Source organism: Pan troglodytes, chromosome 4 (genome assembly GCF_028858775.2).
Source record: "Pan troglodytes isolate AG18354 chromosome 4, NHGRI_mPanTro3-v2.0_pri, whole genome shotgun sequence".
Lineage (NCBI taxonomy): Eukaryota > Metazoa > Chordata > Mammalia > Primates > Hominidae > Pan > Pan troglodytes.
In genome coordinates this window covers 77829027-78325000 of record NC_072402.2, presented here as the reverse complement: position 1 = coordinate 78325000, position 495974 = coordinate 77829027, and the positions used below count along the sequence as shown (strand labels likewise).

The 495974-nt window shown below is 41.8% G+C and overlaps 5 protein-coding genes across 46 annotated transcripts; 4 read left to right on the top strand and 1 right to left on the bottom strand.

The window, feature by feature from the left end:
- The first annotated feature begins 190963 nt into the window (after positions 1-190963).
- On the top strand, positions 190964-367704 carry RAI14 (retinoic acid induced 14). 22 transcript variants are annotated; one of them, XM_063811326.1, is made up of 19 exons: positions 220800-220922; positions 221240-221321; positions 221997-222080; positions 292668-292798; positions 331170-331258; positions 338847-338911; positions 342926-342983; positions 343710-343780; positions 346136-346242; positions 346890-347068; positions 347303-347331; positions 348697-348783; positions 349706-349792; positions 353921-353975; positions 356827-356945; positions 358045-359580; positions 361421-361570; positions 364823-364888; positions 365780-367704. In XM_063811326.1, the coding sequence occupies exons 3-19, from the start codon at positions 222045-222047 to the stop codon at positions 365855-365857; spliced, it is 2943 nt and encodes a 980-aa protein (XP_063667396.1). In that variant the 5' UTR covers positions 220800-220922; positions 221240-221321; positions 221997-222044; the 3' UTR covers positions 365858-367704. The 22 variants fall into 22 exon arrangements, with proteins under 22 accessions (XP_016808939.1, XP_016808947.1, XP_063667404.1 ...); XM_016953450.3 differs by lacking the exons at positions 220800-220922; positions 221240-221321 and adding an exon at positions 190964-191086; XM_016953452.3 differs by lacking the exons at positions 220800-220922; positions 221240-221321 and adding an exon at positions 191234-191311.
- A 4273-nt stretch (positions 367705-371977) lies between these two features.
- On the top strand, positions 371978-434560 carry TTC23L (tetratricopeptide repeat domain 23 like). Of its 13 annotated transcripts, none has more exons than XR_001717769.4 (12): positions 374174-374285; positions 375749-375823; positions 380590-380776; positions 385309-385432; positions 398042-398198; positions 399578-399703; positions 402026-402203; positions 404040-404148; positions 415329-415456; positions 421519-421668; positions 431861-431966; positions 434475-434560. XR_001717769.4 is itself a non-coding variant. In XM_063811343.1 (11 exons), the coding sequence occupies exons 1-11, from the start codon at positions 374242-374244 to the stop codon at positions 424735-424737; spliced, it is 1377 nt and encodes a 458-aa protein (XP_063667413.1). In that variant the 5' UTR covers positions 374165-374241; the 3' UTR covers positions 424738-424861. The 13 variants fall into 13 exon arrangements, 9 of the variants coding, with proteins under 9 accessions (XP_016808952.1, XP_009447592.2, XP_063667409.1 ...); XR_010157259.1 differs by having other exon boundaries at positions 374253-374348; XM_063811343.1 differs by lacking the exons at positions 421519-421668; positions 431861-431966; positions 434475-434560 and adding exons at positions 423576-423658; positions 424572-424861 and having other exon boundaries at positions 374165-374285.
- Positions 434561-434567: 7 nt separating this feature from the next.
- Positions 434568-450533, bottom strand: RAD1 (RAD1 checkpoint DNA exonuclease). Of its 7 annotated transcripts, none has more exons than XR_010156801.1 (7): positions 449758-449955; positions 448523-448631; positions 446606-446864; positions 444317-444415; positions 443824-444007; positions 437303-437511; positions 435616-435850 (listed from the first exon to the last, which is right to left on the bottom strand). XR_010156801.1 is itself a non-coding variant. In XM_063810110.1 (7 exons), the coding sequence occupies exons 1-7, from the start codon at positions 449953-449955 to the stop codon at positions 435841-435843; spliced, it is 939 nt and encodes a 312-aa protein (XP_063666180.1). In that variant the 3' UTR covers positions 435616-435840.
- Positions 450534-450715: 182 nt separating this feature from the next.
- Positions 450716-460919, top strand: BRIX1 (biogenesis of ribosomes BRX1). Its single transcript, XM_016953447.4, has 10 exons — positions 450716-450956; positions 453427-453538; positions 454907-454950; positions 457284-457354; positions 457606-457655; positions 457762-457835; positions 458068-458118; positions 458200-458301; positions 460091-460219; positions 460471-460919. The coding sequence occupies exons 1-10, from the start codon at positions 450798-450800 to the stop codon at positions 460738-460740; spliced, it is 1062 nt and encodes a 353-aa protein (XP_016808936.2). The 5' UTR covers positions 450716-450797; the 3' UTR covers positions 460741-460919.
- A 3928-nt stretch (positions 460920-464847) lies between these two features.
- On the top strand, positions 464848-490108 carry DNAJC21 (DnaJ heat shock protein family (Hsp40) member C21). Of its 3 annotated transcripts, XM_016953446.4 has the most exons (13): positions 464848-465190; positions 469051-469144; positions 470950-471073; positions 471384-471506; positions 472553-472857; positions 474085-474236; positions 476001-476088; positions 479778-479936; positions 480672-480714; positions 484457-484591; positions 485084-485256; positions 488830-488905; positions 489457-490108. In XM_016953446.4, exons 1-13 carry the CDS (start codon positions 465094-465096, stop codon positions 489616-489618), a joined length of 1731 nt encoding a protein of 576 aa, XP_016808935.1. In that variant the 5' UTR covers positions 464848-465093; the 3' UTR covers positions 489619-490108. The 3 variants fall into 3 exon arrangements, with proteins under 3 accessions (XP_016808935.1, XP_016808932.1, XP_016808933.1); XM_016953443.4 differs by lacking the exon at positions 484457-484591 and having other exon boundaries at positions 464850-465190; positions 480633-480714; XM_016953444.4 differs by lacking the exon at positions 484457-484591 and having other exon boundaries at positions 464853-465190; positions 489457-489938.
- Positions 490109-495974: the final 5866 nt, after the last annotated feature.

Genomic DNA, 495974 nt, shown 5'->3' with positions numbered 1-495974 from the left:
TTGAACATCTTTCCACCATACTTCCTGTCCTTGGTTTACCATAGGGTGATTACCAGAGAAATGTTTTTTGGCAGCAATAACAACTAGATTTAGGAATATTAAGAAAATTTAACGTGAGCAATGCCAAGTTTAGTTGTATGTGAGGCGTAGACAACTCCTTATCCCCCTCTTTTTGTTTAAGTATTGTAATTTTAAAGTTCTGTTACTTCCTTCTGTAATAGCTTGACCTTGTGGGTTATAAAGAATACCAGTAATATGTTTAATATGCCACTGATCAAGAAAATTTTTAAAAGCTTTACTGCTATATGCTGGACCATTGTCTGTTTTGAGCTCACTAGGAATTCCCATAACCACAAAACATGAAAACATATGTTTTTTAATGTGAGAAGTGGCTTCTCTTGTTTGACAGGTAGCCCAGATGAAATTGGAAAAGGTGTCAACGGTGACATGCACATAAGCTAATTTTCCAAAAGAAGGAAAATGAGTAACATCCATTTGCCAAACAATATTAGGAGAAAGGCCTCATGGATTAACTCAGGAAGATTGTGTGGGTAAGACAAGAACCTGACATTGAGAACAGTGTTGTACAACTTGTTTAGCCTGTTTCCAACTGAGACAATGTTTATGTTTAAGACTTGAGGCATTAGTGTGAGTGAGTTGATGAAATTGTTCTGCATCTGCAATGGCTAGAGAAACTACAGTATCAACTTTATGATTACCACTAGATAAAGGTCCAGGCAAATTAGTATGAGAATGAATGTGAGTGATGAAAAAAGGGTGGTTTCGGTTTCTGACAGTTTTTTATAATAAAGAGAACAAGGAAAACAGATTAGTGTCAGCAATATTTTTGATGGTAGCTGTTTCTATTGCCTTAGTGGCATGGACTACATAAGCTGAGTCAGAGACAATATTAAGAGGCTGATCAAAATCCTGTAATGCAGAGATAACAGCAAACAACTCGGCTTTTTGAGCAGAAGTGTATGGAGTAGAAATGACTTTATCTTTTGGTCCTACATACCCTGCCTTTCCATTACTGGATCCATCAGTAAAAATGGTAACGGCTCCCTCTAGTGGTGATGAACGAGTAAGTTTTAGTAGAATCCTGGAAGTATTTCATAGCAATTGAAAGAATTTTGACTTAGGCAAATGATTATCAATAGTGCCAATGAAGTCAGCCAGATTAGTCTGCCAGCACAAAGATGTAGAAAAGGCATTTTTAACTTCATTTTTTGACAAAGGGACCACAATAATGTTTGGATCAAAGCCGGAAATTTTAGTGATATGTTGACATCCTAACCGAATTAAAGTGGCCGTTTGATCAAGATATATTGAAAGAGTTTTACAGGCTGAATTAGGAAGAAATACCCATTCAACTAGAGAATCATTTTGTACTATAAGTCCCCTAGGAGAGTGGATGGAAGGAAAAACTAAAAATTGTAAAGGCAAATTTGGGTCAATACGAGAGACTTGTGCCTCTCTCGCTCGTTGTTCTACAGAAGACAACTCTTGTTTTACTGGTTCAGATAGAGAGTGAGGACTGTTTAAATCTGTATCTCCTGATAAAGTGGCAAATAGATGAGATAATGCATAAGTAGGGATGCCTAGAGTTGGTCTGAGATAATTGATGTTACCCAGTAAATTTCAAAAAATCATTTAAGGTGTTTAAATTGTCAGTACGAAGTTGGACTTTTGGAGGCTTAATGGAGTGAGCTTCTAGCTGCATTCCTAAGTACAGAAAAGGAGTGGCTTTTTGAATTTTATCAGGAGTGATGTGGAGTCCTGCATTGGCAACAGCTAATATTAAAGAGGTAAAACATTGAATTAATTCATCTTTAGTGGGAGCAGCAATCAGTATATCATCCATATAATGAAGAATGTAATTATTTTTTAAAGTCTGTCAGATAGGTTGTAACACAGTACCAACAAACAACTGACAAATAGTAGGACTGTTAATCATTCCTTGAGGTAAAACTTTCCGTTGATATCTAGCTGTGGGAGCTGAATTGTTAATGGAAGGTATAGTGAAAGCAAATTTTTCACAGTCTGACTTGTCTAAAGGAATATGAAAAAAGCAGTTTTAAAGTCAATGATAATTAAAGGCCATTCCTTAGGAATCATGGAGGGGGAAGGCATGCCGGATTGTAATGCCCCCATAGGTTAATAACTGCATTAACAGCTCTTAAGTCTGTTACCATCCTCCATTTTCCTGACTTTTTTTGTACAACAAACATGGGCGAGTTCCATGGAGACAAGGAGGGCTCAGTAGTGTTTGCTTGTAGTAAATCATTAACAATTTCAGTTAAAGCCTCCAACTTGTGTTTGAAAAGTGGCCACTGCTCTACCCAAACAGGTGACTCACACATCCATTGTGCAGGGGCAGAGGAAGAGAAGGAGAGTGAGGGCACTGGGATGTGGACTGGGGGGAAGCAGGATTCCAAACCTCTGAAAGAAGGGGTCCCGGAGCATCAAAAGAAACAGTAGGCTTAGAAGAGGGGAGAAGTCCAAAAGGACGAGAGGAACAAGAAACAAGCCATTCAGGTGAGTGCCACAAGTCCTCCTCTGGCAGAGGGGGCAAGAGCTTAGTAGAAGAGTTAATATATACAGGTTCCAAGATAGGAGGCAGAGGGAGGGGATCATCACCAGGTTCCTCCTTTTGGGGAGAAAACAAGGAGAGATCAAATTCTTCCTCATCATCAGAAGGAGGACTAGTAGGGGGGGTCAGGTACCCAAGGTAAAGGGAGTGGCTCACCATCTGCATTAATTTGTGGCAGTTGAAGAGGATCACCAGACTGAAAAGGAAGTAAAGCAACACGAATAAGAGCCCGGTCAGTCCAAACAGAAATAGGAAGTAAAACACCATCTCTCATGAGTTGGCACAGCATGGCGCCAACTCTATCCCAGTCTAACAGGTCCATAGAACCTTTGTCAGGGAACCAAGGACAAGGTTTTTCAATAGTCTGAAATAAGAGAATAAGGTTACTGGAATCAGCCTTGATTCCACCCTGTTTAAGAAGAAGTTTAATAAAAGACAGATAAGCCTGGTGTTTAGACTGTGATTGTCCCATACTAACCCTGGAATAATACTGGTCGACAAACCCAAAAACAGGGGAGAGTTGGAAAATGCGCACCCGGAGACCTTACCATCGAGACTGAAGACTAGTCATCACAAACCAGCACTCGGAGCGCACTGAGCTGAGGAACAAAGAAGGCCAAGTTGGGCCAGATATTGCAGGATCTGGCCAACAGCCCACAATGCAATGGGGCTCTTTCTTTGTTCCCAGGCAGATTGGCAGGTTAAGAAATAAAAGACACACACAAGATAGTGAAAGCTGGGTCCAGGGGGTTTACCGCCTTCTGGTCATGCAATGCCGCCAATGCACTGGATATACCAGCATTTATTATTAAGTTTAGTGAGGGTGGGGGTAGGTTAGTGAGGGATTTAGGGTCGTTTGATTATGAGGTGAGATGGTCACATTGGGATGAAGTAATTCTTTAACATAACATCAGTATGCAGAAGTACATATACAGAGATATGTACTTATACAGAGATAAGAATTTACAATATAGTGTGTGCATCAGCAATTTCTAACAGAGCCTTAAAACAGACACACAGTCTATCCATAACCTATGTTTAGTAAGATACTAATCAGTAGTAGTAATTGCAGCAAAAGCGGGTTGCAAGCAATCAATAGAAGCAGAATGTGAAACTAGACAACCAGTTAGACCACAAATTCTCAGAAGGGAGTGTCTTAACCCTAAAGAGACCTAGAAGAGCCATGGCAACTTAAGGGCGTTTATAGCCCTATCTTATCCATATGAACAGGCACCCCTCATGCGTCTATTTATAGGCTCTCTACAAGGGTCGCATTCCATTCCCAGAGATATGAACATCTGCTTTTCTGGGATAGGAATCTTAGTGATGTGAAACCTCCCTGACTGCATGTCCGTTTATAGGCTCTCTGTAGGGGGAAGCGTATCATGTGCTGTTGGCTCATTCTGGCAGCCCAACCTGGCATTGTCTTTACACAATCCTCCATGCAATTTTGTATTTACAATAATCAGGAGCATTTCATCTTTTATTCCATAGCAATAGTTTCAGGGGGTCTCCCTACATATGCCAAATTTCAACACCTTATAATATTAGGAAGGGATAAGTATGAAATTAAAGATGGATGCCAAATCAAACATAAAATTACAGAAAACAATCTTAGTATTGTATGAAGAGACCAATTTTATTTAGATAGGAGCTACTTATCTTTTACTGGACCTCTGAGTTCTGGGCAGAGCTCACACTGAATCCTGGGTCTCCAAAGGGAGAACTATTATGAGGCTTTTGTGATGCTTTTACAGGGCACTTAAACAAAAAAATTGGGCAAGGGGATCCACCAAGATGGCCAAATAGGAACAGCTCTGGTCTGCAGCTCCCAGTGAGACCAACGCAGAAGGTGGGTGATTTCTGCATTTCCAACTGAGGTACCCTGTTCATCTCATTGGGACTGGTTAGGCAGTGGGTGCAGTCCATAGATGACGAGCAGAAGCAGGGTGGGGCATTGCCTCATCCCAGAAATGCAAGGAGTGGGGGGACCTCCCTTTCCCAGAGAAAGGAAGCCATGAGGGACTGTGCTATCTGGCCCAGAGACTATGCTTTTCCCATGATTTTTGCAATCTGCAAACCTGGAGATCCCCTCGTGTTCCTACACCACCAGGACCCTGGGTTCAAGCACAAAACTGGGCAGCTGTTCAGGCAGACACCGAGCTAGCTGCAGGAGTTTTTTTGTTTTTTTTTTTTTTTGTACCCCAGTGGTGCCTGGAACCCCAGTGAGACAGAATCTTTCACTCCCCTGGAAATGGGGCTGAAGCCAGGGATTCAAGTGGTCTCGCTCAGCAGGTCCCACTCCCACAGAGCCCAGCAAGCTAAGAACCCCTGGCTTGAAATTCTCACTGCCAGCACAGCAGTCTGACGTCGACCTGGGATGATTGAGTTTGGTGGGGAAAGGGGCGTCCACCATTACTGAGGCTTGAGTAGGCAGTTTTCCCCTGACAGTGCTAAGGACTGGGCAGAACTCAACACAGCGTGACAAAGCGACTGTGGCCAAACTGCCTCTCTAGATTCCTCCTCACTGGGCAGAGGATCCCTGAAAGAAAAGCAGCAGCCCCAGTCAGGGTCTTATAGATAAAACTCCCATCTCCCTGGGACAGGTAGCACCTGGGAGAAGGAGGGATTGTGGGCATAGCTACAGTGGACTTAAACGTTCCTGCCTTCTGGCTCTGAAGAGAGCAGTGGATCCTGACAAGGAGGGTTCTCACAGCACTCGAGCTTTGCTAAAGGACAGACTGACTCCTCAAGTGGGTCCCTGACCCCCGTGCCTCCTGACTGGAAGAGAGCTCCCAACAGGGATTGACAGACACTTCACACAGGAGAGCTCTGGCTGGCATCAGGCCAGTGCTCCTCTGGGAAGAAACTTCCAGAGGAAGGAGCAGGCATCTATCTTTGCTGTTCTGCAGCCTCTGCTGGTGATATCCAGGCAAATAGGGTCTGGAGTGGACCTCCAGCATACTGCAGCAGACCTGAAGAAGAGGGGCCTGACTTTTAGAAGAAAAACTTGAAAGCAATAACATCAACATCAACAAAAAGGGCTGACACACAGAAACTCCATCCAAAGGTCATCAGCCACAATGATCAAAGGTAGATAAATCCACAAGGATGAAGAAAAACCAGTGCAAAAATGCTGAAAATTCCAAAAACCAGAATGCCTCTTCTCCTCGAAGTGATTACAACTCCTCTCTAGCAAGGGCACAAACTGGCCAGAGAATGAGTTTGATGAATTGGTACAAGTAGCCTTCAGAAGGCAGGTAATAATAAACTCCTCTGAGCTAAAGGAGTATGTTCTGACCCAATGCATGGAAGCTACGAACCTTGACAAAAGGTTACAGGAAGTGCTAACTAGAATAACCAGTTTAGAGAAGAACATAAATGACCTAATGGAGCTGAAAAACAGAGCACAAGAACTTCGCAAAGCATAAGCAAGTATCAATAGCCAAATCAATCAAGCAGAAGAAAGGATATCAGAGATTGAAGATCAACTTATTGAAATAAGACATGAAGACAAGATTAGAGAAAAAGAATGAAAAGGAATGAACAAAGCCTCCAAGAAATATAGGACTATGTGAAAATACCAAACCTGTGATTGATTGGGGTCCCTGAAGGTGACAGGGAGAATGGAACCAAGTTGGAAACACACTTCAGGATATAATCCAGGAGAACTTCCTCAATATAGCAAGACAGGCCAACATTCAAATTCAGGAAATACAGAGAATACCACAAAGATACTCCTCGAGAAGAGCAACCCTAAGGAACAATATCGTCAGAGTCTCCAAGGTTGAAATGAAGGAAAAAATGTTAAGGGCAGCCAGAGAGAAAGGTCAGGTTGCCTACAAAGGGAAGCCCATCAGACTAACAGTGGATCTCTCTGCAGAAACCCTACAAATCAGAAGAGAGTGAGGGCCAATATTCAACATCCTTAAAGAAAAGAATTTTCAACCCAGAATTTCATATCCAGCTAAACTAAGTTTCATAAGTGAAGGAGAAATAAAATCCTTTAGAGACAAGCAAATGCCAAGGGATTTTGTCACCACCAGGCCTGCCTTACAAGAACTCCTGAAGGAAGTACTAAATATGGAAAGGAAAAACCAGTACCAGCCACTGCAAAAACACACCAAAACATGAAGACCAATGACACTATGAAGAAACTGCATCAACTAATGTGCAAAATAACCAGCTGGAATCATGATGACAAGATCAAATTCACACATAACAATATTAATCTTGAATGTAAATGGACTAACTTCCCCAATTAAAAGACACAGACTGGGAAATTGGATAAACAGTTAAGACCCATTGGTGTGCTGTATTCAGGAGACCAATCTCTTGTGCAAAGACACATATAGGCTCAAAATAAAGGGATAGAGGAGTATTTACCAAGCAAAGGGAAAGCAAAAAAAAGCAGGGGTTGCAATCCTAGTCTCTGGTAAACAGACTTTAAACCAACAAAGATCAAAAAAGACAAAGAAGGGCATTACATAATTGTAAAGGGATCAATCCAATAAGAAGAGCTAACTATCCTAAATATACACGCACCCAATACAGGAGCAACCAGAGTGATAAAACAAGTTCTTAGAGACCTACAAAGAGAAGTAGACTGCCACACAATAATAGTGGGAGACTTTAACACCTCACTGTCAATATTAGACAGATCTAGGAGACAGAAAATTAACAAGGATGTTCAGAACTTGATCTCAGCTCTGGACCAAGCAGACCTAATAGATGTCGACAGATATCTACCCCAAATCGACAGAATATACATTCTTCTCAGCATCACATCACACTTATTCTAAAATTGACCACATAATTGGAAGTAAAACACTCCTCAGCAAGTGCAAAAGAATGGAAATCGTTAACAACCTCTCAGACCACAGTGCAATCAAATTAGAACTCAGAGGCTAAAGCAGTGTTTAGAGGGAAATTTATAGCACTAAATGCCCACATCAGAAAGTGGGAAAGATCTAAAATTGACACCCTAACATCACAATTAAAAGAACTACAGAAGCAAGAGCAAAAAATTCAAAAGCCAGCAGAAGACAAGAAATAACTAAGATCAGAGCAGAGCTGAAGGAGATTGAGACAAAAAAAAACCTTCAAAAAATCAACAAATCCAGGAGCTGGTTCTTTGAAAAGATTAACAAAGTAGATAGACCACTAGGCAGAATAATAAAGAAGAAAAAAGAGAAGAATCAAATAGACACCATAAAAAATGATGAAGGGAATATCACCACTGATCCCACAGAAATACAAACTACCATCAGAGAATACTATAAACACCTCTACACACACACACACACACACACACACACAAAAAGAAAACAACAACTAGAAAATCTAGAAGAAATGGATAAATTCCTGGACACATACACTCTCCCAAGACTAAACCAGGAAGAAGTCTAACCCCTGAGTAGACCAACACCAAACTGAGGTAGTAATTAATAGCCCGCCAACCAAAAAAAGCCTAGGCCCAGACGGATTCACAGCCGAATTCCACCAGAGATACAAATAAGAGGTGGTAGCTTTCCTTCTGAAACTATTCCAAACAATAGAAAAAGAGGGAATCCTCCCTAACTCATTTTATGAGGCCAGCATCAAAACCTGGCAGAGACGCAACAAAAAAAGAAAATTTCAGGCCAATATCCCTGATGAACACGATGCAAAAATCCTCAATAAAATACTGGCAAACCGAATCCAGCAGAACATCAAAAAGCTTATCCACCATGATCAAGTCGACTTCATCCCTGGGATGCAAGGCTGGCTCAACATATGAAAATCAATAAACATTATCCATCACATAAACAGAACCAATGACAAAAAACACATGATTATCTTAATAGATGCAGAAAAGGCCTTTGACAAAATTCAACATCCCTTCATGCTAAAAACTCTCAATAAATTAGGCACTGATGGAACGCATCTTAAAATAATAACAGCTATTTATGACAAACCCACAGCCTATATCATACTGAATGGGCAAAAGCTGGAAGCATTCCCTTTGAAAACCAGCACAAGACAAGGATGCTCTCTCTCACCACCCCTTTTCAACATAGTGTTGGAAGTTCTGGCCAGAGCAATCAGTCAACAGAAAGAAATAAAGCGTATCAAATAGGAAGAGAGGAAGTCAAATTGTCTCCGTTTGCAGATGACATGATTGTATATTTAGAAAACCCCATCTTCTCAGCCTAAAAACTTAAGCTGATGAACAACTTCAGCAAAGTCTCAGGATACAAAATCAATGAGCAAAAATCACAAGCATTCCTATACACCAATAACAGACAGAGAGTCAAATCATGAGTGAACTCCCATTCACAATTGCTTCAAAGAGAATAAAATACCTAGGAATACAACTTACAAGGGATGTGAAGGACCTCTTCAAGGAGAACTACAAACCACTGCTCAAGAAAATAAGAGAGAGCACAAACAAATGGAAAAAGAATTCCATGTTCATAGATTGGAAGACTCAATATAATGAAAATGGCCATACTGCCCAAAGTAATTTATAGATTCAATGCTATTCCCATCAAGCTACTATTGACTTTCTTCACAGAACTAGATAAAACTGCTTTAAACTTCATATGGAACCAAAAAAGAGCCTGTATAGCCAAGACAATCCTAAGCAAAAAGAACAAAGCTGGAGGCATCATGCAACCTGACTTCAAACTATACTACAAGGCTACAGTAGCCAAAACAGCAACTGGTACTGGTACCAAAACAGAGATATAGACCAATGGAACAAAACGGAGGCCTCAGAAATAACACCACACATCTACAATTGAGGGACATTCTGGCTATTACTCCTCAAAACTGGCTAAATACCTGGCTATTACTCCTCAAAACTGCTGTCATGAAATCTCTCACAGACTAGAGGAAACTGAGGGAACATGAGGACAGAATGAGATGTGCTGTCCTGAGTGGGATCCTGGAACAGAAAAAGGACATTAGTCGAAAAACTAGTGATATTAAAATACAGTCTGGATTTTGACAATAATGTGGAAATGTTAATCTCTTAGTTTTGACAAACGTATCATGGTAATGTGAGATTTTAACCCAGACGAACCTGGGTGAGGTGTGTATGGGAACTCTGTATCACTTTATAACTTTATTTATTTATTATTCATTTATTAATTTTTTTTTGAGACAGAGCCTCACTCTGTTGCCCAGGCTGGAGTGGAGTGGCATGATCTCGGCTCACTGCAACTTCTGTCTCCCAGGTTCCAGCGATTCTCATGCCTCAGCTTCCCAAGTAGCTGGGATTACAGGCCTGGGCTACCACACCCGGTTAATTTATTGTATTTTTAGTAGAGATGGGGTTTCACCATGTTGGCCAGGCTCGAACTCCTGACCTCAGGTGATCTGCCCGCCTCGGCCTCCCAAAGTGCTGGGATACAGGCGTAAGCCACTGCGCCTGGCCACTTTACAACTTTAACGTAAATCTAAAATTATTCTGAAATTTAATAAAATTACAATGCTACCCTGTTGCTTCACCTCCCAAATTCTAGCCCGTTTTAGAACTGTTTGTAGGCTGTAGAATCTCTCATATCTGCATTATATTATGTACTATATTTCTGCTATATTGAATTTCTCCGGAGAAGAGCAAAATACAGAATACCAAACCTCTCAAAGCTGTGTGCAAGTGCTGTTACATAGTATGACCACTAGATGGAGATCGTGTCCAGGTGGCTAAAACTTATGCTTCCTTGACCAAGCAATGTCTTGGAGCAGAGTTCACAACCAAATCTCTTTTCTGAAATAATGCAATAGGCATGAATCTCAAGTCTCCAGACTCTAGGATGTAAGAAATACTAAAGGTCTTTGTTTTCTATAAATCCGCTTGTGTACTACTTCAGGAGCCAAAGAAAATGAAACTTCCGTCCTTCTTGGGGCAATTCTCTCTTCCATTCAACCCCAGGGAAATGAAAGGTGTCAATGTTCAGGGTTTTACCAATGAACTAGGAGCCCCTGCTGGCACTGGTTACCTGTTCTCAATGAGGACCACTGAGATGCTGAGACAGGAGATAGAAAGAAATTATTTAGGCAGATAGTGAGGGTAAAAAAGTCCTCAGCAAGGCTTCCCTTTTAACAAAAAGCAGCCCAAGAAAGCATTTTTTTCTAACAAACAGCAGCCTGAAAATCTAGCTGCGAACATAGATAAGCAAGCTGGAAGCTTGCACGGGTGAATGCCGGCAGCTATGCCAATAGAAAAGGGCTACCTGGAAGCCAGGTATGTTCAACATGGAGGCTCCATCTTCCCTTTTCTTTGTCACGACGTGTACAGTAAAGAAATAGGCAACATGGCGCTGGCCAGGTAGAGAATTCATTTGCATAATAAAAGATTAGCGTGGGGTCAGCAAGCTTTTTGCGCCCTATGCAAATGGCATACCTAGCCCTAACCAGTTTTTCGCACCTTATGCAAATGACACTAGTCCCACCAATCATTCGTACCCTATGTAAATCACACACTGTCTCCTCAAGCTCATCTATAAAACCCTCTGCATTTCACCACAGAACCGAAAAACCTGTTCAGGACCCCTATCTTCGCAACAGAGAGAGCTATTCTCTTTCTTTCACCTACTAAACTTCCGCTAAGCTCACTTTTTATCCCCTTCCTAGTTTTCTGCCGCCATGAGACAAAAAATCTCAGGTATTTACCCCAGACAATGATGTTAATTCAATGTTCTTTGTTCCTGCTCCCATGACCTCATCTGGCCTACGGCTGTCTTGCTTTAGTGTCAGGTTTGGAACCTGAGCACCTTGGCAAGGTTGGGGACCAAGGAACATAGGACAGGCCTCTCTGCTGTCCTTCTGGGTCCTTTCACATCCTCAGAGCACTCTCAGGACCCAAGGCACAGATGTCTTCTCCTCCCAGCACCCCAGGACTACTCTTTTGTTTATGCTGGCCTTGCATCCCTCTCTTCCTCTTCAGGCTGCCCTCCAAGGCCCTCTCTTTCATTCACCTCTGTCCATCTAAAGGAAAAAATGGAGGCAGAATTGACATAAGTAGAGAGTTTATTTGCGCCAAGTTTGAGCACTGCAACCAAGGGGCAGAGACTCAAGTTGCCCTGAATCTATGCTCCCATTAACAGCAGTTACAAGTGGGTTTTTAAAGGAAGTGGGTTTTTAAAGCAGTTCCTAAGTTGCTTACCAAGAACTTACATTAAAATAACGTAAGCTATTGATGGGCTGTAGAATGTTCTTTGTGTCACAAATTTCAGAAACATAAAGATAATGGGTGAGGCAGCACTTTGCTAGTTTTCTTTTCTGACATCAAACTCTATTCTCCTCAATGGATTTAAGCATCCATAAACAAATGTTAAGAGGAGATGATTTGAAAGCAATACCTGCTTTCAACCTGCTATAAACCTTCCCTAAAGCAAAGAAGTACCAGCTGCTATTTTCCACAAAAGAAATAAAATGTAAACTCAAAATTCTTCAGTAAGTACCCTGTCACACCATGGAGGCACACCTCTGTGACCAGCTCATAATGGACGCCTCTATACCACCGTTTCCTATGCAAATAGGAAATAATAAAATAATAAAAATATTTAAAAATAATAAAAGCTGCTACTTGCTAGAAAATGCCTTCCTTTGTTACCTTCTCTCTGGATACCAACTCTGTGATAGACCTCAATAAGGATGAGGAGTGTCAACTCCCACAAAACAGATTGGTTGGGAAGTAACTGATCCCTGGATCGCTGCCTACGGTGGCCCTGCTTATGCAGACAGGTGGCAAAGTGAACCTTCCACAACCCTTGCTTCAGTTCATCTTAGTGAATAACCATTGAGCTTTTCCATAGGTAGAACAAACAAACGACCACTGTGATCACTGTCTAAGATTTACCCCCTGACCGTAAGGAGCTTATGCTTTCAGGGGAAGATGCATCCTTAATTGTGAGAAGGATCATGGTGTGGGTTCTCCAGTTCCACAATGACAGGTTATGTTATAGGAAGGGAAAGGTGATGCATCCCGTCGTCTTAAGTGTTTCTACCCTTCTCCAAAGGAAACAACAAAGCAGCAAGTGCCAAGTGCCCTTCCACCTGCTTCTAGATCAAGGCTGAGAACATTTAAGCAGGACTATCCCAGAAGGTAACACCAAACTGGTTTTGCCAGCTGCTGTGGATTGAATTGTACCCCCTACCCCTAAATTCAGACTTGGAAGCAGTAACGCTTGATGTGACTGTATTTTAAGATGGGATCTTTAAGAGGTAATTAAGGTTAAATCAGGTCATAAGGCAGGGCCCCGATCTGATAGGATTAGCATCTTTACCAGAAAAGACGTCAAAGGCCAGAGAGTTCATGCATGTGGCTCCCCAGCCCCTCGGAAGAAAGGCTATCCGAGGATAAAGCAGGAAACAGCTCTCACTGGGATCAAGGCTGGGCCTCGAGCCCGGACTTACCAGAACTGTGAGAAAGCACATTTCTGTTATTTATGCCACCCCGTCTGGGGTATTTGTGATGGCAGCGGAGCTGACTACCACACCACATTGCTTCATCACTCACCTGACTCACACAAAGGGGTTGAGGCCGAGGAGGTCTAGGGGTACATTGATGTGGAGGATTAACAGGGAAAGTCATGAGAGAATGAACCCTGACTTATGTCACAGGGGCTTAGAGGACACAGGCATCAGTGCCACACCTACCTTCGACATCTCTCTTCAGGGTCTAGTTGGAACAGGCAGAAGGGGGCAACGGCTGCGCTGGAGCAAGTGTGTGTGCTTGCTGGGGCCAGACGTGGCGCTGTGAAACAGAGCCCCTCTGAGAAGACTCTGTGGGGATCAAAATGCGACCCTGACGGGCCAGGCAACCAAAGCCCAGGGCCTGAGAGAGGAGTCAGAAGAAGCCCACCAGAAGAGAGGCGTGGTTGCTTCAGCTGACCTACAGCGGCAGGTCCCATGGGGGTCTGCAAGGGTCTCACACTAGCTGCCTGATATGGTTTGGTTTGTCCCCTCCAAATCTCATGTTGAAATGGGGTCCCCATTGCTGGAGGTGGGGCCTGATGGGAGGTGTTTGGGTCATAAGTGTGGATTCCTCATGGAATGAGTTGGTGATCTCCTTGCAGTAATGAGTGGGTTCTTGCTCTGTTCCTTCAGGCAAGAGCTGGTTGTTTAAAGAGCCTGGCACCTCCTCCCCTCTCTCACTCCCTGTCTCATCAGTGGGACACACCTGCTCCCTCTTCACCTTCTGTGATGAGTAAAAGCATCCTAAGACCTCAGCAGAACCAGAGGCTGGCACTATGCTGCCTGTACTATCTGCAGAACTGTACAGGGAGGTCAATTATGTCCTGTCTCTCTTGGAAAATCTACATCTTATGTAAGGTAAACTAAACACATGACAAGAAGGAGTGGGACAAGTCAATGAGGCATTCGTCTTAGGGTGGGCAAAGGGATGATTTCTGGTGTTGTCCTTGTCCTCTACCTGTGAAGATAGGCTGGCAAGTGACACTGTCAGGGAGAGAGTCAATAGAACTGTTTAGGGCAGTTAATCCAGTGCAAATCCGTATCCAGACAGGTCTGCAACAACCTCAATTCTTACCTCCACAGAAGAAAGAATTTGAGGGGCAGAAGGCAGAAGGAGAGAGACTGCATCAAGTGTTAGAGCAGGAGGTTTATTAAAAAGCTTTACAGCAGGAATGAAAGGAAGAAAAGCACACTTAGAAGAGGGCCAAGAGGGCATTTTGACAGATCAAGTGCCCCGTTCGACCTTTTGACCTCGGGCTTTATGTATCGGCATATTTCTGGGATCCTGTGTTACTTCTCCCCTGATTCTTCCCTTAAGGTGGGCTGCCCATATGTGCTCACCTGAGCCCACTTGCCCAACTCCTGAGGTCTTATCAGGAAGCTGCTGATCACCAGTTTTAGGTGTTTTCTATCTACTGGGAGACTGCCCTTCCCTGGCACTGGCTGCAACCAATTATTACTTTACAGAGACAGTTAACAACCACCTGACCATCGCCACCATCAACATTCCTGGTGGTGAGGGCAGGGAGCCCTCTCCTATCCTGCTCATGTCTGACTAGCTACCAACTGTAATACTTACAAGAAGAGCAAGAGATACCAGGCAGGCATGCACATAGAGGAAAGACCATGTGAGGACATGGTGAGAAGGCAGCATTGGCAAACCATGGACAGAGAAACCAAACCTTCCGACTCCCTCATCTTGGACTTCCAGCCTCCAGAACTTGGTAAAAATCCATTTCTGTTGTTTAAGCCATCCAGGCTGTGGTATTTTGTTATGGCAGCCCAGACCAACTGATTCACTGCCCCTGCACACAACTCTGGTGGGATGAGCCACAGCAAAGCCAGAGAGTCAGGCATGCCCCACACCATTGCTGGTTGCCCAGCTAGAGCAAGGCAGGGCAAGGGGAGGCTTCACACTGGTGAGTGTCTAGGATTTTGATAATTACACCAACTGTATCAGAGCTCCATCGTCATGGCCAGGCGCAGTGGGCTCATGCCTGTAATCCCAGCACTTTGGGAGGCCGAGGCAGGCAGATCACGAGCTCAGGAGATGGAGACCATCCTGGCTAATACAGTGAAAGCCCGTGTCTACTAAACATAAAAAAAAGCCAGGCGTGGTGGCACGCACCTATAGTCCCAGCTACTTGGGAGGCTGAGGCAGGAGAATTGCTTGAACCTGGGAGGCAGAGGTTGCAGTGAGCTGAGATTGCGCCAGTGCACTCCAGCTTGGGCGACAGAGCGAGACTTTGTGTCAAAAAAAAAAAAAAAGTTCCATCGTCATTAGACTAGACTGGACTTTTTGTGATCTAAAAGTAAGTGGAACTATTACGGGAAATTCTGGACATTCATCAGAGGGATTGGGAAGCGGGAGTCTGCAGAGTGGCTTTGTGGGGACAGACAAAGAACACAGGTGTTCTCTTCTTGTGCCCCAACCAATCCAGCCCATTTAAGGAAACAGCTAAACTAATATTTACTGAGCACTTCCTGATCGCCAGGCACTTTTCTAAGCCTTTGCTGTGGATTAATTCCTCAGTCCTCACAGTGAGGCTCCTCCTCATTTCTCACCAGAAGAAATTGACGTGCAGGAAGGTCAGGCGTGTTGCCCTGCCTCACGGTCCTGCTCCCCAGGGAGGGTGGGGAGGCTGGCTCTTTGCGAGTTAGGTTTGGCTGGGCCTGGAAGCACAGGAAGGACTCTGACAAGCAGGGATGGGAAGAAACACCTTCGAAGCTTCACAGGGTTAGGCACAGACACGAAGGTGGGAAGAGCAAGGTTTGTCCTAATAATGTCTGGTGAGGGGCATAGAAGTGAGGAACCTAGGGAGGTAGACTGCTGGAAAGAGGGGGGCCGAGTTGTGAAAGACTCCACCTCGCCAGCTAGGAGTCTCTGGACACCAGTTTTCACTCCTCCGCACACTGTGTGCCATGTGCATATTTGCTCTTTTTTTATCCTCACAGGGACCCAGTGGGCTTGAAACCGCCTTTGCAAAATTATGACAGAGACAGTGAAAGAGATCTAACATAACCGACTCCATCTTGCTTCTAACCTCCAAGCTGTCTTTGTTCCTTCCTGGGCGTAGGCTGAACTAACTATGGGAGAAACTTAGCTTATAGTTTAAAACAGACAATAACAGCCCTTTCCCAAAGCAGACCTCCTTCTTCCCTGAGGACTAGATTGCCTTTGTAATACTAACATTAGCCACAAAATTAGAAATTATGGTTTAGGAGTCATGCCGCTGGAGGCTACAAGATTCTGACCCTCCCTAAACTGCTCCTAAGATCAGTGCTTGAGATATTTTGCAGACCCTGCACTTGATGTATCAGCTGGCACCACCCAGATCAATAAACTGGTTCATCTGATCTAGTGGCCCCCACCCAGGAACTAACTCAGTGCAAGAAGAAAGCTTTGACTCCCTATGATTTCATCTCTGACCAATCAGCATTCCTGGCTCACCAGCTTCCCCCTACCCACCAAGTTGTCCTTAAAAACTCTGCTCCCTGAATGCTCATTTGGGGAGACTGATTTGAGTAATAACAAAACTCTGGTCTCCCACGCAGTTGTCTCTGCATTAATTACTCTTTCTCTATTGCAATTCCCTTGTCTTGAGAAATCGGCTCTGTCTAGGCAGTGGGCAAGATGAGCCCACTGGGTTGTTACAGCCTTTTTCAGTCTGTGGTCAGGTCCCCTCATAATGACAATACTGGATCTTAGTGACATGCAGATAGGACCCGAGACTGCGGAAGCAAATAGAATCTCTGGACCCCAAACTCACTATGCCAAAGGGAAAGTTGAGTTTGGGAACTGAGTCACACAACACTTTTTCTTGTTCCCAAACAGATAGCTGTAACTTCACAGCCCATGTCATAGCCTCATCCAGAAGCCAGATTCCTACAACAATAGAAGGCCACATACCTCCCTAGGTGTGCTCCCTCACAAATTGCTCACAAGCACATTTTTTGTGAGCCCCTAAATCTTTTAGATACATATCCCTCCTATAAATGGGCCCAAAATCTGAGTTCTGTTGACTCTCACCCTGACAATATCAATTGCCAGCTTATTTTCACAGGTAGAGGACAACACCAGAAATCACCCTCCACCCACCCTGAGAAGAATGCATCATTGACTTGTCCCATTCCCTCTTTTTACATGTTTACCTTATGTAAGATGTAGATATACCAAGCGAGACCTTTTCCTTTACTCCCTCTTTTCAGGTAAAAAATGTAGATTTACTGAGCGCTAATCAGAGCCTCACAAGAACATGACCATCTGCCTTGCTGTCCACCCTTCCTCCCTTTCCCCTTCCTACTTGCTCTTTCCCCTGTAAATGCTGAAGTTCCCAAAACTTTATTTGGAAAAAGTGCAAGTCACAGAGGCTCCTGTGACTTGTTTCCCTAGTGTATCCTCAAATTTTGGCTAAAAATCCTCTATCAATGGAGACACTTGCCTCAGTCACTTTTTGGTTAACAAGACCGATATGAACAAGAGGCTGGGAAACACTGGGTAGAAGAGGGAGGTTCCCTGGCAAAAGCCCCACCCTCAAGCCTGAAAACCCATGGCCCTAAATGGGAACAGGCATTCCTGTTTTTGTGCCCTAATGTTGCCTTTTGGCCCATCACACCCCACTATCCTGTACCCATATAAACCCCAAACCTCAGGCTCCATGAGCAGAAGAGCACAGAGCAGCAGAGTGGCACAGCAGAGAAGGGGAGAAGATAAGGAGCATCTGAACATCAAGAGGAGTTTGACTGGGGATGGTCAGAGAGGAGATAGGCCATGGAATGATGGAACTCCAGGGGAAGATCATCTTCCCACTCCATCCCCTTCCCAGCTCCCCACCCATCCTGCTAAAAGCCACCTCCACCTCTCAATAAAATCCCCACATTCACCATTCTTCAAGTTCATGTGACCTGATTCTTCCTGGACACTGGATGAAGACCCAGGTACCAAGAGGGCAGGGTGCAAAAGGCTGTCACCTTGACTCTCCAATGAGCTAGTTTAATACTTAGCCATCTGTGGATGGCAACTGCTAAATGAGCATTAATTGTAACACACCGCTGGATGCTACCATGGGGTCAGAGCCCAAAAGTGCTTGCCCCAGCTCCTCCACCTGCCCATCTGTATGCTCCCCATCCCGTAAGGGGTTTGAGCATGCAGTGGCCAAGCAAATGAGCCATATCCCTGTCTCTAGTTCTGCAAGGGGGTTGGAGAACTCTCCTGTTTCAAGACCAGTAATGGGACAGCACAGACAGTTGTGTAAGAACAGCAGGACTGAGCCCCGTGGGAGTGAAGGGAAGGAGAGTGAGGGCCAGGTCTGGGAGGACTGGGACAGTGACAGCAATGGGCTTATGAGGTAAAGGAGGGTTAAGGAGAAAGGGGAAGGGGTAGATGGGTGGCCCCATGACTCAGTCCATTGGCTACAACACAACACTGCAGCCTGGGGACTTGCAAATAACAGAAATTTACTCCTCACAGTTCTGGAGATTAGAAGTCTAAGTTCAGGGTGTCAGCCAGTTTGGGCCCTGGTGAAGACCCTCTTCTGGGTTGCGAATGTCTTCTTCTGGTTGTGTCCCCACATTGTGGAAAGAGAGCTTGCTGAAGTTCCTTTTATTGGGTCACTAATCCCATCATGAGGGCCCCACCCATGAGACCTAATTATCTCCCAAAGGTCCCGCCTCCTTATACTGTCCCACTGGGGGTTAGGAGTTCAACATGTGAATTTCAAGGAGATGCAAACATTCAGTCCATAGCACCCAGCCACAGTGACAACACATGACATACACAGGGGCAGAACACAAAGGGAATTCCAACTTGCTGCACCTTCCAATTAGAAACACACATTCTGTCCCTGCAGAAACTCTGCCGTCACAGCCCATTTGGGTTCTAACAGGACTCATACAGGCTTTCTGAAATCAACTTACACCATTTCTGCAAAGCCATGTTAGATCACCTGTTTCAAGCCCCACTTGATGACAGAAAGGCTGCTGGAAGAGTCCAGATCTCTACACCTCCACCTTGTCTTGCCTACTCACTGCCTGAAGTGGGGGGTCAGGGTGCAATTTTTGGTGGGGGAGGGTTAGAAACATGTTTTTGCAGTGTCTTTCAAAAATCACATGACCAGAAAACAAAAACACAAACTACTGTGATTCAACTCAGAAAGCACAAAAGGGCTTTCAGCTCAACAGCTGGTGGAGAGCACTTGCCTCCCTTCTCTCTGCGGGGTCTCAGAAGCCAGACAATAGACCTGTGATTTTGTTGCAGCTGTAAACTCTTTCGTGGCTATACGATGAGTCAGTAGTTTTGTATTCATAATCATTGTCCTTTAAGATGCTACAGGTTAATTCAAAAAGACATTTAATGTTACATGAAGGCTGTTTGCTAACATTTTTCATGCTCCCAAACAAAAGGAAATTCACATTAGAGAACTGAATTCATTTGCCAACAAGAGGTCTCATCCAAAACTAAACTATATTTAATAACAACAACAAACATTAGGACAATTTGCAATTTAGAAAGAACTAAAACTTAGGTTCAAGTTCTGGGGTTTGCTAGTAATCCATCCTGAGAGGTCAAGGGAGTTCATCATGGCTCTTTGACTTAGTTTCCTCTTCTGCAAAATGAGGAGTTTGAAAGGGGTGGCTTTATAATTATTTGTTAGCAACACCCAATTTTTCCCCAGAACTTTAATATTAAAAAGCAGATGTAAATATAAAATATATGTTTATATATATAAACAACCTCAAATACATATTGGATTATAAAATAATGAAACAAGGCTGTTTGTGTATCTTATTTTAGTTGTCTTGTATCACAAAATATCCTGATTGATCCAAAAGGGTGTTTGCAAAGCCTTCCTTCCTCTCTCTCTCTCTTTCTATTTTTTCAGTGATTGCCTTGCCAAATAAGGGCACTCATTAACTAGAGCAGAACAGGTTTGAATCTGAGGTCATCAAAACCAAAATGAATCCAAAAAAAACCTAGCTAATCAGGCAGCATATAGTAATGCATTTGGGTGTGTCAGTAAATTTGAATATGCATTTTAATAGCACTTTTTATCACAGGCTAAAATGTATTTTTAATGACATTGGAATAAAACATTTGAACAGCCATCCAAGCCCCTCTGTGGAGCCCTGGTGTTCACAGAGCACTCTTTGAAATCCACTGGGCTGCATGTTGTCTAAGGCAGGGGTCTCCAACACCTGGGCCATGAACCAGTACTGGTCCCTTCCTTATTAAGAATCAGCAGCACAGCAGGAGGTGAATGGCGGGCAGCTGACATTACTCCCTGAGCTCTGCCTCCTGTCAGATCAGTGGAGGCATCAGATTCTGATAGAAGCACAAACTCTATTGTGAGCTGTGCACGTGAGGGATCTAGGTTGTGCACTCCTTATGAGAATCTAATGCCTGATGATTTGTCACTGTCTCCCATCATCCCCAGAGAGGACCATCTAGTTGCAGGAAAACAAGCTCAGCTCCCACTGATTCTAAATGTAATGTGCCTGAATCATCCTGAAACCATCACTCCTCCCCAACCTCTCCAACCTCCCCAACCGCAACCCCTTCCAAATTGTCTTCCACAAAACTGGTCCCTAGTGCCAAAAAGGCTGGGGGCTGCTGTTCTAAGGTGTCTTGTGGTCTGACTGTCTGTGATCACTGCCTTTTCCCTGCAACCTCACCTCCCACCCCCACCCCTTCATTCACTCTACAAATATTTATTGAGTCCTCCTGTGAATCAGGCGCAGTTTAGGCCCTTGAGACACTTCAGTGAAGCTACCCAAATATGTACACAAGCCCTGCACAGGAACTTTTATTTTTTATTTATTTATTTTGTTTTGTTTTGTTTTTTGAGACGGAGTTTCACTCTTGTCACCCAGGCTGGAGTGCAGTGGGGCATTCCTGGCTCACTGCATTCAACCTCTCAGGTTGAAGTGATTCTCCTTCCTCAGCCTCCCACGTAGCTGGGATTACAGGCACCTCCCACCATATCTGGCTAATGTTTTTGCGTGTGTTTTTAGTAGAGATGGGGTTTCACCATGTTGGCCAGGCTGGTCTCAAATTCCTGACCTCAGGTGATCCACCTGCCTCGGCCTCCCAAAGTGCTGGGATTACAGGCATGAGCCACTGCACCTGGCCACCCTGCACAGGAACTTTACCCTTGCAGCTGTTTTCGTTTACAGCTTTGAAAACAATTCTAGTTGATACTGTATCAGATACAGCCCAATTCTTTCCTGAGTGACTGGGTTTCCCACTCAGTTACCAGTTCCTGGACATTAACAGAAGATGGCAGACAATTCATCAACCGGCTGACAGGCAGCTGCTCAAGACAAGAGGTCTGTTTGTACACTTTCCTCTCTCATATGTTAGCTAAACTGAAAGAACAACTAAGCAAGCAAGGTTGCCTAGCCAAGCAAGATCCTCACCAGATCCAAACACTTCTTTGAGTTTTGGGAAGGCTTATGGGTTAAATTAAGCCATTAACATTTGGTCCATCTTGTGTCTGTATTTTGTATTTCTTCAAGATGCTTTAAATAAGGTTGTAGATTTTTAGAAAATATGGTTCCTTTTTCAGAAAAACTCGGGATCCTTCCAAAATGCTCTCAAAGCCTGACCAACTGGTGGGTAGCCTTTGTAAACCTGGAGAATAATGGATTGTTGGAGAAGCCTGTTTTATTAAGTCTCTTTCCCTTTGGAAGCAAACCTCAGAAGCCCCATCCAACTAATGGTGGGATATTTAATTATTCCAGATTCTTCCAGAATGTCACTGGGGATTCAGATTATGTCATTTGGGTTCTGTGATGCGACTTTTAACGGAGTTTTATCTCCCAAGAACAGGAGTAAATACTCAGAATAAAAAGCTCGAGAATCCGTGCCCAGTAGGTGGCGCTGCTCTTCCTTCTGTTGGGATTCGATTCAGACCCGCTGGGAACAAAATCATCTGTTAGAAAGGGTATGCAGGAGGTTGGAGTAGGCAAACGTATCGGAGGCAGAAAGGCAAACAATTTTGCCAGCTCTCCTGACATACAGAAGATAAAGCAGGCAAAGCAAACCACCCCAAAATTCACAGCCTATTTGGCTTATATCTTTAAAGTATAAAAACATCCTGTACTGAATTTAATTTAATCAACAATGATAGAATGTTTAGAACGATGTAATCAACTGCTTGCTATTTTCCTGAAGTCTCCAAAGAGAGTGACTTCCAAGAGTACAGATGTTCCTTGACTTATGGGGCTACGTCTTGTAAACCCATCGTGAGCTGAAATTATCATAAGTAGAGAATGCATTTAATACTCCTAACCTACTGAACACCATAGTTTAGCCTAGCCTACCATAAACGTGCTGAGAACACTTCCATTAGCCTACAGTTGGGTGAAATCATGTAACACCTAAGCCTATTTTATCATGAAGTGTTGAATATCTCATGTAATTTATTGAACACAGTACACTGTAGAGCACAGTATCAGTTGTTTGTGCTCATGACTTTGTTGCTGACTGGAGCTGCTGCTCACTACCCCTGCCTGGCATCATGAGAGAGCATCGTACTATATTATCACCAGCCCTGGAAAAGATCAAAGTTCAAATTCTGAAGTATAGTTTCTACTGAACACATATTTTTTCTGCACCATCGTAAATCTCAGGTCAAACCATGGTAAGTTGTGGACCTTCTGTATATGTCTTTGACCTCATTGCCCCAGGGGCACCCAAATCCCAGGAATGGCCTTCCAAGGTACCTTAAATAAAAGTTAAAGGGATGAACAAGGGTGGTTGCCCAGACCAGAGGAGCGCTCTGAAAGCAGTAACATTTAATGCTCGAATGCCTCTACAAGAATCGTCGTGAGGTTGCACAAAAACATGTGGACATTTGCACTGAAAACGCTGTCTTTCCCAAGGCAACTCCGATCTTTGAGGAAATCCAATGGACCCTGCACCTTTCTAGTTCTGCCATTTGAGGCCTTGTGAAACAAGCCTGACTCGGCTTCTCGGTGACCAGTCCTTCAAATATTTGCCCACAGCTCTTATGTTTCCCTCTAAGTCTTTTCTCCTCCAAAATAAACACCATGGTTGTTTCAACATTTCCATAGTGTACTAGCACAGTTCTATTAATACTTCAGTTGCAAGTTACAGAAACAGGCTCTGGTGAGCTTTACCTGAGATGTCTCATAGAATCAAAGGAGGAATTAAACATCTCCAACCTGAGAAGGAAGTTGCTGGGATTCAGAGCAGGAGTTAGCGTCCTCCTACTGCAGTCCTGCCATTCACGTAACTCATTGGTGACTTTCATGTCAATTTCAACTTCCTATTGAGATTCTGAAGACCTACCTGGGATTAGCCAACCCTGGGCAGGGGCCTGCGTCACATAACATAGACATGGCTACCAAGTCTCAATACAGAAAAGTGAGACCACACAGGTTATTTCTTGTTATTCTGATCTCTCCTCTGAGCAGGGGCTGTTTATTAGTGTTTCCTTTACTGTGTGGGGCCAAGTACTGAGGGTGACTCTGACCACACAGAGCAGAGCAGGACCATCACCCTCCTGTTCTGGACTCTATACTTTTATTATTACGGCCAAAGATAGTGAGCATTTTTTTTTTTTTTGATTCACATGACTCCTCTTGCCTGTTGTTATGTCACATCTCTTTCATCTTGTACTTCACTCGTTCGGTCTGGTGACTCTAAATGCCAGACCATATCCCTAAGAATTTTCATTGGAAACATCTGAGATGCTGTTCCAGCCTGCCAAAAGCTTTTGGATCTTCATTTTATCACCCATCATAGGATAAATGTATGCCAATACTACTTTTGTCTATTTATTTAGCAAAGTTTCATTGTATTTTGTTTTGTAAGAAACTGAGTTTAGCAGGAGAGATAATAGAGTCACTGAGCTACGCAGAGAAATCATAGAAAATGCGTAAGCGATCTAGTCATTCTACTTCTAGGAATTTATCATCAGAAATTGTCGGGGACATAAGCAGGTTTGAATGCTTACATTTTTGTCTCATTATTATTTATAACAAAAAAAATGAAGCCCATTTACTGCCAAACAGTAAGGGAATGTTTACACAAATTTTGATATATTAATTTAATAAAATATATTGCCACCAATAAAAATGTTGTTTACACATACATCCTCAAGACATCAGAAAATATTATAAAATACATATGCAATTTATTTAAGTTTAGAAGAAACTAAAACAAAAATCAATAATATTTTGATTTTTGTCTTTTTATTTTTTTATTTGCCCCACCTTGGAGAAACTAATGTCTTTTTATTTTTAATAAAACATAAACTGAAGCAAATATACCAAAATGTTATCTGTGGGTTATCTCTGGATGATGGAGCTTTGGTGATGTTGTTGTCATCTTTATACCTTTCTCTATTTTTTTAACTTTATAATAAATATGTATTTCTTCTCTTATAGAAAATCTTTTTAAAAGAAAGCTTATTTCATGATCATTCACAGAACTTCACTATTGATAAATTCTTTGCATTTTTATGCTATGGGACTTTTTTTTTTAAGCTGTGATAAAGCCCAGAGTTTCCTTGGCTTCTCCTACTCGTGTGTAGATAGTAGAGCCACACCCCCCCCCCCCCCCCCCCCCCCCCGGCCACCCTGTGTTACTAGACCTTCCTGTTGAGCCAGTCCTCCACCTTGGAACTGACAGCTCTGAAGCTTGATATCTTCACCCTCCTGTCCATCAACAGCTCCTCACAGTTTTGGTCATTGCTGTCCTCTACCTCGGGCTCAGCCTTGCCCATGTTCTGAGTTTATCAGGCCAGCAGCAGAAAGAACATCAGCATGTCAGCCTCAGACCTAGTGTGACCTGACATCATGTCACACGCCCATCTCCTGGGTTCTGTGTTCTGGGAAGAACCCTGGGTGTCATGGAGATTTTAAGTCAAAGGGTTTCTGTGCTTGGCAACCACAGAACTGAGCTTCTGCCTCGATTTCCCTATCATCATCACCTTACTTCCATATTAAGATTAGCCCTTGGGGCCCCAGCCTATTTGGCTGTTGTCTTGTCATCCCACCCAGGTCTTGCTAGTGATACCTTTATCCCCTCACCTTTCACGCCCTACCTGGGCTCCTCATGATCCCCCAGAGCCAATAGTGTCTGCCACCCGGGGTTTCTCCTTGTCTGTGCTCCTTGCTGGGCTGGGTGTCTGGCTTCTCTCCCTTTCCCAGTGTTTATTTTTCCCATGTGAGTGTCCTCCTCCTTTGCTGCCTGCCTGTGTCATCAAGGACTCAGGATGCCTCATGCTCCAACTAAGGCACCCTGTGACATTGCACATGTTAAACATGTGCAAAACAGGAGGAGTGGGGGAGAAGTATTAGGGGGAGGGGATTATCTTTAAAATGTATTTTTGCAAGCCAGGTACGGTGGCTCATGCCTGTAATCCCAGCACTTTGGGAGGCTGAGGCAGGTGGATCACTTGAGGTCAGAAGTTCGAGACCAGCCTGTCCAACATGGTGAAACCCTGTCTCTACTAAAAATACAAAAATTAGCTGGGCATGATGGCGGGTGCCTGTAATCCCAGCTACTTGGGAGGCTGAGGCAGGATAATCACTTGAACTCAAGAGGCAGAGGTTGCAGTGAGCCGAGATCACACCACTGCACTCCAGCCTGGGCAACAAGAGCAAAACTCTGTCTCAAAAAAAAAAAAAAAATTAAAAAAGTATTTTTTATTATGAAAGTAGAAAATAAAAATTATATTTCTCTCACTGACAAATAACCTTCACTCCTTAATATCTTAGGTTTTCTTCTAGTCTTTTTGATTGCTACGTAATTTTTACAGTTGTTGAAACTACTTAAAGGACCCAGGAATGGTCTTGTCAGTCTTCTACTTTTTTCTTTCCCTTTCCTTCTCTCCCTTCTTGCCCGTCCTTTTTTGACTACTGGTACATAAGGTAAGTTGGAGTGAGGGGGAAGAGGTACAATTAATTAGCATCTAGTTATCCCATTACTAAACGTGGTTCCTTGACTGGGTTGATTTGTTTGGATGCGCAGCCTCCTTACAGGTACCGGGTACCAGCAGGAGTCACCCTCTATAGGCTAGGGAACTTCACCTTCCGTGAGATTTAGTGGCTTGCTCCTCATGACACAGTTAGCGAGAGGCAAGGCTGAATTCAAGTGCAGGCTTCAAAGGCCATTTCTCTGTGTCCCTGTTGTAAGCACTGGGCCCATGGGATTTGACAACCATCAGCCTGGGCTCAGATTTCAAGTGGGGAAAAGTATCAGCAAGTGAGTGGAGCCGGAGGTGAAAGCAGCAGCAAGGAAACAGCGGCTGGCCGGGGGTGGGCAGGGGGTGGGGGTGGGCAGGGGGTGGGGGTGGCAGGGGCGGGAGGGGAGGGTGGAGGGGGCAGTGGTGGCGCGGGGGGGGGTTCGGCGGGGGCGGGGGGGCGGTGGTGGCGGTGGCGGGGGGGTTGGCCCCTCCTGGGCCCTATGCTGGGCTTTCTGGAGGAGCTCCACAGAGCCCGGGCCTATTTTCCCATTGGAGAAACCACTTTTGTGTTCTTAGACACAAACTTTGTTTTTAGTCTATTTGTCCCTTTCTGGTGGGCCATTGATCACAGGAGCAGCCATGAGGCCCACCCAGCAAGAGCAGGCTTTGCATTTCTCTGGATTTGTATGTGTGTGTGTCTGTGTGTGTGTTTGTGTGTGTGTTTATTGTGGGGTGAGGGTTTCAATCACACACAGGATAGAAGGGAGTTCCCCAGGGCTCCCACCAAACTGCACAACCTTCACCGTAGCCAGTCCTCAGCAGCACTGGCTGTTCTTCTTTCAGCTCCTCCTAGATCTTCTCCTTAGGCTTCTGAATGACTCCTCATTCATTTTCTCTGAAAAGAAGAAAAAAGTATCCTCAATTGCACTCATATTAGTGTCTGCCCTCTGGGAGTCGGCTTTTTCTAAGCTGAATGCATGCAGCAGACATGCAGAATAGACCGTGGGTGAGCCAGACGCTGGGGGGATGGCAGGGACAGCAGGAGCAGGCAGCCTGTGTCTCAAGATGTGGCCCTAGGCAGACTTCAGCGAGTCCTGCAGTAAACTGTTCATTTATTATCCCACAAATATTTACTCCAGAGCCACTAAGTGCTCGAGAGAGATGTGACACCATCTGCACAGCTTTCTAGTGACTGAATCCAGAGGTAAAGCTTTGAGAATCTGCGGCCCTGTACTGCCAGGCTTAGCCCATGTGTCCCGGAAACCACAGTCTGCAGACAGGGCCAGGCAGCGACGGGGTAAATGGGGGACAAATAAAGACGGTGGAGTGCTGGTGACCTTAGTTCTGCAGCCAAATGCTTGCTCTAACTTCAAAATGCCCTCCAACCCATTTGCTGCTCCATATAAACATTAGAGCTTGTCCAGAGCACTTACAGGGCCTAAAGTCAGAAACGGCTTGAGCCAGAGGAGATTATTAAGGTTAACTATTTTATCAAAAAGTGGAACCTGATGGAGCATCAAAATCATCGCTACCTTAAGATAATTTAAAAATGACTTTGTGCGGGAAAGGAGAGAGATGAGTTTCTTCCTAAACATGAAGATTAACGTTCTTTTACAGTTTGTAGTCTCACTTTCATGACAGACTAGTCAAAGGGAAATTGGGTAAAATCTTCTTTTTTTTTTTTTTTTTTTCTGAGACAGGGTCTTGCTCTGTCACCCAGGCTGCAGTGCAATGGCATGATCATAGCTGACTGCAATCTCGAACTCCTGGGCTAAAGCAATCTTCCCACCTCAGCCTTTTGAGTAGCTGGGACTACAGGCACACACCACTGTGCCGGGCTCTACTTTTTTTTTTTTTTTTTTTTTTTTTTTTGCGACTGAGTCTGTCTCTGTCGCCTAGGCTGGAGTGCAGTGGCGCGATCTCGGCTCACTGCAGGCTCCGCCCCCCGGGTTCACGCCATTCTCCTGCCTCAGCCTCCCGAGTAGCTGGGACTACCGGCACCCGCCACTTCGCCCGGCTAATTTTTTTTTTTTTTGTATTTTTAGTAGAGACAGGGTTTCGCCGTGTTAGCCAGGATGGTCTCGATCTCCTGACCTCGTGATTTTTTTTTTTCTTTTTTTAAGAGAGATGGGGTCTCCCTTTGTTGCCCAGACTGGTCTTAATCTTCTAGGCTAAAGGGATCCTCCTACCTAAGCCTCCCAAAGTGCTGGGATTACAGGCCTAAGCCACTGCACTCAATGAAATCTAATTTTAAATTGCAAGTTTTCTGCATCTCCATCCATTAATATTTCCCATAAACACAAATATTAAAGTACATTATATCTTAATTCTCTCTTAAGAAGGATTATCCTTTTTTCTGAGTTTATAGACTTGTAATTATAAGGTATTATAATGGATTTCTTTTCTGAAAGGGTGATGATAATGAAAAATAGCTGCTCTTTTTTTTTTATTTTACTTTAAGTTCTGGCATACATGTGCAGAATGCGCAGGTTTGTTACATAGGTATACACTTGCCATGGTGGTTTGCTGCACCCATCAACCCATCACCTATGTTAGGTATTTTTCCTAATGCTGTCCCTCCCCTAGCCCCCCACCCCCTGACAGGCCCCAGTGTGTGATATTCCCCTCCCTGTGTTCATGTGTTCTCATTGCTCAACTTCCACTTGTGAGTGAGAACATGCAGTGTTTAGTTTTCTGTTCTTGTGTTAGTTTGCTGAGAATGAGGCTTTCCAGCTTCATCCATGTCCCTGCAAAGGACATGAACTCATCCTTTTTAATGGTTGCATAGTATTCCATGGTGTATATGTGCCACATTTTCTTTATCTAGTCTATCATTGATGGGCATTTGGGTTGGTTCCAAGTCTTTGTTATTGTGAATAGTGCAGCAGTAAACATACATGTGCATGTGTCTTTGTAGTAGAATGATTTATAATCCTTTGGGTATATACCCAGTATTGGGATCGCTGGGTCAAATGGTATTTCTGGTTCTAGATCCTTGAGGAATCGCCAGACTGTCTTCCACAATGCTTGAACTAATTTACACTCCCACCAACAGTGTAAAAGTGTTCCTATTTCTCCACATCCTCTACAGCATCTCTTGTTTCCTGAGTTTTTAATGATCACCATTCTAACTGGCATGAGATGGTATCTCATTGTGGTTTTGATTTGCATTTCTCTAATGACCAGTGATGATGAGCTTTTTGTCATATGTTTGTTTGGCCACAGCTGCTCTTTTTAAATCTTCTTATATTAAAAAATTGACAATCTTATGTTGGCCGCTTCTATGGTTCAAACGTTAGTGTCTCCCCAAAATTCATATTTTGAGATCTAATCCCCAATATGGCAGTTAAAAGAAGTGGGGCCTTTAGGAGGTGATTGAGTCATAAGGATGGATCCCTCATGAATGGGATTAGTGCCCTTATAAAAGAGGTCCAAATGAGCTTATTCACCTCTTCCACAGCATGAGGACACAGTGAAAAGTTCATCTCTGAACCAGAGAGCTAGTGCTCAGCAGACACGGACCCTGCGGGAAACTTGGTCTTGAACTTCTCAGCATCCAGAACCATCAGAACTGAATTTCTATTGTTTATAAGCCACCTAGGTTATGGTATTTTGTTACAGCAGCCTGAACAGATTAATATTTTTTAAATTTTTTATCCTAATATTTTTTAATGTCACAACAAACCTAGAAGTGCCTCTTTTTCACACCCTCCTATTCCCCCCCCAAAAAATCAAGAAACAGAAATTCACCCCTATGTGTGATAAACCTATGTAATATTTGCAACCCCAACTGCGATATCTGATGAAAGAATGCCAAACCCACTGCAAGTCAAACAGGAAGGCAGGGAGGAGCTGAGAGAGGTGGGGGACACCAGAGAGTAGGAGCCAAGTTTAGCCCCTGTGAGAAGTTGAGAATGTGATGCTGAGAGAGGATTCACTCAGATTCAGATTCACATATGCACAGGAAGCAGTCTATCTGGGAGACAGGAGGAAGCAAGCATTTCCACACTGCATTATGAGTAACTCTGCAGCTGCTGTCAATTGTCTGGAGAAAAACACAGGCTAAACTATTCACCCACCCAAACAACCCCAAGTCATAAGAAACAGCACAGTGATCCAGGGAGAATTCCTGCTAGCTCTGTGTGTCAGTTATCAATTGCTGTGTAACAAACCATCCCCACAACATAGTGGCTCAAAACAACTATTTTACTGGCTAAAGACCCTGTGGGTAAGCAGTTTGGGCTGTGTTCAGTCAGACAGTTCTTTGAGTGGTCTCCCTCAGGGTCATTCATGAGGCTGTAGTCCTCCTGTTCTTTGAGTGTCTCTGGATGTGACCTCCTTCATGTGTCCCGCAGTTGGAGCTGGAAAAACATTTAGCTGGCCTCAGACTTTCCCCATAACAACCTACAAGACTAGAAGTCAATAGCACAATGCCTTCCAGGTTTCAAGAGAAAAAAGTAACCTAAAAAGAAAGCTACAGTACGATGTTTTTGAATGTACAAGAATTCAGGGAATATAGTTTCCATATGCTCTCTTTGAATTAATCACTAGGGGAAGAAAAGGTGAGGTTTAGTCATGGGCTGAACTGGGTCTCACCCCCTCCAAATTCATGTGTTCAAGTACTAAACGCTGGTACCTCTGAATGTGATATATCTGGACATAGAGACTTCAAAGAGGTAATTAAGATAAAAATAGGTCACATGGAAGGGCCCTATTCCAATATGACTGATGTCCTTATAAGAGGAGGGAAGTTAAACACAGACAATTACAGAGAGAAAACCACGGCCATCTATCCATCTAGGAGGCAGTCCTCAGAAGGAACCAACCCCACTGACTTTGATCTTGAGTTTCTAGCTTCCAGAATTGTCAGAAAATAAATTCCTGTTGTTTAAGCCACACAACCTTTGGTACTTTGTTCTGGCAGCCCTGGCTGGCTAATATGCCGACCAAGAACAATTACTTAAACTAATGAAAACAGAAGAGGGATGAGCATTGAACCGTTTCACCATAGGACCAACTCTAAACCAAATGTGGTTAATAAATTGCACATTAAGGCCAGGTGTGGTGGCTCACACCTATAATTCTAGCACCTTGGGAGGCTGAGGTGACTGGATCACTTGAGCCCAAGATTTCGAGACCAGCCTGGGCAACATGGCGAAACACTGTCTCTACAAAAAATACAAAAATTAGCCCAGCATAGTGGCTCACACTTGTAGTCCCAGCTATGTGGAAGGCTGAGGTGGGAGGATTGCCCAGGAAGAGGAGGCTGCAGTAAGCCAAGATTGCACCACTGCGCTGCAGCCTGGGCAACAGAGTAAGACTCCGTGTGTGTGTGTGTGTGTGTGTGTGTGTGTATTGAGAGACAGAGAGAAAAAACATTTAGCAGAATTTCTCTAAGTGCATAAACCTGATTTTAAGAGACCTGGGGTCCAGTTGTGTCCAGGTCTCCAAGTAACACCTACCTTGGGCGAGTCCTTTGGGTTCTCAAGTTAGTTACACTTTGCTCCATGGAAACGAGTGACTTTCAAAGTGGGCTCTAGAGAATATTAGGCATTTGGCATGAGAACCTCAGGAACTACCAAGAGGATCAGGGAGCAAGTCTGTGGGGCCTGGACCCTTCCCCAGTTCTCAGGCACCCCCATGGGCTTCTCAGTAAGATTTCACTGGAGGGCAGGTTACTGTGGCTTAAGAAAACCTGAACACCTGCAAACTGGTCATTTCTGAGTTCTGTTCCTAGTCAAAAGCCATCAGCATTTTAAGTTGTGTTTCATACCTTTCGCCTTAAGAAAATGCAAGGTCTGTTGAGTAGTTATATGGGATTTGCCTGAAAGTGGGGGTGTTAGCAAGCGTGTTGCTACCCAAGGCCTACCACGGGGGCAGAAGCCAAGCCTGGCTCCCTCTCTTTCAGGACGGGGCTTCCTGTGGGAAGTGGATGCTGCTGCCAAGGACCGAGAGGTGATTGATTGAAGAAGCTGCATAGGGAGGGAATCTCGGGAGCTGGCTGCCAGGCTCTGGAGTGCCCTCAGAGGAAGAGCTCGGAGTGACCGCTCATCCTAGTGGGCAGAAATAGGAAGGCAGGGAGGAATGGGAGAAATAGGAAGCAGATCTTCAGCATCGGTCCCTTCCCCTCCTCCCCAGCTCACGGCTTGGTTCTCACAACCAAACCTCGGCGGGGCTAGAAATTCTCGCTCACAAGCCAACAAACGGCAAGTAATAGCTTCTAAAAGGCTCGCCTAGGATTTCTCCTCAAACTATCCTTGAAGAGCCCACCTAGAAGGTGGCATCCCCCACATACTCGGTACCATTGCAGGCTACACTCTTTTAGGAGTAGAACGCAGTCTTTGCTCTCTGTCAGGACTTCTGAAATGTTTTTATTGGGAGCTGGAGGCTGTTTTCAAGGTGTGTGGGGGTGGGTGAAAGGGGACGAATAGCCACATACCACATGAATAGCCACTCAGAATTGTCTGAGGAGAGACTGACAGAAGGTTCCCCTGGGACCCAAGCAGTTGTTTCTTTTCCAGGAAATTTCAGACAAGTTCATAGACCACCATGAGCTTGCAAATAAACTGTTAATAAAGAGACTTCCAGATGGGCTGGAGCGGGAAAGGGGAAACCCTGAGGCCATTCAGCAAACAAAACAGAAAAACAAGGTGGGATCCAGAAGACATGGAGGCTGAACGTTAACCTGGCTGGGGAGACTGTGGGCCACAGGAAATTGTCCAGCGCTCACGCTGCAGAGGCTCTGAAGGCAGAGGACCATCAGGCTCTGGCAGCCAGCCAGGGTGATCGAGGTCTATTTGACTGGGCTTCAAATGGCTCCTTGGAGACCTAGTGTTGGACAAGAATTGAGTAGAGCAGCCAGTTGCTTAATGTGAGTCCCCACAGCACAACTTGGATGTGTTTTTCATGTGATTTAAGAGCTCTGGTTGCCTCTCAAAGGGAACATAGTGCAGCTGGCCCATAAAGCTGTCATTGTTTGGGGTTTTGGAAAATTCTCTTCTGAGAGGGTCAGAACAACCCTGAGTCGTGACCAGGGTCAGAGCTCAAGCTACTCAGGGAAACTGCTGTCCCAAGGGTGGTGGGTTCAGCCAGCCAAACACCTAATCAGGGCTGCAGCTTTCCACATGGGTGGGAGCCTGTGCATTGGTCTCACAGGGTCTCAATTCCACTTCCTAGGTGGTCTGAGACCTAGCAGTTCTCCAAGAGGAGGCAATTACTGTAAGCGGGGAAGCAAGGAGAAGCGGGGAAGCAATGATTCTACTGATGGTCCACACCAGTCCCACACTTTGTCATGGAAGATTCAGTTCCAACAAACCCCACAGGCAGGAATTCAACTCCCAATGGAGCTAGAAACTTCTACTTCTTTTTTTTTTTTTGAAACGGAGTTTTGCTCTTGTTGCCCAGGCTGGAGTGCAATGGTGCGACCTCAGCTCACTGCAACCTCCGTCTCCCGGGTTCAAGTGATTCTCCTGCCTCAGCCTCCTGAGTAGCTGGGATTACAGGCATGTGCCACAATGTCCAGCTAATTTTTGAATTTTTAGTAGAGACAGGGTTTTGCCATGTTGGCCAGGCTGATTTCGAACTCCTGACCTCAGATGATCCACCCACCTCGGACTCTCAAAGTTCTGCGATTATAGGCATGAGCCACTGCACCCAGCCTTCTGCTTCTTAAATAATATTTTCTGAAACCTGAGATGTTGCAATGTTGTTCTACTCCCACTCCAATTTAGAACATCACTCAGTTATTTATTTCTTTATTCATTTATTTGGCAAATATTTAATACTCACTGGATGTAAAACAACAGCAACAACAACAATAACATGGCCTGGCACTGTGCTAACCACTACAGTGAAAGAACAGATACAGTTCTCCTCTTTATAGATCACACAGTATCGTGGAGGAAACAGGTATTATTTCTTTTATTTATTTAATACTCGCATAATCTCTGCTATGCACAGAGCACTGCTCTAAGCACTTTACAAATATAAACAGTTAATCCCCTCCACAACCCAATGAAGTAGGTGATATTAATATCTCTATTTTTACAGATGAGGAAACTGAGGCACCAGACATTAAAATAACTTTCCCGGGATCACACAGCTGGGAAGCGCTTAAATCCAGGTAGTCTAGCTCCAGCACTCAGGCTCTCAAATGTTACAGTTAGGCTGCCTTTCAAGCAGATAAATGCTAATCAATAGACTATTCAGAAATGAAGACTGTGCTCGGCACTCTGAAAGAAAGCCAGGAAAGAGCAAGGGGATTTTTCACATTGGTTGAGAGTCAGGGTAGACTTCTCTGCAGAAGGAACAGAAAGGAGGAAGACTGCTCCAAGCAGGGAAAATTGCAAAAGTAAAGGCCCTTGAGTAAACAAATCTTAGTGAATTCAAGGACCTTCGAAAGAGGTTAGAGTCATCAGAGGGCAAAGGGCACATGAAGAGATGAGGTTGCAAGGGAAAAGGGTAGGCAGTGTCAGGCCAGACTCAATTTTGTTTGGTGGTTCTCAAAGTAAAGTGGAAAAAAGGGCCGATCTTTAGGAAAACAGCCATAGGAAATAGAATGATCAAGTAGGGGAGCTTCATGTTTTCATTTTGAGAAGGGCCCCTGATATGATGTGGCTCTGTTTCCCCACCGAAATCTCATCTCAAATTGTAATCCCCACATGTTGACAGAGGGACCTGGTGGGAAGTGATTGGATCATGGGGGTGATTTTCCCCATGCTGGTCTCGTGATAGTAAGTGAGTTCTCACCAGAGCTGGTGGTTTTAAAGTGTGGTACTTCCTGTCTCTCCTGCTGCCTTGTGAAGAAAGTACTTGCTTCCCCTTTGCCTTCCACCATGATTGTAACTTTTCTGAAACCTCCCCAGCCATGCAGAGCTATGAGTCAATTAACCCTCTTTTGTTTATAAATGACTCAGTCTCAGGCAGTTTTTTATAGCAGTGTGAGAATGGACTAATACAACCCCACAGCACATTTCACAAATGTCTAATCCTCACAACCACCCTGGAAGGAAACAGATCAGATAGATTTAACCCCTTTGCGATATCCCACCCACCTTCCTAATGCCCGTCCCCTCTCCTGTGTTTCTGCTGGTATAATCTTAGTTTTGTTCTGGGAAACCTATGTCTAGCCCCACACAAATATCCCTGTCCTAGCCTGCCCTGTAGCCAGGGGTGGCCTTGTACACTGCCTTGGCAGAAGAGACATCAGTGCAAATCTGCTGGGAGTCTGGGGAGCCCTTCGCTTTTCCTAATAGGCATAAACTTGGGTCCATGGGCTCATCACCACCTCCCCTTTCTTCCTATCTGGAGAAGGACAGGATGTCTACAGCTGTAAGAGCCATCATGCAACTGTGGTGGGACAAGTATAGGAGAAAGGCCAAGAGATGCTCTGAGAAGCTGACCCTGAACCAATGCTGGCAGCCACCCACAGCTAGACTTCTTGCTATGACTTCGTTTCAGTCATTTTAAGTTTTAGGGCTTGCATTCTCTACCTAAATGAAACACCTGTTTTTATTTATTTATTTATTTTTTATTTTTCCAAGACAGAGTTTCATTCTTGTTTCCCAGGCTGGAGTGCAATGGCACGATCTTGGCTCACGGCAACCTCCACTTCCCAGGTTCAGGTGATTCTCCTGCCGCAGCCTCCTGAGTAGCTGAGATTACAGGAGTGCACCACCACGCCCGGCTAATTTTCGCATTTTTAGTAGAGACGGGGTTTCACCATGTTGGTCAGGCTGGTCTCGAACTCCTGACTTCAGGTGATCCACCCGCCCCAGCCTCCCAAAGTGCTGGGATTACAGGCATGAGCCACCACGTCCGGCCAGAACACCTATTTCGCTACAAGCAAACTAAGGATGAGGAAATATCAGACTTGCAAAAACATCACAGAGAGGATTTAAGACCAGGTACACCTGACTCCACATCCAGCGCTCTATCTACTATATTACAAATAAATTCTTGTTTGCCTTAGGGATTTCTATGCGTGTTCAAACTTTCCGGGCATTACACTCACCAATCCCGGAATCTGTGTTGCACAGAGCCCCTTCTGGACAGGCATGATTTGGGTCAGTGAACCCATCCTCCTCTGGTTACCAGAGCCAATAGGGTCAATGCACCGTCTAGCTGAAAGCCAGTGATACTGTCTGCTCCAAAAGATGAGCTGGACAAATAAAAGTCTCTCTTGCAGGGATTTGAATTATGTCATTCTGGGAGATTAAGAAAGGAGACAATGGGAACCAAAGTAGGAAGGTCAGGACTGGTGAGAGCAGCTCGCAAGATCTTGTGGGAGGCAAAGTTATGGGTAAGCAGAAACTTGAGCAAGCAGAAGTTATGACAGAAAACACCCGAAAGATGGGCTCGATGAAGCAGTGGGCCACAGGCGGGCAGTGGAGCAGTCCACCCCAGTGCAGGCATGACCCAGAGAGACTTTAAAAGCAATAATGAAACCCACACCAAATTGATCTGCTTTTATTAACACCAAGCACTGGCAAATCTAAACGATGTCAGTAAAGCAAACTTTTGTTGGTCTAAGTTTCAAACTATTGTGGCAGTTAATGTTGAATTTTAATAATGTGTATGCAAGCTTTAAATAGCCTGCTCTTCATATCTTATATTTTAAGAAACACCATATGCCACATGGAAGTTAATTCAGAGAACATCCAGTTAGCATTTAGTCCAAATACAGCTACACAGAGACTCAGCTACACGTATTTGTTTCAAGTGTAAGTCTTCAACAGCTTCTAACTGTTGAAACTCTCTTGGGATATAGCTTATTTCTCCAAAACCCTGTCGTATGGCACATGTGTACATTTAAACAATAAACTCAAAATAGACTATGACAGTGCAAAGTTTGTAAAGAGGAAGAAACATACCTTGAGTTATTTCAGTTCTGTCATTGCACATGCCCAGTGGAGTTTTTAACTTAAGTCTAGAGCTGTGATGTGCAATCTTTTTCTTTAATAAGTGCAAAATTAAATTCATTCATGTTATGTTTTACTGAATTTGAATAATACCTGTACACTTAAATGCATTTTTTTTTTTTGAGACAGAGTTTCACTCTCATTGTCCAGGCTGGAGTGCAATGGCACGATCTCAGCTCACTGCAACCTCTGCCTCCTGGGTTCAAGTGATTCTCCTGCCTCAGCCTCCTGAGTAGCTGGGATTACCGGCATGTGCCCCCATACCCGGCTAATTTTGTATTTTTAGTAGAGACAGGGTTTCTCCATGTTGGTCAGTCTGGTCTCCAACTCCCGACCTCAGGTGATCCGCCCGCCTCGGCCTCCCAAAGTGCTGGTATTACAGGCGTGAGCCACCATGCCCGGCCAATGCATTCTTTCTAAATTGTGAATTGGTTTAAAGCTAAGGATTAAATCAAGATCAAAGTAATTATTTCTGAATAGTATTGAAAATAAATTTTTTGCATAGAGTAGGGTGGTTGTATATTATCTGACCTGTGTGTCAAATGCCCCCAGTGTCCCGATTGCTGGAACTTTTCTGTTCACCCTTCAGTTTGGCTTTCCAGCCTTCTTCAACCTCCTGTCTGACCAAGGTGGTTGATCTCTGAGGACACACTACCGACAGCCTCAATTCTGTCTTCTCATTGGGTTTGGCCAGTGGAGAGCGGTCAGAGGAAGTCAGGAACTGGAAGAGGGGAGAAAGATGTTGGGTTAATTATTTCCACCATCTGCATGAACCATCTGCCTCCCCACTGAGTCACCCAATTGGCAGTGCCTCTACAGAAGGCCATTGCTCCCTTAGGTGGCTTTCTCCCCTTTGGCTGTCTCCTCTCTGGTTCCCTGTAATTGTGTCCACTTCTTTTCATCTCAAGCTTAGACTGCCTATCAGTCAGGGTCCCAGAAAAACAGTGGCACTCTGAAATTAGGAGGATGTGAGGAGAGTCTAATAAAGAAACAAATTACAGAGATGGGAACTGGCTGTTGGGAACCCACAGAAAATGGTGCCATGTGCTGGGACTAAAAGCAGCAAAGCCGTGTTGCCACCCCATGGTCTTAAGAGGAAGAGAGGAGGAGCTCCAAGGAAAAACACAGCAGACCCATAGCTGGGAATCAGGTGAGTGTGTGTCCCATCCTCACTCCCCTCCTTCTCTCCATCTCTTAGCTATGCTCACAGCCAGAAGCTAGAGTGCGAGGCAGCCTGTTGTGCATCACACAGACAACAGCTGGGGACACTGTGAAGGTGGGAAGGGTGGAGAGTAAATCCAAAGAGGCAAACGGAAGGAATCCAGCATGGGTGATTAGGGCTACCCACTGCCCCTAACCCAAGGACCGTCATGGTGCCAGTGACTGAGTTACTGCTTCTCACCTTCACACCCACTCAACTGTTCTCTGCTGTATAATGCTGGGGCTGGGCTTCTGCTTTGCCAGCTGGCTTCCTCTTGGCTTCTGCCAACACGGATTCTAGAAGAAAACTGGAAGCGTGAGAAGGAAGGAGAGATTTGCTCCTTCCCACTTGCTTTTTGTGGGTTTCCTGTTTGCCTCCAGGTCCCACCAGCCTCACCTTAGCCCTGCATCTTTCCCCAGCAGAGGCAGTTCATTCCAGTAGCAGCAGTTGAATCCGGTGTGCAGTTTTCCCAGCACGCACAGAACTAGCTTCATTGTGCCTTCTTGGAGACACCAGCAGCAGCCAACCAACACCCACTCCTCAGCCAGTCACAGCCCCATGGAGCCCCACTCCAAGCTTGGGGACAGCAGCAGCAGCTGAATGGCAGCCTCCTTCTCAGATGTCTGCATCTCTGCTCTATGGGAGCCCTCACAAGTTTCAATAATGTCATCCTCTTCTCTTTGTTTCCCCAGCCCCAGGAACGATAGGTTCTTTCTGCTGTGGCATTGCCGCAATTACTTGGTGTTCTCTTTGGGGCACAAAATGAAAGAATCCTGGGTCTCTGAATCATGATACAGAGGAAAGCTACCCACCAACCCAGGACACATTTACCAAACTGTTATATGAGCAAGAAAGACATTTTGATTGTGTAAAATCACCAAAATATGGATCCTATTTTTTACAACAATGAACTGCACCTATTATGCCTGAAGAACATTTTAAAACATGTTTCTAGACTCCATCCAAAACCAGAATCTTCCAGCACTGTCTGGTAATCTATCATTTTAAAATGTTATTCTTCCTGGTTTGGAAACCACAGTCTAAATTGCCCTGAGCATATACTTATTAACATTCACCAGGTAGCAACTACCCAAAGCATAGTTGTGGTACTTAGAAGGAATTCATCTATAGCTCAAGAATTAACTGCATAGTTTTTAACTGCTCTTTTTATTAGAAATGTCACAAAAAGACTCAGTTCAGAGAAGATCAGCATGAAGTGAGCTGTGGAAGTTTTGCTATTCCCAAAAGAAAAGGGCTTTCAGATATCCTGATTGTCTGCCAGCGTTGACTGCCTCTGAAAAATCAGTGTCTTTGCCAACTATGTGACAGACACTGGGCAGATTTACAGGATGAGAGACAATTGCTGGGGCTCCTTTCTATTCTGTTAAAAAGCCCTGACCCAGAGAACTCAGGACTTTCTGGCACAAAATGTTCTGATACAGATTTTCTTGCTGTCTCAGGTTCACGCACCTGCTTTGGTTCCTATGGCTATTTTCAGGTGACAGCAGTAATTAAGGCATGTACTTGGTGACAGGCATCTTCTTGCAGGGGTCACCCCACAGGGTTTGATTCCCAGGCCAACTGGCAAGATTTCTGAAAGCAAGTGACAGCTTGTAAGAGGGGTGAAGGAAAAGGCAGGGCTGGCCGGGTGGCTGCATCCTATGACAAAGGATTACAGTTAATGGTGCTGAGGTCTGGCAAGCACCACGACCCTGCCTGGCTCCCAAGCTGCTCTGTCTAAATGATCATTGTTGATTATGTGTCTATACCTAGGCAAGAGAGTGGGACAGCATGACAGAAAGCAGCTTCTTGACAGGCTCCAGAAAATTTCCTTTATAAGGGCTTTACCTTTAATAGAGAACTCGAGAGGTCAAAAATGTTATATTAATACTTTGTCTTCAGACAGGCTGCCCATGTAAACAGTTCATGCTGCTAGACAAAACGCGTCTTAGGAAGCTTAAGGGCATGTTTCCACAGCAGCCTGGTATGCCTAAATTAGCAGTAATTATGTCTAAAGAGAGAAGCATAGTTTAAAAGAATTATGGGTATGACTTTTGGCACATGGAATGGAATGGAATCAAATCTTTTTTTGTTTTTTAGTTTGTTTGTTTGTTTGTTTGTTTCTTTCTTTCTTTCTTTCTTTCTTTTATTTTGAGACAGGGTCTTGCTGTGTTGTCCAGGCTGGTCTTGAACTGCTGGCATCAAACAATCTTACTGCCTCATCCTCACAAAGTATGGATTGTAGGCGTGAACTACCACACCCAGCCAATTTTGGAGTCAAATCTAAAAATCTTTGGGTATTTCAAAACCCACAAAGTTTTCCAGTTTATTGACAAAAGCACTTAGAGCCTGGCCTAAGACAGACAAGGATTATTTGAAATGTAAAACCACTCTTGAGACCCCAAGTAGGAAACAGGCAGTGAATGCAGCTCAGCCACCAAAAATGACCTGTTTTACAATGCCCCTGTAGAAATGTGCAAGGGAGATGAGAACAAAAGGATCTTCCAAAAAGCAGAATCAGAAAAATAGATTAGAGAACTATTCCCAGGGAGCAGAACCGGGGCTGAATCAAGAAATATTACCTCTTTCCAGAGCAAGGAAACTTGGTAACATTGACCTAGGAGGTTTCAGAATTGCTATGGATCAGTAAATGCATTGCACTTTACATCTTTCCCCTGTTGAAGGGGAGTAATTATCCTGTCTCTGGTTTACCTTGAATTTTTGGTGTATGTGGGGCAATTAATTAGACTTTTTAGTTCATAGATCTTTTTATCCTACAATTTGAGATATTCCCTGTGGTTAGCAGAATTTTAAAGATGTCCTCCCAAAATTCCTGTCCCCTGGTTATTCAATCAAATGCTAATCTAGTTATTGTCATCAAGTGACTTTACAGATGTAATTAAGAGTACAGCTCACCTTAACACAGGGAGATTATCTTGCATTATATGGGGTTCATCCAGCCTAATCATATGAACCCTTTAAAACAGAGAATTTTCTCTGCCTGAAAGCAGAAATGAGGCAGAAGGGGAGTTGAGAGAGGCTTAAAACGTGAGATGCTGGCTATGAAGATGAAGAGGGCCAAGGAATGCAGGCAGCTTTTACAAACTGAGAACAGGGAGCTCTTGAGCCAGGTGTGTTGGCACACAGTTTAATCCCAGCTACTCAGGAGGCTGAGATGGGGGTATGACATGAGCCCAGCGGTCTGAATCCAGCCTGGGCAACCTAGTGAGACCCTGTCTCTATTTTAGTAAAACAAACAAACAGGAAAACCCAGGGAGCTCAGTTCTATAACTGCATGGAACTGAATGCTGCCAACAACTGAATGAGCTTGGAAGTGGATTGAGCCTCCAGAAAGGAGTGCATCCCTGCCAACACACTGATTTCAGCCTTATGAGACTCTAAACAGATGGCCCATCTGAGCCATGCTGTACCTGGACTTCTAACGTAGAGAACTGCAAGATAAGAAATTGGTATTATTTTAAGTAACTAAATTTGTGATTATTTGTTATGGCAGCAATAGAAAACTAATACACTCCCTCTCCCATAAATGAACTTCAAGAAAGAGGCTTTAGGTCTAGTCGGTTCACTTAAAACTCAACAGAGCTGCAAATTTAGATTAAGAAAGATGGGTTTACAACCCTATCCCTACATGGCGTAAGAAAGATCCAAGAAACACTGAATAAGTCACAATTCTGGTCTCAGCCACTAAAATAAAGCCTTCCGCTGTTGTTATTAATATATGAGAACTATGAAGTCTTTAAATTTGGGGAGATGACATAAAGGTAAATATGTTGGCAGATGAGATTGTGTACAACTGTCAGATCTATATGTTTATGAGGAACTGAAGAGCAGAATTTGAAACAAATTGCTTGAATTACATGAAGCCCACCACAGTGGAAAAAGTACCATGTAAATATCTCTAAGCCTCATTTTTCCTTCCCTTTTTAACAGAGATAAAAGTATCTCCACCACAGATTATATGTCTTGCTCTGTAAGGTAAGCCTAACCATATTTATCCAACTTGAGTCATCCAATTATCACTTTTGTAATTTTTACCATATCTTCATGCTACCTATTCTATTTACCTAATATTTAACGCAATTTGTATTTTTTGTACTTTTTTTGTTTTTTTGTTTGTTTATTTTTGAGACAGAGTATCACTCCATCACCCAAGCTGAAGTGTAGTGGCGTGATCTTGGCTCACTGCAACCTCTGCCTCCTGGGTTCAAGTGATTCTGGTGCCTCGGCCTCCTGAGTAGATGGGATTGCAGGCATGCACCACTATGCCCGGTTAATTTTTGTATTTTTAGTAGAGACAGGGGTTTCATTCACCATGTTGGCCAGGCTGGTCTTGAATTCCTGGCCTCAAGTGATTCACCCACCTCAACCTCCCAAAGTGTGGGGATTACAGGCATGAGCCACTGCACCTGGCCTCTTTGTGCTTTTTAGTGCACAATAAAATAATCACATAGCCATTAAAATGTAAAATCTTCATCTGTGCAATTCCTAAAATCATTTCCCGTACTATTCTTTGAGAAATCATAAACTAAGAGGATCATAATTCAGTAAACAATAGACAATCTTATACAAATGAAAATGTTGAGGTATATATTTTCAAGTATTATTCAGGAAGTTCATTTGGGGATAATAATTTAAAAACAAAACAAAACAAAAACTTCCAGGGCCAGATATATACATTCATAGTTTCCTGATTAACTAAGGTTTGTACATGCATTTGTTAAACAGATACCTCATGAGCATATAGTATCTGTTAAACCCTACATGGCTCTTGAAACACAAAAATGAACAAAGCAGATCTGCAAATCCTGCTATCCTCTGCAAATCACAGCCTAGTGGAATAATAGAAATTCAGTAAGAAATTACATGAACAATTATTTAATTATAAGTGTTTCATGAGTGGCAAAAATCTTGCATTTCTATATATTTGGAACCATCTCCCCAGTTATATTAAAGGTACACTAACCTTAACATTTTGTGGTAGTTCAAACCATGACTGCACATGTTTTTTACACTCATTCTATTGAGTAGTTACATCAGTGTCTCCTTCTCTTGAATCTGGGCTGGCCTTAGAAACTCACTCTTAGCCAATAGAATGCAGCCAATGATGCTATATGACTTCTTGAGTCTAGGTGTATCAGTCATCTCTTGTTTCACAATAAATTACCCCAAAACTTATTGGCTTAAAGTGATAAATATTTATTACTCACAGTCTCTATGGGTCAAGATTTGGGGGATGGCTTAGCTGGCAATTCTGACTCAGAGCCTCTTACAAGGTGTCAGTCAAGGTATCAGCCTGGGCTGCAGTCATCTGAAGACTTGACTGAGGTGGGAAGATGGGTTTCCAAGATGGCTTGCTCACATGGCTTCTGGTGGAAGTCTTCAGTGGGTTTCTGGCTAACGACAGGGGGCTCAGTTCCTTGCCCTGGGGTACTCTTCATAGGGTTGCTTGAATATCACAGGAGCTGGCTTTTCCCAGAGCAAGTGACTCAAGACATAGCAAGAAGGAAACCATAATGCCTTTATATCCTCATCTTGGAAATCAAATATCATCACTTCCACATTATTCTACTTGTTAGAAATGAGTCACTAAGTACAGTTCACATCTGAGAAAGGAGAATTACGCTACATCTTTTGAAGGAAGAGTATCAAGGTATTTGTGGATCTATTTTAATACCACCATACTAATCATAAAAAGTGATGTAGCTTCCTGGTTAGGAAGATGTAGCAACCTAATCTTGCTGGCTAGGCAGATGTTGCATAAAACACCTTCTCCCTAAATTGCCATGTAAAATGTCCAAAAATTCTAAGGCTGCCATGCGGTGAGGAAGCCCAGCCCACATGGAGAGACCACATGTGGGTACACCAGTTGACAGCCCCACTGAGATCCCAGCCAATAGTCAACGTCAACCACAAGAAATGGGAGTACTACGGACTGAATGTATTCCTCCCAAATTCATATGTTGAAAGCTAATCAATCTTCAATGTGGGAGTATTTGGAGGAGGGGCTTTTGCAAGGTAAGTAGGTCATGACAGCAGAGCCCTCATGAACGGGATTAGTGTCTTTATAAGAAGAGGCCACAGAGAGATCCTTCACCCCTTCTGCCATATGAGGTTACAGCAAAAAGATGGCTATCTATGAAGAAGTGGGAATCACCAAACACTGAACCTACCAATGCCTTGATCTTGGACTTTTCAGCTTCCAGAGCTGTAAAAATAAGTCTCTGTTGTTTATAAGCCATCCAGTTTATGGTATTTTGTTATAACTGCCCCAAAGGACTAAGACATTGGGCAAAGATGCTTACAGATGATTCTAGCCCCAGCTATTGAGACACCTTCAGCCATCCTCTCCGTGAGCCATTGAATCTTCTCAGCTTCCCAGATACAAGTCATGACTAATTTTAGGATCAGATGCCTCTTCTTAACATAGCTTCAAAGGGGACACAGCATAGCACAGTGATTATATGCAGAAGCTCTGGATTTCAGGGTCAGTGTCAACTCTCTCTTGTGCTGCTTCCAGCTACATGACCTTGGGCAATTTGCTTTAATTCTCTAAACCCCAGGTTCTTCATCCTTTAGTTATGAAAACAAAAGTGAGTAGGTGTTGTTTCGAAGACTGAATGGAGTAATGCATTCAAAGTTTTCAGTACATAATTTATGCTAGGTGTTGGTATTATTTTCACTATTATCATTTTTATTCTCATTAAATCTGCTTCTCTTCCAGGATTTCCCATATTGTTGGTTTATGTCATGAAAATCCTAAATCACCCTCAGGCTCAAAATTAAAACAAAAACAACAAAAAATTTCCCACTCTTCCTTCTATTTCACCAAATATTTATAATAAATTTTCAAGTTCCATTGATTCTACCTCCACAGTTTCTGTTATCCTTCCACCCTCAAAGCCAATTAAGGGATAGGCCAGGAGGAAGTGGCCCTGGGACACCAGCTGAAATGGAAAGTAAACAGCACCAGGAACACTAGCACAATGGAGGAGCAGGTATTTACCAGAAGCAGAGTATGAACATAGTTGGAAGGAATGCTTGGTTAAGTCAGTAGAGGTAAAGTCATGTGATAAGTCCCCATCAAAAGACTGTGAGTGGAAATGTTTTGTGCAACTTCTGTCTCACCTGTTTAAAGGAAAGGACTTGCCTGGACTTATTCCCTTTTCTCCTACCTGTGATCTGGAACACGAATATGCCTCTGCTTGACTTTGACCATGGAGAAGAAAAAATATTTTAAAGGATGGTGGAGTAATAAGATAAAAGGCACCTGGTTCCCTGAACGAATTCATGAAGCAGTTTGCCCATCAGTCCAGGCAGAGCAGATGATAACACTGAAGAGATTTCAACTTCTCTCCGGTTGGGAGTTTGTTTGTTACACCAGCTTAGTCATTCTGCTAAGTAATACAGGGGTCCCCTGTCTTGTTCCTCTCATTGGTTGAGGGAGGATGGGCTAGGGGATGCTATAGGGGGAAGACAAACCACTTTCTCATATGAAGTGTTGGTGGGCTTTAAGATCCCAGAGTAGAAAGTGCGCACAAATCTAGACAGACAGCCTGAAACAGCCACATATAGCACCCTCACCCGGGTAACGAGCAGGAGCATTACAACCATTCCATGTCCCCCACGGGGTCATGGGAGTAGCCTAGAGAACAGGAAGGAGACTGGCTGTTGGAATCTATGTGGGTGGCCACCCAAGATCAGACAGGAGTAATACAGTTCAGCAGATACAGCGTGGAACATGAGGAGCCTCCTGAAAGTTAGAATTAATCTCAGGGTAGGAAATCTGAAATGACAGAAATTAAGTTTCTGCTACCCCTAAAAATAAGGACTTAAAAAAAAATAAGATCAGATATAGAAACATAAAGAAAGTTGAATTTATTGCACACCAGAATTTGACAACTGAGATTTGTATCTACCAATAATTATAAGAGACTTAGCCATATTGAGAGCTGGCCACGTGCAAGACTGTGTGCTAAGTACCTCACGTGGGATACCTTGCTTGGTCGTCTCAACACCTCAGTTCTGTTGCTATTATTACTTGTGCATTTTATGGATGAGAAAACAAAACCTTAGAGATGTTAAGTAACACAGCCGTGATCTCCCAGTTAGCAAGTGGCAGAGCCAAGATTCCAACCCAAGCCATTCACTCCAAAGTGCACCCTCTTTGTAAATTAATTAATTTTCAAGATTAAACACAACTTGAGGTTATTTGTTCCAGAGGTGCTGTAATTCGAAGCTGGATTACTATAGAGGGTTGCTAGTGTATAAACATTTTTAATATCTAATATACACACAGGAAAGTGCACATGAGTTTACAGCTCCCTAAATTTTCAAAAACTGAATGTACTCATATAATCAGCACTGCAAACAAGAAAGAATATAAGCAGAACCCCAGAAGTCCCTCAATCTCATCCCTTCAGTCCTTATTCGCACCCCAAGGGTCATCATTATCCCAGAGCCCACTATTCTGTACGCCACAGAATCAGAGGCCGATTCTTGATGACTTTTCATTTATGGTTCTAGCTCATTAAAACAGTAATTCCCACTTCTTTTTTTTACAAATATTTCACCAGAGAGAAGAAACCAAAGCTTCACATGCTCGACTTTCCAGTTTTCCTCTTTCTTCAGGGGATTTTTAGGTCAATTTAACTTAACAAATATTTATTCAACTATAAGCTGGACACTTATGTTGAGCAATGAGTTAGATAAACAAATTAGGCCATCTTATCTCTATCTCCTAAAATGGCAAGGGAATGCAATTGGTACCTGTGCCCTGTTAAACCCTTTCGGAAATTGTAAGGTGCTAAATAAAAGCAGGGTGGCCTTATGGATTTTATCTGGCTGATATTGCAGCTGCCTAATAAGGTACTATTTGCATCTTAAGGTGCCTGGGCTGAATGATTTTACACAAATCCCCAGATCACCTGGGTGACACTGGATTAGAGAATAGGTTCAGAGGTAGTTTGTATTATAACTGGGTGGACATATTTTTCAAGAGAGTTGATGTTAAATTGTTAATGTAAAAATTGTCCTTTGTGTTTTCCAAAAGTTCTCGTGTAATCCTGAAAATGATTTAGGGGCAGGAACTGGGCCTAGACGTAGCCACCCATTGTCTGATAGTGAGTTTCCTGAGTGTATTAATCACTGTCCCATTAATTCTATAGGTAGGGGAATTTATATGGACTAGCCATATGTGTGTGATATGTGTGTCTGGGTTTGTATGGGTGTGTCTGCAGAAAAATAGAGACTTTATAGACAAACACACACTTTTCACTTTAATTTTCACATTTAAGAAGAGTCTTTTCCTCTGTTTTCAGTTTTTAAAAGTCCTGCTTCAGGAACCATTACTTCCCAGAAGACAGAGCCCACATTATTTCTGTTCTTTGTTCTGAAAAGCAGTTGACCTGTTGATCTGGTTGTTCACCAAACCCACTCTCCACCCTGTTCCACCCTTCTGTGTGCCCCAAGAGGTCAGCTCCATCAACAGGCCCTCTTGCTTTCTGGCTTTGCAGTTGGCTTCAGACCATGGGAAGCAGTGCTCAGAAATCAGAGAGAGGGAGGAGAGAAGGGAGGAGGTATCTGTTCCCTGGCTCTCAGCTCCCTCCCTGCTCCACCCACAGCCCTGGCTCCTGTCAAGCTGATCTCTCCAGAGAACAGCTCAAGTTCTCTTTCGCTCTCATCTCTCAGTTTTGGTAACTGCTCCTTTCTCTCCTCCCTTCAGGTTGAGGGATGGTAAAGTGACCCATCACGCTATTCTGTTGTCCCTTCTATAAAACTTTCCTTCAATTACCCAGTCTGAATGTGCCAGCTATTTCCAGCTGGGATGTTAACTGATACAGCAACCAAATCTAGGACTGGTAGTATATCTAGCCTGAATGCAAAACATGGCCCTTGAACATCACCATTCGCATTTACGGTTGGTCCCTTTCTCCCAGTCTTGTTTATAATGACAGTATCAAGTTTCTTTAGGAATTATTTTGGGGGCTATTTGGTCCTCATAAGAGTCCAGGAAAATGATGCTATCTTTCTTCTCCATTTTGATGAATTTATTTTTTCATGGATGGGGTAGGTTATGTTTCACCTTTAAGAAGGGACCCACAGACCAAAACTAGCTTTCATGAGATTTTATGAAAATTTTGAAACTTCAAAAAAAAAAAAAAATACAGAGAAAAGCAGACAGGAGCCTGATGGATCTTTTTTTTTTTTTTTTTTTTTTTTTTTGAGACGGAGTCTTTCTCTGTCGCCCAGGCTGGAGTGCAGTGGCATGATCTTGGCTCACTGCAACCTCTGCCTCCCGGGTTCAAGAGATTCTCCTGCCTCAGCCAGATCACTTTAACTATTAAAACTTACTAACGCCTTAGGGCTTGAATTTTTGTACATCTTCTAGTCTCTGCAGTTGCCACTTTCCTGATGTTCTGGCCTTACCATGTTAGTGTAGCTCCCTCTCGTGTGTGCCATGGGCTCCTCTTCCAGGGTCATAATGCATGACACCACCATGAAGAGGGGCTCAGCAGCCGTGTTACCAGCCTATAAAACTGCCACCCCAACCTACAGGAATTTTCAGCTAGCAAGTACACAATAAGAGGTTGCAAGTCCTTGAACTCAGGGGGATCTCAGTGAATATAATAAAGGACTATGATATAAGTCTACTGGGATTATTAGATTTCTGGAATATTCTGGCCAGGTACGGTGGCTAACACCTGTAATCCCAGCACTTTGGGAGGCCGAGGTGGGCAGATAACGAGGTCCGGAGTTCAAGACCAGCTTGGTCAACATGGCGAAACCCTGTCTCTACTAAAAATTCAAAAATTAGGTGGGCATGGTGGCGCACATCTATAATCCCAGCTACTTGGGAGTCTGAGGCACAAGAATCGCTTGAACCTCAGAAGCAGAAGTTGCAGCGAGCCAAGATCATGCCACTGCACTCCAGCCTGGGCGACAGAGTGAGACTCTGTCTCAAAGAAAAAAAAAATCCTGGAATATTCTTTTTTATCACTAAATCTTTCTTAGAAATTATTCCAAAGCATCATTGACCATCTGAATTGTGCCAGCATTTTGGGGTTTTTGAAAAGTAAATTCATACCTGAATTGGGTAATTATTAGGGTTGTATACTATTGAGGCTCCATTCAGGTCTATAGATTTATTAATATTTATATACAACGATAGGCTTTTTAAAAACTCTCCTAGTTTGCAAATTGTCTTTAAGAAACTAATCCATGATAGCAGTATATTTATATTTTTTATTTTCATGAGCTCTTCTAGAAGGAGGAAGGAGGAAAAGAACATATGTATTTAAAAGAAATACTCAGTAAAGAACATTTAGTAAATTGACCAAAGCAGGCGGAATGCCACCCAAAGTCCCTGCCCCAGTAAAACCACTCTATTATTTTACTATGTTGTATTCAGATTTTTCTAACTGTAGGTGTGTGTTTCTCATCTATACTATAAACTGCATCTGCTGCCTGTTTCCAACATTTCCCACTTCATTAAACATTTGCCTTTTATAAGATACTCATAATTTAGATTTTAATAATTTTAATACTTTATAGTCAGATATTGTGATTCTATTCTAATTTTTTCTATTAAAGATGCTATTTTCATGAACATCTCATGCAAAAAAAAAAAAACACCATTTTTTATTTTCTTTCTTTACAAATCTTTTCTTAGGAATCATCCTTCCCCTTGCCCACCCCTCCCCAAAAGATGAGCTCCAAATATTATGTTCTTACAGTTCCTTTCACATCGCAATCTTAAATGATACATTTAAACTATTACTCAATGAATGTCTGTTGTATCTCCTACACCATAACCTCCTGAGTGTGGCACTATCTGTTTTACTGATCCTTTTATTTCCCAGTGCCTCACACAGCACCTAAAGCGTAGCAGGTGCACAATAGATATGATATTGGGACAAGGAATTGGCAGATGGGTCAACAATGCAAAATAGCCCAGAAAACAAACCTCAGTGTGTACAGAGACCTAAATAGATATTTTTGTAATGTTAACATGGCAACTAGACAGCTATTTTAAAAGAAAAAATTTTAATTAGATCTTTACCCATTGACATATGTCATAATAAACCAGAGATAGATTAAAGAGTTACATTTTTAAAAAGTCAAGCCACATACACACAAATAAGATATGAGTGAATGCTTGTCTTTGTCTAAATTATCTAATAATGGAAACATCTCAATGGGTAAATCTTCCATACCATATGAAAATGCAGAGCTTCTATGTATCAAAAATATCACAGACAGAATTAAAGAATAAGTAAGATTCCTAGAATAATACTTGCTTGAGTATGGAACATTAGGATTAATATCCTTCCTCTAGCGATTGTCTGCACACATCTATAAGAAAAAAAGATTTTGAATCCAACTGCTGAATGAAAAAAGGACATGCACAATTTCAAAAGATAAATTACATGTGGAAAATAAACAAGAATAAAAAATATTTAACTTCAATAATAATGGAATAAAGGCTGGCTAATCAGTCACCATTTTTCACACATTAAGACTAAAAATAGCTGTTAATGGTCAATGTTGATGAAAGTATGCTATAAGAGACAGTCACATAATTTGCTATAAGGAGTGGACATAGATAAAATCTTTCAAAATCTTCCAATTTGACTGTATCTTATTTTGATGATCAAGATAAAATAAGAAACATAACTGACTGAGGCTCAGAATGATTCTCTTTTTGTTTCTTTCTTCCTAGAACACACCCAAGCATTGTCCTGTAGCATAAAACCAAGGGATGTTGTTTTTGTTTTCATCTATGTCCCCAAATAGATGGCCAGCTTCTTTGAAGACAGGGACCTTACCGTACTCATTTTTTTAATCACTCAAGGTCTGCAGGCAGGGCATGTTGGCTCACACCTGTAATCCCACCACTTTAGGAGGCTGAGGTGGGTGGATCATCTGAGGTCAGGAGTTCAAGACCAGCCTGACCAGCATGGTGAAACCCCGTCTCTACTAAAAATACAAAAATTAGCCAGTGTGGTGGTGCGGACCTGTAATCCCAGCTACTCGGGGGGCTGAGGCAGGAGAATCGCTTGAACCCAGGAGGCAGAGGTTGCAGTGAGCCAAAATCGCACCAGTGCGCTCCAGCCTGGGCAACAAGGGGAAAACTCCATCTCAAATTAAAACAAACAGAAAAAAGGGCTGCAAATAGTAGGTGCTCAAGCAGTGTTAGTCAGAATGGAATTTAAATATGATGGATATGCAGAAAATAAATAAGGACCTCGGCCCAGGTGTGGTGGCTCACATGTGTAATTCCAGCACTTTGGGAGGCCAAGTTGGGCAGATCGCCTGAGGTCAGGAGTTTGCGACAAGCCTGGCCAACACAGTGAAACACCATCTCTACTAAAAATACAAAAATTAGCCAAGCATGGTGGCACGCACCTGTAATCCCAGCTACTTGGGAGGCCGAGGCAGAAGGATTGCTACCCAGGAGGTGGAGGTTGCAGTGAGCCGAGATCATGCCACTGTACTCCAGACTGGGTAACAGAGTGAGACTCTGTCTCTAAATAAATAAAGGACCTCCTGGATAAACATGAACACCAATTTCAATTCTCTCTGTAATCATGCTTTGAAAATTACAGGTTGGTTTATTCAAAATCTTAAGAAAAACATTGTTGGATGCATGCACACAACCACTGCCTTCCCAGAGCACACATTTGAAGTCAAGTTCAAGATGGAAAGCATTGCCAGAGGAAGGAGTGTTTTGCCATAATAACAATGTCAGTGTTGCTGTTGGAAGGATTGCCTTTTTCATGACAATGAATATAGAGTGACAGCATGTGTGTGGGGATTTCATTTAAGCATCCAAGTGATTTCCAACAAGGAATTCTTGGTCTTATTTGACAGATCAGGAAAATAAGCACAGAGCAATGGAGTGGTCTGCCTGTCATCAGGCAAATCATTTGGATGAGCTGAAAATAGAAGCTAAACCTCCAAACTTACCTAGAGATTAGTTTCTAAATATATCTGGAAACTGGCCAAGTCACCACCTCCGCCATTCTCCCTCTGTCCAAGCCCCCACCACGCCCTGCCTGGATTATTGCAGTGGCCTGTCTACTTGGTCCCCTTCTTTCACTCTAGACTTGTACATCCATTCTCCACTCAGTAGCCAGAACTGTTTATGTAGAACACAAATCACTCTTCTACTCAAAACCCTCCATCTCATCCAGATTATAAACCAAAGCCATTAAAAGGCCCTACAAGCCTTTAGAGGATCTGACCACAGTGGCCTCTAGGGTCACATACCACCGGCTTCCCTCCTCCTTGATCGCTCTTTTCCAGTTATGTTGCCTCCTTGGCTGGCCTTCCAACAAGTCAGCCCTGCTCCACTGCTTAGGGCCCTCGTGCTCCACCCACATGCCTTGCTGCCTCATTTCCTTCAGATTTCTGATCGGATACCGCTTATCAAAGAGGACTTCTCTGACCATCCTCCAGGAAATATCAGATCTCGTGCTCATTCTGCCTCCTCTTTCCATTACACTATTCCTTTATAGTCCTTACCATAGCCTGGTATATATCTGTTTACTTGCTATTGTCTGTCTCCTCTGCTGAAATGTAAGCTCCAGGGGGGCGGAGACTCTCATTCAGTTTTTGCCAGTCACTAGATAACACACAGACATATATTTTAAAGTCAAACAAAAAAACTTCTATTTTATTTATTTTCAGAAATGGGGTCTTGCTATGTTGCTCAGGCTAGTCTCAGAACTCCTGATCTTAAGTGATCCTTCCTTCTCAGCCTCCTGAATAGCTGAAATTACAGGCATGAGTCACCATGCCTGGCTTATTTATTTACATTTGATTACTGATTCTGTTCTTCCTCTTGAGTGTCATCATCATCCTATCCCCTGTTTCTATTTCCAAAGCCACACATCAGCTCAGTTGATCACCATCCCTTACTGCAGCAGACTTCTTAAGAGCCCTACCTACAGTCCTGCAGTCTAAAATAATCTAACTCCATACACTCTTTGTCAAGTCACCTTACTGATTAGGAACCTACTATGTCAGTGTAAATTGATACTAACTCTATGGAGGGCAATTGTCATTATCTTTCAAAATGATGTGTCTACCATTTGACTCATTTGATCCATTTCTAGAAATTCATCTATAGATAAGTGGGAAACAGCATATATACACGACTGTTGCAGCATATTTAGTAGTAGCAAAATATTAGAAACAATCTAAAAGTTTCTCAATAGAGTACAAGTCAAATAAATTTGGTACATCCATAAAATGGTGTTGCATGCAGCCATTAAAAATGAGCCAGACCAAATATATATGGATATATTAAGTAAAAAAAAGAAAAATAGAGGGCAAAATAGTGGAAAGGGATGCTGCAATTTGTGAATAAAATGTTTTTGGATATCCACACATAAAAGAAGGAAGTTGGACCCCTACTTCACATCATGAACAAAACTTAAATCAAAATAGATTATAGAACCAAATGTAAGAGATAAAACTGTTAAACTCTTAGAAGAAAATATAGGAGTAAATATTTGCAGTCTTGGGCTAGGCAAAGTTTCTTTGATAGAACACCAAAAGCATAAGAACAAAAGAACTAGATAAATTTGGCTTCATTAAAATTTAAAATTTTCGTGCTTCAAAGGACACTATCAAGAAAGTGAAAAGGCAACACACAGAATGGGTGAAAATATTTGCAAATCATCTATCTGATAAGACACTTGTATCCAGAACATATAAACAACTCCTGCCACCTAATAACAAAAAGACAATTTGATTTTTCAAAATAGGCAAGGGATTTGAATAAACATTTCTCCAAAAAAATATACAAATGACCAATAAGCGTATGAAAGCATGCTTAACATCATTAGTCATTGGGTAAACGCAAATCAAAATCACACCCACTAAGAGAGCAAAAATAAAAAGTGACAGACAATAAATAACAAGTGTGGGCAAGAATTAGAGACATTAGAGCCCTGATTCATTGCTGGGGACATTGTAAAATGGTGCAGACATTTTGAAAAACAGTTTGGAACTTTCTTGAAGGGTTAAACATAAGGTTATCATATGACCCAGCAATTTTACTCCTAGAAATATACCCAAGAAAATTGAAACATTTGTGTCTTTATTTATTTATGTATTTATTTAGGGACAGAGTCTTCCTCTGTTCCCCAGGCTGGAGTGCAGTGGTGCTATTATGGCTCACTGCAGCCCCGACCTCCCAGACTCAAGCGATCCTTCCATCTTAGTCTCCCAAGTAGCTAGGACCACAGGTGTGCACCACCACACCCAGCTAATTTTTGGATTTTTTTTGTAGAAATGGGGGTCTCACTATTTGCCCAGGCTGAGCTCAAACTCCTGGGCACAAGTAATCCACCTACCTTGGCCTCAGGGATTATAGGTGTGAGCCACTGCACCCAGTCAAAACATTTGTGTTTACAAAAACTTGTACATGAAAGTTCATGCAGTGTTATTCATAATAGCCAAAAAGTAGAAGCAACCCAAATTTTTATCAGCTTATGAATGGACAAACAAAATCTGTAATGTCCGTACAGTGCTATATTATATTAGCTATTTGTTGCCTCCAGACAGTCACTGAAGTCATTTCACTCACCTGAGACTTCCTCACTTTCCTTTCTCCTTTTCACTTCATTCTTCAACATCTAGCCCTGAACTCATCTTCAAGACCATTATTATACCCACTTTGTGTCTCTAAGCATTTATAGATGGTATTTTTATCATCATCATCATTATTGCTTTAATTCATGCCCACTGACCCCAGTCACCATCTTCAATGCACGTGCACAGCAATGGTCTCCCCTCAGAGTGAATTCCTCCAGATTTTCCACCTGGCTGAAAAGAAGGGGCTCTTCTTTGCAAACAACATGGTATCTTTATGGTAGGAAGGATGCAGGTGATAGCCTCAAGGAGACGTGTCACTTGTCCCTCCAGGAAGCACTTTGGCCATCATGGATCCCACCATCCTCCAGCCATATCCGAATTCATGACAGACACATATTTTAGATATTGCTCTCAGTTTTCTGACACACTATCTGAAAAGTGTCTTACTAATTAGCGCTGCCTGTTGGATCTATTTGTCATCCCCTCAAACAGGCTTACACTGCTCAAAATAGCAGTGGAGAGGCTTTGTACTGCATCAACTTCGCTAAGCTGGAACTGTTTCCTAGGTTTCCATTCTATGTATGGTTCCAGGGTTAGCACTAAATACTGGAAAAATTCTCACAAGATTTAATGAAGACAGAACATCCTCATGCATTCCAGCTGACTTCATTGGCCCTAGTTTGTCCTTGGAGTTCTCATTTGTCCTTGCTCACCTCCACCAACCCCCACAGTTGTGTCATGACTATCCCTTTAATAAATCCCTTGTTCTGAACAAGTGTTGGCAAGGGTGCAGACAAAAGAGAACCTTTGTACACTGTTGGTGGGAATGTAGAATGGTGGAGCCAAGATGGAAAATATTATGGAGGTTCCTGAAGAAGTTAGAAATAGAACTACCATATATGACTTAGCTATCCCTCATCTGGGCATATACCCAAAGGAAATGAAATCACCAACTCATGAAGATATTTGCACTCTCATGTTCCTTGCAGCATTATTCACAATAGCCAAGATATGAAAACAACACCTGCCCACCATCCAAGGAGCAACTGACATCACAGACCTGGTACATATACATATATATGTACTAATATATATATATATATATATATATATATATATATATATATGAGCATCACTATAAACACATCACATCAGCATCACTATAAACACGAGTAATGTGTTGCTACAATGTTAAGACGGCCATGAGGTATTAAAAAATTTTCTTTTCCATTTTAATCTTGTGGGGCCACTGCCATGTACGCTGTCCCTCATTGACTGAGACATCGTTACATAGTGCATGACCGTACAGATTGAGGTTAAGGGATTACTACGGTTAGGCAGACTAACATACCTGTCATATATATATATATATGTGTGTTGTATTTTGGTCTTTGTTTAGAATTTTGATAATGTTTTTGTGACCACAAATATGCCATAGGAACTTCACTTTTGTTTATATCAATTAGCCTATGGGAAAATTGGTTTTGTTTTGTCATTCTGGTTGAACTCAACAGTTTCCAAGAACCTACCAACAATGTGAAGTGAGGACTTACTGGACCATGAAAAGAAATAAAAAGGAATCTTCATTCTGTATCACTTTGCATTCTCTGATCAAACCCTAACTACTTTATCCTGTCCTCAGTGTTTCGGGTCCCCCTCTTCTCCCCAACCCTAATGCCTACCCCATAGTTTCCACAACATATAACCAAGATTTTCTGGGATTCTCCTCATTTCATATAATTTTTAACAATGAAGAAGAGGCTTTTTTTTTTCCAGTGTATCATTAATTGTTAAATAATTTATATTCTTTTTATAAGGTTTTTCACAGAAGTGAATTAGCAATTTAGAAAATTTCCTGGCCGGGCGCGGTGGCTCAAGCCTGTAATCCCAGCACTTTGGGAGGCCGAGGCAGGCGGATCACGAGGTCAGGAGATCAAGACCATCCTGGCTAACGCGGTGAAACCCCGTCTCTACTAAAAATACAAAAGATTAGCGGGCGCCTGTAGTCCCAGCTACTTGGGAGGCTGAGGCAGGAGAATGGCGTGAACCCGGGAGGCGGAGCTTGCAGTGAGCCGAGATCGCGCCACTGCACTCCAGCCTGGGCGACAGAGCGAGACTGTCTCAAAAAAGAAAAAAAAAATTCCTTTTGGTCCACTTAATTGGAAAAGTAAGGTCACTGTACATATGTCTTCTGGTACGTGGATTAGCAAGTGCACACTCCAGAATAAATAAACAAAACAAGTCAGAGTGTCCTCCCCCCGCCCCGAGAGCCCAGGTGACAGCTTCCATCTCAAATAATATGTGTTCAGATGCACAGAGGGAAAATCAGACTGGATTAAAAGGAAAACAAACAATAGGAACTGTATCAAGATCCCAGCAGAAGAAATCATTCAACTCAGGTGGTTTAGATGAAGAGAGTTTAATCACAGAGGTGCACAGGGTGAAAGGAGTAACCAGATGATGAAGACCCAGAGAGGAGCAACGGCAGGAAGCTGCTACCTCCCCTAAATCGGAAGAAATGAGAGAGGAAATGGAGCCCGGTGAGGCCTGGAGCCATGGAGAGGCCTCTACCAGAAGCGGGAGTCACATAGTCACTGCCAGAAGCAAGGCTCAAAGCTGGGAGGGAGCATGGGGGACAGGACACCCTGGCATCCTCTGCCCTCCACCCTAATTATCTTTCCTCCTGCCCTCCATTCTCCTGATGGAGCCTGGCACTGATTCTACCTAACAAGAAACCAAGGCAAGGGAGCCAAGGTGATAGGATCCAAGGCTCAGACCAGGGCAGAGAGGAGGTTAGAGCAGGTCCAGGTGTGGTGAAGGAGGGGCATGGCAACTAGTTTCATCTTTGTGCTTTGTCAACACAAAGACTAAACTAGGTCTGGGTGCGGTGGCTCATGCCTGTGATCCCAGCACTTTGGGAGGCTGAGGCGCGGATCACCTGAGGTCAGAAGTTCAGACCAGCTTGGCCAACACATTTTCCACTTATTTTCACCACAAACAGCTGTATTATCAGCATTATTATTTTTGAACTTTGTCAGTCTTGGTAACATAGAAATATTTACTTATAATTCCTTGGTGAAGTAACAGGAGTGTTGCTGTTACCGGAAAGGGGTCTGGATCCAGACCCCAAGCGAGAGTTCTTGAATCTTGTGCAAGAAAGAATTCAGGGTGAGTCCATAAAGTGAAAGCAAGTTTATTGGGAAAGTGAAGGAATAAAAGAATGGCTACTCCATAGGCAGAGCAGCCCCGAGGGCTGCTGGTTGCCCATTTTTATGGTTATTTCTTGATGATATGCTGAACAAGGGGTGGATTATTCATGCGTCCCCTTTTTAGACCTTATCGGGTAACTTCCTGTCGTTGCCATGGCATTTATAAACTGTCATGCGCTGGTGAGAGTGTAGCAGTGAGGATGGCCAGAGGTCACTCTCGCCACCATCTTGGTTTCGGTGGGTTTTAGTCGGCTTCTTTACTGCAACCTGTTTTATCAGCAAGGTCTTTATGACCTGTACCTTGTGCTGACCTCCTGTCTCATCCTGTGACTTAGAATGCCTAACTGCCTGGGAATGTAGCCCAGCAGGTTTCAGCCTTATTTCACCCAGCCCCTCTTCAAGATGGAGTTGCTCTGGTTCAAAAGCCTCTGACACTATTGTTCTCAGCTTTTCAGTTGTCCTTACCAAGCTTTCTTTCAGAGGCCTCTCTCTCAAGACACCCTTGTATCTTGTGACGTGAAATAGGAGAGAAAGTGGAAGAAGCTGGGTGGAGAAAATGAAGGCAGGAGCCCTTCTTCTTACCAACAGAACAACTGTGGTTTAAAAAAAAGGAAATGGAATGAGAACTATGGAGGGAATTTTGCAGATAGGTTCTTAGGCTCTCTGGGACTAATGACATGGAGTGAAGGAAAATGTTTGGTCTTAGAGATGGTAAACAGGTGACTTACACAGAACAAAGAGATGTGATAAAAGAGGAAATGTTAAGGAATTTGAATTGAGTACTGACAAAGACTGTTACTGTTGTCCTTATGCATTGGGCAAAGTGGGCTGCAGAATTGCTCGACCTTCTAGGTGAAGTTAATGTTGGCCGCTAGGTGGCAATCACATGTCTTCAATAACCGAAGACATCGCAGGCCTGAGTAACTGGCCTTCCTGGTGAGTTTCATCAGTCCATCCACTGTCAGAGAATTATAGTTTCAAAGTCTGCTTGGATGCATTTTAATATTAAATCAACTTGTGAGTGCTCATTATGATTCGTCAAAATCATGGCCCCAAGCAGCTACTGTTTTCAAAGTAAGTGATGTGTGGTTTTCCTTCCACTGTTTGGGTGTTTACACTTAGAGCTTCCTCCTACTTCTTCTCCTTAGGAACTTGACACTATTTCTGCCATAGAAATGATATTCCAGGCAACTATTTCTTACAAAAAGAATAAATAGAACAGGTCTTGGGTCTGAAACAATTGGCCAGCTGAGATTTTGTTTTGTATTCATTTGGTTTTCCTGCTTGGTAGATTTAAACAAAGCTTTCCAACATTTTACTTTCGAAGCAAGATTCACACTGAAAAAACCATGTTACAGCACAATGTTGTAGACGCTAATCTATTCTGATGGATGTGTTTTTTATAGGTCTTCTTCATTTGATTTAATATATATTTAAAACTGAGTTTGTCTGCCTGGTGAGAGATGAAGGAAATACAAATATAATCACTTTACAAAATAAATGCCTAAGATGGGGAACACTCAGCATATAGTGTTTATATATATTCACACACCAAGAAATAATCAAATATAATGATGCCAGCATTGATCGTAGATTTTCATAGCCACATATTTCTTGAGTGGTTTGTGCTAGCAAGGGAGACCCAGAGAGTCAGATGCACTCAAGCTTTTGTAATGAGGTGGTGCAGCATCTTCAATCCCCAGGGTATCTCCTATAACTTTCTACAGGATCTGATGCCATGCTAGAGAGTTGCAAAGCTCTGAATAGCTTTACTTACATAGAGTGTTGGGTGTTTTGAGATTTATTTTGGAAGAGAAAGGAGAGAAGTTTCTCTGAGACATAGCAGGTCATATGTGGCTGAGCCTACAGCAAGGCCAATGAAAGTGATTATGAGTCACTCATAGCCTAGGAGTGTGTCCCAACAGATATTTCTGATTTGGCCCCAGGCCACCATCAGACTATGTTGTCTTAAGTTGTCATATCTGGTAACTGCAAAAACAAACCATTTTAGCTATCATATAAGATATTGTCATATAAGTATTGACCTCTTCAAATGAATAATGGTCTCAAGACCTTCAAACAAGAAGTGGTGCTAAGGTTGCATATAAGCATTACATATCGATGAAAACATTGATCACAGACATATTACAGCTGAGTACCAAGAGCTACTGGAGTCACAGCAACATCAGTTCTGGATTATCAATGTTTATGTCCAAAGGGGAGATAAACTGTTGACAGGGTAGTAGTCAGGGTAAGTCAATAGTTCAGTGGGAAAACATTAGGGACAGATCTTTTTAGCTTTACCCTCTTTACCCACCAAACACTCATTTTTAATTAGGAACAGATTCAATGTGAAGGATAGGCTCACTCATCACTGTGGTGAGACATTGTTCTCATGTCCTTCACTGCCCACACTCTTTTTATTTTTATTTTTTTATTTTTTATTTTTTTATGAGACAGAGTCTCGCTCTGTCGCCCAGGCTGGAGTGCAGTGGCACAATCATGGCTCACTGCAGCTAAGACCTCCCCCGGCTCAGATGATCCTCTCATCTCAGCCTCCAAAGTAGCTAGGACTACAGGCACCTACCTGGCTAATTTTTCTATTTTTTTGTAGAGGTGATTTTGCCCTGTTGCCCAGGCTGGTCTCAAACTCCTGGGCTCAAGAGACCTGCCCGCCTCAGCCTCCCAAAGTGCTGGGATTACAGGTATGAGCCACACCACCCGGCCATTGCCTACACTCTTTATGCAGAGTTTATTTGGTGATTTTCACCCCATTTTTGTGCTCAATCTTAAGATCTGATTAATGCCAAAAATAAATAATCTAATTTCAAAATAATATAAGTTCATATTACGTATAGACATGTTTGTGCACATATGCATATGATGAGCTTCACGTATACAACTATTCATACATTTATATTTTTATCATTCATAATATGCATGCATGTGTGTAAGAGGACTTGGCCTTTCTTATTTAAAACTGATCATATATTAATATATATAAGAAGGGCAGAGAATGGAAGGCCATACACCTCCATGTTAGCAATAGTTATCTCACAAGGGTAGAATTACTTCCTTTGCTGATTTCTCTTCTATTCTTTTTTTGTCTGTGATTTTCATGTTTTCTGCAATAATCAAATATTACTTTTATAAATAGAAAAAAACCATAATGTAATGGTTTTGGAAAAGTGTATTTGACTTTAGTAACAAAGTAGTATGTTCTAACAAAAAAACAAGGTAAAATTGGTCTTAAGGCCTGACAGCTCAGGTGACCCTTAACTCACTGCTTAATTGGCACTGACTTGGCCAACATCACCTCAGTGTTTTCTCATCTGAAGCAGAGAAGATATTTGCTAAGCCCTATTCAGGGCTGCTGAGGAATCAAATGAGAAGGTTATCTGAAAGCACTTTGTGATTAGACTGCATATATAAAAACGTGCTGACTTCACTGTGACAGTTGCATTTTCCATGAACTGGCTGTGCCCCTCCTGTTATAGGGAGTTCCCAGGAGCCGGGTCATGCATGAGCCTTCCTGTGGAACTCCCCGAAGAACCTGGTCCCTCATTTGGGAAGAGCAACAATCAAGAAGACCTGCCAATGTCAGAACTGGAAGAGTACCAGATTCCCAGATTTAGTTCCAACAGTCAAGAGTCAAGGTTTGTTTCATCGGATATCCTGACCATGGAATTCCACAGGAACTAGGGTGGTTGAATCAATAATAGGACACTCAGGCACATTTGAATTTCAGATACAGGTACATAACAAATAATTTTTAGTATGAGTATGTCCCAAATATTGCACAGAATTCATGTACATCAAAAAACATTTGTTGTTTATCTGAAATTCAAATTTAACTGAGTTTCCTGTCTGTATTTTTTTTGTTAAATCTAGTCATCCTAACGGAAACCTTTACCCCCTCTCACTAGTTTGGTTGGTTGGTTGGTTGGTTGGTTGGTTTTTACTTATTAACTTCAGCTTCTTAATGAGAATTTAGGTTTTACAAATACAGTCGTCCTTTGGTGTGCATGGGAGATTGGTTCTAGGACCTCCCTCAGACACCAAAATCCACAGATGCGCAAGTCCTTGATACAAAATGGTGCAGTATTTGCATATAACCTATGCACAACCTCCTCTATACTTTATGTCATCTCTAGATTACTTAAAATCTCTAGATTGCTAATATAAATGCTATGTAAATAGTTGTTACACTGTGTTATTTAGGAAATAATGATGAGGAAAAAAGTCTGTACATGTTTAGTACAAATGCAATTTGTTTCCAAATACTTTTTATCCATGGCTAATTGGATCCAGTCATGGAATCCACAGATACTGAGGGCCAACTGCATATGCTCAGGGCCTTTCAGATAAGGCACCCCCTGTAAGTGCGCCTGACATATGCTAAACAATGATAGGCTGTTGCAACAGCATCAGCAGGGCTGGCAGGGTGCTAGGGAAGCACACGTGACTGTTGGGGCACCCACCAGCATTCTTTCAGAACATTGTAAACGGTAGAGAGCTTCAAGGGTGACTGTCTGGGTCACATCTTGCCCTTTAATTGGCCTGGCTGTTGTGCAAAGGAAGCACCTGCAGCCCTCAACGTGTTCAACCACCAGTAGACTGGAGTCATTTTTCATTCTTGGATGTGAAATTGGCCAGGGGCAATTAAGAATTGGGAAACTAGAAAAGGCAGCCCGGTGTCAAGGAGGTCAAGATTGGGCCACAGCCTTGCTTCCCACAAGGTCTGTCTTGTCTCTGGATGGTGGGAGAGTTGAGGCAAGGGAGTCTGGAATTATTATAAAAGGCAGCTTTTCTTGAAGCAAACAGCCAGCCAGGCAGCACAGCTTCCAAGCTGAGAGTCTGAAGGGCCTGAGCCAGTGCCCCTTCCCAACCAGCCAGATACCCCGAGGCCCCACCACTGGCCTCACACTCTGGGGACGCCTAAGCATTTCAATTAGACTATAGCATTCTCTGTCCTCTGCTAAATTCATTACCAAAAGAAAACAGAATCGAGGATAAAAGAAGAGACATGGTGGCAAGTCAGGAGTCCTGGCCATGTGGACTTAGTCATGGCTTCACTCCTCTGAACTTCAGTTTCTTCATTTATAAATTAAAAGGTAGAACTCCATGATTGCTGAGGTTACATCCAACTCTATAATGCTGGTGTATAAGGGAGATGCAGGATCAATAAGCTTTTGTAAGGAAACAGATTTTCTCACAGCTTAGAATATCAGACTCTGTTCAGGATTCTAGATTTGTTTTAGAATGGGGCCCTAGGTTGCCAAGGGGGTACAGTGAGACCACCTGGGAGTTGCTGGAGAAACAAGAATAAGGAAGGGGCCAACACCTCTGCGACTTACCACTGACACTCTTCATTCCACTCCTGATAAGCCCCAGCTCTTAAAGATAAAGCCATTGTGGCCCAGCGCAGTGGCTCACGCCTATAATCCCAGCACTTTGGGAGGTCGAGGCGGGCAGATCACTTGAGGCCAGAAGTTCGAGACAAGCCTGGCCAACATGGCAAAACCTCATCTCAACTAAAAATACAAAAATTAGCTGGACATAGTGGCTAATTTTTGTGGTCCCAGCTACTTTGGAGGCTGAGGCAGGAGAATCACTTGAACCTGGGAGGTGGAGGTTGCAGTGAACTGAGATCTTGCCACTGCACTCTGTCTCCAAAAAAAGAAAAGATAAGCCCATTGTCCTAAATGGGAGAAACTGATTGCAAATTCAATGACCATTTATTGTGTTCTTTTTCCAAGCCAGGAAAAGTCTAGGCTACTAGAGAATAAATTGTAAATAGTTGCTAGTCTGTGCTGAGTTTCCTTTATTCATTACTAATTCAATTAATGTTTATTGAGCATCTGCTCCATATCAGGACTATTCTAAGCTCTGAAGATGCTGTATTGGAAGCCTTTCCCCATCCATCAGCAGAATATGAGGAAATAGTCTGCAAAATGTAACTGCTTCTCCAGCTGCTAATTGCACAAAAGCAGGTACCGTGTTACTCTGAGGTTTAGTTCTACCTTGTTCCCCATCTTCATTGACCCATCTTGTTTTGAATAATCATGAGAGAAGCAAGGAGAATGTTATTAGCTGAGTTGTGTCACCCCAAAATTCATATGTTGAAGTTCTAATCCCCAGTATCTCATTTGCAGATGGGGTCTTTGCGGATGATTAAGTTGAGATGAGGTCATGGGGGTAGGCCCTAATCCAATACGATTGTGTCCTTATGAAAAGGGAAAATTTGGACACAGAGACAGACATGCAGTTGGAGAGAGCACCAGGTAAAGATGAAGGCAGGAATCGGGACAATTTTCAAGCCAAGAAACACCCAAGATTGCCAGGAAACCAGCAGAAGCTAGAAGGAAGACATGGAACAGAATCTCCTTCACAGTCTTCAGAAGGAGCCACCCCTGCCAACATCTTGATGATCTTGGACTTCAAGCTTCCAGAGCTGTTCAAGCCTCCGAACAATACATTTCTGTTGATTAAGCCATGTAGTTTGTGGCACTTTATTATAGTAGCCCTAAGAAATGAATACAGGGCCAGGTATGGTGGCTCACACCTGTAATCTCTGCACTTTGGGAGGCTGAGGCAGGAGGATCACTTGAGACCAGCCTGGGCAACATAATGAGACCCTGTCCCTACTAAAAAATTTTAAAACAAAAATTAGCCAGGTGTGGTGGCACATGTAGTCCCAGCTAGTCAGGAGGCTGAGATGGGAGGATCACTTGAGCCAGAGAGGTCAAGGCTGCAGTGAGCCGTGATCGCACCACTACACACCAGCCTCCATGACAGAGAGAGACCCTGTTTTAAAAAAAAATAATAAAAGAAACGAATATAAAGAGCTTTGGTCATACTGTGCTACTCTCATTGCTTAGGCTACAAGTGGGTATAGTGTCCCACGGCAACTTCAGGATGCAAGGCCTATAATGCTCTAGGGCCGGGGCCCAGAAACTTTTGAAGAGTTGTCAAGAGCAAGTCAGGGCCTGAGGAACTGCCTAGGGCTAAAGTTCTGGGGCCAGCCTGTTCTTCACACCAGCCAGCTCTGACTTCTCACAGGGCCCAATGACTTTCTTCACACCCTCCCCTTGCTCCTCATGGATGTAGGAGGGCCTGTCCTTGGGCCTCTCCAGCACCTCCCAGCCCAGCCCAGGCCACGGCCCCACTCCGCCTCTGTTTTGAAGACTAACTTTCATTTTTCATTGCATGTTCTTCTGACCTCTAATTTTTGGCCCAATCTGGATTTTGCCTTTGGCTCTCTAGATTAGACACAGAGCTCATGGAGGCTGTGCTGCAATTTGAACCAGGGATAGGACAAGAATGTCAGAGGCTGTTTAGGGATCGTGGAGTGGGGGAGGGTTATAGAGAAAGAATGCATTTGGCTCAGATCATATTAAAAAATCAAAACAACTCATACTTTGAGTTTCCCAAGCGCTTTGGTGTATATTGCCCTTGAGCTACACAATGCAGCCCCTGGGGGACAGTTAAGTTGGGTGTCCTTATTATTTTATTTACATCTCCATGTTAAAAATGAAGGAACTGAGGCTCACCCAGGTTACACAACTTGACTGAAATCACACAGTCCATGCGGGAGCCAGCATTTGGTTTTAAGTACAAGTTCTTTCTGCTCTGCCACGCTCTCCCCGCATAGATCAGCGCTCAGAAGCTAAAGGAGGATGCAGAGCCTGGACTGAGATGACGCAGGCAGACGCAGACCAGACATACTGACTTGGCTCTCCCTCCTCAGCAAGTAGCAACTGGCCAAATACCACACACGAATAACAAACACCTTGCATTTATATAACACCTCACAATTGACAGTGCTTTTACAAGCATTGTCTCATTCCATCCTCACAAATTACCCCATGAGGTAAGCAGGATGAACTCGGTTATTCTTTTTTTTTTTTTTTTTTGAGACAGGGTCTCACTCTGTCGCCCAGGCTGCTGTGGTGCAATCACAGCTCACTGCAGCCTCGACCTCCCGGGCTCAGGTAATCCTCCCACCTCAGACTCCCTGAATAGCTGGGAGTATAGATATGCACCACCACACCTGGCTAATTTTTGTATATTTTGTGGACATGGGTTTTTGCCATGTTGCTGAGACTGGTCTTGAACTCCTGGGCTGAAACAATCCACTCACTTCCATCTCCCAAAGTGCTGGGATGACAAGTGTGAGCCACCGCACCCGGCAAACCTGGTTATTCTTATTTTAAGATGAATCAACTAAGGAAAGGCAGGTTAAACTCCTGGCCCATAGTCACAAAGTCAGGAGAAGTGGGACTCAAACCCAGTGTTTCTCTTAAAGTCCATCTTCTTTCTTACTTCTCAGGAAGAGAGTACAATCCAGGGACCGCAAATACTTGGCACGCATACAGTCTTATCTTTTCCCACACCCAAGACAGACATTACTAATTGATCACAGCATTTTGGCCCAGATTTGGCCTCAGGATCCTCAGTATAGTTCTCTGGGCGGCCCTTGTCAGCCAGAACAGACAAGCAAGATGAAGACCTTTTCCAGCCTGCTCTAAGCAGTACCTATAACTGGCTCAAGTCACAGATACCAAGTGTACAAATCCATCTGATTAGAAATCTGGCTAAAAATAAGAAGGACAAAACAGACGCTGGGGTCTACTTGATGGGGGAGGGTGAAAGGAGGGAGAGCAGCAGAAAAGATAACTATTGGGTACTAGGCTTAAAATCTGGGTGATGAAATAATCTGTACAACAGACCCGCATGACATGTGTTTACCTATGTAACATGCCTTCACATGTACCCCCAAACCTAAAATAAAATTTAAAATAATAGTAATAAAAATAATTTTCATAATGAGATGAAGAATCAGCTAAGATAAATCAAATAATATTTTTAAAACTCATTTTATTCATTAATTATACAATACATGTTAAACACACATATAGTTATAAAGTATATAACATAAGGAAATATGGTTCAAGATCTAAGAAGAGCCTAAATTTGTTTTCTCCTACCTGTTAATTTACAACCAGTACAAAAATAATAATAGCTAACATTGGCTGGGTGCAGTGGCTCAGGCCTGTAATCCCAGCACTTTGGGAGGCCAAGGCGGGTGGATCACTTGAGGTTAGGAGTTCAAGACCAGCCTGACCAACATGGCGAAGCCCTGTCTTTACTAAAAATACAAAAATCAGCCATGCATGGTGGCAGGCACTTGTAGTCCCAGCTATTCAGGAGGCCGAGGCAGGAAAATCGCTTGAATCTGGGAGGTGGAGGTTGCAGTGAACTGAGACTGCACCACTGCACTGCAGACTGGGCAACAGAGCAAGACTGCATCTCAAAAAAATAAAATAAATAAATAGTAATAATAAAAATAGCTAACATATTTTTGAGTACTTACTCTGTGTCAGGTGCTATATTAAGTACGTCTTCTGCATTTCCCTAAAAAGTAGATCTGATTCTTCACATTTTAGAGATAAGGGAATTGAGGCTTTGAGGACTTAGGAAACTTGCCAGATGCAACCTTATACTGCTGAATTCCACGAATCTTGCTGCCTCATTACACTGTCTCCCAGGCTGCAGACCAGCACTTTCTTGATTCTTTGTAAAGGGAAACATGTCTTACTTTTCCAAATCCTTGAAATCAACTGCTTGGATAGGGAAGAAAACAATAAGGGATGTAGATACCAACAGTAAAATTGTCGAGCAAAGCAGGCTCCATGAGGCGTGGCCAGTGGGCTGCTGTTGGCAGTGGCGGATGGGGTTGTACAATATGAACAGGGCTTGGACATGTGAACTGGAGTGTCCACACGTGTAGGCAAAAAGGCCTTAGCTGTGCAGGACAGCAAGACAATGGTGGAAAGAGACTGGGCTGGAGACTAGCTCTCCCCACAATGCTGCATTCTGACATGGACTTCAGAGGGGTCCACGAAGCTAAATTTGACCCTGGATTTGTACATTTGGTCTCTATGGCCTGAGCCAGTTATAGGCACTGCTGAGAGCAGGCTGGAAAAGGTCTTCATCTTGCTTTTCTGTTCTGGCTGACAAGGGCTGCCCGGAGAACTATATCGAAGAGGATCCTGAGGCCAAATCTGGACAAAATGCTGTGATTAATTAGTAATGTCTGTCCTGGGTGCAGGGGTGGAGGGTATGATAGGACAGTATGTGTGCTAAGTGTTTGCCTTCCCTGGAAGTCCACATTGTTATGAAGGTATATTTGTCAAGGTAAAAGGGTGTGATATACCTTATTGAGCAGTTTGTAGCTTGGTTTGTAACTTTCAGCTATCGAGATATATGGTAAGTTGGCCTCCATTTGTATTTCTGTGCCTTTCCCTGCATTTGTTAGAAGTGGGTCTAGTGAAAACCAGGCTTTCCTGCTTCTGCTGTTTTTGCTGCTCCTGTAAGCAGGCCACTCATGGAGGTGTCTGTTGTCCTGTGGTGGTGGGAGAAGTTCTAGCCTCTGACTACTAGTTTTCTGAGTGTGAGAGTGTGTGTCATACATTCATTTTAGTAATGCCAATTGCAGCAGGTGCAGCAAGGGTCGGAGTGGCAGCAGCCTCCAGACCATAGGAGCCTCCTGATCTTACCAATGGCAGGGGCCTCCAGGGCCAGCCCCCTAGTTTGGAAGGCAGCCTCCCTAATGCAGAAGAAACCATGGCTTCTTTGGGGGCCTGATTCTTTGGTGTCACTTAGGGAGTTGTTCCTGAAAGCTTAAGTTCGAATCTGCTTCTTCAGCCTTCTCGATGATTCTACAAGGCATATAAATTCCTGAAATAAATCCTTTCTATATAAAACTACTAAAGTGGATTCTGTTCTAGGCAACTGACCAGCACAGGGCACTTAGCCTCCCCTCTAGGAACAAGGGAGACTCTGGTGACCTAGGAAAATCACTTTTGAATGCATTCTAGGGCCTTGTCACTCCATTGAACTTACTGTCTTTGGTAAGGTTTTCTCCATTTTTGTTCTGTACCTGGGTTCAACCTCCCTACCACGGACTGAATTCCTAAAATTCATATGCTGAAGTTCTACCCTCCAATGTGACAGTGTTTAGAGAGAGCCTTTGGGAGGGGTTAGATGACACCATAAGTGTAGGGCCCTTATAATGGGATTAGTGCCCTCATAAAAAGAGTCACCAGACAGCTTGCTTTCTCACTCTCCAACCATGTAAGGACATAGCAAGAAGGCAGCCATCTACAAGCCAGAAAAAGTAGCCTTACCAGGAACTAACCAGACTGGCACCTTGACTTCCCATTCTCCTAAACAGTAAGAAGTAAATTTCAGTTGTTTAAGCCAACTAGTCTATGGTATTTTGTCATAGCAGCCCAAGCTGACTAAGACACTCTGATCCTCCTTCAGCTCATCGACCCCCTCTTCCCCATCTGCCTGACTTGTATAGATGTAGTTCTGGAGCACTGTCACTCAGGTCTTCCTTGGACCATCAGAGTCCAGGGGCCAATATCAACACCACCCACCCCAGCCTGAGCTTTAAGAAACCTCAAGTCTAGCAGCTCTCCAAGCCCAGCTGTCTCAGACAAAGAAGCTGACAAACATATGTTGAGACTGTCTATGCAGCACAGTTTGGTGAGAGCTATTTGATAATGATGCATTGGGATTGTACAGGAAGAGAGGGCAGGAAGAACAACAGACCTTGTTGTCCACCTTAAGTAAGCATTGAGAATGGCACTCATCAAAATTCAGAGAGAGTGAAAAGCAAACAGAAAGTGTTCCTTGGCTTTCAAGTTCTTATACAGTTTTTCTAAGAGTCTTTCAAGGGCTTGAGTGAAATCAAGTAGTTTCATTTTACTACAAGTTCTTGCAAGACAATCTCCAAATTCCAGTGGCCTGGTTTTACCCACTCTCTCCTCTCCAAGTTTGAATGCTCCTGTACAGACTTACTGCAATTTCACTTGAAGTCATTTCTGTCTCATCCAGTTTCATCTCCCAGCTCATGAGCTCATGGGTTTTGCATGATTTCAATATGAAGTCATCATCCAGGCCCAGCTTCCTGCACAGACTTTAAACCCTTAGGATGCTTTGAATAAACTAGATGTAAGCCCCACAGTTTGCACTGAAACATGAAACCCAGAGTTTCTCCCAGGTGCTCTCATATATGTGTATATTACATGGTTCACATCTTTCTCTGTTTCTTAAACACTGAAACCTTCCATCCTGCCTCTCCTCTTGTCGGCACGTGCACTTACCTTCTCGCAGGAGGAGGAGGCCCAGAAGGAGCTCAGAGGAGTCAAGTGGTCAAAGCTCAGGAAACACTAGAGCTCTCTGTTTTACACAGAATTATGTAAGTTCATGTTGGAACTAAAGCAACACTGAGCTTCTGGAGGATGAAGAAAAAGAAAATTCCATTCTAAGTCAACTGCATAAATAATGGAAAATTATATATACTTCAAGTATCCATTAATAGAGTCCACATTCTGAAATCAAGCCAAAACGTGTGGGCCTGGAACTCTGGAATGCATATTGACTGAACATTCCTTATTTCCAAAGTCATAGCCAACAACAAAAATCACATTGTGGTATCAGAGCCTCCATTCTTTCTCAAATACTCATGTGTTCTTTTTGAGCAATGGCCATAAAAGAGTTTATAAAACAACAGCAACAACAACATGAAAGTCATGATAATGACAACTTGAATTTATAGTTTGAGTTTTAAAAACAAGACAAAAACAATTTGATCATATGTAAAAATCTACATAACTCTAATTTGATTCAAACAAGTATTATTCATTGAGATCCTATTATGCCCCCACTACTGTGCTAAGTTCTAAGAAATATGATAAAACTATATTAAATAATTTCTTTTCTCATAGAGTAACAGAGGCAAATATTGAATGTGTGAGATAATTAGAGAACAACCAAGGGAAAATAATCTGAGCCATGTTGCTGCCATTAAACCTGATAGGTAGTCAACAATAGAAAGATCAGAGAAGGTTAACAGGTAGAAAAGTATTAATTCAAGACAAAGTCATCAAAATAGTCCTTGATGCCTGGAAAAGGTCTGGGAGGTTTCTGTTCTAATGCTAATGTAGATGACTTTGCTCTGAAAGGGGATAAATCTAAATACAACTTTTCCCAAGGAGAGTTTAGAAAATGGCCAAATGGAAAGGACTACTCAGAACTCATCACCTTGATAGATTAAAGCTGCTCCAGGTCTGGAAAGCCTCCAGAGGAGCAGACTAAATCACGTAGAAAAGCTGAAGGGAAAGCCAGTGTGGGTGATTAACCATGGCAAAGTACCAGATCCAGTTTATCAGCCACCTTATCCTTGCTCTCTGCCTCCATTTGGAGGAGATGCTGTTAGGAATAATGTAAGAAGCTAGGCTGAGGAAGGTAAAAAAAAATCTGGTTGTGAGAAGTAAGCAATGTATGAGAAGTCTAGGTGGATATATACCATTTAAAACAACTTCTTCACTACTCTTACAGACATTAAGAAGTCTAAAATGGAATGACTTCCTTCCTCCATAGTCTTCCAAACCTGGTCATCTTTCTATGTTGCTGATTTTATTCAATGCCACTTTCATTACTCTAGCCACTTTGAAAGGAAATTTCCCTCTTCACTTGTGGGAGGGAAGAAACATTTCTTTCATTAACTGTGTTCAGTGATTGGGACCTGTGAATTAAACTGACAAAAGATAGATTAACAGGAGAAAAAGTTTATTTACACTTGCAATGTACATACATACTGGAGTGCCCAGTGATGAATAACTCAAAGGTGTGGTTAGAGCTTGGAGCTTATATACCTAATTTAGTCAGTAGGGGAAAGGTAGGGAAGAGAAATGGCTCCTATGGGAAGAAAAATAGGTTTCTTTAGGAAAGACAAATGAGTTCTTTAGAAGAACAAATAGGAGATAAGAAAGTTTGAGCATAAAGTTTATACATGTATGAGTGTTCTTTCCATCTTCAGGGACATAAAAATTCCTCAAAGAGAAAGTTTATGCAGATTTACTCTTAGTCACTCTTCTGGGGACAGACCAAACTCAAGAGTATTTGTAACAGTCTTTATTTCTCAGAAATTTTTGCATATATTCAGATAAGGACAGCACCAAAAGGCTTCTTTCTGTATCTGTTGAATCTCAAAAGTCTTCAGCTTAAAATAATCTTTATACCAACTCTGGGGTTCCAAGGACGCCCCCACACTTGCATCTCTGCTTTCAGTCCATGGCCAAATCTTCTGCTAAAACTACGAGTTTCTGAAGAATTGTATTAATCATTTTTGTTCCCAGAATCTAGGGTAGTGCCGGTACATGGCTTATCCATTCACGAAATACTTTTGAATGAATTAGTAAATAAACAGAGTATTTTTTCCTTATATTTGCAAAAGAGCAACAAACAAAAACCATGATACCTACTAGAGGCTAATTCCCTAACAAAGATATATCTTGAGCCCTGATCTGTCTCCTGAGATACCCACCTGTATTCTCAACTTTTTATGAGGCATTTCCACCAGAAGATTTCATAGGCATCTTAAATTCAACATTTCCCACAAAGAACCCCATTGTCTTTCCTGTTCTTCATATATTTTCTAATTCAGTAAACAATGTTACCCAACTACCCAAGCTATATAAATGTTACTTGTCATTGACTCCCTCTTTCTCACCCCTTATCATCACCCCTTAGTGAATTATCATGTTGAATCTACCTCTAAAATATCTCTGGAATGAGCATAGAAGTTTCCTCAAAAATTAAAAATAAAATTATTATATGATCCAGCAATTCCATTTCTGAGTATATGTCCAAAAGAATTGAAAACTGAATCTTAAAGAAATGTTTACACACCCATGTTCAATGCACTCGTAACAGCCAAGAGGCAAGAGAAACCTGAATGTCCATCAACAGATAAATGGATAAAGAAAATGTGGTGTGTACATATGATGGAATATTACGCAGCTTTTAAATAAAGGGAGATTTTGTCACATGCTGCAACCTAGAGGATATTATGCTAAGCAAAATAAGCCAGTCACAGAAGGACAAATACTGTACGATTCCACATATATGAAGTATCTAATTTAATCTAAATCATATAGAAAAGTGGTTACCAAGAGCTGGGGAAAGGAGAAAGGGGAAATTAGCGTTTTTTAGTGGGCACAGAGTTTCAGTATTGCAAGATGAAAAAAATCCTAGAGATCTTTTGCACAACAATGTGAATACATAACAAATTAATTGTACACTTAGTTAAGATGGTACATTTAGTAAGGTATGTTTTTTACTACAAGTTTTTTATTTAACTGCAGCAGGGCTTATAAATTAGCCTGAAGACATCTCATTGAGCCTGTTCTATTCTTGTTGAGCTAAATAACAGCTACTAAAGAAGTAATCAGTTATAGACTGATCCAGATAAAGTCAGCCTATTTTAGATGGCTGATGTTTAAGGATGCCACCTAAAATAGGCTGACTAAATGAACACCATTTTTTTCATTCTTGCTCCAGTGGGGCATTGCCAGCCAGGGGTCCCTGCAATGTCACTTTGCAAGCCAGGGACCCCTGACTGACAACGCCCTACTGGGGCCTCACTCAGCCATCCTGACATACCCCAGCTCACCTGTGTTATAGCTTATACCTGCGTTCTGCTGTTCCCGAGCTCTTGTACTGTGCCCAAGAACAATGAGGATGCACAGGACATTGGAGGGTGAGGAGGGTGGAGAATAATTTTATTGAGTGATGAAAACGGCTTTCAGTGGAGAGGGGACAGGGTGATGGATCCCCCATGTGGCTGGGTCTGGAGCCTTTTATGGACTCAGAATGGGGAGTGCATGCTGATTGGTCTGTGAGTATGCAAAAAAGTTTAAAGCAAAGACACCACTTAAAGGTGAGCAAGAAAGTGTACAAAAACCAGTTAGGAAAGAGTAGGTATATGTAAAATAGGTGAAGGGTGGGGACCAATCAGAGGAAAACATGCCAAATGGGAAGACAAGTTCCCAATCTGGTCGGAGGATTTAACTTGCAGCTTGGCTTTCAGGCTTTAAACTGTCTTCGGCTTGAAGGTGGGGTTTTGCCATGGGCCCATCCCTATCTGCCTAAGCATTTGTCTGCCTCTATCAATGTCAGAACGAAGACTGGGAGACCTGCTGCTCCTTCCATTGGTAAGAGGACAGTAACAGTGTTTTTTCACTCCTACAGCTTCTATTTATCTCTATATTGGTTTTGTTTTGGAAGGGTAAGGACTGGTTTTCTTTTTATTTTTTCTACAGTGAAAATATTTTTAAAATTTTTTAATATAAATGACTCATGTAAAAACACTCAAATGATACCATTTAATTTTTATCCTGATGACATAATCAGAAACCTTCTGGACCAGTCATTTTGCTTCCTTCCATCGTTTCTTATGAACAATATATACTAGCTTTCACCCTCATTCCTCCTAAGAAAGCAATTACACAAAGCTAGTATTACAAGAAAGCAATGTGAAGTATAGCTATTTTAAAAAACAAGGAAAATTTTGGGGGGGGTGATGTGGGAATTACCTAGCAAATTTTGATGAACTCTAGGGACGCTGCTGGTCAACTAGACCCAGCAAAACAAAATACACTCTTCAATTACATCTATGTGTCTTGGCTTCAAGGAAAAGAGGATGGGTTTTGGTAATTGCAGTGTTTTGCTTTGGTTTTTTGTTTGTTTGAGATTTTTTGTTTGTGTTTGGTTTTTTGTTTTTTTACAAATTTGTAACATTTTTGAGATTGTTTTCTAAAACAAAAGCAGACCCAAAAAACCCACTAGATTTTTGTTCTCAGTTCCAGGGGAAAAAAGTCAGCCTACCCTCAATTTGAACCTGTATCCATGGGGTCATAATTAAATGCCTCAGAAGAACTTAAAATCATCAGAAAACATCTAACCATATTGTGACATGTCCAGCTACACATACTAGAATGTGGCTGGGCAGCAGTTTGACATTTTTGAAATGGCAACCGTAAAGGATAGGAAGGAAATGCTGAGTAAGCACCAGGATGAAAGTAATAAGGAAGGAGATTATTTTCTTTTCATCATATACCTGGGTCCAGGTGCTCAAAAACTATACACAGAATGAACTTGAAATTGTAACTGGAAGAATTCAACAAGGTCTCTAAAACATCCTGGAGACATGTAGGATGCTGCTTTGACCAGATAGAAGGAGCTGGGAGGAGGAAGTTAATTACATTTGTGGGCAGTGGCTGAGGCTTTATTGTAGTGGTAACGTATGAGAGAAGTCTTGAAAGAAAGAGAAGGATTTTGAGGGGCAGGGAAGTGAGGAAAAGACCTAAGGATGCAGGATGAGACCTTTACAGCTGCAAAGATGGACTGGGTTTCCAGTTTGTTTGCCAGACAAGGAGAAGATAATTGATATGGTTTGGCTGCGTCCCTGCCCAATCTCATCTTGAAATGTAGCTCCCGTAATTCCCATGTGTTGTGGGGGGGGATATGATTGAATCACGGAGGCAGTTTCCCACAGTGTTTTCATGGTAGTGAATAATTCTCACAAGATCTGATGGTTTTATAAGAGGTTTCCCCTTTTGCTTGGCTCTCATTTGCTCTTGCCTACCACTGTGTAAGACATAACTTTCACCTTCCATCATGATTGTGAGGCGTCTCCAGCCATATGGAACTGTGAGTTCACTAAACCTCTTTTTCTTTATAAATTACCCATTCTTGGATATGTCTTTATCAGCAGCGTGAGAATGGACTAATACAATAATGCAGGGGTTTGTGTATGAGGGAAACACTCAGACTCCTCATATGTTTAGACCAATAATACAACACAACAACAAACAGCATAGAGGATGATTTGGAGAGGGAGTGGAAAAAATGGGTTATAAAGTTAATGCAGTGAACTGTGGCCGAGACCAAAGGGACAGAAAGGAGGATGGCATGATCTATGCCTTCTAAAGTGTTCCATAACACAGATTAATTCTGTTTATATGAAGCTAAACAAAATTTTCTTCTGTTAACTAAAAAAAAAAAAAAGAGAGAGAGAGAGAAAAGGAAAAGCTTTTATATGCTATAACTTGATTGCTTATAGAAGTTGCAAGGTAAAAACAGAAAATAAACATATGCAGACCCCAAAGTAGGAACAAGCACTTTTTTCCCCTTAGAGCAATTGCTGCCCCTGTCCACTGCCAACTCCCTGCCCGACCACCCACTTCTCAGATGACACCTTTTGTTTCTGGACCTGCCCCCACTGCCATGCATGGAACAGAAACCAGGGAAATTCTTTCCCTACAAGAGCAGGAGGGACCAGAGGAGGTCACATTTAACACCACATTGCAGGAACAGAATTTACCCCTATGTTGCAAGAACAGAAAACAATGTCACTGGCATGCTGAATTTTAACTCAAAATATATTTATTTCCCTCCTCCACTCCCACTCCTCAAAGAACCAGTGGGATATATATTAGTTCTGTTCCAGATTACTACTTATGGACTATTTCATTGCTTTATAAAAGTCGTTAGGCTCCCTTTCTAGCGTGTTGAAAGGGTTAATAGGGGTTGCTTCAATGGCTAGAAAAAGGTATGCAATTCAAATAACTGCTTTCCAAAAGAACTTCTAACATGTACCCGGTGTATACGGTGGTGGTAATCCCACAGGCTTTCTGGGTCAGGCCCACTTTGCCACTTCTCCATTTAAGCCCATTACTTAACCTCTCTGTGCTGTTTCCTCCTGGGTAAGTGAGGGTGATGGCAGTACCTCCCCCAAAAGGTTATTAGGAAAATTAAGCAGGTTAATACTGTATATGTAAAACACATGAAACAATGTCTGGTGCAGAGTTAAGTGCTTAATAAGCATTAGTGATGACCATGATGCAGCAAAATTCATTTCTCTTTTCCAAAATGAAAAGAAGAATGAGGTAAGAGAAACTCTTAGCAGGGTGGTGGTGCTAATGCTGTAGACACAGGATCCTAGGAGGTAAGGGGGAAAGAGAATCACCACTGCATTCACAGACAGCCCTCGTGGTCTCAAAGTGGGGCAGCCCTTGGTCAGGGACACCGGGTGGACGATTTGGTACCACAGATGTACAAGACTCCATGATGCGTAAACTATAGATTGGTGTTTTCACTGGGGGACAAACCTAACACTCCACATGCAGGCATACCACAAAGACCTTCCTTCCCAGCAGAAAGAATATATGTGAGATATTCCAGGTTGCTTAAATGGGAGAGTTAAGAGAAAGAACAATTCTCCAAATTAAAGGCCAATCCTCCCATGGAGCTAGGAGACAAAGAGCCATTCGCCTGCCTCACTTTTGTTAAGATGAGGCATCCACCTTGTAACTCAAGAGTCTCCCAGTTGTGTAACCACCCCATGGGTTCTTCTTGCCTGCTGCCCAGGTAAAGCCAATTTATCAAGACACGGGGGGTTGCAAAAGAGGAAGAGCTGGCTAAACAGGTGACCGGTTTTATTATTACTCAAATCAGCCTCCCCAGAGGCCAGAGGTTTTTAAAGATAGTTTGGTGGGCAGGGGGCAAGGGAAGGGAGACAGCTTATTGGTTGGGTCAGGGATAAAATCATAGGGAGTTGAAGCTGTCCTCTTGTATTGAGTGAGTATCTGGGTGGGGGGCCACAAGACCAAATGAGCCTGTTTACCAGACTGGGAAAAATACCTCAAACACCAATCTTAGGTTTGACAATAGTAATGTTGTCTATAGGAACAATTTAGGAGGTTACTGATCTTGTGGCATCTGGCTGCTTGACTCCTGAACCGTAATTTCTAATCTTGTGGATAATTTGTTAGTTTCACAAAGGAGGTCTTGTCCCCAGGCAAGGAAGGGTTTTGTTTTGGGGCAGGCTGTTATCTTTGTTTCAAAGTTAAACTATAAACTAAATTCCTCCCAAAGTTAGCTCTGCCTACACCCAGGAATAAACAAGGGCAGCTTGAAGGTTAAAAGCAAGATGGAGTTGGTTAGGTCAAAACTCTTTCAGTGTCATAATTTTCTCACTGTTAAACAATTTTTGCAAAGGTGGTTTTACATGGAGCCTACTCTCAGTGAAAACTGAAAATGTTTTCCATACCCCAGCGATCTTTAGTGCAATGTTTCCTAAATAATTAATAAAATTAACTTTCTGAAAGGTAGAGGATAACAATTATAGAAATATTGAAGCTGCTTGTATAGAAGCACATAGAATCTTCTAACTAGAAGGAAACTGAGTAATCTTTTTTTGTGTGTGTGTGTGGACTAAAGTAATTTTTTTAGCAGAGCCCTTTATTTCAAACAAAATTCTTCTTGGAATCTTACACATAAAACAGATTTTAAAAAGAACTAGTGTGGCACAGCAGTGCTGTACGAAGGTAGGAGTTGGCGGGATCAATCCACCTGAATTATCTGCCCAGGTCATAGGCAATAGGAGAGTGCATTATTTGTAGAGAATTGAAAAACAAGGAAAAAGCCAAGCAAGAGTGAATCTGATTTGTATTACCACCATGCACTCAGTTTTAAATGGCATCAGTGGTAGAATATTCCCCTCCACCAGGGTAGACCACTTGGTAGTTACGGGGTAGAGTAAATGTGAAGTGGGGCAAGTGTGTGATTATAACCACCCAATGGGTTCATCTTGCCCACTGCTTAGAAAGAGCTGATTTACCAAGATAGGGGAATTCCAACAGAGAAAGAGTAATTCACACAGAGCTGGCTGTGCAGGAGACAGGAGTTTTATTATTACTCAAATCAGTCTTCCTCAGCATTCGAGGATCAGAGTTTTTAAGGACAACTTGGTGGGTAGAGGTGAAGCCAGTGAGCTGGGAGTGCTGATTGGTCAGGTGAGAGATGAAATCATAGGGAGTTGAAGCTGTCTTCTTGCACTGAATCAGTTCCTGGATGGGGGCCACAAGATCAGATGAGCCAGTTTATCAATATGGGTGGTGCCAACTGATCCATCAAGTGCAGGGTTTGCAAAATATCTCATGCTGTGTGTTTCATGATCTGCCAGTTTATCTCCCAACCATGGTCCCCAGGGGGTCCATGGAATGTATTTTGAAAACCACCAATCTAGCCCACTCTGCTCACCTTTGAAACCCAGAAAAGTTAAGTGACTTCCAATGTCACCAAGGTAAAGCAACTCATACAAGTAAAATTAGAATCCAGGCTCCATGCTTTCTGTGTGTCTACTTCCCAAAGCTACTGTAGGGACCAAGGGAAAACTTCCCCTTTGCCCTCTTGCAGGTTCACTGAAAACCGTCTGACAAAAGGCAGATTCATAGGAGAAAAGAGTCATACAAAATGTCTTTAATGTGCACATGTAGGAGTAATACAAAATATGAAAACTTGGCTGGGCATGTTGGCTCACACCTGTAATCCAAATACTTTGGGAGGTTGAAGTGGGAGGACTGCTTGAGCCCAGGAGTTTGAGACCAGCCTGGGCAACATAGTGAGACCCCGTATCTAAACAATAAATAAATGAGCTGGGAAGGGTGGCACACACCTGTAGTCCCAGTTACTCAGGAGGCTGAGGTGGGAGAATCCCTTGAGCCTGGGAGGTTGAGGCTTCAGTGAGTCACATCATGCCTCTGAACTCTAGCCTGGACAAGAGAGCAAGACCTTGTCTCTGAAAAAAAAATTAAAAGAAATATGAAAACTTAAGGAAAGGGCCTGATGATTGATGCTTTTATACCATCTTGAAGTTACTGAAAGAATAGAGGCTCAGAGCATGGCAAGACAGGTTATGGGAGGGAGAGAAAAGAAGATAAGGTAAGCAAAGGTGATCTTGTTATGCAGATGAAAGTCACAGATAACACATATCAGAAAGAAGAGACGCAGCCTGTGGTTAAGTCTAGATCCGGACAGGCCCTCTGACAAAGCCTGGATGTTTATTTTGCTAATGTAGTTTTTCTTTACAGATGCAAATCTCCTCCACAAAAGGCAGGTTTTCAGGGTTATTCCAGTTTGAAACCCTCTGGAAAAACATCTCAAAAGATGTCAATGAAGTATATTTTAGGTGGAAATATTTTTGGTTTCCCTTACCACCACCTTGTTTCTCAGTCTCCTTGCTTGATTCTGTAGTGTTAAGGGTTGAGTTGTGTCCCCTAAGATTTGAAGCCATTGTCACGGAGTTAACAAGAATTACAGACAGAAATATAGTTTATAATTAAGCATTAATCAGGCTGAGAGAAGAAAAAGGAAGAAACCAGTCAGGCAGGCAGTTAGGGTGAGTCCTCAGTTGAATTCTTTCAAACAAAACAACAGCCTGAAAAATTGAGCTGCAGGCACAGATAAGGAAATTTGCACAGGGGGCCTTGGCTAAGATATGCCCCCAGCCACACAGAAAAGAAAGGCTACACAGATGCCCACATATGCCCACAATGGAAAATTCCATCCCCTGACACATGGCCAGTAAGGGGAACAAAGCAATATGGAGTAACTCAAGATAAGGGCCTGCATGCGCATTAGGAGGACTGAGTGGAGCCACCAGAAATTTGCAACTTATGCAAATGAGACATGCAACCCTCATCAGTTTCTTATAAAAGCCTTTTCATTCAACTGTAAAAATGGCAACCTCTTTCAAGCCACCTCTTCGCAGTGGAGAGCTTTCTTCTTTTGCTTATTAAACTTTCACTCAACCTCACTCTTGGTGTCTGCACTCCTTAATTTTCTTTATCATGAGACAAAGAACTTGGGGTGATACCTTGAGTGGTGAGAGACTGCTGCACTGTGGTGCATTGGCAAGACTGTAATATGCTGCACTGTTGTTACTGGCAGCAAATCCATACAGATCTGCGGTAACCTCAATTCTTGCCTCCTCAGAAGAAAGAATTCACCAAGAAGAGACCAAGGCAAGTTTTAGAGCAGGAGTGAAAGTTTATTAAAAAGCTTTAGAGCAGGAATGAAAGGAAGGAAAGTACACTTGTAAGCAGGCAACTTGAGAGATCAATGTGCCATTTGACTTTTGACTTGGAGTTTTATGAGGTGGCATGCTTCCAGGGTCTCACATCCTTTGTCCCCTGATTATTCCCTTTGGGTAGGCTGTTTGCATGCACAGTGGCCTGCTAGCACTTAGGAGGTGAGTATGCATAGTGTTTACTAGAGCCGTATGTGTGCTCACTCGAGGCATTCTTCCCTTACCAGTCAAATGTCCCTAGAAGGTCATATGCCAGTTAAACTCCACTATTTTGCCTCTTAATGTACATGTTTGAGCCCATTCACCCAACTCCTGAGATCTTATCAGGAAGCTGCTGATCACTAGTTTCAAGTTTTTCTATCTACTGGGGGACTGCCCTTCCCTGGGGCCAACTGCACCCAATTATTATCTTAGACAGACAGCTTAACAACTGCCTGACCATCATCTGATGGTCACCTGACATTCCTGGTGGGTGTACGGTGGGGGAAGCCCTCTGCTGCTCTGTTTATGTCTGACCAGCTACCTACTATAACACTGTGGCCCACTTCCTTATAACCAAAAGTGATATAGCACTAGACACTGACCATTTGCATCCACACTGTTTCTATAGATAGGACTTCTGATGTTAGAATCACAAGGCTTTTGCTTAAGAATTACTTAAGCAGAACCTGAATTCAAGCAGAACAGATGACACAAACCACTTTAAAGACCCCCACAGAGGGACCAAATCAATGTGAGAATATAGTTTCTTCATCTCCCTGTCCCATAACTTCACCCAGCTCTCTTCCACCAATCAACAATCTCCACACTTTAGCCCACTCCAAAACTCTTTAAAGCTCTAACCCCACACTCCCCAGGGAGATAGATTTGAGGCTTCCTCCTGTCTCATCTCCTCATTTAACAGCCTTATGATTGAACATCTTTCTCTGCTGCAACCCCATATTTTGGCATATTGACTTGTTGAGTGTACTAGGCAATGAATCTGTTAAGTTTACAAATGTATATGTTGAAGTCCTAAGTCCCTATACCTCAGAATGTGACCTTATTTGGAAATAGGTCACAAATGTAAGATTGCAAATGTAAGTAGTTAAGGTGAGGTCATTAGGACAGGCTCCGATCCAATATGACAAGTGTCCTTACATAAAAAGGAAATTGGAGGGCAGATGCACACAGGGAGAATGTCATGTGAATATCAAGGTAGAGATCAGGTGATGCAGCTACAAGCTGAAGAATATCGAAGATGGGCCAAAAACCAACAGAAACTGGGGAAGAGACATAGGGCACATTCTCCTTCAGTGTCCTCAGAAGGAACCAACCCTGTTGAAACCACCTTTGCAAAATTATGACAGTAAGAGAAATCAGATATAGCTGACTCCATTTTGTCTGTAGCTTCACAGATTGGCTGCCTTTGCTCATTCCTGGGTATGGGCCAAGCTAATTTTAGGAATTTAGTTTATAGTTTAAGTGATAATAGCCCTTGCCAAAAACTAAATTGTTCTTGTAAAACTAATGAAAGGCCCACCAAGTTAGGAAGAGAGGGGCTTGAATTCTAAACAATTACCAGCCATTATTCTGGAGGTCATAAGATTTGCAACTTCCTCAATTACTCTTGAAAATAACCTCACTATTGTAGAACTTAAGATTGGCCTTTTGAGATGTCTTTTCAGGTTTTTGCATTTCTGACAACTGGATGGCCCCACCTGGACCCGCCAATCCGTCCTATGACCCCTACTCAGGAAATGACTCAGCACAGGAGGACAGCTTTGATTTCCTATCATTTCTTCTCCAACCCAACCAATCAGCATGTCCCCATCTTACTCCCTTGCTCACCAAACTCTCTTTGAAAAGCCCTCACCTCCAAGACTTCAGGGAGATTGATGTGATTATTAGCTCCATCTCATGTCAATTAAACTATTTCTTTACTGCAATGTGATGGTCTTGGTGAATCAATCTTGTTTGTGCAGTGGGCAGGAAGAACCCATCAGGCAGTTACATTGTCAACACATTAATCTCACACTTCTAGCCCCCAGAACTGTAAAGGCAACACATTTCTGTTGTTTAAGCTACATAGTTGTGAGTACTTTATTATGGCAGCCCTAGCAAACTAATATGCCTAGTAAATCACAAATCAGTGGCCTGTCAACCTAAAATAATTGAAGCGATCTCATTGCCTGAGGTATCACCTGAAGTTCTTTGTCTCATGACCAAGAAAACTAAGGAGGGTGGACACCAAGGGTGAGGTTGGTGCAAAAGTTTAATAAGCAAAAGAAGAAAGTTCTCCATTGTGGAGAGGGGACCCGAAAGAGGATTGCTGTTTCACAGTTGAATACAAAGACTTTTATAAACAGGCTGGTGGGACATGATGCTTTATTTGCATAAGGCACAAAAAAACTGGTCAGGACTAAGTGTTTCATTTGCATAAGGCACAAATTCCTGACAGTTTCACCCTGTCCCTCTAGTGCACATGTAGGCTCTTAGCCTGAGTTACTTCATGTTGTTCAACTTTCTTTTTTGCACATGTGTCGGGGGTGGAATTTTCCATTGTGGATGTGCCCGATTCTGTGTATCTTATCTGTGAAACTGCATATTTAGGCATATTTTAGGCAAAACCCCTGTGCAGTTTCCCTTATCTGAGTATGTCCAAAAAAGGGAAGGGATGTGCTCACTGAAACCCACTGTGTATATGTAGAACTTGCTGGCTACACAAAAGGCATTTTTTTTTTATGATGGGCCTTGCTTCCTTATCTGTGCATGTAGCTTGATCTTTCAGGCTGCTCTTTTTGTTAGAAAAGAATTCTTCTGAGGACTTGTCCTAACTATCTGCCTAACTTGTTTCTTCCTCTCTCCTCTCTCATAATCACAAAGGTCAGAATCTAATTTCAAAAGAGTTTATTCAAGTGCAAAGGTAGAGGACTGCAGCCTGGGACATACTCCCAAGTTGCCTTTGCGAGTGCTCCTGAGAACAAAAGAGAAGCTCACATTTTTAAAGAAAAAAAGGGCAAATCAGGAGGGGGTCAATTGTTTGACAGGAATTCTCATTGGTTCACAGAAATAACATTGGTTAGTGATTATTTAACTATAAGGTAGATGGCATTGCCTAGCTACTCAGCTATAAAATGACTTGGTTGTCTAAAGCCCACATAGCAAGTGCTTAAAGAGGTAATAGTTCAAGGTAAAAGCTTAACAGTGATGGCTATTAATTTTCAATGCCTTTCTGGGCCTGATAACTTAAAGGGGCTCGCATTCCTCAGTTAAAAGTTTTTTTCTTTCTTAGGCACTCTGTAATAATGGTCACAGATGTGTCTTTACTTGAGAACAAGGCCCTTGAAATGGCACTACAAAGCTGTAATCAGAGTCAGTGCACACCATCAAGCTGGCATATATGAGGAAAGAGCCACAGAATACCTTTAAAAGGATTGAATAAACCCTCCTGAATGGTTTCCAGTCAGTTGCAAGTGGCGAACCCAACTCCACGCAACTGAAAGAGCAAGTTACTGTCTCACACAACCAGGAAGGACAGGGAAGTGACTGGGGAAGACTACAGCCTGGGCCCCAAGGTCTCCTGGGCTTTTTCCACCACTCTCTCTGCTGCCAGCATCATTCTTTTCTACCCACATGACACAGAGCATGACCCCAGACCACTGCTAACAACTTTAGGCACCAAGAGACAAAAACGAGCCTTTTTTCAGCAGCCCCAGCCAGGAAAATCCCTGGGGAGGCTTCAGCTTGGCCCAGCCAAGTCACACACCCACACCTGTGGTCTACAGAAGGGGTGGGGGCTACTGGACCAAGCAATCACCATTGCTACTGAACATCGAAGGAACCCATAGTATATCACCTACTGCATGTTCTGTGCACTTTAGATTCCAAGGACCAGTACACTGTTCCCTCTGGAGAGGAGGGGAAAAAATATTTTTTCTCTGCCTATCTTAGGTTCTCCGGATGGGGCCCTATGAATTAGGTTCACAAGAGACAGATCAACAAGAAAAAAACAAACAGAAGTTTACTAACACGTGGATCATGTCTCCACAAGGGCACACCCAGTGACGAGCAACCCAAAGTGGTGGTGAAAACTTAGACTTATACAATATATCATCTTAAGGCTAAACAAGGCAAAAAGGAATTGGAACCTTGGGGCGGGGGAGGCAAGTTATGAGAAGGTAACCAGCAAAAGTATGGTAAACAAGAATCGTTTAGTAAGGTTGGTTGTGCAGATTGAAGTCAGTGCCATCTCTGATGATAACAGTCCTGCTCATCCTGGTAGGTGACACCTTTTAATATAAAAATCTCCTTTATAAATGTAATTTTTATTTATTTATTTATTATTTTTTTGAGACGGAGTTTCGCTCTTGTTGCCCAGGCTGGAGTGCAATGGAGCCATCTCGGCTCACTGCAAGCTCTGCCTCCTGGGTACAAGCAATTCTTCTGCCTCAGCCTCCCGACTAGCTGGGATTACCGGCACCTGCCAGTATGCCCAGCTAATTTTGTATTTTTAGTAGAAACAGGGTTTCGCCATGTTGGTCAGGCTGATCTCAAACTCCTGACCTCAGGAGATTCACCTGCCTTGGCCTCCCAAAGTGCTGGGATTACAGGCATGAGCCACCGCGCCCAGCCGTAATTTCTTCTCTTTTTACAAAAAAAAACTTGTACTCCATTTTTAAAGAGCTTTTTACCACGCGTGGTGGCTTACATCTGTAATCCTGCACTTTGGGAGGCTGAGGCAGGTGGATCACCTGAGGTCAGGAGTTTGAGAACAGCCTGGCCAACATGGTGAAACCCCACCTCTACAAAAGAATGAGCAGGGTGTGGTGGCAGGCCCCTATAATCCCATTTACTTGGGAGGCTGAGGCAGGAGAATCGCTAGAACCCGGGGAGTGGAGGTTGCAGTGAACCAAGATCATCCTACTTCGCTCCAGCCTGGGAGAAAGAACAAAACTCCATCTCAAAAAAAAAAAAAATTGGAGCTTTTCCTAGGTCTGCTCATTCTCCATGGTTTTTAGTTCAAAATAATCTATCTGCCAAAGATCCAAAGATGCGTATTTAGGGGTAGCATATTTTGGTTCCCTTCACCACACTAGGATTCATACTTGGAACCACTGATCCTCCCTTGTGGAAGTAATTACGGTCACACTTTTTTCCTTTCTTAGAAATATGCAGGAAATGATTTAGGCCATTTGGACCACCCATGAAAACCATCTGCATATGGGAGGAGTAGAGATGTCCACACAGGTGCTGATAGCGTGACTTAGAAACACAGAGCACAGAACCTGACCAAAAGAACTCCTAACTGGAAGCTGCACTCTCCTTCCCTGTCATGGATGAGGAGGGGTAGCTTTATCATAATTCTGTAGCCAAATCAAGGAAGTGCCTCCCAAACAGCATGTGGTTAAGAACACATACTCTGAAGCCTAGGTTCAGATCCTTCAGATCCCAGCTCTGGCCCTTACACACTGCGTGACCTTGAGCAAGTTCCTTAACATCTCTGCATTTCCATTTTCTTATCTGTAAAAGGTAGACTTTTCTCATTTTTTTTTTTGTAAAAATTATAGGAGTTGATTCCACATAACACCCTTAAACAAGTGTCTGGCACACTATATAAATATTTGTTGTCTTATTATTGATGTTGTTATAATTCTGAAGAACGTGGACTTTGGAGTGGGACGGCCGTTGTTCATACTGCAGCTCTGCGTCTTACTAAATGCAGCCTTGGGCAAGTTACTTAAGCCATCTGCTGCCTCAGTTTCGCCATCTCTAAAATAGGAGTAATAATAGTTCTTTCCTTGTGGCATTGCTGTGAGAACTGACTGAGATCATACATGTAAGGTGCTAAGTAGTATGGTGCCTGGCACGTAGTGAACACTGCAAATGTTTGCCGTTGTTATCCTGTGTTTAAATATATTCAGCCCTGTCAACACATGCAGTTGTTAATACTTATTACATGCTCTCAATTGCTGGGGCTATGCTGGGGAATACAGGAGAAATTAGGGCTGGAAGTGACCTAGGAGACCTTGTCCAACTTTGTTACTTGTTGGATTTTATTTTATTTTATTTTATTTATTTTTGAGACAGAGTCTCACTCTGTCACCCAGGCTGGAATGCAGTGGTACGATCTCAGCTCACTGCAACCTCCCGCCTCCAGGGTTCAAGCGATTCTCCTGCCTCAGCCTCTGAAGTAGCTGGGACTACAGTTGTGCACCACCACACCTGGCTAATTTTTGTATTTTTTTAGTAGAGACAGGATTTCGCCATGTTGGTCAGGCTGGTCTCGAACTCCTGACCTCAGGTGAAAATGCCCGCCTCGGCTTCCCAAAGTGCTGGGATTACAGGTGTGAGCCACCGCTTCCGGCCGCACCCGGCCACTTGTTGGATTTTAACTCCGAGCTCTGAGCATCCACATCTTCATCAGCCGAAAGGGACTTGACCCGTCGGCTGGCTCCCAGGAGCAGCATCAGTGGCAGCAACTCAAACACGACAACACTGGTTAAGAGGGTGGTTCATGTTATACCTCAAAAGTGTCTGGGTTTGCAGACAGCAAGCAACCAATTACTTGAAAAAATCTGGGAGGAGGCAGATCAGTTAGTATCTGCATAGTGAGGGAAAAGCACACTGCAAGAAAACATCAAATCCATATGGGATTGGAGACGCATCACCATTAGGCAAGCTGGTCTCAATGCAAAACAGTTTTGCTGGATGAGATTTAGTGGGTGTACTGGTGAGCCAAAGAAGGCTTGTGTTTTTCACTTCCCTGCTTTTTTTACTCCAACTTCTGTTGTTAGTTAGCATACGGTGTCTCAGATGTCTGAATGAAGTGTAAATTGCATTTGTGATATCTACAGCTAGAAATGATCTATTTAGGAAGGAGGGAAAAAAAACTGACACAAAATAGGATAGAGACCTGGTGCCTTTAAAAGGAATTGCCTTCAAGGTCCTGCAAAACAAGCTCTGACATTCAGGTGCCTTGCCAACCATGATCCCAAGCCGCTGTTCCACTTCCACACTTGGCAAAAGCCAGAATGAACAAAGGCAGCAACCCAACTGTCTCCATTCTTCAGTGGTTCCAACAGATGACATCATCTGTGACTGCGTTCCCCTTTTCTAATTATGGAAATCAGACTTAGGAAATCAAAATCAGTCAGAATTGGCTACTTATCCAAACTCCTCTCTCCTATCTATAAACGTACACAACCAGCTCTCTTAAAAATTATTTTATTTTTAAAGAGTGTGCAGTGCTGGAGTGGTGTAAGAGAGCAAAATAATAAAATATCCAGAAACAAAAATCCAGAATGGCATATGCTTTCCTGTGTGACCCTTTTGGGCCTGAATAGTGGCTCTTGTAAAAAGCTTCAAGTTTCCACCAGGTGTCCTGAATTTTCAGTCTCATTGGATTTTTTTCTTAATGTGGAAATTATTGTTTTTCATCTTACAAGAGAATACACTTAAAAACCAGTCCTCAGTACCCTTTTTGGAGATTGAGAAAACAGAGGCAGTGTGGCTTAAACAATTCCCTTCTCCCCAAAATGGAGGCCGGTGAAGACCATGTGACAGTGGGTGTCTTCAGCCTGACACGTGATATCCTACTCCCAGTGACAGCATCCATGAAACAGAATGGCATGGAGAGCATCAGCACCCTGCATAAAGGACAGCATCCCTCTTCATCAGCAGTGTCTAACCATTCATTCACCCAGGAAAAACTTACTGCACACCTACCCTCTCCTCAGAACTAGAAAACGATGATGAATCAGACCTGGTTCCTCCACTGTAGTGAACAGAAAGGCCCATCTGTCTCCCGCCTCCTAGAATAGACTAGGCTTCCAGCGGCTTGACTGTCATTGTTACTGTCTATGGTAAGCATTTGTCATTCATTTTTGGCAGCTCAGCATCTGAGCCATTCTTCAATATTATGGGCAGCCCCTTTTGATGTCTTGGTGGGAAGCATAAGCCACTTCCAGTGACAGACTCTTGCTTTTTTAGCCTCCTTTGCAATTTGAATTAAGACACCTACAAGATGCCTAACCAGAGCATCTGTACTGGAGAGTGACTCAGGAGCTTCAGGGTCCACTGGCATCTACCCTACTGCAATGGAGGCAGAGGTGATGGTGACCTCCAGAGACAGTCACAGTAAGATGGTGCAAGCAGCGGAGTCTTCTTAGGAATGGTTCTGCTGTGATTTGGGAGGTTTATCCTGGCCACATGGGCTCCAGTCCTAGCTCTCTGGAGCTCCTGGAAATTTAGTTAATGACCTAATATTTTAATACACTTCTTACTGCTTAAATTGGCCAGGCTTGGTTTCAGCGGCTTGTGCTAAGATCTCTGACAAATACATCCCCTCAGACCCGAGTCTACAGCAGATACCTCTCAGTACCCAAGTATAAGAGATAGTAATGTGGTAGTGCTGGCGGCAGAGAGATTTGGGCAGAATGATGCAGAAAGCAAACCTTTATCTTTCTGCAAAATGTGTCAGAAGCTGACTCTACAAAATGGAAAGCTCTATTTGGCCTCAGACTTTCCATGTGACAATGCAGACATATGGCATTGGCCATAATACAAACATAGCATCCTTCAAGTTGCATATATTTAAATTAATCAAACTGCATTTTGTAATTCCTGTTGATCCAGTAATCCTATTTCTAGGAACCTATTCCAAATAAATGAGCTATTGTTTCATTTTGAGAATATTTGTATTAGTCAAGGTTCTCCAGAGAAACAAAACTAACAGGATATAAAGAGATATGTAGAAAGAGATTTATTGTGAGGAATTGCCTCATTCAATGATGGAGGCTTATAAATTCCATGATCTACCATCTGCAAGCTGGAGGCTTGGGAAAGCTGGTAGGATGGTGCCTCATGCCTGTAATCTTAGCACTTTGGGAGGCCGAGGCAGGTGGATTGCTTGAGCCCAGGAGTTCAAGACCAGCCTGGGCAACATGGCGAAACCCTATCTCTACTAAAAATACAAAAACTGAGATGGGAGGACCACCTGAGCCTGGAAAGGTCGAGGCTGTAATGAGTCGTGATAGCGCCACTGCACTCCAGCCTGGATGACAGAGTGAGCCTCCCGTCTCAAAAACAAACAAACAAACAAAATAGAAATATATAAAAATACATTTTGGTTTCAAAATATGAATTTTGGGGAACAGAAACACCCAAACCATGGCAACATCGAAGCTTCATTAGTAATTCTTAAAGATTAGTGGCAATGTGAAGCCTGAAACCACATCAATGAACATTTATCCTCTGTTATAATAAAACCCATTGGTCTACATGGACTTTGAGTGGCTCTTTTACCTGCATAATTTTGTAACACAATGCACTGGTCATTTGGAAAATTTTGATCTTCAAAATGTTGGCACATTTTATTCATCAATATTTTAAAAATCACGTTTGTTAATATTATCATGGAGTTCATCCAAAAAAGGCTTTAATTATTTGTAAGCTGTCAAGTTCACAGTAGTGGATACAAGTTTCCCAAAATTCTTGTTTTTGCTGGAAAGCCCCAATTTTATTTTTGGCAACAAATACCGTCAGCTGGTTTTCCTGAAGTAATGGACATGGTTCATTTTTGAAAAAAAAAATATTAGCTGAATATGCAAGTCTGAATAACCATTGTTTGTCCATCAGTTGTTCTTTCAGATAAAAATGCTGTTCTATGAAAAAAGGAGCAGTTCAGCTCACAGTTCAATGGCACAAATGCTGTTCCTCTAGACAACCAGTGAATATCAGTATGCAACCAAAGTGCTTGATGCGTGTCTCCCATTCCATCACGCAAAATATTTTAAAATGTGCATACTTTAAGGTCAAGATTTAATACAGTTACTGATTTTTTATTTCATTAACAACACTCTTATGTGACACTGGCTTTGTTTTTTCTATGAGTGAGTGGTGGTGGCTGTTTGACTATTACCCACCATTGCATTTGCACCATCAGTGCAAATGTTAACACAGTGAAAAAGGCAGACAGCATCTTAGTATTATTATGAAAATAATTCTGACATCAGGATATCGTGAAAGAATCTTGGGGTCCCCCAGGGGTCAATAGACCTGCTTTGAGAACCACTACTCTAAACCCTGAAACCTTTAAGGAAGGGGAAGACTTTGACAGGCATCAGGAAATGAATGTCCGTGGCACAGTGGCCAGTTAGTGGAGGGGGCAGGACAAAGGCTGGGAAGGCAAGTAGATGCTAAATCATAGACAGCCTTTCATACCAGGGAACAGAGCTTGGATGTTATCCTTGCAGTTTTTTTGTTTTTTGTTTTTTGTTTTTTGAGATGGAGACTCGCTGTGTTGCCCAGGCTGCAGTGCAGTGGCATGATCTCAGCTCACTGCAACCTCCGCCTCCCAGGTTCAAGAGATTCTCCTGTCTCAGCCTCCCAAGTAGCTGGGACTACAGGCACACACCACCACCCCCGGCTAGTTTTTGTATTGTTTCTAGAGACAGGGTTTCACCACGTCGACCAGGCTAGTCTCAAGTAATCTGCCTGACCTCAAGTAATCCACCCGCCAAAGTGCTGAGATTACACGCATGACCTATCACACCTGGCCTATCCTTGGAGATTTTAATAGCCATAGTTATCATTTGTTTATCACCAACTACGTGCCTGGCATTTTGCACACGGTAATTTGCACTTCACGTTAATCCTGTGAGGCAAGTATTATCACTTCCATTTGGTGGAAGAGGAAGCTGCGAGTCAGAGCAGTTAAGTAACTTGCCCTAACTTGCAAAGCTAGCGACAGTAGAGGAGCCCAGGTAGATGTGGCTGCAAAGCTTGGATGACTTCCTCCATTCCCAACTTCCTCCTAAGCCATGTTTTTTAACCCTACTGAGTAGGATCCTGGAACATGTATGGTCCTAAACCATTTAGTCTGACATCAAACACTATGACTGTAAATCTTGTGTATTTATTCTGGGTTCCCTAAGGGCAAGGGTCAGGTCTATTTATATGCCCAGCATGCTGTGATCACTTAATAAATCTTTAACCACAAAGGTAGTGATTTTTATGGAGCCCAACTCCTCCTAGATTCCTTTCAGCTTTCTGTGAGTTTAAAATGTACACACCTGAGTGAGAAGATTTTTTTTCCCCCGGGAGGGGCACGGACACCCATATTTTCTGAACTGTGACTGTGTTCCTCAGTGACCACACAGCTGCTTCGCCACAATCATTCCTGCATAATTGTAAGGTAAGCAAATCTTGTTTTCTTCACCTTTTCACTTCCCCCTTCTTGGAGGAATGAATCTTACTCTGGAAGGAGATTGGACTTTGGAACAGGCTGACCTGAATTCAGATCCCAGCTCCACCACTGACAAACTGTGTGACCACTGGCAATGAATACAACCTCTCTCAGCCTCCGGTTCCCTATCAAAAACACCGTGGTAATACTGTTATCTTCAGAAAGTTGTTGAGAAGATTAAATAAAATTGTGTTAATAAACCAAAGCTCCTGGTGCCTTTTCTTTCCTCCACAATTCTCTCCCACCACTCAAACTATCTTTCAATCCAGCATTATCTATCTATGCTCATACCATGAGTTAGCATGCTCACCTTGCTATTACTTTAGAAATTATCCAATAAGCTAATAAAAATAACAAATGCAAAGCCTTGTTGATAAAGCCTGCGTTTCACCTCAGTGGGAACTCTAAAATGTGTTCCTCAATGCAAAAGGTTTTAATGGGTTCCCTGGTCAAATAATTCTGAGAAACACTGCAAACTAAATCTTCCTTTATGGATGGGCCAGGTTAGCCTGCTAATGACTCTGGGAAGTCCCAGAGAAAAGAAAACCTGTTTAACTTCATAGAACAGCTAAAAAAATGTATGTGCACTGTTGAAGACTTTTTCCTGGTACAGTGGTCCCCTCTAACCGACGGTTTCCCTTTCAGTCACTGGCAGTCAACCCCCATGGTAAAAGTAAGTAAGCACAGTACAATAAGACATTTAGAGAAAGAGAGACTGCATTCACATATTGTTATAATTGTTCTATTTCATTATGATTTTATTAATCTCTTACTGTGCCTAGTTTATAAATTAAACTTTATCGTAGGTATGTACATATAAGAATAGCATAGTACACATAGGGTTCGGTACTATCTGCGGTTTCAGGGATTCACTGGGGGTCTTGGATTGTATCCGTTGCAGATAAGCAGGGACTACCATAATCATCCCCCCACCCTCAAGAAAAGTTTCCCCTTAACACCATTTTAAGAAGCACTATCTTACTCCCAAACCTGTGATTCCCAAATGATGACATCTTAGGCATGGGGCAGTCACCATGTAGACTAAGACACGTTAGCTCCCTTCTTGGGAGTCTGTTGGCTCTGGATCTAAAAGCAAACCCCTAAGGGCTGGTACAGGTTGGACATCACATTGGTTTGATTGAAGGATAACTCAAATCTAAAACCTAAACATTTAAAGCACTTTTCAGTTTACGAAGCATTTAAAAACACATCATCTAATTCAAATATGTTATTTCAGTTTTCCCCTAGAAAAGCCCTTAGATAGCAGTCAAGATATGGTTATCTCCTTCTATGGGTTATGATGTTAGGGCTCAGAGAGATGAAATGATTCCCCACATCCCTCAGTGAGGAAGTCACAGAGCTCAGGCTAACTGCAGACTTCTGGCTCGACTCCTGGGCTAATTCTAAAGAGGCCAGAACAAAAACCAAAACACACAACAATAACAAAAAGCCAGAAGAGAGGGAGTTGAGGGAAAGGAGGAAGAAAGGACAGATGCATGCAATGCTGTGTGTCTTCCAATCTAGTCATGAGCGCCATGTTGACATGCCTGTCTACCTCAGTGGCTTTTTCACCACCAACAACGCTCTTCTCCCAAGAGATGAGTAGCCCCAGAAGGCAAAAACAGGACTCAAGAACTGCCAGGTTCCTGCTCCACCTGAGGCCCCAAGCAGCCCTGAGGGCATTGGAGGGAGAGGGGCTCCATCTCTACCCATCACAGCTGCTAGCCCTGAAGGTGAGAAATCAGCACTAATCAACAGTTACCTCCAAACCTTCCCAAATCGTGGCTCCCTCCCTTCCTTTACAGCATTTTCCCTGGCTCCCATTACCCTTGGCCAATGGACACCAAAAACCAGTGCACTGTCAGCCAGAACCATGTGAGTTCAGTACTCAAGACCTAATGTCTCTAATTCAAGTGTTAGCTGTCTTCTTCTGGATCATCAGCCCTCTTCCTAAAAGCCAAGAGAGGAAGGAGAGAAGAAGGAAAGGAGGAGAAGATGGGAGAAGAGAAGTAGTGATTATCTGTGGGTGGGACTCATTTCTTCCTTTTGATCTCAAGGGCATTTTCAGGATTTTGTAAACTCTTTGTGCTTACTGCTCAGTGATGTCCTCTCCTTCCAATGCTTTATGTGAATAGGGCTCTGGCGTTACTTGTCGTAAATCTTTTTTTTTATTACACATTTTTTTATTTTATATTTAGATTATCTATTTTAATATTTTACATGTATTGGCCTTACAACAAAAATCTGAAGTCGCCCTCCCTGCTTTAGCAGTCTCTAGGTCACTCTCACCTGTTGGAATAAACTGTGATTAATGTAATGAAGAGAAGAATGCACTGCAAACATGGAAATTCTGACTTATGCTATCTCTGAAAATAAGAGTCCTGGTTCTAGGCTCTGCTGGGCTTGGGTGCTCACCCAGAAACTTCCCATTCCTGAGAGAAGAGATTTCCCAATAAACTTCACCTTACTTTTTGTGTTAACAACAGCATACTTTTCTGTTCTGGTTCTTGTGACAAAAACTCTTTGGGTTTCTTTCCACATAAGTCAGGGTAGGACAGTTAAAAAATATTTAGAAACATTGTTAGCATGACTGAAACTCACATTTTCAGGAAGCAGGGAGTGACTCTTTGTCTGGATAACAAGGTAGTTTCTTACATGGTAATTAATAAAATGTATTGTCACCAGGGAGGTAAGTCAGATGTTTACATTAATCAAAATATATCTAAACCTAGGAATGAGCAAAAATTATGTATTGTTAATTTTCCCACTGTAATTTTTTTAAAACCCACTATATCAAATTTTCATTTGCTTTCTACATTCTAATATACCTATTTCGCACATGGAAAACATTTGCTATGAAATCAAAGAAACATACCATTTTCATTTTATTTATTTGTGAGCTCAGTGTCTCCTAAGGAACATGACTAAAGAACTGAAGAGTCTTTTGTCTTTGTTTTTGTTTTTCCCTCAAGTTTATAAGAATTTTTATAAGGAATTGTATTTTTTTGCTAGGGCTGCCATAACAAAGTATCACAGACTGGTTGACTTCAGCTATAGAAATTTTTCACAATTCTGGAAGCTAGTAGCCTAAGATCAAAGAGTTGGCAGGGCTAGGTTTTTCTGAGGCCTCTCCTGGGCTTAAACATGGCCATCTTTTGCCTGTGTCTTCAGATGGTCTTACCTGGGTGCATGTCTGTGTCCCAGCTTCTTTTGCTTTTTTTTTTTTTTTTTTTTTTTTTCTGAGATGGAGTCTTGCTCTGTCTTCAGGCTGGAGTACAGTGGCGCAATCTTGGTTCACTGAAACCTCCACCTCCCGGGTTCAAGTGGTTCTCCTGCCTCAGCCTCCTGAGTAGCTGGGATTAAAGGCACCCACCACCATGCCCAGCTATTTTTTGTATTTTTAGTAGAGACGGGATTTTGCCATGTTGGCCAGGTTAGTCTCGAACTCCTGACCTCAGGTTATCCGCCTGCTTCCGCCTCCCAAAGTGCCAACTTCTTCTTATAAGGACACCAGGCATATCAGATTAGGCCCACTCTATCAACCTCATTTTAACTTAATTACTTCTGTAAAGGCCCTGCCTCCAAATACAGTCACTTTCTGAGGTCCTGGGGGTTAGGACTTCAACATATGCATTTAGGGGGCACACATAATAGGAGTCATTGGTCGTAGGAGGCCTCGTGGGTGACAGCAAAATGGAATAAGTTAAATGAGAAATGGCAGAGGCGACTAGATGAGGAATCAGAGCACCTTTGGCCTCAGCATGTTATTTGCTGGTTATGGGACCTTGGGCAACTTTCTTACCCTCTCTGGGTAGCTGATCTTCAAGGTCAAGTGAAGAAAGAAAAAATGAACTAGAAAACTTCTGAGGCATTAGGCAAGTCTATCCATTTGTCTCAGTTGGATAGTAATGCAAGGAGAGGCAGAAGCAACAACATACCACACTGATTCTTTGGCAGCCTGAGAGAGAAGTTTGCTTCCCAAAAGTACCATGAGAAACCGTTCCCTGTTTCTTCCAAATGAACACACCCAGGATCAATACTTTGTGTCTTTTAATCCAATCAAGTTGACACTCAGTATTAACCATCACGAGTCCACCCCTTGTCAATTTGAACCCACACACATCTCCTGAGATCATACATAATCTTCAAATAAAGACAATAATAAGATCATAATTATGGCTAACAGAATACAACTATCCTTCATACAATCAGAAACGCACCGATCCCCAACCCAAATACTATTACATAAAGTTAACAATACTCAAATGCTGACATGAAGTCAACAAATATTAAGTCACATGATAAAGGAAAAGGAAATAAAGTGAAGATATTTTCTTAGTACAAATGTATATATGCACAAACATGTTTTTAACAAAAGAAGGAGGAAATACTCATGACAATTACAGTTCTCATTTCTGCATCTGGTTATGTGGTTGTAGCTGGTATTAATGACTACCTTCTTCTACTACCCATTCTGTATTCCCTTTGCCTTCAGCAAGCACCTCAGCAGGTCATGGTTTTTTTCCTGGTGGAGGGACCCAAACCTTCATTCCTGAAGGGTCTGGGCCATTTGTAGTCCTGCCTGGATTGAGCTGTTGTAGTTTCCCATTGACCTTAATCACAGGGCATGGTAATACTAATAGATGCCCTAATGGATCTCCTGTATTCCATGCATACTCTTCCTTACCTCTGTTGTGGAGTAGACTGATTTCATCCTGATAGTCTAAGTCAATCACCACAGCCAACACTGTAACTCCCTTCTTAGCCTGTTGACTTAAAGGTAGGAGGAGCCAAAGGTGTCCAGGTGGTAATCCTAACTTCCAGTTTAATGGAATCGTTGTTGTGTCTCCTGGTGGCAGCCTTCCTCCCTCTCGATCTAAGACCTCTAGGCCAGCAGAATGTAATGCTGTGGAAACAGGAAGCAAAATTTTGCTAGTGGATCACTAGAGGTGATGGTGAGTGGTGGCACTTCCACTTCTACCCTTTAATTCCTGGACCCGTGAATCCTGGCTATGGGAGAAACAGTACCATATATTGGACACCGATTCAGAGCACACATAGCCTTCTGGATAACTTACGCCCAGCCCTGCAAACTATTTTCACCTAGTTGGTGTTGTAATTGTGACTTCAAAAGGCCATTACACCGTTCTATCAATCCAGCTGCTTCAGGATGATGGGGAACATGGTAAGACCAGTGAATTCCATGAGCATGAGCCCACAGTCACACTTCTTTAGTCATAAAGTGAGTGCCTTGGTCATTTTGTGAGTCCACAGATAGTAATCTTGGCAGAAGCATTGCATACATGATAGGCAATCCCATATCTGGAGTAAGTGTCTATTCCAGTGAGGACAAACCTCTGCCCTTTCCATGATGGAAGAGGTCCAATATAATAAACCTGCCACCAGGTAGTTGGCTGATCACCCCGAGGAATGGTGTCATATTGAGGACTCAGTGTTGGTCTCTGCTGCTGGCAACTGATTAGATCGTGCCCACCCAAATTAAGGGTGGGTCTGCCTTTCCCAGCCCACTGACTCAAGTGTTAATCTCCTTTGGCAATATCTTCACAGACACACCCAGGATCAATACTTTGTACCCTTCAGTCCAATCAAGTTGACACACAGTATTAACCATCACAGATGGCAACCTGTAGGAGCTGCAAGGTGGTTATTTTAGTCACACTGCTGAAGATGAGGAAGACATGAAACTCAACCAAGGCAGAGAGAGGGGGGCTGTACTGGAAGTAACATTAAATGTACCTTTCCTCAGAGCCTTGGTAGAGGCTGGCTAACCTGAGACACCAAGCCATGCTAATCAGGCCTTAATAAGGGACCACTCCCTGGCCTCACAAAAGTTTTGATGCTAAGAGTGGATTTTCAGAAATGATGAAAACAGCAGCAGATAAGCCTTGGATGTGGGCACAACATAACTTTCATCTTTGTGTCCTTTTCCTGAAATCCAGACTGCCAGCCTCCCAGCCTTTGCACCTGTAAGCAGACAATAGATGTTTGCTGAACAAATTTGTTTCTAGTATTGCTGTTTTCTCATATTCATCAATATCTATCTTATAGAAGGTTACCAAGGCAGAAATGCATGTGCCACTTTGTTGTATCTAAGTGATTTCACATTTTATTTGTCTTTTATGTGTAAATCCAATTAGGGAGAATAGGAAATAGTCCCATTAACTTACTGAACATAGTGTAAAAATAACCTTTTCTGATGTCTTGGAGTTCAGGACAGTGGTCCCAAAGTCTGAGGACAATAAACTAGGTGCCAAATATGCCCATATCTTAAAGGGAGCTGTTGGATCATCTACGCAAGATGTGCTGAGTGGCTATAAGGCCAAATCTACCCTCATCATGGCATCCAACAGCCACTTCCAGGCTATCAGTCAGAAGGTAAAGCATTCCTTGGAGGCCAAAGAGCACATAGGGAGGGCGGTTCTGCTGAGAGCTGTCGATCTGCTGCACATTTTCCTCCTCCATGCAGTAACAGGCGAGTTCTTCCTGCATACTTTGAGCCAGGTGGGAGGGGGCTTCCAGACAACATCTCACAGAGCCTGGACCGCTGCCTCTTGGTGTTTAAGGAACACTGGGACTGAAATCTGATTCCTACCTGGGTAATCTAGAGGTTGTGAGGTGTGGTGTTCTTGCCAGGGGACACAGTGGTGGGAGGTGGCCACAATGGAAACAGCAGCACTTCCAGAATCATATGGGCCAAGGATGCATGTGTCTTTCCCATAGACCAGCTGTGAAATTAGAGGGCTGAGGGCAGTGGGGGTTTAATAACCCATAAACTTGCCCCATGTAGTAAAAATCAACCTCCAACACCTGCCATGTCCAAAGGCACCGGCCTTGGAATGCATAGGCAGCAGTCAGGTTCACCTCAGCCTGCCCACCGCCTTCCTCTCCGCCCTGGTCCTGGGCCAGCCCACCTAGGGGCCAACAGCAAGGCAAAGAAAGATGAACCCCCACCCACACGCCTACATACTCTGCAGGCTTCCCAAACTAAAGTAGGCCCCAGCTGGGTGTAGTGAGTTAAATGGTGCCTGCCCAACACACATGTTCACACCCTGCCCCCCAGAACCTACCTATGTGACCTTTTTGGAAAAAGGATTTCAGACTTCTCCCCTCCAGAACTGTGAGAGAATACATTTCAGTTGTTTTAAGCCAGCCCATTTGTGGTCATTGGTGATGGCAGCCATTAGACACTAATACACTGAGGAAAGAGAGGGTGCTCTAAACCAGGTACTGTGTAGAGTTTAGATAGCACATTGGATTTCACCTGCAATCATCTAAACTTTTCTGGAAAAGTAATGGGTGTTGCCTGAGATCCTCTCTGGAGGTAGGAAATGCACTATTCAAGTTTCCTGAGGAGGGCAGGAATGAATCAAGTTGCTTTTTTTCATATCCAGTCAAGTTGTGCTTATTTCATAAACTGGTTTCATTTACTCCAAGGAATGAGTCCCGGGGTGCCCGGCGCTGTTCCTTCTCACTGCCCTTGCTGTCTCTGTGCGGGTAGCTTGGCCAATAGCCCGGAAACTACAGCCATGACTCCACCAGGTCACTGGTGAGTGTTCCTGACCCACGGTGCAGGGCAGTGACTCTAAGCACAGGTTTGGGATGTCGGTGTGCCAACCCCAGCTCCACCCCACTGCTAAAGCTTAAGCTCTCCCCTCCCCCGTTAAGCTGTATGACCTTGAGTTCTTTGTGCCTCATTGTCCTCATCTGTCAAGTGAAAATGCTCCCAGTCCCCACCTCGGGGAGTTGCGTGGGAGGCACACATGAACACCAGGAAAGTGAGTTTATGCAGCCCGGGCCAGGGACTCCGGTCTCTGCCTCTGCCCTAATCCCCACGGCCTGGGGGAATGTGCAGGGCTGAGGAAGCGCAGCCTCTCCTTGGAATCTCAGCGGAAGCTCCTGAGGCCACCGTCCCCCACCCCTCCACAGACTCCCTAAGAGAAGCCCCCCTCTCGGCCCTCAGTTCAAGCAGCTCAGACAAGAGGTAGGGCATCTTGTGCTTAACTTCCCATCACTCTGCTTAGAGAAAATAAAATCTGTTTCCTTACAACTAAGAATAGCCGCCCTGTGTGGGAGGGAGGGGAAGAGTCTGCTGGCATATTGCAAATAGGCCTTCTGAGTTGTGCGAGGTGTCCCGTAGATGCAGAGAGCATGGGGTGCCCTTGGTTCAAGTGAGTTTACAGAAAAGACAGGGAGCGTCCCGGCAGTGCAGTGCAGAGACAACACGGGCAGCGCTATACTGTATCAGGCTGAGAGAGGCTCTGTGACCACGGCTGAAGCGGCCACATCCTGCCATGAGGCATCCTACCTAGTCAAGGAAACAAAAAAGTCCTGATCTGGGTCTCTTCTTTCCCAGAGGATGTTGATCCTGGGCGTGTCGGGTCATTGTGTCTGACGCACTTCTTTTGGCTGGGAATCACCAAATTTCCAAAATCCATGACTCCAACCTTGACCAGCTTTGTTAACAAGCGGGTGTTTCCTTCTGACAGCATCCCCACTCCCAGCCACCAGCCTGCCTGGTGTTCCTTTGGGGTCCCCAGGTGGGAGGCGTGCACCCAGCGTTTGCATCCTCTCCTCTGCTTGTGGAGTTTTGGGGAAAGAAGCTGGTCCTACAGAGGCCCTTCCGGGTCTCCTTCCCCATCTAGAGTTTGCACTTTGGAGCATTAATTTAGCCACAGGGTCCTCATCATATGCCGGAAGGGCTGCCCAGAGGAAAAAGAAGGGGTTTGCGCGGCACCCTGCCATGGTGTTCGGCTGGCAGAGGGGAGTGATTCTGTTTGGCAATGCCATGGGGTACCACCCAGCTGGCCCCTTCAGGACTTTACTCTCTTTACTCCAACTGCAGGGAGTGTTGGCTACTGATAGCTCAGAGTTGAGTCCTGCTTCAGGAATTGCCTTCTTCTGAAGGACATGGTCTTGCTTAAGCCTACGCTCTCTTCTGAGGGCAGCCTGCATGCAAAGACTGTTTGATGAGGGGTACAAAGCCCCATCCCCCTTGCCTCAGTTGAGACATCTCTGCAGGGACATTCCAGCTCTAGAGCTCCCTGTAGGACCAACTGAGGCCTCTGTTCCAACCGCATCACAGCTCAGCTTCTCCTTTTGCCCAATTCAGCCCCACTCACTCTCTAGCAGGATTTATTCCCAAAGCACTCCCCAGTGAACCTGTGTGCCAAGTTCAGCATCTCAGAGTCTATTTCTTAGAGATTACAACCTGCCCCAGTGTGGCTACCTGGAGCCTCATTAAACCTCTTTCTGCAGCCAAGTTGCATTCAAGTGAGGATGAAGTATGTCCTACTAGCTGCACCAGAAGGATCTTTTTCTACTTCTGGGCCCGCAAGACTTTAGCAGGGCTGATTTGCGGGGCTGGATCACCTGCTTGGTGCAACGTACAGGCGAGTCCCTTCTCATTGATCTGTATCAGTGGTGTGACTTGGCATCATTCCTGTTTCTAAATGCTTAAGCCTCATTCTTTATGATGGGCTGAGGCCTGTAGGGGCAGCTTCCTGAATTCCCATCACAAATCTGGAGAGCTCAGTCCAGCTATTGTGGTGTCTGAAACGAAGTGCAGAGTCCTGCAAAGTTCACATTCCAAAGTTCCAAGTGTGCTCCAAGATCCAGTCCTACATCCTCAAGGGTTTATATGGAGCCATTCCACCTCCACACCCCACTCTTTTCCCAGACCCATCTCACCTTCCAGCCAGCTGTGAGACCCTGGACACGTCATCTTCCTCACTAAGCCTCAGTTTCTTCATTTGCAAAATAGTGCTAATGAAGAACACTCTGTTTCTAAGCACTTTTCAGAATCAACTCATGCAATACCACTGAAGGCTGGAATTCTCTTGAACAACGTGGCTAGCCAGCTACTGATTGACTGCTCTCCTGGACCTTAGCATCTCCTAAGGCCTCCCAGTTTATTGTTGGAAGCTCTAGTTCTTAGAACGTTCTTTCTTGCAACAAACTGGAATTTGCTTCCCTGTACTTCCTACTACTGGCCCTAGTTCTGCCTTCGGAGCTATCTAGCAAATACATTAAAGCTTTGTTCTATATGGAAATCCATCAAATATCTCTTCCCCTACTCACCACTAAATACTAGGTTTCTCTTCTCAGAGTAGCCTCCCCCAGCCCCTTTTTCACATGAGTTCCAGATTTCCCATCACCCTAGTTGTTTTCCTCTGGGAAATTTCCAGCTTCCTCTTTAAATGCAGGGCCTACAATGGAGCCCAATACTCAAGATGTTCTCTGGATAATAATTTCATTCATGCGTTTGGAATAAAATTCAACCTACAGCAATTTTATTTACATGCATCTTTTCAGGAAGACATGTTTTATATGAAGTATATCATACCTACCCAAAGTTAGTGATTTTCTTAGACTCATAAAGTTTGGTTGAGTTAGCAAGCACCTGGCTGCAGGGACAACTAACATGCCTAAATAACAGCAGCTTAAGAAATGAAGATCTTTAATTATCTCACAAAATGAAATGTCTAATCAGAGATTGGTGATCCAGGTTTGATGAGGGGCTCATCACAGAGACTGGCTTTGGTCTACACAGTGGTAAGATGGCTGCTGGACTTATAAGTGGCATATTTTTACATAATCAATTAAAAGCAACAAAAAGAAGGAGGCCTCCTTGCTCTCCCTCCTTTTATCAGGGAGAAAAATTAATTTCCGAGAAGGCTTAGAAATTAACCCAGCTGAATTCCTCACATAACTTATTGGCCATGACTGGCCACACGACTGCCACTAAACCAATCAGTGGTGAACAGAATTAAAATCATGTACTTGACTAAGACCAATTAGGGTGTATCCTGCCCTCACTGCACCCCACCCCTGATTGGGGATAGGCCATTATTTCCTGAACATGCTACCTAAACAGGAAGGGACTATGGCTGTGGGCAGACACACAACAATATCTGCCATAATACATTAGAATGCAAAGTCACTTTTAAGTTTACGTAGCCTAACCACCTTTCCAATGGTCAAGTTCCAATGTTCTACTTAAATAAATGAGGACACTATTTTTCAAGAGACTATTAAAAAGTAGATTTTTGGCCGGGCACAGTGGCTCACATCTGTAATCCCAGCACTTTGGGAGGCCGAGGTAGGCGAATCAGCCGAGGTCAGGAATTCTAGACCAGCCTGGCCAACATGGTGCAACCCCGTCTCTACCAAAACTACAAAAATTAGCCAGGCGTGGTGTGGGTGCCTGTAATCCCAGCTACTCGGGTGGCTGAGGCGGGAGAATTGCTTGAACCTGGGAGCTGGAGGTTGCAGTGAGCTGAGATCGCGCCACTGCACTCCAACAGAGTGAGGCTGCGTCTCAAAAAAAAAAAAAGGAGTTTTTTTGTTTGTTTGTTTGCTTTTTGTTTGTTTGTTTTTGTTTTGAGACAGGGTCTTTCTCTCTCACCCAGACTGGAGTGTAGTAGTGCGATCATAGCTCACTGCAACCTCAACCTCTCAGGTTCAAGCAATTCTCCTGCCTCAGTCTCCCAAAGTGCTGGGACTACAGACGTGAGCCACGCACCTAGCCAGGCAGTTTATTCTTTAAGTTATTCTTTATAATTGAACTCTAATATTTTCTCTATGTTTCTCAGGCCATCTAGAATAAGTGGACTTTCTCTTTCAAAAGTAGTGGCCATTCCCATTATTGAAAAGCCTTTCCTCCAGGTTGAAACATGCCCAATCCTTTTTCCAGCCTTCATTATACGGTTTTGAGACCTTGCCCAATATTAGCCATTCTCCTGCAAATGTCCTCCAGTTTTTCTTTCTGGTGCCCACCGAATTCCTGTCTCCAGTATGGTTTGACCAGTGTGATATAGAACCTATCACTTCCCTTGTCTTAAGTTAATCTAACTTTAATTACAAAAATTATATATATTCACTGTAAAAATATTTTTTAAATTCTAATGAGCTTTAAAGAGTTTATCCTCCATCAAATACCCTCTTTGCCCATCTACCCTGTCTACCTGTATCTTCTATTTCATTCTCAACTTCTCATCCATGTTATATCTCCTCAAACCCCACCGTTTAAAGTCAATACAAGACAGTGTATGTATTTCCAGAAAGAGTGTTAACCCTAGCTTTTGGAAAACTTCTGCAAGACTGGTGGATTTGTTATGGAGATTTATTGAAAAGGGAAAAGTACACACTCAATAAAACGGAGTGTGGGTGTACTCAAGAGAGAGACATGCCGTATACCTCTACTCTATCTGTTGGAAGATTACCTTAAATATCTCATATCAGGTCCTTGATCACTCTGGCCAGAAGTGCTCTTTTTCTTCCTCTGAAGCTGTGAAATTGCTGTTTGTTCTTCTGTTAAGGCAGTCCTAATTGTAGTCACTCTTGCCTTTGTCTTTCAGTATTGGGACCTCTTTGAGGCCAGGTGTCTTGGTTGGGTTGCCATAACAAATGACTATCTGTTCTTTAAGTCTGGGTGGCTTAAACAACAAATATTTATCTCTCACAGTTCTGGAAGCTGGAGAGTCCAAGATCAAGGCACCATCAGAGTCACTGTAGGTAAAAGCCCTCTTCTTAGTTTGCAGAAACCTGTCTTCATGTTGTATCTTCACAGGGCAGAGAGCAAAGAGGAAAATCCCATGTTTCCGCCTCTTTTTATAAGGACAGAAATCCCATTAATGAGGGCTCCACTGTCATGACCTTCTGACCTCCCCACGAAAGCCCCAACTTCAACTACTATCACATTGTGCATGAGGCTTCAGGATATGAGTTTTGGTGGAACATAAGCATTCAGTCCACAGCAACGGGGTTAGATCCTACAAGCTTTTGTGTTCCTGGTACACCTCATAGGATGCCTTTCCTTTTTTATTTTATTTTACCTTTTTTTGAAATGGGGTCTGGCTCCATCACCCAGGCTGGAGTGCAGTGGCACAATCATGGCTCCCTGCAGGCTCAACCTCCCTGGTTCAAGTGATCCTCTCACCTCAGCATCCAGAGTAGCTGGAACCACGAGTAAGTGACACCATCCTCAGTTAATGTTTTGATTTTTAGTAGAGACAGTGTTTCACTGTGTTACCCAGGCTGGCCTCAAACTCCTGAGCTCAAGCGATTCTCCCACCTCAGCCTCCCAAAGTGCTAGAATTGCAGGCATGAGCTACCGCACCTAGCAGGATGCCTTTCCTGTAGTTGGCCCTCAGAACAAGGAAGACGTAGGTCTGAGCAACCTGGTAGTGGTGTTTCAAATCCCACAGCTTGATGATTTCAGCACCCTTTAGGATTTATTCAAACTAGAGTTAAATTCCAAGCTCACAAACAGTGGGAAGAGAGGAAGGGCGGTAGATGGTAAAAAAGGCTAACAGTTGCTGGTTCCTCCCAGTGTGTCTCTGAGGACACTTCTTTTCCCCATAGGATGATTAATACAAGGGTGTATATTCAGAAAACTTTTTCTGAAGGTTTAATGCAACCAGGGTGGGGAGTTACATCATAGTCTCACATAGCCAACTTTAAATGGAATATCAGCCGTGCCTCTTCTTCTTTTTTTTTTTTTTTTGAGACGGAGTCTCGCTCTGTCGCCCTCTTCTTAAAAGACCCACGGCCAAGCCCACCAACCAGGGACATCTCAGGGTAGCCTCTCTGAATAGCATCTGGGCCTCTCTCATCACACTGTGCTCCTTCTTCCCTGCCCCTTGGCAACATCTAAGCAGAATTTCTTATTCTCAGTCATGCCAAAAAATTCAGCAACCTCCAGCCTCTTCCTAAACCTAAACTTCAGCACATAACTGTGCCGTCAGTGAAATACTTTGCTGACCAGGCCATTTGATCCAGGACTCCACCCCAAAGCATCAGAGCAGACGTTTGAAATTATAGTTCTCTCTTTTTCATAGACCAGTTCGAATTCCTAGGCTGGGATGACCTCTCTAGCTCTCCCTTCTTCTCCACACAAAAAAGAGGCAAAAGGAAGTGCACATTTCCACTTCACAGACCTATTGGTTGATTAATGAAGATGGGCTTTTCAAGCAGTCTGCCTTCTGGGATTGATTTCACTTTACCAAGAGATAATGGCCCATGGGACCCTCTCAGTCTTTCTTAATCTGAGTGGGCTGGTTTTCCATGAGGTTTAATCAGAGAAAAAGGAAATGAGCTCATGCAAAGCTAAACCCCCCTAAAGCCTCAGATTCTTATGTTTTTGAGTCATCTGTGCAATACTTCCCTTCACTTCGCTGGAAAGCAGAGAACAGAGAGAAAGAAGGTGTATTGATTTCCCAGGGCTGCCATTACAAACTATTGCAGACTGGGTGGCTCAAAACAATAGAAATTTATTTTCTTACAGATCCAGAGGCCAGAGACCCAAACCAAGATGTCAGCAAGGTTGATTCCTTCTGGGGGCTCTGAAGGAGAATCTGCTGCATGCCTTTCTCCACTGCCTGGTGGTTTACTGGCTGTCCATGGCATTCCTGGGCTTGTAGATGCCTCATTCCAATCTCTGCCCTTGTCTTCACATGCCCTTCTCCCCTGTGTGTCTGCGTTCAAATTTCCTTCTTATAAGGACACATGCGAGATTGGTCAAGTATGACTTCATCTTAACCAATTATATTGTCAAAGACCCTGTTTCCAAATAGAGTCTGTTTCCATTCTGAGGTTCTGGGTAGACGTAAATTTTCAGGTATACTATTCAACCCGCCACAGACAAGAAATGGTGTGTCTGCACAATTGGGCGGCTGCAGAAGTCTTCTCTTCTTTCTTACCTGCCAGTGCTCATCCTAAACATGCATTTAAAAAGCAATAGAGCAGGCTGGGTGCAGTGTGGCTGATGCCTGTAATCCTAGCACTCTGAAGGAGGCCGAGGCAGGCCAATCACTTGAGGTCAGGAGTTTGAGACCAGCCTGGCCAACATGGTGAAACCCCGTCTCTACTACAAATACAAAAATTAGCTGGGCGTGGTGGCATGTGCCTGTAATCCCAGCTACTCGGGAGGCTGGGGCAGGAGAATTGCTGGAATTTGGGAGGTGGAGGTTGCAGAAAGCCAAGATCATGCCACTGCACTCCAGCCTGGGCAACAGAGCAAGACTCTTCTTCAAAAAAAAAAAAAAAAAAAAAAAAGAATGAAAGAAAGAAAGAAAAAAGAAAATGCAATAGAGCAGACTGGTTTAGACTCTGGGCTCTCAGTCATGGCATCTGTGTGCACAACTCAGCCCTGCCTCTCACCTATGTGAGGTTTTACTCCTCTTTTGCTTCTATCTCCCCATCTACAAAATAGGGATAAAGAGAGTCCCAACTTCAAAGTCTTGTTGTGAATATTATGTATATTAATCAGTGTGGAGTGCTTGGAACAGTTCCCGGCACATAATTTGTGCTCAATAAATGTTACCAGCTGCCTATATTTTCTGAGTACCTTTTTTTGCAGGAGCCATTGGAGGTACTAGGGATATGAAACAATTAACCAAAACTTTTGCCCCAAAGGTCGAATAGTGCAGAGTTTAACAAGATAAGTGGCAATACAAATGTGTACATGCAAATACTAAGTGACAGGTGGCTCTTCTGGTTATTGTATGGCAGTAAATTGAGAAGAAAGACAGCCTGTATATTGGCAGCCTGTGGCATCCCCACTTCTTGGAGCATAATTCATTGAACCTCTTTCTACAAGGAGCCATGCTCTTTAGGCCTTGACTGTGACAAACAACATATAACATTTGTACACAACTTAGCAAGTGCTTTGCTATGGTTTGAATGTGTTCCCCCAAAGTTCATGTGTGGAAACTTAATCCCCAATGCAATAGTGTTGAGAGGTGGGACCTTCAAGAGGTGATTAGGTCCTGAGGGCTCCGCTCTCCTGAATGGATTGGGGTCATTATTGTGGGAGTGGGTTAACTAGGGCAGAAGCGGGCTCTTGATAAAAGGATGCTCTTGGCCCCCTTCCCTTCTTGCTCCCTCTCGCCTTCTCTTTGCCCTTTGGCTGTGGCATGACAGCAAGAAGGGCCTCTTCAAAAGCAGCCCCTTGATCTTGGACTTCCCAGACTCCAGAACCATGAGCCTAATACATTTCTGTGTATTATAAATTATCCAGTCTGCAGTATTCTGTTATAGCAGTACAAAAGAACAAAAATATGCCTGCCTACAGATCATCTCAGGCAGTCCTCACAATGACTTCGTGATACTGGTGGTGCTAGGTCTATTTTAAAACTAGAGAAAAATGAGATTCAAAGAGGTTAATAACTGATTTCTCCAAGGTTACCTAGCAGATCCAGGTCTCAAATCCAGCACTCTTTGCCTGATGCAACTAACTGACTACTTAGATGGGCACAGTGGGGGTCAATTAACTAAACAGCTGCATTAAAGAAGGATATGTCATGGGGCCCGAGGAAGGCTGCATCTCCTGATGATGACAACGACAACTTCGAGGATGATGTTGCGCCTCAGGTTCGTGTCTGCTTTGGGATTTTAAAAGTGGTTTGAGGCCAGGTGCGGTGGCTCACGCCTATAATCCCAGAACTTTGGGAGGCCAAGGTGGGTGGATCACCTGAGGTCAGGAGTTCAAGACCAGCCTGGCCAACATGGTGAAACCCCGTCTCTACTAAAAATTCAAAAATTAGCTGGGCATGGTGGCGTGTGCCTGTAATCCCAGCTACTCAGGAGGCTGAGGCACGAGAATTGCTTAAACTCAGGAGGTGGAAGTTGCAGTGAGATCGCGCCACTGCACTCCAGCCTGGGCAACAGAGCAACACTCCGTCTCAAAAAAAAAAAAAAAAAAGAAAGAAAAAAAAAAGAAAAGAAAAGCGGTTTGAGAGTTGCTGAGAAAGCTTTAAAACTAGGTTTCAACCTGGACTTGGTTGTTCACCTTGTTATTGAATAAAAAGTGGCTGTCTTATTGAATAAACCATTGAATTCTGAGCGCATCCTGGCAGTGGGAAAAGGGAATGCTAATCACCTTGCCAGTCTTTATGTTACGGAGGCGTTTTTGAAAAGTCAAATGCAAATGATTTTGAATATCAGATTATCTTCTCAAGAAACTCTTCCTTCAGGTTTGAGGACCAACATTTCTTAAAATTTTAACTTGGCCAGGCACGGTGGCTCACACCTGTAATCCCAGCACTTTGGGAGACCGAGGCAGGCAGATCGCTTGAGCCCAGGAGTTTAAGACCAGTCTGACCAACATGGTGAAACCCGTCTCTACTAAAAATACAAAAATTAGCTGGGCATGGTGGCACATGCCTGTAAACCCAGCATTTTGGGAGGCTGAGGTGGGAGGATCACTTGAGCTCAGGAGGTGGAGGTTGCAGTGAGCCAAGATCACACCACTGTACTCCAGCCTAAGCACCTGAGCAAGACTGTCTAAAAAGAAATTAACTTTAAACTGCTTCATATTCAGCCTTCCTAATCATTCATGATATGTAAACAAGCTTGTAAAAGTAAAAGGGCCTCTGCTGTTGACTTAAAAGAGGGTTGTTGTATAAGTATAAAAATCTTTCCATAATCACTAACTCTGATTATGGTCCAAATTCCAGCTCCTTCACTTGAACTATTTGTGTACAACATTCTCCATTATCTACAAAATAGGAATAATAATATCTACTTCTTAGATATTAAACCAAGGATTCAACAAGGTAATATATAAAGACTTAGAATACTGCTAGACCCTTTATTAGTGGCGAACCAACTATTATATTTTATTACAGGTGGTGGAAACAGTAGCTGTAGTGCACTGTTTCATAAGGTCCTGGGGTTTTCTAAAGGGAGGCAATGTGTGGTCTTCTCTCCAACCCTTTTGCTGCCACCAGCGTAGTTGGCATGAGCAAATTGCCTTGGTAATCTGAGAGCAACAGTTGTTGACTTCAGGACTTCTGCATACAGCAGAACACTGCCTGGTTCTATTCCCTTCCCTGGGAGCATTTATAGGACTTGGAATCATGTAGTTTGCACACCTGACTTGATGAACTACTTGTTTAAAGAGCTGGAAAAACCCAAAACAATAAGGAGAGCAAAAACAATGTGAGAAGAAAGCTGCCTCAGGTACGGGCCTTTTGCTCTCTGAGGTTGTTTGGCTATCACTTCCTCCACATGCACATGGGAGTAACAACCTAATGAAATGCTCAGAAGGCTGCCAACACCCATCTCCAAGGCTCTGGAGGTGACTTCAATGAGATCCACTTAAGGAGCCCCACAGGCTCTCCTGAACACTATGGAGATTGGCTAATGAAATCCATCACCCCTTTTCTTTGACAGCTTCTTAATTAACCATCCTTTTAGTAAATCCAGCTGTGTACAATGCATAAGCCATGGGCACATTTCAATGAACTTTAAATAATGATTTTTATAAAATTGGTGAAAAAAAATTAAATGAAAACCCTCTGCCCAAGCCTTTCATCTGCAGCAATTAGCAAACATTACCCCAAGTTGCCTGTCTAATTTATAAGGTCTTGAGGACCTGATCTTTTTTCTGTCCCCACTAGGTTTGCACAGATAGTTTTTAACTTCTGCAGAGAGGTTCTTAACTTAGGGACCAATAGACCCACAAGTGTTCCAAAGACAGAATTCAGCAAGTCCATGAAGTTGGATGGAAAAAGATTACAACTTTATTTTCGCCAGCCTCAAATGGATATTTAGCATTTCTTTCAATTCGAAAGGCTGTCAGCAAACTACAATTCTGTACTTACAGCAGTCCCTACTTTTTTACTAGTAAAAATCAGATATTTTCATATCAAATAATAATTGTTGCAGATACCTTGAAATAGCATTTACTAATAGCACTACTTCTAAATTAAAATAATTAATAGAACTGCCACTAGGTCTTATTTAATGCATTAGGGAAAAAAAGCACATACATTATTATATCACAAATGTGTACTTTAAGCATTTTAATAACTGTATTTTAATATTATTACAGTCTGCTGTGGAATTCTATGAATTTTATTTTATGCATTTTAAAATATTCCTCTGAATATTTTAAATATTTTAAACCTTTTAAATATTTTAAAAGGTTCCACTGGCTTCACCAGGCTGCTGGGGGTTCCCATGGCATGAATAAAGTTAAAAACCCTGGAGCAAGGGGCCCAATTCCTGGCCCTCCTGCTGATCAATAGCACACCCTTCTTCTGTCATCCTCATCTTCCACTCTTTTTTGTCCTTCTAGTTACCCCCACCTCCTTCCCAGCCCTAGGCACTACCTTGCATTTCATTTCTGATAACTCTTCCTAAAGTATAAACTAAAAGCATAAGGCTGGGCTCTCATGCCTGTAATCTCAGCACTTTGGGAGGTGGAGGTGGGAGGATTACTTCAGCCCAGGAGTTCAAGACCAGCCTGGGCAACATAGGGAGATGCTCATTGCTACGAATAATTTTTTTAAAAAATCAGCCAGGTGTGGCAGCATACATCTGTGGTCCCAACTATTCAGGAGGCTGAGGCAGGAGAATCGCTTGAACCTGGGAGACAGAGGTTGCAGTGAACCAAGATCACACCAATGCACTCCAGCCTGGGCAACAGAAGCAAAACTCTGTCTCAAAAAAAAAAAGCCACTTACACTTATATGCCCTATGGTTGCATAGGCACCCCTGATTCCCTTCTCCCATAAGAGCTTGTGGGGGCTTCCCACTCCCTGCTCACTGTGAGAAGCGCATCGCCCTGCCAGAGGCCCCTGTGCCACCATGGAGCTTCAGCGGGGCGGGTTCACCGTGGTGCATTACAGAGTTTTCCTAAAATGACACCCTCCATCCTGTGGTTGATACTGTGGTTTGGAGATTTTTAATGAGCCCATAAACTATCTTTATAGTTGTCCTTGTTTGTTTTTAAAACATCGGAGTTATCAGCAGGATCCTGAGTCTCATTTCACTCTTCAAGCAGATTCTATTTTTGGCTTGGCAAACTTTGAGAGTGGAAGCCTTTTCCATGAAGAAGAAATGGAGCCAAAAAGAAATGGCTTCCTAAAAAAGCTTCATGTGCTTCCGGAAGAAAAATGATGTAGGAGGTGGAAGTCCAACCTAGAAATAGAACAGAGGCCAGAGGCAGGAGTCCTCCTCATGGGAGCATGACCTGTGGTAGCTCTGGGCTGGGCCTGCAGAAGGCGCCATGCCTGGTGAATGCCCTGCTCCCGCCATCTTGAGATGAGATGCTTCTCAAGTGTGGAAGAATCAGTTCTGCATTTTCATTTTGTACTGGACCCCACAGATTATGTAGCTGGTGCTGGCCAGCTGGGCTGTGTTGTGAGTAATACCTCCTTGTGTTCTCAGAGGATAAGAAGGGAGCTCAGTGGGGGGAAATGGCACCTAAGTTGTAAGGGTGCGTGAAGGCTTATTTTAAACCTCAACTCGACTGAAACATGCGGTGTCCAGATTAAATATTATTTCTGGGTGTGTCTGTGAGGGTGTCTCTGGATGAGATTAGCATTGAATCAGCGGACTGAGTAAAGCAGACCGCCCTCCCCAGTATGGGAAGACATCCTCCAGTCTATTAAAGGTCTAAGTAGAAAGTGAAGGTGCTGGAAGGGGGTATTTGCTCTCTCTGCTTGACTGCTTGAATGGGAATGTTAATCTTCTCCTGCCCTTGACTGGGACATGTACCATCAGCCCTCTGGCTCTCAGAACTTGACCACCAGCTTTCCTGGGTCTCCAGCTTTAAGATGACAGACCGTGGGACTTCTCAGCCTCCACAATTGTGTGAGCCGATGCTTCATAATGAATCATATACATTAGATTTTATTTTATTTTTTTTTGAGATGGAGTCTGGCTCAGTCACCCAGGCTGGAGTGCAATGGCGCAATCTCGGCTCACCACAACTCCGTCTCCCGGATTCAGGCGATTCTTCTGCCTCAGCCTCCCAAGTAGCTGGGATTACAGGCACCTGCCACCATACCCAGCTAATTTTTTGTGTTTTCAGTAGAGATGGGGTTTCCCCATGTTGGCCAGGCTGGTCTTGAACTCCTGACCTCAGGTGATCTGCCCACCTCGTCCTCCCAAAGTATTGGGATTACAGGCGTGAGCCACCGCACGCAGGTTCCATTTTAAACTGATTGGATCTCCCCTGGGAGAGCAAATCTGACCTAGAGCAAAGGCCTTGTTCAGCCTGGGGTGTCCTGTTGGGTCCAAGCATTCATGAAGCTACATCTTTCAGACCCTTAGGTCTCAGGAGCCTCCTTAGAGAACCCAGAATTAGAGCGTGCCCATGAACTGTATTCATTTGCTACCACTGCTATAACAAAGTACCATAAACTTGGTGGCTTAAAACAACACAAGCTTACTCTCTTACAATTCTGGATACCAGAAGTCTGAACTCATCCTTATAGGCCTAAAATCAGGGGTCTGGAGGCCCCAGGAGAGAACCTGTTTCTTGCCCCTTCCAGCTTCTCATGGGTGCCAAGAATCCTCGGCTCATGACCTCATTACTCCCATCTCTGCCTCTGTGGTCATTTTGTCTCCTCATCTGTGTTAAAGCTCCATCCGCCTCCCTCTTATAAAGACACTGAAAACTACATTTGAGGCCCACCAGGAAAATCTCTCCATCCCAAGGTCCTTAACTTAGTTGTATCTGCAAAGTCCCCCTTGCCACATAAGGTAACATTCACAAGTTCCAGGGATTCAAGCATGCATGTCTTCGGTGGCCATCACTCAGGCTACCATAGGAGCTGTTGTGAAAGTTTGTGCTCAGCCAAGAAGCCCAGTGTCTTCCTGCAGCCCCAGGCCACTCCAGCACTTCCCTTGCTGCTCTCCACTCTGGGCCTGAACTTCCAGAGGGCTCCCTGAAGCAGATCCACACCTCTGCAGCACCACTTCCCCAACCTTACCAAAGTATGCCTGTAAACAGATGCTGCAAGAGGAGAAAGGAGAAGGGGAGGAAGGAGAAGGAGAAAGGGTAAAGGGAGGGAGGGTCACTCCAACCTTGCCTGCTGGTTAATACAATAAACTGAATTGGACCAAGATGTCGATCACCTCTAATGATGGCATACATACTCTTAATACTTAATTTGACTCAAAGAAGAGACTAATAAAATAATTCCAGGCCCTGGAGAGGTCCACAGGGACGACACTTTTGTTCAGGCACTGAAAAATAAACTATATCCATTTACCAGTAGGCTGGTCTGACCACTGGAACCAATGAACGACAGCAGTTCAGGCATTTTATAAACCCAGAGCACTGGCCTGGGATGAGCTCTGCAGCAATGGGTTTGCCTCTGTTCAGCCTCAGAACCTGGCTGACAACAGAACAGGGCCTGCGGGAAAACAAGGACAGGTGGCCAGTTATCCAAAGGGCTGCCTGCTCCACCATCTCCTACTCTCTTTGGACAGTTCATACACCAGAGAAAATGGCCTAAATATACAAACCAGATGATATGAGTCCCTTGGGAATGGGATTCATAAATTCCACTCGGTGGAATTTAGCACAAATGGGATGCTGTGCAGAGCCATCCCTGAGCTCCCGTGAAGTGAGTGGAGTCATCCTCTTTGTCATTCTCCCTTAAAGGCCCTTTCTGTCTTTACCTTGCCTCATAAAACTCCCCACACATTCAGCCCCCAGGGCCTGACACTGTTTCTGTCTTTGCGGCCCTGTCAGCAAGGGTTCAGGGGATAGTGGAGGAACATAAACACTTTTTTTTAAAGAGAAGATCCCACTCTTTTGCCCAGGTTGGAGTGCAGTGGAGCAATCATGGCTCACTGCAGCCTTGACATCCCATGCTCAAGTGATCTTCCCACGTCAGGTCCCCCAAGTAGCTGGGACCACAGGCATACAACATTATGCCTGGCTAGTTGCTTTTCTTTTAATTTTTTTGTAGAGACAGTGTTTCCCTACGTTGCCCAGGCTGGTCTCACACCCCTGGGCTCAAGCAATCCTCCCTCCTCAGCCTCACAAAGTATCGGGATTACAGGCATGAGCTTGCTATTCCTGGCCCTAAACACATTTTTTTTTTTTTTTTTGAGACGGAGTCTCGCTCTGTCACCCAGGCTGGAGGGCAATGGTGTGATCTCGGCTCACTGCAACCTCTACCTCCAGGGTTCAAGTAATTCTCCTCCCTCAGCCTCCTGAGTAGCTGGGATTACAGGCGTCTGCCACCACATCCAGCTAATTTTTGTATTTTTAGTAGAGACAGGGTTTTGCCATGTTGGCCAGGCTGGTCTTGAACTCCTGACCTCAGGTGATCACCTGCTTCAGCCTCCCAAAGTGCTAGGATTACAGGCATGGGCCACTGCATCCAGCCCTAAACACATTTTTAAAAGAAAATATGAATAACGTGCTAAAAACCAAATGGGTGATGCACATAATTTGTGTTGAAATTCAGAAGGGAAAGAACTTTGTGAAGGAGGTGATGGTTGGATTTGGCCTTGAACCCGTGAGCCAGGCACAGGCAAGCAGAGGATAAGGCCAGTGAGTGGGAAAACTCACGGAAGAATTAAGAAAAGCCACATGAGAGAGTCATAGAAAGGCCACGGGCTGGGGTCAGGGACATCTGTGATGCACCCATTAGAGCTATAGTCTGGTCCAGAGGGGACAGGGCCTAAGCTAAGGTGATGATGATAATGAAGGGCAAAGCCTGGTAATGGAGTTAATGTGGCCAAAGAGAGTTAGTGCTCCACCCACCCAGCCCCAGTGGGGACTCCTGGCCTTCCCCATCTAAATGCTACCACTCTCCCCATAGCCAGGAAGCCCCACAATTCTTTTATCTTTTGCTCAGAGCCCCATAGCTAAACACTATTGACTTTAATTTTCAAATATATGTCCAATCAGATCAGTTCTAACCACCTTCATTGGCACCTCTCCAGTTCGACACCATCTCTTGTCCAAGTTACTGAAACAGCCTCCTGGCTGCCCTTCCTTTAAGCATTTTGCTGTATTACAATTCATTCTCCACACTGCTGCATAAATACAGGCAAGCCATGCCCCTGCTTAAAGCCCTCCAGGGCTTCCCGCAACATCGGGAATTAGATCCAAACACATTACCAGGGGCAAAAGGCCCTCCTTGTCCTGCTCTGCCTTGCTGTCTGACTTTGTAAAACCATCCCAGAGATGAAGCGGCTCTACTCCGAAATGGTACCAATTGTCCTAACTCCTGGTAGACGTTTCCTATGTGCCAAGGATTCTTCTAGGTTCTTCATAAGTAGTAAATCATTTGATTGCCCCTCCTCCCCCTAAATAACACTAGGAGTTAAATCCTATGGTCCCTATCTTACTGATGAAAAAATTGGAACACAGAAATCTTACATAAGCGGCCGGACTGGGGTGAGACCCCTGACTCCTCCATTATGCTATACCCTTCCCCATCTCCTGTGGCCAGTGGAAGTGATGATGCAGTTTTGTAAGAAGGAAAACTGTGGCTGTGCTGGAAAGTGAGAAAGGCATGTGTATCCATGCATACACATACATACCTTTAAATATGTGACATGTTCAAACACACGTAGGAAAGAGTGTAAAAGGATATCAACAAAATGTTAACAGTGATTATCTCTGGAAATGAGAGAATGGGTGCTTTCTATTGTATTTTCCTGAATTTATACCTTTTCTAAAAAAATTTCTAAACATAAAATAGGTATTGCTTAAATGTCATCCTTTTTTAGTGAGGCTTCCCCAAAGACCTTTACATCCCCCTTACACGCTCCTTCCCTCATTTCTGCTTGACTGTTCTCCACAGCACATACCTTCATTCAATATACTATACATTTTACTTATTGTAGTGGTTTTATGTCTCCCTTTTAGAATATAAATACCATAAGTAGGGAATTATCATCTGTTTTGTTCATTCCTGTATCCTTAGACCCTAGAATAGGAAATTCATAGTAAGCACTCAATCTGTTGAATAAATAAATGAAATCAATGAATTAAAAGAAAAAGTAGGTCAGTTTTAGGAGCACATATCATAGGCAACCTCTTCACCTAAGGCTGACCCAGACCAGAGGCTGGCACTGCTGTGGGTCACATGTTCCCACTAGTTTGGGAAAAAGTGTTTGCTATCTCAGCATCATGCTCCCCTCATCTGCCACCCTCACAAGGAAGATCACTACCATTGGGCAGCCAGCCATTGTTCTAGTTGCCTACGATGCTACCCGCTCTTCTTGTCTTTACTCTGTTTGTACAAAGCCTACACTCCCTGGAAATTTCACTCACGGCTAGTTCTGTGTTAACTTTGCTTACTCCATTTGTGGAAGTGGTCCAGCTCTCTTCCCAGCCATGGATAGAACAGCTGGTGGGGACAGCTTAAACAAAGTCAGGTGCTAACTGCTTCCCGCCCAGTAGCTGGTGTTCAAAGACTTAGCTCAACCCTTGGCCCCAAGACTCTGCTGTGCAATTTGTACACCTCCCTCAAAAGGCTTGGGAGAGAAATACAGTCCCCATAGCCATCCCCTTAGAGACAGACTGAGAGCCGAAATTCCCTTCTTGCAAAAGAATTTGGGGACAGTCCTGGCCCCATCAGCTGAACAGACAGTTTGGTTTTATAAAACAACTTGGGGGAAAACTAGAGAACTCTTATTTTTTGATTTCCTGGGAAAATAATGTGATTATTTTGTGTATAAGTGTTTTTAATTTGACTTTTTAAACTATTAAAATATTATTGCATGCCCCTGTAGTCCCAGCTGCTCGGGAGACTGAGGTGGGAAGACCACTTAAGCCCCAGAGGTCGAGGCTGCAGTGAGCCATGATCATGCCACTGCACTCCAGCCTGGGCAAGACAGAGACAGGCTCTGCCTTGAAAAAAAAAGCTCTAAGCAGAAATGGGCAAGGGGAAGCTTTCCACCCAGTATTTGATGAGAATCACTAATCTAGCAGTCCTCCTGTTGTTGGACACTTGAGCTGCCTCTAATGGCTCACCAATATAAATAAGGCAACAACAAACATCTTCAAATATATAGTTTTTTATCTTTGGAATTCCTTCTTGAACTTGACCCTTCTACCTGTTGGTTTTAGCTAGTATACACCCAGCATCTGGTAGAAAACACTTTTATGTTATATTAGGCTGAAAACCTGGGAATCCTATGATTTGTGTGGGCCACACCCTTGTTTCTGTAAGAACTGTTGTGTTTTCACAGGAAATGTTAGTAATACAAGTGGTGTTAAGTAGTGAATAGATGTTCAGTTACTAAAACAGGAAGAACCAAAGTAGTGTTGAGAGGCAGAATCCAGACAACAGGAAACAGTCACAAGATGCAGAAGGTTCTGTGAGTTCTGAGGGTCTGTGCAAATTTGACTCTGTAATAAGGTAGATGGGCAAAAAGTGGAAACATCAGGTCTGAGACATGAATGCAAGAAAGATCCTATGGACAAAGAGTCTAGTATAGTGATTAACAAATATGGGTTCGGAGTCACACATATGCTCAATTTCCAGTTCTACAGATTAGGTGTGTGACCTTGAAAAAGTCGCCTAAACTCTCCAAGCCTTGGTTTCTTATCTCTAAAATGGAAATTGTAAATGATACTACATTGACAGGGCTCTTATGCCCTCAAACTTCCCTTTGGGCTTGGCCAATACAGAGCCCCAGCTGATGAGAGGAAGGTAAGAAAGGAGGTCAAAGTATATATTCTATAAGGTACCTCCTTGTGAGGTTGTGGCTGTGTCCCTCAACAAGAAAGCAGCACTCCTTTTCAAGTGGCCTGCTCTACAATATTCCTTTTCCCTTCAGGTTTCAACAACCTCTTCTCCTTATCTCTTTGGCCCTAGAGATAGCATCTTAGTTCATCTTCTGTAATTTATAACAGAATACCTGGAACTGGGTAATTTATAAGAAACAGTTTATTTCTCACAGTTTAGGGAAGTCCAAGGTTGAGAGGGCCATCTGGTGAGAACCTTCTTTCTGGTGGGGACTCTCCGCAAAGTCCCGAGGTGGCGCAGGGCATCATATGGTTGGGGGGCTGAGTGGGTGAGCTCAGGTCTCTCTTCCTCTCCTTATAAAGCTCACTCCATGACAACCCATTAATCTCTGAATGGATTTATCCATTCAGGAGGGGAGAGCCCTTATGACCCTTAAAGGTCTCATCTGTCAATAATGACACATTGGGGATTAAATTTCAACTTGAATGTTGGAGGAGACAATTATCAAAACCATAGCAGATGGTAACCGCTCTGCTGTCCCCTGTGGTTCCCCTATTCTCCCCCATCTTTGTAATTTAGCTCTTAGTCAATCAACCCTGCTCAAATTATTCTACTTTGAGTGTGCTGTCTGATTTCCATTGGGACCCACACCAATACAGTATCCTTCCCCTGCTGTTTTCTCTATTACATTCCTTAGGCCCTCTGGCTTCCAGATGGATTCACTCAATAAGGACCCTGGATGGTGGAAGGTGGGGACTTGCAGGCATGTCTCCTGTGGTTCCAGCTTTGAACAGTGACTGGCCCCTGGGCTTCAATAACACAGCCCATTCCCTTTTGCTCTCTGCTGTTGCTGATCTCAGCTGCCTCACCATTGCTGTCTGGGTTCTCACCTCTTCCTTCACCTGCATAACCAATTCCCTGGATTAAATTTCCTTTGGTTAAAATACTTAGAAGAAGTTTGTATGCCTTGGTTGGACCCTGACTGATATATTCTCTAAGTCTCAGTTTCCTCATCTGTAAAACAAATCTAACAAATAATACCTATCACCAAAGGATAATGTGAGAATGTTAATGTAGGAAAAACCCATGATAACTGCTCAATAGATATTAACCATTAGTAGTCTTTTCAGAGCTTCTGGTGGTCCTTGGGATAAAGTCCATCCTCTGTAATATGATTTATAAAATATGGCTCCTGGCGGGGTGTGGTGGCTCATGCCTGTAATCCCAGCACTTTGGGAGACCGAGGCAGGCGGTTCACCTGAGGCCAGGAGTTCAAGACCAGCCTGGCCAACATGGTGAAATCCCGTCTCTACTGAAAATACAAAAATTAGCCGAGCATGGTGGTGCACACCTGTAGTCCCAGCTACTTAGGAGGCTGAGACAGGAGAATCTCTTGAACGTGGGAGGCAGGGGTTGCAGTGAGCTGAGATCACACCACTGCACTCCAGCCTGGGCACTGGGCAACAGAATGAGACTCTGTCTTAAAAAAAAAAAAAAAATTCTGGCTCCTGGTTTCCCTTCCAGTCTCACATCTCCCTCTCTGTCTCATACAGATTCCCCAGCCCTATATAAAGTCTTTCACTGTTCCCTCTACTAACTCTGGCATAATACCTATTCCACTTTATTATAATTACTTATCTCCATCCATCTTCTCTGCTAAAGCTGTGGGGTCCCCAGAACTTGTTCATAGCTTACTCACACTAAATCCTCAGTAAATGTATACAAATAGAAGGAAGGAAAAAGGAAAGGGGAGGAAACAAGAGAGGGACAGGTAGTAGTAAGAAGTATAATGACCTAGAGATCCCGGCAAAATAGTGGGTCAACAATCTAGACCAGTGAGTCAGGGGTAAAGGCGTAGACAAAAGCTACTTGTTGCTAGGAGGCAACGGGTCAGAAATCTAGACGGAAAACAGTACAAGGCTGTACAAACAAAGGAACCAAAAGTGAGCATGAGACTGAGAAGTTTCCAGCCCCAGCAGGAGCTCTTATTCACCTCCTGCTGACTCGGGAAGCTGTTCCACCATCCATCATGCAAGGTAAGAAAGGCGAATGGCAGCACCTGGCTGGAAAAGGAGTGAGGGGAAGTATGGGTGGCTGACTGTGACGGAAACACAAGGCTGTACAGCACTGGCCATGTTCCTTGAGTCAAAATGATCCAGGTGGCTTTCAAAAATCTTAGTACATGAGAAATACCCCATGGCCCACTCTCTTATTTCCCCTTTCACCATGGAAACTCGCCAAGCTGAGTTTCTTGACTGGGCTACCTCCACGACCAAACCAAACAGGCACCTAATCTCTAATCTTACTGCTGGGCTCTGTCTCAGACCAGATGAGCAGAGTTCAGGCTGGATATCCCATAGGAGGAAGGCTGGATACCCCTCTCCTCACCAAAGTTGGTTAAGGTCTGGGTGAGTTATGTCTCATGTTCCTGTTGTGAAATGAAATGAACAAACAGGGGATGTGATTCATGTCTGCAGACACGTAGTATTCCTGAGAGCTAATCAGGAAATGCCATTTCATGTCTGGTCTTATAAAGCCTCTTCAAAAATTTGATAGAGGCTAAATGGGAGCAATCATTTTAAAGTGAGCTCTTGTTATCTCTTCAACGACCTACGCCACACGCCCACCACTAAGTTCTGAGAAAACTTTACACCCCCCTCTTCTTCCTCTGCCCTAGTCCCTCTCCCCAACCCGTACCGCCAACACACACACCTGCACACACATGCACATGCAAATTGTTTGAAAGAAACATCATATGGCCAGGTACAGCGGCTCATGCCTGCAATCTCAGCACTTTGGAAGGCTGAGGCGGAAGGATCTCTTGAACCGGCCGTGGTGGCTCATACCTGTGGTCCCAGCCACTCAGGAGGCTGAAGTGGGAGGATAGCTTGAGCCTGGGAGTTCCAGGCTGGGTGAGCCGAGATCGCGCCATTGGCCTCCAGATCGAGTGACAGAGCCAGACCCCGTCTCAAAAAAAAAAAAAAAAAAAAGAAAAGAAAAGAAAAGAAAAGAAAGGAAACATCATACAACGTGAGGCATACTTTACACTGAAGTAAGTTGTTGTTTTCAAGGCAAAATGAGTTTCCCTTAATTTATAGGAAATAAAAAGAAATATTTAAAAGACTAGTAAGAACAAATAAATCCAGTTCTCAGCTGGTGATCGATAAATAAGAAAAAGAAAGACAGATAAGGAGAAGATTCACCTATAAATTAAGTGCATTTAACAACTTAAATTATTACTTCCCTCAAAGGAAATGAAAATGGACCCTCTGATCAGAGAGGTAAAGTATGTTTTATTTTAGTTTTTTAATTAATTTTGCAGGGAGACACCTAAATTTACCAAAAAAGGGAGCTAATATCAGGGAAATACAAGATCTTAATGGAAAGATTATGGAATTCACAAGTTACTGGTGGCAACAGTTTGGACACAATTAGACATCTTAACGATAATGAAAGTATATATTTTAATGAATCTATGTCAAGGGAAGCCTTGAGTATAAAACCTTTACAGGGTCCGACGAGATGAGGACTTTTGCTCAATGAGTAAATAGTGTTTGACCAGTTGATTAGTAAGGATGTATTTTTGAATTCCTCGAGATTTAACAAGATGACAAATCGGACTTGTTTAGATTTCTTTTTCGGGCTAGCAAGAACACTTTGACACACTAAGTAGGAGGAGCCCCCTCAACCCTCTGTGAGACTCCTAAGCCCACTAACCCTGAAGTCACACACAGCTCAAGACACAGAGAGGGGGCCTCTAAGCTGAGAGACGTTTATTCAAAGACTTCTCTGATCTATCAGAACTGGTGATCTAGGAGCTTTTTGTAAAGCTAGGTATTCTTCCTCTCCAGAAAACAAAAGCAAAAACAAAACACTTTGCTTCTCTATCAGAGGGATCCTTTTCATTTCTTTTCAGGGAAGTCTTCTTTCACGTTTAAATGAACTCAATTTATAGATGACTCTTCTCCCTGTCTGTTCTCCTTGTCCCTTTTATCAAGCATGGTGAAAACTGTGGAGTCATCCTTGTCTCATCTGCTCTGACTAATTTGTTTACCATATCTGGCCAGTTCTTCTTTTGAAGGGTGGCTGCAATTTTCTCTTTCTTATCTCAGTTGTTGTTGCTTTGCATTAGCATGTTTTCATAGCCTCTCCTCCTCTCAGTCCCTTCCCTTCCTCCTGAAATCTAAACCTTTCTGACACTCTTTCATCTGGCACTGCCCCCTCACAACTGTTATGAGTTCCTTTTTCTCCCACATTGAGTCTGAATTCCTCTCTATGGCTTTCAAAGACTTTCTTATTCTTCCTCAACCCTCTTCATTATCTGCTACTCCCTAGTGCTCCCTTCTCTAGTGAGGTCAATATTCTCTTCCACTTGCTGGGCTTGTTTCTCTTCTTCCTTCTCTTTACCCATTAATTGCCCTGTCCGTTGGCTTTTTTTTTTTGGAGAAAGGGTCTTTCTCTGTCACCCAGGCCAGAGTGCAGTGGTGTGATCTTGAACTCCTGGGCTCAAGCAATTCTCCTGCCTCAGCCTCAGCCTTCCAAGTAGCTAGAGTTATAGGCGCATGGCACCATGCCCAGCTAATTGTTTTTATTTATTTATTTATTTATTTTTGAGATAGGATCTCACTTTGTTGCCCAGGCTGGGTTGAACTCCTGGGCTCAAGTGGTCCTCCCTCCTTCACTTCCCAAAGCATTGGGATTATAGGCCTGAGCCACCGCACTGGGACCGGCATTTCTCACTTCTGTCTGCAGAGCATGTCTCCTCATCAGAGACCAACTTCTTACAAAGTCCCAATCAATGACTGAGATTCTTCCCTTTCTCTAAGCTCCCACAGCATGTAAAGTTTGTGGCACCTGGCTTGATACAGGTCTGGATCATTTTCAAACCACTCTATTTGTGTGAATCTTGTCTCCCACAAAAATGATACACTTTTCAAACAAAAAGTCCATTTTCTCTGCTTACATGCATTTTGTGTCTATAGGAAAAGTTTAGAAGAGAAAGCATGATTCACATTGGATCCGTTGACATCATCGTGTGATGGAGAGGCCTTTGGAGTCAGCCAGACTCATCTCAACTCTGCCACTTACTCATTGTGTAGGTGAAACTTCTGAGTCTCCATTTCCTCACGTGTAAAATGGGGATACTAATTCTTGGCAGAGTTGCTATAAAAATTAAATGTCATAAGATATGGAAAGTTTCTTAGATACTGTTTGGCCCATAATTATATGCCCAATAGATAGTAGCAATATCTATTATTAAATTCTGGAGGAGGTAAGTGGCAAGACTCAATTCTGGAGGAGGTAGGTGGCAAGACTCAATTCTGGAAGTGAGTTGGACTCACTCTCAGGTGTCCTTAGATCCTAACTGATAGGGAGAGAGGAAGCAAGAGCAGACTTCCTATCTGCTCAGCCTGGATGTGGTCAACTTCTGTCTGGGATGGTGTTTAACTGGCTGGAGGAGTTTTACTTTCTGAGATGAGAAGGAAAGATTGTCCAGAGGGACCAGCATTCCAGAGGCTCATTTCCTGGGCCCAACTCTGAAGCTCCTTTCCTCAGAGATGATGCAGGACCCGATTATAGAGGTAGACACTGTCATACAAGAGCAATACCCCAGGGATGAGAAGCAGACATTTGGCCTTGACAGAGAGAGATTCTCCTGGTGACAGGAGCTGGACTGGTGCTGAGCGCATAAGGAGTGGCTCAACCAATCCTGCAGCAACCTGGATGCTAACAGGCACAGAGAGATATGAGGGATACAGTAATGTAACAGACTCTACTATAGTGCTTACTAAGTATGTGTCTGCATTGATCTTTGAGCTTTATGTTGTAACATTAATCTTCACAACAACACTGTGAGGTAGCTATCATTCTTGAGCCCCATAGTCTCTATCTATCCCTCTAGATTCCTTCTCTGCCCTTCTGCACTCTGCTCTGGGCCCTAGGAAGCTAGCTTTGATGGATGGCCTTAGCCTGGCTCCTTTGCACTCTGTATCTTAGTTGGGTTCAGCCACTGGGGGCTACTAGCAGGAGGCACCAATATCCAGGAAAGGGAATAAAACATTGGGTCTGAAAGATGGCAGGGTCAATATTCCTCCACTGAGAGCCACAGCTATGAGTACACAGCCCTTTCTACAGGCGAATCCATAGTTACTCTTCATTCTTATAAAACCTGTGGGCCTAAGGGCAGAATTGGCTTCCTGATGTTGCTAGCTCTGGGGTGCTTCACTACCCCATGCTGGTTTCCCCTAATCCTGCCCACTTTGGTGAGTAGTCTCTTTATTAAACCCTTCTCAATTTGAGAACACATCTGTTTCTTGCTGAGACCCTGACTAATATAATTATTGTCCCTCTTTTACGGATGAAACGCGGAAAAGTTCAGTGAAACCACCAAGTAAGTGGTGGAGCTGGGACTCAGCCCAGGTACCCAGACAACCTGGTTCCAGAGTTGGGCTCTACATTTTACTGCCAATGCAGTTCATGGAAATAACAAAGATGTGACCTGGAGAAATACGCATGACTGTAGCTCTGTGCTTTCACACCCAACCAGGCTACCTCCACAAATCAGTCTGGCCAGTGCTCACTACTCCTGGCCCCAGAGTCAGATTTTGTCATAGTTGCTTATTGTCAATTTCCTCCTTCTCTTAAGGAGACTGCAAACCCCTTCTCAGGCCAGTGTCTATTCAGGGTGGTTTTTGCTCACCCCAGTTCAGACTCCTAACTGGAGTACAAGGCTTTAGAAAGGGGTGGACCGAGGACAGAGGAAGAATGGTAGGCTCCACAGACCTAGTGCAGAAAGGTAAGACATGCGATCATTTCTTGCTTTTTTTTTTTTTTTTTTTTTTTGTGACAGAGTTTTGCTGGAGTGCAAGTGGAGTGCAGGCTGGAGTGTAGTGGCATGATCATAGCTCACTGCAGCCTAGACCTCCCAAGCTTAAGCAATCCTCCTGCCTCAGCCTCCTGTGTAGCTAGGACTACACATGTGCACTACCATACCTGGCTAATTTTTTTTATTTTTGTAGAAACGGGATCTCTCCATGTTGCCCAGGCTGATCTCGAACTCCTGGTCTCAAGCGATTCTCTCATGTCCGCCTCCCAAATTGCTGGGATTACAGACGTGAACCACTGTGCCCAATTTTCCTGCTTCTTCCTAATCTCTTTTCCTCCCTCTGAGGATGAGGATAATTCCCAAAGATGCTAATAAAGCTGTGAATGTGGAGGAACCAGAATTTTGCTCTGCGTCTAGGGCAACGTTTTATTTGGTTGTTAGAAACACCTAATTAATATACACAATTTTACTTCACGTGCCTGTTGTTTCTTGAAAGGCGAGGGGTTCCTCTTTGAGTATCATGCAATCCCATCTTTATCAAATGTCATTTGAGAAAACTGCCACTGAAAAAATCAATAAAACAGTTATTGGAAAGGAATCATCCCCATGAGTGTCCATTAAGTCTCTAGCAAAGATTGATTTCAAATAAAGGACTGTTGTATAAAAAACTAACACTTGGCTATAAGAGCTTATAATGGTGGAATAGTTTGATTTTGTGTCTGCCTTTAAAAGCTATTTGGATCATTTTTCTCCTCGTCAGCACTCTTTATATCTATGGGATCATTCTTTAATTCAAACATAGTAGTTCAAGGCATAGAATCTGGAGCAAAATTATTTGGACTCATTTCTGGCTTGGTCACTCTCTGAGTTTGGGTTTGCTCAAAATTTGATGAGGATTTGGGTGCAAGCAGCTTATTTGAGAGGTAACGGCAGGAAGTGCCAGTAAGGAAGTGGGGAAGTGATGCAGGAAAGTAAAGACAAACAAGATGGTGGGCATGAAGGAGCGGGCACTGCCGGGTATCTGGGGACCATTCCCGCAGGCATCCACTGGGAAACTACAGAGCTCATGCTTCAGTGGTGCGCTACCCCAGGAGTGAGAAAGCTGGGAATTCATCTACCAGCTTCCATCCTGCATTGGTTGAGGGCTACTCCCGAGGTTGTGAGCTTCCTGGAATTTCTAGCCTGTCCCTGGGCAAGTCGAGCCTGCTCCTGTGGCCAGAGCAGCCCGCTGGTGAGAGTTGTGCTGGCACAGGACCAGTGGGAGACAAGAGGATATGAGAGAGGACCAACAGCATCTGCTGCAGCCCAACCCGTCACACTCAGATCCACTCATGAAACTGTCCGATCAATGATTTCTCAAAGCATCTGGTCATAGTTTCCAAGGAAGAAAAAGATTTATCACAGGCATATTCGTGAGACAAGCTACAGCCCCTTCTGCTGCAGTTAGTCCAAAGGCTCTAACTCTACTCTTCATCATCTGACTCTTCTTTCTCCCACTCTAGGTTCCCCCGACCCCCATCCAGGCCTTCGCTGGTCTAGGCTGCGTGCCCAGTGAGGTAACCTAGACCTTCACCCCTCATTTCCATGTCTTCATCAGCCTATGGTTGCTGTAGTTGTCTGTTCACCGTACAGAAGCACCGAGAGGGGACCCAGCTGTCCCCTGAGTTCCAGAGATACTTCCTCTTGCTCCCACTGTGTAGAAGCAAGCCTGCCTCCTGTGACATCCAACATCAATGATCCCTGCCAGGATAGAAATTTTTTTCTTTGGTTTGCTGAACTTCTAGCCGAAGGAGTTTAAGATGACCAATTGACAGGTGTAAGATTAGATTCAGTGAAATCTTGACTCTATTCCCTGATATAAGATTCCCTCCACCTCCTTCCCTCTTCCCCACTGCCAATTCACTTTGGGAACCAGTATCTTTAGTTTAGCAGAAAGCAAAGTTAAAGAAACAGGAAGTGCAAATTCCCCAAGCCAGTCACTAGGAATGAAAATGAGAGGGTCTCTTTCTACTTTTATTTCCTGCCCCTGCATATTCTACCTACTAGAGACATAAGCACCATATAATGATGTGATGCATATACTGCATCTTAAAGACCAGTGTCCGAACCCTGTGGTGTATCATTCCCAGCTGGCATCTTAGCTAAGTCTTCATGAGGCTTCATGGCATGTGCTGTAACAAGCGGTCAGTAAATGAGAACTATTATAGCTGCTGATGTTGATAAATACTCTCCTATAGGATATACATTCAGACCTTAAAAACTAATGTGGAACTTCACATCATGGAGCCCAGAGTAAGACAACCTTTGTTTTTAGGTTCAATTAGGCTGAAGCCTCCAGGTTAAGGAACAAAGCCATGGGGTTGTCTTCCTTTGCAAATTAGGTGACTGGGCTCCCAGAAAAGAAGAGGGGAAAATTACATAAGCAAATTATAGTTTCTCAAGACATATAAATCTTCCCTGTGGGGCAAGTCTTACAACTTTGGTGGAAATCTCTTAGTACTGCCAGTGATGTTTATTCCTTCCCATCTTCCTACCACAAGGCCACGTGGACTAGGTCAAAGCTGTATAAGAGGCTGGGCATGGTGGCTCATGCCTGTAATCCCAGCATTTTGGGAGACCTAAGCAGGAAGATCACTTGCACCTAGCAGTTTGAGAACAGCCTTGCAACACAGCAAAACCTTGTCTCTATAAAAAGTTTTAAAAATTAATTGGATGCAATGGCACGCACCTGTAGTCCTAAGTCCCAGGTTAACTGAGGTCAGAGGATTACTTGAGCCCAAGAGTTCAAGGCAGTGAGCCATGATTGCACCACTGCACTCCAGTTTAGGCAACAGAGTGAGACTTTGTCTCAAAAGGAAAAAAAAAAAATCTGGTATGCGAGATGGAGGTTAGAAGACGGAAGCCCCTGCTCTGCCATCAATTCATCATCAGACATTGGGTCCATTTCTCAACATCTCTAGACCTTAATTCTCCCATCCATTAACTGGATAAAATACTGGCATTCGTTACCTTACTGATAAATAAGACGGTATACATGTGTGAAGGATTTTTAAAGTTAAATACTATTTAATATAAGTTCATATCAAAATTGTCAGCTCTGTAAGAGATGGAACCTGGGCCTTTGAACACAGCCTTCAAAGCAATGCATCTGTAGGAATTATCTGTGGCCATGTATTAACCAGGGTTCTCCAGAGAAACACAACTAATAGGATATATATAGATACATAAGAGGAGATTTATTATGGGAATTGGCTCATGCAGTTATGGAGGGCTGAAAAGTCAGTGTCTGTGAGCTGGAGAACCAGGAAAGCTGGTGGGGTATAGTACAGTTCAAGGCCAAAGCCCTGAGAACCAAGGAGGGGTGTCCAAAGGTCTGAGAACCAGGAGCACAAATGTCCACGAACAGGAGAAGATGGATGTCTCAGTTCCAGAAGAAAGAGAAAAATTGGCCTTTCCTCTAACTTTTTGTTTCATTTGGCCCTGCTATGGTTTGAATATTTGTCCCCTCCAAAACTCACGTTGAAATGTAATCCGCAATGCACCAGTATTGAGAGGCGGGGGCTATAAGAGGAGATTAGGTCACGAAGGCTCATGGATTCATAAATAGATTAATGGATTATCATCGGAGGGGAACTGGTGGCTTTATAAGAGGAGAAAGAGAGACCTGAGCTAGCACACTCAGCCCCCACACTATGGGATGCCCTGTACTTACTCAGGACTCAGTAAAGAGTTTCCTCCATCATGAGGGCCCTCATCAGATATGGCCCCTCAACCTTGGGCTTCTCAGCCTGCAAAACTGTAATAAATAAATTTCTTTCCTTTTTTAATTACTCCGTCTCCAGTATGTTCTTATATGCAAAATGAACTAAGACAGGCCCTCAATGGATTAGATGATGACCGCCACATTGATGAGGGCAATCTCCTCTACTCAGTCTATTGATTCATATACTAATCTATTCTGGCAGCACCCTCGCAGACACATCTAGAAATGTCTTACCAGCCATCTGGGCCTCCCTTAGCCCAGTCAAGTTCACACATAAAATGAACCGTCATAGGCACTGGCTTCTTACTTACACTCTGGTCCCTGACCCCTAGTCTTGCTAACCTCTTTTTCCCTTCTCATCTTCAGCCAACTCCCCCAGTCTCTGTCCAGATTTCTATCTCCTCACTCTAGTCACTGACTCTGTTTCTACCTCTTTAGCCCATCTGTGCTTGGCGTAATGCCTAGTAACACCTTTTGTCACCTTCTAATGACAATTCTCCCTTGAATCTCCAACTTTGCCCTCTGATTTGACCTTGAAGGTCCTGGCTCCCTTCCTGCCTGAATTCTTCTCCCTATGCCCAGTCTCCCAAACTAAGACAATAACTCTGCTGTTATGTGTTTTTTATAAATGTAGATCAAAGATTGGAGAGAGAGTGTGTGATTTTTAACCAGTCCATGTGAACCACCAGGGTCTCATTTTCAAGTTACAAAAAAGTAAAATTAATCAATTAAAAGAAGGATCGGGGTGGTTTGTAACATTTTGCCAGCCACAACTGCCAGGATTTTGTTTAGCTTCCAAAGCATCTCGACACATAGCACACAAAGGGAACCTATACCTCAAGGTAGCCGAAACTTAAAGTCACAGTAAAAACTCAGTAATTCTAAATCGATTCCAAATTAGTAAACAATAGAATCTAGTGCAAAATGCATAAGACTGAGTGCCTGGCAAATAACTGGGGCCCAAAAAATTTGCTAATTGATGGAGTGAGAGTCCTAATAGATTATTTTTAGCTCAAGCTTTTTTGATATTTATGCACCATATGGCTCTGAATAAGGGACTTAATTTCCCTGGGGCCTCCGTTTCTTCATTATAGAATGATGGCTCTGCGGTTCCTTCCAGATCTAAAATTCTATTCTCTGCAACTGGGCTGAAGTTCATTTTTGCACCATCAATGAGACAGAAGTTTCCCTCAGTTCTCTGCTCAAATGTCTCCTTGTTAGAGAGACATTTCTTGGTAATTCTGTATTAACTAGGGTGTGTCTCTTCCCTGTCCCTCTCTATACTCTTACTTTTATTTTTTCTTCATGGTGCTATTATATATGTATTCATCATTTGTCTATTGTTTGTCTCCTGCCACTAGAGTTTAAGTGTCTTGAGAGTGGAGATGTTATCTGGTGTGTTCAAGGTTTTATTGCCAGCACCTAGAACAACGCTGGGCACAATAGGATCACAATGCACAGTCAATGAATTAATGCAGGATTTAAATAAATCATAAAGAATATCAATTTGAGGCTGGGTGCGGTGGCTCACGCCTGTAATCCCAACACTTTGGGAGGCCAAGGCGGGCAGACACGAAGTCAGGAGTTCGAGACCAGCCTGACCAATATAGTGAAACCCCGTCTCTACTAAAAATACAAAAATTAGCTGGGTGTGGTGGTGCACACCTGTAATCCAAGCTACTCAGGAGGCTGAGGCAGGAGAATCACTTGAACCCAGGAGGTAGAGGTTGCAGTGAGCAGAGATCGTGCCACTGCACTCTAGCCTGGCGACAGAGAGAGACTCCATCTCAAAAAATATATATATAAATTTAAGAGGAATATGTACTCCATTTAAGAAAGCAAACTTTTTGAGTACTCTTAGCTCTGTTTCAGAAGTATTCATTTGCTTCTAAAAGAATGTAATTAACTGCAAACTACTCCTGTCCTTTCTAAAACTATCTCCCCTGAAACAGTCTCCCAGGCAATGCTTTCCAATCCTAGTCCTAATTATTTTTCACCTTGAAGGTGATCCATCTGCACATACTTATAGTTATTAAAATTTAGTTTTGGCCAGGTGTGGTGGCTCATGCCAGTAATCTCAGCACTTTAGGAGGCTGATGCAGGCAGATCACTAGAGGTCAGGAGTTTGAGACCAGCCTGGCCAACATGGTGAAACCCTGTCTCTACTAAAAATACAAAAAATTAGCTGGGCATGGTGGCACACACTTGTAGTCCCAGCTACTTAGGAGGCTGAAACAGGAGAATCTCTTGAACCCAGGAAGCAGAGATTGCAGTGAGCCAAGATCACACCATTGCACTCCAGCCTGGGTGACAGAGTGAGACTCTGTCTCCAAAAAAAAAAAAAGAAGAAGAAGAAGAATTAGTTTTATTTGTTCAGGCTGGCTTTCCCTAATTACAATAACCCAATCTCACAGGTTTGGTAGTAGATGGTTTATCATCATATGTCATGCTTCTACTCCATTTGAGGACATGTTTTAGAACACATTATTAAGTGTTCTGTTTCTGTATTGAGATTTCCTGAGTTTGAATCTTGGCTTTGCTACTTCTTAGCTGTGTGATTTGGGACAAGACACTGAGCCTCTCTGGGTCTCCAGTTCATCATTGGTAAAATGGGCACAATAATGATCCTGGTTTTTCTCCATTTGCCCTTGCTATTCTCTATCCTGCTCTGTGTCCCAGGAGGCTGACTCTCAGTCCTCAGCCCTGGGGATCCCTAGGAATGGAACACACAGACCCTGGGCAAGAGATCCAAGGGCAGTAGGAAAGGGGGTGAGAACATTCATCTTCCACTCCCTTCCTCCTTACAGGATTTTGGCAGTGTCTGTCTTCCTTTACCCATGGCCACAGCACCGAAAAAGTAGCCTCTCTGCCATGGCTAAAGATATCATCAGGTTCTGGTGACTCCGCCCTCTCCCTTTGCTCTTTTGGGCCTGGGATGCTAACAGTTTCCTGTTCTTGCTGGTTCCAGATGCATTCGTATTCCTTGAAGATTCCCTTACTACTATGTACACTTCTGAAAGCAGTCCCTTATTAAAATCCCTCCAGTTAATTCTTTGTTGTGCTGTCTGCCTTCTTCCAAATCCGAACCAAAGCAGCATAAATACACTGCCAGACACTAAGGGAATGAATACATGTACAGCAATTAGAACATTGCCTGACACATTATAACTTCTCAACTCATGTTAAGCATTATCTACATAAGTCAATGAGGAAAAAATGTACAAGACAGCATATGTCAGCTTATGTGAAAATACATTGTTCAGCATTGACATACCTTCTGTCTAGTAGAAGAAGCCCTACATTTGGGCTTGGCAAAAACAGGCATCATATGCAGTCTTTTGTGCATGATTTTGAGCAAGTTAAAAAATTTCACTGAGACACATATGGTTGCTGTGAGAATGACAGATGATGTATATGGCAATGGTAGACACAATGTCCATTTAACAGCGGGCATTCATATATGTTAATCAAATGAGCGGGGCAGGGGGGTGCTTGGCCAGCTGCAGGGTATCCAAATCCAACCGTGCTTAGCAGGGGTCCCCTACTTGGTTTAAGGCTTTGCAGGCACTGTCTCTAAATTCTTAATAATTTTTGAGGAAAGGGGTTTTGCATTTTAATTTTGCATTGGACTCCACAAATGATGTAGCTAGTCTGGGAAGAAGGGTTCGCTTTATTTTTCAATTCAGTGATGTTACTCTGTAATTGACTATTTATTTTTGCATCAAACATGGATTCATCGTCATCTATCTGAAAGAAAGTGAGACTCTTAAAAGATGGCATCTGTGTTAAGACTGTATTAATTAATGAATAAATATCTGCCAAGAAGCTGGTATGTGTTAGGAACTGTGCCAATACTTCTTTGAACCTAAAATGTCCTGCTTTGCAGTTCCAGGCTGAGCTGATCCACATGTGACAGGATTGGAATTGACCTCGCTGTGAACTTTCAGTCAGATCTGTGGTGTCTGAGTCTTGAGAAAAAAAAAAAGAAAAGAAAAAAGTTTCTTATTTCATCACAGCACTGTGACTCAGATTTGGACAGTGAATCATAGAAACTCAATTAGAAGAACAGGCAGTTAAATCCTCCAATTAGAGGATTTTAAAATCTGGGAACACCATAACAAACTTGGAATGACTTAGGGGATGATGCACCACTATTCCAGGATCCCAAGTCTACATAATTAAAATGCACAGAAGCAGCCAAAATGATTACCTCCTCAGGGTAGTAATTGACACCCAGTAGGTGTGCTCTGACCTTGATGGAGGATGGAGTAAAAACAGAACAAACAAATTTGAACCTTTAAGGAAATAATGACTCTGCCAGCAGCAGGGAAGACAGAACCACTTCCAAAGCATCCTGTTGGTAGCCCAATAATGTGTGCACCCCGTAGAAATTTATCTAGGTCATTCAACAAGAAGGGATACATCCCGAATGAACAGGCAGCAAGGGCATCAATCCACACATGCTCATTTCTCAAGTGAGGCAGGAAGGGCTCTTTCCTTCTGAGGGTCTTAAATGTTTAGCTGGAATCTAAAGTGGGTAAATGGATCAGAATCTAGGAGCATAGCTTCCGTGGCAGGGGACAGGCTTTCCTTTGCTAAAGTGAACCACTAAGTGAGAGCATTTCTCTCTTGCTTACATATTCTCACACACACACAAACACACACACACACACCCCCAAACCCAATACATCCACCTTTACAACACTAGTTAATACCATCTCTAAGATCATAGTAAAGATATAGACTCTACAGAGAATTAGGGCAGATATGGAGGGCAGGGAGGGGAGAGTTGACAGAGAAGGTAGCTCTTGATTTATATAAATAGTTCTAAAGTACAGAGGCTGGTATTTGTCTTTATTATTTATAAGTTTGCCAGGTTATTTTCCCATTGGGCTGTGGACTACTCAAGGTCAATGCTTGGTACAGAATTGGTCTCAGTATGGGTTTAGGCTGGAAGAAAGAATGAAGGAAATGCAGTGACTTTTCAAGTTCCTATAAGCAGGGCTGAAACTAGTCTATAACATCTTTTCCCCTTCAGATTGCCTTTGATGTTCTAATGCAACTGAATACAAATGTTGAAGGAGAGGAAATGGACGCAGAGTGTGATATGTTCTGTGCTCCAAACCCCCTAGGTAGCCAGGGGATGTGCCTAAGCAAGCTCATGCTATTGCTTACCTTAAACAGCTATAGGGAGCAAATACTGTGAGGAAAAAGAACCCTGACCCAGATCCAAATCATGGAGCATTAGTCTTGGGAAAACCCCAGAGACAGACAGGGTGGGGAGCTCTCATGGACCAAAGATCAATGGTGAGTCAAAGAGGCAGCCTCATCAACATGGCAATGGCCAACAGATGTTTATTGCCAGGACTATCAGACTCTGGTTGTGGGTTTCTATGATGTACAGTGGGAGATGGGTGTGACTACCGCTTTGTATGTTAATGAACCATCTGATAATAGAGAGTGCAGTAAATATTTGTTGAGTGAGTGTCACTGAGTGGGCAGGTCTACAAGGATCTACATGTTTATTATTAAAAATAATAATTTGGCACTATAAGTCAATGCTTGTCATAAAGACTGGAGTACCGCGCCCTGGGTCAGAGGCCACAGATTCGAAGTCTACATTGCCAGAGGGAAACAGTCCTTGTCCTTCTCACCTGAGTATTCTTTATTCACTTCATCCTTATAACTTCTTATCCCTTGTAAGAGAGAAGGTAGCATCACAAAGTCACAGTTCATTTTACCCAGAAAGCATAGAGAAGGAAGAAGGACCTGCCATTATCTCCACATCTCTTCCTCATCCTCTCTATCCTGCCAACTCTCATCCCTATGAACTCCATCTCCAGCATCTCAGCGTCTACCCTCTCTTGTATGTCCTCTTGTTTTTCTTTTCCTATCTCCTCTCTATCTGACAATGTTCTATCATACTCAATGTAAATGTTGCTGATACAGCTGAATAAAAAATGTTATCTGAGCATGCAGATTTTACATTTTCCAACAAGTCTGATATTATTATTATTTGAGACAGGGTCTCACTCTGTCTCCAGGCTGGAGTGCAGTGGCGTGATCTCGACTCACTGCAAGCTCCGCCTCCCAGGTTCAAGTGATTCTCCTGCCTCAGCCTCCTGAGTAGCTGGGACTACAGGCATGCGCCACCACGCCCAGCTAATTTTTGTATTTTTAATAGAGATAGGGTTTCACCATGTTGGCCAGAATGGTCTCAATCTTTTGACCTCATGATCCGCCTACCTCAGCCTCCCAAAGTGCTGGGATTACAGGCGTGAGCCACCATGCCTGGCCAAGTCTGATATTATTTTATCAATGCTAATACTTCAATATATTTTCGGGGGGGGCAACAACCCTCCTTTTCTGACATCCTGGGATGCATTTACTGATCTTTCATATTATTTCCAAACTCTGGTATTATAGTTCCTGTCATCAAGCAGTTTCTCTGAAACCAACTTATTTTGCTCCTAACTATAAGCTGTTGTTATATTAAAACCTTAAAACAGTTTGGTGACAGAAACAATAAGCACTATAAAAGTTTAAAAGAAGGAAAAATTGTTACAACTAGGAAGCTTGTAGAACACTTCACATAGATGGGCAAAGTGGAGTTGACCTTTAAAAACATGTAGGAGTCTAGCAGGCCAAGAAGGGTAAGAAAACTATTTTAGGGCCGGGCATGGTGGCTCATGCCTGTAATCCCAGCACTTTGGGAGGGAAGCCGAGGCAGGCAGATACCTTGAGGCCAGGAGTTCGAGACCAGCTCGGCCAACATGATGTAACCCTGTCCCTACTAAAAATACAAAAATTAGACGGGTGTGGTGACGAGTGCCTGTAATCCCAGCTGCTCGGGAGGGTGAGGCACAAGAATCACTTGAACCCAAGAGGCAGAGGTTGCAGTGAGCCAAGATCACGTCACCGCACTCCAGCCTGGGTGAGGAGAGTGACTCTGTGTAAAAAAAAAAAAGAAAGAAAAGTGTTTTAGGCAGAGGAAATGATGTGAAACAAGGAAAGAGCCAGAAACCTATAAGGTGTGCCGAGGTAGAAATTCGGCTGGTATAAAGGAAGCTCCACACAGAATAGCAGAATATGAAGGTGAGAACAATGCATGACAGCCACATGGGGGTTGGTCTTGAATACCAAGCCAAGGCTTTGAACTTTATCTTTGAAATCAAGGTGATTTCAAATACAAGTAACTGAAAACTATTCAAACCACCATAAACCAAAGGGAGTAACTTAAAAGGTTATGGTCAAATGTGTTGACCCATGCCTGTAGTCCCAGCTCTCCAGGAAGCTGAGTGGGGAGGATTGCTTGAGGCCAGGAGTTTGAGATGGTAGTGCACTATGATTGTGCCTTTGAACAGCCACTGTACTCCAGTCTGAACAACACAGTGAGACCCCATATCTGACAATATTTTGGCTTCCCTGGGCCACATCGGAAGAAGAAGAATTGTCTTGGCCTACACATAAAATATGCTAACACTAACAATAGTTGATGAGCTAAAAAATAAAACTGCAAAAAAATCTCATGTTTTAGGAAATGTTTTAGGAAAGTTTATGAATTTGTGTTGGGCCACATTCAAAGCTGTCCTGGGCTGCATGCAGCCTACGGGCCAAGGGTTTGACAGGCTTGCCATATGAAGAGACAACAAACAGGCAGGGTGTGGTGGCTCATGCCTATAATCCCAGCATTTTGGGAGGCCAAAGTGGGAGGATGGCTTGAGTTCAGGAGTTCAAGACCAGCCTGGGCAACATGGCAAGACCCCATCTCAGAAAAGGAAAAAAAAAAAAAAAAGCAAATAAAAATCTAAAAGCAAACAAACAAATAAATAAATAAAAAGATCTGGAGGAACTCCAGGATAGAATGGGCAGCTAGGTCTCCCCAAGCCTTGGAACCCAGTATGAAAAGCTCTCAGAGACTAGGGATGCAAACTTCCTAGTCTTAATCCCTCAATTCCACCCATCCCTCCACCACGTACTTTCTCACTTTGGTTTCTGTGCATATTTGCTTCATCCTTTCTTCTCTGCACAATAGATTTTTCTGTTGCCCATGAATATGGTGTAAGACAATCCACTCCACAACTCCCAAGTTCCTATATCCTCAGTTCAAATGATCTGCAGAGGCTACTGGCTTCTTTGGCTTCCAATTCCAAATTTCCAGGAGAGAGAATTTGATTGTCTCTTCCTAGTGCAACAACAGAAGTGATGTTATATGAAATAAACATGGCTTCTGGGCCCATCTCCAGGACAGAGCAGCTCTCAGAGATAGAATGTGGAACTGCAGGCTGGGCAGATGCACTCAAGGACGTCTCCAATAGTTTTAGGCCCAGATGAATATTTTGGAGGTGGGGGAGGAAATAATGAAAGTGATCTTAGGAAGCTTCGACAGGGAGCAAAATGGGTTAGAAGGGAAAAGATTGTGGAGGTGGAAGACCAAAGAGGCGCTGTCGGAATCTAAGCATTGAAAGCTTGAAATATGTGGCTATGGCTGGGTGCAGTGGCTCATGCTTGTAATCCCAGCACTTTGGGAGGTCAAGGCTGGTGGATCACTTGAGGCCAGAAGTTCGAGACCACCCTGGCCAACATGGCAAAACCCCATGTCTACTAAAAATACAAAGAAAAATAGCCAGATATGGTGGCGGGCACCTGTAGTCTCAGCTACTTGGGAGACTGAGGCAGGAGAAGAATTGCTTGAACCTGGGAGGCAGAAGCTGCAGTGAGCCAAGAGCACATCACTGTACTCCAGCCTGGGCAACAGAGAGAGACTCTGTCTAAGGAAATAAAGAAGAAAGGAGAGAAATAAATACGTGACTATGGTCAATCTGACCACTATTCTCTAGAAAAATACGCTTGGTTCAAAAAAAAACTTCATATTTAGTCATGAAAGGGAAATTTCTTATTTCACAGCTTGGAGCCAACCCTGAGCTGTTTGATTATAAATATACATATATATATATATATATATATATATATATATATAATCATGTATATGCTACGTATATGTTGATGGTGGATTTCTCTTTATTCAGTGGTTACCCAACTTCCTGCTTTGAAGTTAGGACCTGGGATAGCCTACATTAATAAGGGGAAGCCTATAAAATGAGGTGGGTCCCATGCTATCCTACTCTAGCTAATGTACAAGGCATTATAAATTCTCATTCCCTGAAGCTGGTCAAAATTTGTTTCTTCATCTGTTGCTAGTTAACTGGATTGGTTAGCTGAGGTCACAGTCGCTGGGCTAAGCCCATGCCTAGGACACTCAGCTCCACTGTGGTTCTTGACCACAACCATATCCTCATGAGGCTCCGTATCAGGTCCAGCTATGGGTGGATTAGGAGAGGAGAAAGCAAGGCTCTACCCTGGTGTTTAGAAAAAACACTGTAAATGCTACCCCTCCTCCAACATTTTCAGCTTTCTCCTGCTACTGCTTGTGTTTATGATAATGGCACTTGGGATTAACCTCCCTGGTATTCTGACCTTCAGTGTTAGATATTGTAGCTATATCTCCTAGCCTCAGAACTTGCTTTCATTTATAATAGAATAATATGGCTACAATATCTTTTTTGTGTTTTTAACAACTCTGTTAGATTTAAACAGAAAACTCCACTCAAGTGACCTAAAACAAACAAAAAAGTCATAAGGCCTCATATACAATATGAGGAAGTCCCAAGGTAGGGACACGTATCAGTTTGCTGGGGCTGCGATTACAAAATACCATAGACAGGGTGGCTCAAACAATGGAAGTTGATTTTTTCACAGTTCTGGAGGCTAGAAGTCTGAGATCACGGTGTTGGCAGGTTATTTCCTCCGAAGGCCTGTCCCCTTGGCTTGTGGAAGTCACCTTCTCTGGCCATGTGCATCCCTGGTGTCTCTCTCCATGTGTCCTAAGCTCCTCTTCTTATTAGGAGACAAGTCAGATCGGATTAGGGCTCACCCAGATGACTTCATCTGACCTTAATTACCTCTGTAGAGGCCCTATCTCCAAATACAGTCATGTTTTAAGGTATTGGGGATTAGGACTTCAACATATGAATGGGGGTGGGGGGGCACTGTTCCATGTATGACAGGAAACTCTGTGGTTGGTTAATTCAGTGATTCTGTTAAATCCTCAGGCCCCAGGTGTTGCCATCTCTGCCCAGCTACCCTTAACATATGGGTTTTATCCTCAGGCTAGCATCCTCATGTTTTAAAATGACTGTTGCAGTTCCAGGTACCACATCCAGACATGAGAAGGCCCAGGAGAATAAGAAACCATCTTTTTCTGTGTATCTCTCTTTACAAGCCTTTCAAAAGATTCCAGAATGCACTTCTCTTGTCTCCCTGAGCAGATCTCTTCATATGCACATGCCCAAACTAATCATCAGCAAGAGAAAAAGAGAGCATGATTGGCTTGGGCTAATCACAATTTATCCCCTGGGTCTGGGCCAACCTCCCTAAGAGCACAGGGTTGCTTTTAGGAAGAGGGGGTGGGGGAATGATCCTGCACAAAATCAGGGTCCTATGATGAAAAAGGAAAGGGAAAAATGGAAAACAATAACGTCTTCTGCAACCATTCGCCATCTTGCTTCCCTTATAATTGTTATTCTATTATTTTTATATAATTTATATAATTGCTGGTAAAACCAATCTTTGCACCTGCAATCAAGAGCCCTGTTAATAAATATCAGCTTGCCTGGGCTGAGCCACTGAGAGTGGCAGTCTTCTCAGCTTACATCTTCTCTTCCCACCCCCATGGCCCCACCCCAAGTTTAGTTGCCTCTTTTGAACACAGCCAGCATCTTTTACTCAACTGGCAACCAGATCTCAGTTGCTATGCAGAAGATGTAACCACCATTTCCCTCACTAGCCATTTTGCAAATATGTATCATTGAGAATAAGAGGAATTGGATAAAAGAATATGGATCATTCAGTGCACACTCATCACCAAAATGAAGAAAATAACTTGAAAGCTGTATCATACAAATGGTGGGTTACTAACTGGGATAGTCTTTATGTGTGTCAGTCCACAAGGGCATGTATCAATATTATTCAGAAGCTGTTTCTAAACTGAAGATAACTTTTTTAAATTTAGAAAAGCTTTCTAATTTCTCATTGGTTTCATTATTGTACTGCTTGCATCGAAAAAGGAGAATCAGATTATTGTGCTCTGTTTTCTCCCCTAGATCATCCAAGAAGAATTTAAAAATTTAATATGTGCAATAAAAACCCATGGTCTATTTTTTTTTTTTTTTTTTTTTTTGAAACAGGGTCTCACTCTATCATCCAGTCTGGAGTGCAGTGGTGCGATCATGGCTCATTGCAGCCTCTACATCCTGGGCTCAAGTGATCCTTCCATCTCAGCCTCCCAAGTAGCTGGGAGGTGCCTGCCACCATGAGTGGCTAGTTTTTGTATTTTTTGTAGAGACGGGTTTTCACCATGTTGCCCAGGCTGGTCTCAAACTCCTGGGCTCAAGCAATCTGCCCATGTCAGCCTCCAAAAATACTGGGATTACAGGCTTGAGCCACATTGCCTGACCCACAGTCTATTTTTTGATCTTCCATGAGTGTCTTATTCTTTAACAGTTTATTTATTTAAGTTAGAAATGGCTTTGCTTCCAAGCTATAAAAGTTATTTTGTTTTGCTTTTTGATGAGCAATGTGTGAATAAATAAGACAGAGGGAAAGGTTTTTTTCCTCCAACAATTTCTATTTAATATTACTAATTCTTAAACAATATGTGCTTGGTGTGTCCCTGGTCACTTATTTAATATCAGATTTCCTACCCCAGCTTTCTTTCAGTAAATGAATGCTACACTAGATGTGATTCACAACTGTAGCCTCCTGCTTTGGGCATTTGCCTCTGATAAGCATGGGCAGAGGGATGAAAGGGGCCTTTTTCTGGAATGAATTGGGTCGGGATCACAAGAAGCACTGATCATGCTCTCCTGGCTGGTGAGCCACGTGGCAAGAGAGGAGACGATAAGGGATCTGGGAACCCAGTCATGGTATTAAGCAACCAGGGAGGTTAGCCTTGAGAAAAGAAGAAATGGAAACCCTTACAACTATCATTAGCTGTTTTTAATGAAGAAAAAATAAAGCAATAATGTAACAATAATTGTAGGTAATTTTACTGAGCACTGACTAAGATGAAGTCTCCAAAAAGGTAAATTATGCCTAATCATGAAAAACAAATATAGCCATCTGAGACCCAAATGGGCTTCCTGGTAAATTACATTGCCCTCTGGCCCTGGAGAATTCAAATGCAAGCCAGCTGCTCATCTGTCAATAATGCCCCAGAAGGAGGTTGTATTGAGCTGAGATTGCACTATTGCACTCCAGCCTGGGCAACAGAGCGAGACTCCATCTCAAAAAAAAAAAAAAAAAAAAAAAAGGCCCTAGAAAGGACTGCTCTCTTTTTTTTTTTTTTTTTTTTTGAGACGGAGTCTCGCTCTGTCGCCCAGGCTGGAGTGCAGTGGCACAATCTCGGCCCACTACAAGCTCCGCCTCCCAGGTTCACTCCATTCACCTGCCTCAGCCTCCCGAGTAGCTGGGACTACAGGTGCCCGCCACAATGCCCGGCTAATTTTTTGTATTTTTAGTAGAGACAGGGTTTCAGCGTGTTAGCCAGGATGGTCTCGATCTCCTGACCTCATGATCCGCCCTCCTCAGCCTCCCAAAGTGCTGGGATTACAGGCTTGAGCCACCGCGCCCAGCCCAAGACTGCTCTCTTGAAGTGGGATTTGTGCTAAATGATTTCTAACATTCCTTCTTCATGCTGAATCTATGATTCTTTAAAAGTCAGGAATGCTATTTGATTCATGGCGTTTTCTTAGGTAACATTTAATCCAATCTCCCTCACAATATAGAAACACACTCTGCAGCATCTCTGGTGCTCTGCCTCTTTGATTCATAGCACAGTAGGCGCTCCATATCCGTGGGTTCCACATCTGTGGGTTCCACATCCATAGATTCAACCAACCGCGGATAGGTAGTATTTGAAAAAACAAAACAAAAATGGATTGTTTCACCTGTACTAAACATGTACAGACTTTTGTCATTATTCCCTAGGCAATGCAGTGTAACAACTATTTACATGGCATTTGCATTGCATTGGGTATTATAAGTCATCTAGGGGTGGTGTAAAGGATACGGAAGAATGTGTGTAGGGTATGAGCAAATACCACACCATTTTACATCAGGGACTTGAGCATCCATTGATTTTGATATCCAAGGGGAGTCCTGGAACCACTCCTCCATGGATACGGAGAGACAACTGTACTAAAAATGTGCCTCTTCTCTCATTCATTCATTCGCTCTCCATAAATGCAATGAACTTCTACTATATGCTAGGTTCTGTGCTAGACATGGCAGACATAAAAATGAATAAAGACACAAGCTTATCCTTAGGTTCCTCAAGGTCCATTATAGGAAGTAGACAAATAAATCAAGTAAATATATAAATCACACTGCTTTAAATAAGTAAAGCAATAGAAGCATGCACCTGGCAGAAGCATGAATCCTCTATCTGTGGGTTCAGTGAAAACTTTCTGAAGAAGATGAGAGCTAAACTGAGGTTCAAAAGACAAATCCAAATATTCCACGTAGACAGGGGAATAAGGTATTCTAGCTAGAGGGAACAGAATGATCAAGGAATCAGGGATGAAACAAACACTGAGGTGGAGTAGAATCTTTTTTTTTGTTGTTTGTTTTTTGAGACAGAGTTTCTCTCTGTCTCCCAAGCTGAAATGCAGGGGCGCAGTTTTGGCTCACTGCAGCCTCTGCCTTCTGGGCTCACTGGATCCTCCCACCTCAGCCTCCAGAGTAGCTAGGACTACATGTGCCACCAAGCTTGACAAATTTTTTAATTTTTTGTAGGGACAGCGAGGTTTCATTATATTGCCCAGGCTGGTCTAGAACTTCTGGGCTCAAGCCATCCACCTGCCTCAGCCTCCCAAAGTGCTGAGATTACAGATTTGAGCCACCATGCCTGTGAGTAGAATCTTAATAGTCCACTTTGCCATTGCGAGAGATTTGGAGCTCATCTTGCAGAGAATGAGGAGCCATGGCCAGACCTGCATTTTTGGAACTAATGCCCACTGAGTCCACTTCACTTTGCCCAAATCTCCCAGGCTGGCTCCCTTTCCTGCCCCTTCTAGTCTTCCCATGCCCAGCATTGACAGTCAGAAGGGACCAGATGGCTCAATTCTTTCCCCTAGACATACCAACCTTTCACCACTAGTCCAGGCATCACACCTTGACAAACTTTCTTTCATGATAAACCTTGTTACTCCACTAGACACCGACAAGATTAAACTTCAAGCACAATCTCCATAACTTTCCTATAGGTTTTCCTGAGTTTTATGGACTGGCCTCCAATCTGTTATTTCATTGAAGAAATAACTGCTACTTTATCTCAGAAGATGTGCTCTGCTGCTAGGTGATATGTTCTATAGTTTTTCAGCTAGCTAGAAAAGAAATTTGCCAAGTTCATGATCAGTGTGGTTGCGTGACTGATAATTATAAAACCAAATTGAAGGGGTAATAGAAAAATGTTCCAGAAGAGACTCTTACCCTGGCCCCAAACAGCTGGGTCAGGATGACTTCATGGGCTATTTAACTTCTAATTTCTAGATTACAGGATAATTTCAATAAAGGCTATGCTGGCCAGTTACTGAGTCAGCCACACACTTGAGTTACTGCCATTTCAACTTTTACAACGGAATGAAGAGGTGAGTCACATTTTATTAGACAGCAACTGTGTCTGATAGAGCTTCAATGTACCCCACCATAAAAAAGTCAAGCACAAAGAAAAAATATCCCAAGGAAGCCACAGTAGAGGGAAATAGTAGCGAGAATATCCCCTTTATCTCCAAGCAGTGTTACATCCCCCCAAAAATTCTCAGCCTATATATGAATGTTTTAGAAGGCAAAAATTATTTCAAAATGTGAAACATATTGTCAGCCTAATTTACTGGAATATGCAGTAAGGCATTTTCTTTCTCTTCTTCAAATTGGCAGATTCTGTTACTTAAACCTTGTGTTAGATCTCTCAGTTGTGAACGAATGCATAAAAATAGCATTCCAGTCTATAGTTGGGTCTAAGCCAATTAATGGAAATGAGGAAATGACTCACTGGAGAGTCTGAGATACTCTGTCTTTTAGGATTTATATTATCCTTTCCCCAGCACACTCATTTAAGAATGGACTTGAGCAAGATCTCAAAAAGCAAAGGCTATCCCCCTCACATGGATATATATGTTCTAGAGAGTCTCCCAGAGTGAAACAAGTTCCGTGATTAAAGACTCACAAGCAGCTGGGTGTGGTGGCTCACGCCTGTAATCCCAGCACTTTGGGAGGCTGAGGCAGGAGGATCACTTGAATCCAGGAGTTTGAAACCAGCCTGGGCAACATGAAAAAACCCTGTCTTTACCAAAAAAAAAGTATAAAAATTAGCTGGGCATAATGGTATATTCCAGCTATTCAGGAGGCTGAGGTAGGAGGATCACTGGAGCCCAGGAGGCAGAGGTTGCAGTGAGCCAAAATCCCACCACTGCACTCCAGCCTGGTCAACAGAACAAAGCCCTGTCTCAAAAAAATAAAAAATAAAATAAAAAAGCAGAGTGAGTTCTTCACCATGCACGCCACATCTTAACAACCACTCACTGTGGCAGAATTCTTTTTCAATGCCCCTTCACATTCTTTTCATTCCACAAGCGAGAGAGACATTAAGGGTGATAGTTTGAGGTTAACACCTCCCTTTAAACATCTTCTGGGTTCTGATTAGCAAATGATATGGTTTGGATCTGTGTCCCACCCAAATCTCATGCCGAATTCTATTCCCTAATGTTGGAGGTGGGGCCCGGTGGGAGGTGATTGGATCGTGAGGGTGGATATCTCCCTTTGGTGCTGTTCTTGTGATGGTGAGTGAGTGCATTATTGTGAGGTCTGGTTGTTTAAAAGTGTGTGACACCTCTCTCTCTCTCCCTCATCCTCTTGCTCCTGCCATGTAAGACACCTGCTCCCACTGTGCCTTCCACCATGAGTCAAAGCTCCCTGAGGCCTATGCAGAAGAGATGCTGCCAAGCTTCCTGTACAGGCTGCAAAGCAATGAGCCAATTAAACCTCTTTTCTTTACAAATTACCCAGTCTTGGGTATTTCTTTATAGCAGTGCAAAAAATACAGACTAACACAGTGAGTTTAGGGCTACCAATTTCCTTTTTGACAAGCAGGGTGAATGCCAGCTGAAAACATCTGTAAATGGCAGAAGCAGAGAGAGAAAGAGGTGACGCTAGTGATGAGGGGCTTCTTAATGTTCAACAAAGCAACACTGAAAATTCAGAATCATAGCTTGAACCTACACATCCCTGGTGTGTTCTATACAGAGCACAAAGCTGTTCTTTGAGCTGGGTTTTGCAAGAAAGAGCTAGGGATCCTATTCAAGGGAGGCAGTCATTTAGGATAAGCTGAAACTATATAGTGGGCAGTTTCCTTTTTAAGCATGAGAAGAAAAGACTTCCTTCATTTTAATCATGCAGCAAACCTCAGTGAAATGTGACAGGCATGGAGAGAAATTAGACCATTGAGAGAAAAATGGAAATAAACATGGTTTGGTTGGGGGGTGGTGAAAAAAACAAGGGAGAAAAAGCTAAGCAAAAAATCACAAACATAAAAGGAAATGTGTTGGAGTTGTTACAAAGGAAACCAAAAAGAGATGTGTACATAAGCTCTTAAGGCAAAGAAAAGTATGTAGGCAAGGGGTTGGAAAAAGAAAACAGCAGTGTGTAGACGAGAAAAGGAAAGAAGACACAAGATGAAAAGAAGAAAACAATATATACTATGGTTAATGGTAAATGGTTCATTTATATTTAATACATTTTTAAAAGGATAAGCCATCGTACCATGGGAATTCTAACACTGCCCACTGTAAAGGTTATATAATCCATTGCACTTTTGTGTAGGAAAATAAACCACAGACCCAAGCCACTAGTCCCTGAAAATGACTGCCAGCATGTCAGTGGGTAATGGTTCTTCCGGACATTAGAATGTATTCCTGGAGCATCATCTACAACCCACAGGGGAGATCTGTCTTTAAAGATGTTGTACATCACACATCCATTTAATAGGAAGCCTCTGTGCGATGGAAAATAATTTCTCAGAATTTTGATTCTTCTCTATATGTATAACCTCTATGCCACATAATAAAATCTTTGCTGATTTTTTAAAAAATGTGAAGGCTTCTATGATTGACTGAGCCTCTAAATTCCAGCTGTGCTTCTAGTAGGTTTATTTGTGTTTCCCTCTTACTGATTTTTTCCAGGAGCCCAGGTGCGGGCCTGTTTTATGGAGGAGGATTATTTATGGATTCCCTAAAGAGAAGTCTGATACACAAATAGATGTGGGGATTATGAGGCTCAGTGTTTGTAAACATCAAAAAGATTTAAGCTGAAATTTTAATTTACGGAAGAAGCTGGAGTGTGAGGAATTTACTTTTGAATGAGCTGACAGGACATATGCTTCTCTATGTGACAAAAAAGAAAAATCTTAAGGGTAGCTGGAAGAGGAGAGGGATAGGGAACCCAAACAAGCCAATAATTCCTACTGATTGGGTAAGGAGCAAAAAAAAAAAAAAAAGGCTTGTTTTTTATTTTCAAATTACAGGACATGGTTTTAGTGCAATTTTTATAAACCCTGATTCAGCACTATGCGATCACGCTGTTACATATAACCATAAGGTGCAATTAGAGGCTAATAGAACCTCTGGGCAACCTCTTTCTTGGTCGTAATCCCTTTAGGATAATTTTCGCCCCACAGCGGTTGACTAGACTACAAATTATAAAAAACTACCACCATTTGCACCCCATTTTATTGACCACTTGGGGTTCTAGAAACTCCCATGACAGTCAGGAAATTGCCTCTTCTAGGTTTCAATTGCAACCTCTCATCCACCCACAAAACCAAGTCCCCATAAGATTCTAAGAACGCTGCCCAAACTCATAAACGCTGCTGACAGGGATGGAGATTGGTTCAAGATTTCTGTGAGGCCACTGGACAAGTATCTCTCACTACATTCCTGTCTTTTACTCAGAAAATTCACTTCTAGAAAATTATTCTAAAGCAATAGTTATGGATAATTTTGAAGGTAGCTCCACATCTGTTCGTCACAGCACCATTTAAAATAGCAAGAAATGATAATCAATCTAAATATCAAACCATACAAGTTAGTTCAGTAAGCTATAAACTTTATTAAAATTCTCTGACAGACTGTACGTGATGTAATAGAATATGTAATGACATGGGACCACGTTCTCAAAATCCTAAATGAAAGAAGCAGCAACTTTGTGATACCATATAGAGTGAAATAGATCATAATCTTGTTTTGTTTTTCTCTAAGGTATAGTCATATGCTGCATAATGATGTTTCTGCCAACTATGGACCTCATATATGATGATAGTCCCGTAAGATTAAACTGGGGCTGCAAAATTCCTATCACCTAGTGGCGTTGCAGTCATGATAATGTCCTAGCACAAAGCATTACTCATGTGTTTGTGGCAATGCTGGTACGAACAAACCCAGTGTGCTGCCAGTCCTATAAAAGTCTAACACATACAATTGTGTACAGCACATAATACTTGATGATAAACTACTATGTTACAGTTTATGTATTTACTATTCTACACTTTTTTTTTTTTTTTTTTTTTGAGACGGAGTCTCGCTCTGTCGCCCAGGCTGCAGTGCAGCGTTGCGATCTCGGCTCACCGCAAGCTCCGTCTCCCGGGTTCACGCCATTCTCCTGCCTCAGCCTCCCGAGTAGCTGGGACTACAGGCACCCGCCACCATGCCCGGCTAATTTTTTTGTATTTTTAGTGGAGACGGAGTTTCAGCGTGTTAGCCAGGATGGTCTTGATCTCCTGACCTCATGATCCGCCCACCTCAGCCTCCCAAAGTGCTGGGATTACAGGCAAGAGCCACTGTGCCCAGCCTATTCTACACTTTTAATCATTATTTTATTATTTTATGTATTTATTTATTTGTTTTTGAGATGGAGTTTCTATCTGTACCCAAGTTGGAGTGCACTGATGGGATCTTGGCTCACTGCAAACTCAGCCTCCCAGGTTCAAGCGATTCTTCTGCCTCAGCTTTCTGAGTAGTCCAGATTACAGGTGCCCACCACCATGCCTGGCTAATTTTGTATTTTTAGGAGAGACAGGGTTTCACCAGGGTTGGCCAGGTTGGTCTTGAACTCCTGACCTCAAGTAATCCTTCCGCCTCGGCCTCCCAAAGTCCTGGGATTACAGGCGTGAGCCACCACACCTGGCCTAATCATTATTTTAGAGTGTACTGCTTCTATTTTTTTTTTTTTTTAAGTTAACTGTGAAACAGCCTCAAGCAGGTCCTTCAGGAGTGTTCCAGAAGAAGGCATTGTTATCAGAGGAGATGGCAGCTCCATGCATGTTACTGCCCCAAAGACCTTCCAGTGGGGCAAGACGTGGAGGTAGAAGACAGTCATATCGATGATCCTGACCCCTGTGTAGGTGTAGGCTAATGTGTGTGTTTGTGTTTTAGCTTTTAACAAAAAAAAAAGTTTGAAAAGTAAAAAATAAAATTTTCAAATAGAACAAAGCTTATAGAATATGGATATAACAAAAGAAAATATTTCTGTACAGCTGTGCAATGTGTGTTGTTGTTTTCATTTTTGTGTTCTTGTTTTTGTTTTTTTGAGACAGTCTCGCTCTGTCACCCAGGCTGGAGTGCAGTGGCATGATCTCTGCTCACTGCAACCTCTGCCTCCCGGGTTCAAGTGACTCTCCTGCCTCAGCCTCCCAAGTAGCTGGGATTACAGGCACCCGCCAATACACCTGGCTAATCTTTGTATTTTTAGTAGAGATGAGGTTTCACAATGTTAGCCACACTAGTCTCAAACTCCTTACCTCAAGTTATCACCCGCCTCAGCCTCCCAAAGTGCTGGGATTGCAGGCGTGAGCCACTGCACCCGGCCAGGAAAGAAACTATTTTTAATAAACTTTAGTGTAGCCTAAGTGTACAGTGTTTATAAAGTCTACAGTAGTGTTTACTAATGTCCTAGGCCTTCCCATTCACTCACTTCTCACTCACTCACTCACTCACTCACCCAGAGCAACTTCCAGTCCTGCAAGCTCCATTCATGGTGTCACATACAGGTGTACCATTTTTAATTTTTGGATTTTATGTTTGTTTGTTTTTGTTTTTGTTTTGTTTTTGAGACAAGGTCTCTACTCTGTCACCCAGATTGGAGTGCAGTGGTGCAATCACAGCTCACTGTAGCCTCAACCTCCTGGGCTCAAGAGATCCTTCCACCTCAGCCTCCCAAGTAGGCAGAAACACAGGCATGTACCACCATGCCTGGCTAATTTTTTTTTTTTTTTTTTTTTTTTTAGAGACAAGTTCTCCCTGTGTTGCCCAGACTGGTCTCAAACTCCTAGGTTCAAGCAATCCTCCCACCTCAGCCTCCAAAAAGGCTGAAATTACAGGTGTGAAACACTGCACCCGGCTTCATTGTTTATCTTTTATACTGTATTTTTACTGTGCCTTTTCTATGTTTAGATATACAAGTACTTACCACTGTGTTACCATTGCCTTCAGTACAGCAGCAGCTGTACAGCTTTGTAGCCTGGGAGCAATAGGCTATACCATATAGTCTGGGTATTTAGTCAACTGTACCATCTAGGCATGGGTAAGTACACTCTGTGATGTTCGCACAAAGATGAAATCACCTAATGGCACATTTCTCAGAATGTATCCCCATCATTAGGTAATGCATGACTCTTCATATATGTGTATATAAATATATATGTTCATTAAAACATTAACAGTGATCATCTCTAGGGAGTAGGACCATGAGTGATTTCTAAATTTTTTTCTGCTTATCAGTAATGAAATGTGTTTCTTGAATGTAATTTATAATGAGTAAAAAGATTAACAATTTTAAAATGAAAATGCTTTCTAAAATAAAAGGGCAAAAAAAATCCCAAAGTTTGGATATCGATTGTTGGATATTGACCGTTTCCTGTCTGCCTGTGCAGCACTCTCAATCAAGAAACTACAGTTTGCATTCCTGAGGACATATCTTCCTGGCATTTAGAGTGGGGCATCAGGCCTCGCTGGCTTCAACTAAGAGAGAGCCCCTCTGCCAGGTGGTGGACAGCATCCTCTGTTGCTCACACACAATGAGGCTTTAAGTCCACTAGGTCCTGCTCCCATGTTTTTTTGGATCTGTTAGCCTCGTATTCACCTATCCCCAGGATTTTTGGGGAAACCTAGAGTCTGGTAGCATTCTGACTTGGCGGGATCACTGTCTCTGAAGCTAATACTTTAAGCCACCAAGTGGGACCAGCCACATAATTTTCAGGGATCAGGTGTTAAATGGAAACGTGGGCCCCTTTGTCAAAACTTACTGAGAATTTCAAGATGATGAGAGCAGAGCATTAATCAGGTAATCAGGTGCAGGCCTTTCTGAGCATGGGGGCTTTTTCTACTGCGCAGGTAGCACGCCTATGAAGCCACCCTGGCACCAGCCTCCTTCTTATGTCCTATCAAGTATGTTCAACTATAAAATGCAAGCAAGTTAGTTTATTCGTGACCCTAATCAAGAGAGGCAGTTTAAATGGGGCCAAGACGAGTGTCAGGTAGACAGGACTTATCTTCTACCATCCCAGGATAATGATGCCATTATGGCCACATTGTTCCAGAGTGTGTCTGTGTCCATTTATCCTCCTGGTACCCAGAGGGAGGAGAGGAGGAAGGGAGGAAGGGAGAGAGGGAGGGAGACTGCTGGGTGACCAGGGCAGAGGAAAGGAAAACTTTGCAACTATCAAATCATGCTCTTTTCTGCCCTCTACCCCCACTAGAATGGCCAGTTGTGGGTCTCACACATCTTCGAAATAAAAGAAATAAACTTCCCATTATTTAGTAGCCTACTATCCAATGGGAGTATTATCTTGGCCAATTTGTTAACAAGTCAAATTAGAAATTTGTTACTAAGACGTTTTATCTTATTTTATTTTATTTTTTGAGGGTCTTGCTTTGTCACCCAGGCTGGAGTGCAATGGCATGACTTGGGCTCACAGCAAGCTCTACCTCCTGGGTTCAAGTGATTCAAGCCTGGCTCATTTTCATATTTTTTGTAGAGACAGGGTTTCATTATGTCACCCAGGCTGGTCTCGAACTCCTGAGCTCAAGCGATCCACCCACCTCGGCCTCCCAAAGTGTGGGGACTACAGGCATGAGCCACTGTGCCTGGTGGTTACCAAGACTCTGGTGGCAATTAAAGCTCAAACATTTATTATGCATTTATGCAGCGAACAAAATATCACATGTACTGCATAAATATGTACAAATATTATGTATCAATAAAAATAAAATAAAAATGAAAAAAGCAGTATGTAATTAGCACTTTCTCTTGTTCCAGTTTAAATGTTTCAGAAAATTCTACCAAAAAGATCACATGGTGAGTGGCAGAGCTTGTGCTACTGGCACTGCAGAGCCTGAAAGTGTAATTGCGGGTCTTTGTTTCTGAAGGGCCAGTGGTCTGGGACATGCCACTTAATTGATCTGTGTCTCAGTCTCCTCAGTTGTAAGCAAAGATAACAATATTCACAGTATTATTAGGAGAACAACATAAAATAATATGAATTAAGAACTTTGTAAATGGTCTCTTTTTAAAGCCTATGCGTAAAAGTATTAATGAGCTATTACCTTAAATAATAGCTGCTCGGACATGCTGGGAAATGAGCAGGTGCTAAATATATAGCCTGGTTTTTTTCTAGGAGAAAATAGTTTGCTTTCCTGTATCTAGATTCACATTGTACACTGCACAAAATGTTTATTTAAAAAAGAAAATAACATCCCTTGTATTCTTCAGCCAAAGGTATGTGACCATCTTTTGTTCTGCAAATGTAACAAGCCTAAAAATACCTTCCTGTTAAGCATCATTATAAGAAACCATAGGCCAAGGAAAAGATTGCTGCTCATAGTTGTAGCTCATTTATTTCAAGTGCTGTTTTATGTTTCAAACTACACTACACCAGAAGGCTTCAGACGTAACCTTGGAATATGACTTAACTCATACTTCATCTGATTCTCACAGATACTTTTCCTGAGTACACACCTAGATAACACACACTCAGCCTCTGTGCACAAATAATTCCTGGATCATTTAGGGGTATCCAAGGTAGTATTAAAAGACACAGGTTGTGCTACCATCAACATTTTGAAATCTGGGAAAGAAACAACTAAATCTGTCCATGATGAGGCTACACAGGTAAATTGAAACATGGAGATCCTCTGCATGAGCGGTTCATAAAAATGCTAGTTATGGGCCGAGCACAGGGCTCATGCCTGTAATCCTAGCACTTAGGGAGGCTGAGGAAGGAGGATCACTTGAGATCAGGAATTCGAGACCAGCCTTGTCTCTACTAAAAATACAAAATTGGCAGGCATGATGGTGGGCACCTGTAATCCCAGCTACTTGGGAGGCTGAGGCATGAGAATTGTTTGAACCTGGGAAGCAAAGGTTTCAGGGAGCCAAGATCACACCACTGCATTCCAGCCTGGGTGACAGAGTGAAACTCCATCTCAAAAAAAAAAAAAAGTTTGGGGGCTGGGCGCGGTGGCTCATGCCTATAATCCCAGCACTTTGGGAGGCTGAGGCAGCCAGATCACTAGGTCAGGAGTACCCCAAATACCTGAGGGCGGTCAAGTGGGACACACTCTGAACTAGTTTTCTCCTCTGCAAAATGAGGGTCATTTATCTAAGAGCTCCACAGGTGTAAAAATTAAACGAGATCAGGAATTCACACTTCATAATTCTGTAAACTGTAAATATAAGGTATAGAGTGATTGAGGAAGGAAAAGAGTCTCATATTTGAAGGCTGAAATAGCATGAGATGAAGAAACTTTGAGCCAGTTTGGATAATCTGAAGGGGTGTGTGTGTGTGTGTGTGTTTACCTGTGAAAATTTCACAAGACATTTACAGAAGTTAACTGGCCCATTCAAACCTCCATTAAAAAACATACTTCTTTCTGAAGAAAAAAAAGAAAAAGAAAAAAGCAATTGCATCATATGAATAAAAGCATTTAAATTCCTTTTAAGGTGAACTATGTTTCTAGAATTTAGTGTTTCTGGTAATAAATATCAGAGGGACATATTTTGGAATTCTAGGTTGATGTAATATCCTGCCTTAAGAACTAAAAGAGAGCTCAAAGAAAGGTGAGTAAACTTGAACCACACTTGGAGTCAGTTATCTTAAAAAAAATCAGAAAATTTGTGAACAGAGATTCAAAATATGAGTTGCTATAAGTGACTTGGCTGAATAGTAAGGTATAGATGCTACTACCAGACTTTCAAAAAGGCAACTATTCGTAGCAATATAATTTCCATGGTTTCATGTTGATCATTTGGTGCTGGGAAATTCTCATGGTATGTTAGATCCTGTTTAGAACACATTCCTCTTATGAAAGCTGGTACAAATTTACAGAGGGGATTTTCAAATAACAGGGCTGGAAATGAGGGGACTTCCCAAAAGGCATGGATTTAGAGTCAGGCCCTTTGGGAAGTGGAGCAAGCTTTTGTTAAGTTCTGAAAGACGACAAAGGGCTAAATAATTTTAGGATTTCAGTTGTTTGACAAATATGTATTAACTACCTACTGCATGTTGGCACTGGGCTAAGGGCACAGAGCTGATCAAAACAAAGTCCCTCACTGGGCTCAGTGGCTCACATCTATAATCCCAGCACTTTGGTTGGCTGAGGCGGCCAGATCTCTTGAGGTCAGGAGTTCAAGACCAGCCTGGCCAACATGGAGAAACCCCATCTCTACTAAAAATACAAAAATTAGCCAGCCATGGTGGCACATGCCCACAGTCCCTGCTACTCAGGAGGCTGAGGCAGGAGAATCGCTTGAACCCGGGAGGCAGAGGTTGCAGCGAGCCAAGATGGCACTCCAGCCTGGGCAACAGAGCAAGACTCTGTCTCAAAAAAAACAAAAAATAGGCCAGACACGGTGGCTCAAGCTTGTAATCCCAGCACTTTGGGAGGCCAAGGCGGGCAGATTGCAAGGTCAGGAGTTCAAGAACAGCCTGGCCAACACAGTGAAATCCCATCTCTACTAAAAATACAAAAATTAACTGGGAGTGATAGCGGGCACCTGTAATCCCAGCTACTAGGGATGCTGAGGTAGAAGAATTGCTTGAACCCAGGAGGCGGAGATTGCAGTGAGCCAAGATCGCACCACTGCACTCCAGACTGGGTGACAGAGCTAGACTCTGTCAAAAAAAAAAAAGTCCTTGTCCTCATGACATTCCAACTGTTACAGGAGACAGAACAATAAGCCAGAAAAAAAAAAAAAAAAAGAAGAAACAAATGAGAGAACTGCAATTATTAAAAAGTGCTGAGAAGAAATGTTCAGGGAATGTGGTGGAAGGTGATGGGAGAGGAATTTGACGCACTGGATGGGAAGGATTTTCAGAAGAGGTAACATAGGAGTTGGAACCTGAGGGTGAAAATGGTGAAAACCCAGGGAATTCTATTTGGGCAGAGGCAACAGCGAGTGGCAAGGTCCTAAGGAGGGGAGGAGAGAAGGTATGTTCCAGGAAGAGAGAGGAGAGAACTCTGGTTGGAGCCCAGAGGGCAGGGAAGAGGCTGCTGGGAGATGAGGTTGGAGGGGCAGTCACAGCCAGCACTCACAAGGCCTTGAAGCCTTAGATGAGGAGTTTGAGTTTGATTTCCGAGCACGATTGCCAGCCATTGAAGGGCCTAAGACAGGACATTGATTTCTGGTGTTCAAAGATGACTTTGGCTTTGGGTGGTTGGGCAGGGAAGGTGAGCACAGAGAAGAGGGGAAGGAAAGAGACAGGTTGAAGGTTACAGCAGTAGCCCAAGTGAAAATGCAAATGAACAGCAGAGGCCATTTAGGTGTCAGCCATATGGCCACCGGAAATCTGCTCTGTGCTGAAGCCATTAGCCTGTTTGAATCTCTCGTGCTCTGTACTGGCCGCCCAGCCTGTGACTCAAAGACTCCACTGCAGGAATACCCAACCTTTTCCTGACAATTTCCCAGAAACTGTGTCATGTTGGGAGTGTGTATCAAGAAGAGGCTGGCCAGTGATTGCTAAGAAAAGCCGTAAATGGGAATAATGGACAAAGTGTGGCTACAGTTTCAGGATTTTTCCAGCGCAAAAAATTCTAGAAACCCAGGGAGTGGAGCATGGTGGGAAACCCCAGGCTGGAGATCCTCAGTGTCAGGTTCTGAGGTCAACGTGTAGATCAGAACCAACATGAGGGGCCTCTGCACAGTGTCTTGGGGTGGAGGGCGTGAGTGGGGGTGAACAATGGCAGGATCTAGAAATGCAGATAATTTGAATCCACCCGGAAGTGACTGCATCTCTAACATTACCTTCATTTTTCCTTTGTAATTAACTTTAATTTATTTCTACTGGTTTGTAGACTACCCAGAGACACTGTGGGAAGATTTGTCAGATAGAATTCCAAAATTCTCATTCATTTCTTTTTATTTTTTATTTTGTAGAGACAAGGTTTTGCTTTGTTGCCCAAGCAGGTCTTGAACTCCTGGCCTCAAGTGATCTTCCCGCCTCTGCCTCCTAAAGTACTGGGATTACAGGCATAAGCCACTGCACCTGGCCTCATTTCTGTTTTTTTGTTTTGTTTTGTTTTGTTTTGTTTTTTTGAGACAGAGTCTTACTCTGTCGCTCAGGCTGGAGTGCAGTGGCACCATCTCAGTTCGCTGCAATGTCTGCCTTCTAGGTTCAAGTGATTCTCCTGCCTCAGCCTCCAGAGTAGCTGAAATTACAGGCACCTGTCACCATGCCCGGCTGATTTTTGTAATTTTAGTAGAGACAAGGTTTCACCATGTTGGCCAGGCTGGTCTCAAACTTCTGACCTGAAGTGATCCGCCCACCTCGGCCTTCCAAAGTGCTGGGATTACAGGCATAAGCCACTGCACCCAGCCTCATTTCTGTATTTTCAATATACTTTACCTAAAGCTTATTTCACTATAGGCTGGCAAGTTTCCTGGACAACATAGCATGAGAAAAGAATGTAAGTTTTGGAGTCAGAGAGGAATTTGCCCAAAGTCTGGCTCAGCCGTATTCTAGTTCTATTGTTTTGGTCAAGTCATTCGAATTCTTTCAGCCTCAGTTTCCACAACTGTGTAATGGGAGTCATAAGGATTATAAATAATAGTTGTAAGGTGCCTGGCTCCTACTAGACACCTGATAAATATCAGAATTATAACCATAGTGCCAAGGAAACATTACTTTCTCATATGAACTAGGGGACTTATACAAAATAAAAGAATGCCCTTTTCCACATCTGCAGGTTGTATCAAGTCCTGATATACACAAGTGGTCACCCAAAGGAGTTCAAGGTTAAAGAACGAGGAGACTGAGCACCAACCCTTCCCTGGGTCCCTGCCATTGGCACAACTCACAGCACTGCTAACAAAGGCTCAGGAACAACATCCTCATCACACCCATTCATCATTTTTCACCTTCCCTTTTGAGGTTAGGGATGGAAACTATTAGAGTTAGGAAAATGACTGTAATATTTTCCCCCAGTCATGATATTCTATCAATATGAAAGTTCCCAGAATATTCAACAGCCTCAGAGCTCACCAGGGTGGTAAGCCTAAACTTATTTGCTTTTAAAACATAAATGAAGTTGGTTCTGTAAATGTAACTTCTCACTGAGCCCAGAAATGAAAAATTCCAGCTTGTCACTGATCTCTTACAAAACTTGGAAGGAGCGATCTCCTTTCGTAGGCAGGATTCATATAAAACAGCCCAACTCAGTTCTTGTTTCTTTGTTTGCTCCATGTTTGGTTATAATTAAGTGTTTCATTCTTGAGGTTTCTTATCCACAGAGCTTCCCTGTAGAAGAGTTACCAGAGAATTATTTCTGCCTTTGCAAAGCAGGGAAGAGGTTCCCCCACCCACCTCTGTCTGAGCATTAAATCCCAGACACCAGCAGTTGGACTGAGCCCCACTTTCCAATCCTTTGATATTCCTTCCAATATTTTAGGGTGCAAGTCACCAAAACCAGAAAATCTTTAATTTTTTAAATTGCTGTTTGTTTAATTGATACCGAAAACTAGTATTTCCTTCTTTAACTTTTCTATTTTAGGTTAGACCATGGAAGTTAAAGCAATGTGTGGAGGAAGAGCGTTGTGAGAAAAGAGAATATTAGAAGTAACTTTTATTTTTGGAGATTTTGAAAATAAATAGAGGGAAATGAGATACCCTCATGAAGGAAAGTAAGACTTAAGATCTGGAAGAGATTGAGTAGTTTCCTCATGTAAGGAAGCCATAAACATGAAAGGTATCACGGTGACTTGAGTTGGGTTTTGAGAATGAGAAACTTGCTTTCCTCTCGGGCCTCCCCCACAAGTTGGGGAAGCCCACCTGCATTTTCAGGATGCTGGTCCCATGCCCAACCCAAGCATGTAAAATGGAAGAAATGAGCCCAAAGGGGAAGATTGGAAGCCCCAAAATGATCTAGGCTTTTCTCACAACTTAACTTGGTACATCGTGGCCCCAAATGAGAGCATAAAGTGAACCCAGACAACCATTTAAGTGGTAGACCTTGAAAAGAGCATGCTGGCTCCAGATTTTCTCACAGCAGCCTGCAGTTCTTCCCAAGGCTCTTTTCTGTGAGTTAGCTCATTCGAACTTCCTCCTAAAATGTCATGAGCTATCTGGGAGGAGTACATCGCAATGCCATTATTACCCATTATAATTTTAATTTGACTTGGTTTCTCACATCATGGGTGCTGTGGACTGAATGTTTGTATCTCCACAAAGTCGATAAATTGAAGCTTTATTTCCCAGTGTGATACTATTAAGAGGTGGGGCCTTTGGGAGGTAATTAGGTTGTGAAGGATGAGCCCTCATGATGGGATTAGTTCCCTTATAAGAAGAGACATGAGGCCGGCTGCAGTGACTCATACCTGGAATCCCAGCACTTCGGGAGGCTGAGGTGGGAGGATCACTTAAGCCCAGGATTTGAAGACCAGCCTGAGCAAACATAGTGAGACCCTCCTCTCCATAAAAAAAATTTTTTGGCCAGGTGTGGTGGCTCATACCTGTAATCCCAGCACTTCGGGAGGCTGAGGTGCGTGGATCACGAGGTCAGGAGATCGAGACCATCCTGGCCAACATGGTGAAACCCCATCTCTACTAAAAATACAAAAATTAGCTGGGTGTGGTGGTACATGCTTGTAATCCCAGCTACTCAGGAGGCTGAGGCAGGAGAATCGCTTGAACCAGGGTGTCAGAGGTTGCAGTGAGCCAAGATAGCGCCACTGCACTCCAGCCTGGCAGCAGAGCAAGACTCTGTCTCAAAAAAAAAAAAAAAAATTTTAAGTTAGCTGAGTGTGGTAGCATGTGCCTGTGGTCCCAGCTACTTGGGAAGCTAAGGTGGGAGGATCACTTGAGCCTGGGAGGTTGAGGCTGCAGTGAGCCCTGATCACACCACTGCACTCAAGCTGGGTGACAGAGTGAGACCCTGTCTCAAAAAGAGGAGATATGAATACGTACAACTAATATATAATCAATTTTTTAATTATTTATTTATTTATTTTTATTTTATTTATTTGTTATTTTTTTTGAGATGGAGTCTTGCTCTATCACCAGGCTGGAGTGCAGTGGCACGACCTCGGCTCACTGCAACCTCCGCCTCCTGGGTTCAAGCGATTCTACTGACTCAGCCTCCTGAGTAGCTGGGATTACAGGAGCCTGCCACCATGCCCAGCTAATTTTTGCATTTTTAGTAGAGACGGGGCTTCACCATGTTGGCCAGGATGGTCTTGATCTCTTGACCTCGTGATCCACCCACCTCAGCCTCCCAAAGTGCTGGGATTGCAAGCGTGAGCCACCGTGCTGGACAATTTTTTTTTAAATAAGAGATATGAAAGAAATCACCTGTTTCTCTGCCACATGAGGAAACAGCAAGAAGGCAGCCCTCTGCAAACCAGGAAGAGAGCCCTCACCAGGATCCAAATTGGCCAGTACCTTGATGTTGGACTTTCTAGCCTCCAAAACTGTGAAAAATGTTTTTTTGTTGTTGTTTAAGCCACTGGTTCTATGGTAGTTTTGTTATAGCAGCCTGAACTAAGGTGAAGATTATGGGGGAGAGTATAAATAAGAGGAACAGTGGACTGCTGTGTTTTAATATCATTGGTAGGCATGGTCTGAGAGTGGCTGGCTGCAGAAGAGGCCCTGGACAGACAGGGGTTGTCCTGCTCAGAAGTGTGCACACTGCTGGTCTGAAAGCGAAAGATCATCCATCTCTCATAGGATTCACAAGTCAATCATTAAGCAAGCATTTACTGAGGACCGATATGATGTGCCAGGCACAGTTCCAGGCACCGTGAACCCAAAGAGTTCTCCAAGATACATTCCTCAGGTAAACAGGTAATTAGGCCACCACATGCTAAGTGGGAAGATACAGATATACACAGGAAGCTACAGGAACACAAGGTGCGGGACTGAGCCCAACTCAGAAGGGAGTGCTGGAAGATTGTTAGGACAGGCTCCCCGGAGGAGGTGATAGCTGAGCCAAGGTATTTTCCATAGCAGAGATTACCATATTTCACCGATTATGAGATGCACTTTCTTTTCCACATTGTAACATCTCTAAAACTGGGATTCATCCCATAATTGATGGAGACTTGCCATAGCTCTGATTGTCATTACCTGCACACAGGTAAATTCGGTCATTTTGTCATCAATTCATTTGAGTTATTTGCAACATTATACTATGCAAGTGGAGTTTAATCGCCATTTAAAATATCTTCAAAAACATTAGATATAGTTTGGTGTTACAGCAAAAAAAAAAAGTCTACACAGAAAAGTATAAGAATAAAGGAGCTTACATTGGATATTAACAAAGCAGATATTTATGGAGGAATGACCAGAGTTGTGTATTTGTCACAAGTATTTTAATAGAATCAAGAAGAGAAGATACCCACAAGTATGTGAAGCTGTGTTATATTTTGTTACTAAGATACCAAAAAAAAGAATTGTCTATCACACACTAAGCAACACAGCTAAAGGCAGGAAAGTTGCCAAACCCAGAGGAATATACACAGGGAAGTATCAAATGAGCAAAGGCTGGTGGCACTAATTTCATGCACGAGCAGGACTGTTCTTAAAGCATTATATCACAGTTTAATGGGCAGAGTGGTGTTTTTCTTTTTTGGTGATAAATAAACCAGCCAATCAATGGTATCTTAATTTGATATATAGTGGGACATTTGGATCAAGGGACAGAAACCCACCCACTTTAACTTAAACCTAAGGCAGTGGTGTGCTAGAGCCAGCTCGTGTAAGCTCACAAAAGATGAGTATATATGCACAAGTCTACATGTAGTGATGTTACAATAGCGTAAAATAGGTCATGGGGGGAGTATTTACATCTTGGAAACTGGCAAGTGCTACAAATCAAGGCTTTGTTGTTTGTTTGTTTGCTTTTTAAGAGCTGTTTTACCAGCACACCACTGCCAGAGGGGGAATTTGTGGATTCTACAGGCATAGCTCATGGAAGCTTTACTAGGGTTTGGAACCAGGTAATGTAAAGTTATCAAGAACAATGTCAACTCTTTTCTATGTTTATTTTCCTCTTGGTGTCTCTGGAGCCACATGGCGTCTCTTGTCTTCTTAGATCTCTTTGGTCTTCTCTCTCGGGAGAAAATGGCCACCTCTGGAACAATCAGGTTTGCGTAAAATCATACAGTCAGGCGTCACATAATAACACTGCAGTCACTGATGGACCACATATATGACAGTGCTCCCAAAAGATATAATGGAGCTGGGAAATTCCTGTCAACTGATGATGTCATAGCTGCCCTAACATCTAGCACAACACATTACTCATGGGTTTGTGGCGATGCTGGTGTAAACAAACCTACTTTGCTGCCAGTCATATAAAAGTAGAGCACATACATTTCTATATAGTGCATAATACCATAATACTTGATAATATAATAAACGACTATGTTACTGGTTTATGTATTCACTACACTATACTTTTTGTTGTTATTTTAGAGTGTACTCCTTCTACTTATTTTAAAAAAAAAAAAGTTAACTGCAAAACAGCCTTAGGCAGTTCCTTCAGGAGGGATTCCAGAAGAAGGCATTGTTATCATAGGAGATGATAGCTCCATGCATGTTATTGCCCCAGAAGACCTTCCAGTCAGGCAAGATGTGGAGGTGAAGACAGTGATATTGATGATCCTGACCCTGTGTAGGCCTAGGCTAATGTGTGTGTTTGTGTCTTCATTTTTAACAAAAAAAGCTTTTAAAGTTTTAAAAAACTGTTCTTAATAGAAAAAAGCTGATAGAATAAGGATATAAAGAAAGAAGACACCTGTACCTCTGCACAATGGGTTTGTATTTTTCTTGTTTGTTTTTACACTCCTGCCCCTCCCCCAGGTTCTGTGTTTGTGTTTTAAGCTAAGCGTTATTACAAAAGAGTAAAAAAAAAATGATGAGTATCTCAAGTTCATTCTTTTTTTTTTTTTTTTTTTGAGAGAGAGTCTCCCTCTTTCTCCCAGGCTGGAGTGAAGTGGCGCGATCTCAGTGTGATCTCAGCTCACTGCAACCTCTGCCCCCACATTCAAGCAATTCTCCTGCTCAGCCTCCCGAGTAGCTGGGATTACATGTGCCCACCACCACACCTGGCTAAATTTTGTATTTTTAGTAGAGACAGGATTTTGTCATGTTGGCCAGGCTGGTCTCAAACTCCTGACCTCAGGTGATCCACCCACCTCAGCCTCCCAAACTGCTAGGATTACAGGCGTGAGCCACCATGCCCGGCCGAGTTCATTCTTAAAGGAAATTGGTTAGGGTGAAAAAGTGAGCTAGAAGTGTGTTTCAAGCTGAAGGAATAGAAAATACCAAGGCACTTAGAGTCCCTAGAGCAAAAATTGGAAACTTGGCATGGTAGAAGATGAGGCTGAAGAGGAGGGCAAAGGCCAAGCATGAGGGCCTCATATCCCATGTTGAGGAGCTTGGATCTTATTCTGCACATGACAGAGTTTCAAAGACCAAAGGTATCAAGCCTGGGAGACCTGAGGTCTAGATCTATGTTCCCAGTAGGCACACAAACTCCTGCAATGTATCAAGCTGCAATGAAGAGAACTGTCAAGGCAATTGGAAGCTTGAAATGTAGACATGCCCATCAACTGAGTCTTTCCATAATGTGAGCAAGTCATTTACTCTCCCAAAGCCTCAGTTTCTTCATCTACAAAATAGAGGTAGCTAATACCTGCCCTCTCACTACCTCAAAGGGTTGCTGGGAAGGGAAATTACATAATTTGTGTAAAAACCCTTTTAGGAGAGTAAAACATGGTTCAAGGATAAGGTACCTACTCATCTGTAAAATGAGGGGGTTGGCCTTGACGGAATCTAATGTTCTTCAACTTCTAAAGTTTTACAACTCTGTTATTATCCTTATTATCTGATGATCATGATAAAATTATGGGGTTTATGAACCTGAAACACCCTCCTCTCATCTTGCCAAGAAAACTGAATGTGAAGCTCTTAGTCTGGGAAATACCACTTCCTACGTGGTTGTTTCCACAGAGACACCAGTAACCATAAAGTTATGCAGGAATGTGAACTGTTTGGGTTTGAATAGGAAAAGGAAATTGATTTATAAACCAGGAAGATAACCAAACCTCTAAAAAAGAACAAAGGTTTTCTCTCTGTACATTACATGTAAATATGTAACAGAATCCCCCATTTGGTAACCTTTCTGCTTTTCAAAATATTACATATCATGCTACAACTGAAATGCTAAGTGACTTAACAGTAGCTTTAGAAAAGCGCGGATAAAACTTAGAGGTTTAGAATGTTGAGATCTGGAGACTTTTTCCTTTCCTAAATTGCCCTTCAGCCACAGCGTTTCACGTTCATTAACTCTTGTGTTTTAGAAAGGGAAAAAGGAAACAATCTCCTTCCTAAAGATATTTCATCCAATGTGGTACAGTTGATGATCAATAATAGATTGGAAACATTGCAACACGCCCAGAAGGCTTCTTATGTGTTAGGCACCGGGCTGACTGCTTTATTTGCATTCCCTCATGTTGTCCTTACAAAATTCCTAATGAACCATGCACTTTATAACCATGGCCCCATTATACAGATGAGACACTGAGGCTCAGATAGGCTAATTGGCTTGCTCAGGGTCCCATAGCCAGCAAGTGGTGCCACTGGGATTGAAAGTCACAGAGCCAGAATTCATCAACCTTGCTATCACCTTGTGATAGCTTGTCTCTGACTGTTTAAATGTGATTCCCTAAAAACAATTTTTCCAGAACAAAAGTTAACTTCCTGACCCGTATGGAGGGTGGGGAGAGTGGTTGGAAAAGGATCACAATAGAAATAGAGGCTCTGTGACAATTAATTTGTAACACTTAAGAAAGAATGAGTAGCATGTTCAATGTTCTCAGTAGATACAATCAATGTTTTCCAGAACAAGCCAGCCTGAAACATCAGAGGCATCAAGTCTCAGGAAAGGCTCAGACTTTCAAAAAGCCCTTTGCTCCATAAGTAGATGGCAGGCCTCCTCATCCCAGCTAGCAAGGATTTGAGAGAAGACAGGAATTCTTCATCCAAAACCTGGTCCCTCTCTTAGCGGTTGACCAAAATATCAATTGCAGCTGTTTCTTCCTATAGTCCAGAGTGATAACATTTGTGGAAAGTGAATGAGACCCTATGAAAAAAATTTTCTCCTTATTTTTCCAAGCAAAATCCTCTAATCAAATATTTTTCTTTCATATACATTTAAACAGACTTTTAAAATACACTCCGAGAAAACCAAAAAAATCACATTAGATACTCCTTTTCTTTGGTTAACCATAAATATTTGTGAGGCATAAAAGCCCATAGTAGAGAGGAAAGTAATAATGCAGCTCAATAATTTACTGCTATTTCTAGAACATAATTTCCAAGTAAAGAGATTAAGTGGCATGCATTTATTGAGCATTTACTAAGTACCTAGCTGCATGGGATTAAAAATAAGGGCAGTAAGATCTTAATTAACTGATGTCTGGGAACTGAATTTTGTAAAAACAAAGAACCAAACAAGATTTTGATATAAACTCTGCAAGCAAAACTGCCTAAGGGTAGGAAAGAACATTTTATTTTATTTTTAATGTAATTTAAATTTTTTTAAGACACAGGATCTTGCTCTGTCACCTTTGCTAGAGTACAGTGGCATAATCGTAGTTCGCTGCAGCCTTGAACTCAAGCGATCTTTCCACCTCAGCTTCCCGAGTAGCTGGGACTACAGGTGCACACCTTCATGCCCAGCTAATTTTTAAATTTTTTATAGATATGGGATCTTGTCATGTTGCCCAGGGTGGTCTCAAATTACTGGCCTCAAGCAATCCTCTCACTTCCATGTCCCAAAGTACTGGGATTATAGGCATGAGCCACCACACAGAACCAGAAAGAACATTTTAAAGGGATGAAGATTTGCAAGTGACCCTCTCTTACCAAGCTCGTCTTTGGGAGTTCTTCCACCTCATCAGAGAAATACCTGTATCTTTTCTCAAATTCTCTTTGCTTCTCTTTCACTCATCAGATACTGTAGTGGGCTCCCTGAAACTCTGGCTAGGAGCAGAGAATGCAAAGAGGCAACGGAGGCCACTGATGAGCTATGCTTGTAACCAGTATTAACATAAGCCCTATCACTGCCCTCCTCTCCCCACCTCCCCAGTCAAAACAGAATATGATAACCAGTCATTCACACTGATGAATGGATTGGCCAATTACAAATCAGACAAAGTTCATTCACACTAAAATGTGATCTCCACCATGTTTTGCATTTTAAGTCTGTTTCTTCCAACTTTGGGAAAGGAATTTCAGACACCACAAAGCAGGCTTTAGGATGAAGGAAAGGAGCCTAGAATCCCCCTGTCCTGCTTATCTAGCTGGCCCTGAAAGTCTCAGCTCAAGTGTCACCTCTTCAGAGAACCCTTTCACGACACTCTTTCTAATGTTGTTCCATTACATTAAACTGTTTTATTTTATTCACAGCACTTATCATTATTAGAAATTATCTTGTCTATTTCTTTATTGTATCTCTCTGTACTTTTCTCTAAATCGCACGACAGCATTGACCTTGTGCTATGATTTGAATGTTTGTGTCCCTCCAAAATTTATGTTGAAGTTTTGATGTGATTTTTCTGTGTCCACACCCAAATCTCACCTTGAATTGTAATAATCCGCATGCGTCAAGGGCAGGGCCAGGTGGAGATAATTGAATCATGGGGTTGGTTCTCCCATACAGTTCTTATGGTAGTTGATAAGTCTCATGAGATCTGATGGTTTTATATATGGGAGTTCCCTGCCCGAGTTCTATTGCCTGCCACCATGTAAGACGTGACTTTGCTCCTCATTTGCCTTCTGCCATGATTTTGAGGCCTCCTCAGCTGTGTGGAACTGTGAGTCAATTAAACCTCTTTCCTTTATAAATTATCCAGTCTCAGGTATGTCTTTTTAGCAGCATGGGAACAGACTAATACAAGCTTAATCCCCTGTGCAATGGTATTAGGGGGTGAGGCTGTTAGACAGAGATTAGGTTGTAAGGGCTCTTTCCTCATGCATGAGATTAGTGCCCTTATAAAAAGGCTTGAGGGAACTAGCTAGTCCCTTTTGCATTTCCATCTCTTCTGTCATGCGAAGACACAGCAAGGTGCCCTCTTGGAAGCAGAGAGCAGCCCTGGCACCAGACACTAAATCTGCTGGCACCTTGATCTTGGACTTCCCAGCCTCCAGAATCATAAGAAATAAATTTCTGTTGTTTATAAATTACCTATCCAAAGTATTTTGTTATTGCAGCAGGAGCAGACTGAGACATCTTGTCAGTTTTGTTTCCCACTCTGTCCCCATGGCATATCATGCTGGCTAGAACACAGAATGCTATCAGTATCATTGTTGAAGGAAAGAATAGATGAATGAATAAACAAGTCAATACATTAGACAACCTGACTCAGTTCCTCCAGTATGGTTGGCATGGGTTTAGAGATCTGAGGGGTCAGATTTGGGTCTTTATGCCCCAGATCCAGAGCACAGATAAATTTTGATAAATAAAGTTTTATTGGAACACAGCCACATCCATTAGTTTACTCATTATCTATGGCCACTTTTGAGATCCAGTGATAGAATTCAGTGTTGCAACAGAGCCACATGATCTGCAATTTGAAAATGTTTAATATCTGGCCCTTTTAGAAAAAAATTTGCTAACCCTCACCCAGTCTCACCCCAGGAGAGCTGAACTGAAACTGTGAGAACCCCAGCTGGTGAGCTGTTGGAAATAACGGGTCTAGTGCCTCTTCCTCATTCAAACATGTTTAGTCCCCTGCATTAATATGCACGATCTTTCAGAAAACAATGGTTTTTGTTCTTTCTTTTTTTTGAGACAGAGTCTCGCTCTGTCACCCAGGCTGGAGTGCAATAGTACAATCTCAGCTCACTGCAACCTCTGCCTCCCAGGTTCAAGCGATTCTCCTACCTCCGCCTCCCAAGTAGCTGGGATTACAGGCACCTGCCACCACGTCCAGCTACTTTTTGCATTTTTAGTAGAGACGGGGCTTCACTGTGTTGGTCAGGTTGGTCTTGAACTCCTGACCTCAGGTAATCCACCCACCTCGGCCTCCCAAACTGCTGGGATTACAGGCATGAGCCACTGCACCTGGCAGAAAACAATTTTAAATAAAAAATCTTTTTATTTAAATTGTTTAAAAGTTTAATGACTTGAAAACAATCTATTTATTGTATTACTAGTCAAGATAGGCTAGGTTGTGCTCCAGTAACAAACAACTTGAAAATCTCAACAGCTTAAAAGGCCAAGTTCATCTCCTGCTCACATTACATTTCCCATGTGGATTGGCAGCGACTCTTCACATTGTAGTTACTGAGGAACCCAAGGTGGATGGAAGCCCATCTCTGCTCTATGATTTCCAAAAACGAGGTTGGGAGTGGAGACCATAGTGAATCGTACACAGAACTTTTAAAGCTTCTACCTGAAAGAGACACACATCACTTCTGTTCACATTTTCTTGCCCAAAGGAAGACTATGGCTGCATTTCAATTCAACAGAGTGACTGTATAATCCTTCTACAGGGGTAGGCACTAAATATTTATGGAACTTTATATTTATTTACAGTTAATAATAAAGGTATTAACTTAAAGTACTTCAGTTAGGAGGAGAAGTACTAGTTCAGGACCACAGTTCTAATCCCTAGTAGCACTGGATCTATGGAAATTATACAAGAATGAGGGGCCCCTTTCCTGAATCTCACCACCTGGGGTACCTCAAGAAACCACAGGCTCCAAGTACTATTGTCAAAAAAGAAACCACTAGAATTTGAGATAGGCTATAATATTCTATTAAGCATATTACTAACTTTAACATTTAAAACTCTATTGAGACCAAAATCATCTAGCAAAAACATTAAAACAATACTCAGTCATTTAGAACTTTTTGCATCGCTTTACATCTTTCTGTAGCTCTCAAGGCTACCAAAGCTCTTCCTTTGTCTCCATGTAGTAGGAATACTCTGCATTCCTTCACATCGCTGCAGCATAAGAAATGTTTGTCTCTCAGAATTTCCATATCTGGGGTAGGGAACTGTCTGGCCTAGGCTTTCGACGTCTTTTTCATCTCACTCTTAGGAATCAATGCAGGCCCTGGAGCCAAAAAAGTAAACATCGGGGGCATGGATAGTTCAAGGAGCAGAGGTCACGGCACAGCTGGGAAAATTCGTCTTCTGTTCTTAGGGAGTCTGGGTGAGAAGAGCACAGGAGCGATTCTTTGAAAAGAAAGGGAGATCTTACTCAATGATCTGGCTCAGCCCCAGGGGTGATCTTGGTGATGGCCAGGCAGGCAATATAATTGACCATTTGCTGATGCAAAGCAGCCCTCCAGCCTCTTAGGGGAGTCCGAAGGGAGTACCTCAGTCTGTTGGGACCACTTTATGCCAGTTATTCAGAAAATGAATTTTCACCTGGAAAAGTGAAAGCTTTATATCCAGTGACAAAAAGCAGAACTTTTAGATGAGTATTGGAGGGGAGGTACGTCCTGAAAAGAGAAAAGTGAAGTGTCTTAGTTTGCTATGGCTGTCATGACAAAAATACCATGAACTGGGTGGCTTAAACAACAGAAATGGATTTTGTCACAGTTCTGGAGGCTGCAAGTCCAAGATCAAGAAGCCAGCAGGGTTGGTGTCCTCTGTGGCCTCCCTCCTTGGTTTGCAGAAGGCCACCATCTTGCTGCCTCTTTATATGATTATTCCTCCGCGCACATGTACCCTGGTGTCTCTCTGGGTTTCCTAATCTCCTCTTCTTATGAAAATACTAGTTGGATTGCATTAGGGGCCACCATAATGGCCTCATTTTACCTTAATTACCTCTTTAAAGGCCCTATCTCTAAATACAGTTGCATTTTGAAGTATTGGGGTTTAAGGCTTCAACATATAAATTTGGGAAAAGGACGCAATTCACCCATAACATGGACTTCTTGGCACATATTAAAAATAAACGGGGCTGGGCATGGCGGTTCACGTCCGTAATCCTAGCACTTTGGGAGGCTGAGGCGGGCAGATCTCTTGAGCCCAGGTGTTCAAGACCAGCCTGGGCAACATGACAAAACCCCATCTCTACAAAAAATAGCCAGGCCTGATGGTGCATGCCTGTAGTCCCAGCTAATAGGAAAGCTGAGGTAGGGGGATTGCTTAAGCCCGGGAGGTTGAGGCTGCAGTGAGCCAAGATCATGCCAGTGCACTCCCACTTGGGTGACAGAGTGAGACCCTGTCTCAAAATAAATAAATAAGTAAATTGAATCTCCTCACCCTGCTCACAAATCAACAAAAGATATTGAGTATGATTGCCCTAAATTTCCTACCCTTCACAAAAATCTCCACCAGCAGATCCTTCCCAACACTGTGTGTGTGTGTGTGTGTGTGTGTGGTGTTAATGTATTGTCAAAAAAAACAAACTCTAGGCTGGACACTGTGGCTCATGCCTGCAATCCCAGCACTTTGTGAGGCCGAGGCGAGTGGATCACCTGAGGTCGGGAGTTCGAGACCAGCCTGACCAACATGAAGAAACCCCATCTCTACTAAAAATACAAAATTAGCCGGGCATGGTGGCGCATGCCTGTAGTCCCAGCTACTCGGGAAGCTGAGGCAGGAGAATCGCTTGAACCCGAAATGCGGAGGTTGCAGTGAGCTGAGATCACACTATTGCACTCCAGCCTGGGCAACAAGAGCGAAACTCCGTCTCGAAAAAATAAATAATAATAATAATAAAACTCTAAAAAGGGGAGACAGGGCAAAATGAATGGCCAGAATTTAGAGATAAGCACCCAGAGTCATCTAACCGAGCTCTTTCTTTCCAGCGACCCATCAGCCTAAATAATTTTAAAGATGCTGCCAGTGGCATCAAATGTCAGCACAGTACTGCCTATAATTTTTATAACCGTAGAGATTTGTGTGATAGAAACAGGTATACAGGATCCTCTGAAGAAGCTAAGGAGTTCCCAGAGTATGAGGATATCTTCCTATATTCTTCTGAAAACGTCTTTGTTTTGCCCCTAGTCTTGGATGACTGTTTAGTAGGGTATACAATTCCAGAGTGACTTATTTTTTCAGCACTTTGAATTGTTTCCTTGGATTCTGGATTTTCTTGCTCCTGTTGAAAGGATTGGTGTGTAAATTGTTGTTCCTTATTAGGAAATATCATCTTTTTCTCTGCTTCTTTTTATGATCGCTTTGTCTTTAGTTTTCTAAAGTTTCCTTATAGTGTTTGTAGTAATGCATTTGTTTTTATTTGTCTTGCCTATGACTTGGTATACTTCTCCAATCTGAGAAATCACATATCTCCCCAATTCTGAGGATTCACGTTTTTAAAAATTATTATTCTACTTTAAGTTCTGGGACACATGTACAGAACATGCAGGTTTGTTACATAGTTATACACGTGCCATGGTGGTTTGCTGCACCCATCAACCCATCATCTACATTAGGTATTTCGCCTAATGCTATCCCTCCCCTAGCCCCCCACCTCCTGACAGGCCCCAGTGTGTGATGTTCCCCTCCCTGTGTCCACATGTTCTCATTGTTCAACTCCCACTAATGAGTGAGAACATGTGGTGTTTGGTTTTCTGTTTCTGTGTTAGTTTGCTGAGAATGATGGTTTCCAGCTTCATCCATGTCCCTGCAAAGGACATTAACTCATCCTTATGGCTGCATAGTATTCCATTCATATTTTTCAATAATGACTTGAGTGTTGCCTGTACTTCCTTCTGCCTATTCTCTCCTTCTGGATTTTCAGTTAGATGCATTTTGAACATCTAGCTTGTCCCCTTTGTCTGTTAGCCTCAGTTTCATAGTTTCCATGTCTTTACCTCCCTGTACAGTGTTATAAGTTGATTATTCAGCCCTCTCTTCCAATTTACTAATTATTTTAGTCCATTTGGGCTGCTATTACAGAATACTTGAGGCTGGGTAAAGAAAGAATTTATTTCTCCAGTTCTCGAGGCTGGAAAGTCCAGAATCAAGGCCCTGGAATCTGATGAAGGCCTTGCTGCATCATCAGATGGTGAAAGGTAGAAGAACCAAAAAGGAGTGAACTCTGTGTCCTTACATGGCAGAAGAGCAGAGGAGAGAGAATCGACTCCCATAAGCTTTTTTACAGTGGCATTAATCCATTCATGAGGGCAGATAAGCACACATGACCTAAACACCTTCTACTAGGCCCTACCTCCTAACATTGTTGCACTGGAGGTTGAGTTTTTGTTGTTGTTGTTGTTGTTGTTGTTTTGAGACGGAGTCTTACTCTGTTGCCAGGCTGGAGTGCAGTGGTGCCATCTCAGCTCACTGTAATCTCTGCCTCTCGGGTTCGAGCGATCCCCCTGCCTCAGCCTCCCGAGTAGGGGTTGAGTTTTTAACACATGAATTTGAGGTGACACATTCAAACCAAAGCACTAATTCTCTCTTCAGTTGCAATTTATCTGCCATTTAATCCATCTAGTACATTTTATATTTTAATTGTTATATTTTACATTTCTAGAAATTCTATTTGGTTCTTTTCAAAACTGCAGTTATTCTTGATGGTCTTTTGTTCATTTGTTAGAGTCATCATTCCCTCTATTACTTCATAAACAGTTTAAGCTTACTTATTTTACATTCTTTTTTAGATAATACTATGCCCAAAAAGTTCTTGGGGTCTAATTTTGCCCACAAATTGTGCTGAGTGGTGGTTTATTTTATGGGAGCTTATTTTCTCGTGTGTTTGTAATTTTCTGTTCTTTGTTCATATAAAGTTCCTCTTAAATGTAGGAATCCTGAAGAGTCTGAGTTGAAGGTGCTTCCCACCAGATGGCAGGTATTGCGGTGTTATGAACTAGAAATACGTTTCAATTAATTTTTTTGAGAGAGAGGGTCTTGCTCTGTCACCCAGGCTGGAGTGCAGTGGCATAATCTCTGCTCATTGTAGCCTCAACTTCCCAGGGCTCAAGTGGTCCTCCCACCTCAGCCTCCTGAATAGCTGGGACTTCAGACACATGCCACTGTGCCTGACTAATTTTTTTTTAATTTTTAATTTTTTGTGGAGATGGGGTTTTGCCATATTGGCCAGGCTGGTCTCAAACTCCTGGGCTCAAGGGATTCTCCCACTTCGCCCTCCCAAAGTGCTGGGATTACAGGCATGGCTTACTATTAAAAATAATTTTTCTACTTGGGGTTTCCTGGACCATGTCAGTAGTGTAGGCACTAAATATCCATGGGGATAGGCTTGGGATTATAAATTCTCAGGAAAGTCTCATTTTTGTTTTTGTTTTTCATTCCTTTGACCAATGCCTGAGACAAACACATTTCCTTGTTGACTTCCTTTTGCCAGAAGATGGATTTTATTTTCCTAACCCAACTTTTCACTTGAGGGAGTTGGTATTTGGGACCCCTAGCTCCTTCCTTTACCCTAATTCTCCCACTGAGAACCAGGTTCCCAGGATCAGCAGATGCTCTGTGCTTCTGAGTTTTCACACCATTTTATTGCAACGTTTTATTTCCTTTGAATCTCACTTACTTTCTAAGAAGTGTAGTTGTGCATTTGGCCAAATGTTTGGTGTGTCTTATCCAGTAATTTTTTGTGTTTGTGGAGGGGAATTTTTTTCAGAATTTCGCCAGCTCTGTTGCTAGAGGCAGAAGGTTTTCTCAGGCTCTGGAGGCTGGAGCTTCTGCAACCACTTAGACCTTCATCAGTCATGTATGAAGCAACTGTGCTCTTGCTTCAGTTTAGGGGAACACAGTGCCTCCTTTCTGCTGTGCTTCTGTGAATGAGGTTCCAATAACCCAGGGACATAGTCAGTTGTAGTGTATTAGTCCATTCTCACATTGCTATAAAGAAATAAAGAGACTGGGTAATTTACAAAGAAAAGAGGTTTCATTGACTCACAGTTCCACATGGCTGGGGAGGCCTCAGGAAACTTACAATCTTGGTGGAAGGGGAAGCAGGCACATCTTACATGGCAGCAGTCGAGAGAGAGAGAGAGAAAGAGAGAGAGATGTGAGAGCAAGTAGGGAAAACTTTCTGACAAAATCATCAGATTTTGTGAGAATTCACTCACTATCACGAGAACAGCATGGGGGAAACTGTCACCATGATCCAATCACCTCCCACTAGGTCCTTCCCTTGATACCTGGGGATTACAATTTGAGATGAGATTTGGGTGGGAACACAGAGCCAAACCATATCATGTAGCAAACAGATCCTGAGGCTAGGACTTAAAAAACCAGAGTTCTGCCAGTGCAGTGGTTCTTGCCTGTAATCCTAGCACTTTGGGAGGCCAAGATGGGTGGATCATCTAAGGTCAGGAGTTCAAGACCTGTCTGGCTAACATGGTGAAACCCCTTCTCTACTAAAAATATCAAAAATTAGCCAGGTGTGGTGGCGGGCGCCTGTAACCCCAGCTACTCAGGAGGCTGAGACAGGAGAATTGCTTGAACCCGAGAGGCAGAGGCTGCAGTGAGCCGACATTGCACCATTGCATTCCAGCCTGGGCAACGAGAGCGAAACGCCCTCTCAAACACACACACACACACACACACACACACACACACACCAGAGTTCTAGTTTTGACTCTTCTCTGTAGACAAATACCTAAGACTCTCTGAAACTGCTTTTCAAATCTGCAAAATAAGGTAGTAATTATTGCCTTAGGTTTTTTTTATAAGTAGGAGAGTAAAAATATGACAAGAGGATGTGAAAGTACTTTGTTAACTCTAAAGAGGACTGGTATAAATGCAAGCTACTCTGTAACTGACCCAAGATAAAGTACCAAGCATTCTCTCTGAAGAGCAATGCTCTATGCTCAGATATGCCTGCTCCTAGGGTAGTATCTACCTATTGAGGGTCTTCAGAATCATTTGCCAGGACTAAAAATATATCATATTTTAGTAAACACACATATTGTGTAATATCAATATCTTCCTTTTATTTATAAGCAACACAAGGCTACAGTAGTAAAAAGGAGGGGTTGAAAGAAAACAAACTCTTAAATATTATACAAATTGTATACTCTTGCACCTTAGGTGTTCAGCCTATCTAAATATTTGTGCTCATTTAGTTTCATTTGTTTTGTTTTCATTCCTTGAATTTCTTCCAGATCTTTTCACATCATTTGAGTGCCTTAGGCCAGATTCATTAGAAAAACATCTGCCCATTTGTCTCACCTGGACCAAAGGAGCCCACTCTGAACATCTCTAAGCTTTCCCATTTGCCTCTAGACTGTGTCTTTTTCAGTGACCTGCCCCTTTGGAAAGGGCAAAGTGTAGATGTGCGGTGGGCATCTCCACCCTCATCCCCCCACTGTTTATGTTTGCCTCTGCATTTTGCAACCCAAAAGGGTTTATTTTTTTCTCCAATGTTTTAAAGATTTACTACCCACAGTAGTTCCTTAGATGAGCAGCTTCACAGACAGCAGAAAAGGTACAGTGTTTTCACTGTGTCCAATATAAATTGAAGATGTTTCTAGCATGTTAGGGGCACTCACTTTTGACACACTTTGTCCAGCTGTAAGTTCAGTAAATTTCATTTTTTTCTCTTTCACAAATTCCCTTGGAGGATTCCTTAAACAAGTCTCTAGGTGTCAAACTTCTTCCTTAGGTTTTCCCAAGGGCAAATATATTCATTCCACATTTCCTGCCTAATGTGTGCCTTAACCTTTGCCTTCCAGCTGTGTACACTTCATGAAGATGGTCCCAACATTCATTGGATCACCTGACAAGGCAAGCAAGTGAGCACTCTCCCCATACAGTTGTCTGTTTTGAATCTGGTGGGCAGAGATATCACACTTTTCTCTGTACCTCCTGGAGGAGGGGGAGGAAGGATAATGACATGAAAAACATGAAAAATATTTCTTTAATGACTATTTTAGTGGCTCCCATCTCCCTGCAACAGAAATGTGCTCACAAACCTTTATCCATGCTAAGATGGCTAGATGCTTACCTATGGTGGGCTGTGACTTTTGTGTCCCCAGTGAACCACGCTTCCCAGCATTCATGCCTGTGTACAGCCCTTCCCATGTGGACCCTGGCCTTGGCCATGTGACTAATTTTTGTCCATGGGATGTTGGCAAGCATGATGTAGCAGAGATTGATAAGCACTTGCACACTGGGGTGCATCCTTGTGGAACACTCCTTCTTGGAATCCAGCTGCCATTTTATGAGGAAGCCCAAGAAACTATGTGAAGGAGAACTGAGGTCCCAGCCAACAATCTCTAGCTGACTCCAGCCAGGGACCACCAGCAGCTACTGAGTGTATGAGTGAGGCCATTCCACATCTTTCAGCCATCCCAGGATCCCAGCTACTACCACATGAAGCAGAATGATCAACCCACAGAATTATAAGAAATACCAAGAAAATCACAAATACCTCACCCCTGACATCATTGAGTCAGTGATCCAAAGCCACCACTTTTCAAAATATGAGGAAAACAAGCCCCTATTTTATTAAAACCACTGTTATCTCAATACAGGCAGCTGCTTTGGATGCTAATCATGTTTCAATGACCACGTTACTAGCATGGAAGCTCTGTAGTATGGTGTCGTTCTCAACCCTGGCTGCACATAAGAATAGCAATCTCTGTGAGTGGAGAAGAGTTTACAGTACTTATATTTTGGTTCCTGTAGCTTCATAACATTTCAACAGAGTATTATGCCTCACATTTTCTTTTTTTATTATTATTATACTTAAATTCTAGGGTGCATGTGCACAATGTGCAGGTTTGTTACATAGGTTTACATGTGCCAGGTTGGTTTGCTGCACCCATTAACTCGTCATTTACATTAGGTATTTCTCCTAATGCTATCCCTCCCCCTGCCCCCCATCCCATGACAGGCCCCAGGGTGTGATGTTCCCCACCCTGTGTCCAAGTGTTCTCATTGTTCAATTACCACCTATGAGTGAAAACATGCGGTGTTTGGTTTTCTGTCCTTGTGATAGTTTGCTGGGAATGATGGTTTCCAGCTGCATCCATGTCCCTGCAAGGGACATGAACTCATCCTTTTTTATGACTGCATAGTATTCCATGGTGTATATGTGCCACATTTTCTTAATCCAGTCTATCATTGATGGACATTTGGGTTGGTTCCAAGTCTTCACTATTGTGAATAGTGCTGCAATAAACATATGGGTGCATGTATCTTCATAGTAGCATGATTTATAATCCTTTGGGTATATACCCAATAATGGGGTTGCTGGGTCAAATGGTATTTCTAGTTCTAGATCCTTGAGGAATCACCACATTGTCTTCCACAATGGTTGAACTAGTTTACAGTCCCACCAACAATGTAAAAGTGTTCTTATTTCTCCACATTATCTCCAGCATCTGTTGTTTCCTGACTTTTTAATGATCATCATTTTAACTGGTGTGAGATGGTATCTCATTGTGGTTTTGATCTGCATTTCGCTGATGCCCAGTGATGATGAGCATTTTTTCATGTGTCTGTTGGCTGCATAAACGTTTTCACTTGAGAAGTGTCTGTTCACATCCTTTGCCCACTTGTTGATGGGGTACTTTTTTTCTTGTAAATTTGTTTAAGTTCTTTGTAGATTCTGGATATTAGCCCTTTGTCAGATGAGTAGATTGCAAACATTTTCTCCCATTCTGTAGGTTGCCTGTTCACTCTGATGGTAGTTTCTTTTGCTGTGCAGAAGCTCTTTAGTTTAATTAGATCCCATTTGTCTATTTTGGCTTTTGTTGCCACTGCTTTTGGTGTTTTAGTCATGAAGTCCTTGACCCTGACTATGTCCTGAATGGTATTGCCTAGGGTTTCTTCTAGGATTTTTATGGTTTTAGGTCTAACGTTTAAGTCTTTAATCCATCTTGAATTAATTTTTGTGTAAGGTGTAAGGAAGCAATCCAGTTTCAGCTTTCTACATATGACTAGCCAGTTTTCCCAGCACCATTTATTAAATAGGGAATCCTTTCCCCATTTCTTGTTTTTGTCAGGTTTGTCAAAGATCAGATGGTTGTAGATGTGTGGTGTTACTTCTGAGGCCTGTGTTCTGTTCCATTGGTCTACATATCTGTTTTGGTACCAGTACCATGCTGTTTTGGTTACTGTAGACTTGTAGTATAGTTTGAAGTCAGGTAGCGTGATGCCCCCAGCTTTGTTCTTTTTGCTTAGGATTGTCTTGGCAATGCAGGCTCTTTTTTGGTTCCATATGAACTTTAAAGTAGTTTTTTCCAATTCTGTGAAGAAAGTCATTGGTAGCTTGATGAGGATGGCATTGAATCTATAAATTACTTTGGGCAGTATGGCCATTTTCATTATATTGATTCTTTCTATCCATCAGCATGGAATGTTCTTCCATTTGTTTGTGTCTTCTTTTATTTCATCGAGCAGTGGTTTGTAGTTCTCCTTGAAGAGGCCTTTCACATCCCTAAGTCTGATTCCTAGGTATTTTATTCTCTTTGAAGCAAGTGTGAATGGGAGCTCACCCATGATTTGGCTCTCTGTTTGTCTGTTATTAGTATATAGGAATGCTTGTGATTTTTGCACATTGATTTTGTATCCTGAGACTTTGCTGAAGTTGCTTATCAGCTTAAGGAGATTTTGGGCTGAGATGATGGGGTTTTCTAAATATACAATCATGTCATCTGCAAAGAGAGACAATTTGACTTCCTCTCTTCCTATATGAATATGCTTTATTTCTTACCCTTGACTGATTGCCCTGGCCAGAACTTCCAATGTTATATCAAACAGGAGTGGTGAGAGAGGGCATCCCTGTCTTGTGACAGTTTTCAAAGGGAATGCTTCCGGTTTTTGCCCATTCAGTATGATACTGGCTGTGGGTTTGTCATAAATAGCTCTTATTATTTTGAGATATGTTTCATCAATACATAGTTTATTGAGAGTTTTTAGCATGAGGGGCTGTTGAATTTTGTCGAAAGCCTTTTCTGCATTTATTGAGATAATCATGTGGTTTTTTTCACTGGTTCTGTTTATGTGGTGGATTATGTTTATTGATTTGCGTATGTTGAACCAGCCTTGCATCCCAGGGATGAAGCCCACTTGATCATGTTGGATAAGCTTTTTGATGTGCTGCTGGATTTGGTTTGCCAGTATTTTATTGAGGATTTTCACATCGATGTTCTCAGGGATATTGGTCTAAAATTCTCTTTTTTTGTTGTGTCTCTGCCAGGATTTGGTATCAGGATGATGCTGGCCTCATAAAATGAGTTAGGGAGTATTCCCTCTTTTTCTATTGATTGGAATAGTTTCAGAAGGAATGGTACCAGCTCCTCTCTGTACCTCTGGTAGAATTCGGCTGTGAATCTGTCTGGTCCTGGACTTTTTTTGGTTGGTAAGCTATTAATTATTGCCTCAATTTCAGAGCCTGTTATTGGTCTATTCAGAGATTCAACTTCTTCTTGGTTTAGTCTTAGGAGGGTGTATGTGTCCAGGAATTATTTCTCCTAGATTTTCTAGTTTATTTGTGTAGAGGTGTTCATAGTATTCTCTGATGGTAGTGTGCATTTCTGTGGGATTCGTGGTGATATCCCCTTTATCATTTTTTATTGCATCTATTTGATTCTTCTCTATTTTGTTCTTTATTAGTCTTGCTAGTGGTCTGTCAATTTTGTTGATCTTTTCAAAAAACCAGCTCCTGGATTCGTTGATTTTTTGAAGGGTTTTTTGTGTCTCTATCTCCTTCAGTTCTGCTCTGATCTTAGTTATTTCTTGTCTTCTGCTAGCTTTTGAATTTGTTTGCTCTTGCTTCTCTAGTTCTTTTAATTGTGATGTTAGGGTGTCGATTTTAGATCTTTCTTGCTTTCTCTTGTGGGCATTTAGTGCTATAAATTTCCCTCTACAAGCTGCTTTAAATGTGTCCCAGAGATTCTGGTATGTTGTGTCTTTGTTCTCATTGGTTTCAAAGAACATCTTTATCTCTGCCTTCATTTCATTATTTACCCAGTAGTCATTCAGGAGCAGGTTGTTCAGTTTCCATACAGTTGTGCGGTTTTGAGTGAGTTTCTTAATCCTGAGTTCTAATTTGATTGCACTGTGGTCTGACAGACAGTTTGTTGTGATTTCTGTTCTTTTACATTTGCTGAGGACTGCTTTACTTCCAACCATGTGGTCAATTTTGGAATAAGTGCGATGTGGTGTTGAGAAGAATGTACATTCTGTTGATTTGGGGTGGAGAGTTCTGTAGATGTCTATTAGGTCCTCTTGGTGCAGAGCTGAGTTCAAGTCCTGCATATCCTTGTTAACCTTCTGTCTCCTTGATCTGTCTAATATTGAAAGTGGGGTATTAAAGTCTCCCATTATTATTGTGTGGGAGTCTAAGTCTCTTTGTAGGTCTCTAAGGACTTGCTTTATGAATCTGGGTGCTCCTGTATTGGGTGCATATATATTTAGGATAGTTAACTCTTCTTATTGAATTGATCCCTTTACCATTGTGTAATGGCCTTCTTTGTCTCTTTTGATCTTTGTTGGTTTAAAGCCTGTTTTCTCGGAGAGTAGGATTGCAACCCCTCCTTTTTTTTGCTTTCCATTTGCTTGGTAGATCTTTCTCCATCCCTTTATTTTGAACCGATGTGTGTCTCAGCACGTGAGATGGGTCTCCTGAATATGGGACACTGATGGGTCTTGACTCTTTATCCAATTTGCCAGTCTGTGTCTTTTAATTGGGACATTCAGGCCATTGACATTTAAGGATAATATTGTTATGTGTGAATTTGATCCTGTCATTATGATGTTAGCTGGTTATTTTGCCCGTTAATTGATGCAGTTTCTTCCTAGCATCGATGGTCTTTACAATTTGGCATGTTTTTGCAGTGGCTGGTACCGTTTGTTCCTTTCCATGTTTAGTGCTTCCTTTAGGAGCTCTTGTAAGGCAGGCCTGGTGGTGACAAAGTCTCTCAGCATTTGCTTGTCTGTCAAGGATTTTATTTCTCTTTCACTTATGAAGCTTACTTTGGCTGGATATGACATTCTGGGTTGAAAATTCTTTTCTTTAAGAATGTTGTATATTGGCCCCCACTGTCTTCTGGCTTGTAGAGTTTCTGCCGAGAGATCAGCTGTTAGTGTGATGGGCTTCCCTTTGTGGGTAACCCGACCTTTCTGTCTCCCCTTAACATTTTTTCCTTTATTTCAACCTTGGTGAATCTGACGATTATGTGTCTTGGGGTTGAACTTCTTGAGGAGTATCTTTGTGGTGTTCTCTGTATTTCCTGAATTTGAATGTTAGCCTGCCTTGCTAGGTTGGGGAGGTTCTCCTCGATGATAACCTGAGGAGTATCTCCCAACTTGGTTCTATTCTCCCCATCACTTTCGGGTACACCAATCAAACGTAGATTTGGTCTTTTCACATAGTGCCATATTTCTTGGAGGCTTTGTTTGTTTCTTTTTACTCTTTTTTCTCTAAACTTCTCTTCTTGCTTTATTTCATTAATTTGATCTTCAATCACTGATACCCTTTCTTCCACTTGATGAAATCAGCTATTGAAGCTTGTGCATGCATCACGTAGTTCTCGTGCCATGGTTTTCAGCTCCATCAGTTCATTTAATGTCTTCTTTACACTGTTTATTCTAGTTAGCCATTCGTCTAATCTTTTTTCAAGGTTTTTAGCTTCCTTGCGATGGGTTCAAACATCCTCCTTTAGCTCGGAGAAGTTTGTTATTACCAAACTTCTGAAGCCTACTCCTGTCAGCTCGTCAAAGTCATTCTCCATCCAGCTTTGTTCCTTTGCTGGCAAGGAGCTGCGATCCTTTGGAAGAGAAGAGGTGCTCTGATTTTTAGAATGTTCAGCTTTTTTGCTCTGGTTTCTCCCCATCTTTGTGGTTTTATCTACCTTTGGTCTTTGATGATGGTGACCTACAGATGGGGTTTTGGTGTGGATGTCCTTTTTGTTGATGCTGATGCTATTCCTTTCCGTTTGTTAGTTTTCCTTCTAACAGTCAGGTCCCTCAGCTGCAGGTCTGTTGGAGTTTGCTGGAGGTCCACTCCAGACCCTGTTTGCCTGGGTATCACCAGCAGAGGCTACAGAAAAGCAAATATTGCAGAACAGCAACTATTGCTGCCTGATCCTTCCCCTGGAAGCTTGGTCTCTGCCTCTATGAGGTGTCTTCCCCTGCCTCTATGAGGTGTCAGTTGGCCCCTACTGGGAAGTGTCTCCCAGTTAGGCTACATGAGGTTCAGAGACCCACTTGAGGAGGCAGTCTGTCTGTTCTCTGAGCTCAAACACCATTCTGGGAGAACCACTGCTCCTTCAGAGCTGTCAGACAGGGAAATTTAAGTCTGCAGAAGTTTCTGCTGCCTTCTGTTCAGCTATGCACTGCCCAGAGGTGCCCCCAGAGGCCTTGCTGAGCTGCAGTGGTCTCCACCCAGTTCGAGCTTCCCTAGCTGCTTTGTTTACCTACTCAAGCCTCAGCAATGGCGGATGCCCCTCCCACTGCCAGGCTGCTGCCTTGCAGGCCGATCTCAGACTACTGTGCTAGCAGTGAGCAAGGCTCCATGGGCATGGGACCCGCTGAGCTAGGTGCGGGATACAATCTCCTGGTGTTCCATTTGCTAAGACCATTGGAAAAGCACAGTATTTGGGTGAGAGTGTCCTGTTTTTCCAAGTACAGTCTGTCACTGCTTCCCTTGGCTAGGAAAGTGAACTCCCCTGACCCCTTGTGCTTCCCGGGTGAGGCGATGCCCCGCTCTGCTTCATCTCACCCTCCATGGGCTGCACCCACTGTCCAACCAGTCCCAATGAGATGAACCATGTACCTCAGTTGGAAATGCAGAAATCACTCATCTTCTGTGTCGATCACACTGGGAGCTGCAGACCAGAGCTGTTCCTATTCGGCCATCTTGGAATGGACTCCCCTATGCCTCACATTTTCAAGGGCACAGCTTGCTGGGCAACAAGGCTTGGCAAAACTGCAGAATAGCACCAAAGGACTAGATAGCTGGCTTGGTGTGGTGGCTCACGCCTGTAATCCCAACACTTTGGGAGGCCAAGGCTGGTGGATCACCTGAGGTCAGGAGTTTGAGACCAGCCTGTATAACATGGCAAAAACCCACCTCTACTTAAAATACAAAAACTAGCTGGGTATGGTGGTAGGTGCCTGTAATCCCAGCTACTGGGGAGGCTGAGGCATGAGAATCACTCGAACCTGGGAGGTAGAGGTTGCAGTGAGCTGAGATCACGCCACTGCACTCCAGCCTGGGCAACAGAGCGAGACTCCATCTCAAAAAAAAAAAAAAGAGCTAGATAACAATATGAAGTCAGTTGCTGACTTCTTTTGTTGACCATCTGTCCATGAATATCAATATGCCATCTCTCCAATCTCTCCAGACAGGACAGAAGCGCCTTGAGGGTTGAGAACATCTCATATTTCTTTTTCTTGTGTGTGTGCAATGTTGTATCTTACATACCAGTCAATAAATAAAGTTTCCATTTAAAACTTAGCAAATGGCATCTTAGAAATGTTAATCTTTGATCTATGACCTTTTTAAAGACAGTTGAATTAATTTCCATAGATACCACTCTCTTATTTCCCCTCAGACTTTACAACTGTCTTATGCTTCTCAATGTTAGTAATATTTACTGATATTATTTATTTAGTTCTTACTCTGTGCCAGATACTATTGTACAGGCTTCGTATATATTAATTATTTAATCTCCAAAATAACCCAAGAGGCAGGTACTAATGTTACCCCCATTTGGCAGATAAGGAAAATGAAGCCAAAGGAGATTAAGTAATCTGCCCCCAAAAACACAGCTACTAAGTGGAGAAACTGGGGTTTAAATTTACTACCTGATAGAGGACTTCTTGTTTCCCTTCTTAAATAAATTCTTTCATTTTTTATCTTTAGTCCATATTTAAAAACAAAGAGAAGAGCCAGGCACAGTGGTGCATGCGTGTTGTCCCAGCTACTTGGGAGGCTGAGGTGGGAAAATCCATTGAGCCCAGGAGTTTGAGACCAGCCTGGGTGACATAGCAAGACCCTGTCTCAAAACATAGGTAATAAAAAATACATTTTAGGCTAGACACGGGGGCTCCCAGGACTTTGGGAGGTCAAGGTGGGAGGATCGCTTGCACTCAGGAGTTCGAGATAAGCCTGGGCAACAAAGTGAGACCCTATCTCTACAGAAACAAACAAACAAAGTCCCACAAGGTAAATAATAACAATACTAACAAATAAATACAATATTTTTAAAAAGAGAAAATAAAAGTGATTTTCACCATGAATGCTGCCCAGTAGCTGACAACTGCTTGGGGGTGTAGAAACCCACTCTTGAGGCCATGCTAGGAGAACCCCTGCCTGGGTGTGCCTTCCTTGTTCTCACTGACCATCTGCAGAACTGGTCTCACTCACACCATTCAAAAATTTATCCAAAATACCACTCTAAACTCTAATGATTTTCCATCCCTCTCAAACAAACATGCAAATCAGCATGCCCAGACTTGGAGCAGAAGGCAGTGTGGTCAGGAAGGGAGAATCCAGATGAGAAGGAGCACACAGGATGTTCTCATAATTTACATGTGTTCATATGAGCATGTTATGTTGGATGTAAATGGAGAGCGTCCTCTTAAGACACACAGTTTAAGTAAAAATATTTCAAAATGCTTCCCAGAAACCCACAAAGCAAACACGAGACCCACTCAGACCTCTACAACCCTCTCTTTGACCTTGATCCCTGGGTCTTTTGGTGGCAAGTTTCCCAGGCTCACTCGGTACCACCTTACTTTGTTTTCTGGTTCTCTCCAAGGGCTTCCAAAATTCCCTTCCCTGTTACATAATCTGAAAGGACAAACTTCCCTCTGGTTGGCCAAAAGTGACCTGGATATCCTTAACACCAGAATCTTCCCTCCCCACTTTTGTGGTCTATTATCCTGAAGTCAATATGTCTTCTTGGCTTTTGTGTTCTCAGCCTTCCAGGAATCCACAAGTGGAAGTCGCATGGCCTCTCTTCCTGCTTCTGGTGGCTTCTGGGACCTTCCACTCTAAACTCTAATCATTTAGAAGGAATGCTATTCATGTGGAAGGAATATTTTCACAGCGGTCTCCCTGACTCCCACAGTTCCATCCCTTTCCTCTTTTCTGGTTCCATGTTCTGGCATGTCACAGTATAGTCAAGCACATTTTCACAGCCTTCATCTTTTTATTCTGAAACTCAAACCAGAAGTCTAAGACAAAAAACTACAGGGCTCTTTTTGAAAGAGAAGGCAAAAAAAGAATAATAATTTAAATAGAAGAATTCTCATTCTGAATGTGAGAAACCTGCTTAAAGTGCATAGCTGGATAGTTACAAAAGTTTGTATTAAAGCAAAACAAAGAACTTGTGGAATGTTGTTCAGTATCTTCACAGTAGGCCGGGCATGGTAGCTCACACCTATAATCCCAGCACTTTGGGAGGCTGAGGTAGGCAGATCACTTGAGGTCAGGAGTTCGAGACCAGCCTGGCCAACATGGTGAAACCCCATCTCTACTGAAATACAAAAATTAGCTGGGCATTGTGGTATGCACCTGTAATCCCAGCTATTCGGAAGGATGAGGCAGGAGAATCGCTTGAACCCAGGAGGCAGAGGTTGCAGTGAGCTGAGATTGCCCCACTGCACTCTAGCCTTGGTGACAGAGTGAGACTCTGTCTCAAAAAAAAAAAAAAAAAAAAACTATATATATAGATACAGATACATATCTTCACAGTAGTACAGCCATATGTCTTAAGCATGACCAATCTGCTGTGAAAAGTGTCTCTTAAAACTGTGTTCATGGTCGAGTGTGGTGGCTCATACCTATAATCCCAGTACTTGGGAAGGCCAAGGCAAGAGGGTCACTTGAGCCCAGGAGCTTGAGACTAGCGTAGGCAACATGGTGAGACCCTGTCACTACAAAAAATAAAAAATTTAAGTGAACATCATGGCACATACTTGTGGTCCCAGCTACTTGGGAGGCTGAGGCAAGAGGATCAGTTGAGCCCAGGAGGTCGAGGCTGCAGTGAGTTGTGTGCCACTGTGCTCCAGCTTAGGTGACAGAGTGAGACCATCTCAAAAAAAAAAAAAAAAAAAAAAGAAAAGAAAAAAATGTTCACTCATACAGTACAAAGATAGATTTTGAAAACTATGTAGTCTACTAAGGATTTTAAAGAAAGCAAACAAAAAATGGAAGAATGAAAATGAATAACAGAAGCCAAATGGATACAGAGCCTTTGAAAAACATGAACAAAGCCGGGTGTGGTGGCATGTACCTGTAGTCCCAGCTACTGGGGAGGCTGAAGTGAGAGGATCACTTGAGCATGGGGCTGCAGTAAGCCGAGGTCACACCACTGCACTCCAGCCTGGGCGACAGAGCAAGAACTTATCCAAAAAAAAAAAAAAAAAAAAATGCTGGGCGCAGTGGCTCATGCCTGTAATCCCAGCACTTTGGGAGGCCAAGGCAGGTGAATCACAAGGTCAGGAGTTTGAGTCCAGCCTGGCCAATATGGTGAAGTCTCTGTCTCTACTAAAAAAAAATACAAAAATTATCCAGGCGTGGTGCTGGATGCCTGTAGTCCTAGCTACCCAGGAGGCTGAGGAAGGAGAGTCGCTTGAACCTGGGAGGCGGAAGTTGCAGTGAGCTGAGATCATGCCATTGCACTCCAGCCTGGGTGAGAGAGCGAGACTCCATCTCAAAAAAAAAAAAAGGAAAAGAAAAACATAGACAAGAAACCATTAATAGATTTGAAATAATTCATCAGCAAAAGTAGTACACAGATTTACTACGGGTGCACTATTTGGATAAGAAAGAACACAAAATATCTCATAAGCAGAAATTGACCTCAATGAAGAAAACAGGAAACTTGGAGGGCAGGTTTAACTCCATAATAGAAAACAAATGTACCAGAGAGATACCAGCAAAAATAGCAACTCAGTTTAGAATCAGTCTGTCAAGAAATCTTTCTGGAGCATCAACTTTTGCAAGGTCCATGGCAAGAACCACCCCACCCTTGTTACCTCATTTCCCTCTGCTTGCAATGCTAAGTCAAGAGCCAGATGCTCTGACACGGCTGGGACAACCAATAAACAGTGGCCCCATTTTATGATGATCTAGGGAAAGACTGTAAAATACCAATGCTTGGGCCCACACCAGACCACTTTAGTAAGTATCCTAGGGTATGGGGCCAAGGCAGTTGGTGATTTTTAAAAGCAGGTGATTCTAAATGGGCTGCCAAGATTGTGATCCACTGTAGAGGAAGCAAGAAAAGCTGCACCTGGTGTACTTGTGGCTCCAAACACCACATTATTGCTTCTGACTCTGTGCTTTGTGGAAACCACTTCTCTTAGTCTTCTGATAACCCATTAACTGCCTTCTTGATGTTCATGAACTCCTCATAATGCCCTCCTCCAGCACCGTAATTGGAGAATATTTTATGGAATTTCTGATATGCATAGCCAAACAACCAACTTGGCCATACTGATGGCTATTTGGATCTTTAAAATGTCCTTTTGAAGAAGAGAAGGCCACCAAGATTAGCTTTCCATTTTTGTTTGCCTGTTCCAAGGCTGATGTCACTTGGGTCCTAAGTGCTCTCATAGCAGTCTTCTGCCTGCAGAACTGGGAGAAGTAATGAGGTCAATATCAGAGTTTGTAAACACAGGCAGCCTGAAGACAATATACAGAGGAGTGTTTCGAAGGACCACTCTGGTCAGGCATCCAAGCTTTGATTCTCGGCTCCACTCTTTCTGGTTTTATGACTCGGGCAAGTTGCTGGATCTACTTGAAACTCAGTTTCTGCACCTGTGAAAACAGGGTAATACTACATCCAAGTTGCTGTGAGGATTAAGAAAAATCTTGCACCTACTAAAATTTCAATCCTATGTTAGCTCTTAGCAGAGAGTGTTGCACAGCAGTTAAGAATGATGCCTCTGGAGCCAGCTTACCCTCATTTAAATCCCAACATTGCTACTCACTAGCTGAGTGGCTTTGGGCAAGTTACTTAATCTCTCTGTGCTCCAGTTCCCTCTTGTGCCCCAAAGGGATAATTATACCTACAGGGCTGATGTCATGATTAAATGACCTAACATTAGGGTGACCTGACATCCCAGTTTGCTTAGGACAGTTCCAGTTTATGCCTCTAGTCCTAGTGTTCTGGCTGGCTTAGAAGTTACCCATCCTCTTTCACTCTCAAAATTGTCCCAGATTAGACAATTAAGTAGACAGTCATCATAGTTAATATATACATGGCATAGAAAAGTACTTAGTATAGAATAGATGCTAAATATGTGTTAGCTGCTAATATTAGCTCCTACAGCAGTACTAACCAATAGAAATATGTAAGCCATGTATACTTTTAAATTTTCAGTAACCACATTTCTAAAGGTAAAAAAGAAATAGGTGAAATTAGTGTTGAGATTTAACCCAATATATCCCAAAATTCTTTCAATGCCTAATATAAAAAGTATTAGTGAGACATTTTTTTCATTTTGTAAAATACTAACTCTTTGAAATCTGGTGTGAATTGCATTTACAGCACAGCACAATTCAGACTAGCAACATTTCAAGTGTCCAGCAGCCACGTGTGGCTAGCAGCTAACATGCTGCCCAGCACAGCTCTGAGGATTTATATTCTTCCCGTGTGATGATGGACCAGAAAGTCTTACAGCCTTCTCAGGTTTGTAATGCCGAGTTTGAGATGCTTAGCTTCTCTGCCACACTCTGCAAGCAGGGCACTAATGCAGGTCTTCGGAATGTATTTATTGCCAAAGATCTTAGCCTCGTTTCCTCGGCAGGTGCCCAACCTCACTGAGAAGAATATTGTAGTAGCCTCTCACCCTTGGAGAAATCTCTGCTGACTCCCTGGCAAGTGGAAAAACCATGAGCCAATTAGTGTTTTGCAGGCTACTTCATTACTATGGTCTTACTAATTATGAAAAGGAATGCCAAGGTTATTTTATTAATTTTCCCATGTTACAGTTTTCTTCTATTTGGAAACATCCCCAGGAAAATACAAAAAGTGTTTTTTCTATGAATATTTGGACTTTTTCTGGTAGATTATCTCCCTCCAACCTTCTGATTGTGTTATTGCATTTTTATTCTATTCTCTGGACTGGGTCCAATATCTCCACATTCCTCTAAATCATGCTGCCTCTAACTAGACCCAGAAGTACAGTCAGCTCCTGACCAAACACCAAATAAAGCGGAGAATGACTTTTTGGCTGTGGTGTGATATCTATCTCTCCTTCCTCCTGCAGGGGCAGTTTCTTGTTATCCCAACAAGTCTTAGCTTTGGTTCCTCAGACTTGGGCAATCAAGATACTCATAATCTAAGAAGAAGCAGTATTGATGAAGGATGAGCAAGGAAAAAGGGATGATATCATTTAATCTCAAGAATAAAAATTGAGCCCACTCCATCAATGAATTTCATTTGTGATGTCCTGGATGGCAACACTCTTTGGAGTTTACAATTGTGTTGCTTTGACAAGACTGACCTGCTAGTGTGATCAGAAAACAATGTTTCGTCATGAAATGACAGGGCAGTTTTGCTTATGAAAGGTCTACAAACTAAGAGAATAGGTTTAGGATGTCAGAACTGAAAAAGATCGGGTATGGTGGCACATGCCTGTAATCCCAGCACTTTGGGAGGCCGAGGCAGGCAGATCGCTTGAGTCCAGGAGTTCGAGACCAGTCTGGGCAACATGGCGTAACCCTGTCTCTACCAAAAGTACAAAAAAAAAAAAAAAAAAAATTACCGGGTGTGGTGGCGCACACCTGTAGTCCCAGCTAGTGGGGTGGGACCTGGGGGCTGAGGTGGGAGGAAAGCTTCAGCTTGGAGGTTGAGGCTGCAGTGAGCCATGATTGTGCCACTGCACTCCCGCCTGGGCACCAAAGTGAGACAAAGATAGAAAGAAGACAGAGAGAGAGAGAGAAAGGAAGGAAGGAAGGAAGGAAGGACGGAAGGAAGGAAGAAAAAAAGGAAAAGAAGGAAAGAGAGAAAAAAGAAAACAAAAGAAAAGATCTTGGAGGTCATGTACTTTGATATTCCCTTCTACTAATGAGGAAAGGGGAAACAGGGGAAGTTAAAACCCCTGGTGAAGGTCAAATGGCAAGTAAGTAAAAGAAATGGGTCAGGAAACCCAGTCTCCTTGCTCTTGGTGCACTGCTGTTACCTTGATATTTGGATAAAGGAATACAACATACTGCTCCTCCCAAAAGGTTTTACTACTTTACACAGGTTAGATGGTCATTTTATTTTTGCTTCTTTAACTCAAGCCCTTTCACCTGGGCCTAGTTCTCATCAAAGGGTGGTATTCAATGTATCCAATGAACCCAATTAGCATTTCTAAAACGCCTGGGCAACACAACCAATAAGAAGATGCTATTAAACCTCTTACTTCCCCACTAATCCCCCTGCAGTTGGCAGAACTTAGCTGCCATGCTCAGTCTACAGACTACAAAGTTGCTTTGAGTTTCAAAAGTGAGGATCTGGAAAAGGATCTTGGCACAGCCCAAAAAAATAAGAATACTTTCACAACGATCCCTCATCCAGAGTTAGATTTGCTGACTTTAGAGGGTGGGAGTGTAAACTAAGGAGAATCATATACAAACCACCAATGGGAATCTAAGAGGTGATAGGCTGGTAGGCTCTTTGGAGGTGGCTGGGACAGAGAAAACAGAAGAGGGACAGGACCTCTGTGAATCAAAGTCAGATGTGCCTGCCTTAGACAATCATTGTTTAACGTTGTCTAATATTTTAACTCCTTCAAAATGTCAACTGTTCCTACAGAATACACACATGTCGAATTTCCAAGACAGCATCATCTACCTGTACCATGCTCCAAATCCCATCCTCCCTGCTGCCCCTACTTGAACCAGACTGACCTGCAAAAATAGAGCAGAAAACTCACAGGCAGTAATGTTCCCCTTAAATACCCTACAATATGTCATTAACAAGAATCACAATGAAACACTATTGTAGAAATTGCCAGCATTAAACCAAAAGAATGTTGGCCAGTTCACGTTTCTTTTACAGTGTGACTTTGAGAGGGATAAAGGACAGGAAGAGGAGTGTACATCTTGCTTTAGCTGTTCCTCACTTGGCTAAGGAACTTTTGCTGTATAATGGTAGGAAGTGAAGACCCTGCAGCTAGTTACAAGGCTTTTGATGCTTGTTTGTCAAGTTCAACTGTTAAAGGGGAGATAGGCTCTTCCCTAGTAGGGAGAGGGAGGAAGGAAAGGGGGATGGGGCGGGGGGAGGGAACAGGTAAAATCTGCCATATAAATGTTAGTATGTAGCTGACACGTTATAAACTGAGCTGTTAGGGTGAATTTCAATTTTGTTGGAATCGACCTTTTTTCCCTCTTAAGTTCAATTGACTTACAGTAGATCCCAGAAGGAACTCAATACGTTATTTATTCTAGAAAGCTTTCTTCCCTGAGCAAAGGAGGCAGAGCTAACGAGGAGAAGGGAGGAGCTTAGGTGAACAGAACTGAAGTCACAGCTGGTTAGCATGACTAGAATGCATGGAAAAGCCAGCCCAAATTAGATGAGTGGGTAGATAGAGAGCTTTGAAATCCTTGGAATTAATGGTGGAGTCCATCGTAATTCAAAGGTCGGGCCTTAGTGGGCTGGGATAGGGAGAGAAGCTGTCGGGGACCTGCGGCAGTGAGCCTGTACCCCGTGGCTTCTCACACACTATTTTGAAGGCGTTCCCATGCGCAATCTCGCCTGTCAGTTCAGGCTGTAGGTTTCTTCTTTCTAACTCCTCAGCAGAACAACACTGAACGGTGGTAGTCTTGCCTTGCCACCCAATGAGTGCTAGAAAACAGTCACTTCAACCAATTGGTTCAGTCCGGAGAACGTGAGCACATTCCACTTTACTTTCTGTTCAATGATTTTGGAAAACAACCTTTTAGATTCTGGTCAGAAGGGGCTTGGATCCGTGACTTTGAAACACTCGCCACTACCACAAACGACTTTGGAAGTTAATCAGAAATAAGCAGTATCTCATCCGTCCTAAACCCAGGGGTCAGAGCGTGGGGGGCTTCCACTAACTTCAGGTTAAGAGGATGAAACAGATCCGCGGAGAAGGGTCCCACGATCCCTGGAGACTAAAAGCAAGCCACGAACAGCCGGGACGCGCGGGCCCGGAGGATGCGCCGGGGGCTGGAGGGCGGGGAGCACCCCCCGCAGGTCCCGGCCAGAGCCCGGGGCCGGGTCACCTGACTCGCGGAATTTGGGGCCGCGCGGGGTGGAATGGGAGGGGAATGGTTAGCGCCTCCCTTCCCGCTCCCACTGGATCCAGGTCGGCGGGGGCCGGCGCCCGGCGGCCACGTGGTGGTGCTGCCGCTGCCCCCGCCCCGCCGGCCTAGCCCGGGAGCTCGGCGCCCACTGACCCCCGCAGCGGGGGAGGAGGAGGGACTGCGGCGCAGGAAGCCGAGCAGGAAGCGAGCCCGGCGGCCGCGTTTTCCTGGGGAAGCGGCGGGCGGGGTGGAGCAGCCAGCTGGGTCCGGGGAGCGCCGCCGCCGCCTCGATGGGGTGAGTGCGCGGCACTGAGTTGGGAGGCTCCCGGCGCGGGGTCCCGGGCTCGTGTCCCCGCCTTTGTGTCTGGAGCTCGGGCGCGGGAGGCGCTGGGGACGGCGCCCGGGCGGAGCGGCTGAGCGGGCTGCAGCCGGGGTCCCGCCACCTCTCCCTGGTCCACCGCCGGCAGCCCACTCACTGTCTGCGGAGAGCAGATCTGGGGACAAGAGGAAGGAGAGGAAGGTGGAGATGAGGGTAGAGCGGGAGGACCCGGCCAAGTTAGGAGAAGGGTTCTTCCCGGGTCCTCCGCGACTCGCAGGCCGGCTGGGGCGGGGCGCGGGGCAGGGGCCGCGGCGGAGGGAGCGCGGGTGGGAATGAATGAGCAGACCTGGAGGTGCACCCTGGAGTCTGCGCCGGGTCCCACCTGCTTCGCCCCGCGCGGCGCCTCGCTGCCCCCGCGTCGGTGCTGCTGAGCCCAATCCGCCTCCCGGCTGAACTTGGAGGAGGTGGGGAGGGAGATGCGAGCGGGAGACTCCGGGTGGCTCCCAGGATGCGGGGTCCGCTATTGTTCCTCCTCTGACTCCAGGGAGCCCCTCGGCCGGCCCAAGGACGGGGGCGAGACCCCTCCGGGCCTGCTCCTGCCCCCTACCTTGTTTTCCCCGCCGCAGCTCGGGGAGAACGGATGCTGGAGTTGGGGCAGAATCGGGGCCGCCGGGACTTCGGGAGTAAGGAGGACGTGGAGCCACCAGAAAGGCGCCCGCCATCTCCCGCGACCCCTGCCTGGTGGGGGGTGAGGGGGTGGGGTGTCGTCCTCAACCACCTTCGCTGCCTTCTTGGGCAGGTTGGTGTCCTCGGTTTAGTTTCTGCGGTTTGCAGGGTTGACATCCTAACTCCTTTGAGTTTCGCATCCCCCTTTTGTGGAGGGGGCTCAGAGCCTGGAGAAGCAGCAGACGGGGAATTAAGGCAGATACAGCCCAGCACAGCGTGGAGGAGTCCGAAGTGGCCTCACGGGGGCCTGAGCATGGCTGTCTTTCCAGGCTCCTCTTTATTTGCCAGGAGCCCAGCTAAGCCCAACTTTACTCCCAGAAATGTTGAGGGGAATCTGCGGACTCGAGGCCCCTCGCCTCGGGACCAGCGGCTTCTCTTCGCCGCAGCTCACGCATGATCGGGGTGGGATTCCGTCTTCCTTCCGGGAGAGGAGAATGCCCAGCTGCCTGGGATGGGGAAACGTTGCCGGATCTCTGGGGAATGTGGTCTCAAGGCTGCAGGGGCCTGGCAGAGAGGAACTGCCCATCACTAGGACATAGCCGAAGCTCGCCTTAGCGAAGAGAGTCTCACCACCTCGGGCTTTGCACAGAGTTGGAGAAGAGGTCGGGGATCACAGGGAGGCTGGATTTTGGCTGCTCTGTCCCCAGCCTGCAGGTCCCTGTTCACCCTGTGGCTCGGAGTTTTATTACTGATGGATATAATCTGATAATCTTTTCTTAATGATGCCTAACAAGTGTGATTTTTTCCCCCTTGGGTTTGTAAGACAGTCGATTTTATGTGAGGAGATTGATCCAGTTCTTATATTTTAGCCAGTGCTTGTCTAACAGAGATTGGGAGAGCTATCCCGTGCTGGGCTGTTGCACAGTTTTCATCTCCATTCACTGAGATGCTTCAGTAATGAATTTATTGTTTTATGGCTTTTTGGAGGTGGTGGTGGTGGTGTGATTATAACCCTGCTGGAAAATCTTATTACTGTTATCTGAATTGAAGAGACAGAAAGGATGCTGAGCCCCCTAGGGATTCCGTGGGGGAATGATGTAGTGTCCCGCCTACCAGTAGTGAACCTGACAGTGAAATTCTCTCTCCAGTCTGCTAGTTTTCAAAGCATGTTCTAGGCAGGTACACGTACTATCACCTAGGCTTTAAAAGTGAAGAAGCAGGTTTGGAGGTTAAGAACAACTGGGCCTTGGAATTAATAGAATGCAGCGGACAACTTTTGCCTCTCCTTCCTCCACCCCCTCCCTCCCTTCCTTCTTTCCTTTTTTTTCATCCTTTAAAAATAAAAATAAGGGCCAGGCATGGTGCTTATGCCTGTAATCCCAGCACTTTGGGAGGCCGAGGCAGGCGGATCACGAGGTCAGGAGATCGAGACCATCCTGGCCAACACAGTGAAACCCCGTCTCTACTAAAAATACAAAAAATAAAAATTAGCTGGGTGTGGTGGCACGCACCTGTAATCCCAGCTACTTGAGAGGCTGAGGCAGGAGAATCGCTTGAACCCGGGAGGTGGAGGTTGCAGTGAGCTGGGATTGCGCCACTGCACTCCAACCTGGCGACAGAGCAAGACTCTGTCTCAAATAAATAAATAAATAAAAAAGTATGAAATATTTCTAACATACATAAAAACAGAGTATAGTAAGCCATTTTGTCTTCTACTTCCTAGGTTTAATAGTTGCTAATATTTTCATATTTGATCCATACCTCTCCCCCCCCAGAAAAATAAACTATAACTTAAATATTTGATCTATTCCTACTCCTTTGCCTCCATCCTCAGGTAACCTCTAATGTGAAGTTAGCGCACACAGTTCCCAAGCATGTTTGGAACTACACTGTATCCACAAAAAAATACATGTGAGTTTGTGTTTAACATTTTACATAAATGGCATAATTCTACCTATGTATAGCTTGCATTTTTAACTTACTATGTTTTTGAGATACATGTGTTAATAGATCTTTATTCACTTTAGCTGTTACAGAGAATCCCAGTGTATGAAAAAAGTATAGTATATTTACTCCCTTGCCAAGAGTAAGTTAGGGTTTCTGGTTTTTCACTGTTTTTTGTTTGAGCTGGGGTCTCGCTCTGTCACCCAGGCTGGAGTGCAGTATCGTGATCACTGCTCACTAAAGCCTCAATCTCCTGGGCTCAAGCAGTCCTCCTGCCTCATCCTCCAAAGTGGCTGGGACCACAGGCACATGCCACCATGCCTGGCTAATTTTTTTCATTTTTGTAGAGACAGGGTCTTACTATGTTGCTCAGGCTGGCCTTGAACTCTCAGCCTCAAGTGAGCCTTCTACCTCAGCCTTCCACAGTGCATGAGCCACTGTGCCTGGACTAGTTTTTTACTGTTACACTTTTTCTGCTCAGTGACACTCTATTTCCATTTTCATTTTTATTTTCATTTCTTTTTACTATAACAGTTTGTACAATAAACATCCTGAGAAGTTTTCTTGTGCACACATTTTTCTGTTACACACTTATTTAGTTAGTTGCTGGGTAATGAAGTTTAGGTAATATTGCATTTATTATTCATTCTTCAACAAATATTTAGGGTGCTTGTATGGTCTTGGCTATCTGTTGACTAAAAAAGTGAAACTGATTAAATTCTAAGAAGATTACATAGTTGGCTGGATTATTTTTTTCTTTTTTCTTTTTTTGTTTTAATTAAGAAAAGTGGGACTGGTGTAGTGTTGCATGCCTGTAATCCCAGCACTTTGGGAGGCCAAGGCAGGAGGATTGCTTGAACTCAGGAGTTCAAAACTAGCCTGGGAAACATGGTAAAACCTCGTCTCTACAAAAAATACAAAAATTAGCTGGGTGTGGTGGTGTGCCTGTGGTCCTAGCTACTCAGGAGGCTGAGGTGGGAGGATTGCTTGAGTCCTGGATGTCAAGGCTGCAGTGAGCCTAGATTACACCACTGCATTGCAGCCTGGGCGACAGAGTGAGACCCTGTCTCAGCTCCCAGCACTTTGGGAGGCCGAGGCAGGTGGATCACCTGAGGTCAGGAGTTCGAGACCAGCCTGACCAACATGGAGAAACCCTGTCTCTACTAAAAATACAAAATTACCCAGGCGTGGTGGCGCATGCCTGTAATCCCAGCTACTCAGGAGGCTAAGGCAGATGAATCGCTTGAACCTGGGAGGTGGAGGTTGCAGTGAGCCGAGATCCCACCAGCCATTGTACTCCAGTCTGGGCAACAAGAGTGAAACTCCAACTCAAAGAGAGAAAGAAAAAGAAAAAGTGGCTCTTCATTGTAAAATTGAAGCATGAGACAAATCCATGGTGCTGTTTGGGATTCTTGTGCAGAAACCTTTTCTCAGCTACTCACTGGCCGTGTGACCTTGGATTACTCACCCAACCTCCTCTTCCTCATTTCTTTGGTAAGATTAAGGGGTAGGAGTAAGCATTTACAAAGGCACATTCCTGTTCTAAGAGTCTGTGAAAATGTTGCTGTGTTAGTGACGCATTTTTCCCCTAATGGTAACCCCTCAGGCTGAAAGGAGTTTAAGGCATTTAAACACATTGGCGTCCTCATTCCTTCAAATTGCTGGGCACATTCTTTTTTTTTTTTTTTTTCCCTAAGTTCATGTCAGACGTATGTTACACATGCAATCATCATGCTCGTGAATTCTGCAAAAGGATCACCAGGCGTCTTGCCTCAGAGCCTTTGCATGTGCTCTTCCCACTACCTGGAAAGCACTTCTCTTAGACGTCTACATGGCTGTGTCATCCCTTCAGGTGTTATGTTCAGACACCTCCTTCCAGTCCAGCCTGCAACCTCGTCCCTGCTTTATTTACCTCCAAGGCACTTACCACCTTCTAGCTTGCCGTGTATAGGTTGAGTATTCTTTATTCCAGAATGCTTGGGACCAGAAGTGTTTCAGATTTTGGATATTTAAAAAATTTTTGGAGTATTTGTATTACATGGTTGAACATTCCTGATCCAAAAATTTGAAGTGCTCCAGTGGGTCTTTCCTTTGGTGTCGTGTAGGTGCTCAAAGAGTTTCGGACTTTGGAGCATTTCAGATTCAGATTCCTGGTTTAGGGATACTCAATCTATAATTTATATCAGTATTCTGTACTAGATTATGAGCTCTACAAAGGCACGAGGTTTGCCACTCTTGTTTACTGTTGTATTCATGGTGTCTAGAACAATGTTGACCCCTAGCAGGTAAACAGATGTTTGATGAACAAATGGATATGCTTTTTGTTGTTATTTTTTCTCTGTGGAATTTCGCCTTTAACACTTACTGGATATCCTAAATGGTGCTGGTATGTGCACCATATCTCATATTTACAGATTCCTTCAGGGTAAGAAAACTTATGTCTTCTAGGGAAACCACTCCTTTTAAATCTATGTGATTTATCCTATAAGCCACTTAATGTCTTCAGACTTTTTTTCTCCCAACATTTTGCCTAATCCTGAATTTAGAGGAAAACATAAGTAACACGGTGCTTGGAAGCACACCCATCTTTCCTTTTGTGATAACCTGGTTTCCAATGTGATGAATGTGGAAGATGCATAACCAGTAGATGCTGACCGTATTCCACACGACATCTGCACTAACAGGCCAGCAGCCATCCCAAGCAACATGAAGCACACTGCATTTCTTTCTTTTTTCTTGAGATGGGGTCTTGCTCTGTTCTGGAACTCCTGGGCTCAAGTGATCCTCCCACCTCAGCTTCTCGAATAGTTGTGTCTACAGGCGCGTGCCAACACACCTGCCTAGCTTTTCTTTTACTTTTTACAAAGACAAGGTCTCCTTATGTTTTCCAGGCTGGTCTTGAACTCCTGGGCTCAGAAGGTCCTCCTGCTTCAGCCTCTTGAAGTGCTGGGATTACAGGCATGAGCCACTGCCCCCGGTCCACACTGCGTTTCTAAGAACAAACAGTGTATTTTGTTGGATTGTTGCAGAGTGTACATCATCATTGCCCTGACTTTGTGCTTTTATCTATGAGGATTTTTTTGGAGGGGGAGGAGGGATGTATTTTTCATGATGGAAGGAAAATGAGAACCTTAATCTGAAGATGTTGGAGCAACTAATATGTAGAAAGGTCCCTAGATATACTCTAAGAATTGCCACATCGTACAGTCCTTAATTCATGGCACAAAAAACATTCACTATTATAGCACTAATGCATTGTTTCAGTAGAAGCCAACTGAATTTTCTCTACCTTGCATGATGAGTATAGGAGTTGACAAAACAAAGCTAAATATATCAGAGGCCTCTTGGATGCATTTTATATGGTGATAGGGAAAAGGAGTCTAGATTTTTTTTCCCAGTGAACTATATTAGGTATACGATACTGATGATATCCTTTAAAACATTACTAGAATACTGAAGCACACCATTTACATTTCTTATTGTATCCTCTGTAATAAAATGATATTGAAAGAAATCAGTATATTATGGATCCAGATAGGGTTAAACTTTAAGCTGAAAATCATAAACATAGAATTATATGATTATTAGTAAAATGTTGCACAATTTAAACAGATTCCTTTTTTTTTTTTTTTTTTTTAGACACAGAGTCTCACTCTGTTGCCCACGCGGGAGTGCAATAGGGTGATCTCGGCTCACTGCAACCTCCGCCTCTCAAGTTCAATCAATTCTCCTGCCTCAGCCTCCTGAGTAGCTGGGACTGCAGGTACATGCCACCATGCCTGGCTGATTTTTGTATTTTTAGTAGAGATGGGGTTTCATGTTGGCCATTGCTGACCAGGCTGGTCTCGAACTCCTGACCTCAAGTGATCCGCCTGCCTTGGCCTCCCAAAGTGCTGGGATTACAGGTGTGAGCCACCATGCCCAGTTTAAAGATATTTCTTCCCTTTGTAGTTAGTCATGAGCTGAAAAGTACAGGTGGTTCAACAAAAGATAAAAATTGTTCATCAAATGTCAATTTTCTAGCTCCAGCCATCTACAATGAACAAAAAAATTAGCCTCGTCTTTGACATCAGGCCCACTGAGAGATATCAGCAAATCTAATCAGTATTTTAAAAAGTAGCTTTTGGCCAGGCATGGTGGTTCACACCTGTAATTCTAGCACTTTGAGAAGCTGAGGCAGGAAGATCGCTTAAGCCCAGGAGTTAAGAGACCAGCTTGGGAAACATGGCGAAACTTTGTCTCTAAAAAAATACAAAAATTAGTTGGGCATGGTGGTGCATTCCTGTAGTCCCAGCTACTCAGGAGGCTGAGGTGGGAGGATCACCTCAACCCATGAGATCGAGGGTTGCAGTGAGCCAAAATCTTACCACTACACTCCAGCATGGGCAACAGAGTGAGACCCTGTCTAAAAAAATAAATAAATACAAATAAAAAGTAACTTTACTGACTTAACCATGTGTTTAAAAACAAAGCAGTACATTCTTCTGTTTAACTGAAGGAAGCATGCCTTGTTCTTCAATTTTATATTCTATGTGTCCAGTAGAGTATCTGCCACACAGTAGGAGATTAACATCTCTCAACTACTCCTGCCTCAGAGGTCATTAAGCCCCTCATGGCGGTCATCAGATATAGAGTTGTCCTAGTCTAGAGGAGAATTAAACAATAATCAAAAGGCAGAAATCAGCAACAAAGTGCGAAGTCGAAGTTCAGAAGATGTGAAAGAAACACTTTTCCTCCTTATCCACTCTTTGCGGAAGTTTGTGCATTGTGTCTTGATTGATTCACCAGCTGGGTTTTTGTGATCAGTGTCACCTCATCTAACCTTACTTGCGATCTAGGCCAGTCCCTTCTGTAGTGAATGGCATTCACTGGAAATTAGTCTTGCCGTATAATTCCATGACCATATGTCACACCGGGGCAAGGGGACACCTTTGGGAAGTTCTTCATGATTTGCTAATCCCTGCTTCTAAATAAACAGAATCTAGTTGTGAGAAAAGGTGGTTGTAGTCCAAGAAGCTTACTGTACAGTGGAAGGAAATACATGGACTCTTTTTTTTTCTTTCCTTATTTATTTATTTATTTTCCTAAATTGACATTTAGGCCAGGCACAGTGGCTGCTGCCTGTAATCCAAGCCCTTTGAGAGGCTGAGGAGGGCAGACCACTTGAGCTCAGGAGTTCAAGACCAGTCTGGGCAACATGGCAAAACCCCATATCTACTTTTAAAAAAAAAAAGTATATTTATATTGCAGTGAGCCAAGATCACACCACTGTACTCCAGCCTGGGTGACAGCGAGACACTGTCTCAAAAAAAAAAAAAAAAAGGAAAGAAAAAAATTGACATTTAGTGAACACCAAAGCTTATTATCAAGGAACCAGTTTCCCTTACACTTATTTATTATATTATCTTTTAAAGCTCAACTTAATTTTTCATATCCATTTTAGGTATTGTTATCGATAAGATATTCTGTTTTCTTATGATCCAGATAAGTTCAGTTTGCTTAATTAATTTATTTATTACATTTTTTATTTCCATGGGTTATTGGGCAACTGGGTGTTTAGTTACATGAGTAAGTTCTTTAGTGGTGATTTGTGAGATTTTGGTGTTCCCATCACCTGAGCAGTATACGCTACATCCTATTTGTAGTCTTTTATCCCTCACTCCCTTCCCACCCTTTCCTCCTGAGTCCCCAAAGTCCATTTTGTCCTTCTTATGCCTTTGCATCCTCATAGCTTAGCTCCTACTTATGAGTGGGAATGTACGATGTTTGGCTTTCCATTCCTGAGTTACTTCACTTAGAATAATAGTCTCCAATCTCATCCAGGTCACTGTGAATGCTATTAGTTCACTCCTTTTTATGGCTAAGTAGTATCCATCATGTATGTAAGTATATACCACAGTTTCTTTATCCACTCATTGGTTGATGGGTATTTCGGTTGGTTCCACGTTTTTGCAATCAGTTTGCTTAATTTAGCTGTTCTTTTCAAAGAGATAATAACTCTAAAACTAACAAGCAGCATCTACCTCTTTTCACTTTCACTAAGTCTGTTCAGTTCCTTTTGCTAGCTGAAGTGATAGACACTCAGAAAACAGGCAGTGTTAACTGGTGGAGAATAAAAGGCCAGAGAAGCCTCCCTTTGCACGAGGGCAGCACAGAGTAAAGTGTTTTCCATTTTTTTTCTTTTTTTTTTTTTTTTTTTTCTCTAAGAGGAATCCATTTGCAAACCAGAGAAAACCATCCAGCAGTGATTCTTAAATATTCGTGACGCATAGATGGACACTTGCAAATCTGATGGGGGTTTTGGACCATGCTTCCTTGGAGAAACTGATGTATGTACAATGATGTTATAAATTCATAATTTTTATCAGTCTCATGAGTTTCATGGAACTCCTTGCCCTAAGGCCATTTATAAACCTCTTTGGAATACCCAGGTTAAGAACCCACAATGACCACCTCTCAAAGTTTGAGAATACAAGTACAAGGGCTCTATTTTTCTATCATGTGCCGCTATTCCCCACCCCCCTGCCACCCACAGTTCGATAACCTATCATACATGAGTGAAAAGTAATAATTGTGGGTTTTATACTCTCAATTTGAAAACTAGTCATCGGTTGCTATGTCAACCAATCAACATACTATTGACCATTTTTAGGATCTATTTCTATTGGATGTAATAAAATGCAATTTAGATGCAATGAAAAGGTGGTTTTGTAATATGACTATTTCACAGAGACATGATGAATTCTAAGGATGAGTCTTAAGTTTCTCACCCCAAGGAGTTGGGTCTGTTCTGTCTTCAGCTTTTGGTGGCAGCAGTTTCCCAGTTTTGCTGTTAACAGGAGAGAACGGAGATATCCCAGGCCCCACCTGACAATTCTTGTAGTCTCACAGGAGATGTCCCGCGCCCCACTTGACAATACTCCTAGGCTCACAGTAGGTGTCCCAGGCAACCCCTGACAGTACTCCTAGGCTCACAGATGTCCCGGCCCCCCGACAGTACTCCTAGGCTCACAGATGTCCCGCTCGCGCCTTCCGCCAATGACAGTACTTCTAGGCTCACAGGTGTCCTGGCCCCCGCCATGACAATACTCCTAGGCTCACAGATGTCCTGGACCCTGCCTGACAGTACTCCTAGGCTCACAGATGTCCCGGCCCCCGACAGTACTCCTAGGTTCACAGATGTCCTGGCCCCCTGACAGTACTCCTAGGCTCACAGTAGGTGTCCCAGGCACCCCCTGACAGTACTCCTAGGCTCACAATGTCCCCCCACCCCCGTGACAGTACTCCTAGGCTCACAGATGTCCCATCCCTCCCTGTGACAGTACTCCTAGGCTTACAGTAGGTGTCCCAGGCACCCCCTGACAGTACTCCTAGGCTCACAGATGTCCCGCCTTCCCCCCACCATGACAGTACTCCTAGGCTCACAGATGCCCCGCTCCCCCGCAACCCCGTGACAGTACTCCTAGGCTCACAGATGTCCTGGCCCCCCAGCACTACTCCTAGGCTCACAGATGTCCCGCCCCCATCCCCCCGGCCTGTGACAGTACTCCTAGGCTCACAGATGTCCTGCCACTCCCCCCCAACCCAGTGACAGTACTCCTAGGCTCACAGATGTCCTGCCCCACCCCCTGCCCTCCCCATGACAGTACTCCTAGGCTCACAGATGTCCCAGCCCCCCCGACAGTACTCCTAGTCTCACAGTAGGTGTCACAGGCACCTCCTGACAGTACTTCTAGGCTCACAGGTAGGCCTTTGGCTGCTCAGCCCAGTGGGGGAAATATCCCCAATTGGCTCTTCACTTTGCCTTTTTCTTCTTGGCCCCCCAGCCTGATGTGGCTGTCTTGATGGGGACCTGAAGAAGACAGGGCCACACTTTTAGTTGGGGAACTGACCCTCAGCTGGAAGCCTGCTCTTCTGGAGGAAAACATGCTTCTGTGGAAGTATTGTGCATGGGGGAAGGGACTGCCACGTCAGCTGTACTCAGAACTGCTAATATCAGCGTTCACCTTGGGTGACGTCCTCAAGCCATTTCAGTCAAAAACCAAGCAAAAAGGGCTGCGGACCTGCCTGTAACAGGCTGCCTGCCTGACCTGACAGAAGCTCTTCAGATGGGTCATTGTAATTGACTTGAGCACCTTCTCTGCCATAGGCACTTTGCTGCTGGACTGTCCTCGAATAAGGTCAGGGCTGGCCGTAGTCATTGTCAGGTTTCCCATTACCAGTATGTGTTGATGGGATAATTGGGTATTAGAAGATCTCTGGATGAATGACAAGCCCTGCCCTCGGGGACTTAAGAGTTTTAGCCAGGTTAGATATGGTCGCAATCTGCCACAGTACAAGGCGACTGTTAGTGGTGGGAATGGGGTGGCGGTGGTGGGAGGGAATTCTTTTCACAGATGAGGCTGAGGCCTAGAGAAATGGCCCCTTGGAAAGGGACAGTTAATGAGAGGCAGAGATGGATGAGACCCTGGTACTGGCTGCTCAGCGCTGCACTTCTACACATTATACTTTTCTGTTTCTCTCACAGGTCAACAGTGACCTTGAGACTCCTGTATGTAGCTAATTATAATTGTTATTTGGAATTGATATCATTTTTCTATTTTGAGAAAATGTTCACGTTTCTCTTTTTTTCTGAGACAGGATCTCGCTCTGTCCCTTAGGCTGGAGTGCAGTGGTGCAATCTTAGCTCACCGCAGCCTTGACCTCCTGGGCTCAAGCAGTCCTCCCACCTTAGCCTCCCTGGAGCTGGCAGTACAGGTGTGTACCACCACTCCTGGTGAATTTTTGTATTTTTGTAGAGACAGGGTTTTGTCATGTTACCGGGCTGGTCTCAAACTCCTGAGCTCAAGCAATCCGCCTGCTGTGGCCTCCCAAAAGTGCTGGGATTACAGGTATGAGCCACCACGCCCTGCCTGAGCCTTTATTATTATTATTATTATTTTTTGCATTGGAAAAAAACTATTTAAAACATAGGCATAGAAATTATAGCCAATAACGATATATTTACCATCCAGAATTTCCTTGGGCTACTTTTGATTTTTGAGGAAAGACTCCTAAGTCTTAAGTGCAGAAGACTTGTATAGACTTGGACAATTCACCTCGAAGAAGAGGGTAAAAATTGGTAGTTCCAGGGGAGGCCAATGGCATTGAGCAGCAGCATGAAGGTCAGAAAAGGTGCAGGACCCAGGCCCTTGGCTGTGAGAACCGTGTAACAAATGTTTGTCAGGCTTTGTTGGTGAGTTCACAGATTCTGTGCTGAGGCTCTTAATCTGACAAGAATGCTCAAGTAATTTGAACATCTCCTCCCATGAAAGCTGACATATTGGTGATTGATCCTTTTTCAAAAATGAAAGGAATTACTTCTGTTGCCGAGACAGGAGAGGCATACACAGTGGCCTCTTCTCAGCCACCCAGAGGATGTGGGAACTTGTGAGCCAGGAGGCTCATGGACAACCGGCTGCATTTTCTTTCTTCTCTACGAAAGACAGCCAAGACAGGGGTGGACTCACGTGTATAATCCCAGCACTTTGGGAGGCTGAGGCAGGTGGATCACTTGAGGTCAGGAGTTCAAGACGAGCCTGGCCAACATGGTGAAACCCCATCTCCACTAAAAATACAAAAATTAGCTGGGCATGATGGCGCACGCCTGTGATCCCAGATTCTCGGGAGGCTGAGGCATGAGAATTGCTTGAACCCGGGAAGCGGAGGTTGCACTGAGCCGAGAGTACGCCATTGCACTCCAGCCTGGGCAACAGAGCGAGACTCTTGGCTCAAAAAAAAAAAAAAAAAAAAAAAAAAAAAAAAAAAAAGGTGGGCCCCACGAAGGGTTCAGTGTCCTTTATTTAACATGTTAGGAGGCCATAGCACCAGGCAAGGTGCTGAGTATTTCATCTTTCTGTCTCCAAGCACAGGCCCACTTCAGACCCAGTTTCTATTTATCATGGGTGCAAGTTGATTCAAATGCTCTCACAACCTTCTTGGGTCTTTGTTTAAAGAAATAAAAAAATTTCTTAGATTTTCTTTGGAGTTGATATCATTTTTCTCTTTTGAGAAAAACATTTCACATTTCTTATGAGCTTTTTTAAATTGGGGAAAAAAAACTATTTAAAATATAGGCATGGAAACTGTCATCAATATCCGTATACTTACCATCCAAGATTTTCTTGGAGTGTGTTTTTTGAGGAAAAACTCATGTCTGCCGCTAACTTCATGATGTATACAGCCACTCAGCAATCTTGATAAATTCCTAGGTAATTAGGTTCTTTTTTTTTTCTTGAGATAGAGTCTCGCTCTGTCCCCAGGCCAGAGTGCAATGGCATCATCTCGGCTCACTGCAACCTCCGCCTCTCAGGTTTAAGCGATTCTCCTGCTTCAGCCTCCTGAGTAGCTGGGACTACAGGCGTGTGCCACCACGTCCAGCTAATTTTTGTATTTTCAGTAGAGACGGGGTTTCACTATGTTGGCCAGGATGGTCTTGATCTCCTGAACTCGTGATCCTCCGGCCTTGGCCTCCCAAAGTGCTGGGATTACAGGCGTGAGCCACCACACCCAGCCAGTAATTAGGTTCTTTCTGTGCTATACAACTTTTCACAGTGTTGGGTGTGCTATTTGTTTCCTTTTGCAACTGCTTTTCTTCTACAGTCTCTAAAAGCCTAATGAGACAGGCACACGATGCACTGATTTCTCCAGGTGATACCTATCTCAAGCCTGTCTCCCGGCCAATCTGTTGATGGCTTTGTTACTGTTTGTGCCTTGTTTGGCAACAGGCTTTCTTTCTGTCTCTTCTTTAAAACAACCCCTGATTATTTTTAAGTGCATAGTCCCTACAACAAAGGGTATTTGATTCTATGCCTCTTTGACCAAATAAATTGAAAGTAGGTGTTTATATCCACTGTGGCAAAAGAAACAAGGAGCAGCTCACCCTGTCCTGGTGATAAGTGCTACAGGCTCGGGTGGCAGGCCGCTGGCTGTGGGCGCTTTTGTGTGTGGCTTCCCGAACAGTAGCACTGTGCACCTCTGCCCCATTCTTGTCTCACTGGGTGATGTTTTTCACGATTCCATTTGTATAATATCAGTGTTTAGATTGTCCTGAAGAATTGCAGTATTTTCTTTTTTATAGGGTAGAGAGAGTTGTGCAGGATGGAATAATTTCTTAAGGAACAGAAATGTCCTAATGTTAGAGAAGTACATAAGTATCTAAACGTTCTGCTTTTCCAAATTGTTGCCAAGACATGGAAACCTCCATCTCAGTCTGCTGTCAGCCCAGGCGAACGTAAAAATAGCCACTTCACTTGTCTATAATTCTCTTTATATTTTCTCTGTTATTGACTTTGTATCTTTAGCAAAGCTATATGGAAGAGGATTTGTTGACTCCGTGAATTTAATAAAGTTATTCCTTAAGCATATGCTCTACATGTGAGAACAAAGAAATAAAGATGCTACTCCATTCCAGTGAGGCAGGGGTGTGTGAGGACAAACAGCCAGAAGGAATGGAATGCCTTTTGCAAATTGGTCCATTCATATTTCCTAGAGGGACCTCTATGTGCCAGCAGTAATTCTGAGGACTCGTTCCGTCTTTGAAGGCAACTGAATTTTTTCTATTAAGTACTAAAAAGATTGGTCAGTTGGCCAGACTTTTAAAAATTACTGATGTTGTCTCACGTGCAGCCCAGTGTCACGTGTTGGGCTTGGAACTTGAACCTTAGTTTAATCTAGCCTCCTCTGTTTATAAGCTATGCCCCTTTGGCTAAATAAACTTTCTCTGCTGCAATTTCCTAGTCTGGAAGCTGAGAATAATAACAGTAGAATTTAATTCTGAAGTGCTTGTGGGCATTAAATGAGATGACATTCATTTATAATAAAATAATTTAAAAAATAAAATTTTGCAAAGTAATCTTTAAAGGATAGCTATTGTGGCTGTTATTATCATTGCTAATGTCATCATGCTCTTTATCACCCTGCCTTTAAGGAACTGCTGATATATTGGCCAACATGATTATTCCTGCCATTATAATCTATAGCAATAAAGAGAGGTTGCCCCATATGTTATTGTTAACACATCTGCCTTGCATCTTCTGTTCAATTTGCAACTGTTTCACTGTATTAGCATTCTCCCTATTTACCTTTCTATTATTATGTCATTGTGTAATGTGAACGATGTAAAGATGTAGTTCTTTTATTAGTCCCCAGTCTTACCTTATTCCAGATTGCATTAACAAGGTCCTCAGTCTCACCAGAGAACTTGTGTTGCTTCAACCGTAATCTAGACACAGAGTAGTAACGTCTTGGTTAAACTGAAAATGGTAGCTCTTAGCATGAAGCAATGGTATAGTTAATTCCCTATTGATGTTTTTGGAAAATTTTCAGACATGTTTTCTGAATAGTATATAACAGGGTAATAATTTTTTGTTTTTGTTTTTTTGGTTTTCAGCCTCCACTACAGAAAACTTGGGGCTAGGATAAGCTAACACAGTCTTACTTTGTTAGATGCTGTACAGCAAGTAAAAGCTATAGCTTCTTAAGAACAATAAGGAGGATAAACGTAGCCCCATGGGTGCACCTTGTCAGCCCTAATTGAGGATGGTCTTTTGGCACCAGGTAAAGGGGGTGAGAATACAGGAGAGTCCCTGAGTGGTAAACTAGCCCTTTCATAGCAGACATCGTCTTCTCGGCAGCAGGATAATAGTTGAGTTTGCACACACTAGGAGTCCATCAGCCTTTGAGTGAAATAAAATTGTGGGTTAATTATCCCTTCTACGTGTGGCAGAGTGAATCTTTTAAATTACTACTTTCATTGTTTAATTATTAACCTCCAGTATTTGTTAGATTTGTTTTGTGATCTTATGATAGTAAGTGAATGTTAAAGCTGGGAGCGTATACATTTTCTGCTTAATTTTACATCTGCTTTGTTAGTATTAATAATAAGATGCTATGTGCTTGAAGGGAAAAATCTTAATCATTACTGTCTAATAAAAATGCAAGCAAACCACTAATACAGGCCACATAAATCATAGTAAATTATCTAGTGGCCACAATAAAAAGTTTTTTAAAAATGAAATTAATTTTAATAATTTTATCTAGTGTATCCAAAATATTATTTCCAATATGTAATCCATATAAAACTTACTAATGATGGAGTTGACATTCTTTTTTACTAGTGTTTGAAATCCATTGTATAAATCCCATTTACAGTGCATCTCAATTTGCACTAGTCATATTTCAAATGCACAGATGCCACATGTGGCTATAATATTGGACAGTACTGGTCTAAATAATATGTCTTCTTATAAAGACATATTATTCTTATAAAGAAGACATATTATAAGTCCTGTAACCCCGCTCCACCTGACATCTAGAATGTCCTCAATAAATGCATATTTGATTAAGCTCCTTCTTACCCAGTTAACTAGGATTTTGCCCTTAGCTTTAAGCATTTCTGTAGATAATTACAATAGCTTCATCACAAACTAATTATACATGGGATAATGAACATTTGAGTTTTGGGTTTACAAATCCATATCTCTACTTTTGTGCAAGTGCATTAACCCATGTGGACTTTTTATTTAAAAAAAAACTGAATGATTTTGTAGGCTGGGGTCCTATGGTCCATATTTCTGTATCACCTGTATACTTGGCTTCTAGTTAAGATTCAGTGCATATGACATGAGTAAGAAATTAGAGGCTTCTTATCTTTTCTCATAAATTGTAAGTTCTTGAGTAGCCTTAATGCTATTACTGTGTAAAACTCTTGCATTAGATGCAAGGTATGTAGGTTTGTGGATATGTGTGGGGTGTGGGGGGGAGCATATTCAGTCTTTACTGGTTAATGGAAGCATTCCCCATTCTTCATGTTAGTGCTGTTTGCTTTTTATGCCTGCACACAGAAAGTGGTTGAAAATTGAAAGTCTAGGGTTTCAAATTTAGTTAACAGGAGTTTGTCTTTATCAGGCAGGAGGATCTAGCTGCCCCCATAGCCCAGGCATAGAACAGCCTGCAGTATTCTGTGATAGAAAAATATCTGAAGGGCTTTTCTATTTGTAGTGTGGCAAATCCAGGCTGGCATGGCCCCTGGGGAGTGATGCCTTGGTTAGGTGGTATCTCTTCCAGGTGTCTTGTTTAGAATAAATTAGGGTGACAGTGTGTTTTCATATCATACCTTCACCACTATTCAAGGATTAACTGCTATTCATCATTAGGCATTGAGGTCTACTGGTCCAGCTGAGCCCCAGCACCCCTTCTCACCCCATACCCCAGGGCAACTTCCCCACCGTCTGTCCTTCTCACATTGTTTCTGCCTATCCTGAAGGTTTTGTTTTTCCTATTCCTCCTTAGCCTGTACTCAAGGGAAACAAGCTTCCTTGTTTCCCTCCTTTGTACTCCCTCAGTTCTGTGGAGTCAAGTCCCAGGAGAGCAGAGAAGATAGGGTCCAATGCTATTTCCAGACCCCAAGCACCATTTCCTCTTAGACCCAGCTGTTACAGTGGCTTTTTATTTCTTGAGGGTTTAAAAATCATTTAATGCTATTCACTTATAGTTAATTGTGATTGTTTTCATTGTTGGCCTGGTTTCTATAGGAGACCCAAAGAGCAGTACTTACTTTCAGAAAGGAAATAGCCCAGAAGACTCACACTTGAATTGCCAGCAAGGTCTCCTTCAGTGACTGCACTGATGTTAGAGGAGGGTAATGAATGGAGGACTTATGAGGTGAGGCTGTGTGAGGGCAATGGGGCAGGACAGATCCACAAGCAGTGAATAGCCAAACAAGTGAATGATAAACATGCCCTCCTTAACCTGCAGATTCAAAGGGGACATTGTAGGTCATCCTATTATATATTTCACTTCTGTAGCTTCGTGAAGTAAATTTAGCTGCTGACTTCAGGAATGGGCTGAGCAGACCGAAATGCAATCTGCAATTGTGCTGTCGAAGATCTAGGCACCTCTTTTACTGTGGCATCTGAGTTGGGTCTCTGTCACTTGCAACCTAAGAGTACTGACAAATACTTTGGTGCCCGAGGGCAAGTGTCAGAGACCCAACTTGAAATAGCTTAGGCTAGAAGGGGCGTGCCTTGCCTTATGTGACCCCACATCCTGTGCCGAAAGGGTGTGGCTATAGCAGGGCCTCAGGGATCCCTGGAATCAGCACCCCTCAACCCCATTCCCACCCCTGCCTCTGTTCCCTCTCTCAAACCAGCTAGAACTGGGTCTTGGGCAGCTACCAGGCTCCTGGTTTCCCAATTCTCACCCAGAGAGGAAGGTCTACCTCCCCTCCCCCAACTCTAAAAACCCCAGAGTCTCTGAATAGCCCTGATGAGGAGACATTTCCACCTCTAGGGGAGTAGCTATTACCAGAATGACCTGGTTGGAGTGGGTGGGGAGGGTAGGAGGGAAGGCTGTGCCCTGTTGATCAGACCACTTATGGATCCACTACTGGAGTACCAGGCCACAGCGTTCTGCTCAAGGAAATGGGAGGCCTACCTTCATGTGAGCCAGCACCCCCTCTCTGTTGGACTGCAGACAAAAAAAAAAAATCCTTTTTTTGAATACACAGTGTTTGAGTAATGTCCAAATATGATAGTTGGGACAGCAGAAATAATTTCTGGACTTTCCTTCCACTCCGTTCTAGGGCATCAGAGTTCACAGAATCTATGTCATTAACATATTTATATATTCCTTATTCTGAAAAGTATTAAGACACTGGATGCCTGGGTAAGGAAAGAGATTCACAAGCCAAGTGACACCACTGCGATCATTGTAAATGACGTCTCCAACATTCCAGAATGTGAGAGTCCAAGTTTCCTTATTTCAAAACTGAGTCAAAGAACCAATGAATATGTAGTAAGCCAACTTCTGGCAATTCATTCTTTCTAGGTTAACAACAGGGATTAAATATAGCCATGAATAGAACCTGTTCTCTTACTCACTCTAAAGATATTTTTCATAACCAGTTCCTTTGTATATGGGTCTCCCTTTTGCTTTTTGAATCGGATCTTTTTTTTTTTTTTTTTTTGAGGCAGAATCTCCTTCTGTTGCCCAGGCTGGAGTACAGTGGCGCGATCTCACCTCACTGCAACCTCCGCCTCCCAGATTCAAGCGATTCTCCTGCTTCAGCCTCCCGAGTAGTAGCTAGGATTACAGGTATCCGCTACCATGCCTGGCTAATTTTTGTATTTTTTAGTAGAGACGGGGTTTCGCCATGTTGACCAGGCTGGTCTTGAACTCCTGACTTCAGGTGATCCGCCCACCTTGGGCTTCCAAAGTGCTGGGATTACAGGCGTGAGCCACCATGCTCAGACTTCATTGGATTTTTTTTTTTTTTTTTTTTTTGAGACTGAGTCTCGCTTTGTCACCAGGCCTGAGTCCAGTGGTGTGATCTCAGCTCACTGCAACCTCCACCTCCTGGGTTCAAGTGATTCTCCTGCCTCAGCTTCCCAAGTAGCTGGGACTACAGGCATGCACCACCACACCCAGCTAATTTTTGTATTTTTAGTAGAGATGGGGTTTCACCATGTTGGCCAGGATGGTCTCCATCTCTTGACCTTGTGATCCACCCACCCCTGCCTCCCAAAGTGCTGGGATTATAGGCGTGAGCCTCCCGTGCCCAGGCCATTGGATCTTTTTAAGAACAACTTCACTGAGTTAGAACTTACTTTCTGTAAAATTCACTAATTTTAGTATACAATTCAACAACTTTTAGTAAATTAACAGAATTTTACTGTCATCACCACCATCTAGTTTTAGAACATTTCCCTCACCCCAGAAAGATCCTTTATGGCATTTGCAATTAGTTCCTGTTAGCGTTCCCAGCCCTGGACAACCACCAATCTACTTTTTGTCTTTATAAATTTACCTTTTCTGGACGTGTCTTAGAAATAGAATCCTGGCCAGGCGTGGTGGCTCATGCCTGTAATCCCAGCACTTTGGGAGGCACAGGCCGGAGGAACGTTTGAGGCCAGCAGTGCAAGACCAGCCTGGGCAACACAGAGACTCTGTTTCTACAAGAAATACAAAAATTAGTTGGGTGTGGTGATGCACACCTGTAGTCCCAGCTACTCAGGAGGCTGAGGTGGGAGGATCACTTGAGCCCAGGAGTTTGAGGCTGCAGAGAGCTATGATGGTGCCACTACACTCCAGCCTGGGCAACAGAGAAAGACTCTGTCTCTTAAAAAAAAGAAAAAAAAAAAGGAATGGAATCATATAATGTGTGGTCTTTTCTATCTGACTTTCACTTAACAAAATGTGTTTGAGCTTCATCCATGCTTCACCGTGGATCAGCGTGCTATTCCTTTTTATTGCTGGGTAGTATTCCATTATATGGAATTGCCACAGATTATTTACCTAGTTGACAAACATTTCTGTTTTACTTTTTCCACAATGACAAATGCTACTTCTATAAATATTCAGTCTTTGTGTGGACATATGTTTTCATTTCTCTCGTAGGTGGGAATAGCATTGCTGAGTCATGTGGTAAATGTACATTTAACTTTGTAAGAAATTGTCACACTGCATTTCACAATGACTATACCATTTTACATTTTCACCAATAATGTTTGAGGATTGGATCTCTATGTTTAAACTTGATGGGCTCTTTTGGGTTTCAAGATAGGTGAAACTTAAGGAATGGAATTTGGAGGAAGATGTGAAGGGGCTTACCCATACACGGTCACTTGGGGTCAGTTGCTGGGCACTCTGTGAGGTGGTTTTTCTCTTCAGAGGTGAACACGGTGGTGTGTTTAGAAGGTGTTATTGTAATGAACATCAAAAGATAAGTAACACAGAACAGGACAAGCATTTTAGAGATCATCTTAAAAATAACCTCGATTTAAGGGATAATTGCATGGAGTTTCTTAGTCCTAGAGTGATTTTTATATTCCAGAGGTAGCTTGTTTTGATTAAGCCATGCTTTTTAAATTGAATGGAGTTAGGGCAGGAGGTAACCTTGGGACTTTTCTTTGGTAGGCTTATTGGAGCATGTGAGTCGTGGATTTGACAGACCAGAAAGTAGTGCTGCCAGAACCACAGCCAATTTTGTGTCAGTCAGTGCCGCTGGCTCTGGCTGATTCATAGACTAAGATCAATCCTGGTTGATGGCAGGTTTTATTCTCAAAGGAGAATGATATATTTGGTTTCCAAGAGAAATGTCATCTCCTGGATAAAGGCAAGTTGTGAATATAGGAGATGAATGGTCTCAAAAGAGTTTTACTACGTGATCATTATGATACAGTATCTAAATGACATTTATGGTTTAAAAAGAATGTGCTCATTTATTTTCTTGGAAAAAAATCTGAGATTTTAAAGTATTTTAGAAAGGATTCATTGCCAAGATGACATTATTGTTATGTCTTTCTCCCCCTAACTTTATCTGGGCAGTCTTTTAACAAACCTGTACCTTTGTTAATTCATAAAAGAAAGTTTACTTGTTTATTCATTCATAACGTATCTGGTTTGCTGAATAAATAAGATTTATAAGATAGTAATCATAAAGCAGCTTTGTTTTGTATCCCCCTGTCTGAAAGTTATAATTGTGAGGTTAGTATATTCCTTGTCTCTGGATGAAATCTATGACATTTCTATTTTTTTTTTTTTTTTTTTTGAGACACAGTTTCACTCTGTCACGCAGGATGGAGTGCAGTGGCACAATCTCAGCTCACAGCAACCTTCGTCTCCTGGCTTCAAGTGATTCTTTGCCTCAGCCTCCCCAGTAGCTGGGATTATGGGTGCGCACCACCACACCCGGCTCATTTTTGTATTTTTAGTAGAGACGAGGTTTTGCCATGTTGGCCAGGCTGGTCTTGAACTTCTGCACCCGCCTTGCCCTTCCAAAGTTCTGGGATTACAGGCGTGAGCCACCACACCTGGCCGTTTCTTTTTTTTTAAAATGGGGTCTCACTCTGTCTCCCAGGCTGGAGTGTAGTGACAATCATAGCTCCCTGTAGCCTCAAACTCCTGGGCTCAAGTGATCCTCTTGCCTCAGCCTCCCAAGTACCTGGGCCTACAGGTGCTCGCCACCATACCCAGCTAATTTACTTTTATTTTTGTAGAGATGGGGATCTCACTATGTTGCCCAGGCTGGTCTCAGGCTCAAGTGATCTTCCCACCTTGGCCTCCCAAAGTGCTGGGATTATAGGCATGAGCCACTGCACCCAGCCTCTGACTTTTCTGATTATTCTTAGATTTTTAAAAAAAGTTCTGCAGTCAGTTTCAACTGCTAAATACTCTTAATTCAGAATTTAGAGTCCTCAATGTTGGTGCAAAAGTAATCGTGGTTTTTGTTATTTTAATGGCAAAAGCTGCAATTACTTTTGCACCAATCTAATAACAATAAAAAGTTGCAATTTTATTTAAAGTTAAATAGCTGTCCCTTTTCTCTTTGTCCCTACTTCGCCCTGCTACCCTGCCTCCTGCATCTTCCTATCACAGTTTGAAATCCCTCTAGGGATCGCTGTATGGTAAAACTGGGGGTAGGGCAGGGGAAGATAAGAAGTTAGAGGGATAAAAAATTTTTTTTTTTTTTTTTTTTTTTTTTTTGAGACACAGTCTCACTCTGTCACCCTGCCTGGAGTGCAGTGGCACGATCTCGGCTCACCGCAACCTCCACTTCCCAGGTTTAAGCAATCCTCATGCCTCAGCCTCCTGAGTAGCTGGAATTACAGGTGCCTGCCACCACATCCAGCTGAAAATTCTTATTTGACTGGTACTACAGCATGATAGTGCCATGTTCTGAGTTTGACAGATGTTTGTTTTACTCTTAATTGTGGGTTATTTCTGGGAATGTTATGGACTGAATTGTGCCCCTCCACCCCATTTCTAAGTCCTAACCCCCAGTTTCTCAGAATGTACCTGTATTTGGAGATAGGACCTTTGTAGGGGTAATTAAGGTAAAATAAGGTCATATGGGTGGACTCTAATCCAGTATGACTGGTGTCCTCATAAGATGAAGCAATTAGGATGCAGACACACACAGAAGACCATATGAAAACACAGGGCGAAGGCGTCCATCTACAGGCCACGAAGAAAGGCCTCAGAAGGAAACCAACCCTGTTGACACCTTGATCTTGGGCTTTATTTTGTGTTGTTTAAACTACCCAGTCTGTGGTACTTTGCTGTGGCAGCCCTGGCACACCAGCAGAGGGGCCCCTTGGAGATCTCCCTCTTCTCACTCCATTCCTGGACCATCACTGCAGACCCCTCTTCTGCAGTTCCCTTGTTGAATGTCATGTGATTGCCTCCAGTTTGTTGCTTCTCCACCAGGGAATCCACTTCCCTCTGCCCTCTTTGTCCTTCCAATCTACCCTATTACACAGAATCTAACACCACTTATTTCCCTCTATTGTGAGTTGCCTACACATGCTCCATAGGAAACACATATTAATGCACAAATAAACTCCAGCATTCAGGCTGATAACAACACAACAGCAAGCTCTCCTTCATTTCCATCCTTGAAGCATAGGCCAGTTTCTCTCCATTTTAGATTTTTCAGGTGTGGATCAGACACCCGTCCAACCTCTTCAGCCCTGTAAGCCTCTCATGAGGTTGAGTAGGTGTGGTAGGAATCATTGCATAGCTCTCTCTAAAGGAAGACCCTCCCACAATCCACACACATTCTGACCCTTTTAGACCTGGATGTAAGTAAGAGCCCTGTTACCAGTTTTCAGCTGAATCCTTTGAAAATTTGCACCATGGGCTAAAATGACTGTGGTATGTCTGTGTTTCCAGCGTAACAGTAGTGCTCATTCATTCATTCATCATTGATTCATTCAGGCAGTGCAAAGTTTCACTAAGTGTTGACTATGAAGAGAGCCTTGCTGAGGCCAGAGGTGAAACCCTGACCCTGCTAGGATGGTCGTTTTCTGTCTTGAGGAGCTCCCTGACTAGAAGGGGAGTAAGGTCTCACATGAAATAACACAGCAGGCCTGTTGATTTGTGGGGGGAATCCCTGGCTTGCCCCATAGTTCTAGAATCAGGCTGAGAAAATCTCTGTCCTAAGAATTTGCCTCCAGGGTACTAGCTGATGATCCTTGCTCTCCTCTGACCCTAACGTTGCATTATTGAAAATGGTCAGCATCTTCAGGTAGGCTTAGCACGTGACTGGGGGGATGCTGCACAAGGACAGCAGTAATGAGAGGGAAGGGGGCAGGTGGGAAGGAAAAAGGAGGGGCATCCTGGTAAGATTTCACAGGCCAAATGAGCTGGGTTTTTAAAAACCTTAGTGCTTTTCTCTTGTACATGGTGAAACCCAATTACTATGTTGCGTTTGTACAAATATCCCAATGATGCTAACCCGTGTCAGAGAACTCACCCTCCTCAGTACACTTGGGATCCACGAGAGCCTTGCTGAGGTCAGAGATGAGGTCTAAAGTCTATCCAAGCACTTTATCCTATATCTTTGTTCTGCGTGTTCACCTGTAAAACATTTATTGATTATATGCCAATGGCCAGGGCTCAAGTACAGGCAAAATGAAAATACTCTATTCCAAAGTAAGTAGGTAGTCTGAGATGTAAATTTTCAAATCGGCTTAAAACTGATAACACGGTTCTTGAATCTCTCACTCACACCCAGGGTCCAAAGGAGTCAGACTGGGGGAGGATCTTTCTTTGCAGAGACCTATGCAGTGATTCCTACCACCCCTACTGTCTTAGTCCATTTTCTGTTGCTATAACAGAGTACCAGAGACTGGGTAATTTACAGAGAAAAGAAGCTTATTGGGTTCATAGTTCTGGAGTTTGGGAAGCCCAAGGACATGGTGCTGGTCCCTAGCAAGGGACATCTGGTGGCATAATGTGGATGCGAAAGAGACCACAAGAGCAAGCCTAGCTCACTTTTATAATAACGGGCTCTGGCAAGAACTAATTCACTCCCGTAATAAAGCATGAATCCATTCAGAAGGGTAGAACCCTCATGACCCAATCATTCCTAAAGTCCTCATCCCTTAATACTGTTACATTGGCAATTAAGTTTCCAGCACATAAACTTCTGGAGGACACATTCACACCATAGCTTACGGGACCACTTGGGGAGATTGAACAGGTGTCAGACCCTTACCTGGAAAGTCTAAGAAAGGAGTCCCCTATCTTGTGAGAGAGATGGACAAAATGCCCTTTCCTCCTTCACCTGTCCAAATCCCGTGTTTCCTTTAAGTTCAGTTAGAACCCTGCTCCCATTTAGGAAGACTTCTCTGATTTTTTTCTAGCACTTCAAGATTCTCACTCTTTGAATTTCTACAGTATTTAACACCTACTTATAAGATGATTTTGTAATTATTCTTTATTCATATCCTCAGTCAGTTTGGAGTCCTCTGGGCCTACTCATATAAGCTGAGTGTTTGTATGTATTTAAAATTCTGTCTTTCTAGAACAGTACAAATCTGCTGTAAAGTAAATTGGGCAAGAGGGAACAGTACCCGTTGGGCCCTGCTTCCCATTTTTATGTTCTTCCAGAAGCAGCAACATAACTCACAGCATAGCCCTGTCTGAGAGGCAGAGATTGAAGCAGCTTCCACCCACTGGGAGGAGTTTGGATGGCGTGAGGTGCTGTGTTGTTAAGGTACCTTCACTGGGAAGGTTGGTCTGGAGAGACCTTTGACAGAATGTATTTGTTTTGCTGGATTGAGAGAATTGAATGTTTATATAGCTTTGGTTAAAATTCCATTTTTGTTGCAGAGAGATTATTGTCTGAAGAAATACTCAAGCACTTGAGTGAGAAGAGGTAGATGCTGACAAGGAGAGAAGGAGTGTATTTTAGTTTCTTATGCTTGTTCAGAACTTGGTCTGTGGTATGGATTTTAAGTCTGATGTCCTTTTTAACTTGGAAGAAAATGTCCTGAAGTCTATTTAGGGGCACGTGTTAGTTAGTGTTCTGGTTTGGCTGAGAATTCTGTAGATGTATTCCTATATTCCGTGATGGAATATTATTATTATTTTTTTCGAGATAGAGTCTCACTCTTTCATCCAGGCTGAAGTGCAGTAGCATGATCATGGCTCACTGTAGCCTTGAACTCCCAGGCTCAAGTGACCCTTCCACCTCAACCTCCTGAGTAGCTAGGACTACGGGCATGTGCCACCACCCCTGGCTAATTAAAAAAATTTTTTTTTGTAGAGACAGGGTCTCGCTCTGGTGCCCAGGCCGGTCTTGAATGCTTGGTCTCAAGCAGTCTTTCCACCTCAGCCTCCCAAAATGTTGGGATTACAGATGTGAGCTGCTGTGCCCGCCCAGCTGCATTTCTTTTTTCATCACTCTAGAGGTTTCTAACCTGGAATTTTCTTTCTTTTTTTTTTTTTGAGATGGAGTTTCGCTCTTGTTGCCCAGGCTGGAGTGCAGTGGCACAATCTCGGGTCACCACAACCTCCGCCTCCTGGGCCCAAGCGATTCTCCTGCCTCAGCCTCGGCAGTATCTGGGATTACAGGCATGTGCCACCACGCCCGGCTAATTTTGTGTTTTTAGTAGAGACAGGGTTTCACCATGTTGTTCAGGCTGGTCTTGAACTTCCGACCTCAAATGATCCACCCGCCTCGGCCTCCCAAAGTGCTGGGATTATGGGCATGAGCCACCGTACCTAGCTAACCTGGAATTTTCTTAATCCTAAAGAGTGGAGAATGTAATAGAGATTATTAAGCTTTTAAAAAAAAACCAGCTTTGTTGAGATATCATTCATATACCATTCACTTCACCTCCTGAAAGTGTACAAGTGAATGGTTTTTAGTATGTTCACAGGTTGTGCAGCCATTATAGCAGTAAATCTTAGAACATTTTCATTACACCCGAAAGAAAACCCCATATCCATTGTAAGGGTTTTTTTTTTTAAATACTCAAAGAAGTTTAACTTTTTTGTTTGTGATAAAGCTGTATAGGCTAATATCAAGGTTTTAAAATTCAGGCTAGGATTGGGAGTTAAATTATGTTTTTAAAGGGAAAATGAACTAATAAATAAACAATGTTACATCCAGTCTTTCAAATGAGATGGAAACAAGCATGTACATCTCTGCTTTGCTCCATCCTCATTTATCAACGTAACATCCATTCTGTGATGAGTGGTGGCCAGTGATGATTGGTGGCCAGTGATGGATGCCATATTTCAGGGACTTATTTTGAATTAAATGGGTAATAAACTGACTAATATTTCTGCTCAGTGGGTAGGTGTGCTTTATTCTGTTTGAAATGGGAGAACTTAGTTCAGAGAACTTTTTCCATAGATGTATGATCCTTTTTGGTACATACTCGAATTAGGCTGCTGTGCAGCTAATTCGGCTTTGCTGTATTTCTTTTGAAGTAAGCATCCTGATTTAATGGCTTTTCCAAGGACTGCCTTTAGTGTGGCCTTGCTAACCTGATAGATGTCACTTTACTCAACATAGGCTGTAGCTCAGCCTGGGCTTTAGAAGTTTGGGATTGAAAATGAGACTGTAAGATCCCAGTTGGCCCAAGGAAGGCGAGTCTGTTTACTCATGATTCATCTTGAGGAAGAGGAGATGCTGAGACAGCTGGCACCTGGCATTATTCCAGGGGCCACATTACTTTCCGCCAGCCATGGCTTCCAGGTGTTAGATCCTTTCATGAATACCAGGAAAGCAGTGATCTATTAATAACTTTACCCCAGCTACGGTTCATGCTTCTAGAGTTACCACTGTGTGGATTTCCAGAACTTCTTTTCCTTTGACACTTATCTTTATCATTGTGGAATTATGCCCATGGGCCACCCAGTTCTCACACACCCAAAGCCACGGACTCCAGGAAGACACTCAGTTTGGCGGTTAATCCCTTCCCTTGGGAACTTTTGGAATTATTACTTTATTTATCTAATCCTCTTCAAATAAGAGTTTGTATACTTTTCACTGCATGCTTAAAAAAAAGTCAAAGACAAATACACAGAAAAACTAACACAACACCCACGAAACCCCCATGACCTCAAACAAAAATCTTACCCACTGTTGCCTAAGACTTTGTGCTCTCTGAATATGTGAACGAAGGAATGCTTTGAGTGGCTCTGCTGTGGGGATCTGCACAGTTTTGGGTTATCCAATATGTGGCCTCTCTTTTCTCCTTTCCTGCTGGACTGATTTGTCCTGTTTCCTTAGTTATTAGTACTTCCACAAGAAGGGAGAAGGAATTAAATTTGAAGGGCGATTCCCACCTTTTTTTTTTTTTTGAGATGGAGTCTCACTCTGTCGCCCAGGGTGGAGTGCAGTGGCGCGATCTCAGCTCACTGCAAGCTCCGCCTCCCGGGTTCACGCCATTCTCCTGCCTTAGCCTCCCGAGTAGCTGGGACTACAGGCGCCTGCCACCACGCCCGGCTAATTTTTTGTATTTTTAGCAGAGACGGGGTTTCACCGTGTTAGCCAGGATGATCTCGATTTCCTGACCTTGTGTTCCGCCGGCCTCGGCCTCCCAAAGTGCTGGGATTACAGGCGTGAGCCACCGTGCCCGGCTGGCAATTTCCACTTTCTACCAACAGTTGGTGTAGAAACCCTGGCCCAGCCAGCGACAGTTTGGGAATATCTGTTTATCGTTATTTCTACTTTGATTCCTCAAAAGGTGATTCTGTTTTGACGTGAAAAAAACAACCCAACTTTGGTTTATGAACCAGCCCAACTCTGACAAGTGTGTTCCTGTTCTGCCTACATCAGTTCTAGGTTCTCTAACTTCAGTGTGCAGAAGATTCAACCAAGGAAGTTCCTGGGCTCTACCCCTTGAGATTCAGTTTTAATAGGACAGGGGCTAAAAGATTGCATTTAGTCCCCAGGTCCTTCTGATGTGGATTAACTTGGGGCTGACTTTGAGAAACACTGCCCTGGAATTTGCACTTGCTATTCAGGTACCAGCCCAGCCTTTTCTGTGATTAAATGCTTGGCAGTTAACAATGTATAATTATGGTGTGTGTCGTTTCCAAGGCAACATGCATCTGTCACTGCCGCTGAGGCTGGGAAGATTGAAAGGGGCCATGGAGAGGCTGCAGTCACAATGAGGCCTCCAGATTCATGCCATCAAAGTGCTTCATGATGACTGGATTTTCACACCATTTATCCAAGGGCCCTAATCAATGGCAGCAGCAAGAATGAAAGTAGACACATTGGAAGCCAGAGAGTCACTGGGTGACTCCTGGAGGTAGCAACAAGCTCATGAAGAAGGCATTCAGTGGCTTGCACTCCCCACCCATCCTCTCAGGTCAGTTTTGTTTAGAATAATTAGGATGTGGGGGAATGTGAGAGGACCTGGCAAGGCTTCTGAAAACAGTGGTTAACTGTGGTAAATGTATGCCTGCTATTCCTCAGTTCTCCTCTGGGATGGTGCTGTTAAAGGTCACCTGTTCTCACTTGCAGTGGGCTTGACGTGACATTTATTGAGCACTTACTATGTGATGGAAACTTTCATATAGATTATCTTGCCTTTTTGACCTAAGTGTATTTTCATTTTTTTTTTTTAGCTACATGCGAAGTTTACACATCTTGTACATTTCCAAATTTAATGAAAAAGGTAGAGTCTGTACATGTTTGCTGGGCACAGTGGCTCATGCCTGTAATCCCAGCTTTTAGGGAGGGAGAGGCCAGAGGATAGCTTGAGCCCAGGAATTCGTGACCTGCCTGGGCAATATAGTGAAACCCCATTCTCCACAAAAAAGGAAAAAAAAAAAAAAGATAAAGTCTATACATGTTTTAGCACAGGATTTAGCTTTTTGGTTTTAGTTGTAAAACTGTATAGGGCATTGCTGGATGGAACTGGAGGCCGTTATTCCAAGTGAAGTAACTCAGGAATGGAAAACCAAATACCGTATGTTCTCACTTGTAAGTGGGAGCTAAGTTATAAGGATGCAAAAACATACAGAGTGATACAATGGACTGTCAGGACTAGGTTGGGAGAGAGGTGAGGGATAAAAGACAACATATTGGTTGCATTAAAATCTCAGAATTCATTGCTAAGAAATTCATGTATCAAAAAACTACCTATACCCCCCAAACTATTGAAATTAAAAGAAAAAAAAAACTATATAGGGCAGTGAAAACATTCAGCCACTAGTCAGGCCTTAGGGTCTGGTTCTGAATCTCATCATGAATAGGCTTTGTGACTCAGGCAAGTTTCTAAACTTGTCTGAGGCTCTGTTGCTACTTCTGCGAAATGAGGCACTTAGACTAGACGAGCAATCTTGACTTTTGAAGGGTGGCAACTAACTTGTAGAATCCAGTGAAAACTCAGAACCTTCCTCTCTGAAAAATGTAAATGTATACTTGCTAAAAGATAATTACATTCAATTTCCAGGGGACCACAGACCCATGTTAAATGAAGTGATTGCTTAAGATTCAGCTCAACTCAGAATTGCTGAGTCCCACAAGACCCTGAGAGTCTTGCATTGTTTAGAGAGGCCCCCTGAGGAATGAGCTATTTGATGAGGGAGGTTTTGTTGTTCCTGGCATTTTTCACTAACTGCCCTGTGCATTCTGGGGAGGGGAGATGGGAACAAACACTGAGAAAAATAAATAGGGAATGAGTGGCATCTGGAATATGAACTGTTTTCCTCATCACTTTTCACAAGGAGGTGGATGGCATGATTGCAGCACAGAAGATATGTCGAGGAATGACTTGAACATAGAGATACAGCATTTTGTACAGTGACAGTTAAGCAGTAACTTAGACTTGCTCTACTTTTAATGTTTGAGAACTCACTGATATAGAAATCTAAGAAGGTCCAGTTCAGAGAAGCAGAGAATAGAACGGAAGTTACCAGGAGCAGGGGTGGGGGTGTGGGAGTGGGGGGTTGGGGGAGGTGCATGGGGAGATGTTGGTCAAAGGATGCAGCGTTTCAGTTAAGAGGAATAGATGAAGAGATCTATTGTACAACATGGTAACTATAGTTAGTGTACTGTATACTTGAAAAATTCCTGAGAGTAGATTCGGAGTGTTCTCATCACAGTGAAATAATAAGTATGTGAGCCAATGCATATGTTAATTAGCTCAATTTAGCCATTCTACAATATATGCATATTTCAAAAGTCATGTTGTACACCATAAAAGTATATACAATTTTTATTTGTCAATTAAAATAAATATTAATAAGAAGGAAAAAATTAAAGTTTTGGTTAATTTGAAAATGTCAGAAGCTTCTAGGAAGTATATCGTAAGTGGAAATATGTTATTTACCACTCCTCAGCTGTTAACCGACCACCTTCCCAACCCAACCCAGAAAGGAACCCAACCCTGCTCTGTCTCCTTCCCATGACCCAAGTTGTAATCCAATCAGGACAGAATACCTTATTTGGAAACCTACATATGTCCTTTTTTTCTCTGCTTAGGTGTTGAAAAGTCTCCTCTAGAGCTTTGGAAGGCTGAATGCACTAAACATGAAGAGCTTGAAAGCGAAGTTCAGGAAGAGTGACGTGAGTATGCGGTGACTCACAGTCTGGCTGTTCCTTCTTCTCCATGGAGCTGCAGAAACGCTCCTCCCCACCTTGATAAGGCGCTGTTGGGTTAATAAACTACAGACACTCAAGTGCTCTTGGCCCCAGCTCAGGGTAGCTTCTGTAGATGGCATGCTCTAGGTTCCTTGCTGTTTGTGTGCATAGCTTTCAAAAACAATGTTTATTTTTATTTTTATTTTTAATTTTGGGGATCTGTGCCTTGTAGAGAAAGGAACCGTCACATTAAACATCTTCAAAGGAAGAATCAGTAAAAACCTCAACATTTCTAAAGTTGCCAGAAATCCTGATTCACAATGTCGTTTTTAGAAGAAGCTAGTGTCATGCGGGTGGTTTAGGAATGACATATTAGCATGGTTCATCTTTGGCTTTAGGAAACGTGTTCAACTCTCTGTTAAGGGTTTTGTGGTAAAATGGTATCTATTGCTGCCCGTACCTTTCCTCCCCCCGAATTACAGAGACTCGTACTCATTTGTTATCCAACCAATCCATAAAAGACTGGATTGGAGGAAGCAGTTATGATGTCAGAGTTATGAAATAAAGTCTCCCCCAGGAGAAGAGGGAGAAAAACATAGCAGAGGGGTTGTACACGATAATATTTTTTTAAAAGGTCACCCCATAAACCCTTCTATGATCCCAGTCTTGTATTAGCTGCATTCCAGATACTTTGAGCAGAGTTGTGGAGTGGGAGAAATTAATGGAAGGGAATTAGATGGAAGCCAAAGTATGTCACTCTCAAAATGGGCTTGTTCAGCTATCATTTCAGACGAGGTAATTAAAGATGAACCTGGATTTTATTGCTTTGCCATGAATTATATTTTGACAGCTTGGCACAGCTGCATTTTTGCAATAAATGGAGGCTGTGTCTTTTATGGCTGATATGTAACTTGCATACCTACTTCTGGCTGAAGCTTATCTCCTGAGGCTGCATCATGACATGTAACTTACTGCCCTGATAAAACCCAGGCTAGATGAGATGCTTATGGGATGATGGTAAAATACTGACCCACTTAAAGAAAGAACTGGGAAGCGTTATGAAAAAAGTTGATCTTACCTTCTTATCCTTTAGGTAAATTAAATAAAACTCATAGAGTGCAAAGAGACTTCGACAAAGACAGAAAACTAGCTGTTGGCCAGAGTGAAAGTCCTGGTCATCTGACTTCCGAGAAACCTCCTTCAACCTCATCGTCTGCTGGCTGTATGCTACATATCTCCCATGGCTTTCAGCTAAGGAGAAAAAAGCAATTAAATGGAAAATGTTGCCCAATTCAGCAGATAGGGGTTTCTAAATTATGTGACCAGGTTAACAAATGTCTTTTTCTATTCCAAGGGAATCTAGGTAGCTTTCATTTACATAGGTTAAGATTATTTTTAGCAAAATTTCATCAGTCTAGACTTCCATATATATATGAACAGGGGCCCAGAGGAATGATAGGCACATAAACTTTTGGTTTAAAAATCAAAAACTGGTGGCAGTAGGGAGGGTGTTGCTGGAATCTAGTTAGAAAAACTGAAATATTTCCATGATTTAAAAAAATCCACTGTAATAACACTAGTAAAAGCTCTGGGATTTGGCAGCAGAAAAGGCTATGATTTTGGCAGTTAGTGCTAAGAGAAGAAATGTTGAGAAGCAGACCTGGGGGAGGAGAGCCTGGGGAGGAGGAAATTGGTATAATGGAGCCCAACAATTTCAAATGGCTCTCCACATCCAAATTGTTTCCCCAAGCACAGAACTGTACAGCTAAATGGAGGGAATAAAAAATGACAACAACAACAAAAACATTTCAAAGCCCAGTTTGTTAATCAACCATATGATAATAATGCTAATAATAATTAACCATTAGGAAGTATTAACCAAATATCCAGAGCTATACTAAGCTTTTCATATGAAATTCATTTAATCTTGCCACAAATCTTATGTGGTGGGTATTACTATTAAGCTCATTTTACAGACGAAGAAACTAAGGCCTTAGGGACATGCAGTCATTTGTCTGGGTTCTTAGAACTTTACGTTCTAGAACCAGTTTTTGCACTAAGGCAGTCTGATTCAAGAGCCCATGTTTCCTGAAAGAGGAATTTTGGGTGGAAAGTCTATTTTAAGAAACCAGGCAATCTGCTGGCACGGTGGCTCACTCCTGTAATCCCAGCACATTGGGAGGCTGAGGCAGGAGGATTCCTTGAGTCCAGGAGTTCAAGAGCAGCCTGGGCAAACATGGTAAAACCCCATCTCCACAAAACAATTAAAAAATTAGCCGCCTATGGTGGGGCACACCTATGGTTCCAGCTACTCGGGAGGCTGAGGTGGGAGGAAGGCTTGAGCCCAAGAGGTCAAGGCTACAGTGAATTGTGTTCACGCCACTGCACTCCAGTCTGGGTAACAGAGCAAGGCCCTGTCTCAAAAAACAAAAACAAACTGAACAATCTAGGGAGTAGCTTTAAAAGCGACTTAAACTCAGACCTAGGTTTGTGGCCCTGGACAAGTCTCTTACTCTTCTGAACCTCAGATTCCTCACTAGAAAAGTGGAGGAAATGATATTAGCCCCGTAAGACTGGGCTGACAGTTAAATGCATTAAATGAATGTTGGCCGGGTGTGGTGACTCACACCTGTAATCCCAGCACTTTGGGAGGCTGAGGCAGAAGGATCACCTGAGGTTGAGAGTTTGAGACCACCCTGGCCAACATGGAGAAACCCTGTCTGTACTAAAAATACAAAATTAGCCGGGTGTGGTGGCGCATGCCTGTAATCCCAGCTACTTGGGAGGCTGAGGCAGGAGAATAGCTTGAACCCAGAAGGCGGAGGTTGTGGTGACCAAGAGATCACGCCATTGCACTCCAGCCTGGGCAACAAGAGTGAAACTCCATCTCAAAACAAAACAAAACAAAAAAACAAACAAAAAAAGAATGTCAAAAATCTTAGGGCCTGGTGCTCAGGAGATGCTTAGTAAATATTTGTTTCTTCCTCCTAATTAGCAACCTGTAATAAAAAGTAGGATTCAAAAAGTTTACACGGTCTGGAGGGTAGAATACTCTGGTAACAGTTGCTGCTGCCGAACAGGGAAACTGAGAGCTGGGGAAGAGAGGCTTGTTTTTCAATGTATGCCTTTGATTTTGAAGTTTTTGATATACGTACATGTATATCATGCATATATATGTATTGTTAAGGAAAAGCAAGTTTACAAACATTTACATTCAGTTGAATGAACCAAATTATAATTTTTTTTTAACCTGAAACGTGTGGTCTGTCTCAAAATATTTTAAACCATTGGGCATCATATTCCTGCTTGTCTTTGTGTGAGGGAAAAGGAAGAAGAAAGGATTCTTTGTATTTCTGGGGGGTAGGAAGAAGAGAATAGCAGATCAGGTTCTCGCACTTGCATAAAGAAGACAGGTGACCCACTGGTGTGATCGCATTTCAGCCAGCCTGTGCCTGGGAGGTCTGTGGCCAGATTGGTTTGTGGCCACTGTGAGCAAAATCCAGGAGTAAACAGGATGAAAGTGGCCCAAGGGGGCCTCCTATGGATGGCCTTCAGGTCACTCTGTGACCCCAGAACCATCACGTGGGTAAAGATTGAATGGGAGTGTCCTTTCCGGAAGACTTGACAACTGGCACTGTGTCAAAGGCAGATGTGAGTTTGGTAGGGAATGAGCCTGACTCTGCGGGCTGTGGTTAGACAGTGACATTGTCCAGTGGTTTTGATTCTTAAATCTATTTGGGACCCTGCAGATAACCCACAGAGGCTAAACAGCATTATGGAATTTCTATGGTGGATAACCTTTTTTACTTCGCATTTATAACTTTATTTTGGGAGTTCTTAAACTTGAGTTGTTAGATAGTAGATAGGATACAGGAGAAATGCAAATATGGTTGTTGTCTTTAAAAAGTTGATAAACCTCGGTGGGAGGAGAAAAAAACATATAGGAAATAACTAGAGCAAAATACAAGCAGTATAGAATATAGATACTCAAGCTATCTTTAAGATGATATAGCTAACTAGTTGTTAAGTTGTAGGGCCTGGTGATAAATGCTGCAGATTTTGAGATGGCTGAATCACTGGAAATGGGAGAATTTGGGGAGCTTTATGGAGGTGGAGCTTCATGCAGGCCTTGAGGGATTGGTAGGAGTTGGAAGGATGTTTGGGAAGAGGGGGAAAGGTCAGAAGGTCAATCGGGAGACAGCTTGCAGCACAGTGGGTTAATTCAGTCTCAAAAATGGCCCTTGACATAGAAAATAGTAATATTAATAGTTCAGGAGCCCAGGAGAGTACCTGTGGCATGGCCCTGAGTATTTAAAGAAGAATACTATATAAAGTTTTCATCCTAGTTTTAAAAATGGATAGATTGACTTTTATGCTTATTAAGCGAGCGCAGAGTTCTTAATCATCATTATTTATATCTTTTATGACCATAGCTTGAAAAAGTGGCTTCTTTACCTCTTTAAATATTTGCAGCAGCTAGTATGTGGTTCCACATGGAAAAATGAGCTGTCATCATGAAAAATGAGGCCAAAAAGGCTGGGATTTCCCTTTGCTAATAAAATGCTCAGGCTTCTGGAATTTCTTTGTAGATGCCAATTTTTAGTGACTTGAGTGAAATGGGTGGAGGTTGAGGGATGGGAAATGGGGTTGAAAGATCTTTGTAACACATCTTGAGAAATGCCACTCAAACGTGATCGAGGGCTTCATGGTTTACTTTGAGGGTGTGTGCTTAATTTTACCAAAGATTTATTCCCAATTATATATTTCATTGTAATAGGGAAGTAGCGGACATTCCATTAAAAAAATCAAAACAGCCAGTTTAAAGTGACAGTCTCCATGAGAGATTAAATTGATGGTATAGCTTTACATAGCATCTACTAACTATTGTAGCTTTCAGCCAAGGAAATGCACACACCCCATGAATCTTAAAGAACCAGGCATATCCTGCTCAGACAGAGGTTTGAGTTTGTTGCCTATTAAGATAACAGTTTGCGGTGGGGTGTGGTGGCTCACACCTGTAATCCTAGCACTTTGGGAGGCCAAGGTGGGTGGATCACCTGGTGTCAGGAGTTCGAGACCAGCCTGGCCAACATGGCAAAACCCCATCTCTACTAAAAATACAAAAATTAGCCAGGCATGGTGGTGCATGCTCGTAATCCCAGCTACTCGGGAGGCTGAGGCAGGAGAATTGCTTGAACCCAGGGGGTGGAGGTTGCAGTGAGCTGAGATCACACCACTTCACTTCAACCTGGGCGACAGAGCGAAACTCTGTCTGTTAAAAAAAAAAAAAAAAAAGATAACAGCTCTCATGAGGATCAACAACCAACTCTACCAACGTATTTTTTTCAAGAAGGTTTTAGTCATTTATAATAAGTTTTTACAAATGCTCACTCCTCCTTCCGTCACCACACACACATGCACATACACACAATGGGAGTATTTAAAATCCAAGTCTCTGGTGTGAACCTGGGAAGTGGAGCTTGCAGTGAGCCGAGATCACGCCACTGCACTCCAGCCTGGGCGACAGAGCGAGACTCCATCTCAAAAAATATAAAATAGAATAAAATCCAAGTCTCTCTGTAGACATAGGAACTATGGCCAAATCTATTTCAAGCTAAGCCTTTTTTTTTTTAATAGACATAATTTAAAAAAAATCAGCGATGACCCCACTGGGTGGAGGTAGGAGACTTTACTAAAGTTCTAGAGAGAAATTTGGTCAAATTTGTGCCATGCTACATATTTTCTAGGTCTTTTCAGCCTGATTTAAATGGAGAAACTGCTCACTGCCTGATTTTGCCTGGTATTAGTTTGCTAGGACTGCCATAACAAAGGGTACCACAGACCAGGTGGCTGAAACTAAAGAAATGTATTGTCTCAGAGTTTGGGAGGCTAGAAGCCCAAGATCCAGGTACTGGCACGGTTGGTTCCTTGTGAGGGCTGCGAGGGCGAATCTGTTCCATGCTCTGACCTAGATTCTGGTGGTTGGCTGGCAGTGTTTTTGGCTTGCAGAAGCCTTGCCCCGATCTCTGCTTTCATCTTCATGTGGCATTCTCCCTCTGTGCATGTGTCTGTGCCCAGATTCCTCCTTTACATAAAGACGCCACTCATACTGGATTAGGGCTCGCTATAATGACCTCATTTTAGCTTGATTACCTCTGTGAAAACCCTATCTCCAAATAAGGTCACCTTCTGAGGTTAGGGGGAGAATTAGGACTCCAACGTATGAATTTTTGGGAGGACACAAGTCAACCCTTAACACAACTCCATGCCCTTCCATCCTAGAACAGTTACACTGAAGCCCTGGCATCCCCCCACTGAGCTGGCACTGTCATAGACCTTAGCTCCACTGTTCATCCTTGGGACTGTTTTCAGCATCTAAGAGAGTGAGGCTGGAGCATCACAGTTTTTCAGTGGGTGCCACTGCATAATATTAATAGCAAGAGTGAACACATATGGATGGCTGACCTTCTATTACAGGAATAAGGAGTTCTCATGTACTGAATGCTCACTAGGTGCCAGGCACTGTGCCAAGCCCCTTTGCATGCTCTTTGTCATTTAATGCTTACAAAACTCTATCCAGTAAAGACCCTTGCTACAATGCATTTGATAGAGGAAGAAATGAATGTTGAGGACAGGTAAGTAACTTGGCCAAAGTCGCACATTTGGTAAATAACAGAGAGATGGTAACTCTCCTGGTTTTTCTGGATGGGAGAGTGTCATATGCTGTCAACTGCAGCACACGCTTGCTAACAAGTTGCTGGTTCCTAAATTGTGAAGCTTCAAACTGCATAAAATAGATGTTACACTGTTGCTCTAAGCTTAAATAAGACCTCCACAGTGATTTTGCATCACCACAAGTCCATCCATAGTGGCAAAGCTCACCAATGTCAGCATTATTCCTCCTGTGACAGGGCAAGATTCTTTGTTTCCTGAGAGCCAAATGCATTTCATTTCTGAAGGGAGGAAGAACAGATGCTGCTTCTGCTCTTCCAGTGGTGCCAGTAAAACATCTCTGTCTACGTGGAGCTCCACTGTGGGCTAAATGGGTCATAGCTTTATTCTATTTACCCCAGACCATAATTCTCAGTTAAACACAATACTTTTCCAGCTAGAAACCAATATGAAACCGAGGGCCTGGCCCCTAAACTTGGGGAAATCTCCTAGTCTACACAAGCAATGAGTCATTTAGACCATTATCTCTTACGTCTTTATTCTGCATTAATTACCTGATCATTTTGAATGAAGGCTGTTGTTGTCCTACATGTTTTTTGTTTGACAAATTCTTCTATGAACTTCTCCTTGGGACTGAAACAGAAATTGCTTCTGAATCACCCTGTGGATATTTTCAGTTGAGTTTCTACTTAAAGATCTTTGCTGTGTGGAGGTGGTTATTTTCAACTATATGGCAATACAGGGGCCAGCATTGGCCAAAGGCTCAGTATGTCCATAAAGATGAGGTTAGTGACTAGACTTGGCTTTCTTTTTGTTTGAGTCCCTCCCTCCTTTTAAAAAAGGAAAGTCAGTGTGTCCTGGTCAACTTGATTATTCAACTATTAGAGTAGTTTTTATTGTATTCATGAAAATGCTTTCACTTTTTGGGAAGCACTGCCTGAAAGGATTTCATTTTTATTTTCTTAGGAGGCTGAATGATCTGATGGTCTCTAGCTGGCTCCTGCCTCCTGGGCTGCCCAGTAGGCTGGTTAGCTGGAAAGTGTAGAGGTTTATAACGTAAGAATAGAACAAGAAAAAGTTTAAGGAATCACATATTCTCCTTGGATATGTTTGTTCTAAGATTATTTCCCAATGCTGAGAATGTTTCTGTAGCAACTTTTCAGATTTAGGCTATGGTTTTGGAAGGGTTTTGATGAGATTCAATGTGAACTCATGAGTCTTTTCGTTTTGTCTGGGTGTGTGTGTGTGTGACAGAGTCTCACTCTGTCACCCAGGCTGGAGTGCAATGGTGTGATCTCAGCTCACTGCAGCCTCTGCCTCTGGAGTTCAAGTGATTCTCTTGCCTCAGCCTCCTGAGTAGCTGTGATCACAGGCGTGTGCCACCATACCCAGCTGATTTTTTGTATTTTTAGTAGAGAGAGGGTTTCGCCATGTTGCCCAGGCTGGTCTTGAACTCCTGACCTCAGGTGATTTGCCTGCCTTGGCCTCCCAAATTGCTGGAATTATAGGTGTGAGCCACCATGCCTGGCCTGTTCATTCTTTGAAGGGTTGCTTCATAACTGAGAAGCTGCATGGTCCTTCTGTGAGGTCCCAGTGGGTGTACTAATTAGGTATATGATAGGCTGTAATAACAAAATACCCTATACAGTAGTTCTAACAAGGTAGAAGTTGTTTTCTTCTGAAGTAAATGTTTAAAATAGTCTAAGAGCCAGCGGGGCAGCTCTGCTCCGTAGATTAACCCAGGAACCCAAGCCTTTCTCTGGCGTCCTCTGTTACCCTCTAGAGCTGCTCTGTGCAGTGTGCTAGCCACTGCCCACATGTGGCTCTTGAGCATTTGAACTGTGCTAGTCCAAACTGAGAAGTATACTGTAGGTGTAAAATACACACTAAATTTCAAAGACATTGTACCAAAGAAAGACTGTAAAATATCATAATAATTTTTTATAATTACACACTGACGTGCTACTATTCAGGACATAATTTGATTAAATGAATAGAATAAAATTTATTTCACCCGTTTCTATTTACTTTTTTAATGTGGCTACTAGAAACTTTAAAATCACATAAGTCTTTGGACAGTGCTGCTCTAAGAACCAGAAGGAAGGAAAGTAAAGCAGAAGCACTTTCCTTTTTTTTTTTTTCTATGACAGTGTCTTTCTTAGTGTCTTCCTTTGTGGTCCAGTCTGGAGTACAGTGGTGTCATCATAGCTCACTACAGCCTCAAACTCTTGGGCTCAAGCAATCCTCTTGCCCTGGCCTCCCAAATAGCTAGGACTACAGGCACATAACACCATGCCTGGTTAATTTTCATATTTTTTGTATAGAGACAGTGTCTCACTATGTTTCCCAGGGTGGTTTTGAACTCCTGACCTCAAGCAATACTCCTGCCTTGGCATCCCAAAGTTCTAGGATTACGGGAGTGAGCCACCACACCCATCTAGCATTTTATTTATTTTTTATTTTTTTGAGACGGAGTCTTGCTCTGTCACCCAGGCTGGAGTGCAGTGGCGCAATCTTGGCTCACTGCAACCTCCGCCTCCCGGGTTTCTGCCATTCTCCTGCCTCAGCCTCTGAGTAGCTGGGACTACAGGTGCCTGCCACCACGCCTGGCTCATTTTTTGTATTTTTAGTAGAGACAGGGTTTCACTGTGTTAGCCAGGATGGTCTCGATCTCCTGACCTCATGATCCACCCGCCTCAGCCTCCCAAAGTGCTGGGATTACAGGCGTGAGCCACCGCGCCCGGCCGCATTTTACTTTTTAAAGGATATGAAACTGAAGGTGCACAAATCATTGCCCTCACAGGGAACTGGTTAGAGCTTGCCCCAACCTAGCTGCAAGGAAGGCAGGAAAACATATTCTCTTGCTGGCAGCCTCGAAACCAGTTAAGCCTCAAGGGAAAGGAGAGAATGGATACTGGGGATGATTAACTCAGCCACAGGCAGTTTCCACAGAGGGTCTTGTTTGAGACTTGGATGATAAAGATGTGCACAAATGTTCTTAAACCTTAGTGACTTTTACAGTTTTGACTCCTTTTACGCCAGAAGTTAACTATTGATGGCTGCTTGCCCAGGACCCATTGTCCTATTGGTAGAAGTCTGTTGCAGCATGCTGCTGTAGGTGAAGTTAAATGCTTTTCAGTGTTAGAAATGGAAACTGCTGGCTGGGTGCTGTGGCTCACACCTGCAATCCCAGCACTTTGGGAGGCCAAGGTAGGTGGATCACCTGAGGTCAGGAGTTAGAGATCAGCTTGGCCAACATGGTGAAACCCCATTTCTACTAAAAATACAAAAATTAGCCAGGCATGGTGGCATGCACCTGTAGTCCCAGCTACTCAGGAGGCTGAGGCAGGAGAATCACTTGAACCTGTGAGGCGGAGGTTGCAGTGAGCTGAGATTGTGCCACTGCACTCTAGCCTGGCCGACAGAGTAAGACTCCATCTCAAAAAGTAATAATAATAATAAAAAGGCCAAGTGCGGTGGCTCACGCCTGTAATCCCAGCACTTTGGGAGGCCGAGGTGGGTGGATCACCTGAGGTTGGGAGTTCGAGACAAGCCTGACCAACATGGAGAAACCCTGTCTCTACTAAAAATACAAAATTAGCTGGGTGTGGTGGTGCATAACGGTAATCCCAGCTACTCAGGAGGCTGAGGCAGGAGAATTGCTTGAACCCAGGAGGCAGAGGTTGTGGTGACCCGAGATCGTGCCATTGCACTCCAGCCTGGGCAACAAGAGTAAAACTCTGTCTCAAAAAAAAAAAAAAAAAAGAAAGAAAGAAATGGAAACTGCTCTTGAATGTTAACAGCTGGTGACATTAGGTAACCAGTCAGGCTTTTCCTTTTATGTCCTGTAATATATTGGTGACCTGATCTGATAAGGTGTGGGATGAACAAGGGCTTGTTTTTAAGTACACCATTTTACCATCATAATCTTGAGGTTGCTTACACAGATAGGGACTATCATGACCTGATCTCACAGCTTCATTGAAAAGCTTGGGAATGGTGTCAGCCTGTAAGTTTATGTTATAAGCTTAGCTTTAAGTTACTCTTTAAAGCAGTGTATTCAGTCAATATGTAATTTATAAAATTGTGCAATATGAGGATTCTTCATTATATTGATTAGTTTAATCTGAACCTACATGACATCTGACTCTCAAATTTTAGGCCTAGAATTCTGAGCAAAACTTTAGAACAAATCTAAAAGAATATTAAAAATGGTAGAATGTCCACTTCCTAGACATGTAACTTTATTAATATAACCTGTGATCTTATTCACATTTTTGGTTGCCATATTGTCCTTTTGGTTCATATTGAGTTTATTGCTGATTCTTTTCTCCCAGTGTTGCTTGTAAAGCCTCCCTTCCCCACCCCTCCCCTTTCTCCCTCCCTTTCCTCCTCCCCTCCTCCCCTTCCCTCCCCTTCTCCCCCCTCTCCTCTCCCCCTCCCCTCTCTGCCTCCCTTCCTCCCTCCCCTCCCCCGCTCCCCTCCCCCGCTCCCCTCCCCTCCCCTCCTCCCTTCCCCTCCTCCCTCCCCTCCCCTCCTCCCTTCCCCTCCTCCCTCCCCTCTCTCCCTCCCTTCCCCTCCCTTCCCCTCCATCTCCTCCCCTCCCTTTAGTTTTCTCACCTGTAAACTGAGGCTGAGGCCAGCACTTCCCTTTAAAGCATCATCATGAGGATTAGGATAAAATCTGGCACAAAGAAACTTCTCAATAAATGGCAGCTGCTGATATTGGTTACCCCTGGTGCCTAGCACAGTGCCTGGCATTTGTAGTACCTAAAATTATGTGTGTGATGGATGAATGGTCTCAAAACGTCCCATCTAGTTAAGGTCTTATGACTGACACACATGAAACAATTAAGGCAGTGCCAGGTTTGTGCCATTCACAGTGACTCTGGTGTGTGGCCATTCAACATCGCAGGAGTTTAGAGAAGACTTCATAGAAGGTGAGTTAGGGGCTGAGCCATCATGATTGGGTAGGTTGGGATTAACAGAGGAAACCAGTACTAATGAGTAGAGGTGGGGTGAAGAGACTCTAATGGAGAAGGATATATACATGGGCAAATAACAGAAAATCAAGTGTGATGGGAGGTATGGGCCTCTCTATACGTCATTGAAAGCCTGGAATGGGTGGGGTGGGTGAAATAGAAGAATGAGGTTTCAAGTTGATTACATTTTCACTGTAGGATGATTTGGGGTTTTGAGAGACTGTAACCAGAAAAGGGGGCCAGGACTAGGGCCAGGGCTAGGCTGGTGGCTGCTGTGGGGCAAGAACGCTGGGATTTGAGTGGGCGTGGGGATGAAGAGCAAGCAGGGAGGGAGCCTAGATTCCCTGCTGATACACCAAGGAAAGTCTCTCCCTTGCACTGCCACACCCTGTCCTGCCGTGCCAGCCAAGTGTGAGTGCCCCTCATCTCCTGAGAAATCTGGCGTGGGCTTAGCATTTCATTAGGCAACTTGGTGGGAAGACACACTAGAAAACATAAAAGGTGAGATCTCTTTGATTAAACAAGAATGTTTGGGTACAACTATTTACCACTAAAATACACTTAGCTGCTAGGCATCATTCTAGGCAACTTAACAAACTGTGATTTATTTATACCTCTCATTAGAGAAGTGCTGTATGTATTCCCAGTTTACAGATGAGAAAACTGCAACATGGTATCTTGCTATGTTGGTTTCCAAAAGTGGCTGTAACAAAGTACCCTAAAGGGAGTGGCTTAAACCAGAGGTCAGCAGCCTCAGCTCCTTCTGGGGCTGTGAGGAAGAATCAGCTGTCCCTCTCCCCAGCTTCTGGTGGTTTGCTGGCAATCTTTGGTGTTTCTTGGCTTATAGGAGCATCATCCTGATCTCTGCCTCATCTTTGTATAGCGTTTTCCCTGTTTGCATGTTTGTTACCAAATTTCCCCTTTAATAAGGACCTCAGTTGTATGGGAGTAGGGGCCCACCTTATTCTTAACTAATTACAGCTGCAGTCCCCCTATTTCTAAACAAGGTTACATTCTGAGACATTGGGGGTTAGGGCTTCAACATATGGATTTTGGGGGAAACACGATTCAGCCATAACTCTTGTCCAAATCACAAAGTTAAGTAGGGTGCAGAACTTGCACCTGGGAACTCCGGGTGTGGAGCCAGTGTCCTGCCACTGCTGGTGCACACGGGTGTTTGCTGTCAGGAGAACAAAATAGGATGATTCCAGCCGGCCAAGTAAAGGCCTGGACTTGAATTTCAAATTCCTCATTCCAATTTCCAGTGGAAACTGACAGATAGTAATCATGGGTAATCTTTGACCAAAACATGCTTCAGTGACAGGGACGCCTAGGAGCCAGGTACTGGATTAGCTTTCGGAAAGCTTCTGGTGCTAGAGATAAGGAGGGTGGGGAGAGGGGCGGAGAATATGGAAATCAAAGCGGTCAGACTTGTTTTGAGCCGGGTGGGGCCTGGAGAAGAGGCCCAAAGCGCAAATTGGGAACTGAGACTTCAGGTAGGTATGTTTTAAAATAACAAAAAGTACATTTTTTGTTTTAAAATAACAAAGGGTATGATTTAGCCTAGGTTGGCTGTGCTTGTGAAGGTTTGGTGCACAGTTTTCCCCTGGGTGGTGGTTTCTGATGCTGGGTTCAGGTCTTTGGGAGTTGTAGGTGCCTGGTGAATAACTGGAGGGCGGACTGTTTTGTAAGCTCTGGTCAGTGTTCAGTGAGTTAAGTCCAGCAGTCATTGGAGTCTATTGCTGTAGACTCTTGCCTTTTTAGGTGCATTTGGAAAATCCACCTAAGCCCTTTCCCCATGGTGAACAAGTGGCTTTAGGTGGCAAGTGGCAGTCTTCGACACAGTAGGACATGTGGGATACTTGTCCTTGCTCTCCCTGCAGTTCCAGCCCAGTTCCTACACTAGTCATTGTGTTGAATGAATGAGTGACTAAATGTAAAATGGAAATACTGACAGTTTATCGTCACCACCCTGTGGCCCCTCTCTGTTCGGCATTTACCACTTTATCTATGTAATGGACAGAAATAAAAGGTCAGTAGGGTTTTCTGGATGTTTTTCCTTTAGGATGCTCTGCATGTCCTCTTGGCCATGTCTGTGCTGTGTGAAATTAACAAGTATCATTGGAGGCCTTGGCTTGTTACCTACAATCTACCTGTGTGCTTATTTTGTACCCAGACTGTGAAATTATTTTGTATCTATAGCTCATTAGCTCAAGTGGTTGAAGAACCACACTAAAGAGCCACAGTTATGAATTTAGACCTTGTGTAGGCTAATTAACTAGCCTGTGTTCCCTGGGCAGAAAATTACCTAAATTTAGACCCAATTTAACCGACTGGCATCTGTGTCTGTGGTCAAAAGAGAGACTGACTTCTTAAGAACATTGCCACTCCTTACCAGAAACATAAGAAAAGACAGTCCTTCGGTCCTGGTTTTGATGGGGCAGCTATGTCAACCTCATGTAAAGGATATTATTGAGGACGAAACTCTGATTTTTTTATCTTGCACAAATTCCTATGTAGGGGGTCTGGGGAGTCATGCCCTACAAACCATAAATTCCCATCAGATGGGTTTTATTTAACCCTATATATCATGACTTATTTTCCAACCTGACTCTGGCATAACATTACGAGACAAGGAAGAAAATTAAAATATTTTACCCTAAAATATGTTTATTTGCCATATTTTGAAATGGCCCTGCAAAGCTCCTTCTTTGTGGGGGGAAAATGTACATCTGTAAAGAATCTCTGTTAACATAGTTACATCTTTTTCTTCCAGACCCTCCCAAATTCTAAAGAGATTAATATCTGAACAGGAAACATTTGTCATCTGTTCCCTCTAAGGACAGCCACTGTAAGACTTCAAAAGAACTTTGGTCTCCACAATCTTTATCTTAACCTGAATGTTCCCTTTCTACCAATCCCAAGTCTTTAGACAAACTCAACCAATTGTCAACCAGAAAATGTTTAAATTCACCTACAGCCTGGAAGGCTGCTCCCCCGCCCGCCTTACAGTTGTCAAACCAATGTATTTCTTAAATGTATTTGATTGATATCTCATGCCTCTCTAAAATGTATAAAACCAAGCTGTTCCCTGACCACCCTGGGCATATGTTCTCAGGACCTCCTGAGGGCTGTGCACAGGTCATGGTCACTCATATTTGGCTCAGAATAAATCTCTTCAAACATTTTACAGAATTTGACTCTCCCTTTTTTTTTTTTTGAGACAGAGTTTTGCTCTTGTTGCCCAGCATGGAGTGCAATGGCATGATCTTGGCTCACTGCAATCTCCACCTCCCGGGTTCAACTGATTTCTCCTGCCTCAGCCTCCCAAGTAGCTGGGATTACAGGTGCCTGCCACCACGCCCGGCTAATTTTTTGTATTTTTAGTAGAGACAGGGTTTCACCATGTTGCCCAGGCTAGTCTCGATCTCCTGGCCTCAAGTGATTCACCGGCCTTGGCCTCCCAAACTGCTGGGATTACAGGCCTGAACCACCGCGCCCGCCCAAGAGTTCAACTCTTTTCGTCAACACTATGATTTCATTATTCAGTTCTTACACATTTGTGAGTCATTTATCCATAGTTTGTCAGAAAGACTCTAGACAACCTCCTCCTAGCTAGGGAAGAAATTCTCCAGAATGGTCAACCAACTCTCAAGACAGAAACAAGTCTCAATTCCAGCTTGGCCAACACAGTGAAACCCCGTCTCTACTAAAAATATGAAAAATTAGGCTGGTGTGGTATGCGCTTGTATTCCCATCTATTCAGGAGGTTGAAGCAAGAGAATCGCTTGAACCTGGGAGGTGGAGGTTGCAGTGAGCCTAGAACGAGCCCCTCACTCCAGCCTGGGCGATCAAGCAAGACCGTGTCTCAGGCGGGGGGCAAGTGAGCGGGGAAAGAAACAGGTCTCAAATATTTAATCAGGTTAAAAGCAGTGAATGTTCAGTATCCCAGGCTCTGTTACCTTAATCAAGCCCATTATGGACCCCGTTCACATTAGCATCTCACTTCTCTACTACAAACCTGTGCTTTATAAACAATGCTCGGGTTGGCCACTGTTATAATTTTGGACACACTTAAGGAAAGCTATGGCAAGTAAATAGTCTTTTTGTTTTTTTGAGACGGAGTTTTACTCTTGTTGCCAGGCTGGAGTGCAATGGCATAATCTTGGCTCACCATAACCTTCACCTCCCGGGTTCAAGCAATTCTCCTGCCTCAGCCTCCCAAGTAGCTGGGATTACAGGCATGCGCCACCATGCCTGGCTAATTCTATATTTTCAGTAGAGACGGGGTTTCTCCATATTGGTCAGGCTGGTCTCGAACTCCTGACCTCAGGTGGTCCGCCTGCCTCGGCCTCCCAAAGTGGTGGGATTATAGGCGTGAGCCACCATGCCCAGCCATAAATAATCTTTAAAAAGGAATTTATTGTAGTATTATTTATATTAATGAGAAACAAAGTGTAACCCAGATGTTGGGAGTAGACAAATTGTTATATCCACAGAGAGGAAAGTTTTAGAGTCATTACAAATGTTAAGCTTAAAACTATGCAGCAACTGGGAAAATGCGTATAATAAAATAAGTGGAGAGAAATTCAAGTTACAAAATTGTACATTACATTATAATTACAACATATAAAAAATGCATATGGTATACATCAACACCTCTTCTTAGAAATATTAGGGAAATAAGGATGGGCATAAATATTTAGCTTTAAGGATATTCAGCATAAAAAAGACCTAAAAATTAGAAACCACTTAAGTAAAAATTTGTTGAGTATATTTTGGGTATGTATTCCACAACCATTTAAAATGTTGCAGAAATTCATTAAAGAAAGCTGTTTTATGTATTATTACTAAGAGACAAAAGCAAGTTCTAGACATGCTTGTGATGCTTAAAATGCTTTCAATGTGTTTCTGTTTCTTAAAAAACAACTTGGAAGATATAAACAAGGGTGAGAAGTCTCCAAAGACAGATCCAAGTTTTGCGGAGCCTGAGGTTTATATAAAAATCTATGGGAATCCTTCTTTAAAAACATCTTACTTTTGCAAATTTTACAACAACAACAACAACAGAAAGAATATACTATGTGAGCATATTGGTAGGCCTTGCAAGGGGCCCTGAGGTTTAAGCTTTAGTTGCTTTATGGGAAATTTTCTCCTGGGCCGTAGGTCTGCATTTCGGGGGCACCCAGCACGCTGCTTCAGATTCTAGCAGTTACCTTGTAGGCACTCAGCTGATAAAGATACAAGCCTCGTAAATTGCCCTAAAGAACAAGCTCCTTTAATGTGATGGTTCTTTTATTTACCTCAATTGAGTACATCCATCTTTGTTGTAGTTCAGTGTTCTCCGAGTGTGATGCCTGGACCATCAGTATCAGCATACTTGAGGAATTGTTAGAAATGAACATTTTGGGGCTCCACCCCAGAGCTACCTAATCTGAAATTCTGGAAGTGCGGCCCAGTGATCTGTGTTTCAAAAGCACCTTCCCACCTTAGGGGATTCTGATGCAAATTGAAGTTTGAGGTCTAATCCGGCTCAGTGGTTGCCAGCCCTCATTACAATACCAGGAAAGCTTCTTAAACTACTGGTTACTAGCTTCTGCATCCAGAGGCTCTGTGTCCAATGAGAGAGAATGTTAACTCACCATGGCAAGCAAATAATTTACAGATTATGGCACTTTGAATAGAAAGAGGTTTAAATGGATGGCTGTAGAGATGAACACTTCCATCCCGGTACTTTGTCCTGTTTGTCTTTCCTAAACTCCTCCAGATAGTCAGTATCCTTAATTACTTGACTGAATAGCTGGACAGTGTTTTCTGCACAGGTCCACAATTATTATCACTAAGAGTTAGTTTGGTTGATTAGTTAACCTCAAATTCTGTATACCCTACTTAACTATCTTTAAACCCGCTGACGTTCTGTTTCCTTATCAGCAAAATATAAATTTTAGAAAAGTGCATCCCTCTTAGGGATATTGTGAGGATTAAATAAGATAGAAATGCAAAAGATATTATTCACTTCCCCTTTTCCAGATACTCTCTAATTCTGTTCCCAGTTATATACTCCTATCTATCAAATCTTTTTAAAAAATCATTATTTCTTCCGTTTCTCCTTCGATAAGCAGAATCTCATGAAGGTTTAGATGATGAAGAAATTGTTACCTTTATTTCCTTATAGGATGACTTCAGTTTTCTTGCCACACTTACATTCCATAGGAAGTTGGAAAAAGAAATACTCTTTCTGTGCGGATGGGACAAAGATGTTAGCTTTGTGCTATCCACTCTTGTAGTCACTAGCTACATGTGTCTGTCTAGCATGTAAAATGTGGCTAGAGCTACTAAGGAACTGAATTTTTCTTTATTTCTTTCTTTTAGAGACAGGGTCTCCCTTTGTTGCCCAGGCTGGACTCGAACTCCTGGGCCCAAGCAATGCTCCCACCTCACCTCCTGAGTAGCTTCGGACTATGGACACATGCCACCATGCCTGGCTAATTTTATTTATTTTCATAAATTTAAATTTAAAAACAGATACTCAATGCAAATATTGGAAAATGCTTAAGTTTGGAACAACTTGGGTATGTGAATTTGTTTTTTCAACTCTAAATCTCCTGAAATCTAAATAGATGTCAAGTATTTGCAATAAAAATGTAGCATGGAAATTGAGATGTACAGTTAGTTTACAGGATTTTTAAAACCTAGTATGAAAAAAGGTAAAATATCCCAATAAGAGTTTTCATGGTGATTTCATGCTGAAATCATCATATTTTGCCTATATTGTTATTTTAAAAATATATTATTAAAATTAATTTCACCAGCTTATTTGTACTTTATAAAATGAGGCTACCAGGAAATATAACATGTGGCATTATATTATATATCTCTTGGATAGCACTATGTTAGATCCTAAAAGAAAACTGAAGTGGAATGATACTGGTTACATACTGCTCTCTTAATTAACATAAACAGATGTGAGCCTTTACACCCAGGAGTCACCAGCCCCCCTGCATTTGCCTTTGTGCACAGATGTGTAACCAGTTTCCTTTTCTCTTTTTATTTTTTTGTGACGGAGTTTCACTCTTGTTGCCCAGGCTGGAGTGCAATGGTGCGATCTCAGCTCACTGCAACCTCCGCCTCCTGGGTTCAAATGATTCTCCTGCCTCAGCCTCCTGAGTAGCTGGGATTACGGACATGCACCACCACATCTGACTAATTTTGTATTTTTAGTAGAGATGGGGTTTCTCCATGTTGGTCAGGCTGGTCTCGAACTCCTGACCTCAGATGATCTGCCCACCTTGGCCTCCCAAAGTGCTGGGATTACAGGCATGCGCCACCACGCCCAGCCCACTTTCCGTTTTTCTTTAGGTTTATGCAAACATCCCCTGTATTTGCTCTCTGTCCTCTGAAGCTGCTGATTTAACATCACTAATTTTCCGTATGGAGTATCTCAATGAAATGCATTTTTAAATGCTGTGATTTTGGACTTTCTATGTTTTTTTTCTGTGAAGGTTTTCCTGGCATAGGAATGTAATTGTTCTGCCCTAGTGTTATTCTCTGTCCATAGAAGGGAGTTACCATTCTTGGAACTCAGATTTATAACCACTTCCTTATTTTTGTAATGCCTCCTAATATACTTTTTAAAAGGGACTTAACCTTCATATAATTCAGTTTTCCTTAAAATGTTTAATCACCCACTTTAGCAGCCTTGGCTTTGTGTGACTCATGGAATATGTGTATCATTTTATTTTTAAAACTTACTCATTAAACTGAGGACAATGAAGATTTCTTAAAAGGTAAATATAAATAGAATGTCACTTAAGGATTATTTTCTGCTTTTATATGGTTTTTCCCATATTTTGAGGGTTCTTGCTCAAAATACCTCAGGCTGACTAATGGATTTTAGGCTGATACTTAGACATTCATGTTAGCATTTGAAAATGATACTCGAACCCGGAGTTCGGGACTTAATGGAAGAAATGTTTTATTTTGGAACTTTATTACATTGATGTTGGGCCTATTGTGTGATTATACTGCATCACAGGAGATTGCAGGCTTTTTATTCCTGATCTGTATAGTTTATTCTTTGTTGCTGCCTCCTATTACTGCAGGAGGGGTTTTCTCTGCTTGAAACACCAAGTTATCTGGACCATTTTAAGGGCACAGAAATAATACTTGTGCCCTTTTTGTATATGCCTCATGTGACTCCTTGACCTTGAACTTTGTATGATGGATGGCATTTCATGAAAAATAGCCCTTTTCTACTCCAGAAAAGTTTTTCATCTTCCTTAACAAGAGGCAGTAACTGAGTCAAGACCATCAAAACTTGCAGCTCTTGCCCTACCCCGCATCAAATTGCAGCATATTGAGAGATGATAAATATGTAAAACATGAAGCCAGAGAGGCAAAGACGTCAGCTCAACATTTTACTGTTACTTTCAGATAGCATCAAAACTTGGCACATGATGTTGTGGACAGAACCGCAGGCTATATTTACTGATCTTGGTTCTGCCAATTACTTGTGTGTGACTCCTGCAAGTCAGTTAGCCTCCCTGGGTTTCCACATGGGTGAAATAAGATGCTCTCGGCCGGGCATGGTGGCTCACGCCTGTAATCCCAGCACTTTGGGATACCAAGGCAGCAGATCACCTGAGGTCAGGAGTTCGAGACCAGCCTGGCCAACATGGTAAAACCCCATCTCTACTAAAAATACAGAAATTAGCCCGACGTGGTGTCAGGTGCCTGTAGTCCCAGCTATTTGGGAGGCTGAGGCAGGAGAATCTCTTGAACCCGGGAGGCGGGAGGTTGCAGTGAGCCAAGATCACGCTACTGCACTCCAGCCTGGCGACAGAGCGAGACTCCGTCTCAAAAAAAAATGCTCTCAAAAGTCTCATTAAGCTTTAAAATTCTGTATTTCCTGTTCAGGTCTCTTTCCAAGTCCCTCTGCTCCTCATCCATCTTTGTGTCCACTGATAATTGCTTCTGTAAGAGAGTACAAAAGCAGTTCATTTATTTTTACTGGAGTTGTGCAAAGTCCCACAGGCATCTGGGGGAAAAAAACCACACATTTTAATTGAAGTGTGTTCAAGTCTCCCCAGTACCTCGTCAAAATTTATCATCTTCTACTCGTCTATGACATTTCTTGTAATCTCTACTAATTGAGAACAAACAAGAGGGAATCTGGTCCTACTGTAAGTTATGATTATAATAACCTTCCCTTGAAATAGGCAGTTATTTTTTCACATTTCCTTAAGCACATGGCAGAGCTGTAGACAGGAAATCCTCAAGCCTCTGACCCTCTCTCCAAGGGGAAAATCAAAGCTTTGAAAAAATGGCAGAAGAAGAAAGAGAGGGATGTTGATACAGGGGCGGGAAAAGAGGAAGGAAGTGAAATTCTATGTCTTTATGTGTCTACTGTATTTATGAGTTTGCTTTGTTTCTAAAGTGGAGTAAGGAAAGGTTATCATGTCAAGAAACTAGATAGTATGAAAGCTAAGCTGCTCCTGAGTGTTATCTAAATATAAAGATATAATTTAATATACTCTTTAGAACCACATTTGAAATAATAAAACCTAAGTATAAGGGAACTTTGGGTTTTTTTTTTTTTTTTTGAGACCGAGTTTCACTCTTGTTGCCCAGGCTGGTGTGCAATGGTGCGATCTCAGCTCACTACAACCTCTGCCTCCTGCGTTCAAGCGATTCTCCTGCTGTAGCCTCCCGAGTAGCTGGGATTACAGGCATGCGCCACCATGCCCGGCTAATTTTCTATTTTTAGTAGAGACAGGGTTTCTCCACGTTGGTCAGGCTGGTCTCAAACTCCCGATCTCAGGTGATCCGCCCGCCCCAGCCTCCCAAAGTGCTGGGATTACAGGCGTGAGCCACCGCACCTGGCCAAAGGAACATATTTTTAAGAAGTCTGCAGAGTTCTGACAGTATAATCATGTCAGCAGTTAAAAAATTGTCAACTAATTAGCCTGCGTCTTTTGTGAAAACAACAAAAAAAAATTTTTTAGCTTAAATTTATTTAAAACATATTCCATAGGTTGTGGGTATCTTTGCATTTATATATTTGGATATTTTGCCAAGTTACAACAGTGAAAATAAAATGTCAGTAGTTAAAAAACCATGATAAAATTTAAAACCATGGGGGTAATTGATTATAAAAGACCATTATGCCACAGATAAAATAAGTTGCCTGAGAGCCTGCCTGGAGCCATTAGTTAAAACATTGCCAATCTAATAATGATAGAACTGGGCAGGCATGGTGGCTGATGCCTGTAATCCCATATCTTTGGGAGGCTAAAGTGGGAGGATCATTTGAGGCCAGGAGTTTGAAACCAGTCTGGGCAACATAGCAAGACCCTATCTCTATAAAAACTTTAGAAGGTAACTGGGCATGGTGGTACATGCCTATTTTGCTAGCTAGGCGGGAGGAATGCTTGAGCCCAGGAATTTGAGGTTACAGTAAGCTATGATCATGCTTCTGCTCTCCAGCCTAGGCAACAAAGTGAGACCCTAGCTCAAAAAAAAAAAAAAAAAAAAAAAAAAAAAAAATTCATTCAGAAATTCAGTTTCTAATGCCAGGCTTATTATGCCTGTAATCCCAGCAATTTGGAAGGCCAAGGTGGGCAGATCACCTGAGGCCAGGAGTTTGAGACCAGTCTGGCCAACTTGGCGAAACCCCATCTCTACTAAAAATAAAAAAATTAGCCGGGCGTGGTGGCATGTGCCTATAGTCCCAGCTACTTGGGAGGCTGAGGCAGGAGAATCACTTGAACCCGGACGACGGAGGTTGCAGTGAGCTGAGATCATGCCACTGCACTCCAGCCTGGGCCGCAGAGCAAGACTGGTCTCCAATTAAAAAAAAGAAAATCAGTTTTTAAAGTAAACTTTCAAAAGTCTGTGGCTACTTTGTGTCAATTCTGCACAAGATGGGTTTTCCTAGTATTGGAATTTTGGAGGGTTTGCCCCTCTCTGTTGACATTTGGAAAAAAACAAATCTTCATTCATATAATCTCAGACAGTTCTTAACCCCACTGCACATTAACATTACCTGGGGAGCTTAAAAACAAAAGTTATTCCTGTTCTTCACCCAACTCCCATACAACTGAATACAATTTTCTGGAGAGGAGCTGGGTTGGGTATTACTTAGGCTCTTTGGAAGATTTTCCTGAGCAGAAAATGTTTAGAAGCACTGATCTAGGATAATAAGCAATCATCTAGGAGGGAAGCCGTGTAGATATTTTGTTTTGATCTCAGAGGCATAAGAATGAATTAACCACTCCTCATTCCCCCAGAGATAATGTGTGGAAAAACTTGTTTTCAAACCATCCCGAAGAAAAGCAAATGTGATTTAAGGCCAGATTGTTTCCAAGTGGCCTTTTGCAGTTCCTTTGTTCTGCATTCAGACTGAGTTGTGCATGGAAATAGTTTAGGTATTAGTCCATGAACATGGAATTTGACCTTGGTAAGGAAATACATCCTCCGCTTTCCTCACTAACCAATTGTATTCATTTGTTAGGGCTGCTGGAATAAAGTGCCACAGATGGGCGGCTTAGAACAACTGAAGTATACCTTCTTAGGTCTGGAGGCGAGAAGTCTGTGTAGCAGGGCCATCCTGCCTCTGAAGTCTCTGTAAGGAAGAGTCCTTCCTTGCTTATTCCTAGCTTCTGGTTTTGCTGGCAGTTGTTGGAATTCCTTGGCTTGTAGGTGCATTATTCTAGTCCTCTGTCTTTACATGGTCATCTTCTCCCTCTGTATGTATCCGTCTTGGTGTCTAAATGTTCCCCTTTATAAGAACAGTAATTTCTTGTAGTGAGACTGGCTTGTTCCCTTCCCATGGCATAGGCTCTCTGTCAGATATTACCTCAGTATGTGAAAGAACTTGCATGCCTCTTGCTTCTCAAGGATGGATTGGACTGACTCTAGGGCCCTTAGCCTCAGGCATTTGTTGAGGGGCCACTAAGTGGGTGGAAGATTAGATTTTAGTGTTTCCAGACTTTACTGATGATGAGAATCACATAAGGTGCTTGTTAAGAACAGGGATTCCCAGGTCGTCTCCTTGAAGATTCTGGTTCAGTAGGTCTGGGTGGAACCAGGGAGCTGCATTTCAGTGAGGATCTCCCTGCACCATCCCTCCACCACCCAGCTCTTGCAGGTGATTCTTATCAATGAGCGAGCTTCAGAAACATTGGACTAAATGACTTCTGCTCAGCATGCCAAGACTGTAAAATTTCTGACATGTGTTCTTCCAGCAGAAGAGATTTCTAGTAGACTATTCAATATCTTTCTTCTCCTTTCTTAGTGAAAGAACCTTATCTTTTATTTGGGATGCAGTGAATTCAGTTAAAAGAGTTTCCTAGGCTTCTTTGAACTACGTTTGACTGACTAGGTTTGACCTGGTCAAAGAGAAGTGATGGGGGGTGCTATGGACTGAGTGTTTGTGTCCCTTCAAAATTACTCTGTTGAAATCCTAATGCCCAAGATGACTGGTATTTACAGATGAGGCCTTTGGGAAGTGTTTAGGTCATAGGTTTCATGCGCGTCCGTGTGAAGAGACTACCAAACAGGCTTTATGTGAGCAATATGGCTGTTTATTTCACCTGGGTGCAGGCGGGTTGAGTCTGAAAAGAGAGTCAGCAAAGGGTGGTGGATTATCATTAGTTCTTATAGGTTTTGGGATAGGCAGTGAAGTTAAGAGCAATGTTTTGCGGGCAGGGGGTGGATCTCACAAAGTCCATTCTCAAGCGTGGGGAGAATTACAGAGAACCTTCTTAAGGGTGGGGGAAATTATAAAGAACATTCTTAAGGGTGGCAGAGATTACAAAGTACATTGATCAGTGAGGGTGGGGCAGAAACAAATCACAATGGTGGAATGTCATCAGTTAAGGTTGTTTTTACTTCTTTTGTGGATCTTCAGTTACTTCAGGCCATCTGGATGTATACGTGCAAGTCACAGGGGATGTGATGGCTTGGCTTGGGCTCAGAGGCCTGACAATAGGGATGGAACCCTCATGAATGAGATTATTGCCCTTATTAAAAAGGCCCCAGAGAGCTACTTCATCCCTTCTGCCATGTGAGGACACAGCAAGAAGACAGCTGTCTATGAACCAGGAATCAGGCTTTTACCAGACACCGACTCTGATGTGATCTTGGACTTCCCAGCCTCCAGAAGTGTCAGAAATAAATGTCTATTGTTTAAGCCACCCAGTCTGCAGTATTCTGTTACAGCAGCCTGAACTGAGGTAAAACAGGTGGAAGGCCTTGTCAAAGGATCCTTGTATGCTACTGAAAGGTACACCACCTTTTTTCCTTATTCTATTTTTTTTTTCCTTTTATTCTATCTGAGATGAGGAATTGATGGTTAGCATGCTTGCTGCCGTCTTGAACCTTGGGGTGATCTTGTTAAGTCAGTGGAACCTATAGATTGAGGGAGCCCCAATTTCAAATTTCCTTAGGGCTATCATGCCAGCTCTGGGCTGACTCCTCTAAGCCTCTCTTTATATGTATAGACTTATCTCTAGTTAAAACCACTTTATATGGGGTTTCCTTTTATATACAGTAGAACCTAATCTTTACTGATATATCCCCAAATTTGGAACTTTATGAGTTTCGTTTAAGTTATAAACATCACTAATCAAATCACCTAAATTCTGTCTTCAAGGTACATTTCCTGAACCTAAAACTTGCCTTTCTTTCCTTAAGAGGAAAAGGAACAATTTGGAGTTTATATTTAAAAACTCTGTGAGTTCCAAGATGATTGGAACAAGTCTCAATGGGAGGAACAGGTCAAGTCACATTGTACCTTTAGTGTCTCCCGGTGACAATGAAAGGGAGCTTTCAGTTGACACGTGCATGAAGGAAGGAAGGAGTGCTGGGTGAGAAGTAGCATAGGACTAGAGGAAAGCAAGAGAGTGATTGCTTTTCGTTATACTTTCCTACTTTTCAAGTCTGTTTATTGAGGGAATTCAGTTGTAATGATGTGTTGAAAGTGCTTTTTAAATGATAAAATGCCTTATGTATGTTATTTACTGAGCACTGAGTTATATATAAGGATGTTCAGATACACTACGACAGTTATTCCAAGTGACAACTGCTAGATATTAACAGGTGTCATAAGCAAGAAAAGTTTGTGACAAACGGGTTTGGGAAATGTCATGTCAGGTCTCTTTATTACAGGACTTCTCAGTGCCTTTAACGTATTAATGTACATTGTGAGTATCAAAGAAAAAGGAAGGTTGTGGGGAAGGGGATATGCCATGCGGTAATATTTTTTAATATTAAAAATATGGGTGTCTTGAAGAATAGAACAACCTTGGAGAAAGGCAGCTTTAGGAAGAATTATGTAAAGATGTAAGAATACATATTTAGTACCTACTAGATGCAAGGTTCCAGAGCATACATAAAATGAGAGACATTGTCCTTGTCTTCTGAAAACAAACACTTTTTATGGGGTCGTGGGGCGCAAAACATTTACATGTGGAAGAATAATATTTAGGATAGAGTCTAAGTGCCACTTGTACCCAACATTGTACCCAATAGGTAACTTTTCAACCTTCATTCAGTCCCTGTCTTCTGAGAGCTTATGATGTAGGGCTGGTGAGGATGGTGGATAAGGATGAGGCCAAGGATAACATGGAGTGGGATTAGAGAACACAGACAGTGGTGAAGAGGTTCAAAGAAGACAATTGTCACACCCAAGAGAGGGATTACGGAGGGGAAGGAGAGACTCACTAAAGGGAGGATCTCACAAGACAGGCAGAATTTCAAGAGAGATGGGATTGAGGTCATTTTGTGGGCTGAAGCTATCCTCCTACTTCAGCCTCCTGAGTAGCCGGTCTTGAACTTCTGGACTCAACAGTACTTTCTAATACTGGAGTTATTAGAAAAAAAAACAAACCCAAAACTTAAAAAGGAAGACCCTTATACTTCACTGAGGATCTGTTTCTTTTTAAAAAAAATTTTAAACATTGTTTTATAAAGATAATGTCTCACTGTGTTACTCAAGCTGGTCTTGAACTCTTGGTCTCAATTGACCTTCCTTCCTCTTGACTCCCAAAGTATTGGGATTACAGGCGTGAGCCGCCATACTTGGCTGAGGAGCTTTTTAATGGGAAATTCTTAGATGGCTTCATCGTCTATGGGTGTAATTTCCTGAGACAGTCCTACTATCCTGGTCTTTATTGCTGTATTTGAATTTCTTTTCTTTTCCTTTTTTTTTTTTTTTTTTGAGATGGAGTCTCGCTCTGTCACCCAGACTGGAGTGCAATGGCACAATCTTGACTCATCGCAACCTCTGCCTCCCGGTTTCAAATGATTCTCCTGCCTCAGCCTCTGAGTAGCTGGGATTACAGGCATGTGCCCCCACGCCTGGCTAATTTTGTATTTTTAGTAGAGACAGGGTTTCACCATATTGGCCAGGCTGGTCTCGAACTCCCGACCTCATGATCTGCCGGCCTCGGCCTCCCAAAGTGATGGGATTTCAGGCGTGAGCCACCTCGCCCGGCCTTTGAATTTATTTTCTTTTGAGTAATAGGTACAGTTCTACTGTTCTACATGAAGAATGAGTTTACATTTTTCACATAAATTTCTAAGTGTCAACTTATAAAAGCTCTATTACCATATTCCTAATTTTTTTTCTGTTCATTAATGTCATTTTAGACTTCTGTTTGATGGTTTCTGTTCCTCAACTCATTGTTCTCAGAATAGCCTTTGAAAGTCACATTAAACACAGATGAGATGTGCAAAATAACTTCAAATTTTTAGAGAAGAAACCACATAAAGGTGGCGTTGGGTTATCTGGGACAGGGATACGGAGGGAAGCAAAACTAAGTATATGTGCCTTCTAGTGGGCATTCCAGCAAAGAAGCCAGATTGATTTTCTATTTGATTTCTTCTGAGTGGTTTCACTTCTTGCTGGAGTCAATGTCATATGATCTTGATCATTTGCCAATATAAGTAAGAAATCTAAGTGTAATTATTGGACAGGAAAGGAAGCAAGAACTCTTCAGCTTTAAAATCCAATGGCATATAATAATAATTAACCCTGTTTTATGGAATAAAATATCAGCAGGAATATTTAACATGAAGCATACTGTTTCCCAATACCTTTGTTGCATTGTCAAAAAGTTTTAGCCCCAGGATTCTGTTTTTTATTTACTGTTTCTGTCCACCTCTCTGGTAAGGAACTTGTTGGTCTGCTGATTCTATTAAGATTAGAATTGCAGTAGCCCAACCTTGAAAACAGCTATGCTGGAAGGATCAATGACTCTAGCCATCAAAGTAGACAAGGGAAGGGAACCTCACTTGCAGTTCCTCGGTCTACCTGCCCACCTCAGCTTCAGGGCCTTTTGATATGGTGGGCTAGAGGAGGTCCAAATGCTGGTGGGATCTCAACCTCACCTGGTGTCCAGGTGCTTGACACCATCCTAAGAAGGAATTCATGAGTCAGAAAATTGTAGAAGTATGGAGATTTATTGCAAAGGGAAAAGTACACCCTCAAGGGGCAAGGGGAGCGTGGGCATACTCAGGAGAGTTGTGCGTGTGAGGGGGTTTGGGGCTGCTACCTTTATGGGCTTCATTCACCAAGGTGGGGAATATTCATGAAAATTCCTGGAAGGTGGTGGAGATTTCTTGGAACTGTGGTGTCACCGTTTTTATACCAAATGTGGGTGTTCCTGAAACTATCATGGCACTCATGGGGGAGTTGATTGAGTTTGCTAATGAGTGCATAATGAGGTTCTAAGAGGAACCTAGGTCAGATCCAGCATCATTTTGGGTCCAGTTGGTCTTAGCCAGCTTGGTCCACGCCCCAGTATTTCACGGTCTTATCAGTCCCTAGCTTCTGCAGGTAATTTCAACAGTTTCTTTTTACTAGTCATGTGAAACTGCTGCCTGGAATTTTCTGTTCTCCTGAACCACTCTGTATTATTCCTGTCTTGCTTTGACTTGGTGTTCCCTGCCCCAAAAGGCTCTTTGCCTGGTCTCTGCACAGTTGCTACCTAAAAAGTCTTTTCCTGACACCTCCCACCCCTCGAGTAAAATCACACATTCTTCTCGCTTCCTATTCTTTGAACTTTTTAAATACTTCTCACCCTTCACATGTTACCTGTTTGTTCATGATGTATTTGTTTGTGAACTGTCTTCTCCCTAGAGCAGTACCCTATCAGGACTTAGGCTCTGGGGATTTCACTGCTCAATCTCCAGCCTGGCACATAAGAGGTGGTCAGTAAAACTGTCGAATGAATGAGTGAATCACAGTTACCTCAGTTATAAAGATGTAATCATCAGTCTTCCCAAAATTCTTACAATACTGGACACTTTAAAGGAAATGAGGCTTTTTTAAAAAAAGAAAAAGCATTTCCTGGCAGGAATTTATGTATTGGTATGCAGTATGTGGGTAGTTACAGTACAGTGCAAGAAAAACAACCATATTTCCTGTCCTCTAGGAATTTGAAATCTGTAAAGAACTCTAACATTGGAAATGCCTGATAACATACATCTGCAGTTATTTGTGGCAAAAGACAAGGCAAATAGGCAAATATTCGGTATTACAAAAAATGCACAGATTTCAAAGGACAAGTATAGGTGGATTTACATGCCCACATCTTTTGAGGTGAGTGGAAATTTGTACATGATAATCTAGGAGAGGCTGAGGCTCCCTGGCTGTGACAGTTCCCTTTGGGCTATTCCCCTGTACCTCCTGGGTCAGCTGATCTGCCTCCATCCAGAAAAGATGCTGGGGAAAGTCAGGAGTGGTCAGTAGCTTTTGTCATGTGGGTAGCTAATTACAAGTTTTGGGTTAATTTTTTTTTTTTTTTAAATTGAGACAGAGTCTCGCTTTTGTTGCCTAGGCTGGAGTGCAGTGGTGCAATCTCGGCTCACTGCAACCTCCACCTCCTGGGTTCAAGTGATTCTCCTGCCACGGCCTCCCAAGTAGCTGAGCCTACAGGTGCGCACCACCATGCCTGGTTAATTTTTGTATTTTTAGTAGAGACAGAGTTTCGCCATGTTGGTCAGGTTGGTCTTGAACTTATGACCTCAAGTGATTCACCCACCTCAGCCTCCCAAAGTGTTGGGATTACAGGTGTGAGCCACTGCGCCCGGTCAAGTTTTGGGTTAATTTCTTAAAATGTCTTCTCTCCCACGTTTCTTATCTTTTCACTCCTTTCTCCTGCTTTCTAGGTCTTTCTTCTTTGAGAGGAAAGGGAGAGACCCTGGTTAGGCCAGAAATCCATGGAGAGGAGTTTTCTTCCTCTTCTGCCTTCCACTGTGGTTGGTAGATTTTCAAGATTTTAGTGGAGATTGATGGAGGATCCTGCAGGCTGCAGCCTCATCCCCCTCACAATGTATTTTTTGTAATAGGTGAAATGCTGCTTCTTTATTATGGTCAGGAGAAATGTTCTCTCACTGCTGGTGACCAGTATATAAATCTTAACTTGTATGTTTATATATTCAGCATTATGTATGTGTATGTGTGCATGTGTGTGTGTTTGTGTGTGTGTAATGGATTTTAGTTGTGCATTTAGTAGGATAAAACACATACATTTCTTTCATTTATGACTTATAGTGTGACTAATTGTGGTTCATTTTAAGACTATTTATTTTAAAGAGTTACCACAAAAAAGTCTTTGAATTGTTGGCATGCTAAAGTTAATGATAATAAGAATCAAGATTTTGAAAAGCACACTTCTTAATTTCTTCTTTCCTCATTTAACCAGAGCTGAACAGCTTACAAGTAGAAGTCATGGATTTTGGTATATAGAAACATAGGCTTAAAAATATGGATGCAATTTTAATACAATGCAGTTTTATGAGGTGGAATGTCTTAGTTGTTTGACCCTAACTGACTTCATTAGGATGTTGTAATTCCCCTCCTTTAACTTGCCCATTTTGGGGGGGAAAAATCCTTGTGGAATGCAGTGATTCAAGAGCTTAAGGACAGCAAGAGAGCAGGTGTAGGGATGGTTACAAGGTAAGACGTGTAGTTCCTAAGCAAGGCCTCCTTAAGGATGTGAATTCTGATTACTGCAACTGAAGAAGACAGATGTGGGAAGAGAGTGCAAATCCCAGTCACCCCACCCATGCCCGTCTTTTGCTGGCTGAGGGGTGGCTCTGTGTCTTGCTCCACATCCCCTGTGAATGTGAGGGCAAAGAACTCTGCTGAAGTTGTGGGTCTTTTGTCAGAAGAAGGCTTTAAGTACTGGCATTCTTTCCTCATGAGCACAGATCCGGCTCCTGTTTCTCAGGGAGGGCAGTGAACTTGCTCTACATTCCTGATGGGTAATGAAGTTGTTCCCAAGCCTGTCACCACCACATCCTTCCAACCCTGCTCTTAAGCTTCTTTTTCAGAGGGAAGCAGAATGTTTACTCAGTAGGACATCCTAAAGGACAGAGGCAAGGCAAGGAGAGGATGGAGAAAAGCTCATTCTCTTCTGACCACAATCACTGTCACTGGCTGCAGGGTGTGGAAAATGGGAAGGCACAGTATATCATCATTTCCTCAGGACGGAATGCTGGCCAGCGCCCGATGGGAACAACAGCTAGCAAATTAGTGAATTGTGGCTGCCCATTATTTAAGAGAGAACACGTGGTAACCACCTTCAGTAAATAAATGCAGATGAATTTGGTCATTTACAACTCTTGTGTTTTCTTGTGGTAACACAGTTGTCCAACTGACCAGGCATGAATGTTAATTACACACCATAAGGTATGTGGTTAGTGGTTCTCAACATTTTTAAACATGAGAAACCTGTTCTAACATACACAGAGTTCACAGATCTTTAATAACTTTTAGCTGTTCTGTTATCTGTTGGTTGAGAAGACGCATAATGACGAGATCAAAATGTATTAAGTGGATTTGAATTACAATTATCATGGAACTTACTATATTTGAAAACTGTGTGTATGTAGCATATTACACACAATGGTGCCCAGGGATTCAGGATCTTTTCTCATCCCCACCAAACTGAGGACCCTCCTCTGCCCTCCCCCGTTCTCAGTTCAGGGCCAAAGCCCCCAGGTTGGGATCTACTGGGAGAATCAAAAGATTGTGAATTTTGGGTCAGGCAGAGAGGGGATCAAATTTCAACTCTACCACATCCTGTATGATCTTGGGTAAGTTACTAAACCTTGCTGTGCCCCATCTTCCTCGTCTTTAAAATGGAGATCAGTTCCTATGAGGACTTAACCTCCTAGGGGTTTTGGAGGAATTGAAGTTTTGTTGTACCATGAATAGTGCCTGCGCAGGAAAGGTGGCACTTAAATTTTTTTCCCCACTTCTTGCCTACTCTCCCCACCTCCAGGACAGATTCAAGACCAGTAATGCACAAGATGAAAATCAATAAGTTAATTCTTTCTGCCTCTGAGCATTCATTTAGCCGGTACTGTATGTTCTAGTTAGTAGGGCTGTTTGACAAATGACTACTACTTTTAGTGGCGTAAAACAAACCTTTATTACACTCACCAATTCTCTGGACAGGGTACAACAGGGACAGCTCGTCTCTGATCCGTGATGTGGAACTTCAGCTGGGGAGACTGAAAGGATGGGGGCTGGAATTACCTGGTGGCTCATTCCCTCAGCATCTGACGGATAATGCTGGCTGTCACCTAAGACCTTAACTGAGGCTTTTGGCCAGAACGCTGGTGCCCCGTTGGCCCTGGCTTTCTCACAGCATGGTGGCTGGGTTCCAAAAGCAAACATCCTGAGAGAGCTAAATGGAAACCTCATCCATCCCCTGTCATGGCCTAGCCTTGGAAATCATACAGCATCACTTCTGCCACCTTCCATCCATTGAGATTGTCACAACATCCCGCTCATATTCAAAGGGAGGAGAAATAGATTATGCCTCTTGATGCAAGGTGGTTCTGGAGAGTATATGGGAACAGAAATCTTACCACACCCTTTGTGGAAAATCTCTGCTACGGTATATGAGCAGTTTGTAAATTTATAGAAAGGGACTCCTTGAATGTCCTTGCACTGCTCTTCCCTGAGTTACCGTGGTTGCACGCTGGACTAAAAGCTAAGACCTTAACACAAAGACCTGAAATATAGTATCTGAACTCTGTCCCAGGGCACGTATCACCTTCTAGCTTTGAACTGGAGCCTGGGTTTTCATCTAAAAGCCAGGCTGAAATGTCTGGTCAATGGCATGTCAGTAACTGAACTCTGCGCTATATGCTAGGTGGTAGTATCAAGGTGTAAGACGCACCAGCGAAGCCAAGGGCTGACTTTCTTTCCAATTCAAAGATATTTTTTGTGGTAACTCTTTAAAATAAAGTCTTAAAATCAGCCCTAACCTGATTATATTTCTGGACAAGAGCCACATTACCTGTACCCCACTTTGTCTCCATTACTAAAAGTTCACCAATTACATTGTCTTCCTAAGATTTAAAAAAAAAAAAAAACATTTAAATAATTATAGAAAAAGTTGTAGTGTTTGGAAAGCTACCTTAGAAGGAGAAGAATTGGCCTCTAGTTAGGAATAAGAATTCTTCCTTATGATATTATGACAGTTACTTTCCCCAGTAAATATTTATTTCTTCTCAGAGCTTATTTGCAAGTGAGATATACTTAAAGCTAAACAAACGATTAGCTCACAAAGTGTTAAACCAAAAAGAAGTTTCGCAGAAAAAGAATGGACACATAATTTAAAAAATGTATATGTATCATATAGTTTGATTATGTGTAAACCAAAAATTTAAGGGAGGATGATGGGTTGTTTATCATTTATATGGAGTCAAGTTAGTCTATAAAATGTTCAATCGCTTCCAGACTCTGAAAGTCATTCTATGACCCTGTCTCAGATTTTTTTTTTTTTTTTTTTTTTTTTTTTTTTTGAGATGGAGTCTCGCTCTGTCGCCCAGGCTGGAGTGCAGTGGCGCAATCTCGGCTCACTGGAAGCTCCGCCTCCCGGGTTCACGCCATTCTCCTGCCTCAGCCTCCCGAGTAGCTGGGACTATAGGCGCCCGCCACCACGCCCAGCTAATTTTTTGTATTTTTAGTAGAGACGGGGTTTCACCGTGTTAGCCAGGATGGTCTCGATCTCCTGACCTTGTGATCTGCCCACCTCGGCCTCCCAAAGTGCTGGGATTACAGGCGTGAGCCACCGCGCCCGGCAGATTTTTTTTTCTACTTGTCAAATAAAAGTAATAGCGCTTTCATGAGGTCTCACTGGGCTGTTTGGAGTATGTGAGGGATAACAGAGGTGAAAAGTTTTTGGAAATCTACATGTGCTATTCACATGTAAAGTTCTGGCTTTTATTTTTTACTTTTTTTACTTATTAGAGATAGTTCTCACTGTGTTGCCCAGGCTGGCCACAAACTCCTGGGCTCAAGTGATCCTCCGCGCTCAGCCTCCGGAGTAGCTGGGATTACAGGAGTGCACTGTAATTTTTGTTGTTGTTGCTATTATTAGTCAGAGGTGGGACTCCATGACAGCCCACAGAGAGGGGAGGAACAAAGACCTGCCTTCCCACATGGGTTCTCTTCCCCTATTTCTTATATTTCCCCTTCTTCCTTCTCCTCTCTTAAGTCTCTTTCTTCCCATTGCCTTTTTTTCCTTCCCTGTCTTCTGTAAGGTCTTCGGCCTCCCGTTGCTGTCCATAGATGTTGCTTCTGGTATCTGGACTCTGAATGGCTTGTGATCAAAACTATGTTGTTTATATAGATATGTGTGTGTATGTATGTAGATGTAGATGTGTATATATATATATATAGATAGATAGATGTGTATGTATGTATATTGTATACATACATATAAAATATGTACATATATTTATGTACATAAATATGTAGATATGTAAAATATGTACATATGTTAAAAATAATACAAGGATCTCACATCATGCCTAGTCCAGAGCTCAAGAGGGATATAGCAACTAAATGTATTATGACCATCTAGCTTGCAGGGAAAAACATTAGCCAGGCTCAAAAAAGTAAACCTCTGCTGCTTTCTAGATTGAGCAATACACAAGATATTGTTCATGTGGCAAATCAATGCCAGCAATTCCGTGTCTGCCTTTATGGCTTGGACTTAGGGCTTTTATTTTAAATGATTTCTTATTTTCTCTGCCAACTGGTCTCTAAATATAAGTTCATGTTTTTCTTGAACGGACACTTTTTTTTTTTGAGGTGGAGCCTTGCCCTGTCACCCAGGCTGGAATGCAGTGATGTAATCTATGCTCACTGCAGCCTCTGCTTCCTGGGTTCAAGCGGTTCTCCTGACTCAGCCTCCCAAGTAGCTGGGCTTACAGGTGCGTGCCACCACGCCCAGCTGTTTTGTAGTTTTAGTAGAGCCAGGGTTTCACCATGTTGGCCAGGCTGGTCTTGAACTCCTGACCTCAGGTAATCCACCCAGCTCGGCCTCCCAGAGTGCTGGGATTATTACTGGCGTGAGCCACTGTGCCTGGCCTTGGCTGGACACTTTTAACTGCTCTAGAAGAGAGCTGTTCTTTTGGTGTCTTGCCCTGAAAGTGAGTTTTATGTATGCCATGTAGTCTATATGTAGATCTTTTCAGATAGACCCTTTGTTATGAGCTGAGTTGTGGCCCCGCCCCACCCCCAAAGTGATATGTTGAAATCCAAACCCCCAGTTCCTCAGACTGTCACTGTATTTGGACATAAAGTTAACATGAGGCCTTTAGGGTGGGCCCTAATCTAGTATGACTAGTATCCTTATACAAGGAGAAAATTTGGACTCATGAAGAGACACACACAAGGGATGTACATGCACAGAGAAAAGTCCATGTGGTGACACAGTGAGCAGCTGTCTGCAAGCCAAGGCAAGAGGTCCTAGGAGACATCAGCCTGCTGGGTGACACTTTGATCTTGGATTTCCAGCCTCCAGTCTGTGGGATTTTGTAATGGCAGCTCTAGAAGACTAACATCCCCTCCGGTTTTAGTGAAAATTTGTAAAGCATTGTTGTGTGATGTGGTGACAAGCAGAGAAATACAACCTTAATCTCTGCCAGGCATGATGGCTCATGCCTGTAATCCCAGCATTTTGGGAGGCTGAGGCGGGCAGATCATTGGAGGTCAGGAGTTCGGTACCAGCCTGGCCAGCATGGTGAAACCCCGTCTCTACTAAAAATTCAAAAATTAGCTGGGTGTGGTGTTGTGCTCTTGTAATTCCAGCTACTTGGGAGGCTGAGGCAGGAGAATCACTTGAACCAGGGAGGTGGAGATTGCAGTGAGCCAAGATTGTGCCACTTTGGGAATCCCAGCACTTTGGGAGGCTGAGGTGGGCAGATCACTGGAGGTCAGGAGTTTGAGACCAGCCTGACCAACATGGTGAAACCCCGTTTCTACTAAAAATATAAAAATTTATAAATAAATTTTAAAAATACAAAAATTAGCCAGGCATGGTGGTATACACTTATAATTCCAGCTACTCAGGAGGCTGAGGCAGGAGAATCGCTTGAAACTGGGAGGCAGAGGTTGCAGTGAGCCAAGATTGCACCACTGCACTCCAGCCTGGGAGACAGAGTGAGACCCTGTCTCAAAAAAAAAAAAAAAAAAAAAACCCACTTCATCTTATTTTATGGATCCACTGTGGAGTGATGGTGAGGTTATATATTAGAGTTCTCCAGAGAAACACAACCAATAGGATGTTTATCTATATACCTATATATAGATGTTTATATAGGATGTATATAGGATGTTTATTTATCTATAGAGAGAAAAAAAAGGAGATTGATTGATTCTAAGGAATTGGCTCATGTGATTGTGGGCTGGCAGAATCGGAATCTGTAGGGCAGCCTGACAGGCTGGAGACTCAAAGAAGAGTTGGTATTTCAAGTCAAAATGCAGTTTGGAGACAGAATACCTTTTTTGTGTGAGATCTAAGTCTTTTGGTCTTCAACTATTTGGATGAAGCCCATGTACATTATGGAAGGTGCTCCTCTTTACTCAAAGTTTACCGATTTAAGTGTTAATCATATCTGAAAAGTACATTCACAGCAATATCTAGACTGGTGTTTGACCAAATAACTGCACCGTAGTTTAGCCACCTTGACACATAACATTAACGGTCGCATAGTGGAGATGAGGAAGTGGTAGTCTGGGCCTGCGTTATATAAGAATAGTGAAATTTCACCTGATTTAATGAAAGCTAAATGTTAAATGTTAACAATGTGTTTTTACATGTATAACATCACTTAATTGTTTGAATCAACCTTTTGTTTTAATACATGAGTGAGTTGACCATATATTTAGTTTTAATATACTCATCACCCATAAATTTCTGTTGATGATATAAGCATTATGTGTGATATGGGCTGTGGACTGGTATTTACATATGCTTCAAAATTTCAATACTCATGCTAGGACATTGCTTGGTCTATGCTTTTTTGCCTTGGTGTGACTTTTTGCCTTAAGTATTATTATTATCTTTATTATGGCATAAAGCAGTATTTTATACACTAACTCCTTTTGTTCATTTATTTTTGAGACAGAGTTTTCGCTCTGTTGCCCAGGCTGGAGTCCGGTGGCGCAATCTCAGCTCACTGCAAACTCTGACTCCTGGATTCAAGAGATTCTCCTGCCTCAGCCTCCTGAGTAGCTGGGATTACAGGCGTGCACTACCACGTCCAGCTAATTTTTGTATTTTAGTAGAGACGGGCTTTCACCATGTTGGCCAGGCTGGTCTTGAACTCCTGACCTCAAGTGATCCACCTGCCTCAGCCTCCCAAAGTGCTGGGATTACAGGTGTGAGCCACCACATCTGGCCTAGTTGTTCCTTTCTAGAGGACAGATCCATATCCTTTAAATCTGCTTGATAAGATACCCATTTCTATCCAGATAATGAAATGTTTTGGTTATTAAAGTATGCGCGGTATTTGGGCAAAACTAGAATCTAATAAATTGTAACCCACAAGTCATATGTGGGCTATCAGTGAACACTTTCCCCTAACTCCCCATGGCGTGATAGGAAGCCATGGAGAATAAGAGTAAAGTGATAAAACTGGCAAGTGGACCGAGAAATCCAAGCCATGAGAATTCTGAGAACAGAGAGCAGGAAACAGCTCTCTGTCAGCATTCAAGGACAGAACTGAAGTTCAAATAGGAAAAAAGGATGCTGCTTCAAGGATCAGGAGTTGATTCTCAGAGACTCTGATGCATTGCCTTGGTGTCTTAACCTGTAGCTTAGTTTTCCTTGGGACTTTGCACCACAATCCTACTCAGCTACCGTGGGAATTCTTGCTTGAAAGTAAATCTAGGACTATAGTTGTGGTAATATTTGAGCTTTACTTTTCTTCTGTTACTCTTGTCCATTTGATTGAGGCTAAGAAAACTGGCCATCTGTTAAATTGAAGTTGCTTTTCTAAGGCAATAGGCTCTGGGAGAATGGAGAGGTGGGGTCTCCTAGGTTACCAAGCTTGTGCTTCTTAAATGCACTCCCATGAAAAAGCCTGGGTCTCTGTAAAATATGTTGGTAACAGTTAAAGAAGAAGCCATTGGAGAGAGAGAGAGGAAAAAAAAAAAAACCAACTTCATTATGATTTAAATTAATCTCTACTTTTTATTCTTAGATAGAACTAATTAAAGTTCTAATTATTTTGAGTGCTTTAAAACTAGGTGACAGGGTTTCCCTTTCTCTAAAAGGGATTGGAATTTTTCTTTAGGAACAAAATTGATGGGTAGTCTGCAAAAGGATTCAAATTGTTTAGAAATATATGACCATTATGAAGCATTATTTTCTGTCAGTGTCTATGATTTAGGGGTCATGGAAGACCTGAATGTAATTAGTGATGTGGTGACTTTGTGAAGCTAGAAAAAAAAGAATTGAATTTTCATTCTATCTTTGAAGGAAGAAAGACATTGTGAGCTTAGAAGCAATAGAAGAAGTCACAAAGTACACTTAAATTAGAAAGCTTAAGTTTATTGTGTAGTGGATAGTCAAGAGGGAAGACTCTCCCACCCCCTTCCCTCTTGGTAGGCAAATACCAGACAGAAAATATTTGTAGCCAAAATGGCTACCAGTCTTTATTGTAAGCGCATCAACTCAAAGATAAAACAAGCAGAGGACATCAGAAGACAACTCACAGCTACTAACTGAACATGAAGAATACGTCGCCGATAACCAAGTGCTGCAATTAAAATAAGATGCTGGCCAGGCATGGTGGCTCATGCCTGTAATCCCAGCACTTTGAGAGGCTGAGGTGGGTGGATCACTTGAGGTCAGGAGTTTGAGACCAGCCTGACCAACATGGTGAAACCCTGTTTCTACTAAATACAAAATTTAGCCAGCAGTGGTGGCGTATGCGTGTAATCAGCTACTTGGGAGGCTGAGGCAGGAGAATCGCTTGAATCTGGAAGGCAGAGGCTGCAGTGAGCCGAGATTGTGCCATTGCACTCTAGCCTGGGCAACAGGAGTGAAACTGCATCTCAAAAAAAAAAAAAAAAAGCCACAAATGCATTACAATTTTAAAATGTGAATACTTTTGTTATTTGATAATATTAAGGAATTATTCTTAAAATATTTAGACGTTATAATAGTATTTTGTAAAAGATTTCAGAGAGGCCAGACACGGTGGCTCATGCGTATAATCCCAGTGCTTTGGGAGGTTGAGGTGGGAGGATTGCTTGAGGCCAGCCAGGAGTTTGAGACCAGCCCAGGCAACATAGCAAGACCCTTGTGTATTAGCTTCTTCCCACACTGCTATAAAGAACTATTGGAACTCAGTAATTTATAAAGAAAAGAGGTTTAATTGACTCATAGTTCCAAAAGCTGTACTGGAGGCATGCCTGGGGAGGCCTCATGAAACTTATGGTGGAAGGGTGAAGGGGAAGCAAGCACATCTTCACATGGTGGCAGGAGAAAGAGTGAGTGAAGGGAGAGGTGCTACACACTTTCAAACAACCAGACCTCATGAGAACGCACTCACTATCACAAGAACAGCAAGGGGGAAATCCGCCCCCATGATCCAATGACCTCCCACCAGGTCCCTCCCCTAACACTGGGAATTACAATCCAAGGTGAGATTTGGATGGGGACACAGAGCCAAACCATATCACCCTGTGATACTTGGGTGAATTGTAATAATCCCCATGTGCCATGGGAGGGACCTGGTGGGAGGTAATTGAATCATGAGGGCAGATTTTTCCGGTGCTGTTCTCAGGATAGTGAATAAGTCCCATGAGATCTGATGGTTTTATAAAGGGGAGTTCTTCTGCACATGCTTTCTTTTTGCCTGCCACCATGTAAGATGTGCCTTTGCTCTTTTTTGTGTTCCGCCATGACTGTGAGGTCTCCCCAGTCATGCGTAACTGTGAATTCATTAAACCTCTTTCCTTTATAAATTACCTAATCTCAGGTATGTCTTTATTAGCAGCATAAGAACAGACTAATACAGTAAGTTGGTACTGCAGAGAATGAGGTACAGCTGTAAAGATACCCAAAAATGTGGAAGTGACTTGGGAGCTGGGTAACAGGCAGAGGTTGAGACAGTTTGGAGGACTCAGAAGAAGACAGGAAGATGTGGGAAAGTTTGGAACTTCCTAGAGAAGCCTTGTTGAATGGCTTTGACCAAAATGCTGATAGTGATATGGACAATGAAGTCTAGGCTGAAGTGGTCTCAGATGGATTTGAGGAGCTTGTTGGGAATTGGAGTAAAGGTCACTCTTGTTATGTTTTAGCAAAGAGACTGGCAGGATTTTGCCCCTGCCCTAGAGATCTGTGGAACTTTGAAGTTGAGAGAGATGATTTAGGGTATCTGGTGGAAGAAATTTCTAAGCGGCAAAGCATTCAAGAGAAAGTAGAGCATAAAAGTTTGGAAAATTTGCAGCTTGATGATGCAATAGAAAAGAAAAACCCATTTTCTGGGAAGAAATTCAAGTCTGTTGTAGAAATTTGCATAAGTAACAAGAAGCCGAATGTTAATCACCAAGTCAATGGGGAGGATGTCTCCAGGATGTGTCAGAGACCTTTGTGGCGCTCCCTCCCATCACAGGTCCAGAGGCCTAGGAGAATAAAATGGTTTCCTGGGCCAGGCCTGGGGTCCCCTTGCTGTGTGCAGCCTAGGGACTTGGTGTCCTGCATACCACCTGCTCCAGCCGTGGCTCAAAGGGGCCAAGGTACAGCTTGGGCTGTGGCTTCAGAGGGTGCAAGCCTCAAGCCTTGGCAGCTTCCGCATGGTGTTGAGCCTACAGGTGTCCAGAAATCAAGAATTGAGGTTTGGGAACCTCCGCCTAGATATCAGAGGATGTATGGAAATGCCTGGATATCCAGGCAGAAGTTTGCATGGGGGTGGGGCCCTCATGGAGAACCTCTGCTAGGGCAGTGTGGAAGATAAATGTGGAGTGCGAACCCCCACACAGAGTCCCCACTGGGGCACTGCCTACTGGAGCTGTGAGAAGAAGGCCACTGTCCTACAGAGCCCAGAATGGTGGATCCACTGACAGCTTGCACCGTGCACCTGGGAAAGCCACAGACACTCAATGCCAGCCTGTGAAAGCAGTGTGGCCTGGGTGTGAGACTTGTAGTCACAAGGGATCATCTTAAAGATTTGGCTCCCCCTCTGGATTTTGGACTTGCATGGGGCCTGTAGCCCCTTTGTTTTGGCCAATTTCTCCCATTTGGAAGGGCTATATTTACTCAATGTCTGTACCCCCACTGTATCTAGGAAGTAACCAACTTACTTTTAATTTTACTGGCTCATGGATGGAAGGGACTTGTCTTGTCTCAGATGAGACTTTGGACTGTGGACTTTTGAGTTAATGCTAAATGAGTTAAGACTTTGGGGGGCCGTTGGGAAGGCATGATTGGTTTTGAAATGTGAGAACATGAGATTTGGGAGGGGCCGGGGGCAGAATGCTATGGTTTGGCTTTGTGCCCTAACCAAATCTCACCTTGAATTGTAGTAATCCTCACTCCATGGGAGGGACCCAGTGGGAGGTAATTGAATCACGGGGCGGTTTTTCCTGTGCTGTTCTCGTGATAGTGAATAAGTCACACAAGATCTCATGGTTTTATAAAGGGGAGCTCCCCTGCACATGCTCTGTCTTTGCCTGCTACCATGTGAGATGTGCCTTTGCTCTTCCTTCGTCTTCTGCCATGATTGTGAGGTCTCCCCAGCCATCTGGAACTGTGAGTCCATTAAACTTCTTTCCTTTATAAATTACCCAGTCGTGGGTATATCTTTATTAGCAGCATGAAAACAGACTAATACACGCTGTTTCTACAAAAAAAAAAATGTTTAAAAATTAGCCAGGTGTGGTGGCACCTGTACTCCCAGCTACAAGGCTGAGGCTGGGGAGGAGCTCTTGAGTTCAGGAGTTTAAGGCTGCAGTGAGCCATGATGGCGTCACTGCACTCCAGCCTGGGCAACAGACTCTGTCTCTAAACAGATAGACAAAAGATTTCAGAGATACACACTGAAATATTGAGAGTTGAAATTATAAAATGTCTGAATTTTGCTTACATAATCTAGGTTTCTACAGGGAATGAGTGAGGGCATCGATAAAATAAAGGTGAGGCAGATAAGTGAGTTATTTGATAAAGCTAGTGAGGCAAGGTGTGGTGGCTCATGCCTAGCACTTAGTAGGTATATGTGGGTGGATCCTTTGAGCCCAGGAGTTCAAAACCAGCCTGGACAACACAATGTCTCTACAAAAAATACAAAAATTAGCCAGGGGTAGTGGCACACACCTGTAGTCCCAGCTACTTGGGAGGCTGGGGCAGGAGGATTGCTTGTGCCCCGGAAGTTGAGGCTGCAGTGAGCTGTGATTGCACCACTGCCCTCCAGCCTGAGTGACAGAGCAAGTGCCTGTCTACACACACACACACACACAAGCTGAAGGGTGAATACATGGGGCTTCATTATGTTCTTTCCTTTTGTTTGAACTTTTAATTTTTGTAATTTTTATAATAAAACACTAAAAATATTAAAAATCCTTGAAAGACCCCAGTGACTTCAAGAAAAGAGAGAAGCCACCAGACATTTTGTGCTTCCAGATGGAAGTACGCGCTACCTTCTATGAAGTATTTATTGTTGCCAAAATATTCATCTTGAATCTGGTCAGCCTCTAAATCCTATTGCCAATTAATGCGAAATACTGAAGATAGGAAAACATGTTAAATGTCATGGTGAGATAGGATCAGTCAGAATCAAGAGCATGAGCCACTCTAGAATCCACCTGGCTTCTTCAACAAGTAGATTAAAAGAAAAGGGGGTTGGGGCAGGAAGAAGAAACTCATAAATTAAGAGACTCATGAGACAGAGCCACCATTTGCAATGTATGAACCTCATTTGTAACCTGATTTCATCAAACCAAGAAAAATTCATGAGACAGTTGGGAAAATTTGGATACCAACAGAATATTTGATGTATTAAGGCACTAGTATAATTTTTTCTAAAGATGTGTTATTGTGTTCATTTTTTTTTAAAAAGTTCTCATTGTTTAGAGACACATACTGAAATATTTATTGATGCTGTGCTATGTGGTCTGGGATTAATTCAGATGATCTGGCAGGCAAGGGTCTAAAATGGGGTTACAGCTGAAAGGCACGAGACTGACATGAGTTGATAATCATTGAAACAGGATGATGAATTATCCACTCTATTTTTGGATATGTTTAAGTATTTCCATAATAAAAATACTAGTTTTCACCTATTGTTATCATGGTAAGCATTTTCTACAGTGATTAATATCCAGTGCTCTCATACTTTGCTGGTGTCTTTATATGCACAAATGTAGTACTAGCCATGTCCTGTGTATCACTTTCCTAAAAATAACCTACATGTTAACAAATGAATGTTGAGTTAAATAAGTATAAAACTTTATGGAATTTTATGTATCTTATAAAATAACAATTTATTGGCCAGGCATGGATGGTGGCTCATGCCTGTAATCCCAGCACTCTGGGAGGCTGAAGCAGGCAGGTCTCTTGAAGCGGGAGTTCAAGACTAGACTGGTCAACATGGCGAAACCCCGTCTCTACTAAAAATACAAAAATTAGCCAGGCTTAGTGGCATGCACCTGTAGTCTCTGCTACTCGGGAGGCAGAGACACAAGAATCACTTGAACCCGGGAGGCAGAGGTTGCAATGAGCCAAGATCCTGCCACTGCACTCCAGCTTGGGAGACAAACTGAGACCCTGTCTCGAAAAAAAATAAAAAATAAAAACAGGGCCAGGCATGGTGGCCCACGCCTGTTATCCTAGCACTTTGGGAGGCCGAGGCAGGAGGATCACTTGAGGTCAGCAGTTCAAGACCAGCCTGGCCAACATGGTGAAACCTAATCTCTACTAAAAATACAAAAATTAGCTGGGCGTGGTGGTGGGCGCCTGTAATCCCAGCTACTCTGGAGGCTGAGGCAGGAGAATCGCTTGAACCTGGTAGGTGGAGGTTGCAGTGAGCTGAGGCCGTGCCATTGCACTCCCAGCCTGGGCAACAAGAGTGAAACTCCATCTCAAAAGAAAGGAAGAAAAAACAAAAGCAAAAACAAGAAAAACAGAACAATTTATTGCCCCATAAGGCTACCTTTGATGTATCAGAGTAAAAGAAAGCAGGACAAAAATCAGTTATGCTAGAAAAGAGATAACTTAGGGAAGTTCACTTAAGGGAAATACAACAAAATGCTCTTTGTTTTTAGTAGAATATTAAAGTATGGGTGTGGATTTTTATCCCCCTTCTTACAGTGTTTGGTTATGTGGTTATGTTTTGTTTCTAAGGCCTTAAAATAAATAGATAAAAATGTATACTATAGTAAATTGAGAAAATATACTCACATACATATATTTAAATTACATACTTATCTTCACCTAAAATAAAGATACTTTGTCTAACAAAGTAATATTAGGGATTTATTTTATGTTTTAAGTGAATGATAAATTATCTTGCAATGATATACCTTAGATGAACTCTTCTATTAAACGTCTGTGTATTTGTGCATCTACTTATTTACTTTAGAACGGGCAAGAGAAAATGGCCTTGGGACTTTTGACCTGTGGAAATTTTGCATTTTCCAGCCTGGATATGCGGAGGCTGTGGGCAAAGCCATCTTACTTCCACATTGTTTTTCTGTTTCCCAGTTCCTGGGCACTCAGCTGCCTAAGTGCTTCTCTTTTGCAGGAACAAAAAGAAAAAAAGGTAATAAGCATCTCAGAACTCATCTGGGGAAAAAAAATAAAGAAATAAAGAGTTAATTTGCTGCTACTGTGATAAACTTTCTTTGTAAACATTGTCATCTCAACTTCTGTTTTGATAGAGGACAGTTGAAAACAGTGTGCTTGCACTGGCTGGCTGAAGTTTACACTTATTCAAAGCAAGGCAGTTGAGAATTAACCCAAAAACGAATGACCTTACCTTCCAGGAGTCCTGATGCGGCCAGGGGGCCATGTGCTCAGGGAGGCTTTGCAGGGCAGTCATCCCAGGAGCTGGGTGGAGTGGTGGGAGAGGTCAGGAAAGGGAATGCCTCGGCCTCCTGCTGTCTGTTTTCAGTCTCCTAAAGACTCCTCGGAGATGACCACAGTCCCTGGAAATGGGAGTGGCCCCTGGAGTTGGGGTGGTCAGAAAAAGCAGAAGTGCAAGTCCAACATGGGATCGGCCAGCATTGGGCATGCCTAGGGACAATCAGTCGTCTAGGGACTGCCCAAGAGGCCTGGGCTCCCTGCTGCCAGGGAAGGTGGTGTTTCTGTTCTGCCATGGGTTTCAGCTGCAACCAAAGGACCCTTGCCCAGGAGGGGTTTTAATCACTACAAAGAGCCAGACAAATGTGGCCCATGGACTCGACAGTATATATAGAAAGAGCAATGGCAATGGGTGTGCAGAGTCACTGTCACTAATTTTACCAAGATAGTTCTAATCTTAACTTATACAGGTACTAGCTCTTACCAATAATCTTGCAAAATATTTACCATGCTTGATTTTTTTTTTTTTTTTTTTGACAGAGTCTTGCTCTGTCACTCAGGCTAGAGTACAGTGGCGTGATCTTGGCTCACTGCACCCTCTGCCTCCCGGGTTCAAGCAATCCTCCTGCCTCAGCCTCCTGAGTAGCTGAGACTACAGGTGTATGCCACCATGCCCGGCTAATTTTTGTGTTTTTAGTAGAGATGGGGTTTCGCCATGTTGGCCAGGCTGGTCTTGAACTCCTAACCTCAGGTGATCCACCCGCCTGGCCTCCCAAAGTGCTGGGATTACAGGTGCCTGGTACCTGCTTGATATTTAAAAGTCATATATATGTATACATATATATTATATTTATGATATATATTTTAAAGTCATTTATGTATATATATATATAATATGTATATATATTTTTTCTCTAATAGGATTACTTCGAGGATTTTTCCCCAGTACACCTAGAAACAATGATAATAAGGCTATAATTAACACAAGGCAAGCTATTCCTGACTTTCTCATAGCCACTATCCTCACTCTGTCCTGAGAGCCTGGAGAGTAACTTCTCTGTGTTGAGAAGCCTCAGTGTGACTTGTACTTGTGTTTCTGAGACACAAACTGATCTGCTCAGTTTATTTGTTTGAAGTGTATGTTGCTTTGAGAAAAAAGATTGTTTTATTATATTCTATTTCCATGATTTTTAGGAATGGATCAGAGGAGGAATATCAGAGCAAGATTCCATGGGAAATCTGAGGCACAAGGTTAAAGAAATTCTCCAGAATTATATTTACACCTGGAATTTAACTTCCCAGAGCACAGGGCTTTGTAGTTCTTGTTCACAGGCCTGTCCAATGCATAGAAGGTGCTCAATGAATACTGCTAAATAAGCGAATGAATGAACAAGCCAGGATCTGAGCCCAGGTCTGTGTTAGTACTCGAATGCTCCTATTGAACATATGCATTTAACCATATTTGAGATGTAATTGATTTATTGAACTGCTCAAGTTCATGAGGTGTACATTTGAAAGGGTCTTTATTTCTCTCTAGTTGCTGATTTCAACCATGCCAGGTAGAACCTCCTTTTCCTGTCCCATCACAATGTTCAACCTCCATAAGCTTTCAGAGTAATCCAGTTCAAAAACTGAATCTCAAACTTGATTTAAATCTCTCTTTCACCTAGAGCATCTGGACCCTTCTCTAAAGCACCTGAAGGGAGAGAAGAGATAGAGGGCATTCTGTCCTTTTTCTCCTTCTGCCTCTTCCTCATTTGGGATCAACCTGTCTCCCGCAAAGGTTGGGGACAGAGAGGAAGCACTGGGGTCACAGGGAAGGTGAATGAACACCTCTCTGCTCAGCTGGATACAGATGCCGTCCTCTTATTGCTGCTCAGATGTTAGCTCAGTGTCCCACCTCTCAGCTCCGTGACTCGGGCTCTGCCTTCAGTTGGAACTTTTCCCACTCTTCCTGCTGCCCTCCTACTACTGCAGGGGTCCTCTCCCCCAAGGGCAGCCATCTTGGTTGGGGTACAGGCAAGATAGCGCAAGTCAGGCTTCATAACGTAGTGTCCCAGGAAACTCACTCATCCCTGCCGCTCCCAGCTGGGGGTACATAGGCTGCTTCTCTGGAGCTACCGCCCTGCCACGCTTTTCTCTCCAGTTCTTTTCTTCTCTGTGGCTCAGAGGAACACAGAGAAATCAGCAACCTACTGCCTTAGCAGATGAGCAGCCAGTGAAAGTGATGTTGGTCTTCCCCTCTTTAGGCCCCCCTGGTCTCCGTGTGATTCCATTGATGACCCTACCAGTTGGTGGGCAGGGGGTGGGGGCAGTGAACTAGGGGGGCTGGGGTGCCTGAAGGAACGAGCACTGCTCTTCCCTTAAGGGATTCTGATTGCCCGCTCCCTAGTGTTCTGATATAGTCTAGGAAGCTGGTATTAGCAGGGCTACCTCTGTTATCTTTTAGTAACTTCTAAAGGAGGTATATGACCCCCCTCTTTCTGAAGGTGGTAACTTTGTGGTTCGCTATCCTCAGCAGTAGGCTTTTGTCTCTAATGCTGGTGCAACAGAAGACATACCAAGGTTTTTATCTCAGCCCCTAAAGACTTTTTAGTAGAAGGAGTAGAAGGAAAAGGATTTCTATTGAATGATGTCATTAGTGATCTCAAAGATTAAAAAAATTATAAATGTATGAATTGGGGCATTAACTGGCAGGCCAGGAAGATTCCAGCAGTATTTGTGCATATCTCATTTATTCTTTCTTTTTTTTTTTTTTGACAGAGTCTTGCTCTGTTGCGTAGGCTGGAGTGCAGTGGCGCAATCTCGGCTCACTGCAAGCTCCGCCTCCCAGGTTCAAGCAATTCTCCTGCCTCAGCTCCCGAGTAGCTGGGATTACAGGCACATACCACTACGCCAAGCTAATTTTTGTATTTTTAGAAGAGAGAGCGTTTCACCATGTTGGCCAGGCTGGTCTCGAACTCCTGACCTTATGATCCGCCTGCCTCAGCCTCCCAAAATGCTGGGATTACAGGTGTGAGCCACCACACCCAACCATCTCATTTATCTTTGAAGTCACACTATACTACACAGACATGAAGGTTGAAAGATGCTAGAGGTGGAGCTGCTTATAATGAAAACCTGGTGGCAACCTAGATGTTTAATATCGTTTAGCTTTAAAAAATGTTGATGCAGCTCTTTATTGATAGGAAAAAAGTTCAGCATATGTTACTTGGTGAGAAAACTGGGCTGTTGAGCAAAATATTTGCTATATGCATAGAAAAAATATGGACTGATAGAAAAAATGGGCAGGGTAATTCTTGAGTGATAGGACTGATAGTGGTTTCATTTTTATTTTTAAATTTTCTGTATCTTTGAAACTTGTCTACGGTGAATCTTGTTTATATATGCAAAAGTTTTGTAAAGAAATTATACTATCAAACTTAACGAAAAGCTAGAATATATACTTACACCAGGTCTTTAGCATTTTAGGTGTCCTATGTCCTTAATTACTGAAGATTTTTTTACATTTTTCATCATCTCTGAGTGTTAAAGTCTCTGTACGTAAAAGCTTTTAGTAAGTTTCACAATCTGGCTTATATTTCAACAACTGAATGCACTAAATATTACTTGGCATTTACAAATGCATGTGGTAATTTGGAAAAGTGCCTTTCTTACAACATAAATCTTCCAAGTAACTTTGAAAGTTGTTGTAGTCATCATCTTGAAAACTAGAAAATGTGAACACTCTAACTTGTATAAAGAAATTCCAAATGTTATTCATCTTATGGTCTATTTTGTAATTTGTTGGAATCATTGAAGTGCTTCAGGGAAATTAATTCGGCAGGGTTTATTTAAGTGCCTAGAGCTTGATAAATTAGAGTGGAGTTTTAGCATGCAGAGAAATGGTGCCGTCATAGGACTGCATCTGTACAATTCCAGTATCAGCCTATAAGCTCTGTGAGTTAGGAAACTTGGCTGTGGTTTTCCTGTGGTACTCATAGGACCTCACAGAGTGCAGAATACGTGATACAAGTGATCATGACAAAATAGTGAACTTTTACTCAGCAGTTAATATGTGCAAGGCACATACTATGGTTTTTATGCATTATCTCATTTAAACTTCACAGCAGGTCTCGATAGGTGGTTTTCAACCTTTTGGTAGGGGGCAGGGCTGGACTGTGCTTTGCAATGTATAAGAAAAATTCAGCTGGGCGCGGTGACTCACGCCTGTAATCCCAGCACTTTCGGAGGCCAAGGCGGGCAGATCACCTGAGGTCAGGAATTCGACACCAGGCTGGCCAACATGGCGAAACCCCGTCTCTACTAAAAGTACAAAAATTAGCTGGGCATGGTGGCGTGTGCCTGTAATCCCAGCTACTCAGGAGCTGAGGCAGGAGAATAGCTTGAACCCAGGTGGCGGAGGTTGCAGTGAGCCGAGATCGCTCCACCAGGCACTCCAGCCTGGGCAACGAGTGAGACTCCATCTCAAAATAAAAATCAAAATGGCAAGTGTTTTTTTTTTTTTTTTTTTTTAATTCCAAACTGCCCTAAATTTCCATAGTTATGGAAATGCTTTGTAAAGCCGTTCATTAAGTAGACTGATATTCAGGTTAAATTAGAGCATTTTCTTAAAAGTCTGTGTCAATTGTGGGTTAGCTTTTTTGTTTGTTTTTGACAGAGATGAGGTCTCACTGTGTTGCCCAGGCTGGTCTCAAATTCCTGAGCTCAAGGGATCCTCCTGCCTTAGCCTCCCAAAGTGCTAGGATTACAGGCATGAGCCATCATGCCCAGACAGAATGTTGGTTTGAACAAATTGAGATAACAGTGAGAAAAAACACCAGAGTTACATGGACAACTTTCTTTGTAAGAACGATCTTTTCAATGTTTGCCATGTTTTACTTTGCTGTCTATAATGTGCAGAATTCCTGCTAGTGATTGAGTAATTCAGGAATCCCCAGTCCCTGGGCCACAGACTGGTATTTGTCTGTGGCCTGTTAGGAGCCAGGCTGCACAGCAGGAGGTGAGTGGTAGGCAAGCAGGCATTACCACCTGAGCTCTGCCTCCTGTCGGATCAGTGGCAACATTAAACTCTCATAGAAGAGCAAGTCCTACTGTGAACTGATCATGTGAGGGATCTAGGTTGAGTACTCCTTATCAGAATCTAATGGCTGATGATCTGAGGTGGAACAGTTTTCTCCCAAAACCATCTCCCCTGGCCCCTGGTCTATGGAAAAATTGTCTTCCATGAAACTGGTCTCTGGTGCCAAAATGGTTGGTACAGCCAGGATACTAAATAGAACAATTCAGAGGCCAGGTAAGCACACAGATACTTCTAATGTAATGCAGGATGTGCTGAGACTGAAGGTGCTGGCATTTATGCTGGGCTTGAAGGATTTTTGACAAGTTAAGGAAAGTAGTATTAGCGTAAAATTTTGAAGGAAGGTCTTGAGAACAGATTGGTTTTTAAAAATACTGTGGGTAATTATGGAGTTATTGGAATTACTACCTGTTACTCATTCCAAATAGATCACCACCTTTAGGAGAAAGTTCTTTGGATGTCTTGGCACGGTGGCTTACACCTGTAATCCCAGCACTCTGGGAGGCCAAGATGAGGATCGCTTGAGCTTAGGAGTTTGAGACCAGCCTGGGCAACACAGACCTCATCTCTACAAAGAAAAATTTAAAAATTAGCTGGGCATGGTGGCTTGCACCTGTAGTCTCAACTACTCAGGAAACTGAGGTGGGAAGACAGCTTGAGCCTAGGAGGTTGAAGCTGCAGTGAGCTATGAGCCCACCACTGCACTCCAGCCTGGGTGACAGAGTGAGACCCTCTCTCAAAAACAAAAAACAAAACCAAAAAAAGCTTCAAAATTATCTGGATTCCTCAATCTGCTCTTTGCTGCTTCCAACACATTTTAAATTTGGCATATCTCTGATTTCAGATTGTTTTCTAGAGCAGTGTCATGGACATATTTTTTCCTGAATCTAATTGAAAGCACACATTAGAAAACCTGTCTGGTTTCTTAGAGTCATTCTGTTTTGCAGGAACAAATGTTCTCTGATTCCTCAAAGAACCTCTCTTCTTTTGGACTGCTAAAGCTTTTCTTAGGAACTGTGCCATTTCTGTCTGCTCATATTTATAGAGGGAGGGCTATGGAATTGAGGAATGAGATGGGGTCTATTAGATGTTGTAAGATTTGTATTCAAATATTTTAGTCCAGGCCGACCACAGTGGCTCATGTCTGAACCCCAGCACTTGGGGAGGCTGAGGCAGGTGGATTGCTTGAGCTCAGGAGTTTGAGACCAGCCTGGGCAACACGGTGAGATCCCATCTCTAAAATTTAAAAAAACAAAAACAAAACCCCAAATATTTCAGTCCAAAATAAAAAAGCGGAAGGAAAAGCTGTAGTTATTGTTCTACAGTTTGCTATTTCTACACTTTGCTAATTCAGAATTCTGTCACCCAAGGAATATGTGCATTGGAGGTGACTGCCAGATGCTCTTTTCCTTGCCAGGAGCAGTGTGGAATTCATGGGAGCCGTGCCCTTTTCTTGCTGGGCACCTTGGCACTGGCTGCGCACACCTGTACTCTTGGCCTCCCTTGTTTGCTTGGTGTGCTGTTGGTGTGGTGCCTTTTGTGGTGACACCGAGTGGGAATCATGTAGACTTGACATACCCTCACCATCACCCTTTATTCCTCTGAATTAGGAACTGTGAATGGGATTTTGTTGGGATCTCTTCCAGACATTTTCCTGGCAGACAAGAAGGCAGCTTGTTGACATCACTGGTCCAATTGGCCTTCCTTCAAATTTGTCCCCTCTGACTTAACACTCTAAGAGATATCCTGAAATTTCTAGCTTGAGGATACCATCTTACCACAGTTTCCTATGCAGATACAAATTTTCCCTTAATTGTATATTCTGCAGTTTATTTTGATGGGACATCGATACATTGCTCAAGATATGGGTGAATTTTCCCCTAAGTTCAAACCTCTTTAGTAGCTTAAAAATCAGTTATTCTCTGGATAAGTATGGTGGCAGCTGAAGCTTCTGGGCTTGCATACAGCCTGCGGTATATCTCATCTGTGCTGTAGACAGTCTGTAAATCTGGGTTTGGCCATGAAAGTATATTGTGAATATGAACATCAGCTAATTCTAGAGAAAAAGAAGCGCTATTCAAAATAAAGGAGTGGAATTTCCCATGGGTCTTTGAATAATAACCATACCAGCTAACACTTACTGAATGTTTACCCTGTGCCAGACATGGTTTTCAATATTTTATAAATATTTGATTCATTTAATTCTCACAACAACCCTCTGATAGAGGCTACTCTTATTATCTCGTGTCTTGCAGTTGAGGCACACAGGGGCAACTAAGTTGCCCGAGATAATAAGTGGTAGAGCGAGGCTGTGCACCCAGGTGGTCTGGCTTCTGGGTTCTTGCTTTTAAGCACTATATTATACTGCATTTCAAAAGGCGGGACTGAGATTAGAGATCTGTGGTCTTCTAATGCTAGTATGAAGAGTTTGGATTTGCTAGAATAGACAGAAGGGAGCCAGTTTATTCTCAGTAGTAGATAGGTGTCAAGATGAAACTGTCAAGATAATAACATTCAAATAGTTGCAATGGAGATATAAAAAGGATATTTTGGGGGCAGTTGGGGCAAAAGGAAAAGTTGTGAAGGCTGGCTACTTCCTCAGTGTTTTAGTAGCAATATTATCTGTTAAGCTCAGTGTTCTGCTTGAGTCTTTTCCTCAGGCAAGCATTCATTCACTCAGTAAACATTTATTCATCACTAGCCTTGTGTCAGCCCTTGTGCCAGATGCCTGGGATACAGACGTAAAAGCCATGGTCACTGGCCAGGCGTAGTGGCTCATGCCTGTAATCCCAGCACTTTGGGAGGCCGAGGCGGGCGGATCACCTGAGGTCAGGAGTTCAAGACCAGCCTGACCAACATGGTGAAAGCCCATCTCTACTAAAAATACAAAATTAGCCAGGTGTGGTGGCGCACACCTGTAATCCCAGCTACCTGGGAGGCAGGAGGCAGGAGAATCCAAGAGACAGAGGTTGCAGTGAGCCGAGGTCGCACCACTGCACTCCAGCCTGGGTGACAGATCAAGACTGTGTCTCAAAAAATTAAAATAAAAGCTACAGTCCCTGTTCTTGAGCTCTCAACTTATGTGACACTACTAGGTATACACCAAGTGACTTTCAGTAAAAAATGTAAGTGATAAGAAGTTGTGTATAGGATGCCCTGGAAATAAAGTTTCAGAATTTCAAAAGCATTCATATTATTATTTCATTGTTTTAACAATAAATAGACTTATTCCTTTTCAGTGTGTGGGGTCAAACTGCAGATTGTTGACAAATGTCTTAGATTAAGGCCTGAATCCATAGCACAAGACCACACGCTAGAGTTCCAGTATTACTTGAGTCGTATTTTCCTGCTTTTGGTGATTTGTGTGTGTGTTCACTGGCTACTTGGCATCTAGTTAAATCACAAAACTCTAAGCCAAGACGGTTTTGGAGAATCCCTTGTGATCTTTAAAAGGGTAATGAATGAGGCTTCCCATATGGGAACCTCAATGACTTTTCCAAAGTTCTCCATATCTGCCAGCATCCTTGGTTTGGGTCCTCTGTTGCTTTTGTTAAGAAATGTTCAGTTGCAGAGTTCAGCCTTCATGGGCTTGCCTTGGAGGCCTGTGTCTGCTGGGGGCTGGGGAGACCGTGATGAAGAGGGCCATCTGTGCACATGCTCGTCCGAAGCCCAGACCAGACTGATACTGAATGTCATGGCCCCTTGTCTCATGCTTTTAAAAAATGCTGACCTCTGCCTTTAGACATCAGGCAGAAGTGATTTCTTGGAACTAGATTTTTCCCCCTGTGGGTGGATATTAGCGTTTATTTTGGGCTTGCTATTATTGGAGTGTAGGAAGGCTATAACAAATATGCCCTTTCTTGAGAACTATAAGAGTTCTGTTTTAAATAAATCAGTGGTGTCTCTTGCCTGAAATATACTAAACTATCCAGACTACTTAAAATTAACCTCTGATAACATTAGACATCGTGCTCATATGTGTGTAGTATTTTGATTATTTAAGTCACTCCGTTTACTAAGGCTTCCAAACCCACTTACATCACTTATAGAAACTTGGAATGACAATAATGAGTTTGGAGCATTGTGGAACATCCCCTCCAAGCCAGAAAAAATTCTATTTTAATGGAACAATTCATTCAAAAATATCTGGATAGATCTACCAGGAAGGGCATGGTGGAAGAATGTGAAAGTTTCTGCCATTAAGTACAATCTGTTTGGGAATTCAAATATGTTAAAATGTGCTGGCATCCCCTATTTTACAATGGAGAAAACAGAGGCATGTGAGGTTAAGTAACTTCTCCAGGGTCACACACATGGTAGAGCCAAGATTTGAACTCAGGAACCCAGAATCCAGGCTCTTAGCCCTACACTGTTCCCCTCTCTGTAAGCAGATATGAAGTGGGAGCACCATATACTTGGAATGCTAGTGTAAAGCTTTGTTGAAATAGATGGCAGGGAGCAACTTTATGCCTAGTTGGCAGAGAGCTGGCCAGATAAAAATGGGAGGAAAAAGTACTCGTAGTTACAATGTAGAAGAGGACAGAATAACTTGGATTCCAGAACCAAGAGCTTGGCTGAGGCAGAGCATTTGTGTGGCTTATATGGCATGGCCCAGAGGGAGCGCTGGGCAAAGAGGGATTTAAGGTTTGAAACTGGATTAAGAAAAGCCTTGAATGGGGGCATGGAAGAGTGTGGGATCTCTTGTTGACCATGGACAGCCACGGATGGTTTTGAATAAGGAAGTGAGCCACAGCAGTGGACAAGAGTACGTCACTATGAGGGAAGTTGGCATGGGAAGAGGGAAGAGGGGAAGTGAAGCTGGGAAGACAAGTTAAAAGACAATTGAAATGTCCTAAACAATGATCAGTGTCAGAACCTCTTCCATGGTTTTATGAAGAATCCACACGTGTCATTGTGCCCCAGGAGCTTGGCAAAGAGGAAGTGTCTAGCACGATGCCTGGCAAAAGTAGGAACCAAAAAGGTGTTTGTTGAACCAAATTGGACTGAATAAGAGGATTGGCCATAGGGATGGAAAAGAAGTCAATGCCAGGGAAACGAGAGACATGGCGCTGACAGTCTTTGATGAGTAATTGGCTGGGGAGGTGGAGGGAGAGAAGATGAAGCTTCTCCAGCTTGGGTGGCCTCGTCGCTAACCAAGGCAAGGGGCTTATGACTCGGGGCTCAGCAAGCCTGGTTCAGGTCCTTTTCTCTCTATGGGGCATCTTGATTGCCCATTGGCATGTATTAAGTCTATATGTGCTGAGTGGTGTGAGTGCTGAGATTTAACCTCTCGTCTTGGTCAACATTTTAACAAATACAGGCGTGGTTAATATCAAGCCAGTGTGTCATCTTCATTGTTGGCAAGCGAAGAGTAATTTTGGCCGACAGTAGAATCGTAGGGAATATCTAAAAGCATTCATACTTTTTTCAGACACCTAGGTGATTCTAATATGCAGCCTTGAGCCGTACTCTCTGAGAAACATTGGGGTAAACAGTTGCTTTTTTTTAAATCATAAAAATTTGTTTTCTTTAAGAAATGTGAAAAACATAGAGAAGTAGATTTAAAAACATTTGACGTTCGCAGCAGCCTTGAGCTAAGTGCCATACACTACTGCAGTTTGCTGTTTTTTTGTTTTTGTTTTTGTTTTTGTTTTTAAGATGGAGTCTTACTCTGTCGCCCAGGTTGGAGTGCAGTGGTGCGATCTCGGCTCACTGCAACCTCTGCCGTCCCAGTTCAAGTGATTCTTTTGCCTCAGCCTCCTGAGTAGCTGGGATTACAGGCGCCTGACACCACACCTGGCTGATTTTTTGTATTTTTAATAGAGACGGTGTTTCATCATCTTGGCCAGGCGGTCTTGAACTCCTGACCTCGTGATCCACCCGCCTTGGCCTCCCAAAGTGCTGGGATTACAGGCATGAGCCACTGTGCCCAGCCTGCTGTTTTTAGTGTCTATACCCAAAGCACCACCCGGTGATTTTGAACAAACAGGAAACAAATCAACGTAGCGTGTGGTTCCTGCAGAAGGCTGCTGTCAGACTGCAGTCAGTAGGGGTGGAGTCCTCTGGGGATGTTTGTGCTGGTTGAGCAAGCCCTCTCCATGTGTCACTGTATCAGTTTCTTAGGGCTGCCATAGCAGATTACCACCAGCTGTGGCTTAAACAATGGATGCCTCTCGCAGTTCAAGAGGCCAGAAGTCCAAAATTAAGACATCAGCAGGGTTGGTTCCTTTTGGACATTCTGAAGGAAAAACTGTTCCATGTCTGTCTCCTGGTTCTGGTGGTTGCCAGCAATCGTTGGTTCCTTGGCTTGTAGGCACACCACTCTAATCTCTGCCTCCATCTTTACATCGCCTTCTTCCTCATGTCTCTGCATCCTCTATTCCATTTCTAAGGATACCAGCTGTCAGATTTAGGGTCTATCCCGAGTCTAGAATAATTTAATCTCTAGATCCTTAGTCAGTTACATCTGTAAAGACCCTATTTCCAATTAAGATTGCATTCTGAGGTTACAGGTAGACATGAATGTTTGGGGGACACTATTGAACCCCCACAGTCACTTAGGACTTACATGTACGTAGGGCTAGCCGACACCAAGTATGGGAAGCTGTCTTGGACTCCTACCCTAACCTTGGGGTCCCCAATTTTTTTCTTAGTGTTCAAACAAGAAAACTAGTCATAGGCAATTGAGATACCCTGAGCCTGGGGTAGACCCCAGCTTCATAGAAGATCCCTTCTTTCACATGTTGAACTAACTAGTTCCAAAAGGGTGTATATGGGGCGGGGGTGCACAGAAAATACAGATTAATTAGCACTCACGTAGAATTTATAACTTGAAGGACTGTTTCCATGGCATGTGAATTTCTTTAGCTATCTCTTTGCCCTTTGTTAATTCTTTAACATCTGTAAAGGGCATGATCAGGACAGGAGATTACTTTGGTCCTCGACTCTGACTATTTAGACACTTAAAGTGCACTTAAGCAGACTTTGTGGATGAAATCATTTTGTCTGGATACTTCATGTGAAATGTGTAATGTATCACTTGGGTGAAGGGCAAAGCTCAGGAGTTGTGGCTGCTTATGATGCTCAGACACATGCCAGGAATACTTTTGGAGTGTCCTTGGATAATAGCCAGACCTGTCTCCAAATGTCCTGTCTGTGGGCAAGGAAGCCTTGCTCAGACCCTAAAATATTCATTGTTATGTGCGCACCTCCCTTTAAGCAACGAATGAATGTTTGAGTAAATCAAATCCTATATTTTTTTTTCGCAAAAGCTTGCTATTCACAGAGGCCTTATGAACATGTTTATAAAGCAAATAATCTTGTTTTAAATGCTTTTGTGTAACTACAAATTTTATATTTAATACTGAGTTTTCTTTAGGTGTGGTTCCTGTGTTTAAAAGGCACTTATTCAGACCTCAGAGTTCCCAGTCTTGATACCAGCAGACTGAGGTCTCTCCCTCGCCCCAGTGACCACTGTGCTGTGATCTGCTGTTCTCTTCCAGTTGGCTTGGTTTTTTGGAAGTCTTCTCAATGTGATGGGCATATGTGGGAGGCAGGAAAGTGCAGTGATAAGAGCATTGGAGTGCAGGGTTTGAATTCCAGGTCTTCCACTCTCTGACTTTGTAACTTTAGGCAAGATGCTTATATTTTCTGTGCCACAGTTTTCTCATCAGTAACATGAGGATAACAATATCTGCCTCAGGATGGTCTATCAGTTTCCTGTGACCGCTGTAACAAATGACCACAAACTGGGTGGCTTAAAACAACAGAAATGTATTCTCTCAATGGAAATGATTCTCGAAAATCAAGGCATTGGCAAGGCCATGCTCCCTCCCAAGGTTCTAGGGAAGAATCCTTCCTTGCCTCTTCTAGCTCCTGGTGGTTGCTGGCAATCTTTGGTGTTCCTTGGTTAATGGCAGCATAGTTCCAGTCTGTGCCTCCATTATCACATAGCCTTCATTCTGTGTCTCTATGCCTTTGAGTCTCTCTCTCCTTACAAGGACACCAATCATTGGATTTTGGATCCAACTTAAACCAATATGACTTCATCTTAACTTGATGATGTTTGCGAAGACCCTATTATCCAATAAGGTTACATTCTGTGGTTCTGGGAAAATGTGCATTTTCTGGGGACACTGTTCAACCCAGTAAAGGTGGTTATGGTGATTTAAATGAAATAAATTATTTATGGCACCTGGAAGGTACTAGCACATACTCAAAATTCAGCAAATCACAAGAAGCCACTTTGTCATAAGGCTTGGCTCATTTGCTGTACAGTCTCATTGCTCCTTTTTCATTTGACATTTGCTGCTCTTGCTTATACTGGGCCACCCTCATCTCATGTTTTTCACCATATTTTGGGGACATCTAAGTGGCTCCCTAATATTTCATCAGGATTTTTCCTTTCTGCCATCATTCTGGGAACTCTAACATTCACATCAATGACCCATCCAACACCTTGCCTCTGATCTATAGGACCAGTCCCTGGACCTTGTCCTTACCTGTCCCCAATCCCATAGTCATTGCAGGTACTCTCTCACTGCCACTTCTCACCCTTTGACCCTGGAATCTCTGCTTCACTCTCTGTCTTTTCAGTCTCCCATGATAGATCAAGCCAACTGCCCCTTTCTCCCATCCTACCCGATGCCTCCAGTGAAAAATCCTGTGACCTTACCAAATGGTTTCTCTATGGAGTTACAAATGCTGCTCCCAACTGGACCTTTGGAGCTGTTCAAAGACCCTTATATTTATTTTAAGCAGGTTTCCTTACTCACTTCCCCCTGAGAGCTATTGGAGCATTATCATGTGTAGGGCTTCTTGGCCCACCACTGACCGGGCTTACTCTGTCTCCCATTTCCCCAAGAAAAGGTAAAAGCCATAAAACACCAACAGTGACTTCTTCTTTGCCACTGCATCTCTGCTCATGCTCCTCTTCCTCTTTACTATTTCAGAGGTAGAACATGACCCCAATTCACAAAGATCAGCCTTCTGCCTTGGTTGAATCCTCAATTCTGCCACCTCCCAGCCCCTTTCATCACACCTCCTCCCCTTATACACCACCCCCTCCCCCCCTGCCTTTTTTTTTGTTTTTTTGAGATGGAATCTCGCTCTGTCGCCCAGGCTGGAGGGCAGCTGCGCCAACTGCAAGCTCCGCCTCCCGGGTTCACGCCATTCTCCTGCCTCAGCCTGCCAAGTAGCTGGGACTACAGGTGCCTGCCACCATGCCCGGCTAATTTTTTGTATTTTTAGTAGAGACGGGGTTTCACTGTGTTAGCCAGGATGGTCTCGATCTCCTGACCTCGTGATCTGCCCGCCTCAGCCTCCCAAAGTGCTGGGATTACAGGTGTGAGCCGCTGCGCCTGGCCTTTTTTTTTTTTTTAACGGAGACAGACTCTCGCTCTGTAGCCTAGGCTGGAGTGCAGTGGTGTGATCTCGGCTCACTGCAACCTCTGTCTCCTGGGTTCAAGCAATTCTCCTGCCTCAGCTTCCCGAGTAGCTGGGATTACACGTGCATGCCACCACACCCAGCTAATTTTTGTATTTTTAGTAGAGACGGGGTTTCACCATGTTGGCCAGGCTGGTCTTGAACTCCTGACCTCACGGGATCTGCCCGCCTCAGCCTTCCAATCCTTATACCTTTCATGCTATCTCTGTCTCCACTGACCCCTTTGCTTGCCCCAGTGTATGAACACATTTTAAACCCCCCTAAAAAGTTTAAACATCCTAAAAAGTTCCTGATATGGCTTGGCTGTGTCCCCACCCAAATCTCAACTTGAATTGTATCTCTCAGAATTCTGACATGTTGTTGGAGGGACCCAGGGGAAGGTAATTGAATCATGGGGGCTGGTCTTTCCTGTGCTATTCTCATGATAGTGAGTAAGTCTCACGAGATCTAATGGGTTTATCAGGGGTTTCTGCTTTTGCTTCTTCCTCATTTTTCTCTTCCCACTGCCATGTACGAAGTGCCTTTTGCCTCCTGCCATGATTCTGAGGCCTCCCCAGCCATGTGGAGCTGTAAATCCAATTGAACCTCTTTTTCTTCCCAGTCTTGGTTATGTCTTTATCAGCAGCGTGAAAACCAACTAATACAGTTCCCTCCTTCATTTTCCATTGAATTGCTTTGGCTTTCTCCTCTGGAGAGAACCAACTATATTGTAAATGGAGTGACTGCATATGTTTTTTAACTTCTTTGTGCCTTATTTTCCTTCTCTCTAAAGGGCTAATAATAGTACCTACCTCATAGGGTTATTGTAAAGGTTAAATTGTAATATAGTACAGCTCCTCGCACTGTACATTTTAATTTTAGTAGTAATGGTATCCTCTTTGGGCTTTCATAGGACTGAGTCCACAGCACTAGTCTAGCACTGATAAACAATGACATGAGTAGCTATTGGGTATGTTTCTCTTCTCAGAAGTCTGAAGGCTCCTCAAGGAACAATATTCCTGTCAATCTTTCTATGCCAAGCACTTCACATAGTACATAAGATAAACACACACATACTCTCTCACTCTCTAAATAATGAATATAAGTAAATGAGTAGTTGAAACCAATAGAATTGGATGGGATAATTTTTCTCCATGAAGGAAAAAATTGGCTTCACCTATTTTAGGCTTATCTCTGCCCCCATGAGACTGTGCTTTGACTTCTTGTGACATGGTGGTTCTTTAAAATTATTTAATAATTTAAAATTCTTAAAGAGGTTAATTAATAGTAGCTCCCAAGGTAGAAATGAGAAAAACAAAGCCTTTCCATGCACAGCTCTGAACTGAGCCCCTACCATCCAGTGGGCAGTGGGCAAGGGGCATGGGGCTTAGTGGTGAACGAGACAGATGCTAGCCATTGCCCATGCCCTGGAAGTCTAGTCCAGTGGAAGGTCGACAGACCTTTACAGATACTTTGGAAATACTATTTAATTACAACCATGCCAAGGCCTATGGAAGAGAGCATGGGGGACCCCAGCAAAGAGAACTAACCTGGTCCTGGTGGCCATGAAGGGCTGGGGAAAAGGAAAGCAATGAGGAGGAGGAGCTTGCTGAAGTGGGTAGGGCAGAGGGACCAGCCTGTTTCTGGATGGAGGTATTTATGTATTATGTACACGCCACAGCACTCAGCAGTTATGTAGAAAAGACCTCAGGAAGTGCTGACACTCTTCATTTAGGGAGAGTGATGGAATTCAGGGTGAATAGCAGGGACAGTGTAACCTGCATGTGTGAATAATCTTAAGCAAAAATGTAAGGAAAGGGAAAAGACATTTTAGATAAACTCATCAGGTATTGGTCTGAAGTAACGAACATTATCTGGAACACTCTCTTATGAAACTGCTGGTTAGGTGCTTGCCATGTTGTATTGGTAATTTTCTGGTTGTAAGGTTTCACTTGTATCAACTTGTTGTTTATGCTCTCTACTAAATACATCCTGTATGTTTCAATCCTTGTGTCTTTTCTTCTCTCCTTTAATTTAAATATTACTTCTTGCAAGGACTGGTTCACAATCCAGTCAGGGAACTCCCTGCTTGCCCAGCTGAAAGTTGTCTTTCCTTGCTAGTGTGTCAATTCACCATTTTGCTCACTTTGCCACTTCTAATATCCTATTTTGCATTGTTGGCATATTTCTGGTATTACTGTATTTGATCTCTGCAACTATATAGGAAATTTGGGAGCCTCATGCCTATAATCCAGCACTTTGGAAGACTGAGGTGGGAGGATCCCTTGAGCTCAGGAGTTCAAGACCAGCCTGGGCAACCTAGGGAGACTCCGTCTCTACAAATTAAAAAAATAAAAATTAAAAAAAAAAAAAAGAAAATTTGGGAAAGGCTATACTGCATGTAAAACACACTTATTTGTTGAATAAGTGAATGAATGATAGGGATTAGATCTCACTTATCTGTGTAACAGCTATAGAATCTTCTTTATTACCCTGCACCTAGTAGATACATATCTGTAAGTACTGGTGGATATAGTCAACCGGGGAAAATATTGAGACTGAAGCTTGCCTGTTTCTTGTACCCTTTCTTAAAATGATGAGGTGTGTGCAAGTTTTTTTCCTGGACAATGTGAATCTGAAACCTTCCCAGTGAAAGCAGTTTACTTTATCTTTCGTCTTAGCCTTGCTGATTATATTGGCAAAACAGTCTCCTCACCGAAAACTGGAGCAAGAAATGCAGCTTTTCTCAAGATAATCTCAGATAGATTCCTCCAGATGGCTGCCCGAGCAGAGGCACAGAACAAGAGCATTCTAATTGGTGATGGTTAGGGTTTTGGCATCTTTTCTCAAGAAAGTCAAAGAAACTCTCTTCCTGGCTTATTCTGTGCCACTGGATTATTTTGATTGAGTTGATATGTTTGAAAACTCAAAACCTGTTGACTAGCCAGATGTCTGTGACCACTGAGTTCCACTGGTTTTTCAGGTCCCAATGATTAAACCAAAATAAAAGAAGGTGATGCCATGTCTGGCCAAGGGCAGACACTGCCAGTTGCCAAATCCCCAGCGTTCATCACCCGGTTGACATGATGTTTGCTATTCTAGACGGAGGCAGGCAAGGCTTCAAAAAGGCCAAGCTTCAAGAGAAAACCTTTAAGTAAGTCAGTGTCATTTGGAAATGATTTGATGAATAGGAAACTTACCGGCCAGCCAATATCATTTGTGATATATTAGCAGGAATGTTTGGAGCCCATATTGAGGGTTAGGGCTCTTTCCCACATGCCGCCCTTCATAGCTGACACATTACACATGTCTCTGCAGCATAACATATGGCTTCCTGAACTTGCAAGTATGGCTTAATGTGCTCTGTTGAAATCGTGTCTGTTTAAACAGTCTCTTGGAAAAGTGAGCCATATTCAATAAAATCATTAATTTCATGTCTGTGAATGTTTCTCTTGAGCCCTTTAAAATATGATTTTGAAGGAGCATAGTAGAAAATTTGCATTAAGCTGTTATCAGCCTCTAAAAGGGTATTGGACTATCAGTCCTAAATTGTAAATATTAAAATATTCATAGAACATTAGTCAAGAAGGAACAGTGCAGCTCATCAAATTCCAGAAGAATCACCATTTTAGGTACCTAGTATGTGCCTGGCTGTTGATGTATGCTGCATCTAATTCTCAGGATAATTTACAAGTAGGTGGGATTTCCTGCCATTTACAGATAAGGACAGGGAGGCCCAGGGACACTGATGACCACCTAGAAGTGATGGAACTGGAATTTCAACTCAATAGCACCGAACTCTGAAGTCTGTCTCTTCTTTTCTACACCAGGAATTTTAAACTTGGGCTTAGGAGTGGGCTGGGTGGGGGTAGATATTTAAGCCAGAAATCATATGCAAGTTTTTGTGTGGATGTGCATTATTCTGAGGAATGTCTGTAACTGTACCAGATTCTCTAGGGGGTCCATGAGGCCTCCAAAAGATTAAGAACCAGATTTTGGCACCACTCTGCCTTTTTTTTTAAGCAATGAGGAAACAGCAAGTGAGACTGAACCGTTCGAAGGCGTTTGACCTGGTGTTGACCAAAAACTGAAGCACAGGACTTCTTTCTAAATTCTGTGTGTATGTGTTTTGTATGCCTGAAGGGGGATGGTGAGGGAAGGAGAAGGAAATAAAAGAAATAAATCACATATGGAGAAAAGTACACAAAACGATGTACGGTCTAACAAGTAGTTATAAAGTGAGCATCTGAGGAGCTGCTAATCAGACCCTAAAACAGAGCAAGTCCCAGAATGGTCCCGGGTGTCCCTTCCTGATAGGATGCCACACCTTCACCCCTAATCATGACCCTTACTTTTATACTGACCTTATCCTTACTTTGCTTTGTCATTTTTTTTTTTTTTGAGGTGGAGTTTTGCTCTTGTTGCCCAGGCTGGAGTGCAATGGTGCGATCTCAGCTCACCACAACCTTTGCCTCCCAGGTTCAAGTGATTCTCCTGCCTCAGCATCCCGAGTAGCGGGGATTACAGGCATATGCCACCATGCCTGGCTCATTTGTATTTTTAGTAGAGACAGGGTTTCTCCATGTTGGTCAGGCTGGTCTTGAACTCCCGACCTCAGGTGATCCGCCTGCCTTAGCCTCCCAAAGTGCTGGCATTACCGGTGTGAGCCACTGCGCCCGGCCATACTTTATTTATTTATTTATTTTTTTAATTTGAGATGGAGTCTCCCTCTTGTCGCCCAGGCTGGAGTGCTTACTGCAACCTCTACCTCCTGGGTTCAAGTGATTCTCCTGCCTCAGCCTCCCGAGAAGCTGGGATTATAGGCGCCTGCCATGCCTGGCTAATTTTTTTGTACTTTTAGTAGAGACGGGGTTTCACCATGTTGGCCAGGCTGGTCTCAAACTCCTGACCTCAAGTGATCTGCCCACCTCGGCCTCCCAAAGTGTTGGGATTACAGGCGTGAGCCACCTCACCCAGCCTATAATTTTATCATCTGTGTATACATCCCTAAACACTATGGTTCCATGTTTCCTGTTTCTATCTTTATGTGCATGCAGTCATACTATGGTGGGTTTTCTTGTGTGTGTCTTGCTTCTTTCAACAATACTGTTTTTAATACCCATCTGTGCTGTTGTACCTAGTTGTAGTTTGTTCATTTTCATTGCTGTGTGTTATTCTGTTGCTTGACGACGTGATAATTTATCCATCATTTGTTATTGGAAATTTGGGTTATTTGTAATTCTTGCCTGTTATGAGCGATGCTTTCATTGACATTCTAATGCATGTCTTATACACAGGTTGGGGAAAGACCAATATTTACTCAGCTTTTATGGGAAACAAAATACCTAGTTCTACAAGAAAATAGTGAAGAATTCCTCTCTTCGCAGGCCCGCTTCCTTAATGCCTTGTGGAAGAAGAAAATTCTTTCAAGTGAATTCTCCTGTTAGTCTTAGCATAGGTTCCAGTTGTCCTCAAGTTAGCAATAAAAATCAAAGGATGCACTCGTTGAACCTAAGTGATTCCAGGGCTCCACCCCAGACTCCTGGGGTCAGAGTCTGCCAGATGGGGCCTGGGAGTCTGCAGATTTAACAAGCACCCAGGTGATTCTTGTGACTGGGAGACATCACGTTCACCCTGATTGAATTTATACGGCTGGGCTCCTTAGTTGGGAAGAGATTTGAAGAAAGTATTTACATGATTAAAATCTTGGAAAATTGGCTTTTTAAAAAAGTTAAGGGAGTTGGATTTATTTAGCCTATAAAAAAATCTGAAACACGATTTAATAGTTGTTTGCAAAAGAATGAAACTTTTGTAAATGAAAAAACAAATATTTGCTAAGTCAAGAGTGATTTAGGTCAATCAACCTCCTGCTAAAATCAGCAGCAAATACTGAGCACCATGGGGGTAAGAAATGAAGCCTGTTCTCAGGGCCTTCAGGGAGCTAAACACAGGAGAAAAACTGTAAGCTCTCGAACAAAAACCAGGATGCGATATTTCATCAAGCCTAGACTGTGGGCTTCGGTTGAGAAGAGTGAGTGGGTGGCCCCCAGGGACGCAATGGAGTAGAGAAACAGAGAGAGGTCACCAGGAAAGGGTGGAGAGAGCCCGCAGGGCTGGAGCTAGGCTTTAGAAATACGCCTTTGCTTAGGCGGATGGGGTGACAGAGCATTCCGAAGCACTGGCTGCCAGTGTTTTTTCTTGTGATCCTCCAGTAAGAAATATATATATTTCTTACATATATGTGTGTATGTGTGTGTGTGTGTGTCTATATATATATGTGTGTGTGTGTATATATATGTGTATATATATGTGTGTGTGTGTGTGTATATATATATATATATGTATATATATATCTTTTTTTTTGACACAAGGTCTTGGGTTGTCACCCAGGTTGGAATGCGGTGGTGCAATCTCGGTTCACTGCAACCTCCACCTCCTGGGTTCAAACGATTCTCCTGCCTCAGAATCCCAAGTAGCTGGGATCACAGGCATAAGCCACCGTGCCCAGTCAAGAAATGTATTTTATATCAGTCAGGATACACATACATGTAATAAATAAAAGCTTCATAAGACATTTAACTTTATTAAAGGTGGTACATCTGATGTTTTCTATTTTATTTTTTTAACATGTTAGGTTAACCGATAAACTATATAGCCTTTCATAGAGTTGAAAACTATAAGAGGACCAGAAGCCCAGGGTGGAGGCAGAATCAGTCCTGTCCTGTGGAGGGCATGCTAGTTAGAGGAGAGGATTTTCATGGAAAGTGGTGAGAGGTAATTTTGTTAGTTTGATGGTGGTCTCCAAAAGCCTTCCTTGCTTCTAGAGTATGAATGAATTACTTTGGGATGTTATGATAAAATTTCAAACTTTACCTATTTATTTGACCAGCTCTACTTTTGGACAGTAGATTGACCAAAGTGACTTTTTGAGATTTCTTTTGATGCTTGGGGGTGGGGGTAGGGGAGAGGATTTGCTTCTGGATTCCAAAGAATGACTCAAAGTGCTTATTGAACATCTGTTTTGTCTCATGTTGTGATTGGCTATGGGAATTTTGGTATAGAGAATGGCACTAGAGCCAGGCACGGTGGCTCACACGCCTGTAATCCCAGCACTTTGGGAGGCCAAGGTGGGAGGATCACTTGAGGTCAGGAGTTCAAGACCAGCCTGGCCAATGTGGTGAAACCCCATCTCTACTGAAAATACAAAAATTGGGCCAGGTATTGTGAGTCACACCTATAATCCCAGCACTTTGGGAGGCCAAGGTGGGCAGATCACGAGGTCAAGCGCTCAAGACCATCCTGGCTAACATGGTGAAACCCCACCTCTACTAAAAATACAAAAATTAGCTGGGCGTGGTGGCATGTGCCTGTAGTCCCAGCTACTCGGGAGGCTGAGGCAGGAAAATCGCTTGAACCCAGGAAGCGGAGGTTGCAGTGAGCTGAGATTGCACCACTGCACTCCAGCCTGGTGACAGAGCGAGACTCTATCTCAAAAAAAAAAAAACAAAAAATTAGCCAGGCATGGTGGCAGATGCCTGTAATCCCAGCTACCCAGGAGGCTGAGGCAGGAGAGTCGCTTGAACCCAGGAGGCAGAGGTTGCAGTGAGCCAAGATCGCGCCACTGCACTCCAGGCTGGGCAACAAGGTGAGACTCCATCTCAAAAGAAAGAAAAAAAAAAGAGTATGGCACTGGATAGAATAGTTTTATAGGAGAGGATGAGAGGATGTAGGAAATATCTCCGTGGGCAAGTTTAGGAAGGAAAACTGATGGCCTCTTTAGCACTGTGCTTCTGGAAGGAGCATGATATGGCCAGTTGTGCCTATCAGAGCTAATTGCAAGTATGATTAGTGGCCTGGCCCAGGACTAGACAACTCTGCTATTTGATCAGAATCCAGATTCCTGGATCAGACGTCTAATTGGGACCCTACTTGGCCTCTAGTTTTAGCATGCTTGTGAGAATTTTAAGAGCAAAACTCTTTTTAAAATTTTTTATTTTTAGAGATGGCGTCTCACTGTGTTGCCCAGAGTGGTCTCGAACTCAAGCAATCCTTCTGCTTTGGCCTCCCCAGTAGCTGGGATTACAGTTATGAGCTACCACGCCCAGCCTCTTACCTTCTCTCCTCTTTTCCCAACCTAGCTCTGCTTACTGTGAACCCCATCTGCAGCACTTCTTGAATGGTGTTGTGGATTATTTATTGAAGATTTGCTTGTGTAGCCATGTTCTCTTCGTCTGCTCCAAGAGAAAAGTAAATTCTGGCCTGCACTGAGAAGAGGCTCTAGATAGAAGAGAGGCATTTCAGACCACTAGGAATGTGGCATTGACCTTGTCTTCCAAAGAGCAGGATAGGGAAGATCTCTCCTGCCATGTCTTATAGAAACTGAACTCCCTAAAGATCCATGTGGAATGAATTTTAGGGAACCCCTGCAATCAGATTTTTCTCTACTTAAGAGTAGAGTGCCTTAGCAACGTTGAAAAGGAAAATCCTTTCATGTGGCCGTTCCTTTGCTTGAATACTTTCACTCCTGTCCTCTGAGATTTGATCATATCCTTTTGATCTTCCCAGTCCAGTTTTAATTTGTTCAGTTTAGGTTAGAAAAGGATTTGGAAAAACAATACTTTTCTCTTTTAGGATTCTATAGGTAGGGATCATTGGTCCTAAATGTTCTTCAGTAAACTTTCCCTCCCTTTTTTCTTTGCTTGTAAAGTGCACTCTGGGGGAATAAGCTGCACTGTGTTTCTTGGGGCTTGATCATTTGCTGTAGTTGTTTGTACAGTTGTTAAGTTACGCTTTCTATTCTACTAACAAATGATGGTGTGAGGAACGCCATATTTCTTATGTTTCCCTTCAACAGGAAGCTTGATTGGTAACTAAAGACAAAATCTCATTTCTTTGTGAGTAAATTGCTGTAGTAGGAGCGTGGCTGATGTTGGTCCAGACACATTCTTACTTTGTTAAACCTATGAAGAGAGTCATCAAGGAGAGCTGCACTGGTCTACATGGTGGCCTCTGGCTAATGTCACGTGAAGTCTCGAGATTAAAAATTCACTTCTTCAGTAGCACTAGCCACATTTCCAGTGCTCAGTAGCCACAAGTGGCTCATGCAGTATTGACATTTTGGGCCAGATTATTCTTGGTGGGGGTAGGAGGACTGTCTCATGCATTTGTGCATTGTAGGACTTTCAGCAGCACACCTGGTCTCCACCTACTCAATGCCAGTAGCACTCTATAGACATAACAACCAAAATGTTTCCAGAGATTGCCAAGTGACCCCACAGGGGCAAAACAAATCCTGGTTAAGAATCACTGGCTTTGTGGCTATAGTATTTGAAAGCCCAGATAAAGAACATTTCCATGATGGCAGACAGTCCTGTTCTAGAGTAATCCCTAGCAGAGTTTGGGGAATTTCATATAATAAGAATTTTGAGCTTTGGTGGAATCACAGTGGACATCCAGTCCAAAGCCTGGGGAAACTGAGGCACAGAAAGATTATGTGTGACTTCAGGTCACACAACATGTAAGTGTCAATCTGGAGTTCTGGACTTCAAGTTCACGCAGCCCAGAGAACAAGCTGCTGATTGTTGTTCAAACCTGCTTCATTCCTACTGTGCACCTGCACTCAGTGTTGGTGGGGGAGGACAGAGTCCTAAAAACTGGGAATGGTTCAGTCCTGAGACGTTCAGAGATGCAAATTCCGAACACATCTCTTTTATCCCTCCCTGGCTTAAGGCCCTACATATGGGCCCTACATATGGGCTAGGGTTGGGAGGGTGACTGAGACATTTGATGGACAAAGACTTGTTGGGTTTCCTCATTTCCATCAGTACAGAGATTGGGAACATACTCCCGGGGCCGTGGAAGACTGTCATCCTATAAAATTTCTTCTTTTTAGTTTTTAAATCTACAATATCTCCTCTGTCTGCTTCCTTTTAAGGGTCGATCGTAAAGCTGTTAATACGAAATACCTGGAGGTTCATCTCTTCAGAGGCTGCAAGGAAGCAGAGTCTATAGAAAGCTTTGGGAAGGGAAAAGGAGTCTCTCCCAGGGTGTGGTGTCCACAGCTGAAGGGGTCAGAAAGTGGGCTTAGCTCAGGGGCCTGGTGCAGGAGACGACTGGAAGGCAGCCCGGGCTTGCAAAGTGCCCAGAGCCTCTGATATGCTCAACATCTTTCCTTCCTCCCCTCTTTCCCTCATTAATCCCACGTGCTTCAACACTTCCCAATGACTCTTCAGTCACTGGTTCTATAATTCTCTCCCTCCTCTGCTCCCAAACCTTCAGTGGCTCACTGCTGCCTTTCATGTCTTTCTTAGTCTTATATTCAGAGCTCATTTGCTCTTATATAGAAATCATCTCTTTCCCTCCTAAGTGTAGAAATCAGTTTTGCACATATGAGTGCCTTACTGTTACTGTGGTTTGCAGAATTATTCAGTTGGGGTTTGGCATTGACAGTGATTGACGCTTTGCTCAAAGCTCTTTGATGTTTAATAGCTTGCTCAGGAAGAAGTTTTGTTTCTGGTGAGACTTTGTTGAGTCGGTAGCCTGGACAACTACTTAAAATCAGTATCCAGCTCAAAATTCAGGGCCTGGTAAAGAGACCAGAAAGAGAGGCAATAAAAGCAGATGAAAAATTATGTGTCTGTAAACCTCGGGTAACCTTGAGCTGCTGGTTTGGTTCTGTAACACGGCGGACAGAGTGAGCTGTGGATGAGGTCAAAGGCCAACGTGCTGAGGAGCAGCTGTCTAGTTCAGCGAGAAATTAGCTAATGTGTAAACTGGCCTTGAGGTCTTTTTACGTTGCTTCATATTCCTAGTGTTAGTTAAAAGAAGTAAATTTTATCTCAGAGTTTGGTGACTAGCCGTGATTTCATTGCACTATTTATGTTTTCTTTTGGGAAAGTGGCCTTCTTGGGTGTCTCCATGGTGAAGGGGAAGGTATTTTAAAACAAGCTTATTTGGGAGCAGGCTTTAATTTGAGTGACAGGAGGGTGGGGGCTGCGAGGACTGCAGCCCTGCTGGTCAGTGCGGCTGTGGCCAGTGTTGTTCATGACCTCTGTTTTTTCTCTTTCTCTACAGACCAATGAGTGGAACAAGAATGATGACCGGCTACTGCAGGCCGTGGAGAATGGAGATGTGGAGAAGGTGGCCTCACTGCTCGGCAAGAAGGGGGCCAGTGCCACCAAACACGACAGTGAGGGCAAGACCGCGTAAGCTGAAACACTGGTTTGCAGATATGCTGGTTCTGGGTTTTTGGGGTGTTCTCTGGAATCCTTAGTATCCATAGGGGAATTTCACACGTGCTCCCTCTCCACTCCCATGTTGAAATATGTAAGAAGATATTTTAATCTAGTTCCTTTCTCTCCAAATTCCAAGTCACATGTGGAGCTCTACCTTGAATGGGTATACATGTTCCCAAGTATAAGCAAAGGTTTTACCTCCTAAGATTGCAACCAATTGTAGATGAGACATGAATTCTCTCTTCGATAAGAAATAGCATAAAAGAGAAAAAAGTATTTTCCTATAACCCTCAAACCTTACTGTGTATTTATCTTAAACTACTTGTTTATTTATTTGATCTTCCTTAACATAGATCATTAAGTACATGAGTAGTATGATTTTGCTTTATGGTTTGCTGTATGTAGTACTCTTGCTTGCCATAATTAAAGCTGTGTATTTGATTAAGTATTTGTGTGTGTTTGTGCATGAGCATGTATTTGTTTTTATCCATTCTTACGTTGGCAGTGTTGTGGAGAGAGCACTGACTTTGGAGCCAGATAGACATCTCACAGGAACTCTATCACTTATGAGTTGTGTAATCTCTGAACCTCAGTTTCCTTACTATAAAATGGAGATGGTATTAGTTAACTGTTAGAGTAGTTATGAGTATAAAATGAAATAATAATGTAGGTTGGGTGCCCTCAGAAGCAGGCTCTGAGACAAGGATTTAAGTGCAAGTAGTTTTATATCTTTTCTTTTTTCTAACATGTCAAATGATGGTTATTGTGTAATTACTGTGAAACACAAAGTGGTAATATATATTACTTAGGGATGTATACACACATACAATGCAAGTAATTTCTATAGCCGGTGATCCCAGGAAGCATAAGAAAGGAAGAAACCTCTATTTTTAAGGTGTGTTATTGACAGGTTCCAACTTTGTCACTTTTTCTTGATGAGGATTCTGGGAATCTGTTTAGACCTAGAGCAGGGTTTGGCTATGTTACCGAGGCTAGACTTGAACTCCTGGGCCCAAGCAATCCTTCTGCCTCAGTCTCCCAAATAACTGGGACTACAGGCATGTGCCACCGTGCCTGGCTATTGTCTGATTTTATAAATAAAGTTTTATTGAAACACAGCCATACCCATTCATTTAGGCATTGTTCGTGACTGCTCCCACACTACAAAGGCAGAGTTGAGTAGTTACAGCAGAGACTACATGGTTCACAAAGCCCAGAGTATTTATCTGGCCTTTTACAAAAAGGGTTTCCTTATCCCAGGTTTATAGTATGCCTCAGAGTTATTCCACCCAAGGGGTAAGAAACCTGGGGTATCTGTCCCTTATCTCCTCTCCCTCAAAGGTTGAGTGCCGACTGGGTACAGTGGCTCCCGCCTGTAATCCCAGCACTTTGGGAGGCCGAGGCGGGTGGAATCACTTGAGGTCAGGAGTTCAAGACCAGCCTGGCCAAAATAGTGAAGCCCTGTCTCTACTAAAAATAGAAAAATTAGCCAGGTATGGTGGCAGGCACCTATAATCTCAGCTACTTGGGAGGCTGAGGCAGGAGAATTGCTTGAACCTAGGAGGCGTAGGTTGCAGTGAGCTGAGATTGCGCCACTGCACTCCAGCTTGGGTGACAGAGCAAGACTCTGTATCAAAGGGAAAAAAAAAAAGGTTGAGTGCTACTCTAGGGGACACCAGGGTCATGGCCAGAAAAAGTCTAAGGGGTCCCCAACTCCCAGGTCACAGACCGGACTGGTACTGCTCACAGCAGGAGATGAGCAGTGGTTGTACAAGCAAAGCTTCCTCTGTATTTACAGCCACTCCCCATTGCTCGCATTACTATCTGAGCTCCGCCTCCTGTCAGATCAGTGGCAACATTAGATTCTCATAGTAGCACAAACCCTACTGTGAACTGCACATGCGAAGGATCTAGGTTGTGAGCTCCTTATGAGAATCTAATGCCTGATGATCTGTCAGTGTCTCCCATCACCCCCAGTTGGGACCGTCTAGTTCCAGAAAAACAAGCTCAGGGCTCCCACAGATTCTACACTACAGCGAGTTGTATAATTATTTCATTCTATATTACAATGTAATAATAATAGAAATAAAATACACAATAAATGTAATGTGCTTGAATCATCCCAAAACCATCCCCTGTACCTGGTCTGTGGAAAAATTGTCTTTCACAAAACTAGTCCCTGGTACCAAAAAGGTTGGGGACTGGTGGTCTAAGGGGATTTGGGAATGGCACCTTCAGCTGTAGGTGCTCTATATAAAGAGTGGCACAGCACCCAGCCCACAGTGAGCACTTGATAAAGCCAGTCACCTATCCTGCTCGTCCTAGATTAGTGGTTTGCAATCTTGGCAGCTTCTGCATTCGAATCACCTGGAGTGCTTTTTTGCTGTTGTTGTTTTTTGAGATGGAGTCTCTGTCACCAGGCCGGAGTACAGTAGCATGATCTTGGCTCACTGCAACCTCTGCCAGGCTGGAGTACAGTGGCGTGATCTTGGCTCACTGCAACCTCTGCCTCCTGGGTTCAAGCTATTCTCGTGCCTCAGCCTCCCGAGTAGCTGGGACTACAGGCATGCACCACCACACCCAGCTAATTTTCGTATTTTTAGTAGAGACGGGGTTTCACCATGTTGGCCAGGATGGTCTCGATCTCCTGACCTCGTGATCCGCCTGCCTCGGCCTCCGAAAGTGCTGGGATTACAAGCATGGAGTGCTTTTTAAAAATATTGATGCCATATTCATCAGAATCAACCCCAGATGCTCTGAATCACTTGCTCTGGGGAGAGGCCCAGGAATCTATATTTTTTGTTCTGAGGTGTTTGGTGGTAAATGTTGGGGCTTTTGGTCTCCCTTTTGAATCACTACTCGGCCTTCTTTGTCCCTGTTCTCGCTAGTCCAGGTTTGCACATGTTTGTGCAAGACAACCTCTTTATGTCATCCCAGAGAAAGGGGAGAGAAAGGTTTATGATAATTTTGTCCAAGATAGTACTTACTAAAGAGAAGACAGCTTAGCTACAATTGTGATCACCTTAACAAATTTGAACCTTTTGATCATAAGATATTTATTACATGTGTTCTCTTTCTCTTTTTATTGTGGTAAAATGCGTATAACATGAAATTTACCATTTTAACCATTTTAAAGTATACAATGTAGAGGCATTAAGTATATTCACAATGTTGCACAACCATTGTCACTTTCTAGTTCTAGAACTTTCTAATCAACCCAAAGAAAACCCCGAACCCATTAGGGAGAAACTCCCCAACCTCCCCTCCCCTTCCTCTGGCAACCACAAATCTGGGTTCTGTCTCTGGATTTGCCTGCTCTGGATATTTTTTATAAATGTAATCATATAATATGTGGCCTCTTGTCTCTGTTCCTTTCATTTAGCATAATGTTTTCAAGGCTCACCCGAGTTGTAGCTTCTGTCAGTATTTCATTCTATTCTCTCTTCATGGTAGACATATACATAGCAGTTAGGTAAGAGTCACCACCTCCATTTTGCAGATAATAAAACTAAGGCCCACATAACACAGCTCTTCCTGAATTTACCTTTTTGTGTGCATGTGTGTGAGACAGGGTCTCACTCTGTCACCCAGGCTGGAATGCAGTGGTGCCGTCACAGCTCACTGTAGCCTCAACCTCACAGGGTCAAGCGATCCTCCTGCCTCAGCCTCTCAATTAGCTGGGACTACAGGTATGCACCACTGCACCCAGCTAATTTTGGTTTTGTTTTGTTTTGTTTTGTTTTTGTAATGAAGCACAAGTGAATTTTTTTTCTCTCTCTCTATCTCTCTCTCACACACACAAATACATCCCTGTATATATGCAATGTATGTATATAAGACTTGTACACTTTTGTCAGCTTCCCAAAGTGTTGGGATTACAGGCATGAGCCACCATTCCCAGCCTTCTATTTTCTAGAGAGCTTTCGTGGTAATTTTGCGCTGGAATCTACAGTTGCCTGTCTGTCTAGAGGCTTGATTTTGGCCTTCAAGGTCTTTCCTCTGGCTCTGCCCCACTTACCTACATCCTGTCTCCCCGCTGTTTCTTCTGGAAGTGGAGCTGTCTGCTCCCGCCCTCCCCACAGGTCAGAACGTCCACCTGTGCACCCAGGTTCTATGTCCAATCCAAAATGCCACCCTCCCTGGTTCTCTTCCTCCTTTTTGACTTTTCTTCTCTTTGAAATACTAGAAATCTTGATTTAGAACCCATTATATTCGATTATTTTATTCTATTTATTTAGAGACGGGTCTTGCCATATTGCCCAGACTTGATTTGAACGCTTGGCCTCAAGTGATCCTCCTGCCTCAGCCTCCTGAGTAGCTGGGACTATAAGGCATGCACTACCACACCCACCTTTATTCTATTATATCAAATGAACAGGAACGACAACAGAAATGTCTCCATTCTAAGAAAACCTTTGTTTTCTGAAAGACTTGAATCCCGTAGAGTACAGTAAAGCTCCCTAAGGACAGGGATGGTATAATCTTGTTGTGTTGGTCTTTCCCATTGTTCTAGGCCCAAAGGAGGCCTTCAGTTGGGATTTGTGTAAATAACTTTTCAGTGTGTTCTTGTGGAGAAAACATTCTTTTTTTGCTGATAATATCTTATGGGTAAATTGCTTAGGGGTGAATTAACTTGGATTCAGAGGGGAAAGAATTCTTCTGGTGAACATCACAACCTGACTTGGCCCCCCAGCTTCCACGGCAATTTAAATAGAGAAGTACTCAACCTTTACCACCTAGAGAGCCAGGCAGTCTAGAAAGTCCCAACAATGTGGCAACAAAGGCAGCCATCTCCACAGACGTTCTCCAGAAGCCTCCATAACCCAAGGTCAATAACCAGATGGGTGGTTGGGTAATGCCTTAGACTTTTGAGTTTCTTTCTGGAGTATTTTCTTTCAGGGAAAGATGAGAATGCATGCCAGGAAATTTTCTTCCTCTAAGACTGATCAAAGAGGGGTTAAAAAAAAAAGTAAAAGCAATTGAATGACTGGAATTCATTTAGGAAAAGAATAAAGGAAGGGTGGTGTCTTGGGTAGGAAGGGAACAAAATAGAGCAGAGCCAAGAGTTATAGCTGCAGGCTGTTTATGGAGTCAGGCCTGGCGTGCCTCTGCCCAGCTGTTCTCTTTCCATGGTGGATGTGAGGGAGTGGGAGGAGGTCAATGTCCTCAAACCTCTTACCGTAGAAGAGTCTAATTGTTTCAAGATGGGTTCCCTACATTTGGATGTGCATTTAATTAAAGTTATGTGTGTTTGTCTTACGAACAACCAGACTAAATAAAATCACTGCCGGCACTGTAGTATTTGAACAAATACCACCTGGGCATGTGTGTGTAGATATAAGGAGTGTGTGCATGTGTGTGTGTGTATGTGTCTGTATCATTTTATGTAGCCCACTTTTCAGAAACCTGATCTTTTTGGCTATGAAAGCAAGAATTTGTGAGAGTATTTTTAGATGACTCTGTGGAGCTTGACTATAAAGTGGGAGAGGCAGGCCTTGAACTTTAGAAATCACTATAATAAGGGCTTCTCTGGCTGGTGGTTTGTTGCATATTCTCCCTTCCTGTTTTCTCAGTATAGGGATGTATTAGATATTTCACACCAGCAGTTCAATCTTGGAAATCGAGTTATACCACCTGATCAGCTCTCTCCAGTTCTTCTCATGTACAGCTGCCAAATTAATTTACCTAAAACCACTACATGTTATTTGTGCAATTGCAGCCTCCTACCTTCCCTGTGAAATCACCCTACGTCTTTTCTAAGACCTGTTGATATTTGTCAGAGTGATAAACTGAAGAATGTAATTGCTATATCCACTCTGCTTTGAGTCATATAGATTTTTGAAGTTGAGATAACCTCTTTTTATACTTTGCAAATATGCTTAAATGTTGTGTTTCATTAATCTAGTTGGGAGGTACTCCCTGGGTCCAAAATGTTCCAGACTTTGTCATAAGTAAATACAAAAGGAGAAAATATGCTCCTGGCCTCAAGATGCATAACACCTAGTCGGAAAGACAAGGCCAATGAAAATACTGGAGAATAATCAGATGCTAACCTGTAAAATACTGCATGTAAGGGGTTCAGGACAGAAGAGCTCATGAGACACTGGAGATGCTAAGAAATGCTTCCTGCCTGAAGTGTGATATGAGGTCGGCCTTGTAGAATGGAACCAGTAGTGGATTATACTGTAACCAGGGTGGATACAGGCAAATGGGGTTCAGGTAACAGCATGAACAGAGGCCACCCTAAATTGATTGTTTTGGTTTGGTTTTTTGAGACGGAGTCTTGCTCAGGCTAGAGTACAGTGGAGTGGTCTCGGCTCACTGCAACCTCCTGCTTCCTGGGTTCAAACTGTTCTCCTGCCTCAGCCTCCCACATAGCTGGGATTACAGGTACCCACCACCACACCTGGCTAATTTTTTATTTTTAGTAGAGGTGGGGTTTCACCATGTTGCCCAGGCTGGTCTCGAGCTCCTGACCTCAAGTGATCTGCCCGCCTTGGCCTCCCAAAGTGCTGGGATTACAGGCGTGAGCCACTGCACCCGGCAATCACCCTAAATTAAAACAGGAACAATGACACCATGGCCATGCTTTCTTTCCCTTCTTTAAGAGCTCATCAGAGCAACTTGAGTTCAGGGCCCCACTCACTAGATCATTGGTTCTCAGCTCGGCTCCCATTAGAATCACCTGGGCAGCTTTGACAAATGCTGAATTCCACCTGCAGAGATTCTGGTTTCAGTGGTATGGCGGTACTCCTGGGGATGGGGTTTCAGAAAGCACTTTAGGTGATTTGAATGGTTTGTCCAAACAGAACCACTGAGCAGGACACGCTACAGTGAGACCCTGCATTTCCTAGCCCAGAGCGTTCCAACAGGTGCTACATCGTGATACATTATAGGTAGGCTGAGGAAGGCCCAGGAAGCACAGGTGAAGTTTTTTTTTCTCTCTCTCTCTCTCTCACACACACACAAATACATCCCTGTATATATGCAATATATGTATATAAGACTTGTACACAAAATAGAATTGCAATGAAAGGTACATTTTTGCTTAAAAGTAAATTATATTAAAGTAACAATTCTCGAGTTTTTTTTTTTTAAAGGAAGCAGTGTTGTATGTTAAAGCTGAACTTAATTTATTGCAAAATTGTGCTTTAGAAGGAAGACTTATAACCAAGATTGTGGTGCAAAATTGATGAGAATAGATTTGGAAATTAGAACTACATTGGTTAAAATATTGGTGATATGGTTTGGCTTTGTGTCCCCACCCAAATCTCATCTTGAATTGTACTCCCATAATTTCCATGTGTTGTGGGAGGGACCTGGTGGGAGATAAGTTGAATCCTGGGGGCAGTTTCCCCCATACTGTTCTTGCGGTAGTGAATAAGTCTCACAAGATCTGATGATTTTAGTAGGGGTTTCTGCTTTTGCTTCTTCCTCATTTTTCTCTTGCCGTTGCTATGTAAGAAGTGCCTTTCACTTTCTGCCATGATTCTGAGGCCTCCCCAGCCATGTGGAACTGTAAGTCCAATTAAACCTCTTTTTCTTCCCAGTCTCAGATATGTCTTTATCAGCAGCGTGAAAATGGACTAACATAGTAAATTGGTACCAGTAGAGTGGGGCATTGCTGAAAAGATACATGAAAATGTGGAAGTGACTTTGGAACTGGGTAACAGGCAGAGGCTGGAACACTTTGGAGGACTCAGAAGAAGACAGGAAAATGTGGGAAGGTTTGGAACTTCCTAGAGACTTGTTGAATGGCTTTGCCCAGAATGCTGATAGCGATATGGACAATAAGGTCCAGGCTGAGGTGGTCTCAGATGGAGATGAGAAACTTGTGGGGAACTGGAGTAAAGGTGACTCTTGTTATGTTTTAGCAAAGAGACTGGTGGCATTTTGCTCCTGCCCTAGTGATTTGTGGAAATTTGAACTTGAGAAAGATGATTTAGGGTATCTGGCGGAATAAATTTCTAAGTAGCAAAGCATTTAAGAGGTAACTTGGGTACTGTAAAAGGCATTCAGTTTTATAAGGGAAGCAAAGCATAAAAGTTTGGAAAATTTGCAGCCTGACTATTAGATAGAAAAGAAAAATTCATTTTCTGTGGAGAAACTCAAGCCAGCTGCAGAAATTTGTATAAGTAGCAAGGAGCCTAATGTTAATCCCCAAGACCATGGGGAAAATGTCTCCAGGCCATGCCAGAGACCTTCACGGCAGCCTCTCCCACCACAGGCCAGGAGGCCCAGGAGGAAAAAGTGGTTTCATGGGCTGGGCCCAGGGTCCCTGTGCTGTGTGCACCCTAAGGACTTGGTGCCCTGTGTCCCAGCTGCCCCAGCTGTGGCTGAAAGGGGCCAACATAGAACTTGGGCTGTGGCTTCAGAGGGTAGAAGCCCCAAGCCTTGGCAGCTTCCAGATGATGTTGAGCTTACAAGTATACAAAAGTCAAGAACTGGGTTTGGGAAGCTACACCTGGATTTCAGAAGATGTATGGAAACACCTGGATGCCCAGGCAGAAGTTTGCTGCAGGGGTGGGGTGCACATGGAGAACCTCTTCTAGGGCAGTCCAGAAGGAAATGTAGGGCTGGGATCCCCTCACAGAGTCCCTACTGGGGTACCAGCTAGTGGAGCTGTGAGAAGAGGGCCACAATCCTCCAGCCCCCAGAATGGTAGATTCACCAACAGCTTGCACCATGCACCTGGAAAAGCTGCAGACACTCAACACCAGCCCGTGAGAGCAGCTGGGAGGGAGGCTGTACACTGCAAAGCCACAGGGGCGGAGCTGCACAAGACCATGGAAGCCCACCTCTTGCATCAGTGTGACCTGGATGTGAGACCTGGAATCAAAGGAGATCATTTTGGAGCTTTAAAATTTGATTGCCCCGCTGGATTTCAGACTTGCATGCGCCCTGTAACCACTTTGTTTTGGCCAATTTCTCCCATTTGGAATGGGTGTATTTGCCCAATACCTGTACCCCTGTTGTATCTAGGAAGTAATGAGCTTGCTTTTGATTTTACAGGCTCCTAGGTGGAAGGGACTTGCCTTGTCTCAGATGAGACTTTGGACTGTGGACTTTTGGGTTAATGCTGAAATGAGTTAAGACTTTGGGGGAACTGTTGGGAAGGCATGACTGATTTTGAAATTTGAGGATTGAAATCTCTCCACATGAGATTTGGAGGGACCAGGGGCAGAATGATATGATTTGGCTCTGTGTCCCTACCCAAATCTCATCTAAAATTGTACTCCCATAATTCCTACGTATTGTGGGGGTACCCAGTGGGAGATAATTTGAATCATGGGTGTGGCTTCTCCCATGCTGTTCTTACAGTAGTGAGTAAGTCTCACGAGATCTGATGGTTTTAGTAGGGGTTTCCACTTTTGCATCTTCCTCATTTTTCTCTTGCCACCACCATGTAAGAAGTGCCTTTCACCTCCTGCCATGATTCTGAGGCCTCCCCAGCCATGTGGAACTGTAAGTCCAATTAAACCTCTTTTTCTTCCCAGTTTTGGGTATGTCTTTATCAGCAGCATAAAAACAGACTAATACAATTGCTAAGATCGCAGCATTTTTCATTTTAGAGCTATTTTCAAAGTTGGATTAAGTATATTGAGAACAAAGGATTTTAGACACTTAAATGGGTAATTGTTGCCCAGGGTCAAAGCTCTTTGGCTTTGCTTTTCCTCTCTCTGTTCCCTCCACTGGCTGGACCTGCCCCAAATGCAGAGGTCAGGAGAGCCTGGGAAACGTAGTTGGCTGTGATAGACAGCAGAGCAAGGGAGGGTGGAGATGGATCTCAGAACCCACAGCAGCGAGCGACCTGCACTCAGCCGCTATCACACTGGGGCTGCTGGAGCGGGAGATTCTCATGCTGAGCAGCAACCAGCCTGCTCAGAGGCTGGGGTACATGAGATAATTAGCGTGTGCCAGTTCTTTAGAAGCACTTCTGCTTTCCCTGCTCAGTTCCTGCCTTCCAAGATGCTGTCGCTGCCACCGCCACCACCACCACCACCCCCCACCCCATTCCACCGAGTCTGGCATATCATTCAAGGCCCAATTTACCATCTCTTTCCTGAAGCCATTTCTAAAATTTCCTGATTGAGCGCTCTCTTGCCATTGCCTCTCTGAGATCACCTAGGATTTGATGGGTTTTGGTTTCCTACGTACTTATCTGATTTCTGTTATCAAATTATCAGGGCGAGAGCCCAATCTTTCCTAATAAGAAAGGACTTGTTTCTTATTAATTATGTTAATACTGAATGCCCCAATACTGGGCTAGGTGCTCATGGAGAACCTCTGCTAGGGCAGTGCAGAAGGGAAATGTAGGGCTGGGACCCCCTCACAGAGTCCCTACTGGGGCACCACCTAATGGAGCTGTGAGAAGAGGGCCACCATCCTCCAGACCCCAGAATGGTAGATTCACCGACAGTTTGCACCGTTCACCTGGAAAAGCTGTAGACACTCAACACCAGCCCGTGAGAGCAGCTGGGAGGGAGGCTGAACACTGAAAAGCCACAGGGGTGGAGCTGCCCAAGACCATGGGAGCCCACCTCTTGCATCAGTGTGACCTGGATATGAGGGACTCTGTGAGGGGTCCCAGCCCTACATTTCCTTTCTGCACTGCCCTAGCAGAGGTTCTCCGTGAGCACCTAGCCCAGTGCTGGGGTATTCAGTATTAACATAATAAATAAGAAACGATTCCTTTCTCATTAGGAAAGATTGGGCTCTCGCCCTGATAATTTGATAACAGAAATCAGATAAGTACCTAGGTAACAAAAAACATGTGTCATTCATTCAGCCAGCAGTTTATTCATTCAACTTAGAGATCTTGTCAGTTTCCAGCAGGTGTTTCCCATCTGATGCTCTCAATCACCCTGAAGTAAATTTACGAAGAGGGAAGTGGGGATTAGAGAAGTTCTGGAATTAGTACAAATCGCATGTTCTACATACCGGAGTCTGGGGGTGTGTCGGTGAATACAACTTAGAAATCATTTGCCCTAATGGAGATTTCATAATGCCCAAGTACCATTTCCAGACTATCCTTATGAAGCCAAACAATCCTGAAGAAAAAGAGCAAATGCTCTGGTTAAATGTCTTGGGCCCCGGGTGCAGTGATTCACGCCTGTAATCCCAGCACTTTGGGAGGCCGAGACGGGCAGATTGCTTGAGGTCAGAAGTTCAAGACCAGCCTGGCCAGCATGGTGAAATGCTGTCTGTACTAAAAATACAAAAATTAGCTGGGTGTGTAGATGCAGGCTTGTAATCCCAGCTGCTCGAGAGGCTGAGGCACACGAATCGCTTGAACCTGGGAGGTGGAGGTTGCAGCGAGCCGAGATGGTGCCACTGCACTCCAGCTTGGATGACAGAGTGAGACCCAGTCTCAAAAAAAAAGGATGAGGGGTGGTTCCTCAGTCCTTGGGTATGTGATCTTCCATCTCAGTGTCCTCTCCCTCCTGTCCTCAGAAGTAGTACTGCTGATTCTATTAATTAGCACATCATGGGCACTTAAAGGATAGTAATCCTGTTTTTTTTTTTATAGCATTCATTTTTTACATGCCAGTCATTTATTATACCTTTTGAGCAGGGAAAGGCAACAAATGTTTCCATCCCAAACTTTCTGCTACATCAGTTCCTAATAGAAGCAGTGATCAGCTATTGCAGCTGCTTTTGAAATCACTGAAAGCCGGGCAGCCCATCACTTTTCTGCTGAAAAGATTTGTCTCTGGGCCAATAGAGTTAATTCTACAGAGTAGAATTTAGTTTTTCAAGGCTTTTATAACTAAAGTTATAAGATAGTGCTGCCGTCCTTACCCTCAGTATAATCTGAAATGGGAATCCAGACCTTTTAATCCTATTGTTAGGATTGGCCTGCTGAAATATTCTGTGTGCGCTAAGCCTCATTTGAACTCAGTGACCTAGAATTTAGATATTGCAGCAAATGAGTGCCATAGAACACTTGGTAGGCTGGAATGGAATCCTAGACTTTTAGAGGAGAAAAGGCTTAGTAATTCTGTAGATCAGATGAGTACACTGAAGTAAGTGAATTTGAGTGGCTTTAAATTGTCCCATAGCTTGGGGTTGGCAGAGTTGAGACCAAAATCAAGGACTAATAACTTTTAGTTTGTATATATTTTTTAAGACAGACTCACTCGGTAGCCCAGGCTGGAGTGCAGTGGTGTGATCTCAGCCTCACTGTAACCTCTGCCTCCTGGATTCAAGCAATTCTCATGCCTCAGCCTCACGAGTAGCTGGGATTTCAGGCATGTGCCACCATACCTAGCTAATTTTTGTATTTTTTAGTAGAGATGTGGATTTCACCATGTTGGCCAGGCTGGTCTTAAACTCCTCACCTCAAGTGATCCATCTGCCTTGGCCTCCCCAAGTGCTAGGATTACAGGGATGAGCCACTGTGCCCAGCTCCAGTTTATACTTCTTTCTACTGTGCCAGTGGTCCTAAAAATCGAATGTGTATAAGAGTCATCTCCCGGGTAGGGGAGCTTGCAGGGCTTCTCCCCTGGTGTCAGGACAGGATCCCGACATTGTGCATGTCCAGCCCATTCCCCGGTGATACAGATGCTGCAGGCCCGGAAACCATACTTTGAGAACCACTGCACGACACTGTTGGGAAGCAAAATCGAGCTCATGTCATAAAGGACACAGCTTTCTCTCCTAAGAATGTAAATTACAACCTGAGAAAAATATCTGTTTATGCCAGTATATAGGTGTGCCTTGACGTGAGAAAACTCAAAAAGTTCAGGCTAAAAAAGCAAATTCAAAACTAAAGATTTACATGACCTAAAAATTAATTCTGTGTGCTAGGAAAATAAAGTCTCTGCCTTCATGGTACACACAGTCTAATAGGGCAGACAGACAATAAACAGATGCCTCTTTACTATAATGTCAAATACATTCAAGAAAATAAAGAGGACATTGGACTGTGCGAATAAACCTGGAGAAGGAAGCCCTCTCAGCAGATTCCTGAATGGAGTGAGGGATTCAGCTGCGTACTTTTCTGCAGGAATGGCTCTCCTGGTGGAAGGAACTGCAAGGCAAAGGCCCTGAGGTGGAAGGACACTTGATGTGCTCAGGAAACAGCAGAGAGCCCAGTGAATAGGGAGAGTCCTAGAAGGTAGGTCAAAAGGGAGCCAGGACACTGCGTGTAGAGCCTTGTATGCTACAGGAAGGAATTTACCTAATTTTAAAAATATGATCTAATATTAAAAATATTTTAATCCTGTTTTTTAAAATATTATTTAATATCATTAGTTTTTTTCTCTCCAGAAAGACATCATATAAAAAGAGTACAATAAAAATATAAGCAGTTTGAGGTGGTCAGGATACAAGGCTCCTGTTGCAGAACTGAGATGCTGAGGCTCTCAAGGGATTGTGGGAAAGTTGTTATGTACCATGAAGTATTTGAGTCTCTTCCTGATCACAGTCACTCCTTTCTTGGAAATGAAGATTTTTTAAAAGGAAAGAAGGGAGTCGTGGGTGTATTAGGGAGAAAATACCCTTGGGGCAGGGCAGTGATCTTTGACACATTTCCTAACCTCTCTGAGCATCAGTGCTTCCATCTGTGAAATGAAGATGTTGGACCAGTTATTCTTCTGCAACGTACCTAACACTCTGGTATTCTGGGGTGTGGCTAATGCTGGTAGGGTCGTGTATGGTCATTTCTTTGTGTGAGCGTTGGTGGCTTGCTTCATTTGGGGAAGTGAATATTGGTTGCAGAGGCAATGGAAGGAACTGATCATGGTAACAGATGCCCTGGTGGTGAAGAAGGCAAGAAAGACTGGTTTGAGAGAAATTTTCAGTGAATGAATATGCCTGAGAAATTGAAGTCTTGTAAAAGTAGCCAGTGAGTTTGTATTTCCTCCCAATATCTATTTCAGCTGGTAATCAGAAACCAGAATAATTGTGTTTGTTATTATTCTGAAAGATAGAAGGAGCTTTCTGGGTTATAACTTAAGAGCTTTTGAATAGCAACAGTTCAAGCCTCCTTTGGCTTAAGAGCCTTGAGAATTATCCCAGCCTTGTCCCATGGTATTTATTTCGGGAAGGTTTGCACAACTTGTTGAGTGGTTTGGTAGGAAATGAAACCTCTCTTGCAGGCTCTGTTTGCTTCTGTGCTTGGATTATATCCCCATCTATTTGAGAGCCCTGGCAACCCTAATCTGTCCCACTGAGAACACTGTTTGCTTTTTTGCCAAATACTTCCAGATTTTAGTTTAAACTTTGATTTTTAAAGACTAGCACAACCAGTAGGTTATATTACGTAGGGTGTCACTGTTTTTTGTTTTTTGTTTTTTTGGGACAGGGTCTTGCTCTGTTGCCCACGTTGGAGTGCAGTGGCACGATCATAGCTCACTGCAGCCTCAACCTCTCAACCTCCTAGGCTTAAGTGATCTCCCTCCTCACCCTCTCAAGTAGGTGGGACTATAGGTACGTGGCACCTCACCTGGCTAATTTATTTTTGTACTTTTTGTAGAGATGGGGTTTCACCATGTTGCCCAGGCTTGTCTTGAACTCCTGAGCTCAGGTGATCCACTTGCCTCAGCCTCCCAAAGTGCTGGGATTACAGGCATGAGCCACTGCCCCCAGTTGTGTGCATAGTGATTTAACAAATGGTGCCGTTTCTCAGTAAAATGGTAAAGAACCAGCTCTAGATGCAGAATGCCTGGGTTAGAATCCAGAAATTACTTGTAATTTCTGGGACTTTGGGCAAATTATTAAGTTAGTGCAAAAGTGATTGTGGTTTTTGCCATACTTTTAATGGCAGAAACCACAGTTACTTTTGCACCAACCTAACAGCAAACTTCTCTGCCTCAGTTTTCCTCGTCTGTTAAATGGGAGTAATAAAGTTTACTCCAACCCCTCATAGGCTTGTTGTGAGGATGAAATGAGTTAAAACTTAAGATGTTCCTAGAGTGTAATGTTTCCATAGAGTACCTGCTATTATTATTGATGTTGTTGTTATTCAACTGCCTCAGATTGGTTTAGAAATGAGGGAACTGAAGTTAAGCACTGTAGCAACAAGGCAGCTGACCAGCCTTGTCACCTGGGCCTCCTGAGTCACCCTCCAGCCTCCTGGCATGCTCCCTATTGTGCCTCCATTGGTCCCTCCATCATTCATTCAGGCTGCCACCCAGCTGCTATTCGAGGCTGCTAGGGACATCAGTGAGTTGACTTTCTCTTCAGGAAAAAGAAAATGAGAGCGAGAGAAAGAGAGTGCACTACAAAACTCTTATTAGCACTGAAACCTTGGAATCTTTCCAAGTGACAAGAGTAGGGACATTCCAAATATCAATAAGCAGCAAAGGGATCAAAGTCATTTTGTGTAAATCTTCAGGCTGCTTATTTGTGCCATTTTGCTACATTGCTGCTGAAGGGCCCCAGCTGAGTTTTATAAGCAAAGCTAAACATTTCCTATTGTAATGAAATGTAAAACAGCAGATTCCTTTATTTGTGGAACATATCCATAAAATTGTTTTTATGGCTAAGTTTGTTTTCAAACGAACTTTGAAACAATGGGTGCCTTGGCAAAAAACGATGGTGTGACCCTCTTCAATAAATAGTGTGGGAAAATTGGATATCCATATGTAGAAGAATGAAATTGGACCCTCCTCTCTCCCTATATACAAATATCAACTCACAGTGGATTCCAGACTTAAATGTAAGACCTGAAACTGTAAAACTACCAGAATAAAACATAGGGGAAACACTTCAAAACATTGGTCTAGGCAAAGATTTCATTGCTAAGACCTCAAAAGCGTAGACAGCTATAACAAAAATAGACAAATCGGATTACATTAAACTAAAAAGTTTTGGCACAGCAAAGGAAAGAACAAAGTGAAGAGACAACCTGTCGAATGGGAGAAAAATATTTGCAACCTATTCATCAAGGAACTAATATCCGGAATACACAAGGAACTCAATAACTTGACCATCAAAAAATAAATAATCCCATTAAAAAGTGGGCTAAGGACATGAATAGATATTTCTCAAAAAAAGACATACAAATGGCCACAGCTATATGAAAAAAAATACTCAACATCACTAAGCATCAGGGAAATGCAAATCAAAACCACAATGAGATGTTATCCTACCCCAGTTAGAATGACTATTATTACAAAGGAAAAATAACAGATTCTGGAAGGATGCAGAGAAAAGAAAACTCATACACTGTTGGTGGGAATGTAAATTGGTTAAACTACTGTGAAAAATAAAATGGAGCTTCCTCAAAAAATTAGAACTACTGTACATCCAGCACTTCCACAACTGGGTGTTTATCCAAAGGAACAGAAATGGTGAAGTCCTAGCTAAAGCAATCAGACAAGAGAAAGAAACAGCATCCAAATTGGAAAGGAAAAAGCCAAGTTATTCTTGTTTGCAGATGATATGATTTTATGTTGGAAAAAAACCAAAGACTCCACCACAAAACTATTAGAACTGATAAACAGGCCTGGGTGCAGTGGCCCACATCTGTAATCCCAGCAGTTTGGGAGGCTGAGGTGGGCAGATCATTTAAGGTCAGGAGTTTGAGACCAGCCTGGCCAACATGGTGAAATCCTGTGTCTACTTAAAAAAAAATAATAATAGCCAGACATTGTGGCACCTCCCATAGCAGGCACTGTGCCTGTCATCCCAGCTACTTGGGAGGCTGAGGAAGGAGAATCTCTTGAACCCAAGAGGCAGAGGTTGCAGTGAGCCGAGATTGCACCATTGCCCTCTAGCCTTGGTGACAGAGTGAGACTCTGCACAAAAATAAACAAACAAACAAAAAAACTGATAAGCAAGTTCAGCAAAGTTGCAGGATACAAAATCAACATAAAAAATCAGTAGCATTTCTATATGCCAACAGCAAACCATCTGAAAAAAAGTGAATCAAGTAATTCTATTTACACTAGCCACAAATAAAATAAAATACCTAGAAATAAAGTTAACCGAAGAAATAAAAGATCTCTACAATGAAAACTATAAAACATTGATTAAAGAAATTGAAGAGGACACACACAAAAATGGAAACATTCTTTAACAATATTGATTCTTCCAACCATGAACATGGAAGAATGTCCATACTATCCAAGCAGTCTACAGATTCAATGCAATCCCTATCAAAATACCAATGACATTTTTCACAGAAATAGAAAAAAAAATTCCTAAAGTTCATATGAACCCACAAAAGACCCAGAACAGCAAAGCTATCCTGAGCAAAAAGAGCAAAACTGGAAAAATCCCATTACCTGACTTCAAATTATACTACAGAGCTATAGTAACTAAAACAGCATGGTACTGGCATGAAAACAGATACACAGACCAATAGAACGGAATAGAGAACCCAGAAACAAATCCATACATCTACAGTAAACTCATTTTTGACAAAGGTGCCAAGAACGTACATTGGGAAAAGGACACACTCTTCAGTAAATGGTGGTGGGAAAACTGGATCTCCATATACAGAAGAATGAAACTAGACCCCTATCTCTTGCCATATACAAAAACCAAAATGGATTAAAGATTTAAATCTAAGACCTCAAACTATGAAACTACTATAAGAAAACATCGAGGAAACTCTGTAGGACGTTGGGTTGGGCAAAGATTTCTTGAGTAATACCTGACAAGCACAAACAACCAAAACAAAAATGGACAAATGGGGATCATATCAAGATAAAAAGCTTCTGCACAGTAAAGGAAATGATCAGCAAAGAGATAACCCACAGAATGGGAGAAAATATTTGCAAGCTACCCATCTGACAAGGGATTAACAACCAGTATATAAGGAGCTCAAACAACTCTATAGGGAAAAAAATCCAATAATCTGATTTAAAAATGGGCAAAAGGTACAAGTGCAGTGGCTCATGCCTGTAATCCCAGCACTTTGGGAGGTCAAGGTGAGAGGATTGCTTTAGCCTACGAGTTCAAGACCAGCCTGGGCAACATGGGAGCCCTCATCTCTATTTAAAACGAATGAATGAATGGGCAAAAAGATCTGAACCGACATTTCCCAAAAGACATACAAATGGCAAACAGGTATACGAAAACATGCTGAACATCATTGATCATTAGAGAAATCCAGATCGAAACTACAATGAGCTAACTACTATGAGCTATTGTTGCACCCCAGTTAAAATGGCTGACATCCAAAAGACAGGCAATAACAAATGTTGGCAAGGATATGGGGAAAAGGGAACCCTCATACACTGTTGGTGAGAATGTAAATTAGTATAACCATTATGGAGAACAGTTTGGAGGTTCCTCAAAAAACTAAAAATAGAATTACCATATGATACAGCAATCCCACTGCTAGGTATATACCCAAAAGAATGGAAATTGCTATATTGAAAAGATATCTGCACTCTCATGTTTATTGTAGCATTATTCTCAGTAGCCATTATTTGGAAGCAACCTAAGTGTCCATCATCAGATGAATGGTTAAAGAAAATGTAGGACATATACACAATGGAGTACTGTTCAGCCATAAAAAAAGAATGAGATCCTGTCATTTGCAACAACATGGTTGGAACTGGAGGTCATTATGTTAACTGAACTAAGCCAGGCACAGAAAAACAAACTGCCTATTCTCACTTATTTGTGGGAGCTAGAAATTAAACTCATGGAGATAAGAGCAGAATGATGGTTACCACAGGATGGGAAGGGTAGTGGGTTGGGGGAAAGTGGGGAGGTTAATGGGTACAAAAATATAGTTAGATATGAATAGAATAAATAAGATCTCGTATTTGATAGCACCACAGAATGAGTATAGTCAACAATAATTATTATACATTTTAAAATAACTGAAAGAGTATAATTGAGTTGTTGATAACACAAAGAAAGGATAAATGCTTGAAGTGGTGGATACCCCCATTTACCCTGATGTGATTATTCACATTGTATACCTATATTAAAATATCTCAGCTGGGCACAGTGACTCACACCTGTAATCCCAGCACTTTGGAAGGCTGAGGCAGATGGTTCACTGGAGCCCAGGAGTTCAAGGCCAGCCTGGGCAACATGGCAAAAACCTGTCTCTACAAAGAAATAGAAAAATTAGATGGGCATGGTAGTGTGTATCTGTAGTTGCAACTATTCGGGAGACTGAGATGGGAGAATCGCTTGAGCCAGGGAGATTGAGGCTGTGGTGAGCCAAGATCGCACCACTGCACTCCAGCCTGGGTGACAGAGTGAGACCCTTTATTAAAAAAACCCACCAAAACTCATGTGCCCCATAAATATATATACCTACTATCTTCCCATAAAAATTAAAAACAAGGAAAAGAGCTGGGTGCAGTGGCTCATGCCTGTAATCCCAGCACTTTGGGAAGCCGAGGTGGGAGGATCACTTGAGGTCAGAAGTTCGAGACCAGCCTGGCCAACATGGTGAAACCCCATCTCTACTAAAAAAATACAAAAATTAGCCAGGCATAGTGGCATGCACCCGTAATACCAGCAGGAGGCTGAGGCAGGAGAATCGCTTGAACCCAGGAGGCAGAAGTTGCCATGAGCCAAGATTGCACCATTGCACTCCAGCCTGGGCAACAGAATGATACACTATCTCAAGAGACAACAACAACAACAAGAAGGAATTCAGTATATCAAAAGGATATCTGCACTTGCATTATTTACAATTCACAATAGCAAAGATATGCAGTCAACCCAAGTGTCAATCAATGGACCAATAAATAGATAAAGAAAATGTGGTACCATATACACAATGGAATACTATTTGGCCATAAAAAGAATGAAATCCTGTCATTTGCAGCAACATAGATGGAACTGTGGGTTATTATGTTAAGTGAAATAAGACAGGCACAGAAAGACAGATGCCACATGTTCTCACTAACATGTGGGAACCAAAAAAACAAACAAAAACAACAAAAACCTGATCTCAGCTGAGCGTGGTGGCTCACACCTGTAATCCCAACACTTTGGGAGACTGAGGCAGGTGGATCTTCTGAGGTCTGGAGTTTGAGACCAGCCTGACCAACATGGTGAAACTCTGTCTCTACTTAAAATACAAAATTAGCTGGGCTTGGTGGTTCATACCTGTAATCCCAGCTACTCTGGAGGCTGAGGCAGGAGAATCGCTTGAACCCGGGAGGCAGAGATGGCAGTGAGCCGAGATCGTGCCATTGCACTCCAGCCTGGGCAACAGAGAGAGACTCCATCTCAAAAAAACAAAACAAAACAAAAAAACCTGATCTCATGAAGACAGAGAATAGAATGATAGATATTAGAGCATGGGACAGGTGTGTGGTGTGGGTGGGGGTGGGGGTGTGGATAAAGAGAGTAGAAACATATAGTTAGATCTACAAATGAATAAACCCCGCTATTAGATAGACTAGGGTGACTATAGTTAGCAACAATGTCTTGTCTATTGTAAAGTATGTAGAAGAGAGGACTTTAAATGTTACCCATACATGGAAATGATAAATATTCAAGGTGATGGATATCCCAAATGCTCTGACCTGAATTACAATCTATGCATGTAACAAATATTCACATGTACTCCATAATAAGTAAAATATTTTGTGTCATAAAAAAATTTTAAACGTATTTTTAGAAGGAAAAAATGATGGTGTGAAGTTTTTAACTTATTCTATGTTTAGTGTATTGCTACTCAAACTTGGATGTGTACATGGAACCAGCTGGGAATCTTGTAAAGGCAGCTTTTGATTCAGTAGATTTGGAGCGGTGCCTGAGAGTCTGCATTTCTAACATGCTCCTGTTCTCCAGGCCACTCTTTGAGTTAGCCAAGACTTAGGCTGTCAAAGTGTTATTTCAGCTACATCAGAATCTGGATAGTACCCTGGCCGGGCATGGTGGCTCACGCCTGTAATCCCAGCACTTTGGGAGGCTGAAATGGGAGGATTGCTAGAGTCCAGGAATTGGAGAATCTGGTTAGTACCTGCTATCCCAGGTAGTGACCAGCATCCCTGTCACTGGGCTTGAGTTAGGAAGTAGATAAAAGGTTTTTATACTCTTCGCATCTCCACAGCTCCACTGCATTCTTGACCTATCTAAATGAAGATGTAGGCGGGTTTGGTGGCTCACACCTGTAACCCCAGTTTGGGAGAATCGCTTGAGGCCAGGAATTTGAGACCAGGCTGGGCAACAGAGTGAGACCCCATTTCTGTGAATTTTTTTTTTAAAGAAAGGAGAAAAAAACTATCTTAATGGTATAAATATATTGGCATATAGACTTTTCAATGACATTTTGTGTCTTTGAAAGGAAAGCCCACACTTTTTAATCCCTAACTCATTTTATGAGGCCAGCATCATCCTGATACCAAAGCCTGGCAGAGACACAACAAAAAAAGAGAATTTTAGACCAATATCCCTGATGAATATCGATGCAAAAATCCTCAATAAAATACTGGCAAACCGAATCCAGCAGCACATCAAAAAGCTTATCCACCAAGATCAAGTGGGCTTCATCCCTGGGATGCAAGGCTGGTTCAACATACACAAATCAATAAACGTAATCCATCATATAAACAGAACCAAGGACAAAAACCACATGATTATCTCAATAGATGCAGAAAAGGCCTTTGAAAAAATCAACAGCCCTTCATGCTAAAAACTCTCAATAAATTAGGTATTGATGGGATGTATTTCAAAATAATAAGAGCTATTTATGACAAACCCACAGCCAATATCATACTGAATGGGCAAAAACTGGAAGCATTCCCTTTGAAAACTGGCACAAGACAGGGATGCCCTCTCTCACCACTCCTATTCAACACAGTGTTGGAAGTTCTGGCCAGGGCAATCAGGCAGGAGAAAGAAATAAAAGGTATTCAATTAAGAAAAGAGGAAGTCAAACTGTCCCTGTTTGCAGATGACATGATTGTATATCTAGAAAACCCCATCGTCTCAGCCCAAAATCTCCTTAAGCTGATAAGCAACTTTAGCAAAGTCTCAGGATACAAAATCAATGTGCAAAAATCACAAGCATTCTTATACACCAATAACAGACAGAGAGCCAAATCATGAGTGAACTCCCATTCACAATTGCTTCAAAGAGAATAAAATACCTAGGAATCCAACTTACAAGGGATGTGAAGGACCTCTTCAAGGAGAATTACAAACCACTGCTCAATGAAATAAAATAGGACACAAACAAATGGAAGAACATTCCATGCTGATGGATAGGAAGAATCAATATCATGAAAATGGCCATACTGCCCAAGGTAATTTATAGAGTCATTGCCATCCCCATCAAGCTACCAATGACTTTCTTCACAGAATTGGAAAAAAACTACTTTAAAGTTCATAAGGAACCAAAAAAGAGCCTGCATTGCCAAGTCAATCCTAAGCCAAAAGAACAAAGCTGGAGGCATCACGCTACCTGACTTCAAACTATACTACAAGACTACCATAACCAAAACAGCACGGTACTGGTACCAAAACAAGAGATATAATACCAATGGAACAGAACAGAGCCCTCAGAAATAATACTACACATCTACAACCATCTGATCTTTGACAAACCTGAGAAAAACAAGAAATGGGGAAAGGATTCCCTATTTAATAAATGGTGCTGGGAAAACTGGCTAGCCATATGTAGAAAGCTGAAACTGGATCCCGTCCTTACACCCTATACAAAAATTAATTCAAGATGGATTAAAGACTTAAATGTTAGACCTAAAACCATAAAAACCCTAGAAGAAAACCTAGGCAATACCATTCAGGACATAGGCATGGGCAAGGACTTCATGACTAAAACACCAAAAGCAATGGCAACAAAAGCCAAAATTGACAAATGGGATTAATTAAACTAAAGAGCTTCTGCACAGCAAAAGAAACTACCATCAGAGTGAACAGGCAACCTACAGAATGGGAAAAAATGTTTGCAGTCTACTCATCTGACAAAGGGCTAATATCCAGAATCTACAAAGAACTCAAACAAATTTACAAGAAAAAAACAACCAGCCCCATCAAAAAGTGGGCAAAGGACATGAACAGACAGTTCTCAAAAGAAGACATTTATGCAGCCAACAGACACATGAAAAAATGCTCATCATCACTGGCTATCAGAGAAATGCAAATCAAAACCATAATGAGATACCATCTCACACCAGTTAGAATGGCAGTCATTAAAAAGTCAGGAAACAGGTGCTGGAGAGGATGTGGAGAAACAGGAGCACTTTTACACTGTTGGTGGGACTGTAAACTAGTTCAACTGTTGTGGAAGTCAGTGTGGCGATTCCTCCAGGATCTAGAACTAGAAATACCATTTGACCCAGCCATCCCATTACTGGGTATATACCCAAAGGAATATAAATCATGCTGCTATAAAGTCACATGCACACGTATGTTTATTGCGGCACTATTCACAATAGCAAAGACTTGGAACCAACCCAAATGTCCATCAATGATAGACTGGATTAAGAAAATGTGGCACATATACACCATGGAATACTATGCAGTCATAAAAAAGGATGAGTTCATGTCCTTTGTAGGGACATGGATGAAGCTGGAAACCATCATTCTCAGCAAACTATCGCGAGGACAAAAAAACCAAGCACCGCATGTTCTCACTTATAGGTGGGAATCGAACAATGAGAACACTTGGACACAGGAAGGGGAACATCACACACCGGGGTCTGTCATGGGGTGGGGAGAGGGGGGAGGGATAGCATTAGGAGATATACCTAATGTAAATGACGAGTTAATGGGTGCAGCACACCAACATGGCACATGTATACATATGTAACAAACCTTGTGCACATGTACCCTAGAACTTAAAGTATAATTTAAAAAAATATATAAAAAGTAAAAGCTTATGTAGAGACAAAGCTGAAGGATGTTTCTAATTTGTTTTGCATTCACTCTGTTATATTCCTTTAAGTGCAGATTTCAGCTGATAATTAACCAAAAGAACTACCTCAGAGGGCTCACTGAGAAAGATCTAAACGTTTTACATCTGGACATTTAGGTTGTAATTCAAATTCTCATCTCTTAAATTTTCCAGAAGATAATAAGGCTTGGCTAGGATGTGGAGAAATTGGAGCTCTCATGAATTGCTGATAGAGATGTTAAATGGTGCAGCAGCTTTAGAAAACAGGTTAGCAGTTCCTCAGAAAGTTCAACATAGTTGCCATATGACTGAGCAATTCCACTCCTCGGTATGTACCCATTAGTATTGAAAAATGTGTCTACACTTGCTGAGACCAGCTTGATCGTAGAGACCCTAACCCAGCAGCACTAGAGGAATTAAAGACACACACACAGAAATACAGAGTGTGGAGTGGGAAATCAGGGGTCTCACAGCCTTCAGAGCTGAGAGCTTCAAACAGAGATTTACCCACATATTTATTGACAGCAAGCCAGTCATGAGATTTACTAAAAGTATTCCTTATGGGAAATATAGGGATGGGCAGAAATAAAGGGATGGGTCTGGGTAGTTATCTGCAGCAGGAATATGTCCTTAAGCCACAGATCACTCATGCTATTGTTTGTAGTTCAGGAATGCCTTTAAGCGGTTTTCCACCCTGGGTGGGCCAGGTGTTCCTTGCCCTCATTCCGGTAAACCCACAACCTTCAGCGTGGGTGTCATGGCCATCACAAACATGTCACAGTGCTGCAGAGATTTTGTTTATGGCTAGTTTTGGGGCCAGTTTATGGCCAGATTTGGGGGCCTGTTCCCAACATGTCCCTCTTCTCTTTTTTTCTTTTTTTTCAAAGCGATAAAAGCAAAGGCGGCATTATCACGGTGAGCTACTTCTCCCAGGAGGCAGGTTCTGCATCTGCAGACTATACAGAGACAACACAGATTAAAAGCACAGTCATCATTGAAATCACAGAGCTTTTAAGTGTTTTTATCCATTTTAATGGGTTACTAGCTCCTAATGTGTCTGCAGCTCCTTCAAGCACTCCAGTTCCTGGCATTAAGTTCAGGTGTGCCTGGGATGCTTTAAATATTTGTTCTTTTAGTTTTGCAATATCCAAAGACAAATTTGTAGAGTGTCCTTCTAGATGCTTTTTTATTCTTTCCCAAAATTTGATCTTATTAACAGCTATTAATAGTGTCTACAAATCCTTATGTTTAGCTCCTACAGTGGGCCATATCATTTAAGGTTGAGGTGCCACTATACCGCCATGTTTCCAGATAATAGGAACTTTTGCCATATTCCTTATCATTTCTACCATCTGACCATTTTGTTCAGACCAACTGAACATAGTGTGGCCATGACACACAGACTGAGAGGTGCAATTCAAGCTAAACATCTCCTTAGGGGACTAATCAATGATGATTCCACAGGAATCGTTGCGCAGCACCTCTGCCTGTTCTGCAATGCAATCTTCCCAAACAGGTACGTTCATTATTTCTGGCCAGGTCCAATTCTGTTTACAAATAGGTTTTTGAGGGCAATATGCCTCAATTATAGGAGCAGATTTATAATGGTAAATACTGAGATCAGAAAGCATGTGTAACTGTGTCATAGATCCATTATATCCAGGCATTATTGCCAGCCAAGATTGATAAATATGCCCAATAAGTATAATTGTTCTCTGTGTCAGCCCTTGCTAAAGGAATACTCAAGGCAATGGTGATCACCGCTATCACAGCTACCATTAAATTACTCATTGTGACTGGTTGTCCTACTTTCCTCCGGTTTTCTTCTGCCATTTGTGACAGCTTCTTGATCTGTCCCCAAGTAGGTGGCTGTGTTCAATGGGTGTTGCTCATGACAGTTGGGGTCCTCCTCAGCGTCAGTCTTGACATGGCTGCAACCGGGGGGTCCTCGGGACCCTCCTGGTATCTCTTCCTCGGCATCTGGCTCATGATAAGGTTTCAGGTGTCTTGATGATATCCAAATTGGCTGCTGGTTCTGGCCTGGAGAAACACAAGCATAACCTCTACCCCAAGTTATTATTTTACCTATTTCCCAAATTTTTGTTATTGGATTTCTCCCACCAAACCAGTTGTTCTGCTTCTGTCTTTGCAGCTGGTTTCTGTAGATGCTGTTCAGCTGCTGACAGCATCTGGCCTTTAGGCAGGCTCAAAAAATTTAAAGTCAATAATACGAGATTCAGTTGCATATGTGGTGTTCCGTACTCCCTGTTTTCCCCCCTTAGCTCTTGCAACTGCTGTTTCAGGGAGAGATTCATTCTTTCCACTATGGCTTGTCCTTGAGAATTATATGGGATACCAGTAATGTGATTAATATTCCATATAGAGAAAAATGTAGCTAGAGCTTGGCTAGTATAGCCTGGGGCATTATCTGTTTTAATAGAAGCTGGAATGCCCATCACCGCAAAACACTGCAAAAGGTGACGTTTAACACAGGCAGAAGACTCTCCTGATTGGCATGTAGCCCAGACAAAGTGAGAAAAGGTATCCACACATACATGTACATAAGCTAGTCTCCCAAATCAGGGAACATGTGTGACATCCATTTGCCAAAGAGAATTAGGTTCCAATCCTCGAGGATTAACTCCTCCTGGAAAAGATGAGGAATGCACCATTTGGCAAGTTGGGCGTCGCTGGATAGTAGCTTTAGCTTCTTTCATCATTTTCAATTAATTGTGTGTAATGAACCACATATGAAGAATCAGAAATCACATTAATGGGCATATTAAAAGCAGTCAATACCTCAATTACAGCTACAAGCTCTGCTTTTTGAGCTGAAGTATAGGGTGTCTGGAAAACTTTATCTTTGAGCCAGAATAAAAAGCTTTACCATTACTAGACCCATCTGTAAAGACATTTTCAGCACCTTCAATTGGTTTAAATTTAGTTATTCTAGGGAGGATCCAATTAGTTAATTTCAAAAATTGAAACAATTTTGTTTAGGAAAATGATTATTGAGAATACCCACAAAGTCAGCTAAATGGGTTTGCCGAGTAAGACTATTTATAAAAGCTTGCTGTATTTGTGCCTTTGTGAGAGGGACAGTAATTTTTCCAGGATCATATCCATGTAATTTAACAATCTGAGTTCTCCCATTTCCTATCATAGTAGTGATTTGATCCAAATAAGGAGTTAGAGTCCATGAATTAGTATGTGGAAGAAAAAACCATTCTACTAAGTCCTGCTCATGGACAATAACACCAGTAGGTGAATGCTGAGTTGGAAAAATTAGCAAATCTAGAGGCTTCTCTGGATCTATTCTATTTATTTGAGCTTTATAGACTTGCTTTTCGATTAGCTGCAGCTCTGGCTCAGCTTCTTTTGTTAATTGCCAAGGGCTAGTGAGACTAGGATCTCCTCTAAGAATAGAAAATAGATTACTCATGGCATAGGTAGGAATGCTTAGAGCAGGTCGTATCCAATTAATGTGCCCTAGTAATTTTTGAAAGTCATTTAATGTTTTCAATTGATCCCTACCTATGGCTACTTTCTGTGGCACAATTGTAGTGTCATTTACTAAAGTCCCCATAGGTTGTGTAACTGAATTAATGACTCATAAATCAGTTAACATTCTCCATTTACCTGATTGTTTCTTAATAACAAAGACTGGAGAATTTCAGGGGGAAAATGTTGGAGCTATGTGTCCTTTTCCTAATTGTTCATTAACGAAGTCCTCTAAAGCCTCCAGTTTCTCTTTACTTAGCGGCCACTGTTCTATCAAAATTGGCTTATCTGTTAACCATTTTAAAGGTATAGGTTCTGGGGCTTAACAATGGCCACCATCAAAAATGATATCCTAAACCTTGGCGGGAACTTTGTCTTTCTGCTTGAAGTGGTTCCTTCAAACCTTGCAAATTTTTTCCTAGTCCCATACCAGGGACATACCCCATTTCATGCATCATATGTTGACTTTGAGGGCTGTATAATTGTTCTGGAATCAGAACTTGTACTCCCCATTGTTGTAATAAATCTCTTCCCATAAATTTATAGGTACAGGAGTTATAATTGGTTGAATAGTCCCAGGTTGTCCATCGGGCCCTTCACAGTGCAAAATATGACTACTTTGATATACTTCAGGGGTTACCAACTCCAGCTATGTTAAATTGAACGGGTTGAATTGGTCACGTGGACGGCCAGTGCTGTAGAGAAGTGATTGAAATGTCCACTCCTGTATCTACCAAACCTTTAAATTTCTTTCCCTGAATAGTTATTTCACAGGTAGGATGTTTATCAGTAATTTTATTCACCCAATAAGCTGCTTTGCCTTCTTTATTTGTGCTTCCAAATCCTCCTGTTCATTTAATTTCACTTTTCCCCATTCCCACATACAGCACAATCAGAAGCTGTACTATACGCTCTCCTGGCTCTGCTTTCCAGGGAACAGAAGTAGATATAACAATTTGAGTTTCCCCATTGTAATCAGAATCAATGACTCCTGTTTGTATTTGTACCCCTTTTAAATGTAAACTAGACCTTCCTAGAAGTAATCCTATCGTCCCCGCTGGCAAGGGTCCACAGACTCCTGTTGGGACCTTTTGCGGGGTTCCCGAGGCAGAAGGCTCACAGCTTTTGTGCAGCATACATCTGTGGCACTACCATCTGTGGCAGGGGACAGACATTGTAAGGGGTGAGGGAATGGCCTAAGCCAGAAATGCCCCGGTTTGGAACGGGGCCCGGGATGGGCCCCTCATGGCATTTCCCAAATTTAAAAGGAAAAGGCTCAAATGTAGCTATAATATTGCCCTGTTGATCTGGGGGGTGTATCCTAACAGGGAACTGCCAAGCCTCTAAATCACCCTCTTGTCTAGCTTGCTGAATTCCTGCCTGAATAGAACTGAGAGCGGTCGCTCAAGGTGCTGCTCGAACAGTCACTTGGGCAACTACTTTTTGCCCAGTGTCCTCTGGAAAAGAAAGATCTGGAGGGTCAGGCCGTTCTTTTTCTTCAAAATAAGGAGGGGGTGTGGAAGGTCAGGCCGTTCTTTTTCTTCAAAATAAGAAGGGGGTGCAGAAGAGTAGGGATGAACTTCTTCCTCCTTTGCCACTTTAGCTTTAGCTGGCAAACAAACCAGCTCTGTTACTTCTTCTGTTACTTCATTATACTCTCCTCCTTCCTCATCATTTGTGAAAAGGTTCCAAGGTGGAACGAACCAGAGCCCACACTTGTCCAGTTGTTACCCTGATGCTTCCGAGCTCCCCTTCCTACTCACCACGGGGATTGCTTAAAAGAGTACTTGGGTGTCCTCCAGCTTGGTTCCACATTTTCCAACCGTCGCTCTGGCGACCCTTCGACCTGGGTTTGAGCCTCCACGTTGGGCACCACTTGCCGAGACCAGCTCGGTCGTGGAGACCCTAACCCAGCGGTGCTAGAGGACTTAAAGACACACACACAGAAATACAGACTGTGGAGTGGGAAATCAGGGGTCTCACAGCCTTCAGAGCTGAAAGCCTTGAACAGAGATTTACCCACGTATTTATTGACAGCAAGCTAGTCATAAGATTTACTAAAAGTATTCCTTATGGGAAATAAAGGGATGGCCTGAAACAAAGGGATGGGCTCTTGCTAGTTATCTGCATCAGGAACATGTCCTTAAGTGCAGATCGCTCATGCTGTTGTTTGTGGTTCAGGAACGTCTTTAAGCGGTTTTCTGCCCTGGGTAGGCCAGGTGTTCCTTGCCCTCATTCCGGTAAACCCACAGCCTTCAGCGTGGGTGTCATGGCCATCATGAACATGTCACAGTGCTGCAGAGATTTTATCAGTTTTGGGGCCAGTTTATGGCCAGATTTGGGGGCCTGTTCCCAACAGCCATATGACTCAGCAATTCTGCTCCTCAGTATGTACCCATTAGTATTAAAAAATGTGTCTACACAACCACTCGTACATGAATGGTGGGGCATGATAGTAATCCCCAGTAAAAACAACTGAAATGTCCAACAGACAATGAGTAGATAAACAAAATGCAGCATATCCATACAATTTATTATTAAGGAAGGAATGAAGTACTAATGCATACTGCAACATGGATGAACCTTGAAAACATGCTAAATGAGAGAAGCCAGACACAAAGGAGAATGTATTATACAATCCCATCTTTAAAAGGAAATGTCCGGAATAGGCAAATCCATAGAAACTGGAAGTAGATTTGTGGTTTCCTGGGAGTTGGGGAAGTAGGGAAATAGGGAGTGACTGCTAATCGATACAGGGATTTTTTTGAGGAGGAGGTGATGAAAATATTCTAGAATTAGATAATGATGTTGTTGCCAGCTTTGTGAATATACTAAAAGCAACTTAATTGTGCATTTTTTAAATGGTGATTTTTATGATTTGTGGATTATAACTCAATAAAAAGATTAAATTCTCATTTATTTTGTTTTTTGGTCTTTGTTTAATTTGTTTTTATAGAATTATGTTTTTAGTATATACATTGCCTTTAATGGTTTATTACAGGGTTTCTTAACCTGGATACTACTGATTTTTTTTTTTTTTTTTTTTTTTTTGAGACAGGGTCTCACCGTCACCCAGGCTAGAGTGCAGTGGTGGTGTGATCACAGCTCACTGTAGCGTCTACCTCCCAGGCTCATGCTATCCTTCCGCCTTAGCATCCCGAGTAGTTGGGACTACAAGCATGTGCTACCACACCTGGCTAATTTTTTAAATTTTTTTGTAAAGACAGGATTTGGCCATATTGTTCAGGCTGGTCTTGAACTCCTGGGCTCAAGCAATCTGCCTTCCTCCGCCTCCCAAAGTGCTGGGATTGCAGGTGTGAGCCACCACACCTAGCCCACTACTGATATTTTGGTTTGGATAGATAATTCATAGTTGTGGGGACCTGTCTTGTGCATTGTAGAGATGGTCAGCAGCATCTCTGGCCTCTGCAGATTAGATGCCAATAGAATCTCCCTCCTCTCCTTCTTCCCTAGTCCATGATAAAAAATGTCTCCAGACATTGCCAAATGTTCCAAGGATGGGGTGCAAAAGTACGCCCAGTTGAAACCATTGGTTCTCTTTAGTCTTCCTGCTAAAAGCCGAGCTCCATAAAGGCAGGAACTTTGTTTTATTCATTATTGTTTCCTTAGAACCATGTCTCACACATAGATACCCTAATATTATAGTAAATATATGAATGAGTACTTCTGGCTATAGAAGTAGCAGTACTTGTAAAAAATATATAACTATAGAAATATCAAAATGATACCATACTTGAGTTAATTCCAATGCCTTAGGATTAACATTGTTAAGAATACCATGTTTGGCTGGGCATGGTGGCTCACGCCTGTAATCCCAGCACTTTGGGAGGCTGAGACGGGTGGATCACTTGAGGTCAGGAGTTCGAGACCAGCCTAGCCAACATGGTGAAACCCCGTCTCTGCAAAAACACAAAAATTAGCCAGGCATGGTGGCACATACCTGTAATCCCGGCTACTTGGGAGGCTGAGGCACGAGAATCGCTTGAACTCAGGAAGTGGAAGTTGCAGTGAGCCGAGATTGAGTCACTATACTCTAGCCTGGGCGACAGAGTGAGACTGCATCTCAAAAAAGAAAAAAACTATGTTTAAAGAGGACAAGTAAGTTTTATCAACTTACTGCCCTGGCCCCCTACCCCATCCTAATCTGTAGGCTCTTTTTATTTAGAGAGAGTTGCCAGCTATCCAGGACACAGGCCATCAGAGGGCACCAGTCATGCTCTTAATGAATCATGTGCTGGCCTTGGGCACCATCTGCTTCCTAAGCCTGAGATGACCCCACAGATGCCTTCCTGCCTGCCATCTAGATAGAGCGGCCCCAGCCCTTGAGGATGCTGACATTTATCAGTCACTGCATACATAAGAAGGGAAATCTACCCACCATCATCTACATATCAGGTTCTGTCACTGACTGGTCATGTTTTTCTACCCAACAGAACCTAACTTTCCACTTGAGTATCTTATTCAAAGTTGGCTATGCTTCTGGTTCACATTCCGAGGCTAAATGTTAATGGCTTGCTGCTGCCAAACCCTGCTTTGGGGATGATCACTTCCGTGAGAGGTGCCAAAACGTTAGCTGCTCAAGTGTGGGCGTTAGACAAGGCTGGTCTTGGATGGTTTATTGTGGTTTGCTACTTGTCTACAACTTTGTTCCCAAGTTTCCATTCAATGGAAACACACATAGCTTTTGCCCCTCCTTTCCCCTCTCTTCGTTTTTTAAGCAGTGGTGGTTCTGATTTAACTTCTGCTACTTCTCCTTTCTGAACATTGAAACAATCCCTTTTATCAAGCAACATGTCACAGACTCTGTGCCATGCTTTGTGTTGGTGAGGATACAATAATTGGTGGCATGTTTTGAGTGTTTATTTCACGCTTCACCCTTTATGAAGTGCTTTTACACATAATTCTTGTATTCGTCAACAACCCATTTTGCTGATGTGGAAACTGAGATAGAGCCTAATACGTAAGGAAGCATAGATTCAAACCCAGATAGTCTGAGCCCTTAAGGTTACCAGCACTACCTCCTTAATATCCTGCTTCTTGTTATACTTTACCATCTGACTAGATGTTTTTGTCCCTCTTCTAAGCTTTGATAAAGCTATAAGGTTGGAAGCTTTAATTTTTCAAAATCACAGACATTAGGAATAAGAACCAGAGACCCTGAAGTTAAAACGTTAAGACTTGATATCCAAATTAGATACAGAAAAGAAGTTCATAGTGTGGTTTTCCCACCCTGCTCTTCTGTACATTGGTGATTAATAACTGCTTCTAGGCATAGGGTGGGGGAATGAGACAAAAGGAGGCAGGGCTCCTATTTCTAGGAGCTTCCTTTCTCTCTGAGGGGAATAAACTGAGTGAGCCTGCTCTTTCAGTTGGTTGTTTGAGTGTAAGACACCCAGATTGAATACATAAGTGCTTTCATAATACACAGGAGATGGGTTGTTAGGGAACTGCCAACAAAGTCATTTCATTGTCGGATTTGTGCCTATTTCTTCTGCATTTGCACAGCTTTCATAAAAACAGGACAAAGCTAAAAGAGTGCACTGACCATTTTGGTTTTCTTTTATGTGATAACTCATTGAGCAAACTCTTTCAGGTTATAGATGCTATGTTCCAAGTTAAGTAGTAAAATGATTTTCTGACTAAAATTATGGCAATGATTCACTACTTTATTATATAAAAAGTAAGATATTTTAAAGAGTTAGAGCAAGCAATAGAGATCAAAATGACTTTCTAGATAGTTATTCTTTCTTATTTTGCATTTTTTTTCTAAACCTAGCCTGCACATTTTTTAATAGTAGAATATGGTACAAGGTATTATATATATAAGATGTATAGTGTGTATATGGGTGTGTGTGTATATATACATATATATATATAGTATATAGTATAGAATAATTAGTAAATTTTATTTTACTTCTAATTCATTACTGAAGAACCCTCGTTATTACACAGGATATGCCCACAGAACTTATTGAGAATTTCCCCATTGTAGACCACAATTCTAGCATATACTTCAATGAGTAATATGTCAGTGACTCTGATAAAATTAAGTAATTCCGTTAGAGTCTGCGTCAAGTAGAATGAATGAAACCTCAGCATGATGGGAGGGTTCAGGAGCTGATACATTTTTGTATTTTCTGAGAGTCTTAATTACATTTTACAAATTACATGGATGGTTGGGTTGGTAAGAAGTATGTGAATTTTGATGGCTTTTTAATTTTGTTTTTGTAGCAGTTGTTTGTATCCATGTGTGTTGGTGCCCATATGTATTGTTTGGGGTTTGGTTATTCTCTTAAAACCAAGTTTACTGTAAAAAGTTTGAATTTTAGTATTTCTTTATTGAGTAGTGGGACCGTCTAGACTGTGTGCTGGCTCTTACTAAAGTCATTTGTTTTTCTTACCCGTGGAGAGGTGTATTCTTGAACCCTTTAAACGGGTCTCTACTTTGGCCTAAGACCATATTAGAAAACTTTTTTGAAGTCACTTATTATATGCCATATAATTAAAAAGTTATATGGTATATTCTCCCATTACATTTTAGCCACAATGCCCGTATATTAAATAAGCAAACAAACTATATGTGGCAATTAAAACTTAAAAAAAAAAAGCCTGAATTGGCTCTTAGAAATATTTAATCAAGTAGTATCCACTAGAACTTAACATTTCATCCTGTGGATCATCACACACAAAATACCCAACCCTGCTGTCATTCAGGGTCCTAGCAGGAACAGGTAGCATCAAATAGGATAATTGATGAGAGCTTAAGAAAGGAACTATTTACAAATATGTGGCCAGATTAGGGGAAACCAGTAAGGTTGGGAATGCCGCCCAGGATTCTAACAAGAGTGAGAATCTATTTCTACTCTTGACCTAAAGGGGCAAGGAGGGAAAGCTGCAGCTGTGGCTGTGGGAGAGCCGGCCTGCCAAGCTGTGGCCTTCACAGAGGAAGGCAGCCACTGCCGAGGTATGGCCAGGGAAGGAGGGGAGGAGATGATGCCCTGAACCCTATCGTCATTCTCACTGGGCAAGCCCAACCAGGAGCCAAAGCACAGGGCAGCCCATTGGATGCAGTTCATTAGGGGACTGCCTCTGGGCAGAGGGCAGACCTGGAGGGGCAGAGAGAATGCACAGCGCTAGTGACTATCTCCTCAAGAGCAGACTCACAGACTGTGTTTCCTGGCTTTACTTCCATTTCCCAGAAGCGCATACCCAGTGAGAGGAATGATGATACATAGTGGAGCTCCTTATCTGAAGAGTCTGGAGAAATGAATCATACACTTCTAGCTAAAATGATCAGTTTTTCCCTTTCCTGCTTTTCTTTTTTTTTTTTTTTTTTTTTTTTGAGACGGAGTCTCTCTCTCTCGCCCAGGCTGGAGTGCAGTGGTGCAATCTTGGCTCACTGCAAGCTCCGCCTCCCTGGTTCACACCATTCTCCTCTCTCAGCCTCCCGAGTAGATGGGACTACAGGTGCCCGACACCACACCTGGCTAATTTTTTTGTATTTTTAGTACAGACGGGGTTTCACTGTGTTAGCCAGGATGGTCTCGATCTCCTGACCTCGTGATCCGCCCACCTCGGCCTCCCAAAGTGCTGGGATTACAGGTGTAAGCCACTGTGCCTGGCCCCTTTCCTGCTTTTCAAGATCATTCCTATGCCTGTGTGTTTTAGAAAGCAGAGCAGAAGCTTTTGTGTGACATCAGAACACAACAAACACCTGGATGTTAGAATTTTCTTGCAGAAACACCTTGAAATAATGTTTAACTGAATCACATGAACTAGCAATGGTTTTACTAGCAAAAAATATGGTATTAGATGCATGCAGTGTAAAATCAAAGCCAAGACTATCTATCCTTATAGAATGAGCTGTTTCTAGTTATTTATATTTGTTTGTACTTTGTCTGTTTTATCTGTAAAAGCAGTAAGTGATGCAGCTTTAGGTAAAATACATGAAGAGAAAATAATGAATTTGGAAAATTCTGTCATTCTGTTTTCTCAGCAGGACACAAGCATTCTGCAGCATAATAGTTGGAAAGTCCCCAGAATAGAGAAAAAAAGTCACTTATTGATCTAAACTCTCAATGGGAGAGGGAGGACAAAATAAAATCTCTCGCTATCCCACGATTTATTAAAGCGTATGCAATGAAGCTTTAACTAACTGGATCCCTGAAAATGTATTTCAGCCATCAAATATATAAATTTAGGTTGATATCAGGGATTTTCTTTTAAAAAGCTATGTCTAAGAAAATTCTTTTGTGGGACTGGAAATTGAGCGCAGCTTCCTAACACCTCACTTCTGCCTTGTATTGATCGTGGGCCTTCCAAGTGATGATCCTGAAACTCTGCTTTTCCCAAATGATTTGTAGAATATCATAACACGTTCATCAGACTGCATTTACCAATGTACAGGAGTGGCCTACAATAATGCTTCACTGTCAGATGGTCTGCAGTTCCAACCACCCATAATAGACTATGTAATCCAGAGGTAATCCAAGAAGCCTCAGAGTAGAAAAAAATAAAAATATCACATGGGGAAGGGGGTTAGTAACTAAAAGGGGCACATGGAGAACTTCTGGGGTGCTAGCAGGAGGGTTTTGGGGTCTCTGACCACATTCTGTTTCTTGATTAGTATGAAGGCAAAATATTTCAGTTGCAAAAATTTAGCAAGCTGTACAATTATATGTGTAGCTTTCTTTACATGTTATATTTCAATCAAAAGTTAAATGTAGATAAATATAATTGATTGATTGATTGATTTGGGTGTGTGTATATGCACATGGGCAGTAGACACTTCCTGGTATGTTTATCTTTAGAATGGGATATGGCTACTCTCTTATTTAGATACTTTTGATTTAGTTTTCCTCTATGTCATAGGAGATGGCATAGTGAACTGCTTAGAAACAAACACAAAGACATTAAGAAGCTAAATATTAATCAATTTTAGGGCTTAGTAATCCAGGGGCATTTCAATTAGTATCCCTAAACATGCAATTCAATAATTGAGGAGACTCCATATTCCCAAGAGCAATTAATTATGTTACATGCACTATTACTAAGGCTGGGAAACTTTTAGAAACCTTCCACCAAGATTAATAAAAGACTTACTGCTTAAAGGTGAACTTATTGTAAAATGAAGCTATTCCAACAATGTTGAGAAGTGGAGGAATTATTGCACTGCCAGTATAGTTTGGTTAAGCTATATTGAATCAGGAATTCCATTTAAACAAGTCACTATGGCCAGGCATGGTGGCTCATGCCTGTAATCCCAGCACTTTGGGAGACTGAGGTGTGTGGATCACCTGAGGTCAGGAGTTTGAGACCAGCCTGGGTAACATGGTGAAACCCCGTCTCTACTAAAAATACAAAAATCAACTGGGTGTGGTGGCACATGCCTGTAATCCCAGCTATTCGGTAGGCTGAGGCAGGAGAATCACTTGAACCTGGGAGGCGGACGTTGCAGTGAGCCAAGATCATGCCACTGCACTCCAGCCTAGGCAACAGAATAAGACTCCATCTCAAAAAATATTCAAAAAAAAAAAGTCACTACACTCCCAAATCATTGTATGCAAAGTTTTATTGTAATGTGAAATCACTTATAAAATAAATTTTGACTGTAAATAGATATTACACATAGATTGCTGCACAAATACAGAAATAGTTGCTGTGAGTAGAGCCAGGTAAGCTAAAATAATTAAACGTTAGAGCCAAGGCAACCATTAGAAATTATTTGACTTGATTCCCAGCCTTTACAATGGAGGAAATTTAGGCACAGAGAGGTTAAAATGACTTCCCAAAACACACAGATAATTATGTTATGGCTGATTTGCAACTAGTACTGAAGTATTCCTATTTGTTGATATGTCCCCCTCACTCAGCCAGGTTATTAAGAGGTCTGGAATCAGACCAACTTGGGTTTAAATATCAGCTATCGGACTTTCCAGTTGAATGTTACCCTGGATTTCAATGATAGATCCTTCCCAGCGAGAAAATATTATCTGGGCATTAATTCAGAGGTACAGACACCAAGGGACTTCATGAGAGGTATCCTGAGGGCACATCCCTAAAACAGGACTGACTCAGGAGAAGAACTAGAAGGCTCATTAACCTCTCTACAGGATGGCAACTGAGAGAAGGGAAACCTGCCCAAATTTTGCAGCCATCTTGGCCTCTGGGCCTGACCACCCAGTGGAATTGTGCTTTGCTTCTTTCTGCATGCAAAAGTGCCCTTCATCCCGGGATCTGGAGGGATGATTGAATTGGCATTTGGATGTTATCCCTTCTTCTAGTGCCCAATCTAAACATGCTGATCATGGTTTGTGCTCCCAAGTTTCACTGAGTTCTGGAGTCTTAATGGTGGGCTTTGTCTAATGCTGTTTGCACCAGAGTATAGACACTTGCCATCTAATGGAGAAAGTAATAGAACTCACCTTAAAGAGCTGTCATAGGAATGAAAAACAATGCATAAAAGTGTGTAGTCAGATGCTTGACCCACATTAGACACTTACCAAATATTGCATGCAACTATTGTTACTCAGATACAACGCAACAGTGGGCATTGAGTTGTCCAAGAACCTGGGCCACTGTTTGACTTAGACAAGATTTTCTTTTTAGAGCATATCACTTTAAAATGGTGAAGCAGCTGTGGTGAAAACACTAGACAATAGGAAAACATTGATAAAGACATATTACTTAGAAATTCAACCTAGTTGGGACTTTCTGATTTGTTTCATCAAGAGACAAATATATGGCTGAATCTTACTTTTTTCAAGCCTGGTCTTTGGGGTTGGAAGATCAAACTCCTGCTCCATCCCTTAACTAAAGCTGTCAATGAGCAAATTATCAGACCATCCTGAGCTTCTGTTTCCTCCTCTTTAAAGTGAGATTGATAATAATCCCTAGTCAGTGGGTGCTTGTAGAGCTCAAGGAAGAGAAAGTGTACATGAAATGGCGGGGGGCGGGGGGGAAACTTTGTTGGAGATGAACATTAAAGAGTAGAAATCTCAAGGAGATTGTGTTTACTTCTCTTTCCAGTTTCCATCTTGCTGCTGCAAAAGGACACGTGGAATGCCTCAGGGTCATGGTTACACATGGTGTGGATGTGACAGCCCAAGATACTACCGGTATGTGGTTTTTAGTCTCTTAAGTCAGCAGGCCAGCACCAGATTAGGTATCAAAAAGTAATACATATTCATTATGGAAAATTTAAGGCCAGGTGTGGTAACTCATCCTGTAATTACAGCACTCTGCGAGGGTGAGGTGTGTGGATCACTTGAGGCCAGGAGTTCAAGGCCAGACTGGCCAATATGGTTAAACCCCATCTCTACTAAAAATACAAAAAAATTTAGCCAGGCATGGTGGCATGCATCTGTAATCCCAGCTACTCAGGAGGCTGAGACATGAGAATCACTGGAATCCTGGAGGCGGAGGTTGCAGTGAGCCAAGATTGTGACACTGCACTCCAGCCTGGGCAACAGAGCGAGACTCTGTCTCAAAAAAAAAAAAAAAAAAAAAAAATTAGTGTCTACAGATAAAATTTAGAGTCCAAAAGAAGAAAAGAGAATCACCTCCAATAGCAAGACTCTGACATGGTTTTGTTATATAGCCATACTTCTGTGTTTTCATCTTTCCTGTGGTTAGTCAACTAGAGACTGTATGCTTCTTATCCTCATTTTTTATATTATTTTCTAAGATTATATGTACAGACCAAGCAATAATTCCTAATTTTTGTTTTTATGAATCATTGTGTGAGGTGATGAGTGAGTTACTCAGGAGCTCATTTCATCAACTGAGATAGGCTCTGTAGATGGAAGCCTTGAACTTCATCTGGACCAGCTGCCCACGATTCTCACCCCTTGCTGTACTTCAGGGCATCCAGTTCACCTGGGAACTTGAAGGAAGGGAAAAGAGAAGAATAAACAGTACACACACACACAAACACACACACACACATACACACACACACAAATATATATACCTACACTTTACCCTCTGAGGTTCAGATTCCATTGTCTGGAAGTTGCCAGTCAACTGGTATTTTTTTAAAGCTCGCTGGGTGATTCTAATGTGAAGCCAGTGTTGACAAAAGATGAACAAGGCAAATGGAGAGAAAAGGTAGCGTAGTCTTACCTTGTATAAAACACTGTCCTATAAGAAGGAGCCCCTGGGGTCTCCAGCCTGGGATTCTGCCCCTGCTGGCCACCCCAAAAGACCAAAGCAACCACTGATGGCTTTTCATTTTTCGATTGTACTCGAGAATTTTTGGCTTCTAATAGGTTTCTATTAGTGTTTACTGGGATACATAATTAGCCTAACTCCATTGCCTTTATCTAGGCTTTTCGTGAATCCGTAATGGATCCCTTTCTTTTCTCCCATCCCCAAAATTGGCCTCTTCAGACTAGTCACCTTGAGGGATCAGCCAGGTATTGCAGGAATGCTATTATTACTCAAAATATGGTTGGGAACAGGTTTAGAATTGTTTTCATTGTGTGAGGACTTAAAAAAAAGAATCTCAGTGGTTGGGAATCTTTATCCTTTGAGAATAGGGTCTTTTTTTTTTAGGGCAAACCTAAGAGCCCTAAAAAAAATTTGATGTCAAGTCAGGTGAATGATGTTTCAAACTGGTAAAACCATTTTTGGTCAAAAATAGGGAGTGATTGAAATAACAGAATGATTTTTCTGAGCAGTTCCACAGAAAGTTCCAAAAATATTTTGAGAAATGGCAACACCAATATAGGGGGATAAATGGTTTCCTTAAGTGACTGCCTTGAGGGAAATACTAATTTATGTTTTTCCAATTAAAGTCATCTTTAAACTCAAGACCCAATTATTGTGTTTGTTTTTAAAGTTCATTGTCATTGCTCTTAAAGTTATGCCATAAAACCACATGGTGCAGTATGATTTGCTAAAATAACCCTAATGAGATGTATGTCCTCTTAAGTAGAAGTTTCCCTCTAAGAAACCCATAATCTGAAAGCATTAGCTCAGAGTGAATAAACTGGTGCCATCACACGGTTTTGTTTCATTGTACTTGATATTAAGAAATAGATTAGACAGGACTGTAGTTATTTTCAGCATAACCAAAATCTTCCCTCACCTCTTTTTATTGTAGGGAAAAATAAGTTGGTTTTTTTTGTGTGTTTTTTTGTTTGTTTGTTTTTGAGACAGAGTCTTGCTCTGTTGCCCAGGCTGGAGTGCACTGGCACGATCTCTGCTCACTGCAACCTCCGCATCCCAGGTTCAAGTGACTCTCCTGCCTCGGCCTCCTGAGTAACTCAGATTACAGGCACCCACCACCACCACGCCCGGCTAATTTTTGTATTTTTAGTAGCGGCGGGGTTTCACCATCTTGGCCAGGCTGGTCTTGAACTCCTGACCTCAGGTGATCCACCCGCCTTGGCATCCCATAGTGCTGGAATTACAGGCGTGAGCCACCAAGCCCGGCCAGAATAAGTTTTTTTTTTTTTTAATACATGCTCATTGTAGAAAAGTTGAGAAATATAGTAAACTATAAAGAAGAAGATAACTCAAGTTCCTACTCCTATCAGAAAGAAAAAAAATATTTCTATTTTGTTGTATTTCCTTCCAGATTGTCCCAATACATTTTTACATGACTGAGATCACATTATATAATAAATTCTATATCCTGCATTTTAATTTATTAAATATCCCGCCAGTTTCATTTCCCCCATTAAAGGCTCCTAAGAAGCATAGTTCTTGGTGGCCTCATAACACCCTGTGGGTAGAGCTTGTATTCACCACCAGAGCCCTAACCCAGTTCCTGAGAGGCTGGTGCAGTGCTGGGCAGGAAGACCTGGATGCCCCAAGGCAGTGCCCACTTCCTGCAGACTGAGATGGTACCACTCTCTAAGAAGCAACACTGGAGGGAGTGCTGTGGACAAAGTCTGGATATTTCCCAGGATTCGCCAGTGGGAACCAATTGAAATTGGTGGAATCCACAGCACTTTGAGGCCACAGGACACTGTCCAAACATTCCATGGGTTGAAGATGTCTCAGAGCTCCCGTCACTTCCTTCTCACCTGATATTTTTAGCCATGATTCCAGCACTTCCCTCCTTGGGCTTCATCGTTTTACTTTGGTCTGAAGGAGGTACCAGCTTCTTCCCATGATTTCTTGAAAGCATGCAAAGAGAACACAGGAACAAAAGAAGAACACTGCATGGAAAAAAGTGCATCTAGAAAAACACTTCTCATTTTTTTCTGTCCCAATAAACAGGTTAAATTGTAATGGCTTTGATTGCCCATGCCTGTGTCTTACCTATTGGCTATAATACCCACCTATTCACTCTCCCTCTCAAGAAAGCATATCTGAATACAAGGGAAGGATGAGGTTACGTTAGTAATAGTGCTTAGTGGTCATCACTAGTCCTAAACGTTTGTTGTGGTGGTTAGGGGATGAATTAAATGGCTTAGCTTTTACAGGTATTGTCTTTCCATGTGGAACCTGCCTTAAGTTTTGCCACTTTATTACTGAGATGCAGTCACCTTCAATCTCAAGATCCAGTGAGAACTGGTACAAAGATCTGTTACCATAAATCCTGCCCTGTAGAATTTTTGAGAAAAACAAAACAAAACACACACACACACACACACACACACACACACACACAACCACCTTTCAAAATCTATTACACTGGCTCTTTTTATTCTTTTTATCCATGATGTCTTCAGGATGGTCAAATTTGTATAATTTCCTACTTTTTAAACTTTTGACTGAATTTAAGTTATAGAAGCAAGAATCTGTTAGCATTTTTTTTTTTTTTTTTTTTTGACACGGAGTCTCACTGTCTCCCAGGCTGGAGTGCAGTGGCACGATCTCGGCTCACTGCAAGCTCCGCCTCCCGGGTTCACGCCATTCTGCTGCCTCAGCCTCCCGAGTAGCTAGGACTACAGGCGCCCGCCACCACGCCCGGCTAATTTTTTGTATTTTTAGTAGGGACAGGGTTTCACCGTGTTAGCCAGGCTGGTCTTGATCTCCTGACCTCGTGATCCGCCGCCTCGGCCTCCCAAAGTGCTGGGATTACAGGCGTGAGCCACCACACCCAGCCAGCATTTTTTAAAGCTATTTTTGCAGATGAAATACTTGGAAGTCTGAGAATTTTTATGGATGCTTTACAAGCAATTTTAAGAGCAAAACCCTGTCAGAAGATAAGGCCTTGGATGTGATTATAGCGCAATATCAACTGTCATGTCATTTTAGATTGATATTACTTAATTCTTCCCTGTTTTTTCTAGCTATCTTAAGAATTGAATACATGGTCATAGTCTGAGGTAGTTTTAGAGAAAGGTGCCCTGTGGCCAGAGCAGCTGGGCCATTCTACTTAGACAGCCTTTAAGTAAAAGGGTTCTTAGACTACTTGTAATAGTCCAAGACTCTTAATTTATAAATATCATTAGTCTTTTATTTGCAGGTGGAATTCTGCTGGAAGGCACTTAGGATTGCCCTTGTTATTTGCCCATAGGGAAATTGCTTCCTGATACTCTAGACAGATCCACAGCTATATGGGAGCCAGAGATGCATTGTCTCATCATAGTTGGATTCTGTCACTAAAAGAGTATTTCGTCCAGAAAATGTTGCATTTGGAGAGAGAATTTGGTGTTAATAGTAGCAATGAGAGACATCTTACTTCAGTGTTATAGTGTTCAGGGAATGATGCGTCATTTGGATTTTGAGACTATTTTTAGTGAAAAATACTTTTCTGCTGCTCGTTAGAAAAACATCACAGGGCTGGGGAATAATTTTTGCTTCTATAGAAACCCAGCACTTCCAGGTATGACTAGAACACTTACTCAAAGTAAAAAGAAAACCTGTTATTTTATAGTAAGTTGTTTACATCTCCCAACCATCTTGTCTTTGGAGAACCGGGTCTTTTTCCAGTGGGTGTTGCTTATGCAGAACAGCTTTTGTCCACAGCAGGGACAAGTTAATGCATTGCGTGCATGACATAAACGGTCTCCATCTTACAATCAGGATGTGTTCCAAAACTTCATTTGTAAGGCATTTGTTTAAAACTCAGAACGTGCTTGTCCATAGAAACAGTGGTATAAGTGATGGTTGGAGGGCCAAGCTACTCCACCAAAGCCTATTTAATGCATCATGTAACTAAACTCATACACAGTTATGCTTCATACACTCTGGAAGGAGGGATCTCATATAATATAACAGGAGGAGGAGGAAGAGAAAATCTTTGTCTTCTTACTTCCAAGAATCTCTCTTCCTTCATTTTTAAATTTTGTTCATCCTCCTCCTTTTGGGAGGGGACAGAGGGATTCCTGTCTCTCAGTATCCTGTGCTGATGAAACAACTCTCCCTCACACCTACCCTAAAAATCTCTCCGTACAGCTGAATTCAAAATAGAAGGAATCGGATCATTTGACTTTACACATTTTTATGCCATTCACCATAGCCCTATGGCCCACTAGTTTTTAAATACAGTGTTTCCTAGCTATATGATTCTCTGATTAGTGAAATTCTGGTCAGTGTTACAGACTGAAGACTGATTTAGAAAGAAAAATGGGGCCGGGCGCAGTGGCTCATGCCTGTAATCCAGCACTTTGGGAGGCCAAGGTGGGTGGATCACCTGAGATCAGGAGTTCGAGACCAGCCTGGCCAACATGGTGAAACCCCATCTCTACTAAAATACAAGAATTAGCCGGGCATGGTGGCACGCACCTGTAATCCCAGCTACTTGGGAGGCTGAGGCAGGAGAATCGCTTGAACCCGGGAGGCAGAGGTTGCAGTGAGCCGAGATGGCGCCACTGCACTCCAGCCTGAATGACAGATAAGACTTTCTCAAAAAAAAAAAAAAAAAAAAAAAAAAAGGTATTTGGGGCCTGAGCCACCATCATATAAAGAAGTTGTTGGCCAGGAATGGTGGCTCACACCTGTAATCCCTGCACTTTGTGAGGCCGAGGCAGGAGGATTGCTTGAGGACAGGAGTTTGAGACTAGCCTGGGCAACATAGCGAGACCCCCAGCTCTACCAAAATTTAGCCAAGTGTGGTGGCATACACCTGTGGTCCCAGCTACTAGGGAGTCTGAGGTGGGAGGATCACTTGACATCAGGAGATCTTGGCTACAGTGAACCATGCTTGTGCTACTCCATTCCAGCCTGGGCTCAGAAAAAAAAAAAGAAAAGAAATTGTTCCTCGAAGTCAGTGGTTCTGATGAACTGGGCTTGATATTGCCCCCCAGGGGACATTTGGCAATGTCTAGAGACATGTTTGATTGTCACATTTGGACCTCTAGTGGATAGAGGCCAGTGATGCTGCCTAACGTCCTGTACTGTATAGGACAACCACCCACAGCAATTATCCAGCTTATAAGGTCAATGGTGCTAAGGTTGAGAAAGTGCTTTAAACATGTCCTAAAGTATGGGAGTTATCTACAGGTGTTATATTATGTCAAATAGCTTGGGAAATCCAGGATTAAGAGTTTACTAGGTGTGGTGGGGTGTCTGGTAGTGGTCAGGTCCTCTGCTCTGACCCTCTCCCCAGGTCCCCCAATCCAGACATTTGAAATTAGCATACCCTCTAATTCAGATGGACAGAAATGTATTGAGAGCCTACTGTGCAGCAGCAGAGTTGTCAATACTAGAGATACAGCAGGGAATCAACAGGGGTGTCTGTCCTCACCAAGCTTATATTCTCATAGGGGGAAGAATAATTAACTATATAAGTGTGTGTCTGTATAGAGAAAGAGGTAAAAGGGAGTGATAGAAGCTGCTAAGTGCTATGAAGGATAAAGAAATAAAGCAGGGAGTGGGGGTACAAGAATTAGGGAGAAATTGGAATTTGAAACGAGAAAGTCAGGAAAGGCCTCATTGAGAATTTTACAACTCTCTCCCTTCTTCTATATAAGAACTTTGAAAATCAGAAAACTCCAGGTAATTTCCATTCAGGGCTGGAGTACATTGAGAGGAGAGGGAAATGAGATGTCAAGAGTAGGGGCTGAAGTGTGTGGATCTTTGATGTATTCTGCTGGCTTGTGGGTTGCCTTCACTGGATTCCTCAGCCTGTGGTGGGCATAGCCTGGCATGGCTCTTATGGACACAGGATGTTTGGCAAACATATTGACAGCTGAAAGCAGAGCTGCTGAGCTGCATTGTCATGAATCCACTGCAAGCGTCTAGCCTGGAGCTGCTTTTCACCCCAAGACAACAGCAGTTGGAACCTGTGAATGTCATCCAGTAGGTGGGATAGGGGATGGGGGATGCTCCATTCTCCCCACTCTCAAGAATAACAGTTCCAGCCCAGGCACAGTAGCTCATGCCTGTAATCCCAGCACTTTGGGAGGCCAAGGCAGGAGGACTGCTTGAGCTCAGGAGTTCGAGATCAGCTTGCGCAACGTGGCGAAATCTCATCTCTACAAAAAATACAAAAATTACCCAGGTGTGGTGTCATGCTACTTGGGAGGCTATAGTCCTAGCAACTTGGGAGGCTGAGGTGGGAGGATCACTTTAGCCCGGGAGGTTGAGGCTGCAGAGAGCCATGATCACATCACTGCATTCCAGCCTGGGTGACAGAGTGAGACCCTGTCTCAAAAAACAAAAAAACAAACAAAAAAACACAGTTGCGTCTTTTTTGGATAACAACCTATTTCCTTATAGCTGTCTTCTCATATATAAGAAAGAGATTTTTTTTTAAAGTGTGGCCTTTTAAAAAAAAATTATTATTTGAAAAAATCCATTTAGGACACAGCGCCTTACATCTCGCAGCCAAGAACAGCCACCATGAATGCATCAGGAAGCTCCTTCAGGTAAGCTGGTGACAACTTAGAATTATAAATGTGTCGGTTTTACAATTTGTGAAAGAACAAACACACCCTCCATACACACTCCTTTAAATACTGTCCCCAAACCTGTGTTTCCTAAGAAGCTTCATGATTGAAATGATAGCCAAGGAGAAGACTGTCTCCATAGCAACTCCACTGGCAGAGAAGAGGATCTAATCAAAATTGGAGTGTCTTTTTTGGGATCTAGCCTTTTTCTCCCCTTTATTTGGTTCCTTCTTTTCTTTGCTGAAGGACTTACACCCTCTAAATAGTGTAAGTTTTTAAAACATCGGTTTCTAAGCTGTTGGAGATCCTTACCACACAGGATCTCCAGTATCCTAGTATTGTGAAATCATCAGTAGAATGCAGCTCTTCTTTGAGAAGCAAACTTTCAACCATTATTTCCTCATATGTAACTTGATGAGCTTCAGTTCTTGGGTTTTGTTTAAGTCCTTGGTTTTATTCTTCTCTATAATTTTCAGCCAACTCCCTGGTTCAATAGTCTTGCCAGGAAGTTTGTAATGATCCCTTAAAGTGACAACTTCCATAAATCTTTAAAGATGAATATTTAATGAACTCCCAATAGCCATCCATATGGTAACATCCAGTTGTTGCCAGTCAAAATGCAAACTGGCTGTTTTCAGGAACAGCATAGAGCAATAAAATACGTGTTTGCTTGTACTGTCTGTTCTGTTGAACTGTTGTCTTGGCCTTCACAAGCACTATTTGGGACCCAGCATCTTGCTTTAATTTGGCTTTGAAATTCTAATGCAGAAATGTGGTCACATTCTTCAACTTGTCCTGTGCTGTTGATCACACAGCTTCTTGTCTTGCGTTACATGATGCAAGCTATTGCCAGTTCCAAGAATGCTTAACCTTAACAGGTCTTTGAAGCTAAATTCAAGAAAAATAGATTAATGTCTGTGATGTTGTATTATGAGGCTTCCCTTTGAAGACAACTAAAATAGAACTTTTCTTACCTGCCTCTTCTGGGACCAGACACTCTGGATAAGTGAAAATCATTGCTCAAGCTCTCTGCCTCCATATCCTTGGCCCTACCTCAATTTTTAAGTAATTGATTTATGTTTCAAATCTCCATTCCCATTCTGGCTTGGCTATCCAGACTTTGCATCTGACTCTGATTTTAAGGAAGAATTAACCTGACAAGCTGGATGTTCTCGTGGGCAAGAACCAGATATTCTAGTCTCTAATGTAATCTTATATCTGGTTATGCAAATGGATTGGTTTTTCTTCGGAATCTTTGAAGCCTTTAAACAGTTCCTTGTGCTGTTTTAAAATTAGGCCAAAGCATGGTAAGTCGTAACTTAATCTCCATTCTTCTTACCACGGAAGGGCAGACATTTCACTAGCGTGGTAGTGTGTTATTACCTCCTCTCACTGCCAAACCATTCAGATTGTTCTTCTTCCTGGATGGTGGTTAAAACCTCAGCCGTGTCCTCCTGTTGGGCTGTTTTCCCAGGTCCTGTTCCTCTTTGCACTCTAGCCAGTTCTTCACCTCTTGTATCAGTAGCGCAGGCTCTCTGTGCTGTGATCCCCATTACCTCCTGCTGCCCCCCACTCCTATACTCTCTGTATTTACGGATCTCCCTGGGCTCTCCAGGCTTTTGCTCTTATTGCCCTTCTGCTGGAGCCATTCCCCCTCTCCAGTGGCTACCAAGGTAAAGTTCTTCCTTCTCACGGCAATGAGCACAAATAGAGCCTTTTGAGATTCTTCAAATTCAAATAAGCTCTCTCAGGCTGGGCGCAGTGGCTCACGCCTGTAATCCTAGCACTTTGGGAGGCTGAGGCGGGTGGATCACCTGAGGCCAGGAGTTCGTGACCAGCCTGGCCAACATGGTGAAACCCCATCTCTTCTAAAAAATACGAAAATTAGCCGGTCATGGTGGTGCATGCCTGTAATCCCAGCTACTCGAGAGGCTGAGGCAGGAGAATCACTTGAACCTGGGAGGTGGAGGTTGCAGCGAGCCAAGATTTCGCCACTACACTTCAGCCTGGGTGACAGGGCGAGACTCCATCTCAAAAACAAACAAAAAAAAAACAACAAAAAACAAATGAGCTCTCTCCCTTCCCGAACCCTCAGCTATTCCTCCCGTCCTTTCTCATACTGTGTTTCTTGGGCACTGTGCATCGTGTCAAACAGTGACAAACAGCAGCCCCTATCCCAGTGGAGCTCCCAGTCTGGTAAACAATCCACAAATAAACATTACAGATTGCACAGCAGTAAAAAGGAAGCTAACGGGTTACTGTAAGAGAGGAATCAGAGGTGGAGGTTCATGGAAGGCCTCGTGAAGGAGGTGATATTTAAGCTGACACCTCCCAAGGATGCAAAGAGCCACAAGGAAAGCATTCTAAGCAAATGGTACAATGTGTGCAAAGGACCTGAGGTCAGAAAGGTGCTGGCCAGGGAGGGAAGAATGCCAATGTGTGGGCCTGGGGCAGAGCAAGTAAGGAGGAAAGCAGCACAGGATGTAGGGCCTTTTGTATGTCATGATGGGCTTGACTGCAGTTCATCCTAAGTACAGCATGGAACTGTGAGGGGCTTTTAAGTAGACAGTGAGAGTCACAGTTTTAAAAGAGAATTCTATTTCTTTAGAGAATTGATAAAAAGGGGAAAAATGCAGAACTGGGGAGACCTGCCAGGAGGCTACCTTAGCTGTTCAGGTGAGAAGACGCTGTCCTAGAAAATGATGTCGGGAACAAGAAAGGGAAGAGGGTAGAGTGGAGGTGAGTTTTGGAGAAAAAAATTGACAGGACATGGTGGTCCACTACATATGGGATGAGGAAGAGGGGAGGGGGAAGGGGGTGGAGGATGAGGAGGAATCAAAGCTGAATCGCTGGTTTCTGGCTCAATGTCTAGACTGATGATGATGCTGTTGATGGAGAAGGTAGTCAGGGAGGAGCAGGTGGGGCACGGGGGAGGGGAAGCCAGAGATTTTGGCTGGGCCTTTGAGATGCTAATAAGACATCAGAGCAGAGATGTGAAGTAGGCAGTGGGTTATCAAGCCTAGCGCTTGAAGATGACAACTTTTGTGTATGAGTAAGAACACAGGCCCTAGCCCAGCCTGTCTGAGTTTGAATCTTGGCTCTGCCATTTACTGCGACTTGAGCAAATTATCAACTTTTTTGTGCCTCCGTTTCTTCATCTGAAAGTGGAAGTAATGATAGTATCTACCTCGTGTTGTTAGGAGACATAAAGCAGTTCTTTGAACAGTGCCTGGCACGTGAGAGCTAATACTTACATAGCACTTATTGTTGTTACTGTTAGGACCTCCGCATTTGGGAGTCACTAGCGTTCATTCTTCTAGATGATATTTCAGGTTGTGGGTGTGGAGGAGCTTACCAAGGAAAAGAGCTTAGAGGAAGAACACTGAGGAGCCCTGAGGTTTTCTGTTTGGCTAGAGGAGGAGCCGCAAGAGGAAAAGCAGAATAAGATGAGCCAAGCAGGGCTCTAGGAGCTGAGAGGTTGGAGAGAGGAGAACAGAAATGTTTATCGTCATTCGAAACATGAAGGTTGTTGGTGACCTTGACCAACGCCATCTCCTTGGACTCGAGAGGGGACACCCAACTGCAGTGGTTTTGGGAGTGAATGGAGGTGAGGGTGCGTGGACTGCATGTGGGTAATCCTTAAGAGAAAGCTGGTTTCGTGAAGGGGGACAGAAAGGGCAGGAGATGGGGGAAAAGAAAGGATCAAGATGAGAGAGCCTAGAGTATGTCTGTTAGCTGGTGGGGTGCTGGAGTGATGAGGGAAGGAGAGGAACAGACAGGTGAAGCAGCAAAGAGGGGAGAGTTTGCCCATCCCAAAGACATGAGTCTCCTTCCCCATAGGAGACTGTAGGCCCCTGGAACACAGCAGTTGGGGCTTATTTATGTTAATAGTCTTCCTAATAAGTCACATCATACCTTGCAGGAAAAGTCTGAACTGAATAGAATTGGGGCAGGGTATTTTATTATATGGATGTATTTATTCTTGTCTTATAGTCTAAATGCCCAGCCGAAAGTGTTGACAGCTCTGGGAAAACAGCTTTACATTATGCAGGTAACTTTCATTCTCCTATTTGTCTTCTTCTGCCATTAGAAACACCAACTTTTCTTTTTCCTTATTCAGGCCATTAACCTTCCATACTATTCCTGGTGCTCTTTTCTGTCATCATTTCTAAACATTCCCATTTTACTCTGTTTGTAAAACATACACAGTTTTACCGAGGCATATGCCTAGAATTCATCAATTGCTTTGCCACCTAACCACTGAAAATTATCACGATTAATATATTTTAACTAATTTAAGGTTTCTTTTTAAACTAAGAGATATTCTAAGCATTTGTAGATTTCAGGTAATGTGTGATACAGACTTTTTGATTTGAGGATTATTATGAACATCAGTCAATTTTATTTACTAATATTTTGTTTAGTATGATTACACAACTTGAAGTGACAAACGTTGACACTGAACTATGAGTGATTAGATTTACACATGTATTTTATTGCTAGTTGTGGAAAAGCTAAGTCCTGTGAAAACCTGAGCCAAATATTTGCCTAAAGGCAACTGGCAGTCATTGGCTTTAGGCCTACATAACTCTGAAATTAAGCAGTAATTTTAAACACCTCACTCTTAACCTTCCTAATACCATTTCTCTTCAATGCAACTAGAGTGAATATATGTAGAGTGGGTAGAACATGAACATTTCCTTCCTGAAGTATCTGATACCCCTGGTTGTGAATAACTGTGTGATTGGCTGTGGTATTTATATTTTCCTTCCCCCAGCGGCTCAGGGCTGCCTTCAAGCTGTGCAGATTCTCTGCGAACACAAGAGCCCCATAAACCTCAAAGATTTGGTAAGTACCAGGTGGTCACTAGAGGCAGAGGTAGACACTGGTTTCTAGAGCTCAATGGGATACCTCTAGAGTCACTGAGACTTTAGACTAGCAGTCTCCAACCTTTTTGGCATCAGGGGCTGATTTTGGGGAAGATAATTTTTCCATGGATGGGGGTGGGGATGGTTTCAGGATGAAACTACTGCAGCTCAGGTCATCAGGCATTGGAGTGCACAACCTAGATCCCTCGCGTGCTCAGTTCACAATAGGGTTTGTTCTCCTACAAGAATCCAATACTGCTGCTGATCTTATAGGCAGTACTGCTCACTCGCCTGCCACTTACTCCCCGCTGTGCAGCCAGATCCTAACAGGCCACAGACTGGTACTGATCTGCAGCCCCTGGGTTGGGTACTCCTGTTTTAGACAACTAAGTATTGGGCAAATTCTATTGCTTTTCAACCTAGATTCTCTTCTGCAAAATGGATTTATGTATTACTCTTAACCCTTTTCCCATTTGCTCCAAGAATACTCACCAGTGGCGTTTGGGGATACAGCATTTACCTCAAGATAACTTTGCCACGAAATATCTCATTTTTATTATTATTATTTTCGCATCACTCTAGTATATTGACTTTGGAAACAAAAGACATCATTCTGTTTATAGCATTCTGTTTTTAGTAGTGGTATTTCCATTTACAAAATGTAGTAATTCTCGACCACTGAAAATGTCAAATCCTAGAAAACGTAGCATTCCTATGTGTGATGTTAATATCGTTCTCAAAGAGATCTTGGCTGAAGATTCATTTGATGAATCCGATTTTTCTGAGACAGATGATTCTGATGTTAGTTCTGTTTAGAAATAACTCCAAGAACAGTTTTTGTATTTTATTTTCACATTGAAAATCAGTCAGATTTGCTTCAGCCTCAAAGAGTGTGTTTATATAAAATTAAATGAGCTCTGGCAGAGAGCTGCACTTTTTTTTTTTTTTCTAAACTGGGAAGAAGGTTAATTAGCTTCTAAAACATTAGTAAAACATTTTGCAGCATATATTTCCTATATAGGTATATTTATTTCCACGGCTATACATGTTTTCTACCATCAATGTAATTACAAATAAAGCTTAATTTCTTGATTTTTAAAAATAAGTCTAAATAGAAATTTTACTACTTTCTTTCTGCACTTGGATAAGTTCTACGTAGAATCTCCCAACTTTGAAGACCATTACTAGGCTATTTTAACTTCACCAGGCTACTTTGAGAATAAATTTATATACCTATCACATGGTTCTGTCATGGGGTTATATTTCATGTTGCAGCATGAGAACTGACATGCATACACTTATATTTGATGGAGATACTGTGAAGTGACTAGATAGAATCTGTAAATAAATTCATATTCCTTGAAGTTCAGTACTTCCTAAGCAGAAAGTAGTATAACTTCACAGAGATAGTGCCCAGAAATCTATCTGAAATTCTTTATGACAATACTCAGTCTTTAAGCAGCACTTGTATTTTTAAATAGCTGGATATATTGTAACATCTTTTCCCTTTGCCTATTGAATGCTTCTACCTTAAAACTCACTGTCGATGGATTTATAGGGTATATTCCAGAAAAAAAACAAAATAACAACTTCTCTTTATGGTTTGTGTCAGACCTAAGATTACAAAAAATACTTATGTATATTCTAGTATTTTTCGTCATTTGTTTTATATTGTAATGTTTAAATGTTTAATCCACCTGACATAGTTTGTATATGAGTTGGAGACCTAGATTTCCTTTTTCCCAAAGGGGTTGCAATTGTCATGACATAATTATTCTTTCTATCCATTTCTTTATCTAGTCATGTGTTAGTAACAGACGTAGGCTCTTAATTTATGTTATATTTTGATACATAGCAAGATTACTAAAGGGTACACTTTCTGGTAAAAGTGGAATGGCAGGATATATAATGATTAGTGCACTGGGAATAAGCTGCCTACAGGGCAGTGGGATCTTCTGGTGTCGTGCGGAGACACGCCCTTCCTTTCTCCAGCACCGTCCCTCAGTATACCCAGTACACTTGCCTTGAGCCTTTACACACTTTGTGTTCTGTCCTCTCTCACAATCACCCAAACAGTGATAGCCAAGGGCATAAGCAGCCGCAAGAAGCTGGAGCTCCTATGTAAAAGCTAGCATTCAGTAAAATTCCATAACAAGAGTTGTGCCAACATACAATCGTGACTCTATAGGGGTACAGAATATCAGGTTGGACCAGATATTAGATCAGCAGTCAGCAGTCCAAGTCAGGAGAAAAACGTGCAAAAAACAGGGGCTGACTTTTGCAATTCTGGCATTTTGTGCCTGAGGTAAAATCTAAATCTGAATTTGTCTCCTAGGATGGGAATATACCGCTGCTTCTTGCTGTACAAAATGGTCACAGTGAGATCTGTCACTTTCTCCTGGATCATGGAGCAGATGTCAATTCCAGGAACAAAAGTGGAAGGTACTCCAGAATTAGGCAGAAATCATGTGACTTCAGTGATACCCACATTCTGAGAGTATTTCAAAATATCACAGCTATATTTTGGATCATTTGTTATAAGGGATTTTTAACTTCTTACCTTTTTAAAGTTCTACTGTTTCTGATAATCAAGAATCTATGTTGACTTTAAAGCAATTTTCCCCAGACATCTGTGGACATCATTGCTGGCTAAGTCTGTGAGGAGACTATTAAATGCTAATGTGAATAAACAATTTCCTGTGACTTTCTATGCAAAATAAAACAAACCTATTGGTTGTTTTGGAGAAATGGTCTTAGAAATATATATGTTATTTAAAATGCTTGAGGTAAAACAAGGATAAGATTCATGCCAGTCATATTAAATCCCATCATATTATGCCAAATAGTATAGAAGATTGTGTTGTTTGACAAAATGTGGTTTAATGTTTTGATTTAATCTGAAGTTTAAAAAAAAAAAAAACACCTAATTTCATCTTGATTGCATTCCACTTCGAATTCCCTGAAGATTAAGTGTAATAAAGGTTTAACTGCACTTAATCTTCTTTTCTCTTTTTTTAAGACAACTGATTTCCCAAGAAAGACTTTTTACATTCTCTTAGTACTAATTTTGTGTCTCTTTTTTCCTTTAGAACTGCTCTCATGCTGGCCTGCGAGATTGGCAGCTCTAACGCTGTGGAAGCCTTAATTAAAAAGGGTGCAGACCTAAACCTTGTAGATTCTCTTGGATACAATGCCTTACATTATTCCAAACTCTCAGAAAATGCAGGAATTCAAAGCCTTCTATTATCAAAAATCTCTCAGGATGCTGGTATGTAAAAGAAAATAGCCAATGTTGTTTTAAGTTTATCCACTCCATTTTCCCCAAAGGATAAAGGAATGTGTGCAATATGATATATTTTATTATTCTTTTAAACATATTCTTGAAAAAAAATGGAGTGTTAAAAAATATTGTATATGGTGTATGTGTGTGTATCCCCCCACCCAAAGTGAATATGAATCATTATGCTTCTTATAGTTCTTTTTTTCACTTTTTCCTCTATAGATTTAAAGACCCCAACAAAACCAAAGCAGGTATTTATCTTTGGGGGAGGCTTCTATGTTTCATTTATGCTTGTGGGAATTTAAAAATGTTCAGATTTAACCACTCTGGTCCACTAGTAAAGTAATAAAGACTATATTGAAAATACTTAGGGACTGAAATATCTTTGAATAAATAAGTCATTGTTATAAGGTGTTAAAGGTTGCCGGGCTGGGCCGGTGGCTCACGCCTGTAATCCCAGCACTTTGGGAGGCCGAGGCTGGTGGATCACCTGAGGTCGGGAGTTCAAGACCACCCTGACCAACATGGAGAAACCCCGCCTCTACTACAATTACAAAATTAGCCGGGCATGGTGGTGCATGCCTGTAATCCCAGCTGCTCGGGAGGCTGAGGCAGGAGAATCACTTGAACCCGGGAGGCGGAGGTTGCGGTGAGCTGAGATTGCACGATTGCACTCCATCCTGGGCAACAAGAGTGAAACTCCTTCTCAAAAAAAAAAGGTGGTAAAGGTTTCCTTAATAATTTGCTTTATTTCAAAAGCATGTAACTTTAAACTTGCTACTTATATGTTCATCTTTTTCTGAAATGTACTAACTCATACTTCCTATTGGTGTGAAAATGTTTGATGTGGCTTAAACTCTGTGACTGAATAACACTGTTTTAAATACTTGTAATATCACATGGGCTACAGAGCTACAGCCAGAAAATGTTAGCTATTTAATGAAAATAAGAGAATTTAGCCTTTTCTTTTAATTAGGGTTTTTCTAGAATGTCATGTGGTGTTACACAAAGTAGAAATTGAGTTTGCCCTGTTATTGTGTAGTTTTTTCTAAAAATATATTGTCACTATCTGTTTTTTTGATGAACAGTATATGTTTGGTTGTTTATTTATTTACACATCTACGTTCTTGAAGAAATCGTAAACAGCAAATACTCAATACTGAATTTATGTGCTAACTGTATTACTTATCAGTAACCTTCAAAAATGAAGTTATCCCTTTCCCTCATATTTATAGTCTTTAAAAGAAGGAATGGAAGTAATGCAGACATGTGGGAAATACCATTGCTTTTCATTAATACAGAAAGCTGACTGTGATTGTATTCTGGATTCTAAGTTGTAGTAGACCTCAACCTCTACTTTCCCAGTTCTCCACACCAACCTAATCTGGTTTTGTCTCATGTGTTTTTATTTTCTTGCTATTAAAGCATGGGCTGCTAGGAGAATACTTGCGCATGCATATTATTTATTTTTATGTTGGTAGCAGATTTCAGATTTTGATAAAGTAAGAAATGCATGAACTTTTGAGGTTTTTCTCATGTGTTTGATAAAGCTACTTGCCCAGACTTTACTAACCAAACTAACCCACCTCCATTCTTTGGACTGTGATAACTTTCAGCATGACCAAGTCTCTAAAATAAGCTCAGAAAGAAGTGGAACTCCAAAAAAACGCAAAGCTCCACCACCTCCTATCAGTCCTACCCAGGTAAAAACAAAAGCAAACCGACAATCAATAAACGCACCACAAGAAAGCCATAAATTTGTCATTTTGTTTAGGCCAAAAAGGAATGTTTTAGAACTGACCTTTAAGTGCATATTTAAAATTTTCCTTAGCAGTTTTAAATTACAAATTGTGGTAAGAAGGATTGATGATTAGTATGGAAATAATGTTGATTCTTATCTATTTTTAAAAAAACAGTAGAATCGAATAGCCTCTTTTTGAAAAGTCTCAAGGAAATTTCTCAAAATCTTATCACAGAAACTTTCCCTTAAGATAAGTTCAATTTATTTTTAGTTCCTTATGTTAAAAGATCTAGTAAGGACTGGGAGAATGAGTAGCCATTGAGGCAATTAGTTGAAAATGAATTTCAGTTCGTTTCTTAAAACATTGCTGCAACACATTTGCCTTTTTAATTGCTTTTAAGGTTGGCTAATATTAAAAGTAGTTTTCATTTCTGAGCTTTATAGTGACCATTGCATAGCGGAGGAAGCTCAGTAATCTATGTAATGGCAGGTAAAAACACATCGAAATTTGTTATTTAAAAATTCATAGGCCATAAAGAGAATAATCCATATTTAAATAGTAGAGAGGAATAGCTCATCTCATAAGTATTTTTTAAATGTATGTCAGCATACTTATTAATATTCTTAACCTGCAATAGAAGTTTTATAGATTTTTTAAAAAGTGATTCTAATATAGGAGCACAGTTATATTCTGTAAACTTTCAGAAAGTATTTGAAGTAGCTGAATTGCACTGAAAATATTCTACCCTTGAATTAATTGATGCCAAGGATACTTACTGTTAGATTTCATTGCATTGGTTAAACAGGTTGATTCTTCGGCACTGGAGAAGAGGAGTTTGAAGATACATTCTTTATTGATGATTTTCATTTTGTTTCTTTTTTAGTTGAGTGATGTCTCCTCCCCAAGATCAATAACTTCGACGCCACTATCGGGAAAGGAATCGGTATTTTTTGCGGAACCACCCTTCAAGGTATTTCCTTTCTGTATTCAGTTTTGTTACTGTATTTTAAGATACATGATAGACTTGCTTTAAGTTATATAACAGTGGGAAAAACAGAATATACTTCTGAATCATTGGTTCACAACCTTTTCACCGTGAAGTACCCCTTGATTATTTTTTCTGGCATGGACCCCATAAAGCAAGAATGTGTACAGCTAGTTTGTATCCATAATAATTTAAAATTTTTAAAAAATCATTGAGTGAATAAATTAAATTTACAAACCAATAATTGATTTTCTTCATTAAAAAAAAAAAGAGACAAGAGGGCTGGGTGCAGTGGCTCATACCTGGAATCCCAGCACTTTGGGAGGCCAAGGTGGGCAGATCACCTGAGGTCAGGAGTTCAAGACCAGCTTGGCCAACAAGGCAAAACCCTATCTCTACTAAAAATACAAAAACTAGGCCGGGGTTGGTGGCTCACGCCTGTAATCCCAGCACTTTGGGAGGCTGAGGCAGGTGGATCATGAGGTCAAGAGATCGAGACCATCCTGGCCAACATGGTGAAACTCCGTCTCTACTAAAGGTACAAAAATTAGCTGGGCATGATGGTGCGCACCTTTAATCCCAGCTACTTAGGCGGCTGAGGCAGGAGAATCACTTGCACCCAAGAGGCAGAGATTGCAGTGAGCCGAGATCGCGCCACTGCACTCTAGCTTGGCAACAGGGCGAGACTCCGTCTCGAAAAAAATACAAAAATTAGTTGGGCCTGGTGGCAGGCGCCTGTAGTCCCAGCTACTCAGGAGGCTGAGGCAGGAGAATTACTTGAACCCAGGAGGCAGAGGTTGCAGTGAGCCAAGATCGGGCCACTGCACTCCAGCATGGGCGACAGAGCAAGTGTCTCGTGGTAGGGAGCAGGGACAAAGCTTACTTATATGGAATCTAAAAAAGTTGAACCCATAGAAGCAGAGAGTAGAATGATAATTGGGGAGTGGTGGGAGGTATTGGGGAGATGTTGGCTAGAGGGTACAACATTTCATCCAGATAAAAGGAATAAGTTCAAGAGATCCATGGTACAACATGGTGACTATAGTTAATAACAATGCATTGGATTCTGAAAATCACTCAGGGAGCAGATTTTAAGTGTTTTCATCACAAAAAATGATAAGTGTGTGACATTAATTAGCTCCATGGCCTTTTCACATTATGTACGTATTTGCAGACATCATGATGTACATGGTAAATACATACAACTTTTATTTGTCAACTAAAAAATAAATTAACTTTTTCAAAAATAAGGTGTGGAAGTTACCAGCTTCTACCTGTTATTCTCCTCATTCTTTCCTGAATGCAGAATATTGAGGAAATGCCAAAAATTATATTTCAGGAACTTCTCTATTTATAATGAAATATTCTAGATTGGATCCTGGGACAGAAAAAGGCCATTATTCGAAAAACTGGCGCAATTTGAATAAAGTTGTAATTTAGATAGTAGTAATTTACCAATTGACAAATGTATAATGGCTACATCTGTTGTAAACATTAGAAGAAATAAGTGAAGGTTTCTATCTTGCAACTTTTTTATAAATCTTAAATTGCTCCAAATACAAAGTGCTAAAGTTTTTTAAAAAAGAGACAAAGATAAGAACTTACTAGATAAGCAGTCTTCTTACCCAGTTAAGTTTATATTAATTCCAATCAAAGAGACAGAAACTTGTGTTATTCTCTGTTGTCTTACTGAGAATTGTATAGTTAATTTTTTTCCTGACTATAAAAGTAATATGTATTTATTTTACAAATGTTAGAAAATCCATTAGGTTTTATCCACCTGGTTCTGTAGATTTGTGGTTGGAAAACATTTTAAGGAAGTGGGAGGATATTTCCATTTAATATCTGTTTATCTAACATACTGAGAAATTGTACTCAAGGGGGAAATAAAATTTATAATTGTTAACATGAAATTTCAATATTTTATATTTACTTACTTTCCCTTATTTAGAATTACTAAAGATTTTTTTTTAACTTGGATACACATTAATCTGAAACAGATTCTATCAACCTATCATTTCCCTCACTTTAGACTTTACTAATAAACTCTTCAGATGAATTTCTATGTAAGACAAGGCAACTATACTCTTATAGTTAGTACGATAATATCTTCTGATATGACTGTGCCTCAAAGAAGCAATGCAATCCGAAGAATATCACAAATTATGATTTTTCAGAGGTAGAGTATAAAAGACTGTCATTTCTGAAAAAACAACAACAACAAAAAACAAGATAAAAAGTGACATTTATTCCTATGTTAGCTTAGGGAGGAGACAAAAGTGATATCTAGGCCAGGCTCGGTGGCTCACAGCTCATGCCTGTAATCCCAGCACTTCGGGAGGCCAAAGCAGGTGGATCATGAGGTCAGGAGATCGAGACCATGCTGGCTAACACAGTGAAACCCCGTCTCTACTAAAAATACAAAAAATTAGTCAGGTGTGGTGGCGGGCACCTGTAGTCCCAGCTACTGGGAAGGCTGAGGCAGGAGAATCGCTTGAACCTGGGAGGCAGAGGTTGCAGTGAACCAACATTGCGCCACTGCACTCCAGCCTGGGCGACAGAGACTCCGTCTCAAAAAAAAAAAAAAAAGAAAAGAAAAAGAAAAAAGAAAAAGTGATATCTATTTAAAATGGCTAAAGTTTAAAAAGACTGAAACTACCAAGTGAGGATTGAGGATGTGGCAGAACTAGAACTCCATTTCCTGCTGGTGGGAATCTAAAATGGTATAACTATTACCAGTTTGGAAAGCTGGAAGTTTCATTAAAGTTAAATATAAACCTAATATATGATCCAGCCATCCACTCATAGGTGTTTACCAAAATAAATGAAATTATATGTTTAGACACAATCTTGTATGCAAATGTTTGTAGCAGCTTCATTCACAACCTCCCCAAATTGGAAGCAAACCAAATGTCCATGAACAAGTGAATAAAGATAATGAGATATACCCATATAATGAAATATTATCTGCCAATAAAGAGGAATGAACTGTAGTGCAAGTAACAACATAGTTGAATCTGAAAAGTCATCATGCTGAGAGAAGCCAGCCACCAAAAAATTCATACGGGATGACATTCCATTTATAGGAATTCTAAGAAATGTAAAAAAAGAGTTGTGGTTGCCTAGGAATGATGTGGGCAAGGACTGGTTGTAATGAGGCATGAAGAAGCTTTTAGGCATAATGAACAGATTCTCTATCTTGACTATAGCGTTGGTTCCATAGGTATACATCTGTCAAAAACTCTTCAAATTGTAAACTTGGCTGGATGCAGTTTATTATACGTTATATAGTGGAAAATATAAAAACAAGTAAATTTGTTATAAAAGTGAAAGGACTGCTTTTTGTAAAGATAAGCACTTAACTAAAAATAAGCTACTTTATTATTTAGCATTTGGGCTTTTACAAAGGTATCTCTGCTGAAAAATTCTCTTATCATTGACTGGCTCATTTGGATGCCACATTGTAATTTTTAGCAAGTCACTGTAATGTTTTGAAATGAGATCGTGGCTTTGAAGTTCCAAGAATTTTTACGGTATATTAACAGATATTCAGGGACAAAGCATTAGAGAAAATCTTTAGGGAATCTATTGCCAATCTGAGACCATATGATATTTATTACCATTTCCCTTAGAAAAGTTAATAGTAACTTTAATAGCAGATAACTTATAAAATGATAAAGCTAAAAAATCTGCTTTAAAATATTTCAATCAATGTATAATGCAGACATATAGAACTTCTCTTTGACTTCATTACGAAAGCACTATTTGCCGTCTCAGTTTTTAGTACATAACTCAGTAAATTAGCAATTACATAAAATTATTGTGATCTTAAATATATTTGCATTGTACTCACTAAATGAAACTTCTGAAAAATATTTAGAGAATATGCCCTCTGGAACTTCTAATGTTTTAGAAATTAAACTTAGTAGATAATTGTCACTTTTACTCATTTATAGCTTAAAATATCTTCTTTCTTCGAGATTTTCTAGCTGCTTTTCTAGTAGGATCATACCAGATCTGCTCTGCGTAAGCTCAAGGAGGAAAGTCTGCTTGATTCTTTTGTGTAATGTTACATTTAGAAATGTTCTTTAAGTCATTTTTGTGTTTCAATAGGCTGAGATCAGTTCTATACGAGAAAACAAAGACAGACTAAGTGACAGTACTACAGGTAAGATAAGGAAGCATCTGTTTTTTTTTTTTCCTTCAACCAAACTATTTCATGTCCATTTAAAGAGAGCAAAGGCCAAGCTGGGGTGCTGTGTAAAAATGTCACGAGCCAGCATGTCCACACAGAGCTGCCAGTCACGCACAGGCTGAAGCGCTCTGTACTTCAGGGTGCCTTCTTCACCTGCATTTTAAAGAGTCTCTGAATTTGAATTTTGAAAAATACATCTTTATTTTCACTTGTCCCAAACTACATGTTAGCAGTTCGTTCAATTATGAGTACAGGCAATAAGCCTCAGTGGTATTAGCAGACCAGTGATTTTGTCACCAAGAGAATTCCTATCACCTTACTGTTATTGCAGATATCTTGAAATATTTACAATATTGCTACCAAAAATTATGGCAGTTATTAGACCTGCTGCCAGATCTTGTTATTGTTACCAAATAAGCTCTTACCCATTTAAAAATATCATGTTCAGATGAGGTCCATAGGCTTCTGCTGTCTGCTAAACGCGTTCTTTGCAGCCGAGCAGCACATTATTTCATGAAGGGGGAACCCACCATGCCACCTCCGTGACTGTCCCCATCTAACTTTTCTACTTTGGATTTCAAGTAGACACACGCAAAGACAAGAATGTTCATGAAGTCATATGTAATCATATTGTCTTTATGATCATAGGGTTTAATTCATTGTGTCTCTTATAAAAGAGTGCCTCCTAAGAATTTACCCTTTAAGAACGTAATATAGTATCTTCAGAATCCATTTAAAATGCAGAAGAGACAATTTCAAAGGTCTACTTTTGCTCCAGCATTCAGTGTCTTAATCTGTTGTGTATTTCATAGGTGTTTGGAGCCTTTAATTTGCAGAACTTAGAAATATTTTTATTTATGTATTTATTGATTTATTTTAGAGATGGGGTCTTACTGTATTGCCCAGGCTGGTCTCAAACTCCTGAGCTCAAGCAATCCTCCCACCTTGGCCTCCCATAGTGCTGGGATTATAGGCATGAGCCACCACACCCGGCCCTAGAAACATTAAACTTTCTAATTCCTGGCAGAGATCAATGTTAATATAACTAAACAAATGTTACATTGGGTACTTTAAAAACCATTCACTGTATCTTAGAAGTAATTTTTATTTCTTAGAATTGCATTTAGGCTCCCAGTTCCCTAGTTCATTCCACACTCACCAGACTTCATGTCAAGGAAACTCAGCTGTGATTTAGGCATCAGACTTATGATGAGAAGCAAGGATTTCTATGAAGAAAGGTCATTTTGCATCCTTCCAAGTTAAGATTAAAGTTTTCATCTTTGCATTAAATGGCTGTGAGAAAATAAAAAGCATAGCATTAAAAATTTAGATCAGTGCTTTTCAAAGTGTGGGTAAAGTATTTACTAGCTTATAATAATTAAGGAGTTTGAGCTGGGTGTGGTGGCCCACACCTGTAATCCCAGCACTTTGGGAGGCCGAGGTGGGCAGATCACCTGAGGTCAGGAGTTCGAGACCAGCCTGGCCAACGTGGCAAAACCCCGGCTCTACTAAAAATACAAAAATTAGCTATTACATAAAATTATTGAGATTTTATGTAATAGTTAATTATTGAGCATGCCTGTAGTCCCAGCTACTTGGGAAGCTGACGCAGAAGAATTGCTCGAATCTGGGAGGCAGAGGTTGCAGTGAGCCGAGATCGTGCCACTGCACTCCAGCTTGGGTGACACAGCAAGACTCCATCTCAAAAAGTAATAATAATATTAAGTTTGGACCAGAAATTCACACAGTTACTTCACTAAGCACATTGTTTTGTTCAGCTGACATATCTTTTGTAGGACTTTCTAGATGAAGGAAGCAGTACATTGCATTGCATTCTGGAGGAAGTTTGCTATCTCAGTGACCACCTTGAATAGCACTCCTTAAGTTGCAATTTCAGCATGATAATCAGTAGGATGTCCGAAAGTTGTGGTTTACCAACAGGGATTACTGTGGGATTCAGAGAAGAGAAGATAGTTTCATGCTAGGGTGGTCTTTGAATGCTTTAAGGACTGGGCAAAGTTTGACATGATGCTTAAGAATTCTCTAGGCAGAGAGATTCTGCAGGGCAATCCTGTGGATAAAGAATGAAAGAATCAGCTGTGTGTTGAGAATGTAGAGGGTGTGATGGGAACCATGAATCTGAGGAAAATAGGAATCTAGAAAAGTAGCAGTGTCATGAACCTGAAGAAGTAGACTGGAGCCAAATCATAGAGGCCTGAACCCAGATAAAGGAATTTGGAGATTATTTTTGGAGGGAAAACAATTAAAGCACTTGACCCAGAGGAATGACCCAATCAAAGTATGTTTTAGGAAGACTGGTCTGACGTTGCTGTGCAGGCTACAGTTTCACTGGGAAGAAGAGAGAGGCAGAGATTTGTTGGGAAGCTGTTTGCAGAGTTTCCAAGTAAGGTGATAAAGTCTTAACTACAGTAATGGTGGTAGGGGAAAGAAAGAAACCAGATTCCAGAGACATTTCTAAAATGATTCACAGAACTGAGACTTACAAGGCACAGGGAAGAACCAACAACAACCAAGATATGACACTTAAGCAAATGAATAGGAAATATATGACCAAATTCATCAATTTTCAGAATTGCCTTGTGTACACATGTATCTAGTATTGTGCTAGCAATACCACAGTAAGGAAACCCCAGTTTCCTTTCTATATAAAATGAAAATTTTAGTTCACCCATCCAGCTGCTAGGGCGTTTTATAATTAGGGCCAGGAAGAAGAACTGGATTAGGCTAGGAAGTGAATTTGTCTCAGGTTAGAGAAATAAGAGTTTAATTGTTTTATATTTTAAATGGCTTTCTCTTTCCCAAGGTGCTGATAGCTTATTGGATATAAGTTCTGAAGCTGACCAACAAGATCTTCTCTCCCTATTGCAAGCAAAAGTTGCTTCCCTTACCTTACACAATAAGGAGTTACAAGATAAATTACAGGTATATAAATAGATTGCTATCACGGACTATTCTGTAGAGTCAAGCTCTTGGTCTTTTCAGTAGTCAGATGTATTTTGTTTTAAATGTGTACATTAGTTTCTTTTTAAATATTAGCTTTAAGCATCTTATAGTTATTTGTTTCATGAGAGTGTTATTCATTAACTCTTTCTGTAAATTATTCAACTGGTAAATTATAAATAATTATACACATAGTATGATCAGTATTAAATATTCTATATGTTTAATAAATTATATAAATAAAACAAACAAAATTTATAGAAATAAAAATTCTATATAAAATATACTATATGCATAGAATGATGCATAATATATATAATTTTATATTTTGATTTTTTATATATTAAAATTTTATGTTTTAAATTATATATGTATGTGTGTGTGTGTGTATATATATATATATATAATATTATCCATTCATTTAGTAAAGTTGATCACTTAACAGGTTTAAGAACTTGATAAGAAATGGCTGTACCAAAAAATAAGAAGAAGAAATAGCTGTACTATATATCCATTACCCCTCTTGGCAAGTAGAATGATATAAGAAATAAAGGAAATTTTTGAATTGGAGGCTTTGTAGAGAAAACAATTTTAGTGTTTTCAAAGTGACACGAATCATCTGTCCCAATAGAACCCAAAACAAGCTTTGTGTCATTAGTCCCACTCATGTCCCAGACTGTCTTTTTTCATGGCATGAGAATACACAGGCAAAGTGATCATGCTACTCTCCCGTACCAAAGTTGCGGATTTACTCCTCTCATTCTAGTTCCTTGCTTAGCTAACCACGCCTTTGGTATCTTTTTTTTTTTTTTTTTTTTTTTTTTTTTTTGAGACGGAGTCTCGCTCTGTCTCCGAGGCTGGAGTGCAGTGGCGCGATCTCGGCTCACTGCAAGCTCCGCCTCCCGGGTTCACGCCATTCTCTTGCCTCAACCTCCCGAGTAGCTGGGACTACAGGCGCCCGCCACCACGCCCGGCTAATTTTTTGTATTTTTTTTAGTAGAGACGGGGTTTCACCGTGTTAGCCAGGATGGTCTCAATCTCCTGACCTTTGATATCATTTAATTCTTGCTTTTTTTCCTAGGCCAAATCACCCAAGGAGGCGGAAGCAGACCTAAGCTTTGACTCATACCATTCCACCCAAACTGACTTGGGCCCATCCCTGGGAAAACCTGGTGAAACCTCTCCCCCAGACTCCAAATCATCTCCATCTGTCTTAATACATTCTTTAGGTAAATCCACTACTGACAATGATGTCAGAATTCAGCAACTGCAAGAGATTTTGCAAGATCTACAGAAGAGATTAGAGAGCTCTGAAGCCGAGAGAAAACAGCTACAGGTCGAACTCCAATCCCGAAGGGCAGAACTGGTATGCTTAAACAACACTGAGATTTCAGAGAACAGCTCTGACCTCAGCCAGAAACTTAAAGAAACTCAGAGCAAATACGAGGAGGCTATGAAAGAAGTCCTTAGTGTGCAGAAGCAGATGAAACTCGGTCTTGTCTCACCTGAAAGCATGGATAATTATTCACATTTCCACGAGCTGAGGGTCACGGAAGAGGAAATAAATGTGCTAAAGCAGGATCTGCAGAATGCATTAGAAGAAAGTGAAAGAAATAAAGAGAAAGTGAGAGAGTTAGAGGAAAAACTGGTAGAGAGGGAGAAAGGTACAGTGATTAAGCCACCTGTGGAAGAGTACGAGGAAATGAAAAGTTCATATTGCTGTGTTATTGAGAATATGAATAAGGAGAAAGCATTTTTGTTTGAGAAATACCAAGAAGCCCAAGAAGAAATCATGAAATTAAAAGACACACTAAAAAGTCAGATGACACAGGAAGCCAGTGATGAAGCTGAGGACATGAAAGAAGCCATGAATAGGATGATAGATGAACTCAATAAACAGGTGAGCGAGCTGTCACAGCTGTACAAAGAAGCCCAGGCTGAGCTGGAGGATTACAGGAAAAGGAAATCTCTAGAGGATGTCACAGCTGAATATATCCATAAAGCAGAGCATGAGAAACTGATCCAATTGACAAACGTGTCCAGGGCTAAAGCAGAAGATGCACTGTCTGAAATGAAGTCTCAGTATTCAAAAGTGTTGAATGAGTTGACCCAGCTCAAACAACTGGTCGATGCACAAAAAGAGAACTCTGTCTCTATCACAGAACATTTGCAAGTGATAACCACGCTGCGGACTGCAGCAAAAGAGATGGAAGAAAAAATAAGCAATCTTAAGGAACACCTTGCAAGCAAGGAAGTGGAAGTAGCAAAGCTGGAGAAACAACTCTTAGAAGAGAAAGCTGCTATGACTGATGCAATGGTACCTCGGTCTTCCTATGAAAAGCTCCAGTCATCCTTAGAGAGTGAAGTGAGTGTGTTGGCATCGAAATTAAAGGAATCCGTGAAAGAGAAAGAGAAGGTCCATTCAGAGGTTGTCCAGATTAGAAGTGAGGTCTCACAGGTGAAAAGAGAAAAGGAAAATATTCAGACTCTCTTGAAATCCAAAGAGCAAGAAGTAAATGAACTTCTGCAAAAATTCCAGCAAGCTCAGGAAGAACTTGCAGAAATGAAAAGATACTCTGAGAGCTCTTCAAAACTGGAGGAAGATAAAGATAAAAAGGTCGGTGAAACTGTATTGCTGTTGGGTTTCTAGCAATAAGTCTTAGTCTCTTTGGCTTTTACTATATTAAATATTTCTAGTGTTGGCACTAAACTGGAGTGAATGCTCAGAGGCTCTGCACATAAACTTTATCTGTCACCAAAGCCACATTAAGAATAGTTTGTTGGGTCGGCCGGATGTGGTGGCTCATGCTTATAATCCCAGCACTTTGGGAGGCCAAGGTGGGTGGATCACTTGAGGTCAGGAGTTCGAGACCAGCCTTTCCAACATGGTGAAACCACGTCTCTACTAAAAATACAAAAATTAGCTGGGCGTGGTGGCACACGCCTGTAATCCCAGCTACTAGGGAGGCTGAGGCGGGAGAATGGCTTGAACCCAGGAGGTGGTGGTTGCAGTGAGCCAAGATCAGGCCACTGCACTCCAGCCTGGGCAACAGAGTGAACAGACTTCATCTCAAAAAAAAAAAAGAAAAAGAATTCTTTGTTGGGTATTCGTATTTTAAAAACACATCTGCTGGGCATAGTGGCTCACTCCTCTAATTCCAGCAGTTTGGGAGGCCATGATGGGAGGATGGCTTGAGACCAGCCTCAGCAACATAGTGAGACCCCATCTGTACAAAAAATTTTAAAATTAGCCAGGCATGGTGGTATGAGCATGTAGTCCCAGCCACTTGAGAGGCTAAGGCAGGAAAATCACTAGAGCCCTGCAAGTCAAGACTGTCATGAGCCATATCAACACCACTGCATTTTAGCCTGGGCAACAGAGTGAGACCCTGCCTCAAAAAATAATCAATAAGCAAACATCAATCTTCGGCCACTTCTCCTTATACTAAAGCATTTTCACATATGTGGTGCATATCTGTCCTTTAAAAATCATTTTACAGAAGCTTTGCCAGTATTGGGGATCAGAAGTGAACCTGCAAACTGGAAAGTATTTGTGATCCACCTCAAACTTCAGGTTCTTTTTTTGGATTCAGAACAGATTCCTCCATAATATGAAACTAAAATACTCCTAGACTTAATCCTGTTTCCCTAAGGTCCATGAGCTTCCCCTCAAGTCACTGTAAAAGCTACCCTCGCCGGTCCCTCCTTTGACAGGTATATAGGAGAGGAAGGGGGAGGAATGTGGGGAGCCGGCAATTTGAGATGGCGCTGGACATAAGAGATGGTGCTGGCCGTGCTGCTGGAGGAAGGAGGGAAGCAAAGGGGAAGTTCAGGGGGATGGTTCCACAATCGGCTCTGCATCTCTAGTCCCCTGTCTCGGAGGTTCCGAATAGCATTCATGAGAGACTACTTATCTTTATTCTTTTGTAATGAGTGTTTCAAAAGAGCTTTATCATCCAGGGGAACAGGGATTAGGGAGTGGTGGGGTACGGTAAGGAGTTAGTTGTGTTTACCTTAAAGAAAGACGTCCAGAGATATCAGGCTTCCTAGACCTTATTCCTGATCACCCATGTCAGCAGTATTGGACAAAATATAGCTGTCTCCAAATAAAAGCGGAAATCCTAATTCTGATTTTTTTTTTCAATCATACCCATTTTAAGAGTAAAAGTAGGAAACCAACATCACAGCTTTTGTTACCGCCATCACCAAAACATAATATGTAATTCAAGGGCCTTTATCTGAACCTAATGGATGTAGCGGGCTTTGTTAGTTTGCCTGATTTTGTCATCCATTTCATTTTATGAGTTTTTTAATTTAAATGTATTAAAAAGGAATTGTTCCAAAGTCTTAAGTCCCAGAGGCCAAAAGAGATGACTATGTTTGGGGCTTACAAATATATGAAATTTTGCTTTGTAGACATGTTACTGTCTGCTAATACCATTTTCCTTTGCCCCTAGATAAATGAGATGTCGAAGGAAGTCACCAAATTGAAGGAGGCCTTGAACAGCCTCTCCCAGCTCTCCTACTCAACAAGCTCATCCAAAAGGCAGAGTCAGCAGCTGGAGGCGCTGCAGCAGCAAGTCAAACAGCTCCAGAACCAGCTGGCGGTGAGTGGGCTTGTTTCTGCTGCCTGGTTTGGGGTGGAGGGCCTGGCAGATTTCATACCATCTCAGCTGCTAGGGCAAGTGGGCGTGAACAAAAAGATTCCCAGCCCAAAGGAATGTACTTCAATGAGCAGTTGACTGATTTCTTCAGTGAGGGCAAAAGAGGGAGCCACTGGTGGAATTCCTGGTCGTTATCAGCAATGCAACGGGTCAGATATTCACTGGGAAGGAAAGAACCGACAGGACAGTAGGAGGAGGCTACGTGCTCACTCATACCCTAACTTTTTACCCCTTCTCCTTTTTCTGCAACAGGCTTTCCCCATCTCTGGCAGTGGCAAGAGCTTTTTCTTGTTAGGGGCCAGGATCTCTAGTAGTTGCATCTCTATATATCTGAAGCTGCTTCTTGGCCCCTCTCCTTATTTCACCCAGGAAAGCCCTTGCTTATCTAAATTTGTTTCCTGGGTCCATTGTAACAAATCACCACAAATTTGGTTTAAAACAACATGAGTGTATTATTTTACAGTTGCATTGAACTGAATTCCAAAATCACTTTCACTGGACTAACTTCAAGTTGTTGGCAGGGCTGGTTCCTCCTCGAGACTATAGGAGAAAATCAATTTCCTTGCCTTTTCCAGTACTAGAGGCTGCCTGCATTCTGTGGCTCATGGCCCCTTACTCCATCTTCGAGGCACATCACTCCAGCATCTGCTCAGTCTTCCCATCTCCTCCTTCAGCCTTTGATTTTCTTGCCTCCCTCTTATAAGGGCTCTTGCGATTACATCTAAAGCCAACCTAGATAATCCACGATAATCTCCCTCTCCATCTCAAAACCCTTAATTTCATCTGCAAGATGCCTTTTGCCATATAAAGTAACATTCACAGGTTCTGGGGATTAGGATGTGGACATCTTTCAAGAGCCATTATTTAGCTTACCACAATATCTGTTAAGGTTTGAGTTGGCATGGGTACATTCCGTTTTCTACCTAAAGTCCAGGGTTAGTCTGTCCTGGACTGTCTCTAGCTTCCATATACAAACAGAACATGGATTTGATGATTTCTTCGGAATAGACCTAACTGTAGTGAATTCAGGTTTCTGCAGTCCTTACTCTGGCTGGCCACAAAGTTCAATGCTAGCTTTGGAGGAAACAGCTCTAGAAATGGTGGATACTTAGGAGAAGCTGCTCTTTACTGTGTTCTGCAGGTCATTCTTCTCCTGATAAAATGGTATTACAGACTTGTAGATAAAGTGCTATTGGTTTATACAGTAATTCTTATAATTATGCAACATGTGTTTGTTGAGCTCTTACATCAGTATTATACATAGGGCTGATGATATAAAATGAGTAAGACTCAGTCCCTGCCCTCAAGGAGTTTATACTCTATATAAGTTATCAGCAAAGAGATGCCCAGCATACCGTGGGCATACAAAGGAAATGTGTCTACCCAATCTTGCTGAGTCATGAAAAGATTCCTACGGGAGTTACACTTGTGCTGAGTCTTGAAGGCCTGAGTAAGAATATGTTGTTACTTAGCAAGGACTGACATATGGCACTAGCTGGCTTTTGGGAACCTTGGTGAGAACCATTCCAGTGGAGTGGGGAGGAGGGTAGAATCTGGACCGCAGTAGACTGGCTGCTAGAGAAGTAAGTAGATAGGTATCTGGTGGGGCTAACCAGTCACAGTAGGGGTTAGGGGAAACCTGAAGCAAGTTTGCTGGAAAGATGGGAAGTGGTGGTTAGGGTGTGGGATGCTTTCAGTTGAGATTTCAGAGGTGGTAATGATAGAGGCAGGGCTACAACCATGACAGGAGTTGCTGAACCAAAGAGGAGCATGTTATTAAAGCTGAAGTTGAGGAACTGAGAGGTCCAGGTGTTAGATGGATCATTCACACAGATATCAAAGCCAAGCAAATGATGACAGAAGCAGTGATAGAAAGGAAGACAGATCAGAAGATAAAATCATAAATAATTGAGTAGAGGTTGCCGAAAGGTGGGGAGGGAACAACACAGAGAGAAATGCCAAATGTGCCTTCTTATGGTGTGAACTTAAAGGACGGGTTTTAAAGTGTCCCTTAATAACAGGAAAGATACCTCATACTCTGACACTGATGGGGGGAAGGAAGAATGGGTATTATGGACTTTTGTACATTTTTGAAGTAATCCATATATGATGGTCTCAATTTTCTTGATGAATTAGGAGGACAGGTTCTTAGAACAAGAGTTTCAGAGATAAGACCCTTGAAACAGCCACTGAGAGGAACTGGAGTAATAGCTCAAGGAGAAATAGAAGCATCAGCGGCTGTATTGAGGAACCACTGGAGATTGGGGCCACCACCCTCTTTGCCTTCTTGGTACACTGATAGCTAAATAATTGAGCTCCCCAAGGATTATACAATGCTGGCCATATAATGGGTAACCAATAATTCCCTTAAAAATAATAGGCTTTAAAAATTAAATTAGTACATATTTGGTCATTGTAGAAAAGTTGAAAATACAGAAAACTCTAACAAGTTCCTATAAATAAAAATTTTCCATAATTCAATAACTCTGAGATAATCACTTTTTACATTTGATATATTTCCTTGAAGTATTTACATTTAATGTAGCTGTATTTGCATAAGTATGTGTACATATATACACACACATATATACATATATACACACACACATATATAGACACACATACATACACACACACACACATACACACACACATATATATATATATTTTTTGAGACAGAGTTTTGCTCTGTCACCCACGCTGGAGTGCAGTGGCGTGATCTCGGCTCACTACAACCTCTGCCTCCCAGGTTCAAGCGATTCTCCTGCCTCAGCCTCCTGAGTAGCTGGGATTACAGGTACTGACTACTACGGCTGGCTAATTTTTGTATTTTTAGTAGAGACGGGGTTTCACCATGTTGTCCAGGCTGGTCTCAAACTCCTGACCTCAAGTGATCCACCCACCTCAGCCGCCCAAAGAGCATATATTTTTAAAACCAAATGTGGGATGATAATAACTCCTTTTTATACAGTTTTTTCTAGAGTTGACATACCAAGACTTTTTTCCCTAAGATGATTGACAAGTATTCAGAAATACACAAGCCAGTAAGGCCACAATTTTAGAAGCTTCCAGTGCTAGCATAAAGTGGAGGGGACCACTTGGGTAGCATTTGGCTGCAGCTTTCTCATAGTTTTTTGTTTTTGTTCTTTAAAGATCTCCTAAGCTCATTAATAATGTGAAATATTCCCTTTCTAGGAATGCAAGAAACAACACCAGGAGGTCATATCAGTTTACAGAATGCATCTTCTGTATGCTGTGCAGGTATGGTTATGCCCCTTGAAGTATCTGGACATCCTAAAGAAATACGGCAGCAGATGTTGACAGAACTCCCATCATTTAACTAGGAGAATGAACAAGAATTAGAGGAGAATCCTTTTCACTGGAAAGCCTGAATATGCCTTTTGCATTGCTTTGGATTCTGTGTCAGGAGCCTTGTGCCCTGTTTACCAGGAACAGCCCCATCTTTTAAAGCAGGGCCTCACTCTGTCATGCAGGCTGGAATGTAATGGCATAATCTCGCCTCACTGCAGCCTCGACCCACGGGCTCAAGTGATCCTCCCACCTTAGCCTCCCAAGTAGGTGGCATTACAGGTACCCACCACCGTACCTGGCTAATTTTTGTATTTTTTGTAGAGATGGGGCTTTGCCGTGTTGCCCAGGCTGTTCTCAAACTCCTGAGCTCAAGCAATCCACCCGCTTCGGCCTCCCAAAGTGCTGAGATTACACGCATGAGCCACCATGCCCCGCCCTCCCATCATTTATTGAGGAATGAGGGATGATGTGGTCCTCCACTGGGAGGACCGGGACTTTATTTTCCAGCAATGCTGATCTTCTTAGTTACCAGTGCTGCCTTGGCTCTATGATGCTTGGTGTTCTGGCTGCTGGACTCACATTTGCAACTGAGACCCCAGACAGCTTTTGCTGAGGGTTTTGGTAGACACTGCCACCTCATCTTCCAGCTGGATAAAGGCAGGGCCCTTTCTTTGACTCAGTTCCTCATAGAAATTTGGGAAATGATAGGGCTGACATTCCTGTGAAAGATGTGGGAATTAGCCCAGGTCTTCATTGCAGTCAGCCATCTCATTCCCCAGAGAAGAAAGTGCCATGGCTTAATTTAGGTTCTAATGAGTACCTTGTGTTTGAATATCCTAGGGCCAGATGGATGAAGATGTCCAGAAAGTACTGAAGCAAATCCTTACCATGTGTAAAAACCAGTCTCAAAAGAAGTAAAGTGGATTCCTTGGCAGGACACTGCCCCTTGTCATCCGTCTTTGTGTTAGATCCAGAGTTGTCGGCAGCTGCTGCCATTGTTCTCATTCGTGGTATGCACTGTGGCCTAGCGTAGCTTCTTCCCTTTCCAAAGGTTTCTGAGGACTTCTCCCAGGAGAAGACTGCCCGCCTCAGAACTGCTTAGAGACTTCAAACCAGCAGAGGTGAAAGTCCCTGTCATCCCTTCAGATTCCAGAGCTGGGATCAGCCATGCCCAGAGGTCTGGTCCTGATGCTGGCAGGGGGGCCCCCTCCTCCATCCCTGACTGGCTGAGTGGCTTTATCACCACCGAGTGATGTGCTGAGGCCTCCTGCAGTGAATGCTCCTTCCATTCCTGTACTCGGGCAGTGCCATTCAGCACAGGAGAGCTATTTTTGCCTTTGGCTTTCCATTCCAAAACATGATTTAATTTCTAACTAAATTAGTATGGCACTAGTTATGAAGTATCTGCTTAAAACCCTTCATCATGATATCCTGTGGATTTAAAAACTCTAATTCCATGTTTTCTTCCCATCTGCCTTATATATCTCATCACCCTGCTTATCAATATTCAGTTTGATGAGCACTATTAACTAAAATATGAAACTTAAAAACAAAAGCAAGTTGTCCTTAAAAGTTCTTTTTTTAAGTAAATTGTTGACATACTGCAAATTTTCTATGCAAACTTGCCTCCTGCTGTTATCCGTGAAGCTCAGGAAATCCAAACATTTGTGTTTCAACAAGGGACAGTAAACTGTGTGTTTACAGCCAAAAGAAATGCCTCATAGTTCTTAACCTCAACTTTTGTAAAAGTATTTTTTTCTCTGTAATATTTTTATTGGCTCATAAAGATGTTTTCATATCTAAACTCCTAAATAAGTGAAATTACAGTAGATTATATTAACAAAATACTTTTTAGGTAGCCATGCTTGAGACTTTTTAAAAATATAACTTTTTCCTTAAAGTTTTCAGCTATAGCAAAAGGTAGTTATGTATGCCAGACCTAATAGGAGCTGCCACCAACACCCCTAGAACTTTCAGCCATGGTGTCTTCAGAATTGTAGCGCATTTCTGAATCTAGCAAATCCTCCTTTTACCCGTTGAATGTTTTGAATGCCCTGACTCTACCAGCGCCCATAAATGATCTCTGGAAGGACTGTTAGTACCAATCTGTTTTTCAACTTTGAAGCTAAAAACCCTGATATGGTAATATTATGGTGCATAGCAGAGGTCTCGGAAAAAAAATATTTCTGTTCACTTTACTTTCAGGTTAAAAATGTTTCTAACACGCTTGCAACTTCCCTTATGGCATTAATCTTGTTGAGGGAGAGAGACAGAATCCAGGACTCTCCAAAGTATTTAACTGAAAGTAGGGCCTGCTCTGACAGGGCCCACGTCCCACAAGGCTGCCTGGCCTCAGTGGGTGCTTGGCTGTGCTGGATGATATGTTGATCTGTATTGGATAAGGACCAATGACAGCAAAGCAAAAATGGCTTTAAAGCTTGGTGTTACTTTTCTTAAGTTGTTTAATTATAGTTAAGCAATTTCAAAAATGCTCCAAAGAAATGTGAAAGGACCTTTTGTCACAGCACTTCAGAAAATACACAACAGCCCCTTCTGCCCCCACACAGAAATGCTGCAGAGGATATAAAACTTGAGACATTTTTGTAGGATGCCTGACGAGGTGTAGCCTTTTATCTTGTTTCCGGATGCATATTTATTACGAGTACTCTGGTTAAATATTGAAAAGTTATATGCTGTAGTTTTTAGTATTTTGTCTTTGTAATTTACAGAAGTTATTGGAGAAAATAAACTTGTTTCATTTTGCATTTCTGGTGTTGATTTTTGGTGTATTCGGAAGCATATCTGTGTGGCTTCTGAAGATCAGTTCAATAGCATTTCAGTGTGATGAGTTTTCTAATCTGTGCTATGCTCAGCTGGTATGAGTTGTCCACACTGTCTCACACAAAGTCTCACATCATTTCCTTTTCCCAGCTCTTGGATTCGCCCTGAGCTCTGCCCTGAGTATCAGCAGCTTTGGGGCAGTTGAATCACAGTTGCCTTTAATTCACAATTGCCTCTCATTTAATCTGCAGTCTGTTTAACTGTTTGGAAGCCTCCACTGCATTTTTTTTCCCTCTTGCTTCTTGCTTTTTTTGAAAAAATTATACATACACACAGTAAAAAAAAAAAAAAAAAAAAAAAAAAAATCCAGATACATTTTCCTGCCCCATTACAAAGACAATTCGATTCATTCCTGACAAAACTCTTGTCAGGTGAATTCTGGCAAGGTTAAAATCATAATTAAAATTGTTGCAGGTTATAATCATAATTAAAATTACATGAAATAGGTACAGCTACTTAAGAAGTTAGCATTGTTTATCATACTCCAATGTAACAAGGCCATTTCCCTTCACTTACAACATGATTCCACCTCTACTTCAGTTTCATTGTGCCTTCCTACTATACACTGAAACTTTATTTCAAAGAAAGCATGTGTGTGATACTCAATTGAACCTTTTATTTCAACTGTGGCCAACCAGACAACTCAGAAGGTGACTTCATGGGGACACTCAGCTGGAGGAAACTGAGATAAACCCAAACCAGTCATCTCTGATGGACAGAAACACCTCATAAGGCAAAATTGGGATATGAAAAGAAACTCTCCTGCCTCCACAATTAGATAGCAGCTGAGATTGTAGGACAAATGAAAGGAACCACAAATAAATCTTTCTCTTACTCCCCAATCCTTAGTGCATCTACCCAGAAGCAACATCTAGTAAGTTTCTTCGGTGACCTGAGACATTCTCTGTCTATATGTACATGTAGGCAGGTATTTTTCTTTCTTCTTTAAATATCTTGGAGATTATTCTCTGTCAGCATACACATCTCATTCTTTTTAACTGCTGAATAAAATTGCATAGTATGGTGCTATATTTTATCTTGATAATTCCACATTATGGACATTTAATTGCTTCCAGTATTGCAGCTACAAAAATGATGCAATGACTATCCTATATATGTATGTATATCTTTACACGTGTAAGGATTTTTTGAATTTTCAAATTGCTCATTTTCACATTAGCTTCCATCAAGATATGGGCAGAAAAAAAATGAATAGAATATTGTTCGTATCATCACATTGAGAAAGAATGGCCTTTCCCTTCATGTTGTTTGAATAAGAGTCATTAATTTGTTTTCCTTACATACACTTTAAGACAAACTCCAAAGCCTTTAATAATTAAACCCACCCATCTTCAGATACACACATGATACGCTGTGAGGGGAAAACACTCCCCGAACATGTTGAAGCACAACATTTTGCAATGCAGCATAACAAGAATATTGGGTGCCGACAGTAGCAGAAACATTATGCAACAAAGATTGGGGTCATTTTTTGAGCAAAGTTAAGCAGCAGACTGCAAGGCCAAGAGTGAGCTGAAAAAAGCCACAGACCAGGGCTTTCACAAGAGTGGCAATTTTCTATTCACCAGATCAGGGCAGAGATTTGTCAAGCATTATGGGAGCATGTGACATATTTGAGAAACAAAAGAACAAGGGCTCAGTGAGCCATAGGAGCTGGGCAAGGGAACAATCAACATGGGTTCCAGCAGATGGAAAGGCTCCTTTGAGGAGTAAAGCCCCCACGAGGTGAGTAGGAGGAAAGCAGAGACATTCCTGCATACTTACTATAAAGCAGGCTCTAAAATGGGAAGAAACAGCATATTCAAGAACCGTAACTGGATGTACCAGATTATAAAGTGGAGGATACATAAGAGTATTAGTCCGTTTTCATGCTGCTGATAAAAACATACCCAAGACTGGGCAATTTACAAAAGAAAGGTTTCATGGACTTACAGTTCCACGTGGCTAGGGAGGCCTCTCAGTCATGGCAGAAGGCAAGGAGGAGCAAGTTACGTCTTAAATGGATGGCAGCAGGCAAAGAGAGAGCTTGTGCAGGGAAACTCCCGTTTTTAAAACCATCAGATCTTGTAAGACTTATCCACTATCACAAGAACAGCATGGGAAAGACCCACCCTCATGATTCAATTATCTCCCACCACGTTCCCCCCACAACATGTGAGAATTCAAGATGAGATTTGGGTGGGGACACAGCCAAACCATATCAGTAAGGGATAGAAAGGAGCAGGACACGGTCAAATGATGTAAGCTGCTAACAGCCAGGAGAAGAGGGCTCCTTATGTGTCACCTCCATATGTTTTTAAAACCATGCATTTAAGTTACACACTCTAGTAGGCAGAATAAGTCCTCCCAAAGACATCCATGTCCTAATCCTCAGAACCTGTGAATATGTTAGCTGTGAATCTAACCTGTGAATAAGTTACATGACAAGGAGGAATTAAGGTTGCTGATAGAATTAAGCCTGCTAGTCTGCTGACCTTTAAATAAGATTATCCAGGTGGGCCCAGTATAACAAGAGGGGTCTTTTAAAAATGGAAAGAAGGGTCAGAGATTTGAAGATGCTGCATTGCTGCTGGCTTTGAAGATGAAGACAACAAATCAAGGAATGCAGCCAGGCTCTAGAGGCTGGAAAAGGTAAGAAAAAATTTTCTCCTTGAGCTCCCAGAAGGAGCCACCCTTGCAGACAGCTTGTCTTTAGCCCAGTGACACCCATTTCAGACTTTCAACCTCCAGAATTATACAATAATAAAGTTGTGGTTTGTTAAGCCACTGAGTTTGTGGTGACATTACAGCAACAATAGGAAACTGATACACACAGGGAGAATCTCTACTAATGGAGTTCCTAAAGGTCATTTGTAGTTTATTTTTTTATTTTATTTTTTTTAACACTGGTATAGCCCAGGCACTGTGCTGAATGCTAAAGGCTCAATGATAACAACTCCTGCTCACGAGGAGCTCACAGCTGGCCAATCAGGGCCTGCTACCTAGCAGGTATTCTGTATTCATTGAGTGGGTAGATGAATATTTAGACGGATGAATTGCCTATAAGGCCCTCCATGACCTGATGCCCCACTACTTTACTGACACAGTCTTTTGTCTCTTTCCTCCTCATTCTTACTACCCTTTGCTGTTCTTTGACCCCATTAAACTTGTTTCTGCCTCAGGGCTTTTGCACTTGCTGTTAACATCTTAGAATGTTCTTCTCCTAGATATTTGCACAATTTGTTGCATGATTTGAGGTATCTTCTCAATGTCATCTTGTCAGAGAGGCCCTGTTTAACTACACTATGTAAGATAGCACACCCCTCCCGCCATGGCCACATCACCTTCTAAATCCCTTACCTGGTTTTATTTTTCTCCATAACTGTTTATCACGTTTTCTTTTTCTTTTCTTTTTTTTTAAGATGGATTCTTGCTCTTGTCACCCAGGCTGGAGTGCAATGGAACAATCTCGGCTCACTGCAACCTCTGCCTCCCACGTTCAAGCAATTCTCCTGCCTCAGCCTCCCAAGTAGCTGAGATTACAGGCACCCGCCACCACACCCAGCTAATTTTTTACTTTTAGTAGAGATGGGGTTTTGCCATGTTGGCCAGGCTGGTCTCAAAATCCTGATCTGGTGATCCACCCGCCTTGGCCTCCCAAAGTGCTGGGATTACAGGCGTGAGCCACTGCGCCCAGCCCACTTTTTCTTAAGGTGACTCTTCTGGCTAAGGGAGTGAGTGAGTCCTGAAATCCAGCCCACTCTCTGTTCCCAAAGCTGTACTCCTTAGCAGGGGTCTGAGTCTGGCTGGAGGAAAAGGCTTTTTCCAAATTCATACACTGTCACTGCATACTCGCTAAGCCTTGTGCCTTTTTGTAACTTGCAGAGACACCGTACTGTTTACTGGCAGCTCTGTTTTTCTTCATCTAGTAGAATATAAATTCCTGGAAAGCAAAATCATTATCTTATTTGTTCACTTTTGCTTTCCTACTGCTTAGAACATTATCTGGCACATAGTAGGTATTCCACAAATATTTTTGTCTGGGTGGATGGATAGATGTATGGAGATTGGAGAAACTTGCAAATAAACAGAAGTGCCAGTACAATGTGAGAGTCATGATGAGATTGTGGACAGGATACTGCGAGGGCTCAGAAGCAAGGCATCTAACCCTCTCTTGAGAGGCCATAAAAATGTGTTCCAAGCGAAAGTTTATTTGGATTTCCTTGCCTTAAATTTCACAGTTCTGGGATAAGAATAGCTTGGAGATAATCACATTTGATTTGGGGTTGTAAGAGCCTAGAAAAACCCTCCATACTGCTTCCTGTATGCAATTTCTGCAAGAGCAATGCTTGCCACCTCAACCTCCGGATGAGGGGAGGGAATGTGAATACACACGGTGGAAACGCACTAGCCACTTAGATTAGTGGGATGCCATTCTAGAGTTAGTGAACAAACCTAAAAGTGTATATACTACAACTAAAGCTTACATTTGGGGGACAGGGTTAACATGACAAGGAAAGAAATACCAAAAAACTTCAAGAGTCCTCAAAGTTCTGGCTGGACGGTGGCTCACACCTGTAATCCCGGCACTTTGGGAGGCTGAGGCAGGCAGATCACCTGAGGTCAGGAGTTCGAGACCAGCCTGGCCAACACAGTGAAACCCTGTCTCTACTAAAAATACAAAAACTAGACAGACAGTAGTGGCACACATCTGTAATCCCAGCTACTCGGGAGGCTGAGGCAGCAGAATTGCTTGAACCCGGGAGGCAGAGGTTGCACTGAGCCAAGATCACACCACTGCACTCCAACCTGGGCCACAGAGTGAGACTCTGTCTCAAAAAAAGAAAAAAAATAGTCGCCAAAGTTATTTTATTTTGATTTATAATTTTTACAGATGCAGGCAACATGCTTCCGGTCAGAGCTAATGAAATGGAGGCCGAATTAGAGCGTTGGCTTTAGGAATGGGAATTCAGTGCCTGTTCTGGTTCTTCTCTTCACAATTATCAGCAAAAGCAAAGGTTTAGAAAAGAGACATTACCTTTAATATACTTAGAAACAATCTCACAGCCATTTCCTAGAATGAAAGAACATTAAAACCTTTCAATTTGATGACCAACTTAACAAGGGGTAAAAGAAATAAATGTTGGAGAACAGGAAACAGGTTCTTCCTTTTTACTCCCATACATGTTAAATACTGTTCATAGAGTCACAAAAATCGTTTACCCCTTACAGAAACCTGGAACCAGAAGGCCCTTCAGAAAGCAAGTGGTACAAAAACCTTCACCGTATAGGCAAGAAAATTGGGACCCACTGGCCGTGACTCGGCCCAGGCTACAGAGTCAAAACCAGAACCTTGACATTCTGAAATCAGGTTCATTGCTGTCATCATTGTTCCATGCTGAGAGTTTTCTTAGGAAAAAGAATAAAGTGGGGGAATCTTTCCAAAATTGTGACTATGGAGCTCGAAAGTACAGATTTAAATCTTGAGTTAACAGACCATACAGGTTTTACTTAAGAGATATTCAAGAAAACTCATTTAAATAACTCCTCCAACCTAACTCCAAAAAGGCTTTCTTGGCAGTCTTGGATCAATGGCAATTAAACTTCCAGCCTAGAGCTGGAAATAACAAACATCAAACGTAAACACCATCTTTCACATTCTCAGTGTTCTCCTTGTCTCTCTACCTAGTCTGCTCTTTTCTGAAAACAACTGGGACACATTCACTCCAACTTGACTTGCCATGGGCCTAGTCTATGATAGGGTTCATAATAACATCCTTCAACATAGCGTTGCAAGAGCTGGCGCTGTTTGTTTGGGTATGGCCACAATTGCCTCTGCACCTTGTGTGTATTACACACACTGTGTATTCCATGCCAACGAAGGGGTAAGATATGGCTGCATTATTTAGGGCTAAGTGCTAAATAAATAATGAACAGCTAACCATTAGCAGATCTAGTAGTCGATTTCTTACCCTACTCTCTTCCTGCAATCAGCTTTCCTAACCATGCCTAGCTCCAATCTTACTGGGTAACACAGACGGTGCCAGCACAGTCAACAGCCATATCTAAGCCTTTCCTCTGGGGTCCATAAAAACAAAACTCCCGAGGAGCTGTGGGGGTGCACCGTGGCCAGGGATCGTCGCCGAATACAGCCCGCACACGTCGCAGCTTTAAATAAGTAGGGCCGTGGGGCCCGGCGCTCCCTTCCATCCTTGGACGGAATGTATCTTCTCTTCCTACGCCTTCACCTCCGAGGGGTAAGGTCTCGTGAGATACAATATGCAGACGCCAATTTTGGGGCGAGCCGGAGGCCGTGCCCGTCTAACCTGCGGTGACGGGAAAGCGGAGGGTAAGGCAAGAGCTGCTGTAGGCGCCAGCCAACAGGGACTCTCCGAACCGGAAGTGCCCCGCGTCGCCATGGCTACAGGCGCTCCCAGCAGAACCCGTAGCGTTCCGTTCCCATGGCAACGGTATTGTCTCCTGGGCCGGACCCGGGTCGCGGAAGGTAACTGGGGACCTCGCAGGCTGTGCAGCTTTCGCGAGGCACCGCTTTGGCGCCCGGACCGAGGTGCGCCAGGGTCAGGAGGCCGACGCAGCGGGAGGAAGCAGCGCAGTCGGGCTCAGGGAGCTGGGAGGCTGGTTCCGGGGCGTGGTTGCCCCGCCTTGAGCCAGGTGCGCCTTGCGCACTCGCGCGTTCTCTTAGAGCCTCCGCGGCAGAGAGGCTCTCAGAGCTCGACCTGCGGAGTCAGGGCTTACAGATTTGCCGCGGAACCACAGCGGGAAAAGAGGAGCGATTCGTCCCTGAGGGGTTCAGGGCGGTGCGGAACGTCATAGGAACAGAGTCCGGGAGTTTGAGAGATCAGAACTCCTTGTTGTGGGCATAGTGTTTAAAGTGGAGGTTAAAGAGAGGAATTAGTGAGTCTCCCTTTCTGATTTTCGGATAATGGATGCTCTGGAGCCTGGATCAGAAAGCCTCTCAGGGCTCGGCGGGAATTAGTGATTCTGGAGGGTGAAAAGAGAGGCGACTTGGTGGATGTTAACATTCAATAAGTAACTGCGTTCGATTTGGATTTGATTTAAGCGACTGGCATAGCCTTCCTTGAGAGTTGAATTTCACAAATACTGTATTTAGAAATCACATTTTTCGTCATGTGCTTCCGAGGTTTCCCCCATCATCTAACAGCAACAACTAAAACAGACACATGAATTTCATTTTATTGTTTTATTTTGAGACGGAGTCTCGCTCTGTCGCCCAGGCTGGAGTGCAGTGGCGCAATCTCCGCCTCCCGGGTTCAAGCGATTCTCCTGCCTCAACCTCCAGAGTAGCTGGAACTACAGGCGTGCACCACCACAGCCGACTATATTTTGTATTTTTAGTAGAGACGGGGTTTCACCCTGTTGGCCAGGCTGGTCTCGAACTCCTGAACTCGGGTGATCCACCCGCCTCGGCTTCCCACAGTGCTGGGATTACAGGCGTGAGCCTCTGTACCCGCCTTGTGACCCCTTTACTAGAATCTGCTATTAATTAGTGAAATGACCCCAGGGGGAAAAAAAAAGGCAGAATTAACCAATACACTGGCTGTGCTTCGTTTACCACTGAGAGTTGGTTGCTTTGCTTAAATCCATCACGCCGTCAGACCTGCAAAAACAATATCTGAGTTAAGTAGGTGACCATAGTTTTGATGACCCAGGAACAGTAAATGTGTTTGCTTTGAGACATAAAGGCCAAGGATTTTGGAGAAGTAGGGTGGAGTTGAAATTAGGGGAAAGAAATTTAACTTAGACATTTAATTTGGCAAATGTCTGTTTTCCAGCAGTCTCCATATCTGAGTATGCGTAGTCTGTGGATTTAGGATGGGTTATATATTCGAGCAGTTTTAGTTTAATGTTAATAGCAAACCAGAGGGGGAAAATAGAACAGACACCCAGCCTTTTCTCTCAAAGCTGACCTTACCTGATTCTTGGTAGGAAGAAGATGCAAGCCAGCCCCATCCGTATCCCAACTGTTAGCAATGACATCGACTGGGATTTCTGCTTCCGTATGTAAGTATCACAGCATTTTGACATCACAGGTACTCACTGGGCTGAAACACTGGGACCTCCTGCTTAAGGCAAGCCTGGGTGAGGAGCTTTGCATGAGAAGCAAGCGTTCACGACCAGCCTGACCAACATGGTGAAACCCCGTCTCTACTAAAAATACAAAAATTAGCTGGGCGGTAGTGGCACGCGACTGTAATTCCAGCTACTCGGGAGGCTGAGGCAGGAGAATAGCTGAACCCGGAGGCAGAGGTTGCGGTGGGCTGAGATTCCATCACTGCACTCCAGTCTGGGCAATAGAGACCCTGTCTCAAAAAAAAATAATAATAAAATAAAATAAAATAAAAAAGAAGGTTGTGTTTCTGATGTGCTTTAATAATGATTCTGCTATAATATCTGTTTGTATTTACAACCTATGCATGATAGAAGATTGCTTTTTCCCGACTTAAGGAAATTTTAAAAGTTTTTAAAATAAAAATAGATTAGTTATAACAAGATTGGCAAAATTGTAGAGAGTTAGCTATAACAAAGTTAATAAGAAAATTTTTATGAAATAGAGTAAATAAAACTTTCGTATCGTCTAATACTTATTGAGCACATACTATGTGCCAGGCTCTGTTCTAAGTACCTTAAACGTCTTAGCTGATTTAATCCCCCCAAGCCCTGTGAAGGAGTTACTGTTATTGGTACATTTTATAGATGAGTATGAATCAAAGAGATGTTAGGGAGTTTGCCTAAAGTTGCAAAGCTAGTAAGTGGTATTTAAACTGGGCATTCTGACTCTAGAATCCATTCTTGTTTTGTTTTGTGTTGTTTTGTTTTTAGAGACAGTCTTGCTCTGTCACCCAGGCTGGAGTGCAGTGGTGCAATCACGGCTCACTGCAGCCTTGGCCTCTTGGGCTCAAGAAATCCTCCCACCTCAGCCTCCTGAGTAGCTGGGACTACAGGCACACACCACCATACCTGGCTAATTTTTACATTTTTGTAGAGATGGGTTCTCATTATGTTACCTAGGCTGGTCTCGAACTCCTGGGCTCAAGTGATCCTCCTGCCTCAGCCTCTCAAAGTGCTGGGATTACAGGCATGAGCCACTGTGCCCAGGTAGAGTCCATTCTTTAACCATTCTCTATACCAGGGTTTCTCAGTCTCTGCACTATTGACATTGGGGTTGGATAACTGTTTGTTGTGGAGGGTTGTGCTATACATTGTAGGATTTTTAGCAGCATCCCTGGCCACCATCCACTAGATGCCAGTAGCACTAGCTCCAGTTGTGACAAGCAAAAATGTCTCTAGATGCTGCCAGATTTCCCCTCGGGGCAAAGTCGTCCTTAGTTGGGAACCATTGCTCTATACCAGTGCCATCAAATAGAAATATAATGCAAGCCACATATGTAATTTAAAATTTTCTGCTACCCATATTAAAAGGTGAAATGAAACACATGAATTTAATTTCAATACTATATTTTATTTCAATATATATAAAATATGCTAAAATTATTAATGAAATATCTTTTTATACTCTTTAAAATACAGCACATATTTTACATTTACAGCACATCTTAATTCAGACTAGCAATATTTCATGTGCTTGATAGCCACATGTGGCTAGTAGTTACCATGTTGGATAGCATTTTTTTTTTTTTTGAGACAGAGTTGTGGAGCACCAGATTCTGTTGCTGTCTGGGGGGCCCCTATGTAACCTGCCACAATCCCTGGTGGACTGAACAAAGGAGGGGTGAACGTGGGAATAAAAGACAAGAGACAAAAGAGTATACTTGGAAGAAGGGGTCAGGGGGCACCTTGCCTCTAGTGGACAAAGGCCCTGAGCTGTACACAGCCCTCCGTATTTATTAGGCAAAAGAGATGGTGAGAAGGGGGGTGGAAGAAGGGGTCAGCTGCTTACTCCAGAGTAGGCTTGCAAGACTTCGTTCCTCAAACAACAGGCTCTAGATGTCACAGTAGATAACCTCAGCACTAGGGAGTGATTGCCTCCAGCAAACCCTCTGTCGGCAGGAGCACTCATGAGTTTGCTCACATCCTGCATTCATGATAAACAGTTTGCTGTTTGATCATATCGTCTCCAGTGGAATGCTGAGTTGGTCACATCCCATGGGCCTTCGGCTCCCTGCACAGTCTTGCTCTGTCACCCAGGCTGGAGCGCAGTGGCGTGATCTCAGCTCACTGCACCCTTCTCCTCCTAGGTTCAAGCCATTCTCATGCCTCAGCCTCCTGAGTAGCTGGGATTACAGTCTCATTGTGGTATTTTTTAGGAGATACAGGGTTCCACCATGTTGGCCAGGCTGGTCTCGAACGCCTGACTGCAAGTGATCCATGCACCTCGGCCTTCCAAAGTGCTGGGATTAGAGGTGTGAGCCACTGTGCCTGGCCTGGATAGCATAAGTTTAAATTCATAAAATATCTTAAGGTTAAGGGTCATATGACTATAAAAATTGAAGTTCATAAAAATGTTAAGTTCACAGTAAAATATCTGGGAAATAATCATATAATTTATATTGAACATTACTAATCAGAATTCCTATTCATGATGGTAACATATGGAATAAGTTATAAACCTGGCAAGGCAGACCTTCCATTCAACCTCCTATTCTTTTTATTCTGACCGTCCTTTGAGATGTCTGACTGGTCAGGATTCTCCAGCCATCTTTCTCACCTTTTATAACATGATGTTCAAAGCTAGTTCAGGGATTTACATTCTCAAATCATTTGTCAAGACCTCAATGTTTCTCATTCCTTTGAAGGCCCTGAGGTTGAAGCTTGCTGCCTTTGGTCTTACCTTAATGTTATTCAAGGCTTAATTTAAAATATTTCGGGCTTATAATTTTTAATATCCATAATTAGCAATCTGGTGACTCCAATAGATTTAACTTCTGCTCTAGGTCTGTGAAATATGCAGCTTAAGCAAAATTTTCTATTGAGGTATGATCTCTTTTTTTTTTAACTGCCCCTTGCAGAACAGGGCTAGCTCATAGGCAGCATGCCCAGAGTCAGCCGACTTATGATCTCTTGCCACAGATTTCCTCTCTCCTCAATATTTTTCAAACATTCTAAAGACTGCACATTCTTTTCTCATTCATTTGTTCATCATTTAACAGGCCATTATTTGTTTTTACTATGAGCCAGATATCAGGTTTTCAGAAACAAATGAGGCTCAGACCCTGCCGTATTGGAGTTTACTTTGCCAGCAGGCAAAGAAGACTCAGAAACAAACCAAAGAAACAACAATAAAAAAATCAAACAACAATAAAAAAAAAATCACAGTGTACTAGCAGTTTGGGGGAAATTTTTGAAAGCCCTTTGGAGGCTGCCTTTATTGCTACTCCAGTGAAAGACTTCCAGGAATGATGACATCTGAGTTGCATCTTGAAGGAGGAGTATGGAATTCACCAGGCAGAGAAAAGGAAGTTCATCACCTGTCTTCTGATCAGGTCACATCCCCAACCTTCCCTGGCTGTCCCATCAAGTTAGCTTGTCTACTGAAAGCACACTCGTCTGTGGGCAGAAGGCAAGCCTGCCTGCGCTTGGGCCTCAAGAAATGTTGCTTCCCTATCTACACAACCTGGTTTGCCCACATGCCTCTTGATAAGTTAATTAGAATAGAACTCTAGAAGGATATTAGCATGTCATTTTTCAAACCTGGTGTAAAAGATTACAGTTGGCATACAGCTCTTAAAGGTGGCACAGATCCAAAGAGTGAGCAGCAGCAGCAAAAAAAAAAAAAAAAAAAAAAAAAAAAAGTTACACTTGGCAGTTATTTTCTTCTTGTGCTCTTCTGATTTTTTTAATTTAAACATTGAACATTCACTCTTTAAGCTTTTTGTGCTTTTCTGAATTTTCTTTTTATTTAAACACAACATTCACATTTAAGCAATCAGTGGAAAAGAAAAGTAAATTGTATTTTAAAAACTACTCAGTGGCTGAACTTTTGAGTTACTGTGAGTATAAAGATGAGTCCTTTGGGAGACTTATTTATACTTAAAATTTCTAGCGTTGCTCCTAAGATCTCAAAATTCTGTTTCTTCTGTAGCACTTTATTGATTTTTCTGGTGATGTTAGGATATAGTTCTTTTTAACACAACTAAGGATATTTCTCCTCCGAATCTGCACTTGATGTAGTGTGGGGTTCCCTCCCTGTCTCTGGTGGGACCCATGTCCTCTTTTCTTGGCCACCACATGTTGAAGCTTTTAAGATATGAGAAGACATGCAAAGTCCAGCCTCAAAATGTTGGTTTCCTTTCCCTTATTTCATTGTATCCATTTTCTTTCCTTGTTTGGATCAGAATTTTAGAACACAGATATTCCTGGGGATCCTCCGGTTCAACACCCTCATTTGTAGAAGAAGAAGCCCTGTCCTGGAGCTAATGATATACTAATAGCTAACATGAAAGGAACACTTAGTGAATGCCACACACTGTGCTGATTTATGAGTATTATCTCATTTAATCCCATAACCTCATCAAGTAGGCATCCATATTCTCATTTTAGAGAAGTAAATTAATAACTTGGTTAGGGTCATGTGATTAGTAAGCAGCAGAGCTGCACCTCTATAAATCTGCTTCATCTGAACTACCACATTGCTGTCTTAATGCTAGGCTTTGAGGGCGACGTGAGTTTACTGCCTAGCTTTATTCCTTCAGGTTTATGTTAGAAATCATGTCCCTATCCCCTAGTTGGGAGAGCTATGCCCTTCAATTTTACCTTGTTTGAGATGGCGCAGGTTAAATCCTGAATCCCTGCCTCTCTCATACCTACAGGTCACAGCAAACCGAGATCCCAGCTCACCAGCAAACAGATGAGTTGTATCCCACTGGTGGGTGTGGAGAGAGTGAAGAGGAAACTAAAGCTAAAGAGAAGGAGAAGGCCATAGACTGTATGTCTCATCCCAAAGAGAAATTAGCCCAATCCCAGAAGAAAGTAGCTCAGCTGATTAAGGAAAAAATGGTAAAACAAAAAACTCACTAAAATTTTGTTTCCATTTAAAAATATGTTCCTGATTAGAGAAGCTTTGCCTTCGATGCAGATTGAAGCACATGAAATAGAGGAAGGTGTCATATTTCTTTGTAAGTAGCAGAAAACAAAGCAGAGCCTACTTAGGTAGCCAGCCCACCTTCTGGTTCCATGCATGGTTCATTGTCTGTTCCTCCTTGGGGCATTTCTGGTCCTAGCTTTAAACTAAAAATTAGGCCAGGTGCAGTGGCTCATGCATGTAATCCCAACACCTTGGAAAACCGAGGTGGGAGGATCTCTTGAGGCCAGCGTGAGTAACATAGTGAGACCCTTGTCTCTACAAAAAAAATTAAAAATCAGCCAGGCATGGTGGAGGGAGCCTGTAGTCCCATCTGCTTGGGAAGCTGAGACAGGATAGCAGCTTGTGCCCAGGAAATTGAGGCCACAGGGAGCCCGTGATTGTGCAACTGCACTCCAGCCTGGGTGACAGAATGAGACTGTGTCTCTAAGAAAATAAAATAAAAATTTGAAAAACCTAAAAATTATCATTTGATTATTTTTGTTGCTGTTACCTTTAACTTAAAATTAAAAAAAAAAAATAGCTGGGCGTGGTGGCTCACACCTGTAATCCCAGCACTTTGGGAGGCCAAGGTGGGCGGATCACCTGATGTCAGGAGTTCAAGACCAGCCTGGCCAACATGGTGAAACCCCATCTCTACTAAAAATACAAAAATTAGCCAGGCGTGGTGGCGCATGCCTGTAATCCCAGCTACTTGGGAGGCTGAGGTAGGAGAATTGCTAGAACCCAGGAGGCAGAGGTTGCAGTGAGCTGAGATCATGCCATTGCACTCCAGCCCGGGCCGACAACAGCTAGACTCTGTCTCAAAAAAAAAAAAAAAAAAAAAAAAATATATATATATATATATATATACACACACACACACACACACATATATATACACACACATATATACACATATACGTATATATACAAATACGTACATATATGTGTGTGTGTGTGTGTCTGTATATATATGTATATCTCCATCCTGGAAGGTTTCAGGATGCTATCTCTTAGGTAACAAAAAGGCTGGGATAGTAAGGCAGGAGGTTGAGAACAGGTAGGCAAGCAGGTCTAAGCTCTGGCCTGGAAAGGATATGGGTAAGATGCCCTTGGTTACAGTGGAATCATAAACAAACCAAAGGGCCAGAAACAGGAGGTAGCAGTGGAGGTCAAAGATTCCAAATATGCATTTCTAAGAGCAAGTCAAAGACTTGAGTCAAAGATCTCAGAGCAGGTTTGTAAGCATGAGTATTCAAAATCCAGGAGACTGAGACAGCAAGACGTCGACTCTCATTATTAGAACACAGGCACCAGCCTGCTTCCAGAGCATGATTTATCAACAGAAGAGCTTGTACCTTGACTTCCTGGCTCCTCCTAGCCAAGGGGAAAAAAGTAATCTAGAGAGGTTTCATTTTCTATCATTTGCCTCTGAAGTATCTCTCTAGATGGATATTTGTAAATTTATCTCTGTAAATGACCCAAGGACCTTGCAAAGGACAGTCATCCTGGCCTGGACCCATTAGTGATTCACAAATCCAGGCTAGAAGGATCATTTCTAAAAACACACAAGTACCATCTGCCATGGAGTGTAAGTGGGGGTTTTCAAGGCTTAAAAACTCCTTGGCCAGATTGGATAATGACAAAGATTTCGATCTTAGGAGAGAAATCTAACTCAAATCCCAAGCTCATCAAATTGTATAAAGTGAACAGGTGCAGTTCTTTGTATATCAGTTATAGCTCAATAACGCTGTTTTTTGTTGTTGTTGTTGTTGTTGTTTTGAAATCAAACCCAACCTAGTACTCCTAGCCCTGAAGGGCAGGGGATGCCACGTCAGCAGCAGAAGTGCTGGGATGACATCTGGAGCCCGTATTGGTTGTCCCGGTTTCTCCAAGTCAAGGAGTTCAAGGATGAATATACAATGTCCAGAGCCAAAGCTTTGGTCTCCCATTCCAGTGATTTTTTCATGGCATGATGCTTCTTCCTCGAAAGAGAACTTAGTATTTGCTGTGGTCAGCCCATGGTGAACTCTAAAAAATGCTGACTAAATGGATGTTTTGGAAGCATCAGGGGAAGTTTCCTTATACCATTGCTTGCTTCTGTATATTTGAGCAGGGGGCAGGTAAAACATGAAGTTGGGTAGGAGATAGGAATCAGTAAGGAGTGTATTCCTTGGAATAACCTATGGTACTGCTGTATCTTATCTAACATTACTCTTTAAGTGGGTTACTTTGGTTACCTGTACATTATTCTTCAAACGGATTACACTTAGATCTGACCTAACAACACTGAATCATTTGGACACTATTTTTTTTTCCTTACAGTATCTCCATGAGGTAGATGATACAGGTTTCCAAATCTCAGAAAAGGAAGCTGAGATCAAAGTGGCCTACCCCAAAGCAACACAATCAGTAAACAAACATTAGAACCAGGGCTGAAACTTTAGGTTTTTGCTTCCTTGAAGTGCTATTTTCACTTTACCAGGAAAAAAATGCCTGACCCTATCGACTCGTTCAGCCAATAATGGCTGTGTTTGTAAAGTCACTGAAATATATGACTTGAAGATACAGTTCGGTGATTTCTTAGAGAGCTCTACCTGTCATTTCTATAGGGGTAGAGGATTATTTTCCCCAACCCATCTTTAATCTTGCTAATAAATGATTCATTCAGCAAATATTGAATGTGTTACACCTGTGTGTACTGGGCAGATAACAGCAAACATGAGGAATAAACTTCTGTCCTCAAGGGACTTATCTTCTATTTGGGGAGATAATAGACAAACAAAAGTAATAGCTAATACAATATTAGATAGAAGTAAGTGCTATGAAGAAAAAGTAAAATAGGTAATGGGATATTGAGTGATGAAGTGGCGTCTATTTTAGATAAGGTGGCCAAAAAAGGCCTGTTGATAAGAAAAGTGAAAATGAGAAAGTGAATGACATGGAAGAGTGTCCCAAGCAGTGGGAGCAGCATGTGCACAGCCCTACATTGGAAGTTAGTTGGTGATGTTCAGGAACCGCTGGTCAGTGTAGTTCTAGCAGACAGAGTAGGAGGCAAGGGTGGTAGAAAATGAAGTCCAGAGGTGATTGGTGTTGGGTCAGATTATGCAGAGCCTTGGAAGCCATGGTGAGGACTTTGAATTATATTAAGAAGAAAAAGCAGGAAGCTGTTGGAGGATTTTGAACAGGAAAGTCATGATCTAATTTATATCTTAAGGTATAAACACATAAAATACGTTTTAAAATCCATAAGTTTCTAATAATAATAACAAGCTATTTGATCACAATTAGAGGATGCTAGTGAACAATTCGTTTTTCTGAAAGCTAGTAAAGGGCAAGAATAAACCATGTGTCCTGCCTTTCCAACATGAACTGTACTATTGGGTAACCAAAGAGTGGAGGAGGAGAAATTCTCCTTACAGAATTATTCCAGCTAATGTATGAAGAAGGAATGATAGAATTAGTATATTTGCATTTTATAATCTTTTGTTAATTTTCCATGTAGTTTTCCTAATATCAGAGAAAAAAAAAGAAAAAACAACCAGATAGTAGATGTATTCTGCTGGAAGAACATACCAGTAGCCATGAAGTTGTTTTGTAAAAAAAAGAATTCAAAGCTGAAATTAACCAAACTTCTAAACCCAACTACTAATATAAAGGCAGAACAGAGAATGGAGGGACATGATGAGACACCATGAGGACGCAGTCATCAAAATTTATGTCTGTGGGAAATACTAGACCAAATGACTCAGCTTTTTCAAATAATTTGTAAGAAAAAGAATTAGAGATGGAAAAGTAACCTATAGATGAAAAGAGACTGATCTCACAGTGTGGACAGTCGAACAAATTATTTTAAAAATTCCATTTCTGTGATTAGATAAGGAATTATTGTTAATATTTTGGTGAGAGAATGATTTTGTGGTGTGTTTCTAAGTCCATATCTTTTAGAGTTATTTACGAAATGTTTACAGAGGCAACAATGGAATGTCTGATTTGCTTCAATTTAAGGTGAGGATGGGTGGATGAGGGGTCTAGATATGAAACAAGATTGGCCAGGAGTAGATCACTGATCACGCTACATACTCATTTTTCATGCTGTCTATTTTGTATATTAATAAAGTTTTTCATGATAAAAGGGTAAAAGAAGTCACTCTGGCTATTATGTAGAAAGTAGACTGTGAGGGCCAGAGAGGAAGCAGTTGGAAGGGGCTGCTGTGGCCAGCCAGGTCAAAGGTGAGGGTGGCCTGGACTAGGTACTCATGGCAGAAATGAGGAGAAGAGCTTGGTTTTAGGATTTAGGGGGAATGTGGATCCAGCCAGACCTGATGGATTAGACACAGGATGAGAAGGAAAGAGAAGAGAAAAAAGATGACAGGTGAATTCAGTCCTGTGTTCCAGTGATAAGTCCATGGGGTAGAGACTTCTCTTCCTTTCCAAAAAGTATAATCACTTCTGTACTCTACAGAATACTCAAGCAAACAAGGAGCTGATTCGATGTGTCATCCTTTCTCGGATTATTTTTGGGGACCATCACTGGAAATGTGCACAAGCTCTGGCCAACCTAGCTTATGGCTACTTGACACTGAGAGGTACTTGGTTTTCCCAGCTGGGTTTGGGTGGCCAGCCTCTGAAGGCTGAACTGAGCCCACACAACCTCAGTGAGGATGGGCATGACTAGGAGGGCCCCTTCTTGCCCCTAGCTCACACATTATCAGGAAGGAAAGTCCATGGATAAGGGAGACAGTGTGGCAAGGATCTAAGTAATAAAGATAATAATGATGATGACAGTTATTGAGTATTTAGCATGTGCCAAACTGGTCTCATTAGTCCTCACAATATTCCATGGAGGGAGATACTATTATTATCCTCAGTTTATGGATGAGGACACTGGGGCACAGTGGGCAAAGGGCAGTATCAGGGGTTCCAGCCGGAGGACAGTAGGGGAAGGACAAGCAGGGATGTACACTCAGCATCAGGGAGGCAGACCCAATAATGGGACTTGAATTCCAAAGGTAGAACTCAAGTTCCTGGAAGGTTTGGCTTAGTGAAAGGTAGGACCCTCATCCTAGAGAAATGGTACTTCTGGAAGGTACTCTAGTGTAAGAGAATAAGACAGGAATCTATTTGCTAAAACTGAACCCAAGTGAAAGTTCCTTGAGAGTAGAAAGTTTGTAGTACAGGCTGAATAAATATTGGGTGATACACTGAGGTGAGAGCGCATTTCAGGAACCAGGGACATAGCCAGCTCAAGACTCTCTGTTCCTTGACCAGCCATGTCCCCCTGTGTGGACTGCATACATTTTCACCGTGGAACTCATTGTACTGTGCTCATATATGCTTTAAATGCTTCTTCCTCTGACATAGAAGCTCCCTCAGGGCAGGGACTGGTCTCATTTGATCTAGAACAGTCCTTTGTACACAATATAGATCGGCATATTACTGCTTATGAACTGAGCCACTGGCCTAGGGGTTGTTCAAGTACCTCTGGGACCTCAGTCTGAAGCGGGGCCTAACTTGTAATACAAATTAAATGCTTTATAGGCTTAAGTGATTTGAAGGCTACAGGAAAAGGGAAGCAATATATTTGGGCCATAATGAGGCTGGATATCAGAAAGCAAAGCTTTTGAAAAAATTAAAATTGAGTTCACTTCTCAGTTATTGATCTCAGAATATATTCTCCTTCTTAGGGCTCTATAGGCCCTTTTACACCCATTTGTTTTTAATGCAACTTTAGATTCATTTATTGATGTGGCAAGATCACAGGTAGCTGAGATCACAGCATTAGGACAGTGATGCTGTGGGTCACAGTGGGGGCACAGTGAGGCCCTTTTATGCTTTAAGAACACGTGTTGTGTTCTGAAAGAAGGTGCTATGGCTAGGGAGAGGAGAATGTCCTTATGTACTGGCAGAGCAGGCAGCCACCTCTATGAGATTCGAGAGTGACCAGGAAGGATCTTCCCCTAGTGGCGTTCCATGCTTCCTTACTTGGAATCTCTCTATTCCCATCAGACTGATTTTCTCAAAAACTTACTGCCTTCATGATAAGAGTCAAATTTAGGGATTTACTCCTTCAGTACTTATGGAGTTCTTGTTATAAGCCTGGTGGCACTTGCAGTCAGTGCTGGGGATACATAAATGAATATTGGTGGTCCCTATGCTCTAGGAGCACACAGGGGTCTTATGATAGGTACTATTCTAGAGGTAGGAACAAAATTCTGGGGAATGCAAATGAGGCAGTTCAGTGGTTTTGCCATTGAGGAAAGTCAGGGAAGGCTGCCGAGAGAAAGTGATATTTGTCCTGTCTTTGAAGAATGAGAATAGGTTTATCAAGTAGATTTTTTTACTTTTTGTATTTTTATTTTTGTAGAGATAAGGTCTTTCTATGTTGCCCAGGCTGATCTCAAACTCCTGGCCTCAAGTGATCCTCCCACCTCAGCCTCCCAAAGTGCTGGGATTACAGGCGTGAGCCATGGCACCTGGCCCCCAAGTAGATTTTGAGGGGAGAAGTAGAGAGTACAAAGTTGGTCCTTTATATATGTTGATCTAAGGCATAGGAAGTGAGAGGAGGGCACTCTGTATAAAACTCCTTACACAGAATATTGTAGCTTCTCTGTAGATCCAGGGGGTTAAGGTAGGACAGAAGACACCTTAGGACAGACAGCTCATGCTTGGAAATGGGACTGAAAAGGTAATTTGGGCCTAGATATCAGGGAGTGTGGAGAGTTATTAAAAGGTTTGAAGTGAGGTGGTAATAATCAAGCTTGTGTTATAAAATGAGAGACTCCAGGATGGGTTGGACTGGGTAGAGAAAGAAGAGGCAAAGACCAGTTAGGCCGTTATCCTGCCCAGATGAGAGTCGATGAGGGCATTGGGTATGGCAGTTGCAATGAAGAAAAGATAACCTAAAATGTAGAATGGGTGACATTTAGTGCCCCATTCAGTATGGAGTGGGAAGGACAGGGAAGAATTGAAGTTGAAGCAGGCATGACCTGGACAATTATTTTAAATCGAGAATGAAAGGGAAAGACCAAGTGGTGGGGTGTATTAGTCTGTTCTCATGCTGCTAATAAAGACATACTCAAGACTGGGTAATTTATAAAGAAAAAGAGGTTTATGGATTCACAGTTTCACGTGGCTTGTGAGGCCTCACAATCATGATGGAAGGCCAAGGAGGAGCAAAGGCACATCTAACATGGCGGCTGGCAAGAGATCATGCAGAGGAACTTCCATTTATAAAACCATCACATCTCGTGAGATTTATTCACTATCACCAGAACAGCATGGGAAAACCCTGCCCCTGTGATTGAATTACCTCCCACTGGGACCCTCCCATGACACGTGGGGATTATGGGAGCTACAATGCCTGGTGAGATTTGGGTGAGGACACAACTAAACCATATCATGGAGGAAGGGGGAAGAAGCTACTGAGTTTGGTTTCTGTCAGGCTGGATCACATCTGTGTTGAAATGTTCACTAGGCAACTGAAAGCAGGTCTAGAGCTCAGGAAAGATGTTAGTCTGGGAGAAATGAGCACATAAGAGCAAGTTGAGGCCACAGGAGTGAATGAGCTTGATCAGAAGTAGTGTGTAGTGGCTGGGTGTGGTGACTCATGCATGTAATCCCAGCACTTTGGGAGGCTGAGGCGAGTGGATCACTTGAGGTCAGGAGCTGGAGACCAGCTTTGTCAACATGGTGAAACCCCGTCTCTACTAAAAATACAAAAATTAGCCAAGTGTAGTGGTGTGTGCCTGTAATCCTAGCTACTCAGGAGGCTGAGGCAGGAGAATTGCTTGAACCAGGAGGTGGAGGTGGCAGTGAGCTGAGATCGCACCACTGCACTCCAGCCTGGGCGACAGAGCGAGACTCTGTAGTAGTGTGTAGAAAGAGAGGGGAAGAGAATAGAGGACTGAAGACTGGAGAGCAAGAGCTTTAAGAATGGGTAGGGTAAAGGGGGCCCAGCAAAGAAAATAGAAGACTCAGGAGGACCCGTGTCATCAAAGCCAAGGGAGGAGAGAGGGTTTTGAAAAGAAGTGCAACAGTGGTTTCAACAGTTCAGATGGTAGAGGAAGGTCAAATAAGGTAATGGCTGAGGAGAGACCCATGGATTTGGCAGTTGGTAGGTCATTGCAACTTGGTTTGGTAGAGACAAGTACACTCCTTGGGCCCTGGGAGAGCCCAGATTCACAGAGACTAGCTAAGAGTCTTTCACTGGAATTCAAACTTGAGGTGATGAACTTGAACTGAAGAGGAAGGCATTTGAGAGGGAGATTTCTCTGAAACTAGGCAAGGCCAGATGCTGCCCTCTCTGTCTTGCCTTGAAGATGACTAGGATAGGTCTAGAAGGAGGTTGGCCTAGATCTTCTGAAATCAACCCCTTCCATAATGAGCCACAAACTGCCTTTGAGTTTTACTTTTCCAATTAGATTCCAAGTTAAGTCAAGATAAGTGAACAGGTTATACCACAGAACATGGTGATAAATCCTTTTCTCCCTAACTGACAGTTTTTCCTGCTGCATGAATAGAGAACTACGTTGGGGCAATAAGTTGGAGGAGACACAAGTTTTCCTGTATGAGAGACTTTTTTGTTTGTTTTTCCTAGATGGGAAAGGCAGCTTGCTGGTCAGATGAAGTGTCCACATGGTATAGTGGAGCCTAGACTTGAACCCAGATTTTCTGATACCAGCCTAGATTTTTTTTTAGAATAGGTTGTGGCTGTAAGCTTTCTTTGAGAATAGCCCAGTGCCTCTTTGCTTTCTTCACTTAAGCTTTTATTTCAGTTTCTTCACTTCAGCTTTTTTAGTGTCTGGTCCATGGAATAAGTAAGGCTTTGAAAAATGGCAGATCTTCAAAAGAGATGAAGTGCTTGCTCAGCTCCACTCAGTGTTGTTGTCATTCATCCTCTAACTGCTTTAAAGTGGACAGAATATATAAGCTGGCCTCCTGTGTAGGCGGATGTGTGTGTCTGTGTGCGTTCATGCCTCACTGCACCCATTCATGTTTTATAGTCATCAGCCCTGCTTTGCTCATTTCACTTTGAGCCTTTTCCAGCAGCCAAAAGGCTAATTTCTCTCGATAAACAGTCATTCAGTGAGTAGTGAGAAACTTGTATATGTGAAATGCCATGATGAACACTTTGGGAAATGTAACATAAAGAAGCCCTCAAAGGTTTTACAACTTAGTGTGGAAGGTGAACTACCTGGGGACATAACTATGAGGGAAGGCAGTGTAAGGTAAATGCCATGTAATTGATTTAAATAATGGGCTTCGGGAAGGTTGAGTGAAATCATTTCTGGCAGAGATGATAGATTCAAGGGGGAGGTAGATTCAAGGGTTGTAAAGGAGTAGGGTTTGGGTAGGTGGAAGAAGGGGTGGGCATTTCTGATGAAGAGGAAGGTGTGGGCCAAGGCATAAGGAAGGAAAGTGCCACGTCTGTGGAGACAGCAGTAAGCAGCCTTGTCTGGCTAAGGTTAGGACTGGTAAGATGAACCTGGAAAGGAGAAGGGTACATTGGGCAGGCTAAGGTTAGGACTGGTAAGATAAACCTGGAAAGGAGAAGGGTACATTGGGCAGGCCATGGTATGGTTTTAAATACAAGCTAAGGAATTTGTAATTTATTTGATAGGCAAAGAGCACTAGTGGAGATTTTCCAGCAGGATGATAAAAATATCAAAGTGTACTTTTGGCAGGGTTAATCTAGCAGTGATGGAATGGAAGCCATCTCAGTCATCTAGGTCTAAAACTAGGTTGCCAGAGAGAATGGGTGAGAAGGTAAGGATTCAAGAGTCTACAAAAGACAGATACATTTATTTTTAAGCCAGAAACCCACTTCTGGGAATCTTTCCTAAATACACACTGATAACATGGACAAGATTATTCTTTGCAGCATCATTCATGATAGGAAAAGATTGGAAACAAGCAAGTATCCATCAATAGGAAACTAGTACATACACACAGTGGGATATATGGAGTTTTAAAAAGAACATGAGGAATCTCTATATCCTTCTAGGGAAAGATCTCTTTAGGGAAAAGAGAATGCACAATGCAGTATGGTGTTTATAATATGCCTCTTTTTGTGTAAGAAAGAGGGAGTAAGAAATGAGAATGTAGGCTTATTTTTATATAAAAACCACCAAAGGGTACACAAGAATGAAACAAAAAAAGTTACTTAGAGGGTGATTGGGGACAAAGGGAACAAGATTGGAAGTGAGACCTCTCAGTGTTTACTTTTTCTTATAATTTTTAACTTTTCAACGATAGAAATGTGTTACCTATTCAAAAATGATTATTAAAAGACAGAGACCATTAAGAAGGAGTAGGCAGGACATGGTGTTCGATTTGGGGTTGAGTGACAGTGAGGCCCAAAGATGACCATGATGTTTTGGGCCCCTGAAATTGCCATTTTCGGAGAGAAGTGGGTCAGAAAGGAAGTGGACTGGGAGAGGAATGCTGAGTCCAGTTTTTGATGTATAGATTTTGAATTGCAATAGAGAATCCACAAGTTGAGAATCGCTAATCTGAAAATCTGAAATCCAAAATGTTCCAAAATCTAAAACTTTTTGAATGCTGATGTGACGCTTAAAGGAAATGCTCACTGGAACATTTTGGATTTCAGATTTTCAGATTTCAGAGATGTTCAACTGGTTATCTGCAAATAATCCAAAAATCTCCCCCCATCCAGAACAAAATCTGAAATCTGAAACACTTCTGGTCCCAAGCATTTTGGATAAGGGATACTCAACCTGTAATACATTTTCACTTGTGCTGGAAATTTGGGACCAGAACTTGGGAGGAGAGAAGGAAAGGCATAAGCATGGAGGAATGTTTGAGACCAGAACTAAAGAGGGGAAATAGTAAATTATAAGCATGGAAGCCAAGGTTGAAGTAATAGGAGTTGATAAAACTTCCAAGAGGGAAAGAGAGAAGTGGAAGAAACAGAAAGATTTGGAAAATGGACACATTAATGGTAGAGAACAAAGGACCTTGATAAACAGTTAGCAAAGAATCAATTACAGAAGGTTTATAAGGGAGAAGCAGGTTGGTGCAGTGCCTTGGGAGCCAAACAGGTAAGGGTGTCTGATGCTGCAGTGAAATGCGGACTGAAAAACTGCAGTTGGATTCATTTATTAGGATGTTTTTGAGGGGACCTCAGAAGAACAGTTTCCCCATAATGGTTGGAGGAGAAGCCAGATCCCAGGGATGAAGGGAAGCAATAGGGACCAGAGGCTAGTGAAGATGATTTTACAAGAGAAGGAGATGCAGGAAGATTTTAGGCAAAGAGGAAGGAGCCAGTTAGAAGAGAGGGTTTAAAGATGTTTTTAATGGAGTAATTGATGGAATGGGATTCACAAGAGAATGTGAGGCTTTTGCAAAGCAGAGTGTATAAAAGTTGGTTGGCTTGTTAAACAGAACAAGTGACACTAGAAGTGGACCTCTATGGCCCACTGCCCTGGTGATGATCCTAATGAGCCTAGTGATCCAGCAGCTGAGAAAGGGCAGTCGGAGATCACCAGGGTAGTTTGGTAACTAGTGGTGAACTGTTTCAAGTGTTCAGGAAGGAAAATATGGTAACGTGGACAAGCAGTTTTCTGAAATTCTGCTTATTAATGAAACAGTACTTTAGTCAGCCTGTTATTACTGGTAATAATACCTGGAATCTTCCAGGTATTCGGGCTCTGTTACAAATGTTGCAAAATCCAGAAAAAGAAGCCTAAGTCATGCTTTCTTTGTCTAACTGGTTAAAACAAAGACACAAAAACTCATACAGAAACAACAGGGAATGATAAAAACCGGGTAATCTGACCCACAAGAAGCCTGATACCTACCTGAAGTGAGTCTGCACTTGAGAATGCAAGCCTTTTACAAAGATTCTGTAAACAGTGCTATGAAAAATGTTGAAAATAAGTACAAATATAGTAAATTACTCAATAAGAGAAATGGACCTTGGTAGTAATAATAATAATGGCTAATATATCTTCAAACTCACTTCATTCAGGTACTATTTAATCCTTTTTTTATATTAAATTAATCCTTGCGACAACTCTACAGGATATATTTTCATTACCATTTTGTAGGTGAATAAACAGGCACAGATGAAGTAACTTTTTCAAGTCATAAGGATGTTCAAGTCATAATGACTAAACAAGGATTTATACCTGGAAAGTCTGGCTCTAGACCCTGCTCTTTTAATTACCGTGCCACAGTAATTGCTTAAATATAGATGCTCATCAAAGGTGACTGCTTTCTGCTGACAATAACAACCTCCAAAGATTGGGTAGCTCTGAGCAGATTTTCTCTGGCCTGAGTCAGTGTAGCAGAATCGATGATAGAATCCCAACCCAAACTAAAGCAAAATGATTGATATGTTTGTTGGACAATCTTTGGACTCATTTTGCCATCTCATCAATATTTCCTTGTAATTTCTGAATCTTGGGCTCCAGAAGCAGGCCTTGCTGCCCCTCTGCCTTGTACCTTGAAAACTGCTGCACTGTCAGTGCAGGTAGAAGGGTGGTATCCTTGGCTTGGGAGGGCAGATACAGAAAAGTAACTTGATCTATGAAGCATCCTTCATAGATATATACAATAATAAATCTTATATACAGAGTGTTTTTACATGAAAGAGGACGTACTTAGACTTAGTAAATGTAAATTCATTTCAAAGTGTTGCTGATACTGAATTCATAGTACTTTCGTCATTATGAATTTTTTCAAGTAGTATGTGCTATGAAAATAATTATCACAAGTGGAGGAAGCCATGTGGTTTTTTTAAAATATAAAAAGAGCTCTTTAATACTTGAAAAGGTTGGAAAACATTTGTCTAGGCCAGCGGTCTCCAAACTCAAGAGACAGCTCCCTTATCACTAAAAGAAACTTAAGCAAACAATCAATTACTTTTTATACATGTATTTTAAATAGATTGTGTACAACAGTATTGATGTGTTATGTAATATTATAAATAGTAATAAAAATAGAAAAATGCTTCAGATAAAAAAAAAATAGAGAAGTTTTGATTTCCCCCTCACACTCTTACGGCATCTTGCATACCTGTAGAGTTCATGCACTCCACTTTGGAGATCAGAGAGGATTCTGGGAAGGTGAAAGAAGTTTTTTCCCTTTAGGGCTTAAAATATAATAAATTGTTTTAAATCGAGATCCTTGTTCAGTTTGCTTAAGCCCCTTGTGGCTCAGCTTTTCCATCAGAAGGCCCACAATGTGGGGCCTAGTCGTGTGAAAGCAAGGAACTCTATGATTGATTAGCTGCTGAGCAGAGAGGAAAAGTATTCCTCCTGGGAACTGCACAACCAGCATGGGATATTTTGCAGGGAGGGTGCAGGCTTTCAAAAGCCTCAGGGACTTCCTCAGAACAACTTTCTTGAGTGGTAGTTGTTTTATTTGACATTCACAAGCCCAGAAGGAGTGTCTGCTGATTTGGGGTGGTTTTTAGTAGCTCCTGCAGTTTCACCTTTCTTCTTCCTAAGGACCCAGGGAACTGTCTGAATTTGGTTTTCATAGTCCTTAATGACACACTCCTAACGGCCCACCTACTTGTGGAAAATGACCTGCTTGATCAAAACACTTTCTCAGTTTTCTACTTTGTTTTCTTGGTCTAAAGTAGCCATCTCGGCTTCCAGTATCCGAAGCAGAGTTTTCTGTGAGCTAACTAGTGATGCTGCCTTCTTCCTCCAGACCTGTGAAGACTCCCTGTTACATAACAGATCTAATTCCCCCTCCTCATCTGGGCATCTGCTATGGTTCGAGCATGTCCACTCCAAAGTTCAGGTGTTGCCACTGTGATAGCATCAAGAGGTGGGGCCTTTCAGAGGTGATTAGGCTATGAGGGCCCCTCCCTCATGAATGGGATTAAGGCCATTATAAAAGAGGCTTTTTGTGGTGTTTGGTTCTTTTTCTCTTCCACTTTTCATCATATGTGGATGCAGCAAGAGGTCCCTCACAAGAAGCTGGCGTCTTCATCTTAGACTTTTCAGCCTCCAGAACTGTGAGAAATTTCTGTTCTTTATAAATTACCTGGTCTCAGGTATTCTGTTACAGCAGCACATACAAATTAAGACATCATCCAAGATTTTTTACATATTCAATGCATAGCTTATACGTTTTTCTTTTTTTTCTTTTCTTCTTTTTTTTTTTTTTTTGAGACGGAATCTCACTCTGTTGTCCAGGCTGGAGTGCAGTAGTGTGATCTCGGCTCACTGCAAGCTCTGCCACCCAGGTTCATGCCATTCTCCTGCCTCAACCTCCAGAGTAGCTGGGACTACAGGCGCCCGCCACCACGCCTGGCTAATTTTTTGTATTTTTTTTTAGTAGAGACAGGGTTTCACTGTGTTAGCCAGGATGGTCTTGATCTCCTGACCTCGTGATCCGCCCGCCTCGGCCTCCCAAAGTGCTGGGATTACAGGCGTGAGCCACTGTGCCCGGGCTGCTTATACGTTTTTCAATTCAGAGTTTCCCTTCAGTCATCTTTCTACCTTCCCTAACCATCCTGTATCCACCCAACCTCATCCCCCAGTGCAGCACACATACATACACACACTTGCTTGTTCTGTCTTCAAGGCCTCAAGCTATTTAATCCAAGGGGAAATCCCTCCTTGTATCAGTCAAAATCCTATCCACTCTTGAAAAACAAGATGAGTCCTACTTCTTCGATAAAGATTTTACTAACTATGTATTTCTCCAAGTGTGGTCCTCGGACAACCTTGCATTATTACCAAGATTAGTTCTTACAAATGGGAATCCTTGGTTACCACCTGAAACATGGTTGCTTGTTTTAAATGTGTATTCTTGGTTCTTATCCCAGAACTTGTGAGCTGTAACTACTGGAAGTGTGGGACAGGAATCTGCATTTTAATAGGGTGCTTATAATGCACAGTGCAATTTGAAGGCCACTCTTAACTTAGGACACAGCCCTCTCTTTCACCAGAGTCCATTTTTCTCTTTAGTTGAAACCTATAGAACAGATATTTCTGAGTATTCTGCAGAGACTTCTTGTCTCTGGATCACTTTTATTTATTTTTATTTTTGCAGTTTTTAATGAAAGGTATATTTAGGGATACTTTCCCCCTACATCTTCTCAAATGTTTCTTCCTCATATCTACTATTTTTCTTTCCTACTAGGTGAGATTTGGCTTTCTGCTCAAGGATCTTTTTCTGTTCTTTTCCAGTTTTAGCCTAGTGATAGCTGCCTTGTTGGGGTCAATGCCCACATGGATAGTTGTGCCGTTAGCCTTTTCCCACTGCACCCTGTCAGTATAGATGCCTTTTTTTTTTTTTTTTTTTGAAACAGTCTCACTCTGTCACCAGGCTGGAGTGCAGTGGTGCGATCTCAGTTCACCGCAGCCTCTGCCTCCCAGGTTCAAGTGATTCCCCTGCCTCAGCCTCTCTAGTAGCTGGGACTTCAGGTGCACACCACCACACCCAACTAATTTTTGTATTTTTAGTAGAGATGGGGTTTCACCATGTTGGCCAGGATAGTCTCAATCTCCTGACCTTGTGATTCGCCCACCTTGGCCTCCCAAAGTGCTGGGATTACAGGCGTGAGCCACCATGCCCAGCCAGATGCTGTATTTCTTCTGGTAAACCTGGATTACTTTGCCAGTTTGCTGACCTTTATAGTGTCCTTGCACAATCCGAACTTCATCATCCTATTTGGGGGGCATGGATCAAGCATTGTACTTTTGTCTCAGCTCTTTGGAAAGAGGGAAGACATAATCTTGTGAATTTGGGAAGGTGCATTTGAAATGCTTTTTTATGGTTCTTGCTTTGGTCAGAAGTCACAAAAGAACTGAACTTTATTTTGACCACTGCTGCTTATATAATGGTTGCAAAAGGGAGAAGGGACCTGGGTCACCTTTAGAACTCTCCCAGGGAAGACCATGTTCCCTTTCATTGCTGTAACTCATTCAGGAGGTGCACTTAGAACACATGAGGGCTGCAGGTATCAAAGACAAACTTTTAAATTTATCCTTATTGCCATTGACTTGCACCCATTCTGTGAAACTAGGCTTCAGGAGCCAAAGGCAGCTTGCTGAGTAGGACTGGGGCTGGTGGTGTGAAGTGAGGATTAGGGGCACAGTGGCCTACTTGGCAGGGGTGAATGTGTTTACCAGCCCCTAGGTACCTGCAGAGAGAGGGCTGAAAGTGAACCCTACCTGTTGTTTTCAGTCTTCCCAAGTCTACCTCTGTTGACTGGACAAATAGCAGCTTGAGTAAGTGCCCAGGAACACCAGCAAAAAACAAGGGGACAAATGAGATGTGGCTGGAAAGGGGGATGCCCTTTCACCCTTCATGCAATGCATATTTGAGGGGAACCTGGTGCTAAATCATTAGATAACCTGCTTCTGGGTCAGGGTTTTGTATGTAGCAGAGCAGCTCCCTCACTGCAGTCTATGGAAAGTCAGCCCTGGACACAGGTTTGTATTTTTAAATCTTTAAAAAGAAAAGAAAAGAAAAAACAAGGGGAAAAACCCCACCAGTTCTGTCTAGCTGGGGTCTGGCCTTGCCTTTGTCTTCTTAGTTTGGGGCCTCCCTGCATTTAGCAATTGCATTCTTTTTATGTGTGTTGTGTGACCAGTTAGTATCACCAGATTCATCTTAGATTGAAAAAAAAAAATCCCCAGATGGAAGTAATTGCATTCATAAGCCCTTGTATTTATAGAATGCCTTTTCCAGAACACTCAATGCACAGCATTCTATGGCATAACCTACTTTGTTCCTGGACTATCTCTATGTGTTTGGTAAGGGGCAGCTTCTATAATTATTATTGTTGTTCAACAGTTGGAGGATGGAGAAGCTTTGTGGGTTGAAAAGGTCACATGGCATTAGTAGTAGAATCAGGAATAGGATACTGACCTTCCATTCCTGTCTCTGTCTTGAGTTCCAAACTGAGGTATGAAGGCTAATGTTGAGAGGGCTGAATAAGAACCACTTGTGGTGCAGATTAAAATTAGAGATTCCTGGACCCCAATTCTCTAGAGATTCCCCACTCAGTAGGTCTCGAGTGGGGCCCAGGAATCTGTATTCTTTACAAGCATTTCCAATAATTCTGATTCACAGCCAGATTTAGGAACGAATGCTATAGACCATACGACAACTGCACTGCCCACTTTATCCCCTCCTAGGAATGTTTTTGACTGAAGCATGCCTTTTTAATGTCTGTCTTCTTGCTACCCACCCTCTAACTCCCCCAGGCCTCCCAGTTCAGGCCAAGAAACATGCTACGTCAGCCAAGAATACACTGTTGACCTGGAAGGCAAATACGACCTCAGATAAGGAGAAAGAGGAAATCCTGGAAGCTCTGGTCAAGCTGTACTACACTCTGGGCGTGGTCTGGCTCCTGCAGAACCGATATCCTTCCATTCCTAGCTGCGTTTAGTGTTCAGGGCCACAGGCCACACATGCCAGATGGGTCATCTCATACAGGAGGGTGGGAGATGGAACCAAGGCCTTGTAGATCTGTTCCAACATCAAGGCCCTCCACGAGCCTCTCCTCTCCATCTAGAAGGGTGTGTATTCTCTTCCTATGTCTATTCATATAAGCTCTGAGTTGAGCCACGGAAGAGATTTCCCTAGTCACATATCACCTAGCCAGTTGAAGGTTTTCTGAGTCTGTTCTGCTCTTCATTGAGCACCCAAGAAAATCAGTGTTAGCAATGAGGATGAGGGGGGTAGTGGTGGTGGTGGTGTAGTGATGGAGAGAATGGGTGATAATTTAAAGCACAATTTGGCAAACTAGGCTGCACATTGTAATCCCCTGGGGAGCTTTAAGAATTTCTGCTGTCTGTTCCTGCCCCAAAGATTTTGACTGAGAGGCTCTGAGGTACATCTGTTCATTGAAATTTTTAAAAGCCCTCCAGAGATTGTAATTTGCAGCCCAAAACCACTGATTTAACTGATTCTCGATCATTTTAGTTTTTTGAAATGCTCTTGTGGATACTGCCCATGAGGCTGGAGGCCAAGCAAAATGGACAAAACAAGTAGTTCTGCAAATCCCGAGAGGGGTACTGTTATATGTGCCTTTCCTCAGAACTGGGGATTCTGACAGCCTTTTGTACCATCTCCACTGGAAAGATGTTAAGGGCATTTGATGTTCACGAATCATCATGAGCACTCTTTGAGCCCATGTGTCCCCAGTCTCCTCTCTACACATCCCCCCTCTACTTTTTTGGTCCTAATGTTCAACTTGCAAAATCTGATATGTGGCCTTCCTCTGTTATACCCTTAGCAGGAGGCTATTGAAAATGTGGGAAATAGAAGAATGTTTGGGAATTAAGGGGATTTTTGCTTTTCTGCTGTTTGCCTTTGGCCCAAAACCTGCTTTGCTTGGACTTTCTAAATGACCCAGAAAGTTCCTTTCAGCGTAATTAGTTCCTCTCTTTACCATTCACAGGAACAGGCTTGGGAAAAATGAATAACTATTGTCACATAGTAGATGCCTCTAAAGGAAATGAGTGTAATTTACAGTTTCCGCTCACTCCTGCGAACACTGCCTACCTACTCTAGTCTTGGATTCAGGCAACCACCACAGGAAACCCAAGCCCCTGTTCCTTTTCTAAAGAATTCTTGCTTCTTGACAACATAATACATGGAAAATAAAGAACATAGTTAAGTACCCATTTTTAATATTGCTTCACTTTCCCAAGAGCCCCTTTTGTTTCCTTATCACCTGCTGTCCCTGTGCAGTAGATGTTAGTTTGAGTGCTTGGCATTTTCCTTGACTATTTCACTGGCAGAGAAGCCTATTTCAACCTGCAAAAGGCAGAGAGAAACATGAAGGAGCTGAAAGAATTATATAAAGGAGGTGTTTGTGAATTACAAGTCTCTGAGAACGACCTAACACTTGCTTTGGGCAGGTAAGATCTGGGCTTGGAGAAGCTGAGGCTTTTGTGAATGAGGCTTGGAATTACATGATATAAGGGAGAAAAATATTTAGAGCAAAAAAACCCAGAAACTCAAATGATAATAAAAGAGGCTCATATTTACCAAACGGATACACTGGGCATTTTGTGTACTGCCCCATTTAATCCTCACAACAGCCATTGAGGTGGTATGATTATTATTTTATTAAAGGGGGGTGGTCAAGGAGACTGAAGCTGAGGTTAAACAAATTGTCCAAGATAACATAGCTTGTAAATATTGGATCTGTGATCTGAACTCACTAACTCTTAGTCTTCCTTATACTTGCCTCTCACACTCACTCTAATATTGTATTTTTCTCTGAATTGCCACCTATTTTTGTCATGACATGTGACATTTTAGATGAAGGAACACAATGAAGACAATTAACTGGAAGCTGTGAAAGCCATGCACAGCATGTACATTTTTAAGGAAAGTTCTGTTCCATATGAAAACAAAGTTCATGGAATTGGTTTAAGCCAGAACAAGATTTAACTGTCTTGCTGTTGACTTAGAGATCCTCTGAGAATCAGAATATTTAGAAATGAATGTGGGCCCATCAGATTATTAGAAGAAAAAGAATAAAGAGTTTACTGTTCCCTAGATTTTTCAAATATCTTTACATCCTTGAAAGCAATCTGTTTCCAAAACCATAAGCACTTGGCACAGTAGGGTATATGACTGAATAGTAGTAAATGAAATACATGCGTCATGTCTGCGTCCTCTAAACAACCATGAATCTAGAAGTCAAATGGGAAATGGGGAGATGTTGGAATGTCCAGAACTAAATCAAACTATTGACTTAAGTCCACAGGGCAATAAATTACAGTCTGGTGAATGTCTACTCCTGTCACATAGGGCCTAAAGTTTTTCTGCCTTATGTGAAAGATAGTCTTATTCTTTTTTCAGAAAAACTCTGGTGCTCATTTTGTTCATCCATTCTCCAGTATTTATTGAATACCTTTTTTATGCATGTCCTGTTCTAAGTGTTAGAGTGCCTACTAAGTATAACTACATACTAGACACTGTTCTAAGTGCTTTACATAATTTATTTTACTTAGTCCTCATGACAGCCAATGAGGGTAGGTATTTCTATTATTTTCATTTAGATAGCTTTTCATTCTGCCACTCAGGCTGGAGTGCAGGGTGCAATCAGAACTCACTGAAACCTTGAACTCCTGGGCTCAGCCTCCTCAGTAGCTGAGACCACAGGCAAGACACCACCATACCTGGCTTACACATATATTTTTAATTCAACTTAGGAATACAAATATTGGAGTCAGGAGGAAGGAATATTGATTGTATATCTACTATATGTTGGGTGATTTTACACTTAATATTATTCTTCACAACAAACTTGCAGTATAAACTCAATTGTTTTATTTAGAAGGAAATGTAGGCTTATAGAGTTTGAGAAAGCTCATAATTACCAGAACCAGCTTTGAACTACCCATGATCTCATTTTACCTTGCTGTCTCTGGAAAGATAAACCTCAATGAGATATTGTTTTATCCTCATTTAAAAAAATTATATTCCCAACTCTGTTGTGGAAAATTTTGAAAATACAGACAGGTATGAAGAACGAATAAGCCGATTGTGATACCATCACACAGACATAACTGCTATGAACATTTTGAACAGATATATATGGATATCAATAACTGTATCTCTATGTGGATCACAGTCTAAGTGCAGCTTTATATCTTTTTCCTTTTAGCACATTTTTAATATCTTCCCATATCTGTCTAAAAAGAAAACATGACTTTTAATGTCTCTGAGGTATTTTATTGTATGATATGCTATAATTTATTTAATCACTCTCTTGGAATATTTACATTTTTTTTCTATCCTCACTCATTTTTAACTGAGGAGGAATTGGCCAAATTAAATGGAACAAAACAAAGCAAAAACTTTCTTTGGCCTGAAAGAGAGGGAATCAGAGGTAATAAAATTTTATTTTGATTTTAGAAAGTCTATGTTTATGGGTAAATTATCCCATCTTGTGAATTCCTGGAAGCCATTTTTCCATTTGCTTTTTTTAAAAAATTAGACAACAGCACGACATAGTAATGGGTTTAATGAGTGGTCGTCAATGAAATCTGATGGGTAAAATGCAGGATAATTGGAGTTTATTTACAGCAAGGCTGGATTTTTGAGCCAGCTACCAAGATGATGGGCCTGTGAAGGCCAAATTCTTTAATTCTTGGAATCAGTTCCTTTTGTGTCTGCAAAGTAAGTGGCCTCTCTGTGACTTTCTATTTTCATCCCTTTTCTTGCAGAGCCTCCTTGGCCATCCACAGACTGAACCTAGCTCTGGCATACTTTGAAAAGGCAATTGGCGATGTTATTGCTGCCAAGGGTGATAGGACGTCAGATCTGATCAGCCTGTACGAGGAAGCTGCTCAGATAGAGCAGCTAAGGAGGAACCACAACCAGGCCATCCAGTACTTGCAGCAGGTCAGTGGGTTGGCCAGAGCCCAGGCTGGGTTGCCTTGTTTGGCCCCAGGCTTGGTTCTCAGGGCCAAGGAAGCATGGGCTTCTCAGAAGAACAAGGGCTGGAATTGATTCTGTTTTAACCCTGACTTTCCTCCAGATCCACCTAAGAGCCCTTGATCAGACCTTAAATGACCGGGCCAGAGAACACTGACTCAGGTGGGCGAATGTGCTGTGTCATTGGCTGTGCAGACAGCACTCCCCCTCCCCCTCTTATCTCTGTTGGTGCTGTAAAAAAGAAGCAAAATGTGAGTCTACTCCAAGGAAAAAAGATACAGGGACAACCGAACTTAAATCTTCAGCAAAAACAAAAGGCCTTTTTAAATGAAAAATCATGGTATTTTAGGGTAATGCTGTCATTTGTACTTTAAACTAGTCTAGCTGATTATATTTCCAAACCTAAGGTTAAACTAACAAAAGGGTGTTTCACTTGGAGGTAACTAACTTGACAAATGCCCGGGGGAAAACAAAACAAAACATAGGAAGGAATGTTGAGTCTATTATATTAGGGTACTTTTATGTATCATGTACTTGAAGCTGCTAAATTCACCTTTTCTCTCTCCAAAGGAGAATGCTGCCTGTGGCTTCAAGTATCTCCCACAGTGACAAACATCAAAATACTGGATATCCTGTATCATAGAAAAGGTGCAATGCAATCTAACAGTATACATGAAAACAGACTCTGAAGAAAAGGCATTGCAAACAATCTGACAGTCCACGATTATAAACATCACACAGTGGAGAGATGTCAGAGAATGCTGCTGTGAAGGCAGGGAGTCCACTGCTTACAGAGAAAGCCAGTCTGGTTTTTGTGTTCAAGACTTTCTCAAAGCAGTGGTCAGATCAGAATGAATAAAACAATAAATAGCAGTGTTTCCCAAAAGCACCAAAAGATAAGAGTTAAAATTTATGGAATGCTTTTTCTAAGTGCCCTAGAGGATATATCGATTCATTTAATCTGTACAATAGCTCTATGAAGTAGGTACCATTATTATTTTATCTCATTTTAAGGATGAGAAAACTGAAGCACAAAGAGTTATAGCTAACTCAGCTGACATTGTATAGCTAAGAAATAGTAAAGCAGGGATTTGAACTCCAAATCTGACCCTACAGCCTGTATTCATAACAACTCTGCTCTGTGTCTTGGCTCCAAAGTCTTCCCTGATAACCCCTCAGCTCTTTGAAACACCTCACAGTATTTGGCCTATGAAATATTAAGCACAGGTGGTTCTTTTGTGGCTGGTGGGTGTGGACTCAATGTTTTTTTCTTTCTCTTTTCTAAGTGTTACTCCTTCCATTTTAGCACAAATAATATAAAATCTAACACTTTTTTAGTGCTTACTATATGCTGGGTGGTGTTCTAACCACTTTACGTATATTAACCATTAATTTATTTAATATTTACAACAACTTTTTGTAACAAATACTATTCTCATTATCCCTGATTTACATTTACAAGACTGCCTTCAAGACTGGAGTTCAGTCCAGTGAGACTGAGCTAAGGTTATGACTTTATTTTTGCTATGAAATCTAATAAAAATTATACTAGCCAACATTTATTGAGAACTTACCATGTGATGAGTACCGTGCCCTGTGCTTTGCATATACCATCTCACTTAATCCTTCCCAAACCCTAATCAGTGGGAATTATATATTCCTTCTACGAATGAAGGTGAAATTACTTGCACAAGACTCATAGCTAGGAAGTGGCAGAGCTGGGACTCAAACTCACCTCTCATCTAAATCCACAGTGAACACTGTCATTGGGTGCTTACCTTGTCATGATTTTCTTTATTCCAGGCTCATTCTGTCTGTGTTTCTTTGTTCACTGAAGTCAGCCCCAAAACTGCAGAAATAAGTGCGTTACTGGCCAAAGCTTATGCCATGTCTGGAGAGGCCCAGCACAGGGGTAGGTAAAAGAGGTAGCCTTGAAGTTATTTCCCAGTCACATGAGGGAAGCACATTGGCAAACAGCCTATCTAAGATTCTAATTAGCTATTTATTCCTGTAATGGAAAAATTAGGTGGGTCACAGTCTCATACAAAATCAATTACACATTAATTTAAACCTGATAATATACCCCCACATTGATTGGAATGTCAGTAACAAATAAATCATCTGATTTCTACATCCTCTATTTATTTTGAATCTCAGCGAGATTCACCTTCTTAACTAATAGATATCACACATACTGTGAATGTGGCCTGTGCAGTATCGGTTGATGAGGACATCAAGTGATAAATGGGTAGAGCTTTACCTCCTCCACTTTCAGTCTCCTTGACTCTTTTCCTCTGGCTGACAAGAGAGAATGTTTGTTAGCAGAATTTTCTTGACCCATATTCAATAGTTAGATACTGGGGGTTGCAGAGAAAGCCAACTGATTAATTTATGCTTCAACAATAGTTCTTTGTCTGGCAAGGTCATCTTTTTGAAAGTGGGTGGCTTTGGGAGAGACACAAATGAACCAGTGAGGGAGGACAATGTATCATTCTGTGCTGGCTTGATCAGATTAATGGACACTGATGGATTCAGTGGCCTGTCAGGAGGAATTTAGGCTTCATGAAGAATATAATTTGATCATTTTAAAACTGTCTATTTTCTTTGCTTATAAAAGTAACCTTTTTGTGTATGTTATTTTCCAGTTAGAGAGAGGGACAGAATTATAAAGAAAGCTTTCCATCCTTCTTTTTTCAATGCTTGTATTCCCCATGTCATTAAGTAAACTTTTTTTTTCAGTTTGCAAAAGTTTTGATCTTTTAATTATTTTTTAAGCATAAACATCCATTGAAGACTTCCTGATTCTTTGTTTTTCAGCTAATCATCTTTCTCCTTTTAAGATTTCCTTGTCTATATTCACAGTATATATTCTCCATACAACTTGAGCTTTTTAAGAGTAGTCTTTGTGGTTACAAGAAATTTAGTCTGTAAATATGTACAAATTTTAGCTTTTTTTTTAAGTGAGAAAAAACAAGCGTTTATGTTTATAGAGTTGAGAGATTTCAAGGCCACCTCATTCTTTTCTTATATACTAATTTTTAACTTTAAAAATATAGATTTTTATATTATATCATTCATTAAATTCCAGGTGGATTAACATTTTATGCACCAAAACTAAAAAAGTAAATTAATGAGAAGAAAATACAGTACTGGAAAACAAATACTAAAATTAAAAATTGGAGGAAAGAATTTTTCTAAGCACACAAAGACATACCATAAAAGAAGAGTTTGATAGATTTCATTACAAAAAGGTCTAAAGTTTCTATCTGTCACAAAGTACCATAAATAAAAGTGAAAACAGTGTAGTCAAGATGAACAGATAACCTGAATAGACCCATAACTATTTCTTTTTAATAAATTTGTAGTTAATCTTTTAAGAAAGAAATCTCCAGGCCCAGATGATTTCACTGGGGAATTCTGTCTAGCATCTAAAGAAGGAATAGCACCAATTCTACATAATCTGTCTCAGAAAACAGAAGAGGAGAAAACACTTTCTAATTTTATGAGGCCAGTATTACCCTGATATCAAAACTGGGCAAAGACATTACAAGAAAAAAGATGACTACAGTTCAAGACCTTTCATGTGTGTAGATGAAAAAAGCAACAAAATATATAGCAATATATAAATAATATACCATGATCAAATGAGATCCAGTGTGTTTAGGGTGGTATGGTCACAGACCACCGTGATCAAGTGAAGTTTTTTCTTAAGGATATCACACTGGTTTAATATTCAAATCTCAGTCAGTTTACCTCTACCATATTAACAGTCCAGTCATGGAAAGCTGATGATTTTATCAGTTGTTGCAGAAAAAGCATGTGACAATATTCAACATCCATTCATGATGGAAGGAACTTCTTTAATCCGACAAAAGGCATATACAAAAAACCCTGCAGCTGATTTCATGCTTAGTGGTGAAAGACTGAGTACTTTACCCCTTAAGATCAAGAACAAGGCAAGGATGTTCACTCTCACTGCTCCTATTCAGCAGAGTACTAGAAGTCCAGCAAATGCAAGAAGGCAAGAAAAATAAAATGGTCCCTATTTGCAGTCAAAATGATTGTCTCTGTAGAAAATGACAAATAATCTACAAAAATCCTAGAACTAATATGTTTAAGTGTAGCAAGGTCACAGGATACAAGGTCAATGCACAAAACTTAATTGTATTTCTATATAGTAGCAATGAACAACTGGAAACAAAAATTTAAAAAAAATCACAATAGCCCCATCCCTGCAAATGAAATATTTAGGTATAAATCTATCAAAATATGTACAGTATTTATGTGCTGAAAACTACAAAACTGATGAAAGAAATTAAATATGACCTAAATAAATACACATACTATGTATGGATTGGAAGACAATATAGTAAAGAGATCAGTCTTCCAAGATTGATCTGCAGATTTAACATAATTATAATCAAAATCCCAACAGAAGCATTTGTAAATATAGACAAGCTGACTAAAATTTGTGTGAAAAAGCAAAGAAATTAGGATAGCTAAAATGGTTTTGGAAAAGCATACAGTTGGAGGAATCATAGTACTTGATTTTAAGATTTACTATAAAGCAGTAATCAAGAGAATGTGGTATATTGGTGAAGGGACAGATACTAATAACATATCTCTCTATAATCAGACACCAATAATATCTCTAACAGAGATAGAGTTATTGGAACACAATGTAGTACAGAAATAGACCTGTATAATTATGGCCAATTAATTTTTGATAAATGTGCAAAAGTAATTCAATATGGAAAGGATAGTCTTTAAAACAAATGATACTGCAACAACTGGATACCACATGCCAAAAAAAATTGGACTCTTACTCATGCCATACACAGACATTAATAATGGACATTGTCCTAACTCTAAGAGCTAAAATTTATATTTACATAGAAAAAAATAGGCTTTAAAAAAGTACCAAGGCCTGGATAAAAACTAAATACAGAGGCCAAGGTGAGAAGATCACTTGAAGCCAGGAATTTTATACTGGCTTGGGCAACATAGTGAGACCCCATCTCTACCAAAAAAAAAAAAAAAAAAAAAAGAAGCTGGGTTTGGTAGCATGTGCCTATAGTCCTAGCTACTCAGGAGGCTGAAATAGGAGGATTGCTTGAGTTAAGGGTTCCAGTCTGCAGAGAGCTATAAGCGTGCCACTGCACTCTAGCCTGGGTAACACAGTAAGACCCTGTCTCTAAAAATAATAAGACCAAAATTCATGTGGAAAATAAGTTTAAATCATACTAGTAATTACAAAAATAAAAGCAAAGTTACTGTTTTTGTCTAACAAATTGTCAAAATTTTAAAAAATGATAACACCAAGATTGATGAGATTTGATAAAAACTCTGGAGAGCAATTTGGCAGGATGTCACACATTTTAAAATGGTATGTATCTTTAAAAATGCAAGATCAAAATTTCACCCATCCTATGCGAAAATTTTAAAAATTAAAAAATATATAGCAGTTGGCAAATTCATAACTAGTAGGAGTGAGTGTAAATTGATATTAAATTTGGAGTCTAATTTGATAATATCTAGTAAAATTTAAAAGGAAACATGAATAAAGATGTTCACTGTGTCACTGATTGTAATTGTAAAAAATAACCCAAATATATATATCGATAAGTAAAAGGAAACTTTGGTGTATTCACTACATGGAATTTTGTAGTTGTTAAAAGAACTGGACTTGGGCTGGGCAGAGTGGCTCATGCCTGTAATCCCAGCACTTTGAGAGGCCGAGGCAGGTGTTTTGCCTGAGGTCAGGAGTTTGAGACCAGCCTGGCCAACATGGTGAAACCCCGTCTCTACTAAAAATACAAAAATTAGCCAGGCATGGTGGCAGGCGCCTGTAATCCCAGCTACTCAGGAGGCTGAGACAGGCGACTTGCTTGAGCCCAGGAGGTAGAAGTTGCAATGAGCCGAGATCACGCCATTGCACTCCAGCTTGGGTGACAGAGGGAGACTCCGTCTCAAGAAAAGAAAAAAAAAAAAAAAAAGGACCGGACTATATCTATAGATATCAAGGTTAATTTTTTAAAAGTATTAAGGAAAAACAGTTGCATTTTTAGGACATACAAAATAATACTATTGTTTATAGTTACATTTAGGTAAACATTAAACTACAAAGTAAGATTTCATTAAAATGTAAACAATATGACTTTGTGAAGAGATCTGTAAATCATATCCACACATACATGCAGTCAAACTGTATAAAATGGTCATAACTATTTGATAGTGCTGGAAGTAGATAAAAAGAACAAATTGCAAAGCATTTATTTTGAAAAAACTGCTGGAGCTTTGAGTAAAGAGAAAATCGGTGGCCCTCCTGCCTGGGGCTGCTTCCATCCAGTGCCCCAGGTCGGTCCATGAGAATTGCAATGTTATCACCACGGGCCGCACAGGAGAACCGGCAGCTTTGCTGGCATTGGAGGCAGACTTAATATGATGAAAGGGATAAAAACACACAGGTTTATCAGATAAAGGGGGCAAACTCTGGAGGAAATGAAAAGAGGATCGCCTGCATGTTGACACTAGCCTGAAGTTGCTGTTCTGGCTGGTGTGAGTGGCATCAGAAATTTTAATGGGGAGACCACAGAAGGGCTAAATGAGCTCTCCCCACATCCCTGGATACCCACAAAACTACATACATGTGTAGGGGATACTTGAAAGCCTAATAAAGAGTAACAACCAAAGAAGACTTGAAATGTGTGAGAGCTTGGAATGCATTTTTGTCTACATACAGAGCAGTTGACAGGATGGACGACATATAGGCTGAAGGTATTTAAGCACAACCTCTGCCCAAATCAGTAGGTCAACACTAAGCTATGCAGACACAGGAGTGAACCCCAGAAATCCAGATTAAAAATAATAAGCACTAAAATCTGAGCAGAAACTTCTGGTTTCTGGTCTGGTATATAAGGAGTTTGGAAGTCATCACTTTATCCAAACAACAAGTAAAAAGCAAAATGAAATATTAACTCCTCTCAGATCTGTCATAGAGAACTAAGGTCACATGGCAAACCAGTGCCCCACAAATTGGAGAGACAGCAAAATAAAGAGAATCACAATGTACCAAAGTAGAAATCTATCTCCACAGGAACCAGTTCCACAGACTTGATGTAAAGAAATGTTAAAAGAAGTTCTTCAGAGAAAAGGAAAATGATACAGAAATTCATAGGCACATAAGGAAAGGAAGCTCACTGGAGAAGAAATGTGATCATAAAATAAAAAACTCATTTTTCCTATTCTTAATCTAACAAATAATAGTTTGTTCAAATTAGGAGCAGAAGGCAGGGATTAGGATTATTTTGTTATTATAAGGTACTATATAATGTTATTTGTAAGTGAACTTGGAATGATTGTAAATGTATATTGAAAACTCCAGGGCAACTACTAAAAAGAGTTTTTTAAAAAAGTGTAACTGATATGCTAAAAAGAGAAACTGGAATATATGAAATGCTCAATTTAACAACAAAAGGAGCTGGGTGCAGTGGCTCGTGCCTGTAACTCCAGCTACTCAGGAGGCAGAGGTGGGGGGTTTGCTTGAGCCCAGGAGTTTGAGGCTGCTGTGAGTTATGATCACACCATTGTACTCCAGCCTAGGAGACAGAATGAAATCTTGTCTCTAAAAAAAAAAAAACAAAAATAAAATTTAAAAAGCAAAACCACAAAAGGCAGGAAAAGAGTGAAAGACAAAAATATGAACAAAGAAAAAGGACCAACAAATAGAAAAGTAACAATATGGTAAATCTTAATCCAACTATATTAACAATTATTTTAAACATCAGTGGTCTAAATAAGCCAACGTAAAGAAAGATTTTCAGAGTGATCAAAAAACAACGCCCAACCATATGTTGTCTACAATAAATCCACTTTAAATATAGAGACACATAGATTAAAAGGAAATGGATGGAGACAGATACACTATACTAACATTAATCAAAAGAATGCAAGAGTAGCCATACTAGTTTCAGCCAGAACAAACTTAGTGCAAGGAAAGTTATCAGGGACAAAGAGGGGCATTACATATGATAAAGGGGTCAGTTCTCCAATAAGACATACAATCCTTAATGTGTACGTGCCTAACAAGAGTTTCAAAATATTTGAGGCAAAAACTGATGGAACTGTAAGAAGAAATAGATGAATTCACTATCATAGTTGTACTCTTCAATACCCCTTGTATTAGTCAGGGTTCTCTAGAGGGACATAACTAATAGGATAGATACATATATATAAAGGGGAGTTTATTAAGGAGTATTAAACTCACAGGATCACAAGGTCCCGCAATAGGCCATCTGCAAGCTGAGGAGCAAGGAAGCCAGTCCAAGTCCCAAAGTCTGATGTTTGAGGGTAGGAAGCATCCAACACAGGAGAAAAATGTAGGCTGGGAGGCTAAGCCAGTCTAATCTTTTCACATTCTCCTGCTTGCTTTTATCCTAGCCACAGTGGCAGCTGATTAGATTGTACCCACCCAGATTAAGGGTGGGTCTGCCTCTCCCAGCCCACTGTCTCTAATGTTAATCTCCTTTGGCAACACCCTCACAGACACACCCAGGATCAATACTTTGCATCCTTCAGTCCAGTCAAGACACTGAGTATTAATCATCACACCTGTGTATCAGAAATGAACAGATACACAGGCAGAAAATCAGTAAGGACATAATCAAATTCAACAGCACCATCAATCAACTTAATACAATTGACATCTATTGACTACTGTATCCAAACGATAGCAGAATGCACATTCTTCCCAAGCTCACATGGAACATTCACATGATAGACCACATTCAGGGCCATAAAACACACCCTAACAAATTTAAAAGAAAATGTACAATGTCTGCTCTCAGACCACAATGGAATTAAACTAGAAATCAATAACAGAAAGATACCTAGAAAATCTCAAAATACTTGGAGATTAAACAACACATATCTAAATGTGTGGGATAAGAAGAAATCTCAAGAGAAACTTTAAAATGTTTTGAATTAAGATTTTTTTGAAAATGAAAACAATGTAAAAATTTGTGGGATGCAGCAAAAGTAGTGCTTAGAGGGATATTTATAGCATATTAGAAAAGAGATCTAAAATCAGTAATCTAAGTTTCTATCTTAGGAAGCTAGAAAAAGAAGAGCAAATTAATTCCAAAGTAAGAAGAAAAAAATAATAAAAATTACAGTAGAAATCAATGAAATTGAAAACAGCAAGTCAATGAAGAAAACAAAACCAAAAGCTGATTCTCTGAATAGATTAATGAAATTGATAAAGCTCTAGCCAGGCTAAGGAAAAAAGACAGGACACAAATTACCATTATGAGAAATGAAACAGGAGACACCACTACAGATCCAATGGACATTAATAGGACAATAAAGGAATATTATGAAAAACTCTAGGCTCACAAATTCAATAACCTAGATGAAATAGGTCAATCTTTCATGACAGATACAATCTGCCAAAACTCACATAAGAAAAACTAAGCCATTTGAATAGATCCATTTCTATTAAAGAAATTGAATCAATAATTAATAACCATCCCATGTGGGTTCACTAGTGAATTCTACCAAACATATAACAAATTCTTGACAATCTCTTCCAAAAGATAGAAGCAGAGTAGCCATTTTTAAGTCAATCTATGAAGCCAACATTACCCTAATTCCAAAATTAGACAAAGATATTAAAAGAAAACTATAGATCAGTGAGATCACATGGACACTGGGAGGGGAACATCACACATCAGGGCCTGTCAGGGGCTGGGGGGCTGGGGGAGGGATAGCATTAGGAGAAACACCTAATGTAGATGACGGGTTGATGGGTGCAGCAAACCACCAAGGCATGTGTATACCTAGTAACAAACCTGCACATTCTGCACATGTACCCCAGAACTTAAAGTATAATAAAAAAAAAATTATCAAGATTTAAAAAAAAACAAAACTGCAGATCAATACATCTCATGAACATAGAGGCAAAAATCCTTAACAAAACATCAGCAAGTTGAATCCATCAATGTATAAAAAGAATTATACACTACAGCCAAATGGGATTTATCCCAGGTATGCAAGGCCAGTCCAGCATTTGAGACTCAATCAATGCATCACACCAACAGGCTAAAGAATAAAAATCACATAATCATATCAATAGATGCAGAAAGAGTGTTTGGGAGAATCCAACACTCATTTATGATTAAAAACTCTCAGCAAACTAGGAATACAGGGGGATTTCCTCAGCCTGATAAGTCACATCTACAAAAAACCTGCAGCTAACACCATTGCTCTTTTTTTTTTTTTTTTTTTTTTTGGCTCTCCTTTGACTAACACTATTATTCTTTTTTCTTTCTTTCTTTCTTTTTTTGAGACAGAGTTTCGCTTTTGTTGCTCAGGCAACAACGGTGTGAGTACAACGGTGTGATCTCAGCTCACTGCAATCTCTGCCTTCTGGGCTCAAGTGATTCTCCTGCCTCAGCCTCCTGAGTAGCTGGGATTACAGGTGCCTGCCACCATGCCTGGCTAATTTTTGTATCTTTAGTAGAGACGGGGTTTCGCCATGTTGGCCAGGCTGGTCTCAAACTCCTGACTTCAGGTGATCCACCCACCTCAGCCTCCCAAAGTGCTGGGATAACAGGTGTGATCCACTGTGCCCAGCCAACACCATTATTCTTAATGGTGAAAAACTAGAAGCTTTTCTAAGACTGGGAACAAGACAGTTTCCTCTCACCACTCCTTTTCAGCATCATAATGGAAGACCTAGCTAATGGAATAAGAGAAGAAAAGGAAATAAAAACTATACTGTAATATTTGTGAAGGAAGAAATATAACTTTTTATTTGCAGATGACATCGTCTGATTAGAAAATTGGAAAGAATCAACAAAAATATCTGGAATTAATAAGTGATTATAGAAAAGATTCAGGATACAAGTTTAATATGCAGAAGTCAATACTTTCCTATATACCAGCAATGAATAAGTAAAATTTAAAATTTAAAACAATACCATTTACATTAGCACTCCAAGAAAATTTAAAACAATACCATTTACATTAGCACTCCAAGAAATGAAATAATTAGGTATAAATCTAGCAAAGTATTTGTGAAATATATGTGAGAAAAACAACAAAATTCTGATGCAAGAAATCAAAGAACTAGCCAGGTATTGTGGTGTGTTCCTGTAGTCCTAGCTACTTGGGAGGCTGAGGTGGGAGAATTGCTTGAGATCAGGAGTTTGAGACCAGCCTGGGCAACACAGTGAGACCCATCTCAAAAAGAAAAAAATAGAAATCAAAGAACTAAAATAAACTAAGATCTCTTTAATATCTATTCCATGTTCATGGATAAGAAGACTCAATAGTCAAGATGTCAGTTCTTCCTACTTGATTTATAGATTCAACTCAATTCCAATAATAATCTCAGCAAGTTATTTTTTGGATATTAGCAAATTGATTCTGAAGTTTACATGGAGAGGCCAGAATAACCAACAACATGGAAGAACAAAGTTGGAGGACTAACACTACCCAACTTCAAGACTTACTAAAAAACCACAGCAATGAAGACAGTATAGATAAGAAATCGTCTTACCGTAGTCACAGTGGCTATTATGAAAAAGGCGAAAAAACAAAAACAGATGTTGGTGAGGGTGCAGAGAAAAGGGAACTCTCATACACTGTTGGTGTGAATGTAAATCAGTACAACCTCTATGGAAAACAATATGGAGATTTCTCAAAGAACTAAAAATAGAATGACCATTTGATCCAGGAATCCCACTATTAGGCATCTACCCAAAAGAAAAGAAAGGTATATATCAAAAAGATTCCTGCACTTGTATGTTTATCGTAGCACTATTCACAATAGTAAAGATAACAGAATCAATCTAAGTATTTAGCAGCGGATGATTGGATAAAGAAAATGTGGTATATATACACAATAGAATACTATTCGGTCATAAAAAAGAATGAAATCATGTCTTTTGCAGCAAAATGGATGGAACTGAAAGTCATCACCTTAAGTGAAACAAGCCAGACACAGAAAGTCAAGTATCAAAGTTTCACTCATAAATGGGTGCTAAAAAATGTGTGCACATGGGCTTACTGCAGTGTTAGATAATGGAGATTCATAAGGGTGTGATGTGGGGTGGATGATGAGAAATTAATGAGTACAATGTATGTTATTTGGGTGATGGATACTCTAAAAGCTGTGACTACTATGCAATTTATACATGTAACAGAATTGCATTTGTACTCCATAAGTTTACACACAAGAAAAGTATGGTATTGGCAAAATTTTCCCATTGTTTCTGTGTATTTTCTAGATTGATATAAACATGTATTATGTTTGGAAAGACACAACATTTAAATTTTCAAGCCATAACAACTATATATTTAAAATACTTATAAAATCACAACTTACTCCCTCCCACCACCCCCCAAACAGGAACCTCAGTAAACATTACTCACTATCAGAGTTTTATTTAGCTAAAAATATAGTCTTGCAGTATACCTGGGAGTTTAATATGGTAGTTATTTGTAGTATTAGCATAATAAGATTATTCAGACAGAAGCTTTCTTTTTGCTACAAAAAATTCCATGGATTTTATAAGGAGAATAAAAACCAAAACATCATCTGATGTCATTAAATCACATTTTAGGGCTCGGTGCGGTGGCTCATGCCTGTGATCCCAGCACTTTGGGAGGCCAAGGTGGGCGGATCACGAGGTTAAGAGATTGAGACCATCCTGGCCAACATGGTGAAACCCCAACTCTACTAAAAATACAAAAATTAGCCGGGCATGGTGGCGCACACGTGTAGTTCCAGCTACTCGGGTGGCTAAGACAGGAGAATCACTTGAACCCAGGAGGCAGAGGTTGCAGTGAGCCGAGGTTGCACCACTGCACCCCAGCCTGGCAACAGAGTGATACTCTATCTCAAAAAACAAAAGAAAACAACAACAGCAAAAAAAACCACACATCTTAGACTTTTAAAGAGTCCTTATGACACCTGGCTTGAGAACAAGCATGGACTTTAAGCATGAAAATGTCAATTGAGCCAAAGCTGATATTAGACATTCGTAAAGGTTAGCAGCTTGCCTTAAATAATTGTTTCCATTTTTCCAGATGCTGTTGAGATATATTTCATAAAAAGTATCAATGCATATCGAGCAACATTGGGCTCAGAGGATTTTGAAACACTGAGCACCACTGAAGAATTTTGCAAATGGCTCTTCCAAAATGGAGAAAAACAGGTAAATATGATCAATGCATAAACAGAATTGCTAGTTTGTTTATTAGATCACAAGAGCATTTTTCATCTTACAATTCAGATACTGGAGATCAGCTAGGTCCCAGATAAAACTAGGCAAGAATCACACTGTTTCATTATTTGCTAGCATTAACCGAATTTTTTTTTTTCAAATTGGTTTCATTCTTTTGATGAAACTGAGCAACTCTGTCCGACAAGATTTAGTTTGTACTTGGAAACTGCAAAGTAGGCTCAAAGTATTTTAGAGGGACTCGATATTGATGGCAAAAGAAAATTGGCAGCTATATGTTTGCTTCTAATGGTTCCCTCTCTGACAAACTTTTTTTTTTTTTGAGACAGGGTCTCTGTCACCCAGGCTGTAGTGCAGTGGGGTGATCTCGGCTCACTGCAACCTCCGCCTCTTGGGTTCAAGAGATTTGCCTGCCTCAGCCTCCCGAGTAGCTGGGATTACAGGCATGCGCCACCATGCCCAGCTAATTTTTGTATTTTTAGTAGAGATGGGGTTTCTCCATGTTGACCAGTCTGGTCTTGAACTCCTGACCTCAGGTGATCCACCCGCCTTGGCCTCCCACAGTGCTGGGATTACAGGAGTGAGCCACTGGGCCCCACCAGCATTGCCTTTCTTGTTTGAAATTTTACAGCTATACTTTGTTGTGTAATGTTATGGTTCCCTTTCTGTAAAATGTTATTTTTGGTGATCTAAATAAAGCCTGTCTTGTTTGGAGAAAAAAATAAAAATAAAACTAGGAATAATACACAGGGCTTAGGTGGCTTGGAATATTAGTAAAAAAATATTTTTCTTGTATCTTGATACATGAGATCCTTCAAATCCAGGACACATGTAATCTCTGGCATTGTAAATTTAATATTTTAAGTCAAAATTGGCTTCCATCTTTGGATCTAGCTACTAGTTCTTTTCTTTTGCAGTAGTGGTTTTCTCTTGATCTGATAGGTTTTTATTAGCCACAATTTTGTTTTCACATTAAAAAAGTTATAGAGAATAATTGTTATTGCTGACCTTTTTACTTAGAAGTCCCATGAGTCTAAGCTATCATTCAAAACCTTTTGACTTGAACTTTATATATTCAGTGCAGCATGAACACAGTGAAGACCTTTGTCTGTCATAAGATCCCACATGACTTTGATCTGACCAAACCAACTTTATACTTCCTCAGGCGAGTGAGAAATATGGATAGATTTGACATGGTCTTATTGGCCATGTAAAAACCAGTTTAAGAGTAGAGTTACAGGCACATAATAAGTAAAAATTTATTTCCAGGAATGAAGAACAGTTTTTTTAATATCATATCTAAACATTTTTATAAATGATGACATTTTCTTTATTTCAATTTTAATTGCCATTTATAAAGACAAAAACCTTATAATGATTTGCAACCTTTTTTCTGTGGCCATGATATTTTCTGTTGGTTTAGAAGATTTTTTTTTTTTTGAGACAGAGTCACTCTGTTGCCCAGGCTGGAGTGCAGTGGCATGATCTCAGCTCACTGCAACCTCTGCCTCCCAAGTTCAAGCGATTTTTGTGCCTCAGCCTCCCGGAACAGCTGGGATTACAGGCACCCGCCACTACACCCGGCTAATTTTTGTAGAAACGGGGTTTAATCCTGTTGGTCAGGCTGGTCTCAAACTCCTACCTCAAGTGACCGCCCGCCTCGGCCTCCCAAAGTGCTAAGATTAGAGGCGTGAGCCACAGCACCTGGCCGGTTCAGAAGATTAACATGAGATCCCAATGCCATGGGTTGATCTAATAACTTTCTTTTCAAAGACGTGAAAATACTTTGCCAGAATTTAATACCTTATCCTTGTTATATTCCGGTGCAGTGAATACCATGACCTTGGTTGTGATAAACCACCAGTACCACCACCAGTACCAATGCCTGATAATCCTCCACTTCTAACCAAGTACTTTCTAGTATACCAAGCTCCTGGACAAAGCCACCAAAGGACCTGAGTGCCAGGTGGCTCCAAATCTAAACCATAAGCAGGACGGACTATGGACAAGTCAGCTTTACCATTAGGAAGCAAGTGCCATGAGGGCAGGAATTTTTGTTTGTTTTGTTCGCTGCAGTGTCCTCACTGCCTGAAACACTAACTGGCACATAGAAGATGCCTGATAACTTTTGAATGAAACTGCTGAATTTTATGACACATTTCCCATATTTAAAAGTAGCTCGTTCTCCTGCCTCCAAGCTTCATGTGAGGCTCTAGGCCTGTCCTAGAGGACCATAACAGAAACTCACAAGACTTGGGAATTGTTCCCATGGACTACACACACACACACGCACACACATAATATCTTTTGATAAGCAGTTTAATCTGCCATGGATAAAAAATAAAACTCATTCATCTGGAACCACCTTCTTCCAGTAATTCATCAAAATGACAATCATGGCTGGGTATGGAGACTCACACCTGTAATCCCAGCACTTTGAGAGGCCGAGGCAGGAGGATTGCTTGAGCCTAGGGGTTTGAGACCAGCCTGGGCAACAAAATGAGACCCTCATCTCTAAAAAAATTAAAGAATTAGCCAGGTGCAGTGGTGCATGCCTGTGGTCCCAGCTACATGGGAGACTGAGGCAGGAAGATCACTTGAGCCTGGGAGGTTGAGGCTGCAGTGAGCTATGATCATGCCACTGCACTCCAGCTTGGGTGACAGAGATCCTGTCTCAAAAAACAAACCAGAAAAAACAACAACAACAACAACAACAACAAAAAAAAAAAACAGAGAAAAGAAGAGAGGCACCCCTTATATGTTCTCTAGGGCTTTTAGAAAACATGAAGATGTTCCTCTGGTCACATACATGCAAATCTATAAGAAAGGTGATACTGTCGAAATCAAGGGAATAGGCATTGTCCAAAAGGGAATACCCCACAAGTGTTACCATGGCAAAACTGAGAGAGCCTACATTGTTATCCAGCAAGCTGTTGGTGTTGTCAACCCAAGATTTTTGACAAGATTCTTGCCAACAGAATAAATATGTGTTTGGTGCATATTCAGCACTCTAAGAGCTGGGATGGCCTCATGAAACTTCTGAAAGAAAATCGTTAGAAAAAAAAGGAAGTCAAAGAGATAGGTCCCTGGGTTCAACTGAAATGCCAACCTACTTCATCCAGGGAAGCACACTTTGTGAGAACTAATGGGAAAGAGCCTGGGCTGCTGGAACCTGTTCCCTGAATAGCTAGATTCACTCAGAGGAAAAGAGAGAAGACTAAAATAAATAAAATCAGAAATGAAAGAAGAGACATTAAGCTGATGCCACAACAATTAAAAGGAATATAAGAGACTACTATGAATAATTATATGTCAACAAATTGGATAACCTAAAAGGATAAAATTCTAGAAACATATTACCTACCAAGACTGAATCATGAAGAAATAGAAAATCTAAGTAGATATTTAATCAGTAATCAAAAACCTTCTTACAAATAAAAGCCCAGGACCAGATGGCTTCATTGGTGAATTCTACTAAACATTTAAAGAAGAATTAATATTGCCAATTCTTTTCAAACTCCTCCATTTTCTGGAAGAGGAGGACACACTTTCAAACTCTTTTTATGAGGCCAGCATTACTCTGACATCAAAGCCATAAAAAGACACTACAAGAACACTACAGGTCAATATCCCTGATGCATATAGATGCAAAAATTCTCAACAAAACACTAGCAAACCAAATTTAACAGCACATTAAAAGAGTCATACACCATCACCAAGTGGGATTTATCCCTGGGATGTAAGAATGGTTTGGCATACAAAAATCAATCAATGAGATACACCACCTTAACAGAATGAAGGATAAAAATCAGATGATACTCTGAGATGCAGAAAAAGCATTGGACAAAATTCAATACCTTTTCATGATTAAAAAGAAAAACTGCCAACAAAGAAGGAATAGAAGGAAATTACCTCAACATAATAAAGGCCATACATATATGCAAAGCCTACAGCTAATACCATACTTAATGGTGAAAAACTGAAAGCTTTTCCTTTAAGATCGGGAACAAAAGAAGGATGCCCACTTTTGCCACTTCTATTCAACATAGTACTGGAAGTACTAGCCAGAGCAGTTAGGCAGGAAAGATAAATAAAAAACATCCAAATATGAACAGAAGTAGAATTATTTCTGTTTGCAGAATGACATGATGTTATGTAGAAAACCCTAATGATCACACACACACACACACACACACACACCTGTTTGAACTAATAAACTCAACTAAATTATAGGAAACAAAATCAGCATACAAAAATCAGTTGTATTTTTATATACTAACGTTGAACAATTTGAAAAAAAAAGTAAGAAAACAATCCCATTTACAATAGCATCAAAAAGAATAAAATACTTAGGAATAAACCAAGGAGGTGAAAGACTTATACACTGAAAAAAATAAACAGGAAAATAACAAATTATATGCATGCTTTCCTACTCTAAAAAATGCAAAAATATTACAGTAGTAGCCTTGAGATTCCTGATTTATTGGCAGTGTTCTCTGGAAAGCAGCAATTGACATCCCTTTTATGTTTGTTGTTCTGACATGCCACATTAGGGATGATGATTACATGTTCAACCCAATTATGAAGAAATGTCTGCTACACCTGTCAACATAGATAATTCAGGCAGTGAGTGGGTGATGTGCAGTTCTTGAGGGAGCCAGCAATAATACCTCTTCACCTTCCCTAAAGAAAGCACATTGGGAAGGCAAATGAGTACAAGCACCTTTGTCCTATGAATAATTTCCAATGTATACTTAATTTATTTTTGCTGTATAGTAAGTACTTAACAGTGAGAGCTTTGCTGAAAGACAACTAGCCTAGACCTTTTAAAAATGTCAATGTTATGAAAGACCAAAAGGGCAGGAGAACTGTAACAGATTAAAGAATCATGAAAACTAAATGCAATACATGATGATTAGATGCTAGATTTTAAGGAGGTGTAAAGAACATTATTGGAACAATTGGGAAATTTGAACATGGAGCATGTATCAGGAAACCCTGTTGTATTGATGTAAGATTTCTTGAATGATAATGTTATTGTAGATATGTAGGAAAATGTTCTTGTTCTAAGAAGACACATGCTTAAGTATTTAGTGGTGGCCACATGTGATGGCTCATGCCTGTCTGTAATTCCAGTAATTTGGGAGGCCAAGGCAGGAGGATCGCTTGAGCCCAGGAGTTCATGACCAACCTGGGCAACATAGTGGGACCCCATCTCTACAAAAAATAAATAAATAAATAAGCTGAGCAGAGTAGTGCACAACTATAGTCCCAGCTACTCTAGAGGCTGAGGTAGAGGATCATTTGAGCCTGGGAGGTCAAGGCTACATGAACCCTGATCACACCCCTGCACGCCAGCCTGAGCAACAGAGTGAAGCCCTGTCTAAAAAAAAAAAAAAAGAAACCATTTAGGAGTAAAGTATCTTGATTACCTACAACTTATTTTCAACAAAAATATATGTGTGTATGCATGTATATTTATATATAGAGAGAGACATTACTTTTTAAGAAGAGAACAATAAAGCAAATGTGGCAAAATTGTAGCAATGTGTGAATCTAGGCGAAAATTGTATGGGTATTTATTTTACTATTCTTTTAGCTTTTCTGAAGATTTGAAAAAATTTAAAATAAAAAATAGGTGAACAAAAAGAGTGAGGGCTGTGGAATTCAGACTGCCTGGTGTTGGAATTCTGACACTGCTAATCGTAGGCTCTATGATCTGGGGCAAGATCCTTAGCTGTTATTAGTTTCCATTCCTTCATCTGTAAAATGAGTATAATAACAGTTCCTCTCTTGTAGGGCAGCCATGAAGATTAAATAGTATTATGTGAATTAACTATTAATTACAAGCTTGGAACTTTAATTCTTAATACAAATTACTTAGGTGACACATCACAACGGACTGATCCTGGTGGGTTATGTCATTGTTGGGTACAATGCCTTCTCCATAGAGCTCAGGGAACAGAACCAGCATGCTGCTTTGGAATTGCCAGGCTGATTTTTTTTTTTTTTTTTTAAAACGTTTTATCCCTCAGGAGGCTTACAGACTGCTAAAGGCTTCATTAAAGTCCCAGGTATTCAGCTACAGTGACTACAGCAAAAATGTGGCTGAAACTTTTCATAATACGGGCAGGATCTGCTTTGCCAAAGGAGAGCCCAGAAAGGCAATTCAGCTGCTGAGGAAGGTGACTTTTGGCTGGTTTCGTTACATCTTCCCCTGGGCTTGTAAGCAGGATGTGAGGAGGGATGTATGTACATATGTATGCATGTATATATGTATTTTCCCTTCCCTTCCATTTCATTCCATCTCTCTTTCCTTTTCTAAGTGATGTGTTATCTTTTAAAAATTGTCTGCTTTGTTAGATATGCTGAGGGAGAATATGACACAAAAACTTTAGTTGAGTCCCTATCTGGACAAGAGTCTTAAAAGAGTAACACCCTAATCTTGAAATCCAAGTATGATAGTGGCAGAATCTCTTGAAAGCACTTCAAGGTTGGGTGGAATTAGTAATACCTTGTTTAACCATCCGTACCCAAGTACTCATTTCCCTTCCAGAGAGCTCATTCCCTTGCAGTGGGGTGTGGCAAGAGGTGTTCAACCAGTCAGTGTACTGACAATGAATCTAAAGGCTTAGTAAAATAGGTAGGGATGTCTCTACATAAAACCTAAGTTTATTCAAAGTCAGAGGAAAAGTTGGTAAAGATCAAGTAATACTCAAATGAGCAGAGGGTGGAGTCAGAAGCAGTCTACATCAGGTTCGCAGGGATTTTCATCTGATTTCAGGGTAACCTAATGTGATCAGAAAATAGTAAATAACAGAAGAAAGAGGAACTCATTTTGAAGATTCAGAGAAAAAGCCCCCTGAAAGTAAGTTATAGGAGCCAGAATAGCTTTTCCAGGGAAGCATGAACACGCGGATGACATCTGGGTAATGGGGGCAGAAGCCTGAAAGGAGAGAAAACTTTGAAATGAAAAGATGACAATCTGAAGATAAGAAATGAGATGAAATGGAAAATGATGAGTGAAATGAGCAGGGGTTCCAGGGAAACAAGTCTAATAAAATTCAAATCCACATTGAAAATAATGAAGACTCTTAACATGGAGTGATACTGGAGTATTGTTTCTCAAATATAGAATTGCAACACAGTAAGAAACAAAACAAAACAAGCAAAAAGCAAATTCCTGAGTCTCACCCCAGACCATCTGAATTAGAAGTTTTAAGAATTGTGTACAGAATCTGTTCTTTTAATAGTTCGAGAGGCAGTTTTAATATCCTGCCAATTTTAAGAATCAAGATTGATAAAACAAACTTAAAAAGCTCTCTTAGAACGCAGAGTGAAAGAAGAGAGGGGTCTCATGAGAAAGTAGTTGGTATGCAGGACAAAGTAGAGATTCAGCCAAATAATTGTATGTATTTCTGAAGAAATTATGATTGGAATAGAAGCAGTAATCAGTGATATCATTAAAGACAAATGTTCTGAAATAAAAAAAGGCCATAGCATATACATTGTAAGGATTTACCATGTTCCACACAAAGTCAGTGTAGGGAGAGCCTCATTTAGATTTTTACCTGGCAATGAATTTTTGTTGGCATGTGCAATAGATGGAATGCTTGTGTCCCTTCAAAATTCATATGTTGAAACCTAATCTTCGATGTGGTGGTGTTTGGAGATGGGACCTTTAGAAAGTGACTAGGACTCAAGGTGGAGCCTTCATGAATGGGATTAGTGCCCTTTTAAAAGAGACCTCAAAGAGCTTCCTTGCCCCTTCCACCATGTGAGTTTACAGCAAGAAGATGGCTGTCAATGAATCAGGAAGTGGGCCCTCACCTGACACGAAATGGACTAAGATAGCATGGCTACATCCTCCATTTTTAACAGGGATTCAACTTGCAGATTTAGGATGCCATAAGCCTAGGTAGGGGCTACATCTTTGTTATCAGCTTAGGAAACAAATGAAATGTAGTGCAGGTGTTTGAAATGTAAACTTGTGACAAGATCTCAGTTCCGCTGGTCCTTTCCTGAGTTTGGTTTGCAATTAAGGTGCTTGCTATCTGATTCTCTTTAACCTGTTGTTTCTCACCTCACCTAGTGTCTGATGATTCAAATCTTTGTATATGGAGGTGAACACAGTAAAAGTAGGGAGACAAAGAGCCTCCTTACCCTGTGGCAGAGGTGAGTTCTGGCCCTGGCCATCAGCCATGTCATCAATGTGGATATATGCATGGCATGGCCTCTCCCAGTTCAACCAGGTAGGGGTGCTTCACCTCTACCAGTCTTGCTAGTAAGGCAAAATCCTACCTGTGTATGAATTTGACCAAATCCTATACTTGGGGAAATTAGTTGATTTCTTACAGTCTCATAGAACCCAGTATTAATAGGGTCTGCTGCAATAATATTTAGTATTTATAATATCCCTTTCAATGCTGAGCATTATAGAAAAGCCCCGCAAGACAAGGTTGTTGTTGATCACAGTGTGATAGATATGATATGGATTCAGAGAAAGTAAATGAGTACCTTAAAATAATTTTTCTTGCTGAACATACAAAGTCTAGGTCCCTAAACATAAGGCAAGTTTTTTAGGATACAGGTGTCTCCAAAGTTAATAATGACAGAACCTCTTCAGATTCTTTTTTTAAATGTTTAGAATTTAAGTCAAAGAGAGTTTTGTATAGACTTGTCTCAGTCTTTAACCTTGACGTTATCAATGACGCTTATCATTGACATTTGTTTGTCTCAGAATAGTATTGACCTCGAACTGTTCTCTTCTAAGAGGGAAGAGAACAAAAACTTGTTGAGTTTATACCAAATTCATAAAACCGAGCTAGGTCCTATTCATAAAGTATTTAATTTAATCCTCACAAATACACGGTGTGATAGCTCTCATTTAACAGAAGGGAGCTTGATGTTTTATAATGGAATTTGCCTAAATTCACTCAGTCTTGGAGATTTGGACTCAAATAAGTGTGACTCTAAAGGCCATGTGTTTTTCCCTGAGAGCCCTCTAACAGAGGTGCATTGCTGCTGAGAGTTAGGACCCTGAATGTGTTCACCAGCTGTGGCTGATAATTGGTCCCCTTCTCAACAGGTTCACCATGCTAGACAGGTGGGGAAGATCATGCCATGGAGAATACATTGAGCCCTCCTATCCACACCCCCTTCAGTCAGAGCCACACCTGAGGTGGGCCCCACAGGAGACTATCTCCTGTTTTATCATTACCCAGAGGAGGATGTTCTCCAGCCTCTGTCAATAATTCCTGTGTTACGAGGATACAGAGGATCAGCCACAGGACAAAATGGGGAACTTTGCTCCCTGCCTGTTGGTGTATATGAAAGCATGTTTTCTTAATCAATAACTGTAAAAATATTAGTAACTATAATGTAGAAGTTTTCCCATTTCCTTGGCACTGTATTATACATTTAGATATACTTTTTCTGATTTATAAACCACATTATTAGGCGGGGTTTTTTTTTTTTGAGACAGAGTCTTGCTCTGTTGCCAGGCTGTAGTGCAGTGGCGCGATCTTGGCTCACTGCAACCTCCACCTCCCAAGTTCAAGCGATTCTCCTGCCTCAGCCTCACGAGTAGCTGGGACTACATGCGTATGCCACCACGCCCAGCTAATTTTTGTATTTTTAGTAGAGACGGGGTTTCCCCATGTTGGCCAGGATGGTCTTGATCTCTTGACCTCGTGATCCACCCGCCTCAGCCTCCCTAGGTGAGTGTTTGTATCTTCCATGTTCAGGTGATGAAACTGAAGCTCAGAAAGTTTGGGTATCTTGGCTGGGCATGATGGCTCACACCTGTAATCCCAGCACTTTGGGAGGCTGAGGCTAGTGGATCACTTGAGCTCAGGAGTTCAAGACCAGTCTGGGCAACATGGTGAAGCGCCATCGCTACAAAAAATATAAAAATTAGCCAGGTGTGGTGGTATATGCCTGTGGTCCCAGCTACTTGGGAGGCTGAGGTGGAAGGATAACTTGAGGCCAGGAGGTCAAGGCTGCAGTGAGCCGCGATTGCGCCACTGCACTCCAGCCTAGGTAACAGACTGAGACCCTGTCTCAAAAAAAAAAAAAAAAAAAAAAAAAAAGGTTGGGTATTTCTTTCATAAGATAGCTGGTAAATGTAAGATTTGAATCTGGGTTGATCAGGTTTCAAAAATGCCATTTCACTAATGTAATACAGATTCTGACTTTGATGAATTTGAGTATACGTATGAGGATACCTGTTCAGCAGGCAAGGCTCCAGAACCCATTTTACATGTGGGAAAACTGAAAACTGATTTACTGAAGTTAACTCACCCAGGAAGAGACAAAGGTAGAATTTTAATCCGGGTCTCTCTAACTCCAGGATCTGTACTCCAGGAAGTGTAGCTTACAATCTGAAGACAGACTGCCTGGAGTTTTTTTAAAAAGATGAGGTCTTTCTGTGTTGCCCAGGCTGGTCCAAACTTCTGTGGCCAGTCTTCTTGCTTCTGCCTCCCAAGTAGCTGGGATTATAGGCATCTGCCACTGCACCCAGGATTGCCTGGATTTAAAACTCAGGCTCCATCACTCAGCTCTCTGACCTAGGTGAAGTGACTTAACTCCCTCAGCCTCTATTTATTCATCAGTAAAATATTAGTACTTTCCTCAAAAAGTACGTTTTCTGAAAGTTAATGAGATCATAAATAATACAAGACTTAGATCAGGGCCTGGAAGGTCTTAGCAGGTCTTAAATGCCCAATGAATGTCGAGATCTTAATAACAAAATAGTAATAATAACAATTCTCTATCTGAAGTACAAGAGATAATAGGTCAGAATGTTAAAATAAGAGGCTTCTTTGTATCACCGTATTATTGTTTTATATTAAGAGTAATAGGTACAGAGTATACATTACTGGAGTCTGACCTGTGATCTTAACCTGCCTTTTCCACTCACAAAGTATGTGACCTTGGGCAAATGACTTAACCTCCTTGAACCTTGTTTTCCATTGCTAACATCCAGATCATAGTAAACCACAGAGAGTTGTTGTGAGTTTTAAATAAAATCATGTCTATAACATGCATAGTACAGTGCCTGGCAGAGTATGCACTCAATAAATGTTCGTAAAACACCCTTCCTTCCCCTTCTTCACAGAAGATTGCCTTTTGCTTTCAGGGCAACAGTTCAGAATATTTGAAATCAGGGATAATTGTTAGCCACTATTACCATAGGTTAGTTTTGAGATTTTGAATCTTTGAACATATCTAAAGTATATTTTGTGCTCTGAAGGTAATAATAATGAAACTAAAAGAACAAAATATATAATTTCAGAGAAAAAATGCATGATGTTTCCTCAAAACTGAACAGAAGTTCTACTCAGCTTGTATTTAAAAATAGACACTTCAGAATATCTGGAATGAATCTAATTCTTCGGTAGCCTGAGGTTGCTTTGCCTTCCAGTATTTACTGTGTCTTTTAGGTGATCTGAAAAGATTCATAGAAGGAGGAAAAATTAGGAGATCTAATTCAGACCCTAGGTGGTATGAGTTTCTTTAGGTACTTGGACATTAATTTTTCTTTCTGTAAATTACAACGAAACCAAACCTACCAAGAAAGTCCATATAAGGGGAAAAGAAGAGTCTTTTAAGGACTTTGCTGTAGCAGAAGGTTTTTCTTTCCCTGAAACAAGCCCATATCTCATTCCTCAAGAACTGCTGAGCAAAACCATGGGGGTAACTGCCAAAGCCAGATGTCAAAACCTGGTACAACGATTGCTGTCTCTTTGCAAACTTCAGCATCTCGCTGGAGTAATCAATCCCAGATGTCCTGGAACTCTGCTAGTTTTCCGATGTACTCTCCTGCTTCTTACCTCACCTCTTCCGGAAACTCGTTGACTACACTCACTGGACTTTCATTGCTAGGAGCCCGAATTCTTGGCTTTTGAAGCCTCTGCAAAAAAGCTAAAGTAGAAATGGCCCCTTGAAATCAGAGTTAATTTCAAGGTTAAATGACAGTTGCAAGGGCCTCAAATAAAATTTTGGTGTACAGAAAGGGCATAAAAAATCTCAGATTTAAACTTTCAGGTTGGTTAGTCTAACTTTTACCTAAATGTAAAATGTACTTCAGTTAGTTGTAATCATTTACATATCCAGCTCATTTAAGCACTAGAAATACTAGTATGTTTAAGATATAGTCCCTTATGTGAAAACAGACATGTATGACCAGATTACAAGTTAGTCTGTAGTAAGTCTTTAGTAGAAATGTAAAGGAAAAGGGCAAGTAATAAATCATGAGGTTAGAAATGTGAGTGGAAACTCTGCATAGGTTGGGGGATGGGTTGCAGGTTCTTCGAAGAAAAGTAGCCATTAGCAGGTAGACAAGAAGCTAGAGGAGAGTATTCCAAGTTGCATGAACAGAAGCATAGTGGTGTAGATACCCGATATGGCTGAGGAAAAGCAAGTGGCCTCGAGTGGTTGTAGTTTAAGGTACCTAAGGAGGGACGTGCTGGACATGAGTTTGGAAAGACAGACTGGGGTGAGATTATGGAATTTTTATGTACTGTGCTAAGGCATTTGGGATTTATTTAGTAGAGAGAAAGCAACCATCAAAGAGTTTTGGGTAGATATGACATGATCAGTTATTGGCTTTAAAACATTAACTCTGACAGCAATGAGAAGGATAGATGGTACCTAGGGAGAAGTGGGGAGAGCAGTTAGGAGGTAGATCTGATAGTCCAAGGGAGAGATGTTTAGACCCTTAATTATCTAAAGCCGTAGTAGGAAGAACGTGTAGAGGATAGATCGAGAAGCTATATGGAGTCTGTATTGACAGACCGTGGGACCAGTCAGATGTGAGGTTTAATAGAGGCAGGAATCAAAGGTAACTTTGAAGTTTCTAGCTTGGGCAACTGGGTGAATGGCAATGCTATTAAATAGTGTTGGCAAGAGGAATAATCTTGGAGCATGTCTAGGGCGCCTGAGGGAAGATGGTTTCCACTTTGGATATGTTTGCAGTACCCACAATACATTCACCAGGCAATGGCTGTTAAGTTGTTGGCTGTATGGGCCAGGAGCTCAAAGAAATGATTCTGAAGCTAATGGGATGGATAAAATAACCCATGGAATACATACATGTGAAACAAGAAGGCTTAGGAAAGAACTTTGGAGCATGCTTACACTTATTTCAGAGAGAATATAATATGGTGATTTGGTAGCAGAACAGCTGGGGCTCAAATTTGAGCTTTCCCACTTATAGTGAGACTTCCTAAGGCTTACTTTCTTCATCTGTGAAAATGCACAGAAATAGAGCACTTCATTTTAAGTGCTTTACTTAGTGTATGGCACATAGTAAGCTTCTGTGAAATGTTAATTATTGTAATTATCATTATTGTATTATTTAGGGGTCACGCAGAAAGAGGAACTGAAAAGGAGTCTCTGAAAAAGTCCTTGAGAATTAGGAGAGTCAGGAAAAAATAGAAAGGAAATCAGAGGACAAAGTTTCAATGAAAGAGAGGCCAGTGTCATTGTTACGAAAGACATGAGGAGACACTTCAAAGAGGAAGAAATGCATATGACCAATAAACACACACACACACAGATTTCCAATCTCAGGCAGGATTCAAAACATAAAATGCCATTTTTAACCTATCGTTTTTGTGGTAATGAAAAATACAGGCAAGAAAACCCAGCTCTGTCAAAAGTATGCGGGGCTCAGCCTTCTCAATACTCTATTTATATGGGACTGTATCTTGATTGCACCTTTTTGGTGGATATGTTGGGAAAAGTTAATAGAATGTTTAAATGCCTGTAACCTTTGACTCTAAAAGACCACTTCTAAGAATTTGTCTTTTGAAATCCTTACACAAAATATGTATTTATAAATATATGTATATATACAAATATACACCTATACATATATAAATGTATCTCTTTTAGATTTGTTTATAATAGCAAACAGTGGGAAAAAAATGTCTACCAGTAGAAATACTAGTACATTTTTATTGCCATATAATATGGTCATTCAAAGGCATGATGTAGAGCTTTAAGTGTCATGGAAGAATATTCCCATATATATTGTTAGGGCTAAAAATATGAAAAGTACACATTAGTGAGCAATATATATAGCATAACTCATAAGTATATGTAAATATGTAGTTAGTGCAAAGAACAGTAATTATCTCTAGGACAGGATTATGGAGGACTTTCAAATTCTATGTTATGTATTTCTGTGTCATTTTACTTTTATTTTTACAATAAATATTGTGATGATAAAAAAAGATACATTTTAAGAGTATGGTATAAGTGTCAAATATTAAGAGAGTGCCATGCAGTGGTAAGGAATGGACTAGTGCCAGATGGCCTGGGTTATAATCCCAGCTCTGTCTTTAGCTGTGAGATCTTGGACAAATCGCTTTACTTCTCAGTTTCCTCATCCATAAAATGGGGATGATAATAATATAATATCTACTTCATAGGGTTGTTATGAATAAATAAGTTAATGTAAGTAAAACTGCAAAGAAAGGTGCCTGGCACATAATATGTGCTAATTAGAGATGATGAGAGTGTTAATGATGATGATGAAGATGATGATGATTGCAGATGGAAAGGGAAGGATGACTAATCAGAAGCCATTATATTGGCAAATAGAAAATAATCACTGACATCACTGATATTAGCATGAGCTGTATTTGTAGAGAAGACCTTTGAGATTACTGTTTGTCCAGTACCTGATTAAATACCTCCCATAATCAGGAATTTACTCATTATCTCTCAAAATGGCCCCTTCCTCCCATTACTGGACAGTTCTGATTGTTAGAAGAATGTAGTAGTTAAGGTCATAGACTACATTTAAAGTTAGACATATCTGTGTTTGAATCCAGGCTCTACCACTTTCTATGTGCCATTAGGCAAGTTATCTTAAGCCTCACTTTTCTCTAATGAGGATTAGAATAGTATCTATAATGTAGAAACATAATGAAGAGTAAATGAGTTTACATAAAGCACTTAGCACAGTATCTGGTATACTGTTAAGTGCTCAATAAATATCAGCCATTTTAACAACTCTACCTAGTCATCAAACTTACTGGATGTATGAAAGCATGAAGTTATCAACTTTATCTTTCTCTCTGTCAGATATCTCTGGAACAGCTGCATACCGAAAAGTTATTTTGATATACCTTTTGATGGGTATAAAGCTGTAGAAACCAACAGAAAGAGCAGGGAGAACCATCCTTTTCTCCTCATAAGAGGGGAGTAAGGAAGGTGCCACAATGCCTATTAAACTATTAGTGATATTCAGTCCTCTTGATCATATGAACAAAATGGAACAGCCTCTTTTGGGCTGAGGGGCTGGAGAAGGAAAGTAGGGTGGAAATGGGGATTTGGGAGGTGATTATTTCCAGAGAGAAGTGAGCAAGGAAAAAGAAAGGAGGTGATACGCTTCAGTACATTTTGTATCAGCCAGACCAGTCTTGGGCAAGACCTTAGTGATGAAATGTATGTTCCATAAGCTGGGTTGTTTCCAGGCTGCTGCATTCATCTTCTTTTCCTATTATTTATTAGTAAACATTCCAACACTCCATCTACAAAATTAAGGAGAAAATATCTGGCCAAACCTTGGTATGAGTGAGTGAGGAGCACAATCTGCTCCACCAGAGCCAGGTAGCCAAACAAGGGGCAGCAGCTTTTCCAAATCAGGATTCTAGGACTAGCTGGAGGCATTGGGGCAGGTAGAGAAGTGAAAACTCAGAAGCCTTTAGTTCCCTGCTTGAGGGTCTCTTTTATGGGGAACAAGGGCTGCTAAGCCACAGTGAGCCAGCTCAGTGTACCTTATCTTTAGCAGAGCAGTGGGGAGCTCTGCAATCCCCAGCTACTCTGCCACGCCCACAGAAATGGTCTGATAGGAGAGGATAGCATGGAATAGGGCAGGCAGAGCTTGAGCTTCCAGAGCAAAAGGCTGGGTTTGGTGGAGCTTGATTATTAGTGTTGTCTGCCTTGGGGTACGGGTGGGGGAATAGCTGGACTTCTACCACATACTTGCTGTTCAGGTATAGAGAAAGAGCACTGTACTCTGAGTCAAGGCACCTTGTGTGTGAATCCCAAAAACCATGCGACCTTAAGTCACTTAAACATTGAGTCTCAGTTTCTTCATCTTCATTCATTCCTTTAACAAACATTTTTTGAGCACCTACTAAGTGCCAGGTGCAGTTAGAGCTGCAGGTGGTAATAAAGATAAATAAAACATGGTCATTAATCTTAAGGGGACAACATTCTAGTGTAAGAGAAAACATGAAGAAATAATAACATGAAGTTTAAGTTCTGGAATAGCATTCTCAGTGCAATGAAAGGAGAGACAATCTATGAGAATTGGAAAAGACTTCATAGAGAGGGTGACATTTGAGCCATTTCTTAAAGGACAAGTAGCAGTTCATCCAGATGGAGAAGAGAAGCCATTCCTGGAAGAAGGAACTCTACATACAAAGGCACAGAAGCATGACAGAGGGCAGTGTATGGAGGAATGGTAAGTACTTTACAGCTGTTGTACAGGGCAGCATGTCCTGAAGGGGGCTGCAAGAAATGCTGATTCCAAGGGATGTGCGTCAGTTCTCTGGGGGAGGAAGAAAGGCTCTGTAGCAGAAAGACAAAAATTATTTAAGGAAAAAAAAAAAAAAACAGATTTAAACAAAGTGACACAGGTTACTTTCCTGAAGGACTTCTCAGGACTTTTAATATACAAAACCTTCGGCTGGGTGCTGTAGCTCATGCCTGTAATCCTAGCACTTTCAGAGGCTGAGGCAGGTGGATTGTCTGAGCTCAGGAGTTCGAGACCAGCCTGGGAAACACAGTGAAACCCAGTCTCTACTAAAATACAAAAAATTAGCCGGGCGTGGTAGCATGCGCCTGTAGTCCCAGTTACTCGGGAGGCTGAGGCAGGAGAATTGCTTGACCTGGGAGGGGGAGGTTGCAGTGAGCCGAGATTGTGCCACTGCACTCTAGCCTAGGTGACAGAGCAAGACTGTCTCCTAAGGAAAAATAAAAAAAAATTAAAAATTAAAAAAATACATATATATACAAAACCTTCCTTATTGGCATGTTGGGAACAAATCAGGTTTTTAAAATTTTTATTTTTATATTTTAAATTTGTAGTGACGAGGTCTCACTATGTTGCCCAGGCTGGCCTCCAACTCCTTGGCTCAAGTGATCCTCCCGCCTCAGCCTCTCAAAGTCCTGGGATTACAGGCATGAACACACCATACCTGGCTGCAAATCAGTTTTTTAGAAAACATTGTATTTTACATACCTGAAGTCTTTTTGAAATGATCAGTGATTTAAATTTTGGCAAATAAAACCTTGCCCTGTCTTTAGAATCAAAGTAGAGAAACTAAGGTTTGGTTTTGTTGAAATCAAAGGGTGTAGTGTATACTTGCCCTGAGGGTATACATGAATACTTTTGCAGTTTGGTAAGGAATTTTGGCCCCACTTTAGGACACAAAGTCTTTATGAACTACGATTATCTCATCAACTATTTAATCTGATCACAGAAATATGACTTCAGTGCATCCCTATGAATTAATCTTTTTGATTCATGGTGGTTAAGAGCTGTAGTTCTGGAGACAGGCAAGCCTGAGTTCAAACCCCAGGACCACCACTTTCTAGCTATGTGCAATCCTGGTTTCTTCATCTATAAACTGGGGATGAAGTATAGTACCTATCTCAGTGTTGCTGTGAGAATAAATGAGATAATGCATTATATGTAAAGTGCTTAGCAGAGTGCCTGGCCCCATAGTAATCATGTACTAAGTAACAGCTATTTTTAGTTTTACTGAAAGCTGGTCTTTGACTTTATTACCTTCTACTGGCACCACTGTTGCACGAAGCAAACGGAGATAGGGGCTGAATATTTTGAAAAGCTACTACCAAGCTGATGTGGAAAATATTTTGCTGGTTAACATCTTGAAAAAGATATAGACTTATCAGGTTCTGGAAACACTGTTAGTATCATAGACAAGCAGTCTGACACAATCACCTAAACTCAAAGATAATATATACACTATGGAAATCAGTTGTCCTTTCAGGTTTCAGACAAGGGGAATCCTGCCACCTTGTGGTGTGACAGAAGTAGGCCCGAGGCTGATTCCCACTTACTATCCCTAGCAGAGATGCAGCCCTCTTACAGTTCTTTGCTCACCTCTGAATTTATGAGACCCCTGGGCAACTAACTTAATCTGTGCCTATTTCTTCAGCTAATTTGGAATCTCATTATCTCCTGGTTTACTGCAAAGGAAGTTAAAGTGCCAGATAGCTTTCTATATTTTATACAGTCCAGTAATAGAGAATGAGCCTGTCTTTAGTGCAACTTGCATAGAAACCCCAAGTTCATAAAATTTTGTATCTCATATTCTACAGAACAAATATTCTTTTCAGGTAAAAAAAGGGCTATGAAAACCACTTTCTTCAGGCTTGAGGTAGAAATAGGTGGTGACTAAAGAACACTTAATAGTAACTGTGTTTCTGGAGCAGTCTTTTGGATCATAATACATCAAATTCCTGCTCAGCTCCTTCAGTAATGGGAAATCAGAGGACAGACATCTCAACAGCTAGAAACAAGCAAGAGAGATCTTTCACAGGGCCTCGGGCTGTAAGTCTCCGAGCTCGTGAGAAGAAACCACTTGAAAATCATCAACTATATAAAAGGCCCTAAATTACATAAGTTTTCCACCTGAGATTTAAACAATCCAGGTAGCTCAAATATCCCTGGTTTGCCATCTGAATCAAGGGAAGAGCTCCCTGCTCTTTAGGAAGAAAACCCGAGACTCTAGTAAGATTTTAGAGGCCTATTAGAAGAGCCAGCATTTTGAGAGTATAGTCATGTGGTGGAATAATGGTGACACAGTTGCCTTAGGCTAAGTTCAGCCTTTGGCTCAGGTAAGGCAATGAGATCTGCTGCTGGGGGAGGCAGGGCCAGTTATGGAGGAAGAGAAGGCAAGAACCAAGAAAAATGCTCAAATGGTTTTCTCCTTTCCTCTAGGTCTTCTGTTATCAAATTGAAAACCTCTATACAGGATAGCCAACAATAAAGACAACCTTGTTGATGATAAAAATTCTCGACCACAAAATGTTTCTCAACACTGATAGCAGTGGCAGATCTAAAACAACGGTTTTTTATTAAGGACTCTGGGAAAAAAAAGGTCCACTTAGCAGCAGCATTCCAGGTGAAATACCCAAGAGCCATTAGAAACTAGGATCCTGGCTGGGCGTGGTGGCTCACGCCTATAATCCCAGCACTTTGGGAGGCCGAGGCAGGCCAATCATGAAGTCAGGAGATTGAGACCATCCTGGTCAACACGGTGAAACCCCATCTCTACTAAAAATACAAAAAAAATTAGCTGGGCGTGGTGACACATGCCTGTAAACCTAGCTACTCGGGAGGCTGAGGCAGAAGAATCACTTGAACCAGGAGTCGGAGGTTGCAGTGAACTGGGATCGTGCCACTGCACTCCAGCCTGGCGACAGAGAGAGACTCCGTCTCAAAAAAAACAAACAAAAAACAAACCAACCAACCCAACTAGGATCCTGATCTATGACTTGGGGGAAAGAAATCTTTTAGTCACATGCTTTAAGTTAGTTTTTTGTGTCACTGGAACTCCATTACCTTCCATTTCCCTTTTTCTAACTCTATTCCTTTCAGTTCTGACTTTTTAAAAAATTCTGCGATACCTAAGGAGTTTATTGGTGAACACTTTCATGTACTACAGTTGACCACTGAACAATGCAGGGGCTAGGGCTGCCAATGCCTTGTGCAGTCAAAAGTCTTTGTATAACTTTGGATTCCCCCAAAACTTAACTGCTAATAGCCTACTGTTAATGGGAGCCTTACTGATAAGATAAACAGTTGATTAACACATATTTTGTATGTTATATGTATAGTATATAATATATTCTTACAATAAGTAAACTAGAGAAAGGCAAAGGTTATTAAGAAAATGATAAGGGGCCAAGTGTGGTGGCTCATTGCCTGTAATCCTAGCACTCTGGGAGGCAGAGGAAGGCAGATTGCTTGAGCCCAGGAGGTCGAGGCTGCAGTGAGCCGAGATTGTGCCACTGCACTCCAGCCTGGATGAGAAAGTGAGACCCTGTTCAAAAAAAAAAAAAGAAAATAAGGAAATACATTTACATTACTATACTGTATTTATTGATTCCGTTAAGTTTACATTGTCTGTTTACAAAAAGAATCCTGGGACTGAAATGAAGGGCATCCACAGCCACAGACCTCAATCTTTGATACATATCAAGCAATTCAGCTTTTTCTTGTTATGTCATGACTTCTACTTCTTGAGAACACTTCCAGCATCACTAGTGGCACTTCATATGGGTCCCATGGTATTATATGAGGTTTATGGTGCCCTAAACATGATGAAAAATACTTAAGAATCTCGAGAGAGTACTTTTTTCTGCCACATGAAATTTACTGGAGAGTTGAACTGCTCATGCAGAGATGATTAGCATCACACAGCGTTTTGAGTGGATATTCACAACATCTGCGCACACTGCCGCAGCAGTAGGAGGCAGCTACAAAATGATTGCAGTACAGTACGTACTCCAGTTGGTTTTATGTGGCTATGATTTAACCTTGCATCTTTACATTTGTTTACATTTCTCTGGACTGTGAATGGCACCATGTACTGTATATGTGTGTAAATTTTGAGAAAATTTAGCTTTTTATAATAGGTTTGTGCATATTTTGTAGTAGCAAATGATAAAATAGTATATACATACATTTTATGCATTCATGACATACCTTTTAAAATGTTTAAAAATATTTCTAGGCAACGCAGTTTGTGTTTTTTCAAATTGTCAAAAAACTCCAAAAAAAAAAAAAACTTCCAATGTATTTATTGAAAAAAATCTGTGTATAAGAGGATTTACACAGTTCAAACCCATGTTGTTCAAGGGTCAACTGTATTTGGAGGTGTTTTTAGTCATAGCCTGTTTGAGGTCACCAAAACTGCCTTGGGAGGAATAGTTTGAACCTTCTGAAACACTTACCCTGATCTGATTTACTGAACTCATCATAACATGTTCAAAGTCAGAAAGGACCTTTTTATTTTATAAAGAAACTGGGGACGGCCGGGCATGGTGGCTCAAGCCTGTAATCCCAGCACTTTGGGAGGCCGAGGCAGGCGGATCATCTGAGGTCAGGAGTTCGAGACCAGCCTGACCAACATGGAGAAACCCTGTCTCTACTAAAAATACAGAATTAGCTGGGTGTGGTGGCGCATGCCTGTAATCCCAGCTACTCGGGAGGCTGGGGCAGGAGAATTGCTTGAACCTGGGAGGTGGAGGTTGCGGTGAGCTGAGATCATGCAATTGCACTCCAGCTTGGGCAACAAGAGCAAAACTCCATCTCAAAAACAAAAACAAAAACAAAACAACAACAAAAGAAACTAGGGACAAGAGAGTGATCTGTTCAAGGTCAGCTTGGTAATTATAAAGCAGACTTCCTGGATCACAGATGATTACTCTTTCCATCCCACTCTGCTGCCTCCACCAAACTGGATTAAAAAGGCTTGTTTTAGGAAAAGAATACTCACTGTGGTTGTTCATGAAGAAAATCCTTAGACTCTGAGCAAGTGTATATCTAGCGAAAGAATTTGCAATCTTGAATAATATTCCTTACTTTCTTGTGAATTTAGCGACAGAGAAATCTCATTTGGGTTTGCACTATAAATAACTTTAATTTTTCCCTCTTCATCTTTTCCCAGTTGTCTAACTTGATTTAATACAGCTCAAATGGCCGGGCGCGGTGGATTAAGCCTGTAATCCCAGCACTTTGGGAGGCTGAGGCAGGGGGATCACCTGAGGTCACGAGTTCCAAGACCAGCCTGGCCAACACGGCTCTCTACCAAAAATACAAAAATTAAGCTGGGCATGGTGGTGGGTGCCTGTAATCCCAGGTGCTTGGGAGGCTGAGGCAGGAAAATCACTTGAACCTGGGAGGTGGAGGTTGCAGTGAGCCAAGATTGTGCCATTGCAGTCCAAACTGGGTGACGAGAGCAAAACTCCATCTAAAAAATAAATTAATAATAATACAGCTCAAAGACCCTGTGTCTTTGGGGATCCAAGTGTATCACCATCAACATCTATATCAACGCACTCAGTGCTTACAGAACCACATTTTGGTTCTTCATTCAGGTAATTATTTCAGTCATTTGTTCAGCCTGTAAAATCTAAGAATCAACCAGTACCCAAGGTATAGTGAGTTGTGTTCTGCTGTGGCAGAAGCACACATATACTAACTAAGCCAAAGCCTTGTCCACTGACTGGTAGGCCTTCTCCTGGCAGTTGCCGACTAACTCCCAGGATGCTTTAGGGTTGGCACTCAGGATCAAGGTCCCACATTGCAGCCCTGGCTGAAAGCAGCTATATATTCCATTGCCCTTCTCTGTGGTGCTTATTAACTGGTCACTTGGCCTATCATTGTTCATTTTAGCCCTTTCTGGAGATGGGGCTGCTGTTCTTCCCCAGAATATTCTGAATTGATTACAGTAGCATCAGAAGAGTTGCTTCCATTTTCACATACGTAGTTGAAAATAGCTTTTCAACAATGACTGACATTAAAAAAAAAAAAAAGAATACCAGAAAGAAATGGCCATTCAGACTCCATTTTGGGTGGCACCAAAATTTATAAAATGTTACTATTTTGCAATCCTAAGATCTCCAAACTGACAAACCTATATCAATAAACAGTAGCATAACACTTTGTTTTTAATGTTTAAAGTTTTTCTTTATTGTCAGTGTAAGGTTGCTATTGTCTGAGGTTTTGATATTAAAATGTTTTATAAAATGGTGGTGATACTGAATCATATAATTTTAACATCCTTATACCTAGTAAAATAAGTTGGCACCTATGTTGGTCCCCAAAGTTTTTCCCAAAGGCATTTTTAGAGCAGTTTTAGGTTCATAAAAAAAATTAAGGGAAAGCTACAGAGATTTCCCATTTACCCCCTACCCGCACACATGCCTAGCTTCTCCCTTATCAACATCTCCCACCAGAGCGGTACATTTGTGACAACTGATGAACCCACACTGACACAGCATTATTACCCAAGTCCATAGTTTACATGAGGGTTCACTCTTGGTGGTATACATTCTGTGGGTTTGGAAAAATTATAATGACATATATCCACCATTATAGTATCATACATATTAGTTTCACTGCCCTAAAAATCCTCTGTGCTCTGCCCAAAAGTTTTAAAATTTTACTATTTTGGTGAAATCCCAAAGTCTTAACAAGCCACATTAGAAATATAAAGTTGCATTCTCACTGCAAAACCACAGAAGCTACTTTCTAAATTCAACCAATCTGGATAACCCAATCCAATCAAACACCTGACATTTCTAACAGATCTGAGCTAACATACAGAGCTCTTACAATTCTTCTGAATTAGCTAACAAGCACTGACATTTTTGAGGTGGATGAGGATTAGCTATTTTCCAACAATCTCTGTACCAAGTTAGAAAAAAAAAATAATTCAAGCCCAGATCAAGCTGTCTCACATACAGATTTCAATAAATATTGTTATTTTATTTTTTGTTGAGACAGGGTCCCACTCTCCTGCCAGACTGGAGTGCAGTGGCATGACCATAGCTCACTGCAGCCTTGAACTCCTGGGCTCAAGCAATCCTCCCGCCTTAGCCCCTGGAGTAGCTGGGACTACATGCATACTCCACACCTGGCTAATTAAAAAAAAAAATTTTTTTTAGAGATGGAGTCTTGCTATGTTGGCCAGACTAGTCTCAAAACTCCTGGGCTAAAGTGGTCCTCCTGCCTCGGCCTCCCAAAGTGCTGGGACTACAGGTGAGAGCCACCACAACTAGCTCAATAAACATTTTTTAGCAAGCAAACAAAAAAGTTTATGTAAACGGCTGGGTGTGGTGGCTCACACCTGTAATCCCAGCACTCTGGGAGGCTGAGGCAGGAGGATCACAAGGTCAAAAGATCGAGACCATCCTGGCCAACATGGTGAAACCCCATCTCTACTAAAAATACAATTATTAGCTCGATGTGGTGGCGCGCACCTGTAGTCCCAACTACTCGGGAGGCTGAGGCAGGAGAACCGCTCGAACCTGGGAGGTGGAGGTTGCAGTGAACTGAGATCGCACCACTGCACTCCAGCCTGGCAACAGAGTGGGACTCCATCTCAAAAAAAAAAAAAGTTTATGTAACCTGTTCTGTATGTTCAATGACGTACTACCTGCTGATTTGGTAAGTTCACCCACCACTGCATTAAAGGTCCACTTAAGGCAGGCTTGACAATATTCCAGAAATAGTACTGTCCTAACGTAGTCAGCCACGGCAACCAGAAATCCTTGGACAAAATGGCAGGAAGCAAGACCATTTTGGAATCAAGTGTCAGGCACCATGCCTAAGGGTACAGGCCACAGGGTTTACTAGATTGTTACTTCCTTTTTACTTTAGTATGAGGAAATACTCTGAAATAATTTAGTAAGTTCACATATCCTGAATACCTCTAGTTTTGCCAGTGAGAGCCACTACTAGTATCTATTATAATGATCAACAAGCTATGAATTTCAAAAATATATTTCACACATTTACTCTGCTGATTATCAAAACCTCTGGACGTGACTGAGATACAGATACAAAAAGCACTTGAAACCGCTGCTTTTGGTGTTTCTGTTTAGAACACTAGCTGTCCACTCCTGAGAGGGAAATTCTGTTAGAGCTAATGACTCCTCGTGGGGTGCTTGTAACCTGATTCTAGTATAAAAGCAGCACTGCCTATTCCAAAGAGAATGAAAGCAAATTACAAACATAATTGGGAAAAGAAAAAATACTATACACTCCAATTTCTCAGGACCCAACAGATTTTATTTCAGGTGGGGATAAGGGACAAGCAATGTGAAGACAGGGAAGGAAAGAAGGAAGTCTCTATGTTCTGAATGACTGCCTACCCCTGTTGAGAGTGCCACATTCTGCCCTTTTAGCAATTTTAATTAATTTTTACTAGGACTTTGGTAACACCACAGAAACCCTGTGGCTTCCTGTTAAAATGATTGTGTTACATGCCTTATTTTTATTAAAGTGGAATTTAACAAATACTTTTATTATTTTGAAGCATTTCATCAATTCTAGGTGGAAGCACTACATCATCGAATGGGAAATCAACAAATGAAAAATGAAAAAAAAGATTATCCATTCACAGTAAGCACCATTTTACTAGAAAGAGAGATAAACTTCAAAAAGACAGAACTAAAAGTCTTTAAATATAAGACTGTATTCTTCTATATACTACACATCGATTTGTAGTGGCATCAAAGTGTCGCCTGCTCTGCCTGAGGGAGCACTCCCCCTAGTGATTTTCCATAGGAAATAAAGTTAAACTTTTATTAAAGTAAAAATTCCTGGGTCAAATAGAACACAAATAAGGAGGAAATTCTTTATAAAATAAGTACCTTGATGTTAGGGTGACTTAGAAACAATTCATTAGTCTCTGAATTCTAAATAGCTGAAGACATGCAGCTAAAACAATAATTTTTATTTTAATTTTTTTTGTTTTTGAGACGGAGTCTTGCTCTGTCACCTAGGCTGGAGTGCAATGGCGCAATCTCGGCTCACTGCAACCCCCGCCTCCCAGTTTCAAGTGATTCTCTTGCCTCAGCCTCTCAAGTAGCTGGGATTACAGACACCCACCACCACACCCAGCTAATTTTTGTATTTTTAGTAGAGGTGGGGGTTTCACCATGTTGGCCAGGCTGATCTCGAACTCCTGACCTCAGATGATCCCCCTGCCTCGGCTTCCCAAAGTGCTGGGATTACAGGTGTGAGCCACCACTCCTGGCCTAAAATAATAGTTTTAAATGTGCAAAAATATCCATCCTTACTGAGCTGATTTATATTTGTTTTAAATTCTTTTTAGATTCAACTTTTAAAAAATACATTAGGCCAGGCGTGATAGCTCACGCCTGTAATCCCAGCCCTTTGGGAGGCCGAGGCGGGTGGATTGCTTGAGCTCAGGAGTTCAAGATGAGCCTAGGGAACATAGTAAAACCCCATCTCTACAAAAAATACAAAAATTAGCAGGGCATGGAGGCATGCACCTGTAGTCCTAGCTATTTGGGAAGCTGAGATGGGAGGATTGCTTGAGCCTAGGAGATTGAGGCTGGAGTGAACTGTAATCCTACAACTGTACTCCAGCCTGGGCAACAGAGCAAGATCTTGTCTCCAAAAATAAAAATAAAAAACCTTAGATCAAAATAAATTTAGAGCTAAATCATCAGAATTAAGTAGTGACTAATAAGATGCTAAAAGAAAATCTGAAATTGGAGAGTCTTTCATCTAACAAAGTTACTAAATGCCCATTATATGTTAGGCGCCATTCTTTGTTCACACTAGTAACAAAAGACAAAAAATAACTATGCTATTTCACATTTAACAGTCCTTAGAATGTTGACTGATTAGATATTTTCCTAAGTATCTTTTAGGTTTGTTCTGTTCTTGGTGTTTATCTAAACAAAAAATACTGACAACATTTAGTAAATTCATTTGTTTCCTTCTTGAATACAAACATTTTAGAAAATTCCAACTTTTTTTGTAGTCACTGCTAAATTTTGTATGCTGAGATTGAGACACTTACTAGTTATCAGGTACTGACCCTGGCCACCTCCCAGAATTGTCCATATGCCTGGGAAGCAGTGCCTGCCATTGTGCTGGAGTAGCCTCCTTGCAGCACACTTTGCTGTAATACTCTCCAAACCAATTTTCTCTAATGCTATGTGACCTATATTAAGGTAGGGCATTCCAATATATCCTCCAATTTTGGTGAATGCAATTGAATGGTTCTCAACAATGAATAGTTTGGCACACTTTTATTTGGGGGAGGTGGGGTGGTCACAATGACTAGCATCAGTGGGTAAGGGCCAGAAAGGCTAAATGAATCCTGCAATGGGATGACAGTTTTTTATCCTAAAGAACCGTCTCACTCAAAAGGCCAATAGTGACTGTCCATGGAGGGACACTGAGCTGTTGTCACCTGGTACAGTAACAAAGACAGAAGCTTCACTTTACTCATGTAATTTTTTCTACTAGACAGGAAGATAATTTTTGCATTTTATTAAATATACTTATATGCCACAAAAATTATTTTAGTGACAACTACCAGGAAAGTACAAAATCACTTAATAACTGGTTTTCTACACCTTGATTTGTCAAGAAACTCATAAGCAAATGGAAAGTAGTAAGTACTGATTGCAGTTACTTACAGCGAACAGTTTTGAGAACAAGAAGAAAACCTGTAACACTGAAAATTGCTTTATATCCCATTCATAGATCTCTTCAAAAGGTCTACTTTAAAAATAAATCACATAAAGAATTGTTCAGACTTGTTTGGTGATGCCTCAACTTCAGAACATTTGCAAGGAAATCACATGTAAAAGCAATCATCTCAATACAATTAAATGCTATTAAAGAAAAAAAAAGTTTCCTTTAAAATAGTGGTTCCTAAAATTTAGCAGGCATCAGAATCTCCTGAGGGAAGCTTGTTAAAATACAGAATGCTGGCCTCCTCCCCAGAGTTTGCTACAAGTTTGCAGGCCATTCTGATGTTGGTGCGGGCACAACACTTTGAGAACCACTACTTTAAGATCTAGTCTCTAGAATTCAAACTAATAAGCAATGCCCATATGCCTTTGCTTTTTCTAATAGTAAATAAATAAAAGAACATTTCAGGTAGCTGCATCAAACTTTAAGCCTTTAGACTCTTTTTTTTTTTTTTTTTTGAGGCAGAGTTTTGCTCTTGTTGCCCAGGCTGGAGTGCAATGGCGTCATCTCAGCTCACCACAACCTCCGCCTCCCGGGTTCGAGCAATTCTCCTGCCTCAGCCTCCCGAGTAGCTGGGATTACAGGCATGTGCCACCACGTCCGGCTAATTTTTTGTATTTTTAGTAGAGATGGGGTTTCTCCACGTTGGTCAGGCTGGTCTCCAACTCCTGACCTCAGGTGATCCGCCCACCTCGGCCTCCCAAAGTGCTGGGATTAAAGGCTTAAGCCACCACACCCGGCCACCTTTAGACTCTTGAAATGTTACGTTGACTCACAATTATTCCCATGAGTTCAAAAGACAGAACTAAAGGACAGTCCTGAATAATCTATGACTACAGGAAAACATTTATTTACATGCCCTCTACAAAATGGATTTACAAAACATAGTAACTATTAGGGTACATGACCTTGCTCCTATCTTCCCCATTGTGCTTCTTCTCTATAGAAAATCCAATATGAAATTACAAAGAGTACTGTACTCAGAATAAGAACTTCATCTATCATAAATGTACACATAAATATCAGTGAATTGTCATACTCAAGACTCAGATTCAGGAACTTCTTCATCAGGGCAGCAGTAATATTCCACAAAACATATTTGTCCATCTTCATTTCTAATCATATACTGTAATGAAAGGAAGCCTCTGTTATCTGTCCGAATAGATACCTTACAAGATAGGACTAATGCCTTTGTAGAGGGTTTCAGTAAGGAAATCTTGTATCTGTAGAAGAAAAAATAAAACACTGTTATATCAACATAGTGAACACTGCTCAGAACTCCCAAGTAAAGGATAAAAAGTAGCAAATCTAAGAATAAAATCAAGTACTTATCCAATTTGCTAATATTTTCTGTTTTAAAATTCATTCACTGTTAGAACCCTATATCCCCTAGTAAGTCCAGCACTCTACTCTTCATTTTTATAAAATGCTGTGCATTTTAATTAACAGATTGAAAGTGTTTTTATTTAACAGAAATCTGGTATTTAACCTCCTCTTTATCACCAATGACAACCTCTATATTAAGAACTGACCTGTTGACTTGGGTCTGATTACAATGAAATGCTTCCATCAAATCAGAATCTTTGGGATAGTCAAGGTGGGAACTTCCTGCATTTCCAAAAGTAGATAACCTATAGAAAATGATTACCTCATTTATTCATTCGTCCAAAAATAAACCACATTAGGATCCAAATAAACACTTCCTTAAGAAATTCATACTAGTGGGTGAAACAGACATGTACACAAATGCTTATAACACACGATAACAAGTACCATAATAAAGCTCCCACTGGAGTTCAGGGAGTTCAGGACAACTAATCAACGGGTTTGAAGAAAATCAATTGTAAAAGGAAAAGGGTAGGGGACACTTTAATTTCATTACCCTAATCCTACTCTGAAAATGACTTTTCCTCATCCTTAAGTCAGAAATATATAACAGGCGAGAGAATTGAGGACTGATGGAAGACCTTGATCTAAGTCTACTGCAACCCTTAGGTCTGTTCCCAATCCTACACCTAGGAATTACAGCTTTTCTGTATCTTAGACTGCTCTTAAGGCTATTGCATGGTTTTCCTCACTTGGTAATACCAGAAGTTATTTGTAGACAATTTATAAGTGTTAACATGCTGATTTAATCTGCAAGAACTCCTGGAACATTTGCTGCAGGGTTAGCACGTTGCTAAGTATTATATGAGCATGGCGATAAGATCCAGGTTGGTTTTCCCTAAGCTCCATTTCTGCCTCCCATCTTCCAGGTGTGGTTTTCCTGGGGTCCATCTTTTCTTTCTTCTAATATAATCTCTCTCTCTGACCCGTCTCATCCATACCCAGCCATGATGATGGTTCCCAAATCTAAATTTCCAGTCTAAATGGATCTCCTGAGCACCATAACTATATATCCAGCTACTCCCTAGTGTCGCAGGTACTTAAAATTTAACATATCCAGGAAAAAATTTCAACTCCTACCTCCCTACCACCAAATTGTTTCCCATCCAGGAGATGAAAGATACCATGGTCCATCTCGTTACCCAGGCTGAGAGAGATCACTGAGGAGATCCCCTGAAATACTGTTTTAAGTACCTGAATTTTTTACTTCATTCCACTGCTAAAGTAAGGTTTCCAATTTCCATTTTGGTTAACTTTCTCAGACCTTGAGCCAAATTTTTAACTCCCCAAAGTCATGACAAGGGCCTGTGATTCTTTTTCTTTTTTTTTTTTTTTTTTTTTTTTGAGACAGAGTCTCTCACTGTCACCCAGGCTGGAGTGCAGTGGCGCAATCTCAGCTCACCGCAACCTCCACTTCCTGGGTTCAAGTGATTCTCCCACCTCGGCCTCCCAAGTAGCTGGGATTATAGGCACGTGCCACCACGCCCAACTAATTTTTCTATTTTCAGTAGAGACAGGGTTTCACCACGTTGGCCAGGCTGGTCTTGAACTCCTGACCTCAAGTGATCTGCCCACTTCGGCCTCCCAAAGTGCTGGGATTACAGGTATCTGCCACCACACTTTTACAGCCGGGCCTGTAATTCTTCTAAAGTAGTTACAAAAAGAATACCTTATTCTTTTTATTCCATATGTATTTAGGGCCTTTAATATTCTGAAATATTTCAAAAAGAGAATATTTAGATCCTCTAAATTGCTAGAATCTCTGAGTCTAATCCTGAAAAGAGACTTGTGTTAAAGTATCAGGAACAGCTTTTTTGACATTGTACTCCTGCTGAAAACTGCCCTCCCTTGGGAAGCCAGCCTTGAGCAATCCTCCCTAAATCCTTATACAGCATTTCCCAGCTATCTTGGTACTTAATGGTTTGCTGTTTCACATTATCTTGGCTTCACCTTGGTTTTAAGCTGTTCTTCCCACAATGCTTAATACGATGAATAAGCACACGGTAGGTGATCAACAGATACTTAGTGAATGAATGAGCCACGTGTAGAAAACATCTTCTTCTGCATCCTGAACTAACTTGAAAAAGATACCATAATACAAACACCCTTTCCAAACACTTAAACCCAATTTTCTTCATGATGTAACCTGATCTATGAAAGTAAGGAGTAGTACAATGAAAACACCACCAGTTTATAAATTAGAGGACTGGGCTTCTCATCTAGATGCCACCACCACCTAAATATGAAATAGTGAGTTAATCTTCCTGGGTCTTAAGTTTCTTGATCCATAAAATTATGAGGTAAGAGTACAAGCTGTCTAGAGTTGTGAAAACTCTAAAAATGTGGATAATAAAAATTTTGCATCCTAAGCAAATGTCTAAGTGGGAAGATGGAGTACAGACCACATTAACTATAACTGCACTGCTCTCAAGTACCTGAAATAAGGCTTGTCAGGAGACATGGTAATTTGTAGGACTTCACTCGTCATATCCAATTCAGAAAATGCTTCACGGAGCCCCTCTGACTGCAGAATAATTTTATTAATAACATTGGTGCTGCAGAAATCAAAGTCCAGGGTCTCCTCAGGTTCCTGTGTATTGATTTTGCAGACTGTCACCACTCCTCCTTCTTCCAGGAACAGCATCAAAGGGTAACCATAACCTTGGTAACACATCCGAAGTGCAGTTAAAGTCCCTGCAATGGAAAGAAGTCATACTTGGCCTTAGCTTTATAGTTCTGGGTTCAGCTTCTCCTCGAAATGACACATAAAATTTCTCAAGAATAATTTATTCCGCCCAATTTCTCGCATATATGTACCTCCTCATAAAAAGGGATGACATCTTCCCTGATGACAGTTGTGTGTAGACAATTCCAAAACTACAAGAAAATTGGGAACCAGAACAAAATGTAACATAATTCTTTGGAATCATTTTCAGGTTGTCGTACACACCTCAGAAATAGCTTGTTGATTTTATATATGTACAATTTCAGGATAGAGAATCTATATGGATCAACACAGCAAGTAACTAAATTGCTGCAGAACAGGGTATGCTATTCTTTGAAGGTTCAATGTGTGTAACAGTGGATTGCTGTCATCTGTACTGTAACGTCAGTGTACTCACTATGACGAGGATCCTTCCAACTTTTCCAACTGGGAGATATTCTTTATATTTCCTCGAATTTCAAAATCAAATTGAGAGAAAAAGAGGGTTGTTAATGGTGGTGTAAATTTTAACTCTGCAAACCACTAGAGGGAAGGAGGAATATGACAGGATATTCAAACTCCTTCTCCTTACTGGATTGAGAGCCACAGTGAGGAATGGAAGATGACAGATGCTTCTGTGAAAAACTAGCTGGAGAACACTGTATTACAAAATGTATAATTAATAATAGTGGAATTGTCTGTGGAAACGTAAAATACATTTTTCTGGAGAACTATATTGAATTTTTCCTAGCTAATCTCCAGGTTGCTTTCCTATGAAATAAAATCATTCTTCTGGGGATTCCTTAGTTTTATACCCACAGCAATTCAATTTCACCATTCTTAAAAATAATTCCCTTAACAAATAAAAAATATATATATTTTAAAGAAAATCATTTGGCAACCGGGTGCGGTGGCTTATGCCTGTAATCCCAGAACTTAGAGAGACTGAGGCAGGCAGATCACCTGAGGTCAGGAGTTTGAGACCAGCCTGGCTAACATGGTGAAACCCCATCTCTACTAAAAATACAAAAAATTAGCCGGGCGTGGTGGCACGTGCCTGTAATCCCAGCTACTCGGGAGGCTGAGGCAGGAGAATCACTTGAACCCGGGAGGCAGAGGTTGCAGTGAGCTGAGATTGTGCCACTGTACTGCAGCTTGGGCAACAAGAGAGAAACTGTCTCAAAAACACCACAAAATCATTTGGCAAAATAGACATAACTTATAAAATATGGCTTAAAAGAAACAAATTTTGAACATAGTAAACTAGGAGTCAGAACTGGCTTTTGTTTTTCTCTGCCACTAACTAGCGGAGTAATTCTGGACAAGTTAGGAAAAAGAAGCAATTAAAACATTTCACAATGTTAAAAATATTTAAGACATGTCCAAAGTATTCTTTTGGCCAGTTCGAATTTAAAATCCCTCAAAGCCTTGTAAATTAAAAAAAAAATGCAAATACTTTTACAAATATGAAAAGAATTATAAACACACTTGCAATTAACATTGTGAAATGTTAGAACCCATGACTGTGGCCACTGAAAAATGAATTGGCATTAGCTTTCTGAACCAATGTTTATGTTCCAAATAACTTCCTGTATTTTTCTGACCACTATGTATAACACTTTATGTCTTTATACTGATAATAGTTTACCTGGCATAGGACTTGATCCAAAAATAGATAAACAGTCTAAAAGGACAGTTAAATTAATTCGAAAAGTAACAGACTCTTCCTGAACTTTAAACTCCTGAAATATTCCAGCCTATGAAAAGAGTAAAAATGAAAATTGTTACATAAAAGAATAAAAACTAATAATATAAGGTCCTAGATTTCACTTTATACGTTTAAAAAACACAATACTGTGCTAATCCCATGAGAATAATTTCTGATTAGCAATCAAAACATCTTAGAGACATCCTTTGAAGCATCCTTATCTCCATTCCTGGATCTAAAACTATCCCTCTGTGACTCTCCCTTGTCTCGTTTTTGTGCCTATCACTACTGCTAAGGTCACTTGGAAAATAGACGAACGACTTGATAATGCATGAGCAACATTAACTTCAACTTTTATTATGATTTTTTATTGATACGGGGGTCTCACTATGATTACCCAGGCTGGTCTTTAATGCCTGAGCTCAAGCGATCTTCGTGCTTCAGCCTCGGTCTCCTGAGCAGCTGGAAATACAGGTGTGAGCCACCATACCATGCCCCTGCTTGAGGACAAGAACCGTGTCTTATTTACCTCTCTATCCCTGAGGTCATGCTGTGCACTTACGTGTTAAAAAACGCTTAGTTGAACTTGCAATCCTATCTGAACCACACAAATATTACTTTGGAAGAACAAAAATTCTATTACAACCAGTAAAGGAAAACAAATACTCTTTAGTAATAGCATATCGCAGTGGAAAAAAGAGCATATATTCTGGAAACAAATGTTCAGGGTTCTTATCCCAATTCAGCCACTTACCAGCTGTGGGACTGTTGGCACATCACTTAAAATTGTGCCTCGTTTCCACATATATAAAACGGGAATAATAACAGAACCTACCTTACAGGACTATTGTTAAGATTAAATAAGTTAAACAATAAGAAGACTGTAGCCTAGCCAATAGCCTAGTTTAATAAACTTTAGTCATTACTAACCATTATCTCTGTAAAACAAGATGGGAAAAGAATTTGTTACCTGGAGAGAAAAAAAATTCAAGTAATGACGTTTTGTTCTCTAACTTAAGACTATTAAGTTATTTATTTATTAAGTTATTTATTATGACTATTGACAAGTTATTATGACTATTAAGTTATTCATTTTGTCTACTGAAACCTTCCGATTTCATTAAATTACATTTAGAGTATCTATGGCACAGGCTTAAAGGCGCCTACTTCCATACCTGAATAAAAGCATTTGCTTGCACACACTTTGCATTTTCCACTGTTACTTTGATACCATTTTTAGTTGCGAAACACGTGGCATGTTCTCGGAAATGAATAGCTTTCAAGATAGTGGAGAGATTCCTAACGTTGTCAAGGCTGGCCACAAGGCTGTACTGATCATCCTCGTCTTGGATCTGTTGGGTCAGAAGGGGCATCGTCCACTGCGCATTCGGCCCCGAGGGATGCTCCTGGGGCCAACTGCTCGGCGGATCGCCAAACACCTGAAGGGATTAGACAGTAAAACTCCCATCAGTGCTGGCGAGGTCCGGCGAGCTCCACCTGCGCTGAGAGGTGGAAAGGGGCTGGGAGGCTGAACTCGGCTGACCAGGCCGAACCCCACCTATGTCACTTAACTGTCTTTGTAATTCTGGAGGAAAATTATCTAAGCTGCGGTTTCCTCGTCTCCGTAAGAGAACAATAACGTGAAAAGTTGTGAAGAATGAAGACACGCAGCTGACACGGTATCTCCCGGCCAAACAGGAGCTACAAATCCGCGGGGGTCGGTTCTGTGCAGCCCGCGCCACCAGCCCCGCCTCCAACAAAACAGGCGATGGCAGGGCGGGCCCGGAGTGTCCAGATAATCTTCCAAGAGTCCCAGATAACCCCATTCACCAGCCCGCCCGCGGGACAGCATCGCTTACTAGTCTCGGGGTCCCCGAGTGCGGAAACCCTACCTTTGCGGTGGGGTCTGGACGCCCGAGAGCCCTTCTCAGCAAAGTCCCTGAGGAGGAACTAGGCGGCTCCGAGGAATCGCGGAGGAAGTGAAGCCAGTCCCGCCACTCTTCAGACCGGCCCTCCACCTCGGCCACCGTCACCACAGAGCTGAAGGAGGCCTAGAGAGCCGCGCGTGCCGCGCCACCGAGACCGGAAGGAGGCGGTACAGACCTGGAGGACGACCGCGGAGCTGAGCGCTTAGAGCCGCCGAACCATAGAGATCGGAAATAGGAGCGAGCGGCAGCGCCGGAAAGGAGGCCAAGAGCGCGGGCGGCGAGGCAAGATGGCGGCAACCAAGAGGAAACGGCGTGGAGGCTTTGCAGTTCAGGCGAAGAAGCCAAAAAGAAACGAAAAAGATGCGGAGCCGCCAGCTAAGCGGCACGCCACAGCAGAGGAGGTGGAGGAAGAAGAGGGGGACCGGATCCCAGGCCCCGTTTGCAAGGTAGGAGGGGATGTCCCCGGGCTACACCTGCGGCGGCGGCTCTGTGCGTCTTTTCTTGGGTTACTTACTTGACTACAGCCCTGCTTAATTTCAGAGTAGCCCGGGTGTTAACGGTAGGTCGGTTTTAGCAATTCTCCCGGCCAGACTGGGCACGGAGTTTGCAGCTAATCCTTGTGCACGTGGCCGTCTTCCTGGAGGCGGCGGGTTTTAAAACCTTCACCCGGCCCACGGGGAAGCGACTTACAGGGTGCTCAGATCCAGCGTTCTTTCTTACTAGTTGTTCAGTTTTGTTTTGGTTTTTTTTAATGTTTTTGGAGAGTAGTGCTTTTCCTTGGTTGTTTCTCGCTATTATTTCTCCAGTGATTAGTATGCCCATATACTGCCATAGTCAGCCACTCTCAGTCAGGGATCCTGAAGTATGTTAGGGGAGCCTTTAAAAAGTTGTTGCCCTTGGGACTGTGACTCTGACTTGTTAACCAGGTCATTAACTCAAGAGATACTGAAAAATAGACTAGATAGTATGAGCTTTACTTGTATTCAACAGACATTGAATGTGCCATGCACTGTACCAAGTTAGGCTTCCTTTGGGTTTGAGATTGCAAAGATGACTAGAATGTGACCTCTTCCTCCTGAAATGTTGGAGTTTAGGAGGAAACTTAAGAATTCAAATAAGTTGATGGTTTTTATTCAAAAGAAGTGCACACAAGTTGTTGGAATTAGCTTTCATTCAACTAAGAACTCTTTTTAAGCTAGACAGAATACTGTGAACAAGGATTATCTTTGACATTAATTTCTGCGTCCTCCGCACTTAGCATAGTACTCTAGCGCGGAATAGGTGATAAGTAAACGACCCCGTGTGGTGTGATGGCAAGCTCTAAGAAAGAAGTGAGCTCTGTGGAATGAAAGATAAGTGTAAATTCTAGCCCTGTTATTAACAGCAACATTCTGTGCTCTTTTCTGACCTGCAGATTGGGGGGCAGGGGGAGGGAATATTTACTTTTTATGAAAAATAAGCTGGACTTGTACACTTCCAGTAAATGTTAGTGTTCTCTTCCCTTGAGCTAGGTAGTATCTATAATCTGAGCCATACTTCGATACATTCTATGGAAATGCAGGAGATAGAGATTATTTTTACCCTAGTATAGTAAGATAAAGAATCATGAAGGATTTAGCCCGTAAGCTGCATATCAGAGGAAGTGTAGAATTTTGACATTCAAAAAATGAGAGGGAACACTCCAAGGGAGAAAAAAAAAAAACCGATGAAAGACTTTGAAGTAGGGAAATGCTGAAAAATGTAAAAAATAGAGCCAGATTGGATTGCATTAGGCTTCATTTGGGGCAATAATGATGTAGACGTGAAAATCTATTTTAAAATTCAGTGTCAAAGCTGTGTCATTTGAACTTTGTTTAGAAAACTCTGGGAAGTAAGGATGTGATGGAAGTATTACTTTAAAAATGGTCCAGCGTGGTGGCTCACGCCTGTTAATCCCAGCACTTTGGGAGGCCGAGGCGGGTGGATCACTAGGTCAGGAGTTCAAGACCAGCCTGGCCAAGATGGTGAAACCCCGTCTCTACTAACACTACAAAAAAAAAAAAAAAAAAAAATCAGCCAGGTGCAGTGGCGGGCACTTGTAATCCCAGCTACTCGGGAGTCTGAGGCAGGAGAATCGCTTGAACCTGGGAGGTGGAGGTTGCAGTGAGCCGAGATCGCGCCACTGCACTCCAGCCTGGGTGACAGAGTGAGACTCCATCTCAAACAAACAAACAAAAAAAGTAAACTGTTGAAAAAGCTAGTCAACCATATCTATTGGAGGTGCTCATGTCTGGGAAGGTTAGCCATTTAGGAGTTTTGCAGTTAATATAAGACTCTAAGTAAGTGCAGTGTGAATAAGAAAGGATTAAGAGTTGTGGGAAATTATTATGAGACATCTGTCATGGAGAGCACAGAAATAAAAGGGCTAAGAAAGAACTTCTAGGGTTGGAAGGAGGAATTGGAGAGATTGAAGTTGAAAAACAAACCAAGGAGGGCATTTCTGGGTGGCAGATGTGGTCAGTGAATGTTGGTGAGAGATGAAATTAAAGGAGTCAGGATGGTTTGACTTGGTTATGAGCTACTTGGAAGCTCATAAAAAACAAACAGGGCCAGGTGCGGTGGTTCTTACCTATAATCCCAGCACTTTGGGAGGCCAAGCCACTTGAGCCCAGGTGTTGGAGACCAGCCTGGGCAACATAGGGAGACTCCCGTCTCTACAAAAAAAAAAAAAAAACTAGCTGGACATGGTGGCACATGCCTGTAGTCTCCAGCTACTGTAGATGCTGGGGTGGGAGGATCACTTACTTGAACCCAGGAACTTGAAACTGCAGTGAGCCGTGAGCACTTCAGCCTGGGCAACAGTGTGAGACCCTGTCACAAAACAAGATCAGTTCAGTATAAGATTTTAAAATCTTTTAACGTTTTCTTTTTCTTTAGGGAAAGTGGAAAAATAAGGAACGGATTCTCATCTTTTCTTCCAGAGGAATAAATTTTAGGACAAGACATTTAATGCAGGACTTGAGAATGTTGATGCCTCATTCTAAAGCAGGTGCCTTTATATCATATACTTTAGAAATTTCTATCTATAAACTTACCTATTTTTATGTTTTCACTTATTTTATATATTCTTCATTTGTTCAGTGTTCTCACAAAAAAAACACAATGCCTTTTATCCTTTCAAGTGCCACAATTTTTCCAGTTATAACATTTCGTAAGAAATTCTTTAGATTTCATTAGGTAGATTCTTTACTTTTTAAAACAGGTGTCCTAATATTATTGAAACATTTCTTGAAGGTCCAGGAATGCCTTCACTGTAATGCTCCTGAAGGTCCTGAGATAGGTGGGATGGTTTGTCCTAAGTGCTAAGGACTGCCACATGTTGCTTTTTGGGTCTTTTTTTTTTTTTTTTTTTTTTTTTTTAACTGTTTTTATTGAAAAATGGACCTGGGATAGAATTCGAAGCACCTTTTAAGTTGGAGTCAGAGCCTATTTCTAAATGCCAGGTTATTTATTTATTTTTAAGCAATGGGTTATTTTACAGGCAAGAACAGTATGGCCGGGCATGGTAGCTCATGCCTGTAATCCCAGCACTTTGGGAGGCCGAGGTGGGTGGAACACTTGAGTCCAGGAGTTTCAGACCATCCTGGGCAACATGGTGAAACCCTGTCTCTACAAAATAAAAAAAAAAAATGAAAAAAGTAAAGTAAATTAGCCAAGTGAGGGGGTCACTTGCCTGCAGTCCCAGCTACTCAGGAGTCTCAAGCAGGAGGATGGCTTGAGCCCAGGAGGTCAAGGCTGTCATGAGCCGTGATTGTGCCACTACATTTCAGCCTGGGCAAGGAGCAAGACCCTGTCTCAAAAAAAAAAAAAAAAAAAAGTTTGGAACAGTGGTGTGGCAGCGCCATCATATGGCTGTTGTTGTGCTTATGTTGAGAGGTGCTTTGGGTTTTTTTTGGTTTTTGTTTTTTATTTTTAAAATTTTAACTTATTTTAGATTCAAGGAGTATATGTGCAGGTTTGTTACACGGGCATAAAGTCAGTTTTCGTTGACACCTAAGATTAAAAAGTGAAAGATATTTTCATTGAAACTGGTTTCCTTTAACATAGTCTTTGGTTTGTGAGAATTTTCCCATTTTTGAAAAGGATTCCTAGAATACCTTAATACTGAGAAACACTGCTTACACTGTAATTTCTAATTCTTACAGACTATATTTTACTTATTTTCTTTACATTTACAAAGAGTCAAGATTTTTTGAGCGATTGTTTCCAGCTCTTGTTTTGAAAATTAGTAATAAAATCTCCTTTAAACTGAAGAGTGTAAAAACACTTTATTTTCTGGATAGCATATGTGGTTTGATTGAAATAACTTTGAAATCACCTTTAATTTACTTGCTTTTTCTTTTTTTTCTTTTTCTAGATACTAAAATGGATCGTAAGGATAAGCTATTTGTGATTAACGAGGTAATTTTGGAAAGTAATTGCAATAAAATATTTTAAAAATGTTAACTGGCTCATTTCAAAAATAAGTCATTCAGTGACTTTAAAAATTATTTTGTAAAAACTATTCAGACACATTTTATTAACTCTTCAATAACTGGTCTTCCAAATTTTTATCTCTCACAGTTTAGTGCTTCATTCATTTCTGTTTGTTTTGTCTGAACAAGCATATTGAAATTTCCTCAGGAGAAGGATTATGTCCCATTTTTTAACCCCGTAGTGTCTAGTATTATGCTAAATCCATAGTAGGTACTCAAAAAATTATCAGTCAACATATATAAAGTAAAATAAGTCCATTAAACATATATATATATAAAACCCACATGGTAAAAAGTGTTTTGCCAGTATTAAAAGTGATTTGTGTGGAACTGGCTATTAAGGTATTACAAACTATGAATAGGTTACATTTTCAAAGTATTGTTTAAGATACTACACTTACGTGTTTTTTTTAACCTCTGGAAGCACAGAACATAAATTTACATTTTAAAGCAAAATTTTCAAAACTTAGAAGAATTAGGATCATTTTTTCACTATTAGCCGCCTTTAGAGCACAAATTTTTGAACCTCTGCTGTAATACCACATTATTCTATGTGCTGTAGAAACTGTTCAACAGAGCAATGTCCCTGTCATTATGGAACTTACATTCTAATGGAGACAGGCCATAAACAACGTTTATAATTTCAAGTAAAGATAGGAGAAATAAAGCAGGTTATAGGTTTTGGACAGCTGAGGCTACACCGGAAAAACCTGTTCAAAGGGATGGTGTTTAATATTTGAGCAGAGACGTAGTGAAGGAGAAATATGGTAAAAGACCATCTAGCTAGAGAAAATGGCAACTACAAAGGCCCAGAAGTGGCACAAACTTCCTATTTTTGTGTTTATTCTAAGACCAGTAAGAAACAAAAGTTGTGTTTTTTTTTTTTAAGTTGTTAGGGTTTGTTTATTTGTTTAACTGGTTTTGGAGACAAAAGTCTCACTGTGTTACCCAGGCTGGAGTGAAGTGGTATGATCTCAGCTCACTGCAGCCTCTGCTTCCTGGGTTTAAGCAATTCTCCTGCCTCAGCCTCCTGAGTAGCTGGGACGACAGGCACACGCCACTATGCCCAGCTAATTTTTTGTATTTTTAGTAGAGACGGAGCTTTGCCAGGTTGCTCAGACAATTCACCTACCTCGGCCTCCCAAAGTGCTGGGGTTATAGGCATGAGCCACCTCATCCAGCCATAAGTTGTTAGGTTTAACGTCTTAAATAATTTGGAGTTTAAGAGTACTATATTAATTAGAGTTTATGAATACTACAGTAATACAAGCCTTCTCTCCTGTAATGTTTTTGTATCTTCTCAAGTGTGACTTTTGTAAGCCTTCAAGACATTGAAGTTTAATTTGAAATAGGTTTGATATACTTAGGCTTTTCACCCAATCCCTTAGTGATTTTATAGAACCAAATCACCAGAAATGATAGTATAAATGAAGAACAACTTAAGTTTTGTGATCTTAGAATCAAAAAGCTAAAAAGTTAAAAATCAAAATAATCATTAAAAAGGATGTTTTTAGTTCTATAAGTACTGCATTTTCATAAGATTGGCTAAGAAGATCGATTATGAAGGATTAACATAAGAAGATTAGTTGTGGTATGCTTTATCTGTAGGGCATCTATTTTTAGTCTTTGTAGTTGGTCAATGGGACTATGGGCAGAAGAGGTTCCTGGCCAGGCGAGGTGGCTCACACCTGTAATCCCAGCACTTTGGGAGGCCGAGGCAGGCAGATCACCTGAGGTTGGGAGTTCAAGACCAGCCAGACCAACATGGAGAAACCCCATCTCTACTAAAAATACAAAATTAGCGGGGTGTGATGGCACAGGCCTGTAATATCCCGGCTACTCCGGAGGCTGAAGCAGGAGAATCATTTGAACCTGGGAGGTGGAGGTTGCGGCGAGCCGAGATCGTGCCATTGCACTCCAGCCTGGGCAACAAGAGCGAAACTCCATCGCAAAAAAAAAAAAAAAAAAAAGGAGGGAGGTTTCCAGTAATCAGAAGTGAGACCATTTTAGATGCTAGGCCCAAAAATATGATAGATAATTTCACCCAAGATATGGGCAGAGCATCTAGTTTACCTTGGGTAGAATACCTAAGAGGAACTTTAAAGGTTCCTTCTGTGAATAAATACATGTTTAGGCCTTTGTAGCCTATTAGCCTGGTTAGGTATTTTTGAGATAATCTGGATGATATTAATCACATATAATTACTTTAGTTCTCATTTATATTATCTACTTCATTTTCCTATACTTTGCTTCCTTTAGGTTTGTGAAATGAAGAACTGTAATAAATGCATCTATTTTGAAGCTAAGAAAAAACAGGATCTCTATATGTGGTAAGAGAATGTATTAAGATTTTGGTTAAACTCATTTAAGTGGATTTGTTCTGTGTACCTTTTATGTTATAGACTCCTAGTCTTTCATGTTAAGGGTTGAGAATGAAGCAAACTTTTGATTTCACAAAACTTGATACCTTTAAAGAAAATTAAATATATAAATATTATAAGCATATTATTTATGGTGAATAGGTGGTAAGCATTGACTACATTTGCTAATTAGTTGAAAAAGCTTACTCCATATCTTTCAGGCTTTCAAATTCACCTCACGGACCATCTGCTAAATTCCTTGTTCAAAATAGTAAGTTGACTCAATAAATTTTTTTAGATGAGGAAATTAAAAGTAATCTTTTGAAATAGTTGTGCAAAAGTTACAACTATTTTTGTTTTTGTTGTAATTTTTCTAGTTCATACCCTCGCTGAACTAAAGATGACTGGAAACTGTTTGAAAGGTTCTCGGCCCCTTTTGTCTTTTGACCCTGTAAGTTTCTCATTCAGTGTATGAGGTCTAATTTTCTTATCTGGCATGGTTGTTTTTAGTAGATAAAGTTGTGTTATTCAATTTAGTTTCACCCCCACCTTGATTTTATGGATTATCAATTCTTTCAGGTACATTTATAATGAGGTTATAGCCAAGTTATAGAAACAAATGAGCAAACAATTTTAAACAAGGCAGTCTACTGTTAAATAATATGCTTACCTTATTTTTATAGGCTTTTGATGAATTACCACATTATGCTTTGTTAAAAGAACTCTTAATTCAGGTAAATATCTTTAAAATTAGCTATCCAAAATATACATGATATATCTTGGAATAAGGAACTAACATACACTTTTTTAACTAGATCTTTAGTACACCACGGTATCATCCCAAAAGCCAACCATTTGTGGACCACGTGTTTACTTTCACCATTTTGGATAATAGGATATGGTTTCGGAACTTTCAGGTAAGCTTTACTTGATTTTTAATTATACCTTTTTTTTAATTGAGTTTATTTATTTATGTTTTGAGACAGAGTCTCGCTCTTGTTGCCCAGGCTGGACTGCAGTGGCACAATCTTGGCTCACTGCAACCTCTACCTCCCGGGTTCAAGCTTCTGCTCCCTCAGTCTCCTGAGTAGCTGGGATTACAAGCACCCATCATCACGCCTGGCTAATTTTTGTAGTTTTAGTAGAGACGGGGTTTCGCCATGTTGGCCAGGCTGGTCTCAAACTCCTGACCTCAGGCGATCTGCCCGCCTTGGCCTCCCAAAGTGCTGGGATTCCAGGCGTGAGCCACTACACCCGGCCTAATTTTTTTTTTTAGAGATAGAGTGTCGCAATGTTGCCTAGGTTGGTCTTGAACCTCCTGGCCTCAAATCATTCCTCCTCAGCATCTTGAGTAGGTGGGATTGCAGGTGTGAGCCACTGTGCCTGGTCAATTTTTAGTTAAACTTTTAGATAAGGATATACAGGATATATATATATATATATACACACACACACACACAGGATATATAAATTTTTATATATATATAAATTATATATATATTTATATATAAATTATATTATATATATTTATATATAATATATATTATATATATAATATATATTATATATAAATTATATATAATTTATATATATAAAAGGATATACAGGATATACAAAAAATGCAAATAATTCTTTTGTTTTAAATAGCTTCCTTTTCCCTAAAGAGATTGCTGCAAGTAACTATGTACTGTCTTATATCTTAAGTGATCTCTACCTACTTCTATTCATGACTGTTAGTTGATACAGAGTATGGATTTCCTAATAAGCCATTATATATTTAACTTTATAGAAAGGGAATAGCTTGAAGATCCGTGAGATACTTGGGTTCCTAATTTGTAGAAAGTGCTGTAAAGGATACAGTAAAATAGAAGTTTCTCTCTAAAAGCTTAGAAGTTTCTCTCTCAAAGCACCTCAAGGGTTAAGACCTAGCAAAATGTAATTGCTATAGAAGGCATTCAATGGCAGCGGTTAGGTAATGAGTCACACAGTGACTCATTCAGGAGAAAAGAGGAGGTGATTCTAGAAATCTTGAAGCAGGAGTTTGGCAAGATAAGTGCAGAAAGATGAAGAGGTGGAAGAGAACAGCAAGAACAAAATTTTAGACAGTATATGACATAAACTGAGATCTTTTCTGCATATTTTATATTGGATACCTGGCATGTGAGTTGAACACATCATCCTAACCTCTGAGGGTAGACATGCCTGAACTAATAGATAACATAAATATTTGTTGTTCAGAAGTTGCCTTTTAATTCCATAATCAGTAGCTATTAAATAAATTTGACTACATATCCTTTTAATCTAACTTGAATTAGATTTATAAAAACAATTTAGGGATTGATTTAAGTTTCAAGAGTTCCCCCATAATGTGCTTTAATACATTTTGTTAATAGTGGTTACTGTTTTAAAATCCTGTTTAACCAGTTTTTCAAGGATATATGCATTGTGATAAGCAAGATGTGAACCAAAATCTAGTTACTCAATTTTAAAAGAACTCACTGAAAAAACACTTTTCCATGACAACTTCCTATAAGTACTAATAGATTTCAGAAAATATTGATGATTTGGCATTTACCAAGTTTCACCCCCACCTTGATTTTATGGATTATCAGTTCTTTCAGGCACATTTATAATGAGGTTATAGCCAGTATACCTTTTGGGAATAATGTAACCAAACCAAAATGAAATGTTTCCTTTTTATTAAAGATCATAGAAGAAGATGCTGCTCTTGTAGAAATAGGACCTCGTTTTGTCTTAAATCTCATAAAGATTTTCCAGGGAAGTTTTGGAGGACCAACTTTATATGAAAATCCTCACTACCAGTCACCAAACATGGTAAGCGGTTATGTCATTCAGTAGTCTTCAATGTACCAGAACCCTTTGGCCAAAATGATTCTGTGAAGTAATTGCTGTTTTATTACCTGTGAAACTGAATTTGGTTTTTGCTGCATAGAGACTTGGAAATTACTCCTTTTTTTCATGACACTGGTTGAAAGGATATATGGTTCATAACTGAAAGTCTTTGCCTTATATAAAATGTTTATTTTTATTTCAAAAGCATCTAATCTTTTTTTTTTTTTTTTTAGCATCGGCGTGTCATAAGATCCATCACAGCTGCAAAATACAGAGAGAAACAGCAAGTGAAAGATGTGCAAAAACTGAGAAAGAAAGAGCCGAAGACTCTTCTTCCACATGATCCCACTGCAGATGTTTTTGTAACACCAGCTGAGGAGAAACCAATAGAAATACAGTGGGTAAAACCAGAGCCAAAAGTTGATTTGAAAGCAAGAAAGAAACGGATTTACAAAAGGCAAAGAAAAATGAAACAGAGGATGGACAGTGGGAAAACAAAATAAGTCAATGGAAACCTGATTTGTTTTTCAGTTACTTTGTATTTATTTTGTATTCAATGTGTAAATACTTTTATTATCTAATACTATCTTACGTCTAATTAGTGTAGCATTTACAAGAAAGAAAAATTAAGATCTTAAAATCAGTGATTATCTTTTTCTAAATAAAATGTCACCAGAATTCATCAGTTAATTTCTGATTTCTTTTTGAAGTTTGTGTTGCTAAAAATGTAGCACACTTAATGTAGCCTGTTCTCTTGGGTTGGAATTTTTGGTTTAGCAAAGCTGAAATTCAGACATTTATTAGGTCATATTATTTGTAAAGGCATTCAACACTTCGAGAGCATCGGTTGTGGATGGTACACTGTGGAGCAGACTGGTAGAAAGGAAGGCATCTCACTGAAGTTTACTCAGTCATCAGTTAATGAAGCCATGGAAGAACCAACCCCTGATCTGTCACTTCAACAAAGAGTACATTAAAATGTTGAGGTTTTGAGAATCAAATGCATTAATGGCTGTGTTGAAAGCACTTTGTAAATTTTTTATTTTATTATATTTTATTTGTGAGATGGAGTTTCGCTCTTGTTGCCCAGGCCGGAGTGCAATGGCGCGATCTCGGTTCACTGCAACCTCCACCTCCCTGGTTCATGTGATTCTCCTGCCTCAGCCTCCTGAGTAGCTGGGATTACACGCATGTGCCACCACGCCCAGCTAATTTGTATTTTTAGTAGAGTTAGGGTTTCTCCATGTTGGTCAGGCTGGTCTCGAACTCCTGACCTCAGGTGATCTGCCCACCTTGGCCTCCCAAAGTGCTTGGATTACAGGCATGAGCCACCATGCCCGGCCAAATGACATACTTATTTTAGAGGCAGTGTGTATAGATTACTTATTTAGAAAACTAATAGTAAAAGGAGAAAAAAATAGGACAGTTATTAGAGGGGATACCAGAACATTTGAATTTTTCCCCACATGAAAGAGAAACTGCCTATTGTGTAAGGGGGCACTAGGCTTAAGATCTTATGGGTAAATTAGTAACGGAAAGAAAAGATTCTGAGTACCAGTGACCATGGAGGTAGGTGGCTGCTGACATGGACAGATAGAAATACAATAAAATATATGTCTAATGAAATGACACATGTTTCATCACCTGCTTTTTTGACTTCACACTGATTGTTTTTCTATGTGTTTGTTCCACATGTTTACTTGCTAACTGCTAACTGTGTAGTATTCTGTGTACCATAGCTATGTAATTAGTATTTTCAGTTTTTCCTCTTTTTTTTGCTGGTATCGATGCTTGTAGTGAATACTTATCTATATGTGTTACATGTCTTTTTACACAACACTTGGTTTCCTAGAAGTGCAACTTAGGTTAAAGATTATGAACTCTAGGCTTTTTGCTTGTTCCCTCCACCACCATAACCTCACTAGAGGCTATTAGAGGGTTCATTTCCTTGTCCCCTTACCAGTTTCACTATGCATGAAAGAATCTGTCAATTTAATAGGTTAAAAAAAAACAACACTTTTTTTTTTTTAGTTACTGGTTTATCCTTTTTGACTGGACTAATCATGTTTGTTTTTCTGTAGTAGGATTGTCTTTTACTGATTTTGTAAGTGCTTTTATATAGTAAGTTTATTATAGATATCTTTCCTAGTTCACTTACAGTTTAATTTTATGTCTTTATTATTTTAAGTATTTAGGCAGAATGATCAATATTGATGGTTTTTTTTCCTTAAATTTTTTGCTAAGAACGGCCTTCCTGAGTGCTTAATTGGCTACTTGTCTTGAAATAGTCTAAATTAGGAAACTTGAAATCTTGAAGTCATCTAAATTATGCAGGTAATTCAGGTCAGAGGATCACTTGAAATACTTGTATGTGACTAGGGCCAAATCTGGTTAAATGGAAAAAAAACCAAAGTGGCCATTATTTTATTTAGGCAGTTGAATATAGTCTTGGATAAAAATAAGACAGCCGTATTCAGAATTTTGTTTTTAAACACCCACATCTCAGGAACAAGTTAATTATAGGTTATAAACTAGATCAACAAGTTGTAAGTTTGAGTAGAGATATAAACTTGTACTTTTGATGTGTGCATTGTGGAGTTTTGGTGTAATTTCCAATTTCACAATTTTCAATTAACAGTTTCCATAGAGAGATATCCTTATATCTCAAATTCCCTTTCACAATTATATGGATATCTTATTTGAGAATTCTTCTGGAATGGATCATCTCTAAAGTCTGGTCATTTAAAGGGCACCAGTTTAATAAAAGATGTTCCTTTATTTATTAGCGGCAGGGTCTTGCTCTGTCACCCAGGGCTGTAGTGTGGTGGTGTGGTCATAGCTCACTGCAGGCTGTAACTCCTGGGCTCAAGTATTCCTGCCTCAGCCTCCTGAGTAACTAGGACTACATGCCCACGCCACCATGCCTGGCTTTTTTTTTGTAGAGACAAGTTCTCACTATGTTGTCCAGGCTTGTCTTGAACTCTTGGGCTGAAGGGATCCTCCTGCCTCGGCTTCCCAAACTGCTGGGATTACAGGCATGAGCCACCACGCCTGGTCAAGATGTTCCTTTAGACTGAAATTTATATCCAGCATAGTTACCTTTAATTATACATGTTATAGGCAAAAATCCTTACTTCAGAAGGTAAAAGAAGTAAGTGATTCCTAGAGGCTGTATCCAAAACCAAATTAAGTTGGAGGGAGAAAATACTCCAAATTAAGTTGGAGGGAAAAAAATACTTTCCTTGTCCGTTTTTTTTTGTCCCTCCCCTCCCCCCGCCCGCCATCCCAATTCTGTTCTCAGGAGGGGAAAGGTTTCATTCTCCCCCAAACTCAGACTTCTCAATCCTTATCCATTACCAATTTACCAACTAACTGAGACTGTGTAGAATCTTCCTCTGGGAAAAAGGGAAGTGTATGAATTCTGAGTAGTGAGTTGGTTGGTCAGTGGCGTGTGAAGTAACCTGATGAAGCTTAGCGTGGGTTTTTTATTTTACTGGGGGCAGCATATTGGGGAAGAGAAGGATAACCTTACTAAACCGCTTGGGTACGCCAACCCTGTGCAATAGATATTAGCAACATAGCTAACCATACATGGTTAGTAAATACAACCCACACCTAACTGATGCATGTAAACATTCCACATTACAGTGAAATATATTGGTGTATTAATGCATTTTAATAACAATTATGGTATTATTTTGATACCTTTCAAAGTGTTTGGAATAATTGTGCAGATCTTCCATCTTGTAATACAATGTAATACAGCTAGTCAGATCAACCAAAACCTACCAGTTAAATACTATCCTTTAACTGCTTTCTTAACCTAAACCAATCTTGGAAAGGTAGGATTAGAGGCCAGAAAGTTAGGATTAAAGTGTGTTGGATGGATAGATCAGCACAATTTCATCCATGTTGGTGGTAAGGCTTTTCATTATTTTTAAGTGTGTTGATGCTTCCCTTTTAAATTGTTTCCGCTTAAATAATCTAACTGTCCTTTCTCAAGCATATTGGTCAAGATGATCAATACCAGAGATCTTAAGTGGCAGCTGAAGAGAATTAAAGAGATTAAAAAAAAAAAACCTGATATTCAGTCCAACCGAATTCTGCTACTGTATTAGCTGAGGAGGCTTGAGCCAACCACTTGACCACTTGGAGTCTGAATCGCCTTATCTATAAAAACGGGGATCCATTGAGAAATTATAATCAGATATTTTCCAGAATCCTCTCCCATCCCAGCTCCTATCTCCCCCTTCAGCCCTCAGGTCGGCTGCCACTCACACTGACCGCCATCTGTGCCCCTCACAATGACACCAGCGTGGCCCTGCCTCCCTTCCGCGCGGCCCCGCCTCTCACCCCGCCGAGGCCCCGCCTCTCACACCAAGGTCCCGCCTTCCTCCTGTTCTTCCCGGCCAAGGCCTGCCTTCCTCCCACGCGGCCCTCCTCTTTCCCCGCCAAGCTCCCGCCTTTCTCCTGCGCGGCCTGCCTCTCTCCTCGCCAAGGCCCCGCCTTCCTTCCTCGGGGCCTCGCCTCTCACCTCGCCGAGGCCCCACCCTCTCCCGCGCGGCCCTTTCCGGCACAGAGCCCACCCCTAGCCCATGCGAAGCGGCGGCCGCCGGCACCGCCCCCTCCGCGCTCTCGCGTGCCGCAGCCCGCGTCGTCTGCCGCCACCGCGCGCCTTCACTGACCTACACCACCGCCGCTGCCGCCGCCGCCGCCGGGCTCGCTGGCTGGCCCGGTGCGGGCGGCGGACTCCCGCCGGAGAGGAGTGCCAGCGCCGCCGCCGCCGCCGCTTCGGCCCGGGCCCGGGCCCCGACCCCGTCCCGGGCCCCAGCGCCGGCCGCCCGCCCGGTCGGGCGATGAAGTGTCACTATGAGGCGCTGGGGGTGCGGCGCGACGCCAGCGAGGAGGAGCTCAAGAAGGCCTATCGGAAGCTGGCCCTGAAATGGCACCCGGGTAAGTACCTGGCCCGCAGCCGCCGCGGCCACTCGGAGAAGCCCGGCCCTCCCCGACCTTCCCTTCCCCCGGGCGGACTCCGTGGAGCCAGCAGAGAGCGACCTGGCGGCCTAGGAGCTCCTTGCCCCGCCCGGCCAGTGCCCGGCGCCGCCCTGCCCGTCTCGGTGGGCGAAGCGCTCCGCCCTGGCGCACCCCGGCTCACACCCCATCTCCTCATACCCGCGACCCCGGCCCCGCATCGCCACTGTAGGGGGAAAACTGCAGTCCAACAACCTCACTTGCTCCCGCTACCGGGTCGCAGACACCACGAGGGAGCAGTCGGGGCCTCGGAACTCAGACCTGCCCCAGGCTTGCCTTTCCCTGCGTCCCTTGCAGCGCAGCCTCTCGGTGTTTTTCCTCCGCTGCCCTCCACCTCGTCCGGGAATCCCAGATACTTCAACCTGATGTTGAAGTTTTCGTTTCTTAGTTAAGAAGTTAAGACACGGGAGCTAGTAAAATATCTTTTCAATAGGGATGCGCTTTTTACGCTGTTTTTTTTTTCTTTTAATAAGCTGTTTAAGCAGACCTTGTACTTCACTTTGGACATGATTCTGCCGGGGAAGGTTTTAATCAGGCGGCTTCCCCAGTAAAGTTTGTATGTTTACTTAGAAGTATCCTTCCTTTGGATGTTTCATTGGTCTGTAATCCAGGCCTGTGTGACTTTTATGAAGTAATCTGATCTTCCAGGCTGGGAAACTAAGAGAGTAGTTGACTTTCAGCTTTTTGAGGTTCATATGAAGAGGCTTTCATATTAGCATTCATCAGTAAACACGGTTACAGAGTATCCAATATATGCAAGTCACTGCACTCTACTAAGTAGATTTGGAAATGCTGAGACAGGGGTCTTAGAGTCTTGTTAGGAAAACAACTTTCTGCTTTACACAAACGAAAAGTTAAATACAACTGCCAGAAAAAAATCGCAACATACATAATTGGTGGTTAGATTAATGGAACAACTAATATATGCTCCAGGAATTCAGGGAGGGAGTTATCATTTTGTATTGAGTCTTCCCCTTCTCAGAGGAGTTTGGACTGGATCGAAGAGGAATGCAATTTGGAAAAGTGAACTCAACAGTATGGAGGATAGCATGGTGGAGGACAAAAGATGTTCCGGGGGACAGTTTGACTGAAGGTGGTGTGCATTGCAGGTCTGAAAAATAGGGATTATGAGAGGAGTGGAAGGAAAGGGCAGGGACCCAAAGTCAAAAGGGAATGGCTATGGTGATGGAGTGAGAGATAGAGGTGTAGGTCTGTTATTTAAAGTTATGCTTACCAACAGAGGCGTGAAAAAATGTGATTATAAATATATTAGAAGAGCAGAAGTAAATGAACTGATGTTCATCATAGCAGTAAGTCAGAAGATACAGCCAAAATTAATAAATGTAAAAATAGTGTAGAAGTATGTTCTTAGAGTTTGGGTTAGTGTAGAAGCATATTCTTAGGAGTTTGGGTTGTTACTGTTAGAAATCAAGTTAGGAATTAGAAGGAAGTTCGGAATTCCTTGACTTTCTAGGTGGGAAAGGGTGAATGAAGTAGAGAATGCTGTGACCAAAAGCGTATGTAATTTTCTGAAGAGTGATGTTAAATCAGATTGTATTTCTTGAGTACAAGAGTAGTTTGAAATCAGATTGTATTTCTTGTAATCTTGAATATTAGCCCAAGGACTGTGAAATTTGCTTCGCTAAATAAGGGAGTTGTGGCTGGTTTTATTAAGCTGCCATGGGAGGGTACTATGAAGACTACTTAGTGGATTGAAGAGGGCTGGAGACAGAAGTTAGGGAGAGTCCTCAGTGGACAGACAGGTAAGGGCCCAAGCCAGGCTTGGGGTCAGCGGGAGGGGGAAAGCGCAAGGGGAGGAGATGTTGGGAAGGAAAAATGACCAGATTTGGTGATTAATTAGAAATCAGTGCTAGGAAGAAGCATGCAAATATGACTAAAGTATCAGTTAACTCCTTTGAAACCAAACCTGTTTTTATGGCATCAGTGTGATGGTATCAGAGAATGGGCAGCAGGAAGCCCTGAAGAGCTATGTTCTAGGGCGGCAAAACTATTTGTAGATAAGACATTGCTGTCATGTTTTCTTGTAAGTTCTTAGAAGGGAAGTATTGAGCTGTAGCTTAAAGAACTTTAGTGTGCTCCGGCCAGGTGCGGTGACTCACACCTGTAATCCCAGCACTTTGAGGGGCTGAGGTGGGCGGATCACCTGAGGTCAGGAGATGGAGACCATCCTGGCCAACATGGTGAAACCCTGTCTCTACTAAAAACACAAAAATTAGCTGGGCGTGGTGGCGCACACCTGTGGTCCCAGCCACTTGGGAGGCTGAGGCAGGAGAATCGCTTGAACCCAGGAGGCAGAGGTTGCAGTGAGCCAAGATCGCGCCACTGCACTCCAGCCTGGTGACAGAGCGAGACTCCATCTCAAAAAAAAAAAAAAAAAAAGAACTTTAGTGTTCTCCATAGTCAATTCAAAATGTTTTACTTTCTGAATATATTAGTTGTCTATTGCTATGTAACAAATTACCAATACCTCAGGGCTTAAGACAACAAACAACAAAAACAGCAAGCCTATGTTGACTATATGGACTCCCACAGTTTCTAAGGATGAGAATCTGGGAGCGGCTTTGCTAGGTGGTTTTGGCTTTCTCATTGTCTGAAAGAACCTGCTTCCTGCTCACCAACCACCAACTCATGTGGTTGTGGCAGGCCTCAGTGCTCTGCCAGCTATTGGCCAGGGCCTCCTTCACCCCATGAGCTTCTCCAGCTTCTCCATAGGCAGCCTGAGTTGCTCATGCTATGGCAGCTGGCCACTCCCAGAGTGATCAAGAGAGAGGGAAAGCCCAAGGTAGAAACTGCAGTCTTTTATAACCTCATCTCGGAAGTGAGGTACCATTACTTCTGCCATCTCCTGTTGGTCACACAGACTACCCTTGCTGACACAGAAGGGACTGCACAAGGTGTGAATGCCAGGAGGCGGGGTGCTGTCTTGCAAGCTGGGTACCACCCTGAGGCAAGGACGCTTTCTGAATTCCATGGTTCAGGAAGCACAGCTAAGGAAATAATAACTACTTAGTGTGTATTTTTTAAACTTTATGAGATTTCTTTTGATATACATTGATGAGAAAGAAAAAAACAATGTCAGCACTAAACATAATCTAGTACAAAATAAGTCTTTCTAGAACTGATTTTATTTATTTTACTCCTTTTAAAAGTAAAATTTATACTACTCAGGTTTTTCCTTTTGTGGATATCCAGTTGACTTGTTTTACTTTTATTTTATTTTATTTTATTCATTTTAGAGATGGAGTCTCGCTCTAACACCCAGGCTGGAGCGCAGTGGTGCAATCTAGGCTCACTGCAACCTCTGCTTCCTGGGTTCAAGTGATTCTCCCACTTCAGCCTCCCGAGTAGTTGGGACTACAGGCATGCGCCACCACACTGGGCTAATCTTTTGTATTTTTTAGCAGAAACGGGGTTTCACCATGTTGACCACCAGGCTGGTCTCGAACTCCTGACCTCAAGTAATCCACCTGCTTCGGCCTCCTAAAGTGCTGGGATTACAGTGGGCGTGAGCCATCACGCCCAGCCCAGTTGACTGTTTAGTGATGTACCAAGGCTTAGGGAAAAGCCTCAAATTTCTGCTTAGATTGATGCTTTTAACAAATCCTGATTATTGACTGTTATGTGGAGTCTTTCTGCTTGGCCCTGGTTGTTTCTTGTTTTGTGCGCTTCTCATCTGTTTGTGGCATTTCTGATGGAAAATGTCTTATTTAGATTCTGTCCTGTACGTTTTTGATTGACTTAAATTTCTGTGACTTTAACAGATAAAAATCTGGATAATGCCGCAGAAGCAGCTGAACAATTTAAATTAATCCAAGCAGCATATGATGTGTTGAGTGACCCTCAGGAAAGAGCATGGTGAGCATCACGCTGTCCTTCCCATCCTAGTTTATGATGTTGGGAGCAGTTATCAATATAGGTGGTTGTTTTTTCAAATTTAGTACATTAAATGGTTTTTGGTGTGTTCTGAAACATCTGTCACCTAGTCATCACATAAAATCTAACGTTTGGGTCAGAAGGAAGCTTGGAAATGATTGCTCCAATTATCTGATATCATAGGGGGTGAAACAGAAAGTTTGGTGATATTATATAGTTTTAATTTTGATACTTTAGGTGACTTCTCATTAAATACCCTTTGGTGTATGATAGATTTACTGATATCAGACAGGAAGAAGGTTTTCGTTTTTTGGTTTTTTTTTGAGACGCGGTTTTGCTCTGTCACCCAGGCTGGAGTGCAGTGGCGCAATCTCAGCTCACTGCAACCTCCGCCTCCCAGGTTCAAGCGTTTCTCCTGCTTCAGCCTCCTGAGTAGCTGGGACTACAGGTGTGTGCCACCACACACCTGTATTTTTTTTTTTTTTTTTAGTAGAGACGGGGTTTCACCGTGTTGGCCAGGCTGGTCTCAAACTCCTGACCTCAAGCAATCCACCTGCCTTGACCTCCCAAAGTGCTAGGATTACAAGTATGAGCCACTGTGCTCAACCAATACAGTGTTTTAATACAAGAATGGTAATCCTCAAAACTACTTTATATGAAGAAATTGAATTAAGCTTCTGCATCTGTGACAGATATTACTAATGATGGTCTGATCATTTAAAATAATTTCCAGATGAAAATTACTATGTTGAAGTTCTGAGTTTTCAGATTCTCAATTAACTTTTTGCTACAAGGAAATAGGTTTTAAGCTTTGACATAACTGTGCAAGATCCTGCTCTTACAAAGAGCTACTGTGCAAGTCATCTTTCTGTTAAACAGTGTACAACCAGATGGTTGTCAAGAAAGAAAGGCTGCAAAGAAAATTCTTACAAAATTGTGTTTCATAAGAAACTCAGAGAGAGGATCCTGAACATTTCTCTACTCAAGGAATTTGGAGATCTGGTCTTAGAATTGCTTTTGCCTTCTTCCCAGAACTTTGAAATTCTTTCCTGACTTCCTTTTGCCTACTCTCTTCTCAAGATCTTGGGTTGTTTTCTGATCCTTGGGATTCCTTTGTCTTTTTAGTCAAAGCTCTTGCCTAGTAACTCTCTTTTTACCTGGAAGCAGTACCATGTAGTGGCTAGGAGCTGGTCTTCCCAATGTAGGAGACCTGCTTCTGAATTCAGACTTTGCTGGTTACTGGTTTTATTATTATGGATGACAAATTATGTAATATCACTGAGCTTCCATTTCCTTTTATATCAGATGGAGATAATAACTGCCTTTACAGAGTTATTATGAGAAGCAGTTGTATGTGTGTGAAGCTCCTAGATTAAGTTGACATAAATTTAGGAAGATTCTTATTCCAGTGCATCTTGGTAAATTTCCAAATCACAGATGTGTAATGATTCTGTGGGCCAGATTTCCTATGTCCTGTTTTATGTTTCTTTCCTGTGGAAGTACAGGACTCAGAGACAGTCATGGAAATTCCTTGGCTTTTTAAATTCCCCTGTTCATGTGGGCTAGCATTGTATAATGTATCAGAAGTTGCAGGCCTAGTTATAATTAACAGTTCTGTGAAAGATTATGAACTCTTTTCATGTTAATATTTCATTAAAAATTTTTGGTTATGGATTGGACATACCCACAACCAAAAATGTACAATAATAATATTCAAAAGGAGCAAGAAATCCTTTTGAATTCTTACTTATTCAGCCTTCACAATGATGCTAATTTTTGTTTTTCAGGTATGATAATCATAGAGAGGCCCTACTTAAAGGTGGGCTTGATGGCGAATATCAAGATGACAGCTTAGATTTGCTACGCTATTTCACCGTTACCTGTTATTCTGGTTATGGAGATGATGAAAAGGTAAGATAAATGAACTCACCCTTAATTTCTCATCAAGTACTTCATTAAGACTCACATACAAAGAGAATTCTTAAAACTATTCTGTAATAGAAAGTGAAGCAGTGTTCATTTTGAAAACTGAAGATGCATTGCCTTCATGTTTAAACTGTCAGTGTATAAAAACCTCTAGTTGAAATCTAAATGTATTGCAGGGACTGAACTTTGTCCCAAAATTCTTCAACATTAAAATTTTTCATTTTGTATTTTAAAATCTTTTTCTGTGATTAGGCTGCAAAAGTATTAAGAATTTGTTTTTGTTACTGTTTTTTAGGGATTTTACACGGTGTATCGTAATGTTTTTGAAATGATTGCCAAGGAAGAACTAGAATCTGTGTTAGAGGAAGAGGTTGATGATTTCCCAACTTTTGGAGACTCCCAGAGTGACTATGATACGGTAAAATAAAAATGCATTGTTCTATAATTAGTATTTATCACTGTGTCATTTTTAAATTTTATTTTATTTTTTGAGATGGTCTCACTCTGTCACCCGGGCTGCAGTGCAGTGGTATGATCATATCTCACAGCAGCCTCAAACTCCTGGGCTTAAGCAATCCTCCTACCTCAGCCTCCTGAGTAGCTGGGAACACAGGTGTGCGCCATGACATCTAGCTAATTTGTCAGTTGTTTTATAGAGATGGGGTCTTGCTAAGTTTCCCAGGCTGATCTTGAACTCCTGGCCTCCCTCCTTGGCCTCCCAAAAGATTGGGATTACAGGCATGAGCCACAGCTCCCAGCTTCTCATTTCCTTGTTTTAAAACAATTGGTTCTAGTTCTCGGACCTATCCCATGACCTCTCTTTGTCTCTCTTCCTTTCCGAAGTAGCTTTTCGATCTCTTGCAACCTTCCCCCTTTACTTTTCCCTTTTTATTTTTTATTTTATTTGTTTATTTTTTTTTGAGATGGCATTTCACTTCTGTTGCTCAGGCTGGAGTGCATTGGCACCACCTCAGCTCACTGCAACCTCAGCCTCCCGGGTTCAAGCGATTCTCCTGCCTCAGCCTCCCAGGTAGCTGGGATTACAGGCTCCCACCACCATGCTCAGCTAATTTTTGTATTTTTAGTAGAGACAGGATTTCGTCATGTTGGCCTCCTGACCTCAGGTGATCCACCCACCTCAGCCTTCCAAAGTGCTGGGATTACAGGCGTGAGCCACCATGCCTACTTTTCCCTTTTAATTTACTAATTGTTTACTGATTATTTACTAATCACCATGGTCCCATCTAGTGATTAGTAAGGCTATTTTTATTTTCTCATTAAGTTTATTTTGAAGAGTGATTTTTTCTGGAAAGCCTTAAAAGTACTGTCTTCTCCAGAGATTATTAGAAGTGTTATATACATGAAAAAAGAAAGGTAAAAGATGTTTCGCATCAGTAATATTTACTGCTTTTCTAAAAAAAAAATCTTAAAGCGCAGAAGTTAATCTGTTTTCTTTGTCGCTAGGTAGTCCATCCTTTCTACGCTTATTGGCAGAGTTTCTGCACTCAAAAGAATTTTGCATGGAAGGAAGAATATGATACACGACAAGCTTCAAACCGCTGGGAAAAACGAGCCATGGAAAAAGAAAACAAAAAGATTCGGGACAAAGCAAGGAAAGAGAAGAATGAACTTGTCCGTCAGCTGGTAGCTTTCATTCGTAAAAGAGATAAAAGAGTGCAGGCGCATCGAAAACTTGTGGAAGAACAGAATGCAGAGAAGGCGAGGAAAGCCGAAGAGATGAGGCGGCAGCAGAAGCTAAAGCAGGCCAAGTGCGTAGCGTGCGTGGGGCCCTCTACTCAGTATCGGTGGGGGTCAGAGGCAGCACCAGAGGTACCTTACATGTTCATGTTGGGTTCAGTCATCAGCCTGGCTTTATCCTGCTTTTTCTTCTTTTTTAAATTGTGGCATTGGATAGTGTTTTTTCATCTACTGTGTAAAAATTATTATTATTTTTGGGACAGTGTCATTCTGTCACCCAGGCTGGAGTGCAATGGTGCGATCTCGGCTCACTGCAACCTCCGCCTCCAGGTTCAAGTGATTCTCCTGTCTCAGCCTCCCAAGTAGCTGGGATTGCAGATGTAATATGCCACCATGCCCAGCTAATTTTTGTATTTTTAGTAGTGACGAGGTTTCACCCTGTTGGCCAGTCTGGTCTCGTACTCCTGGCCTCAAGTGATCTGCCCGCCTCAGCCTCCCGAAGTGCTGGAATTACAGGCATGAGCCACAGTGCCTGGCCTAAAATTTTTATTTGAATTGGATATTTTCCTTCAGAGACCCTTTACATTTGAGAGATCCTTTAGACTTTTGTAAAATTTAATAATTTTAATTAATAACTAGCGTTAATTGAATTCTTCCTCTGTGCAAGGCCATGTTCTAAGTGCCTTCCTCACAGCAATGCTGTGAAGTACTTATCCTCCTTGTTCTTCTGAGGAAACAAGGCTGACAGGCCTGAGATCACAGAGCCAGTAAATGGTAGAGTCAGGAATTGAACCTGAGAATTCTGACTCCAGACTTTCCTGCTTTAGCCACCGTGCAGTACTGCCTTTTGGTCAGTGTACTCTGAGATACTCAGTTCATTTTAGTTCCTCTAAAGTTTTGTTATTAAAAAGTTACTGTAAATGCATTGTGTCCAGAGCATTATAGCATACTTTTAAAAATTATTCGCTTCTTAAGAATTCTACTCATCCCACCCTCATCTTTTGAAAATTAACACTTTACCTACATGACTTAAAATCATCTGAAGACTTTTAATAAGTTGCTGAGTTTCATGTTTCAAAACCTGTTATGTACTACTGGAGCAATTAAAATTAACCATACAACAGGTAAGAGGTTTAAGTGACTTTGCCTTGGTTTTAACTAAGCACAGGTTTTAAGTTTGTAAGCGTGGATAGGTTGGGAGCAAGCTCTCTAGTGGGAATGGATTTTAAACCTAAGTAGTAAGTGAAAACCATGCAGAGGCGTGCTTGTCGCTGTGAGACTGTGCTGTATGTGTCTAGACTGGTGGAGCAGTACAGAGAACAGAGCTGGATGACTATGGCCAATTTGGAGAAAGAGCTCCAGGAGATGGAGGCACGGTATGAGAAGGAGTTTGGAGATGGATCGGATGAAAATGAAATGGAAGAACATGAACTCAAAGATGAGGAGGATGGTAATATTATTTTTATTTTATTTATCTTTTTTGTTTTTTAAGTGAAGCTGGAAATCTCCTTGCTTATTTGACATCTCCCAATTTTTAAATGTGGCAAATAATTAAAAATAATGTTGTATGGGCCAAAGGTAGTCGGCTGAGCTAGTCTAATTCAAGTAATTTGATTAACAAATTCTTTTCTGACCATGTCCTAAACAGTGTGTACTTCTAGCTGCGTAATATGACAAATGGACATGTTTACAAGTGTGACTATTAAAGAAAATTCAATTAAGTGATAGGTCAAGTTTTAATATTAACTATTTCTAGAAAAGCTGATATTGCATGAGAATCTATGTGTTGTGTATAAATTCTTCCTCTCCCTTGTGACTTTATAGAAGGGCTCCTCTTGGTGTGCCAAAATGTTGTGTTTTTTTGCTGCTATCATTAGAGCACAGGTATTTGACTACCTTAAAAGGCAAGGATTAGGCATTTTTGAGAATAGCTGTATATCTGATTTTCCCCACTGTCTCTATAAAATTGACCCAGTTTTACCTTATCTACAAATGTGATTTTTCAGATTCGTAGCCCAAATAATAAAATGATAAACTTTTATTTATTCAAAATGACTAGGAAGTGAAGCGTTTTATTAATGAATCAGAAGTAATACTTTTGAAAGTACTTTGAAAATTATAAAGCACTCTATAAATGTGAGGTGGCCTAATTTCCATCGAGTTTTACAATTTATAAAGTCCTTTCACGTACAAGCTCTCACTGGATCGTCACACAATCCCCCTTACATGGAGGTTTTGCTCATGGAATTGTCTCTGTTTTGCCGTTGTGGAAACTAGGACTCTGAGAAGCTATGAGATGTGCCTGAGAATGTATGACCATTTTTAGATCCAGAGTTTTTGCTTCAAATCTAGTATTGTTAACTATTCGATTAATTAAAATTTCACATACATGATATATTGAAAGTCTACAATACCATAATGGAAAATTAACACCATATATTAAACATTAACACTAGATAGGGTATATTTTGATCATTTATGATTTCAATGAGACAGTCCTTCAAAATCATACTGACATCATTTATAAATAACCAACATGTAGAATATGGAAGATACCTTGAGATATTTATTGGTCCTATAATAAATCCCAAATGACAGTTTACATGTTTGTTTCTTCAAAAATAGAATACGGATTTGTGAAAATAATTTCAATTGAGCTTTTTAGTCAGTTGGTTTTTGTGGACTATACTGATAGTAATTATTCAGTTGTAATAAAGCCAAAAGCTTATTAAAAAAAAGTTTATAATGTTAAACTTTACATGTCATATGTTAACTTATGGCCTATCCGTCTTACAGTGATGGAATATTATAAACTAAGTTTATTAAGTATTTAAGAGTAAGTCACAGTTGTAAATGTGTTTCGACCAAATCTTGCTCAAGAGGTAAACTAAGAAAAGACCTTTGTTGAAAAACTGCTTCGTGGTAGAACTATGAAAGTGGGATTTAATTTTTTAAACTTAGCTGACATCCAAGACTTTAAAGATGTTTTATATCTTCTTCTAAGTAGACTTAGGAAAAGAACTTGAAAGTTAAGGTGCTTTATTTGGAGCCTTTCCTTATAGTACAGTGCTGCTTTTAAAAAGCCAACTCAAATCCTTAGGATTATTTTTTTTTTAGGTAAAGAAATAAAAAAATTTAATTTCTAATTTGTTAGCATATTTTAGATTTGTGCTCTGATCAAAGAGGGTTCTTACTGTAGGCTTCCCTGTCATAGGTAAAGACAGTGATGAGGCCGAGGACGCTGAGCTCTATGATGACCTTTACTGCCCAGCATGTGACAAATCGTTCAAGACAGAAAAGGCGTAAGTTTATTTATTTAATTTAATTTAATTTTGAGACAGGGTCTCACTCTGTCACCAAGGCAGGAGTGCAGTGGCACAGTCATGACTCACCACAGCCTCGACCTGTTGAACTCAGATGATCCTCCCATGTCAGCCTCCCGAGTGGCTAGGGCTACAGGAACCTGCCATCATGGCCAGCTAAAAAACTGCAGTTACTTTTGCACCAACCTAAATATTTTCTTTGGAGATGGGGTTTTGCCATGTTGTCCAGGTTGGTCTTGAACTCCTGGATTCAAGTGTTCCACCTGCCTCAGCCTTTCAAAGTGCTAGGATTGCAAGCGTGAGCCACTGCATCCAGTTAAAAGGAGTAAGTTTAGTATCTTTGAACTTGTGTTTTCTTTTTTTTTTTTTTTTTTTTGAGACAGAGTCTCACTCTGTTGCCCCGGCTGGAGTGCAATGGCACGATCTCAGCTCACTGCAACCTCCACCTCCTGGATTCAAGCGATTCTCCTGCCTCAAGCTCCCGAGTAGCTGGGACTACAGATGCAGGTCACCGCGCCCGGCTGATTTTTGTATTTTTAGTAGAGACAGGGTCTCACCATGTTGGTCAGGCTGGTCTCAAACTCCTGGCCTCAGGCGATCCACCCACCTCGGCCTCCCAAAGTGTTGGGATAACAGGCGTGAGCCACAGCGCCTGGCCCTTGTGTTTTTTTTTGAGGTGAAGTGTAACACTTTTAAAGTTCTAAAAACAATGTGCTTGTAGCAGTTGATAACTAGCCCCACATACTGTCTTGGGGGATTCCTTTCCAGCAGGGTAGAAAGAGGTATTTGTACCTGCCATTAAACCTGTTGTATTGATTGTCACTCATCCCAGTATTCCTATATAAGAGCTGCTTTTAAAACACATGCACTGTCTCCAGAAACATTGCTTGTTTTGGCAAAGAAGACATAGTCACATGGGCAAAAAGTCTAGACCGTGTCTAATCATCTCCCTCCATCATTGGTGTCAGACTCACTTCCCACCATCATTGTCCCATGCAGGCCGATGCTGCCAATATAGGGGCTTTAAACTTGTCTGGCCCAGAGTATCTTTGCTGAAGTGGAAGAACTTTATCTTAGGGGAACAATGATGAAGAAAGAAGTATTAAAACGGATACCATTATTATAAAGGAGGGAGGAAACAACACGGGAGAAAATGAGAGTAGAATCAGCAAGGGAAAAAAAGCAAAATGGGCAATCAGAGAGAAAGGAGGCCAAAGGATGAGAATGGCGCTGTGAGAGTCATAAATGGTATTACCATATGACCTCAGGGAGAAATGACAGAGTACTAGGGGAAGTGGAAAGAGGCAGAAAAATTAGAAACAAGCAAGAAAAAGGTCAACAATGAAGGAGATTAAAAATTTTTTTTTTATTTGGAAATGACACACTTAAAGGTAAATTGCAAGAAGAGAATATAGTGTGTCTGATTGACCTGTTACTAACGTTTTGCACAATTTGCATGTCCTCTTTCTCTCTACACGCTCAACACACACACAGTATTTTTCTGAATAATTTGAAAGTAACTTACATATATAGTGTTCCTTTACCTCTAAATACTTCACTATATCTTAAGAATAAGGTTATTCTCGCTGGGCGCAGTGGCTCACGCCTGTAATCCCAGCACTTTGGGAGGTCGAGGTGGACAGATCACCTGAGGTTGGGAGTTTGAGACCAGCCTGACCAACATGGAGAAACCCCGTCTCTACTAAAACTACAAAATTAGCTGGGCGTGGTGACGCATGCCTGTAATCCCAGCTACTCAGGAGGCTGAGGCAGGAGAATCGCTTGAACCCAGGAGGCGGAGGTTGTGGTGAGCCAATATCGTGCCATTGCACTCCAGCCTGGGCAATAAGAGCAAAACTCCGTCTCAAAATAAAAAAAAAGAGTAAGGTTATTCTCTTATGTAACCATGCTACAGTGACCAAATAAAAGAAATTATTAACATTGATATGGTATTTTTATCTAATTTACTACCTGCATTCCAATTTTGCCAATCAATTGTTTATTAATATAGAATTTTTCTCCAATACAGAATGCAGTCTAAGATCATAATCTGGAACAGCTTGTGTTGTCTTTTATGCTGTTTACATTTTAGAAGTACACTGTTTTCACTTTTTTCATAGAATTCTTCTCATTTTGTCTTTGTGCATTTCCTCATGATTAGATTCAGGTCATGCAGCCCCAGGTGGGACGCCGCACAAGCGTGTTGTGCTCTCAGGGATTCATAGCTGGAGACACGTAAAGTCCTTCTACCCCTCATTTGTCGTGATAATTTTCATCACCCAATCAAGGTGTCATCTAATTTTACTACTATACTACTAATTTTACTATAGAGTTAGTATTTTTTCCCTTGCAACAGGTTTTCCCTTGTAACATGTTTAATCTGTGAGGAGACACTTTAAAACTATGCAGATATCTTGCTTCTCATAAAAGTTTTCCTCATAGCTTTAGCATCTGTTGATGGTTTTAGCTTGCGTCAGTCTTTTTTATGATGGTTGCAGAATGATGCTTTTCCAGTGCCAGTACCCCCTCCAATTTTTATCAGTTAGCACTTGGCCTTCTGCTGTAAACAGGAGCCTTCCGTTTTATCCATTTATCTATTATCAGTTTGAATTTATTTCTTTTTTTGAGTGTTTTATAATTCATTACTGACCTTTTCATGCTCAAATTTTTCCAGAATTGGTTAGTGAGCATTCCTTCAAACCACCCTTGTGTCCTTTTGACATGTGCTTATAACTTTTTTGGAGGACTTACTTTCAGACACAGGATCTTCCATTATCTCCAGGGCGGCTTGGTCTCAAGGAGAATTTTAGTAGGAAAGAAAAACAGCAACTAAAACTATAATACCAAAAGCCTGAACAGATGAGATGAAGTAGATAGTTGACAAAGTTTCCTGCTTTTTAGTTGATATAACTCTTGTAGCTTATGTTGTCAACCCTGTTTTGTTGAATGCTTTTTAGTTGCCTGTAGGTGTGCTGAGACAGACATTGCCAGCAGGGTTTTGAACACAGGGATAGAGATGTGTCTGAATGTACATTACGGTGGTGAGAGTGAGAAAGGAGACCTCTCCTGAGAAGGTGAAAAGCAGCTGTTGAAAAAGCAAGAGGCAGTAAACTGCTCTTGTATTTCAAGCCTTCTCACCACCATTTTTCTAGTCCAGGGGGCTCTTCCTTTTAACATTAAAATGTGTGTCTTCTAATTTCCCAGTGATCCCTCCAAGTCTGTGGGATGGCCTGGAATGTAAAAACACTTAGCAAATACTTAGTGATTAAAAGAAAACAATGGCGGAAGCTTTAAGAATTGAAAAATCAAAATAATAAGTAGAGAATTTGTCCAAACCTCCCCCTGCCGACATTCCCCCATCCCCAGAAAGGAAGAAAATGTATGTAGATAAAAGGACAGAGAAAGACAGGGAAAGCTGTGGTACGGAAAGAAAGAGTGTGGCCACGAGTTTCCAGTATGCTCACTGCCAAGGAATCCTGACACGTTCTGTTTCTCTGTATAAAATCATGAACAAATAAAAAAAAAGAAAAAAGTAAATAAATAGAATCATAAACGTTTTGCTTAGTGGGAAAAAAGCAAATTTTATCTTGGTTGCAGTTATCCAGCAACATTATCTGGACACGTGAACTAATTTTAGCGCAGCTGCTCACGTCAGATTGCTCTTTCAGCATGAAGAATCATGAGAAGTCAAAGAAGCATCGGGAAATGGTGGCCTTGCTAAAACAACAGCTGGAGGAGGAAGAAGAAAATTTTTCAAGACCTCAAATTGATGAAAATCCATTAGATGACAATTCTGAGGAAGAAATGGAAGATGCACCAAAACAAAAGTACTTCTAAATATTAAATGTCACTAGAAATACTTATCACATTCAGAGATTGCATTAAAAGGTTTTTTTTGAGATGGAGAATCACTCTGTTGCCCAGGCTGGGGTGCAGTGGCGCAGTCTCAGCTCACTGCAACCTCCAACTTGTGGGTTCAAGTGATTCTCCTCCCTCAGCCTCCCAAGTAGCTGGGACTACAGGCACACACCACCACGCCCAGCTAATTTTTGTGTTTTTAGTTGAGACAGAGTTTCACCATGTTGGCTAGGCTGGTCTTGAACTCCTGATCTCAGGTAATTCACCTGCCTCAGCCTCCCAGAGTGCTGGGGTTACAGGCGTGAGCCACTGCGCCCGGCCTTAAAGGCTGTTTTATCCCAAGGAAGTTATTCTAACTAGAAAATATTGTCTCCATATTTTCTAGTTAATGGAACTTTATAGTGTTGAAGTGGATACAGACGTCAACTATAGTATTTATAGAACATATTATCACTATATTAAAAGCAGTTTTTATACCTGGCAGTTGATAAGCTAATTACTATCCATTGAACTACAGCCTTGTGTTATTCTCTAAAATGACAATGTGAATACTTTATTTTCCTTTTAATGCTTTAAGATATTAAATATTTTTAATCTTTTACTTCTGTTTTACTACTTTATCACTAGTGTTTCAACTTTTCTTTTTTTCCACTTACTCTTCACAGAGTCAAGTATTTGACATTTCGATTTATATTTGCTCTTAGGCTTTCTAAAAAACAGAAGAAAAAGAAACAGAAACCAGCACAGGTATGTTAGAAAGGTTTTGTTAACATTAAATGCCAACAATAAAGTTGCAGTGCTCTTATTTATTCAGTGTAGTCTGTGTTAAGGAGAGAAACTTATACTCCATAATTTTATGTTGATTGTAAGATTGATTAAAAAGGAATTAGAAATATTTTCCTTTTTTAGTGCTTCCCCCCCTTGTATGTATGTAATAACAAACTTAATTATGACTGCCAGTGTGTTTAACAAGTATGCATGTAGAATTCCCCTGGTATGAATTAGCTGAATTTTCAGTATTTTAAAAATCTGAATACATCTCACAAAAGGCTTTTAAGTCAAGACAACAATTAAAATCTTGAAATAGGAAAATCTGGGATTGGTCATTTTTTATCTCGGTTTATTCTGCCAACAACATAAACATCGCAAAAGGAACATTTGGTTAGAAACTTGTAATGATTGTGAGTCTTGAAAAAATGTTTCTATTTTTCTGAAGTTTAAGTAATTTAAATATTTCACAGCTGAAGTCCAAATTCATTCTCTGTCTTAAGGACTATTTTTAAATAAAATGGTATTATGTTGTTATACCTATAAAAATAAAGTGAATTTGTCCATTTTACCAAGGATATTTGGTTTTATGGCATTTTAGTATAATCTAGTTATATTAACTTACATTAAGTATTAAATATTTTTAAGAAAACACATTAATGCTTTTTAATAAAACTTTAGATTTGGTTTATTTATCCAAATGGTTATAATAATATATTTAATAGTCTTTTTTAAAATCAGTTTCCTATTCAAAAAATGATACATGACACATGAGTTAATCACTTAAAATTGTAATTTGGAACTTTTTGCTTCAGTTATAAAACTGCATAGCAAATATGTGTTCTTTTTATAAATTGACGCCTACCATCATCCATCCAAACACCTTATAATTATTAGTTTGGAACACTTTCTCTTTCCTTTGTGTATGTCAGTACCATTACAGTAAGGACAAAATAAATGGAGAGAGATTTATGTTTAACCTGAGCCTGTATTACCTTGATTAATGGAGCATAGATTCTATTGATTGCAACCATAAACACATACGTTAGTATTTTCTTACTGATGAAAATGCTTCAAATGAACACCCCATTGTTTCTCTCAAAAGCTATATTCCTTTATAGCATCTCTCGTTTATGATTCCTGATTGTAGCAAATTCAGACCTAGCTTGATGTAACACTTTTCCTGATATTTTCTAAGCTCTTTTTGAAGGGAAGGGCAGTGTGGAGACATGTACTGATAGATTTAAGAGCAGACGGCAGCAAATAATGGGTATCTTGAAACTTGAGATTGGGGAAGTTTTCTGTATGGCCAGAAAAATTCCATAACCAACAAGGATTGTACAAGAAAACCCTCCCAGATTAAAACTGAATGTAAATAGAAACAAATGACCCTGACTGACAGGAAAGAAAATTTAATTCAAGTAACTCAAACATAGTACTCTGACGGAATACCTTCCAAGGGATATAGTTGAAAGATAAAATTTAACTGCCAAAAAAGTAAGTCCTGAATTTAGTATGTTTTTTGGTGGTATTGGTGTGGTATTTTTGAAAGTAAATGAGTAATATTTTCACCAATTTCATAGGAGGCATTGATGTGCAGAAATGTTGAAGTATCACGTAGTTAAATTTTTCTGTTCTTTGTTAATCACGTATTTAATGTTGTGTCTAAGAAAATGGTGCCAAGACCCATGTCATTTCTTTCCCCTATATTTTTTCTAAGAGGTTTGTTAGTGATTTTTATGTGTAAGTATTTTATTTAAAATATTTTTTGTATATGATTCAAGGAGAGGATCCAGCTTTATCAGTGTAGACATGCAGTTTTCACTATGTTTTTTTTTTTTTTTTTTTTGAAGAGATTATCTTTTCTCTATCATGTGCTCATGGCAACTTTGTGGAAGATCATTTAATCATATATAGAAGAGTTCATTTCTGTGCTGTATTCTGTTCTGTTATCTGTTTATCTGTCTTTGTGTCAGTACCACATTGTTTTTGTTATTGTAGCTTTTAATATGTTTTGAAATCAGGAAGTATAATGCCTCCTCTTTTTCGTGAGTGCTTGGCTAGTTATAGTTCATAATCAAATTTAAAAATTTTAAGCAATAGTTCTATAAAAAAAAATCCTGTGCTATTGGGATTTTTATAGAAATTATATTGAATTTGTTCACAGTGTAGGTTGTATTGACATCTTAAGAAAATTAAATTATTTGATCCTTGACCCCTCCCCAAAAAAAAGGAATTAAATGAATAAATTGTAGCTGGGAACCATATTCTTTTTGTGGGAAGAGGGAAATACAAATATAAATTGAGGAAAAGAGAAGAAGAATACTGTGGAGTTGCATTGAAGTGGAGATGTTGGTATGAGCCCATGATTTAAAGAAAGTAAGTGTGTGAGCAGTGTGCATTGTGAGGACCTAGAAGCAGTGACACCCCTAGCAGTGAGTACACCTAATGCACATGTATTGGTTTTTAAGTTCACTTTTCTATGAAAAGGAAACAGGCTTGCTCTTTGGAGAAATACCTGATTTCAGGGCTGAGACTAGGAAAGTGGAACGTGAGCCTAGAGCATCTTATACTAGAAACTAAGGAAGTGCTCAAAAACTGACGGGGATACGTTAGAAGTACTCAAGATCCAGCTTGCGGGGCCTGCCAATTAGGGAAAACTTGAGTCATCAAAAGGAATAAGGGTAATAGATCTTCATACATTGCATTTGTTAAAAAGAAATTTATGTATCTATATTGACTTTTAAAATAGTGAGAGTTGGCCAGGTGCGGTGGCTCACGCCTGTAATCCCAGAACTTTGGGAGGCCAAGGCGGGTGGATCACAAAGTCAGGAGTTCAAGATCAGCTTGGCCAACATAGTGAAACCCCGTCTCTACTAAAAATACAAAAATTAGCCGGGCGTGGTGCCACGCGCCTGTAATCCCAGCTACTCAGGAGCCTGAGGCAGGAGAATCGTTGGAACCTGGGAGGCTGAGGTTGCAGTGAGCTGAGATCACGCCACTGCACTCCAGCCTAGGCAACAGAGCAAGACTGTCTCAAAAAAAAAAAAAAAAGTTGGAGAAAGGAGATGGGAAAGCTTTATTATTACAGAAAAATATTAATTAGTACAAGTGCAAATGACACAAGTAATAGAGGGAGAAAATCACTCTTCTACATCCACCAGTATATAAATGTTTCAGGCAAGAATCATTAATAGATGCCAAGTATATTCGGTAAATGGTCATGGGGACAGGATATTCACACAGTCTGAGTCACACTCTGCAGATTACTTATTAATTTAAAAAGGGAAAACATACTTTACAGTTGAAAAATCTGGCAATACCACCCTAACCAAATGATCAAACTTAATAATATCACTGAAAAATGACAAACTCATTTTGCTTCCCGGGATTATAGTATTATGCTAGAAATGTTTAACCTGAATCTGATCGTTTGGAAACAATGAAACAAAGCCAGATTATGGGACACTCTACAAAACATCAAATTGTCAACATCATGAAAGACAAAAAAAAAAGTGGGGGAGCTGCTCTAGAATAAAGGAGATTAAAGGTACCTGACAACTAAATGCAACATGTGATCCTTGATTACACCCCCTATCCTGTATATCCCTATACAGGAAAAGGAGTAATTGGTAAATTTGAATGTGGGTTGTGTAACAGATAATATCAGCATTAGATTCTTGAGTGTGAGTATTGTGCCAGAGAATGTTTTGATTCTTAGGATGTACCTGGCAAAGATTCATATCTGCCTGCAGCTCACTTTCAGATGGCTTGGGGAAAAAAGTGTGTGTTGGGAGAGAGAAGAGATGGAGAGAGCGAGCACAAATGTGCCAAAATGTTGCTTGAAAACAGACAGGTACACTTAGGATATGTTTGCCAGGCGTCTTTCTTTTATAATGCCTGTTTGTTGTTGCCATTGTTTGTGACTGTAGAAGAATAGTTGCTCATTGCTTATCATTTGGAATATGGAAAAGTATCATCCTTAATTTTACCTGTAGAGATTACTTAATAAAGAATTAAATTGTGATTACACTATGTATAATTTTCTTTCTTCTACTTTTGCTAATATGTTGTAAGTATTTTTTCACATAATTGAGTATCTTTGGAAACATGATACTTAAGCACTTCAGAATTTTTCTTCATATATTCAGCCATTCACTTTTTGAACATTTGGATTCTTTTCAGATTTCCCTTAATTTACTATCACTGTAATGAGCATCCGTGTTCTTAACTTACCTGCTTCTCCTTTTTATTTCCCGAAGGTATATAACTATTTGGCAACATAACATAAAAAGCTAGTAGTAGTATTATATTTATTTTGTAACGGCACATATGTTTTATTACCTAGAATTATGATGACAATTTCAATGTAAATGGAACTGGAGAAGGAGTAAAGGTTGATCCAGAAGATACTAACTTAAATCAAGACAGTGCCAAAGAATTGGAAGATAGTCCCCAGGAAAATGTCAGTGTCACAGAGATCATTAAACCATGTGATGATCCAAAAAGTGAAGCTAAAAGGTAAGTCAAAGTTGCATATTATTTGTAAATTACTGAATATTGATAGTAAGGATGTAGCTTTTCATATATCAAATAAAATCTTCTTTCCCATGACTGACCAGGTAATTTAGATGTATCTGTACATATTTATGTATAGATACACACACACATATGTATACAGATGAAGAGCGTTGAGAAGAGGATGCTAGAGGAATGTGCCCACACACATCTCAGTAGCATGGCCAAAATCAGAAAGATGTCACTTTGATCCAGTTCTTGTTTACCTTATCCTGCTGTGGCGCTGATTTTGTCGTGGATCATTAACACTTGACACTCACATGAGACAAGACTCCTGCTGCGTCCCTGGAGTGTCACTAAGCAAATCTCCATGCTCACGACAGCAGCCTGTGTTGGGCCCCACCATGTTGTGAGGACACATGGCAGCAGCTGGGGCCCTTCCTGCTCAGAGGAGCCCTGGACTCTTGGTGCTGCACAAGGCCATGGTGTGGACTAGGAGGAGGTCTCACCCAAGGGAGGTAGCCAGTCCTGTTCTCTCCTTCCTCCTCTTGTCTGACTTTCTTTTCCCCATCCTCCTCGGTTCCTCTAGAACAGAGAATCATTTCTTGTTTCTTGAGGAAAGATCTGATAGTGAGGAGCTTCAAGTTTCTGTCATTACAGAACCCTGAAAAGAATTAAAGTGACAGAGCAAAGTGGGAGCATGACGTGAAAATGCTAACACTGGAGCAACCGTGATGGGGAGGGGAGTGTGTGTACTTAGGAGTTTAAGGCACTTAGTAGTAGGAAGGAGGAAACAGATGTGGCTGAGACCTACAGTATGACTCTGGCTATAGAAAAAGGTATATAAAGAACTACACAAACTGGTAATGTTGAAGCTTTGAAGAACTTTGGAGAGTTGAAGCCTAGAAGGGGAAATTCACATGTATTTCACTCTGACACCAGGTGTTTGTTCCCTTTCTACAAATGGGGAAACTGAATTTCAGGTTAATTGTCCAAGGACAAACGCTATTGAGTAGAGAGGCTGACACTTCATTCCATCTGCCTGACAGCTTGAAGGCACCCAGATCATCTGACTCCATGGAGCCTGTGTGTCCTGTGGGATGGGCACAAAGAGTGGGCCAGGAGGTGGGGCTCTGGGCCCCTGAACCCCTTTTTCATCTAAAACTAAAATGTTTTCCATGTTACTTCTTTTTTTTTTTTTTTTTGGAGATGGAGTCTCGCTCTGTTGCCCAGGCTGGAGTACAGTGGCGCAACCTCGGCTCACTGCAACCTCCGCCTCCCGGGTTCAAGCAATTCTCCTGCCTCAGCCTCTCGAGTTGCTGGGACTGCAGGCATGCACTGCCACGCCTGGCTATTTTTTTGTATTTTAGTAGAGATGGTTTCACCATGTTGCACAGGGTGGTCTTGAACTCCTGACCTCATGATCTGCCCGCCTTGGCCTACCAAAGTGCTGGGATTACAGGTGTGAGCTACCGTGTCTGGCCTCCATGTTACTTCTACATGAGAATTGATCTGGGGAGGAAGAAGGGTTCTCAGGCTTGGGCAACCACTGATATAGTTCAGCTTTCTAATTTCACTGATGTGAGGAAAGGATTCAGAGAATTCAAGTGACTTCTTCACAGCTGCAGAATGGCAGGGCTAAGATAGATACATTATACCCAGCACCCTCCCCACACCACTCTGCTGTCCCCTGGATCCAGGGCCTTTATGCTGGCAGCTCCTCTGTTGCTTCTCTGGAGTGGTGTGGACACTGGGCACCTACTGAGAAGTGTTTTTTAAAAAAATGTGTGTGTGTGTGTGTATAGTATTTTTAAAAAATAAAGGTCTTAGATATCAGCTTCAGAGATGTAACTGTCATTCATAATATAAGTGATGTTTGCCAGGAATATTATCCTAAATTTGTTAGACATATTTCTGACATATCTGTGATGATAGTTTGAAAATTAGTATGTATTATTTGTTGCCTTTTATGCCATTGTGTCCTTTTCTTGATGTTTTCAAAGCTGGCTGAATCCTACACAATATGTTACACTCCTAATCTGCGTTTTTTAAATGCATAGGCCATTTAACTTAGCACAGACTATTGGCCTCTGCTTGAAGAATAGTATACCTATAAACTGGAAGCATTATCATCACTTACTCATTATAACCCATCCTGTCTGTTCTGTACAGTATAGTTGGACCCAGATTTTTACCCTATGAATTTGGTTAGCACAAATGAGGGAAAGTATGAAATGCCAAGGAAAATTGAAATTCATGTAGGAGATGAGTAGAGGAATGTTCAGGAGTTCAAGCAGAACAAGAGGAACCCAACTATACCATTTCTGATCTAAATGATGTGGTGGGGAAAAACCATCAGATCAACAGAAAGGACATAATTTTTAAATAAAAGTAACTTCCTTATATTGAGCAAATTTAATTTTATGAAAAATGCATTACAAAGTCTTTGTTTCACTCATTTCTCTGTGCGACTATTGAAGTGTTTGTTAAACTGGATCACGTCCAAGAAGTTAATGTTAGGCCAGGCAGGGTGGCTCACGCTTATATTCCCAGCACTTTGGAAAGCCAAGGCGGGTGGATCACGAGGTCAGGAGTTCGAGACCATCCTGGCCAATATGGTAAAACCCTGTCTCTACTAAAAAATACAAAAATTAGCTGAGTATGGTGGCACGTGCCTGTAATCCCAGCTATTCAGGAGGCTGAAGTAGGAAAATCGCTTGAACCCGGGAGGCAGAGGTCGCAGTGAGCCAAGATCGCGCCACTGCACTCGAGCCTGGGTGACAGAGTGAGACTCCATCTCAAAAAAAAAGTTAATGTTTTTGGGGAACCACACTTCATGTCAGATCATTTATGATTACTGTTGGTTAGTTTTGAAGATGGTTTGCTCCTTTAAATGGAGTATTAAGTGCTTTGTGCTTTTTTTTTTTCCCCTGAAACAGTCTTACTCTGTCACCCCAGCTAGAATGCAGTGGTGCAATCTTGGCTCACTGCAGTCTCCACCTCCTGGGTTCAAGTGATTCCCCTGCTCCTCCTCCTAAGTAACTGGGATTACAGGTGCCTGCCACCACGCTCAGCTAATTTTTTATATTTTTAATAGAGGCGGAGGTTTCACCACGTTGGCCAAGCTGGTCTCGAGCTCCTGACCTCAAGTGATCTCCCTGCCTTGGCCTCCCAAAGTGCTGGGATTACAGGTGTGAGCCACCGTGCCTGGCAGTGTTTTTATGAAAACACTGTATAAAACATTCTGTATAAAACACTGTATTAAACACTGTATAAAACATTTATCTCTGTATAAAACATTCAGAGATATTTTAAGGACCTTGTTTTAACTTTGTTTCAAATGTTTTAAGGAAATTCCTTAATTTTTGTGCCAAATTTGATATTCAATTTGATTTCTGAAGTTGCTTTTTAAAGATGTTCATTTAAGATGTAAAGATTATTTAAATTGCCTTTAAAATTAATGAATTAACTTTTAAAGTGCAGTTCACTTTTTTGAGTGTTGTAGAGAGCACTCAAATAATGATGGTTAAAAGGAGTATGTTATTTTTGGATTATGCTGAATTATTTATTTTCCAGTGTTCCTAAACCCAAAGGAAAGAAAACCAAAGATACGAAAAAACCTGTCAGAGTACCTGCTGAACCACAAACAATGGTAGGTCAAAATCATATTCATATCTCTTTAGCATATCTTGCTGTTTAAGCAGTATAATGATCTAAAGATGGAAATGTGTATTTGGTGAGCCATTCCGCAAAGAGCCTGCAAAGATGTGGATCCATCAACAGTTTTGTTTGATATAATGTATCTTTTTTTTTCATTAAAATAAAAAGAAGCACATTGGAAATGCTAGACTGTACCAGAACAGTTACTGTTGTTTTCTATTACTTTTCAATCTAAAGCCTTGGTGATAAGAATTACATGTGTCAAGTTCTGGAGATTAATTGTGAAGCATAAACTCTTCCTCTTTTTTAGTCCATGAGGTACATGCTATTGAAAGTCTCAGGACCCTTAAAGTTAATCGTGTTGATTAGTGGGATTTAACCTCCAAGAACATCTGCGTTTGTTGAACGTGTTTATTACCTGTCCACTCTGTTAAAACATCTTTATTTTACAATTGTTTGATGCTTAATCTTGACATTAAAACCTAAAACACTACTTTCAAGTGATAACGCTTACTTTTATTTATGATTTTTTGCCCTTCTCAGAGTGTTCTTATCAGCTGTACAACCTGCCATAGTGAATTTCCATCTCGGAATAAACTTTTTGACCATCTAAAGGCCACAGGTCATGCAAGAGCACCTTCATCATCGTCTTTAAACAGCGCAACAAGTAGTCAAAGCAAGAAAGAGAAACGTAAAAACAGATAGAGATTCTGCCTGTGCTTTTGTTTGACTGTCTCTAGATTTTGAAACCAAAAAACTGAACTGAAATCATCTAAAGAGTTAAAATTTCAGTGATCTGCAATTAATTACATTGTGGAAGATTATTTTTTATCTTGTAAAAACATTTTTTTGGTTTAATATATATTTTTAAAACATTTCACTAGTGATTGAATTCTACTTTTGCCATCTGAATTGACTTGAATGTCTTAAAACAGGTAAATACTGTAAAGTGTGTATTCTTGATGTTTATTGGCTCATGTGGACAGAAATGTACAGGGAGAATTACATTATTTTAACACATAGAAGTGCTCCTTTCTGCTTTATTTTCTGAATTTCACATTATTTTTACTTAATGCTTTTGTATTTTGTTAATACTTCATAATATGTGAAAAACTCGGATCTTTTAAAAAGCATCATAGATCGTTTTTCCATATGACACTGGTTCCGATTTTAAAAATTATTTTTAAATAACCGATTATTGATTACTGTATTTTTTTTCTCAAGAACAGTGATAGGTAGAAACTAATTGAACATTTGGTAGTCTTTCAAGAATAGTGTCTCTTCAAGGTTTTACTTGATTTAATTTGATATTTTACTGGTTTACCAGTAAGGTGTATTGTTCAGTTTTTTGCTCCGATTTGAATTGTGGAGGTGGAAGCAAATTAGTTTACATGGCATGTCCTCCCTAGGCACAGTGACAGCTGTAAAGTATGACGGAACAAGGTAGCAGATGGTACAGAATTTATACTATTTAAGAAGAGATGTGGTGTTCTTCATTGAGTTTTTTTCTTCACTATTTTCAGAAGTTTTTGTTCTTTTTTTTTTTCCATCACTCAGTGGAGAAAAGCTTTGTTAATGAAAGATTTTGTGATAGAGCTGATGCTTATACCATCTATTCTATAGCAGTGATGAATATTAACACAAAGGAAATATGGAGAACTGTTATAACTGAGTGTTAGAACAGTCGTGTACATTGATCAGTATTGAGTCCATTTTTAGGATGGATTAGTCAGTTCTTTTCATTGGTCTTGAAAGTAATTTTAAACTCACTGGCTTGAAATGTATGCTTTCTGTACAATGAAGTTATTGCTTTCCATATATCCTTGAATCTTCAGATTAACGAAATGAACAAATTTTCGGTTATAGATCAGCTCTCAAACACTAAAGTCCTTAATGGCAAGGTCTTTTCTGATAGCTTCATGGATAGTATTGATGATCAGATTTCTTCTGTGTTATTGTCTTAAAAATAAGCATTTGAACCTTAATTTAAATTCTTTTCTTTTCCATTTAGAGATATGTTTTTTTCTTTACCTTCATACCTTTCTATTTCTTGCTAATTTCTATCACTAATTCCTTATAATTGTCCCTGCTCCCCTTCTTGATCTCTTCAGGGGGAATACTAGCCAGTTTTGTATCTTCTGATCTCGTACCCTGAGACTTCATCTGAATGTGCTCTGCCACCTTCTTATCTGAACTAGATGAATTGGCCATAATTATGAATAGGAATATTAATGAACCAGAGGACATACTAGTCACATGTTATTATACACTAAAAAATAGGAAGTCATCTTGAAAGGCAGTTAATGTACTGCAAATGTCCCTTATGACTTCTTTGCTTTCTCTTATACCAAACATGCAGGTATTTAATTTGTTTAATGAGGGTTGAGTGGAGTTACGTGTCGCTTTTATTCGGATTGACGAAAATCAACCATAATTTTCAAGGGATCTTCATGGGTTGTGACTGGAAGCTGACCTTAGTCTTGCGTCTCATCCTTTGTGATGTTGAGAAATCATCTAATTTCTCAGAACTTTTTCTTATCTCTAACACGGTTATTACCATAATAATATTGTCTCCATTTATCATACAGGATCATTATGAAAGTAAAATGAAGTAGTATATATGAAAATGCTTTTTAAACACAAAAGCTTTATACAAAATATTGTTGAATTTAAATAAGGTAAATCTTTTTTAGTTTATATATTTGCAGACTATACATGTTGGATTAAATGGGCAATTAAGTTTTATAGGAATTTGCTTCCTAAGTCTACTTTTGAAGAGGAAAACAGGAACGTACTATATATTTTGCTAAGGGTAAAATATTTTTGGTGAATTGCAGACATTTAATTTCACTTGTCTGAGGTAAAACAATATACTAAACTACATGGGCATGCATCTTACACTGATCTCATTAGAGGTCAGTGCTAAGTACCCATCTTGATTGAAGTTAGCTCAGATGTGGAGATTCATAGAATGAGGGTCCAGGAGAAGAAAGTTAGGGGAAATCTCATTTTCTTTCTGTAATTCATTCAGTGGTGCCAAAGCTGGGGGTTCCCTACAATGGCTATTTAGACTTTCCCTGCTTCAAAATAAGAGCAGTATCCTTAGCTCTAGCCAAGCATTTTTCTAATTCCTGCCTTTGGTCACAAAGAAGGAAAAGCAGAGCTGTGAATGAATTAGTGGAGGTCAGTCACATCAGAGTTCATGACCTAGTGATTGCTGGTGAAGTAATATTGGAATTTTGGTACCATGAGAAGACTTATAAAGGATTTCATCAGAAGTTTTCATTTTTTCTAAATCCTCCCCTACAAAATTTTCAGATTGGAAATTACTCTTGTATTTGTAGAAGATTGTCTCTAAAATTGTGGTTTAACTCACGCAGGAAGTAAAATTCTTATAGCAAGACATAGTTTCATTTTAGAGGACCCCCAAAATCCCGTGAATTCTCTGGTGATGATTCTAGCCTAACCTTCAACATAAAATAATGAAGAGAACTTTAAAACTTTTTTATGAATTCCTAAACATTACCATTTATGTGGCAGAAGTTCTGTTCCCTATAATCTGCAATGCTGAAGTATCTCTATTCAATTCCCTTCCTTATCTGTTAAATTTAATGTCTTTATACTAAAAATATAGGCTCTTGGGATTGGAGAGGAAAAATTAGAGGTGATTTTCAGATTTCTTGTTCTATGGAAGAGGAAGCTGAGCTCAGGGAGATATGAGCTCCACAGCCACAGCTGGTTAGGGGCGGCTGCCAGTAGAACAGGGCAGATGCCTGGACTCCCAACTCAGTAGGCCTTCTGTTACACCTCAAAATGTGTTACATGGGAAGAAAAAGATTAAGAAAAAGCAAGATAATTTTGAAGAAGGACGAGAGGAAGAGGCATGAACTTGTCCTAACAATGTCAAAGAATATTTTAAAGGTATACCAGTTAAAGTAGTGTGTGGCTGGTGCCAGTAGAGGTCAGTCAGGGGATCCCTGATGAGAATAAAGAGCCCAGAAACAGGTCCATGTTTATATGGGAACTTGATTTTTGACAGATACGGCAAGCTCTGTGGGGAAAACAATATGTACTACCTTATACCCTTCCCGAAAAACAAAGGGATTAAAGACCTAAATATGAAGACAAAACTTTTAAATGAGAATCTATAAGGTTATTTTCATGATTTTGCAAATGGGAAGGATTTCTTTAAAGCAAGACACAAAAGCATACACAGGAAAAAATGATGCATAAAAACATGGCTTCTGTAGAACAATAGAGACTGTAAAAGAACAAGCTACAGACAAGGAAATGTTTGCAATACATGTAACTGTCAAAGGATTCCTATCTGGAATACATTAAAGAAGCAAAAGAACCTCATACAAAAGTCATTGAGAAAATGACAGCCATGCATTAGAACAGCAATTCTCAAAACTTTTGGTCTCAAGATTCCTTTACACTCTTCAAAAGTGAGAACCCCAAAGAGTTTTCGTGTATGTGGGTTAAATCTATTGATATTTTCTGTTAGAATTTAAAAATTATGTATTAAAAAAATAAATAAGAAGAATGACTATTTTTCAAAACAAAAAATGAGAAGAGTGGTATTGTTTTACATTTTTACAAATCTCTTTAACATTTAGCTTAATAAAAGATAGCTGGCCTCTCATACCTGCTTCTGCAGTCTGTTGCTGTGTGTTTTGGCTGAAGTATGTGAAGGAGAAAATCAGCCTCACATGGATAGGTAATCGTTAAAAAAAAGGGACCTTGCAGACCCACTGAATGGGTCTCGGGACCGCTAGGGTCCTTGGACCACACTTAAAATTGCTGCATTAGAAAAATGGACGAATTATATGAACAGGAAAAGCCTGAATAGTCAAAAAAAATGTGGAAAGATTATTACTGTCCTGATAATCAGTGAAATGTGACCTAGTTTTTTCATGCTTTCAGATTAGCAAAAGGTAAAAAGTCACAAGATCTAGCGTTGGTCAGAATGGAGCAATAGGAACACATTCACTTCTTTTGGAGTAAAAACGGGTTCAATTTGATGATGTCTGAGAAAGTGAGGTTTGCATACTCTGTGACCCAACAATTCTAGGTATACACTTAAGAGTCTCACTTCCCAAAGTGTGGGCCACAGAGCAGCAGCATGGGCTTCACCTGGGAAGCTTGCAACTCTCAGGTCCTGACCTGGACTTGCTGCACCAGACTCTGTGGTTAAGATTTCTTAGGTGACTCATGCTCATGAAACCTTGAGAAGCAATCTTCTAGAGAAACCATGCACATGTGTACAAGGAGATGTACAAGAAGCCTCACAGCTGAACTGTTTGTTTCCAGGAAAAGTTACCTAAATGCTCATGAGCAAGAAAATAGATAAGTAAATTGTGGCCTATTTATAGATGGTAAACAATTGAGCAATTAAAATGAATGAACTTGATCTGTAATGTGGATGGCCCTTGAAAAAGTAGTGAATGAAAATAAGCTGTAGCAGAAGATGAAATGCATGCCATTTATACAGTTTTTTTAAAAAAACTATGTTGATTGTTATTTATAGAGAGAAAGTATAGAAAGATAATGAGAAAGCAGTTGCCTTGAACTCAGAGGAGAGTAGAACTGCTTGTGGTTGCAAAAGGGGTCTCTTCTGTTTCAATTTTTTTTTTTTTTTAAAGATCTGAAGGAAGATGTAAGCATTTGTTAAATTCTGGATGATGGGTCCATGGGGATTTGTTACTCTGGTTCTAACAAAATACTTCAAGTATCAAGAAAAGTACAGATGAATGTCTCACTTTGCTAGCAGAATATACACTTGAATGAAGGGGAAGATGAAGGGATTTAAGTTCTACTTTTTATTCTTGGCATACTCATTAAGCACACTGGCAGAGGCTATGGTCTCTCAATATTCATCCTCCCTTTTAGAACTCTGATTTTCAGATAAGTGCAAGGCCACCCAGAATATAAGGATTACTTTCCCAGCCTCACTTGGATTCAATCAGATCTGGCCAGTGATCTGAGCAACGTTTGGGACATGTCCTTAAAGATAGGAGCATGTCTTTATTCCTTCGCCAGCCAAAATGCAGAGGTAATGTTTGGAGCTCTGGCCCCTATCTGGGATCATGAAACCACAGAGGGCACAGCAACAAAAAACATAGGAGCTTCTAGTCTTGACACCTCAGAGGGACCCTAGGAGCCCCAGATTGTCTACGTCTGCACTGGAGAGCAGAAAATTTCTATGTTTCTGAAGCCACTGCTGTTTTTAACTGTCACAGGTAACAAAATCCTGACTGATTCATGTTTCCACATGTGTACAGTTAGCTAAGTGAGAGGTCTAGTTTAAACAGGGGCAAGGGCATGTGGGCATTTAACTCTCAGATCTTGCATTGAATTCCAGTCTTGTGTTAGCATACGATTTTAAGCAAGTCATTTAAACACATTGAGCAATTTTTTTTTTAATCTGTAAAATAGAGGTGAGACCAATCTGGCAGAATTGTGAAGATTAGAGTCTTAAATGTGTGCACAGTGCTTGGCACATAGTAGGCATTCAATAACTTAGCTTTTGTTTACTTCAAAAGTTTCACAGTATTCTTGCTTCTTTTAACTGTTCACTTTGTTTTCTGAAAGAATCCCAACAATGGAGTAATCTGGAGAGGTATCAGTGATTAAATTGATCCTGTACTGTATTTTTTTTTTTTTTTTGAGACAGTCTCACTCTTGCCCAGGTTAGAATGCAGTGGCGTGATCTCCACTCACTGCAACCTCCACCTCCCATTTTCAAGTGATACTCCTGCCTCAGTCTCCCAAGTAGCTGAGAGTACAGGCATGCCACCATGCCTGGCTACTTTTTTTTTTTTTTTTAAGTAGAGATGGTTCCACCATGTTGGCCAGGCTGGTCTCGAACTCCTGGCCTCAAGTGATCCACCTGCCTCGGCCTCCCAAAGTGCTGGGATCACAGGCCTGAGCCACCATGCCTGGCCCTGTACTGTATTTTTTAAGATACTGTTACATATATGAAATTCTTTCTGGCTCAAATGGAAGAAAATTTTTAAAGGCTAAAGTTAGAAGCTGTCTTGAAGATCAGTGATCCTTAA

Bases quoted from the DNA above. Each gene is read 5' to 3' on its own strand.
- RAI14 (XM_016953448.4), top strand. From the start codon at position 292,473: ATGTTTTCTTTTGGGAAAGTGGCCTTCTTGGGTGTCTCCATGGTGAAG. The intron at 342,984-343,709 runs GTAACTTTCATT...TCCTTCCCCCAG, and splicing joins AACAGCTTTACATTATGCAG to CGGCTCAGGGCTGCCTTCAA. The intron at 346,243-346,889 runs GTACTCCAGAAT...TTTTTCCTTTAG, and splicing joins TCCAGGAACAAAAGTGGAAG to AACTGCTCTCATGCTGGCCT.
- TTC23L (XM_016953461.3), top strand. From the start codon at position 374,242: ATGGCAACGGTATTGTCTCCTGGGCCGGACCCGGGTCGCGGAAG. The intron at 374,286-375,748 runs GTAACTGGGGAC...GATTCTTGGTAG, and splicing joins CCGGACCCGGGTCGCGGAAG to GAAGAAGATGCAAGCCAGCC. The intron at 398,199-399,577 runs ATATCCTTCCAT...TGACTATTTCAC, and splicing joins GTCTGGCTCCTGCAGAACCG to TGGCAGAGAAGCCTATTTCA.
- RAD1 (XM_063810110.1), bottom strand. From the start codon at position 449,955: ATGCCCCTTCTGACCCAACAGATCCAAGACGAGGATGATCAGTACAGC. The intron at 444,008-444,316 runs GTCAGTTCTTAA...TTTCTTCTACAG, and splicing joins AATCAGACCCAAGTCAACAG to ATACAAGATTTCCTTACTGA. The intron at 437,512-443,952 runs GTATCTATTCGG...TTTATTTTTTAG, and splicing joins CATTAGTCCTATCTTGTAAG to ATGGAGTTTTGCTCTCGTCA.
- BRIX1 (XM_016953447.4), top strand. From the start codon at position 450,798: ATGGCGGCAACCAAGAGGAAACGGCGTGGAGGCTTTGCAGTTCAGGCG. The intron at 457,355-457,605 runs GTAAGAGAATGT...CATATCTTTCAG, and splicing joins AAACAGGATCTCTATATGTG to GCTTTCAAATTCACCTCACG. The intron at 457,836-458,067 runs GTAAGTTTCTCA...TTATTTTTATAG, and splicing joins CCCTTTTGTCTTTTGACCCT to GCTTTTGATGAATTACCACA.
- DNAJC21 (XM_016953446.4), top strand. From the start codon at position 465,094: ATGAAGTGTCACTATGAGGCGCTGGGGGTGCGGCGCGACGCCAGCGAG. The intron at 472,858-474,084 runs GTGCGTAGCGTG...GTATGTGTCTAG, and splicing joins CAGAAGCTAAAGCAGGCCAA to ACTGGTGGAGCAGTACAGAG. The intron at 484,592-485,083 runs GTACACTTAGGA...TTTATTACCTAG, and splicing joins TGTTGCTTGAAAACAGACAG to AATTATGATGACAATTTCAA.